The sequence below is a fragment of the Zophobas morio genome, unplaced genomic scaffold (genome assembly GCF_036711695.1).
Source record: "Zophobas morio isolate AGI-343-1 ecotype UQ-CSIRO unplaced genomic scaffold, CSIRO_AGI_Zmor_V1 ptg000014l, whole genome shotgun sequence".
Taxonomy (NCBI): domain Eukaryota; kingdom Metazoa; phylum Arthropoda; class Insecta; order Coleoptera; family Tenebrionidae; genus Zophobas; species Zophobas morio.
Window position 1 is genome coordinate 14,945,588 of NW_026972119.1, and position 576,716 is coordinate 15,522,303.

Sequence of the window (576,716 nt, forward strand, 5' to 3'; positions counted from 1 at the left end):
AAAAGACACCGACCAATCTGCATCCTGAGTACAGTTGCCAAATTACTTGAGAGGTTACTGGGCGACAGAATTAAGGTGGAAGTAAAGGAGAAAGGGGGTTTATCAGAGAGGCAATACGGGTTCAGGAAACATAAGTCGACCACAGATGTAGTCACTACGATGGTGGAATTGACGAGCGAGGCTACAAGTGGGAACTGTAAGTTTAAGAAACTTAGTATCCTGACCAGTTTCGACGTTAGAAATGCCTCTAACTCGGCGCCATGGGATAGGATGATTTAGGCTTTAGAGACACTAGGGGTATCGAAATACTTGATTAGGATGGTCGAAAGTTACTTCCTGAACAGGGTGTTGGCCGTTGAGGAAGAGTGAAGCGAAATCGTACTGGGTAGAGGTGTTCCTCAGGGTTCCCTGTTTGATCCCCTACTTTGGAACTTATTCTATGATGGAATATTGAGGTTAACGATGCCACGTGAGACGGAAATAATAGCGTACACCGACGATCTGGCACTGATGGTTACAACAAAAGAGGTAGGGAGATTGGTAGAAGCGGCAAACGAGTCAGTAGAAAGGGTGATCGGGTGGATTGACGAGCAGGAGATGGAGTTGGCAGCAGAGAAAACGGGGATTGTCATAATAGCTGGACGCAAAAAACTGAAATTAGTGGAGATAAGGGTAGGGGGCTGTGCAGTGCAGAGTAGAGAAGTCATTAAATATTTAACAGTGTGGATTTAACAAAGACGTCAAGATGGTGCAACATGTTAAAAAAATAGTAGAAGAGGTAGACAGGACGACCAGAATACTGGCGAGAATTATGCCGAATCAGGACATTCCCAGTAGTGGCAAGAGGAGGACCTTGGTCAGGTGGTGCATTCCGTTTTAATGTATGCTGCTCCGGCGTGGGTCGATATTGTAAAGATCAAGAAGTACAGGATGTGACCTAAGCGTACCGGACCGTATCGAGCAAATCGCTGTCAGTTACTACGGGCACGCCCCCGACAGACCTCCTTATGAATATGAGGACGAGCATATATCGAATTAGAGGAGAACAAATAGCAGAGGAACAATACAAAATGATAGAAAGCTGACAGGAGAGATGTGAAAATGCGACGGTCGGGGCCTGGTTGATCCCTACGGTGTAGGACTAGATTGAGAGAGAGGAATGAGGGACAGACTACTATGTCACCCAATTTTTAACGAGCCACGACTCTTTTGGGACGTACTTAAAAAGAATAGGGACATGCATTTACTGTGGAGGTATAGACGCGTCGGTGCATTTGTTGGGCTGTGCGAGATGGGAGAAGGAAAGGAGGGAAATCGGTATGTCACTGTAAGAGGATTTCATAGACAAGGTCGTTAAAGAAGGGAGTTGGGTAGACATTAAGGAAATGATCGGAAAGATAATGAGACAGAAGGTAAGAGAAGAAGGACAAGAGATATGATAGTGAGGAAACCCGACGCCCATTACGATGATATGCCCCAAGCGATTCCGTGGTGGGCCCCTACAGGGAGAGACGAACGGGGAGGGGTTTTAGTGCGGTAAAACCGACGTCGAATGGAAGAGCATAATGTAGGAGCTAGCAAAGGAAAAAATCAGTAGCGAGGTACCACAGGTCTCCATATTAGGCCCAACACTGAGGATGGAATTATATTTGTGGCATTCGTGGATGATCTCGCCATACTAGTGATGGGGAAACATAATGGAGAACTACCACGAAAAGCAAACAAAATAATAAACAATGTGAGCGAGGCATTGGAAAACAAAAAGTTACCACTGGCTCCAGAAAACCGAGAATGGATGTTCCTTACAGGAAATAGAAAAGTAGAAGACATAGAGATCATTGTCCAGGAAGTTAAAATAAACAACCAGAAGGATTGTGCTTTGGGATTCACGTGAAAGAAATGTCTGAGAAAGCTGATAATCTAGGGACGACTTTGTGCGAAATAATGCCCACTGTCCCTAATCCATATTGTTATATACAGCTTCTGTATGGCATTTTGCACTAAGGAGAGAAAGCTACAAACAAGCAATACTTGGAGTGCACAGAAAAGCCAGATAGGACGATATCCAATTCATCAGTGATGGTACTAGCAGAGACAATACCCATCGATATAAAACCACGGGAGCGAGTTGTCGTATTCGACAAAGAAACAACAAAAACAAAAGCCAGAAAAATAGCATTCAAGATAGAGCATGGATACTAAAGGGGCTCGGACGAGGAGACTAAACCCAAAGATAAACCCATGGGTCATAAGAAAACAGGGGAAAATAAACTATTTTATCACCGAAGGACTTAGTGGGCATGGATGTTTCGGGATCTACTTGAAGCGCATAAGTAAACAAGATACTGAAAATTGCTGGTATTACCAAGAAAGGGAAAATCTCCACAAGGCAGAGACAAATATCGAAGCAAAAATTGTAACCTGATGGCAAAAATGCTACAGAACGAGGCAACGTAGCAAAAAGGCAGAAGAGTTTTTAGTTGGTAGGTCTGTCCCCGACCACCTGGGCAGGAATCCAACACTACCTGGGACATCTTCCCAAGTGTCTATGAAGGTTTTTCCCTCTACCCCAAAAAAGGTCAGTTCAGGTCAGGTCAAGTCAGGTCAGGTCAAGTCAGGTCAGGTCAGGTCAGGTCAGACTAGTCTCTTATTTGCTTACTTAACTTAATTTGCAATTCATGTCACGTCACTTTAGATCAGGTCAAATTAGGTCAGATCAAGTCAGGTCAGGTCAGGTGAGATCAGGTTAGATCGGCTCTCTGCAGAAATAGTAAAGGAGACCGACGGTGTAAGCAATGCCGAAAACATGCGTATAGGCGATGAATGAGGGTTTGACCAACGGAATTTTTTCAAAAGGATGTAAATAAGCAAGGTTAGTACTCATAGAAAAAGAAAATAAAAACCAACATGAGAAAATAACATACCGATCCCTCTGTAAAATAAATTTAGCAGACTACTAAAACATCTAATAGTAGCAAGACTTAACTAAGAGATATTAGAAATACATCTAGTGTCCGAAGAACAAGAAGAACAATTCGGATTCAAAATGGGGAAATCTGCGATAGGAATAAAGTTGAGGGTGTCAAAAAAGCTGTGCGTTCTTGTTACCTCCTGGGCAGAAAAAAATGTCGAGAAATAGAATTAACAGTTAATGGCCCTCTGTGGAGGAAAAGAATCCAGAAGTGGTACCGGCTGTATTGTCGCAAGGGAATAGTACAACTATATCCTGGACGCAGATACCCGATGGAGTCCATTTGGTAGCATATGTGGATGACCTCGCATTAGTTGTAGTTTGTAGTGAAAAAAAAATAAAGTAGAGTTAAGGTGGGCAATAACGGAAGCCCTAAGGGAGCTCATAATTCAGTCGGGAAAGGAAAAAGTTAAAAGTAAAAAGTAAACTTTAGAAGAAATATGAATTTTAAAGATCATATTGACAAAATAACAAAAAAGACGGAGGCGACTGCATGGAGCTTGGATAGTATGATGCCAAAATTATATGGAGTGTCGACGATGAAGAAGAAAGTACTTTATCAAATGAAAGAGGTGTTACATCTCTGTGGAGGAAAGCTCTGATGATAAACGACAACTATAAGAAGATAATAAAGTATTAGCCGAAAATGCTTATTAGGGTACGCAGAGCGTATAGAACTACATCGTCGGATGCCCTGCAACTGATTGCAGAATATACCTTCAATAGACCTCCTAGTGTAGAAAGACAGAATGGACCACAAGTATGATCCCTAATAATAATATATTTTTTATTTATTTATTTTTTATTCCCAACAGGTAATACACCCAGTTACAGGGAAACAGCAAAATATACCCTAAAACTACATAATTAAGAAACAAAACAATCATTCGCACAAGGCATCAAATTAAACTAAAAATTCCAACACTATTCTAACGAACACTCCAACAAACACTTTCGTATTTTGTGAAATGAATCAGCATGTAGATCACAGCTTCCAGATATTTTGTTATATAATTCGCACATGAAGTTAATTGGCGATTTAACTGACGCATTAGTTCTCTTCCTTTGACAATAAAACATGAGGAATTGCCTTGAGTTACTTCTTGGTACAAGGAAGTTCAGCTTACTAAGTAAGTAATTACAATCGATATTGTTATTGACCAAACTGAACAGAAACTTTAATGCGATAATCCTTCTACATGATGCCAGAGACAAGAAGTCGAACTTAGATAATAAAAGGGACTGATCTATACCTCGAACAGGATAGACACCATCAATTCGATATGAGAGAAATTTTAAAAATGTCCTTTGCACCGATTCTAAGTGCTGAATATGTACCTGATATATAGGTGACCAAACTAAGGCAATATAGTCAAGTTTTGACCTCACTAATGAAAAGAAAAGGGTACGTAAAGTTCCAATTTCGGAAAACTCTCTGCAGTTCCTATAAATAAACCCATAATTTTTGAAAGCCTTCGCGACAATATCGTTGATGTGATTTATGAAAGTGAATTTTGTATCAAACAAAACTCCTAAATCTTTAAATGAATCGCTACGTTTAATTACTGTGTCGTTAATAGCATATGAAAAAATCTCTGGAACCACTTTTCTAGTATACGTAACGCTGCAGCATTTGCTAATGTTAAGGAAGAGTCATTTGAGACCGAGCTGAATTTAGGAGTATTAAAATTACCCATTATTGCAATATTTTCGTTCTCTATAGAGGATAAATTATTAAACAGGTCAAAGAATAACTCAAAATCCTGGAATGAAATTGACGGTGGTATATAAATTACAAATACAAAAAGTTTATAATTGTTATTTCCAGTTAATTTAGCACCAACAACTTCAACCGTAGGAACTAGGGCGTTGATGTCAGATAGATTTAACTGAACTGAGTCAATACAATTGTTAAGGGCTAAGAGTACTCCGCCACCTGTAGAAACACCAGTTAATTCCAAATTTCTATCCGTGCGATAAACAGAAAAATGAGTGGGAAAAAGTTCATCAGAGAGTAAACCATCAGTAGCCCATGTCTCAGTCAATGCTATTAGATCAAAATCAGACGATGAGACGTTATTATAGAAATTTACACATTTTGAACGTAGGCCTCTCACATTTTGGTAAATGCAATGAAGCAAGTTATTATAACTGGGCGTATTACTTAGTTTAAACGTGCGATGGACGGGACACCGTTGTAATATTTTATTTTCAGATTTTTTTCGCCTTTCGAGATCCTAGATAGTAATTCTTGTTGTAGACGCTTATAATGCTCAATTTGTTTCGGGGTTTTATCGAAAGCAACAGATACATTTCTAAAGTGTTCATTGTTTTTCCAAGCTTTCACATTTTTATTATAGCATGGACGTCGTTTTCTTGATTTAAGGTAACCTTTATTACTCTTGACTTAGGATTAACTGGATCTAGTCTCCCTAACCTTTGTATTCGTAATTCATTTGTAGAGACATTGGGATTAATTGCGTTTAAAATATTGGTAACCTTAATACGATCCTGTTCTTTTTGATTTTCAAATGAGACATCGAGAGTTTCCGGAACATTAAACATTACTATGTTTTGTTTGCGTTTTTGGCGTTCGTAGACTTCCTGCACCACATCTTCAAAATTTGTACTTCCTGAACATTGTTGTTTTTCGGTCAGAGAAACTTTTAATTCGTTTAATTTTAACTCAAAATCGCCCTTGAGACTCGCTAAAGATGTTTCGAAATCAGTTTTAAGCGACGAAATTATTCCTTTCAAATCTTTAAACTGCGTCAAATTAGTATTACAAGAATTGCAGATCACTTTTATAAATTTAGATTTTTTTCTGGTAATTTTCATCTCGTTTTCTGATAAACCAATGCAGCCTAGATGCAACTGACCCTGACAAACATCGCATTGAATTGAGCATTCGCTAGCTTTAATAAAATTCCCACAATTATTAAGACAGACACTCATTTTGTAAATTATTAATGCTGACAGGATAAGACTGGGACACAAACTTCATACCTAGGGACCCTTCGAGGTGACTAACATGAGACGCACAAGAGAGGCCACGGAATAACAAATAATAAGAGACAGAGGAAAAAAGTCAGCTGATAGTACTTAACAAAAACTGATATACTCACTAAACAACTTACTGAAACAGAAAAAACTCAATATGTAAGCCGGCGAAACACATTCAAAACGATGCTTCTTCACAAATAAGGAAAATAAACCATTTATATAACATTAGAATTTAGCGAATTATTGGAGAGCACCGATTCACACACTTAAAAGAATTATGTGAAGCGAGCTGAAGGACCAGATGGTGATATCAGCTACCATCTAACACAATACCTAACAGGACATGGCTATTTTGGGACCTACTTGAAGAAATTCAAACTTACCGAGGACTACTCTTGCTGATACTGTGGACTAAAGGACACAACCGAACATAACGGTAATGGTGTGTCACAGAAGGGAAAAAGAACAGGCATACATGAATTTAAACGGTAGAAAACATAAACCTTACATAAACCAAATCATGAATAGGGAAATGGCCATTGCAAGGAAAAGAAAAAAATAAGAGTAAGTAGAGGGGTTTTAGTGGATGAGGTCAGCACAGTACCCCGAGCATAAGATCAAAGTGCGGGGGTCACGATCAGGTGTTTGAGAAGACCCGGATCATGTAAAAAAATGGTCTGGGGGAAGCAACCACTACGTTACACAAACAATGACCGTACAGGGCATCTTTGGGACACACAAAAAAAAGAATAGATAAGCAAGTAGATAGCTTTTGTTGGTACTGCCAGGAGATTGAAGATGGACCACAACATACGCTCTTTTGATGTAAGCAATGGAATAAATACCGAGAAGAGACCAATAGGAAATGTGCTGCGGAAGTGACACTGATTATGTTAAAAAAGGAAGAACATTTTGAGATAAAAAGGTTAATGAATGAAGAAGCTATAGAAGAAAGAATAAGAAAAGAAATAAGGGAAGTACAATAAGGAACATTCACTAGACCGGCTCTCGAAGTAATGCTGAGAATAACTGCGCGCACTAAGGAAGTGGAAAGAAAGACCTGACTCCTGGTACTGTGGACATACTTTTTTTGAATGCCATTGATGGAATTCCCAAAGAAGGAAGCTCTAGTTTCACCTGAAAATTTGGTAGATCTAATGTTATGCGGCAAATTGGAAAGACGTTTTTATCTTAGCCTGAGGAATCTTGAGAGCGACTGGAAACACGAAAAGAGCGGAAGTTGATAGATCATGTCGTCCTTTTTGAAGTAGTGCATAAAAGGAATTTTTAATTGGTAGAGACAACTTCACAGGTGGTTAGGTGCAGGTTTTCCTCTCAGCGAGAAGAAAAAAAAAGTCAGATCAGGTCAGTGCGAAGAGATAACCAAAACTGAGACTCGTATTAAAACAAAAACAACATATTAGCTGAAGTCAATGTGAATGCCACGGAAAAACAAAAATAATCTAGATTCTCTAAACAAACTTTTAAAATGGGGGAAATTTCCCATATTGTGAAACCCAAAAAATCTCCAGATGAAGACATAACATGTCGACTCATCCTGAAGACTGAATCAAAATCTTTAGAATTGAAAATAAAAAATCGCCTTGTGGAAGAAATCGAATACAAAGCAATTCTGAACGAAATAAAAGAAAGAGCTTATAAGAATTAGGGCTTTCGCATTTCTGGTAATGCAAACGATTTTAATTCATTTCGATACGACCAAACCAATAGAATCTCTACACTAAGCGAAAATCAGCCAATGTTCAACAAAAGTCATTAAGTCGTATCTTTCTGAGGGACACATAATCCTTCTAAACGAAAAAAGAACTGAAATTACGAAGGGCCCCAAGGGTAAATACTAAGACCTGTTCCATGGAAAATTTTCTGTAACAAAATACTAGAACTGAACTTGGGTGAAGAGAACAAATTAGTGGTGCATGTACACGATCTCGCTGTGATATAAAGAGGTGACACGACTTGAAGAACTTATCCGATCGGCTGTAATAGAAATAAAGGATAAAGTAACAACTATGGGCATACAAGTAGCTATCAAAAAACAAAAATGGTAATAATGGTAGGCAGAAGAAAATTAAAAGAGCTACCGGTACCATTTGCAGAAAATGTGATCGATAGCCCTCCGGCGTACAACGAGTGGGCTAGAACTGTTATAAAAGACGTGAGAAAACACGAGGATATAAACTATATAGCTGATCCAGGTTGTTGGCTTTATAATGAAATAGGTATTACAGAAGGCAAGGAAACGTGGAACCAAATAATTGGACAATTGGACCAACTTCTTAATTACGAAACCTAAGTTTTTTTTTAATTACAAGACGTGACCTAACTTAACCTAACATTTAAATGGTGATTATCACAAAACCTAGAACTTTGTTTAAATGACACTCAGAACAAAACTTAAATCACCCAGCCTCATTTAAATCGTATGTGCACTTTGCTAATGGACAAAAAGGAGAATCTGTATACCCGTATAGAGATTCCGAGCCAACGCCACAGATAAACCTAAAAGGGACTTAGTTTCTGGATTACCCTCGTAGATTACTCCAGCAATTTCAATTCCAAAGCAGGCCGCGTCGTTCTCTGCCATCTGCACCACCGCAATAACTCACCGCCGCAACGTTCCATCAACTAAAGCCTCCATATACGCCCGAAAAAATGAAAAGACTCTTGTCGAAAGGAAGCCATCAATCCAGGTATCGAGTCGCATCGCCACAAACGGAAATTCGCAAACAAAAATCGTATTCCCAAAACGTCGAACGGCCGACCAAGTGCGTTAATAATGCATCGAGCGGCAGCATTGATGAATGTCCGTCGTTTAGAGGCTCGCAGTCTGAACCGTCTAATTTACATCTTAAGAAGCGCCGCCTCGCATAACGAATTCTGCAGAGGTTGCCGTCGATGGCTGACGTCAAGACAACTGCCATCATCACAATGGGACATCATTCATGTGCCCAGCCCGTCCTGTCGACGCTGGTAATAAGCAATGTAAATGCTGGTGATTTCGCGTGTGCGACGCGCGTTTATTAGGCACCAGTACGCGAACGTGTGCCATTTAAAGGTAACAACCGGCTAGGTGTGGCCAAAAACTCAATACGTTACCGCCGACAAAAAATTCGACCACCAAATGGTCGCGCTTATACGGACAACAATGAGGGAAAATTATCATTGAGGCCATGTGCGGAAAACACCTGCGTGCTGGTGGACTGCATTTATGGCACGTTGGTGCAACAATGAAGTGCAGAATGAAGCGGTTTTTGCGCAATCGTATACTACGGACTGCAGTTTTTTTTATGAAATCTGAAGTCTTAGGGTACAGATATCTTATAGTCTAGAAGCAGACACAGGGTAGTGGCATGACTATTAACAGCAGTGGCTCCCGGAGGAACTCCTGAGGGACTCCATAATTTAAACGGAGACCATTGTTATCCAGATGTGTAATTAGTAAAAGAGTATTGCAGAATCGCGTGCTTTGGTGTTGTTATTTTAGTTATTATATATCTAAAGTGTTCGATGGTTTTCGTAAGTTATTATTTACAAATAATAACTTCTCAATTGAATTGAGGGTTTAAAAATAGCACAGTAATTTGAAATTTACAATTAAATATTCGTAATTTCTCAGACTAAGGGAACAATTAGTTATTAATTAGGTTGTGTATAATGTTTTCAACCTGTTAATTTAATAATTTGTTCAAATATACCAGAAAAGTAGCCGTTTAATTCATTTAAGTAAATTTAATCGATTTCTGAGTGTAATCTTGATTTCTTAGGCAATTAATAAACTGCCTATCTCTACAGATATTATCTGGATGCAGTATAAGCGAAGGCACGTTTTGCAATATTTATGGCCTTTTTATAATTAGTCTTTGCTTGAAGATAAGCACTTTTGTCAAAAGTATTTGCGTGGTGTTAAAAGGAATTTTAATAAGAATTGTAATATAGTTTCTCGTAAAATGAAGATTGTCATTAAATATATATGATACAACTTTATAGGCTTTTTTTCAATGAAAAACCATATTCAGTAAATAATAGGTGCCACCAACCTTATTTCCAACAACAACAAAAAAAAAAAAACAAAAATATTGTATAAAGTCTATAATTTGGGTTTTTTGTCACTTTTTAAATTAGTCTAGATTAACATCTAAAAAGTAGGAATGCAATGATATATCACGAGTAAGGGTAGAATTTATTCGGCAAAATTTTGAGTAAACGTCATCAACTTTTTGGGGGGAATAAACAGATATATTTTGATTGACAATTTACCATGTTTACAACAACCTTAGAACGTCTGCAACATTTAAGTTTTACGATTCTTGATTTATTCAATGAAAACATTTTTTTTAAGTAACCCTGTATAAGCAAATCTAAAAAATATGGATGCAATTATAACTTACAAGTATAGACTGATCATAATTTGTAAATTTTTGATATGATTTATTCGGCAAAATTTTGAGATGATTTTTTGGGGTTGATAAACAGATGCACCTTGAATAAAAGTTTGAGATGCTTGCAATAATTTGCAAACGTCTGCAAGATTTCAAAATATTCAATTTTGTGATTCTTGATTTATTCTCTAAAACAAATTTACTAATTAATTATTTTTTATTATAAATTTTTTTGAGACACCCCGTATAAGCAAATCTAAAAATATTATTGCAGTGGTAAATCACAAGTATAGAATTATCATATTTTGTACACTTATGATTGAAAAACCGAAAATTTCTCGGAAATGAAAAATTTCCAAGGTTGAAATGTTTAAAAATTGAGAAAAGGAAAACTTGAAAAATCGAGAAATCTAGAACGATGAAAATTTTAAAAAAACCAAGATGTCAAGAAATCAAATCAAAAAATCGTGAAATATAAAAAATGTAAAATTCAAAAAAGCCATGAAAAATCAAAAATTTAAAAATTCAAAAAACTGAAAAATAAATAGGTACATTGGAAAATTAAAAAAATGATAAATTGAGAAATTAAAAAATATGAATTTAAAAAAATTGAAATATCTGAAAATTGACGAATCGAAAAACTGAAAATTCCAGAAATTGAAAAATCTGAATTGTAAAAATCAAAATATTGAAAAATCGAAAGATCCAAAATTTGAAAAACGGGAAAATTTTTCAAACTGAAGTGACTAAAAACTGAAACATGGAGAAACAAAACTTCAGAAGATCGAGAAATTGAAAATTCCAGAAGTCGGAAAGTTTACAAGTTTACTGAAAAATTCAAAATTAAAAAAAATCGAAAAATTTAAATGCCCAAAAATTGGCAAATAGAATAATTAACAATTTTGTAAAATGGAAAAATTCAAAAACGGAAAAATGTAAGACCGAGAAGTCGAAAAATCGAAAATTAGAAGAATTGTGAAATTGAAGAATCGAAGAATTGAAAAATCGCAACCCTAAAATATTGAAAAATTGAAAATCGAGAAATTGAAAAATCAAGAAGTTATGGAATAAAGAAACTGATAAATTTCAAAACTAAAATATCGAAAAATTGAAAAATCGAGAAATTGTTGTATAAAGGCTTTATTTGGCAAAATTTTGAGGTAACGTTATAAATTGTTTAGGGGGGGATGAGCATTTTGATCAAAAATTTACCATGCTTATAATTTATGCTTTAAAACATCTACAAGATTTCAAAGCATTCGATTTTGGAGTTTCTGGTTAAATAAATAAAATAAATTCACAATTCAAAAAATATAGACATATAGATTTATTCGGCAAAATTTTAAGTTGACGTCATCATTTTTTGGAGGGGACAAATAAATATATTTTGATTAAAAATTTATTATGCTTATCATAAGTTTAAACCATCTGCAAGATTTCAAAGCATTCGGTGCAAAAAATGTAAAATGTTGTATTTTAATTTATAATTTTTATTTTCCAAAAATCTGGGAGTTTCTGGTAAAAACTTAACAGGGAGTCGGCCGACGGACTCGATTACAAAACTTCCTTCACTTCCGCTCGAGAAGTAAATATAATATGAAAAACAAGTCAATGATCTTAGTGAGATGAAACAGAAAAATTTATCCTTGTGTTCATAATATACAGGGTGAGTCACTAAGTGCGTTGTTCTCGATGTCTTATTAATTATTACACAGAGAAAAAAAGGCAAAGACCAAAGACTATACTTTTAAATTTTTTGGTTTTAAGGCGTAACACACAACTTAGTTTTTTTTTTTTAAGCAACACTATATGTTTTCACATCTTTGTAGGTTTTACAACCGCAACTTACTTTTGAAATTGACGTTGACACGTTATTAAATTTTTCTTGAAATTTTTTGGCAATGGAAATTTTCATAAAAAAAATCGCAGTAGAATTATTTTTTAAAGTCTGTTTTACAATATTGCGTGGAAAGATAAATAAAGTACGTGCTTTCATGAGATATCAACTAAATAAAATTTTAGTATACAGTGTTTATAAAAAAATTAAAGTTTACAATTTTCAATAATCGATATTTCAGGTTTTTGAATGGAACACCCTGTATGTATTTTATTCCTGTATCATACTCTATTTTTGTCTTCATTTTTATAGTATGTTGACGTGTCGCTTAAAAAAAGTAAAAAATCGCGGTAGTTCAACTTTAAATAGCAAAAAAGAAAGAGAACGAAAAGTAGAATGAGATGCAGCAATAAAATATAGGGTATTCTATTTGAAAAAACTGAAATATTAATATAAACACTCTGTAAATGAAAAATTAATCTCATATAAACCACAACAACGCGCATATCTTACTTTGTTTCCCCACAAAATGTTGTGACGCAAATTTTAAAAATAACCCTTTTGCGATTTTTTGTCAAATCTTCTATTGTTAAAAAATTCAAGAAAATGGGAAAGACGTGGCAACGTTGCATAGTAGTTCAAAAAATTAATGATGATTATGAAACCTAGGAAGAAGTAAATTAAAATATGTAAAAATATATAGGGTGTTTTATTTAAAAAATAAGTTGTATTACACTGAGTATAGTCTTGAAAGAACCGTACAACAGTGGTCTTTGACTTTTTTTCTGTTTCTAATAATTAGTGAGTTATCGAGAAACGCGCGTTTAGTGACTCATTCTGTATATCGTGTTTGCCAAAAGTTGTTTTATAAGCAGGCATTTTTTTTGGCTCAAAGTAATAACAAGTAATGTGAAATCCAATAACGCTAGACTAAATCAATATGCTAATAAAAATTGTTCGGAGAATAAGGAAAAAAGAAGTAGGAAAACACATCTTCACATCTAAAACATACTAAAACACACAAAATTCAAGAGAAAAGAGATGCGAGAAAAAATTAATTCGTTTCTAAGACGTTATTTTTGTGTGGCTTTTTAACAATAAGTTCATATATTTATATTTTATTGATTTAACACTCGACTCTGCTCTGTTGACGTGTATTAATCAATAATTAAAATAAAAATATTATTATTAAATATTAACCCTGTCATCAATTTTTGGGTCATTATTTTTGCTAATATTATTAGCTCTGTTTTTGTTTAAGCGAAACATTAATAAGTATTGATGTTTCGACCTTATGGTGTCATAGTTTGAGTGATATTTCTTCATTTTTGTGAAGCCTAGAGTCTAGATTGTTGTTTTTTAAAACAAAATTTTCACATCACCTATTTCTTTCATAAATTGTGTCTGCAAATTAACAAATTATAATCATATTGGAAGATTTATTTTTTTTTCTAGGTGGAACTTAATAGCTTAATTTTCATCAGTAAAGCTCAGAATTAAAATAAAGTCTCGAAATTCATAGGTGCTAAAATCTTTCACTACTTGATGTAGACTTGGTAGGGGCATCTATTCGATGCAGTGGCAAGTGCAAGATTTCAGTGTACTGCGTATAATATGATCAATAAAACGCTGCCTCAGTTCGTCTACTGGTTTAGAGATGGCGCGGCATACATATACACCGACAGCGTCCACATGCTTCCCTGTTTCAAATTTAAATTGTTAAATTGTTAAATTATGTCTTGTCTGCTCTAAGAAAGGCATTATGATTGTGTTATTAATATTGATAGAGTTATTGTTAAAGAAGAGATTTATTGTCTGCTTTGCTTGTGCTGAGAATACGTGATGTGTGGTTCTTTCTAGTGAAACAGGTACCCAGATAATAATTTAGCGCATTATTTTCTGTAAAATGTAGGTATATATACATAATTGTTGTTTTTATTAATATTAGAGTGGCTAAAATTTTCTTATCGACGACTAAAGATAAAAAAAACAGTGTGGGGAATAAAGTTGGACTAGTATGCCTATATTGTGTAATTTTGTCAAACTGCATGATATGTGTATACATCTTTATAAATAAAATATTTACTTTGTATTGATTTTTATCTTGTTTGAAAAATACTCGCATTCAATCTCACTTATTTGTATTATTACGTTCGTTTTGTAAACGATATTCAAACAGCCAATGCAATGTTTTAAAAATCAGATCAACACAATTTACTGTTTTTGCGACGCAAAATTTATATCCATTTTAATATAATGGAAACAGTTTGCCAACCCATAAATGTTAAAATTTGAAAATCTAAATTTTAAATGAATTGAAATTCGATTCAGGTTTTTACTCACATTACAGCTTCGAAAATTAGTTGCCTATTTAAAACACGTGTCGATTAGGAGCTTTAATTTATTGTTGTTAATTCCTGCTACTAATTTTGTAAATTGTGTTTAGATAGGCATTATGAATATTGTTGGAATCAAGCAATTTTTTGTTTAAAATATTGTACTAAAGTTAACAAATGAATATCATCAAAATTGATATCACGTCATTATTATAGCCATGTTTGGCTCTGCCTTTATTTTTTATATCGTTTCATATAATACCCACACCAAATAATAATAGCTTCGCTTCTTTTGTGACTGTTACCAGACAAAATAACGAATACTAGAAATGGATGGCAGAACTTTATAGGATCATCTGCTAAAGATATTTTCTTTTGAGCTACAAAAACTTTTTGCTCATTTCATTCATAGTATCCTTTCTTTATCTTTTTTTATAACGTATTATTACTATGTTATAATCGGGCACATACATTGTCGGTACGGATCGATTTTACATTAGATAAAACGCGTTTATGAAATAAATGCAGGTGTGCTTCTCTTTTTTAAAACATAGTTGAGCTTTGTCTACATCGCCTTACTGATTAAAACACAGTTGCTTAGATACTAATACAATAATTTATCAAAAGTTGATATGACACAAAATATTTAGTCTGGATATTATCTCTAATTGGACATTCCTTTGTTTATATGTTTGTAGACCTTCCATTCACCATAGAGAGTACAGGTGTTCTTAACAGATAAAATATAAGACAAGTGTCATTCACTCCCTGAATTATTATCACCAATGATTTGAAAGAGTGCGGAAATAAAAACCTGAGGTACCCGAATTTTTGCCAGTAATTTGTTTGATTTTAGAAACATGGGTAATAAACGAAAGAAGTCTGAAAAACAACAGCAAAATGGCTGGACCGCAGACCCAATGGCGGTAACCTGGACTGAAAATTATAATGATGTAATTAGTAAATACTGGAATAAAGTGCCCTATAGTTTGGGCAAAACGTTAGCTACATTAGCCGTTTTTATTGTCGGTGTCTCCATTAATGGTAAGTGAGTCTTGTTTCATATTTCGTAGCACCTGAATAATATATATTTTTTCGAACATAAATTTTCTTTTATAATTAAATTTTTAATTAGTTCGTACGTTCTTCCAATTATTTTTGTAGATAAGAGTGCCAAACAAAACGCACAACGTATTTAGATTCAAATGTGGTGATAATATGGTGTGATAGTTTGTAATCGAGTCATGAAAATTTAACATTAATTAAATTGCATGTCAAGCGAAATTCGGGTTGGATTTGGAGCTAACATCGCAAATAAAATTTCTTTGTTGGAAGTTTGTCCTTTTGAACACATAAGCATGTAAAACTTATGAGCGTTAAAATGTCTGCATATTTCAGTAATTGCGGAAAAAATGACGATATGATAATGAAAAATCATGACGCTAAATTTTGAAGTATGTGACAATTATCAGCTGTCTGCTTCGAACATGCAGGTGTGTTTGTTTTATAACATCAATCGCTGTGATTAATCACTGCCTCTGGAAATTTTGTCTTTACAAATACAGTTTCTTTTAAATTAATTTATTACTATTTTTAAAAACAAAATGACCGTCATGTAGACTTTTTCACTTATTGTGACGTTCTTGATGCTTCTTTGGTAAACACTATTCATCCTAATTTAATATCAAAACTGCAGTACTACAAATTATATTAATTCTCTAAATCCATGAATCGTGATAACTCAAGAATCTAAAATATGTCATTTATTTTTAAAGACAATGGGTTTTATTATCAGCGACAAAGTGAATTCCTACTTTATTATTATTGACTAATTGCGATTTTAGAGGTCGTGTGTACCTCAGTAGTACTCAAGTACTCGCATCTCAATTAATAAAGTTTTTATAAAAATACTGCATCTTCAAATTTTCTTGTGATTGTAGAAACATTGCAAACGAAACTGAAACTGTGCTCAAGAGGCATGAAAGAGTTAGTTTCAGTTTAAGTTTAATTTTTAATAAGGTAATAGCAAGCGTGGTTCTAAAATAAACTTGCTATCTGTACGTGATCAGCATCAATTATTTTCAACGCGAGTCAACGAAAACCAGCTTTATCTAGTAAATATAACGAATTATACTTTTTTAACGAAAAAAAAATTAAACACTCGAACTTATCGATTGTACATTCTACTTCCACAAAACTGAACGAAATTAATTGAAAATAAGTAATTTTGTTAACAGATTTACTGTGACAAATTATTATCCCGTTTCAAAAGAGAACTAACTAACTAGATGAAAACTAGTTTAATACCAATGTATTTACCACCTGCTACTATCAGATTGTAGATGCATTTCTTCATAGAAATGTAATTGACACACTTTGGCATCGTCGAAGTGATACTCAGTGCCGTCCGATCGCCAGCGCTATTGCAGCTGTGGCCTATAACTTCGGGAATTTTTAATAATAATTGCTCCATTTTTTCGATTTTCCTCAGTTATACGAGTTCTTCTAGATGTTAAAATGCTTTAAAAATTAAAGATGACTGTTCAACATCACAATTTTCGTGATGATCTTGATTAGATAAACACTGATTTGCTTTAAACGCCACTGAGGGTGTGACGTGGTTGAGAGTACACAGTCGGCCAGTTAAATTTATCGCCTTAGGTCGCGTCGTCGTTTCTAATATTTGTCTGGTTGATTGCACATCACTTCGGCTGTGCCTAACTCTGGTAATTGACATCCAAATTCTCAAGATATCATCTTTCAATTCATTAACTGTTGCATCTTTGTGACCTCTCGTACAAGAGAATACCATACATTCTCAATAGGGTTGAGATCTGGACTTTTCGTAGGCCATGGCAGCAAAGCTATATTTTCTCGTTAAAACCACGTTTCCAATGAATTAGATACATGAATTGACGCATTATCTTGTTGAAAAATCACTTTGTTGTCTTGAAATAGGTTCAAATGTGGTTTGAGGTGCACTTCCAACACATCTTGGTAATCTAGAAAGGCCATTCGATTTGAAATAAATGCTAAGTTAGTATTTCCTAAACCACTAAAGGCAGCCCAGACAAGTACTTAGGTTCTTTCCGTAAATCGTGCCAATAATATCGAAAACCATCAGGACCATCAATACACCATCTTTAACATTTTTGTCATTTGACAGTATTCGCAAAACTGTTCTTTTGTGAACAGGAAGTCCTAGGGTCGTCTTTATCCTTAGGGACGACATGTTATCTTTATGCACGTTCAGTGAGTTTTTCTTTTCTTCCACAATTTTGTCGTCCATTTTCACTGTATTTCTTCCTTAGAAATTTGGAGATTGTGGTCCGATTTCTTCCAATCTTTCTTCCGATTTCCGCAAAATTCAAACCTTGGTCATAGTGTGCCTTAATCTGTCCATTTTCGCGTTCTGTTAGATCGTTTTTTTTTTGTCCATGACGAAAAACAGTTATTATATATATTAGCACTGCAAGTTTTGAAGGCCCTGGGCTTTTCTGACGATGGCTCTCCATTGGGTGCGGTTGGCTGCTTTGCTTTTCCAATGTTCGATACCCATTTCTCGAAGATCCCTTTTCACTCTTCCAGCCGTCTCAGTTTTGGTCATCCTTTCTTTTTCTTTCCACCTTGTAGACGGTGCAACACTTTCCCGATAGTTATATCCTCAGATGCTCTTCCTATATGCCTTGGTAATTTTCGGTTCTCCATGTACTTCTTCTACTTCCTTATTTGTTCGTCTTCTCCATGGTTCTTGTTCCTTGATACCTCCATATATCTTCCGTAGTATTTTTCGTTCCTCAATCTCTAATCTCTGTTCCCATTTTTTTGTTAGAGTCCAAGATTCACAGACATATAGTACTGTAGGTCTTGTCATTGTTTTGTATACTTGTTTCTTCGTCTGTCGTGTTACATTTTTGGCTCCAAGGAACCTGTTTAGTCTTCCTAAGTTCATAAGGTACTACCTTTAATAATGGGTTCTTCTATCCCTTCTCTCATTTTGTTCTTATTGGTGATTACTACTGCTAAGCATTTAAACTTTTTTACTTCTTCAAACTCATATGTAGTTCCACCTTCCGCGGCTATCTTCAATGTTTTTTGTGAGTCTTCTTTGTTCGTCATTTTCATTAGTTTTGTCTTCTCTTCGTTTATCGTTAGTCCCATCCGTTTTGCTTCTGTGATAAGGTTAGCTGTCATTTTCTTTAATTCGCTTTTTGTTCTCGTTACGAACCTTAGGTCATTTGGAAACGCTAGATTCTGGTGTCTTTTATCATATTCCGCTTCTTCTAATTATTACTTCCAGTGCTAGATTGAAAAGAGTGGCTGACATGGGGTCTCCTTGTCGTAAACCGGTGGTTACTAGGAATGATTGGGATAGTATTCCATTACTTCTTATACGGTTTCTTGTGTTTTCTATCGACATTCCAGTAAGTTTAATCATCTTATTTGGTATTTCTAGCTCTTGCATGGCTGTCAGTAATTCTTTCCTATCGTTTTCCAACATTTTTCAACTATTTCCGAAAATCGGTTGAAGACATTTTCTTGTAGTTTTGTTATAAGTTTCCACTCCCACTCGACAGAAGAACATAATTAGCCCCACCCGACCACCCTGTCTCTTTATCTGTGATTGATTTGATCCGAACTAAATGAAATGAATGATTTTATTCTGAACAGAAATAAAATGAGTCGCCAGAATGAGAAGAGGGAGGGTGGGCGGGCCTAGTACTTGCTGAGGTAAGACTGATTTTGGCAAATCACATACGCTCCAAGAAAGTAGAGGGTGGGTGGGCGGGGCTAGTATTTACTGAGATAAGACTGATTTTGGCAAATGATATACCCTCTAAGAAAAAAGACAGTGAGTAGGCAAGGCTAGTATTTGATAAAACAAATCTGTCTTTGGCACTTTTGACGTTTTCCACCATTTTTCAACTATTTCCGAAAATCCGTTGAAGACATTTTCTTGTAGTTTTCGATATCCAGAAATAATTTTCGGCTTCGTTTATTACATAAGTTTTGTTATAAGATTCCACTCCCACTCGACAGAAGAACATAATTAGCCCCACCCACCCACCCTGTCTCCTTCTCAGTGATTGATTGATTTGATCCGAACTAAATGAAATGAATGATTTTATACTGAACAGAAATAAAATTAGTCGCCAGCATGAAAAGAGGGAGGGTGGGCGGGCCTAGTACTTGCTGAGGTAAGACTGATTTTGGCAAATCACATACGCTCCAAGAAAGTAGAGGGTGGGTGGGCGGGGCTAGTATTTACTGAGATAAGACTGATTTTGGCAAATGATATACCCTCTAAGAAAATAGACAGTAATGAGTAGAGAGCGGAAAATATGCAGCAAAATTTTGGGAAATATGATCATATGATATGTACCAAATTTATGCAAATATGCAGTAACTTTCTTAACATATGCAGAGATATGCAGTTGCATATGCTCCAAAAATTAAAAAAAAAGCTGAATAAGCGAACTAAATTTATTTACAAATCACAAAAACAGGTTTCCCGAGCTTACGTTTTATTACAAAAAATACATAAATCACATTGCAAAGTGTTTAATTATATCTCACTAACACATAAATCACACTAACACATAGATCACACTTTTACTAAAAAATAAATACAAACAGAACAAATTAAAAAATAGCGGTAATCAACTGTTTAATTACTATTTTGGTAACAATTTGTTTTTAAATATTTTTCGAAATATTGTAACAAAAAGTTTTTCCTGTGATTCTCTAGTATGTATTTGTAAATAGAAAAACTGCGTACTTACCGGTCTAGAAAAATGAAAAATAATAGGATAAATTTTCAAAGTAGCACAAAAATTGATAAAAATGCAAAATATGCACCCGTTACGTAAAATATGCAGCAGAAGGCAAATATATGCAAATATGCAATTTTTTTTATAGCTGTATTTATTTTTAATTAGCATGATTCGTTCACAAATTAAATATCAAGACTTATATGCAAAAAATATCGGATATGCAAATTTCATAAAATCCGCTCTCTAGTAATGAGTAGGCAAGCCTAGTATTTGATAAAATAAGTCTGTTTTTGGCATTTTTAACGTTTTTCACCATTTTTCAACTATTTCCGAAAATCGGTTGAAGACATTTTCTTGTAGTTTTCGATCTCCAGAAATAATTTTCGGCTTCGTTTATTACATAAGTTTTGTTATAAGTTTCCATTCCCACTCGACAGAAGAACATAGTTAGCCCCACCCGCCCACCCTGTTTCCTTCTCATTGATTGATTTGATCCGAACTAAATGAAATGAATGATTTTATACTGAACAGAAATAAAATTAGTCACCAGAATGAGAAGAGGGAGGGTGGGCGGGCCTAGTACTTGCTGAGGTAAGACTGATTTTGGCAAATCACATACGCTCCAAGAAAGTAGAGGGTAGGTGGGCGGGGCTAGTATTTGCTAAGATAAGTCTGACTTTGGTAAATGATATACCCTCTAAGAAAATAGACAGTGAGTAGGCAAGGCTAGTATTTGATAAAACAAGTCTGATTTTGGCACTTTTGACGTTTTCCACCATTTTTCAACTATTTCCGAAAATCGGTTGAATACATTTTCTTGTAGTTTTCGATCTCCAGAAATAATTTTCGGCTTCGTTTATTATATAAGTTTTTTTATAAGTTTCCACTCCCACTCGACAGAAGAACAAAATTAGCCCCACCCACCCACCCTGTCTCCTTCTCAGTGATTGATTGATTTGATCCGAACTAAATGAAATGAATGATTTTATACTGAACAGAAATAAAATTAGTCGCCAGAATGAGAAGAGGGAGGGTGGGGGAGCCTAGTACGTGCTGAGGTAAGACCGATTTTGGCAAATACATACGCTCCAAGAAAGTAGAGGGTGGGTGGGCGGGGCTAGTATTTGCTAAGTTAAGTCTGACTTTGGCAAATGATATATCCTCTAAGAAAATAGACAGTGAGTAGGCAAGGCTAGTATTTGATAAAATAAGTCTGATTTTGGCACTTTTGACGTTTTCCACCATTTTTCAACTATTTCCGAAAATCGGTTGAAGACATTTTCTTGCAGTTTTCGATCTCCAGAAATAACTTTCGGCTTCGTTTATTACATAAGTTTTGTTATAATTTTCCACTCCCACTCGACAGAAGAACATAATTAGCCCCACCCGCCTACCCTGTCTCCTTCTCAGTGATTGATTTGATCCGAACTAAATGAAATGAATGATTTTATACTGAACAGAAATAAAATTAGTCGCCAGAATGAGAAGAGGTAGGGTGGGCGGCTCTAGCAGTTGCTGAGGTAAGACTGATTTTGGCACATCACATACGCTACAAGAAAGTAGAGGGTGGGTGGGCGGGGCTAGTATTTGCTGAGATAAGTCTGACTTTGGCAAATGATATATCCTCTAAAAAAATGGACAGTGAGTAGGCAAGGCTAGTTTTTGATAAAACAAGTCTGTTTTTTGGCACTTTTGACGTTTTCCACCATTTTTCAACTATTTCCGAAAATCGGTTGAAGGCATTTTCTTGTAGTTTTCGATCTCCAGAAATAATTTTCGGCTTTGTTTATTATATAAGTTTTTTTATAAGTTTCCACTCCCACTCGACAGAACAACATCATTGCTTTCTTGGAGTCTATAAAAAGTTGTAATACGTAATGCACTGCTTGGAGTTATTTTAATATGAAAATTTGATCTATGCTTGTCCTGTTCTTTCTAAATCCTGCTGGGTATTCTCCTATGGCTCCTTCCATATGCTGTTTGAGGCTTCTCTTTATGCATCGTTTTACACTTGCTTGCTCGTCTTCTGTTAAATTCCCTTCTTTATCTTTGCAATAGATTACTTTTGGTTGCTAACCTTTCTCCTCTCATTTGACATCTTGGTAAAAATTCCTTATTTCTTTCTTACAGAAGTTTTCTTCAATCTGTCGTATCTGTGCATCCATGTTCGCACGTTTTTTGTTTCTGTATATTTTCTTGTACGTTCTTCTTTCTTGTTGGTACTGCTTTTGATGTTCTTCTTTTCTTGTTCTCGTTCTCATGTACGTCTCTCTTGATTTTCTTCCAGTTTCTAATGCTGTTCTACATTCGTCATCAAACCATTCGGCTTTATTCGCGTGTTTTGTTTTAAATCCTATTACGTCTTTTGTGGTAGTCCATATATTGTTTTGTAGCATTTCCCATTTTTCTTTTAGTTGTGTATTTCTTTTGTCTATTAATACTTGATCTACTTGGTGGATCGTCTTACCATCTGGAGATATCCAAGTGCCTTTATGTATTTCTTTGCGTTCAAAAACTGTGATTTTTACTACCATGCTGTTTTCCTGTACGAATTCTATTAGCTTTTCTTCATTTTCGTTTGTTTCTTCATGTTTACTTTCTTTCTCGATTATACTTGTATGTCGACATCTCTGTTTTTTACCTATTTTGGCGTTCGCGTCTCCTACAACAATTTTGATACCTTATTTTGGTATTTTCTGGTATTCTTTCTCTAATTCTTCATAGTATTCTGTTTTTGTTTCTAGGTCTTTTTCTTCCGTCGGTGCGTGAATATTTATCAGATAGCACAATTTTTCGGAGATTGGTTTGAACGTGACTATTGCTCCTTTTAGGTTTTTCTTTTCTTTTTTCTTTAATTCGTTTTCTGTGTGCTTTGCGTGAGTCGTCATCCTTTTCTGGTGTTTATTTGTTACTTTATGGGCCATTCGTTTTTTGTCGAGATTGTCGTACCATTGTCAAGCTTCCCCTGCTCATATCAGATTTTTGTATCCGACTTTAGTCTCGAGCGCTTTTTCTCCGGCCGTTATCAACCTTATCTTCTTCTGTATCTCGTTTTCTCTCTTCGTATAATCGTCACCTATGAATATCTCTATTCCTTTTAGTTTGCTTTTTTGCTTCATAATGGTTCGTTTCTTATCCTAGCTTTTAACTTTTTTTTCTCTACTCTCCGCAATCTTTCTTTCAGTTCTTGATTTTCGTTGGTTAATGTTTATCTGCTGATATGTTTTTTGATTTTCTTTTATTTCCGTTACGTCCACCACTATCTTTTCGAACATCTTTATTTCATCCATTTCGTCAGCTGTTTGTAGTCTCTTGGAGTCTCTTTGTATCTTTATACTTTGTAGTGACGATGACGGTAAGAGTGAGGGTTCTTTTTCTCCTTTAGTAACTTTTGCTCTTTTAAATTTTCTTTGGTATCTTCTAACTGATTTTTTGGTGTCCCTTGTCGACTCTTGTGTTGTCAGTACGGACCTGTTTTGTTTACTTGCGCCTATTTTTCATTCGATTTAATGTTTCGTTATTAATTACTAATTAAGCAACAAGATTTCTAATTAAAAGTTGACTAAAGTAACAATTTGGTGAATACGTTAATTTCACTCTAGTTGGACCCACTTACGAATTCTGGTCTTGAAGAATTAGGAGTCCGATCGGCTGTGACAGCCCATAGGGTCAAATCAAAACATATGCGGTAAATCCTGGGGTTAATATTAGTAGGATTGAAGATTATATTAGGAATAAATTACAGTGTGTTTGTAGCGCAAATGACAATATGGACAATATTCAATCTTTTGAACTCAAACAATTAAATTCTAAGTTCCCGGATAAATACAGTTCCTTTAAATTATTATCAATCGATTTCTCATTAATTGAAAAAGTTTTGGATGCATCTTTTTGGCCAATCGGTATTGCGGTTCGTAAATATTTTAGTCCTCGTAGTGTACGAAGACAATCAAATTTTCAAAAAAGTCCAGATCATCAAACTCAGAGTTAACTATTTATTATTAGAATGTTAGAGGGTTAAGAACTAAAATCAGTCATTTATATTCTAGTGTATTGTGCGAAAACTATCCGATAATTTCATTAACAGAAACTTGGCTTAATGACACATTTTTTAATAGGGAAATTATAGATGATAGATATGTTGTTTACAGAAAGGATAGATCCTTTTTAGAGACGAATAAAGAACGTAGTGGTGGTGTAATGATAGCTGTTATAATGAATATTCCTTCTACTTTACTGCAAATTGATACTCTTCAAAGAGAAGAAGTTTGGATACTAATCTCGTTTAATGGCATACAAATTATAATTGGAACTGTGTATTTTCCTCCTAATTCACCCTTAGCTGTGTATTCTGACCATATATCTTTGGTTGATTCTTTAATTGCTGATTATCCTGAAACTACAGTATGTATTGTTGGTGATTACAATTTGCCTGGATTGAGCTGGAAAAGCGATACTAATTGTAATTATTTAATACCTGTTAACGTTGTTTCAATGATTGAAGAATTAATTTGTGACAATTTCGCTGTGAGTGGTCTTTTTCAATACAACTCTATATTGAATGGAAATGATGTAATTTTGGATTTAAGCTTTAGTAATACCTACTACACTTATCATTGAAGAATGTTTATCCTTATTACCGAAAGATATAAATCATCCTGCCTTTATTATTAAAATTAGTGACATATTCTTGCCTTTACTAGATCGCACTATATACACATCTTATTTGGATTTTAAGAACGCGTCATTTGATGTAATTAATACCTACCTGGAGCAAATTGATTGGTTTACCATGGAAAATTTTTCTCATCTTGATGATTGTATGTATTATTTTTATTCTCACATAAATTCTCTTATAACTCGTTTTGTTCCTATTGTTGTTAAAAAAACTCAGAACAATTTTCCTTATTGGGTTGATAACCATACAAGATCTCTTATTGTGAAAAAAAAAGAAGCTCATAGGAATTTTGAGGTAAATGGATTATACTCAGATTACGTAAAATTTTGTGATCTTAGACGTACATGTAAGTTGGCTATGAACTTGTGTAGGAAAAATCATATTCGAAGTGTTGAGCAGAATATTATTGTTAATAGTAATGGTTTTTGGTCATTTGTCAAGAAATCAAAATCTAATACAGTGGAGTTCCCCTGTTCTATGTTCTTAGGTGATATCATAGCTGATTCTTCTAAATCCATTGCAGATTTGTTTACTACTTATTTTCAAACTGTATATACTGTAGCTGATACTGATCTTAATATGAGTTCATCAAATTGGAAAGAGAATCTTGTTGATATTAATTCATTTGAAATATCCACCGACCTTGTTTTGTCTAAATTACTTCCCCTAGATTCTTCTGTTAAAATAGGTCCAGATGGTATTCCATCACTATTTTTAAAACAATGTGCTCACAATTTATGTTTTCCCTTACAAATTTCATATAAAAGATCTTTACAATTATCCAAAGTTCCTACACTATGGAAAATTTCTTATGTTACACCTATTTATAAGAAAGGTCATCGTAGTGATATTTCAAACTATAGACCTATTAGTATTGGTTCACCTATAGCCAAAATATTTGATTCAATTACATGTGACATTTTGTCTTTTCATGTAAAAAATATCATCCTAGATGAACAGCATGGTTTCTTTAAAGGGCGTTTGACAACTTCTAATTTAATGATATTTACTAATTATATAGTTGATAATATGGAAAATGGTTACGATACTGATTGTATTTACACTGATTTGGCAAAAGCTTTTGATAGGGTGAATATTTGTATTCTACTATTAAATTGGCTAAGATTGGAACTGGTGATCCTTTACTATCATGGATAGATTCATATCTAAGTAATGGAAGGCAATTTGTAATTATAAATGGGTTCAAATCAAAATGTATAATTCCATCTTCCGGTGTTCCGCAAGGTCCCATTTAGGGCCCTTGCTTTTCTCTCTATTTGTAAACGATATCAAAGATGTTATAAAATCTAGTCAGTTTTTACTATTTGCAGAGATTTAAAAATCTTTAAAAAAATTACTTGCCCCTCTGATTGTCATATGATACAATCTGATTTGAACTTTTTAGAATTTTGGTGTAAGAAAAATGGACTAGAATTTAACATACCTAAGTGTAAGGTTTTAAGATTTAGTTGCAAATTATGTTCTGAACATTATAATTATACATTGTCTTCTATTGTTCTTGAAAATGTGACCAGTTTTTGTGATTTGTGAATTACTATTGATAGTAAACTCTCTTTTACTTTTCACATAAATAATATTGTTTCTAAAGCAAATAAAATGTTAGGATTAGTAAAAAGAACCTGTAGTGTGTTCTCAAATCTTAGATCTTTTTTATTTTGTTTTCATCTTTTGTAAGGTCGATCCTCCAATACGGTGTTACTATATGGTCTCCTTATTATAAGATGCACAGTCAAAGAATTGAAAAAATTAAAAAAAAATTCGTCAAATTTCTGTGCTATAAGTTCAATATATTTTTCAATAACTATAATTATACTATGATAATAAGTTATTTTGGGCTTACGTTACTTTCTAAGAGAAGAATAATGTTTGATATGTGTTTTGTTTATATATATTGTTACTTGTTCAAATATTCTAATTTTATTTATGATACATGTTCCATCTCGTCAAGTAAGAAATTCTCACTTACTTTCAATTCCATATCATCGTACTTTGTACGCGTTTCAATCGCCTGTTAGTCGTCTTGCTAGACTGACACTTATCTATGTATAATGAAATTGAGTTTGTGGGAATTTCTTACACCAGGTTTAAATCATCGATCCACAGGAAGATTTTAATTTAGTGTTGTAACTTTTGTATGTTTTTATTATTGTAATTGTTTTTTTTTTGACCGTTAATAAACATCATCATCAAGATGATTTATGGCACGGCTATTTACATTTCCCATAGAGTTCCTAATACTTGCGGTAATTGAGGTAGTAGTGCCATAAAAACGAAGTCAGAGTTGTACCACTATACAAAGATTTCTCTTTTACTGCTTTAGAGGAAATAATGATTATTAAAAAAATCGTCAGGATATTGGTTGATCGCATGTAGGAAAAAGTTGCCTTGGGTATTTATTGACTGTAGATTTTATGCAATTTATGAAATACTTTTTCTTTCGATCTTCTTGCCCTAACTTTCATTAAGAAAAAACTCAAACAAATTTGTATGCTGTGAAATATCAAGTGTCTGTGTAACGATCAAAGTGAATTCAAGGCAGATTGAAAATTAAAACTAAAATATTTATTCAAGCTGCAACACTTTGTTTATTAATTCTGTAATTAACTTTCTTGTGGTAATTTAAACGTAGTAACAACAAATATATTCGGAGATTAAATTTTGAGTGATGGAGAATTTTTTTTCTTTTCATTTTTTGTTAAAATCAATTTTATAAGTAGGGTAATATTTCGGTTTTCAAGTTTGTTTTGTCAATTAATGTGTTAGTTTTAATTAGCTCCCTAGTTAGGTAATACAATGCATTACTCACAGTATATGGCCAATTTAGCTCTCCGCGAGTAACAAATCATGTTAATGGCAGTAAGTAATACAAGCAAATAGTGTTCGGATGATTTAGCACAGTTGACTTTGACTAGTGCGGCAAACTTCATCTTCATGAGTAAACATTAAAGAGGGGATTTATATGCTCAAAATTCCTTCCAATTATGTACGGGTTTATGCACATATTATATTTATTAGTTATTACATATAACATATTTTTACGTAATAACGCTGTATACTACACATTTTTTTTTGTTGTTACAAATAACAATCAGATGTTTTTCCAAATTTTACATTGTAAAATTCTGGCTTTCATCTGTTAATAATATTTTATATGAAGAGAAGCTAATATCTAAAAATATGTTTTCAATATTAGGTATGAAATACTGTATGCTCAGTCGACATGTACCTACTTCAACTTTTATGATCTAGGCAAGCAACCCATATAAATATATATGGTATATGTTCTTAGACTTTCGCCAAACCATGTGCATTTAGTATATAACTCGATCGTTAGTATCTAATCACCAGAAAATTTCCAGGTAGTTGACATAGAAATATTTATTTTCTATTAAACCTTATTTTGTTGTGTGTAACGTCTTATCGCTGGCGCAATTATCAAGTTCCATCTAAAATGGCAGGTGTTAAATCTTACGGCGATTAACTCGCGCTATTTATTCAGGTGCTACACTTGACAAGAGAGCAAAACACACAAACATTACATAATATTCCATTTCAGGAGACTGGGTAAATATTTTTGTACATGTTACCCGACAATGGGGATACAATAGTCGTGGAGAAACTGCAAATAACAGTACACAATCCAACTTGTCGGAAATAACTCTGGAATCTCTTGGCTTGCAGAATTTTTGGACGTTCTGGGTATACTCCTGCCTGGTGTCCTATCTAATGTACTACGTCCTAGGTGGATTCCTGCACGTAGGTATTTCTTTTTCCGTGGATTTAAATTTTTATTTCCCTTTTTGTGTGAGCTGTCGGTCTGATTGTATCGATTTAATGCTTATCTGTTTTAAACGGCTTATTTCGGTGCATGCAGGTGTCTCGCCCGATCCCCAAGGTACTGTAGTACTTATGTCAATGATGCGGATTTTATCGCTTGACTATCCGAACACGGCAAACAATGTTTTACAATTTTACCGCGAACTTTATGCCGAGCTTTTCCATCAGGCCTGTAAAAGAAAACATAAACTGGAAGAGGTGCAAATTGCTTTTTATGTGTACGCATAAACATTTGTCGCTGGGTAAAGAAACAGAAGGGACTGTCATAAAGTTTTAAGACTTGTTTCCTATGCATGGCGGTAATATCGTTTGACCGTTGTTTCTGCCTTTGTAGTGGAGACTACAAACGAAGGCGTGTTGTGCTCATTTTCGGAGGAAAGTTCAAGGGGTGAAACGTATAAAGTGGCCAGAAATATAGTTCAAGACTGAATCTACAGCTCTGGTGTTTTTTTTTTGGCTCTGATTAGTAGATTAGTTTTAGCGCAAAAGTCAGATTTTATGTTTTGAGATTTTCATTTCTTGTTGAAAATATTTATTAATTACGTGAGCCAGCAGCTAGCTTTCATTCCATAGTTTGAAAAATTCATTATTTAAAATTTTAATTTACGTAATGGAGAAAATGTATATTTTATGTGCAATGATTTTACTGAATCTTTAACTTTAATTTACAAAACAGAGTTGAAAAGAATTTTTTGTTAAAATTTGGTAATAAATAAGTTTTGTTTTTTCCAAGATTCCGACACAGTGCTAATTGTTTTAACATTGTCTTAGATCTTAATCTAAATTATGTTTCATTGTTAAGAAAATTCCTATAACAAAACGTGCGATCAAAAAGTTTTGTGATTAGAGTGTGCTGTGGAAATATTTACTGATCTCTGTCTTATCATTGCAGCTGATATGATTGATATTATGATCGCTTACGCACGACTATATTTGACATTTGACGCCATGCTTACCCAAAAATATATAAATATTTGTTACAAAAATATTGTACAATAATAATTATATCAAATATTTCCAGCTATATTAATTTTAAATTATGCAGGTATAAGCTATATTCTATTAAAATAACTCTCCACATTCCTAAATAATACATATATATATTTCACAAAATTTTAGTGGTTTTTTTAAATTACGGCCACGTTAATTGAGTAACCGCTCTAAATTCTAGTGTGCGAAGCCACTAATTTCTCCAAAAATCCATAAAATGAATAAATAAGGTGGAAAGTTATTTCATCAAAGCGTACAATGTAAGCATTGATTATATCAATGCCAGAAACTCATTTGATAAGAAAACTTTTTCATCGCATGTTGTGGTATAAATATATGTATTTCTATGTAATAATACACTGTATTTATAACTAATCATGATAACTGCAGCCGATATTTCTGAAAATTGCTAAGATAATTTTCAGGAGTTATTTTATCTAGAGTAAATCAGTAATTTCGTGTGTTTAATAATCTTCATTCACTAATGGATATTTGTTAAGTAATCAGAAGTGTTTATGTTTTGGATATTTGTTTGGCGCAATAATTTTTTTCTTGAAATCTTTAATATGTTAATGAGTGTGCATAAAGTATAGAATGAATAAATTTAATAAATTAAAAAAGAAGTCACCAATTTTATTTGGAAATTGTATACATATTTTGTAAAGGAAGATTCAACAAGAATGAAAATTTCTTAACCTAAATAGTTCCTTATTTCGTAAAAAATATAAAAAAAGTGTTTTCGTTTTTTTTTGTTTATTAGTTACGTATTTTGTGCAAAATAACAAATTATAAAATAATAAAATAATAAATGACCTACTCGTAAAAAGAGACATAGGTACGTGGTTTGGTTTAATGGTTTAAAAAATTGTAGACGTTATATCTCTGCTTTTTCCGGAAATGACATCAATCTTTTCGTTCAAACAGAATGTGGTTCGGTTTTAGGGGAGTTAAATTGATAGTAATTTATTTGACAAACGCTCTGTATGTTTGAAAAGAATAAGTTGATGTCATTTTTGGAAACCAAAATGTTACTTGTACAGGGTGAGCCACTAATCGTTATCGTCAATATTTCATTAATTATTAGAAAGAGAAAAAAGAGATACAGACCAAAATTTTACGATTCTTTAAGTAGCAAACTCTAAAATGATTTTCAACTGTAGAGTTTTTTTTTTACTGGAATACCTTGTATATTTTACGTCTTCTCTTTAAGTCCTTCATTGGATTTATGACCAATTTCCAATTTCCAATTTTCTTAAAAAGTTTTGGCGATGAGAGGAAAAGCGAGGAGACGCAGTAATAACATACAGGGTGTTGTATTTGAAAAAACTGCAATATCAAGAATTGAAATTTATAATAATAGGTTGAACTTTATCATTTCATCAAATATTGTGAAACGGCGCGTCGAAAGTTAAGGATATTGATGGAAGACATGTTTATTATTAGATTTTTTATAACTTTTGACGTGCAGTCTATGTAAAAATATACAGGGTGCTGAAAAAATGGCGTACCAAATCTGTGCCAAGTTGTTGAGGATTGTTCATAGAACAGAGAAAAAATAATTAAAAAAATTCTTGGGATCAAATGTCGAAAATATAGCTCTTCAAGATTTAACTTTTATTGTCAATATTTCACCAAATTCTAACTCGCCACTTAGTGTTGGATACATGAAATCAATTAGACTTCCATTATTCAAAATGATTTTGTTTCCATCCACAATTTTATTCATTTTATAATATAACAAAAAACTTAAAAATTGTTTAGGATAAATCTAAATCGATATTTTGTTTTTGTAAGTGAACGTGAAATTGACGTAAGGAATTTTTTAATGATGTTTCCTGAACTTAGATCTGTGAACTTAAAGTAGCGTTGAGCTGGTGCGCCATTTTTTCAGCACCCTGTATATGGTGTTTCATTAAAAAATTGTGTGTGGTGCCTTAAAATAGAACACTCTGTACAGTTAAAAATATTTTTAGAATGTGCTTCTCCAAAACCGCTAACCTTGGTCTGTAACTCTTTTTTCTATTTTTAATAAATCATGAATATCGAGGAGCGCGAGTTTAGTGATCCGCCATGTATACTAATATTATTTTCAGTTGTACAGAGTGTTCTGTTTTTAAGACGTACCACACAACTTAGTTTATTAAAATCGAATACCCTATATATTACATATTTTGATTGACCTCATTTTAGGCCTTATAACCACAGATTATTTTGAAAATTCCGATGTGACGTTGTCACGTTTTTTGAATTTTCTTGAATTTTTTTAGCAATTGAGTGTTCAATGGGGTCTTAATATACAAAGTATTTATTAAAATAAATAAATAAATAAATAAATAAATAAATAAATAAATAAATAAATAAATAAATAAATTCTCATTTTTTTTTTCAAACAGCACACATGTAGTTAATATTTTGTTAAATATTTCCTAAATTTAAAGTAGATTGTGTGACATTTTTACTTGTTTAAGAGATAGACATCGAAAGAAAGAAAGTAAAAATTAACAATAAAATATATATACAATTTTTTTTCTGAACATTCTGTACATTAAAATTTGATTTAACTGATGCCACAACAAAGCTCGTACTTAAAAGTAACATTGTTGCAAGAAAATTGGACCAAGGTGGCTACGTCGCATTCCAGTTATAAAAATAAACTGTTAGTATTTATAAAGCCTAAGAGGAAGTCAATAAGACTACATATGTACAAATATACAGGGAGGTACATTTTCATGGTACAGTTAATAATTTTCCTCTATGCTCCTCAAAAGACCGTACTACTTTAGTCTTTTTTTATTTCTCACCAGGTATATTAATTTTTAGATTTTTGTGATAATTAACCGTTCTAAATATCATGCTTTATGCCTTCTAAATAACTGATATTAGAATTAGAGCGGAACAGGTAAACTGGGACACCCTGTATATAAGGAACTGATATTTCTTTTTGGTGAAATATGTTTGTAGCTTTTACAATAACCTAAATTTTAGGTTTTGGTAATTTTAGGAAAAAAAAAATGTTTCCTTGGTTGAAAATGAGCGATTTTAAATATTTTCTTGCTGTTAGAAGTTATTAAATAACTACAACGAAAACAAAACACTTCAGTCTTTGTTTATTTCTCACTGTGTATATCAATTTTTAGATTTTTGTTATGATTAACTGTTCTAAATTTCATGCTTAATGCCTTTTAAATAACTGATATTAAAATTAGAGCGAAACAGATAAACTTGACACTCTGTATATAAAGAACTGATACTTCTTTTTGATGAAATAGGTTTTGTAACTTTGATAATAATCTAAATTTTAGGTTTTGGAAATTTTACAACAAAAATCCTTGGTTGAAAATGAGCAATTTTAGTAGTTATTAAATAAGTACAACAAAAACAAAACACTTTAGTCTTGTTTTATTTCTCACTATGTATATTAATTTTTAGATTTTTGTGATAATTAACCGTTCTAAATTTCATGATTTATGCCTTCTAAATAACTGAAATTAGAATTAGGGCGTAACAGATAAAGTGGGACACCCTGTATTTAACGAATTGATATTTCGTTTTGGTGAAATATGTTTTATAGCTTTTACAATAATCTAAATTTTAAGTTTTGGCAATTTTACGAAAAAAAAAAGTTTCCTTGGTTGAAAAAGAGCAATTTCAAATATTTTCTTGGTGTTAGAAGTTATTAAATAACTACAACAAAAACAAAACACTTCAGTCTTTTTTTATTTCTCACTATGTATATTAATTTTTAGATTTTTGTTATGATTAACTGTTCTAAATTTCATGCTTTATACCTTTTAAATAACTGATATTAAAATTAGAGCGAAACAGATAAACTGGACACTCTGTATATAACGAACTGATATTTCTTTTTGGTGAAATATGTTTTGTAGCTTTTACAATAATCTAAATTTTAGGTTTTGGAAATTTTACAAAAAAAATATTTCCTTGGTTGAAAATGAGCGATTCTGAATATTTTCTTGCTATCAATTATTAAATATAACAAAAACAAAAAAAAAATCCAAAAAAATGGATTTCGAAGATGATGCCGATGTTACGTCACTCGAAACGTTGTTTCAAGAAAAAGCTTAAAAAAGGAAAAATAATTTTTTTTGAAACAATTTTATATAAAAAAAATAATAATAATAATAAGACAATCCAAAACTTGCGTATTCTAGACAAAGTCGCATAACTATTATTTACAAATAACATAGAGCAACCTATAAAAAAAGAAGAAGTAGACTAAAGTTTGAAAATATTGTCAAAAGTACTCACTGGAACAAAAATTACGGCACACACGAAAAAGGAGAATTTATCCACTTGGCATTGGTTAAAAGTTTTTCGCTTGTTGATGCAATATAGATTCTTTCAGTTGTAACATGAGAAATAATTTGAAACAAAATTAAACCACTGAACAAACATAAGCAGTCATTAAACTAGCAGACATATTACTTTTATTTCTCAAAATTCCGCTTCTAGAATTGTTATTTTCTTTATTCATTATTTAAAAAGTGAAATTTGAACAAAAGATTAGAATCATGAAATTTTAGTTATCATTTAATACACTTGTTACAGTTTTAGTAGGAGTCAAACATGACATAAGAGCAAGTAATTTTGCTAGTTTTTGTGTTGCCATGATTAGCTTCTTTATTGTGGTTTTCAGTAGTTTTTGGCAAATTTAAGCCATGGTTTTGATTCATTTTATGTGGTGGGTCAACAAGCTACATAATTATTACAGACAGAAAAAAAGGCAAAGACCAAAACTGTACGCTTCTTTGAGGACTATACCCTATAATTATTTTTAAAACATATACAGTGTTCTGTTCTTAATACGTAACACACAAGTTTTTTTTTTAAGAAATACCCTGTTTATTTTTAAATATTTTTATTCCTGGGGGTTTATAACCACAATTTTTTTTTAAATTCCGTTGCGACGTTGTCAAGTTATTCCAATTTCTTTCAAATTTTTGGTAGAGTTCACACAAAAAAACGCAATAGGGTTATTTTTAAAATCTAGGTTACAATATTTTGTGGAAAAACAAATAAAAGTACGCGCTTTATTGTGGTAACAAAAAATCAATTTTTAGTATACAGAGTGTTTATAAAAAGTTCTAAAACTTCACGATTTTCAAATATTGATATTGCAGTTCTTGGCTTGAAATTTCATTCAGTCTTATATGAATTATAACAAGTCTACAGATTTGTAAATTTGTGTTTCTTGACATGTTTTAATCTTTCATCCAGTTTCAGCCTTTGATATTTTGAAAAAAAATAGAGCAAAAACTGTTGTCCAAAATTTACTACTTCACCCACAGATTGAAATCCATCTTGTTTACCATATTCTGTGTCCCCAGTGGTATTACTACGTCCGCCAGCGCGACAACGCCGAGGAGTGGAAATGCCAGCCGAAGAAGTTCATGTCCCCCGAGCTGGAAAGACACGAAATAACCCTAGGCTCCCTCACCCTATTCATGAACGCCTCCATTTCGGCCCTGCTCGCCTGTTACATCAGTAATGGAGGCTACAGCACCGTTTATTACGACATTGCGGACTACGGCTGGTTGTGGTACTTCCTCCAATGGCCAGTCATTTTTATTTACCAGGTTAGCGAGAAAACGGCGAGTTTAATTGCTCTTAAAACACACATTGTGCGCCCTCAAGACAGATCGATACACTATTTACACCGCAGTCGAAACTTACATTTACAATGAAGTCTTTATAGCCGGCTGTCGCTTTGTTCATTTAATTCTGTCCTGAGTACCCTAATATCATATTTCAAAAGGGTTGTTTGAATAAGACACACGATGCTTTTAACAAAAACGCTCTTTATATCATTCGAGGTGGAAATTATCAATGCCGGATGTGTACATGCGTCTGCTTACGTACTTTGACATGGAAAGCGGTCTTATTTCCTTTTTTTAGAATATCGGAATAAATTTTGATCGAAAGAAAGAGAATTTACTTGTAAAGCGAGTCTCCCGTCACAATGGGAAAATACTATTGGAAATGTCAAAAGGGGAATAACACTATTATGAGGGTTGACTCTGGAATCCATACATTATGATGAGTCAGACGGCCAATTCAGATATCCATTTTATGCGACAAAATTAATGTTGAAGTAATTAGGCTGGTTTATCAATTAAATTTGTTGATTTTTTTCCGAAGTAACAATAATATCGAAAAGAGATGTAGAGGTTTGTGGTGCGTTAAATGTCGTTTTGTGGAGACGACGGAACTGTAAGATTGACAATAGGCAATTTTGTCGTCGGATCTAGCAAGTTACGTCGGGAGATCACAATGAATGACCTATTTTGCTACTTCAAACGGCCATTTCAGTCGAGGGATAACAATGAAGTTCATTTGTCATAGCAATAGATTTATTTAACAATTAACTACTCAAATTGCGACCGTTGAATTAACTTTACATTAATAATGAGGAAGCTGGAGATAGAGTTTTCTCACTACTAATTAATATAACCAACGCTAATGAATAGCCGCGAATATTTAACAATTAATAATTTAGGATGTATTTAAGGTATCTCTATCCACCGTGAAATAAGTTACAAGGAATTTTTTACAAAGCACTATATTTTTTATTGAAGAAATTCTCAGAATGATGACGTTTTAATGGTAAAGAGCATTACCATGGAATATTTTGAGGTAGTGGCATCAGGTTTTACCATTTACACGATAGTCCCAACATATGTATAAAATTTGACAGCAATAAGTCTGATAGTTTCCGTAATTATCTATCTAATAACATTAACATAGATGATAGACGACAGACAGACAAACGGAAACGGAAATCTTATTATTTCGTATTCTAGGAGTAGGAGAAAACATGAAAGTAGCCATTTTCCAGATAAACTCTGTTATTGAGGAATGCCGCTGGCTTAGAATTATCTTTATCAAAAAAGAAGACAATCAGTTTAAGAAAGATCAAGAGATTTCGTTTTTAGCCAGTTTTTTTTAATGAAAATGTAAAGAACTGTTTCGTCAAAATCCCTGATGAAGTCCCTGTGCGCAGTACGTGTTTCCAGCCCTCTAATTGTCACATTGGTGTAGCAAATAAATTAGTGATAGTTGGGGGTTTGCTAAAAAATCTACGTTACTCCATTGAAGTGATAATCCAATTTCAACTTTGAGAAAGAAAATCGACTCAAATTCTTTGGTGGGAGCAGACAGTATTAGTAGTAAATGTGGTGGATAGAAATTAACGAATAAAAGTAAATACGGCAAAAATTGAAAACAGAAATCCGATAATTTGTTGCTTTCAATGAATATTTAGTACGGAGGCTGTGACTGTTATTTGAAGGCAACCTAACCAGTTGGATACGAACAGCGAACCCAATTAGCGAATTAAGACAGAAAAAAGGAGGAGAGAAATAAGAACAAAGAAACGAGCAATATTTCGTTGTGAATTGGAATTACTTTACAAGCATTAAGCCGAACAAAAAAAAATTGGTCGGAGCGTAGTTCAACAGTCTGAAGTACAGTCCAACAAATCCCGCTTAATTGAAATATTATAAAATTTGATAAAAAAGTAGGAAACAAAAAGATGATTGTATTATTTTACAGATTTTTGTAGGGCGTTTGCTGAACATTCTGTTAATTTGTTTATGTTTGGTCTGGCGCGGAATGTGGGGTTATCAGCTGGAGGCTCACATAACTGCTCCAAAAGGATGAATGTATTGATATAAAGAGCAAGGTTGTGCCTATTTCTAGTGAGTTTTCACATTGGAAAATTTTCCGATCTACATTTCAGCAAGAACATTGTGCTAACCCAAACATCCCGCATTAAATTGAAAAATTTTAAAATTCAAAATTTGGCCTTCGCTGGATCGTCTGACAAAAAGGAATCTACGTTGGAAAAGTACCGCTAAATAAAACACAAAATATACGGAGGACACAAAATTATTTATTCCTCCAATGACACTTTATCAACGACTGAAACAAAGCATTTACATTATAATAAATTATACCACACTTTATCAACGGTTCAAACAAAGAATTTACATTATGTTAAATGATGCCTTGATTCAAGTGATTGGTTACTTAAAATCATTAGTTTTGAGTGTTTATATCGTGGACTGTCCCCAGCTTATCCCAAACATAACACATGAAAATAAACAACACAAAATGTATCAGGCGTTGAGAGAAAATATCTCGGTGATGTGATGATGATATGATGATAATTGCCTAAAGGGGGAGATTTTTAATCCCCCTGTACCTCAGGTCACGAGATTATGAATTCTACCGCACTTTCACGATCTTTTCCCAGAGTAGGGCAACGTTAGATTGATTTAACTGCCGTAAATAAATTGTTATCAATCTTGTGTGGGGAATTAAGAGGTGTTATTATGTAACACTTACGTATAAGCAATCAGATACCTAATTTGTAATTTGGTAAACAAAGAGCAATTGTTAAATTGTGTTAGAACTAGTTAACGATTAAACTCCTAACATGAACTGTGAATTTACAAACAATAAAACAAATTTACACACGTGTTGGCGTCGGTCGAAAATTTACTTATTTCCGCAAGAATTAGCTACGCGTGTTGGGGAAACTGTGGCATCGTCGTCGTTACGTTACGCTACGTTAATTGTTTCAGTTTTTTATCGAAATATTTGATAAAGGATGGAAAAAACTTCAAAATGCACAAACACAAGTAAGTCGGCGAATAAAAGGCGAACGAAGAAAGTAAATAAGTTTGCAAGGCACTGTTTTGGAAAAGAAGCCAGTTTTGAAAATTTTGAGGTCATATACGAAATACTCTTGGTGATGCATTTCTACCAAACTTTTATCTAGTTGCTTTCTTTCCATATTTTTTGTTACTCCTGTTTTAACCAAGTAATGTTTTGGTCCATTAAATAAAATAATAAAATTATATTCGTATGTACATAGTTTAAGCTTTTTCGTCCAAAATCATGCCATGAGTAAATAATACTGGATTTGGGGTTACATTTTGAGATAAATTATTATAAATTACAAGAGAAAGAGGTCCTAGGAAACGTTATATCGGGTTATGATAAAGTAATGCCCAAAATTCATAAAAAGCGCAGCATTTGTTTTTGAAAAAAATGCAAAAACATGTCAAGCTTTTCATTATACTCTCCATCTTTTGACATACATCAAAAAAAATTTACATCAAATTGGTTGCGACGTCATCAATAATTTTTTAGATAGGGAGATATGTAAAAATTTATGCTATAGACCTACAAATAGACACACCAACCCAGACAATGGTAGACCTGATTGACGGAATTTTTAATAGTCTGAGGAAATATACGAGTCATTTCATGACGAATTTGTACTTTCAGGTCGTCTAAATTATCGAGTCTGTTCATGTAAACAGGAGTTTTTATAAAAATCAAGGGGTATAAGATCCGGAGACCTAGGTGGCCATACTACTCTTAATATTGTTCAGTCTTATCATCGCAAGCACTAGCCCCGCCCACCCACCCTCTGTTTTTTTAGAAAGTATATTACTTGCCAAAGTCAATCTTATCTTAAAAATTAGTAGCCCGCCCACCCTTCCTCTTCACATTCTAACATCTAATTGTATTTCTGCATAAGATCCGCCTTTCATTCAGAGCAGATAAAATTAATCACCGAAATGGAGGCGGGTGGGTGGGCGGGGTTTAGGTATATGTTCTTTTGTAGAGTAGGAGTGGTCCACGCCTGCCAATCCACCTTCCAACAAATTGATTATAAAAAAAACACTTACATTTACACCATATTGTGGTGGTGCCCCATTCTGTTGGAACCAAATCCCGGGTTCTAAAAAATCTTATGGATTGTCTGGACAAAGATCGATTTGATGTTAAATTTCCGTGAAAAATAAGGGGCCAATGATTCTTCTGTTTATTCTTCCCATCCAAACATTAATTTTTTGAGGACGTTGGGTACGTAATCATTGATTCACTAACCAAAGATTTATTAATGCTGAAAACGTGGATCTACAATTTTTTATGTGGATGTGGTCAAAGTAGATTAATTTGCGACATACTTAATTATTGTATTAATTGGTGGTAAAACATATTTTCATAAAAACGTGCATAAAATATTTTTTACGACAGGGACGGTACTAACGTACACAGCGAAAATGAAAAAAGTTGAGAAACAAAAGTTTCGATTATTATCAACAATTTAACAGTTCAATTCAATATTATTACTTTTCTGAAGTACTTATATTGAAATTACAGTTTTGTTTGCCTATTAAAGACTTTAGGAAAAAGTTAAACTTTGCCCCACCCACCCCCATTTTTTTTTCTGAAATAAAAAATAAATCTTATGATAAATAATACAACAACAAAAGAATGATCAACGCTTTTTTTACACCTTAATTTCGATCAGTTCCCACTCTCACTCTACAAAAGAACATATACCTTAACCCCGACCACCCACCCGCCTCTATTTCTGTAATTAAGCACTGTTAATCAAACGGAAGGATTGGCCGCAAAATCCAAGAAAAGAAAGTCAACTTTTAGTTGAAAATCGGTCACCCTCATTTATTTGTACACACTAAATGGGTTAAAATTACAGAAAAACAAAATGAACAAATAGATCACCAAATTTAGAAAAAAACAAATAAAAATTCAACAATAAATGAAGATTAAAACACTGAACACAAAAATGAAAACTAAACAGCAAATTACGCGTGGAGAAGGAACGAGTTGCACACTACAAAATTCCGACCAGAGAACTCACAAAAATTGACCAAACTACGCTTTTATCATTTCGCCAAATGTGGAGACTCCACCCGGCATGAGGGCGCTAACAAAGAAAAACCAATGGGATGCAACCCCTGTCTTGAAATGAAGTGCCTTCTCGTTCTCTCGCGAACCATACCAGCAAACCGCCCAAATCGTGGTCGATTCACATTTTCTTATCAAAAATTTCCTAACCATATCATTGACATTATTATAAATCTAATCTATCGAACAGCTTTTTGGGGTGGCCATTGGCTCGTGACTTAACTAGAATAGCCATTTCACCTGTGGTAGGCGAGATCTATGCCTGTCATCCATCCGAATTTCCAACCTTTTCTTTTATCAAAAGATCTGTACATATTTACAAAACGAGGAAATCGCATCATTTTATTTTAATAACGGGATTTCTCGAACAAAACCCTTCTCTGCCTCTGGACCCATCCATCATGGTCGTTATAAAACTGTACCGTTTTGTTGAAATTCAAGAAAAAAAGCTAGGCATGCTTGAAACGCAATTTACTTTGTAACGACTCCTTCGGAAGAGATTGGAACATGTGGTACCATAAACTTAATCCGAGGGTCCAGTACCACATGGGGAGAGGACGGGATATAGCAACATGGGACAAAAGGAAATATATGGATCTGTTTGTTGGGATTTTCTGGGAAGGTTCGGAAGATGTGATTTTTGAAGGGTCGTGAAGAATTCGACCCATGATGGACAGCCGAGACAAATCAGCTCGCGAGAACGGGTGACATCTGGGGAGCACGTGCGATGCACTTGTTACAAATTGTGTTGGAACCAGTTAACGATTAAAATCCTAACCTGATCGGTAAATTAACAAACAATAAAACAAATTTACAGCACGCGTCCGCGTTGGTCGAAAATTAAAATTTATTCCGATTATTTGTTTGAATTCTTTTCTCAAATTCAAGTTCTTTAAATGTGACTTCGCGCCGCGGTTAATTAATTTCAGCGCGAAAATTTGATTCAAATTCGGTCACCACGACATAAAAATTAAGAAATTTATCTAAATATAGATGAAAGATAATTGTATTAGTTTTTTATCTAAATATGGATAAAGGTTAGAAAAAACTTCAAAATGCACAAACACCAGTAAGTCGGCGAATAAAAAGCGACCGAAGAAAGTAAATAAGTTTGTAAAGCACTGTTTTGGAAAAGAAGCAAGTTTTTGAAAATTTTGAGGTCATATACGAAATACTGTAGGTGATGAATTTCTACCAAACTTTTATCTAGTTGCTTACTTTTCATACTTTTTTTCACTAGCAGCCAGGACCCATGCAAATGTCGACTCATTTAGTGGTAGCAAATTCAACTTTTGCTACCACGGGTTCAAAAAGTAAATTGAGGTTATGTACGCAATGTTTGATGTGATTATTTCTTAAAAAATGAACAAATGTGTGCTACAAACATTACTTGAGTATACGCATGGTAGTTGGTAGACGGTAGAAGATAAAATGATTAACTCAGCGACAAGTATAAACGGTTTTCTTTGTGTTGAAGATTTAGATTAAGTTTGATTAGAAATCAAAACAAAATCATGTTGCGTCAAAAAATTGAACGTTTATTTTTTCAATTTATTGTCTTATGGTTTCTACTAGTGAAAAAAATAGTATATTAACCACGGTTGCAAAGCCACTTCTAGACCTCGCGCTTCAGAGCCCTCGACGCTGCGCGTCTCGGGTTCTAATTTGCGCTCGGTCTAGAATGCTTGGCCTTGCAACCTTGGCTAATAATATACTATTTGTTACTCCATGTTTTATCAAAGCGATGTTTCGGTCTATTAAATAAAATAATAAAATATTATTCGGATGTATATAGCTTTAGCCTTTTCGTCCACAATCATGCTATGAGTAAATAATGCTGGATTTGGGCTTAAATTTTGAGATAAATTATTATAAATTACAAGAGAAAGAGAGTTTAAGGCACGTTATATGGGGTTATGATAAAGTAATGCACAAAATTCATGAAAAGCGCAGCATTTGTTTTTGAAAAAAATGCAAAAGCATGTCACGATTTTTATTGTACTGTCCATCTTATGACGTAAAATTTGTAAAAGTTATGACGTCATCAATATTTTTTTTAGATAGAAATTGATTGCATTATTTGATAAAGCTTATTTTGCTGCATATGAAAATGTAGTTTGATGTAGGGGTTGCATAACAAAAAAAAAAAATTGAGAAAACTAATAACAAACAAAATAAACTGGATTTTAATGATACGTGTTAAATAAACAGAATAATACGTTGGAGTAAAAATTTATGCTATAGATATACAAATAGACACACAAATCCAGACCTGATTGACGGAATTTTCAATACTCTGGGGACACTTCATGATGAATTCGTGCTTTCAACTCGTCTAAATTATCGAGTCTGTTCATGTAAGCACGAGTTTTTAAATGTCTCCATAAAAACATCAAGGGGTGTCAGATCTGGGGACTTAGGTGGCCATTCTATTAGTCCACGCCTTCCAGTCCACCTTCCACCAAATTGATTATCCAAAAAAACCCTTACAATTACGCTATAATGTGTTGGTGCCCCATCCTGTTGAAACCAAATTTTGGGATCTAAAAAAATCTTGTGGATTATCTGGGTCAGGAAACGTAGCAATTAGATGCGGAAGCACTACCGTTCTAAGATGATCTAAATATCGATTTGCTGTTAAATTTACGTGAAAAATTATGGGCCAATGAATTTTATGTTTATTATTCCCACCCAAATGAGAAGAGGGAAGGTGGGTGGGGCTAGTACTTCTTAAGACAAGACTGATTTTGGCAAGTAATATACTCTCTAAGAAAATAGGGGGCGGATGGGCGGGGCTAGTAGGTACTTGCGATGATAAGACTGAACTATATTAAGAGTACTATCTGTAATGAAATGGGGGAGGGGGCGGGGCTATTGCTTGTAGAAGTAGAAGAAAAGTCTTTAATGCAAATTATAATTTTTATTCCATTTTGACAGTTTAAATTGACTAGTGCTTGGCATGATAAGACTGATTTTGGTAAATGACAAATTCTCCAAGAAAAGAGAGGGCAGGTGGGCGGGACTAGTACCTGCTAAAATAAGATCGATTTTGGCAAATGACAAACCCTCTAAAAAAAAGAGGGTGGGTAGGCGGGGCTAGTATTTGCTAAGATAAAACTGATATTGCCCAATAGCAAACCCTTGAAGAAAATAAAGGGTTGGTGGGCGGGGCCAATACTTAGCAAGATAGATTGATTTTGCTCAATTATATGTCCTGTACCCTCCATTTTTTTAGAGTAGGTGATTTGCCAATCAGTCTTATTTTAGCAACTACTAGCTCCACCCACCCACTCTCTCTTTTGTTAGAAGGTTTGTCATTTGCCAAAATCGATCATATTTTACAAGGTAGTAAAACCTCGCCCACCCTCCCTTTCTGTTCTTAGAAGGTATCTCATTTGCCAAAATCAGTCTTATCTTAGCAGGTACACTAGTCCTCTAAGAAAATAAAAGGGGGATGGGCGGGGCTAGCGCTTGGCAAGATAAGACTGATTTTGGCAAATGACATATCCTTTAAGGAAAGAGAGGGCGGGTGGGCGGGGCTAGTACCTGCTAAAATAAAATCCATTTTGGCAAATGATAAACCTTCTAAAAAAAAAGGAGGGCGGGCGGGGCTCGTACTTGCTAAGATAAAACTGATATTGCCGAATAGCATACCCTTGAAGAAAATAAAGGGTGGGTGGCCAGTACTTATCAAAATAGATTGATTTTGCGAAATGATTTGCTCTCTACCCTTAATTTTTTTTAGAGGAGGTGATTTGCCAATATCAGTTTTATCTTATCAACTACTAGCCCCACCCACCCACTCTCTCTTTTGTTAGAAGGTTTCTCATTTGCCAAATTCGATCTTATTTTACCAGGCAGTAACCCCGCCCACCCACCCTCTCTTTTCTTGGAAGGTATCTCATTTAATTCCATAGTAACTTTCATAAAGAGTTCATGATTCACTGATCAGTGATTTAAAAAATTTCAGTGAAGCACAGATTTTTATTTCTGCTACAAAAATATTAACATTTAATTAGTTTTTGTCTTTATACTGTGGAATATAAAAGTTACAATAATATAACTAAAATTTATATTAAATTACCGATGAATGGGCAAAATAATATCTTGATGATTAGTTTCTTGTTTTAACACGGAAATTGACGCAGAGGAGCCTGCTGTCGGATTTAAGACAGATCTATTATTACTGATTGTTGATGATAGCTCAATGATTCTTCTTGAAATTTCGATTTTATTATTCAAAGGATCCTCTATGTACTCGTATTTTTCCACAACACTATTCGAACGCCACCCACCGTGTTTCTTTACAACTTCCAAATTTGCCCCAGAGTGTGCTACTACAGTTGCACTCGAACGTCTAAACTATGAGACGTGTATTCTTCTAGATTTTGGAGACCTAGAAATTGTGCAATTTTTCTGGGAATTGTTGAAAAAGTGTTTTAACGTATGTTTAATTCACTTATTATATAATATTTATTAATACCTAAACAATTTTTTGCTACAATTTGCAGGTTTAGTTTGATATAAAACTGTCACGTACAGTATCACAATTCCCAGTTTAGTGTGAACTGGAAGAAGTAAAATTTTTGCAGGTTCAACCAAATGTGTGTAGTTCTTGTAAAGTGTTAATCGGCAGGCAAAACGTTAAAATTTTTTGAAATGTGACATTTGATGAACGTATTATCCAAACCAAAATAAACTGGTTAAATTTTTTCCAAATTCTGAATCTCAAACTCGGTGGTAAAATTTACCTGCCTTTCTACCATCTATCAAAGAAACATTTATCCACTGGTCAGGAAAAACAAATGTCAAATTAGCAATGAGTTTTAGAAACTTTTTGTTGTCGCTGTCGTCTATAAAATTCTAGTCAATCTTCTTCTGTCTAATGACCTGTTAAGAATGGGGGACAATTATCACTACGACAGCGAAGAGAATCTGATGATGAATTACTCTCTCCGCGTTTGTAAAAGCTGTCCAATTACGTCCAGATGCTAAAATGAGTTACGGTCTTTAAAATAAAATTTTAGTTGTTAGAACGCATTCTTTGTAATTACATCTACAATGTTAATATCATAGAGTAACTATCTTGTCAATACCGTTTTGATAAAACCAATTATCTAAGAAAATGTTTCTTTCAGGACTACATGACCTATTGGATGCACAGAATTTACCACATACCTTTTCTTTACCGCAACTTTCACAAGCTCCATCACAAGTACAAACAGCCCACGGCGTTTTCCGTCACGGCCATCCACCCCGTGGAAGCCCTCCATATTCAGCTGATGGATATTTTGCCTTTGTTCACAATTCCTACTCACTGGTGTAAGATGAATTGTACCGAAAGCTCGACCAACTGTTTCCTCCTTAATTATATTTTAGTTCCTTTCTACGCGGTGGCCCTGTATACGTATTACCACGGCATCATCGATCATTCCGGGGTGAATTTTAAAGCATATTGGTGGCAGCCGTGGCAACCTGACGCCATTTTTCACGACAATCACCATCAATACTTTCACGTGAACTTCGGTTTCAACATCGGTTACTGGGATAAGGTCAGTTTTGTGCGTGACTCTTTGGCGAGTCGAGTGTATTGAAAGAATTTTCCAGCTTCACGGGACTTATCGGCGGAAGGACCGCGTATACACCGAGGACATTTTCTATGGCCAGGGCAAACGGATTGACGAAGTTAGCGCTGAAGAGCTAAAAGCGGATTTGGAGGAGAGGGAGTCGGAAAACCCGTTAGCTTACCGCGACAACAAGATGGAGTTCAAATTGTCGGACACCGAACTGAAAGCGATGAAAGGGACGAAGAAGTAATTCGATCAAGGATAAACTAATTCTAAATGCGATACACTGAATTTTGTGATGCAATAAAGGACGCACGATGCAAAATATTCGCGCGCCAAATATGTGTGAAGTTTTCACAGCGGTGTTATCAATATCAATTCCCTGTATCCCTCGAGGCTTTAAAGACGGCCGATGCCTGGCCGTCTCAATGAAATCGATAGTTTCAGACTTTACTGTCACGTTGTATGACCTCCAGTATATAGCGTCCGAGGCATAACAACTTTATGCTTAAAGCGTTGAAATATTATGCATGCGAGGTGCATCGATTAGATTTAAATCATTGTTGATACAATACATTTAGGAAAACGAGCCATTAAAAAGCAATCAGAATTTAATAATAACTGACAGAAATTCCCATTATCAATTTTTTATTGTGGGGACTGTTATAACACTTTGTTTTTTTGTAATAATTAGATAAAATTATTGCTTGTGTAATGGAGTGTTTGAGGAAGTGAGGGGATTTATTAAATTAATACAATAGATAGAGTAACTAAATTCAACGACAACTAAAACTTGAGCATAAGTTAGAAATTGTACATTCTACTAATTAAGGTACATTGCCAATATTGTGTAAACTAAAATTGGCAGTGACTGCAGCACTAAGTGTCTTAACCAAAATCCCATAAAACTGTTGCGAGGTATTAAGATTACAAAGAACAGTGGTGGAGAAGAAGGCAGGTTTTGACCAATTACAGGAATTATTCTAATAATGAGATAACCGCTTCGTTGAAATTTTATGGCTCATTATGACAGTTCTCACTTGTCATTAATGTCATTTGTAACCTGTCATTTAAAGTCATCGCTGTTACTGTTCTAACGTTCTTCAAGTGTGAATTTCAGTAATTCTCGTTGATCCAAGCTCAAAAAAACAAAACAGTCGTTTTCAAGACTTTTGGTACTTGTGTACAGAAATGGGTCCAAAACATGACGAAAGGATGCTACAGAACATTTTTGAAAACAAGAAAATACTTTTAAATAACATAATACATGAAACATTTAGGCACCCAGTTATACAGATGCGTGTGGTATTTGTCGTGCGTTTTAGTAAAATACACAAAGTGATAGGCGGCACACTTTCATGACCTACTTAGACCCAACAAGCATTTATAGAAATCCTGCATTTATTTAAAGCAGATAATCAACGGGAAAAATATATTACTAGTACAAGACTATTTACTCTTCTTCCCAAAAATTTGCCGTCGCCGCTACTTCGAACTGATTGATTTTTCTAACTCATTCTTAACTGACTTTCGACATCCTCGTTTACTTTTTCATGTTAAGATTTACGAATATAAAACGAAATATTTATTAATAATACGAAACGTGCTGGTACTCAGGACTTGTTTCGACCTGAATTGATTCATTTGCGGCAATTTTCCCTTTTGAAACAACTACGCTTTCCTTCCAGAACTTCGAAAATCTGCTTCAAAGTCGTTGTTTTCGAACATGCCACGTTTGCGCGTTTCTGGGTTTAACTTGTAACAAAATGAATAAAATAGGACCCAATATCGAAACCTGAGGTACACCTAAGTCTATAAAGTGGGGTGAGGGTAGAGTTTTTTGTTGTTGTTGTGTTTACTAGGTAATCAGTCAACCAATTTAAAGGTTTTCTCTTAATTCCATACTTGTTTAATTTGTACAAAAGATGTTCGTTACTGACACTGTCGAAGTTTGAAAAAACTGCTGCAGGACATTCATCGTTTTTTAAATAAAAAACAGTTACTTTAAAAAATTGGCCAATGATTGGTTTTCTTGATTTTTCGTTGCGGAACCCGTGCTGATTATACATTTCAAAATATTAAATTTTTCTAGAAAATTTTGAAATCTTTCTAGATAAGAATATTGAAATATTTTAGGAAAATCAGATGTGAATTGAGAAACTGTCCACACATAATTTTTATGAGTACGTTGTCAGACATACAGTCACAAACTTGTCAAATATCACAGAAAGTGCTTATGTAACGTTTTTTTTTATAGATTTTGTAAAATGTCTATTATTAAGCTTAATATTGCAGGTGATGTGCTCAAGTTCTTTTTGAAGCCAAATTGTCTGGGATTAAAATAAAACATAATTTTGTCGAAAAATATGAAAGAATTACCATTCAAAAAACTGGTCGAAAATTATTTCGACAGAACTTCCTTCCCTTGCACTTAAAGTACATACCAATAAATCCCGCTTCTTAGAAATACTTATTATAAAATTTGAATTTGCGATCTTTGTTTGTTACTTCTAAGTAAAAACCCGTGGTGTAAATAATAACTTCGAAAAATCGAAATTCGAAAATTGGAAAAACAGATAATCGAAAAATCGAAAATGTGAATATCAAAGAAAATCTTCCGGAAAGTCAAAACATCGAAAATGAAAAAATCGAAAAATCGAGAATCAAAACTCGATGAATCAAATATTTGAAAAAACGAAGATCCACGAAATCGGAAAACCTAAAATTCGATAATCTAACAAATCAGAATGGAAAAACAGAAAAAACAAAAAATCGAAAAACTGAAGAAAGGAATTTAAAAACTGAGACATCGAAAATTTAAAAAATTGAAAAGTCCAAAAATTGAAGAATGTAAAAATTGAAAAATCGAAAATTGGAAAAATCAAAAATGGAGAAATCGAAAACTAGAAAGCTTCAAAATTGGAGAATCGAAAAACGGAACGAGGAATCAAAAAATCGAAAAGTAAAAAAACTGACAAAAAGCGAAACTGAAGAATAGAAAAATCAAAAAGTAAAGAAACTGAAAATTCGGATATCTGAAGATCAAAATGTAAAAAATGGAAAAGTACAAAAATGAGAAGAATGGAAAAATTGAAAAAGCGAAAACTCCAAAAATTTGAAAATGGAGAAATCGAAAACTAGGAAGATTGAAAATTGGAGAATCGAAAAGCGAAACGAGGAATCAAAAAATCGAATAGTAAAATACCTAAAAAATAGAAAAGCCGAAGAATGCAAAAATCGAAAATAAGAAACTGAAAATTTGAATATCGAAAAATCAAAAAGTATAAAAACTGAAGAATGGAAAAATTGAAAAACCGGAAACTCTAAAAAATTGAAAATCGAGAAACCGAAAAATAGGAAGATTGAAAATTGCAGAATCAAAAAACGAAACGAGGAATCAAAAAATCGAATAGTAAAATATCTAAAAAAAATAGAAAAACTGAAAAATGGAAAAATTGAAAATCGAAAAGTAAAAAGATCGAAAAGTCTAAAAACTGGAAAATTGAAAAATTAAAAAATCGTGAAATCGAAAAGGAAAGAAACTGAAAATTCGATGCATCAAATATCTAAAAAAAATGAAGATCCCTGAGACATCGAAAATTAAATAAATTGAAAAATCTAAAAGTTCAAGAATGTAAAAATTGAAAAATCGAAAATTGGAAAAATCAAAAATGGAGAAATCGAAAAGTAGAAAGACTTAAAAATTGGAGAATTGAAAAAACGCAACGAGGAATCAAAAAAGCGAAAAGTAAAAAAATTGACAAATAGCAAAACTGAAGAATAGAAAAATCTAAAAGTAAAGAAACTGAAAATTTGAATATCGCAAGATCGAAAAGTAAAAAAATCTAAAAGTCTAAAAACTGAAGAATGGAAGAACTGAAAAATGGCAAATTCAAAAAATAAAAATCGAGAATTCGAAAAATCGAAAATCCGAAAAATCAAAGAATTGAAAAATTGAAAATCGAGAAATCGAAAAGAAAACAAATTGAAAATTCAACCATCGAAAAATTCAAAAATCCAATGAATCAAATATTCGAAAAAACGAAGATCCGCGAAATCGGAAAACCTAAAATTTGAAAATCGAACATTCCAGAATGGAAAAACCGATGAATCAAAAAATCGAAAAACTGAAGAATGCAATTTAAAAACTGTGACATAGAAAAGTAAAAAATTGAAAAGTCTAAAAACTGGAGAATGAAAAAATTGAAAAGTGAAAAATCGAAAAGCGAAGCGAGCAATCAAAAAATCGAAAAGTAAAATAACTGAAAAGTAGCAAAACTGAAGAATGGAAAAATCGAATAGTAAAGAAACTGCAAATTCGAATATCGAAAATACGAAAATAAAAAATCGAGAATTCGAAAAATCGAAAATTTGAAAAATCAAAGAATTGAAAAACTGAAAAATCGAAAAATCTAAAAGGAAACGAATTGAAAATTTGACCACCGAACAATTCAAAAATTCAATGAATCAAATATTTGAAAAAACGAAGATCCGTGAAATCGGAAATCCTAAAATTTGAAAATCAAACATTCCAGAGTGGAAAAACCGAAGAATCAAAAAATCGAAAAACTGAAGAATGCAATTTAAAAACTGTCACATAGAAAAGTAAAAAATCGAAAAGTCTAAAAACTGGAGAATGAAAAAACTGAAAAATTGAAAATTAGAAAAATCAAAAATGGAAAAATCGAAAACTAGAAAAATTGAAAAGTGGAAAATTGAAAAGCGAAACGAGCAATCAAAAAATTGAAAAGTAAAATAACTGAAAAATAGCAAAACTGAAGAATGGAAAAATCGAATAGTAAAGAAACTGAAAAGCCGGATAACGAAAATTCGATAAATAAAAAAATCGAAGTCTAAAAACTGAAGGACGGAAAAATTGAAAAATGGAAAATTCAAGAAACAACACTCGAAAATTCGAAAAATCGTAAATTTGAAAAATCAAAGAATTGAAAAATTGAAAAATCGATAAATCGAAAAGAAAACAAATTGAAAATTCGAATATTGAAAAATTCAAAAATTCCATGAATCAAATATCCGAAAAAACGAGCATCCCCGAAATTGCAAAAACTAAAATTCGGAATTCTACCAATTCAAAATGGAAAAACCGAAAAGTGAAAAACTCAAAAAACTGAAGAATGGAATTTAACAACTGGGACATCGAAAAGTAAAAAAATTGGGAAGTCTAAAAATTCAAGAATGTAAAAATTGAAAAATTGAAAATAAAAAAAATCAAAAATGGAGAAATCGAAAACTACAAAACTTCAAATTCGAGAATCGAAAAGCGAAACGTGAAATAAAAAAATCGAAAAGTAAAAAAACTGACAAATAGCAAAACTGAAGAATAGAAAAATCAAAAAATAAAGAAACTGAAAATTCGAATATCGCAAGATCGAAAAGTAAAAAGATCGAAAGTCTAAAAACTGAAAAGTGGAAGAACTGAAAAATGGAAAATTCAAAAAACAAAACTCGAGAGTTCGAAAAATCGAAAATATGAAAAAACAAAGAATTGAAAATTGAAAAATCGAGAAATCGAAAAGGAAACAAATTGAAAATTCTAACATAAAAAATTAAAAAATTCAATGAACAAAATATTCGAAAAAACAAAGATGCGCGAAAGCGGAAAACCTAAAATTAAAAAATTTTACAATCCAGGATGGAAAAACCGAAAAATCAAAGAATCGAAAAATCCATTAATCGAAAGTTCGAAAATTTAGAAACGAGAAAAGTTGTTAACTATATTTAAAATAAAACATTTAAAATTTGAAAAACTGATGAACTGAAAAAAAATAAAAAATTATAAAACTGAAATTGCGGAAAATGGAGAAATCAGAAAATAAAAAGTCGATAAAACGAAAAATCCCCAAAACGATATTTAATCGAGAAATTGGAAAATAAAGGAACTGAAAAATCGAAAAATTAAAAAATTAAAAACTGAAAAATCCCCAAACTGAAATTCCGAACAATTCAGAAAACGAAATTAGTAAAATCGGGAAATTGAAACTTCGAAAAGCCAAAAAAATTGAATATTCGGAAAATTGAGAAAACGAAAAATTCTACAATTTTGATTCTTTTCCAAAGCTCTCGATGTCGATGATAAATAAAAGTTCAACAAATGCGTACACTACTATTCCAGGACTATGTTACTTTTTAACATTTAAGTAACAGACAAAGATAAAATTACAACATGATATAAATTCTTGAACCAATAAATTTTGATTAAGGATGTATTTTGTTTTTTTTTAATTCTGGATGTCTAGGGCAAAAACTCAACACAGATTTATAAACTGCAAAGTTTTCACGATTTTTAATTTTTACAGTTTTGGATTTTTTATTTCCATTTTTCAGTTTTTTTATTTTCAATTTTTTGATTTTCTTCAAGTTCTCGCTTTTTCGATTTTTCAATTTTCGGTTTATTGATTTTGCCCGAAGGTTTTCCAATTTTGTTGGTTTCCAAATTTTCGATTTTTCGAAGCTGCTATTTATGCCACTTGATAATCCTAATACATACATATATAAAAGATCTGGACAGGCAGCAGACAGACAGATAGACAGATAGACAGACAGACAGACAGACAAACAGACAGCTTCCGCTTCTTTGAAAAATTACAGAAAATTTGATTTTACGATTTCCGTTTTGTGATAATCACTGTGAGGCAAAATCCAGAGGCATGAATAACATTCCCCATCATGAAATGTCGAGAAAACATTAAAGTGGCCATTCATCCAATGTACTCGATTACAATACTTCCTTCGTTTACGCTCGGGAAGTAACAAGAAAATTATAGTCAATGTCACATTTTTCGATTCAGTTGTGCGAATATTTGGTGTTAATGGCTTATTAAAATCCTCATCCATAATTAATAAACATAAATTCGGTAGTATTAACTTTATCAACCTAAATAAATTTGAAAATAATAGCATGATTTATGGTGGCTTGTCAGTTGTTATTAATTAATTAAGAGTGACTCTAAAGTAATTCTACTATCTACTCATTAACACAACATCAGGTTATAGGTCCTCACCGAAAAATTATTAACTATTAAATCACCCAAAAATCGGTATTATGCATTGCCCTTCAACCTTGGAAATCTTAGTTTACTTTGACGTATTTCCTTAAATTAAAACACCTTAATGAGCTTAGTACAACATGATGTGTAAAATATTCGACATTATAATGAAACTTCTTCTAGTCTAATAAATACCTTTACATCTGACCTGACCTGTATAAACCTGTAGAAACTTAAATCAGCTTTTCACGAAGTCATTAAATGACAAGGAAGACTTGAAAAGCTCTACAAAATAAGTCCATTCGTTAAAAAAATAAATAAATATAAAAGTGTGAACCTATGAAAAGAAAAGAAAGCGCTCTATATCGTAAATTGATTGATCTGATCTGTCAGTCCTCTGAAATAAAGAAGATTTGTAGTAATGTAATATCTTGAAATATTTGAAATTTATGGAGTATATAAACTGATGAGGTGAAAAAAAAGCCCCATCAAAAAATTTTGTTACAGTTCTACTGACCGGTCTTAAAAAGACCCTAAAGATAGAAATCGGATTTCTAAACCAAAAGTAGTAAGCAAGTTACCTCGCAATTCTCATTCTCGTGGGATACAGAACGCCGCTATTATTTCTCGCAACACTAATCGACTGACAAGAAAGTTGTGATGTATTAAAAGAAGCACGATGCAAAATATCGGGGCAGCAAATATGTGTAGAGTTTTCACAGCAGTGTTATCAATATCAATTCCCTATATCCCTCGAGGCTTTAAAGACGGCCGATGCCTAGCCATCTCAATGAAATCGATAGTTTCAAACTTTACTGTCACGTTTTATGATCTATAAAGCTACACTGATGTGCAAGGAAACCGTTTTATACGGTTATCTAGTTCAACTATCGTGGCTGTTAAAAATGTACCGAGCGACGTAGCCGTATTGCAATGGGTTTACAGGTCTTCCGATGGCATTTGCTTTCCGTAAATCAATCGACCCCGCTCCTACCCTGTTGCTGCGAATTTGTAATTTAACGTTTTATTAATTCCTCGTTTGTGTTTATTCAGAACAATCCACTTTATTACACACACTGCAATAATACATTTCCCAAGATGACTGTTCTCTATACGAGAACTTAATGTGCTGCAAAATGTAGAACTCTCGGTAAATATGAGAATTCATGGGAGTGAATGGGTCCATGTGAATACGACTACGTTTCTGAGGAACAGCTATTGCTGCATCCGGATTAGTGTTTACTGTTTACCTTCTCTAATTCATTATAGTGTTATTTTGGAGTAATGGATCTGGAAGTTAGTTTTCAACGAGATAGTAATCACGTACCCAGGCACCATAAACTGTAACTGTTGTGTAACAGTAGTATAACAGTGTTACATAACACTGTTGTGATGACGTGTTTTTATTAATGATTCTAAGGGTGTAGTTGGTCAAGGATTTCAAAAATTCCGTTTCGCGGAAATTATGCCCTATTATAACAGTTTTTACTTGTCATTAATGTCATTTGCAACCTGTCATTTAAAGTCATCGCTTTTATTGTTCTGTGGCGGCACAATAACACTTTGGTAAGCGGAAAAAGATAAACGGCCTCGTGTCTAGTGGTCAAGGCACCCGCCCGGAAAGTGGTAGATGTTGAGTTCGATTCCCACCGAGGCAACAACATTTTTCTTCGCTTACCTTTAGTTCTAACGTTTTTCAAGTGTGAATTACAGTAATTCTCGTTGATACAAACAAAGCAGTCGTTTTGAAAACGCTTGGTGCTTGCGTACGAAAATTTTGTTTTCATGCAAGACCGTGAAAATGGTTTATTCTGTTGAACAAGACATTTTCATTGTTCGTAAACAGAGAATGGGTGTATCTTGTAACCGCTTGTAAGGAAGAATATCTGGGCAAATATCCGGATTTGCAAATTCAAGAAACATCGTTAGAGGCTCACATTGAAGATGTACTCTACAGATTTGTTCGAACTTGCAGTGTTAACAAAGGGAAATGTCCTGGAAGACCTTCAGTATCTGATTTGAGACGTTTCGAGCAGAATTTGCAAACATCTTTGACAAGATCGCCTCAGCAGTCAGGAGTTCTTGTTGCAACATGAAATTGACAAAAGGATGTTACAGAGCATTTTTGAATTTAAAAGGTGAATATGTGCCTTGAATAAAGTGGTGAACATTTTCAACATTTACTGTGATGTTTAATTTAATTTGTTTTATTTTATTGTAATGAATTGGTTTTGTTTTTAATAAGATATGCACAATATAGGCAATCAGTTATACAGATGCGTGTGGTCTTTGTTGTGAGGTCGTGAGCAATTTGTAAAATCCGCATAGAGTGATAGGCGGTACGGTTCCATGACTTACTTCGACCCTATGATTGTTTATAGAAAATATGTTTCTTTTAAACAGACATTTGCGAGTTCAGCTAGCTGGTGGCTGTCAAGTACGACTCATTTCAGGAATGAGTTAATAATGTACATAACCGTGTTATATATACATATGTTACACTTTTAAAATATAACTTCACCTACTTAACAGTCATGTCTTGAATTTTTATCCGAGACATTCAGATTTTTGAAAAAAAACTTTGTAACACCTCTTTGTAATTTATTTTTGAGTCTGTATAACCAAATGCTTTGAAATCTTGCAGATATTTTAAATCGTGAGCATGATAAATTTTTAATCAAAACATATTTGTTTATCACAATTTGACTTATCTGTGTATTCATATTTTTAGAATTGCTTGTACAGGTGACTCAAAATAATTGATGAATGACCCAATTTATTTTATTGATTAAATCGAAATGTGCAAATCCGAATGTTTTGAAATCTTGTAGACATTTTAAAGTTATTGTAAGCTTGGTAAATTTTTAATCAAAATGTATCTGTCTATATCCTACAAAAAATTGATGACGTCATCTCAAAATTTTGCCCAATAAATCCTATCTAAAATGTGCAAAATATCATGAGTCTATGCTTGTGATTTATCATAGTTTTAATCTTTTTTAATATTTTTGATTTTTGGTTTATTCAATTTTTCAAATGATCGATTTTTAAGTTTTCAATTTTGCAATCTTCAGATATTAAAATTTTCAAAATTTCGACTTTACAATATTTCTTTTTTTCAATTTAGCACTCTCAATTTTTAGGTTCCTTAATTTTTGATCTTTGATTTTTCTATTTTTCGGTTCTTCAATTTTCAAGTTCTTGATTTCCTGTTTTTAAATTTTTCAAAGTTTTCGTTTTATAGTTTTAGGTTTTTCAATTCACAATTTTACTAATAATACTTTTATATTTTCTCTATCTTTCATGACCCCTAGAAGACGAAGAAATAGGTCTCCCGTTTCCGCCTGTCTGTCCGTTTATCCGTCTGTCCGTCTGTCCGTCTGTCCGTCTGTCCGTCTGTCCGTCTGGCCGTTTGTCTGCCGTCCCGGATTTTTATTAGACAGATAATTTCCGAAAGTACTGCGCCGATTATTGTCAAATTTTGTATCTATATTAGGTATATCATGTATATGGTAAAACGCTAACCAAAATTTGTCTAATTATCCCCTCCAAAAAATTGATGACGTCAGATCAAAAGTTTGCTGAATAATCCTATCTAAAATGTACAAAATATGATGAGTTTCTTCTTGTAATTTATCATTCCATTCATATTTTTTGTATTTGCATATACAGGTGACCCAAAAAATTAATGAATGGGTAAATTTATTTTATTGGTTTAATCAGGAACTACAGAACCGAATGCTTCGAAATCATGCAAATGTTTTAAGGTTATAAAGAGCATAATAAATTTTTAGACAAAATATTTTTGCTTATCCCCTCCAAAAAATTGATGACGTCAACCCAAAGGTTTGCCGAATAATTCTATCTAAAATGTACAAAATATGGTGAGTCTCTTCTTGTAATTTATCATTCCCTTCATATTTTTTGGATCTGGAGATACAGGATGACTCAAAAAATTTAATGAATGTGCAAATTTATTTTATTGATTTAATCAAGAACTACAAAACCGAACGCTTTGAAATCTAATGCGAAAAAAAAACATAATAGGTATCACGTTTCCGACAGTGAGGGAAGTACTGTCTAAACTCTTTAGACCAATTTTTTTGATTAGAAAAGTTGTAAAATCGGAAACTTGGAAAACACAAAAATTAAAAATCGGAAAATTAAAAAATCAAAAAACTGAATAAACCAAAAATTGCAAAATCGGAAAAGTGGAAAGTCGAAAACACGCGCCATCAAAAAATGTTAAAACCCAAAAATTGTAAATTCGAAAAACTGTAACGTTGAAAGATCGAAAACCTGAAAGAATAATAAATATGGAGAAATTCAGAACTTAAAAATGGAAAAATTAAAATAAAAAAAAACAGAAAAATTCTAAAAACGCAAAATTGCAAATCATAAATTGAAGAAAAAAAAAAAATCGAAAAATGTCATTACAAATTTAGAATTAAGAAAACGAAAAATTAAAAACTCTAGAAGTTGAAAAATCGAAAAATTTAAACCCGAAAAATTGAAAAATCCAAAAATTGAAAAATTTCACAGTGAAAAAAAAAGAAAAATTACAAGATTAAAACATTAAAAATCCGAAAAATTTAAAAATAAAGAAAATAAAAAATTGAGAATTGCAAATCGAGAAATTGAACAAACGACAAATTGAAAAAAAGATCAAATAAACCATAAAATCGGAACATTGGAAAATCGCAAAATAAAGAAAATCAAAACCGCAGCGAAAAATTGCATCTCGAAAATTTTAAGACATGAAAAATTGAAGACCCGAAAAATTGAAAAATTAAAAAAATGCAAACTCGAAGAATTGTGAATCGAAAAATTGCAAAATCTAAGAATGGACGAAACAAAAGAAAATGAAAATTTGAAAAAATTCAAGTTAAAAAAGTTACGGGAATGTAAATAACGCCACTGATTTTACTTTATCGAAGTCATCAGCAAACAAAAGTCGAAAAATTCAAGAAGTGAAAGTGAAAAAATTAAACTAGAAAAACAAAAAAATATAAAATCGAATAATTGAAAAACCGTAAAATTTCAAAAATAAAGAAAATAAAAAACCAAAACGAAAAATTGCAAATCGAAAAATGGTAAAATTTAGAAATTGAAAAACAAAAAAATTTAATCTTGACAGCTCCGAAAATTGCAAATCGAAAAGCAGAAGAAACAAAGAAATATTTTAAAATTCAAATTAAAAAAGTTAGGGGAATGTAAATAACGCCATTGATTTTTAGTTTATCGAGGTCATCAGCAAACAAAAATCGAAAAATTCAAGAAGTGAAAATGAAAAAATTAGAATTGAAAAACAAAAAAATATAAAATCGAATAACTGAAAAACCGTAAAATTTAAAAAATAAAGAAAACAGAAAACCAAAACGAAAAATTACACATCGAAAAATGGTAAAATTTAGAAATTGAAAAACAGAAAAGTTTAATCTTGACAGCTCAGAAAATTGCAAATCGAAAAGCAGAAGAAACAAAAAAAAAATGAAAAATTTAATAACTCAAATTAAAAAAAGTTACGGGAATGTAAACAACGCCTCTGGTTTTTACTTTACAGAGGTTATCAGTAAACAAAAATCGAAAAATTCAAGAAGTCAAAATGAAAAAATTAAAATTGAAAAACAAAAAAACATAAAATCGAATAACTGAAAAACCGTAAAATTAAAAAAATAAACCAAATGAAAAACCAAAACGAAAAATTGCAAATCGAAAAATGGTAAAATTTAGAAATTGAAAAACAAAAAAATTTATAAATTGAAAAAAAATCCGGGACGGCAGACGGACAGACGGACGGACAGACGGACGGACAGACGGACAGACGGACAGACGGACAGACAGACGGAAATGGGAGACCTATTTCTTCGTCTTCTAGGGGTCATGAAAGATCGAGAAAACGTAAAAGTAGAGAGTCGGCCGACGGACTCGATTACAATACTTCCTTTGCTTACGCTCGGGAAGTAACAAAAAAATTTAATTTTGACAGCTCGGAAAGCAAATCGAAAAGCAGAAGAAACAAAAAAAAATGAAAAATTTAAAAATTGAAACTAAAAAAGTTACGGGAATGTAAATAACGCCACTGGTTTTTACTTTACAGAGGTTAACAGAAAACAAAAATCGCAAAAGATTGTTCTAATTTTTCAAAGAAGTGAAATTTGTTGCTTGTTTGAAATTCTGTCGAAATAATCTTCAACCAATTTTTTTCTGTTTGAAATAGCTATCACTTCGATGTTAAACTAAATTTAATATTTATTTACCAAAAAGTCAGGAAAATCTCACATTACTGAAGAGTAGCTAAGTAAAAAAAGACGAAATTTACAAATTATAGAAAAAAAATTCTAAATCCATGTAACGAAGCGGATTTTCGCGGGTCGGAAACTGTGACGCGTACCGCAAGAGCCGGGGGTAAAGCCGCGATCACTGCGCCGCCGCGGGGAAGAGGATTCTTGCCTGAAGCTTAACAGTGTGTGGAAGTGCTGTGGCTGTTTTTGAAAAGTTTTTTTCTTCTTTGTGGAAAGTGCAGTTTGACCCTCCGACCACCGTAAATACCTTTTTGGGTCGTCTGCCCGTTTGAGTACCGGTTTTTGGATCGCCACCCCCGAGCGAGAAACAGTACCACCGTCACCGGTTTTTTTTCTGTCGTCATCATCAGAAGTCGAAACCGTCGTGTACCGCCATCGCGCAATTTCCAGCTTCTAGGTCGCCGCCCCCAAGTCCAGGAGGAACCCGTCCTGAAGGAAGTCGCCGCCGAAGAGGAACGACATGTTATTATTTTTCTTGTAAAACCGTTTCGTAATTTTATTTTTAAGATTAGCCGTAAGTTTTCTTATTTTAGCCGTGTAGCTGGTGGCAAGGAATAAACCCTATTTATTGCGTAAAATATTCCTTGCCGTTTTATTTTATTCTCGTGTTTTCGCGGCGCTCACCACCTGCGATGCGTGTCTTCGGCTTGAGAGCAACCCCGGCACTCTTTTCCAGATACGCCGCCATCACACGTTATCGCCGAAATTCGTTGCATTCTACAACAATCAAGTTTGTCAATTTTGTTGACAACTATAGTTACAAAGTAAACAATATCGAATACGAACAATTTTGTGTCTGTGTTGTGAAAACAGTTTTATTTCTTAAAATAATGATGAAAGAAGACGAAAATCATTATGAGGGTATTCCATATGATGTGAGTAAAGCTGCGGCTGCTGCTACAAACGTATCTATTACCGTGTAAATCAAAACACCGGTATAAAAGGGCATTTCAAATTTTCGAAGGTTGGTGTCGAGACAAAAAAGTTACTTGCCTTACAGAAGAAGTGTTTCTTGAGTATTGCACAAACCTGGAATTTCAATTTTTGACACATTTGACACATTTCTTTTGACGTTCGTGACATTTCCATTTAGGTGATTAGCGGTACGAGAAAAATTTCAGCTGTTTTTCATAGGTGAGTTGACTACAGTATTTTGTCATGACCCTGTATAACGGTAGAGTAACATAATTATGTAATTCTTACATTGTCGTTATTTTCGCTTGCAGTGGAGATTGGAATTGTCATATAACCTGATATATCTTTTTTAATAATACATATTATGTCATCGTTATATGTGTAACTGTTACAGTTTTGCATTTGCTGGGATCGATCCTGGAGTTAGTTTTCAACGAGATATTAAAAAGGTATTTGAGTTAGACTGGAAGTCTCAAAGAATGCTGTAGTTATCCTGTCAGGTAGATGAATGCGAAACAAGGCGAGGTACCACTGCAGAGCTACCTCGTTTAGCATTTTTCCCTACCAAAAGACGTTTTCCATAATTAGAGAATCTGCGAGTAGACCTCTCCACAGCCGTGCTAGTGCGGCCGTATCAGGCTGCGAAGCATTTTATTTAAATTTAAAACGTCGCTTGTAGCGCGCCATCCAAATTAATAGGTTAGCACGCATACCGGCATGGTGCCGTCGCCTTTTTAATCCAGCACAAAAGGATAATATTACCGTAAACAAAATTAGTGTAGATCGGTTGTCACGCCTTCCCGCCGTCATAATTTCATGAGGCTGAAAAAGAATCAGAAATTATGAGGCGTCGTTACACCCGCCTAGCGCTCTCTCTGATGAATACGCACAGCAGATGAACTTCCAATTCCTTTCTTTGGAATCAAATCAGTGCGGAACACGCAAGAAACACATCGGGAGGGAATGGCGTGCACGCGACGGCGAGGGCGACGACAGTCGCTGTGTGTCGGCGTCGCAACATCGAACACCCTGTATGACACGAAAAACGCGTGCGATTGAGATGTAGGGTTTTTTAAGACGAGGGTATCAAGTGGGATCAGATAAATAACGCGGTGTCGAGATAGATTGACCACGGTTGGTTTGTCCGCCATAAAACATCGAACGGAGAAACAAACCGCAAAAGAGACGGGTTTCCGTCAACAGTGTCTAAGACGGTATTCGATCTTTCAAACTATTCAGAGTGGGAATGGTACTTCTACAATGTTCAAGGCGTGTATGAAAAAAAAATCAGTACAAATTAACTAAATTATGATTAATACATAATCAACCCTACCAAAGACCTTAGAAGGGTCAATATTCCCAACATCCACCTGAATTACCTCATTGCGTTTTTCTTTTTCCTTTTTTGATGTTCCTTACTTCGTGTACTTGGATGTATCCCGGTTGTTTGTGGAGAAAAACCCCCGACTGGTGTTTCGAACCACTAACGCAAACATTGATGCAGAATTATAACTTTATGCAAGTGCCGATAGGCAACCGCTACTTTGTTGCCTTGAAGGTACTCTCAAGCCCAAGTTCTGTTTACGGTTGTTTGATTTATCCGGGAATTGCACCGCTGTAGTTTGCAGGAAGTGTCGTGACAGCCCATGCCGATGATCCGGCACGAAGTGTACTTATGCAAGAAAACAAACCTCGGTTAAATCCATGTTAACCGGTGATTTTCCCTTTTGCGTGACCAACCTCTTATTGATTTTCTTTGTTACGTTTACGTATCAATTCGGGTTGGGAACTGCGACACATCATTAAGCCGATAATATCGTGCCACTGTTGATTACAAAAGAAACATAAAAAAAAACTGAATAATCTAGTTAAAGGTAATGGTTGCAAACTCCCCAAGAATGGGGGTATTTAAATGCACAAAGCGACCAACTGTGCCAGGTTTAAGGGCATTGTCTGGACGAGGGATGACAGAAAGAGGTTCATCATTTCATCGTTGCGTTACAGGGTTCAGGTTGCAATAATGATGTCTGGATGCGAGGACAGTAAAGTGAATGCGGGTGGGTTGATCATTTTGTGTTGCAAGGGAGATCCAGTCGATGACGTAAGCGAAATAGCCGGTGTAATTGCGTGTTCAGTGGCGTACGAACAGATTAATTAGGTGGTTAATCAAGCTTTAGAGGAAAATTTTAGGCTGTTTTAAGAGCAGTTGACTAGCAGTAGATTCAATTAGAAGAGAAGAGACCTGATTCTTCACTTTGATCAGAAAAGAAACGTCGTGGGGAAAATTAAAAGGCAGTTAATAAAAATAGTTCTAATTTACTTAACTGTTATTGGCGATCTTAAGAGTGAATACGATTTCGGCCTTCACATCCTCTTGGGGGAGACAACCTATCCGGTAGTTTCGAAGACTATCTCTCTAGTAAATATTGACACAGACGACAAACGAAAGAACATTTCTGATACCTTTTTTCAAAAAAAAAAAAAAAACACGCAACCAGAAAAAATACAGCAAAATAGACATTAAAACGACATGAAGCACAACATTGCACGCCCAATTAACCCAAAAGCCACATTTCTGGAGTTCCATTTCTCGCTCATCGTTGGCCTTCTGACAAAAATTTGCTGTATTCTGGCAACCACTTAAAAGCGCTTCCATTTTCCAAGCCTGTGTGTGTAAATTGGCACCGATAGATTCCCCGCCGGCAGAAATGTAGTTTGCGCCCTAAAAAAAGACACTTCGGTGCGCCTTAATGAGAAAAGTCTAGATGTCCATGCCGATATGTTTCGTTAGTTTACGGTCCTCCTAACGACCCCCCGATAATGAAGAGTTGGTGCTGCGAATTCAGCGACTGCCTAATTATCAAGCGCTCGTCGGAAACTAGCGGTCCGCATGTAAACACCTTCATTATATGAGCACTGTGCTTTGTGAAATATCGTGGCTGAAGGGTGCCGTAAAAGGTTAATAGGCAACCTCCGGGAGCCCGTAACAGGTCTCACGAGACGAGGATTCGCGGCATTTACTTCTTACACGCCGCTGCATAAACGATCCAAATCGGGTGAATTGTTCGAAGGGTTGCTGTCAGCGCTCCAGCCAGCTACAACACATACACTACAGGGATGGAGTTGATTGAGGCCAAATATTTTATGCCGGAGGTAATGGATAAGACGCGGCTGACGTCACTCGCCGCCGCCGAATGCAGAAAGACGAGCTTTTTTACTCTAGGTGGAAGATTCATTACGATTCGAAAAAGCAGTTGCGCGGATGCTTCATTATCGACGATGTTATCGAGCTAATGAGGCGTACTTCTTAGGCGATTTGCTGGCGCGACGATCAAACCAAAGAACTGCACTGATAGCGCTTATCGAGTTACTTGAAAGACTGCGATTAATTGTGGAGGTTCAAAAGGAGAGCGAAGGAGACCAATTTGTGGCCATTTTTTTAACTGAACGTAATAAATAAATAAACTTTAAATATTATCAAGATGGCTGATGAATTTTTTCCAAAATCTAAATTTCCAGGGTAACAAATCAAGAGTCGTCTGTCTAATAAACTCGACAGAAATGACAGACAGACAAAACACAGACGTCAGACAGAGGACAGACAAAACGCGCTGATGTTTAGGAAGTAAAAAGTGAAAGATGAGTTCTAATTTTATCAGAAAAGAAAGTATGGGTTTTTTTGGTCCTGTTATATATATTCTGCATTGTAGTCACTACAGGTTTTGGCCGCCGGGGGTGGTGCCTTCGGTCCGAGGGAGGGAGCGCCGGGGTTGCTCTCAAGCCGGAGACACGGATCTCAGGTGGTGAGCGCCCGCGAAAACACAACAATAAAATAAAACGGCAAGGAATATTTTAAATAATAATTGGGTTTATTCCCGGTTTAACAAACAATACAAGCTGTTAATATAGGAGAATACTGTAACAAAAACATCTTTACTACTTACAACGTGGAATGAGAAAGTCAGCTACAAAGCGAAAACCAACTAAAGAACCCTTTTGTTAACCACATTACTAATTATTATAGTTATCAACTAATTGAGCACGAATTCTTTAATCTTACCTTTATAATTATATTGAGTCACGAATTACGAACATATCAAACACAGAATCAATTTCGTTTCATAAATTACAATTAATTATCAAGATCCGCGTTGTTCTAATTTTCTGATGTTAATCGGAATCAGATAGTTTCATTTCGCTGTTCGTAACGTTAATATTAATTTTGCGCTATAGAGTGATGTATTCTATTAAGCGCAACATTATTAACGCCCGCAGTTTAGAACAGGTGTAGCAATTCCGAGTAAAACTTAACTACTTGCAGGACGATCTGACATTTGCATTCTGCGGTTCCTAAACCTAAAATTATAGCTAATTAAAGCACGGTAAAGCAACGACTTGTGTATAACGAGGTTGACACGCAGCGTGGTAGCTTGTGATGTGGCGAACTTTGCAGAATTGCATCTATTAAGTCGTTGTCGACGTGATTGAATATGTTAGGTGCGAATAGGAACGAAGTTTAATTAAGCGGATTTAATTTTTTTTAACAACAGTTCAACGAAAAAGACGATTGCTGTGTGAGTTTGAGGTGATCGATTCGTAGCACGTGCGTTTGTGACATCGCTGTATAATTAAGGAATTTGATTTAGTAAATTAACATCTTCAAGTTGCAAATTAGAATTTTCAACTCAGGAAAAGCAAGTCGTTTACAAGCTTTTCCCATTAGATGCTTTTGTGCATACGGATAGAAAGCTCACTACTTAAAATGAATACTTACCTTGTAGATTCCCGTTTAGAGGAACGTAATTACATTTCCTGGTGAAGGAAGTGGGGAAATAATTTAAAGCAAGTGATGCATACAAGCTCATAACAATGGTTCTGCTAGGTGAAAAGTGGGGGTTTAAAGAGTAATTAAAGTCTTTTACCACGCAAAAGTCGTCGAAATAAAGTACTTCGTTCGCTAAAAATAATTAAATGCTATCGTCATATTTCCGCTAGATGTTACAATTCAGCTCACACTTATATAATAAACGTTCGGAGTTTATGGAAAAGTACGAAGAGAGCCATTTAGTTGTTTTTAGAGGAACGTGCAAACAGAAGTCGGCGGGCCAAAATATCGCCTCCACTTGAACTCCATCAAGTTATGCACATTATCGCGATATTTTATCGAAAAAGTTGCTTAAAAGGATGGAGATTTTCCATCATTTTCAACCGCTCGGTCACAAACTTTACACTTACTTTTGTCAGTCGTAAAATTCTTATCGATGAAACACGGTCTGATTTCGAACATCGAGTCGGGCATTAATTTCGATCATCGTCGCGCTTTTTTTTCTCCACTTATCCAATTCCATATTTATTATTATTAGTATGGAGTTAGGGAGTTCTCGTTTTCAATTTGTATAAATTGCATTCCGTGCCAGCGCCTCATTCGGCTTGGTATATTGTGTTCGATTTTTTGCTCGTGTAGTTTCTTTTATTGTTGAAAATTATCATCAGGACGTGTAACGCTTACTCCGACGAACTCCAACTTCGGAACTTAATGTGGTAAAAAATTTATATTCTCAAGTACACTGAATTTCAAGTCGAAAACTGCATTTGTTAAAGTTGGTAATTACGTAATCAGAATCACATCAACTGAAATGAACTTTACTCGTAAATTATATCTTCCTTAATTGCGCTATTGAAACGACTTTATGAATGCGGGGTAACAGGGAGAAAACTTTACATTATTAGTGCGCCTATGTATAACACGAAACTAGGGACAACGGTTTTTGTCGTCCCTACAGGAACAAATTTACACATTCATTAGGCACAAGGTACGAGTAATTTACCGCCAGCGTCCATAGTTTTGCGCCACAGACACAATAACTTGATGAAAATTATTCCCTTTTTAGCCGACTGCCGTATTTCCTAATGAGGGAAAATGGACAGGCCTTTAATAAACGACATCCGGAAACATATGCAAAACACTTTATTTATTTTCACCAATTACATTGATTGTCTAAAACGTTTTAAGTACACTGTTTTAATGTTTGCCTAGAAGTTTAGCGGTCGCCAAACGCCGAACAGGGGCGAATATTATCCACTCTGTGACGAATTTAACTGAGTGTGCATAAAGGTGGTCTATATGACCAAGTGTTAGTACTTAAAAACACCCGACACACCTTCAAAAATCTGAAATTGTTTAATACTCGGAACCCCCCACCTTTGCGCGAACTGAGCTGGGCACAAAAAAAAACACATTGAAACCGGTTCATCCATTTGGGAGCTACAGTGCGAGAGAGAAAGAGAGAGACGAATGGGACAAAGTTATAAAATTGAGAAACTTTTTCAGAAAGCTATTGAATGGAAGATTAGCCTCAAATAGGTCTAGTCAATTGAATAATTGAATAATTCTGTATGACTTTTTTCTTGACATTTTTTCCTGACTCCGCCTTCCACGGATCTTATACTTAACCTCACCCAACCTGACATTTTTTTACCGAGTTAACCCTCCTTCAGGGTATAATACCATGGCATTAAGCGCCAGGTAAAATTTACCGCTCTACGTCATCTGTTTAGCAAGCTTTCCCAGCGGGCACACCAAGAAGTATTTTTTCAATTTGATTAACGCCTGGTCGTCCTATCCTAACTCCAGTTCTCTAGTTCTACGATTATTCCGCCTATGGCTTCCTTTTTCAGCTTTTTGTATCTACAAATGACTTTCCAATTCTCGGGTTTTTCCATCATCCTTTTTATTGATTGTCCGTCGTCAGAGCCGCCCCTATTACCTCTTCTACTTCCTTGTGTTTTCATTCGTTTCTCTTGAAAAAGAGTATTGAATGGCTCTACCGTGTCCTCTTCATGACCGCATCCCCAACCTTCCGCGTTTTCCATTTTCGCTATTCTTTCTTTGCATTTTCCGAACGCTCCATACCTTGTCGGGAATTGGGTTAACCTAAACGTAACCTCTCCCTCTTTTGTATTGACCCATTCCCTAACGTCTGGAATTAGGTGCTTTGTCCATACCGTCTTTCCCGTTTTTATCTTTTCTCCTTCTATTAACAGTTTCCTTCTGGTTTTTTCCATCTTTTCGTGAGAGCTGTTAATTTCTATTGTCTCTCCTCATACCTCTGGCCCGTACAATATGGTCGAGAAAATCGTCATTTCTATAATTCTTCTCTTCCTACTTAGCGGACCTCCTATGTTAGCGTCAGCCTTACTAGAGCCCCAGTAAGTTTGTCTACTTTTTCGGTCGTTCTCCACAGATGCTGTTTGAACGATAACTACGTGTCAATTGTTATGCCCAAGTATATAATACATTGATTCCTTTGTTTTTATTTTTTCCTCTTTTTTTCGGATCTGCACTGGCGGCTCTAGTGTCCCTTCTGCTGGTTACTATACCTCCGGATTTATCTTCCAACCCCATTTGTGTCAGGTTAATTTCAATCCTCGTTAACTGCCGGTTCGCTTCCCTTTCAACTTTGGTTATTTCTTTGTCTGTCACTATTAGTATCAGATCGTACGCGTATATGATAATCGGTGAGTACGTCCCGTCTCCATTCGCAGTATGGTATCCATATAAGTGGCCCCAATATCGACTCCTGGGGTACGTCACAACTTATGCCTATATTCTGATCGTAGCTCCCTGTTAAGTATATATCTGTCCTGGAAATAATTTGCGACTGTCTTTTTTAATGCTATGGAAGATGATCAGCGAACTTGCGACACAAATCAGAGATGATATGAGAGAAAGTAATAAACAATTATTGAACGAATGGAATACACAGCTTAAAGAGGAGCTTAAAACAATAAGAGAAGAATTAAAGAAAACAAGAGATCAACTACAGGAGCAAAATCAAGAAATTAGAGATGGAAGAATGAAGAATGGAAGAAAGCTAAGGAAGAAATGGGAAAGAGAGTGGGTGAAGTAGAAAGTCAACTAGATCGAATGGAGAGAGAAAAGAGAAGCAATAAAGTAGTGATGATGGGATTGGAAATAGAAACAGGAGAGCAGAAGCAGATAATTGGAAAAGTGACAAAATTTTTAGAAGAGAAAGTCAAAGTAGAGAGTAAAGTTAAAAGCGCGTACAAAATTGCAGAGAAAGTTTATGTAGTGGAATTCGAAAACAGAGAAGAAAAAATAAATGTAATGAAAATCAAGAAGAACTTAAAAGGATCGTCAATTTACATAAATGATGATCTGACGAAAACGAAAAAAAAATTCAAAACAAATAAAGGAAAAATGGTTAGAATGGGATATAAAAAGTTAACTGTAGACGGCAGAAATTTTAAATGGAATGAAGTAGAGGGCAGACTTAAGAAGGCAGAAAATGTTTAGTAAAGAACCAAAAGAGAAGGAAAAAAACGAGGAAAAAGGGAAGCAAACAAGGCAAAAGAAAAGGAAAAGGAATAAAGGATGTAGATAGGGAAATCGGAAAAGGGGAAACTGGTACCAAATTAGGAGAAAAAGGGGTGAAGGTACTGTTTTGGGATGTCCAAGGGTTGCGAAAAAAGGAAAAAGAGTTCTGGGACTACGTGGGAAAATTTGATGTTGTGGGGCTTGTAGAGACTTGGGTGCAAAGAGAAAACTGGGAGAAATTGGAAGAGACACTACCACAAGAATATGTGTGGGAGTGTCAAGGGGCGACAAAGGAAAAGAAAAAGGGGAGAGCAAGCGGGGGAATAGTAATGGGAATTCGAAAAGAAATGCAAGAATTGGAAAAGGGAAGTAATAATAAAAACGGACTAATGAAGAAAGTAATACAGCTGGATAACAATCGATGGGAAATAATAACCGTTTATAGCAAGAAAATGGAGAAAACCAAGATAAACATAGAAATAGAAACAAAAGAAAAAGGAGATGAAAAAATACTTATAGGAGGGGATTTTAACGCAAGATTGGGCGATAAGGGGACAAGAATAATAGATAGAGAAAAGGGAGAGAAAAGAGGATCAAAAGATAAAGCAAATAACAAAGAAGGGAAAATATTGTGGCAGATAATAGAAGGAATGGGATGGGAAATTTTGAATGGAAACAAGGAAGGAGATGAAGAAGGAGAATGGACGTACGTACGGGCGAGGAGAGAATCAATTATAGATCATGGGATTGTCAACGAAGAGGCGTGGGAAGAAATAGAGAGTTTCAAAGTGGGGGAAAGGGTAGAATCAGACCACATGCCTCTAGAAATAAAAATCAAAGGAAAACAGCAAGAGTACGAAAAACAAGAGAGAAGACACGAAAGAAAAGAATTAGAAAAAAGAATATGGGATGAAGAGGGAATTCAAAGATACAGAAGTAGACTAGAAAAAAGAAATTCGAAGTAAAAGAAGATATAGAAGCTATTATTGTGGAACTGAACAACCTAATTGCAAAAGCTACGGAAAAAAGCAAGATATACATATGGCAAAGGAGAGATAATGGATGGAACGGAGAATATATAGGAGAAAATGGGAAGAAAAAAAAAAGAGAAAAACGAGAAGAAGAAGAGAAGACAATAAAGTCCCTGAAAACAGAAGAGCAAGTATGGAGATATATAAACAAGGAACGGTGAAGGAAGACTAAAATCAACGGGAAAATCAAAATAAATGAATGGAAAACACACTTTATGGAATTATTGGGAGGTTATGAGGAAAAATGCTGCAAAATAAATAAAGGAATCACAACGACGGAAGAAATGTGGAGAGGTTCGGAAATAACAAAAGATGAAATAGAAAGACAGATTGGAAGACTGAAAAGAGGAAAGGCACCAGGAGGGGACGGAGTCCGTAACGAAGCGTGGATGCTCGGGACAGAAGAAGTGAAAGAAAAGATATGGGAAGTGGTAAATGGAGTTTGGAAGGAAAAAGGGTTTTCTCGGCAGTCGTGAGAAGGTATAATAATCCCATTAGCATTTCTGAAGTCCAACGGTGCCACCGCATACATCACTTTGGTGTGCCTCGGACTTTCTTGAGCCATCTTAACTAATTCTACGACTCTCTCTGTCATCTCTGTGGTAGACTTCCCTTCTGTAAAGCCGTACTGGTTGCCTGAAAATCCAACTTTTCGAACTATGTGAAGGTTAACTTTTTCAGAAACCTTCTCCCAACTAATGTCCAGACCCTAGGGAACACAACTGTTTCTTTTTTAAACGGGTCATTTTTCTTTTACTCGTAAGACATTGGTTTCACAATGTGACCACTTACCCGTTTCACCAATATACGGGTCGTTTCTTTATCTTTCATGCTTCCGGGCATAATGTCTCTACATATCTTCTATAGCTTCTCTATTTTCTCTTCCACTTTCTTCCATTTCCACTCTCCTGTGTTCTCCAGTTCCAGTCTTTTTATAAATGTCTCTCTCTTTAAGTTTATCAGCTTATGATAGTTTTATGTCTCTTGATCTGTTGTTTTCCATTCCACTTAATAAGTTTCGGTCTACGATTGAGGTCTCATTCCACTTTATGCAAGTGGGTACGTGGGTACCACTATTTAGTTGGGGATTCCCAGTCCCATACGTGCCACTCGTTCTTGTAGGATATGACCTTATCTACTCATTTCTTCGATCTCGCGTTAACATTTCTAGCGGTAACTCTTGCCATCTTGCTGTCTCTAGCTGAGCGATGTAGACCTAACTTGATCTGACCTGGACCTACCTGACCTGATCTGACCTTTTTTGTGAGAGGGGAAACTCTCATGGGCACCAGGGACTTGGGTTCAACCGTCTCAGGTAGTGCCACGACTTTTACCCGCTAAGACCTCTTCCTCGACCAGCTGTTCTCCTACTTCCCCGGAGCCGCGTTAGCATTACTTTAGGGGTTGGTCGTCATTTTTTTTTTCTTGTCCATCTCCATCCTAGTCATCTTCCTGATATTTTTTTTATTTTTTCCCTTCCTTACTTTTCCGATTTAGCCTGTCTTTATTAGTTATTTACCTGTTTTATTTTTTAATTTATTGGGAGGTGTAATAGTTGATCTCTCCGTGCCCCTGCTGATCCATGTCTCTGTTTAGTACATTTATATTTCTCCTCATAATTATGAAAGCTTTTGGACTCTCTTTTCTTTTGCATGGATCCAGTTTATCCAAAGAGGTGTCCATTATTTTATTTTCTTCTGCCTTTCCTCGGACATTGAATTACATCGTTGTAATTTACTGACTATATTTAGTCTACTGTCCACCAACGACGGCCTTTCTCCTATATTGATGGATTTTTACCTTAACACAGAACCAATTCTTCTACTGACACTGTGTCTCAGTCTCAACTCTTTGTTTTACCTTTATCTTTTTTAATTGTATCACTCATCTTGTTCCTACGAGTTGGAACCTAGTACAGTCACCCCCCCAACAGTGTTTACTGCAGGGAAGGCATTTATACTGTTGGGTGCGTCCCGTGCCTTACAGGTTTTAACGACTTCACTGTCGGTTATTTTATAGAGGCTGTCCCCTCGCAGGCCGGCCGATTAAGCCAAGCCTCCCGGTGGTTAGGGTTTCCCCTATCCGCCACCCTGGGGACGCGCCCAGTAGGAGTTTGGAACTTGACCCGACCTGGAACGACGTGACCTGATCTGACCCTTTTTTTGTGAAAGGGGAAATTCTCATGGGCACCAGAGACTTAGGTTTGACCGTCCCTGGTAGTGTCAGGACTGTTATCGACTAAAACCCCTCTCGACCAGCAGTACTCATACCCCCTGGAATCGGGTTAGCATTTCTTTCATATTTTGTCTTTCCCATTCTTCTTACTCTTTGACCTTGAATATCTTTGTGATAAATTTTTAAATTGCATTCCAATGTCTTTCATTTCCTGTTCTGTTACGTTCCTGGTATGAATTTCAACCCCAATTTCTGTTTGGATGTTCGTTCTCTCCTCCTCCCACCTACTACATCTAAAAATGTGTTCCGGGTCATCGATTTCCCTACCGCTTGGACAGGAATCGCTAGGTGTTTTCCCGATTCTTTTGGTGTAGCTCAAGAACTACGTTAGATGGAAATTCAGTTTTTCGTGTTTACATGCCATCAATTTTTTGATGCTGATGATAAATATCTTGGTCCAGGCAACCGTATTTTTAGTTCCGCATCGCATCTTTTAGCACCTATCTTCTTTCCTGTTGAGTTATGATGGTTCTGATCTCTTCTTTCTAAGTCCCTTATTCTGTGCTAGAAGGTCTACGGGGGGCTCAGGGGCTATAACTTGAAGTGTCTCTGTAGATGCATTGCAATAAGCGCACCTAATCCTTAACACTGACTTCTTCTGGGTACTTAGAAGTTTAGAAGCATATATAAAGCAAATAGTATAGCTTGGCTATACTATTTGCTTTATACCATACGGGTACTTCCTACAGGATAATTGAATCCACCACCCCATGAAGGAAGAAAACTACCGAACAGTTTCGACCAGCCTCCTTTATTTTTCGCACACGTTACGTAATCTTACTTTAAAAAACCAAATAAAAACAGACAACCTTAAATTAAATGAAAACTAACAATTTTGAATCAAAAATGAAAGAGTGAAGTTAACACAACTCTACACTCTACACTAAAAATGGAAGAAGATTATTGAAAGCATAAACAACCCGCGGGAACATTTTCCGACCGACCATTTCAAACCCAAAACGGTAACTAAGCTTTGTGACAAATTTTGCAGCCAAGTCGTACCTTCCTGATTAGAAGGGGTACTTCTTAGCCAATCACCTCCTTTCGGGGATGGCCTAAAATGAGAGCAATGACTTGGAGCGGGTGGTCTGTCGGCAAATTTGTCCAATTCATAGAAACATCCTTCCTGTACAATAGGCTTACAAACATCAAACACAAAATTAGCCATAATTTACAGGGGTACTCTACTGCCATTGACAACGGTGAAAATTTCCTATGCTCGAACCCTAATAAAAATTATGCCACTTCGGAATTTGCTGGCCAACTTCTTTGGCCCGGGTGCGAGGCGGCAATACAAAACACACTTTTACAAATTCGAGAGAGACACAATCTGTCCGACCGAGAACGTTTCAATTTTGTACCTATAAACAACGGAATTCCACGTTATTACTGGGTCCCATTGTATAAAGTGCATCAAACCGAAAATGTGCTGGGTCCAAGGGGATCTTAGGGCGCTTTTTATGGTACGGATGGATATTGCGGAGTTATTTTACGAATTCTGGGTAATACGATGGGACGGTGTAATAAACCATTATTCAATAGAAATTACATCTCCGTTTCCTGGAAAAATTCCCATCAGAAAAATGAGACGACTGTCTCTGATAAACGCGAAAAGAGTCCATCCGACGATGCAAGTGTTACAGTATTCCTGATCTTAAATCTAACACTGTCCCTTTTCCTAGGACCGTTTAACATAAGTGCCTTAGTCTTCTCGAATGGCAGTCTCATCCTCCCTATCACTATCCATTTGACCACCATATCAAGAGACGCAAAACCTACCTGGGTCTCTGCAGGAATCTCGAGCCTTAGTAGATCGTCGAAGAAGACGAGCCGAAGCAACGGACTGTAACCCGGTCTAGCCAGACCGGTGTGGGTCCCAACAATATTAATGTGAGAATAAACAAAATGATTGCTCTTACCTTTTCGATGGCGGCGTCGACACCAGGTCACATAATTCACTGCTGATGTTCGCGAACCGTAAAGAGGGGTTGTCAAAAAAAAGGAAGAAAACTACAGAGTAGTTTCGACCAGCCTCCTTTATTATTCGCACACGTTTAGAAAAATTACCAAAACACAAAAACAAAGACAACCTTAACTATATGAACACAAACTGAATGTAAATTAAAAGCTGACAATTTAACACAAACCTACACAAAAACACAAAGATCAACCCGCAGGAGAAGTTCCCGACCGACCACTTCAGAACCGAAACAGTAACTAAATTTTTGGACAAAATTTTGAAGCCAAGTCGTACCTTCCTGATTAAAGGGGGTACTTCTTAGCCAACCACCTCCGTTCGGGGGCGGTTTCGCGCCGTGGGCTTTTTCCCACAGCTTTGACCTAAAAAGCGAGCAAGGACTTTGAGCGGGTGGTCTGTCGGCAAATTCGTCCAATTCATAGAAATATCCTTCCCGTACAATCGGCTTACAACAACAAACACAAGTTACAGATGTACTCTTCGCCCATTGTAAACGGTGAGAATTTCCTATCTCGAACCCTAATAAAAATTACCCCGCTTCGGAATTTGCTGGCCGATTTCTTCGGCCCATGCTCGAAGCGGCAATGCAAAACACGCCTCTACAAATCCGGAAGCGAGACAATCTGTCCGGCCGAAACTAAAGCTCTTTTCTCAAAAACCCTATTACTATGTACAATTATCAAATCTACAATCAAGCAAAATCATCTATCTATACGAATAAGTTCCGCGTCAAGACTGGCATATCTGGTGCTTAATGGCTTCGATCAAGAACGTTTCAATTTCATAGCTCTAAACGATGGGATTCCACGTTATTGCTGGGGCCCATTGTGTAAAGTGCATCAAACCGAAAACGTGCTCGGTCTATGGGGATTTTTGGGAACTTGGGTACGGACGGATATTGCAGGGTAATTTCGGAATTTTGGGCAGTAGGATGGGACGGCGTAATAAACCATTATTCAACAGAAATGACATCTTCGTTTTCTGGAAAAGTTCCCATCAGAAAAATGCGTCGGTTGCCTCTAATAAACGCGATGGTTTGCAAGTGTTACAGGACCAAGGACTAAGCCCTGTGGTACTCCGGCCCGTATGTCCATCGCAGTGTTATCAATATAGATCTTTTTTCCTCCGAAATAACTATGTATAAAGTTAATCAGATACCTAGAAATATTTTTTGCCCTTAAACACTTTATAACTTCACTCCACGGAACCGCGTTGAACGCGTTCTTCATGTCTAACGTAATCATGACGCATAGCGTCATGACCTGACCTGATCTAACCTGATCTAACCTGATCTAACCTGAACTTACCTGATCTGACCTGACTTTTTTTTTTTCTTCTATGAAAGGGGAAACCCTCATGGGCACCAGGGACTTAGTTTCGAGCGTCCCTGGTAGTGCCAGGACTCTTACCGGCTAAAACCCCTTCCTCGACCAGCTGTTCTCCAACCCCCCCGGAACCGCGTTAGCATTACTTCAGGGGGGTGGTTGGTCGTCACATTCTTCTTTCTTCTTGCTTTTTCTTCCATTCTTCTCTTCTCGTCTTTTTTACTTAGTTGTCACCTGTCCGATTTTTTTTTTTTTTTTTTTTAAATTCTTTGATTCCTATTTATTTTTCCTCTTGTTTGTTGTTCTTGTTACTCTTTTTAGATTGAGATTTTTTTTTTTTTCCTTTTCTTGCATTCCTGTCGTTTCTATTTACTTCCTCTTTACTTTTTTTTTTTTTTTTTTTTTTATTTTTTAGTTATTCACTCCCTTCTCATGTCTCTTCTTTCTCTCTCTCTCTCTCTTTCCTGCTCACATTTATCTTTCATAATTTTCACTAACATCCTATCTATTTCCTTCCATCCCTCCTCGTTCTCTACCATCGTCTCTATCATGTTGCTCACATTCACTCTTTTTCCCAGTTTTTCTTCACATTCTTCTCTCACTCTAGCCCATCTTTTGCATTCGAATATAGCATGTTCTACATCTTCTTCCACTCCTTCCTCGCAATACAAGCAAGCTGCGCATTCAATCTTGCCTATCCTTTTCAGGTAGGCCCCAAAACTCCCGTGACCGGTGAGCACTTGAGAGGTGTAGTGGTTCACCTCCCCGTGCCCCCGGTCGATCCATTCAGGGAGGTTCGGGATTAGCCGCCTTGTCCAGGCGGCCTTCTCCGTCTGCCTCCACCTTTCACTCCACACTCTCATCAGGTCCTCTCTCGCTTTCCTCTTGCACGCCGCTGAGGGGGCCGAAGTCGCCTCCCTCTCCCTTTCATCTTTTCTTCTCTTACATTCGCGAAGACGTTCCTCCGCCAGTAGATCCAACGGAGGGACCCCAGCCAGCACGCACAGTGCCTCCCCGGACACCGTGCGATACGCACAACATACTCGCAGAAGCATATTTCTCTGGGCACCCAGAAGCATCTGTCGATACTTCTGTATGCGGTACCCATCGATCCATGCCTCCGCCCCATACAACAGCATCCCATGAACGACACTGCACAACACTCTCCTTTTGCTCGCCCTGGGTCCTCCTACATTGGGTAGCAGTCGGCCCAGGGCACCCACAACCAACTTAGCCTTTCGTACCACCCGTTCCACTTGCTCGGCCACCCTGAGGTTTCTTTGAAAATCCACCCCAAGGTACCTCACCGCTTCCCGGGTCTCTATCGCTCTACCTTCCATGCACACACTCATTCCACGTATCGTTCTCCGCCCTACCAAGAGCACCGCTTCGCTCTTCTCGGGTGCAAGTGAGAGACCGTTGTCCCCCATCCATGCACCCACGAGCCGCAGTGCTTCTTCGGTCCTTTCTCTCAGGTCCTCTTCATTCTTACCTATCGCAATCACCGCCAGATCATCCGCGTACCCGATGAGCTTTACCCCATCAGGTACCTCCATTCTTAACACCTCATCGTAAAATATGTTCCACAGGAGCGGCCCCAGAACCGACCCCTGCGGAACCCCGGCAGTCATTTCAAATTCGCCCATCTCCGTTTGAACCACTCTTTCGCTCAGATAGGACCGCACCACGTTCACGAGATACGGTTCCACCCCCATGCTTACAAGACGATCCAGTATCCCTCTCCACGATACCGTATTGAAGGCATTCCGGACGTCCACAGTCACCATCACACAGAACCGCCGGGTACCCCATGTACCCACGTTCGCTCCTCTAGCGTACTCCCGTGCATCCATCATGGCGTCGATCGTAGATCGGCCCGCCCTGAACCCATACTGTGTCTCCGCCAGATCGCCGAGCCTCCGAACGTCGTTCCTCAGTCTCTCGGCCAACATTCCCTCATACAGCTTGCCCATCCCATTCAACAGGCAGATGGGTCTATATGTCACTTTCTCTCCTTCCTTTCTTTCCTTTTCTATCATTACCAGTCTCGCCACCTTCCATTCCTTGGGAACTAGCCCCTTCTCCAAGCACTTATTCATCATCTCCAGACATTCTTTTTCACATTCTCTCGCGTAAATCTTACACACCTCTGGTGGTATTTTGTCCGGGCCAGGCGCCTTTCCCTTCCTCAACCTCCCGGCCGCCTCATGCAGCTCGGCGAGAGTGAAGGCCGGCACCTGCCCGTCCACCACCAGATTTTTCCACACTAGAGGCTCGTGCTCTGGAAAGAGCTTGCGAGCCTCCTCCATTACGTTCTCTCCGCACGCGATACCTTTCATTCCTCTTCCCATCCACTTCGTCACAATCTTATATCCTTCTCCCCATACATTCCTGTCTACTTCTTCACACACTCTCTTCCACGCGTTTTCCTTCGATCTGTTGATCATTATCTTCAATTCTTTTTTTGTTTGTTTGTATTCTTTCCCTTTCTCCATTATTATTTCCGTATTGCCTCCCTTTTTATAGCACCTCATCCATTTCCTTCTCTTACTCAAACATTCTCTTCTCTTTTCTGCTATCTCATCCGTCCACCAATACACTCCTTTCCTCTTTCCCATACATCCCTTTTTTTTTAAAACCCTGTCACACGTTTCCTCTAGTACTCTCTTCGTCTCATACACTAGGTCTTTACGTTCATCCATCGTCTTTACTCTTTCCTTCATCATCTCAGCCAGTCTTTCCATCTTATCTTCCGCTACGCTCCATCCCATGTCCTTCGTTCTGTCCTCACCTCTCATACACTCTCCTGTCTTACCCAACACCCATACTATGTCCTGGTGATCGCTCAGATTCTCGTGCTCTAGCACTCTCCATTCTTTCATTCTTCTAGCCACCCCTTCCGTGCTGAGGGTCAGGTCAATATGTGACTTCTGAGCACCTCGCAGGAAGGTGGGGGCATTTCCGCAATTGTGACAAACCATGCACCTCTCAGCCATCCAATCCTCGAGCAAGCTTCCTCTCACGTCATTTATTATGGGGGAGCCCCACAGGGGTGACTTCGCATTGAAGTCCCCTGCGACCACCACCTCCCCCTCCCATGTATTCACACTTTCACCCAGATCATCCAGGAACTTTCGATATCTCCCAATACCAGTATTGGGAGATATGTAACATCCATACAATACCCAGTCACTAAACTTGATCCATACAAAACCTTCGCCCTTCCCAAACATCTCTCCCTTTTCATGCCGTCCACATACTCTCACCGCTACATCTTCTCTCACATCCGTCATCCACTCTACCCCTTTCACTCTCTTTTTATTTGGCTCAGACACTACTAGCACATTCACTCCTTCTTCTTGCACCGTTTTCCACATCACATCCATCGCCACTCCCTTTCTTTGTACATTCGTCTGCAGCACTATCGTTTCCTTTCTCTCCCTATCATTCATACTGTGCCTTTTTTGTTTTTTTGGTTTTTTTTTTGTTTTTTTTTTTTTTTTGGTGTGTGTGTGTTAGTTAGACTTGCTGTCCCGCTCCCCGGACGCGTTTATTTCCATCGACTCCGTTCTTTGTTCTCTCTCCTGTCTTTGCTGACTCTTCTGCTCTTGCCTCTCACTGCGTATGCTTTCCTTGGCACGTGACAGGGCCCGTTTAAATAGCGTACACTTCCCTTCTGACCTGACTTGACCTGACCTGACCTGACCTGACCTGGCTTGACCTGATCCGATCTTTTTTTTACAAGAAACAGGAAACCCTCATGGGCACCAGGAACTTAAGTTCGATCGGACTATTACCGGCTAAAACCCCTTCCTCGACCACCTCGGAACCGCGTAAGTATTACTTCAGGGCGGTGGTTGGTCGCTCCTATTTCTCTTCTATTGTATTCTTTCATTCTTTAGGTTTTTTCGTTCTTTTGTTTTAACCATGTTTATTTTGTAGTTGATAATTTCCTTTTAATTTCCTTCGTTTTCCATCATAAGTGCGACCAGACTATTTTTACTTATTTTCGTCTTTAGGGTTTGCTCTAGTGCGTTTTTCTCAGCCTTCCAGTCTTTACATTCCAGTATATGCCCTAGACTGTCCTCTACTCGACATACCTTGCATAGATCGCATAGAGTGAGATAGAAATTTAGTATGCGGTAGGTTCATTTGCACCATATTTTAAGGTCCGGTATTACTTCTCTAGTCCATGTAACTTTTGTTCCTGCATTCTATCTTCCCTGGCATATGTCTATTGTTTTTTCCCTCTCCTCAGCCCTGATTTCTCCTGTTATAGTGTCTACTTTAGCCCGTTTATGTAGGGCTGTTCTCTCTATTATCAGAAGTTCAATCGAGGATTCTGTTCTCAAAATCTGTACAGTAGCCCCTGACACAGTTCGATACCCGCTACTGATTCTCAGTAGAGATTTCCGTTGAGTGCTTTCTAGTATGGATTTGTTTCTTGTCGTATAGACAGCTTTTTCCCACACTGGTGCTGCGTAAAATAGTATTGAGTTTGCAATTAGTCGGCTCAGTTTTGATCGAAGTCTCTGATCTTGACTTTAATTCCTTCTCTCGTTTTAGGGCCGTAGAGGATGATGACTTCAGTTTTCTGCAGTGTGAGCTCTAGTTTGTAATCACTGATCCATTTATCGACCTCTTTGAAGGCTTTGTTTGCTAGTCGTTCCAGTTCGGAGGAGCTCTCAGCTATAACCACAAGTAACAGGTAATCAGCAAAGCTGATGAGAGTGACGCCGGGGATTTTTAATATGAGCACTTCGTCGTAGAAAATATTCAGGAGGCGAGGACCCAACACAGATCCCTGGGAACCCCGGCCGAAGTTTTAAACGTCCTGTTGTATATATTAATGCTTCTGTTATGTAGACAGCTTGAAATAAAGTTAATCAAGTATTTTGAGAAGCTTTTCTCTTTTAAGCGTTTAATGATCTCTTCCCAAGTGGCCGTATTATAGGCGTTTTTAACGTCTAGGGTGAGTGCGCACCATTTCCTTTTTCGTATAGTAGAATTACTCCTAGCTTTGGCAACTATATCCATAATTTTATTTGTAGCATCCATGGTGGATTTTTTGGCCCGAAAACCATAATGGTTTGTTGCTGGTACTTCTTTTTCCTCTATTTCTCGGGTAAGTTTAGATAATATCAAGTGTTCCAATAGTTTGCTCGTGTTGTTTAATAAGCAAATTGGCCTACACGACGAAGGACAACCTGGAGGTTTTCCAGGTTTTGGTATTATAACTACGTTTCTAATTGCCCATGCGTCCGGAAACGTTTGGTATTTAAGTAGTCTGTTCATTAGATTTAGTAGTATTAGCTCGTTGTTGCAATCTTTACGACCTCCGGTGGAAGGTCATCCGTGCCTGGGGTGGGATTTTGTTTCTATAACGATAAAATATCGGTACCGATAAAATGTGGTCCTCTTTTTCTTTCGCATCTGAAATTTACATTTTCGTCCTTGTCATTTATCTCTTCGTTATCGCTTCGCATCGTATCGGTTTAAACGAAATCCCACCCCTGGTACTTTACCCAGTTTGAGTTTTTGGCTAGCCTCATACTCATAAATTTGCTTATAAATCAGTCTTTCCAAGATTGTAGACAAAGCTGACAAATACAAACATAACACATTTAGAAATTTTAAATTCATACTAAGAACAACCAATATAACTGTGTTAGTAAACTGAAAGCTAATGTAAGAGAAGAAGTCATCAAGAAATTCAATACTCTCATTAAGTTCATTCTCAGGTTGATTTGTAACATTAAGAAATTATTTTATTCCAGCATCTGGTCGACTGATTTTCCGACGAACATCGATTTTCTTGAATACAACCCTGACCTGTAGTAAATAGAACTAAGAGCTATGTATATATCACATATTGACGAGGATCTTTACCAAGGTGTTCCAGTACTGTCAGTCTAAATAACATTATTATTAGTCTTTCAGCTTTAACTATTATTATAGTTATCCACACTATGTTAATTAAGTTCAGAATTCAGTTTCATGGGACTTCAGTGATATATCTCATAGTCATAGTCATAATAATTAACGAAGTTCTCATTAAATAACTTGTAGAGAAATACGCAAACATCTTCCCGTGCCGGGTTTTTCTTAAGCTCGACAGACAAACAAACTCCTCTTATAATCGCTCATTTGAAATCCATGCACGATCAAGGAATGAAAATTTCGAACAGCGACTGAAATTCAAATTACATCACTAAAGAGTTTTCCGCCGTAAAAGCTGGCAGGCAAGATCTTGACCCGCTTTGTCCATGAGTTGTAAACATGCCTATAACATGATCTCATGTCGTTCTTTTTATTTCCCTGTTTTGAAAACAACTGGGGCGTGGATATTTCGAACGCGAATATCAAATCGATCGTAAAATTATATTTTACTTAAATCCCGTAATAATTCCGTTCGGAAAACTTTACCTATAACTACCGCCCGAGATCAATTCCGCTTTTGTTGAAAAATTTCTAAAATACTTCGCCTCGGTTGAATGACAAATGTTAATGCGCACCGAGCGGGATAAAGTTAGGATCTAAATCAAATTTTAACGCCTCAACAATTCTAAATATATTTTAACGCTGGCAGAATAAAAATTCGTTGTATTTAAAAAGAAAAAACCGTCGCTTTGTCTAGATCGAAAACCTCGTCCAGTAATTCATTGGACGTATTGTTCGACTCGGTTTGAACAACGTTTCGTTTAGTGTGCAGTCCACATATCACAGCTGGGCCACTTTTCTGTCGGAAGTCGAATAATATCATCAATAGCCATTTCCTGCGACCACTCTCGCAGGATTCCACCTGAACTGACACAACGTATTGATTCGGATAAAAATTAAAATCGACTTGAATCCCGGATTGCACGGTTTTGATTTTGCTTAGTCGTTTGGAACTACAATTCCGCGCGAAACGAACACTTTTCAATTAACAGTATTTTATGATTTTGACGTGGCTGCTTTGCAAAAAACGCCACATAACCGCTTCGCAAAAGAGACATCGCTGTTGTTAATTTCGTTAATGATCCAACGAGAGGAAGGCAGTTTGTTCGGCACATATAAAACTCGCTTTTAATTAAATAATTTTCACCCTCTTAGCTCTTATTTATTTACAATTCGTTAACCCGAATGCATATTTATTAGAGTTAGAGCATACTTTGCGTTAGAGTTGTGGGTTTGCCTCACAACCTCTACATTCCTAATTCTACTTGAAACTCTGTAACTGATGTGTTATTTAGGAGATAATGAATAAAACAAAGTTGCTCACGTATACTAATTATGAGTCTTATTAATTATAAGGTATACAATATAGTTCAGTTTAAATGATGCAAGTTACCTATTTATCTACTAATTGAGTTGTTGGTGATTTTGTTTCCGCAAACGTCAGCGTTATATCTACTGTTTCCAAATTATACATAACTATTGGGATGATCTAGCTTTGTAGGGTCTCGGACTCGCATTCAGTAAAATCGTTATTATAACACTTCCGCATGACTAAATTCTTGTTTAGCAAAAACGGAAAAATAATATAGTTTTTTAATAACTTATACTTAATTTTTCTGCACTTCAAGTCCTCATTTTTTTGCGAGTAGACATACCCTGATCAGTCTTCTAATGACTTGTCAGACATTTTCAACAGTCTTGGGGGTGTTTTGTTAATGTGCGACTTCCTGATTTCCTCTTAATCCTACCAGTCTCACGAAATAATTTTATCACGTAACTGAGTGTCCTTAAAAAATTATCTTCCAGGACACCAATACCAGACAAGTAAACCTCAAGTATATGATCTAAGTCTATAGTCATCCGGAAGTTCAGAGACTGAGTCTAACGTGTATAGAGAACTCGGTTCGTATTTGTTACTTTGATGCCAATTTTCAGTCCACGTTTAATATAAACAATAAAATAAATGATTTTCTGAACGCAAGGGACAGGTTTTTGCTAGTACTGTATACAACATAGGCATCTATAACGTAAAAAGAAAGTTTTAATTGGGTTTAACAGTAAAACAATTATAAACTTGTTCATGACACCTGATGTACATGGATATGCACTTAAGAGCTGAATATTCCTAGGAGATCCTTTTGTTGCCTCTAAAACGTTATCGTCGCATTGGTTGATGTATACGTCAAATAAAAAGGGAAAAGTGGACTTGTGTGTTTCATTAATGATCGTTACAAAAGCACCTGTCCCCTCAAAAACTTGTAGTTTAATTTCGTTTTCACAATTTATTAAAATAAGAAAAAGGTATTCAGAAAATGAGTTCTGTTGTATTCCATGTCTTATTTAAAAATTGCTTAATATTTAGATGCTTCTTGTTTTAATTAAGGAGTTCAGGGTGTATTGAGGTTTTAAAAACCAAAAACATCGAATTAAATTAGCTTTTTCTCTCTCATGCTATTCACCAAGAGCTTACTAAAACACAGAACGTGTATTACCATCAGTTTTCTAACTAATTTCGAAATAACGATTACTCTTTCTTAACGTAAATTCAGTTAGCTGTGAGTTTATCAAAACCAAAGAAATTCTAGTTAAACAGGTCAAACGATTTTATGACGTTCAATCTTGCTAGTCTTTTCATCGAAACACTCGTTTCGTATTTAACTATGTAGTAGTGCTACGTATCGGTTTTCACGCACAATTTTTAAAGTGATCATACTCCCTGAACAACGATCTCATCTCCTATTTGTCAACAGAGGTCGCCCCAATCTGTCAATTGTCATTAAATTTAAAGTAAATCTGCAACAATATTCGATGGGCTTATCATCCGTGTTGGGGTTGGGTATCGCGTGTTTGGATGAGAAGAATAGCATAATCAAGTTTGGACGTCATAAAATAGTTTGACCTGTTTAATTGTACCTCATCTTCTCATCCTGACACTCGTTTCTTTATGTAATTAGGTAGACGTTTAAAGAAATATTGTACAATTCTGTATGGATGTACATCCTATAGAGCTCTAAATAATTTCAAGACAGCAATAATTGCCACAAGAGGATATTTTACCGCTCGCTCTGTTAATTATATAACACTGTTTTAATTGAGATTTACCTAACGAAAAAACATTTCAGTCCATAAACGCTACTGTGGACGGTGAATAGATTATGTATTTAGGTTTCTAGTATTTGTGGTGTCAGGGACCCTAATTGGTTTAATTTTGGCATCCTAGCCCCGAAATTTAGGGTGCACCCGAAAAGATTTCCAAGGAAAAACCCAACCTTTCTAATGCAATTAGGAGCACCCAGTTTCAGGGTCTGGCATCATCCTGTCCCGATGGCATTAGGTTAGATCGTTTCTTTCTTTTAATCGGTCAACTGCGGATAGTTTAAAATCCGGACGAATCCCTTGAAGGACCATCGAGATCGTTTGGAATCCTTTGTTTCACACATTTGCTAAAGAAATGTGAGTAACACCTAAAAAAGTAATTAGTAGGTTTACCTAAATTTTTACGATGTGTGCTGAAAAAGGGCACGAGTATGGATGACAACGACAATTGACAGATTGAGACGGCCTCTGGTGACAACTAGGAGATGCGCACGATATTCAAAGAAGTGATCTTTTCAAAAATTGTGCGTGAAAATGAGTACGTGGTGTTCCTACCTAGTTGCGTAAGAAGCGAGTGTTTGGATGAGAAGACGAGGCACAATCACATCCGTTGTGTCCATAACGAACTTTATTAGATTTAAAATAGCCGAGAACGTAGTACTTTTTAACTCCTCTTTAAATATTTCGTAATCAGCCCGAAGTGTTTTTAGTTTAGACTAAAACGGTTGTACTATACAAATATTCTAAAATATCACCTTTAATTTAGTTTTTGTAGATGTCATCGGTGGGATCCAGAACCGCACGTTTTGTGAAAAATGGTGTATTGGGATATTAAGAAATCTATTTTAAATTTGCCGACAACTGTAGCAGTCATTACTACTATGATGAATGATGAATCCTCTTAACAGCCTTCAGGCCCAATTACCAAGCGGCAATATCATAATTCCATTCTAAACTAACCTAAACAATTAAAAAACGAAGATTATATTAAACATAGAAAAATTGTGTGGAAAATTAAACTCATGTTCAAAAATTTTTAATCAGCAAACTATTGTTTTTCTAAACGGGTCTTTTTTTTACCAAGCCTTCACACTTAATTTGGTAGTTGACAATTTTATACAAAAATATAACATAATCGTCTTGTCTTCTTTCTATCAAGCTTGTAACCTACAAGAGGTCGTAGAGAATGTTATTCGAAATACCTCAATGTTGTAGGCTGTGTATTTGAGAGCATACTTCTGAATTGTTTCCAACGCTATAACATGAACCTTGTGAAGTGGGTTCTTTACCACTGAACAATATTCCAGTCGAGACTTGATATAAGCAAAATACAATAACCCAGTCGTGGATAAAGTTAAGCTTGCTGTCGAAGATACCTACTCTGATCACGAACAAATTCCGGTTTATCCAAAGCAACAACAAATATTGTAATAACGCATTTCTTGAACTCTAGCATTGAGAAAGATATTAAACAATAGGGGTTTCGTGATAGTTTCCTGTGGGAGACCCTATAACTTAGCAAACTTGTCGAAAGTGTCACCGTTATAGTACACATACGGGTATTTATTTAAAATGAGGCCTTCCAAAATTCCATGTATAAAAAGTCGACCTGGCCGCGATTATTATCAAAAAATTCAGCAAAAAACGGCGTTTCCAAGAATAAGTTGGTTACAGTTGACCTTCCTTTAATAAAACTATGGTGTTGAAGCGGTAAGATTTACTAATATGTCAATACATGGCGAATTGGAGGACTGTTTCAAGGATCTTGTCTTCCGGTAATTAATAACCTCAACCCAATTGGCAGATTTATATACAGGAATATTTGGCGAATATGGAATAGTTTAAGATTAAATATGGCGGTCAATGGCTTTGTCAAGATAGCTGTATAGTCTCTAACTAAAACCGACGGAATAGAATCAAAATATACATTGCATTGAATATGTCACATGATACACGTGGAAATAATTCCGGACGCTTCTACGCTCGGAATCAATACATGATCGTTTTTCGGGTTAGAACCGTGTAAATTGAGTTTTTGGGCTCAACGTTTCGCACACTTTCGTAAGTGGCATCTTCAGGAGCAGAGTTAAGAATACGGCGAAGGTTACAACTTAGGCAAAACTGAGTTACTGTGCTCTTTTGTCTTATTCTGAATTTACACGGCTCCAACCCGGAAAACGATCATATATGATACACGTGGTTCCGCATTTTCAAATTTTATGGTAATTGGGAGTTTTGTAGATTCCAGAAGTTAAAAAACTTCAGAAACGTTACTTTTCAAGCTATTCTTTTGTGTTTTCTTGTGTTTTGGGCACCCTGAGGGCTCGAAAATATCAAGAAAACCATCAAATTTTAGTTATAAACCTTGTTTTTGGAATGTTATAGAGCTCTGAAGTATATTTCTACATGTTTTGACGATTCTGATGGTCATGATGCATTTGCGATATGGAGAATCGTTTTATTTCTCGAAAAGGAGACGATTGGGTGTATTTTTCACTTTCTGGTGTTTGTAGATTGAATTCGTTAAAGGTTTTCTTTGTACAAGGCTTTTATAAATGATTCTAAGGGCGTAGTTGTCCATGGATTTCAAAAATCACGCTTTGGTGAAGTTATGCCCGTGATTATGCATCATTATGACACTTCTCACTTGTCACATTAATGTCTAATGTCATTTGTAACCTGTCATTTAAAGTCGTCGTTTTTATTGTTTTAATGTTTTCAAGTGCGAATTACAGTAATTCTCGTTGATCCAAGCTCAAAACAACCAAACAGTCATTTTCAGAACTCTTGGTGGTTGAGTACGAAAATTGTGGTTTTGTGGTAGGAAGCGAAGACTGTGAAAATGGTTTATTTTGTTGAACAAGACACCTTCATCGTTATGTTTTGTTATGGCAATGGGACTTCGTAAACGAAGAGTGTATTCTGTAACCGCTTGTAAGCCACAATATCTGGCCAAATATCGTGATTTAATAATTCAAGAAATATCGTTAAAGGCCCACATTGGCAGTATCAACAAAGAGAAATCTCGTCGAAGACTTTATCTGAGGAAATTGTTAATGATCTGAGACGACTTGAGCAGAATTGAACAATTGAACAACGGGTTCAAAGTATTGACGAAAGGATGTTACAGAATATTTTTGAAATTAAAAAGAGAGTGAACATGTGCCTTGAACAGAATGATGAACATTTTCAACATTTACTGTGACGTTTAACCGCAACAAATTTGTTTGTTTTTTTATCGTAATGAATTAGTTTTATTTTTTAAAAACATATGAAGCGTTTAGGCAACCAGTTATACACATGTGTCATCTTTGTCATGCGTCCTTGGGCACTTAGTACGGATGTCCGTACAGTCTGAGAGGCGGCACGTTTACATGACCTACTGCGACCCTATACTCATCTATAGAAACCCTGTATTTCCTAGAGTTTTTGGAACCTAACAGATCCGAAAATACCAAGGAAGTCATTAAATTTTACAAATCTTATTTTTGTACATTTCGACTGAAGCTTTTATCATTTGTAAAAGCCCAAAACTCTTTTGAAACTTTTTTGGCTTACTTTTAATCTCAGATTCTATATTCTGTACAAACGTCCTATGAAAGTTTTTCAATAATCTTATATTTCGCTTGGTTGGCTGATATCTGTAAGACATTGACAGAAATAAAATAGAAATGTGGTTATATTCTTAACAGTATTCCAACAGGAGAACCCATTTATATTTTCTCTAGAACATCCTACTTTCGACCACTCCGGCCTGGTGTTTAATATACTGGTGTTAGAAAGACATGGCCACTACATTGAAAAATATGAAAGAAAAAGTACAACATTATAACAGACGAAAGGAGATCATGAAGATGAAAATGTACACTAAATAGCACCTGTTATACCGAATAGAACATGAGGGGAAACGACAAGAAAAAGAAGTAACTCGAGACGGAGTTAAAGAAACAATCAACAAATCAAAAGATAGAAGAGAAGATCATCACAGAAATGATAAAAGTCGTTATATAGTGGGGCTTCTAGACCAGGTCAAATGAGGTCAAACTGGTCCAGCAGCCTCATTACTTTTTATCGATCGATCATTGAACTCTGAGGTCGGTCATCGTCTTGTCCGCTGTTGACCTGACTTCGGTCGGTAGTGTCGGAGACCGTGGGTTCGAATCCCACACCTGACAGTTATTTTGCGTTAAAATAAAACACATTTTAATATTATGTTATTTATTGAGGAAATATCGAATACCACCATTTGTAAATATTTTGAGCATTATTTAATGGCGAGAAACATTTTTTATTGTTAGATATATGATTATCACATGCTGGGATTTCTTTGGTCAGTTTCACACAGTCTTCAATGACTTCCAGATTCACAATTTTGGAGTAGTCACAAGTTAGCAAAAGTAACGAAAAAAGCTATTCTACAAGTTGACTACTGTCATATTAAAATGGCTAACAATCAACGAAAAATTTAAAATCTCAAAAAGGTGAAAATATTTTAGGCGGCTTCTATGAAATGGAACTACTAGAAGTAAAGGATCCGGGTGTGTATCTCGTAGAAAAGGTTTTAAAAAAGAGAGGTAATCAACTTTATGTAAAGTGGTTAGGTTTTAACAACACGCACAATAGTTGGATTGATACAAAAAGAATAGAATATTTTCATCAGTCAGTCAAAATAACCGGCAAGATGAAGTTGGCTGCAGTCGACGGACAAGGTTTCCATTTGCCAGAATTCATTGTAAAAGAACTTACGATTTACGATGGAATTACAATATATGAAACTTTCAAACCTACAAAACAATTAAAAGAATTGGATGAACGAACCAAAAAACAAGTTAGATATCTACAACGATATTGTCATATGTTGAGATTTAATGATGGCGCCAAGAATCAGACATCTGTTAAACAAATTTTGATCGAATACATCAAGGAGCATGCGGTAGCGGTCATATATGTGAAAGAAAGAAACAAAGAAAATTATCTCATGGAAACACTAGGAAAAGACTGCTCCAAATTGTAAAAGTTTCTGGGAAATAAATGGAATTATTATAATGAATAAACAATACCAACAAAATATTACTTGTTATTTTAAATACTTGTTAGTGTTGATGAAAACATAATTGGTAATTAAAGTTATTCTAAATACGGTCCGGTAACTCAAATTTTACAGTACGAGTGGGATGTTTCAGGACGAGTAGGTAGCCGAGTCTTTAATTTCGAAACGAGTACTGCGAAAAGAGTTACCGGACGTATGTCGTTATGGATTTTATTTCATACTGTCAACATATTTTTTTTATTCGATAAAATAATTACTATTTTGAGAAAAAGTTCAAATCGAGTCACATTTCCTGACATCGTTAGCAACCGCTGTTTGGCAAATGTTTTAATTTGTTTATTCGTGCAAATCAGCATAGAAGTGTTTAAACACATAGTAACACTTTACAGGACTTGTCCTTTTTAGTTCAATTTTACCGGACTCCTTCAAATCCAGTAAAACGTCAAATTTGACACAGTATGAAGTAAAATAAATGTAAATAACACATTGGAATTTTTTTCTACGCTTTCGTGTGCTCGCTTTTGTTACTAATAACACAAAGTAAAATGCTTTTAAATGCGTTTTCTCATAACTTACTATATTTTTTTAGAAAATTTATTAGACTAGAGATGGGCAGATATATACTAAAGACAAAACATATGCATTCATATACACGGTGTTATTGAAAGGTACGTACAACAAAATGGACAGTTCTTAGCAAAATCTAAGAAGTCGGAAAAACTTATTTTGTGTTATCAAAATTATAAGGGGTAAATTAACTCTTATCCAACCTTTTTAGACGCTACTGAAGGATAAATAGGTAAAATTAATTTATTTTAGTAAATCCTAGCAACTGTAACAATAAAACTTTTGTCAAGACTAAATGTTGCTATAGAAACGAAAGATGATCTTTTTATCAGAGGCGTACAACGAATTTGGACATACATTTTTTAATTTTTATCTCTAAAAGGGGAACACTTTTACCTGAACTTTTTTTAACTTTTAGCACCCATATTTCGAGAGCAATTACCGATTTTATTTTGTACGTACCTTTCAATAATAGGCTGTATATCTTAAAAACGGGTAACATATGCCGCATAAAGTGAAAAATAAGACATTTTCTTTCACATTTTATGATGTAAATACAATTAAGTATATCGATAACTCGCTACTGAAAATTTATTGAAATATAATTTGTGTTAAAAAAATATTTTTGTGGTTTTATGGTTTATTAACATAATTTACTTATTTAAATTAAATATTTTTAATACATAGCACAAGGACTTGATATTCTTTATTTTTATTCTCAGTAATAATTGTGTTTCCTTTAGTTTTAACCAAGAAAAATGTTCGGTCCTGATTTGCACGAATAAACAAATTAAAACATTTACCAAACAGCGGTTGCTAACGATGTCAGAAAACGTGACTCCATTTGGATTTTTTCTCAAAATAATACCTATTTTATCGAATAAAAAAATATGTTGACAGTATGAAATAAAATACATAACAACATACGTCCGGTAACTCTTTTCGCAGTACTCGTTTCGAAATTAAAGACTCGGCTACCTACTCGTCCTGAAACATCCCACTCGTACTGTAAAATTTGAGCTACCGGACCGTATTTAGAATAACTTTAATTACCAATTATGTTTTCATCAACACTAACAAGTATTTAAAATAACAAGTAATATTTTGTTGGTATTGTTTATTCATTATAATAATTCCATTTATTTCCCAGAAACTTTTAAACGAAATAAAATCTAATCGACTAGAAATAACGGCAAAGCTGTGTTAGGCTCATCTGGCAACGTTGTAAATTATCTAAATGCTTACTATGAGATTTTTACACATGTTTTTCGTCGCCCTCTATCGAGTGGTAGATTTATTAAATGTATTGTTGCTGTGATTTGGGTTGCCTATGCGCGTGATTGGTGTCCAAGTTTTTTGCCGGCGTTTGACGGCCAAATGTCGGTGCGCCATCTCTTGTTCGCCGGCCTTTGGCCTGTTCGCTCCAAACAATATTTAATCAATGCTTTCGAGAATCAGATATTAAATCTAACGCCTTAGTCCACTCGGCGAACCTGACTACATTTAAATGATTTGTTTTATAAATATATATTTTTCTACTAAGCTAAATGAGAGGATAGTCAGGTTAGAGAACAAAACACGACCCAAGGGGTCATTAAACCCACACAAAAGACGACGACAAACGCTACGACCGTCCCCGACACGTGCCGAACATGACACTACCCGAACTCGGCCGAGGTTAGGTCAACCGAAGACAAGACGATAACACCCGACATGTTCCGAGCACGACACTACTAACCGAGATCAGGTCAACAAAGAACAAGACGATGACGGACCTCAGAGATCAATCGATAAAAAGTAATGGAGCTGCTGGACCAGTTTGACCTCATTTGACCTGGTCTAGAAGCCCCACTATATAACTACTGACAAAGACAAAGGAAGAACAAGGAGCTAAAAAATTAGTAATACTCGTAGTAATGAATAAAATAGGTGCAGTGCGAGATGACTGGTAAACAGGAATAAGAGTGCAAATTCAGAAAAGGACAAATAAATGGGAAAAAAGGATGACAAAAAATATTGTGGAAAAACGGAATGGACGAAAGAAAATAATAAAATAATAAAATACGTTTAGAGGAAAACCGGAAATTACGTTAGAATGAAATAGGATAAAATTCAGACTACGTAAACGACAACAGGTTTGAGGCAGGGATGGATTTTGAGACTGCTACCAATTGCGGAAGTCTCAGCCGAAAGCAAACAAGAATCAAATAGACAAACTAAGCAGTACAAAGTAGGATACTGGGCAATGAAAGGGGTGAAGATCTCAACAATAATAGAGTATACTGCTTATTGCAAAAAACTAAAAAACTTTAAAAGAAAACTTAAGAATAAGTAGTTAATGGAAACTCGGAAAAACTACATGGAAAGTACTTCCTCAAGCAAGAAAGAGATACAAAAGCAAATACAAACAGATGGGAAATATTTGGACATGAAATCGAGGCTATTTTCTTCTGAAAGTTCTGATGATCTTAGATCAGGCGCATGTAGCAATGATTTCCCAAAAAAGAAAGTAGACATTTTTGAGAGATGCCTTGATTGACGGAAACTTTTCTAATGACATTTGCAGAGTCACAAATATTTTGCCTCGAAATTCACATTCATCACAAGAAACTAAACTTCTCTTTGAGTGTTTTGCCCTTTCGACTATATTGATTTTCACCTGATCTGCAACTTTTAACCATGTTTGTGTCAAAATTTGCTCTGTTTGTGATTTCTGAAGGCAAACACTGTTTCTGAGCACCGGTTTAGTATCGCCCTGGTGATTTTAAGTTGTTTGGGTCATTGTGAATTTTTGAACAACTTGCCAGTGCAAATTGTAATCAGGTTGGTTATTACAGTAGGATACAAAGACTGACCCAGCTTTGGATAATAAGAAAAATATTTTTAAAACCGCGTGCAGGTGTGAAGGAGAAGGGAACTATTGAAACTGGGTGTTCAACATAAGTTCTACAAAGGCTTGCCCGTGGCCCTTTAACAAAAACTTCTATTATAACCTTAAACTTTTCGTGAAATGCGAAATTGTTGAATTTGGTTCGACCCACGCCGCTCCACACCACTCAAATAAGAAAATCATTACCGTATTCTTGGCGCGAAAGTTTGTTTTGACGCAATCCTGCGACAATCAATCATGGTGTAATATACAGCGCGCCACATTCGTCGCTATTGATTATTCAATGAACAAACACATTCAACCTGTAACTGACACAAAGTGACTACACAATCGGCGAACATTTCTCATTTGGCAGCTGACATCACTCGGCGCGTTCAAAGCCGTGACAGTATAAGATAAGCTAATGTAGTCCGGATGCGGTGGCTGGAGGTCACTTCCCCCTCGACGCCGCCTCCTTCAAACTAAATATACTCCAAGGGCTGCACTATCAAACACATCTAATTACACTGAGGGTTTCATTAGCACACGCTAAGATTCGCCTCGGAGGCCGCAAGGAACCGCCTAGCATCCGGAAACTGATGCTTAGAAGGATTAAGACCGGGAGGGTTTTTAAAGGCACCACCGACCGCTAAATGATTTTATTAAGGCAATCTGGAGCTCGCCATATACATTTTTTTAAGCACCAGATAATATCGAAGTCGACAACCACAACTGTTATGGCTAGCGCTTCCAAAAATGAACGTATAAGCGAAAACAGGCTGGAGTTTCCTTCCAAATGGCCCTCTACCCCAAATCTAAACGATTTTTGCCTGCTCAACATTTTTAATTAGCCGAGGTGGGTCTGCACCAGCTGGGGAAGGTAAGAATCGCTCCCTTTAACGGCCGGTTATAGCAGTTAGATTGCGGGAAAATAAAAACAAACGAGGACAAAGTTTCGGCTCATGAAATCTCTGCATCATGGTTGTATTACGTCAAACGTGAAATTGGCTGCTAGTTGGCATATTATAAAAGTCAGAATAGAAGAAATTTATCAGTGGCGACTTTAAACTGACAGGCAATTAATGTTGGCAGTAAATAAATGAAGAGATGACATTTGTTTTGCATTGTACGCTATTAGAATTAGTCCGGAAATAACTGCAGCACTGGAATTAAATACCAAATTCCACTTTGAAAATTTCTAACTTCAAGTTTGGTCATAATTGTGCTGTGAACTCGTCGAGTTTACTTGTAATATATCATACTTGGTTGGATACGACGCCAGATGTATGGAAAGTTGATGAAGCAAACATATTTACCGAGCGGAGCTCACGGAGCGAATAAGACGGTGTGTATGCAAACACGGCAAAGCTCGCGGAAGGAGCGATATGTTGTGCACACACATTTGATGAAGCGAAAGAAGTCATCTAAATTAGCACAAAATTCAGGCCACAAAATTATAGGCGAATACAAAATTGTGGCCTATTGTTTTTTCGGTCTAAGTTGGCAGCGTACAAAACCCGGAAACAAGACATTTTATATAGGAGAATTCGCGGCGGCTTAGTCAGTTATCAAAAATTTTACATAAATTGTAATAAAGTTTTTGTCATTCCATAATTAGTAGGTTTGCTTATTTTAAATAAATAAATTTAAAAAAAATAAAATTTTAACATGAATAGAAGCAGAGCGCCTATGAGTTCTAGTACGTACGACGATGACTCATCGTCGGTGACGGCGGCCGGGCGGTGTTCGCTAAAGAAAAGTCTGGAAGCGGAACTTGCGATGGCGATTCCAGAAAGACCTCGATCGCCGAACATTTAGAAGGTAGTATGGGTTTAAATACAGGCCACCTTCGGGAACGATTACTATTCAGTCGAGTCGAGTCCAGCGAATGTTGAGAGAAGCCAGTCAAGCCGGAATTATTTTGTGCGTAATCGCTGTGTAATTAGTCGTGTAAATTCGAGTTACTAAGAAATAGATAACACAGTTTAAGTAAAATGTTGGGGCTATTTAAAAATAGCTTCCATTTTATTATCTGCGCCCACTTAAAGTAGCACCAAGCGTTTTACATCAATTACATTTTTAATATCCTCGTTTTCGTGGGCGTCGGGAATGTTGAATAAAAATCTAATTTAAATTAGAAGATTTTATTAAAAGAATTACAGATCTTAAAACACAAATTACAATAAAATAATTTCAGTCTCAACTCTGCAACAGTCAAGAGTATTATATTTACATAAAACATACACGAGTTTTGTTTAAAAATATATAGGCTGGTCATTTAGCCTCTACATCATATTCAGAAGGAAAAAGCAGGGACGCACGTTAGGATGAAATTATTTACAAAAATCGGAGATGGTTTACTTACACCTATAGCATTAAAACCTACTTACTTATCAAACAAAATACCACTTGCTACTTGATTTTTATTTATTTACATGACACGTGACAGAGGTGGCAACACAGGGCGTTGTTATTTATTACCCGGGACAAACTAACTGGAATGCACATAATACTGAAATATCAATCTTCGACAAAAATAACCGAGAGCAACGATATATTACATTTATATTACAATTTCCCTACCCAGCCGTCGTTTCAGGTGAAAACAATAACAAGAGTGATAAGCCATAGCCAGCTCGACCAAAGCCTCGTTGCTGACGAGAAGAAGAAACTGTCGTGGATATTGTGTTCCTGGCTGGTTTCGCTGGGGTTGCTGCGTAGACGGAGATCTGCGGAAAATATACAGGGTGTGTCAACTACAACATGTTTCCTCTTTAATAAGTGATAACGTGGCGGAGCCTCATCGTGTCGAACTAAATATTTTGTCTTGAATTGTTTCGGGGTTTAAATTGGCTGTACGATGAGACAACACCCGGTAGATCCTAATCTGGCATGGTGCCGCTTTCCACACGTCCTCCTAACGGACCGACTAGCATTTACAAGCAAATAAAAAGCACATAATGCCAAGTGAAACGGTGGAAAGGAGAAGGAAAAACACACATAAATTCGAACGTGTCTCGCACATTTACCTCTTTCTTTTGTTGTTTCAGGTTCAAATATTTCATTGGTGCCGAGGTCTGGGGCCGGTTCCTTCGGTCGGCTGCGTTGTTTTGACGTGTCTACTTAAAAAAGAGGAGTCGTAAGTACGTTTGGTTGAGTTAAGTTGTTACCTTTTTCCAGTGATAAGTTGATCGGAGCGGCTGTGGTGGAAGTTGTGGTTTTCTGGGTGGAAGGTGATGGAATGTCTGCAACGAAAAGTAAAAGAACGGGATTAAGTGACTCCGGGGTATATCTGTATAGTTGGGGCATCAAGAATGCCTGAAATTTAGAGTTGCGCGTGATATAAAGTGGTGTATATTAAAAGTTTCTAAGTTTAAAGTTTAAATCCTAAGCTGGGAGATTAACACAATTAACAATTTGTTAGATGCTGGAAGCTGTTTCCGAGTGGAAGTCTTGAACAAAGTAAACCTTTAAATCTTTAAGGTTATTTGCAATATAGGTGCTTGTTACTTAATCGAGAGGAAAAAACTAAATTTAAGTTAAACAGTTAATTAAGTTTGTGTGTTCGTATGATTGACGCAAACATCACATTTGAGATAACTGAACGTATTAAAACACAGTTGCAGGATGTTAGGTTTCCTGGCAAAACAACAAACAGTGGGAGATATGTATGAAGTACAGTATTAGTTACGTCTAATGTAACTAGAGACACATTTAGCAGTAAAACGAGTCAAATGAGCAGTCTTGGCTTGTCTTACACGATACAAGTGACAAAGTAGATGCTACTGTAACACAGGAATGTCGCCGGATTAAATCTGAAATAACTTTATTGACGTTAACGTCTCTCAGATTTCTAAATATACACAAACTGCACTTTACCTTGTGATACAAAACAATACAAATCGGTTGAGTCCCCACAATAAAATTTTTGTAGCTACATAAAAATATCTAAAACCCCTAGAAGAGTTATCATTAATGTACTAAAGAGAAAAGAAGACTAAGTAGAGTAATATATATGTTTTCTCATTTTCAGCGAAAAGCTCAGTGAAGGGCTTCAGTTTCTCATGGTAATCAGATCTTACTCAGGGACTAGACGAAGACTGCAGAACGTTTTGCTATTTTTGTAGAGCAACTTAATCAAACATTGATCACAAGGGAGAAAAATGACGCCAACGAACAGGCTTTTTCAGCAGAAGCTTTCTGTGGCGGTCTTAGGAGCTTTTTTCAGTATTAAAATGAACTAAAATTACTTGTGTTTTTAACAACGCGTCATTACAGGTCGATTACCTGTGTAGCAAATTTGTGGTGTGTTGTTGTCCTGGAAGTAGAGCTTTTGTGTGCTTAATTATAAAATTCAACATTAACATTAATGTAAATTATTTATGCGTATTTAGGATTATTTTTGTTTTAGTACTGAGAAATATTTAAAACTAAAACATTTGTACAACATAACTGAAAAACTACCGGGGAAAGACGTTCAGACTTTTACATAATTTTCACTTTTAAGTTTTCGATTGCATCTACTGATTGTTTAAAAATAGTGTTTTTCAAAGTCGGGAACAATAAATAATCTGAAAGTGTCAAATTAGGTGATATGGTCTGCGTCGGAGCTAATTAAATTCCTAGAGAAAGCTCGAGCCTGTTTACGATCTATGAGCTGTTGCGCCATCATGCTGAAAATATCCATTCGGTAATTCTTCAGGATCAAGCTGGTCAATAAATTCCTGCAGCATGTTCCGATATTGCTTCAAAATAATGAGGATGAATTGCTTATGATTTTCGGAAAACATTTTTTACAGAAGAAAATTCTGGTTCTGTGCCAAAACACGTGGATAGTTTTCGAAAATTGGAAAAACAATAAGCGAAACGAATTTGCGAAAATGAAAACAAAGCACAATTTACAATAATACTCGAAATTTCTGTTAGATCATTGTTATCAATGTTGGTTAGATTGACTTGTTTAAGTCTTTTCATTTTGAAAAACGTGCCTACGTGGCACGATTTTTTTTTTCATTTGATGAGATCTGTGGATAATTAGGATAGTTATATTAACGCGTCTGTTGCAGAATGCGCTGTCGCCCCGTCCTGTTGGAGATATCCACGTGCAATTCGTCACCTAGCACCTGATTATTAAATGAAAGCAAAATGTTTTCCTATTGGTCATTAAAAAAATACACCAAACCCTTTTTTCTCTCTGAGAACTAGCCAAGTGTCAATCTTTTCGCGGTTTAAAGACATTTTAAAAACCAGATCAAAAAACATCATAGTAGAAATATTAGAATTAATTATTAATATAGAATTAACTCTCAACTAAGCTATAAGAATAGCAACCGGGACAAAAAATAAAGTTTAACTGAAAATTGTAGGAAACAGACGGCTTAAGCACGTGATCGCCATTCTTGCTAGTAGCTATATGATGGGGGAAAATCTGAAATTGCGCACATGCTTGGCAAGTTCGGGTACGATCGCCTCACTTCGGGTTACACCTGACGATGTTCGAGCTTGATTAAAGTGAATTGATTGCAGCCAAACTTGTCAAGTATGTGCATGAATTAAAATTGTTTCGCTAAAATATGGACCAGCACCCTCATCATATAACAACGCAGTAATATGTACCTTAAAAACAAGAAAACAGAATAAGTAAGAAAACTGAATTAGAAAGGAGTAATAATAATAATAATAACATGTAGCACTAAATGAAAATCAACTAAGATAGTATACGAAGCGTAGACAACAAAGAAGAAAGAAAGTACAACAATGAATTTGTGCATACTTAGTTGTTCTCTTGGACCTACGCAAAAAATTGGGTCAACAAATCCCAGTTTTTTGAAAAATAAAAAAAAAAAAATTTGCGAACTGTCATTTATGTTAACCTCTACACATTAAAACAAGTAGAGATAAGTAATACCCGTAACAGTGTAAGAAGCTAAATGGTATCCTATAAATGTGTTTTGACAAGCTCTAAATTGGTTTGGATTCGTCTCCGACATCCAAATTTTTTCTAATAACACCACATATTTTTTTGGAAATCTTATTGAACTTGTTTTTCTGAATTCATTCACGTATCATACTCTGATCACCCATACACCGCCACTGTCAATGATTCGAACACATTATGTTAAGAAACACACTTGCTTATATTTGGTCTGAAGTGCAATTGTCTTTAGAAAACCGATAGGGCCAACTTATGAGTTGAGAAGTTGATGAAACAAGACAGAAGATGCTCCAATATCTAAATTTTTGCAAACACATAATGCACTCTAGAATAACAGTTTATTATTAGCGTAAGGCATCCCGGTGCCAAATATCTTTTTTAAGAATATGAAATATTTCTTGGCTATCCCAACCGTCATTTTTTATAGAAAGTGAAACCTTCTCGGGGGCCCCATATGTCTTTTTGTAAGAATGTGAAACCTTCTCGGAGATCTGAATTGTCTTTTGAAAGATGTAAAACCTTCTCGGGGGAGCCAAATGTCTCTTTTTTAAGAATATGAAACCTCGAGAATCCCACTTGTCATTTTTAAAAATGTGGAACCTTCTCGGATGTCCCAACTGTTTTTTTTTTTAGAATGTGAAACCTTCTCGGGGGTCTCAACTGTCTTTTTTAAAAATTTAAAACCTTCTCGGGGGCACCAAATGTCTTTTTTAAGAATATGAAATCTTTTCGGCTATCCCAACAGTCCTTTTTTATAGAAAGTGAAACCTTTTCGAGGGTCCCCACATGTCTTTTTGTAAGAATGTGAAACCTTCTCGGGGAACTGAATTGTCTTCTCAAAGATGTAAAACCTTCTCGGGGGCGTCAAATATCTTTTTTTTAAGAATATGAAACTTTCTCAGGGATCCCAACTGTCATTTTTAAAAATGTGGAACCATCTCGGGGTCCCCAAATGTCTTTTTTAAGAATATGAAACCTTCTTGGGGATCCCAACCGTCTTTCTTTATTGAATGTGAAATCTTCTCGGGGGTCTCAACTGTCAGTTTTAAAAATTTAGAAACTCCTCGGGGGCGCCAAATGTCTTTTTTAAGAACATGAAATCTTGTCAGGTATCTCAACTGTCATTTTTTATAGAATGTGAAACTTCTCGTGGGCCCTAAATGTCTTTAGAATGTGAAACCTCCTCGGGGATCCCAACTGCCTTTTTTAAAAATATAAAACCTTCCCCGGAGCCCCAAATGTTTTTTTTTAAGAATATGAAACCTTCTCAGAGATCCCAATTGCCATTTTTAAAAATGTTAAAACTTCTCGGGGTCGCCAATGTCTTTTTTAAGAATATGACACCTTCTAAGGTGTTTCAACTGTGTTTTTTATTGAATGTGAAAACTTCTCGGGGGACCCACATGACTTTTTGTAAGAATGTGAAACCTTCTCGGAGATCTGAATTGTCCTTTGAAAGATGTAAAACCTCGGGGGCGCCAAATATCTTTTTTATAAGAATATGAAACCTTCTCAGGGCTCCGAACTGTCTCTTTTAAATATATAAAACCTTCCCCGGAGCCCCAAATTTTTTTTTTTGTAACAATGTGAAACCTTCTTGGGGGTCCCAACTGTTTTTTTAAAGATGTAAAACCTTCTCGGGGGAGCCAAATGTCTCTTTTTTAAGAATATGAAACCTCGAGAATCCCACTTGTCATTTTTAAAAATGTGGAACCTTCTCGGGTGTCCCAACTGTTTTTTTTTTAGAATGTGAAACATTCTCGGGGGTCTCAACTGTCTTTTTTAAAAATTTAAAACCTTCTCGGGGGCACCAAATGTCTTTTTTAAGAATATGAAATCTTTTCGGCTATCCCAACAGTCCTTTTTTATAGAAAGTGAAACCTTCTCGGGGGCCCCACATGTCTTTTGTAAGAATGTGAAACCTTCTCGGGGATCTGAATTGTCTTTTCAAAGATGTAAAACCTTCTCGGGGGAGCCAAATATCTTTTTTAAGAATATGAAATATTTCTTGGCTATCCCAACTGTCATTTCTTATAGAAAGTGAAACCTTCTCGGGGGCCCCACATGTCTCTTTGTAAGATTGTGAAACCTTCTCGGAGATCTGAATTGTTTTTTGAAAGATGTAAAGCCTTGGGGGCGCCAAATATCTTTTTTTTTTTAATATGAAACCTTCTCAGGGATCCCAACTGTCTCCTTTAAAAATATGAAACCTTCCCCGGAGCCCCAATTTTTTTTTTTTGTAAGAGTGTGAAACCTTCTTGGGGTCCCAACTGTTTTTTTAAAGATGTAAAACCTTCTCGTGGGAGCCAAATGTTTCTTTTTTAAGAATATGAAACCTCGAGAATTCCACTTGTCATTTTTAAAAATGTGAAACCTTCTCGGGTGTCCCAACTGTTTTTTTTTAGAATGTGAAACCTTCTCGGGGGTCTCAACTGTCTTTTTTAAAAATTTAAAACCTTCTCGGGGGCAGCAAATGTCTTTTTTAAGAATATGAAATCTTTTCGGCTATCACAACTGTCCTTTTTTATAGAAAGTGAAACCTTCTTGGGGGCCCCACATGTCTTTTTGTAAGAATGTGAAACCTTCTCGGGGATTTGAATTGTCTTTTCAAAGATGTAAAACCTTCTCGGGGGCGCCAAATATCTTTTTTTTAAGAATATGAAACTTTCTCAGGGATCCCAACTGTCATTTTTAAAAATGTGGAACCATCTCGGGGTCGCCAAATGTCTTTTTTAAGAATATGAAACCTTCTAGGGGATCCCAACCGTCTTTCTTTATAGAATGTGAAATCTTCTCGGGGGTCCCAACCGTCTTTTTTAAAAATTTAAAACCTTCTCGGGGGCACCAAATGTCTTTTTTAAGAATATGAAATCTTTTCAGCTATCCCAACAGTCCTTTTTTATAGAAAGTGAAACCTTTTCGAGGGGCCCCACATGTCTTTTTGTAAGAATGTGAAACCTTCTCGGGGATTTGAATTGTCTTTTCAAAGATGTAAAACCTTCTCGGGGGCGCCAAATATCTTTTTTTAAGAATATGAAACTTTCTCAGGGATCCCAACTGTCATTTTTAAAAATGTGGAACCATCTCGGGGTCGCCAAATGTCTTTTTTAAGAATATGAAACCTTCTAGGGGATCCCAACCGTCTTTCTTTATAGAATGTGAAATCTTCTCGGGGGTCCCGACCGTCTTTTTTAAAAATTTAAAACCTTCTCGTGGGCGCCAAATGTCCTTTTTAAGAACATGAAACCTTGTCAGGTATCTCAACTGTCATTTTTTATAGAATGTGAAACCTTCTCGTGGGCCCTAAATGTCCTTTTGTAAGAATGTGAAACCTTCTCGGGGATCCCAACTGCCTCTTTTAAAAATATAAAACCTTCTCCGGAGCCCAAAATGTTTTTTTTTAAGAATGTGAAACCTTCTCGTGGATCCCAACTGTCTGTTTTAAAAATATAAAACCTTCCCTGGAGCCCCAAATGTTATTTTTTTGTAAGAATGTGAAACCTCCTTGGGGGTCCCAACTGTTTTTTTAAAGATGTAAAACCTTCTCGGGGGAGCCAAATGTCTCTTTTTTAAGAATATGAAACCTTCTCGAGAATGCCACATGTCATTTGTAAAAATGTGGAACCTTCTCGGGTGTCCCAACTGTTTTTTTTTAGAATGTGAAACCTTCTTGGATCTCCCAACTGTCTTTCTTAAAAATTTAAAACCTTCTCGGGGGCACCAAATGTCTTTTTTAAGAATATGAAACCTTCTCGGGTATCTCGATTGTCACTTTTTATAGAATGTGAAACCTTCTCTGTGGGCCTAAATGTTTTTTTGTAAGAATGTGAAACCTTCTCGGGGATCCCATCTGTGTTTTTTGAAAATGTAAAACTTTCTCGGAAGCCCCAAAGGTTTTTTTTGTAAAAATGTGAAACCTTTTCGGGGGTCTCAATTGTCTTTTTTTTAGAATGTGATACTTTCTCGGGGACCCCATATGTCTTTTTTTTTGTAAGAATGTGAAACCTTCTCGGGGGTCCTAACTGTCGACTAATCTTTTCAACTGGTTATGGGTGCATTACGGACCACCTACCAAGATAAGAATATCAATAATTTTTTATTTGTATTTTAAAAATATTAAAAAAAAACATGTTATTGGCCAGAAATATATCGGTCAGAAATAATGAAAATTCTTAATAGAGCGCAAATTGATTTCTTAAGCATCGCCTAACCTGCCTCAAGACAAATTAGTACAGACGACAGACGGAAACGGGAGACCATTTTTTTCGTATTCTGGGGATCGCGAAACGTCGAGAAAAAAAGATAAGTGGAAAGAGAGAATAAGCGTGTTTACTATGAAAAAGCAGAAAAAGATAATGGTTTCATATTCCTCTCTAATTTGATATTTTTTCTATCGATTTAGCTCACCGAGATTACCAATTTTTAATACAATTTGTTTTCTCTGAATTATCTAAATGTTGTTTAGTAGGACATTCATTTGATAAAAAGTTTCAGTGGATTGGATATTTTATATTTACTTTGATCTGCTACATTTAATTACGACCTACCTTGTTCGTACTATCCCACAAAGCGGAATTGTCTGGTAGTAAAAAATTGTCAACAGGTATAAATTTCGATCGATACAGTAACCACTTTAAACCAAGACTTTTTCCGCTCGTAAAAAAATCTCCAACAAGCCCGAAGACACATCGCACATCTGACCCAGAATTGGAAATAGTTGCGACCCGGTCCTTGTGGCACTCTCCGAGATGATTAATCGTGACTCCTCTTTACAAAAAGCCCCCCTCGTTAATTGTGCGTTTATGTCGTCCAGTGCCGTTTCCTTTCATAATTGCGAAACGGACATCGAGGCCTTTCCGTTGCCATTTCTTTTTTATTTCGGAACACCCCACGTTCCTTTCAAGTCAGGTATGGTTCGCCATCAATCTGATAAAGCGACTCATAGAAATCGAATGTACGATTTAGTAGGTCTGCATTGTGTGCCGACTCCCGCGTCTGTCATCCAAGAGTGGTGAAAAGAGGGTGTCGAGGGCAAAGAGAAGACTTTTCCACATGTCAGGTGCATGCACATCGTCTTATCAGACGCATGAATTATCATTGTACGAATTCTCGTACGCCGAGACGATCAGCAGATGATGTTTGAACGGGGCTTTCGCACGTGGATCACAGGATTTGCCGCCTTCGGATGTGCTTGAAGAGAAACTTGCGTGTGACGGGCAACGAATGGGGGATTTACTCACGGTTTTGTCTCTCGTGTTTAATATTAATTTGTAATTTAGCTTTTAAGCTCCAATTACCTACATCAACAAACATCGTCGAGGCATCCCGACAAACAATAATTTCTCGGGGAAATGTAGAATGTGAAAGATCGTCTAATTAATTGGCTTTGTTTGGATACGGTATTATTTCGTGCAATGTTTTTCGCGTTACGAGACAATTATATAAATTGTCATAAAGTAGGCCGTGCTTGAGTACCTGCAGGAAAATGCCAGCAAATCAAAAACATCTTGATTGTGAAGCTTAAAATTTTCTAATTAGCGGCACGTTTCTCGTAATTGTATTATTTATGGAACGCGCGCTGCCAGTCAAATTATTTACAGCATGGGGGGAGTTAACTGAAGACAAACAGGGTGAGATATGATACTTTAAACACATGCTGAAATCAGTCAATTAATACTTTTGAGCCCCAGTACCTAACTTAATCCGGGAATCAGGCTCAAAATGGTCTTAGTAGGAGAAAACATACAGATCAACTTTTAATAATTTTATATTTTACATTAATTAACCTTGAATTAGTTGACTGATAAAACTAAAAGTTTCACCAAATGTGAACTAAATCGAACCAAATAAATGATTAAAATAGCAGGCCTAAAACTTGTGAAATAAAAAATGTATTCAATAATGTGTGGACCCACCGTGATTTCTAATGCACTCATTTATTGGGAGAGGCATGCTTGAAAGAAGGTATTTTATGGTGTTCTGTGGGATCTCATCCCAAGCTTCTTAAAGTCGCATACGGAGGTCATTTAAATAATTCGGGGGATGCTGCAAGTTACCGAGACTTGTGCCCATGATATCCCACACATGTTCGATTGGTGACAAATCTGGTGAACGAGCAGGCCAGGGGAGAACTTCGACGTTATGTCGACAGAAGTTCCCCAGTTAATTTCATTAGATAAACTACAAAATGTGATTTTGATATCGAGACTACTATAATTTAATATAAAAAAAAACTAAAAATTTTCAAACTCTTTCAAAAGCAAAATATCGGGAGTTTCCACGAATTTACCATTCAAGTATTTTCATTTTTCAAAAATGAAACATCAGAGGTTCCCAAAATTCTTTCAAATTTTTTGAACAACAAGAGGGTAGGGGTCAAAGAGATTTTTTCAAATTATGTCAAAAAGAAAACACCAGGGTCCCCAAGAGTCCTTCAGTTAAAAAAAAAGCATCAAGAGGTTCCACGATTCTTTCAGACTCTTAAAGACTTCAACACAAGTGGCCCAGTGGTTTATTTTAAATTAAGAAAGACATTAAGGACCTCTAAGATTCTTGAATTTTTTTTCAAAAACAAAACAGCCCCCTGGGTCCTTTTTGAGGGCTCCAAGATTCTTCCATGTTTCAAAAAAGACGAGCAACTACCAACATTCTTTTACATTCTTTAAAAGAAGATACTGTGCTTCCTCAAGAGTCTGTCAAACTTTTTCGAAAATAAAACTTCTGTGATCAAGGAGATTTTTCCAAATTCTTCAAAAAATTAGACACTAGGGGCTTCAAGATTCTTCCAGTTAAAAAGACGCTAAGGGATCCACAATTTTGGTTTAAATGCGTTCAAAAATAAAATAGAAATGTTTTCAAATTGTTGAAAAATGAGACATTAGAGAGGGAATCAAGGTTTTTTCATTTCTTTTAAAGGGCCTAAGATTGCCCAATTTTTAAACTGAAACACGAAGGGCTTCCAAGATTCTTACAAATCCTTTAATAAAGACATTAAAAGCTCCCAAAATTTTTGTAGATTCTTTCAAACCAAAACCTCAGGGATACACGGGATTTTTTCAAATTCTTTCAAAAATAAGAAGCCATGAATTTAAGATTTTTTCAATTTTTTAAACAAATACTACTAAGGCCTTGAATATGTTTTTACATTTAGAAAACAGTCTTTAAAGCCAGCCAAGATCTTTTCAAACTCGTTTACAAACAAAACACTAGGAGTTCCAAGGGTCTTTTCAAATTCTTGGAAAAATAAAACACAAGGTGCTTCCAAGATTCTTTCACATTAAAAAAAATATTACGAGCATCTCGTCACATTATTTCAGTTTCCTAAATAAAAAAGAATCTCAAGGGGGCCCTAAGATTCTTTAAAACTTTTTCAAAAACACCAGAGTTAATGAGAATTTTTCAAAGTGTATGGATGGTTAAGATCTTTTCATTTCTTTTAAAGACCCCTCCAGATTGGTTCAAACTCTTTAAAAATTAAAGCCTCAGGGTGCTCAGCAATTTTTTCAAAATACATTTTTTAAAAGAGGCTTCAAAGATTCTTTCACATTCTTTCAAAACAAAACCCGAGGGAATTTGGACATTCTTTCAAATTCTTTCAAAAATAGAAGATCAGGAACCTAAGATTTTTCCAATTTCTTTAGAAACAGCCACTATAGTCTCTAACATGTTTTTACATTTAGAAAACAGTAATAAAGGGCGACCAAGATCTTTTCAATTTCTTTCTAAAATAAAACACCAAAAACCGCCAGGGTCTTTTCAAATTCTTTGAAAGATAAAACACATGAACAAGATTCTTTCACATTCTTTCAAAATCAAAACACTGGGGACTTAGAAGATTCTTCTAGATTAAAAAAAATATTAGAGTTTTAAAATGGCTTTAAACTCTTTCAAAAACAAAATACAATTTCCAATTCTTTAATAAATAAAACACCAGGTACCTCCAAAATTCTTTCAAACAGCTCCCAAAATTCTTTCATATTCTTAAAAAAGAAGACACTACGCTTTCCCAGGCTTGTTTAAAACTTTCTCAACAGCAAAACACCAGTGGTTGACGAGATTTTTCCAACTTCTTTAAAAAAATAGAACTCCAAGGGGCCAAGTTCTACCAGATAAAAAAAGACACCAAGAGGTCTGCAAGATTGGTTCAAACTCTTTCAAAAATAAAGCATCAATGGTCTCAGAGATTTTTCAAATTGTTGCAAAAATAATACATTGGCAGCGCCTAAGATTTTTTAATTTCTTTAAAAGAACCTGAGAGTCCTCAAAATTGGTTCAAACTGTTTAAAAATGAAAGCAATAGGGAGTCCAGAGTTTTCGTCAAATTATATATTTTTAAAAATAAAACACAAAATTTTCCAAGAATCTTTCACATTTTTTAATAAAAACAATAACAGCTCCCAAAATTCTTTCAGATTCGTTCAGACCAAAATTCAGGGATCCAAGATTCTGTCAATTAAAAAAAAAGCCCACAGGGTCTTTTTCAAATGTTTAAAAAAATAAAACACCAAGGCCCTCAATTTTTTTTGAGTTGTTTTGCAAAAAGCACGAAGAATTAATTCTTTCATATTTTTTAAAGAAAGGCACTATCAGCAAAAAAAACTCTTTTAAATTATTTCGAAAATAAAGCACCAGGATCCCCAAGATTCGTCCACACTCTTTCAGAATCATAACACAGGAAACCCAGAAGATTTTTCCAAATTAAAAAAATACACTAGGGGCCCCTAAATTTTTTGAAACTCTTTAAAAACAAAACACCAACAGCCTCCAGGATGTTTTCCAAATCTTTGGAAAGTAAAACCTCTAAGATAAGTAGCTCCAAAATTCTTACATAATCTTAAAAAAGAAGACACTAGGTTCGCTCAAGATTGTTCCAAACTTTTTTCAAAAACAAAATATATAGCAGTGGTTGACGAGGTTGTTTCAAGTTCTTCAAAAAATAAAACTCTAGCTCGCTAAAATTCTTTCAGTTAAAAAACACTAAGTGGTCTCAAGATTCTTTCAAAAACACAACACCAAGAGCCACCAGTCTCAAATTTCTTCAGTTTAAAAAAAGGGATCGAGAGTGCCGTAAGATTGGTTCAAAATTTCCAAAATTAAAGCACTAAGAGTGTCAGAGATTTTTTCAAAGTGTTGCAAAAATCAGTCAGCAGCCCCCAAATGTGTGTAATTTTTTTAAAAATACTTAGGTGTTCTCAAGATTGCTTCAAATTTTTCAAAAATGCCAGGAACTGCAGACATTTTTTGAAATTACATATTTCCGAAAACGGAAGACGAGGACCTTCCAAGATTCTTTCACATTTTTTGAATAAGATACATCCTCTGAACTTGCTTTTTCCAGATTCTTTCGAAAACAAAACTCCCGGAATCCAAGATTCTTTCAATTTCTTAAAAACATAGTGTAGTACTTTCAAAAAAGGATCAGCAACTTCCAAACTTCTTTCAAAGTTTTTTTAATAAAACATCCGGATTTCTAACGTTATTTCAGTTTTTTTACGAAATATGGGAAGGGAAACCAAAATTCTTTCACATTCATTCAAAATCGAAATGCTGGAAATCCAGGAGATTCTTCCAAATTAAAAAAAAAATAACACTAGAGACCTTAAAAATTATTTTAAACTCTTTGAAAAGCAGACACCAAGAGTCCTCAGGACCTTTTCCAATTCTTCAAAAAAAACACCAGGGGCTTCCAAAATTCTTTCATATACTAGGCTATCCCAAGATTGCTTCAAATTTTTCAAGAACAAAATCCAGTGGATAACAACATTTTTTCAAGTTGTTTAAAAAGTAAAACACCAGAGACCCAAGATTCTACCAGTTAAAATAAGACAACAAGGGGTCCGCAAGATTGGTTCAAACTCTTCCAAAAATAAAGCACCAGAGATTTTTTTCAAATTGTTGCAAAAATAAGACACTAGCAGCGCTTAAGATTTTTAATTTCCTTTTTAAAGAGCCTGAGGGTCCTCAAAATTGGTTCAAACTCTCTAAAAATGAAAGCAATAGAGAGTCCAGAGTTTTTGTCAAATTATATATTTTTAAAAATAAAACACAAAATTTTCCAAGAATCTTTCGCATTTTTTAATAAAGACAGTAACAGTTCCGAAAATTCTTTCAAATTCGTTCAGACCAAAACTCAGGGATCCAAGATTCTGTCAATTTGAAAAAAGCCCACAGAGTCTTTTTCAAACATTTCAAAAATAAGACACCAAGGCCCTCAAGATTCTTTGAGGTTCTTTACTAGCAGCATGAGGAATTTTTTCATATCCTTTGAAAATCAGCTACGAAAATTTTTTCAGATTCTTTCAAAGACAAAACACTTCTTAATGTCTCCGAGAATTCTTCCAAATTAGATATTTCGAAAATAAAGCATCAAGGTCTACAAAATTTTTCTCCAGTCTTTCAAAATCAAATCACAGGAAATCCAGAAAATTTTTCCAAATTAAAAAAAGACACCAGGGGCCTCTAAATTTTTTTAAACTTTTTAAAAAGAAAATACCAACAGCCTCCAGGATGTTTTCCAAATATTTGAAAAATAAAACACAGAAACTAATTTCACTTACTTCAAGTAGTAGCTCCCAAAATTTTTTTTAAAAACAAAGTAGCAGTGGTTGACGAAGTTTCAAAAACAAAATATATATATAGTCCACCAATATCAAAATTCTTTCAAAAACACCACACCAAGATCCTCCCGGGTCTTTTCAAATTCTTTGAGAAAATCACCAGGGACATCCAAGACAATTTCACATTTTTTAAAAAGACAATCGGCTTCCAAAATTTTCCCAAGGTTCTTTTAAACTTTTACAAAAACAAAACATCATAATCATCATCAACATAAGCACAAGGACCCCCAAAGATTTTTTCAGTTTTTTTACAAAACACATGAAGATTCTTTTGCACTCTATAAAAACAAAACACAGGCGACCTAGAAGATTTTTATAAATTAAAGCAAGGCACTAGATTGTTTCAAACTTTTTAAAAAACTGAACAACAAGATAAATGAGGTTTTTTCGAATCGTTAAAAAATAGAGTACAAGAGGTCTCAAGATTCTTTCAGTTAAAAAAAAAACCTTGGGAGTTCCGTAAGATTGGTTCAAAATTTCCAAAATTAAAGCACCAATCAGGCAGCAGCCCCCAAATGTCTGTAATTTTTTTAAAGTCACTAAGGGTCATGATTGCTTCAAATTTTTCAAAAATGCCAGGTACTGCAGACATTTTTTGAAATTACATATTTTAGAAAACGGAAGACGAGGTCCTTCCAAGGTCCTTTCACATTTTTTAGATAAGACACCAACTTGCTTCTTTCAGATTCTTTCGAAAAGAAAAGTCCAAGGATTTCCGAGATTTTTCTAAAGTAAGAATTCAAGATTCTTTCAATTTCTTCAAAAAAAAAGAAAAAAAACGCTGGGAGCTTTTTTTTCACACTAGGAACCGCCAAGATCTTTTCAAACTTTTCAAAAGCTACACCAGGAATCATCGAAATTTTTTAAAATGTTTCCAAAAATGAAATACCATGAACTTCCAAGATTCTTTTAAACAATGACGTCATTAAGTTTCTTTTAATTGTTGTTCTGTAATCATTACAGTAATGTTAATAAATTCTTAAACTTCAAGAAGATCTTATCCTAGATTTTAAGACAGACTGTAAACTTTGGATTTTTTGCGATAACTTGCATACTTAAGCTCTGAAGGTATAAATTCAGTTTTTCAAAGACCGGTTTAAAAAGGCAATTATATTTTTCATGGACCAGGACGAAAAACTGAAACTTTACAGTAAAAAGCATTTTCATTATATGAATGGGGAAACTTAATGTTACTGAAGCCACTTAAAATTTTATCGGTGATGTAAGCGAGTTGTAGGTATAAATTTTAACCAGTCAAGACGACACTATCTTGAGATTCAAACTAAATGATGTGACGCTTTAGGATATGTTATCTAATTAATTGAATATGTGTGTTGTAAGTATGCATTTATGAGTGCACTAAAAAAAAATATCATAACGTGATGAAATGTACTTATTTTCTTGGAATGAAATATTAATTTTTTCCTAATTTTAGATGTTCACAGAATATATTAACTTTGAGTTAATATTTGCTGGCATTTATATTTATATAGTTCTTTCGCTTTGCAATATGAAATATATGCCTCAAGTAGGGCGGAAGTTCATAGACAAATAAATCAAACGCTCCGGAATAGTATAATCGAAAAAACGAAATTTATTTGGTCAGTTCCGCTTTTAATTGTAAGAAACAAAGAAAGTAGATCAAAACTGAATTGAAAAGTGGAGATTTATAGCCGACTGGAGGTTCGTAAGTATAAACAAATTGAAATACTAAACTCATTGCCGGATTGTATGCATTTATACTAGGGATACTACAGAATAGAACTTCTACAAAAGTCTTCGTTAGAAGTTGAATTAGAAAATGTTAATTCCTAATGATATGATATACCAAACAGCTGGTTGCTTTCAAGTCTTCTGATAACCTGTTGGTTGTTAAAACGAGCGCTATTGGAACTACCGATGCTACTGTATTCAAATTTCCGTTCGGATAATTATTTTGCTTTAAAAGCGGATGCGTCAGGTTATGCTCTCGGAGTAGCTATTTAAAATAGTAATAACAACCGAGTCGATCCTTTAATAAAAAACACACTAATAAATGAACGATTATCAAGAATAAAAAGTGTAGAATTTTGAACAAAATAATAAAATAAATTAAAGATGAGAGGAGGAAATTTATGATTCGTTATTAATAACGTAGAACTATCATTTACTGGTTATGGTTGCGAAAAGATGTAAAGATATATGTATTTTGGTACAAATATGGAACTAACGATGATTACTCCTAATAATATATAATGACTAGATCTAATCATCGTAGGCCGTGATCAACGTTCCAAGTTTTTTGATAGTAGATTCAGAAAATAGTCAATATATTTTAACTACACGGTGAGATTTAACGAAATTTGTTGAAAGTTAACTATCTTTTGATTTAATTAGTGGAGACGGGTATAGCGTTGAATATGTAGCAGGTGTTAATGGCTTAAAAAATGCAAAAATTTAGAGTATAAAGTGCATTTATAGATGGAAATGAATCTCGTTTATTTAGAATACTTGTGTGCTCTCCTTTAATTTAAACCAACGACCAAGTGACAACAACACCCGCAGCTGTTATTTCATTTAAATACGATATTGTCAGTGAAAAGATAAAACAGTGAATAGATACAAGAAATAGGTTACAGTGACGTTGTCTCCACGTTGTATGAAATCAAACAATACCAATTAAAAGTACGAAGTACGAGCAGGTATTCAGTGAGATATAATAGAATTTATTGAACTGGAAAAGACAAGTGGAATTACAAGGTGGCTCTTGGCTCATTTTCTTGTTTGAGTTCTGCATCTAAAGATGCTTCCTCTTTCTTAATTATAACTGCAGGGGACGCACAATCTCTCCCCCATTAATGTAAAAAACCAGCATGAAAGCTTCCATTTCCATAGATTAAACGGATAGAAGTCACCCTCACAACATGGCATTTGTACACTATTATGGTGGAAATGAAAACAAAATTAATGAATTCGAGGGCCACCCTTTTCATGATTTTCCATTAGGACACGGGACTGCAAATGATAGAAGAAAAATATAATTGACAGCACTTGGAGCGAATCGAATGGCTCCTCTTGAAATTTCAACAGTCGCATTAGTCGCTTCGATAGAAAATATTTTTTACTTTAGGAGGATGGCTTTGCTTGAATGAAACTTCTGCTACTACGGGTCTTAAGAGGGAAAATTCTCGAGGATTTTTCATTTTATTAGAGCTTAGAACTGATTATCCCGGTGACTTGCTGTACATAATATAATACATCGGGCTGGCCCGGTTTCCAGATTCCCCGCTGATAATAGTGAAATCTCCCATTCCCACTAACGTAAAAGCGTTTAGGGGAAACGAGATTGGCGTTTTTCCCAGGGAGCTAAACAATACCTACGAATGACTGAATTATGAAAAGCCTTTATGTTGTTTGGGAAACATAAACGTTCGATATAAAAAAAGTGCGAAAACCCGGGCCGGGCGTTGCAATTTCAATCGTAAAATGAGGTCTTCGAAGCAGCAGCGGAACCGCGATATCCCATTATTACTATTACTATTATTATTTTCATCGTGTTTCGGGCACGAAAATCGTAAAATGTTGTAAATATGTTATGATAAAAGTCTTACGAGATTTAGAAAGATAAAAACGAGCATGAGCACAGAAATTATACTTACGATAAAGCTTTATGGTGCCGTCTGTTTCTCCGAGCGAGTTTTTTGCCACACATTTATATGATCCATAATCGGCGAAGCTCACAGATCGAATGGTCAGCTTCATGTGCACCTTGTAGGCGTTATCGACTAATACGGGTTCGTATTTCGCCCCTGCAACGAGAAAATTCCCATTAGGGCCGCTTGATACGGTGGATGGGTTATGTAGCAAAACCGTAAAAAATATTGCGGTTTCGCCCTTAAATCAAATGAAAATTGTACAAAGTTGTAAAGTTTGATAAATAGATTACGCTAGACACATTCTTAATATATGATCAAAGTTGCGCTAAGCCTCTCTTATCAAAGTTGTGTTATTTATGGTGGGCTAGCTGCTCACATGCAGCGTAAATGAATATTGTTAAGTGGTCGGTGTATCGTCAGAAGTTTTAAGGACCCTCCTAAGCTGCTGCCATGATTGCTTCCAAAGATTGGCCGACGAACGTTCTGTGAATGTTCGATGTGTCATGAAATTTCCGACCATTCTTGAACCGCCTCGCATGAATTGTTCATTAACGACGTTGTTGTACAATCGTTTGAAATATTCATAGCAGCGACTCGCTTCCAAATTCCTTCACATTTGCCGGGTAATGGGAAGCGATAGTGGGACGAGAGTGTCATTGCCAATAGATGTCATATTTTTTCGGACGAAATAGACGCGACACTAAATTTAAACCACATTTTTATATATATATACTGCCATAATTGATTTTATCAAGCAACACGTTTTTTTAAGAGCGAAAACGCTTTTCAAATACGTAGTGTGTTTCAGACATTTACATATGGAAATTAAATTAGTTTGTACAAAATCTACAAAAACATTTTCAGGAACACGACAAAATTGATTTTAACATCCGGTTTCAGTGAATATAACTTTGGTTTCCAATGCAAGTTTTTTTAAAAGCTTTTAGCCCACCATAATGTGAATTTTATGACATTTTAAATGCATAACCAACATGCGTGTTTTTAAAATTCAAAAGCCTGTGTTAAAGGCACATGAAATTCCAAAAGTTGCAACAACGTTACCTAAGGCCATTTTGCCGCGATGTGCTAAATGTAAGCCAAATATGAGACACGTTTGTATTTTACGATGGCTTTGCAGACAAAAAACATAAAATTTTAGCGATGCTCTAAGAACCGGAGACTTTTGCTCACGCGACATCCAAGATTTTAAGCTTCCCGGGTTATCACCCCCATCTTTACTTTGCGTATTTTTTCAAAAATGGGACACTTCGATTTTCACTGCTTCATTTATAATGTTTATTAGAATTTACAGTTTTATTTATTTAGGCGAATTTAAACGTCTGTATGTCTGAAGACATTTTCTCGAAAGTTGTATACAGTAATGTCGCGCCCGCCTATATTTAATAATCTTAAAATAATAATTGTCATAATAATAGCTACTCATCCAAAAACTAATTAATTACTTTTTCCTTCTGTTCTGAAGACATAAAATCAATCAAATTTCATTTTATTTTACCACGCATGCATATTTTGATCTATCACTGCTGATGGTGGTTATCTATATGTGCTTAATAGTCTAATTCTTCCGAAGTATCAATACATTTCATATTGTCCGTTCTTGTGCGGACAAAATCAGGGGCGAGGGAAGTTCTGTCGAAATAACTTTCACCCAATTTTGTTAATATTTAATGGTAAAAGTTCACTAATAATAAATAATAAGGAATCAGAAGGCATCCATTAGTCCATTATTCCATCCATTGTTCCAGGCCTTGTTAATAAGTTAAATTAAAATGTCTGTTGACAAAGGTAATGTTTCCAGGTTTATAATAGCAGATTGTTGATTAATTTAGTAAACGATAATGAATTAAAGCAAAATTATTTATTAGGTGCTTTGTTAATTTAAACTGCCTGTATTTAAATTCATTTGTCGATAACAGAAGCTGTTTACTACGGAAAACAAATCAGTTCACACAACTAGAAACACTAAACATGCCTTTTTAAAAATTAGAAATTTATACATAATAGAATTATTTTAAGACTACTCATAGAATTTGATAATTTTTAACTCGTTTAGTTTTAACTTAAACTCTATTTTATTTGCGAATTTTCCATTATTATATGCTGATCACGTTAATGGTAATTGCTCTAAGGAAGAGAAATTTCGCAATTTTTATTATTTGTTTATTTATTACTTTTGTCTTCTTTGGGTTTTTGGCTGTTCTTTGTCTATCATCTGTTTGTCTATGTCGATATTTAATAGACATATGTGTCAAATTTTACAGATATTTTAGGAAAATCGTGTATATGGTAAAACGCTAACAAAATTTTACACATTAAATACTATTAAATTTCATGAAATAACATCCTCCTGTACTCGTGGTTTGTGAATCCGCCTTAATTTTTTACCTCTGGGATGCAAATTTTCGTAAAAATAAAATATTGTATAAGAAGACTGTGATTTTATCTTTTTTTTAACTGGATTATATCGCAAATGCTTCTGACAGGGAGGTACACAAGGCTCAAATTTGGGACCTTTACTATGTGTTTTACATTTTAATATATACGCCGATAAAAACTGTAAGTTGTTGTCGATAGCAGATTGTATTTATTTACATCAGAATTTGGTAAGTTTGCGCTTATGATGACCAAAACATGTTGACAGTGAAAAAAAAGGACTATAAACTAATGAAATTTGGGAGAATTCTAAATTTGCATGAATTTTATCATAATGTTAAAGGGAGTTCCTTAGAGTTATGTAATCAAGTGTTAGATTTAGTCATTGTGATGGACTCGAAATTAACGTTTCTATCACACATAGAAAATATTAGTTGTTCTGCACTAAAAATGCTTATACAATTTTGCCATTTTAAGTATGTTTTAAGTTTCATGTTGTGAAAAGAAGTCTACACATTTTAAAACAAAAAGGCAAAATGTAAGCCCGCCCACCCGCCCTGTCTCCATTGTGAAGATTTTTTTATTCCCAATGAAGCACGAGGGTGGAGTTTAACTGCAAAATACTTATTTCCTTACAAGAATTTAAAAACATGATTTTGAGTATTGTGTTGTTCAAAGAAAACAAGTATATTAAGAAAAAAATGGCAAACTATTTACCCCGCCCACCCACCCTATCTCAGTTGTGATGACCTTTTATTCCTACAAACCTAAAACACGATTAAAATGGTAATCTTTGGCATTAATTTTTTCTTAATATACATGGTATTCTTTGAGCAATACGATACTCAAAAACATGTTTTTAATTTCTCGTGGAGAAATGAGGATTTTGCAGATAAGCTCCACCCCTTGCTCACGACCAATAAAAAAAATCTTCACAATTGAGATAGGGCGGGTGGGCGGGGTTACATTTTGCCTTTACTTTCTTAATATGAGTAGTCATTTTTTCACAACAAGAAACTTAAAACAAGTTTAAAATGGTAAATTTGTATAGGGAAATATCGATTTTGTAATTCCGCTCCGCCTCTGGGTCTGACAACGAATTAAAATTTCATTACGATTGAGATCAAGACGGATGGGTGGGGTTTTTCTTTTAGTTTTCTTATTATAACACGATTACTTAAGAAGATATTTCACATGCTAATTTCTCGTAGAAAAATAAGGATTTTGAAATTAAGCTCCGCCCCTCGGGTTATGATAAATAAAAAAAATCATCAGAATTGAGACAGGGCGGGTGGGCGGGGCTTATACAAGTTTTCCATTTTAAATATGTTTTAAGTGTAATGTTGTGAAAATAAGTCTACACATTTTAAAACAAAAAGGCAAAATGTAAGCCCACCCACCCGCCCTCTCTCCATTGTAATGATTTTTTTATTCCCAGTGAAGCACGAGGGTGAAGTTTAACTGCAAAATACTTATTTCCTTACAAGAAATTAAAAACATGCTTTTGAGTATCGTGTTGTTCAAAGAAAACAAGTATATTAAGAAAAAAATGGCAAAATATTTACCCCGCCCACCCACCCCATCTCAATTGTGATGACCTTTTATTCTTATAAACCTAAAACACGATTGAAATGGTAATTTTTGGCATTAATTTTTTTTTAATATACATGGTATTCTTTGAGCAACACGATACTCAAAAACATGTTTTTAATTTCTCGTGGAGAAATGAGGATTTGAATCCAACTGTAGCATTATCCACAGTCGATTTTATCAAATATATATACTAATATATTAGAAAATATATATATTGTGGTAACCCAAACATCCCGTCTTAAATTGACATGTGAAAAATTTTTTTTTTGGTGGCTTTAGATGCAAGTGGTGGACCCCAAGTTTGGAAAAGTACCGCTAAATAAAACACAAAATATATGGAGGACACAAAATTTTTTATTCCTCCACTGACAAAAAAAGAAAAAAACCGACCAAGTTGTGCCGGTTGCTACTATAAAAAAAAAACTCACCTAACTTTGAATGAAATCAAATTAAACGTTCTGAATCTATGCAAATATTTAAATATCACAGATTTAATAAAAACAAAGAAAGTAACTGGATGCAAATACACAGGTTATAGCGGACGTGTGGCGGCAAATTTAAAATTATGGCAGTCAACAGAGAACGAAATTGTAATAAAAAACTGTATGCAGCGGCAACGGCACCAGAGGCTATAAGAGTGTGGCTATCGAACTATGTCAATTTCGTTTTTAGAGCACGGCAAAATCACCCATAGAGGGCGTTGTAGCACGAGCGAAGTTTGGGGCTCCTGGTTGTGGCTGTTCTCCTACTCATGACGGTGATTCTATGTATCCCAAGCTCTGCCGCACAGCACCTCTCCATTACGAACATCCCGTTACGGTCGCAAACTCGTGGTTGGGTCCCCGCTATTGGGCCGACAAAGTCACGTCATCCTAACCGCTCCTGACATCTACTCTAAATCTGCGTCTTTTGTGGCGATGGCGCGATCGCCAGCTCGACAAGGAACCGCGCACTCCGCTTCCACCACGTGTTTCTGTGTTATTTACCTCAATTCCATTTCAATGTTCACTTTCTATAACTCTGATATTAAACCACAACTGAACAAATGTTAAGTTTCAAAAAGAGCAATAAACAACATTTGAATTCGCCATAGACTCTCGTGAAATATTTAAACAGCAAAGAATTCTTATCTGAGATTAAGATTGGATATCAGACAATTTATAAGATGGAAACATTAATCAAAAAAATATGTACATGAAAAAAAAATTATAAAAATAAAAAAATCTGATGTGAAATAAAATATTACGTGAGGTTAGGAACTGCAGCGCATGAAAATTTACGTTGAATTTAAATTATACAACAAAGAAAATTACTGAGCTAAAATTGTGAGACGGACAAAATTTGTATGAGGTGAAAAATTATAAAGCTAACAAAATTATATGAGTTTAATATTTTATGTCGAGTTATTGTTATTTCTTAAAAGTGAAGTTATTCAGCTGCATTGTGGGTCATCATTTCACATTTCCCCAAACAAACACAAATATTAGGCAATATGGAGGTTCAAAATGCCGTCGGAGGAATGCGTCGTTCAAAAAAAATATACGTCAAAAAATATGTCTCCCAGAAATGTGATCAATCCTGTGGCGCTGTGCAAATAATGGTCTAAATCAAAACAATCAAATGCATGTCCCACATGACCCACAATGTTGTGAATTTGTTCAAGAGATTTTACAGTTCAAATATGTGCTCGGTTTGAAAATACCCTTTCAACATGGCCGCTACCAGAACAAAGAATTTACCTGATGTTAAATTATGCCACACTTTATCAACGATTTAAACAAGGAATTCATTATGTTAAATGATGCCATACTATCAACGATTCAAACAAAGAATTTACATTGTGTTAAATTATGCCACACTTTATCAACGATTCAAACCAAGAATTTACATTATGTTAAATTATGCCACACTTTATCATCGATTCAAACAAAGAATTTACATTATGTTAAATGATGCCATTATCCTAGTTGTTGGTTCCTTAAAACAATTAGCTGTGAGAGTTTATATCGTGGAGTGTCCCCAGCTTATCCCAAACAAAACATATGATAAAAAGACACAAAATGCATCCAGCGTTGCGAGAAATGTGCGTCTCCGTGATATACTTTTCAAGGTTGCGAGAAAAAAATGTTTCGATGATGTGATGATGATAATAGTCTAAGGAAAAAATTTTTTAATCCACCCCCGTACCTCAGTCTACGATATTATGTATTCTACCGTACTTTCACCGGTTTATCAATGCTCAGTTAAAAGTATCTGTTAAGTAACTGTCAGATAATTATAACTAGCAGTTAACGAAGGTAAAGTGTTTATCAATGCACGATGTTTCTTCCAGTTTCGTAGCTCGAAGTTTAGCTGTTGCTCTCTTAAGTTGGTAACGCTCACCCCACTGGAAATGAGTTGTGATTGGTCAGTTCAAAACTACCCCGAACTTCAAAGTTCCATCAGATTCGATCCACATTCGGTATTCAACGATTGATATCGCGTTTCACGTGATCAATGACGAAAAAGAAAAATTTAGCATTAGAAAAACAGTATTGGAAATTAAAAATTAAACAAGTAGGTACATGAATAAATATATGCAGAGAGATCGAAAAAGAAATTAGTCAAAGTTGGTCATGCACGAAAAGCCGTTTGTCTTAGTTTAAAATAATTTTTTATTAATGATCACGTTGACAAAAGTAATTTGCACTGTTATCAAACGAAATTAAAGCTTTTTTGTTTTTAGAATCTTACTTCAGAAATGGACAGAATTGGAAAATGGTGATTTTGATTCATTTTTTTCTTTTAAAAGTAGGTGTCATAATTCTAATTTTAAACTGTCAATTTGACATTTAATAAAAAAATTTAAATTACGACAAACGGCTTGTCGTGCATGGCCAACTTCTATTAATTTCTTTTTCGATCTCGTGGTATTATTAGATAGGTTTTTAATTTTTGGTACCTACATTAGACCTGAAAAATAGTCAGCTAATAATAAATGTTTTTCTCATCTTTTCTCTGTCAATTTGTTCCACAACATAGTTCACATCAAAATATTGTTAAATTCATAACAGATTTATATGGATTTCTTAGGTTATGTTACCACTAACTGGTGGATACCGCTTTAACTGACAATTTGAACTGTCAGTTAATTTATCAGGCACTTTGACCATCAGTTTTGAGCTAGCGGGTAATGATAAACAAGTTAACTAACAGACAAGCTTTAACTGCCAGTTACTTTAACTTAACTAATCTCCTAGCACGTACGTTATCTGAACAAATCTCAAAAGTGTTAAATTGTGTTCGAACCAGTTAACGATTAAACTCCTAACATGAACTGGGAATTTACAAACAATAAAACAAATTTACACCACGTGGTTTTACTCACAACAAACAAACCAAAAGTGACGCTTCTCGCCCCTCTAGTCACCAAATCAACCTCCACCAACCTTCTCAACAGAATTCCCTAGGAAAGCTACCCACTACCCAAAAAGAACTAAATGTACACATGGTTGCCTATGTTTTCCAATTTTCTTGATTGAATTTTTTTTTAATTCAAATTATGCAAATGCGATTTCGCGCCGCTGTTTTTTTTTCAGCGCGAAATTTTAATTCAAATTTGGTCACTGCAATATATGAAGGCATAGACAATTTTCTAGACACATATTTATTTTTAAACGTTCGAGCACTTCTCAATACGACATTATGAACAACGAATACTTATTTGGTCTGTCAATGAAGTTGTATTACTTATATAGTAGGTGAAATATTTCTAAACTGGTATTTTTACAAAAATCATTCAATGGACAGATAAGTAAAAAAATAGGGAGTATTAGCTTTTTATCAAGATTATAATTGTGTTTCTGCGCAAATGGCTCTACCTTTTACATATTTCTATTACTATGTATTTGTCTTAAATATCGACTGCTTAATTTGTATATCGATTACATGTAGTAATGCCTATTGGTCAATAAATGCTGAGTACATTGCTTCCTCTTGATGTTTCTTCCATTCAATAATCTGCTTAAGAGTAAAAATATGGTCTTGTACATACCTACCCTTTGTGCTTCAAGTAACACTTTTGTCAGACAGCTTAACAAAATTATCCCTCTCCAATTGTGACGATCTTTAACGTTTCATTTCTTGTGTATTGGTAGCACCACTCCCTTTTCTCATTTTTCAGGTACAATTTTTTCTCTTTCCGCAGAAATCATTTCCTTTTTTCATATCTTTTTGAGCATTTCAATAATAATTTTTTCGTGGTTCGGTGTAAGAGTCTGTTCTAGCTGTTATGATGTCATGTTTGGAGTTCCTCAGGGGCCCCATTTAGGGCCACTGCTTTTCCTCATTTATATAAATGACATTAAAAAAGCAATTTAGAAATCTAAATTTCTGCTTCGAGACAAATGATGAACCATAAAATATGATTTGAATAGACTGATGGAATGGTGTTGTGCAAATAGTTTAGAAGCTGTAGGTAGCATCAGCGATTTGGGTAATATCCTTGGTAAGCAAGAACATTTAACCTACATATTGAATCCTATGATAGGTTTCTTAAAAAGAATGGAGAGTGGTTTTAGGGATATAAGGTCTTTGTCAGATATAAATGCTATATACTAGGATATTATATGCTGATTTGGTGTTGGTATTTTCAACATGTACATAAATCGATTAGAATAAGTGCAACGAAAACGGATTCAATTGATCTGTTTTGGTGGTATATATTATAGAAACAGTCTAAAAGTACATACGAGTATAATGTTGTGTTCTTTGTATTTTGTTCTGTTCCTGGTCCTATATATTTTTTTATCGGTGTTACTAGCAAATAATGATCGTGACCTATTTCAGGCCCTCTTCTTACTTTAATGTCTTTAATCACGTTTCCATGTCCTCTCTGCACCAGCAGGTAGTCAATAATTCAGTTTTCATTTCAACTCGGTTGTATTCTAGTAGTAAACTTGTGCTTTTTCCAGTGGGTTCTTTTTTGTGGCTGTTTGTCCAGAGTGTTTCGATTATAATAAAAATTAATAAAGTTAAAAAAAATCAGGAAAAACTGACCTCGAAAAAAAATCGTTTAAATTACATTTTTTTTAACAACTTAATAATAACACCAAAAAAGACCAAAACAAATATACCCTCCTTGAAAAAAATTCCCCTGGTGTAATTTTTCTAAATATGTTCTTTTTACTACCTATTTCCGCCCTGCGTGAGCTTTTATCTGTTAACTTGGTGTATTTTACGAATACTTTTTAACCGATTTGTCTTCCCTTTTTCATTTAATCTACTAAGATTTTTCGCTATTCTTGCACTTTTTTAGCGTGGTCTGCTTCCATGCAAATGTTAGTGCCCTTCAAGAGTTAGTTAATTTAGGCCTCGTCTCGTTCCCCTTAAATTTTTCAATTTTCATATGTTTTTCTTTACGGATTTTACTGTCTACTGACTATTATGCCAGAAACATTCTTTCTCTTTACCAGACATCTGACACCCCACCATATGCGACTCCGTGATTTCCGACCTCCTTGTTTATTCCTTTTGCTTTTGATTTAAACTTTGAAACTGGAACATCACAACTCGCACCAAAATTTATATCAAGCTACAAACTAAACTTGGCTGGAAGACGCTCGTCTCACTAATATTAACAGCAACCAAATTCCGTAAGCTCCATTTAAGTAAACTCGGTATTTGCAGCGATAATTGGTACTGTAGAAAATGTACATCAAACGTGGGCAGACTACAAATACGATGAATGACATTTTGTATAATTCACACTTCGCATTGTAAAAGTTATTAATGACAACAGACCAGAAATAAGAGTGTGACAATATTTGCAAAGAAAATAACAGCGACATATAACAGATAGAAGTGGCAGAAACGCATTTTTACTGCGACCACTCGAAATTAGAATTTATTCAAATAAATGCTCTCTGGTAATGTTTGTTTATATTTGCGCTCTTCTCTCCTAGTTGTTCCAGCAAATTTAACTGTTTTATTTTATGGCGCAATAAACGTCAGGGGGTCTAAACCATGACTACCTAAAATTAAAATTACAAAATCGATTTGATAAATTTAAGATGAGACCACAGTGTCGTTAACTTTCTATTGACAAATTGAGAACAGATGAAAGACAGAAGCGGTGACCGTTTATTTTAATTGTTTTTTAGGAAGCTTTAGTAGTTTAAACATGACATGCTTGTGCTAGAGGAAATGTGCTTTGTGGTTGTTTTTTTCTAATGTGTATCTGTCACACATGTATAGTTCTCTTTAAACAAGCGTTGCAACGCAGCAATAAAAAATAATAATTAACGTGAAAGTTTGTTACACAACAAAATTGAACTTTCGCACACTGACATCAAAGTAAATCGCTTATTATTTAAAGCGCTGTTTGCAAATGCGGAATCAAAGCTGATGGTTCCCTAGGCAAAAACAGTAAAAGGCTAAAAGTCGCCATCAGAGACAATTTTGAAATCAAAAGCTCCGCTACCAGAGGTCTTATTCAACAAAGCATTTTGCTCCCTAACAATATCCTACAAAACACGAACTGCAAACGGAAGAGTGCTTTACAAAGAGAAGTCACTGGAATAAAGCTGTATCCACAAAGTCACAGCCGTGATCTCCCGATAATGCGCAATCGAAATAATCTTATGACGTAATTCATAATAGAGGAAATAAATTTCCGGTGGTTTAAGGCAATTCGCTGAATTATTCAGCTCTTAAGAAAATAGACTCGGTATCAAGCAGTTTCAGCCGCGGAGCGTCAATGCGAATTATATTAAATTCTGCTGATCTCACGTGATTTACGTGGAAACTTCACCGATTATTAACGTTGCCGTGGCCTCAGATCGAGCTCCTATTGATCAGAAAAACCCAACTATCGCAGCTCGCGACCATTGTTTGGGCTTACATTCATCCAATTAGCGCTGTTTAGTTTGATAAATATTTCGTTAAATAATTCCCTAATTCGTCACTTCAGGCCTGCTGGAAGCAGGTAGTTCGGTAAACACGAGAAGGGTTCAGTAATTCCTGAAACACCTAATATGTTACACAAGCAAATCTCATGGTAAACAAGAGAATATCTTGTTATAATACCAGATTTAGTCGGCGGAAATGCTACAATGTTAACGCTAATCATTTCTCCACGTCTTCCTTACCTACACCGCATCTACCATCAGACGAAACTGCTCTAGGAATCCAACTTTGGACACGCGACTAGCTTTTAAATTAAAACGTTCGTCGTTCAGGTGTTATCACACGGTCAAAGTTTGTACTAAAGTGTAGGTTATATGTAATACCAAAAGCGCTATCGTGTGGTGCCTTCAAATTATTGCTTCGAGGCACGGCTTTAAAATTAAATTCGCTACGAGTACCTACGTCATAACACTTAGCAAGAACCAACTACGGCTAGATATTTATCGTTTAATTATTATTGCTCATACTGGGTACTTTCGAACTGGAGGATCAATTTTCTAAACCCATGAACATTGAGCGTAATGAAACCTTTATAAGGCGCCTTGCTCCTCGAATTCTCATTGCACTGCAGAGCGATACGAATTTAGATGAAGGTTTAACTCAAACGTCCACAAAGTTGAGAGTTGGCATATGACAGAGTTAAATTTTTAGCAGAAATTGATGTGATTATATGTTATTCATGTCGGATGTTGGGATTCAATTTGACTCAATACTTGCACTGGAATAAGATAAAATAGTAATGGCTGATAGATAACTTTTGAAAATCTGCACAAACAATAAAGAAATTTAACTAAACTAAAAAGTCTCTAACAAACAAATTTTAAAACTTGTTGTTAGAACAACAACATAAACATACGTCCAATGCATAGTTTTACCAAGATTTCTGCAACTTGTAATTAACAAGTTTATAACACCTTGCTCCAAACTAGAAAGTAAACGTCCACTTCAGACTTCACAAAGTTATGTTTTGTTCTTAATAAAACACTGCCCTGTAGGTTGTTGCCAAGACTGGGATAAAGGTTTTCCCACATTTTATTTTTATTTTGTTGGTTAATTTATTAAGCTAACACATTAATTAATTCGTTTTTGCTGCCTATTATGTCATCAAATTACGTAGGTCGTCCCTTGGAACATACAGCTTGTAGTAGGTATACTGAATTGTGCTTTGTTTTCATTTTCGCAAACTAATTAATTAGCCTTTTCCTGTGTTTTAAGGATGGTTGTTATCTACACGTGCTAACAGCCGAATTATTTCGAAGTATAAACATAAGCAGTTGAAGTTAAGCATGTTATGAGAGTACATTTTTTCCGGCTGGTTATCTGCTTTAATTTAAACAAAATTTCATTATTAGCTTTACTATTTAATATAAGTAAACTATTGCAATTTTTCAAAAAAATAACTAATTTTCTGATTACCGTTTTCCTTTGTTCCTTGGTAATGAAATAAATTCCTAGTCACAAAAGTAGATTTTTCTGGTTTGAAATTTTAGAAGCATTGCAACTTTCTTTTTCTTAATATTTGGTATGTCAACAATTGTAAAAACTTTTTGTTAATAAGATTTACATTTCATCATGATCAGTTATCAGTTATTTTACTAAATAATGAATCCCCCAAAAATCCATTGAACATTGTTATTTCCGTCAAGTTGTCACACTTGGAAAATTCTAATAGCTCCTTCCAGTCTGTTTAGTTAATGACGTTGTCAAGATGACAAGTTTTGAACTAATTTGTCATCTTAAAAATCACAGTTTTGCCGCAAAAATGTCAATATTAAATAAAATGCAGATTCCTAGGAAGACGCAATAATAGCGTTTTCAGTAAATCCTCTTTGAATTAATATAACATTAATTCAAAACGCGCTGTAGATTTTCGAAATTATACAAAATTTTAAAGCAATAAACCTACAACAGATTAAAAAAAACGTGTAAGAAAAAAAATTGGTCGAAAGTTGTTTTCCCTTACACCTGAAGTACAATGAAACATATCCCGAGAAGATTTTACATTTTAAAAAAGACAGTTAGGACCCCCGAAAAGTCTTTACATTTTTAAAAAAGACAGTTAGGAATCTCGCGCAGGTTTCATGTTTCTAAAAAAGACTGTTGGGATCCTCGGGAAGGTTCTAATTTTTAAAAAGAGACAGTTGGGAACCTCGAGAAAGTTTCAAATTAAAAAAAGGATATTTGGGACTTCCGAGAAGGTTTCATATTTTTAAAAAAGACAGTCGGGACCCCCGAGAAGGTTTTCCATTTTAAAAAGACAATTGGGACCGCCGAGAAAGTTTCACATTTTCAAAAAAGACAGTTAGGAACCCCGAGAAGGTTTCACATTAAAAAAAGGACATTTGGGGCCCCCGAGAAGATATTACATTTTTAAAAAGAGACAGTTGGGGACCCCGAAAAGGTTTCACATTAAAAAAAAAGGACAGTTGCGGCTCCCGAGAAGGTCTTACATTTTAAAAAAATACAATTGGGACACCCGAGAAGGTTTTACATTTTTAAAAGAGACAGTTGGGAACACCGAGAATGTTTCATATTTTTAAAAAAGACAGTTGGGAACTCCGAGAAGGTTTTACATTTTAAAAAAGACAATTGGAACATCCGAGAAGGTTTTACATGTTTAAAAAAGACAGTTAGGAATCCCGAGAAGGTTTCAGAATAAAAAAAGGACATTTGTGGCTGCCGAGAAGGTTTTACATTTTTAAAAAGAGACAGTTGGGAACCCCAAGAGGGTTTCATATTAAAAAAAGTACATTGGGACTCCCGAGGAGGTTTTACATTTTTAAAAGAGACAGTTGGGAACCCCGAGAAAGTTTCGTATTTTTAAAAAAGACAGTTGGGAACCCCGAGAAGGTTTTATATTTTTAAAAAAGACAATTGGGACACTCGAGAAGGTTTTACATTTTTAAAAAAGACAGTTAGGAAACCCGAGAAGGTTTCACATTAAAAAAAGGACATTTGGGGCTCCCGAGAATGTTTTACATTTTTAAAAAGGGACAGTTGGGAACCCCAAGAGGATTTCATATTAAAAAAAGTACATTGGGACTCCCGAGGAGGTTTTACATTTTTAAAAAAGACAGTTGGGAACCCCGAGAAGGTTTTACATTTTTAAAAAAGAGAGTTGGGAACCCCGAGAAGGTTTTACATTTTTAAAAAAGACAATTGGGACACTCGAGAAGGTTTTACATTTTTATAAAAGACAGTTATGAGACCCGAGAAGGTTTCACATTAAAAAAAGGACATTTGGGGCTCCCGAGAATGTTTTACATTTTTAAAAAGAGACAGTTGGGAACCCCAAGAGGGTTTCATATTAAAAAAAGTACATTGGGACTCCCGAGGAGGTTTTACATTTTTAAAAAAGACAGTTGGGAACCCCGAGAAAGTTTCGTATTTTTAAAAAAGACAGTTGGGAACCCCGAGAAGGTTTTACATTTTTAAAAAAGACAATTGGGACACTCGAGAAGGTTTTATATTTTTAAAAAAGACAGTTAGGAAACCCGAGAAGGTTTCACATTAAAAAAAGGACATTTGGGGCTCCCGAGAATGTTTTACATTTTTAAAAAGAGACAGTTGGGAACCCCAAGAGGGTTTCATATTAAAAAAAGTTCATTGGGACTCCCGAGGAGGTTTTACATTTTTAAAAGAGACAGTTGGGAACCCCGAGAAAGTTTCGTATTTTTAAAAAGACAGTTAGGAAACCCGAGAATGTTTCACATTAAAAAAAGGACATTTGGGGCTCCCGAAAATGTTTTACATTTTTAAAAAGAGATAGTTGGGAACCCCAAGAGGGTTTCACATTAAAAAAAGTACATTGGGAACCCCGGGAAGGTTTCAAATTTTTAAAAAAGTCAGTTGGGATCTCCGAGAAGGTTTCGCATTTAAAAAAACTATATTTGAGGCTCCGGAGAAGGTTTTACATTTTTAATAAAGACAGTTGGGAACCTCGAGAAAGTTTTACATTTTAAAAAAGACAATTGGGACCCCCGAGAAGGTTTTACATTTTTAAAAAAGACTGTTGGGAACCCCGAGGATGTTTTACATTTTTAAAAAAGACAATTGGGACACTCGAGAAGGTTTTACATTTTTAAAAAAGACAGTTAGGAAACCCGAGAAGGTTTCACATTAAAAAAAGGACATTTGGGGCTCCCGAGAATGTTTTACATTTTTAAAAAGAGACAGTTGGGAACCCCAAGAGGGTTTCATATTAAAAAAAGTACATTGGGACTCCTGAGGAGGTTTTACATTTTTAAAAGAGACAGTTGGAAACCCCGAGAAAGTTTCGTATTTTTAAAAAAGACAGTTGGGAACCCCGAGAAGGTTTTACATTTTTAAAAAAGACAATTGGGACACTCGAGAAGGTTTTACATTTTTAAAAAAGACAGTTAGGAAACCCGAGAAGGTTTCACATTAAAAAAAGGACATTTGGGGCTCCCGAGAATGGTTTACATTTTTAAAAAGAGACAGTTGGGAACCCCAAGAGGGTTTCATATTAAAAAAAGTACATTGGGACTCCCGAGGAGGTTTTACATTTTTAAAAGAGACAGTTGGGAACCCCGAGAAAGTTTCGTATTTTTAAAAAAGACAGTTGGGAACCCCGAGAAGGTTTTATATTTTTAAAAAAGACAATTGGGACACTCGAGAAGGTTTTACATTTTTAAAAAAGACAGTTAGGAAACCCGAGAAGGTTTCACATTAAAAAAGGATATTTGGGGCTCCCGAGAATGTTTTACATTTTTAAAAAGAGACAGTTGGGAACCCCAAGAGGATTTCATATTAAAAAAAGTACATTGGGACTCCCGAGGAGGTTTTACATTTTTAAAAAAGACAGTTGGGAACCCCGAGAAGGTTTTACATTTTTAAAAAAGACAGTTGGGAACCCCGAGAAGGTTTTACATTTTTAAAAAAGACAATTGGGACACTCGAGAAGGTTTTACATTTTTAAAAAAGACAGTTATGAGACCCGAGAAGGTTTCACATTAAAAAAAGGACATTTGGGGCTCCCGAGAATGTTTTACATTTTTAAAAAGAGACAGTTGGGAACCCCAAGAGGGTTTCATATTAAAAAAAGTACATTGGGACTCCCGAGGAGGTTTTACATTTTTAAAAGAGACAGTTGGGAACCCCGAAAAAGTTTCGTATTTTTAAAAAGACAGTTAGGAAACCCGAGAAGGTTTCACATTAAAAAAAGGACATTTGGGGCTCCCGAAAATGTTTTACATTTTTAAAAAGAGATAGTTGGGAACCCCAAGAGGGTTTCACATTAAAAAAAGTACATTGGGAACCCCGGGAAGGTTTCAAATTTTTAAAAAAGTCAGTTGGGATCTCCGAGAAGGTTTCGCATTTAAAAAAACTATATTTGAGGCTCCGGAGAAGGTTTTACATTTTTAAGAAAGACAGTTGGGAACCTCGAGAAGGTTTTACATTTAAAAAAAGACAATTGGGACCCCCGAGAAGGTTTTACATTTTTAAAAAAGACTGTTGGGAACCCCGAGGATGTTTTACATTTTTAAAAAAGACAGTTGGGAACCCCGAGAAGGTTTTATATTTTTAAAAAAGACAGTTGGGATCCTCGGGAAGGTTCTACATTTTTAAAAAAGACAACTGGGACTTCTGAAAAAGTTTTACATTTGATAAAAAGACAATTGGGACCCCCCAGAAGGTTTTACATTTTTAAAAAAGACAGTCGGGACCTCCGAGAAGGTTTTACATTTTTAAGAAGACAGTTGGGAACCCCGAGAAGGCTTTACATTTTAAAAAGACAATTGGAACCCCCGAGAAGGCTTTACATTTTTAAAAAAGACAGTTGGGAACCCCGAGAAGGTTTTACATTTTTAAACAACACAGTTGGGAACCCCGAGAAGGTTTTACATTTTTAAAAAAGACAATTGGGACCCTCGAGAAAGTTTTATATTTTTAAAAAAGACAGTTAGGAAACCCGAGAAGGTTTCACATTAAAAAAGGACATTTGGGGTTCCCGAGAGTGTTTTACATTTTTAAAAAGAGACAGTTGGGAACCCCAAGAGGGTTTCACATTAAAAAAAGTACATTGGGACTCCCGAGGAGGTTTGACATTTTTAAAAGAGACAGTTGGGAACCCCGAGAAGGCTTTACATTTTAAAAAGACAATTGGAACCCCCGAGAAGGTTTTACATTTTTAAAAAAGACAGTTGGGAACCCCGAGAATGTTTTACATTTTTAAAAAAGACAGTTGGGAACCCCGAGAAGGTTTTACATTTTTAAAAAAGACAATTGGGACCCTCGAGAAGGTTTTACATTTTTAAAAAAGACAGTTAGGAAACCCGAGAGGGTTTCACATTAAAAAAGGACATTTGGGGTTCCCGAGAATGTTTTACATTTTTAAAAAGAGACAGTTGGGAACCCCAAGAGGGTTTCACATTAAAAAAAGTACATTGGGACTCCCGAGGAGGTTTGACATTTTTAAAAGAGACAGTTGGGAACCCCGAGAAAGTTTCATATTTTTAAAAAGACAGTTAGGAAACCCGAGAAGGTTTCACATTAAAAAAAGGACATTTGGGGCTCCCGAAAATGTTTTACATTTTTAAAAAGAGATAGTTGGGAACCCCAAGAGGGTTTCACATTAAAAAAAGTACATTGGGAACCCCGGGAAGGTTTCAAATTTTTAAAAAAGTCAGTTGGGATCTCCGAGAAGGTTTCGCATTTAAAAAAACTATATTTGAGGCTCCGGAGAAGGTTTTACATTTTTAAGAAAGACAGTTGGGAACCTCGAGAAGGTTTTACATTTTAAAAAAGACAATTGGGACCCCCGAGAAGGTTTTACATTTTTAAAAAAGACTGTTGGGAACCCCGAGGATGTTTTACATTTTTAAAAAAGACAGTTGGGAACCCCGAGAAGGTTTTATATTTTTAAAAAAGACAGTTGGGATCCTCGGGAAGGTTCTACATTTTTAAAAAAGACAACTGGGACTTCTGAAAAAGTTTTACATTTGATAAAAAGACAATTGGGACCCCCCAGAAGGTTTTACATTTTTAAAAAAGACAGTCGGGACCTCCGAGAAGGTTTTACATTTTTAAGAAGACAGTTGGGAACCCCGAGAAGGCTTTACATTTTAAAAAGACAATTGGAACCCCCGAGAAGGCTTTACATTTTTAAAAAAGACAGTTGGGAACCCCGAGAAGGTTTTACATTTTTAAACAACACAGTTGGGAACCCCGAGAAGGTTTTACATTTTTAAAAAAGACAATTGGGACCCTCGAGAAGGTTTTACATTTTTAAAAAAGACAGTTAGGAAACCCGAGAAGGTTTCACATTAAAAAAGGACATTTGGGGTTCCCGAGAGTGTTTTACATTTTTAAAAAGAGACAGTTGGGAACCCCAAGAGGGTTTCACATTAAAAAAAGTACATTGGGACTCCCGAGGAGGTTTGACATTTTTAAAAGAGACAGTTGGGAACCCCGAGAAGGCTTTACATTTTAAAAAGACAATTGGAACCCCCGAGAAGGTTTTACATTTTTAAAAAAGACAGTTGAGAACCCCGAGAATGTTTTACATTTTTAAAAAAGACAGTTGGGAACCCCGAGAAGGTTTTACATTTTTAAAAAAGACAATTGGGACCCTCGAGAAGGTTTTACATTTTTAAAAAAGACAGTTAGGAAACCCGAGAGGGTTTCACATTAAAAAAGGACATTTGGGGTTCCCGAGAATGTTTTACATTTTTAAAAAGAGACAGTTGGGAACCCCAAGAGGGTTTCACATTAAAAAAAGTACATTGGGACTCCCGAGGAGGTTTGACATTTTTAAAAGAGACAGTTGGGAACCCCGAGAAAGTTTCATATTTTTAAAAAGACAGTTAGGAAACCCGAGAAGGTTTCACATTAAAAAAAGGACATTTGGGGCTCCCGAAAATGTTTTACATTTTTAAAAAGAGATAGTTGGGAACCCCAAGAGGGTTTCACATTAAAAAAAGTACATTGGGACTCCCGAGAAGGTTTTACATTTTTAAAAGAGACAGTTGGTAACCCCGAGAAAGTTTCATATTTTTAAAAAGTACATTTGGGAACCCCGAGAAGGTTTGATATTTCAAAAAAAGAGTTGGGAACCCCGAGAAGGTTTTACATTTTCAAAAAAGACAGTTGGGATCCCCGAGAAGGTTTTACATTTTTAAAAACAGTTGGGAACCCTGAGAAGGTTTTACATTTTTAAAAAAGACAGTTGGGATCCTGGGGAAGGTTCTAAGCGAAAAAACTGAAAGCGGATTCGTACACTACGAAGTATAGAAGTACGTTTTTATATAACATTAAAAATATTTTAAAATATAATTCAATGAAATGACGTCATCAAATTGTTGGTGGGGATGATTATCCAAATGTTGAGTAACATTTAACCATCTACGTGATATTTCTAATATACATAAAAAATTTGACAACAATCGGTCCAGCAGTTTCGGAGATTACTTATCTAATAAAAATGGATACACACACCAGACAGAGAGACAAACAGACAGAGGGACGGACAGTCAGACAGACACACGAAAACGGGAGAAAACATAAAAGCGGCACTTCGTAGGATGGACTCGATTGCTAATACTTCCTGAGCTTACGCTCGGGAAGTAAAAATTAATTATGAGGATTTTTATTCACATTTTTTAAAAGAAGACTGGTTTGTTAATTCATAAAACTCAAGTAAACAATGAACATTTCACTCTATGTTATTTAGATACTAGCTCTTGTAAGGAATGGATTACAATTTAAGAGAGGGCGAACATTACACAAAATACCCAAAACAATGGGATATAAACATAAAAAATTTAACAATAGATGACTATTATCGGAAAGATCGGACCTCAAAGTTCTAAAAATAAAATTTCTTAAACATTATTTTTATTCTCAAAATTTTTCATTTTATATAAATCGATGAGACATGAAGAGGAACGACCCTAAAATCATGAATGCTCAATTGTTTCAAAAGTGGATAATTAACCAGCTAAAACCAAGTAGCTAACTTAAAACAAGGTGTCTCGTTATAATGGATAATGCCCCCTATCCTTTTGAAAAAAATCTCTAAATCCAGCTTCATCTGAAACGGTAGCAATTTAATGTATAAGAGCTTCCGCACCAGGGGCATGAAGTTTTGCGTCTTCCGCCGTATCAGTGGCATTTTAACCCAATAGAACTATCATGGGGATTCATTAAAATATGGTATAACAGGCATAGATGTCGGAGCAGGACCTTCAACTAAGGATAAAGTTTTCAATGTTTGGCAGACAGCAATAAACAATTTTATCACAGACATGTGGCGAAACAGCGTCCAACATTGTGAGGAGATTATCCAAAAGGAATGGGTGAAGTCGATGGGGTATTTTCTCTCAAATTACATAGCAGTTTTAATCTCCCTTGCTGAACCAGTTTCCGGTAATTTGGAGTAATTCTGTATAGATTCGGAGGGCGACGATTGACTCACCACGATCAACGACTGACCTGTGTGTGTTTAGATTAGTGCCTAATAGATTCATCCGCATTTGTGCTAGCGTGTTGACCAGTTCACTTATGTTTATGTTTTCGCGTGTTATTGTTTGCGATTTAAAAAAATTAATTTAAAATAACCCCCTTCAGAGGTGTGTAGTTACGCTACTGACTGACAGTCCGTTGTCAGATTCTGATGACTCACCATGTTGAACTTAAAATAATCCATCTCTAACAACCCTTGTCCTTCAACACTAGGTAATAGAAATCTGACTCTCAAGTGTTTATTTATGTTTATACATAGAAAGAATGTCACGTAGAAATTAGTTTGATTTGAAGAGTTTGTTTTCTCAAAACACAAAAAATTTGAACGTTTCGGGTAAAAAATCACCACGGAGTCATAAACTACGTGTGTAGGACTATGTTATTTTACACAATTTAAAACTAGATATATTTATGTTGTTTACAACTAAAACACTGTAAGCGCAATTTAGCGATCTGTCAAATTCTGTTAAAAAAGATATACTGGTGCAACACAGGAGTTCTTCCTAATTTTGGCGACAGATATAAATGTTTTCAAAAATATGTGCACAGTCTTTCAGAACTCGATCAAATCTCAATCAACCGAAAATTCCAATAAAAAGCTATATTTTGAAATGAAATTAAAAATAAATGGAGGTTCTAGTTTGATCGAGTAGATATCAGTTCCATCACATAGCTGCAATATAAAGATTCTAAGGTTTGTGCTTATCAAATAGTGCTCGACATCCATACAGTGGGGCACTTGAGAATCAAAATATTTGTTAAAAATTATAGGGACGATTTTTGGAAGCAGTGACCTGTATATACCGAAGGATTACGTAACTCGATAAATGCCACTGTAGCATAGCATCACAACTATTGATTGCGACAGGTTATTAACGCATTTGCAATTTCCATAGCCAATTTTCGGAATAATTTCGGAATAATTTCAACTACTTGCCCTCAAGCCTTCCAAAGGTGATTAAAAATTGTAGCTTTGTTATGGTTGTAGCACAGGATATTACTATGTCCCCTTTAAATACCAGTAGATACGTGATAATTTTTGCGTCACCCACTTATTGAACCGTACCCGACTAAATCGTTTCTCTTGTTCACACATTTTAATCGATTCCTGATTCGAACGAACTCTGTGGTTGTGTGCGTGACAGAAAGATCCTGATTTGGAAAGACGGGATACACGGATACGTAGAGCGTATGGGTGGATTTAGTGTCTTGTGTTTGGAACGAATTAGTCCTATAGTATTGTGGTTATCGCCGGATCAAGTCTAGACCCACAAATTCCCCGTTTGCATCGTGACTTGTGCGGTAATGGCTGTGAGCGTATGTGTTGGCAGCTGCCCCTAGGTCAAGATGGCTTTGGAAACCGTGATTACGCCGTTGCGTGCAAACCGTGATTTGGTAGTCCTGTGGGTAGGTGGGTAATTGTTCGTGTACATAATCGACGAATACGGTGGTGCCATTTTGTTATTATTTGTCAGAATTAAAATGCTAAGTTTTTTTGAATGAGTCACTAGGCGAGGTAAAGAAATTTTGTCTCCATTTGTTTCAACAAGATGGGACAACAACTCACTTTTGAACTTATCTGAATATTTAAATGCCTTGTTAAATTAGATATTCATGTTTTAGTAAGTTTGCTACATCTAGATTAATTAGAGTTTCAACACTTTCACACTTTTAAGCTTTTGAGATCGATAATTGAGTAAGACTTTAGTTTCAAGTTTAGGTAAGGAGCTGCTATTTAAAGTGTTACAGAGATGATTAATGCTGAACTTGTAGCCCTATATTAATATCATACTTGACCCCATCCCGTGTACTTTGAGTAATTCGATGGCTGCTTCATAGCATATGGCAGACTCCATCTAACTTCGAAGCTCCAACAAATCATTAATAAGTGAACTTGCAAAGCTTGCTTCTTTCGAGTTTCAAAGCACCAAAGTCACGTATATCAAATATGTGTTTAAATAATTTTTGGCCATAGATCGAAGCTTTTGATTAGTTTCAGCAAAAATAGCTCAAAGCTCTGTATGTGTACGCAAAATTAGCGAAATAAGGCATTACGCAACATTAGGGAGTTATCTACAAATCTACAGTTTATGGAAATTAGATGCTATACTTTACGCGATATTGTGAAAGTTTACTAATACAAGAAAGTATCAAAATCTCATAAAACAAACTTTTTCTTTCAGTTTATTTCACGAAGTTGTTATGAGATTGTTGCATCACCTTTATAGGCATTTGAAAAGAAACTTTTCGAGGAGGTAAAACTATTTCTTGTTATTGAACCCAGAATCCGATATCTTGTTAATATAAGAACGTCGCAGCAATATGAAGTGGATTATGCAACATCAAGGCAAAGATTTATAATTAGTCGATTTATAACTCATGTATACCCGTCCCCGAAGGAAAATTTCAATATTTTTTCCATCAATAATAGACGGTGGTTGGTCAACAACAGATTACGGTCATCGACACGACTATCGCATGTGAAATATTACCTTCTGAAATAATGTTGCCATCATCCATAGTCCAGTAATTAATGGATCTCGGATACGCTTCCGAGTGGCACTCCAAAGTTATTTGCTGGCCCTCCATCGCTCCGACCAGTTGATTTTGTATCCAGATCATCGGCGGAACTAGAAAATAACGACTTCGCAACTCAAAGTCTCGATTCTTTTCCGATAAACTCACAATGGACCCTCAGCATGATCCTCTTGCTAACAGATGGCGGAACGCCGTTGGAGGCGATGCACAAATATGGACCCATGTGCAGACGGTTCACCTTGCTTATGTTGAACGTCGTCCCGTCGATGCTGGCAACTGCAAGAAGCAACACATTATTACATATTCATTGGAGCGGAACGACCGATAAAGGTTTTATCGGAACTCCATTTAGATGGCTATCGACTCCAAACTACCGATGTTCCAATAATTAGATGAGCACTTCAATAAATTTTATGAGTACTTATCGAGCTTTAGGTGTCTATTGTGCGAAATAAATTAAAGACAGGTCATATTCCGTTATCAGAATTCGCTAATGACGTGATTACTGGGTGGCGGCGCTAGAAGCGGGACCCAGTTTCAGAACTTAATTACATAAATATCGTAATCGCTTTTTTAACTCCTGCGATTAAGAAGTTCGCGCAATAAGGTACAATTTTCGGCGCGGGTTTCAACAGACCCCGGCGTTTTGGGGAATTTGAATTAATGGTCTGATACTTTTCGACGGAAATACACTTCAATAAAAATGTAAAAAGCTAATTTAAATTTAATTCCGACGCGGGACAAATTTAACCGCTTCGACACAGTGTGAGTTTCAAGTAACGTCACGCGCCGACAACAGCTTGGTCACGCTTCAAAGCAGATGATTTTCACGACGCTGTCTAGAAATAGTGCTTTTTCGTACAGCAACAAGAAAAGTAAACGGTCTTGAGAAATTTAAGTTTGCGCTCGGAAAACGTATCTTGTAGTTCGTACCGCTAACGTCTTTAAATTGTTGTAGGTTAAGGTATGTTATCAAAAATAATAATAATAATTTTTTAAATAATGAAGAAATTACATGATTACTTCGGATTAGTGATTAAATCGAAATGCGTTCACAAAGTTTCGGGAAACGCTCGCGTACTTTGAGAGGGAATAAATGTTCGAATTCAAGCCACAAGAAATTTTTAAACCTACAACAAGAAAACTAAATCTGTAAAAATATATTAAAGTCCTTGCGTTTTTTGACTGTAACACGTGTTGTTTAAGAGATACACGGTAATATTGACACAAAGCGAACAATAAAATGGAGTAGATGCAGTAACAAAAGTACTCTTGTATTAAGTTCTATTTGTAAAACTGCAATAACGATATCTGAAAATTGTAACATGACGTCATGTTATAATTTTGCGGAATAAATGTTCTTCAAATTGCTGCGTGTTTTGGAAAAAAAAACTAAGTAGCTTGATTAATTAATTAATTAGTCTTTTTCTCTGCGTTGAGGAAACAAAATCAATGAAATTGCATTTTCTTGCAATGTGAACGTGCTTATAGTTGAATTCCTTCGCAGTGTAAACATAAACAGTCGAAGTTAAGCATGTACTGAGAAGTTGAGAATATCTACATTTTTCCCGTTGTACTTCCGGGGGTGTTATTTACGGGTTGCGGGAGTGTTATTTACACTACTGACTTTCACTTTATAAAGTTATCACAAAACGAAAATCGCAAAATCAGATTTTATAATTTTTTAATTGTTCAAAGGAAAATTCCACTCCTTTGAAAATTAAAGGACTGACTATATTTCAAGAGTGAGGGAAGTTTTGTCAAAATAACTTAGGACCAATTTTTTAGAATTGCTCGTTTAAGCTGATCCAAAAATTAATAAACGAAGCAATATTAATACTGTTATTATTAGTACTATTACAGTTCGGTACCTATCCAAATTTATGTCATTATCGCAAAATTTTCTTACGAGAAACTCACTTCAAAGACCTGCTTTTTATAAGAGATTCAACAGTCCATACATATTTTGATTTTAACTTATAGGCGTTATCATGAAAAAAATGGATCTTCTACCTCAGGTGCGTACGAAATTTTGTCTAGCACTTACTCAGATAAGACTGATTTTGGCAGACGCCATACCTTCTGAGAAAATAGGGGCGGGTGGGCGGGGCTAGTACTTGCCAAAATAAGATTGATTTTGGTAAATTACTAAATCACATTAAGAGTAATCACTGGCATGATTTCGCTTACGCTCGGGAAGTAAAAAAAAATAGAAGTAGGTAGTTTTGAATAAATAAAGTGATCCCGTTGTGAATATACTGAGAGCAACAAAAACACGATCACAGACAGCCATGGATTTTTGGGGGTTTGTCTTTGATAGAAGAGTCATTTTGTCAGATTACCGTGAATTTGAAAATACAACAATCAAAGACATATCTTCGAAAATCTATGGCTGTCTTTGATCGTGTTTTTATTGCTTTCTCGGCACAACGTGTCCATACATGATCCTGGTATCAAAGGTGGCTCGGGAACGTCTTTGGTGGTTATTTTACCACAGTGAAGCTTTGGCAACCGAATTTATGGACACGCTTTATAAAGTGAACTTGTGACCAACTATAAAAACAATAGAGAACGTAGTTGGCTGTGAAAAAAATAAAGTTTATCTCAAAAACAAATAAATAGTAATTAATTTTTTTATTACATACGTTAAACAAAGAAATCTATCATTAAATATTAAAACCTTCAAAATAATATTATAAATTTTAATCTAAATTATCTGAAAAAGTTTATTTTCGGAGATAAAAAATCGACTCGGACGACAGACACGTTGTAACTAATAGTAGCCCCGCCCACCCGCCCCCTATTTTCTCAGAGGATATGTCATTTGCCAAAATCAGTCTTATCTTACCAAGTACTAGCCCCGCCCACCCTCCCTTCATTTTCTCGGTAGTACTTGCTAAGATAAGTCTTATTTTGGCAAATGACATATCGTCTGAGAAAATACGGGCGGGTGGGCGGGGATAGCACTTGCTCAGAAAAGACTGATTTTGGCAAACGCCATACCCTCTGAGAAAATAGGGGGTGGGTGGGCGGGGCGAGTACTTGCCAAGATAAGATTGATTTTGGTAAATGACTAAACCATATTAAGAGTAGAACAATTTTTAATATATATATATATATATATATAACCCTAAATTTACGATTCCGATCCGATGACTTCCTTAAATTTATCCGACTCATCGAATTCTCACTGATTTTTAGTTCCTTAGAACATCGTTCGTCTTCCTTGAGGTTCTTCACCAATTTTCTTTGTGGCTTTGAAAATAATTGATCAAATGGGAGATGGCAAACAAAACTTGATTTCATGGACGTTCCAACCCAAGATCACTTGGTATATAAAAATTATTATTTAAGGAATATCTTAAAAATTACGTTATTGCCATACAGAGAAACAGCAACGGACTCAGTATGAATCACTGAGGTACCCCATACATGATGTGGGTGGTAGATGAGGATATACAATTCATCTTAGTCTATTGGTATCTATTAGTTAAATAAGACATTATTGGATTAACACTATTTGGATGGAAATTATAAAAGTAAAATTTATACAACATACTGGCAAATGCTTTAGATAAAAAAAATTGTATTAGTATACTATTTGTTGTTTCTTAAAAGAATTAATGATGTTTTCAATTTAGGAATTAATTTCATTAATACTTCAATGTAGATCCCGGAAACCAACTTTTATTCGAAAATTGTTTAGCTGATAATATTAATTAATGGTTAAATATAAAATTCGATTTTTTAAATGTTTTTACAAAGATCTGAATGTCTAGCTTAGAAATCAAGGTGGAATCAGAAGCTACAAGTGTATCTTCATCTACCAAATTTATAGTGGGGAGGATTAGACAAATTTTGATTAACGTTATACAATGTACACGATATTCTTGAGATATATGTATGTAAAATTTCGCAACAATCGGTCCAGCAGTTCCGGAGATTATATCCCCAATAAAAATTCACACAGACGGCAGATGGCAGATGATAGATGGAAACGGGCTACCTAATATTCCATACTTTAGAGGTTTACGTCGAGAAAACATGAAAGTAGTCATTCGCCGGATGGACCTGTTGGTAAGCGAAGAAAAATGTTGCTTCTCCGGTGGGAATCGTACCGCACGTTTACCGCTTGCCGGGCGGGTGCCCTTACCACTAGACTACGGAGGAACTTATCTTTCCTCGCTTACTACTACGTATTATTGTGGCGCCACAGACCCTATTACAACACTTGCTTAGCTTACTGTTCGGAACTAAAAAAATCTATATTGGCTATTTTCAGAAAATGAGATATAAGTGTTAACACGTTCTTAAAGAATTTGAATTGGAATTTAGAGGAATTTTAATAGTGCCGTTGGGACACGCCTGGTCGGTTTAGGCACCACAGGAAGTTCAGATAGTTTCTCGGGCACCAGGTTCCTCTCCAGAGGCGGACACCTCGGAGTACTCTAGCTGGAGAAACGGATCTCCAGAGGTCTAAGCGGCAGAAGGAAATAATACTCCGGTTAATAGTTAAAAATATAGGGTTTTTGTTGCCTATCAGACTCTTACAACTAAGATAGAATATCGGATAAAAATACTACAGCCTCCCTGGCAGCGGATCCTGACTATGCTGCTACGGATCTTGGGGAGGCGGGGATGGTTTTAACAGTACGTGCACTTTTTCAAAATTGAAATATGCGAAGCATTAAATTCTTAAGATCACGATTTGAGCGAGGTAAGGAATTTAAAATATTGTGTACAGCATTGGCGAAGAAATAGTTGTAATTATTCTGGCAACAGTTGCATATTTTCACTTAATTTAAGTGAGAAATGGCCAGTAATTTAGTTTTGTTGTTATCTCAGTTGCTAATAATAATTAGGTGAAATATATTGGGCCACAAAAATTCACTTAAAAGTAGATAAATCGTTAAAAAAAACCAAACTAGATACTTTAGGCAATATTCATAAAATTAGTATTGAACTGACTGTTGATCCCGTGAAGTCGACAAAAATAGACCCAAACATTGTCTATTTGCCATCACCAACAACGTGACCTCACCTCAAAATTCTGCTTCGAAAAGGTTATTTAGATTTTATAGAATAACATACTCCCATACATGTGGTTTATGAATCCGTCTTGAATTTTTACCATAGATTCTAGATTTTTGGAAAAAAGATTGGAAAGGTATAATAACATTTTACAATTTCACCCCTGACACCTCGGTCCTCTCATCCGCAATGTGTCACATTTTTGGTGTATGGAAGGTATCTACATATATAAAGTAATCCAAGAGTTATAAGGTTATATGACCATCATAAAAGTAGTTGACCACAAATAAATACCCCCTTTGTGTGGCACTTTATTTGAAAGCCGATCAACGGAGTACTGCATTTAGATATTTAGTGAAAGCCGCCCCTGAACGAAACGACAACAGCAGGTTGAGCTGCAGTGGACACGTTATTTACGACCATAAAACCATTTCTATACTTAACTTCGACACAATAATGGGATAATTTTATGATGGCCATATTACCTTATAGCTCTTGGACTACTTTATTTAGCCTTTCCAATATTTGAGGATTGGACAGTCGGAGAGTAAGCATTAGAAGTTATGTTTTATTGTAAGTGTCTAAACAAGGGTCGCTGTGATTCTTATTTTACCAAGTATTACATAAAAATGTTTACTACTAAAATACGTTCTTATTTAACTTTTTTAGAACTTTTGACATATTGCTTAATTTAGGCACTATACAGATGCATTTTAGGCAGTATAATGGGTAAATAATAATATAATTCTGAAAAATTGGTAATTAGACAAAAACAAACAGATAGAGCTCAAATGAGACCATCTTCCGTGAAACTCATTTAAGTATACAAATAGTAGTCATAAGGGTAAGATATTGAGAAATTTTGCGTTTGAAAAAGCTGCCTAAAAATTTTCAAAAAATTCAGGAACATAGATGTTGGCGTTGGGAATATAAAAATATACTTAATATTTAAGGTTTCGACGATACATTTTGAAAATACATATTCGGTTTGAAAACCCGTTTTTTTGTATCCTAAAAATTCACAAATTTTGATTTTGAAAAAGTTGCCCAACAATACACAAAAATTTAGAGATATAGATTTCGACTTTCCAAAAATGTAGCGTATTTAAGGCCCCGAGGCAATATTTTTGAAATATTCGGATCAAAAAACCATTTTCTTTAATTCCAAAAGTTGCTATAAGTCGAAAGTAACTTCTGGAGGTCGAAATCTTCAAGTTGAACCTCGAAACTGGTCAAATTTGGGCCGAAAGTTTCATAAGCGTATGGAGAAATTTTGATTTTGAGAAAGTTGCCTAAAAATCTCCAAAAATTCAGTAATATAGATTTTTACATACTGATTTCAAAAATATAGCGTGTTTATTGTCATAGGGCAACATTTTGGAAATATGTAATTGGTTTGGAAATTAATTTTTTTTTAAACTTAAAATCTTAAAATTGCCATACAATTGGCGATTTGGTAAAATAGTAAGAGTTATCGAAGAAATGAGGCAGCATCCTACGTTATTTTAAATCCGTTTAGCCACATTTTTTCCAAGCAAATTCATATAACTTATACTCGTATCTATAATACATTAGTTTTGACACTAAGCTTTTGTTGGGTGGACGGACACTGTAATCTCCGGTCAATGTTATGCTTTGATTTTTGGAAAGAGTTTCTAAATAAATGTTAGTTAATGAGTAACAAATAGCACATACCCATGGTTTTACGTCATTAATGTTGCACTAAACTGATGCACAAGCTGTGTATTAAAGCTATGTTAATTTAGATTCCTAACATTTAAATTTAATTCACTTTATTCTTGGCCTTACAATGTTCCTTTGACTAATTATTTATTGTATTTATTTAGAGCAAAGTTTATGCCGCCGAAACCGACGTCTGGAAACGAATAAAATTATTCAGGAGGCGTTGAGCGCTTAGGCTGGGTTAAGAGCGGACACAGTGTAGGCGGTTTCCGACCTGGCCGCTAGTAGTTTTTTCCACGCGTTAGGTCTCCGCGCTAAGTTCTGTTGCCGATTTACACGGATGCGACTGTTTGCTCCTCTGAGCTATGCTTTCTTTTATATTTTTCTTTTTATATTTTGAATGTACACGCTAGAGGCTGTAATTTTCTCCAGACATGCCATACAACAATGTAGAAGCAAGGAACTAGTTACCATCGATTGGTAAGAATAACTAGGAGGTTTTCTATTCCATTTCTATTCCATGCTCTCAAAACTAAATTTTCGTAATTCGTCATTCTCAGGCATTAAAATGTCCCAGTAGTTATGATCTTCGTTCCGTTGTAAGTTGGCCTGTACAAAAATAAAAACATTCGTTTTAGTTAATCCACCTAATTTCCCATAGACGAAAACCCGTCATATTTTTTAGCAGTATGCGCTAATGGCGTGATTACTGAGGATCAACGTCTCTAGCACCGAGCCACAATTTCAGAAGCTAATACCCATAATTTTTGATAGCACGAGATTTACATTGCCTCTCCGGGCAGCTATTACTGAAAAAGCCCGGTAATAAAATTGAAGTGATGGTGTCACTTTGATACACGAGCATGTGTGTAATTGGTGAGCACTACACGCACGTACGGTACGTGCACGCAACTGCCCTCACACGCAATTGCAAAGTGTTAAAATATTATCTTGTTATCGCCTTGGCGGTTCTGCTATAAATTACGGCGATAAATTACCGGCCAACATTTAAATTTTAATTAAAAAAGAGTTAGAAAGAAACTGACGATTTTACCACCTATTAACAACCGGGCAAATTTCCGCCCGAAAACAACGTGAATTTTTCAAAGGCGGCGGTTCGGTGGGTATGTGCTACCTCGCCGGAAACATATACCATCGTTAACCCGTTTTCCAGACACAACGTCAACACTTTTCTTAATTTGCTAATTGATGATGAGTTGCGCTTTTGCCTTGTGGTGGCGAAAAGTGTAGCTAGAATAAAAAGCGTTGATTTTCCGGAAAGAACTTTTATTTGTTGTACAACGTTGATATGCTGAGGAGATCGGTGCAGCGTTTGTGTATTTATAAGCGGAAACAGTATTTCGACGATGCACTAGATTTGAGGTTTGTAGGAGAAGAAGTTGTTATTTGAATTTTCGTGCCGCATTGCATCTGCACTGCAATAACTGTGGTTTTGTTAATTTTGTGTTTTATTAACGGAGATGTACGTTTCTACAAAAATATATTTTAAAATATTTCGTATGGAAAACTGCTGGGATATTGCACCACTGATAATTTTATGAAACAAAATAAGCAGACGTTGACAGTCTAACTGAATATTAGCATAAAAGGCTTGCATTTATTTGGTTATATACGACACCAGTCTGAACTGAATCTCAACATATATATAGAAAGAGAGAGAGAGAGATAAGCGAAGAAAAAATGTTTGCTGCTCCGGTGCGGAATTGAATCGCCGGGAAGGTGCCTTGACCACTAGGCTCCAGAGTCGCTGATCTTTACTTCGTTTACCCAGCTATTATTGTACCGCCACAAATGTAATCATGGCGCGCTGGATCGCCGGAACTCGGTAGTGGGTAATAATCACTGAATTTAATCGTCACTTATTCCATAAATACAATTAACGAAAACGTAATTAGTAAAACGGCTAAGTAAATGAGAACGGGAATTAACAGCAGAGTGCAACGAAGCAACGTTATTCTATTCTCAAATAAACAAACTGCAACCCGTAACTGCAATGAATTCCCATCCCGTACGAGCCGTACCGAGTTTGACCTTGTCTAACCCCACGGCCACCCGCTGTCTATTATTATAATAATTAATTATGATATTTTTCTATGATAAATAAATAAAATTTAATGATTTTGCAATAAATTTGAGCTTATATGAGGTTTTTACACTTTCTTTTTCTATATCATTAGTTGGTCTTAGTACCCGTAATGATAGAAGTCTTGCCTGAATGCCGGTCATTTCCGAGTCAGTGGTGGGTCTTAAAAAGTACATTTTATAACAAACAACAATTGACACTACATGGATATTTACTTTGCTTAACCCAATCATCATCATTCGTCATTTTGTCAAAAAAGAGAAATGCAACATATTTTTGGTCTTTTAAGAGAAAATTAATGACTTCGCCGGCTATACGTGTTTAATTTATATAAAATGACAACGCAGAGTTAAAACTCCATCCGTGCGTCCCTGGGTCGACGCACTCTTTTTTATTCATTGTTGAAAGAAATGTTATTTGTTGCGTTTTTCGTTCATTATTTAAGTACATAATAATTTATTTGATGTATACCAATTCGAAGTATTTGATATCATGTCACTGGAGATCTTTACGAGATCATCACTGTTTTGAGTAGTAGCAATTAGGCTGGCATTATCATGGTATGGAACAATACCGCCATATCGAATATGTTGAGGATGAGTATGCAATAAAACATATTCAGATGTTAATGTAGTTAATGTAGTCTAGTTCGAAAAACGAGCGAAGGTTCGAATCCTGCACCTGACACTGGAGTTAACGCCATCTACTGCCAAAATTTAAAATTCCCAACCACCTATGACGTCACAACTATATGACGTCATGGACGGTGACCGAGACAAATCTTTAACACTAGAACGACGGAGGCGGTCATTTGACCGCTTTTGAATTTTTTATTCTTGATATCTCTGGTTTTATAAAATATTTCGTTATTATCCTTCGTGACAATTATTTATTTGTTCTTGATTGTATGTGGAAAAAATCTCAATTCAATAGGACTGTTCGGCACCTGTGTGGGGAAATGTCTTCCTAGAAAGACGGAGTGCGGTCATTTGACCGCCGCAATAAAATCGCTTCAAAAATTCTCGAAAAAATTAAAATTACCTGATACCCCATACTGTCAACATCTGGACATAATTTCCACTAAGATGGTTGGTAATTTTCGTGGTAACTTAATTTATTTTGGCATTGCACTTGATTACATTCTTTGGTTTGGATCTTGTTTTTTTCGTGAAGGGTGTGCTTTTTCTTGGTGATTTTTGCTTTGAAAATGTCGTAACATTCGGTGAGGAAATATATGACAGATTTGGAATTACTCGAAGAATTGAATAATTCGCCTCAAGACGGATAGTGGTAATGTATATGTGCACAAGAGTTCTGAAGTATAATACTACCACGCCGACTGTATATCAAGGGTAAAAAACAAAAATGTTTTGCTTTGAGCACTATGCATCCTGATATAATAATTCAAGATAATCGAAAAAAGCTTCTGGACACCATAGCTTATTGCAACTTTACAAAATATGGCGACGATACGGTGGCCCAAGTGGCTAGAAAAAATTCGTCCAAAGCGGGATCAAGGGCAAGTTATTTATAACATTTTAAACTTGGCTGTAATAAATGCATGGATTTTATATCAGGAAGTGATAAAGAAGAAAATAAGCAGACGAAAATTCCTCTTGAAATTGTGAAAAGAACTCGCAGCAAGTGATGTTGGGTCAGGTCAGGTCAAACTAATAAAAATGATCTACTGCTGAAGAAAAAGTTTACAGGAAAAAGGAAACAATACCATGCAACTAAATGCCGCAAAAAAAAACCGAACGCGTCATAGATGCAAAAACAATTTATGCGGAAAATGAAATAAAGTTACAAATTTCTTGTATGCAAATTGCTTTGAATCATAAGTTTCATTTATGATTTCCACTTTCTAATGCTTATGTTATTGTAATTTAGTTATTTAATTAATTCTAATAAAGTATTTACGCTATTGGCCATGTTTTATTGAAAAAAAAGTACAGCGGTCAAATGACCGCAAGCCGTCCGTAGAGGTATGCGCTAAACGCCGTCCTCCTAGTGTTAAGTTGTTAATAATAATAATCGATTTCGTCCGTAAAGATCTTAAGATCGTCACCACGTAACATTTGTTCAGAATTTGAATAAGGATCATTTTACTTAACTTAACTGAAAATACACGACGTTAGAAGAAGAAAGTGTAAAAACCTCATATAAGCTCAAATTTATTGCGCAACAAATTTAAAAAGCACCAACAGTGTAAAACGAAAAATCAACCATCTTGAAGAAAAACACGTGATTTGAGATTCCAGACTCTAATGGTTGGATTGTTTTTTTAAAAGTTGTTGTTTTCTGTTATGTGAGTTATTGCTGGTTAAATTACCAGCCAGACGTGTTAGTAAGTTAGTATCTAGCTAATTCTAAATCTATTATAAGTTAATTATTAAATCACGCCCATGCTTCAGGCCTTCAATAAAATGTTAGATGCCTGTTGGCAGACAAAGTTATTAGCGCTAGATTTATCTAAGACTATCGATTAATTTTATGAAGGCTAAGAAATTAACTGCCCACTTACATGCTGCCTACTCAAAATTAATAATCAAGGGAACTTCAGCAGGTGGTTTGTTTTTAAATTTAGTTTCAGCAGGGTTCCTGAACTTGTTTTGCATGTTAGTAATTTGTATTTAAATACAACATTTATAGCGTTGACTCAAACATTTTAACTAAAATAGGGATAACCCACCATGGGTTAATCGGAGAAGTTGGGTTTTGCGAATAACGTGACGTCATTGAGCTTCGTTATGGAGATTACGCTCCATTATTGACTGACGTTTTAATTACGTGGCGTTCTTAATTCATTTCTGTCTTATCATTATTAAGAGGATCACGTTTGTCGAAAGTGATAAATTGTTCGAAGGTTATTTCGATAGAACTTCCCTCGCCTCTGAAGTACAGTACAATAAATACAAGATTTTCCAAAAAATTATACGACTTTTTTTGCGAATTTTATTTTTTATAATAACCCTTATAAATTATAAGACTTATAAATTAAAATAAAGGTATATATGTAATGTTAGGTAAAGTAGCCGCTACGTGTTTGTTTCAAGTGAGGTTTTCCATTAGAAAATTTTGTGATGACGTTATCAACATTTTCGCAAGATCACGTATATAAATTTGGATAAATGCAGTGTAACACTGCTACATTTCCAAATTTTCGGCAAAATGCAGTGGCTCGTTGTTCATTTAATCAATACAAATTAAGCCTCATTCACTATTTTTTTGGGCGACTCTGTTTACGGAATTTTCAAATATATGAGTGCATTAATAACCCAGCGATACAGAGTCATAATATTTTGCATATTTCAGTGAGGATTTATTAGGCATAATTTTTTTGATTAACGATTTACCATGTTTCCGATAACCTTAAAACGTGTGCAAAGTTTCAAAACATTTGGTTTTGCGGTTTCAAAGTTAAATTGCAAAAGTTTGTTAAACAATTTTTTTTTCTTAATTTGGTAATGTAGAATTTGGAGGTGACGTAATCAATATGTTGGTGGGGACGATTAGCCAAATTTTGGTTAGCGTTTTACCGTCTACATGATAATCCTCATATACACGTCGGAGCAGATACAAATCTGGACACCCAGACAGACAGACAGACAGATGTACAGAAACGGGAGTCCTACTTCTTCGTACTCTAGGGTCATGAAAAGTCGAGGAAAAGTAGGGAACCAGCTGATGGACTCGATTATAATAGCTTATTAACTTACGCTCTGGAAGTAAAGAAATTATTGAAGGTTATTTTGACAGAACTTCCCTCGCCCCTGAAGTGCAGCCGAACGAATCCCGCTTCTTTGAAAAATTATAAAAAAATTTTGCGATTTTATTTTCTAATAATCTCTATAAAGTAAAAAACTGTACCGTAAATAACATTCTCCCAGGCTTTTTGACTTGAATTTTTCAATTCTTCCAATTTTCATTTTTTTTATTTTATTAGTCTTTTGATTTACAATTTGAATTTCGATTATTTATTTATTTTCTTGATTTTTTTCAATTATTCGACATTTCAAGATTTTATAATTTTCTGTTTTTTCAATTTTAATTTTTTCCATTTTTGGTATTTTCAATTTTTCGATTTGCGATTTTTCAGTTTTTAATTTTTTTGTTTCTTCAATCTTGCAGTTTTTCGATTTAAAATTTCTTGAGTTTTCAATTGTTAATTTTTCAATTTTTCAATTCCTTAATTTTCGTTTATTCAGATTTTCGATTTGTAATTTTTGGCTTTTTTTATTTTTTTATTTATACAAATTTTAATTTTTCAACGGTACGATTTTATTATTTTTTTTTAATTTAAATTTTTTCTTTTTTTCAGTTTTTTCTTGTTTCTGCAATTTTTCAGTTTGTCGATTTCCCAAGGTTGAATTTTTTTGATTGGCAATTTCACAACTTTTCATTTTTTAAATGTGCCAAATTTTTCATTTTTCCCATTTTTCAATAAGTAAGTTTTCGTTTCGGTTTTTAATTTCTTTTTTATTTTCAAGATTGTTTGGTTTTCCAATATTTACAGTTTTTAATTTTTTGGTTTTTCAATTTTAGATTTCTCACTTTTTTGATTTTTCAAAATTTCGTTTCTTGAATTTTTAATTTGCAATTTTCCTAGTTTTTATTTAAATATGTAATAATAATTGTAATTTAAAGAAAAGTTACTTTTGCAATTTTACGTTTTTTCAGTTTTCCCAGTTTTCAATTATTGGATTTTTTAACTTTTCCGTTTATTCGATTTAAAATTTTTCGAATTTTAATTTTTCAATTTTTCGATATCTACTTTTTTAATTTTACGATCTTTAAATGTTACTGTTTTTCAGCTTTACAATTTGGACGATTTTATAATTTTTCGATTGTACAATTTTTGGATCTTGCAATTTTTCGATTCCACTTGTTTTTTCTTCTATCCAATTTTTTGATTTGTTAATTTTAACTACTCTAGATTTTTTCATTTTCAATGTTCAATTTTTCGTTTCTTCAGTGCTTTGATTGCAGTTTTTCAATTTTCAACATTTATTTACTTTTTTAGTTTTTCACTGTTTCAATTTTTTCCGATTTTTAGTTTCTCGATTTTCAATTTCTGGATTTTTCATTGCTTCGGTTTTTCAACTATTCGAATAAAAAAAAATATTAAATTGCAAATTTGTAAAATTGAAAAATAAGAAATGAAAGATCGAAAAAGTATAAAATGAAAACTTTGAAAAATAAAAAAATTGGAAATCAAGAAAATGAAAATTAAAAAGTCGGAAAAATTAAAAATAAAACAAGAACTTGAAAACTTGAAGAAACGAATAATTGAAAAATCGAAAGATTAAAAATTGATAAACTTAAAAATCGAAAAAACGAATTATTGTTGTAAAATCGAAATATCAAAAAATTAAAAATCGGAAAATCGGATAATTTTGAAATCCAAAAATTGCAAATTTGATAAATTTAAAAATTGCAAAACCGAGGAATTGAAAAAATAAAGATCTAAAATTTGAACAATAGGATAAAAAGAAATAAAAAAAATAAAAAAAAACATTGAACAAATAAAGGAAATGAAAAAACGAAAAATTGTGATATAAAATCGAGAAAATGAATATTAAAAAGTCGGGAAAATTCAAAATAAACAAGAACTTGAAAACTTGAAGAAACGAATAATTGAAAAATTAAAAGATTAAAAATTAAGAAATTTAATCAGGAAAACGAAATATTGTAAAATCGGAATATTGAAAAATTAATAATCGGAGAATCGGATAATTGAGAAATCCAAAAATCGCAAAATTGAAAAATTAAATAATTGAAAAACCGAGGATTTGAAAAAAAAAATTAAAAAGATTGAAAATTTAAATATATAATTGGATAAAAAAATATATACAAAAACCGAAAGAAACATTGAAAAAAATAAAGAAAATAAAAAAAGAAAAACGAAAATTAAAAACTCGGGAAGGTGAGAGATAAAACAAGAACTTGAAAAATTGAAGAAACGAATAATTGAAAAATCGAAATATTGTAAAATAGGAATATTGAAAAACTAAAAATTGAAAAATTGCAAAATTGTTAAATTTGAAAATTGGAAAACCGAGGAATTGAAAAAAATCAACCATTGTAAATTCGAACAATTTGATAAAAAAATTAAACAAATCGAAGGAGACTTTGAACAAACAAAGGAACTGAGAAAAACGAAAAATTGTGATAAAAAATCAAGAAAATGAAAATCAAAAAGTCGGGAAAATGAAAAATAAAACAAGAACTTGAAAACTTGAAGAAACGAATAATTGAAAAATCAAAAGTTTAAAGTTGACAAATTTAAAAATCAGAAAACGGAATATTGTAAAATCGGAATATTGAAAAAATAAAAATCGGAGAATTGATAAATTCAAAAATTCAAAAACCGAGGAATAAAAAAAAATCATAGATTCAAAATTTAAATACATAATCGGATACAAAAATTAATACAAAAACCGAAAGAAACATCGAAAAATAAAAAAAATGAAAAAACGAAAAACGAAAATTAAAAAGTCGGGAAATAAAACAAGAACTTGAAAAATTTAACACAGGAATAACTGAAAAATCGAAAAATTAAAAATTGAGAAGCTTAAAAATCGAAAAAACGAAATATTGTAAAATAGGAATATTGAAAAATTAAAATTCGGAAAATTGGATAATTGAGAAACCCAAAAATTCCCAAATTGTTAAATTTGAAAATAGGAAAATTAAGAAATTGGAAAACAGAGGAATTGAAAAAAAATCAAAGATTGAAAATTTGAATAACTGGAGAAAAAAAAATACAAAACGCAAAAAACAGTAAAAAAATTAAAGAAATGAAGAAACGAAAAATTGTTGTATAAAATCGAGAAAATGAAAATGAAAAAGTCTGGAAAATGAAAAATAAAACAAGAACTTGAAAAATTGAACCAACGAGTAACTGAAAAATCGAAAGATAAAAAATTGAGAAGCTTAAAAATCGAAAAAACGAAATATTGTAAAATAGGAATATTGAAAAATTAAAATTCGGAAAATTGGATATTTGAGAAACCCAAAAATTCCAACATTGTTAAATTTAAAAATTGGAAAATTAAAAAAATGGAAAACCGAGGAATTGAAAAAAAAATCAAAGATTGAAAATTTGAATAACTGGATAAAAAATATATATATACAAAACGCAAAAAAACAGTGCAAAAATAAATGAAATGAAAAAACGAAAAATTGTGGTATAAAATCGAGAAAATTAAAATGAAAAAGTGTGGGAAAATTAAAAATTAAACAATAACTTGAGAACTTGAAGACACGAATATTTTAAAAATAGAAGAATTAAAAATTGAGAAAATGAATAATCGGATAATGTAAAATTGTAGTATCGAAAAATTGTAAAATTGAAAAATTGCAAATCGAAATATTGAAGAAACGAAAAACTGAAAAAACTGAAATTGAGAAAACGGAAAATTATGAAACCAAAACACTGAAAATTGGAGAAACTGAAAAATAAAAGAAAATAAAAAATAAAAAATTGTGATACGAAAAAATTGTAAAATGGAAGAAAGAAAAAACGAAAAATCGTGATATCAAGAAATTGTTTTTGTTTTATTTCTTTATCACATTCTCGACAACTATTTAATTTGACTAAGAAACTTTAACCTATTTGAATATTTCTTCTGTATTTCAAAATATGTAAAATTTGGTTGCGTTGAATAAAAAAAGAATGTAGTTGGTGTTGCCTTTATTCAGTTACGTGCATGTCAGTGAATGAAAATATTTGTTCTCCTACCAAAGAGAAACAATGTGTTTAACACTAGAGTTGGAGTTCGTAACTTTAGGAAATTAGTTCCAGATGTACTAACACTCCTACGCCCTACATGAGATTCACTTACACAAAAAACTCGACTGTAAGATAGTTGTTTCAGAGATAGCCAAGTTAACAAATTGTTGATTAGCATTGAACGATTGAGAGAAAAATGAACAAGATCAACTTTATACGAATTTGTATTTAATTCTTTTAAAATAGTAATAAAACCAGGAGCAATTAAGCCACGTTCTTTGCGTACAACTTCCACCAAGTAATATTTTTGTTTATCCCAACTTACACGAAATTAAAGTCAAAAGGACACTTCACCCAGAATAGTGGAAACGAATGCAACACAGAAACCCTCTACAGGCAAAGTTAAATAATCAACATGGGCTTCAGCAATGCTATTCCGCTCCAAAATGAAACCCAACTTTTTCCTACATTCAGCATGTATTAATTTCGGGATTCGGCGGTGTTTCATCTGGCTTTTAGTTGTGCCGATTCGCATAGTGAATGAATGCACTTAACCGATGTACGGATGCCTGACGTTTGTTCGAATCGACTTCAAAGGATCAAAGCAGCACGAGCTCTTATCCAATTGGATGGCTGTATCACGCTTTTACATATCCAGAAACAAACAGAGCTGTGTGATCACTAATTGTAATTACATTCCTACTCAACCAATCAACTTGCGATAACGTCAAATTCATATTTGTACAGATAGGTTACAGGGCGAATGTTATCGTCTAGCGGGTTTTGGGTCTCTTGGAGTAGTGTTTAATTATGATAATTTGTAGCTTAAGGTGTTCGCTTTGCTGAGGATTAAATGGTGTCGGTTTAATCTGTACACTTGTAATTTTAGTGCTTTGGAAGCGTTTTTCTGTTTTTTTCAAAGGCGTGTGTAATCAACGTAAAGCGATGGTAGTGGAGGATAAAGTCAGTAAGTTTTAGTTTATGAAACAAGTGTTTAATGCAAAGGAGAATAAAGTCCTGATTATGAAATACTGAAAACTGAAAGTGCTTTCATTGCGCTTGGAAACAGTATAAGCCTAAGTTCAATAAAGATTTAGCTCACTAAATGTATTTAAGTGACGAATTCCTACTATTTCATATTTTTCTTATGCAAATAAATAATATAATATTTATTTTTTTTACTTCTGATAATTATATAACAGTAAATACAACAGTAAATAGCAAGTAAGGAAAAAAGTAAAGAAAAAAAGAAAAAAAAACCTGTTAAAGGATACATGAATTTTAATTTTAATATGAAATTATTTTAAAACCCATACACATAGCATGACCTTCAAATGACATCAGTGATATCATGCATTGAAATTAACTTGTCAAATCTCACAGGATAGGCTACAGGTTAGGTTAGGTCAGGTCAGGTCTGACATTTTCAAAGGATGAAGTGATTGAAAAAATCTAAGGAGATATTGAAGTTCGAACCAAATTTCTTAATTAACCACCCTGTAGATCAATATTATCAGAAGAGATTGCTAGAGGTTATTTCCACAGAACATCCCTCACCCTTAACAGTAAAAAAACTGAAACATCGAAAAACTTAAGAATGGAATTGAAATTTTGTGAAAACCCAAGAATGTCAAAACTGAAAAATCGGAAATTCCAGAAGTCAAAAAAGTTGAATGTAAAATAAACTGAAGAGTAGAAACAATAAGAATTCGAAAATTCAAAAACCGAAAATCGAAAATTCGAAAAACCGAAATTCGAAAAATTCAGAAATCGAAAAGGACACTAATTGAAAATTCGAATATCGAAGTATCGAAAAATCGATTAATTAAATATTCGGAAAAAATCTGAGAAATCGAAAACTAAAAGTTCGAAGATCTACAAATCGAAACTCGAGAAGCGAAAAAATAAAAATTGAAAATCGCAAAATTGGAAAAATCGGAAAGAAGAAAATTGGAAGAATTGATAAATCGAGAAAGTGAAATTAAAAAAAATCGAATATCGAAAAATCGAAAATTCGAAAAATGGGAAAATGGAAAATTCGACTAACATTTAGCAAATCGAAAAGCCGGCGAGCCGAAAAATCGAAAAACCGAGAAGTCGAAAAATATAAAATTAAAATATCGAACAATTGAAAAATCCAGAAATGAAAAAATTCCCAAAATTGAAGTTTTGAAAACTTGCGAAATCGGAAACTTGACAAATTGAGCAATCGAAAAATTTTAAACATTGTAAAGGCAAGCAGTCGAGAGAATCGAGAAATTGAAATAGCCGAAAACTAAAAAAATAAAATTTGGAAAACTGCAAAACTTAAAATTAAAACAAATTGAAAAATTGAAAAACGGGAAAATCGAGAAATCGAAAACGAAACAAATTGAAAAACCAAATAGTCGAGAAATGAAATAATAAAAAAAAAACGAAAAATTGAAAAATCGACGAACTGAAAATTCCAATAATTAAAAAACCGAGAAACTGAGAAATGTAAACATCCAAAAACTGAAAAATTAAAACATCGAGACATGGAAACTTAAAAAGATGGAGAAAAAAATTGACGAATTGAAACATAGAGAATGCGAAATTAAAAAAAAAATCGAATAACGAAAAATCGAAAATCCCAAAAATGGGAAAAAGAAAAATTAAAAATTTCGAAAACTAAAAATAAATTAATACCTCGAGACATGGAAACTTAAAAAGATCGAGAAATCGAGACATCGAAGAATCGAGAAAATTTAAATATCTAGAGATTGAAAAAGTGTTGAAAATTTGAGAAATAGGAAACTTGAAAATTTGAGTAATCGAAAAAATAAATAAAAAAATAATAAAAAAAACGAAAAATTGAAAAATCGACGAACTGAAAACTCGAACAATTGGAAACCGAGAAATCGAAACATCGAAAATCGAACAATTGCAAAATTGAAACACCAAAGATCGAGAAATCGAGAAATCAATAAATAAAAAATTTTAAAGTCGCGAAAGTCAAAAATTCTAAAATTCTAAATTCGAAAATTCGAAAAATGGTAAAATGGAAAATTATAAATTTCGAAAGCTGAAAATTTGGCAAATTGGAAAGCCGACAAGTTGAAAAATAAAAAAACCCAGAAACTGGTATATGGAAACATCGAAAAATTGAAAAATTAAAACATGGAGACATCGAAACATAAAAAGAACGAGAAATTGAGACATCGAAAATCGCAAGAAAATGTAAAGAATGAAAAAACAAACCGTCGAGAAATGAAATAATAAAAAAAAAAACGCAAAATTGAACAATCGACGAACTGAAAAATCGAAAAATTGGAAACCGACAAATCGAAACATCGAAAATCGAACAATTGCAAAATTGAAACATCCAACATCGAGAAATCGAAAACTCGATGAATTAAATTAAAAAAAAAAAGGAAAATCTGAGATCTCGAAAACGTTAAAATTCGGAAATCTGCAAGTCGAAAATCGAGAAACCAAAAAATGAAAAAATTTAAAATCGCGAAAGTCAAAAATTCGAAAATTCTAAAATCGAATAATAATCGAACAGAAGAAAAATGGAAGAACTGAAATATCAAGAAAACGAAATTTAAAAAAATCGAATATCGAAAAATCGAAAATTTGAAGAGTGGGAAAATGGAAAATTCAAAATTTCGAAAGCTAAAATTTTGGCAAACTGGAAAGCCGACAAGTCAAAAAATTAAAAAACCGAGAAACTGAGAAATGGGAACATTGAAAAATTGAAAAATTAAAAAAATAGAGAAGTCGAAAAATCTAAAAAGAAAGTACCGAAAATTTAAAATTCTAGAGACGGAAAAAGTGTTGTAAAACCGAGAAATAGGATACTTGAAAATTCGAGTATTCGAAAAATTTTAAAGATTGAAAAACCAAATAGTCGTGACATGAAATAATAAAAGAAAAACGAAAAATTGAAAAATCGACGAACTAAAAAGTCGAAAAATTGGAAAACCGAAAATCGAACAATTGTAAAATTGAAACATCAAAGATCAAGAAATCGAAAATTCGAAAAGTTCGGAAATCTGCAATTCGAAAATCGAAAAATCAGTAAATAAAAAATTTTAAAATAGCGAATGTTAAAAATACGAAAATTCTAAAATCGAAAAATCGAAAAATGGGAAAATGGAAAATCCAAAATTTCGAAAGATACAAATTTGGCAAATTGGAACTAGTTGAAAAATTAAAAAACGGAGAAATTCAGAAATGGAAACATCGAAAAATTGAAACATAAAAACAACGAAAAATTGAGACACTGAAAAATCAAGAAGTTGAAAAATCTAAAATTAAAGTACCGAAAATTAAAAATCTAGATATGGAAAAGAGTGTTGAAAAATTGAGACATCGAAAACTTGAAAAATCGAGAAATCGGAAAATTTTAAAGAATGAAAAACCAAATAGTCGAGAAATGAAATAATTAAAAAAGACACAAAATTGAAAAATCGACGAACTGAAAAGTCGAAAAATTGGAAAACCGAGAAATCGAAACATCGAAAATCGAATAATTGTAAAATTGAAACATCAAAGATCGAGAAATCGAAAAGTCCAGAAGTCGAAAAAATGAAAAATGAAGAATTATAAAAATCGAAAAATCGAAGTAGCCCAAAACCGAAAAATAAAAATTTGAAAAACTGAGAAAATTGAATTAAAAAAAAAGAAAAATTAAAAAATCGAAAAATCGAAAAATCGAAACCTCGAAATCTCGATAAATCGAGGAATCGACAATTTGATAAAATTAAAAAATTGAAAAATTTAAAAACCGAGAAGCTTAAAAATCGGAAAATATAAAATTTAAAAAACGATAAATTGATGAACGAATAAATTGTGATTAACGATTTGCCATCCTTATGTCTTCAAGTGTTTTTACAACAGCGGAATTTAACTGTCTTCAAGTAGTTTGATGCACATATTTAATCTCTCTTCATGCGTATTCAGTAAAGATTTTGGGACAATATGTGAGAATTTGAATATTTTGAACATGATTTTTCCATGGTTTAGAAATTTTGCCATGGTATGTATGGTTTAATTTGAAATGTAAATCTGCATCAAAACAAACTGAGTGCTGATGATGCCCATGAGTGTTTAATTTTTTTTAATCAACTTTTAATTTTCAGATTTAGTGACGAAAGTCTCATTGACTTTAAGCAGAATAAAGTTCTGATTATGAAATACTGGAGCCTGGAAATGTTTTCGTTGCAGTTGGAAACAATCAGCTTTACTTGACGTTTAACATTTAAAAGAAACTCGCTTCGGTTTGGATATTTATGGTTAATGTTAAATTCAGACTTGTTGTACAATGTAGGTGTCTGCTGTTATCGTTAAATAGTCGGACAGTTCCAAAGTATGAATTGATTAAAAAAAATCTGTAGAAATATTGACATCAAAAATAAATTTCGTAATTAATACTCTGTACACACAAACCGAGAAATGTATATTTGCTAACAAGACTGGAGTTAAGAAATGCAAATCAAACAAAACTTTCCAAGAGAAAAATAAATTATACATAATTAATGCGCTAAATATTGCAGACTAGTGAAAAAAAAAGTAATTATAACAGAAAATTAGAAAGCAGGGAGTAGAAAACACATTTAAAGCAAAGAGCGAAAACAGGAGTATCCTGAAACCGTAAATTTGTCAGGAATATTGTTAGGGATAACAAGTAATGAAATGTAAAATCGTGATAAAAAAATGTGTTGTTCAAAATAAATTGGAAAAAAGATCACGTAAATCTTCGAATACATACAGAAGCTGACATTTTAAGCAAAGTAATGAATTTTTTTTATAAGAAGCATGAAAATAAAAATTTGCAAAAAATAATTACCAGATGATAACAGGAATAGGAACTAAAGGGGATTTTCCTTCCAAAGAATATGAGAGTTATTTAGTAATTTGTAAAAGAAATGCCATGTATCAACAACAAAACGTCTTAAAATCTATAAAAAAAATTAACTCACTAAAAGTGTTCGTGTGACGGAATTTCTTCTAATTCATGATGACGGAATGTCTTCTTATTCATATTTTAAATAGTAATTAGCGAAATACTATTTATTTTTTTTTACCTATGGTAGAAGTAGAACAGAAATCGTAAGGAAGGTAGGAAATTAATTTAAAACTGGTGAATATAGCATGATTTTCAAATGGCAACATAGTCGAGAATCTAGAGCAAAGGGGAGCACGTATTTGGAAACACTATAAAAGATTATTTTACAAAAAGAAAGATCCAGATTGACAGAAATAAATTCATTGAGGTACGAGGAGGCGTTCCACAGGGTTCAGTACTGGGGCCGATCCTGTAGAACATCTTGTACGATGACGCAATGAAGATAGACGTACTGGAGGGGGTTACGAATCTGCTACGCTCACGATTTAGTGGCGGTGATCATGGCTGAGAATAAAGAAGACAGTATGGATTCAGCCCAAAAATGTCTGATAAGCAACATTGCGAAAAGGGTATATGGAGACATTCTGCAAATAGTGTACGATAATTCTAATAGATGTCAAGACTACTTTTAATACGGCCGACTGGAACCTGATAATACAAAAACGAGAAACAAGGGTTTTTTTTAGTGGGTAGGGCTCCCTAGAGGAGTACTAAATCCAGCTTAGGTCAAATCAGCTCACTTTACCCAACATAAAATTGTATTCGTCTGTTTTTTTTTTTGTTTCCTAAAAACTTAATTCGGATCTTTTGTATGTAGTTATACTTGGCAATTATAATTATAAGCTTGACAACTGTCCATCCTCCGTGTGAGTACTCAAAAAACATCGTGGGCATGCGCACTGCTCTGCTGTGAGTATATCTGGCGTTGCGTGGATGTGAAAAACTGCAAAAAAGCAATAACGAAAGGGAGCAAGAAAACGTGACAAAAAAGGAAATAAAAACCGTCAAAAAATTGCGTCAATACTGAAGGCACCATGTAATAGAAAAGTAAATTGACATTCAAACGAATATTTGATTTCGAAATAATTTATTTAGAGGAAACGTCTGCAAAGTTGGAACCCACGCGACCTTTTGGAAATGCAACAAGCCAAACTTAGCAGCACTATTATCAATCACAGCGGAGCTTAGTAGTCTCCGGAAGGTATCAGACAATTAAAATGGATTATCAAGCTGTCGGAAGACCTTCTAGAAGACGAATTTGTCAAAAGTTTACAAAAAAACAACAGATAACTCAATTATTTCGACGAACAATGTTAATAACAACTGTCACACAAGACATATTGTAGGAACATTTCATAGAAAAGAATTTAGTAATCACTTAGGAAACGGGACGACGCAAAAAACGTAGACAAGAAACAAATTGAGAAAAGAGAAACAGGAAAAGGGGAACAGAAAAACTTTATTTTAAAACTATCTATATCCCTTTATAGTGTGCGAAGTCTTCCGAAGTAACTATGCTGAATTTCGATTCGTTCTCTCCTGCATCGGATAAATTAAAGATCGCAGTCAATTTTAATGCATTTTTCATGTCGCTATTAATTACAGCCGTATATACACTCCTGATCGAAGTTTTTAATGGTTTGCAGTTTGTGACTGTGCTCATAAATTTGGTGAAGTGAAGGCCATAAAAATAGAGTCAATTACGCTCCGACTACGAGAGAAAAATAAATAATGTGCGCTTCGCTTTATGAGATAAAATTTGTTCCAGTTATTATATTAAAACAAGAAAATTAATTCCAAAACGGTTTATTTTTACATATTACTGAATGGTAAACCAACCCATACATAGTTCCAATAGACGGAAGCTCAATAAAAAGCTCTAAATGAAAATTGGAAACACGTAACGAATATTTAATTAAGTTTAGATGTGCCTAATGAAAGTTGTTAGCTTCACTAATAGGTTTAGCTCTTCATTTGTCTGCGCAACCATTTTTCCGTTAATATTGAACAATATTCGCCCTGTTCGTCGCGTTTGCTTACAGTTGGAGCTTTTTCACTAAATTCTAATTTACACAATTGCAACAACATCTTGCGTGACATCGAGATTTTTCTTTACAAAAAGGTGTTAGTTGAGGGGCAAAATAATCCAGTAATAAGTGTCCCGGAGATGGCCCATCTGGAGTTAAGAGGGTAGTTTTTATGTGTTTTATGTTTTATTTCTTTTGTGTTGGGTCGCAAGCCCTGGCCCTTCTTAAATTTGTTCATGTTATGGCCGCTATACACATTAAGTATCTTCATGGAAAATGGAAATAAGATGAGTACAAGATTTCGTTTTAGTACGCAGGGAGAGCGAAATTGATTAGGAAACTCGCGTACCTAAATATAATGTTAGTTCGCGTCTCGCTCGTTACGCGATGTCTTTAATTATTATTGTCGTTTTGGTTTTCGATTCTGGTGTGAAATCTAGCAGGGAACGAAAGGTTAAGTATTTGCTCGTAATAGCGTGAAGATTGCCGCAAAGGATTGGAGCATATCTGATGAGAAAACACAAATTTAAAATTACACTCTAATGTAGACACAACGTCGAGATCAGATAATATAAATTCAGTGTTGACAGAAATAATAATTGTGTTTCTTAGGATCAGCGAAGCGTTGTGACGCTCAACTTCGTGCGCCACATTTAGCTGATATTTTAGATGATTATTGCCGGGAATTTGTTGTAGTATTTTGTTCCGTTAGTATCATTTTACTAGCGACCCGACATTCTGAGGAGACGTTTATGCTGAATAGTTAGACGAACAGTTCTTGTATTTCCAATATTTTTATTTTTAATCTATTTTTAATCTCTTTTCATTCGGTTTATCTAGAATTTTGGATTTTTACGTTTTTACGTCGTTGGAACGTCTGGGTTCGCTCACTTAGAAGTATGGTAACTCCAGGGGTCGGGTGAGCTGTGTGAGTCGTGGAGGAATTAAACAAATGCAAATGATGCTTGCTAACGTTAAATGTTCACGGTGAAGTCAGCCGGATGGTGGTCTTTCAAAGAAATTAATAAGTGATATTTAATTAAAATCGCCTGCTTTTAATAACGCTCCGCTGAAAGCTCGACTCTTCGTTTTTTAGAAATATTGTTTCCTGGAAAGCACAGCATATGGTTTTTGTAATCAGTGCCACACAGTAATTTAATTAAAATAATGGACAAAACCGTAATATAATACATTGGACTTGCATTTTCCAGTGTGCAGTAATAATTAGAACTCTGTTTTTTTTAATTGAAGGTGAACAATTTCCAGTCAGGTCGTCTCCGGTCAAAACGAAAAATATAAGGGAACTCTTTCCTTCTGTATGCTTATAAATAGCACAAAACAATTCCTATAATGTGGTGTTGATGGTTTGAAAAACGCAATATTCCTCCTTTTACCTTTCTGCTATACGAAGTGTAGTACACTTCATAATAAAATAGCCTGCAGACTGGAGCAAATTATACATATGAAATAACACACAGTCACTGCTTTGAACATTATTAAATAAAATTAAAGATGCATCAAGCGTAGTGCAGTGGTAATAAAACACATGGTTGTCAGTTCTTGTGGCCCGTCGCATTTGTGACACGTGGCTTTGTAAATTAATCGTGCAGTATCCTCGACAATATGTCGAGGATACTGCGAAAAACAAAAGAGTCCTGTGGGTCGCGATAGAAGCCCTGTATTAGTTCGACCTATTAAAATCGGTTTTATTTTGTAGATGAGTTATCGCGAACAAATCACCCACAGAGATTACTGCACCGCTTGTTGCATTTTTTTTTCGACACACGTGTCTAAAATATTATAGAAACTGAACCAGAAGGCACAACGATAAAACAATTTGTCATGATGGGTTTAGTTTTTTTATTGTTTATTTTTGACACCAAATAAGGACTGGAAAGCAACGAATGTTTGGTACAAGAACTGTCCCTTTGATTTGAACTAAATTATATAACATAATGTAATATAGGGGAGTAATATAATATATATTTCACGGAAAATCTCCATTTTACCATAGATAATACAATACTCTACAGTCTACACTTATTATTAAAAGAAATAAAATCAATTTAAACTCAGGCAGTAGAAAAGAAAGACAACCTAGGAGATATGGGCTCTCAATGTCAGAAATACGTCGTCGAACACATTTTATCCATTATTCAACTAACTATCACTCTTAACATGACTGTAACAAAATTTAAATTCAACAGCCCTGAGAAATTTATTTTGTACTTTTTCTACTTTGTCACAATCAACGTTAGAAATTGGGCTCAACACGGTGGGGCTTAACCTTTGGCTTTAATTTTTTCTTAATATACATGGTATTCTTTGAATAACAATCTTTGGAATTTCCAAAATCTCTAAAACCTCTAGAATCTCTAGAATCTTTAAAATCTCTGGAATTTTGAATTACTAGAATTCCTTGAATCTTTAGAATCTACAATCTCTAGAATTTATGGAACTGCTAAACTCTAAAAATTTGGATTTCTTAAAATCTTTATAATCCGTAAAATCTTTGGAATTTTTAGAATTTTTAGAGTATCTAGAATTGCTAGAACTGCTAAACTATGAACCTTTGAATTTATTGCAATTTTTGGAATCTCCAGAATGTTTAAGTAACATCTAAAGAATCACCAGAATCTTCATAATATCTAGAATCTCTAAAATCTCTAGAACTTGTAACTTTAAAATGTCAAAAATTTTCCAAAGCTTTGGAATCTCTATTCCCTAGATTTACTGGAACCGTTTGAGTTAGATTTCTTGGAGTCTTTAGAACCATTAAAATTTTCAGAATTTTCAGCATTTCTAGAGTCTCCCAGAACCTCTAGAAGCTCTAAAACTACTACAATAGCTAGAATTTCTGGAACCGATATACTCTAAAACTGTAGATTTCTTGGACTCTTTAGAATTTTTAACATCTTCAGAATCTCGAAAATTCCAAGAATTTCTCTCGAATTTTTGCAATTTTTAGAATTTCTTGAATCCTTAGAATCTCTTGAATCCTTAGAACTTCTAGAATCTTTAGAATTCAGAAACTTTTGCCACTCCATAATTTTCTCTAGAATGTATAGAACCTCTAGAATCTTCAGAATCTTCAAAATTTCTGGAACTCTTAAAACATGAATCCTTAGAATTTCTAGAATGTCTGGAATTTTTGGAATTTCCAGAATTCCTCGAATCTTTATAATCTGCAGAAGTTTTAGCATTTCCAGAATTTCCAGAACTTCTAGATTCTTCAAAACCTCTAGAGCGTCTAGAATCTTTATGATGTGTAGAATCTCTAGAATCTCTAGAATTTCTAGAATTTTCAGATTTTCTCGAATCTTTAGAATCTCTAATCTCTAGAATTGCTGGAACTGCTAAACTCTAAACCCTTGAATCACCAGAATCTTCATATTCTCTAGAACTTCTAAAATCTCTAGAAGTTGTTGAATTTTTAAAATTTCTAGAACTTTTCGGATTTGTAAAATGTTTCGAAGCTTTAGAATCTCTAATCCCTAGAACCACTTGAGTGGGATTTCTTCGAGTCTTTAGAACCATTAAACTCTAAAACTTTGGATTTCTTGAATTCTTTATAATCTTTAACATCTTCAGGATCTAGAAAATTTAAAAAATTTCTAACATCATTAATCTCTCGAATTTTTGAAATATTTAGAATTTCCTGAATCCTTAGAATCTCCTGAATCTTTAGAGACTCTAGAATCTTTAAAATCCAGAATCCTTTGCCTCTCCATAATTTTCTCTAGAATTTTCAGAATTTCCAAAATTTCTAGAACCCTTAAAACATGTAGAATTTCTAAAATCTCTAGAATTTCTATAATTCTTCGAATTTCTATAATCTACAGAACTTCTAGCATTTAAAGACTTTGCAGAGCTTCTAGATTCTTTAAAACCTCTAGAGCTTCTAGAATCTTTGGCATCTCTAGAATTGCTACAACCGCTGTGGATTTCTTGGAACTTTTAGGATCTTTAGAATCTCTAGAATTTTTGCAATTTTTAGAATTTCTTGAACCCTTAGAATCTCTTGAATCCTTAGAATTTCTAGAATCTTTAGAATTCAGAAACTTTCGCCTCTCCATAACTTTTAAAGTTGCAGAAATTTTAAAATTTCTAGAATTTTTCGGATTTCTAAAATTTTTCGAAGCTTTAGAATCTCTAATCCCTAGAACCGCTTGAGTCGGATTTCTTGAATTCTTTAGAATCTTTAACATCTTCAGGATCTAGAAAATTTTAAGAATTTCTCTCGAATTTTTGAATTTTTTAGAATTTCTTGAATCTTTAGAATCTCCTGAATCTTTAGAAACTCTAGAATCTTTAAAATCCAGAATTTTTTGCCTCTCCATAATTTTCTCTAGAATTTTCAGAATTTACAAAATTTCTAGAACCCTTAAAACACGTAGAATTTCTATAACCCCTCAAATTTCTATAATATACAGAACTTCTAGAATTTCCAGACTTTCCAAAGCTTCTAGATTCCTTAAAACCTCTAGCGTTTCTAAAATCTTTAGCATCTCTAGAATTGCTGCAACCGCTGTGGATTCCTTGGAATTTTTAGGATCTGTAGAATCTCTAGAATTTTTGGAATTCCTAGAATTTCTTGAATCTTTAAAATCTCCAGAATATTTAGAATCTCCAGAATCTTCAGTACCTAGAGAATCCCCAGAAATCCATGGAATGTTTAGAACCTCCAGAATCTTTAACACACACAGAATCACCAAAAACTTCATAATCGCTAGAATCTCTAAAATCTCTAGAAACCTTAAAGAAAGTATGGATTTTGCAATTGTGGGGCGGAGCCTATTTGCAAAATCGATATTTCCTTATACAAATTTTCCATTTTAAACATGTTTTATGTTTCTTGTTGTGAAAAGAAGTCTACACATATTAAAACGAAAAGTCAAAGTTTAAGCCCGCCCACCCACCCTATCTCAATTGTGATGATTTCTTTTATTCGCCGAGAACCAATCTCAATGATCTCAATTGTGATGATTTTTTTTATTTGTAGAAACTTAAAACACGTTCAAAATGGTAAATTGTAGAAAACGCAGATTTTGCAATTAAGCTCCACCCCTCGACTCACGACGAATAAAAAAATCATCACAACTGTATATATAAATAATTAAAATGGGATTGAACCAAAGAACAGTATGAAGATTTTAAAGCCAAGGGTGACAAATTTTTGCAATTCCGCCAAATAAAACCGCACATTTTCAAAGCTTTATTACAGATATAAGAAAAATGACTTTTAAAAGAAAAAGACCTGCCAAAAATCAGACCCAAATCTTTGATTTCAGCAACACCAACCACGGACTGATTTTCTAGTATATAATCAAAATTGATGCTTGTCTGTATGTTACAAAATGAAATAATGCAGCATTTTTTTAAATTGAACAGCAACCAGCATAAAGCAAACAGCTCGAGTGTTGAAAACAACTTGTTAGGTCATTTACAAACAGTAGGAATAGATTAGGTCCACAATGTGTACTCTGAGGTACACCTGAGGGAACTGAGAAAGGAGCAGATACAAAGTTGCTAATACGGACCTGTTGACTTCTATTCAATACGAAAGACAATAACCATTTAACCGTGTCATTTTTAAAGCCTAATTTATGTAATTTCGATATTATAAATCTATGACTGACACGATCAAAAACCTTTGCAAAATCCGTGTACACGGAATCTACCTGATGTGTTCGAGAAGATTCGATAACGTTGATCTTTTATCACAAAAACGGTGTTGTTTAGTTGATATAATGGATGAGGATATCTATTGGAGCTGCTTAGTTACAATACAATCCAGTAATTTAGGAGTTGCAGACTGATTGCAAACGCCTCTATAGTTATCAACCATATTATTTTCTCCAGAGCGCCGGGGTTGCTCTAAAGCTGGAGACACGGATTTTAGGTGGTGAGCGCCCGTGAAACAAGAGTAAATAAAACGGCATGGGATACTTTACACAATAAATAGGGTTTATTCCCTGCCACCAACTAATCCAATTGTGTGTCGATACGGTAATGCTTTATGGTGTACGCGAACATTTGCATCAGTGGTACAGCATCCCCGAGATCATGGTACCTTCAACTTCAAACTCACGATCGTGGCCGTGATCGGACACAAAGAATACTGCAAGCTGAAGAGCAAATTTTGGAACGCGACGAAGAAGAGCCCGACATCAGCACTCGCCGACTTGCAGCTGAAGTTGTAGTTTCACAGTTTGTAGTGCTGTGATTTGACAACTTATAATTTTTTCATAAAAATATTTTCAACATTTATTCTGATACTTATCAAAGCTCTTTTTAATACAAATTAAAAAAAATAGTCTTATTTACTCACCTCACTTACTAGATTGGAAAAAGTCCGGTTAGATGAAATTTAATTTGAATTGCAGCGCAGACATACTTCAAAAAAATAAGAAAAATCAATGGCAACTTGATGAATTTTTAAATGAACACCAGTTCTAAAGTATATGCATTACTATTAAAATATTACATGTGAGGATTTGACTATTATTAGTAGCAAGTGTTTCGTAGTAAAGGTGCGTGGTTGACCCTATTTTAAAATAATCTCTTTTACACTTGCCGTTTCCGGTCGAGAAAAACTAGTGTTAAAGTTTTATTCTCAGCTAAATTTTTTATTCTTTTTTTCGAAAGCTAGTATATGCTTACAAATAATATATTCATATGACGTGGCTTTTACGGTTCGAAAAAGCCGGCATTCGCCGACTTTATTTTCCTTCAGCGACGAATAAAACCGTCTCCGGAATAAAGTGAAGAAATGCATCGGACGTAGAGCAGCGGCAACAAAACAAACGCTCATCAGGGCTTGCGGCTCGCCGCATTTGTGGCACGTGGCTTTTCAAATTAGTCCTGTTATTGTTGGAGGGATTGCGAAAAACAAAAGAGGTCGAGTCGTGCAGGTCGCGATAGCGGCCCTTTCTTAGCCTGAGCTATTTTAAAACGGCTTATTTATGACTCATTTAAATAGTAGAAATTTCCCGCTGTGCTATCTAAGTACTTCATTAACAAGAAGGCGTGCTTGTAGAGCTGGTAAGTTATGGCAGCGGCGATTATCGCCGATCTTAATGAATGCTCTAAACAATAGCCCGTCCAAGGAGCACCGCCGCAAGAACGTAATGGTGCGAGAAGGAGGTGTAAATGAGTGGACTAAGGGCGGAACGGCCGGCTCCGGGCCGGCCGACCGGAACCGGCCCCGCTCCGGCCCTAAATCATCGCACTCATTCCACTCAAATGTCTGTATTGTTGCACGAATCCGTGTTTATGTTACCAACCATGCATACATTATGTTCAGCCTTTACATTCATTGTTATGTTTATGCCGTGCATATATTACGAAAAGCGACGGATTAATCCATCGCGAACGCAAACCCAATATTAAGCCGACCGGGAGATATAAATTTTAACACAATAATTGGAATGCAGGCTACGTCACCTCTAGTCACGTCTCGACATCGTTTCGTTTTTCTTCGATGGGTATCAACCGCGAATTTGCCACATTTGACATGGGCGCAAACGGATAATCCTGTTTTGGGACGTTCGCCTACTCAAAACTCGGAAATTTTATTATCTAATCAGTAATGGGTGCGAAGTGAAAGTTCGACGCAAAAGCGATCCGCCCCAACTTCGATGCCATTGTGCGCTAAATTATTAATATCGACGACGTATTCATCAGTGCTTTTTAAGAAATTAGAGAGTTTTATCAAAAGTAAGCATCTTTAATTTATATGATGAAAATTACATTCCTTTGTTATACACAAAAAGCACGTAGCAAAAGAACTTGCCCGAGAACTTCGCTTTGTAAAAGGTAAACAGCCACAAAAGAAATACACTCCTTTAAGCGAAAAATGCGTCTAAGTTGATAAAACTGCAATCATCGCACACAATTTTATGCAAGGCTTCTAAACAACCGGCTTTGAAGAAAATCACCCCAATTTCCGCACGATCAGGACATAAAACTTTCAATATTAGAAAAATATTCGAAGCATTATAGTTTTCTTGTGCTCTTTGTGAAACTAGTTACAAGTTTCATCACAAATTCTTTGTTTTTACTTCGCGAGCGTAAGCAAAGGAAGTATTGTAATCGAGTCCGTCGGCCGACTTTCTACTTTTACGTTTTCTCGATCTTTCATGACCCCTAGAAGACGAAGAAATAGGTCTCCCATTTCCGTCTGTCTGTCCGTCTGTCCGTCTGTCCGTCTGTCCGTCTGTCCGTCTGTCCGTCCGTCTGTACGTCTGTCCGTCTGCCGTCCGGGATTTTTATTAGACAGATAATCTCCGAAAGTACTGGACCGATTGTTGTGAAATTTTGTACTTATATTAAGAATATCATGTAGATGGTAAAACGCTAACCAAAATTTGTCTAATCATCCCCACCACTAATGCGATGACGTCACTTCAAAATTGTACATAGTAAATGGGTTTTCAATTGTATAAAATAACATAGTCCTACACGTGTAGTTTACAACTCTGAATCGACTTTTCACCCGAAACGTCCAGATTTTTGGGAAAAAAATCAAAATTATAAAACAACATTTTGAAATTTAATTTTTAATCTGCTAACCAGAATGCTTTGAAATGTTGCAGATGTTTTAAGGCTATAAAGAGCATCATAAATCTTTAGTCAAAAAATATTTGCTTATCCCCTCCAAAAACTTGATGACGTCAGCTCAAAAGTTTGTGGAATAAATCATATCTAAAATGTACAAAATATGATGTGTCTGTACTTGTGATCTATCACTCCATTCATATTTTTTGGATTTGCATATACAGGGTGATTCAAAAAAATTAATGAATGCGTAAATATATTTTATTGATTTAATCAGGAACTACAAAACCGAATGCTCTGAAATCTTGCAGATGTTTTAAGGCCATAAAGAGCATAATAAATGTTTAGTCAAAATATATTTGCTTATCCCCTCCAAAAACTTGATGACGTCAGCTCGAAAGTTTGCCGAATAAATCATATCTAAAATGTACAAAATATGATGAGCCTGTACTTGTCATTTATCACTCCATTCATATTTTTTGGATTTGCATATACAGAGTGACTCAAAAAAATTAATGAATGCGTAAATATATTTTATTGATTTAATCAGGAACTACAAAACGGAATGCTCTGACATCTTGCAGATGTTTTAAGGTTATAAAGAGCATAATAAATGTTTAGTCAAAATATATTTGCTTATCCCCTCCAAAAACTTGATGACGTCAGCTCGAAAATTTGCCGAATAAATCATATCTAAAATGTACAAAATATGATCAGTCTGTACTTGTGATCTATCACTCCATTCATATTTTTTGGATTTGCATATACAGGGTGATTCAAGAAAATAAATGAAAGCGTAAATTTATTTTACTGATTTACTCAGGAACTACAAAACCGAATGCTTCGAAATCTTGAAGATATTTTAAAATTATCATAAGCATGGTAAATTTTTGATCAAAACGTATTTGGTCGTCCCCCCAAAAAAATTTATGACGTCACCACAAAATTTTGCTGAATAAATCCTATCTAAAATGTACAAAATATGGTGAGTCTCTTGTTGTGATTTATCATTCCATTCAAATTTTTTCGATTTGCATATACAGGGTGACTCAAAAAAATTAATGAATGCGTAAATTTATTTTATTGATTTAATCAGGAACTACAAAACCGAATGCTTTGAAATCTTGCAGATGTTTTAAGGTTATAAAGAGCATAATAAATTTTTAGTCAAAATGTATTTAGTTATCTTCTACAAAAAACTGATGACGTCAGCTCAAAAGTTTGCCGAATAAATCGTATCTAAAATGTACAAAATATGATGAGTCTGTACTTGTGATTTATCATTCCATTCATATTTTTGGATTTGCATATGCAGGGTGACTCAAAAAAATTAATGAAGGCGTGAATTTATTTTATCGATTTAATCAGGAATTACAAAGCCGAATGCTTTGAAATCTTGGGAATATTTTAAAGTTATTATAAGCATGGTAAACTTTTGTTCAAAATGTATTTGTTCATCCCTCCTAAAAAAATTGATGACGTCACCCTTAAATTTTGCTGAATAAATCCTATCTAAAATGCAAAAATATGATGAGTTTGTACTTGTGATTTATCATTCCATTCATATTTTTTAGATTTTCTTAAGAGGTGGTTAAAAAAAATTAATGAAGTCAATTTATTTTATTGATTAAATTAAAGGCAACACTTATTATTAGTATTACACCCCAACCAACCCAATTTGGTAGACACAAAATTTGTTAAAGGAAAAACTCGGTTGAAACATAAGGGTAGTACGCTTATTTACATCGACTTTAATATTACAGACCTGCATTTGTTTTATGCGTTCACTTGGTTCCGCGAATGTGAAATAGACATGTTTATAATCAACCAATTGTGAATTTCACCGTCAAGAATTAAAATAAAACCCAATGTTTTATATAATAAGCGGAAGTCGAAGCAATAAAACCGATGGTCGTTTTGTTTACAGTTTCTCTGTTTGACTCTCACGTATGCTGTTACGCCTGTCATCTTAAATTAAGAATGTTTATACATACACGATTTTCAGTTGCCTCTGATACGTATACGTGAGTAAATTGTTTCGTTATTTTATTGATTATTACAAATCAATATTCAAAACGACACAATTCATTTTCCCGAAAATTTGGGAATACAATAATTTTATTCTTAGTATTACACTACATCTATCCCAACTGATATACGTGTCCTTGCAAAAATGTTGATGACGTCATCACAATTTTTTTTTACATTCCCACTACAAAAATGTAATGAGAAAAAAAAACACAATAGGCATGCAGTCGTCAAGTTTCCGACAGCGAGGGAAGTACTGTCTAAACTCTTTAGACCAATTTTTTTTTTCGAGCACGTATATAACATGCACGATTATTTTAGCTTTTACTTGTGACGTACTCTTTGTTTGATCCTAGAGGTTGTGTGATAATAATGGGGCAATTGCCATTATGGAAATCCCGCATATACAAAGTGTTTATAATGTTTTTCTATCAAATCGCGTCAGAAAAACAATGAAATTTTGCCACCTTGTCACAATAGTGGTTGTAACTATTCTTGTTTGTGACTGTGACTGTCAACTGCTGTCAACTGCCATCAACTTGATGGACAAACCTTTATGAACACTCAGTATTTATCAAGGTTAAAGGTCGGTAACCGATCAATCGTTGTTTTGGAAAATTATTATTGTAAAATATTGTATTCTATCTCTCTCTCTCTTACCCATACCGTCTATATTGAAACTCTGTATCATGCAATCATTCCATTTAGTTTTTCTGCAGCGTTTCCTCGCACTATGAATTCTATTCTATAACTCACATCGATGTCGATATAAAACGAGGTTTGAAACAATAACGAACTTTGACGGAAACACATTCTGTATGCTTTATTTAATCGCCAATATGCTGATATGAAAGGAAACAATACCAGTCACATACAGCTGTTTGTGATATCGATGTCTACACTTAAAGAAAAAACTAACACGAAACGATTTGCGAACAGTCTTTGTAATGCATGATTAATATTTTAATTTGTAGTCTATCACCGTTTAAGCAAGTCTGCTGAAGTTTTTCAAGTTGTTTGTTAAGAGTTTTAAAGAACACTTGTTTCAGTTTACTGGGTAATTGTTTGTATCGATCAAATCTTTTTTTAGACGCTGAAAGTATAACTTCATCGGTGATTTAAGTTATCTTGTATTTAGTTTTTAACAGCAAGATTCGATTTGGCCTGCCTCACCGCGATCTGTCTTAATATTTTCTAACGGGTTTCTGCATTACGTGGAGGTAATTATTAGGATAAACTCATTTTCCCGGCACCTCCATTAATCATAACCTGTAATAATTTTCTAAAGGAGAACTACATCGGTGTTAAGCTCTTTTTTAGTTTTCTTTTCGTTGTGAAACTAGTTGCTACGTACAAAAGAACACAAAGAAGCCACGCCACGGTAGAGACCGTTTAATTCATATTTTAATTTCACCCTTTCGAATATAATTTATTTTTGTTGATAAAAGTTAAACAAGTTTTTGCATTTGTACAAAATGAAGCAATATATTAACATTCACAAACATCACGAATAGTAAACGAAGCATAAATATAACTTCCATTCACGGTAATAATTTTAAACGTTAATATTTACACCAAAAAACATCGATGCAATTACATTGCAATTCCGAAATTTGAATAAATAAATAATACCGGGTCAGTACGAACAGATATTCGTAAATCTAAATCCGTTGTAATAGTTAGCAAAAATAATAACGTGCGTACTGTGCAATAAATTGTTTCATTCTCTTGCTTTGCCGGTAATGCTTTCATTGAAAGCATGTGTTTAATCGAATTGTTTGCACACATTCAAAAAAGCTCCAGTTTTGACTGTGGTTGCTAATTCGGAGGGATTAATTCGTATATTGACTACGAAGGAGGGATAAATTACAAAAGGACGGATTTGGTGCTAAATCTGTGGCAGCTGCTGATTAAAACAAAAAAAAAATATATATATATATATTTTAAAGGATTGGAGATTTGCAGGCGATTTGGCTGTTAACGGCAATTAAATGCAATGAGGAACATTTTTTTTCTAAATCGTGGCTGGGATTTCAAAATTTGCTGCTATTTTTTGGGGAACAGTTTGTTGTTAATTTAATTTTTACCACCAGTAGTACCGGTACGACTCTAACACTTCTCAAGAAAATTAAAGTTTAGGTTGGTTGAAAATTTCAAAGGGGTTGTACAAGAAAAGTGGAGGATTTAAGTTGATTACTACAAAAATTTACCATTTTAGACATGTTTTAAGTTTCTTGCTGCCGAAAAAAGTGTACATATATTAAGAAAAAAAGGCAAAATGTAGCCCCGCCCACCCACCCTATCGCAATTGTGATGATTTTTTTATTCGTCGTGAGCCGAGGGGCGCAAAATCTTTAGAAATTAAAACCATGTTTTTTCTATTGTGTTGTTCGAAGAATACTGTGGTGACCAAATTTTAATTAAAATCGTTAAACATAGGCAATCATGTGCACGTTCAGTTCTTTTCTGGTAGTTGGTAGCTCTCCTAGGGAGTTAGATTAAGTTTAGTTGGTTTGATAGTTAAAAAAAACGGGGAAGGCTTTATTTACCGACAATTAATCGGACCGACTGTGACGCCACAGTTTCCCCAACACGCGTAGCTAATTCTTACATTCTTGGGGTTTTTCCAAGCGGAAATATGCGAATTTTTGGACCGACGCTAACACGTGGTGTCAATTTGTTTTGTTGTTTGTAAATTTACAGATCATGTTAGGATTTTAATAGTTAACTAGTTCTAATACAATTTAAGAGTCATGAGACTGTTCAGATAAAGTACTTGCTAGGAAATTTCATGAGATTCATTTAGTCAGGACTCATCCTTTGTTTATCAAAGTATAAATAAGGTTTCTGGATGCTTATAGTTAAGTGTTACATTATAAGTACTATAACACTTCTTAATGCTTCGCACAAGATTGCTAATAATTCATTTACAACAGTTAAATCAACTTAACATTGTCCCATTCTCGCCATGTTGGAAAGTACACCACCGAGAAGCATTTCTCGCGACGCTGAATGTATTTTGTGTTTATTTATCTTGTGTTTGTTTGAGATAAGCTGGGACAGTCCACGTCATAAATTCTCAAAGCTAATTATTTTAAATAAGCAATCACTTGGATAAAGGCATAATTTAACGTCAGGTAAATTATTTGTTCGAATCTTTGATAAAGTGTGGCATAATTTAATATCACGTAAATTCTTTGTTTGAATCGTTGATAAAGTCTGGCAAATACTGCAATATTTTCACCATACAATTTTTCTTTATCTCGTAATTTTAACCTCAGTAATTTTCTTTGTTCTGTAATTTAAATTGAACGTAAATTTTCGTGCTTTGCAGTTCCTAACCTCACGTAATATTTTTGTCTGCACAAGTTTTGTCTCACACCAGATCTTTTTTGTTTTTATAAATCTGCTAATTCTTTTTTATGCAAATATTTTGTTGATTAATGTTTCCATCATATAAATTATCTGATGTCCAATCTTAATCTCACATAAGAATTCTTTGTTGTTTATTGCTCTTTTTACAACTTTAACACTTCGATTGTAGTTGATATCAGAGTTATATAAATTGAACACTTAAAGTGGAATTGAGGTAAATAACACAGAAACACGTGGCAGAAGTGGAGAGTGCGGTCCCTAGTTGAGCTGGCGGCATTTATTGCGCCATCTGCACAGAAGACGCAGACCTAGAATAAAAGTCAGGGGAGCGGTCGGGATGACGCGACGCTATCAACTTATATATAGCCGTAATTTCCAACCACAAGTTTGCGACCGTTTTTGAATTTTTCCCGGGCTTTAATTTTTTTTTCACATGTTAATTTAAGGCGGGATGTTTGGGTTATCACACTGCTAAATATATATTAAAAAAAATAAACCCAAAGATTAGGCCCTACCCATATCCGCCCCGATCTCAATTTTCAATTGTGATGAACTTTTCATTCGTTATCCAAAATCCATATTTGTCTAGAAGAATTTACCATTTTAAATATGTTTTAAGTTTCTTATTCTGAAAAGACGACTAAGTATATTAAGAAAAAGGCAAAATATAAGTCTCGCCCACCCGTCCTATCTCAATTGTAATGATTTTTTTTAATCGTCGAAAGTCAAAGGGGCGGAATTTAATTGCAAGATTCTTATTATTTCTCTATAAGAAATTACCACGTAGGGCATGCTTTTGAGTATCGTCTTATTCAAAGAACACTATGTACATTAAGAAAAAATTAAAACCAAGGATTAAGCCCCACCCATATTTGCCCCCCTATCTAAATAGTACTGAAGTTTTGATTCGTTGGTAGACCTAGAGGCGGAGCCTAATTGCAAAATCCATATTTTCTTACAAAAATGTACCGTTTTATGTGTATTTTAGGTTTCTAAGAATAAAAAAGATCATCACAATTGAGATGGGGTGGGTGGGCGGGGTCTGTTTTTCTTAATGTACGTAGTATTCTTTGAACAACACGATACTCAAACTTAAAAGCATGGTTTTAATTTCTTGAAAAGAAATAAGTATTTTGCAGTTAAGCTCCACCCCTTAGGTTCAAGGCGAATAAAAAAAATCATCACAACTGAGACCGGGCGGGTGGGCGGGCTTACATTTTTCCTTTGTGTTTTAATATGTGTGGACATCGTTTCACAACATGAAACTTAAAATATGTTTAAAATGGAAAATTTGTATAAGGAAATGTCGATTTTGCAATTTGGCTCCGCCCCATAATTGCAGAATAAATATTTCCTTGCAAAAATGTATCATCTTAACCATTTTTTAAGTTTATTGTTGTGAAAAGATGGCTATGTATATTAAGAAAAACAAGGCAATATATAAGCCCCGCCCGCCCACCCTATCTCAATTCTGGTCATTTTTTTATTCGTCGTAAGCCGAGGAGAGGAGCTTAATTGTAAAATCTTTATTTTTCTACGAGAAATTATCATATAAAGAAAACTAAATGTACTAATTAAAATAGAAAACCAAAAGAGAAGTGTTATTTTCTCAAATAAGCTTTCAATTGAAGGGTATACTTACTAATCGTCAACATGTGTTTTACTGTCAGTAGGTCGACTTTAGCTAATCTAACCTGTATCTCGCATTTGATAGCTGATTCCTTAGACAAAAGAGGCCAGTTGGATATTATTTAGTAGGATTTCTTCAGAGGCTTTGACAGTTAGACAGGTTAGTCATCAAATTCTACTTAAAAACTATCTAATATTGGCTTTTCGAACACCTTGATTGACTTCTTTGATTCTTATTTACAAGATCGTAGTAATTTTGTTATAAAAATAGCTATAAATCTGACTTCCATCCTACAGAGTCTGGGATTCCTCAAGGGTTTGCAATCCGCTATTGTTTGAAATATATATTAATGCGAGTGCTGATGTCAGGGTCTTGTTCGTCGCGTTCTAAAATTTGTTCTTCAGCTTGCAGTATTCTTTCGGTCCTACCACGGCTAAGATCCTGAGTTTGAGGCTTGAAGGTACCATGATCTCGGAGATGCTGTACCACTGATGTAAATGTTCGCGTACACGGAATTGCGCTATTTGGAACGCGCTCGACGGAGTTTCCATCAGCCACACCATAAAGCTTTATCATGTTGACGTTAACCGAATACACGACGGTAACCAACTGATACATAACTGGCCCTTATCATGATTCTGCACGTTGCTTATCAGTGTGATGCTTGTTTGGTTCTTAATCCTAGTCGTTCTGTGCCATTATTCATTGATTAGTAGTTTTGGTAAGTCAAGAAACACTACCAATTTATACTGAAATCTACCACTCAGGAACGTGAACCTACACAGTGCAATAAATTTTATTGTCAGCTATTCCCCATTTTTTTTATTGCACACATTTCGAAATCAACCTGTATAGTGCCTGATCAAAAATTTTCGCACAGTTACTTAGAATGGAAGTAGGACTGTAATTCGCTAGTAAAAATGGATTGCCCATTTCTGAAAATAGGACTGATTCTTGTAATTTTTCAAAGGTCCGGGAAAGTAGTTGTTTTAAGTGGATTATGATGGACAGAAGTTTGGCACGTGCATATCTACAGTCACGCACTAAAAAGCTTTTTATTATTTATTTTTCACAATATTTCTTAATCGCTTGACTTCAATATAAAATCAATCATCGTTAAATTTAAGCCATTTACGCCTACAATGGTCTTTTGTTTTAATATTAATAGTAATCACAACACCTGACAAAGTTTGAAGTTGAGTTGAACACCTGATGGTCAGGCTAGTTTTGGTAATAGTTACATAATTAATGGGCACTTAATGGAACTTCCAGTTTATTTAAGGACGGCGTTTAAAAAAACCATTTTGTAAATATTTCGTGTTTCGGCCTACAATGTAAAAAACGCACGCGTTATACGAAAATCAACCGACTGATTAAAAAATAAGTGTGACTTTGGGACCAATTAATTACGAGGAAATCTCCCGTCCGCAGCTACAACCGAACATAAAAAACAGCCGCCAATTTCACAACTCTCCAGTCGCTAGCCAGTAATTAAGCTCTCTTGCGGCCATAAATTTCCAGCCACCTGTTAAGTGCGTCCTTAACAAACGCGTATGTTCCAAAACACAATGAGCCGGATCGATTCATCAAGATTCCACGTTACTGTACCTTCTTGTCCGTTTCCTAGAGGAATCGGCTCGCCTCCTTCCCGCCTCCAGGCTATTGTCGGTTCCGGGGATCCGGTGGCGGCACATCGTAAACTCACGTTTGATCCTTCTCGTACTACCATATCAGTGCTCGTCGGATAGTCCAAGATGTCTGGCGGAACTGGAAGCATAAAATGGACGTAATTATGACCTGAGAGAATCGTAAACCCGCTGACCTGAACATTTTTACGGGGAAAATAGTCGTACGATTTCGACTGGATATTCGGAGGAGGGTTATTACATTGTAGCATGAACGACGGGAAAGGATGATGATGTATCACTTTCGCATTTGTCTTGGTGATGAATTGCTGATATACAGGGTGGGAGCGAACGATATGAAAAATCTGAAGAGTGCTCGTGTTGAGATAATTGTTGTTGTTAGATTTTAATAGCTAAAAGTGATCAGTTTTATTTAGACTTCTTTATTGGTGTTGAAAATGTTCAGCTTTGAACGGCGTGAAATAAATCATAAATTAATATATTTTATTAGTTAAAAAAACAGTTCATCAATATAAAGAAAGACTTAAATTCCGGAAGGATCTGTATCCGTTATAGCGTAGCAAGAAAATAATCAAGTCACTAATTGCATATCTAGTTCCGAATTAACAAGAATAAAAATTATAATCAACAGAATGTTAACTGGCTTTGCGGATATTCCAATAGATTACTGATAACATTATAAAAACATTAATGAACTGAAAAACAAAACTTAAAATTGAAGAAGAAACTAGCTGGGAACAGAGCTAATAAAAACTAACAAACGACTCAAGCAAAAGGCAAACTAAATCGAAAGGCTCAAAGGATTTAAAAAATAATTCCGTTTGAAGTCTGGTCTGCAGGCGTCGATATCTAAATAAAAATTTGAAACTTAAGTTAAAGAAGCTGGCAGTAGAACAATATAAGAACAAATTCTAAGTTGATACTAGGCAAAGATCAATATTGGGAAGAAAGGTAAAAATCAGGTGAACAGCAACAAATTTTAAATTTCAGACATTTTTATCGTACATACACATCTAGTAAGTGTAAATTATGGAAAGCGGGGTCCAGTAGTCCCGGAGATTATCTGCCTAGTAAAAATCGACACAGAGGACGGACACTAGATAGTCGACGGATAGACGAGACAGACAGGCAACAGACAGACGATCCATAGTCCCACAGATTGCAGACAGATAGGTGACAGACAGACGGAAACGGGAGACCTAATTTTCGTACTCTAGGTGAAATGTAGAGAAAACATAAACATAACCCTTTGTTAGATGAACCCTATTACAATGCTTCCTTAGTTTACGTAAAAAAGAAAGAAAAAATCATTTAATATCGGAGCCAGGAAAACTAGAGGGAAAAAAAATATGTAATCGCACAAAAATGTAAAAATAGAGGAATAGTAACAAAAAAAGTTAATGTCAAAGCTTAATCGAAAAATTTACTTAACTAATTAGCATTAAGCAAAGACAAAGACAGAAAAATACAAACGAAAAAGATTAAAACATCAAAAAGAAAAAAGAAAACGAAACAAAAATAGGAATGTTAATTTTTGGAGATTAAGACCCGGTTTATAGAAGCTCAATTAAATATTTGATTGCGATTACATTTTTAACACGGGATTAAAGTACCATGTGACCGACTCTATGCCAATCAGGCGTTGATGCATATGTCGTTAAATGCGTAATTAACTTAATATTGTAAAAACTGGCCCCAAGTGTAATAGCTTTTAAAGGTTATTTTATTAGGAAAAATCTTATTATTACTATTGATGTTATATGCATATGTATTAAATGTATTTGGGAACAACCACGCAATAAATAAACAATGTGACAAGAAACCAGATGAAAATGAAACATACAAGAACAAAATTCGTATTTGGGAAAACTGTCACATTAAAAAAGAAAGAGAATAAATTTTCAGGTTATCTCGATTAATTGATAATATAATAGACTGCAAATGTAAACTGCAAATACCAATGAAAGAAATACAAAAGATAGAAGAACACATGGAATAAAGAAAAAATCGATTCAAGAAAATTTGCAATAAAAAGTGGATTTCTATGAAACGAAGAAGAAGTTGGTCTGGTAGTTAGAAAAAGAGGGGAAGCCTTTGTTTAACCAAAAATTAATCTTACCGATTACGACGCCACAGTTTCCCAAACAACCGTAGCTAATTATTACTGTTTTTCTAAATCGAAAATATGCGAATTTTTAGCCGACGCCAACACGTGGTTTAAATTTGATCGATTGTTTGTAAATTCACGGTTCATGTTGGGATTTTAATCGTTACTGGTTCTGACACAATTTAACAGTCATGAAATTGTTTAGATAAAGCACTTGGTGGGAGATCTAATGAAATTTACTTAGTCAGGACTCATGTTTATCAAGTTATAAACAAGGTTTGTGGATGCTTATACTTCAGTGTTACATTATAACACTTCTCAATTCCTCACACAAAATTGCTAATAGTTCATTTACGGCAGTTAAAGTAACCTAACGTTGAATCACTTTGGGAAAAAGAGCGTGCAAAGTGCGGTAGAATTCATAATACCGTGGACCGGGGGTGGGGGGAATTTTTTTTTTTTTCTTAGGCAGTTATCAATGTTATCATCATATTATCATCACCACATCATCGACACATTGTTCTCGCAACGTAGAAAACTATATCATCAAGACGCATATTTCTCGCAACGAAGGATGCATTTTGTATTTATTTATCCTGTGTTTTATTTGGGATAAGCTGGGAACAGTCCACGGTACAAACTCTGAAAGCTAGCTAATTCTTTTAAGTAACCAATCACTTTGATAATGACATAGTTTCACATCATGTAAATTCATTGTTTGAATCGTTGGTAAAGCGTCTCAAATAATAGTTGAACTCATGTAATTGTGTTAGCTTTGGAAATTTTCATCTCATGCAATTTTTTTCTAGCTCACAATTTTGGCCTCAGTAATTTTCTTTGCTATATAATTTAAATTGAACCTAAATATTCATACTCTGTAGTTTCTAACCTCACGTAATTTTTTTGTCTGCACAAGTTTTACTTCACACCCGATCTTTTCTATTTGTATAAATCTTTGCTAGATTTTTTTCCATGTATATATTTTGTTGATTAATGCTTCCATCATATAAATTGTCTGATGTCCAATCTTAATCTTTGCTATTTAAAACGCTCTTTATTGGTCTTTTTGAAACTTTAACACTTGTTCGGTTGTAGATAATATCAGAGTTGTAGAAATTGAACACGTAAATAGAATTGGGGTAAATAACACAGGAACACGTGGCGGAAGCGGAGTGCGCGGTTCCTAGTCGAGCTGGGGTTGCGCCATTGGCACGAAAGAAATCCAGGGTAGCGGTCGGGATGACGTGACGGTGTCAGCTTATCTATGGCAGTGATTTCCAACCACGAGTTTACGACCATAACCGCACGTTTCTTCGTTATATAGAAGGGTGCTGGGCGGCATGTGCTTGCCGATAGAGTAGAATCACCGTCGTGCTGGGAGAACAGCCACAACCAGGAGCCCCAAACTCAGCTACAACGCCCCCTATGGGTAATTTTAAGTTTAGATGGTTTGGTATTTAAATAAAAAGGGAGACTCTTGGTTTAACGAAAATTAATCTTAATGACGACAACGCCACAGTTTCCCAACATGCGAATTTTCGACCGATGCTAACACGTGCTGCAAATTTGTTTTATTGTTTGTAAATTCACAGTTCATGTTAAGATTCTAATCGTTAACTGGTTCTGATACAATTTAAGGGTCCTGAGATTGTTTAGATACAGCATTTGCTAGGACATTTCATGAAATTCACTTAGTCAGGACCCATCCATTGTTTATCAAATTATAAATAAGGTTTCTGGATGTTTATATTGAAGTGTTACATTATAATATTTCTTAATTGCTTACACAAGATTTCTAATAGTTCATTTACGGCAGTTAAATCAATTTAACATTGTCCTACTCTAGAAAAAGGACCGTGAAAATATGGTAGAATTCATAATATCGTGGACTGAGGTACGGGAAGGATTAAAAATTCACATTACCGAGACATATTTTCTCCCAACGTGGAAAGTTACATCACCGAGACGCATATTTATTGCAACGCCGGATGCATTTTGTGTTTATTTATCATGTGTTTTGTTTGGGATAAGCTGGGGACAGTGCACGATATAAACTCTCAAAGCTAATGATTTTAAGTAACCAATCACTTGGATCGAGGCATAACTTCACATCACGTAAATGCTTTGTTTGTATCGCTGATAAAGTGCGGCATAATTTAACATAATGTAAATTCTTTGTTTGAATTGTTGATAAAGTGTGGCAAATATGAAACTCATGTTATTTTGTTGGCTTTACATATTTCCACCTCACACAATTGTTCTATCTCACAATTTTAGCCTCACTAATTTTCTTTTTTGTATAATTTAAATTGAACGTAAATTTTCATGCACTGCACCTAACCTCACGTATTTTTTTTTGTCTGCACAAGTTTTATTTTTATACATCTTTGGTAGTAATTTTCATGCAAATATTTTGTTGATTAATGCTTCCATGAATAAATTGCTACTGTCCAATCTTAATCTCAGATGAGAATTCTTTGCTGTTTAAAAAAAATCACGACTGTATGGCGAATTTAGATGTTGTTCATTGTTTTTTTTAACTTTAACAGTGTCAGTTGTTGTTTAATATCTGAGTTATAGAAACTGAGCATTTAAATGGAATTGAGATAAATAACACAAAAACGTGGCACAAACGGAGTGCTCGGTTCCTTGTCGAGCTGGCGGTCGCGCCATCTGCACAAAAGACGCAGACTTAGAATAGAAGTCAGGAATATGACGTGACGCTGTCGTGCGATACGTTTCTTGGTAATAGAGGCGTGATGGGTGGCATGTGCTTGCCGATAGAGTAAAATCACCTCCGTGGTGGGAGAACAGCCACAACCAGGCGCCCCAAACTCCGCTCGTGCTACAACGCCCTCTATTTTGCTCTCCTCTAGAATGAAATTGATATAGTTCGATCGCCACACTTTTATAGCCCTCTGGTGTCGCTGTGCTGCATAGAGTTTTTTTTATTAAAATTTTGTTTTCTTGGTGACTGCTATAATTTTAATTTGCCGCCACACGTCCGTAATAACTTGTATATTTGCATGCAGTTACTTTAATTCAGATTTTTTTTCTTTGTTTTTATTAAATTTGTGATATTCAAATAATTGCATTTATTCAAAACGTTTATAATTGGATTTCATTTAAAGTTAGGCAATTTTGTTTTGTAGCTGAGCAGTAAGAGGTGTCTTCGATCGGCACAACTTAGTCGCAGCTTCTTTTTTAGCGGTGCTTTTCCAACCTTGGGGTCCACCACTTGCATTTGAACGCATTCCCCCACAAAGAAGAAATAAACACAATGTAGGATTCCATTTTGTTAGACCATCACATCCAAGGCCAAATTTTTGAGTTTTTGAATTTTTCGTGGGCTTCCAATTTTTTTTTCACATGTCAATTTAGGGCGGGATGTTTGGGTTATCACAGAATATAAGGAGAAATAGACAAGACAGGGAACACACATTAAAACAAAAACGAAAGAAGTTAACGGAAATAGTAGATAAGTGAAAATAGGCAGAGAAACAATGAAGGAAAAAATCACATATATGGGAAAATGGATTCTGTATTCACAGAGGAAGCAGCTTCTCTTCGAAAACAAATCACCTACTTGAGAATTTCATTCGATCCGAATTTGTAGAGAAAGAAGAAAAAAGACCAGATAAAACTGCGTAAAACGGAAGACGATAATAGAATAATAATGAATGATAAAGAAATAGTAGAATGATGACGAAAAAACTAAGAAAACTAAAAAAAGACAGAAATGCAAAAATAAAAGAAAATTATCTCTGGAAATATTGGGAAGGGAAAATAGATTCTAAATAGGACAACTAAAAGAACAAATACAGGAATGGAAAACAAGTCAAACTAATGAACAAAGAAAAGAATTGTAAACATGCTAGAAAAAGGGGATCAAACTTTACTAGTGCTAACGAGGAACAAAATAGATAAAAAAAAAAACGAAAAAAGTGACAAGAGTGAAGGTTCCAAACAAAAAGGAACCAAAGAAATATAAAAATTATGACCTCAGAAAAGGGGTTTTATCTGCAAGTCTTCAATTAAATAATACTACAAATTTTTGGACAATGTTTCTAGTTTCTCTGAGTCACTAACAAGAACATTTTGTTAATATATTACCACAGAAATTCTCTTAAATTTTTTGTCTTAATTAAAAATTCGTATATAGGAAAACTAAGAAAACTAAAAGAAGACAGAAATACATAAAACATAACTCAAAAATAAAACAAACTATCTCTGCAAATATTGAGAAAGAAAGAAAAATAGACTAGAAATAGAATAATTAAGAAAACAAAAAAAAAATGTAAAACAAGTCAAAATAAAGAACAAATGAAAGAGTTGTGACAAACATGTTAGATAAAGGGGATCAAACTTTAAATGCTGTTAGCGTGGAAGATGAACAAGATACATAAAAAAATGAGAAACGTGATAACTTTGAGGGTTCCAAACAAAAAGGAACCAAAGAAATATGAACATTATGACACATTATCAAAACACGAGTTTTATCCTCAAGTCTTCAATTGATACTACATTTATTTGGATATAGTTTTTAGTTTCCTAGAGTAACTGATTAGAACATTTTGTAATATAAGTATCACCATACAAAAGTTTGGTATACAGGAGTTTAAGCATTGACGTATTAGGGACCGGTTTCGTATATTTTTCGTTGATACACATCTTCAGCCTTACAGTTAACATAATGGTTACAACAAAACAAGTCTTGTCCAAATCAAATTAAAATTAAAATCAATACGAACGTATTTACAAGGTAATTTCATTCAACGATTTAAATTTAAAAAGGATGAGTGAAAAACTGTCCAAAAATTTAGAATATCTTGCACCATTTTTTGACATTTTACAGTGAATTTCGGACCTCATTTTTACGATAACTCCTACCATTTTTCCAGAATCGCCATTGACATCGGATAGTTTTTTGGATATTTTTTTAATTTAACTTCAAATCGAATGTGTTTGAAATCTTCTCTCGGAACTATCAACACGCTATGTTTTTGGGATCGGCACGTCGAAATCTAAACCTCAGAATGTTTTATAGATTTTTAGTCCACTTTTTCAAAAAAATGGAATATGTATACTTCGATTTTTTATCACATTTTCATTTTTTAAACCAATTATTCCAAACTGAAACTTTTGTATAATCTTATATCCAGACTAAACCTTTTCCTAATTTTCTGAGTAATTATATTTAGGAAAAACAATTCTTACGTTGAAAACAATATTCGTTCTATTATTACATTGATTACCCTAATCGGCGGATATATTCATTGCGAAACTGAAAGAAAACACTGTTAATCCAGTTGTCCTTATTTTTAACTTTACGTAAGATGGGTCAGGACAAAAATAATAGACGCTGACGACATCTAAAAACGGCGATTACTTGTGTCTCAAGAGAATTCTTACATCAATTTCAGCGTTTTGAAAACATTTTGGAGTTTGTGTCTTTCAACTAATTAATTTATTTTGCTGTGACTAAAAACAGTCGATTTGGATATGTTTTAGCAACAACTCGCATAATTCACCGACATTTCATTTAAGCGGAAGTTAGTGAATTTATTTAAGTGGATGATTTATATTTCTACGCAAAGCTTAAATAGATTCAACCTTTATTTTGTTTGTTTACTTTCCTTATCCCAGCAGAATTTATGTACATCTTTTAATGCAAGAAAACCAACAGATTATCTAGAAACCGTAGGATCTTATTAAGTTGGAGTTTACCTGTCACAAAACTTATTTCGTAATAAAGACAGTCTTGAATAATTTTAAATGACACTGAAGCAAAAATAGTACCCATGTTGTTATTCGAAACAACGCTAAATTAGATATACCATATTTATATACAAGGAAACAATACAGCGACAAATTTTGACCTTGGCTTTTACTGGTTTCATACAAGCAAGGGATCATTACGTTGTATCTTTGAAGGACGTTAATGTAATTCTTTAATCTTCCGAGTTTCCCGACTTGCGAGGAAAAGAGCTTTTTTTTCTTCTTTTTGTAAATTTGCCAAACTTTATTCTAACTGGATTTACGAGAAAATTTTATTTTTTGACACTTTTTCTTTAGTTCCCTGTTTCTATTTTTAAATTCCGCACATAACTGGCGAACAAAATAACGTCAAGAAAACCAAATATGTATTCGTTCGATGACCTTAATAGAATTAGCTGTACTAACGAATTAATCAATTTTATAGCTGTAAATTTAATAATGCTCAGTTTGGTTCAGAATTTTAATAAAGATAAACTACGGCCCACTTCTGTTGTTCTTTGGCAAATAGTAGACGTTCTCCTTTCGTGCACCATCAACTTAATCCCACCATTCCGCTCAACACTGAACACACTCCCTTAACAACTCATTTTTTGTTTTAAATTCCCGCACAAAACACAGTAATCATTCCCAACTACAAAACCTATTTACTCCGCCTAGTTAACCCGACCTACGGCTCCGTGTTGAAAAGTTGTTGAAATTTTTTCAACATTTCATCCACCCGATTACAGCTTCTCCACGTCTAGCCGGAAAGTTGCTCGAAAGCTCCATTGTGTTTTCGGCCAGCACAAGCGAGCAAACGGCGTCCTTTTGCCTCGAAATAAAATTAAGCGGCCGTTTTACGAATAATTGACCACAACAAGACGAGAAATGCGGATTTATTCATTTGGACGTTAAGTGAAATCTAACAAGAATCGTCCGTTTGCCGTCTTATAAAGCGTTTTATTAAATCGTTGCGCTATTCGCCAATTTGGTTGTGACTTACCGACGACATTCAGATGTCCAATTTGGCTTTCGTGGGATCGGTGTCGATCTCGCCCCTACGCCAGGCGCTATCCCACGCTCGGCTGGTTCGAATATTGGGAGGTTTTATCCTGGGTTGGTTGTGACCACAGCTTGTGTTGGTCTACTCTCAGTATTCGTTTATCATTTAATAAAGAGTACTCACATTTACGGTAATATTATGTTTTGTGTTAAAATGATATTAAATTGACATGTTTGGGATATTAGTTAGTAGTTATCTAGTGGGGGTTCTGAATCAGTTGATTTTTTCGCGTTTTATTCCTTCTGTCTTGTTTTATTCTGTCCCTCTGGCCTATTTAGCAGTTATATGAATGTCGATTTACTTCAAATAGTTGTCAGAAAAGTAAGCACCAAACTAATTAACATTAGTTTTGTAATTAGAAAAGGTATTATTTTTATAGTTTATCGAAAATAATCACCGACAACATAAATGATTTCGATTTAACCTTTATCTCAGTTTAGCAGAGAATTCATGAAACAACTACTCTATATTTTTAATCCCATTATGAAAATCCCTATTAATGCCGGCAATTGCAGAATAAAGCTCCTAGTGAGTTACTTTTCTAGAATTGGGTTAAGATGAAGTGGAAACGGGATTTTTTTTGTAAATATTTAAATGTCGGAAAATGAATAATTATTACAAGAACACAACTTACGCCACACTGACATATTTGTATTAAAATTAAATCTATTACTTTTTCTAGGTTATCGGTGATAACTGATAAAATTACAATGGATTCAGTTAAAGAAATTTATAAAGTTATTTTAATTAGGAAAACGGGAGGACTAAAATTACATGAGATTCCGTTTTATAACTTGGCGAATTAAAGTCGGATAAATTTAGTGAATCAGAGCTAAATAAAAAGAATACTGCACAATTTTTTACTTTGAAATACACAAACAAAATTTTTAATTTAGTTCAAAGATATTGAAATAAAGGTCAAAATTTTCTTGAGATGCTGAAAAATGGACCTTTGAGAAAGTTATCTAAAAATTCATAAAAAATTCTGGGGCATGGATATGGATCCAGGGCAACGTTTAGAAGTAAGTATTCGGTTTGAAGTTCAAGTTTTTGAAAAAATTCTGAAAACTGCTATATTTCATGGAGCAATATTGAGAATTTTCGAAGAAAGGAGGCTGAAAGTATCTTCTGGCGGTCGAAATGAACAAAAACCTCTCTTTAGATAATTTTCGAAGTTAGTCGAAGAAGTCCAAGTTTTTATTTTGTGGAGGTCAAAATATACAAAAAGGGTGGAATACTGAAAAAAAGCTTTTGAAAAGATCCCAAAAAATTCATAAACAATTGTGGATATAGATCTCGACGTACTCATTCGAAAAATATTGCGCGCGTATGGAGTCGGAGCAAGATTTTAGAACTATTTGGTTGAAATTAATTTTTTTGAAAAAATCAAAAAAGTGCCATATTCCATTGTACAATTTTGGCAGTTTTCGAAGAAAGGAGGCCGAAAGTGTCTTCTAGAGGTTCAAATGAAGAAAAAAACTCTTTTTAAAAAATTTTCGAAGGTAATCAAAAAAGATCGAAATTTTCGTAAGGGAGTGTTGAAAATTTTAGCCTAGGAAAAATTGTCTAAAAACCCGAAAAAATTCAAGGAAAAAATCTGAATCGAAAAATATAACGTGTTTCTGGACCCAGGTAGGATTTTGGAAGTCTTCGAAAAATATACCATGTGAATAGACTGGGAACAATATAGAAATATTTGATTTGAAGTTCAATTTAGAAAAAAAAAAAATTGCTATACATATTTCATTCCTAGATATTGGGAGTTTTTGAAGAAAAGAGGCCGAAAATATCTTCTGGACATCGAAATGAAGAAAAAATTCTCTTTAGATCATTTTCGGAGGTAGTCGACGAATGTCGAAATTTTCGGAAAGGGGATGTGGAAAAATTTGGCTTCTGAAAAAATTGTCTAAAAAATTTTGAAAATATTCGATTTGAAAATATTTTTTAACACTAAAATTTGCCATAATTCAGTGGGTAATGCTTAAGAATTGCTAAAAATTTTCGAACAGTACCTTTTGGAAGTCGAAATTTATAAAAAGATGCCACTAGCTGAATGTTGAAGGTGGTCGAAAAACGAATAGAATTTTCATGAATAAGGAGCATTGAAAAATTCCACTTTTGACATTATTACCTAAAAATTAATAAAAAAAATCTGAAAGATAGAGCTCGATGTACTGATTCGAAAAATATAGCGCGTTTGTGGTGTCGGAGCAAGATTTTAAAACTAGTGGATTTGAAATCCAATTTATACTAGAATCTTAAAAATCGCCATTTTTAATGAATGCTTCTGGCAGAAGGAGCATTCGAAGAAATGAAGTCGAACGTTTTTTTTTCAGATCGAAATACACAAAAAATCTCTTTAATTAATTTTTAAAGATGCTCAAAAAAGGTCGAAATTTTCATACTGAAAACAGGAGCTTTTGAAAAAGCTGCCCAAAAATTCATAAAAACTTCTATGGAATTAAATTATAAAAGATAAATCTCGACGTACTCATTCGAAAAATATAGCATGTGTGAAGGATTCGGAGTAAGATTTTAGATATATGTATTTGGTTTGAAGTTAAATTTTTTGAAAAAAAAAAACTAAAAATTGCTATATTTCATAAGACGATACTGGGAGTTTTCGTAGAAAGGGGGCGGAAAATATCTGCTGGAGGTCGAAACGAAGGAAAAGTTCTGTTTAGATAATTTTCGGAGGTAATGGAAGAAAGTCAAAATTTTCGTAAGGGGAGTGTGGAAAAAGTGAATTTTGAAAAAGTTATTTAAAAATCCACACAAATTCTGTACCTACTGAATAAAAAAATATAGCGTGTTTGTGGACTTGGAGTAAGATTTTGAAAATATTCGATTTGAAAATCATTTTTTTTGAACCCGAAAATTTCCCATATTTAAGCGGACTTTTTGGAAGAAATGAGGCCGACAGTTACTTTTGGAGGTCGAAATTTATAAAAGAATTCCATTAGCTAACTTTCGGAGGTGGTCGATAAACCGTTAGAATTTTCGTGACTCGGGAGAAATGAAAAATTCAGCATTTGAAATAATTACTTAAAAAAAATAATAAAAAAAATTAAAATATGGAAGTCGATATACTGATTCGAAAAATATAGCGTGTTTGTGATGTCGAAGCAAGATTTTAAAAATATTCGGTTTGAAATTCATTTCTTATTAAATTATAAATATTGCCATTTTTCAATAAGCGAACAGGTCGAAATACACAAAAAATTTCTTTAACTGATTTTCAAAGATGCCCAAACAAAGGTTAAAATTTTCATACTGAAAAAAGGAGCTTTTGAAAAACCTAGCCAAAATTCATAAAAAGTTTTGGGATATAAATTTCGACGTACTCATTCGGAACATATACCCTATGTAAGGACTTGGAGCAAGTTTTTAGAAATATTAAGTTTGAAGTTAAATTTTTTTGAAAAAAAAAAAGGTAAAAATTGCCATATTTATCATTGGACGATATTGGGAGTTTTCGAAGAAAGGAGGGCGAAAGTATCTTCCGCAGCAACAAATTCTTGTTACATAATTTTCGAAGATCGGTGAAAAAACTCGAAATTTTTGTTGAAAAATTTAGCGTTTGAAAAAGTTGTCTAAAAATCCGCAAAAATTTTGGGATATAAATGGCGTTATACTGAATCGAAAAATATAGCGCAGACCCCGAGTAGAATTTTGGAAATACTCGATCTGAAAATCAAGTTTTTTAAACCATGTTTCATTAGGCGATTCTTGAGAGATAGGAGTTTTCGAAGAAAAGAGGCCAACACTAACTTTTGGAGGCCGAAATCTATAAAGCATCCCATTAGCTAAATTCCGAATGTGGTCGAAAACACTCGAAATTTTATATTTATTATTACCAAAAAAATTAATAAAAACTTCTGAAATTTAAATCTCGACGTGCTGATATGAAAAATATAGGTTCCGCAGCAAGACTTTAAAAATGTTCGGTTTCTAATTCAATTTTTATTAAATCCCAAAAATTGTCATTTTTCATTGGACAATTTTGGAACAATGAAGAAATGAGGCCCCAACATATATAAGTCGAAATATCTGTAACTAATTTACAAAAATGCTTAAAGAAATGTCGAACTTTTCAAGGGGCGAAGTACTGAAAAATAAAGCTTTTGAAAAAGTTGCCCAAAAAAATCGTTTAAATTCTGGGATATAGATCTCGACGTACTCATTCAAAAAATATAGTGTGTTTGGTGCAAAATTTTAGAAATATTTGGGTTTAAGTTTTTTTTTTTAATCCTAAAAATTGCTACATTTCATTGGGCAATTTTGGGGGTTTCGAAGAAAGGAGGTTGAAAGTATTCTCTGGAGGTGGAAATAAGCAAAACGATTTATTTAGATAATTTTCGAAACTAGTCGAAAAAAGTCGAATTTTTTAAAGAAGTTTCAAAATTGAAAAATTTGGTTTTTGATTAACGTTGTCTAAAAATCGAAAAATATAGCGTTTTGGTGTACCTGGAGTGGGATTTTGGAAATATTCGGTTTGAAAATAAATTTTTTTATACCCTAAAAATTACCATATTTCATTGGGCGATTTTTAAGAAATGATAAGCCTACAAAGACTTATTTTTAAGTTTACAAAAGTATCCCAGTAAGCAAATTTAGAAGATGGTCGAAAAAGGTCGAAATTTTCATGCATTGAAAAATTGAACTGAAATTATTATTATTTAAATATCAATAAAAAATTCTGGAATATCTGTCGACGTTTGTATTGAATTTTTAATAAATCCCAAAAATTGCAGTATTTGATTGGATGATTTTGGGAAAATGATAAGAGCCGTCGAAGAAATGAAGCCGAATGTATCTTTTGAAGATCGAAATACACAATCTCTTTATCTAGTTTGCGAAGATGCTCATACAGAAGTCGAAATTTTCATAAAAGGCGAAGTACTGAAAAATAAATCTTTTAAAAAGTTGTCCACTAATTTAATACAAAATTCTAGGACACAGATCTCGAGGTACTCATTCCAAAAATATAGCGTTTGTATACGAGATTTTGGAAATATTTATTCGATTTGAGGTTCAATTTTTTGAAAAAGTCCTAAAAGTTGCCAGATTTGCTTCGACTATTGGGAGTTCTCGCAAAACGGCGGCCGAAAGTACCTGTTGGAATTCGAAATAATCAAAAAACTATTTTTAGATTAGTTCCGCAGGTCTAAAGAGTTTAGACAGTACTTCCCTCGCTGTCGGAAACTTGACGACTGCATGCCTATTGTGTTTTTTTTTTCTCATTACATTTTTGTAGTGGGAATTTAAACAAAAATTGTGATGACGTCATCAACATTTTTGCAAGGACACGTGTATCAGTTGGGATAGATGTAGTGTAATACTAAGAATAAAATTATTGTATTCCCAAATTTTCGGGAAAATGAATTGGGTCGTTTTGAATATTGATTTCTTATAATCAATAAAATAACGAAACAATTTACTCACGTATACGGCGCCGGTGTGTAATATCTAGAGAGCGGATTTCTGTCGGGCTAGGCAAGGCCAAACTCGGTACGGCTCGTACGGGATGCGAATTCATTGCGGTTGCGGACTGCACTTCGTTTATTTGAGATTAGAATAACGCTGTTTCGTTGCACTCTGCTGTTAATTCCCGTTCTCATTTACTTAGCCGTTTGATTAATAAATCGTTAATTATATTTATGGAATCCAGCACGTCCCCCCTTATAATCGTGACGTAGCCCGACAGAAATCCGCTGTCTAGTAATATGAGGGGCAACTGAAAATCGTTTATGTATAAACATTCTTAATTTAAGATGACAAGCGTAACAGCATACGTGAGAGTCAAACAGAGAAACTGTAAACAAAACGACCATCGGTTTTATTGCTTCGACTTCCGCTTATTATATAAAACATTGGGTTTTATTTTAATTCTTGACGGTGAAATTCACAATTGGTTGATTATAAACATGTCTATTCCACATTCGCGGAACCAAGTGAGCGCATAAAACAAATGCAGGTCTGTAATGTTAAAGTCGATGTAAATAAGCGTGCTACCCTTATGTTTCAACCGAGTTTTTCCTTTAACAAATTTTGTGTCTACCAAATTGGGTTGGTTGGGGTGTAATACTAATAATAAGTGTTGCCTTTAATTTAATCAATAAAATAAATTGACTTCATTAATTTTTTTGAACCACCTCTTAAGAAAATCTAAAAAATATGAATGGAATGATAAATCACAAGTACAAACTCATCATATTTTTTGTAGTAGGGATGAACAAATACACTTTGAACAAAAGTTTACGCTTATAATAACTTTAAAATATTCCCAAGATTTCAAAGCATTCGGTTTTGTAATTCCTGATTAAATCGATAAAATAAATTCACGCCTTCATTAATTTTTTTGAGTCACCCTGCATATGCAAATCCAAAAATATGAATGGAATGATAAATCACAAGTACAGACCCATCATATTTTGTACATTTTAGATACGATATATTCGGCAAACTTTTGAGCTGACGTCATCAGTTTTTTGTAGAAGATAACCAAATATATTTTGACTAAACATTTATTATGCTCTTTATGACCTTAAAACATCTGCAAGATTTCAGAGCATTCGGATTAAATCAATTAAATATATTTACACATTCATTAATTTTTTTGTGTCACCCTGTATATGCAAATCCAAAAAATATGAATGGAGTGATAAATTACAAGTACAGACTCATCATATTTTTACAGTTTAGATAGGATTTATTCGGCAAACTTTCGAGCTGACGTCATCAATTTTTTGGAGGGGATAAGCAAATATATTTTGACTAAACATTTATTATGCTTTTTATAACCTTAAAACATCTGCAAGATTTCAAAGCATTCGGTTTTGTAGTTTCTGAGTAAATCAGTAAAATAAATTTACGCATTCATTAATTTTTTTGAGTCACCCTGGATATGCAAATCCAAAAAATATGAATGGAGTGATAGATCACAAGTACAGACTCATCATATTTTGTACATTTTAGATATGATTTATTCCACAAACTTTTGAGCTGACGTCATCAAGTTTTTGGAGGGGATAAGCAAATATTTTTTGACTAAAGATTTATGTTGCTCTCTATAGCCTTAAAACATCTGCAACATTTCAAAGCATTCTGGTTAGCAGATTAAAAATTAAATTTCAAAATGTTGTTTAAAATTTTGATTTTTTTTTCCAAAAATCTGGACGTTTCGGGTAAAAACTGAATTCGGAGTCGTAAACTACATGTGTAGGACTATGTTATTTTATACAATTTAAGAACCATTTACTATGTACAATTTTGAAGTGACGTCATCGCATTAGTGGTGGGGATGATTAGACAAATTTTGGTTAGCGTTTTACCATCTACATGATATTCCTAATATAAGTACAAAATTTCACAACAATCGGTCCAGTACTTTCGGAGATTATCTGTCTAATAAAAATCCGGGACGGCAGACGGACAGACGGATAGACGGACAGACGGACAGACGGACAGACGGACAGACGGACAGACGGACAGACGGACAGACAGACGGACAGACAGACGGAAATGGGAGACCTATTTCTTCGTATTCTAGGAGTCATGAAAGATCGAGAAAACGTAAAAGTAGAGAGTCGGCCGACGGACTCGATTACAATACTTCCTTTGCTTACGCTCGGGAAGTAAAAAGTCAAAATTTTTGAAAAATTTTGCTTTTGAAGAAGTTGCCTAAAAATCACCACAAATTCTCGGATATAAATTTGGACGTACTGAATCCAAAAATATAGGGTGTTTGTAGAACCAAAGTAGGATTTTGGAAATTCTTCAAACGTTAAAAATTGCCATACTTCATTAGGCGATTCTTGAGAAATGACAATTGGTCTTAGAAGAAAAGAAGCCGACAATAACTTTTAGAGGTGGAAATCTACAAAAGAATCCAAAGAACTAAATTTCGAAGGTGATCAAAAAAAGTCGAAATTTTCATGAGGGTGATCATTGAAATAATTATTGCCCAAAAATCAATAAGAAATTCTGAAATGTACTTAGATCTCGACATACCAATTAAAAACATTTTCCGTTTGTAATTCAATTTTCCTTGAATTCTAAAAATTGACATATTTAATTAGACGACTTTGGAAAAATGATTTTTTAGAAATCGAAATCTACAAAGAATCCCATTACCTAAATTTCGAAGGTGGTCAAAAAAGTGTCGAAATGTTCATGAGAGGGGAGCATTGAAAAATTCAGCATTTGAAATAATTATTGCCCAAAAATCAATAAAAATTTTTGGAATATCGACTAGTGGATGTACCGATGCAAAAAATTAGCGTACTTATGGTTCCGAAGTAAGATTAAAAAATATTCGGTTTGTAATCCAATTTCCATTAAATCTTAAAAATTACCAAATATCATTGGAAGATTTTAGAAAAATGATAGTAGCTTTCGAAGAAATGAAGTCGAAGTATCGTCTGGAGGTCTAAATATACGAACAAATCTCTTTAACTCATTTACGAGGATGCTCAAATAAAGGTCCAAATTTTCATTTTGGCAAAGAACGTACTCTCTAAGAAAATAAAATATGGGTAGGCGGGGCTAATCCTTGCTAGGACAAGGCTGATTTTGTCAAATGGCATAACCTTTAAGAAAATAGAGGGCGGATGGGCGGAGCTTGTACTTGCTAAGGTAAGACTGATTTTGGTAAATGATATACCCTTTAAAGAAAAATAAAGTGGGGATGGGCGGAGTTTAATATTTCCTAAGATACGACTGACTTTGGCAAATGATGTATCCTCTAAGACAATATCAGGCGGGTGGGTGGGGCTAGTACTTGTAAAGCTAAGACTGGTTTTGGTAAATGATATATCCTTTAAGAAATAGAGGGCGGGTGGGCGGTACTTGTACTTGCTAAGATAGGACTGATTTTGGGAAATGATGACTTCTAAGAAATTGGAAGGGTATATCATTTACCAAAATCAGTCTTATCTTAGTAGGTATTAGCCCCGCCCACCCGCCCTCTTTTTTCTTCGGGGGTATGTTATTCCCCAAAATCAGTATTACCTTAACATGTACTAGCCCCGCCCAACCACCCTTTGTTTTCTTGTAGCGTATGTTATCAACCAAAATCAGGCTTATCTTAGTAAATTCTAGACTCGCCCACCCACCTTCAAAAAAATAGAGGACATGTGAGCAGGGCTAGTACTTGGCAAGATAAGACTGATTTTGGCAAATGAAATATTCCCTAAGAAAATAGAGGGCGGGTGGGTGGGGCTAATTCTTGTAAAGATAAAACTAATTTTGGCAAATGATATACCCTTTAAGAAAATAAAGGGCGGGTGGGCGGAGCTTGTATTTGCTAAAATAAGACTGAAAAATATCAAGAGTATTCACTAGAATGAAGGAGGGGTGTAGAAAAAACTAAACCCAGCCATCTCTATTCTCCATTTCACTGACTCTTTTATTTACTGTGAAATGGGAATTGGATTCTATTTTGAGACACAGTAGGATCTAAGACTTAATACAAAGTTAGAAGTGGAGTACTGAAAAACGAAGCTCTTGAGAAAGTTTCCAAAAAATTCATACAAAATTTAGGGATATAGATCTCAACATACTCATTTGAAATATATAGCGGGTGATGGACCCGGAGCAAGTTTTTAGAAACACTTGTTTTGAAGTAAAGTTTTTTTGACGAAAGGAGGACGAAAGCATCTTCTGGACAAAAAAACTCTTTTTAGATAATTTTCGAAGGTCGCGAAAAGTCCACAAAAATTCTGGAATATAAATCTAGGATTTTGGAAATATTCGCTTTGAAAATCAAGAAGAATCTTCGAAGAAATGAGGCCAACGAAAATTTTGGAGTCCGTTCGAAGGTAGAAAAAAGGCGAATTTCAGCTTTTGAAGTAATAATTAATTATTGTCTAAAAATCAATAAAAATTCTGGAATAGAGACCTCGATATTTTGAAAAAATATTAAAAATTGCTGTATTTCATTAGGAATTTTTGGGGTTTTCGAAGAGAGTAGGCCCAAATTATCTCTGTAGGTCGAAATAAATAAAAGAATCTTTTTAGATATTTTTCGAAAATAGTCCAACAAAAGTCGAATTTTTCGTAAGGGGGATAGCATTTTGGAAGTTTTTGAAGGTTAATGTTTTTTAGTGCCTAAAAATTTTCATATTTCTTTCGTCGGTTCTTGAGAAATGATCGGAGTTTTCGAAGAAATAAAGCGGAAAGTAGCTTCTGGACGTCGAAATCCACAACAAAATGTTTTTAGTCAAGGATCGAAAGAGGTTGAAAAATGTGGTCGAAAAAAGGTTGAAATTGTCATAAGTGGGGAGCGACTCTGGAAAAATAGGAGAGTTTTTGATTTTTGAATAAATGAGGTCGAACGGAACTTTTAGAAGTCGAAATTCATAAAAAATTTTAGAGGTAATTTTCGGTCTAAAACGCGTCGAAAAGTTCATAATGAAGGAGAGTGTATACAAAATTGCAACATAATGCCACTTAGACATGTTACGTAATGCGAATATAACAACAATATAACTGTGTTATGTTCGTCGGACATATTTTTAAGAATTTTCCGTGGTTACGTCATCAGTCTTTTGAACTTAAAATAGTTCTGGAGAATTCAGATTCTAACAAACTTACAGCTGTCGGGTTGAAGGTCTAGCTAGATTCTGAGGGATTACACCAAACGAATACGGGTAGGAATGAAATTAAAAAGTAGAAAAAAGCAGGTCACCTCGAGCACCTACCCGCATCCCTTTTTATTCTGGTAAATGTAGCCATGTCCAGAAAAATGTAAAATCTACCCCTATGTCACCGCCGCCCTTCGACGGCTATTACATTGTAAACGTTTTGTTAAATCCTTTCGCTTCTGGCTGACTGGCCCGTGACTTACCGACGACATCCAGATATCCAATTTGGCTTTTCATGGGATCGGTGTTGATCTGGCACATATACCAGCCCCTATCCGACTCCCGGACGTCTCGTATATGGAGATACCATGTCCTGTGCTCGCTGTGTGTGACCGCAATGCGATGATTCTTCGTAATTACGTGACCGTGGATGGTGAGGATAGTTTGTGTGTCCACTCTCAGCCACGCCACCTGGAATTGGAACGAACCAATTTAGCAATCCAGCCGGATTTTCGGCCGTTTACCGAACCGCCGTTGCATTTAATTAAATAAGAGCATGTAATAACTGTTGATATAGATGTGCCCTTCCTCGCCCGAACCTACTTTAGGATGGAGGTGTAATTTACATAAGCTCTTTTAAAACCTTAATTAAAAACGAATAATAAATTCGGGATTATGGGACACGAGTTCAGCTTCAAAAAAAAGGGAGCGAAGCTGGATCTTGAGACGTTTTATTTACGAGGAAAGTTTCCCTACGGCCTAGTAGTTGCGAGGAAATTAATTACAGACCGGTTTATTAAAAAAATCTAGATGTGCAAGTAGGGAGCTTAAGTTCGTTTAAATTAGTGGAGAATAAAGCAGAACAGTCTTGTTTTGTGTTCGTATTTACGGTGGAAGTTCACTCCCGATGCCCTTGCTAATCAAGAGTGTCGGTAGAAAATTCGCTAAATCTAATTATAAGTTACCGATTCCCTCCTTCGCTTTTAATATAACTAAAGAGAAATAATTCTGTTTTGTGAATACGGCCCACACCGTTAACTGGTATTTTTAATGTTGTCTTGAAGTTTTAAAAATCTAAAAATTTTAATGAATGTTTCTCGGCAAGTCAAAAAAAAATTCGTTCTGTATAAAGTAATGTTTACTTCAGAGTTGGAATACACAAGGTGCTTCAGAGTTGTTCATTAAATAATACATTTAATGTGCAAAATTTTGAGTTGATGCGACTACATTTTTAGTGGAGATGATTAGACAAGGCTAGTGTTTAACCATATGGACGATATTTTTGTAATACACCTATAAAATTTGGAAAAAATCGGTCCAACATTTTCGGAGATTCTTTGTCCAATTAATATTGACATATTCGTAGGCGACAGACAGACAGAAAAAAATGGGAGTCGTACTTTTTCCTAATCGAGGGATCATGAAATGTGAAAACATGAAAGTAGTCATCCGTCAAATTGATCCTATTGCAATACTTCCTTATTCACATCCCCGCAGCTTTTTAACTGGAATTTTGAAAGTTTCCATTATTTTGTTTCGTCAGCTTTTCGATTTGCAATTTTTCGAATTTTAAGTTTAAATTATTCGGTTTTTTAATCTTCCGACTTCCGAATTTTTCAGTTTATAGTATATATATATATATTTTTTATGTAAGATTTTTTATTTCCGTTTTATATTTTCTTTATTTTTACATTTTTTCGATTTTTTGTTTTTTTAATTTTAAGTCTTTTATTTCTGCTTCTCCGATTTGAATCTTATCAATTTTTTTTCTTTCCTCATTCCTTAGTTTTTCCAATTTTTTGATTCCCAAGTCCTATAGTTTCCATTTTTTTCTAATTTTTCAGTGTTTCGATTCTTCAATTATTCATGTACTAAAATTTTCGATTTGCAATTTTTCGTGGCTTTTTTTTTACCTTACAATTTTTGGATTCTTTGATGTTCCGATTTTACAATTTTTGTTTTTTCAATTTGTTGTTTCTTCAATGTTTCGATTTGCAATTTTTAATTTTTTGTTTGTTTTTTCAATTGTAAGATTTTGCAACTTTTTGATGCACAATTCCCAGTTTTATTTTTTTTAATCTTTCAATTTTTCGATAATTCAGTTTTTCATGCCTTAAAATTTTCCAACTTTTGGATGTTTCTATTTTTAGATTTTGCAATTATTCGATTTGTAATTTCAGGAATTTTCATTATTTAATTTTTCAATTTTTCGATTTCTTTATCATTCGTTTCTTCAATTTTTCGATTTCCAATTCTCAATTTTCTGATCTTATGTTTCTTTTTTTCAATACTAATTTTTCAATGTTTCGACTTTATAATTTTTTGCTTTTTCAATTTTAACTTTTTGATTTCTGCTTCTTCCATTTTTCGATTTGAATCTTATCATTTTTTATTTTTTTTTGTGTTTCGATTCACAATTCCCAAGGTTTTCATTTTTTATTTTTAATTTTTCAATTTTTCGATTCTTCGATTTTTCATGTGCTAAAATTTCCGATTTGCATTTTTTCATGGCGGTTTTTAAATAATTGCACTTTGAGTTTTCATTTTTAAATTTTTTCGATTTTACAACTTTTGGATGTTTCTATTTTTAGATTTTGCAATTTTTCGATTTGAAATTTCACGAGTTTTCAGTTTTTAATTTTTCAATTTTTCGATTTTTTTATCATTCGTTTCCTCATTTTTTCGATTTCCAATTCTCAATTTTCTGATTTTATGTTTCTGTTTTTCAATGCGAATTTTTCAATGTTTCGATTTTATAATTTTTTATTTTTTCGATTTTAATTTTTTCATTTCTGCTTCTTCCATTTTTCGATTTGAATCTTATCATTTTTTATTTTTTTTGTGTTTCTTCATTTTTGAGTTTTTGCAAATTTTCGATTCATAATTCCCAGGGTTTTTATTTTTTTTTTAATGTTCCAATTTTTCGATTCTTCAATTTTTCATGTGCTAAAATTTTCGAGTTGCATTTTTTTATGGCGGTTTTTAAATAATTGCACTTTGAGTTTTCAGTTTTAAATTTTTAATTTTTTCGATTTTCTAACTTTTGGATGTTTCTATTTTTAGATTTTGTAATTTTTCGATTTGAAATTTCACGAGTTTTCAGTTTTTAATTTTTCAATTTTTCGATTTTTTTAATCATTCGTTTCTTCAATTTTTCGATTTCCAATTCTCAACTTTCTGATTTTATGCTTCTTTTTTTCAATGCGAATTTTTCAATGTTTTGATTTTATAATTTTTTGTTTTTTCGATTTTAATTTTTTCATTTCTGCTTCTTCCATTTTTCGATTTGAATCTTATCATTTTTTATTTTTTTTTGTGTTTCTTCATTTTTGAGTTTTTGCAAATTTTCGATTCACAATTCCCAGGGTTTTCATTTTTTTTAATTTTTCAATTTTTCGATTCTTCAATTTTTCATGTGCTAAAATTTTCGATTTGCATTTTTTCATGGCGGTTTTTAAATAATTGCACTTTGAGTTTTCATTTTTAAATTTTTAATTTTACGATTTTCCGACTTTTGGATGTTTCTATTTTTAGATTTTGCAATTATTCGATTTGTAATTTCAGGAATTTTCAGTTTTTATTTAATCATTTTTTCGAATTTTTTATTATAGATTTCTTCAATTTTTCGATTTCCAATTTGCAATTTTCTGATTTTATGTTTCTCTTTTCCAATGCGAATTTTTCAATGTTTCGATTTTATAATTTTTTGTTTATTCAATTTTAATTCTTTCATTTCTACTTCTTCGATTTATCGATTTAAATCTTATCAATTTTTAATTTTTTTTGTTTGTCAATTTTTCAGTTTTTGCAATTTTTCGATTCATAATTCCTAGAGTTTTTATTTTTTTTAATTTTAAAATTTTTCAATTCTTCAATTTTTCATGTCCTAAAATTTTCGACATCTTTTCGTGTCGGTTTCTTTAACTTACAATTTTTCGGTTTTTTGATGCTGCGATTTTATAATTTTTGTTTTTCCAATTTTTCGTTTCTTCAATTTTTCGATTTGCAATTTTTAATTTTTTTTGTTCCTTCAATTCTCAGTTTTTGCAATTTTTCGATTCACAATTCCCAGATTTCATTTTTTAATTTTTCGATTTCCAATTTTCATTTTTTTATTTTTTTTTACTTTTACACTTTTACGGTTTTTCAATATTCTGGTTTTATAATGTTTTTTTTTTCAATGCGGATTTTTCAATTTTTCGGTTTCCAATTTTTCGATATAAAATATAAATATGTAATAATAATAATAATAATAATTTTAGACTATGTTCACTTTTTCAATTTTACGGTTTTGAATTTTTCAATGTTACAGTTTTTCAACTTTAAAACCTTGCCGATTCTATAATCTTCAATTTTACAATTTTTCTTTCTCGCATTTTTTCATGTTTTCCCTTTTTCGATTTATAAATTTTTTGGATTTATTTTTAAGTTTCTCCTTCTTAGTTTTTCTGTTTCAATATTTCATTCCTTCGGTTCTTCGATTTGCCATTTTTTGATGTTCTAATTTTTCGATTTTGCAATTTTAAAATTTTTCAATTTTCTGATTTTTGAATTTTTTCCAATTTTTTTTTTTTTTTTGTTTAGGTTTTCGATTTTTTAGCTTTGCGATTCAAAAAAATGAAAAATAACAAAACTGTAAAAAAAAGTACAAGAAGAAAACTTTGCATTGTCTAAAAGCTGGAAATCAAGAACTTGAAAACTGGGGAACAGAAAAATTGAAAAATCGGAAGATTAAAAATTGAGAAACTTAAAAATGGGAAAGTGCAAAATTGAAAATACAAAGAATTGTAAAACTGAAAAAAATTGAGAAATCCAAAAATTGCAAAATTGGAAATATTAAACATTGGAATATCGGCAAATTGAAAATCAAATATTCGAATTTTGAAAAATGGAATAAACGAAAAATTACAAAATTTAAAGAAACATTGAAAAAATAAAGGAAATGAAAACTGAAAAAATTGTGACGTAAAATCAAAACAATGAAAATAAAAAAAAAAACGGGAAAATGGAAAATGAAAATCAAGAACTTGAAAAATTGAAAAATATAAAAATTAAAAATTGAGAAACGGAAAAATGGAAAAAATAAAAAATTGTAATATCAAAAAATTACAAATCGAAAAATTGAGAAATCGAAAAGTTAAAAATAAGAAATAAAAAAAGAAAATACCAAAAATTGTGATATCAAAAAATTGTAAAATTAAAAATCGAGAAGTAGAAGGATTATTTGAAAAACTGAAGAACACTAAATTAAAAAATTGAAAAATCAAAAAATTGAGAAATTCAAAAATTAAAAATTTGTAAAATTCTAAAACTGAAAATTAAAAATCAAGAATTTGAAAAATTGAAGTAAAGAAAAGAAAACTGCGCTAACCATAAAATTTTTCAAGATTTTAGAGCACTCGGTTTTGCATTTTCAAAATTAAATTGCAAAGGTTTGTTATACAATTTTAATTTTGGCTGTTTATGGTGAAAGTTCAACACGGATTCATACACCACAAGTACAAGAGTATCTTGTTTTATAAAAATAAGAACAAATTTACTATTGTACATTATGGTTTTTTTAGGCGTTCTCTAATGAAATCAAATTATTTAAATTTTGATACTCTTAGTAAACACGTCCTAGCTGCTCGTATATGTTCGTAGTCTAGGGGTCATGAAGGTCGAATAAACATAAAAGTATGGAGTCGGTCGATGGCTCGATTACAATACTTCCTTAGCTTACGCTCAGAAATTAAAAATTCAAGAAAACTGTACTAACGTGGCAACGTCGCACTAGAATTTTAAAATAAACTGCCGCCATTCGATATGGGCTAACACCACCTAAAACCAGACACTGACACTTTTTCATCGAATTTGAAAAATTTCCGGAGTGACGGGTCTTCGCCGCCACGATCACCCCGATAAGGCAGATTTACTCTCCACGGACTATTTGTATCCCTCGACATAAAATCAATTATCTGTCTTATGTGCAAGGGGGATAAGCCGCTATGTACCCAAACGCAAAGCCCCCTATCTCCAAAAATTACCCTCTTGCAGTATTTAACGAGCTTTGGATGCATGGGGAGCTCAAATATCATCTCGTAACCACGGAAAACACTGGATAGCTTAATCCAGAACGTGCGCCGAAGTCGTTTAGGATTTATTATCGTTGCATCGTGTTGCATTTTTAATAATGGGATCAAGTCTTGCGGAAAAATGTGCAACGCGTTTAATGCCACATTGTTGCCAGCCGGAAGCTTTATGGAAAATGAAGAAACAATAACGTTAGGTCGTGACGTGCTCTAGACGTAAACGTAAATTCATTACGTGAAACCGTTTGCCTGCCGCATAACGACGTTTGGATGGGGTTCGATGCTACATTGTTATGTTTTTTAAGTCGGAAGCGTGAGAAAATTAAAAACACATTTTTTTTTGTTTTTAATTTGTAAGTACATAGTGCAACCCAATTTAAAAGTCAATACAATCGGTTTTATGTAAGCAAACATTTAATAAATAATAATTTCGCAGATTTCTACGTTTAACATTTACCGAAAACTCGGCTGCGATTTGCCTGTTCAAGGACAATTTTGAATTCAAAAATTTTGTCAATAAAAAATAAATTACTCTGGTAACTATTAAGTATAATTTGTCTCACTCGTTATGCTACACGTTGTTAGTTTGTAGTATTTCTTATTTTCTATTTGATTAACATAATTTTACAGTGTTTGTAGAGTAATTTAAGAGGGAGGTATTTTGGGTTCTATGTAGATGGTCTCTCGAGGATTCTAATAACATTAAAATAGACCGTGTTATTAAAACAACGAACCAGAAGAGCAGCTAATACGTGTTTACTAAGAGTCCCGAAATTTAAATAATTTCATTACATTAGAGAAAAGCAAAATACATGAACGTCTAGTGGTGACGAGGTTGTGAGAGCAGACTTTAGATCGTGCCTTTTCATGCCTTCTTAAATACAAATTTACAACAATTTTCTCAAAATTACAAATAGTTAAAATCGCACTTTCCTATTCGGACTGATAAACGTCAAATTTGTATCATAAGTATTTAATTATTCGTAATTTATAAAAAATTGGACTAAAGCATTTTTACAATAATTCCCTCACTCTCAGAGAGGATTAATCAGTGAAGTTGATACCCTTGAGAAGCTAAATTATTAAGAACAATTTTGTTGTTTTTCTCAGGATAATTTACCTTCATAGGGAGATCTCGAGAATTGTTATAATAAAAACTAAGTAGCTAAACTAAGAGGAAGCTAAATTAAGAGCGAATTTTTTAACGTCCAAGAAAAGTTAATCTTGAAAATATTTGTGAATACTACAGCAACCCGGACGTGCTCCCTGCGGCCTCATTGTAAAAGTTTCTTTTTTTGAAAATGATAAGTCGAAAGGTTTATTATTACAACTAAACCTAGACAGCCTTGCTGAGATTCTTTTTGAGTCACTTCTATAACACAAAACTGAAAAAAAGACGCTCAGAATGCGAGCTCTGCGAGCAGGTGCAGGTGATATTAAAAATAATTCACTGCTGTTCCTGAGAAGCTAAATTATTAATAAAAGCCTTTGTTTAACGAAAATTAATCGTAACGACGACGGTAAATTTGTTTTAGTATTTGTAAATTCACAGTTCATCTTAGGATTTTAATCGTTAACTGGTGCTAACAAAATTTAACTGACATTAAATTTTTTTAGATAAACACTCACTAGGAGATGTCATGAAATTCACTTACTCAGGATCAATCTTTGTTTAACAAAACTATGAATAAGTTTCTAGATGCATATACTTACATTATACATTATAGTAGTTACGTTATAACACTTCTTAATTCTTTACACAAGATTGCTAATAGTTCAATTACGGCAGTTAAATTAACCTAACTTTGTCCCATTGTGGAAAAAAACCGTAGAAAGGTGCAGTAAAATTCATAAAATAATATCTTGCACTGACGGGGGGATTAAAGATATCTCTCCTTAGACAGTTATCATCGTTATTTTCATCGTTTTCACCATCACATCACCGAGACATTTTATTTCTCGCAACGTTGGATAATTACATCACCGAGATGCATTTTTCCCCGCAACGCAGGACGCATTTTGTATTTATTTGTCATGTGTTTAGTTTGAGATAAACAGTCCACGATATAAACCCTCAAAACAAATTGTTTTAAGTAACCAATCACTTGGATCATGGCATAATGTAACATCATATAAATTCTTTGTTTGAATCGTTGATAAAGTGAGGCAAATATTGAGCTCATGTAATTTTGTTAGCTTTGCAAATTTTTCATATCATGCAATTTTTTTTATCTCACAATTTTAACTTCAGTAATTTTCTTTGTTGTATAATTTAAATTGAACATAGATTTTCATAATTTTCATGTGTCGCAGTTTCTAACCCCACGTAATTTTTTGTCTACACTAGTTTTATTCACACCAGATCTTTTATTGATAAATCAATGCTAGTTTTTCTTTCATATAAATATTTTGTTGATTGATGCTTTCATCATATAAATTGTCTGATGTCCAATCTTAATCTCAGATAAGAATTCTTTGCTGTTTAAAAATTTGGCTAGAGTGTATGGCGGTTTTTGTGGTTTAATATTGGAGTCACAAAAATTGAATATTTAAAAGGAATTGAGGTTAAATAACACGGAAACACGTGGCAGAAGCGAAGGGCGCGGTTCCTAGTCGAGCTGGCGGGATTTATCCTGCCATCTGCACAAAGGACGCAGGTTTTGTATAGAAGTAAGGGACGGTCGAGATGACGTAACGGTGTCCACTTGGCCCAATACTCGAGACCCAATTGCGAGTTTGCGACCGTAACGGCCTACTTGTCTAGGCACTCTTGGGGTGCTGGGCGACAGTGCTTGCGATAGATGGAATCACCATCGTGGGTAGGAGAACAGCCACGACCAGGAGCCCCAAGCTCCGCTGCTGCTACAACGCCTCCTATGGGTATTTTTATTGTTTTCTAGAATGAAATTGAGATAGTTCGATCGCCACACTCTTATATCGCTGTGGTGCCACTGTCGTTGCATAGTTTTTTTTTTAATTTTGTGCTCTTGTTGACTGTCATAATTTTAAATTTGCCGCCACACGCCGTAACAACTTGTGTATTTGCATCCAGTTACTTTAATTCATTTTTCTTTGTTTTATTAGATTTGTGGTATTCAAATATTTGCATTGATTTAAAACGTTTAATTTAATTTCTTTCCAAGTCATTCAAAGGTTTTTTTTTGGAGCTGAGTGTTAAGGGGTGTCTTCATCCGGCACAATTTAGTCGCAGCTTTTTTTTTCTTTTTTTTTTTCAGTGGAGGAATAAATAATTTTGTGCCCTCAATAAATTTTGTGTTTTATTTTGCGGTACTTTTCCAATCTTGGCGTCCACCATTTACATCTGAACGCATCCCGCCATTTTTCAAAACACAATGTAGGGTTCCATTTTGTTAGATGATCACACCCAAGGCCAAATTTTTGAATTTTTCACGGGCTTTCAATTTTTTTCACATATCAATTTAGGGCGGGATGTTTGGGTTATCACAGCAGATTTCTTATTACGATGGTACCCATACAATTTCGCTAAGACATCTTCTTGAATATTTATGAGACTAAATAACTTAGAAAAAAAGGAAGGTTCAGAATGCGAACGCAACGAGCTCGTACAAATTTTATTAAAACAACTGGTATAAAGTTATAAAATTTTCTGGAAACTGGGGTAAGCCATTAATTTTTTTGCGCTACCCTGTAGAAGTAATTATAGAAACAATGAATGCATTAATAAACCCCAGCTTATGCATGGAGCCATAATATTTTGTTTGTTTTAGATAGGGTTTATTTGCCAATATTTTGAGATAACGTGTTTTTGCAGTTTCAAAGTTAAATTGCAAAATGTTAGATAATTTTGATTTTCCAAAAAGCTAGATCGTTGTCTGAGAACTTGTTTGATGTACAGATCAGAACGCACTCGGACTACTATCGTCTCTAAGCGATTTATCTATAAGCCGACTTTCGTTGGAGCTGATCTGATACACATCCACTACGAAGAACTAATCCCTTTACAACGAATAAATGAATAAAGTTCTTGAACATTTTAACAATTTGATATATAATGTTCCCGAATGACAAAATTTACATTTCAAATTACTTCCCTATTATCTAATCATATGGTAAAACGCTCACCAAAATTTGTTACCAAGAATGAAATGACGTAACCTCCAAATTTTACAATAGCAGATGTAATTTAAATTTTATATCCTCCATTTATGGTTTATGAATCCGTGTAGAGTTTTTACCATTTTTTGAAAAACCTCAACAACATTTTCCAATTTATAGTTATTGGAAGCGTGTTAAATCGTTATTCAAAATTTATCCGTTCATGCAATCCAAGAATTGATGATGTCATCTCACAATTTTGTTGAATAATTGTTATTTAAATGTTAAGGTAGCATAGCTCTCAATTTGTCGTTTATAAATACGATATTGAGATTTTTCGGTATTTCGATTTTTTATCTATTTTTGGACTCCGAGATCTTTGGATTTCTCGATTTTTTATTTTTGGGATTTTCAATTTTTCGTCAAACTTCAGATTTTGCAATTTTTCGACTGTTTTACACTTCGATTTCTAAATTTCTCACCTTTTCGATGTTTTAATTATACAATTTTTAACATTCCAAGTTTTTCGAGGTCTCGGGCTTTCAGTTCTTCTTTATTTCATTCCGATTTTTCAATTTTTCTTTTTTAAAATTTTTCTACTTTTCAATTTTTTTTTCTTGATTTAACGAATTCAGATGTTTCGATGTTTTGATTGGTCGATTTCTCGATTTTTCAATTTTTAACTTTTCTTCTCAGGTGTCATCTCCTCAATTTCTCGATTCTCCGATTTTCGATTTCCCGATGTGTCAGTTTTTTAATTTTTCGATGTTTCGATTTTTCAGTTATCCGATTTTTCAATTTTTTAAATTCTGAGGTTTCGATTTTTAAATTTTAGATTTTCGATTTTTTAATTTTTCAGTTCTTCGGTAATACTATTTTTCAATTTTTCAATTTTTGACATTGCTAAATTTTCAGTATCCGATTTCTCAATTAATTAATCTCTTTTTGATTTTCCCATTTCTTGACTTCACGAAGTTTCGATTTTTCAGTTTTTCAATTCTTCCATTCTTTAATTTTTCGACTTTGCTTTTTTGGTTTTTCGATTTTTCAATTTTGCAGTTTTTTGTGTCTCAATTTTTGGATATTTCGTTCAGTTTTGGGATTTTCCAATATTTCGATTCTTCGGATTTTCAATTTTTCGATTTGTCGATTTTTTATTTTTTAAATTTTTAGTTTTTCGACTGATTTATATTTCGATTTATTAGTTTTTTAGTTCTTCTATATTTAAATTTTTCAATTTTTCGAATTTCTAAATTTTTGATTTTTCAATTTTTTGAGATCTCGATTTATCAATTTTCCAAGTTTAGCTTTTCGATTTTGGCCTATTTATATTTAGAAGCTTCGAAAAACTGGAAAATCGAAAAATTAATAAATTGGAAAATTGAAAATTTAAAAATAGAAATATATGTAGAAGAACAAAAAAATCAAGGAATCGAAAAACCGAAAATTTTAAAAATTGAAAAGTTAAAATATCGAAAAGTTAAAAAATTGAGAAATCGAAGTTTAAAGTAGTCGAAAAATTGAAAATCTAAGGTTTTAAAAACGAAAAATTGAAAACCCAAAAAGTAAAAAGTCGAAAAATGGAAAATGGAAGAAAAATTGAAGAATCGAAAAACCGAAAAATCACAAAATTGATCGATGATCGAAATATCCAAAAATTGTGAAATTAAAAAATTTAAAAATTGAGAAATCGAAAAGTCAAAACAGCAAAGTCGAAAAATCATAAACTTAAAAAATCGATAAAATTGAAAAATCAAAAACTTAAAAAATCGAAAAATTGAAAAACTGAAGAACAGAAAAATCGAAAAATCGAAAATTTAAAACATTGAAAAATTAAAATATATCGTAAAATTGAAAAATGGAACATTCCAAACAGTAAAAAATAAAAAAAAATTGAGCGATCGAAACTCGGAAATTAAAAAAATTGGAAAATTGAAAAATCGGATATTTGAAAAATCGTTAACATCGAGAAATCGAAAAGCCGAAAAGTAAAAAATCGAAAAAGCGACAAATTGAAAAATTTTAAAATTCAAAAACTGAGATAAGTATCCAGAAATCGAAAAATCAGAAGATCGAAAAATCGAGAAGCCGAAAAGCCGAGAAGTCGAAAAATCGAAAAATTGGGAAAGTATGCAAAATAAAAAAACCACCAAAATTGTGACCCAAAATATGTAAAACTTAATACAAAATAGAACACAATGCTTCTAAAACATAAAAATAACTGCACCTTCCCGAAAAAAATCTATTGCATGGTTACGTTTCCACTAGTATTGCTAATTTAGGATATTTTGTTAAGTAGTATCTACAATTAAAGAATTAATTCTTAGTTAAACAAAAAAAAAAAAATGTTGCATGTCAAAATCGAGTGAAACATATGAGATGTGACATTATGTTTGTAAATAATAGCATCTAAATAATATTTGGCCTGAGTGCATTCCGGTTTGTGGATCAAACAAGTTCTCCGGCGACGAGATGTCTCGGTTAAAAATTCAAAACGGATTCATAAACTATACGTGGAGAAGTTTGTATGTTACTTTATAACATCTAAAACCCATTTACTATGCACAAAGTGAGGTTATGTACTTCGCTTCGAGGGTTCACCTGCGTTAAACCCGCGAAATCGAGAGGTGCAATAAAATAAACTGTGCAATTTGTGGTGAAAATACAGAAAGAATAAATTAGAATTAACTTAGTCATCAAAGGTTTTGAATTGTATACAGATAATAATGACATTATAAAGGAATAGGCGGGAAATTTCTTCAAGGAAAAATTGGGAGTTGAAGAAAGATATTTTGGAAATATAAATCTTTGAAAAATATAGATATATTAACAAACAAACCTAAACTACAGGGAATGGAAGGTGGGATTGTCTTCATTGAAAGCGAAGGAAGCCAAGGGTTTAAGGTTAAAAGGAAAAATGGTTAAAATAGCCTATACAACGATAATAATAGATGGTACACAATGGAACTGGAGCGAAAAAGAACAAAAGCTGGTAAAACATATAACCAGCGACGAGAAAACAAAAAACTGACAAATAAATTGAGATATATTATGAAAACAAAGAGAATTCAGAGAATAGGAACAAAATAAGTATTAAAGTAAAGAACAGAAAGAGCAGGAAAACAAAGATAAGGTAAATAAAGGAAACACGAATAAACGAGTAAAAAATTGAAAGGATTACAGAACAGAGAAATGACACAAACATTCTTAAAGAAAATCGGAATGAAAAGTTCAAAATATGGAAAATGGGGTTATGGAACGTATAGGGGATAAACGAGAAAGAAGAACTATTAGAAGAATTTGAGAAAAGTAAACTCAGAGAATAACAGAAACTAAAAAGGAAGGAAAAGGAAGCATATTGACACAAATGGGACACTTATACTTATCAATAGCGGAAAGGACCAGACAGAAAAAGCGGAGGCTGGAGTGGGAATAATAATACACAAAGTTTTTGTGCCAAATATCAGTGGACGGAAGTTCATATCGGAAAGATTAATAAGTGTAGAATGTCGAAAAGGAAATAGAGGAAAGATGACCATTTTTACGGCATACGGATTTTCTGAAAATGACTGAAAAGCAACCAAGGATGAATTCTGGGAGATACTACAAGAGGGAAGGGACCAAGTAAGTCATGAGATAATGATAATGATAATAGATGACCTAAACGGGAGAGTTGGGAAAACAGGTGAACTAGGTCACCCGGTTGGAATGTATGGAGAAGAGTTGCCAATAAATAACAATGGGAAAAGAATGATCCAGCGGACAAACAGATAGACAGACAGACAGATGGAAAGAGGAGACCTATTTTTTCATACTCTAGGGAACAGGACACATCAAGAAAACATGAGCTTACGTTCGGGAAGTAAATAGAAAAGAAATCTTTAAGTTTTGTGTAAAATTGAGTATGTGAATGAAGTAATTGAAGGAGTATTGTTCATTCTGTGTAATGTAATAAGTGATATCTAATAATGTATGTTTCTAAAAGTGTTGTTTAAAATAACGTATCGTTAACGACTTCGGTTAGTGTTTGTCTGTATGCTATAAAGAAAAGTAGTTTCCATCTAGCGCAACATTTATTTTAAGGACGTGCTCCTAAAACTTTTTAATGATATACACCAGCAAACTAGGCAAGTGGAATGTTGTTAGAACTTGGATAAATAAAAAAGAAACAAGTATTCCAATTAATATTTTGAAATGTGCTGTAGCAAAACGTATTTTGATTTTTCATTAATTTAGTATACCTACAATTAAAACAACTTCTGATACGGCACAGAAAAATAGTGAATAATAGGACACGTCAAACACGAATGTTATTTCAGCTTTAAGCTAAACATTCAAATCATAATAAGCAAGCAAGCTAAATTTTAACGCCCTCATAAAATTTTTTGTTGTAAAATTACAGCAAATACGCCCATGGATTTTGTTTAACATGCCAAATCAGTATTCAGGGTAAGTTGGAAAACTCTCTAATTTTGTCTAACAAAATTCGTTTTCAGATTGTTTTATTATTTTAAATTTCAAAATAACATTACTGGTCTACAAAAAATTAAAAATGGGTGTGAGATATAGAAAATCGTACACAATAGATTTACGTTCTTTAAAAAGCTTATCCTAATATATTTTTTTTAACTTGTCCTGTACACAAATATTATGGCATGATGTTTTTAACACAGTTTACAAGAAAAAATAAAGCAAGCTCAAGCTTTGGGAAAAAAGTAGACATGATCCAATAACCTGTAACGCTTAGAAAAAGCTCCGTTATCGATTATGATTACACTACAAGCCTCCAGCGCAGAAAATAAAATCGCTATAAATTATTTGAGAGTTTTCAGCGTATGGTACACTGTAGTAAAATGCCCCCTCATTTTCAGTTATTTATAATTTGAGTCAGTTGCGTCAGTTCTATATTTAAATCACGAAGGTTTGTGTATGTCGCGTCGTTATCGAACGATTGTATCAATATTCGTAGGGAATAAACAACAGCTACAGATTTTTGATGTACTCAGCAGCTTAGACTCTGATCTAGCTGTGCTAACTAACCAACCTTGATCAACCTGAAGATTTAGCATGACCTACATTATTATATATTAAGACCCACCACTGACCCGGAAATGACCGGCATTCAGGCAAGACTTCTATCATTACGGGTATTAAGACCAAGTAATGATATGCATTGATTAGATTAACAAAACAACTTTCGAGATTCTAGAATTACAGCATACAAATTAGGCTGTTATTATTCTCTAATCTCACCCCATCCCCAAAAGTCTAGCGTAACTACCGATCATTTATCCGCGCATCACTTGGAAAGTGACCTACACTACTCTGACCTACTGGTGCTAATCTTATCTGACTGACATGATCAGACTGTTCGAGAAACTTACGAACAATATGACATATTCCTAACAAAACAGCTTTTTGAATTTTGATAATTATTGAATCATTCAAATGCAAAGACTTTAAATTCTCAACTAAGCTATTTGGGACTACACCTACATTAGAGATAACTAGGGGTAGAATTGAAATTTTTTTAAGATTCAACATGGATTTCATTTCTATCAATAATTGTAGATATTTTGAAATCTTGGTGTGGTATGTTTGAATAATGTTGTTTGTGTTAGGAATAGCAATGTCAATGAGAATGGCTTCGTTCGTGTGTTTTTTGATAAGTCTGATGTCTGGTCTGTTAGCTGTAATGTTTAAGTTTGTAAGTATTGTGCGATCCCAGGATAATTTGTATTTGTTATTTTCAAGGAACGGAGATGGAATGTAAGTGTAATAGGGTGTCGTATCTTCGATCAAGTTCATAAGTGTTGCTAATTCTTTGTGAATGATTTTGGCTGCGTTGTCGTGTCTAGTTTTGTAGTCAGCTTGTGCCAGGATGCTGCAGGAGGAGATTATGTGCTGGATCGTTTCAGGTTTTGCTTTGCAGAGGCGACAGCAGTCGTTTCTTATATTCGGATCTTCGATGATGTATTTTCTGTAATTCTTGGTATTGATTACTTGGTCTTGAATAGCAAACACAAATCCTTCTGTTTCGGCATACAAACTTGATTTCTTTAACCAAATCAATGACATCTTCTTGTTGACATGAGTTTCTTCTAAGTCTTTGTAGAATTTTCCATGTAGTTGTTTTTGTTTTGTCCACGTATTATTTTGTCTATTGTGTGGGGGATGGGGATTTCTTCGGTGTTCGACAGATTTAAGGGTGTGTGGTTCAAATCTGCCCTTGTGATGGTGCGAAACATTTCTTTTCTTTCTGCTCGTTGCAAGAAATACTTCTTCAGATCTGAGATTTGTCTCTGATATAAGTTTTCTAGGTTCTGGAAACCCCTTCCTCCATTCTGTCTTGGTAATGAGAATCTTTCAATGGACGATTTTGGATGATGCCTTCTATACTGTGTGAAGATTTTCCTTGTTGCGATGTTTAAATTTTCAAGATCAGTTTTGGACCATTTAATGATTCCAAAAGAATATGTTAGCAGTGGAACGCAGAATGTATTTACTGCTTTCATTAAATTTTTTTCATTTAACTGTGTCTTCAATATTAATTTTAATCTCGCTAGGTATTGATCTTTCAACTGTGTTTTCGTTTTGGTATGATTGATGTGGGAGGATTGACAGAAACCCAGATATTTGTATGTATTGTTTCGTTCTTGGGCTTCGATTATTTCGTTATTCTGGGTTATATGTGGTACTTGGTGTTGGACGCCTTTTCTGATTGCTTGGGTCTTACATTTCTCAATACTAAAAGACATACCAATATCACCGGAAAATTGTTCAGTCAGATTTAATAGGTTTGTTAACTGATTTTGTGTACTTGCATATATTTTTATGTCATCCATATACAGCAAGTGACTTATTCTGTTTTCTCTTTGTTTGTTAATTCTTATATTGAACCCATAATTGCAGCTGTTCAGGATATTGGAGAGGGGATTAATTGCTAAGCAGAACCATAACGGGCTAAGAGAATCGCCTTGAAAAATTCCTCTTCGGGTCATTATTGGATCTGACTGAACTGTTTGTTCATTTAAGGTTACTTGGAGGGTGGTCTTCCAAAATTTCATGGAACATTTGAGAAAAGTGCAGATTTTAGTATCAATTTTGTATAATTCCAGAATTTTGCATAGCCAGGAATGAGGGACAGAATCGTAAGCTTTCTTATAATCAATAAAAGCAGTATATGTTTCGATTTTCTTTTCTAACTTGTTCACAGTTGATGGAATCTATGATTAATTGGTCTTTGCAACCAAAGGATCCTTTAATACATCCTTTCTGTTCTTCATTAATGAAGTCAGAGTTAAAACAGTGTTGATAGATTTTTTGTGTAATGCATGAGGTTAATATTTTATAGATTGTCGGTAAACATGTGATAGGTCTGTATTTTGATGGATTTTTGTGTCGTTATCTTTAGGTTTTAGGTATGTTACACCATGACATAAGAATGTTGGAAAGGAGGATGGGTCAAGAAGGAACTGATTTAAGTGATGTAGTAAATGAATATGTACACAATTTAATTTTTTTATCCAAAAATTATGGATTTTGTCTGGTCCTGGTGATTTCCAGTTGTGTGTCTTATTGATGGTATTTATCAATTCGGCAAGTGTTATCTGATGATCATTCATTGGTGTAACTGTGGATAGTTTATGGGATAAATGAGGAATCCATTTGGCAGATTGGTTAAATTCAAATTCTTGAGACCAAAGTTTTGACCAAAATGTTGCTACATCCTGTGAACTTGGAAGTTCACCGGATAATTGAGTTTTGTTTGAATTAGTTAAATGTTGATAGAATAGTTTTTCGTTATTTAAAAACTTAATGCTATGAATTTTTCTGAGATGTGATTGTTTGTATCTTTTAAGTCTTTTGGTATACAAGAAAAGCTTTTGTAATAGGGTATCTTTAATTTGGGATAGTGTTGTGTTGTACTCATCGTAATCAGTTTGATGAAAATTAAGACCCACCACTGACCCGGAAATGACCGGCATTCAGGCAAGACTTCTATCATTACGGGTACTAAGACCAAGTAATGATATGCATTGATTATTAATTTTAAATTATTATTAAGACCCACCACTGACCCGGAAATGACCGGCATTCAGGCAAGACTTCTATCATTACGGGTACTAAGACCAAGTAATGATATGCATTGATTAGATTAACAGAACAACTTTCGAGATTCTAGAATTACAGCATACAAATTAGTCTGCTATTATTCTCTAATCTCACCCCATCCCCAAAAGTCTAGCCTAACTACCGACCATTTATCCGCGCATCACATGAAAAGTGACCTACACTACTCTGACCTACTGGTGCTAATCTAATCTGACTGACATGATCAGACTGTTCAAGAAACTTACGAACAATATGACATGTTCCTAATTATTGTTGTCGATATTGTTGTGATTATTATAATTATTACTATTTTAATTCTTGATTAAATGGCACTTCTGATTCACGCAAATGAAAATATAACGCTTTACTTTTTACATTCCCGTATGACAGACTAAATGAAAAAATAAAAAATTGTGTTCGCGTTTTTAAGCGAAAAAATAAACAGTGGAGTCATCAATTTTACACAGTTTTTGTCGAGTGAGTGAAAATTAAAAATCAGTTTTGCAATCCAACAAATTGTATTGTGTGTTACCAGTGAATTTTACGTAACAACTGGGGCAGATTTTTTATTTTGCTCCGTGCATTATCTCTTACTAATTTTAAAGTTACAATAAATCGTTTTGGGTATACGCTGTATTGTGTATTCAGTTATAATATAACAAGTGATATGATTATTATCGATAATATTTCGAGTGAAACCGAGCTGCAGATTCAACGAGTGCGAAGCACGAGTTGAATGTGCTGCTTCGGTTTCACGAGCCATATCTTCGATTATTAATCATATCACGAGTTATATTCAATTGTAATATAACAAGTGATATGATTATTATCGATAATATTTCGAGTGAAACCGAGCTGCAGATTTAACGAGTGCGAAGCACGAGTTGAATGTGCTGCTTCGGTTTCATAAGCCATATCTTCGATTATTAATCATATCACGAGTTATATTCAACATGAGAATATAATAAATGAACACATTTTTTGATAATAAAATTGATTTCGTCGTTTTGAGCTTGCCCCCAACGTTGGCAAGCCATAAAAGACGAAAAAATTTATGAAATTCTAAAATTTGTCAATTTGACAGTTTTTAAATTTAGGTAGCAACAGACCACAATAAGGCAATAAAATTATTATCGCTGTGATAGACATGTAACTAAGGGCATGAACAAATTCTATTGGACGAAATGAGGTCATGTGATAGATGAATTATATTCTCAACATGAGAATATAATAAATGAACACATGTTTTGATAATAGAGTTGATTTCGTCGTTTTGAGCTTGCCCCCAACGTTGGCAAGCCATAAAAGACAAAAAAATTTACGAAATTTTAAAATTTGTCAATTTGACAGTTTTTAAATTTAGATAGCAACAGACCACAATAAGGCAATAAAATTATTATCGCTGTGATAGACATGTAACTAAGGGCATGAACAAATTCTATTGGACGAAATGGGGTCATGTGATTCATGAATTATATTCTCTGAAATATATACTTTAATGATCACTAAATTTATAAATCTGTTTTTCAAGACGAAATTATTTAAAAAAGCAGAATAATCCTCTTACCCCGTCGTGGACCAGCAAAACGTGTGAAGTGGGCCAGAATTTTACTTTCACAGCTGGGGGTTTTAAATACAAAATTTACGAGGATATTAATTATTTATGTGATGCGAGTAATACTGGGTGAACGCGTATTTATGTCAATGAATAACCTGAATTAAATTTGCCGCAGTTGCATGGACAGGTATTTAATTAATCTTGACAGCCATAGAAATATTTCACAAATGGTTTCCAGAATTGGTACAATGATTTCAGTCATATCGAAAACGCTCGGCATAAACCCACTGAAATATAACATAGGTACATACATGTTAAATTAAATGTAATATTTAGCAACCTCCAAAGTGTAACTGTGGATTTAGTAGCGAATGCATAATTTAAAACCCTTCAAACATCAGGTGGGTGCTAAAAAATGGGCAGAATTTTCGTGATGTCAACCACCTGTTGCATTGAACGTACTTGCGGTTTTAAATTTGATAATTTCACTCTGAAAAACTGTTAGCCAAACTCTAGTAAAGTTGGTGTCCTAAAAATTACACATTTACATCACCCGGTATATTCACCTTGGTCTCGAAACACCAACGCCACTTTAAATTTATTTGCAAAACTCCCCGTTCTAAAACTGCTTTCGCACGTCTGTCTATTAAAATGTAGAGATAATGGTCTCGGCTCCGATATGTGTTTCTTTTATTGAGATAGATGGACTGAAGATTTGTTATCCTTTTGCTATAAAGGGGCATTATTGATAATGTAAATTTATTTCAGTTATAGTTGGCAGGGTGAGCATTGAAAGTTTCCTTGGCGTTTTCGGCTGCGCGTGTTGGAAAAAAATTGCGGTTAGATTGATGCCCTCCACTTTTTCATGTACGTCCCATATTTTACCATCCTTATTTATAAAAAATGTAAATTTCATCATATTATTTTCGTTGTTTGTGCGGGGTCTACATTCGCATATTCCGTCAGGTCAGAGATTCCGGGCTGTATTAGCTTCTATTTCCCAGTCGGCTTTCGTTTCTCTTGTTTGAATAATAAATAGCAACAGTGCTAATTCGAGTCTTGAGTGTGTGTAGCCATAAATCTATCACTCGATTAACAATTCTAGCAAACTTAAACAATATTTATAGTTGTATTTGCAAATTTCAAACGACGAAGAAATTATATAATTATATTATTTTGTGACAGTATTTTCTTATAATGTAAAGATGCTTCAAAATTAGTACCAGATGGTGTATATTCCAGTTCTGGATAGTAAGATGTGAAGTCTCCCGGAGGAATTGTAGACCTAACAAGTTGTTTTCAAGTTAGGTTGCGCTTACTAAATTTTCTGACAACCCATAATTAGAAAATCCTTCAGCAGGAATAAGAAAACCCTTTGAAAATTTTCCACGTTTGATAGTTTTTTAGTTTGGATGAAACTGCATTCTTTGGCTTTTTAATTAAGACTTACGTCAACCAGAACGAAAAAACCGAGACCCCGCTTGTGTTCCACTCGAGAATTAGAAAAGTTTCCTAGATCCATAAGCGTTTCAGGAATGCAGAGGATCGAAATGAATGCTAAGTTGCGTAGGGGTCACAGGTAAATAAAAGCCACAAATTGAATGAAACACCGAGAGTATTAAATATTTTCAGAGTTTGTGGAACTGAATTTAAATTCTAAAGGTTTCGATTAACAGAATAATTAGTACATAATTTATAATTTGAAGGGGTATTTTATCGTGTAGACTATATTGATTTGTTATCGTTTTTAAATTTTGTAGAGGTACAAAGTCGACGAGTTGACACTTGAACTTTATATCAGCTGTCATTATTTTATTATTATTCGGAAATAAGGTGCGTAATTATAGACAAACGTTGTTGAAAACAGGTCCCGTTTTTTGTTGATGAGAGTTAAAACCAGCTGAGATCCAATTTCAATTTGTTTAATATTAAGGCTAGGGAGTTAATGACTAAGGAAGTAAACCTGTCGAACGAAATCTTATGTCTCGGTTATAAGATAAAGTAGCTGGAAGTAAATAGCATTAAAGTAGATTTCCAAGAGAAGCGGCGTTAAAAATACTATTAAGCTTTCATTTCTTAATTTGAGTTCACCACCAGTTGTAAATAAAACTCCGTCGTATTCAAGACTGTGTCATAAGAACAACACAATGTTAATAATTAAATCGTACAAACTGATAAATATTCTGAAATAACACTACTTGACGATGGGAAAGTTTATTAGTTGTTGAAACACGTAAAGGTCCTGAGAAGGACCGATTTTTGATAATGCTCCATGGTGGTGGACTTTTTATTCTGTTTGGTCCTTGCCCCAACGATTTCACATGTGAATCCTGCTTCATCCCTAAACAAAATGCCATTTAAAAAGTTAGGGCGTTCACGACATTGCTGTAACAACCATCCATCGTAAATTACACGACGTGGAAAATCAGCCTGCTCCAAAGCTTGCACTTTTCGAATGTGGTATGGATGTAGGTCTTGCTCTTTTAATGTACGATGCACTGCCAATTGTGAAACTCCAACTTCAATTACCAGTCGGCCAGTGCTGATGTCGGGCTCTTCTTCGACGCGTTTTTAAATTTGTTCTTCAGCTTGCAGAATTCTATCGGTTCTCTCACTGCTACGATCGTGAGTTTGAGGCTTGAAGGTATAATCATGATCTCGGAGATGCTGTACCACTGATGTTATTGTTCACGTACAGAAAATAGACGCAATTCACATCAACAAGAAAATGCCATTGATTTGGCTCAAAAAATCAAGTTTATATGCTGAAACAGAAGGCTTTTTATTTGCTATTGAAGACCAATTAATTAATACCAAGAATTACAGAAAATATGTAATCAAAGATCTAAATATAAGAAGCGATTGTCGTCGAATTTGTAAAGCAAAACCCGAAACGATTCAGCACATCATAATTTAATTATACTATAATTTAGCCAAACTTGGTGTGTTCAAAGGTGGTGGCTTGTTTTTAGTCAGTAATTAGTAGGTATAACTCTATTCTTGCTTCCCATTGTAAATATTGTAGGTTTGGTGTTAAAATCACCCGTAAATAAAGTCAAAAACTACTAATCTTTGTTTTATATACACCACCGTCAATTAGTCTAGCATAATTTGAGTTATTTTTTGAAGCATTCATAAATCTGGATTTTATACAGAATGAAAAATTGATTTTAGTCTTAATCTTAAAACTAGTTCAAACTTAGTCTTAAATAATTTCAAAGAATTCTATAAAATTTCACAGTACAATAATGTAAATAATAGTGTCGCCTTCTAGATTTGGTTTTTTCTAACTTCACCAAGTCTGAAGATCCTGTTATAAAAGAAGATGTTCTTCATCCAGCGCTTATTATTGAGTTCTCCTTAACTGATAAACTCTTTAAAGAATTTTGTATGAACTCACAGTCTAAATTTTTCAACTTCAAAAAAGCGACCCTTCCATTAATGTATGATCTCTTTCTGAAAAATGATTGGTCTTTCCTTGATAATACGACTGATGTCAATATTGCCTGCGAATTACTTTATAATACAATTTATAAAAGTTTTGAGTGTACTACCCCCCAATATCATTTCAAAAGTTATTATCATAAGTATTATTCTCCCTGGTTTAACTCTGAAATCTTAAATTGTATTCTCTAATCTTTAGCTCATCACAAGTACACAGAACATAAATCTACACATTATAACAATGTTTTTACATATCATCGATCTCATCGAAAAAGGACGATTAAGAATGCACACAAAAACTATATATCAAATATCGAGAATAAACGGCATATATGTAGATGCAAAAATTTTTTGGGAGTATGTTAACAACAAAAAAGGGCAAATATAATAATGAAGAATTTAACGCTCCGGATACAAGTGTGGAAGGTTTCGCAAATTATTTTAATGAAGTCTACGAGTATAAAGTCTACCAACAATTATGAAATCAATGCATCCCTATTAGTGAATATTAATAATATTCCACAAAAAGAAATTTTATCTGGTTTAAAAAGTTGTAAACATTCGTTCATAATCAGACCTGATGGTATTCCAAATTTTCTTTTACGTGATTGCGTATATTTTTGTAGATCCTTGCTTCCGGTTATTTCATAAAATATTAAATTCTTCCACTTTCCCAAATATCTGGAAAAAAGCAACTGTCTGTCCAGTATTCAAAAAAGGGGATGTACCCGAAATCAAGAATTATAGACCTATCTCCCTTCTTTACAATTTTTCCAAAGTTTTTGAATCAGTAATTTATAAACACATCTGTTCCTCAATTAAAATGTTTTTGTCTTCTCACCAACATGAATTTATGGAGAAAGTTCCACCATTTCAAACCTAGCCTGGTTTACACAGTTTACTTCAAAAGGAATTGATAATCGTCAGCATGTTGATACTATTTATTTTGACTCTCAGAAACCATTTCAAAAAAATTGATCACTTTATAGTACTCGAAAAATTAAAAAGATTTGGTTTTTCAGAAGGACTTTTAAAACTTTTTCAATCATACTTACTTAATCGTGAACAATATGTTAAATATCGCAATTACAAATCGAATATTATCAAGCTCTGGTGTTCCACAAGGTTCTAACCTCGGCCTCTTGCTTTTCTTGCCTTTTATAGATGATCTTGGAGACGTCATCTAATGTCAGAAATTATTTTTGCAGACGACCTTAAATTACTTATATTTAAAAATTAACTCAACTATTGGGCTAGTACTAGCTAAAATAAGACCAATTTTGGCAAATGACATGTCCTTTAAGAAAACAGAGTGGGCGGGGCTAGTATTTCATAAGATAAAACTAAGTTTAGTATACTTTTGGCATTTTCGATCATTTTTCAACCATTTTCGAAACTTAGCTAAAGCCATTTTCTCGTAGATTTCGACGGCTAAAAGTCATTTTCGGCTCCGTTTCTTCATTTTTCCAGAAGGGCCAATCGAAATATGGCAATTTTTACGATTTAAAAAAAAATCCGACACAGAAATTATGAATTTGGCCAAGAATGCGTTTACGAGGAAAAAAATGAAGTTGGAAATGAGTCCCATACTTTTTGCATTAAACATCAGAAACATTTTTTGAAGAGCCGCTTGTAGTTGATAGTTTGATTTTTTACAATTACTCGACGTCAAATTTTTACCAATTAAATCACGAACCATTTTTTTCAAAATTATATAAACAATATAATTTTTCTTGCCAAACTATTCCTAAGGAAGAAACAATCTCACTCTTTTGCGTTTTTTTAATATTTCAGATCTCATAAAATACGAAAATATAGGTTTACCGCTTTCATCTGGGTCTTGATGATTTTATAAAAAAAAAGATATCCAAACTGCTGATTCTTGGCTACTGCGAAATTTTAAATGCGGATTCTAACGTTTTAGACATCTAGATCGATGTTTAGATCTAGATGGCAGAACAGTTTTCTAGAATTCTTGGTGTTACTTAGAGAGTGTTTTGTTTCTAAGACGTAACACACAACATAGTTTTTTTAAATGAAGCACTCTATATATTTTTACATGTTTGTCATTAAGCTTTACAACCACAGTTTATTTTTGAAATTCCGATGCGACGTTGTCACGTTGTTCAGATTTACTTGAAATTTTTTAGGCTTTACAAAAATTCGCACTAGGGTTATTTTTAAAATCTGTAGTAAAATATTTTATGGAGATAAATAAAGGTACGCGTTTTGTTGTGGTATAACTCATATTAAATTTTCTTATACAAAGTTAATAAAAAAAACATATTACAATTTTCAAGATTCCATATTTCAGTTTATTTAAGTAGAATGTCCCATATTTTATTGCTATTTTCTATATTTGAAGTTGATAGTTACTTCAAAATTTAACTTTTTTAAGAGACACTTCGATTAAAAATGCTGAAAAATTTAGAATTTTTTAAAAACATTCTGTACACTAAAATTTATTTAATTGACACCATGACAAAGCGTGTATTTCTACTTAGTGTTTTACTTAAAAAAAAAACTGAGTTGTGTTACATTTTAAAACAGGACACTCTGTATAGTTAAAAATAGTTTTGGAATATAGTCTATTCTGATTATTGACTTGGTTTAATATGATTCGCCCTATATATTAAGAAAATTGATCTATGTTCCGATTTATATTATCTACCAATTACATACAGGGTGATGCAAAAATGATGTTTATGCACGATGAAAATATTTAACGTCAAAATTGAAGAATTAACTTGGTAATTCTGTTTTGTTTTAATGAACTGTCTGTTTAAAACTTATTCACTATTAAAAATTAGTTATTAATAATTTAATAATAATTTACTAGAATACGATCCACAACGTCATTTTTCATTATTGAATAATATTTTCGAAAATTTGGTTCAGACTTTTTACCACTTTTTTGGAGTTTTTCAGAGCCTTGCAAACCAAAAATAAAGATAAATGTCTTACTGTGACTTACTATAGAAAAAAGGAGAATGCCATTTTTGCCTATCGAATTGACAACACTTTGATAAATAGAACTGAAAGTTCCGGGTCAGTAGTGGATTTTAATTTAAAAATAATAATTTGGTTCTTAAACCATCAAGATATTGTAAATCTTCTTTCTTTTTCAAGTTCTACCTTCAGGATTCGGTCTGATATACATATATTTCCACTCTTTTAATATTTTCTCTACTTACTACAGATGCTACCTCTGACTGTGCCCATTTTTCAAATCCACTATATCATCAGATGGCGTCCTTCTCGCTTTGTTTCTCGTCTTTTTTTTGTTTCTGTGACTGCTAATATAACCAGTTTCGTTCATCTTTTCATTTATTTCCATTTCATTTCGATTTAATCTGATTATATTCCATGTAGGCATTCACCATTCGTCACTGATTCCTTTATCAGTTTTATTACTCTTTCCGTTCTCCTTACTCGTGTTCATTTTCGTCGCCTCCTTCATCATCTTGTCTGTGTCCTTTTCTTTTCTACTTGTTTTTTGGTTTCCAAATTTTAGTTATTTTCTTTGTCTGATGTTATAGGCTATATCCTTTCCTCTTTTTCAATTGCTCTTTGCTTGTCCTGCCATGTTTCTTCTCTTTCGTAGACTTCATCATTTATTATCAATTTATTGCATTTTAAGTATACTAAATGCCTCTTCGCTCTTCCTTCTTCTAGATGTTTTATTAATTGTACTATTTCTTCTTAAATGTTTTTCGGGTTGTCTTCATCCATCTATATCTTCGATCCCCTTAAATGTTTTATACCGTTAAAAATCTTTGGGTTTGGATTTTCCTTCATTATAGTTTCCTATTTTCCTCACTTGATGTATTTCAGTTTCTTCGTCGAAATCAACTTCCATTGCTTTCATTACTTTACTTACTTTTGTTTTGTATCTCAGTCCTACTCACTTTGTTCACCATTTATTCCCTTCATTGTATTGACAGAATATTTACACTCTTCCAAATCATAACTAAATAATAAAAATTTGTAAACCGGTTACTAGCTAGCTAGCTAAATTACTGTTACCATATTTGTCTTCTCAATTTCTTGAGAAACAATTAGAGGGAGCAATTTTTGTTGAAATTCTCCTAATTGTGTCGCTCTGATTTGAGTCCCACACAGGTTGTAGGTGGCCGATAATTATTTAAAATTTTCCTCCAAAATTAGGAAGCTTCTTAAAATCATCAAAGAAGCACAAAAAATCGATCAAACACAGGCTAATCAAACATTCGCAACTTGAGATTATTAACGCTGGAGCTTATGGATTTTGGAGCTGAAAATGTTGACAAAGTGCGCCCGAGTGGGAGTGTGAGAGAGACGAAGAGAGTGAGTTATGCCCTAAATCACGATGGCATGTTATCATAAGGCGTGCGTGTGCTTTTCAAAAGAAGTTATAGATTTCTATGCCGAGAAAAGTAGCTTTAATATTCATATTCTTCCGTTTATGAAGCTCTACTTTATGCTTGCAACAATAAAACGAAAGTATTAGTTTAAACTTACTTCCGCTTTAAAGTAGCCGCTTTACGAGTCTTGTTTATGTTTAGTTAATTGTTTGATATCAACGATTTAAATAGCACGAGTTTAATTTAAACTATTTTAGCGTCAGGGTTGTTCTAGTTTTGGAATTAAAATCCAAAAGTGTGAACATTATTCACGTTAGTTTTTTAATGGACGGAGGGTGTAAGAACTTCAGTGTACAACAGAATTATGCACATGTCAACTAGTAGCTATTTGTATAAAATGCAAATTCGACCACGTTATTTTTTGCTTCGTGGAAATCTTCATCCGCGTATTCCCTCAGCTTAGAGTTATATTAGCGTCTATCCCCAGTTGGATTTCTTTTCTCTTGTATGAATAATAAACTGTAATAAACTGTTAATTTGAGCTTCCGTTTCGGGAACATCTATTAGGCAAGAGTTAATAACCGGGCCATTACTCTAACGCCTCGCAATAAATACATTCGCTGGTAACAGGCTTCAACGCATTTCCAGACGAAAATTTAAGTCCTGCACTTCCGGCATTCTTTCAGCGAACGGGAGCTGACGCCGCTGAAACGGTTCTTGTGTAGCTTCGCGTCACTTTCGCAGGTAAATAACTTTAATTTAAGGAAATGTTTCTGCGCACTTTTTAAATTTACGACACGACTGCCTCGGCCCTTCTCTTTTTTTCGACTCCGTTCTTTAATTAGGACGCCCGACTCTGGTTTTTCGTCTGGTGTTGGAGCAAATTAGCGAGATAAATTCATGAGATTACTGCTCACCTTAAAATTTGATAAGTTGTCGACACCGCACTCGAGGACTGCTTCTCTGCCTACCGGAACTGTTACGTTCAGGATGGGACCCGTGAACTTTGGAATGTCTGGAACAAAAGGCGGATTTTTAACATCCTGTTAAAAGAGCATAATAAAAACTCGGGAAATAAGAGTTCATTAAGGCCACCTACGCCGAGGTACGTGAAAAACTTCAGCCGCAATCAAATATCGTGCAATTTTAATATCGCGAGTTGCGTAGGATACTCTTAAGGAGATTCATGGGAATGTGTTATATTTAGGCTTGATCTTTGAGAGCTGCGAGCGGTGTGGGAATTTATGTAAAGCTCTTAAAGCACAAACGATACTTGAAAATTGTTGGAGGTTCGGGAAATATACGCTTCAAAATACTGAAGAATGCAGTTCAAATTGCGCCACGTTATCGATGCATTTTTAGGGCGCTTCATGGAAATATCTCTGGAATTGCTGTCTCAATTTTTAATTAACGACTATAGTACTGGTGCGATAAAAACAAGACAGGAGCGATATTTCTTTGCCACTAAAAGTTCAAACTGTTTGGAATTCCGGCGGTGTCTAGTTAAATTTTAAATTGTACAACTGTGTATAGTTGCATTTTTTAGTTTACACACGCACACAAGTCTCATAGAAATTCCAACAGAAGGCTGGGGCTTCAAGAAATAAAAGAATTCGCTAGTGATATGTTTATGAAATAAGTACACATTTCAGCTTTATTTTTGCGTGGTTTTATTTCGTGATACTGATACTAAGTAAAAATAACATACTTTTGTGTTTTCCGTCTGTTTGTCTGTCCATCTGTCTGTTGATAATTTTCGCGCAGATGACACTATGTTAAACATTTTTTTCCATACCTACCAAAATTCGGTGACGAAATTTCAACATTTCTGCAAAGTATATTTTTATTTGTTGAAAATGCGGAAATTAATATATGTGAAGGGTGCTAGGTATTTGGATATACAGGGTGAGTCACTAACCGCGCGGTGTTCTATTTGTAAGACGTAGCACACAATTTAGTTTTTTCTAATAGAGTCTCCTTATTTATTTTGACTGATTTCTTCTTAAGTTTTATAATCATAATTTATTTTCGAAATGCCCATACAACGTTGTCAAATTATTGCAATTTTCGTAAAAATGTTTGATAATTGAAAAATCTGGGTAAATAATTAAATTGATACAATGTTATACACTTTTATATTTTCTTCTTTCATTTTTTGAAAACCTGGCTAACTAGGTTAAAAAAATCAAGACTGCTTCATAAACCACAGTTATAGGAATATGTTATTTTACAAAATTTAAATAGCATTGAGTATGCAAAATTTTGAGGTTACGTCGTCAAATTATTGCTAGGGATGATCAGACTAATTTTGAGTAGCGTTTTAGCATCTACACGATATTTCTAAAATTTAACAATAACACTCAGTAACAAAATTAAAAATTTCGTTGTCGTAAAACCGCAAAAATCCGTTCACGATACTAAAATAACTAGACACATATATATTTCGAACGTAAGTTACTGTTAGTTTTTTAGATATATAGGGTGTCCTAGTTAAAACTCCGCGGCCTTTTATGTTGACAATGAATAGAGATATTGAAATCCCGGAAATACATGGTGTCAATATCCCGACGTATACTTTCATATTTTCTTGATCTATATCTCCTGTTTCCGTCTGTCTGTCTGTTTGTCTGTCTGTCCGCCGTCTGTGTCGATTTTTGTTAGATAGATAATCTCCGGAACTACCGCTTATCGTCCCCAAAAAATTGGTGAAGTAATCTAAAAAAAAATCCCAATAATTCCTATGGAACACGTGCAAAATATAGTACTTTCGATTTACCATTGCAGTCATATTTTTTTGAAATGCTTATACAGGGTGACTTAAGAAACTAATGAATGAATCAATTTATTTTATTGATTAAATCAGGAACTGCAAAACCTTGCTTTGAAATCTTCTAGGCGTCTGAAAGCTGTCATAGGCACGGTACATTTTTGATCAAAATATGTCTGTTTATACCCCGGAAACATTGATGACGTCTTCAGAAAATTTTGTCAAGGAAAAACTCATGCAGAGAGAAGACAGGGAGAACCAAGGGAACGAAAGAATGAACGACTGAATCAATTTACAAAGGAAACAAAGGGTACCAGAAAATCAAAAGAAAGGAGAACAGAATAAAGAACATAGAGTAAACAGAGAGGACACAGAAAGAATATAGAGAAAAAAGAATGAGAATACATAAAAGGCACAGCGAGGACAGAAACATAACAGTGAGAGAACAAGGGAAAAGAGGGAACAGAGTAAACAAAAGGCGCAGATACAACAAAAAAAAAACGAAGAAAATAGAGAAAACCAGGAGAGAACACAAACCGAACAGACAGAAACGTGGACGTGGAGACAAATCAAGACATTGAAAAGACATAGAGAGAACACAGATGATACAGACAAAATGTAGAAAAGAGGGAATGAAGAAATGAATATATAAAAATGAAAAAACAGAGGGACAAAAAGGACACGAAGACCGAAAAAACAGAGAGAAAAGAAATAAAAGAGAGGACAGACAGGACATAGAGAGAGCTTTAAGGAAACACCGAGGGCATACAGAGAGAACACAGATAGAACGGAAAAATGAATCACAGAACGAATGAATTTGCAAGGAGAACAAAAGGAATCAGAAAAACCGAAAAGAGAGTGAAGGGAAATAATAGAGAGAACCGGATACAGAACATAGACGAAACATAGAGGACACAGAGAGGATACATAGAAAGAAGAGTAAGAATACATAAAAGACATACCGAGGACACAGACAAAACAGAAAAAGCAGATACAACAGAACCAACAGAGAAAATAGAGAAAGCAAAGAGAGAACAAAAACCGAACAAAGGGAAAAGAGAACTCGGACACAAATCGCGACACTAAAAGGACACATAGAGAACACAGGGGGGATAGAGACAGAACATAGAGAGAAGAGAGGCAAAAGGAATGACTATTTATAAATATGAAAAAACAGTTGGACAAAGGGAACAAAAAGAACTGGAAAAACAGGGAGAGTAAAGATAAAAGACAGAATAGACAGAACGCAGAGACCACACTAGGAAAACACTCAAGGGGGGCACAGAAATATCACACGGAATGCAGAAAAACACAAGGACACCCGAGGGAACGAAGGAATGAATGACTGAATGAATGAATTTACAAAGAAAACAAAGAGAACTAGAAAAATTAGAGAAAAGAAAGGGAGCAGAAAAGAGAAGGCACGGAACACTCAGAGGAAACATGGAGAGCACAGAGAATACATAGAGACATAGCGAGGACACAGACAAAACACCGAAAGAATAAGGGAAAAAAGGGAACATAGGAAACAGAAGAAAAAAAAAGGAAAATGGAGAAAACAAGAAAAGAGCACAAACAGAACACAGAGAAAAGAGAACGCGAAGACAAATTAGGACACTCAATAGGTACATAGAGAACACAGAGAGGATACAGACAGAACATAGGGAGAAGAGGCGGAATGAACGAATGAACTTATAAAGATGAAAAAGCAGGGGGACAAAGGGAACAAGAAGACCTGGAAAAACAAAGAGAGCAGTAATAAAAGAGAGAATAGATAGGACACAGAGAGAACACAGAGAGAACGATAGAATGAACAACAGAGCGAATGAATTTGCAAAGGAAACAATAGGAAATAACAGATCGAACAGGATACAGAACATAAAGGAAACATGGAGGACACGGAGAGAATACAAAGAAAGAAGAGTGAGAATACATAAAAGACAAAGCGAGGACACAGATACAACAGAAACAACGGGGAAAATAGAGAAACCAAAGAGAGAACGCAAACAGAATAAAGAGAAAAGATGACGTGAACACAAATTAGGACACTGGAAGGATACATACAGAACAGAGGGAAGATACAGACAGAACATAGGGAGAAGAGGAGGAATAAAGAAATAAATTTATAAAGATGAAAAAATAGGCGACCAAGGGAACAAGAAAACCCGGAAAATCAGAGAGAGCAGAAATAAAAGAGAGAATAGACAGGGCATAGGGAGAACACAAAGAAAACACCGAGGGGGCATAGAAAGATCAGAGTGAGAATACCGACAGAATACAGACAGAACACAGAGATAACGAAGGAATGAACGACTGAATGAATGAATTTGCAAAGGGAACCAGAAAACAGAAAAGAGAGGGAGCATAAATAGCAGAGAGAACAGGATAGAGAACATAGAGGAAACTGGGAGGACAGAGAGAGGATACAGAGAAAAGAGAGTGAGAATACAGAAAAAAATGGAGAAAACAAGGAGAGAATACAAACAGAGCAAAGAGAAACGAGAACTCGGACACAAATCAGGACACTGAAAGGACACATAGAGAGACAGAGGGGATACAGACAGAACATAGAGAGAAAAGGAATTAATTTATAAATATGAAAAAACAGGTGGACGAAGCGAACAAAAAGAATTGGAACAACAGGGAGAGCAAAAATAAAAGGAAGAATAGACAGAACACACGGAGACTACTAGGAAGACACTTAAGGGGGGTAATGAAATAACAGAGGAAATGCAGAGACCCGAGGGAACGAAGGAATGAATGACTGAATGAATGAATTTATAAAGGAAACAAAGCGAATAAGAAAAATTAGAGGAAAGAGGGAGCAGAAATAACAGAGAGAACAGAAGGTAAAGCACAGAGAATGCATAAGAAACATATCGAGTACACAGACAACCAAGGGAAAAAAGAGAACAGAGGAAACAAAAGAAGCAAAAAAAAGAGAAAATGCAGAAAACAACGAGAGAGCACAAACAGAACACAGAGGAAAGGGGACACGGAGGCAAATTAGGACATTGAAAGGATACATAGAAAACACAGAGAGAATACAGACAGAACATAGGGAGAACAGGGGGAATAAAGTAATTAATTTATAAAGGTGAAAAATCAGAGACATAAATGGAACAAGAAAAACTCAAAAAACAGAAGAAACGAAAGAATTAATGACTGATTCAAGAAATTAGAAAGGAACCAAGGGGAATAGGGTAAACAGAGAAAGCAGAAACAAATTGATATATTTGTCCTTGCCAAAATGTTGATGACGTCATCACAAAGTTTTTCGAAGGAAAAACTTATTTGAAATATACCCTTAGAGCGGTTCTTTACTTTTACTTTAACATACAAGGATTCCCATAAAAAAAATTCGAAAATCAAGTTTTCTAAAATTTTCGAAAAAGCTGGATATATTTCAATCATTTATCCTTAGGGAATGCTGTTGAGAAAAACGTTAGCATCTTTTACACGAGGAAAAAAAAAATCTGTTTGGAACAGCCATGTTCATTAATTTTAATAAAAATTTTTTTCAAAAATTGCTGAAATTTTAAAAATCTTTGAAATGAAAACTTTTGTTTAACATAAAAAAATTCGAAAACTTGCACTAAAGATAAATTTCTTGTTGCTCAGTGTAATCAATCCACTAGTTCCGGAGGTTTTTTGTATAATAAAATAAACAGCATTAACGACGACAGACGATAAACGGCGAAAACTGACGATAAACAGAAACGGAGGACCTATTTTTCATACTCAACGTTATTTAGACAGAACTTTTTATGATCTGATGTAAAACATTCAAACAAATTCACTATCTTAGAAAAAGTCTAACTGTATTTAATATCACACGTTCTAAACTATCAAAAAATTATCGTTTCGTTCACAATAATTTGCAACTTCGTTGGACAGATCACACATTAAGTGTGATATAAACCCTAGTTCTATTTTCTGAACAATGAAACAAAGCGTGCTGTCGAGAGCCAAGTTTTAGGATGTTGAAGTTTAGTAAATTAAGTGGCGCAATAAAATCGACCTTAATGTTCAGCAGGTTGAACAACCAAATAACCTTTTTTTAATGGAATAAAATTAAATATGTTTAACAATTGCTTTGATTTTTTTCCTCCACATTGTTGGATGGTGGAAACGAACTTTTTGGGGTTTCCTTTAGACAATATTTATTCAAATTATCTTGGTTTATTCAACATTTTGGGTCACGTGTTCTCTTCGTCGGATGATTTCACAAAGATGATTAAAAATCTTTATTACATAAGTGTTACTTCAGAAAGAAAAAATTGTCACCACAAATGCTGCACAGTGCACGACTTAGCTATTAATTACTGACTGTCTTCGCACACACATTTTTTCCTGGTGTGAGTGTTCAATACACATACATAACATACACAATAAAACTAGATCCATTGTACCCTAAAGTTGTGCCAGGAATTTGGGATATTTGCCTACCTGGCAAAATTTGAATTCAAAAGGGCTAATCTTTAGTACACAAAGTCAACTCTGCGACTGCGACGAGACGCTTGTGGGGTTCATTGAATTTTAACTTAAATATGTCTAACTTTCGCGTCGTGCCGACATGTTATGAATACAAACATCTATCTATAATTAATTTCTGTCTCACGCGTTGGATTCTAATCACGTGTGTCTAAGCAGAAAAAACTGCAACTCCATTATCCCACAGTTTCCCCAAGTTTTCCTATTAGAACGCTGTTAATAGTAGAAATATGTACAAGAATTCCATTTAGCACGACTGTCTTTCTAGAAAACACGTTACATATTTTGGTAAAAGTATTGTGCATTCTAGTATTTTAGTCTGAAAATTTCTAGTCCGCTTCGTTTCATGTATTCGCCAAATATGGATTATCGAAAATACACAAAACCCTCATTTTTATTATTATTATTATTGTGGTCAAAGATGTTTTTGTAGCCGATCGGTTAGTCTCGCCGCTTATTAATCGCATGTTTGAATAATCAAATTTCCCGAATCAGAAATTAATTCTCATAAGAAATAATGCGGTTGTTAATAAAGCACTTCAGCGGAGATTTATTTGCCTGGTATTTGAAATTGCGAAGGATTGTAGATTGGCTTCAAATGCAAATAACGTCGGTAGGGAATAAAATTTTATTACATTCCAGAAGCATTTTGGCGAATTTGAGTAAATCTGCGAATATTGTAACATATATTTTTTCATTGCCATGCTTTTCCAAATTACCGGAATTAATGTTAAACAAACAAAATTCGCTGTTTTTAAAAATACCATACGAACATGTTTACATTTTAACGTAAAATAAAAATTTCGTTGGACATTGTATAACACAAACATGCAAAAATATTTGTGGGTAGTAGTGGGATGGATAATGTGGAACTCCACAGGAATTGAAAACACAAAAATGTGTTTTATTAAAATTTGTTCATTATTGCTGGAATCCATGCGATTGTCAATAACTTTTATCTTATCAAATGTTTTGTTGATTACAATGCAGGAATTGTGACTGACCGCATTATTTTCATGTTCATTACATACAAACGTAAATATCATTTTTTTAAAGAAAGGATATTTACGTCGCATTTTTCGTTTATATTTAAAAAACTTAAATCACTTTTTTCTGGACTGATTAATCAGTTTTGTTTTTGACAACTTAACACTCCCCGTTGCAGTGGCTTTTATCATGCATTGTTATTAACCTCGGACAGTATTTTCCACATGTTGCCTGACCAACACAGTCAGAGAACAATGGTTCCGCTAATTTTATTTTTAATAATAATACTTAGAACGTAATTCATGCAATTAGCGGCTGGGGTAGGGACAAACGGTAATAAACACGCACCAGCTGTACTTGGCTTATCGTAAAGAAACTTTACGTCATTTGGATATTATTATTCATATGTATTCGCAAGCAGGTTTAAAGTTAGAACGTCGCTATAAACAAAATTATTTTTAGACGATTTTCTAATAAAAGCCACATAATTTCTAGATATGGTGTTTCCTTTTTATCGGAACGCTCCGAGTAAACATTTATTTTTACGGGCAATCTAGTGTTGAATCGACTTGACCTATTTTAGGGAGTTCAATTTTCCATTCGGTATTTATGTACTATAACAATGTGGAACCTTCATAGAGCGAAATTTGGCGAATGAGCGGATCTCATTTCGTTTATAGTCCGGCTACATTATGATATTTAACCCGGCTAGTTGTATCCAAAACAAAGAATATGCTTTGGAGTTTGTATGTTTATTCACAAAAACTGTCTAAAAACCTTGCTACAACATTAGTGAAATAAACAGATAGCATTAGTAATATAGAAACGTGTTTCCCGGCGCCTCCACCAAATATGCCACGTCGAGCTACACTGTCGACTTAATAATTAATTAAATCAAAATACACTCTTTAATAGTAATTAGGGGAAAGTAAACACTACAAGAATACAAACAGTCTGCAGGAAATATTGTTATAGTAAAACGTATTTTTGTGCCAAAGAAAAAAGTAATTTTCTCGTCAATATTTGCCAAAACTTTTTTCGTGGTGCCATGAGCAACGTTAAAATTTTTATTTTTTCGCACAGTGCAAAGCGTATTTTTATAGTAATTATATTACCAGCACAGTTTTTATGGTTTTTCGTTTCAGGCTAAAACGACGCAATTTGCTAAAAAATAATGAATCGTGGGTTATTCAAAAAGCAAAAACCAACAAAACACGTCGTAAAACCGCAAACATTGATGTAGATCAATTGCACACAGTTTTATTTTTAAAATATGCCCACTAGAGTAACATACAATTTTGACGCCATTTTATACATATCATTAAACTCAGATTTTATTTTTGTTATGTCTAATAAATAAAATTTACTGGCAAATAATTTTAATTTGTTTAATAATAGCTGCACGGGAACTTTTTAGTTAGTAACAAAATTAATTGAATTAAAGTACATCATCGGTAATAGAATTTCAGTGAGCTTAATGGAAAATTTAATAGAACATTAGTAACACATGTTTGTTGTAAAATAATACCAATGGTCGGTTTTCTTAAGTAACGAATTACCCTATTATAAATAATTTATACCATTTTTTACCAACTCTGATTTTCTTTGGTAATTTATCCCGTCGCCATGAGGTAAGGATAATAATTTTGTTAATTTAATTTAACATAATTAATTTTATTACTTTCGGTAATTATTTTTGAGAGAAATTAGGACGCTTTTCATCACTTTTAAATTCGTTAAAAGAAGTTAGCTGCTACCAAACGAGAACAACAGGACAAAATTATTTAAAATAATACAGCCCACGAGCCGAAAACCCCATGTAGACGTAAACAAACGAACTTTAAAATTAATTAGTGAAGTTTATTTTTAATAAAATGTAGCATGAAAATAATTTGAGCTAAATTTGATCACCATTAAGGGTCATTAAAAATTCACCGTTGTAGAAAAAATTTGGAGCGAAAATAGTGGCGAATGTTGTTTTAAATCATTGCTGTGTCAGAATTTTAGCTGCTTAGTTAAATATGTCAATTATTTTAATTCAGAAACTCGAATTGTCATCAATACTTTTGTAAATTTAGACCTTTTTGACAAATGAAGCTGACGTATCTAAAATTGCATGCAAAAATATTCCCCCCCAAAATTTAAACAGGCCGGTGGACTTTAAAACACCACTATATCAAATCTTAAACCGGTCATTTATTTCTTTTTAACAAGATTTATGGTAATAAATTTAATAGTCAACTTATCAACAGCACAATGAATATCCGTTTCGTAAGAAAACTGTAGTCGATAAAGTCCACGGAATTTCGAATAAATCTGTTACGATCCCTAGATTAAGTTAATATTTTAATTGGTGGGTGCTGATATGATTAATTTGGGTTTATAGGATATTAAAATACGTACGGAAGTCGATTTTGAGACGAATAAATTTCGTACTTTACCACGGCATTACTTTCTCATATTTTACTTAAGCCGTAGATTTTTTGCCTGGATAAGAACTAATATTTCCATTTTTCATCCGCAAAATGTCTGGACTAATCATATTATTTGAATTATAGATATTGGAAGTTTCATTTTGTGATTGTCGATTCGTATCTACGTGCATGTGTTTACCGTTCATGCTATGTTGTGAGGTAAAATTGTATATATTTCGATTTTTATTACATATTTTTAAATATTTAACTATAACATAAAGTAAAACACGCATTACACTACCCTTGTAATAATATATGTTATATTTTAATAAAAATAATCAAATATTCCACACCTTACTAAATCTACGTGCCATTGTAATATAAATAGTGAAACCGTTCCTAAACTTTAAGACTGAAATTTCAGTCAATAACTCAACACAATCAATCAAATTCGAACTCGATTGTCTTAAAGACAAAGAATGTTAACAATTTTCGTTGAACGATTTCAGTTGTATTGGTATAATAAAAGTATATTGGATTCCACATGAGGTTACGATACAATAAACTGGAAATAATATATGCATCAAATAAAACTTTTATGGAATTTATGTCATTAAAATCCCTACGTGGCTCCGTCGAGAGTATACACGAATTATTGTTACCAAATAAACCCATACGCCGCCCCGGTGTGACACCTATGGGTCTTTTAGAATGTAGTATGACTCATCGGCTGGTCGAAGCGGCGTTCGCTAAAGAAAGGCCTGGAAGCGGAAGTCGCGATGGATTCGAGAAAGACCTCGATCGCGAAACATCGAGAAAGGAAAATGGGTTTAAATGGAGGCCACCTTCGGGAGAGATTATTCAGCTAGTTGAGTCAAGAGAGTCCAGTGAGGTTCTCTAGAATTAATTTGTACATAATCGCTCTACTAATTAGTCGTGTACACTCGAGTTATTAAGAAATAAATTGTTGAGTTTTACCCACGCCGATTTTATTCACCCGTTCAATGTAACAGTATGTTCAATGAAACCAGATGCAAGTTTTTGTACGACTAAGTGAGATAACGAGAGATCAAAAACAAGAAAAACAAGAAGGAAGACATCATTAAAGAAAATTTAATTGAAAAAAATAATACACGGAATATATAGGGGATAAACGGAAAAGAAGAAGAACTAGTGGAAAATTTTGAAAGCCTTAAAGTGGAAATAACTCAAATAAGCAGTATTCCTTTTTGCTGGTGTAGCTAACCACATGACATTTATTAATTTTGAGTGGTAGCTTATTTTTGGCACACTTTTCTAAAACATTTTACAGTAAAGTGCAGTCTGTAATAGATGCAATTTTGGAAAAAATCTTGAGGTCATTACTAAACAGTATCAGGTATATCAAGAGATCTGGACCGAAAATAGAACATTATGAATAATAACGGCACAAGATTAGAGCCTTGGGGCACACCTGAACAAGGTGTAAAATAATAAGATTTGAAACCGTTGTACCTGACGTATTGTTTCCAGTTGCCCAAATATGACTTAAGTAATAAGATTAGAGATTCACTAAAACCAAATGTGTATAGCTTTTGCAACAAAAGTTCATGATTTGCCCTTGATTATTAAGTACATTTGCCACCTACTGTTAACAAAAAAAATTGAGTAAACCCTAGAATTAGAAATAGATAAAATGGAAGAGAACCAATTATAGACTTACAGGAGTTACGGCAAGCTTTCAAAATATTAAAAACCGTTGTCACAAAAAATATGTGTGTAAAGTATTCAGTTGCAGTCATAAATGTACATAATAGCGGAAAAAAGAAATTAAGTTAGAAATGAAACTTAAAGGCCAACTCTGGAGAAAATGTCTACATAAAAGAAGAGTAAAAATAACTACAAAATTACAAAGAACAAAGGAAAAAAGTGAATAACAAAATTCCAGGAGCAAAGAAAACATTATGGGCAAATTTTCGCAATAAAATGCAAGAAAATTGTCAAAAAAATGCGAAACTGATACCTATTTAGAATTCTAAAGAGTTTAAAGAAAGGCAAAAAAGAAATGATAAGATGGATAGAAGACAATGATGGAAACCTATTCAATAGAAACACGCATATAGTGGACAGAATGAAGGAATAAGTATTATAATGTTTATCAAAAATTTGGACAACGGTTGTAATACTCCCACTACATAAAAAGTAACACCAGTAAGTGTAGCAATTATAGAATAATATCAATATTGATGCTAGGGAAGTTTACGAAATTATATTAGAGAAAAAACTAAGAAATATAATAGAACCTTAGTTAAGTAGTTATACCAATATGAGTAACAAGAGACCTAATTCAGTATACGACAAAGTACGGAGAAAGTCTTACAAAATGAACGTAATTTAGATAATAATAATAATAATAATAATAGTAATTTATTTCCAACGGGCATTGCCCAATAGGACACTACAACGAAAACAATTAGTTCAAAATAAATTTTAAACTAAAAATAAGTGGAGATAAACTAATTGAAAGAGATAACTAATTAAAAAATACAGATTTACAAAGTTGTATAAATTCTTTCTGACTAGTACCAAATATATCAACTGCGAACTGAATATTATTGTAAATTCTACACATATTCAGTAACGGTGAATGCATATGTTGATTATTATGAGCTACAGTATACGTAAATGTTCGAAAATGCCTAATATTTGTTCTAGGAACATTCAACTGAATTTGCCGCAATTGGTTACTATCTTGAAAGGTACCATGCATTAGCTTATACAAATAAATTACAGACATGTATTCTCGTCTAGTTTGTAGTGGTACCAAATTACACTCCGTAAGTAATTCCTGATACGAAAAGTTCCTAACAGGGTAACAGCCATGAATTTTGAAATAAACATATTTACAAAATTTCTTCTGAATTCTTTCTAAAGAAGTGATATGTATTATATAATAAGGATTCCAAACGACGGCACAATATTCCAGTACAGATCTAATATAAGCCGTATACAACATTAACAGAGAATCGATATTAACAAATTCTTTGGTGTTTCTAACTATAAATCCCAACATTTTGGCGGTCTTATTACATATGTAATTAATATGAGGGACAAATGAAAGAGCCGTATCAAACACTACCCCTAAATCCGTATGCTCGTAAACCCTAATTAGTTGTGAATCGTTCATGATGTAATTAAACAATACAGTATTTGGTTTTCTCGAAAAACTCATAACCTTACATTTACTTATATTAATCTTATAGATGTGGACTTTATAAATTTGCAGTCGGCTTTTAATAACTTTGCTAAAGAAAAAATATGGAAAATGTAGAACAAAGAAGTGCAAATAAGTAATTTAAAAACCACTGGAAATATTCAACTCTTCAAGGTAGATATACTGGTATCAGTTCATCAACACAAGTTAATAGGAAAGAAGCGCAAATCCTTTTTTAAAATTGTTAGACAAATCACATATGACAATTTAATGCTAGAACTCGATGAGAAGTTCAACTAAATTTCGAATATTGTCATCTGAGAGTATTGTTAGCCTTCCTTCCTTCCGCTGTCCTCTTTTCTCCTGCAGGTAAGCGAAGAAAAATGTTGCTTCTCCGGTGGGAATCGAACCACACGTTTACCGCTTGCCGGGCGGGTACCCTTACCACTAGACTACGGAGGCGCTTATCTTTCTCGGCTTACCAGCGTGCTACTGTGCCGCCACACTCTTAAGACATTCTCTTTCACGGAAAAATTTCACATTTCTTCGAAGAGTTTCTCGAATATGAATGAGGTAATTAATTTTGAAAAGAAAACGAAAGACGATAATACAAAAACTAAGAAACATAAACAATTGAACTAACCACGAAAATTCAAAAGACAAGTATCAGAGATCACAACGAATCTTCGCGAATTTTGAAGTTTTCTCAAACCTACGTCCGTCCGTGAAAAAAAAAAAACGATCAGCTAGTAACTAGAGGATTTTTTAACCGCTCGTTATAACGCTCTTTATTGGAATCATATGTTACAGAAATTTCTATCATTTCTGGAGTGGCTCAAGGTTCAAGTCTGGGTCTAATACCTATTTGGTTATTTAAAATGACGTTGTTGTAGCCTTAAATTGTCTGAATTAATTATTTGATGACCTCAAACTTAACAAACTAAATAAAAAAATTAAAACGGTTGCCACGAAACGATAGGAATTTTTGTACTTTTAGTGTGTAATCATAACTACTGGGACTTAAAAATGCATGTTTTGGATATTTTCGATCTTGCTGCAGATTTACCGATTAAGTGCATGTTTAAGTATATTTTTATAAAATAATTTTCAAATTGTGCCTTTATTCAGCAAATACAAAAACATTTTGGTAGAATCTTTACCTGGAAAAGTTGCTGCAAGTGTCCACGGCTGGATAGGAAAGTATCCCGAAGTAGTGTTAGATGAAAAAAATGACAGATCAACAAAAATATTGTATAGAATTGTGGAGAGCATGCCTCAGTGCCGATATTCCTTTATAAAAATTGAATAACCCCAAGTTACTATCATTTCTTAAAAAGCGTACCATGAAGTCAGTTCCCGATGAGAGTATCTTAAGGAAAAACTTCGTGGACAAAGTGTTTCAGAAAACAAAGCAGGCTATTCCTCAAATTATAGGCGATAATCTAATTTATTTTTATGTCGATGAAACAACCGATTCATGTGGACATTATGTCGCAAATTTGTTGATTGGAACTTTGACTAGTGGAAAATGTGGCACTTGATATTTGATTAGCACAAAAGCTTTGGAAAACACAAATCATAGTATCATTACAAGGTTTATTCATGAAAGTTTAACGAACTTTTTTCTTCCGGAACCAATTCCAGTTGAAAATATCATATTAATGTAATTCGATGCTGTTATATGTATGTGCAAAGCTTCACCGAATCTGAAAATATTTTTTTCTCGCTTAATCCATATTACATATTTAGCTCATGGAATGAATAGGGTGGCACAATTTACCATTACTTCCATAGCCTGTTGTAACTAGGTGGAAAATGTAGTTGTATTTTATGCCAAAAGTTCTATATATAATATTTAAGTCTGTTTTAAAAAAAATGTAGATTTTAATAGATTGCCGCTTGTGAGTGAAATTTTGGGAAAAGAATTTGTAAATGTGAATATAGAACCAGATATAATAGAGAATTTAAACTTTGTTTCAATAACCTTTGTCGGGTGGGTATTTTGTGGTAATGTCGAACTTACATCCCCGCAAAAAACACGATCAGTTAGTAACTAGACGGTTTTTTTAATCGCTCGTTATGAAGCTCGTTATTGGAATCATATCTTACAGAACTTTTTCGTGTTAGAAATGGTATATTTGTATCATTTCAGGAGTGACTATTTGGTCACAATTGCCACAAAACGACAAAAACTTTCATTGCTTTGATGCCATAAAATTATTATGATAACTTAAGTTTTATTAAAATATTTTATAGCGATATAAGGAGCATTAAATTTGTTTTAATTACGAAAGTCGGTTAACATTTTCCCTGTGTAATAAAACTGGTTTTACTATTCTTTGTTGTAATCTGGCGTAAATCTATTAAAATAAATAAGCATTATTATTTTTACTGTTATTACTGGTGTAACTAATGTTATTACTATTATTATTATTATTATATCGAGTTAACTGTAGAAGTGGTTAAATCGTCTGTGCGTTTTTTGCAGGGGCCGCAGCCGACTTAATGATGATGATGAGCAGAATATCGATACCACAAAACGACCATTTCCATTACCTTAATAATTGATCGGTCCCGACTACAAAAGAGTTTGTTTTTTGAGGTGGTGTTAAGGTCGATTTTCCATTTCATTAATCCGCAAGGCCATTAACCGGCGACAGTGCGAAAGATCTGCTCTTGAGCCAAACGGCAATCTATTAAAACTTGTTGGGCTGTTTTTAAATGGTCCGCCGTGTTGTTTACGATTTTGGGTCGAGTTTGAGTCCAATGAAGTTCACAAAACAAAGAAAATTAACACCGCCCCTGTACAACCTGAAACAAATTGCTTCGGCAACAACCATGAACCTTTCAAGTAGATTAATCAATGACGATAACTTGATATATGAACGCAGTTGGCTATGAGTTATTACAGCGCTGAAATCGGGGGTTGATCGTTTCATGCTGCCTGAGAGGCACCGGTGACAGCAGGCAGACAGTTGTGGTCACGCGATTTGGCCCTTTCGATAAAGCCTTCCGAGAATTAAAATTCTATAAGTCAGGGGCTCGCCTTTATCGCAGTGCAGCCAACGTTGGTTTAAAAAGTCCCCGAGCCCGCTTTTACAAATCGAATATTGACATTTAAGCTTATGGCGGATTAGTTACCTTCGACAAAAGCGACCTGCTTAATGTCCCGAGAATGACAATGTTATTCATGTTCTAAAGGTCTTACTCCGAATAAATGTCATTACGAACAGCGGAAAATGTGATTTCGTATAAATGAACTACGTGCCTTTTGTACGGTGCATCCTGTTCGGTGTTGTTTTCGTCTTTCATCGATATCGGTATCGCCAGGCTACACTCAGCTGCATCTTTTAATTGTAGTTGTTAGTTCCTCTAGTTGGAATGAAATCTCGTTTATCATAAGTCAATTGAAAGCAGAGCGTTCAAACTTACTTTTGAACGACTTTAATTGGTGTTTAAAATGTTCGCTCCGGAATTCGCTTTTTACGTTGTTTTGACTTTGAAATCGCTCAGTTGTCACCATCGTGGAAATTACCCTTAAAGTAAAAGCTACGAAAAATTTTAAACAGACTTTGTTGTTTCACAATATGACTTGGTTAAAAAAGCACTCCAATGAAACTAGTAACATTTTCCAAGTATTTAGAATACTAAATGAACTAAAGTTCTACAGAATTCTGTTTGTAGAGAAGTTTTAAAATTGCCAACGGCTCCACTATTAAGAAAGAGTTAATGTCAGAACTTTATATCAAGTTCTCATTTTACAGTAGTCTAAAACCGTGTGACGGTTAAAAAAAGATACTCATCCTCATCAGTTTGAAGTAGAGAGTAATAAAATTCGGTCTTTAGAGCGAAACTATACAATTAACTCGGTTAATGAAGAGTCGATAAAATTGTGAGAACTTGCATACGCCGAGGAGATTATTACCTTCGCAATAAAAGACAGTTCCAAAGTTAAGTTTTAGTATATTTAATAGAGATACCTAATATTTTCATCGTTAAAAGGAACGCAATGAAATGATAATTTTCTCAAAAGAATTTTTTTATAGGCATAGGAAGCTAATTCTCGTAAGGATTGACAATTTGCATAATTTATAAACTTCAGAACGACAGCTTTTGACATATTTTGGTTATACGTATAAGAGTGTTACTGTTAATACCTCGTATGCATGATGGTGTTAGTAGTACTTTCACCAGAACCCTCATAGCCAGGTTAATATTTAACACGTCGATTCTGTCCTGAGGGCGATGAATTTTTGGAAGTCTGAAACTTGTGTTTGTGGTGACCGAATTTAAATCAAAATTTTCGCGCTGAAATTAATTAACAGCGGCGCAAAATCACATTTGAATAATTTGAATTTGATAGAGAAAAAAATTCAATCACCAAAAAAAGAAATCGTTAAACATAGGCAACCAGGTGCACGGTAACGCTTGCTTGATAGTTGAATAATTAGTAGCGGTAGGTGATTTTAGTTAGGGGGTTGGTTTTTAGACAGAGGGCGGCATGGCGGAGCGTCAGTCCGAATTGTTTTTGTGAATGTAAACACGTGGTAAGAGCTAATCTAAATTAGTTGGTTTGATAGTTAATAAAAGGGAGGAAGCTTTTGTTTAATGACAATCAATCGTAACTTCTATAACGACATAGTTTTCCCCAAACCGAGCGGTTAATTCTTGCAGCCTTTTAATCGGAAAAAAGTGCGGACTTTCGTTCAACGCGGAAGACGTGCTGTTCATTTGTTTATTGTTTGTAAATTCACCAATCAAGTTAGTTTTTCTTAATCGTGAGCTAGTGCTAACACAATTTAATAATCAGGATTATTTAAATAAACCACTTGCTAGAAGATTTCATGAAATTCACTTAGTCAGGAGAACACCTTTGTTGTTTAATTACGAATAGGTTACTGGATGCATATACGTAAGTGTTACATTATAACACCTCTTAATTCTTCATAGAACATTGTTAATAGTTCATTTACGGCAGTTAAATTAACTAATTCATGCCACGAACTGGCGGGGGGTTAAAATAATTTCTTCCCTTAAGCGGTTATCATCGTTATTATCATCGTTATCATGATCACATCACTGAGGGATGTCCCCACAACGCTACAGATTGACTACATCATCGAGGTTTGTCCTCACAACGCTAAAGATTGATTACTTCATTAAGGCATGCCCTCACAACGCTACAGATTGATTACTTCATCGAGGCATGTCCTCGCAACGCTAGAGATTGATAACATCAACGAGGCATGTCTTTGCAACACTAAAGATTAATAACACCCTCGCAACGGTAGAAATTATGTCACCGAAACTCTTTTTCCTCGCAAACATGATTGGACATTTTTGTATTTATTTATTATGTGTTTTGTTGGGGTAACCAGTTCTCGGTATGCTAAACTCTCAAAGTAAATTGTTTTTTTGAAGTAACCAATCCCTTAGATCATGATATAATTTGGCATAATGTAAACTCTTTGTTTGAATCGTTGATAAAGTGTGGCAAGTATTAGTCTCATGTAAATTTTGTTAACTTTGCAATTTTTTACCTCATACAATATTTCCCTATCTACAATTTTAACTTCAGTAATTTTCTTTGTTGTATAATTTTAATTGAACGTAAATTTCACTCACTGCAGTTTTAACATCACATAATAATTTTATTTGCACAAATTTATTTCACACCAGATCTTTTGTTTTTATATATCTTCACTAGTTTTTGTTTCGTAAATTTTGTTGATGAATGTTACTATCGTATAAATTACACAGGCCTGCGATGGTTTTCCCCCAACAAAATCAAGTAGTAATTTTGGTAGGTCTTAGACACTCATGTATAAAAAAAAATTGCAAAAATTTCTATCACATACAGTTCCTGCAAAAAATATTTTTTTCAGTTTTGTTCTTAGTACTATAAAAATTAACTTCTAGATTTTGTGGTAATAATATATATGGATAATGGTGTTGATATTTCATTTCGTGTTCAGCTTAGTAAGAGTTATTTGTGTCGACTATGCGCTTATTACCTTGAATTTAAACAAAAATTACTAATGTCTTCTCGGAAATGGGTTAATTCTTCAGATAAGTTTGCTGACACCAATGATTTGGATGGAGCCACAAAATCATACAGACGATTGTTACTTTTGCTGTTCAAATATAAAATGATATAATGCGAAAAATGTAACAGCAATAACATATCCTATGTTATTGCTATATGTACGGCAAGATCTTACTGTCCCTTGTGTGAAGAAGACGGACATAAAGCTGGAAGTGGTGCATGTAAGACCTTTAGAAGGGCCATCAAAGTGGCCAGAGACGAGATGCTGTCCAAAAAAAGGACAGCGTCTAAGAGATGGACCTCTCATAAAAATCAAGATCCTACAGGTTAACCTTGCTGTCGCCACTGCTATGAATGAGAAGGTTCACATAATAGCGATATCTGAACCTAGCAAGGCATGTAAGACACGTCGAAACACCTATATGAGCCTAGACGGACAAGCCGGATTCGTGAATTTGAAGGAGAAAATACAGGGATATAAGAAGGGCAAAGGTTTTGCAAGTGTGGAACTAGATGCCTACTGCTTTTTTATTGTATATATCAGTACAAATAGTGGTGTGGAGGCCTACAAGAAATTCCTGGATAAGCTACAGGATGCAGTCTGAGCGTCAAAGAAAATAAATATCGTCATTGCTAGGGCTAACATCATGAACCCGGACATCCTAAATGACGGGGTAAAACCGACATTAGTAAGAAAAAATCGGGTGTCATACATCGACATCAGTATGATCGACGGTAGGATGGAAGGTGATGGAAGAAGTAAGAATCAGCCAAAGTGGGTATATTGGGCTACAAGCTGTTCGAAAATAAAAGTAAACATTGAAGGCAAACCCCCCTACTGGCGGAGCCTAGAAATAGAAGTAAAAGTCAAAGACGTCAAGAAAAAGAGAAGAGACTATCAAAGACAGACCAACGTAGCATGAAGAGAAGCTAGATACAAAGAATATATACTTAGTTATAAGTTTAGAAATGACATAAAGAAGCTTAAGAGGATAAATGGAAGGAACTGTGCGAGAAACTTGAACATGACATATTTGGGGATGCCTACAAGATAATAAAGTCCCAAATGAAGAGTAGTAACCCGAGGACGAAGCTCAAACTCAAGAAATGAATAGAGGTGTTTAAGGAACTATTTGTGGCACAGCAAAGTGAGACGAGTAGAATAATCCCTGAGGGGGTACAAGACTTCACCAAGGTGGAGATAAATCAGGCTTGCTGCAAATTAAAACCAGGGAAAGCAGTTTCCCCGAAGAATGAAAAACCGCCAAATTAGTACTAAGTAATAGAAAAAGAAGAATAAAAAGGAAGACCAATATGCCTGCTGAATGTCTTAGGAAAACTTGACGAACATCTAATATTAAAGAGGCTGATGGAGGAGATAGGACAGAGTGACGGTTTAAATCCAAATCAATATGGATTCAGAAAAAAGAAAATGACAGTAGACGCCGTAAAAAAACTTTGACTATAGCCAAAAGCAGAGAAAAATGTAGTGGAATTATCTTGGTTGATGTCAAGAATGCTTGAATCATCATGGATAATAATATTGGGAAAGTTAAAAAGAAGAAAGATATCACCTTAGCAACGTAATTAGATCATATTTCAAAGACAGGAAAATCCAGATTGAAGGAGACATAGAGATGGAAGTAGGTGGAGGGGTACCCCAGGGGTCGGTCCTTGGGTCAACTCTCGTCATGGAACTGGAAATTGGGGAAGGAGTGGAATTGATATGCTATCCGGATGACCTGACAATACTGATCACAGCACGCACATTGAGCTGGGAAACTGAATTCTCTTTCAAATAAAGATCTGGATGAAGGTTAACCACCTGGAAATAGCTCCAAAAAGACACGGGGCAAAAATAAAAGATATGTATTTCAAGTTAGGCGAAACCAAAATCGAAACAGAACTGAGCGTAGAATATCTAGACGTAATATTGGACAGAGGACTAACCTTCACCCTTGAAATACACCGGGCGTCGGAGAAGACTATGAGGGCCCTCAGCATCCGGCTGCCGACACCCGTGGCCCCGGAGCAAAGAAAAGGGCACTGATGTGCGCTGCTATTCAGTCCATTTTTTTATATGGCACCGCATTATGGCAAGGAACCACAAACAAGAAGAGATTCAGAAGGATGGTAACGAGGGCCCAATGGCCTTAAGAATATCACAGGTGGTAGCAGGGATCATCCTAATCCATTTGTCGGCCGAGGAAACACGAAACCTATTTCAAAGAAGGAGAGAACAGGAGATAAGGTTGCTGATTAAAAATGAAGGAAGCGAAGATACACTAAGCAGTTGGCAAATGGATAGGGAGAGGTCAGGGAAAGGTGCGTGGACCAGGATTCTAATAAGAGACGTAAAACCATGGGTTAAGCGAAAGTGGAGAGAGGTAGGTAACGCAATGCTTCACCGGGCAGGTAAGGTAAGGTAAGGTAAGGTCAGGTAAGGTCAGATCAGGTCAGGTCCTGTCAGATGAGGTCAGGTCTGAACAGGTGAGGTTAAATCAGATCAGGTCAGGTCAAATCGGGTCAGGTCAGGTCAGGTTTGTTGGGTTATCCTTAGTATAGATTGTAGAGATATTTGATTTAATATTAAAAAGTGTTCCTCTTATGATCAGATTTGCCTTACGCTATTCTCTGTAAACCCGTCATTTCCTCCGTCTTATTACAAAGTTGTTATTTAGTTTGCAACGTAGAACATATAATTAAGAATGTCATAATTGTTTTAATGTAAAACTTCACTTGATGTAGCGCAACAGTCGAATTCCATAATTCGTATTTAAATATAAATTCCGTTTTCAGAGTAAATATTGAGTCTGAACTTTATAAAATAGCGATTAAATCTTATGCAAAGTTAAATAAGACGATCTATACTCAGTAGAACCAACATTAGTAGTTCCAGATTAAGTTGTAGCGTAAATTCTGTTCTGAAAAATTAAAACAAAATAATATCTGAATGCAACATCGTATGAATCATAAATTCAATTCATAAAAAATACAATATGGTTGTAGAACTGATTTTGTAAAGAAATTCTGTAATTTGTCATAAAGAACTTTTTAGGAATTTTGGTAAAGCGTAACATTGGTTTGTTGATTAATGATTACGAAACGAGACTAAAGTTGATTTTTGTATTACGGCTGCATTATTCTATTACTCTTACACGCAAAGTTGCTCTGTAAATACCATTAAAGCAAAGTATCGGGGATGTAGCTCAGTGGTAGAGCGTTCGCTTTGCATGTGAAAGGCCCCGGGTTCGATCCCCGGCATCTCCAACTTTTTTCTTAATTCAAAAACTACCCAGTTAAATCTCAAAGCATTTTTTTTAATTTGCTTTAATCTTGGATGTAATAAGCAGATGTGCTCTGTTAAAGTCCACTTTTAATGTTAATTTGTCAAATTCATTTCACGACAATATTTTATAGAACCAGTTTTCAGGGTTCAAGATTTAGAGAGGTCAATTTATATATCTGAAATTGAGTGTATAAGTTATACCCAAAGTCCAAGGAAACGTTGGTACTTTAGATTTATGTAGGATATATGATGAAGAACTGAGTGAATATCATCAAGTTAATATTAATGGTCGAGGTTATAAATACTTAATTAAACAAAAATCCTTGTTGCAACACAAATATTATTCTTCCGCCGTAATTCTCGTAAATATCATCTCAAAGTGACTTTCCGGCTCAACGTGCGTATATTTTGTACGTGTTGCGTTATCCCCGAAAAATATATCACTGTAATCGACCTTGGATTTTGAGGAGTTTACTCTCGAAGTGATCGATCACTGAGAGTAAAGTTCAGCAACATCACCCGACGCTAAAACCATATATTTTTATTAAAATCTCCTTCGGAAAGACTTTGATAAAGTAGAAAAAATACAGCAGGATGATCCATTCAAAGAGCACACAAAATTTTGGAAATTCTATAACGCGTTTCGTCAGATTCGTTAAACAAAGTTTAATATTTAATCGACAGAAAGAAGCGTTCATTTCTCCCCCAATTCCGGCGTAATAAATATTGATCCTTCGGAAGAATTCTGGAATTAATAGGGGCGAACCATCTTCGATCTTTAATGGTCAGAGTGTAATCACGAGGGTCGTTAATGGACGGTGCACATTATTGACCATCGAGGGTGCACTTATAATTATCGAGAGAGCATCGGTTTATATAGTGTTACACCTTTGACGGAGTTTGAGTTATAACATGGCCACTATGTAACTATAACAAGGTGCACACACAAATGTTGTTAAGTGTTTTCGAATCCCTCAAACGTCTCTCGTTAACAGGACATCTTTCCATCGAGTGTTTTATTCTCATTAATGTTTCAACGCTCGCCGCTTTTCCCATCTTAACTCGGCTAAATGAACAAGGAAACCACTCGGTTCTTCAGCTTGACAGGGTGCTTAAATAAAATCCGTTCGCCTCACTTGATTATTTGTACTGGTGTTGTTTTATCGAATGTTCAAATAGAAAAAAATCTCGTTTCGTGGTGTTCAAGTTGATGAATTGGATCCAGCGCCGTACATCATAATCGCAATCACGACTCTTTGTATTTAACCGAAAGTTACGAACCGACAGACTTAATTAATAAGGAGACTGAATGGGATAAGACCCCATCAAAGTAAATTTATAGTCAATAGTAATTTGCCCAGATGATAATCATCAAGGCAATTACAAAGTTCACTTTCTGTTAACTCGCATCGCGTTATTTACTAATTATAGCGGAGCGCCATTATTGTGCGTGCTTCTAACTTTTCCATGTTTGCCTTGTGGTAATCAGACTAGTTTCGAATTTTACAACCAATTATGGCCCGGCTTTGTAGAAAATCTTTCAATTACCCATGTACGAGCAATGCTTTTGTAAATTTTTTTGTAGATTTGTGTCTGCTGGTGTTATTTATGCATGAAAGATCACTCTGCTTAATCGCATTTGCTTGTTATTTTCAATTGGCTTTCTTTGTAATTCTATATTATCAGAAATCAGAAAGCGTATAGGACCAATTTAAAAAATTACGATTTCGTTCTTATTAGGGATTTTTTTCGGATCACACACGCGTGCTACAGGTCGATTTAAACAGGCAGCAAATAACGGAAGATGCTTTTGTAATCATTTTTCCGAAGATTTGTGTCTGTTGGTGTTACACATGAAAGATCATGCAGCTGATTTGTGCGTAATTGCCCTTCCTTGTTATTTTCATTTATCTTTCTTTGTAATTCTGTATTTTCGGAAACGTTATTAAAGCTGAAAGGGCAATTTAAATAATTAAAGTATACTTATTTCTGAAAAAAATTTACCTTATTCCTGACATGAGATTAGCTCCGCTTTATATACCGTCAAAACAAACAAGAATTTGATGCAGCGAGAGTTTTGTTGTTAATTCTTAGATTTGGTTTTAAAAGCGGCTCTTCTTGATGGAACGAATTGCAAACATGCCGATCGATTTAGAAACACATTTAATCATCTGTAACATCAATCAGCGTCTAACGAACGGTTTAATTAGATATATTCCATCCAATCGTTCTCATCGCACCATGTTCAGATATAAAAAGTTGATATATCATGAAAAATCATCACTCGAATGGATATATGGTTTATGCTGAGTTTGACACGCCGATTGTAAATTTATATTGGTATTCTACAGCACGTAAACGCTTTGATAAAATCTATATTTTATAATTCTTTACATCTATCACAAAATACGTCAAATATTATGAGATAATTTGAAATTTTTATTAACCTCTGAAACGTTAGACTAGCGACTGTAAACTGTAAACGCAGTTGAAAAATAAAGAAAATCCTTTCATAACCCATGTGAGTTTATTAACGATTTTCGAATGTGAAATGTTCAGTATTTTTTAACGGTTCATAGTTTCTGCGCAACTTTACAACATAATGTAACTGTAAAACACGTGGGCTCACCTTATTTTATTAACGATACAAAACCTTCTGAATGCTTTTAACGAAATTATTAGATTTTCCACACTTTATATAACTTTTCACTCGAGAGTTAAAACAGTTCATTTATGACATTTAAACTAACCTTAAACGTTGATTAATTTCAGAGACAGAACTTTGAAATTTGTCATCAGTTAAAGTAAAATATGATCGTGGGGTTCAAATGTGTATTTATATTATCAATGCGTTATTTTCTTGAACCTGAATTTGAACATTTATTCTCAAATTATTGTTTTAGTTTTGACCGTATTTAACACGTGGCTGACGTTTTAATTTAAAGCTTCGTGTAAATTCTTTGTTTGTTTCCTTCCTTACAATGCTAGTACTCATTACGCTATCGAATTGTAAATATATAAACGATTTGCCCTTCATGTTTTTTATTTTTTTGTGATGTCATCGAGACGACGAGAGCTGTCCAAGACAGAGTTTTTTTAAGTCAGAAGTGTCATAGTAGCTCACGAGACCTTTGGAGAATCATTTCTCCGGTCTAGGTGCTCCCTCACCAGAAAGGCGCCCGAGCAACCGCCTCCGTAGAAGGCGCCACATCCGTGCATGCGTCTCAATTTTTTTACATGTTACACCCCCGATGTCTAAACATAGGAAGCGCCATGACCATGTGTTTGATCTCTGATATTTCGTAAAGTGGGCTGAACAATACGTCAGTAGTTTGGTTTTGGTAAAAACAGACTGTGATTCAATGATCCCCGGAAAATATTTCAGAAGCAAGAACCCACAAGGAGATTTACCTTGATGTCTCGGGAAATTAAATCAAGAACTGATGTTTACTTCTGCCCACTCGATACACAAGTGAGTGTATCTTTTAGCACCCACACGTCTGTCTGTCTTGAAAACGGAACAGCTGGGATTAACGCTAGCGGCTCCAAGTCTGTATGTGTAGTCTGAATTAAGTATTAATTCGAAACACCTACGTTGTTTAGCATAGTCTGGTGCACTAGTGTAGGCCAGTGCTAAAAATATAACGGAAATGAATAGTAGAGTTCTTGAACCAGAAAAATCGTCTTCATTGACGATTGCATGAGGATATTCTCTGTTCATGGTCGTTCATTTTGGCGCCTATCTATACAAAATAGGCTACCTAGTTTTCCACAGACCGCTTTGTGTGAATTTCTCGGGAATGTAAACCTTTACTTGTAGATTGCTCGTAAATAAGACCATATACATATACTCGAAGCATTGCCATTTTTTTCTCCCATTGTCATTGTTCATGTTAATCTTTATCTTTATCTGCAAAACCGGGGTTCCCTGTCGTGAATTAGGCCTCTTTACATTTTCTTAAATATTTGCCAATAAAAATCTAACACCAACTTTACGTAAAACATGTATCAGAAACTTTTTTTGTGGACCAGGACAAATAGCGGTACTGCTTGAATAATTTTTATTTCAGTTAATTTGCGTAAAGCACTTTGTTTTTGAAGAACATCCACACAACATTGTTATCTCCTGTTTCCCGAATAACAATCCTATATAAACGAATTTAAATAAAAAAGTGGAAATATGTATTACAAAGCTTGCTGTTTGTGTAACGAAGCTCCATGCTTTTTGAAATTGTGAACTAAATTAACGCAATAAACCCGCGTGTGGGCGAATTTAATGTACAATACACAATTGTAATCAAATAACAAAAGTGAAGTTGAACATTAACATGTATCACAGTTATGCTGGTGTATTTCGGAAGATGAAATTTAATTGTCAAACTTTGTTTTTATTGATTTCGTAACTGAGGGTTTGTTTACAGATGAATGTCTTGCAGAAAATTTAAAAAGAAAGAAACGATGGACTCTACTTGATGATGAAGGTAAATACGCATCTTTACATTAAGTGAGTATATGTTATAGTTTTTTATTAAACAGATGTGTTAATTGTTGGAATTAGTTGTGAGGGCCGACGTGAAGAAATCACTTCATTGAATATTCTGATTCTTTTAAAAATAAGAAACCACAGCTCTTCGAAATTTTGTAAAACTGATTAAAAAAAAATACTACAGGGGTCCCGAGATCCTTTCGAATCCTTTCAAAAATAATGCAACACTAGTCCTCGAGATTTTTCTAATTTCTAAAGAAAGACAGAAGGGGACCTTGAGAATTTTTCCCATTCGTTAAAAAATAAGAAACTATGGGTTTTCGAGATGCGAATTTAAAAAAAATAAGACATCGGGGATCCCCATGTTTCAAATTCTTTAAGAAATAACATACCAGGGGTTCCCTAAATTGTAATTCTTTAAAAGTAAAACAACAATATTCTTTCTAATTCTTTAAAAAACCAGATAACAGGAGTATTCGAGACTCTTTCTAATATTTTCCCGAGATTCTCTTTTACTCTTGAAGAAAAGACACCAAGGGATCTCAAAAATCTTTCTAATTCTTTAAAAAACAAGACACCAAAGATCCCCGACATTCTATTTCTTTAAAAATAACACGCCAAGGATCTTCTAATTCGTTCAAAAATAAAACCCCATGTATACCCAACATTCTGATAATGCTTTAAAAAATAAACACCATAGTCCAGTCAAAATAGACAAAAAAAAATCATAACTTAGCCAAAATTCGCATAAAGCTGAAAATTGGTATAGACGTTAAACAAACCATTACCAATAAAATGTCAAAAATCCCCTTCGATCCTACTTCTGCAAAAAATTTTATCCAAGGTCAAAGGTTAAAAATTCAGGTTTTTCCCATTTTTCTCTGACACCGTAAGTTTTATCGTAAAAATAGGCTAGACAAAAGTTGTAGATCATACAATTCTCTACAAAAATTGTTCCAATACTTTTTTTCGTACAAATCACCATTCGTGAGATATCGCGATTTTAAAAGTTGAAAAATTCATATTCTAGGTACATAATATACAGCCTGTATACGTCTCACTTCATTTCAATGCTATGTGAAGAATTTACAGCTGCTGGTATTTCAATAAAACAAGCTGATAATGATGCTGATGTCCTTATAATTGAAACAGCAATAGAACAATTCAAAAGACCAAATACAACTGTCGTCGTTGGTGAAGATGTTGATTTGTTGATATTACTGACTGCACGGACTCCAATTGATAAAATTATTTACTTTTTGAATCCTGGGAAAGCTTAAGTACAATCAACAATATATTCATCACAAAGTTTGACTGTATATCCAAAATGTAAAACTCATATTTTACTTTTGCATGCAATAAATTGTTGCGATACTACATCAGCCATTTTTAAGAGAAGTAAAACAGCAGTTTTTAAATTGTTAGAAAAACGTAATGATTTAATTGATTGCGCAGAAATATTTACAAAGATTGACTCTTCTCCACATGACATCGTCAAAAATGGAATTCGTTTTCTTCTTGTAATGTATCATACATTACATAATGGTGCTCCAAAAAAAATTGATTCCATAGACAAGTATAGATATTTAAGGTTTGTAACATCTGTATGGAACAATGAAACAGTGCAGTTGTTTTGTCTGCCTCCAACATCTGCTTCTGCATTTCAAAACACTTGTATCGTGTGTATTATCAAGTTCAAATGTGGCTAGGCAATGAGCTGGACCCAGAAGAATGAGGTTGGAAATTAAGAGATAATTTTTTGGAACCAATTCAAACCCTACTCCCGCCTGCTCCAAAAAAAAACTGCTTAATACTATTTTTTGAACCTGCAAGACGGATTGTAGTAAGAATTGTGGCTGTCAAAAAGTGGGATTATTTTGTTCGCCAGTATGTATCAATTGTCAGGGTCAGACTTGCTCTAATATTGAATCAAATCCAACAGATGATAATACTTATGATATCAAAGAGACAACTGATCCATCTCTTTTCTTAGAACGGCGTACAGAAATTCTGCAAGGAGAAGAAGAAGAAAGTGAAGATGAAGAAATAATTGTTGAAGTAAATAATAAAACTTAGAAGAAATCAACCTGTTCCACTTTGAACATTAGCAATAGTACGATTCTTTCAATGAATAGGATGCGATCTGTATACTGATCAAATTTTTATTTCTTTATCACACTAGATCGTGGAGTATGCCTACTGGGGAAGCCACGTTAAAAAAATGCGCCAAGTACCTTACCTCATAGGTGGTGCGGAAATGTGTGCATATTTTGAAGAAAATGACTTTTTCAACTCTTAAAATCGCGATATCTCATGAATGGTGATTCGTACGAAGAAAAGTATTGAAACAATTTTTGTAGAGAATTGTATGATCTACAATTTTTGTCTGACCTATTTTTACGATAAAACTTACGGTTTCAGAAAAAAATGGGAAAAACCTGAATTTTTGACCTTTGACCTTGGATAAAATTGTTTGCAGAAGTAGGATCGAAGGGGATTTTTGACATTTCATTTGTAATGGTTTATTTAACGTCTATACCAATTTTTAGCTCTATGCGAATTTTGGCTAAGTTAAATACCTATTTTGACTGGACTACCAGGGATTTCCAAGGTTCTCATTCTTTCAAAAATAAAATACTAGGGGTTCCCTAGATTCTAATACTTTAAAAAATAAAACACCAGGCGAACCCAAGATTCTTTCTAATTCTTTGAAAACTAAGATAACAGGGACCTTTGAGATTATTTCTAATATTTTAAAAAATAAGACCTCAAGTGTCTCGGAGAATCTAATTCTCTAATAAATAAGACACCAGTGGTTCCCTATTCTTATTCTTAAAGAAAAAACACCAGGGAACCTCGAGACTCTTTCTAGTTCTTTAAAAAATAAGACACTTATGGTTTTCAAGATTTGAATTCATTAACAAAATGGGATCCAAAATTCTTTCTAATTCTTTCAAAATTCAGATAACAGGAGACCTCGGTATACTTTCAAATTTATTCAAAAACAAGACACCAGAAGTCTTCGAGATCTGATGTATTAAAAAAAACAAAATACCAAAAAATCGCAACATTCTTTCTATTAAAAAAAAACACATGGCATTTCCAGATTATTTGTAATTCGTAAAAAAATAAAGCAACAAGCAACTTCGAGATTCTAATTCTTTCAAAATAATATAATAGGAGTCCCCGGGATTCTTCCTAATTCTTAAAAAAAGGCAGTAGGGGTCACCGAAATTCTAATTCTATGAAAAATAAGACACCTGGAGTCCACGAGACTCTTTCAAATTAAATCAAGAACAAGCTGACAAGATGTATCGCTACGTCTTTAATAAACAAAACAGCAGGAGCCCAGAAAATTAAACCACCAGAAGTCCCCAAGTTTGTTTTAACTCTCTAAAAATCAGACTAGGGGAGTCCTCGAGAACTCGAGAGGTGCTGGAGAACTATTTAAAAATAACAATAAGATACCAAAACTTCCCGAGATCCTTTCTATTTCTTAAGAAAACACGTCACGGATCCCCAACATTCTTTCTAAATCGTTCAAAAATTAAGACACCAAGTGTCACCAAGATTCTAATTCTTTTAAAAATAAAACACTAGGGGTTTCTTATATTCTAATTCTTTAAAAACTAAAACACCAAGGATATCCAAGATTCTCTCTAATTCTGCGAGAAATAAGATACTAGAAGTCTACAAGATTCTTTGCAAAAAATTCAAAAATAACACCTCATTGGTTCTCGAGATACTAATTTATTAAAAAATAAGAAACCAGGAGTCTCCGAGATTTTTTCTAATTCTTAAAAAACGAGACTCAAGATTCTTTCGAATACTTCAAAAAATAAGACGTTAGTGGTCTCCAAGATTCTAATTCTTTCAAGAATAAGACATCAGAAGTACCCAAGCTAGTTTTTAATTCTTTAAAAATAATACACTATGGGTTTTCGAGACGCGAATTTAAAAAAAAAATAAGAGACCAAGGGTACCCCAAATTCTTCCTAATTCTCTGAAAATCAGACTAGGGGGGTCCTCGACGCACTAGAGATCCTGGAGATCTATTTAAAAATAAAAATAAGAGGCCAAAAATTGCCGAGATCCTTTCTATTTCTTAAAAGAATCACACCACGGATCCCCAACATTCTTTCTAATTCGTTCAAAAATAAAGCACCAAGAGTCCCCTACATTCTAATTCTTTAAAAAATATCACCCTACGGGTCACCAAGATTCTAATTCTTTTAAAAATAAAATACCAGGGGTTTCCTAGGTTTTAATTCTTTAGAAACTGAAACACCAAGGGTACCCGAGATTAATTCTATATCTTTGAAAAAAAAAAAAAAAACAAGGGACTAGGGGTGCTCGAGATTCTTTCTGATACTACTAATAACACCTGATTTATTCTTCGAGATACTAATTCTTTTAAAAATAAGTAACCAGGAGTCTCCGAGATTCTTTCTAATCTTTAAAAAACGAGGCACACAGGTCCTCAAGATTCTTTCTAATACTTTAAAACATAAGAAGTTAGCGGTCTCCGAGATTATAATTCTTTAAAAAATAAAACACCAGAAGAGTCCCGAAGCTTGTTTCTAATTCTTTAAAAATAAGACACTATGGGTTTCCGAGACGAAATAAAAAAAAGACATCAAGGATACCCCAAATTCTTTCTAATTCTTTGAACATCAGAGGAGGGGGTTCTCGAGACACTACAGGTCCTCGACATCTATTTAAAAAATAAGACACCAAGAGTCCCAGATATTCTAATTCTTCAAAAAATAAGACACTAGGGCTCACCAAGATTCTAGTTCTTTTAAAAGTAAAATACCATGGGTTTCCCAGATTTTAATTCTTTAAAACTAAAACACCAAGGGTACACAAGATTTATTTCAATTCTGTAAAAAAAACAAGGCACAAGGCTCCTCGTGATTCTTTATAATTATAATACTACTAATAATACCTCATTGGTTCTGAAGATTCTAATTCTTTAAAAAATAAGAAACCAGGAGTCTCCGAGATTCTTTCTAAACCTTAAAAAACGAGGTACTACAGGTCCTCAAGATTATTTCTAATACGTTAGCGGTCTCCGCGATTCGAATTCTTTATAAAATAAGACACTAGAAGTCCCCTAGACTCTAATTCTATCAAAATGAAATTTCGAAGAGCCCTGGTGTATTGTTTTCGGAATAATTTGAAGGAAGCTCACACCGCTAGTGTCTCGTTTTTGTTTTAAGAATTAGAAAGGATTTACGGGACCTATCTTTAAAAGAATTCGAAAGAATATCGGATATAACTGGTCTCTTGATTTTTAAAGAATCAGAATCTCTGGAAGCGTTTTTTTAGCTTGTAGAAATCCCGGGCGTGCTGGTGTTTTATTTTTTTTTTAATATATGAACTAGAGATGAAGTCATAGCGTTTAGAATGAATTTCTGAGCAATAAATATCTTTTTATAAAATTTTATTTTGCACAAGTGGAAATCGTACGTATGAACTCGCCTGCACGAAGTCCGGACCTGAGTCCCATCGAGCATTTATAGAACATAGCGGGAGAAAGAATTATAACATTATAGCACCCTCTTACTACCCTTCCAGGGCTAATACTTAGATTGACGCAAGAGTGGCAAGAAATTGATCAAGAAGAAGGTAGAAATTTGATTAACAGTATGCGAGCTGTTATCAATGCTCGAGGAGGCAATACATGTAATTAAGTTTTAACTGAGCGAAGTTTAAAGCATTATCAAATAAGATATTATTTTTTGGTTTTTTGCAATTTGGTTTCAAATCATTATTAGTTTGTTTTTTTTTGTCGATTTTTGTTCTAGAATTTATATATTTGATTTAACAACTACGAATTAGGGACCAAAGTGGAAAAAATAACAACATTATCTAAAAAAAATAATAAAATTTTTTAATTTTGCGTTAATTTTGCAGGATAGTGTACGTTATTTAAGCGCATATTATCCTCAGAACATTTGCGTTTGAGAAATACATAATTAATTTTGAATATAAACTATCTGTGAGATAATTGTTGCAGACTCTGGAGTGGCTCAGGGTTCAGTTCGTGGCCCGCTTTTCTTTGTTGTCTATATTAATGATATTGTGAAAAGTACTATATCTATAATTTTCTTATATGTGGTGGGGACGTCAAGATCTCCAAAAAAATTAGGTGCAGGGAGGATTGTTTAAAATTACAAAGTGATCTTTTTAAACTTTTCAACTTATAAAAATATAGTTACACGGTTATGTAATTCATTAAACAATTCTGAAACTACCAGACCGATTGCTGTCGAATTTTTTCATTTTTTACCTTAAACATCTAGATTTCTAAAAAATTAAAAATTCCTGTTTAAGTTTAAATAATATTCCTACCAATTACCTAATAATAAAAGAACGCGGAATGTAAAGCGCACCCACCAGATTTCGTTTAAAATATTTACTCACATACAATGCTACATAGATGTATTCCTGGTAATAAAACTTATATAAAACATAATTTATGTAATGTTAATGTGTCGTAAAATGTCCGTAATCAAAACAGAAATCTGATAAGAAGGCTGAACTCTTTTTCAATTTAACATAACAGCAAATTGTACATCATTCCTATAGTTGTGTGTATACTAAGAATAGAAGACTAAAATTAACTAAAATACAAAATTGCATGGTTGGTGCCTATAATGGGTTTTAAATAGACCGATCCAGAAATTTCATGCCAGCAGTGCGCACGCATACCTTTTTTGTGTCCGACTGTATGCATGTATATGTTATTAAAACAGTAAATTATTTACGTCGCGCGGAATTTCCTACTAATTATGAAAAGTGTCACGCAATAAAGCCAGGAATCGTGATTCCACGCAGCGCTAAAGTTCCAACAAAAATTGTCTGTTTTTGAATCGTAGCATGTAACCGGACGATTTACAATAACTGCCTCTAGCGAAATTCTACATGTCCATGAATTTTAAACCGACGAACGCAACGCTTTTGTAGCAAAGCGTCATAAACTCGTATTAAACTTACTCCAAAATTATCCACTGCCTACCCCAGGTAAAGCTGATTATGTAAATTTATTGCTCTTTCCCTTTTTTCTTAAATGAAAACCGCCCTCCTGCACCAAGCATTAACACTGCAAATTTGTTTTGAATCAAATCGACCAAGAGTAAGCTTTTTACTGTTTATTTTCATCGCTCGACCGTCAAGCTCACGGCTTGTGAATTTTTTCAAATTTAAAATAAAATTTCACTCGGATTCCGCGTAATGTGATCACCTCGGGAATTTGCTGCATGTCCTGGATCAATAACACAAAGCCAAGTACCGGAATATGTTTCGATTCGGTGAACAATATCGGGAGCTTCTGTTTGCGTATTTTCATTGAGAAATAAACAGTCTTGGATTACGTCACATGCTATTGAAGGGACGTGTTTGCACAGAATTGGATATGTATTTACTAAAACTGAGCAGGTTAATGTTTGCAGAATATGTTTGTCGAGCCAATAGTTCATTCTCTCTTCTGTTGTAAACGTTGCGACTATCAGAAAACAGATTTCGCATAGCCGGGACTAAATTCCTTCGACAAATATATTTTATTATTGGAGAAAATTTAAACTGTTCTGTTTATCGACATATCCTGACATATCTAATGGGTTTTAGTAGTTCCACTGTAAGAAGCTTCACCTAAATTCCCGACTAGGTGCGTCGACTCTGTGCCACCACCTTTTGAAATAAAAGCTCTTTTAAATGAAGGGATGAATTGAATTTTTCATTTACTACTTTGAAATGTTAACTTCCAAAATTTAATACCTTCACACTAGAGAATTAATCTATTTAATTGCAGCTAATTTTATGGCATTATGTTTATGAAGATGCTTTTCCAGCGGGTTTGATATACCACTATAGCAGTGATTATACTGATTTATTGAATTAGCTTTGGTAATATAGTAATGAGATCCGAATATGCAAAACTAATTTCCATTAATGTTGTTCCCTGCATTAGTGATCTCGTTCAACGATTGGACTGTGGTTCTTGTTAATCAATATTTCTAAAGCACGATGGATAAATTGATGCACTAATGTATTAAAACTGACTGTATAGTGCACATTCCTACTAATAGTCGAGAAAGCTCACGAAATTATTTTTTTCCAGGAGTTAAGAATTTAAACCAATTTAGGACAACAATTGTGAAATTTGTGGTGTCTTGTTTTTTTAAAAAACTAGCATCTCGGTGAGCCCTAGTGTCATGTTTTTTTAAAGCATTTGAAAGAATTTCGGGGACACTGCTATTTATCTAATTATTGAAAGAATTAGAATTTCAGCGATTCCTGGTACATTATTTTTGAAAGAATTAGAATCCTAAGTGTTCTTTTAGAAACAGATGGAATCTGGAGAAGATCTAAAGTTTTGTTTTTGAAATGCTCTCAAATAATGTCGGGGACCTATGTAGTCTGAATTTAGAAAGAATTTTGGGTATTCTTGGTGTCTTTTTTTAAAGAATTATAACAGTAAAATTAAGAATAAGAAAGAATCTCGGAGACCCCTGGTAACTTATTTTTGAAAAAATTAGAAAGAATCTCGGGGGCATCTAATGTCTTTGTTTAAAAATTAAAAAGTATGTGGAAACTTCTCGATTTTTATATTTGAAAAAAATTAGAATCTCTGTAACCACTGGTAATTTAATTTTGGAAGAATTAGAAAGACTTTTGGGTACCCCTGGTGTTTTATCCTTTAAAGAATTCGAACCTCAGAAACTCTGGTGTTTTATTTTTAATGAATTAGGAAGAATTTCAGAGACCCCTGGTCTCCTGTTTTTGAAAATATAGAAATAATCTCAATACCTTCTGTATTTTTTTTAAGAAACAAAATAAATCTCGAGGATCTATGGTATCTTGTTTTTTTAGAAACTGATATGATCTCCTGGACCTTAGGTGTCTTTTATTGATATAATTTAAAAGTATCTTGGGGACCTTTGTAGCGTGATTTTTTAGGGGATTGTAATGTAAGGGACTTGTGGTGTATTATTTTTTAAAGATTTAGAATCTTGACGACCGCTACTATCTTATTTATTAAAGAACTGGAATCTCGCGAAATTCCGGTGTCTAACTTTTTAAAAAATTAAAATTTCGGAAAAATGTTGCTTTATTTTTGAACGAATCAGAAAGGATCTTGTGTTTTTTTTTTAATAGAAAAAAATCTTTGGGTCTTTTTGGTGTCTTGTTTTGGGGTAATTTGAAAGCATGTCAAACTCCTGTGGTCTGAATTTTAAAAGAATTATAAAGAATTCTGGGTACTCGTAGAGTCTTATTTTTTAAATAACTATAATCTTAGGACCTCTGCAGTTTCATTTTTAAAGAATTCGGATCTCGAAAACCCCAAGTGTCACATTTTTTTAAAGAATTAGGAAGACTCTCGAGGTCTCGTGGTGTTTTTTCTTTAAGAATAACAAAGAAATTCGGCGACGTTTGGTATCTTACTTTTGAAAGAATTAGAAAGAATCTCAGATACCTCTAGTGTCTTGTTTTTCAAAAATTGGAGGAATCTCGGGGACCTCTTGTGTCTTATTTTTGAAAGAATAGAATCTCAGTGACCTGGAACTGTTGATGTCTTATTTTTTAAATAATTAGGAAGAATCTCGTGAAAGATTAGTGCCTTATTTTTTTAAAGAAATAGAAAGAATCTTGAGGACATCTAGTTTACTATTTTGAAAGAAATGAAATATCTATAACCCCTGGTAGCTTATTTTTGAAAGAATGAGAATTTTGGGGGAAACTGTTGTCTTATTTTTAAAGAATTGTAAGGAAGCTCGGGGACCAAAAGCGTCTTGTTTTATTAAAGAATTAGAAAGAATCTCGAAAACTTTAGGTATCTTATTTTTGAAACAGTTAGAATCTCAGGGACTTCTGCTTCCTTGTTTTTAAAGAATTAAAATGATCTTGGGTACCCCTGGTGTCTTTTTTTCAAGAATTAGAAAGGATCTTGCAACCTCTTAGTTTGTTATTTGTAAAAGAATTGTTTGTAACCCCTGGTAGCCTATTTTTTAAAGACTGTTGAGGTTTCTTGGCGATTTTTCTTATTATTAGCATCTAGAGAACCCCTGGTATATTATTTTTTAAAGAATTAGAATCTTGACGACCGCTGCGGTATCTTATTTTTTAAAGAATTAGAATCTCGGAGAAATTTGTTACTTTATTTTTTGACGAATTAGATAGAATCTCGTGTTTCTTTTTGGTGTTTTGTTTTTGACGAATTTGAAAGCATGTTAGACACTCCTGTTGTCTGAATTTTGAAAATTTAGAAAAAAGTTTTGGTACTCTTGGTGTCTTATTTTTTAAATAATTTTAATCAAAGGACCTTTGTGTTCTAGTTTTTTAAAAAATTCATTCGGATGTCGAAAACCCCAAGTATCTTATTTTTTCAAAAAATTAGAAAGACTCTCGAGGTCCCCTGGTGTCGTTTCTTTAAGAATCTGGGAGACTTTCGGTATATCATTTTTGAACGAATTAGAAGGAATCTCAAAGTCCCGTATTTTTGAAATAGTTATAAAGAATCTCGGGGGTCCTTAATATATATATATATTTTTTTAAGAAATGAAAAGAATCTTAAGTATGCATGTCTAGTTTTTCAAAAATTGAAGGAATCTCGGAGACCCTTAGTATCTTATTTTTGAAAGAATTAGAACCTCGGAAACCGTATCTGAATTTTTAAAGTATTAGAGAGAATCTGGGAGACCCCTAGCGCCTTAATTTTTCACGAATTAAGAGGAACCTCGGGAACTACTAGTTTCCTATTTTTAAAAGAAACTAGAATCTTTGTAACCCCTGATAGCTTATTTTTGAAAGTATTAGAAAGAACCTTGAATACCCCTGATGTTTTATTTTTGAAAGAATTGGGATACAGGGGCCACTGGTATCTTATTTTTAAGAGAATGACAATTTCAGGGACTCCTGAGAATTAGAAAAGAAGCTCAAGGACTAAAAGCGTCTCGCTTTATTAAGGAACTAGAAAGAATCTCGGAGGCTAGTATCTTATTTTTGAAAGAACTAGAATCTCTGTAACCGCTAGTAGCTTATTTTTTAAATAATATCGAGGGTCGCTGGTGATTTATCTTATTATTAAAATCTAGGAAACTCTTGGTATCTTATTTTTAAAAGAATTACAATCTTGGCGACGGCTGCTGTCTTATTTGTTAAAGAATTGGAATCTCGGGAAAGATCGGCATCTTATTTTTTAAAGAAATAGAATCTAGGAAAAATTTGTTGCTTTATTTTTGAATGAATTTGAAAGAATCTTGTGGATCCCGTGTTTTTTTTTATTAGGAAGAATCTCTAGGTTATTTTGGCGTCTTGTTTTTAACGTAATTTGAAAGCATTTAAGGAACTTCGAAGGTCTGAATTTTGAAAGAATTAAATAGAAAGAATTTTTGGTACTCTAAAGTGTCTTATTTTTTAAATAATTATAATTCAAAGATTTCTGTAGTCTTATAACCCCAAGTATCTTATGTTTTAAAAAATTTAAAAAACTCTCGAGGTTCCCTGGTGTCTTTTTTTAACAATAACAAAGGACCTCGGAAACTTCTGGTATCTTATTTTCGAACGAATTAGAAAGAATCTCAGAGACTCCTAGCCGCTTATTTTTCAAATAGCTAGATAGAATATCGGGGGTCCTTAATACATATATTTTCTAAGAAATGAAAAGGATCTTAAGGATGCATGTCGTGTTTTTTAAAAAATTGGAGGAATCTCGGGGACCTTTGGTATCTTATTTTTGAAAGAATAGAATCTCAGTGACTCCTATTATCCTATTTTTAAAGTATTAGAAAAAATGTGCGGTATCCGTGTTGTCTTATTTAAAAAAAAAATTAGAATCTCTGGAACCTGTGATGTCTCATTATTTAAAGTATTAGAAAGAACCTCGGAAACTCCTAGTTTCCTATTTTTAAAAGAAATTAGAATCTTTGTAGCCCCTGGTAGCTTATTTTTGGAAGAATTAGAAAGAACCTTGAATACCCCTGCTGTTTTATTTTTTAAAGTAGTGGGATCCAGGGGCCACTGGTATGTTACTTTTGAGCGAATGAGAATCTCAGGGACTCCTGCTACCTTATTTTTAAAGAATTAGAAAAAAGCTCGGGGACCAAAAGCGTCTCGCTTTATTAAAGAATTAAAAAGAATCTCAGAGACTTCTAGTATCTTATTTTTGAAAGAATTAGAACCTCAGAGACTCCTATTTTCTTGTTTTTAGGGAATTAAAAGAATCTTGGCGACTATTAGTTCCTTATTTTTAAACGAATTAAAGTCTCTATAACTTCTGGTAGCTTATTTTTTAAATACTCTCGAGGACCGCTGGTGATTTATCTTATTATTAGGATCTAGAGAACTCTTGGTATCTTATTTTTTAAAGAATTAGAATCTAAGAAAAATTTGTTGCTTTATTTTTAAACGAATTAGAAAGAATCTTATGGATCCCGTGTATTTTTTTTTTTATTAGAAAGAATCTGGTTTACTTTGGTGTCTTGTTTTTAACGTAATTTGAAAGCATGTCAGGAACTCCTAAGGTCTGAATTTTGAAGGAATTAAATAAAAGAATTTTGGGTACTCTTAGTGTTTAATTTAATTTTTTAAATAATTATAATCTAAGGATTTCTGTAGTCTAATTACCCCAAGTATCTTATGTTTTAAAAAATTAGAAAAACTCTCGAGGTCCCCTGGCATCTGTTTATAAGAATAACAAAGAATCTCGGAAACTTTTGGTATCTTATTTTTTAAAGAATTAGAATCTAAGAACAATTTGTTGCTTTATTTTCAAACGAATTAGAAAGAATCTTGTGGATTCAATTGTTTTTTTTTATTAGAAAGAATCTCTGGTTTAGTTTGGTGTCTTGTTTTTAACGTGATTTGAAAGCATGTCAGGAACCCCTAAGGTCTGAATTTTGAAAGAATTAAATAAAAAGAATTTTTCTACCGCCCACGTTTTTTGGTTTTCTAATAGAGCTATTAACGCACGCAAATGACGTCACAGCAGTTCGTTAATAGTGGAAAGGCGTTCTTTAATAGATCTGGTGTAATTTAGATCGGTAAGATTGGTAGCAATGACGAGAAATGTCAGGTGAATGTCAGTGGCAAATCTAAACTTAAAATTTCCCACGTTTCCGGACGCGTAACTTCTTCGCAAGACATTTTAACCAATTTTAAATTACGAAAACTCGAATTGATTCGAATTACAATTGTTGTTGTGAAAATTCGAACCTCAAATATTTCGTGGTTAGTGTCAGACCAACCCATCACCAACCACGACAAAAGTCCCCAGATTAAAAAAAATGCAAATTTTAATTAAATCTTGGGAAAAAACGTGTGCGGTAGAAAAAATAGTATAAATAACTCGTTCATAAGGCCATTGAGGCACTCATCCTTTATATAACTCGCGGCTTCGCCGCTCGTTCTATAAACTTGGATTCGTGCCTCAATATTTGCCTTATGAAACTCGTTCTTTAATATATTATTTGGGTACTCTTAGTGTCTTATTTTTTAAATAATTATAATCTAAGGATTTCTGTAGTCTAATTACCCCAAGTATCTTATGTTTTAAAAAATTAGAAAAACTCTCGAGGTTCCCTGGTGTCTTTTTATAAGAATAATAAAAAATCTCGGAAACTTCTGGTATCTTATTTTTTAAAGAATTAGAATCTAGGAAAAATTTGTTGCTTTATTTTTAAACGAATTAGGAAGAATCTTGTGGATCCCATCTATTTTTTTTTTATTAGAAAGAATCTCTGGTTTAGTTTGGTGTCTTGTTTTAACGTAATTTGAAAGCATGTCAGGAACTCCTAAGGTCTGAATTTTGAAAGAATTAAATAGAAAGAAATTTGGGTACTCTTAGTGTCTTATTTTTTAAATAATTTTAATCTAAGGATCTCTGTGGTCTTATTGCTCTAAGTATCTTATGTTTTGAAAAATTTGAAAGACTCTCGAGGTCCTCTGGTGTCTTTTTTTAAGAATAACAAAGAACCTCGGAAACTTCTGGTATCTTATTTTCGAACGAATTAGAAATAGTCTCAGAGATCCCTAGTCTCTTATTTTTCAAATAGCTAGATAGAATCTCGGGGGTCCTTAACACATATATTTTCTAAGAAATGAAAAGGATCTTAAAGATGCATGTCTGGTTTTTTAGAAAATTGAAGGAATCTCGGAGACCTTTGGTATCTTATTTTTGAAAGAATAGAATCTCAGTGACTCCTATTATCCTATTTTTAAAGTATTAGAAAAAATCTGGGGTATCCGTGTTGTCCTATTTTCAAAAAAATTAGAATCTCGGGAATCTGTGATGTTTTATTATTTAAAGTATTACAAAGAACCTCGGGAACTCCTTGTTTCCTATTTTTAAAAGAATCTTTGTAACCCCTGGTAGCTTATTTTTGAAAGAATTAGAAAGAGCCTTGAATACCCCTGCTATTTCATTTTTAAAGAATTAGAAAGAAGCTCGGGGACCAAAAGCATCTCGCTTTATTAAAGGACTAGAAAGAATCTCGGAGGCTTCTAGTATCTTATTTTTGAAAGAATTAGAATCTCTGTAACTTCTGGTAGCTTATTTTTGAAATAATCTCGAAAGCCGCTGGTGATTTTTCTTATTATTAGGATCTAGGAAACTCTTGGTATCTTATTTTTGAAAGAACTAGAATCTTGGCGACCGCTGCTGTCTTATATGTTAAAGAATTGGAATCTCAGGAAACATTGGTATCTTATTTAAAAAGAATTAGAATCTAAGAAAAATGTGTTGCTTTATTTTTGAACGAAGTAGAAAGAATCTTGTGGATTCCGTGTTTTTTTTATCAGAACGAATTTCTGGGTTATTTTGGGTGTCTTGTTTTTAACGTAATTTGAAAGAATTAAATAGAAAGAATTTTGGGTAGTCTAAGTGTTTTATTTTTTAAATAATTATAAGATAAAGATTGCTGTAGTCTTATTACCCCAAGTATCTTATGTTTTGAAAAATTAGAAAAATTCTCGAGGTCCCCTGGTGTCTTTTATTAAGAATAAGAAAGAATCTCGGAAACTTCTGATATCTTATTTTTAAATTTATATTTTAAATTGAAGGAATCTCGGGAACCTTTGGTATCTTATTTTTGAAAGAATAGAATCTTAATGACTCCTATTATCCTATTTTAAGGTATTAAAAAAATCTGGGGTATCCGTGTTGTCCTATTTTAAAAAAAAATAAAATCTCGGGAACCTGTGATGTCTCAATTTTTAAAGTGTTACAACGAATCTCGGAGACTCCTAGTTTCCCATTCTTGAAAGAATTAGAACACCTTGGATACCCGTGGTGTTTTATTTTTTAAACAATTGGGGTCAAAGAGCCACTGGTATCTTATTTTTAAAGAATGAGAATCTTGGTAAAACCTGGTGTCTCATTTTTTTTTAATTAGACTATTAGGGACTCCTGCTATCTTATTTTCAAAGAATTAGGCAGAATCTGGCGTACCTTTGGTCCTGGTGTCTTATTTTTTAGAGAATTGGAATCTCGGAAACCGCTGATGTCTTAATTTTGAAAGTATCAGAAAGAATCTCAGAGATCCCTAGTGCCTTATTTTTTAAAAAATTAGAAATAATCTCGGGGACTCCTAGTTTCCTGTTTTTAAAAGAATTAGAATTTTTATAACCTTTGATAGTTTATTTTTGAAAGAATTGGAAAGAACTTGAATACCCGTGGTGTTTTATTTTTGAAAGAATTGCGATGTAAGAGCCATTGGTATCTTATTTTTGAAAGAATGAGAATCCTGTGGAGCCCTGGTGTCTTATTTTTTAAAGAACTAGAACCTGGGGGAACCCTAAAACCCTATTTTTGTACAAATTAGAAAGAATCTTGGGGATCCCTGGTGTTTATGTGTTTTTTTTTAATAGAAAGAATATCGGGGATCTTTGGTGTCCCCTGGGTGCTGAATTTTGAAATAATTAGAAAGCATTTTACTCTTGGGGTATTATTAAAAAAAAAATCGAATCTCGGAAACCGCTAATGTCTTATTATTTTAAAGAACTAGAAACAACCTGTCTTTTAAATAGGGAAAATCTCGGAGACCGCTGATATCTTATTTTTGAAAGAATTAGAATCACGGACAGTCCTGATGTCTTATTTATAGAAAAAATCTCGGTGGTTCTTAATACCTTCTGTTTTAAAACAAATTGATACGATCTGGCGTCTTTTTTTGAGAAAATTTGAAAGAACAAATCTTGGGAACTCGGGAAATAATTTTGAGTACCCTTGGCATCTAACTATTTAAAAAATTATAGTGTAGGGGACTTCTGATTTTAATTCTTTAAAAAATAAGGTGCCAGGGGTCCCTTAGAATATAATTCTATAATTCTCTACAAAATAAGACACCAAAAGGACCCAAACTTCATCTAAGTCTTTCAAAAATCAGATTACAAAGGTCAAAGACGTGGATACATTTTCCATTTCTTTGAAAAATAAGACATTAGGGGTCCCCGAACTTTTTTCAAATTAGTTCAAAAACTAGACACTAGGGGTCTCCGAGTAAGTACAATGCAGCAACAGTAGATTCAGTCCAACAAATCCCGCGAAATATTATAAAATTGATTTGACGAGATTTTATTTTATGATAAATGTACTAATATAATACTATTACGATACTTCCCCAACTGAGCCAATCGGTCACTGCTTTGTGTTTCTCTTGTACTCTTATAAAATGTTTTTAGAAAATTAGAATTTTTTGCGGAAATTTCGATGCCTATGGTAAACACTCAACGCGGATTCATAAACCACAAATTCTGAGATAATGTTATTTTATAAAATTTAAATATCATTAACAAGTCAAATTTTCAAGTGGCGTCATCAAATTGTTGGTTAGCGTTTTATCATCTACAGGATGTTCCTAAAATACGTGCAGAATTTGGCAACAATTGGAAATTATCTATCTAATACACAGACGAAAGGACAGGAGGACAGAAGGACAGACGGAAACGAAGGACCTGTGGGGTAAATGCACACATAGCTATTTGTTGCAAAAATGGTGTGTGTCAAATAAATAAATAAATTTCCAGTGCTAAGCATAAAATATAATAAATTAGCATGAATTTTACAACACCTGAGGTAATGACTGTTGTACAAAATAAATTGTTGTGACGAACAATGCATTCAAAGTTGGTTTATTTCCTTTTTACATTGCAACTACGGTACAGTCTTACACAAAATCAATGACAGTTTGAAACTGCGTCTTCAGAAGCGTTGAAATTAATTTTTTAATGAACTTAGCTTGTTGATGCATTATGTACTTTTCGTTATAAGTCGTATTCGTACTACGTCTATTGTCGTTAAAGAAACGAAATATCAAGTTGAGAGCTGCGGAAACTTGGTCGAGAAATTTTCTTCGCTAGTTACTTCTGAAGTGAGACTATGGCCCGTAATTTCATGATTGGATCTTTTAGAAATAATTCATAAAGTTGCTGACCTCGCAGATGTTGCTCTGCGAACGTTCTCACACAGGTGAGCTTTCGCGAGCTTTCGCATCCAGCTAATCATTACGTACTAAAAGCGGGAAAAACTTTCCTCAGAAATGCGATAATAAATAATTGAAATGACCTTTTTGATTTGGAAGTTAGGCGCTTAAGCAAAGTGACTTCTATTTAGGGTGTGGTGGCTTTCATTGAAGTTTTAATTGAGGCATAATCCAGCCATGTAAAAACCTCTTAGTCTATTTCGCCAATTCTCTATCTTGAAGTGGTTCATTAGCAATGCCAGTCAGCTAATGGAATGCGGCTCGGATTAGAATACTGAAGGAACTTTTACCTACATCGGGGCTTTGCGCCGTAAAAATTTAAATATTTTTAAATAGGATTTCCGGGGGAAGAGATTCGTAAAATTTGTTTAATAACATCAAGTCCGACGAGGGCGGAATTAGCGAAAGGGAGAGTGCATACAGCATACGTAATCCATGTAAGAGCAAAGTAACTCAATTGGGTAATGGCGGCCGTCGAGTACCTAACTGTGATTACGAAATTCACTTACCCGACTTAATTGAAAACAAAAAGATCTGCTAATACACAAAGTGAATTTTTCCGGCGGTTCGTTTGAAAATTGTTCTTTCAACCGACGTTTCATGGAACACTTATCTCTTTGTGTTTATTTATTCAATACTACATTTGGTTTAATGGAAACTTGCGTCTTCTCTATGTGCGCGGAAAGCTTGCATACAAAAAGTTTCGCTGAAAAAGCTGCAGTATTTTCATTTTTTACAATATGCACTAGTTCTCGGTGAGTGGAAAAAAGCTCATTCGACGGAACGCTGAATTTTGGTAGCGCTGAGCTAATGCACACCCGGATTCCAGGATAATACGCAAAGTGTATTACTTCGTGTGTACGTATTACACGGATGCATTCGGAACGAAAACCATGCAAATCACAATAAAGTTAAAATCTTGAAAACGACCATGAGATGGCAACGAAATGAAGCTTTCGCTGGAAAACCGTGTCAAATTCAGAAAAAATAATATCTGATTTTCCTGCAGACAGTAATATTTGATTAGATAAATTATTTACAATTTCTGTTTTCGCTTAAAAGAAAATATTCGGATTCCAGTGCTTTTCCTGTACTTTCGATGCAAACAAGGTTACATTGAATGTAAACTCACTGGGATTATAAGAAATATTTTGACATTATCTCGCAAATCAAGCAACTATTCCTTTTTTATAATTTAGACAAAATTTAATTTTATGAAAATCCTTTTCGTATAGCTACATCATAATGTTCGCCATGCATCTACCTTTGACGTCAGTTATTTCATCGACTGAGAACCAGATGGGACCGCACCCACGTCTTGAATTAATTTGAACAAAGATCCATAATTGGTTCCAACATATTTTTTGGGTGTTGATGAATTGGCAATTGACATTTGGGCAGTAACTCTTCCAAAATGTGTGAAATATAGACAACTCCAATTTATGTAGGGAAACCAATCCAATAAAAAGGTCACATAAATCTCTTGAAAAATTTTCCTTGGAACAACGTTTACTCCCATTTGAAATTAATTACCTCTAGTTACCATAAAACTCTCATTATCAGTGATTTACCTATTAAAGTGTTCTGTGTGGATTATTGCATTAGATTCATTATTTGCAAGAACAAATAAACTCAGCCGTCAAAAATTCAACAAGACGACCTATAAGGGTAACATTTCATTTCATTTTTATAAATTTCAATAATTGTGCTGCGTCTTCTTGTCCGAACACTTTTTAGTACGTATTACTATCTAGCTAGATAAAGAAAGAGTGGTCGGACGAGAAGACTAACACAATCAAGATAGAACGTCGTAAAATCGTTTGATCTGTTTAATCATGAACTTTAACATTATATAATAAATCCAAGTCCGCTCTTTCAACGTATTACTAAGGAAACATTCAACTCTTTCTATAACGTAGTCTTAGATTTTTTTCTTAGACGGTATCCGGAAACTATGACGAGTTTTAAACCTTTGAGAAAGTTTTTACTAACATAAAATAATAAAAAGAACGTAGAAACACATTCATTACTTAATGCAGAATGTATAGGAATCTTCTGAAAAGAATTATAAAAAGCAGAGGGAATATTACAAGATGTCAAAAAAGATAAAAATGTATTCATTTGTATAAATAAATAACTACAGAACGTAAAAATAAAGCAGTGTGAGAACGAGTTAGTTAATAGTAAAATCGATGGATACAGAGGCAATTAAGCTATTATCAAACGAAAAGTTTGAGGTAGAAAAGCTTTATACTGTAGTGGAAAAAATTAATTACAAAATTATTACATTGAAACAGTCATTGGTAGAAGATATCGATGTCAGTATTTTCGGTTAAAATATGAACTTTTACGAGTGACACAATAAGAACAATATTGGTAACTTATTATTTTTTAACAAATCTGTAAAATCCAAATTTAATATAACATTAATTATGAAATATGCTTCATTTAAATAGAGTTTTGTATATGATAATATAATATAAAAAAATTATTGAAGTTATTTAGACAGAAGAGTTTCGACTATCGAAACACAAATAACTTTGTTTAAGACTGTAATTACTTCTAATTCTCTGTAAAAAAAAATCAAAAGGCCTTTAACACCTAACTATGTATTTTGACTCATTTAAAAATTCTTTAAAGGTTGTTATCCAGTTTTTAGTGGAGCTCAAAGAAATAAAATTATGGCAATATTTTGTTATAAACCGACTCCGTTCTAGGTTCATACGGTTAAAAAGAAGAAAAGAATCGAAGACAGGTCGAAAAACTGGTCGAAAGTTATTTCGACACATTACCCTTGCTTCTGAGATACAGTCCAATAAATAAAAAAAAATTATAAAATTTAATTTTGTAGAATTTTACTTTTACGTGACAAAAAAGGAGAGTTGGAACCCACAAGTAAGTTACACATTCTTAAAAAAAATACATTTGGGTCCCCCGAGAAGGTTTCACATTCTTAAAAAAAGACATTAGGCACCCCGAGAACTTTCTACATTTTTAAAAAAGACAGTTGGAATCCCCGGAAACTTTTCACATTAAAAAAGACATTTGGAGCTCTCGAGGAGGTTTTACATTTTTAAAAAAAGACAGTTGGGATCCCGGAGAGGATTTTACATTTTTAAAAAGACAGTTGGGACCTCCAGAAGGTTTTATTTTATAAAAGGGACAGTTGGAAGCTCCGAGAAGGTTTCACATTAAACAAAAAAAATCATTTTGGACTCCCGAGAAGGTCCTACATTTAAAAAAAAAATACATTTGGGATTGCCGAGAAGGTTTCAGATTCCTAAAAAACGACAGTTGGGACTTCCGAGAAGGTTTCGCATTCTTAATAAAGGCATTAGGCGTCCCGAGAAGGTTTTACATTTTTAAAAAAGACAGATGGGATCTCCCAGAAGATTTTACAATAAAAAAAGACAGTTGGGGCTCCCGAGAAGGTTTTGCATTAAAAAAAAATACATTTGGGTCCTCCGAGAAGGTTTCACATTCTTAAAAAAGATATTTGACGTCCCTGAAAAGGTTTTACATTAAAAAATGACATTGGGGGCTCCCGAGAAGGTTTTACATTTTTAAAAAAAGACCGTTGGGATCCCCGAGAAGTATTCACATTCTTATAAAAAGACATTAGGCGCCCCCGAGAAGATTCTACATTTTTAAAAAAGACAGTTGGAATCCCCGGGAACTTTTCACATTAAAAAAGACATTTGAAGCTCTCGAGGAGGTTTTACATTTTTAAAAAAAGACAGTTGGGATCCCGGAGAAGATTTTACATTTTTAAAAAGACAGTTGGGACCTCCAGAAGGTTTTATTTTATAAAAAAGACAGTTGGAAGCTCCGAGAAGGTTTCACATTAAAAAAAAAACATTTTGGACTCCCGAGAAGGTCCTACATTAAAAAAAAAATACATTTGGGATTGCCGAGAAGGTTTCAGATTCCTAAAAAACGACAGTTGGGACCTCCGAGAAGGTTTCGCATTCTTAATAATGGCATTAGGCGTCCCGAGAAGGTTTTACATTTTTGAAAAAGATAGTTGGGACCTCCGAAAAGGTTTCACAATCTTACAAAAAGACATTTGGCGCTCTTGAGAAGGTATTACATTTTTAAAAAAGACAGTTGAAACCCTCAAGAAGGCTTCACATTAAAAAAAGACCTTTGGGGCCCCCGAGAAAGCTTTACATTTTTGAAAAAAGACAGTTGGGATCCCCGAGAAGGTTCCACATTCTCAAAAAAAACGTTAAGCGTCCCCAAGAAGGTTTTACATTTTTAAAAAAGACAGTTGACACCCCAGAAGGTTTTACTTTTATAAAAAAAAACAGTAGGAAGCCCCGAAAAGGTTTCACATTAAAAAAAAATATTCTGGTGCCCCGAGAAGGTCCTGCATTTAAAAAAAGAAGACAGTTGGGATCCTGGAGAAGGTTTTAAATTTTTAAAAGAGACGGTTGGGACCCCCCAGAAGATTTTACAATAAAAAAGACACTTGGGGGCTCCCGAGAAAGATTTGCATTTTTATAAAAAGACTGTTGGTATCCCTGAGAAGGTTTCACATTCTTACAAAAAGACATTAGGCACCCACGAGAAGGTTCTACATTTTTAAAAAACAGTTGAAATCCCCGGGAACTTTTTACATTAAAAAGACATTTGGAGCTCTCGAGGAGGTTTTACATTAAAAAAAAAAGACAATTGGGATCCCGGAGAAGGTTTCAGGGTATTAAAAAAAGACACCTGGGACCCCCGAGAAGGTTTCGCATTTTTAAAAAGACATTAGGCGTCCCCGAGAAGATTTTACATTTTTAAAAGAGACAGTTGGGACCTCCAGAAGGTTTTATTTTTATAAAAAGAACAGTTGGAAATTCCGAGAAGGTTTCGCATTAAAAAAAAGACATTTTGGACTCCCGAGAAGGCCCTACATTAAAAAAATACATTTGGGATACCCGAGAAGGTTCCAGATTCCTAAAAAACGACAGTTGGGACCCCCGAGAAGATTTCGCATTATTAATAAAGACATTAGGCCCCCGAGAAGGTTTTACATTTTTAAAAAAGAGAGTTGGGACCACCGAGAAGGTTTCACATTGTTACAGAAAAGACATTTGGCGCTCCTGAGAAAGTATTACATTTTTAAAAAAGACATTTGAAACCCCCAAGAAGGTTCCACATCAAAAAAAAGACGTTTGGGGCCCCCGAGAAGGTTTTGCATTTTTGAAAAAAGACAGTTGGGATCCCCGAGAAGGTTCCACATCCTTAAAAAAAGACAGTTGGTACGCCCGAGAACGTTTCGCATTCTTAAAAAAAAACGTTAGGCGTCCCCGACAAGGTTTTACATTTTTAAAAAAGACAGTTGACACTCCCAGAAGATTTTACTTTTATAAAAAAAGCAGTAGGAAGCCCCGAGAAGGTTTCACATTAAAAAAAAGACATTCCGGTTCCCAGAGAAGGTCCTACATTTAAAAAAGAAGACTGTAGGGGACCCCCGAGAAGGTTTTACATTAAAAAAAAAGTTCGGACCCCCAGAAGGTTTTCCATTTTTAAAAAAGAGAGTTGGGACCCCCAAAATGTTTTACTTTTATAAAAAAAGACAGTTGAAAGCTCCGAGAAGATTTTACATTAAAAAAAAGATTTTTTGGACCCCGGAGAAGGTTCTACATTTGTAAAACAAGACAGTTGGGACCCCCGAGAAGGTTTCGCATTCTTAATAATGACATTAGGTGCCCCCGTGAAAGTTTTCATTTTTAAAAAAGATAGTTTGGACCCCCGAGAAGGTTTCACATTGTTACCAAAAAGATATTTGACGCTCCTGAGAAGGTGTTACATTTTTAAAAAAGACAGTTGAAACCCCCAAGAAGGTTTCACATAAAAAAAAGATATTTGGGGCCCCCGAGAAGGTTTTACAGTTTTGAAAAAAGACAGTTGGTACGCCCAAGAAGGTTTCGCATTTTTAAAAAAAAACGTTAGGCGTCCCCGACAAGGTTTTACATTTTTAAAAAAGACAGTTGACACCCCCAGAAGGTTTTACTTTAATAAAAAAAGCAGTAGGAAGTCCCTAGAAGGTTTCACATTAAAAAAAAGACATTCTGGTCCCCAGAGCAAGTCCTACATTTAAAAAAGAAGACAGTTGGGGCCCCCGAGAAGGTTTTACATTTTTAAAAAAGACAGTTCGGACTCTCCAGAATGTTTTACTTTTATAAAAAGGACAGTTGGAAGCTGCGAAAATGTTTCACATTAAAAAAAGACATTTTGGATCCCGAGAAGATCCTACATTTAAAAAAAAAATCATTTGCGATCCCCGAGAAGATTTCAGATTCCTAAAAAACGACAGTTGGGACCCCCGACAAGGTTTCGAATTCTTAAAATAGACATTAGGCGTCCCCGAGAAGATTTTACAGTTTTAAAAAAGACCGTTGGACCTCCAGAAGGTTTTACTGTTATAAAAAGGACAGTTGGAAGCTCCGAGAAGGTTTCACATTAAAAAAAACATTTGGGGCTCCCGAGAAGGTTTTACATTTTTGAAAAAAGACAATTGGGATCCCCGAGAAGGTTTCAGATTCTTAAAAAAGACAGTTGGGACACCGAGAAAGTTTGGCATTCTTAAAAAAGACATTAGGACTCCCCGAGAAAATTTTACATTTTTAAAAAAGACAGTTGGGACCTCCAGAAGGTTTTACTTTCATAAAAAGGACAGTTCAAAGCTCCGAGAAGGTTTCACATTAAAAAAAGGAATTTTGGACTCCCGAGAAGATTCTACATTTAAAAAAAAAATACATTTGGGATCCCCGAGAAGGTTTTACAATTTTAAAAAAGACAGTTGGAACCCCCCAGAAGGTTTTACAATAAAAAAAGACACTGGGGGCTCCGGAGAAGGTTTTGCATTAAAAGAAAAACAGTTGGGATCCCCGAGAAGGTTTCAAAGGAAGAACTCAAAACGGATTCGTACATCATACTTATATGACTATATTGTTGTATAACAACTAATCAAATAAGCATAGAATTCTTTGAGATTACGTTATCAAATTGTTGTTGTGGATAATTAGCGAAAGTTATAATATATATACAAAATTTGGCAATTGGTCGAGCAGTTTCGAAGATTACGTGTCTAATAAAAATGGATACAGACAGCAGACAGACAGACAGGCCGACAGACAGACAGGCAGACAGACAGACGGAAACTGGAGACTACTTTTTTCGTACTTTATAGGTCATGAAGCGTCGAGAAAATACAAAAGTGATCATTCGTCCGATGGACTCGATTATATACTTCCTTAGCTTACGCTCGGGAAGTAAAAACGTATTATTTTGCAGATTTTTAATTAAATTTACTCATCAAAATTGTAGGCAAAGTCATAAAATTTTGGGGGAGAAAAGCAGAAAAAATTTTATTACTACCATCTTGCTGTTCACACCATAATTTTAAACAACACTTACAACACTTTCCTAGATTATGCTCAAGAAATATTGGTAAGTGTATTAATATTTAGTAAACAAATTTCAATATACTTTAGTTATTAATAATAATTTATTTATTACGGTTTTACCATTTAAAAAATCATTACATTTTAAGAGCTGTTTTTACACTGTGATTAAAAGTAGAACCGGAAACACTGGAAAATTCTAAGTCATGGCGGAAATTATTACCTAGATTACATAATTTGGGAACTATAGAACTAAAACCGTAAGCAGTTTGGTGGTAACGAACATCGAATAACAATGGATTTCTAATATTACACGGTGGAACACGCACAGAAAACAAACAAAAATAGGGACAGTTACATAAATTATTTAAAATTTTTAAGAAAAAACAAAGATCAAAATAATTTCTGCGAGTAGATAAATACATCAAACTGAAATTATTAAGAATATCTACATAACTACTGGTATTATAATCTATGTTGAATTTAAAACAGGGAAATTTAATGAAGCGCTTTTGCACTTTTTCAGTTCTGAGGACGTTTGTTACAGGATGGGGTGACCAAACAGTCGCACAGTATTGTAGTACTGATCTCACCATGAAACAATAAAAAGAATAAATGTAGGAAGACTAGTAAATATCTGACCTTGCCGAATTAGAAAACCAACAACCTAATTACCTTATATTTATATTCACACCATAGCTGTAATCTCGAGAGGTCTCTTTTTGGAATAGTTCTGAGTCAGCAGGAGTGCCAGTTCTACAGAAGAGTTTCAGATCATCTGCAAAGAGCAAAAATCTACCGTTCCGGAAACAGATATTGATGTTGTTCATCAAGACTAGAAATAATAATGGTCCCATGTGTGAACCTTGTGGGACACCGGAGGTAACGTCGATCAACCGAGACTTGATGTTCGAAATACTTACTCTTTGCACACGATCAGAGAGATGTGGATGAATCCACCCTAAAAGTGGGTTGGTAATCCCCAAGGCCTTTACTTTATTTATCAATTTCGAGATATTTATGCGGCAAAATGAATTGTTAATATCCGTACCAATGCAATCAATTTCATAGCCAAATTTACAAACAATTTGTAAATTTAGTTAAATTTGAGTTGTCGATTTTCCCACCATGAAGCCGTGCAGTTTACTGACACCTCTATATTATTCACTAAGTTCTTGTTCCCACTTTTGTGAAAAGGGACCACATCTGACAACTTTCAAGCAGCTGGAAAAATGCCTGAATTAAGTGATTTATTAAATTTAATAAGTAATGAAAATACAGGTGATGTTGGGTAGGTTGAAGCCACCGAGTACACAAATAACTGAGTTGGAATATTCACTGGATACAAATTCGAAAACTTATATTATTAAATTCCTTCAAACTGGACATGTTCACAGACGACCAAAACAAAATGAAATGGTGTCAAAGTTCAAAATTTCTTCAGTTTTTTCGATTACTCACTCGATCAGGTTTTTATCCAAAATCTACCCCTAATAATTATATCAGTTTTTCAAAACTTTCAAACCAGGAAATTTTGTTCCTTCTCCACTTTATTCTAGCAAAGTGTTTATAAGATTATGGAAACCCGCAAAAAGGAGGTGGAGAAGTCTAATTCCTCTCGCTGCTAGGCAGAAGACACAGAAACACAAAGACACCAGATGCAGCAATTGGCACAGTTTTCCATACCTTGCCTAAATTAAAAGAATTCTATTGTAGGGTTTAAGTTTTTAAACTCATTTAGATTTGTGAGCAATAATAAAGTTGAAAAATTGTTGGTTAAAAAATTTAACTAAACAAGATTTTCATGATAATTCAGTACAAAAATGACATATTTACGTCATCAAACAAACATAAACATCAATGTTTTTTTTATGGTACACCATATAATTAAACAAAGAGTGATTTAAAAAATGTTCTAAACCTAATTTCAACGGAGAAGAACATTCATATCTACTCTTCATGATTTTACCAACACTGACTTTGACTTTTTCAGGGGAAAACTTTGAGTTATTTTTCCAAGTGGCGGTTGCTTTTTTAAAGTTGGTATCGCACCTATCAGTAACTTTAAAACAGTCTGTTCGCAAATCCAACAAACTACCAAAAATTAATTCGATCACTTGATGTTCTTGACCTATTTAAAATGAACTAACTGAAAGTTAAAACAAACTGCCCGTCGCTTGTTTGTAAACTTCAGGAACAAATAATTCAGTTCTAAGCAGCCACAATAGACACGAAGTTCAATTGTCCGGACTACTTAAGACTAGAAAAGATTCACCACATTTTCATCACCCAGAATTAGGGAAAAATTCCGCAGGCGGCGGTTTTAGGAAGATTCGAGATACTGTCAATGAAGTGACACAATTCGACCCTTTCGAATCGTCGCAAAACTTTTACGATTTCTTAATAAGCCGTCGTAAAGTATAAACCTGTCCCACATTTCGATTACGTCTAGCAAATCGCGTCAGGACGGCTTCGTAAAGTTTTTATAATGATCTCGGAATTCCCCGTGTCATTCTCACGCGAATCCATGAATTTTAAAGCTAATGAAACGGGCAATTAGGAAAAGGTCATAAAAGTGAAGTATGAAGATTTGTGTATAATTCTTTCGGGTGGAATATATTGTAAGCACGCTATTTTTGTGTGTTAGAAAAATTCTGTAAGGTAAACGTTAAACAAGGAAGTGCCTATTATAAAGTGGTAGTCGGCACACGATGAACAGGAGCGTATTTGTTCTACATCGGTAGTATAAATTTAATTTCAGGGTATAAAATATGCGATTTTTTTGTTATTAGTATGTTCAATACGAAAACAAAGGTTTTAAGAATCATAGATCCGTTACGGTCATCATAAAAAGCAACATTACAACCGATGGCCGCATTTGGGTAGAAAAATACCACGCAAATTGATGCCATTCCACCAATTACACTTACACTCGCGCCCATAAAAAATTATATAGCTAAATCCCACAAGGGCGGAAAAATTGCGGGGTAATTACAGTCCAATCCGCATTTTAATGCAACATGACGTTGACGAATCGACCATCACAACAGATGAAAAGAATTGTTTATTTGTGATGATTCTGAGAAAAACGTCCTGGAAGACGGCGGATATTGTTTAAATCAGCGTAAGTGATAGATCGCGCGATCTGTCTCGGGGAGTTATCCGTAAACTTAACACAGGCCGATGTATCACGGGTCCGCACACTCTAACGAGATTATGCTTCTTATTTTAACCAAATTAACTTACCTGTCGACCGATCCTTGACCCTTCTACGCCGGCCTCGAGTTAGGGCACCCGTGCGCCCCTAATGGGACAGAATATCGATTATTTATTGCCGCAAAATCTAGATCAGATCCGCATCAGCGAAACCTGTTGTCGAAACGAATTTTAAACGTTCGGGGAAATAAATCAAAATAAAAAAAGCAGATTACGTATACAAGAGACAAAGCTCTTTTTTGTTGTCCGCAGCGAAACCATGTTACAGTTTAGCTTCAAAGGTAATTTAATTGCTACACGGCTTAAATAAAGGTTCGACGCATATTATTTTTGGCCCAAGCTGGAGCTCAAATCGAAAATTGATCAGATATCAAGGTGCTATATAAATAATCGTTGTGATTACAAAACCACGTCTACATTTTGAGTTATTTCAATATTTACAAATTTTACTGAAAAAAGAATTCCCTCCTTATAACTTCTAAAAATATTTTGGGAAGTTTGTTTTGTGATAATTTCTAGGAGTATAAAGCGAAAACTAGTGTTGTTACTTACACGCCCTGTTTTTACTTTTTTTATTCTTTCAGCTTTTCGATTTGCAATTTTTCGAGTTTTTAAGTTTAAATTGTCCAAATTTTCAATTTTCCAACTTTAGAATTTTTCAGAATTTAACTTTTGCGATTTTTCGGTTTCGGTTTCTCGAGTTGGCAGTTTTTCGTTTCGGTTTTTTATGTTCTTTATTTTTTCAGTGTTTCAATTTTATAATTTTTTGGTTTTTTAATTTTAGTTTTTGCATTTTCGCTTTCCCAATTTTCCAGTTTGAAAGTTTCCAATTTCTCTTTTTTTTGTCGCTTCAATTCTTAGATTTTGCAATTTTTAGATTCACAGTTTCCCGAAATCTCATGTTGTCTTTATTTTTCATATTTTAAAAATTTCGATTTGCAGTTTTTCTTTTTTTTCTTTACTTTTTCAATTTTTTATTTCATCAGTTTTACTGTATGCAAGTTTTTGAGTTTTCGTTTTTAAATTTTTCAGGTTTTCGATTTTACAACTTTTTTATTTGTCTTTTTTCTTCAAATCTTCGGTTTTTAAATTTTCTGATTTTATAAATTTTCTTTTTTCTTTATGAAATTTTTCAGTTTTTGAAGTTTCCAATTTTTCGGTTTTCAATTTTTCGATTTTTCACACTTTTAGGTTTCTTAAATTTTAGTTTTTTCAATTTTAGATTTTTTCGTTTTAATTTTTGATTTGCAAATTTTCTAGTTTCACTTTAAATATTTAATTATGACATTAATAATTTTTAAAATTTTTCTATTTTACGATTTTAGAATTTTTAAAATTTTTCGATTTTAATTTTTCAGTTTTCCGATCCTTCCGTCTTATAATTTAACGACTTTACAATTTTGATAATTTTGATGATTCTACAATTTTTCGATTTTTGGATTTTTGAGTTTTCTAATTTTTCGTTTTGCCGTTTTTTTGTTATTTTCAATTTTTCAATTCATTAATATTTTCGATTTTTAAATTTCTCAATTTTAGTTTTCTGCTTTACTCTTTTGTTTGTTCGCTTTTTCGAATTTACAACTTTTCGGTTTTCAAATTCTCGATTTTTCAACTTTTAATTATTTGCAGTTATTTCAATTTTAGATTCTTCTTAGTTTCTCGATTTCTCCGTTCTTTTTTCAATGTTTGATTTACAGTTTTTCTAGTATTTATTTTATACGTTTAATGATAATATTGATAATCGTAAAAATTTTTCACGTTTTCAATTTTTCGATTTTAATTTTTATAGTTTTCATTTCAAATGTTTAACCATAACATTAATAATTTTTATTTTCGATTTCACGATTTTAATATTTTTCAATTTTTCGATTTTCATTTTTAAGTTTTTCGACTTTACAATTTTGACGATTTTACAGTTTTTCGATTTTAGGATTTTTGAGTTTTCCAATTTTTCGCTTTCGCGTTTCTTTTCAATTATTCATTTCGTTAATTTTTATAATTTTTAAGTTTCTCGTTGTTAATTTTCTGTTTTACTTTTTTTTCTTCGGTTTTTCGATTAGCAATGTTTCGATTTTCCACTTTTAGAATTTTTCAGTCTTTCGATGTTCAATTTCTCGATTTTATACTTTTAGATCTCTTAATTTTTAGTTTTTTTCAATTTTAGATTTTTAAGTTTCCCGATTTTTTCATATTTCGTTTCAATTTATGATTTACAATTTTTCCAGTTTCCGTTTTAAAAATTTAATTATAACATCAATAACTTTTAAAACTTTTCACATTTTCGATTTTACGATTTTAGAATTCTTTCAGTTTTTCAATTTAATTTTTCAGTTTTTCGATTTTTTAGTGTCACAGTTTTACGCCTTTACAATTTTGACTATTCCATAATTTTTCGATTGTAGGATTTTTGAGTTTTTAAATTTTTTGCTTTTGCGTTTTTTCTTCTTACCAATTTTTCGATTTATTAATTTTCTCGAACTTTAAGTTTCTGGTTTTTGTTTTCTGTTTCATTTATTCGTTTCTTCGGCTCTACGATTAGAAATTTTTTTTTTGGCAATTTTTTGAATTTTGAATTTTTCAATGTTTCGCTTTTAAATTTCTCGATTTTTCGACTTTTAGATCTGTTAATTTTTGGTTTTTCCGATTTCAGATTCTTGAGTTTCCGGATTTTTCCATTTTTCGTTTGAATTTATGATTTACGATTTTTCCAGTTTTCGTTTTAAATGTTTAATTATAATATTAATAATTTTAAAAAAATTTCACATCTTCAATTTTACAATTTTCGAATTTTAATTTTTCAGTGTTTCGATCATTCAGTCTTACAGTTTTACAGCTTTGACAATTATAGAATATTCCGATTTTAGGATTTTTGAGTTTTCCAATTTTTAGCAGGCGTTTTTTCTTCTGACCAATTTTCCGATGCATTAATTTTTTTGTCTTGTAATTTTTTCATTTTTTAAATTTTCCACTTTTTCGATATGCGATTTTTCGTTTTTTTGGATTTTTCAATTTTTGCTTTTCAATTTCTCGAAATTTCAATTTTTAGATCTCTTAATTTTTAATTTTTTCAATATTAGATTTTTAAGTGTCTCGATTTTTCCATTTTTCGTTTCAATTTTCTATTTGCAATTTTTCTAGTTTTCATTTCAAAGGTTTAATCATAACATTTATAATTTTTATTTTCGATTTTACGATTTTAGAATTTTTCAATTTCTCGATTTTAATTTATCAGTGTTTCGATCGCCCAGTGTTACAGTTTTACGAATTTACAATTTTGACGATTTTAGGTTTTTTGAGTTTTCCAATTTTTCGTTTTTGTGTTTTTTCTTCTTAGAAATTTGTGTTGCATTCGTTTTTTCGATTTTCACGTTTGTCGTTTTTTGTTTTCTCTCCCACTTTTTCATTTCTTCAGTTCCTTGATTTACGATTTCTTGATTTTCCTCATTTTCGATTTTGTAATTTTTTGTTTTTTGGATTTTTCCATTCTTCGTTTCAATTTTTGATTTATAATTTTTCTAATGTTTAATAATTATAATATTAAAATTTTTTGAAAGTTTCATATTTTCAGTTTTAGTGTTCTAGAATTCTTCAACTTTTCGATTTTAAATTTTCTTTTTTTCGATCTTCCCGTGTTACAGTTTTACGACTTTACAGTTTTGACGATTCTATGAGTTTTCGATTTATTTATTATTTTGCATGTTTTCTTCTTACCAATTTTTTGATTCATTAATTTTAATTGTTTTTAAGATTCTCGTTCTTAGTTTTTTGTTTGATTTTGTCGTTTCTTTGGTTCTGCGATTTACAATTTTTCTATGTTCCACGTTTTCGATTTTGCAATTTTTCGTTTTTTGGATGTTTCAATTTTTGATTTTCAATTTTTCTAGTTTTCATTTACAATTTTTAATTATAATATTCATAATAATTTTAAAATTTTTCACAATTTCAATTGTTCGATTTTAATTTTTCAGTTTTACGACTTTACAATTTAGACGATTCTAGAATTTTTTGGATTTGAGGATTTTTGAGTCTTCCAATTTTCTCTTTAGCGTTTTCTTTAAAATTTTTCAATTAATGATTTTTTTTGAGTTTTAAGTTCCTCATTTTGAGTTTTCCGTTTCACTTTTTCGTTTCTGCGGTTCTTCGTAATGCAATTTTTAGATTATCCACTTTTGCAATTTTGCAATTTTTCGTTTCTTCAATTTTCCAATTTTTCAGTTTTTCCGGATTTTTTAGTTTGTCGATCTTTAATTTTTCGGTTTTTTAACTTTTCCAATCAAAATAATAGAAAATAATAGAAAAAATTGTAAAATTGAAAAGTCAAAAATGAAAAAACGAAAAAGTTTAAAACAAAAACTTGGGCACATTTAAAAACTGTAAATCGAGAACTTGAAAATTAAAGAAGTGAAAATTTTAAATATCGAAATACTGTAAAATCGAAATATTGGAAATTAAAGAAATGGGAAAATCGGATAATTGAGAAATTCAAAAATTGAAAAATTCAAGAATTTAAAAATTGGAAAATTAAATAAATCGTGTAAAATAAAAATAAACTGTGACAAAAAATGGAGACAATGAAAATGAAAAGAGCGGGAAAATGTACGTTACTTGAAAAATCGAGGAAACGAAAAACTGAAAAATCGAAAAATCAAACATTGAGAAACTGAAAATTCGAAAAAATGAAAAATTTTAATATGGAAAAATTTGAATATTTAAAATCGAAAAATGAAGAAACGAAAATTGAAAAACGGAAAAATTAGAAATTGAGGAACTAAAAAATCGAATAATTAAAAAAATAAAGAAAATAAGAACGCGTAAAATTGTGTAGTCAAAAAATGATAAAATCGAAGAATAAGAAAAAACGAAAAATTGTGACATCTCTCATGTTCGGGAAAATGGAGTGACTCATTCTTGAATATAATCAACACAATAAACGCCTCATTAATTAATTTTTTTGAGTCACCAATTTTTTGGGACGACATAAATTTTGATCAACGATTTATAATGCTTTCTGTAACCTTAAAAGTTTGCAAGATTTCAGGGCATTCGGTTTCACAAATTGCAAAATCTTGTTACACAATTTTGATTTTTTTCCACAAGTCTGTATGTATTGTAGGGTGAAAACTCAACACGGATTCATACACCACAAATACAGGAGCATCTTATTTTACACAAATAGAAACAAATTAGATACTGTAAATTTTGGAGATGACGTCATCAAATTGTTGGTGGGGATGATTAGCCAATTAGGCAGACGCAGACAGGAGACCTATTTCTTTGTACTCTAGGGGTCCTGAAAGGTCGAGAAAACACAAGAGTAAGAGTCGGCCGAGGGACTCGATTACAATACTTCCTTAGCTTACGCTTGGGAAGTAAAAACGTTGTTAATTAGCACACTGGCACGAATTTAGAAGTGGGTTGGGGCGCTTTCTACAAACTTTACACACATATCCTCATAATACTTCTAATTAACTTGTTGTAAAACAGATACTTATGGTAGAACATACGTAAAGTCGAGTAAGCTTTATTATATTAAACTAAAGGTGTTTACGTTCCTTTAAATAGAAAAAAACTGACTATACTGGTTTTGTTTAAAATAACAGTAGAATTTGTTGGAAACGGGAACAATTACATATTTTTATGTTTGAAAACATTTATTATTTTTATTGCCCTGCAACCGGGTAATGTTCAGCGAGCTTGCATTATGCCAAACGAACAATAAACACTTTATCGTCGTTGCTAAAAAGCGGGTTGAACAACAACTTCCTCCCGATTTTTCGCCGTCGCGTAATTAAAAATTATAGTTTTTATGTCGTGTTTAATTGGCGGAATGACATCAGTCTGGTCGGGATTTCCCCTGTAAAGCGCGTTCATCTGGACCAAGAGGCGCCAGTCCAGAATCTGCCCATTCACGGCCGATTTCACCTGCGAATTTTCGACCTAATTACATTTGCACCAACGCTGCAATTAACCGACCAGTAGACGTCAAATATTTACATTGTTGTTTAATTAGCGACTATTTGCCGAGCATATTTATTATTTAAACTGGCTGCGGGTGTTCTGAATGGGTATTTTGACCAAATCGAAGAATGTAAATGGAATTATTGGCTAACGGTTTCGATTAAAATCCCCATATCGAATGTTAATTGGATGTTTGATGTGCAAATGCATTCAAAGATTCACGTCCTGAAACTAATCAGGGCTGCTAGTCAATATTGGATTAATGCGATGTTAATAAACAATGTAGGCAACGGGTAATATTGTTAATTAGTTGAAACTAAACTCGAGTCAAAGAACATGACACAACAATTGGCGTTTGACAGCAATAATTTAATGCAATTTTGAAACAAGTGCCGCATATTTAATGGAAAATGTTTTAGTTGAAAAGAAAACTGTAGATGGACATTTTCCAGGAGCACGGGAACTTCCATCGGTGTTTGGGTGTTTGGTCTATAATAGCTGTAAATTACAAGATTACTTGATAGCATTGTGCTATCAAGTTATTTATATCGTCATCCTCCACTGAGTTTCCGGTGTCCTGTCTCAATATCCGCCAAATTTATTCACTTCAATAAACCTTTTATCCATCAGATTGCGTTCGAACAATAGACTGATACAAGTAAAGTTTAGTACCGGATGTTTTCTACATACAGATTCGATTATTACGAGTGTTTTGTCATTCCAAATGGTTTTCATCTGTGAACACAGAAGATTTTTATGACTGAATCATACTTTTGCTAACGGACACCCGAATGAACGTCGAGAATGGACCTATGAGGGAACGACCGTGCCGGACGTGTTATTATTTTTCTTGTTTTGTTTTGCACTGTAGTTATTTAAGACTTAGCCGTAAGATTTATTATTTTAGCCGTGTTGCTAGTGGCAGGCAATAAACCCGATTTATTATTTTAAACATTTGTTGCCGTTTTATTTTATTATCTTATTTTCGCGGTCGTTCACCACCTGAGATCCGTGTCTCTGGCTTGAGAGCAACCCCGGCGCTCCCTCGTCTGGAGAGGGAGTTGGCGCCCGAGCGACCGCCGCTTCTGATCGAAGACGCCACCCCCGGCCAGACGTGTTTCTATATCAGCGGCACTAGTCGGCCCAAGGCTTGGCACCGAGGTACGCCGCCACCACACGTTATCGGCGAGATTCCGGACCTACCGGAATTTCGTCCCAAAATTTTCAAGAGGAAATCATGATATTGAGAAATGAAAATAAGCAATCAACGAAGAGAATAAAGACATGCAAAATGAAATAATCAATATGAGAGCTAGAAATGAGAAAAATATAGAATAAGACACAACGTAAATTGTTAAATGAAAATGAACAAGTGTTAAAGAAAATAGTTTTTAATGTCATCGTTTCTTTTGAATGTTTACACTTAATTATCCGGAGAAAAGAAGCTCACGCTAGAAATAAACAACAAAAGAAGAAAAATAATTTAATACAAACACAAAGGAGGAGCAATGGAACTATGTTAAATATAGGAACTTGGAATACGCGAAGTATAAAAGGAAAGAAAGAGGAATTGGTAGAGAAATTGATAAATCATAAAGCGGAGATACAAGTAATTACGGAGACAAAAATCTTCTTAATAACTCAAATTTATGCGACTGATCGTACAGCGATTCTTCGCTCAACTCGACTCGTTAACTGAAAGCATGCATTCCCGAAGGTGGCTTCCATTTGAAGCCATACATTCCTCTGGATGGATCGCGAGTGCCGCTTCGAGGTTTTTCTGGATGCCGCAGTCGAGACTTCCGGTAACCCGCTCCAGGATTGTCTTCATGCGAATGCCACCCATTATCGCCGCACATAGTAGAAAAGCCTCGATAAACCCATAGGCGTCGTACCGGGGTGGCGATGAGTTTATTTCATACTAGTAACATTAGGTAGGTTAATTAGGGACATAATTAAAGAGGACTTTGTAAATAATAGACTTTCAAAGATAGAAATGAAGATATCTGATAGCTTATGAAGAAAACGAAGATACGACGAAAATGGCTAAAGCTGAGTTCTATGAAAAACTGGAAAAAACAATAGGTGGAAAATACCATAATAATGGGAGTCTTAAATGGCAGAGTAGGAAACCATAATACAGGCATGGAAGAATTTTCAGGAAGATGATGATGGGCACGATGAATATAAAGAAAGACAAAATAGAAAAAAATGGTCGACGGAACTTCCTTCGCTCTTAAGGCACAAAATTATAATATTTGATTTACGAATTTCCGTTTTGTGATAACCTCTATAAAGAATTTTCAATAAAAATCGCCATAAAATATTTTTTTTCATGCACATTTTGTCAACCCTATTCATTTTCTTAGGGGTGGAAATATCGAAAAATGCTTAAATACGTGTTTCATTATTTGTGTTGAAGAGCATTGATACCAAGTCTTAAGTAAACATCACCATAAAAATGTTTTCCCCACACAAACTTAGTCACGCCCCTTTTTACCCTCTTAGGAGTTAAATCTCGGGAAACTGAAATACATATTTCGTTACTTCTGCTGGAGAGCATTAATACCAATTTCAGCTTATGAATTTAAGTTTGCAATACAAATATTTTTCCTAAAAAAACTTAGTCAACACTTTTCACCCCCTTAGGGAAAATATTGGAAAATGCTTAAATATGGGTTTCATTATTTGTGTTGAAGAGAATTACGAAGTTTCACGTACAAATTTATATTTACAGCAGAAATATTTTTCAAATACTAATATTACCACCCCTTTTCACCCTCTTAGGCGATGAATTTCGAAAAATCCTTAATTCTTTTCTAAACGATGCCTCCAGTATAAGATAAACATCCTCTCCAAATAATTTCGGAGGCTTTCACGGTCGGAATCAATACATGATCGTTTTCAGGGTTGGAACCGTGTGTGAAAAAACGAGTTTCGTCTTTGGTATGGTTGACATACTGAGTTACCGTGCTCTTTGTCTTATTCTTAACTCTGCTCCTGAAGAGGCCCCTTACGAAAGTGTACGAAACGTTGGTCCCAAAAACTCAATTAACACGGTTCCAACTTATTTACACCTCAAAAGAATTCGACTATAAGTACGTTAAGATTACAAACATCAGCGACTAAAAAAAAATGAAATTTGGTTGTTTTGTCTCCTCAATGCAGAAAAGAACACTGATTAATTAATTAACCACACTCAGTTTTTTTCCAAAAACACTAATAAATTTGAAGAATTCGGCACAATTGTAAAATGACAAACAAATTTTGAATCACGATTTACCATACTTCCAATAATTTTAAAACATTTGCAGGATTTCACACAATTCAGACTTAAATTGTAAGATGTTATTATCAAATAATCTGGATGCCAAGTTTAAAAACTCAACACGGAATTGTAACATGACGTCATCATTTTTTGTGGAGGTCAAAAACGAATAAATTTTGCTTAACGATTTATCATGTTTCGAAAACCTAAAAACGTTTGCAAAATTTCAGAGCACTCAGTTTGCAATTTCAGAGTTAAATTGTAAAAAGTTATACAATTTTGATCTTTTTTCCAAAAATCTGGAACTCTAAAGTAAAAGCTCGACTCGAATTCGTAATTCACACAGTCAGTAGTATATAATTCGATAAAATTTAAAGAACATTTATTTGGCAAAACTGTTAAATGATGTCATCACTTTTTTAGAGGGGCATAAACGAAAAAAAAATTGTTTAACGATTGCAAGATTTCAGAGCATTCGATTTTGCATTTTGGAAAATTGTTATTTGAAATCATATTTTTTTCCAAAAATCTTGATATCAAGGGTAAAAACTCAACACGGATCCATAAACCACATGTGTGGGAGTATTTTACCTTATAAAATTTAAATAATAGTATATATTTTGGAGTGGACGTTATCCTATTGTTTTGTTAGTGTTTTACCATTTCCGAGATTACTATGGGTCTAGTAAAAATCTGGACAGACGGTAGATAGGCAGACAGACAGATAGACAAACAAACATACAGATAGACAGAACGGTGGTCTTATTTTTTCGTTAGGAGTCACGAAACGTCGAGAAAACATAAAAGTAGCAGTCGTCCAATGAACTCGACTACATGTTTCCTTAGTTTATACGCTATGGAAGTAAAAAGGCAAAAAGCGAATAAGCTAATTAATAGAAAATTATGGCTAAAATTGGGAGAAAAGATGGCTCAAAATTACAGAAAAAAACAAAAACTATTTTCCGGGATACTTAAGCAGTAAAAACAAAGAACACATATGAATAACATAAAAAACAAGAATCGAAACATAATCACAGATGTAGAGAAAATAATGCATAGGTGACAACAATATTTCCAGAAACAGAGAGGAAGAACATGAATAGCAGGATGAATCACAGAAATAGGAACAATGTATCATATTATCAAGTATCTCAGGAAAAATATTGGCGAGAATGATGGAAAGAGGAATTAGAGTAAAGATTGAAAAGAAGAAAAAATAGATAGAGGAACAATGCAAATTATAAAAAAAATATACAAGGAGAACACAAACGCAGTCAGAACGAACAACAAAAAACTAAAAGAAGTTCAAATAAAATTAGAAGTGAATCAAGGTGTGTGCTGAGGCTAAGACAATGAAAAAACTAAAAATGAGATACTGGCAGATGCAACCAAAAAACCTAAATGCTTAACATAAAACTCCAAGGAAAAATAATAGAGCAAATACAAAGTTAAAAATATTTGTGAACAGTAGTACAAAATAACGGAGAAATAGATCAACGCATGAATGAAAGAGTGAAGAAAACAAATAATATCTTGAATAAAATGAGAACAATATTCCTAGGAAATAGCCCAAGGATTTTTCCAGCAGGATGAGGCCACTGCGCATAAATCTAGCGAAACTCTCTCTTATTTATAGCAATTTTATGAGTACTTTATAATAAACTTCTCCAATTCGACATTGAGCTGTTGTTATGTCAGTAGCATATGGTATCAATCCATCACATCGTTGCTAAAACATCATCGATAAAGATAGCAAATTTAAGTGGTCCCAAATTAGAACCCTGTGCCACACCGAAAAACGATTTGAAAGTATTGACTCCTATCAAATAGAAATGATTTAAACAACCAAAGCAAGTCAAAATAAAAAAAAAACTGAGTAAAGTAGCACAACACATAGGGATTTGATTTTATTAAGCGTTTATCACTCATCTCATTAATCCTTCTCGTCTCGTTAACGTAAAATTAAAGTTTTTTATGATTTCGCGACAATCCAGGAAAAACTTTGTTTTTAAAGCTCCCTCCACTATCTGTTAAAAGTTCGTCGTTAAAGCAATCCCCACACATTACACCAAGAACTTGTCACAGATTCGCTTGTTTAATTTTTCTTGAGGGAAATACTTTAATGAAGCAGCGTCAAAGTGAGAAAGCATCAAAAGCATCACTCGCGGTACAATTTGCGACACATATTTCTGCGTCTAGACGGTGTACGAGGAAACAACTTCAATAACCTTTACTTCTGCAAATTTCACGTTATGATTCTTGTGATGTCTGGTCCCCAGTGTGGTTTAATTGAGTTTAATTAATTTCGATTTACTCAGCAGGAAATTTACCTCGACTCACCCCTGGTAATAAAACAGTTCATTCTGATCGCGGTTTATGTCTTCTCATCACAAATACTAATAAAATCAACTTTTCTTGGACGCCTGATCTATCGCTGACTTCACTAGCGCAGAATTACCACTAGATCTTGCTGACGGGAGGCATTGTTCGATTTACAGGTCAATAAAGCTGCTCGGGAATTGTTAATTATTTAAATTCCAAATCGAGTGAAACTTTAATCTTATTTCCATTAGTGGCTTTCGGACTGAGGCAATAGTTTTTAGTGGGAAGTCAGGTGTCGTTTATATTTATTAAGGGTCTATAAAATGGGTCGACATTTGTATTCATTTCAGCGTTAACCTTGTCTCCCCAGCAGGCCATCGTTAAAAAAAGGGGTCATAACGCATTCGAAACTGCCACGCATTTTTCATGTTTCCCTATACGCGTGTACAATTATTCAGTCAGTGCGGTTTAGCATATTTTCATCAATTTTAATGAGAAGTCTCATAAAGCAATTGTGTTCCGCATTTTTACTTAATTTGATATTTAAGGAAACTAGCTGCGGTTCTTCGTTAAACCGTGACTTTGTCTAAAATTAGATCACACAACTTTCCAAATCGCATTAATATTCTATCACGAAAAGTTCCGGTAAGTTGTAGTACTCGTATTAATTAGCTATAAGGCAATCCATTTAGGTGGCAAGATTTATTTATTTAAACATCTGCCACAGCTATTTCGCTGATTAATTTTAGTTGTGTAGAAGCTTTGTTTATCCTTTAACTCCTTAGTAGTGTAAAGCCAACAAGTGTCACAAATAAACTCAATTTATTAATTTTTGTAAAATCAGGTCAGATGAGATCAGGTCAGGCGGAATTTAGATTATGGGTTTTTAATTTTACTAAAAGGGCAATTGTTTAAACAAAAATGAATCGCATTATACGTTACATTATACGAAAAATGTTATTTAATAAAATTTGAATGATATTTATTATGCACTCAGGCCAATGTCAACTCTAAGCGTTCGGAAACACATACTAACCGGTTTCGACCATAATTTCTTGCTGCTTCAACTTTTGAATTCTCAGTTTTTCGAAATTTTAGTTTGGGGACGTTTCAATTTCCTCCTATTTATTATTTAATTTTTGGATTTTACAATTTCTCAATTTTTCTACTTCTCGGTTTTCAGTTTTTCTCTTCTATTTTTTAAATATTCCCATTTTTCAATTTTTGACTTTTATAAACTCTTAATTTGTCGATTTTTCAATTAATTGACTTTTCAGGTTTTTCGGTTTTTCAATTTTTCTATTTTTTCAGGTTTCGATTTTTCAGCTTCACATTTTTGATTTTTCGATTTCTCAATTTTTCAATTTTTTTACTTCTTAGTTTTTGGACATTTCAGTTTTGAGATTTTTCAGTTTACTTGTTACTCAACTTTTCGATCTTACGATTTTGCAGGTTTTTGGTTTTTCAATTTTTCGATTTTTTAAGGTTTCGATATTTCGACTTCACTTTTTAGATTCTTTAGATTCTCAGTTTTTGGATATTTCGGATTTGGAATTTTTCAGTTTTTCGATATTTCAGTTTTGGGATTTTTAAATATTTCTGTTCTTCGACTTTTCCATTTTTGACTTTTGGATTTTTCGATGTGTCGACTTTTTACTTTTTCGATTTTTAAATTTTAGATTTTTCGATTTTTTGGTATTTTAATTTTTCAATATATAAAATTTTAGATTTTTCGATTTCTCGATTTTTCATTTCAGTTCTTCGATATTTCAGTTTTTCAAGTTTTCGAATTTTTCAAATGTTCTGAATTCTTAATCTATCAATTTCTCGACTTCCCGGTTTTAGAATTTCTGTTTATCGATTGTCGTTTTTTCAAATTTTCGATTTTTCAATTTTTCAAATTTGACATTTATAAACTGTCAATTTTTCGATTTTTCAATTAATCGATGTTTTGATTTTCCCATTTCTTGACTTTCGAGGGTTTCGATATTCTCTTCGTGAATTCTTTAATTTTTCGATTTTTAAGGTTTTGGTTTTTTATTTTTTAGTTTTTTGGATATTTCGATTGCTCAATTTTTCGACTTTTTAGGTTCTCAGTTTTTGGATATTTCAGGTTTGGGATTTTCCAACATTTCGATTCTTCGACTTTTCGATTTTTGGCTTCTGTAGTTTTCGATGTGTGGATTTTTTTACTTTTTCGATTTTTCAATTTTTCGATTGCTTAATCTTCCGATTTTTCGACTTCCCGGTTTTAGATTTTCTGTTTTCAATTGTCGTTTTAAATTTTTCGATTTTTCAATGTTTTGATTTCTCGATTGGTTTCCCATTTTTAGTTTTTCTTTCGTTTTTCAGTTTGTCGATATTTCAGTTTTGGGATTTTTCAATGTTTCGATTCTTCGACTTTTGGATTTTTGGCTCCTGGATTTTTCGATGGATCGATTTTTTTGGTTTTTCGATTTTTCAATTTTAGATTTTCTGATTTTTAAAATTTTAGAATTTTCCATTTCTCGATTTTTCATTTCAGTTCTTCGATTTTTCAATTTCAAAGTTTTCAAATTTTTCAAAGGTTTCGATTTTCGACTTCTCGGTTTTAGATTTTCTGTTTTTCACTTGTCATTTTGTAAAATTTTGGATTTTTCAATTTTTCAAATTTGACATTTATAAACTGTCAATTTTTCGATTTTTCAATTAATCGATGTTTTGATTTTCCCATTTCTTGACTTTCGAGGGTTTCGATATTCTCTTCGTGAATTCTTTAATTTTTCGATTTTTAAGGTTTTGGTTTTTTATTTTTTAGTTTTTTGGATATTTCGATTGCTCAATTTTTCGACTTTTTAGGTTTTCAGTTTTTGGATGTTTCAGGTTTGGGATTTTCCAACATTTCGATTCTCCGACTTTTCGATTTTTGGCTTCTGTAGTTTTCGATGTGTGGATTTTTTTACTTTTTCGATTTTTCAATTTTTCGATTGCTTAATCTTCCGATTTTTCGACTTCCCGGTTTTAGATTTTCTGTTTTCAATTGTCGTTTTAAATTTTTCGATTTTTCAATGTTTTGATTTCTCGATTAGTTTCCCATTTTTAGTTTTTCTTTCGTTTTTCAGTTTGTCGATATTTCAGTTTTGGGATTTTTCAATGTTTCGATTCTTCGACTTTTGGATTTTTGGCTCCTGGATTTTTCGATGGATCGATTTTTTTGGTTTTTCGATTTTTCAATTTTAGATTTTCTGATTTTTAAAATTTTAGAATTTTCCATTTCTCGATTTATCATTTCAGTTCTTCGATTTTTCAATTTCAAAGTTTTCAAATTTTTCAAAGGTTTCGATTTTCGACTTCTCGGTTTTAGATTTTCTGTTTTTCAATTGTCATTTTGTAAAATTTTCGATTTGTTAATTTTTCAAATTTGACTTTCATAAAGTCTCAATTTTGCGATTTTTCAATTAATCGATGTTTTGATTTTCCCATTTCTTGACCTTCCAGTGTTTCGATTTTCCTGTTCTTCAATTCTTTAATTTTTTTATTTTTCAGGTTTTTCATTTTTCAATTTTTCGATTTTTTAAGGTTTCTATTTTTCGACTTCACTTTTTTGATTTTTCGATTTTTCAGTTTTTAGATATTTCAGGTTTAGGATTTTTCAAAATTTCAATTCTTCGGCTTTTCTATTTTTGAGTTCTGGATTTTTCGATGTGTCTACCTTTTTACTCTTTCGATTTTTCAATTTTTGGATTTTTAAATTTTAGATTTTTCAATCTTTCGTATTTTAATTTTTCAATATTTCTTAATCTTTTGACTTTTCGACTGCCTGGTTTTAGATGTTCTGTTTTTCAATTTTTCGATTTGTTAATTTTTCATTCCCGAGATTTCATTTTAGGTTTTCGATTTATCAGTTTTTCAATTTTTTATTTTGGCCTATTTCGGTTTCTCAGTTTTCCCAGTTTTTCATTTTTTCGGTTTTTAATTTTTCCGCTTTTCCAATTTTTTAACCTTTAACTTTTTGTTTGTCGATTTCATCACTTCTCGATGTCTCGTTCTTTTGATCTTTCAATCTCTCAATTTTTCAATTTTTCGAATTTTTCTTAATCGTTTGATTTTTCGATTTCTCGGTTCTTCGATGTTTCGATTTTTCAATGTTTCAGTTTTACGACTTTTTAAGGTTTCGATTTTTCGATTATTAGATTTCTCGATTTTTCGAATTTTCGATTATTTTAATTTTTAATTTTTTTTCTCAGTGTTAATATCATACAGTGTATCAGAAACAACCACAATTAAAAATTCGTACAAAATGGAACAAAACATTTTCCCGAAAAAAATCCATTGGGTTATTACGATTTCAACAATATTCTTAGTTTAAGACGTTTTGCTAGTATAAAACACAAATAAAGAATTCATTCTTAGTTAAACAAAATATGTAAAATCATCTAAATATGTAGCAAAAATATTCACTTAGTCGTTATAAAAACAACTATTTCCCGCAGAAATTATAGTCCAAACAACCAAGTAGCTTCTGAACGATTAGAGTCGACATTGGCCTGAGCGCACTCTGGTCTGTAGATCAAACAAGTTCTCAGGCGACGAAGTGTTTTATCACTTCCAAGATGTTCCTAATACACAAATAAAATTTAACAACAATCAGTCCAGTAGTTTCGACTATCTATCTAATAAATATCGACACAGACGGCAACCGGTGGGCCTAGAGAGACACTCAAACAGAAACAGGAGACCTACTGTTTCGTACTTTAAAAGTCATGAAACGTTAACAAAACATGAAAAAAAGTACTAGATAATACCAGTCACAGTGTAACAAAAAAAATTCTCGTCTTATAATAGTATAAAACGTTAATATGCAGTTCCAATATTTTTGCGAAATTTTACATGCCTACGATAAAAGTTCAAGGGGGATTCATAAACCACAAATACAGGGCGATGTTATTTTATAAGAATTTGAGAAGACGTTATCAAATTGTTGACGGGGATGAGAAGACAAAGTTTGGTTAGCTTTTTACCATCTACGCGTAAAATCAGTCTGAGAGAAATGTCCGGGGTCGATTTATGTTTAGATGGAGTGATGTTCTCAATTCTGTTGTGTTTTATTATGAAATCATTTGCGCTGATTCCCCACTTTTGCTTTATTTGCTAATTAGAGAAACTATCTGCACCCTTCCCTCATTAAATTATCGCCGAAAGATTTGTACCTTTTGTAAAACTTATAATTAACGCGTTCCCAGGTAGTTGGGCCGAGCCGTATAATTAGACCCATCATAGTTAAGTGCAGCTGTTTTCCCGAAACAATTTCTCACAAGGATGGTAATCAGATAGAACTTAATAACCTCAGTACGATCCTCTGAGCCCCGGAATGGAGTATTTTTCGAACGACAACAACACAAGCCCGCATTATCCCGCCGCTTGATGTTTTCTTTTAATTATTTCACCTGTTGTTGAGGAAAAAATCGGGCCAAACCGGGAGAAAATAATTTATTTTCTTTAAATTGGTTGAAGTCCCGCAGCAGTTTCCACAAGAGCCAGAGCTTAAGGAGGTTATTATGCAAATCAGGCCTTTTGCCGTCCTTATCGCGTTCGGAACAGAAATAAAGCCGTGCAGCCCAGATTTAATAGCACGAAAATAACGCGCACACGACAATTGATTTGGACCGTATTCGTTAAGGGTCCGACCATGAAATGTGTTGGGGATGCTGCGGAAATAATACATTGCGTGTCACAGGGGAGGAATTTGATATCAATGATTGCCGGTTGGCTACATGACAAGGGGATTTGATGGATCGCTGGTAGGATACGATCTGCGGTGAGATGTCAGTTACAGCATTATGTGCGTCATGTTGTATGCAAACATGACAGACTAGGGCCGAACCATGAATAAAAGAAACATGCTTGTTCTGCGTTAATTAACACATGGAAAATCATAACCGAAGCCGGATCTGATTTCGTCTAAAGCGCCGTGTCGGATTTATTAATCTACGCGAAACAACCAGAGGAAATATTTTTTAATAACGCGATCCTACGGTTTTTAGGCCGGGAATCCGGTTATAAAGTGCGAAAAAATACCAGGCTGGGTGTATAAATAGGTCAAAGTTTGTTACTTTATAGACAACGCAGCTCAAACCACTTTGATGAATGAAGGGTCTTCATTTATTGCTCATTCTTGACGTTATTGACCTGACAGTATACCACGTGCCACTCTTGATAAGCGACAGTGCAATTCAGAATCTTTTATTTATAAATGTCAAACTGTCAGCCATAATAACGAATTCTAAAATGAGGAAGATTTCACGGTAGTGTCCCTTAAAGAGGGTTTTCTTGGCACGTGTACGCCGATTTCCCAATTCTTGGCTCCACTGATACTAAATAAATATATTGTCATTGCAACTTACTGCATATTTACCGACTAAGTGCATGTTTATGTATATTTTTGTAAAATTTTGAAATTGTACCTTTTTTACCAAGCAATGCCAAGATATTTGAGTAGAATTTTTATAGGGAAAAACAGTAATTAACGCATCCTAATCCCAACTGGAAACATTTCGTTTATTGGTATATTGAATAGTGTGCGGTAAAAAGGTTATTAAGGTATCCAAATTTTTATCATTGCTATTGAAATTGTCACATTTATTTTGATTAGTTACAATTTGAAACAATTGCTTTAATTTATTGATGTCTTCTTGATTTCAGTTAAACGCAAGAAGTAAAGTATGCATAACATGAATTAATTTTATTTTTCAGATCGCTTGTGAGAAGAAGTTTTCGTTAACTGAGTATATGGTAAGATAAGAGTGATTTTGGCAAATTAGATACTCTCTAAGAAAAGAGAGGGCGGGTGGGCAGGGCTAGTACCTGCTAAGATAAAAGTGATTTTGGCAAAGAGGTACCTTCTAAGAAAAGAGAGGGCGGGTGGGCGGGGCTAGTACCTGATAAGATAAGATTGATTTTAGCAAATGACGTATCCTCTAAGAAATTTTATTAAATTATAAAAAAGACACTACTAGAGGCTTCAAAGCACTTTCAAACTCTATCCAAATAGGAATACCTAGAACCTCAAAATTGTTTTAAATTGAAAAAAAACACGGGTCCCAAAATTAACTCCAAATAAGTCAGGTCAGAATTTTCCAAAAATAGACCATCAAATTCCTCTATTTTCTTAGGGAGTACCTCATTTGCCAAAATCAGTTTTTTCTTAACAGGTACGAGTCCCACCCACCCGACCTCTCTTTTCTTAGAGAGTGTACCATTTACCAAAATCAGTTTTATCTTAACAGATACTAACCCCACCCACCCGCCCTCTCTTTTCTTAGACAATGTCTCATTTGCCAAAATCATTTAAACTTATTAATAAATTATTTACTTCAGATGTTACCATAACAAACCAAAAAAATTTAATAAATTTTCTTCAATGATCAATCACCTACACTAAACTAAGTTCTCTTCTTTCAAATCTAAAACCAAATAAGTTTTATCTTAGCAATACTAACTCCGCCCACTCGCCCTCTCTTTTCTTAGAGCATACCTCATTTGCCAAAATCAGTTGTATCTTAGCAAATGCTAGCCCCGCCCACCCATCCTCTCTTTTTTTATAAAGTATCTCATTTGCCAAAATCAGTTTTATCTTGGCGGATGCTAATAAGCTGAAGAATTCTACTAATGTGAAGTCAAAAAGATTGCCCCCAGAATCTTTCTCCAACACCCAGAAGATCAACAAGAATATTGATTGAATTGTGTGAAGCATTTCTCAATGCCGATATTCCTTTATCAAAACTGAATAACCCCAAGCTACGATCATTTCTTAAAAAGCGTACCATGAGGTCAGTTACCGATGAGAGTACCTTAAGAAAAAACTACGTGGACAAAGTCTTTCAAAAAACAAAGCAGGATGTTTGTCAAATTATAGGCGATAATCTAATTTATTTTCGTATAGATGAAACAACCAAGTCAAAATGGCGACCGTGACGGGGCAGCTCAAAAGTAACTCGAACGCTACAAAAATGTGCAAAAAGTGTGTGGCAATATTCCAACGCAAGGCCCAAAATGTGTACAGTGCAATGCAGTTTTTCATCCAGGGTGCATTAAATATCTTAAAGATGTTGTGGAAATTGCTCCTGGTGAGGTTATGTGTAGTGGTTCCAAGGTGACTCCGACGACATTGCCAGAGAAGAAAATGACCAACAGCATCGCCCAAGAAGAAGTTGCTGCTTCAATTAATGACCCCGACAACGAATTGGATGATGAATCCTTTAGTTCTGCAATTGAGAATTCTGACACCGCAAAGGTAGAAAATAAGTATCTAAAAAAACTGCTGAAGGAGAAAGACTTGCACATAAAAAGTTTATGTGCCAACTTGGACATACTCCACAAGCAAATAACCTTGCTAAATAACATCATAATTAAGCAGGAGGAAGGAATTTCCAATAATCATAATCCAGAAACGACATCACAACAAATTAATGAAATTGTCAAAAACAGTAAGCTGCTCCCGCTCAAAAACACCAAAAACACCAACGATAAACAACAGAAAAAAACGCAAGACTCGCCATCTGATCAAGCCAAAACACCAAATCAAGGAGATAAAGATAAGAAAGTACAGAAGACACTTCGTGGTTATAGCGAACTCCAGGAGCCAGTTCAGGACGATAACGAAAACCTGGACAATAATAAGACACTGTAGAATGAAGACGATAACTGGAATAAAGTCAAAAGCAAAAAAAGACATCGCAGAGAATCTAACAAACCGATAATTGGATGCTCGGTGGATAATAGTACCCTCAAAGCAGTCCCACGAAGAAGCTTCATCCACGTGTATCGACTAAATCCTTCAACGACTACAAAGGATATCGAAGATCACCTCTGCATGTTAAATATATGCACTTTCGGAGTTGAAAAGCTGCAGTCAAGATATCCGGACCTATATTCAAGCTTCAAAGTGACCATTGATCATAAAGACCAAGACGTAGCTATGAAACCTGAAACCTGGCCTCCTGGCAGCTGTGTCAATCGTTTTTTTCATCCAATACTAAAGAAGACCGCGTTGCCTTAGAGGTAGAAGGGTATTTGAACATTCTGTCAATCAACATCCAATCACTGAGGGCTAAACTAGCGGAATTTGAGGCAGCAGTAGCAGACGATGACTTCTCCCTCCTTACCCTTTGTGAACATTGGTTGATGGCAGTAGAAGCTGACCAAATACGTGTCAATAATTTTGTAACTGAGTCTTATTTTTCCAGAAACTCAACGAAACATGGGGGCACAATGATTATGAGGAACGCTGAGGTTTCTTGCACTCGTCTCCAAAATCTCGAACAACTCTCAATTGAGAAACATGGTGAGATATTTAGAATTTATATGAATAACCTAGAAATTTATGTGATAAATGTCTATAGATCACCCTCTGGAGATCTGAACAAATTTTTGAGTACTTTAGAAAAAGTTTTTGGTATAATTAACACATTAGAGAACAACATAATATTGACTGGCGACTTTAATGTAAAATTTGACAAAGAAGACTTCTTAAAAGACTGCTTATTAGATTTTATGAGAACTTATGGGCTTTTTCACTTAGTCGAATTTCCAACTAGAAATAACAACTGTCTGGATAACGTTTTTACAAATCTAGATCACGCACTTTTTCAAATTAGTCCATGGAATTTACAACTATCAGATCATAGAGGCATCAAAATTAAAGTGTTAATTTCGTCTACTAAAAACAAACAAAAAACACAGCTTATTAAACATAGGCCAATTACTGCTCTTGGTAAATTCAAATTGTACGAGTCGGTGTCCAATATCAACTGGGACTTCATTAAGCTATGCAGTAATAATTCAGTTGACGACTTGTTCACAAAATTTGTACATCTAATAGAAGGTCATGTAGGGCAAGCCTTCCCTCTAAAAGTAGTCAAGCGTCAACCTAACAACAACAAAACTGTAAAGTGGTTTGATAGTGAATTAATTCAAATGCGGGAAATATTACAACATTTATGTGAAATAAATAATCTAATTGGGAGTGAACAAACCAAGTCAGCAAAAAACTCGTTTAGGAAAGTATATCGTGACAAAATAAATGAAAAGAAAATGCTTTGTAATGAAAAATTCATCTCTACTGCAAGTAATAACTTCAAGGCTCTGTAGAAAATTATCAACGAAACTCGCAATAAAAGTGTTAATAGTCAAAAATTAAGCTGTGATATGACCTGTGACGATTTTAACAACTATTTTATAAATGAAATTTCAAAATTGGGAACGCAAAGCAATAATGACTGTGATATTGAATTCTGTGATATAGCAAGTAAGTCTTACTCCTTGATTAACAGCCCTAGTTTCAGTTTTAAAGAAGTGTCACACATAAAAGTGAGAGAAGCTATAGATAACCTGAAAAATAGTAATTCTTCTGATATCTTGAATCTTAATGTGAAAATTGTCAAAAGTATAAAGGACTTGCTGATACCTCCACTTGCAAAACTTATTAACTTTTGCATAAAATATTGCGTCTTTCCCAAATGTCTTAAAACAGCGGTCACTGTACCAGTATACAAAAAGTGTTATACTAATAATCCACCTAATTATCGACCTATCTCATTACTTCCCATATTTGGCAAAATATTAGAGAAAATTCTGTTTGAACAACTTTGTACTTATCTTGAATCACATGCTTTACTTTCTGAATCACAATATGGTTTTAGGAGAAACCGTTCCACTGGTAATGCTGTTCAGGAGTTAGTTAATTTTATATCTCAGTGCTTTGAAGATCGTAAAATTGCAGTTGCGTCTTTTCTGGACCTGTCCAAAGCCTTCGACTGCGTCTCGCATAAACTTCTCCTCAAAAAATTGACAGCCTATAACTTGGTACCGTCTAGCATTCAACTTATTAGATCATATCTGGAAGATAGACACCAGGTTGTCAAATATAAGGAACAATTATCCGATTGTCTTCCTGTCAGAAAAGGTGTGCCACAAGAGTCCATCCTGGGGCCCCTCTTATTCATTATTTTTATTAACGACCTATCTTCTAGTATAGACTCAAAAATTATCTTGTATGCAGACGATACAACCCTAATAAACCAAGCAACATCGACGGAGACTATCTGCGTCAAAAGAGAGAAGACGAAATCGAGGGCTGAGGATTGGTTCAGACAAAACGACCTCAGCTTGAACGCAAATAAAACTACCACTATGTTATTTTCTTTAAAAAATAGCGATGTTCCACCCGATTTCACCATTTCAGCACAATTCCTTGGGATATATTTGGATGCAAAACTAACCTGGAAAGTTCACGGCGACGAGCTGGCCAATAGAATTAGCAAAAACTTTTTTGTGTTAAGGAGTCTTAAAAATAAAGTATCATATCAAGTGCTCAGAACAGCATATTTTGCCTTATGTGAATCGCATCTAAGATACTGTATCCTAACATGGGGTCATGCCAGCATCTGTAATCGCTTATTTAGGCTCCAAAGAAGAGCAATAAGAATTCTTGCTGGCATAGGTTATAGGGATGATTGCCGCTCATATTTTACTTCCTTAAGAATATTAACCCTACCGTCAATATATATATTAAATTCACTGCTACATCTTAAACTTAACATCAATAATCATATGAGACACAAAGATATTCACTCGTATAATACACGTCACAACGCTGCACTTCTTCCAAATTTTGTAGGGTTAAAAAGAAACCAGTCATTCAATTATTACTCTGTCAAATTTTACAATAAATTATCAGACAGTACTCAAAATCTTGGTATAAAGCAATTTAAGAGACAAATATCAGATTATCTCATCAAAAATGCATTTTACAATTATTATGAATTCCTCAGTGTTACCTCAGTAATTGTGCCCCCATCCAATGTTTTGACTTGATTTTAAAGTTATAAAAATCCATATGTATGTAATGTCCCTTGTATTGAATTTGTGACTTGTACAACGACTTTTGTTATATGCACTAATAAACATTATTATTATTATTAATAACCGATTCATGTGGACGTTATGACACAAATTTGTTGACTGGAACTTTGACCAGTGAAAAATGTGGCACTTCATATTTGATTAGCACTAAATTTTTAGAAAAGACAAATAAGAATACCATTACAAGGTTTATTCATGAATAGAGAGCGGAAAATATGCAGCAAAATTTTGGGAAATATGATCATATGATATGCACCTAATTTATGCAACTACGCAGTAACTTTCTTAATATATGCAGAGATATGCAATTGCATATGCTCCAGAAATAAAAAAAATGCTTAATAATGTTCTAGATAAAATAGATGAAAAAGTATTTCAGAAATTTAGAAAAAAATGTAAATTATAATATCTTGTCGCTTGTGGGTAAAATTTTGGGAGAGAATTAAAAATTTAATATCTGTAAATTTTGAGGAAAACAATATTTAGTGAAGCTATTACTGTAAAATTAGGTAAATTTTATTTCCTTAAGATTTTAATGAGATGGTATGCTGATGCAAAAAAGAAAATTGTATTTCCACTACTGCCACAAAAGTTCTTAAATAGTTGTCTAAAATTTCCTATTCAAGAGCACCAGCTCGAAATGATCAAACAATAGCTAACATTCTTTAAATAATGCTTTTTAGACAACTGAAGTTATAACAAAACCATTTCTTGGCCTTCATTTTTCATATTTTTTTATCAATCTGGACTTCTAGGGGACACATCTCAAAACCTAATACCAATCATTCATTCCCCACTGAAGCCGAAGCCGCGAGTTATATAAAAGATGAGTACCACAATGGCCTTATGAACGAGTTATTTATACTATTTTTTCTACCACGCACGTTTTTTCGCAAAATTTAACAAAACATTTGAAATTCGAATTTTCACAACAACAGCTGTAATTCGAATCAATTCGAGTTAAAATTGGTTAAAATGTCTTGTGAAGAAGTGAGTGAAGTCCTTACGCCTCCCGAAATACGGGAAATTTTAATTTGACATTTGCCACTGACATTCACCTGACATTTCTCGTCATGGCTACCATTCTTACCGATCTAAATTACACCAGATTTATTTCAGAACCCCTTGCCGCTATTAACGAATCGCTATGACGTCATTTGGGTGCTCTGTTAGAAAATCAAAATACGTGCACGGTATAAAAATGTATTTATGGAACAAGTGACGACTAAATTCAGTGATTATCACCCGCTACTGCTGGCGATCCAGCGCGTCCCCACCTAGAATCGTAACGTAGCCCGACAGAAATCCGCTCTCTAGTGATAAAAACCAAAAAACGCAATTTTAAAATTATGAACATTCTAAAAATAATCCGATTTACTATGAAATTTCAACAAATAAAAATCAAGTTTTAACACGAATAGAAGTGGAAAAACTTAATGATAATTTGCGTAAAATTCATTCACTTCTTCGGAAATCGGTAAATTTTTGATAACTGATAACACCGCCGCAATTTCTCCCATACAAAATATTTTGTTTATGAGTTTTGTACACTGCCATGTCAAAGCGAAACAAACAATAGTGTAATAGTTGCTTTTTTAGTTTATTACCTACATTTTTCAGAAAAACTGGATTTGTTAGACCAATTTTTTAATTTTTAATAATAATAGTAATAATAATGGTAATTGTAATATAGATTTATTGACTAACTGAACAAAAGTTCCAAAAGAGTCAAACGGCTACAAAAAAAAAGATGAAGAAAAATTAAATTAGTAGCTTATATTAGACTTAACAACTACTCCTGGAGACGCCTTAAATAATTTTTAAACATATACAGTATAACCTAGATAATCCGAATTAATTATGGAAAGGTGTGTTCGGAATAGCGATTTGTTCGGATCAGCGAATTTCCCAAAAAGCTGAAAGGGAATTGAATAACAACTTCGAAATTTCGAAAAGATACATTCGAAAAAAATATTACTTCGTGACCATAACCATGCTATATTTTTGGAATCAACACGTCGGGATCTATATCTCTGAACTCAATCAGAATTTTTAGATGACTTTTTCAAAAATGAAATTTCCCATTATGTATTCGTATTACCTCCCTTATGCAAATTTCGACCCATTCTCGACGATTTTCGAAATTTAACTAAATACTTTCATGTAGATTTTGGGTCGCAGAAGTCACTTCTGGCTTCATGTCTTCGATAACTTAAACCGTTTTTCCAGAATCGTCAATTGAAATCTCGCAATTTTTAAAAATTAAAAAAAAATTGAATTTCACACCGAATTTTCCGAAAATATTGCTCGATTACCATAAACATGCTATATTTTTGGAATCAGCACGTCGGGATATATCTCTGATTTTTTTCAGAATTTTTAGACAACTTATTCAAAAATGAAATTTTACACAATGGTAGTACTTGCCAAATAACCTATCCTCTAAGCAAATAAGAGGCGGGTGGGCCAGGCTAGTATTTGCCAAAATAAGACTCATTTTGACAAATGACCTACTTTTCTAAGAAAAGGTATTACCCCACCCACCCACCCACCCCTTGTTTTCTTAGAAGAGTAGGTCATCTGCCAAAATCAATCTTATCTTGGCAAGCATGAGCCTGATTTTTGCCAATGACATATTCTCTAAGAAAATAAGGGTGGGTGGGCGGGGCTAGTACTTGTCAAGATAAGACTGATTTTGGCAGGTGACCCACTCTTCTAAGAAAGTAAAAGCTGGGTGGGCGGGTCTAGTACTTGTCAAGATGAGACTGATTTTGGCAGATGACTTATTCTTCTAAGAAAATAAAGACTAGGTGGGTGGGATTAGCACTTGCTAAAAATAAAAAAATTTAAAAATAAAAAAATGACAAATTGAAAAATCGGATAAATGAGAAATCGGAAAATTGTACAACCGTATAATCGGAAAATAAAAAACTGAAATATCGAAAAATTGAAAAAAAAACAAATCTTATGTGTCGAATTCCAAATTCCAGTTTTAATTTTTTTTAGTTTTTAGATTTTTCAACATTTGATAATTTCTTTGACAATTTTGCAGCTTTTAATTCCAATCTTTTGATTTTTCAAGTTTGAACTTCACAATTTTTTAATCTTTTGATATAAGTTCTCAAGTTAAAATTTTTCCTTTTCACGATTTGTCATTTTTCGGCTTTTTAACTAAAAGAACAAATTTATTCGAACCGAAATCTTGAAAATCAGGAACAAAATTTTCAGATGTTTTAAAGTTTCGGGAAACACGGCAAATCGCTGATCAAAATTGCTTTTTACTTCCTTCCAAAAACTCGGTGACAAAAAATCAAAAATCGAAAATTAAAAAAAATAAACATCTATTTTCTCGATATTTTTACAAATCAAATAATTGAGAATTCGGAAAATGCCAAAATAGTAAAATTAAAAATTCGAAAGTTTTTTCAGTTGTCCAGAGAAATCAAAAATCGAAAGACAGATCAAAAAATTGAAAATTTAAAGAGCGAGAAATTGAAGAATTCGAAAGTTGGAAAATCGAAAAACTGAAGAATCTAGTGGTACGCACTACGATAAGACTGAATTTGGCAAATGATCTACTCTCTTAAGGAAACAACGGGCGGGTGGGTGGAGCTAGTATTTGCCAAAATAAGACTCATTTTGGCCAATGACCTACTCTCCTAAGAAAATAAAGAATATGTCAGCTGCCAAATTCAGTCTTATCTTCGCAAGTATGAGATTGATTTTTGCAAATGACATATCCTCTAAGAAAACAAGGGTGGGTGGGCGGGGCTAGTATTTGTTAAAATAAGACTGATTTTGGCAAATAACCCACTCTTCAAAGAAAATAAAGGGTGGGGGGGAGGGGCTTGTATATTTATTTATTTGACAAGCACTAGCAAATTTCGACCCGTTTTCGACGATTGTCGAAATTTAACTAAATACTTTTTCTTGTAGATTTCGAGGGCAGAAGTGACTTGCGGCCTCATTTCTTCGATAACTTTAACCTTTTTTCCAGAACTAGATCATTAATTAAGTGCATTGAAATATCACAATTTTTAAAAATTTCAAAAAATTACCTATAGAAAGAAGGATCTTGCGTCATTTTTGTAAGTAGGTGCATGTTTTCGAGTTCAGTTCGGATTGCAGAGTTTTTGTTCAGATTAAAGAGACATCGACTTCAACTAACCTCTGTTCGGATTACTGGATGTGCGGATAATCGTGTGTTCGGGTTATAGAGGTTATACTGTATTGCTAACAACCGAATGTATCTAGATCTTCTAAATTATTTACTGCTAACCCTATTGTCTTTACGACTGAGGTGTTGCAGCGAAGATTTTTTCTTTTTGTCGAGCGTAAGACTGTGTTAAGATTCCTAGTATTTACTAACGGTACTCTGCTATCAAGCCTCCGGAAATGGTTGTTAATCCTATATGAAAATTTTATGTTTTTTTTCTCTTGAAGAATGTTATCTGTTTACATTTATCTTTATTCAATAACATACTATTATCACTGCATCAGTTTGACGATGTCACAAGGGCAGATTGCATAGTTTAGCAATCAGTAAGATAATTAACTTTAATAAATAATTTAAGGTCATCAGCGAAGAATAAAAATCGTACAGAATAGAGTGACAGTACCATATCGCTTATAAATAATAAAAATAAAATAGGAGCAATATGGCTACCTTGTGGAACTCCAGAAGAAATAGAACTAGGATCAGATAAAAAACCTTTAAATGAGATTTTCTGAGTACTAGTAAATGTTTGTTAAAATAAGACTGATTTTGGTAAATGATTACTTTCCATTGCCACTCTACAGAAGAACATATAATTAGCCCCGCCCACCCACCCTCCTTCATTTCAGTGATTGATTTTAGTGAACAGTCCGGGTGGGCGGAGTTAGTACTTGCTAAGATAAAACTGATTGTGGCAAATTACATACACTCTAGGAAATGAATTTCTGAGTGGTCGGTTCTTTGGGAAAATAACGCCGTCTGATATATTCTTTTCTATAAACCGCACGGATTGAGTAATCGGTCTGATTATCAACTGATAGGACCAGAAAATTTCGAGAAATCGAAAGGTTTTAACTTCAAGGTTAGGTCTTAACCCGTTTTTGGGTTATGTCCCATGTATCAAATTAAAATGGAAATTTTCAACATTTCGATCATGTTAAGTTATCTCGTTTCAATAGGCTCTGATTTTTCCGAAATTCGGTAATTGTACTAACTTGAACCCGCGCAATAAGAATCCGAGCTCAAAAAATCACTCCACAAACTCCAGAATTTTTGCTTAATTTTTGGGTGGTTGATTCTTTGGAAAAATGACACCGTCTGATTTATCATTTTTAAAAACTACACAGATTGAGTAACCGGTCCAATGATCAACTGGCAGGACTAGAAAACTTCGAGAAATCGAATGGTTTCAACTTCAAGGCCAGGTCTTAACCCGTTTTGGAGATATGTTCCAAATATCAAATTAAAACATGTCTCAAATATCAAATTGAAATGGAAAATTTCAACATTTCGACCAAGTCAAGTTATCTCACTTGAGTGGTCTCCCATTTTCTTAAATTTAGTGTTTGTACTAATTTGAAACTGTGTAACAAAAATCGGGGCTCAAACAATCTTTTTCCAAGCTTCTGAATGTTTTTCTTAATTTTTGACATGTCGGTTTTTTTGTAAAATGACACCATTCAATATATGCGTTTCTCGACACCACAAGGATTGACTATCCAATCTGAAAATCAACTGAAGGGACTAGAAAACTTCGAGAAATCGAACAATTCAAACTACGAGGCTAACCAGCAGCTGTGAACAGGACCGCATATACCATAAATTGTATTTTTTTAAAAGAAGGGCATCGTTGAATCTGTCGAAAGCTTTACAGAATCAAGATGTATCGTCTATAATGAATTGATTGTAGATGGTAAAATTTGTTATTGTGCTTTTTCCTGGCAGGAATCCATGCTGATGGGATGATAAAGTCTTGGCATAAGTTATAGCTATAACTGAAATAGGACGATAGTTTGTAACCTCTGTTTGTACCAGAAGTTAAAGATTTAGTATGGAAAGAATATAAAATCAGTTTTAGAATTTTGATTTTGGGAAGTTTTTTTATGCATAACTTTGATAATAGTAAGCTTTTATCAGATTGGGAAGTAAATACGTGGTCGCGATTTTGGAATGCAAAATTTTAGAAGACCAGTTCTCTAAAAGATTTTGAAAATGAGCTCAGTTATGATGGAGTTTTTTGAATTGTGTTTTTTTCCTGTAGAAATATTGTAACCGGTGTCATATCGACGTTTTAGCTTTTAACAACGTTGCGGGATTGATGTTCTCCGGTTTTATTATACAAAATGATTATAAAATATCGTACATGAAATTGGCTTTGAAACTGCGCAAATTTTGCCGCCTCGTTGATTGATGACTGTGCACTCGTGGCTCTTAAAAATGTCAGTTATAACCTAACTTTTCATGGTTTTTGAGTATATTTGTTGCTTGATAATTAAACAACTAATAATTCAGCTGGAATGATAGATTTGCTATCTAGGTTAGTAAAACGTTTTATAACTACCTTCTCCTCGACTGGTAGACAGATTTGTTTATTTTCATACCGGAAATTCATACACAAGGTATTAAGATAGATTTGACGTCAAATGACCGCGGCTTTGTGGTTATGGTCGTTCGGAAAGCGGTATTAACTTGTAGGATAAACTATAATCCGATATTTACGAAAACAATAAATGGGAAAGCGCAAAAATGTGCACAGCTAGAGGTTTATGTCTAATACAGGAAATGAGAGACTGTGTGATCGAGTTTAATAGGCGAAAAAATGGCTTTCCAGGGGTTGTAAATGGCGGAAAATACTCCGTTAAAAATAAAAAATTAAGCAAGCAAATGAAACGCAACAGAATCAGCCAAATGTTTCATTTAATCACTTAAGACATACTTTGCAAGTTTTGTGGGGTCCTATTCATTCGACCCCTCTCAGATCGGAGAGTGCTTTGGGACTCCACATCTCTTATTAATTCTTTCAGCTGACGAAAGCTAAATTTAGCTAGCACTCTAAACTATATATGTATTCTCAGAGGAATGGCAACTTTTCATAGCTAACTCCGGTGCTTAGAAATATGGTATCATAAATCATGCTAACGTTTCAAACATTGTAAATTTAGGACGTTCATAACATGGAGGACATTCGTTTCACAATATTTTTGATCGAGATAATTGTGTCATAAATTTTGCAGTAAAGAAAGATGACGAATTAGAAACTATCGAAAAACTGGTGCCCGAGCAGCAATCTCGGGCACCAGTTTTTCCACAGTACATTTGCATAACGAGTCAAACTTTATTTTTAGTAATTTTGAGTAACTAAAAATGCGCTTTTGTATAAAATATAATTTTGTGTTCATGAATTTACGGCCAAACCGTGTTGTAAAACTGCCACAAAATGTTTATTTTTCGCGGACGTTGTTATAAGAACTCCGGCATGAAGAGATGTTATTCCGGTCCCCGTAAACATGGCGGCGAATGCAGTAACTTATCATTAAACCAAATGCTAATGGTCGTTCTATATTGGAAATAATGCTGAAAGCAGCTCAAACATACCATCGACTCGGATAATGTTGCTGCTTTGAACTACGTGCCCGATATTCCGTACGGCCCACATTATCTCTCAAATCTAAGAATCGGAATCGATTTAAACACATTTCAATCATAAAACTTTCTTAAATCTTCAATTAAACCCCGTTTGCTCATACATAAACTAAATCTTTCCAGTTACGTTGAGTATTTCTGAATCTAGGTAATTACTGCCACCGATCCCGGCTGTAATTTCAAAGAACCCTGCATTCCACCGGAGCGTGAATGTTTAACGAAATCCACATGCAAGCAGATGCAACGTGATGATTTTTTCAATTTTTAATGATCCGACGAGGATTTCTCTATTTGGGTTGGTTTGTCTGTTAATATTTGATTTAGCGTCGGAAGTTGTGGAAATGCAGCGTCTCTTATCAAAGTTTAACTTTTAACCATGCTGTCGCCACTAAGCTCAAACTGTTGTTTATAATTGCATTTGAAATTCCGCATAATCATCCCATCATCGTCCTAGGCTAATTTAGCAAAGTTCTGGACGCAGACGACACGATATGTGGGTGGTCAGGAAGATAGAAGTTTCTGGATGCTCATTCCATTTTCGAGATTTCGATGTGTTTTATGACTGCTTCTAAAAAGTTATACGGAGTGATGGGGGTTTAACGATTAAATAAAGCAAGGACGGTTAGGGCAACAGAACTACAAAAATAATTACAAAAGTTGGATTACTTACGTCCAAGTGATACTGAATGTGTAAGAATTTCTATCGACTACTGACTGACAAATAATCTTCGAAACTACCGGACTAATTTTTGTCAAATTTCATGTGTGTTAGGTATATTGTTAACAAATTTTATAAGATAACATACTCCTGTATTTGTGGTTTATGAATCGGCTTTGCTTTTTTATACTAGCATCAAGACTTTTTTTAGACACAATATGAGGGAAGTTTGTGAATTTAATCCTCTAACGTCCACTGGACTCATTTGATTATACTTCAGGGGTCAGAGAAATTCTGTCAAATAACATATCTTTGTTTCCATTATCTACCTCTAAGGCACCTTTCTTTAGGCTAAAAACCACGTCGACTGATTTAATTTTGTTTAAACAAAGTTTGTTCGCAGATTTCAGCTTCGGTATGTATATCTTATAAATAAGGAGGAAATTTGAGGCGGATCATTTACATAAAGTAAGAATAGCACCGTTCTCACGATAGCGCCCCGGGGAACTCCATAACTAACTTCTCTTTTGTCAGAGGAAATAAAATTAATATTTATTACTTGAACTCTATCTGAAAATTATGATTGAATTAATTTTGTGGCTTTGGGATGGAAATTGTCGAAAAAAGTTTACGTATTGTTGTCTCTTGTAACATACAAACTAATGCTTTACTAAGGTCCAAGAAGTAATCATTATATTGAAAAATTAATTCTATGTTAGTATTTTTTATATGAAGGTATCACTGAAGTTATCCATAAATCTTTTGATAAAACACCATTAAACATGCACTTTCTGAATGAAATACTCTTTTCTTACCCTTCAATATTTTCCAGAAGGAAAAATATATATTGACGAAAAATCTAAAATTCGAAAACTTAAAATTGAAAAATTGAAGAATCAAAAAACTGAAAAAACGAAAAATTAAAAATTTTGAATATCGAAAAGCTGAAAAATCGAAATATAGAGAGCAATTAAAACATTAAAAAAAATGGAAAATAAAGCAAAATCGAAAAATTTTAAATTAAAAATCCGGTAAATTGTGAAATTAAAAAAGCGAAAAATGGAAGTAGAAAAGTCGAAAGGCTGGACCTGAAAATCTGAGAAACTGAAAAATCTAAAAATGGAAGAATTGAAAAACTGAAAAATCGAAACAATGAAAAGTCGAGAAATCGAGGAATGGAAAAATAAAAAAAAATATTTAATGAAGAAATTAAGAAATCGAAAAATTGAATATTTAGAAATGTCAAAAATTGAAAAAACAAAAATCAAAAATTTTTAATAACGAAAAATTGAAAAATCGAAAAAACAAAATCCAAAATGTTGAAAAATTGAAAGATCGAGCAATCGAAACATCAAAGAATCCAAAAATCCTGGAATTGAAAAGTTCGCAAAAATTAAATATTCAAAAAGGGAGAAATCTTAAAATGGAATAGTCTTAAAAATTGGAAAAATTGAAAAATAGAAATATCTAAGTACCTACTGAAAAATTGGAAAATTAGGAAATCGAGAAAACGAAAAATCTAAAATTTAAAATTAAGAGTCAAAAAAACTGAAAATACAAAAAATCAAAAATTTAAAGATCGGCCAATTAAAACATCAAAAAATCGAAAAATCCAGAAATTGAAAAGTTCCCAAGAGTAAACTGTTCAAAAATGGAGAAATCTAAAAATCGAATGGTCTTAAAAATTCGAGAAATTGAAAAAGAGAAATATCCAAGAACTTGAAAATGTAAAATATCGAAAAAGTGAAAAATCGAGACATCGAAAAATTCCAAAACTGAAATGACGAAAAATTGAGATATCGAGCTGAAAAATTAAAATATCAAAAAAGTCGAAACATCGAAAAATCTATAAAATCGAAACATCGAAAATTTCAAAAACTGAAACATCGAGAAACCGAAACACCAAAATATCGAGAAATCGAGAAGTCGAAAAATCGAAAAATTGGGAAATGGGGTAAAATCGAAACATCGAAAAATTAAAAATTGTAAAACTGAAAAATTTTAAATTAAAAATTCGGTAAATTGTGAAATTAAAAAATCGAAAAATTGAAGAATCAAACGCAAACTGAAAAATGGAAGTACAAATGTCGAAAAACTGGATCTGAAAATCTGAAAAACTGAAAAATCTAAAAATTGGACCATTGAAAGACGAGAAATTGAAGAATGGGAAAATCAAAAACTCAGTTAATGGAAAAATTAAGAAATCCCAAAATTGAAAATTTAGAAATGTCAAAAATTCGAAAGTTTTTAAAACTGAAAATTGAAGAGTCAAAAAACTGAAAAGACCGAAAATCAAAAAGTCCAAAAAGTTGAAAAATCGTAAGATCGAGCCATGGAAACATCAAAAAATGGAAAAATTCAGAAGTTGACAAGTTCCCAAAATTGAAAAATTTTAAAAAATCGACAAAATGAAGAATTGAAAAATGTAAAATTTAAAAAACCGAAACACTGACAAATAAGAAATCAAAAATTAAATAATTCGAAAAATTGAAAAGCATAAATATCGAAGAACTAAAGCACTGAAAAATCGAGAAATCGAAAAATTCCAAAACTGAAACAAAAAATTGGGAAATCGAAAAACTGGAAGTTTGAAATATCGAAAAATTGATGAATAGAAAAACCGAAAAGTCGAAAAATCGAAACACTGAGATATCGATAAAATCGAAATATCGAAAAGTTCAAAAACTGAAACATCAAGAAACTGAAAAATCGAAGTAGGCTAAAATCGAAAAATCGAACATTTAAAAGCTGTAGAAATTAAAAATCTCAGATCAAAAAAATCGGTAAATCGGGAAGTTGAAAAATTGGAAAATCGAAAAACTGAAGAATTCAAAGAAAAATCAAAGAATCGAAAAATTGAAAAACTGCAAAACCGAAACATCCAGAAAGTCAAAAATCGACGAATCAAAAAGGCGAAAAATCGAAGTCGAAAAATGCAAAATTGGAAAAACTGAAAAATCCAAAAATTGAAGAACTGAATAACTGAAAAGTCGTGAAATGAAGGAATAGGAAAATAAAAAATTAGTTAATTGAGGAATGGAGAAATCAAAAAATTAAAAATTTATAAATATCAAAAATTGAAAAATTGAAGAGTCTAAAATAAGAAAAATCGTAAAAGTGAAACCTCGGAAAATTCAATCAAAAAAGCGAAAAATCACATCACTGGAATATCGAAAACCTGAGTATAATCGAAAAATTGAAAATCGAGATATTGAAATTTCAAAAATCGAGAAATTGAAAAATCTAAAAATTGAACCATTGAAAGTCGAGAAATCGAGGAATGGGAAAATCAAAAACTCAGTTAATGGAAAAATTGAGAAATGCAAAAATTGAAAATTTAGTAATGTCAAAAATTTTAAAATTTTTAAAATTGAAAATTTAAGAGTCAAAAAAACTGAAAAGACCGAAAATCAAAAATTTTTAATATCGAAAAATTGAAAAATCCAAAAATCAAATTCCAAAAAGTTGAAAAATCGTAAGATCGAGCCATCGAAACATCAAAAATTGAAAAATCCAGAAGTTGAAAATTTCCCAAAAATGAAAAATTGAAAAATGTAAAATTTAGAAAACCGAAACACTGACAAATAAGAAGTCAAAAATTAAAAAATTCGAAAAATTGAAAAGCATAAATATCGAAGAACTAAAGCACTGAAAATCCAGAAATCAAAAAATTCCAAAACTGAAATGAAAAATTGGGATATCGAAAAACTGGAAGTTTGAAATATCGAAAAATTACAGAATAGAAAAGCCGCAAAGTCGAAAAATCGAAACAATGAGAAATCGATAAAATCGAAATATCGAAAAGTTCAAAAACTGAAACATCAAGAAACCGAATTATCAAAGTATTGAGAAATCGGGAAGTCGAAAAATCAAGAAACTAAGAAATCGAAGTAGGCCAAAATCGAAAAATCAAAAATTTAAAAATTTTAGAAATGAATAATTTCAGATAAAAAAAATCGGTAAATCGGGAAGAAGAATTCAAATATTGAAAAATTCCAAAATTGAAATATCGAACAATCAAGAAACGGAAGCAAAATCTGAAGATCGAAAAATTTAAAAATTCCAAAACCGAAACATCGAATAAGTGAAAAATCGAGAAACCAAAAAGGTGAAAAATCGAAGTCGCAAAATACAAAACTGGAAAAGCTGAAAAATCTAAAAATTGAAAAATTGAAAAACTGAAAAATCGAAACATTGAAAAATCAAAGAATAGGAAAATAACAAAAATTATTTAATTGAGAAATGAAGACATCGAAAAATTGAAAATTTAGAAACATCAAGAATTGAAAAATTGAAAAATTGAAGAGTCCAAAATAAGGAAAATCGTAAAAGTGAAACATTGGAAAATTGAGAATTCCAAAAATGAGGAAATCGGAAAAGCGAAAATTTAATAAATAGCGAAATTGAAGAATCAAGAAAGTGAAAAATCCCATTACTGGAATATCGAAAACTTGGAAATCAGGAAATTGAAAATTCGAAAAAGTTGTAAATAGAAAAATTGAAATATCGGACAACTGAGAAATCGAAAAGTCGAAATTTGAGAAATCAAAAAATCGTTACATGGGCAATTTTGACTTTCTCCCAAAAATCTGGATATTTTAAATAAAAATTCAGCGTGGATTCATAGACCACATTAATTCTTGGAGCCCATGAACGGATAAATTTTTCAAGACTTCCTAGCATTCGAGATTGCAATTTTAAATTTAAATTGTACAATGTTATAAAATTTTGATTTTTTAACGGAAAGCTGGATCCCTAAGGTGAAAACTCAACACGGATTAGTAAATCACTAATTTAGAAAATTTAAATTACGTTTACTATAACTGTTAAATTTTGAACTGACGTCATTCCGTTGTTGGTGGAGATGTACAGACAAATTTTGGTTAGCGTCTAGGTGATAATATTATAATATATAAAAAAAGACAACAATCGATCTGGTAGTTTCGGCAATTATCTGTCTAATACAAAAGCGAATAGACGGCAGACAGCGAGACAGACAAAGAAAAACGGAGACCTCTTTTTTCGTACTCTAAGGGTGATGAAACATCTAGAAAACACCGCTTGCACTTTTTTGCAGGATTTTCGTGTCATGTGTGTAATGGTTAACTATACCTGAGCACATCATTAAAAATGAGGTTATGTTTAGTTTTGAGGTAAAATAGCATTTTCCAAACACATTTTGGTCTGGTCCACCCTTAAGTATTTCTTGTACATGGAAAACATTTGTTAAACTCAACAACATAATTGGTAGTACCATTCTTGTGTTTTTGTTAAGTGGTATAATATATTAGAAGGTTCAGCTAATTGTTAAAATGCAACCTGTGTCACCGTGTTTCAGAAGCTACGCTGTCGTCTTCTGGGACCGAGCTGATCTTATGGCCTTCAATGTTTCACATTAAAAAAAATATCTATGACAGTTTTTGGAAAATATTGGCGATAGATATTTAGATTGAATGTGTTAGTTTCGCTTTATATGGAAAATCGGTGGCAGCACGAAATTTTATTTTAAAAATAAAATACATTATGTATGGTATGGTTTAGATTAATTCTTTGTTACGGTCCCCGCTAAATCTGGAATTAAATAAAACGAAATTTCACAAAATAAATATTGGTTCGCTCGTAACTTTCACGTACGGTTTTGATGTCCAAAAATAGAATACGGATGAAACAATTCGTACCCATTTTTGTCGTGTGTCGTGCGATACTTTGCCCGGATTTATGGTCGGCGGCAGATTAATTTTTCGTCAGATCGCAATTGTATATAGTAAAAGCTGAGTGGATGAGTTTCGTTAGTGATGATTTACGGTGTCACGGTGCGAATTGGGGCCGTATGTGCTAAAAGGCGATATAGTAATCGATTGCGGTCATCGGGGGCCGCCCACTCTCAGAGACAGCTTGGACATCTCTGGAGAGCCGGCGCTATCTGATATCGCACCCCCGGGTTGTTTTTGTTTCTAGAAGTCACGAATAACAAAAACAAAAAGCTTCATTTCTGAGTTTCAGTCGCGCAAAAACAAAAATATATTTTTGACCAATTAATCTTCTCGAGAGCATTCTCGTAGGTATTGTTCGGTAATGGAAGAGAATTTATCGAGGGGGGCGGCGGCGTCATCTGAAAGCAGGATTCTTGGAAGAAATAATACATCATTGTGATTTCATTATGAGGCCGGTTATGAGAGAATGACATATTGATCCCTGCCGATGGCCCTCGCTGACAGCTTAATATAATAACATATTCAATTTCCTCAGTTGAATAATGATCTCTTTCCATTCGACAAAGGTTTACAGATGACAGACAGGTCTTTCGGTTTTCCCGGGCCGGTCTCGATTGACGCAATCCGGGTTAACTGCCGGCCGATGCAAACGGACGCGATTGCTGTCAGGATGCGAAATTCGCCCTCGCATTGTCCTGTCGCTGATTGTTATGTGCGATAGGTGATTCAAGAAGCTTGCTGCGGTCAGCGACGGATTAACGGCGGAACTCTCGCGGGACCGACGGCACGCTATCGTGACTGCTCAAGGACCTCAGACCGACCCTCGAGAGACCCATACTGCCGAAACCACAATCACCGTCGAGGATTTTAAACAGACAGACCCTGCACCGCATCCCTCTCCGAGGGACCGGATCGAGAAAAACTGTCTTTCCACTTCACTATTTTCACTCTATTCACTCCATTCGCGCAAAACAATGGTAATCAAACCGAGAATCGCACGTACGAAGACGTACAATCAAACAATTCAATACCGAAACGGCTCAACTATTCCGTTTATTTATTTCGGGGTTGCTCCAGTTTTGATCGCAGAGGGAACGAGACTAAAACTACCCAGTAAAAGCAGTTAATGTAATGCGGTAAATACATATATATGTCGCATTAACGTCACTATGATTATGTCTTAACGGTATAGTCGATAGATAAGCCTTATAAGCTCACAATCCGGTTATATAACCAATATGTAATTTTAACTGTATTTACTAGATATCTAATTAATCCTGTCTCAGCTACATACTTCAGAGTACTTTATTTTTATTAGTTATTTATGTAAAGTGCTTTTCGGTTTATTTTGCATAACGGAATATTAAACCGAAAATTGACGTTTCTGACACGGCAACACCAAAAAACAGTTAAAACATACATATTCAATACAAGGTTCCTATAAATCATTATAGGCTAAAAGTAGGTCATGGAAGCGTGCCGCCTATCACTTTATGAGTATTTTGCTAAATACCTAATGACGCATGACAAATACTACACGCATCTGTATAACTTTCCATCACTAATGCTTTGGACCAATTGTTTAATTTCATGTTACGAGGGTAGCGCCAGAAATTCCCGGCCTGGCTATGAAAGAAACGGCGTAAACTTACAATTAAATTTTATTTTTGAATGTAGTCCTCCCTGACATCAATGCACTTATTAGATCGTTTCAGCAACAATTCAATACATTTAAAAAAATATTCTTTCGGCTTGGTCCCAAAATGTGCCGAAACTGCAGACTTCACCTCTTCGTCGTTTCCAAAATGGCATCCTCGAAGGTTTTTTTCAATTTTTTAAGCAGGTAATAGTCACTGGAGGTCATATCTTGGCTATAAGGAGGGTGATCGATTTGTTGAAAAGTTCAATCACGAATTGCGTCTTGCGTAATTGCAGCAGAGTGCACGGATGCATTGTTGTGCAGCACACCATCTTTCTAGTGAGTTTTCCACGGCTGGAGTCTCGAATATTTTGGCGTAATTTACGCACAAGTGCTACGTAATATGTCGCATTAACTGTGGTGTTGCGTTCTTTAAAATCTGTAAGAAGAATGTCTTCAGAATCCCAAAATATGGTAGGCATCACCTTTTTTGTCGACTAACAGACTCTGAACTTTCTTGGTGGTGCTTCTCCTTTTCATCTCCATTCCATCAACTCTCTTTTGTACAGAGGCTCTTAGTACAGAACCATAGTTTCATGCCCTGTGACATTTGTCTTCGGTGCGTCCACAGGATTTTCTCCACAGAGCTCCAAAAAAGACTGAGCAGATTCAACACGACGCTGGCGCTGAATTGCTGGGAGATATTTAGGAAGTCACATTGCATTAATTTTATTCATGCCTAAATGATCATGGACGATTCGGCGAACGGTTGTATCTGAAAGCCTCGACTTTTGTGCTATTTCTTTCACCTTCAAGTGTCGATCATCTAATACGAGATCCTCAACAAGAGCAATATTGTTGTCCGTTAACACTTCCATGGGCCTTCCTGTTCTAGATCATCTTCCAACGATTTCTGACCCATTCGAAACCGTTTTGACCACTCCTTCATCACAGAATATGTCGGTGATTTTTGGCCATACACCTCGTCCAACCGATCTTTAATGTTTTGAGAGGAAATACCTCCTGGAGTGAGTAATTTTATACTCAATTTTCGTGACTTCTGACATCGTGATGAACAAATGTGTGTTACCAAAAAACTATTTGGCGTAAGCTGCATTTTTGTATGTTTCAGATCTAATGAGACTTGAACTGACATATTCCTAAGATTTTGTCCTCCTACTGTACCTGGATCTATGCCAGGCCGGGAATATTTGGCGCTACCCTCGTACAACAGGAACTCCTGACTGCAATCTTGTCAAGGACCTTTGCGGATTCTGCTTGCGTCTTTGTTTCAAATCATCAAAAACTACCTCAGATACTGAAGGTCTTCTAGGAGACTTCCTTTTGTTGACACTGCCAGTCCGAAAAAATCTGTTGATTACATCTCTACTGTGAGTCTCTAACGACGTTCCTTGAATTTGAAAATCAGGGTACCTATTTGGCCAGACATTCTTGCTTATAATTAAAAAAAAAATCCTCATTTTAAGAATCTCAAGTAGTTCTGCCACAAATTTTCAAATAACCAAAAGGGAAATGTTTTTCAACAATTTTCCGAAAAATCTATAATAAAGGCCCTAGTGGCCGGGCAGTGGAGCTATCGTATAGAAACTTTTCCACAGGTTACGAATTCCAAGTGATTATTGTGATATATCTTCAACTATCCGAGAAAAAATAGGAAATATTTGTCATATATTTTCCGTAAAATCCATAAATGTACCTTGGGTAGACCAGAAAGCTCTGTTATCGTAAGAGGGTTTTCCGTACATTATTATGAATTATCTTAAAAAACGAGCACTATTTTTTCAAAATTTTCCGAAGCAATTAGGAAAATGGTTCTCTAGTGTCATAAGAAAATATTGAGAATCTTGTAGTTATTGCCACAAATTTTCAAGTAACCAAACGAGCAAATATTTTCCAACAACTGTCCGGAAATGTATGGTCTAAGTGGACCGGGAAATTATGCTAGCATATAGAAACTCCTCTGCAGGTCAATAATTCCAAGTCGCCATTGTCATATATTGTCAAATACTCGAGAAAGGCGAAGGGAAATTATTTTCAAGGAATTTTCCGGAAAATCTTCAAATATGAATATAGTCGATCGAAAGATGATGCAATCGGATGGAAAATTTTGTTATTATATGTTTTTAAATAACAGAGAAAAAATCAGAAAACATTTATACATAATTTTCCAGGAAATTTACAAATAAGGCCGTAGCCGACTAAAGATGGTGCTATTGTACAGAGATTTTTCCATAAGTAATAAATTTCATGTCATTTTTGCTATCATTCCTTGATTAGTAGAGTAAAACCAGAAAATATTTTAAAAGAATTTTCTCAAATTTAGACCTTATATTTTTTGTACGTTGAGATTATGTGATTTCTGTTATAGATCTTTAACTAGAAAAAATCGAGGAAATTTTAATGAAAAATTTTCCGGAAAATCAGCAAATTTAGCTCTAGTAGACTGAAAAACTGTGCCATTGTATCTATAGAGCATTTTCCGTAGATTACAAATTTGAGGTCGTTACTGCTACATCTCAAATTACCGAATAAAACGGGAAGACTTTCCAAGAATTTTCCGCAAAATCTTCAAATATCGCTCCAATTAACCGAAAAATGATGCACCGTTTGGAAAATTTTCCACAAGTTAAGAATTCGAATAACCGAGAAAATGAGGAAACACTAGTAAGTATTTAGGAAGATAAAACTCATTTTGGCAAAGGACCTATTCCCCAAGAAAATAAAGGACGGGTGGGCGGGCTAGTACTCACAAAAATAAAACTGATTTTGGCAAAGGGCGTACTCTCTAAGAAAATAAATTTGTAATACTTATCAACTGTATTTACTAGATGTCTGATTCATGTTGTGTCAGTTACAAACTACGGAATGTTTTATTTTTATTAGTTATTTATGTAAAGTGCTTTTCGGTTTATTTTGCATAACGGAATGTTAAACCGAAAATTGACGTTTCTGACATGGAAACACCAAAAAACTTTGAAAAACATACATATTAAGTACAAGGTTTCCATAAATGATTATAGGGTCGAAATAAGTCATGGAAGCGTGCCGCCGGTCACTTCATGTGTATTTTACTAAATACCCAAAACGCACGACAAATACTACACGCATCTGTATAACTTCCCATCACTAATTCTTTGGCCTATTGTTCAATTTCATGTTGCAGCAGAAACTCCTGACTGCAACCTTGTCAAAGACGTTTGCGTAGTAGTAAGTATTTACGAAGATAAAACTGATTTCGGCAAAGGACCTATTCCCCAAGAAAATAAAAGGAGGGTGGGCGGGCTGGTACTTGCGAAAATAAAACTGATTTTGGCAAAGGACGTACTCTCTAAGAAAATAAATATGTAATACTTAGTAACTGTATTTACTAAATGTCTGATTAATGTTGCGTCAGCTACAAATTTCGGAATGTTTTATTTTTATTAGTTATTTATGTAAAGTGCTTTTCGGTTTATTTTGCATACAGGGATTTTAAACCGAAAATTGACGTTTCCGACACGGCAACACCACAAAACATTTAAAAACATACATATTAAGTACAAGGTTTCCATAAACGATTATAGGGTCGAAATAATTCATGGAAGCGTGCCGCCTGTCACTTCATGTATATTTTACTAAATGCCCAAAAACGCACGACTAATACAACACGCATCTGTATAATTTCCCATCACTGATTCTTTGGACCTATTGTTCAATTTCATGTTGCAACAGGAACTCCTGACTGCAAACTTGTCAAAGACGTTTGCGGATTCTGCTCGAGTCGTTGTCTGAAATCATCAACAACTACGTCAGATACTGAAGGTCTTCCAGGAGATTTTTCTGCCAGTTCGAAACAGTCTGTTACATCTCTAATTTGAGTCTGTAACGACGTTTCTTGAATTTAAAAATCAGGGTATTTGGCCAGATATTCTCGCTTACAATTTCAAAGAATTGCAATATTTTCAAAGGTAGACCAAAAATGATTCTGTCTTATTTTCAAATAACCAAAAAGGAATTTTTTTCCAACAAGTTTCCGAAAAATCTATAATAAAGGCCCTTGTGGCCGGGCAATGAAGCTGTCATATAGAAACTTTTCCACTGGTTACGAATTCCAAGTGATTATTGTGATGTATCTTCAACTATTCGAGAAAAACGAGGAAATATTTGTCATATATTTTCCGTAAAATCCGTAAATGTATCTTCGGTAGACCAGAAAGCTCTGTTATCATGAGAGAGTTTTTCGTACATTATTATGAATTATCGAAAAAAACGAGGACATATTTTTCCAAAATTTTCCGAAGAATTTACGAATCTGCTGCTCTCGTGTCAAAAGAAAATGTTTATATATTAAGAATCTCATCGTTATGGACACAGATTTTCAAATAACCAAAGGAGGAAACATTTTCCAAAAATTTTCCGGAAAATTAAGGATTTAGTGGACCGGAAAATTATGCTAGCATATAGAAACTCTCCTGCAGGTCCAGAATTCCAAGTCGTTATTGTCATATATTGGCAAATATTCAACAGTGGCGAGGAGGAATTATTTTCGAGGAATTTTCCGGAAAATCTTCAAATATAAATCTATTCGACCGAAAGATGACGCAATCGAATGGAAAATTTTCTGAAAATTAAGAATCGCTAGTTTCCATTACCCAACTTTTTTAAATAACAGAGAAAAATGAGAAAATGTTTATCCAATTTTCCGGGCAATTTGATGTCATTTTTGCTATAATTCTTCAGTTAGTAAAGTAAAATCAGGAAACATTTTCCAAGGATTTTTTCAAATATAGCTCTTACATTTTTTGTACGTTCAGATTATGTGATTTCTGTTATAGATCTTTAACTAGAGAAAATCGAGGAAATTTTAATGAAAAATTTTCCGGAAAATCAGCAAATTTAGCTCTAGTAGACCAAAAAACTATGCCATTGTATCTATAGAGCATTTTCCGTAGATTACAAATTTGAGGTCGTTACTGCTACATCTCAAATTACCGAATAAAACGGGAAGACTTTCCAAGAATTTTCCGCAAAATCTTCAAATATGGCTCCAATTAACCGAAAAATGATACCGTGTGGAAAATTTTCCGCAAGTTAAGAATTCGAATAACCGAGAAAATGAGGAAATACTAGTAAGTATTTACGAAGATAAAACCGTTTTTGGCAAAGGACGTACTCTCTAAAAAAATAAATATGTAATATTTATTAACTGTATTTACTAGATGTCTGATTAATGTTTCGTCAGCTACAAACTTCAGAGTGTTTTATTTTCATTAGTTATTTATGTAAAGTGCTTTTCGGTTTATTTTGCATAACGGAATGTTAAACCGAAAATTGACGTTTCTGACACGGCAACACCAAAAAACGTTTAAGAACACACATATTAAGTACAAGGTTTCCATAAATGATTATAGGGTAGAAATCAGTCATGCCGCCTGTCACTTTATGTGTATTTTACTAAATGCCTAAAAACGCAAACCAAATACCACACGGATCTGTATAACTTCCCATCATTAATGCTTTGGACCTATTGTTCAATATAATGTTGTAACAGGAACTCCTGACTGCAACCTTGTCAATTTTCCGAAAAATCTATAATAAAGGCACTATTGGCCGGGCAATGAAGCTGTCATATAGAAACTTTTCCACAGGTTACGAATTCCAAGTGATTATTGTGACGTATCTTCAACTATCCGAGAAAAACGAGGAAATATTTGTCATATATTTTCCGTAAAATCCATAAATGTACCTTCAGTAGACCAGAAAGCTCTGTTATCATTAGAGAGTTTTCCATACATTATTATGAATCATCGAAAAAAACGAGGACATATTTTTCCAAAATTTTCCGAAGAATTTACGAATCTGCTCCTCTGGTGCCAAAAGAAAATGTTTGAATATTAAGAATCTCGTCGCTATGGACACAGATTTTCAAATAACCAACCGAGGAAATATTTTCCAACAATTTTCCGGAAAATTAAGGATATAGTGGACGGGAAATACTAGTAAGTATTTAGGAAGATAAAACTCATTTTGGCAAAGGACCTATTCCCCAAGAAAATAAAGGGCGGGTGGGCGGGCTAGTACTTGCGAAAATAAAACTGACTTTGGCAAAGGACGTACTCTCCAAGAAAATAAATATGTAATACTTATTAACTGTATTTACTAGATGTCTGATTAATGTTGCGTCAGCTACAAACTTCGGAATGATTTGTTTTTATTAGTTATTTATGTGAAGTACTTTTCGGTTTATTTTGCATAACGGAATGTTAAACCGAAAATTGACGTTTCTGACACGCCAACCCCAAAAAACATTTGAAAACATACATATTAAGTACAAGGTTTCTATAAATGATTATAGGGTCAAAATAAGTCATGGAAGCGTGCCGCCTGTCACTTTATGAGTATTTTACCAAATGGCTAAAAACGCACGACAAATACCACACGCATCTTTATAACTTCCGATCTTTGGACATAATGTTCAATTTCATGTTGCAACTGGAACTCCTGACTGCAATCTTGTCAAAGACGTTTGCGGATTCTGCTCGAGTCGTTGCCTGAAATCATCAACAACTACCTCATATACTGAAGGTCTTCCAGGAGATTTTCCTGCCAGTTCGAAACAGTCTGTTGATTACATCTCTAATGTGAGTCTGTAACGACGTTTCTAGAATTTCAAAATCAGGTTATTTGGCCAGATATTCTCGCTTACAATTTCAAAAAATTGCAATATTTTCGAAGGCATACCAAAAATGAATCTGTCTTGCGAAAAAAAATCCTCATGCCAAGAATCTCAAGTCGTTCTGCCACAAATTTTCAAATAACTAAAAGGGAAATATTTTCCAACAATTTTCCGAAAAATCTATAATAAAGGCCCTGGTTACGGATTCCAAGTAATTATTGTGATGTATCTTCAACTAACCGAGCAAAACGAGGAAATATTTGTCATATATTTTCCGTAAAATCCATAAATGTACCTTCGGTAGACCAGAAAGCTCTGTTATCATGAGAGAGTTTTCGGTACATTAATATGAATTATCGAAAAAAACGAGGACATATTTTTCCATAATTTTCCGAAAAATTTACGAATCTGCTCCTCTAGTGTCAAAAGAAAGTGTTTGCATATTAAGAATCTCGTCGTTATGGATACAGATTTTCAAATAACCAAACGAGGAAATATTTTCCAAAAATTTTCCGGAAAATTAAGGATTTAGTGGACCGGAAAAATATACTAGCATATAGAAACTCTCCTGCAGGTCCAGAATTCCAAATCGTTATTGTCATATATTGTTAAATATTCAAGAATGGCGAGGAGGATTTATTTTCGAGGAATTTTCCGGAAAATCTTCAAATATAAATCTAGTCGACCAAAAGATGATGCAGTCGGATGGAAAATTTTCTGCAAATCATTTTTGCTATAATTCTTCAGTTAGTAAAGTAAAACAAGGAAACATTTTCCAAGGTCTTCCAGTCTGTTGATTACATCTCTAAAGTGAGTCTCTAACGACGTTTGGTCTTTATAGTGCTTAAATATATTTAGAGCATGAAAGACAACGGCTTTATAAGAAATACACTAAAGATCAGTTTTTCCTTTCTAATAATTATTTCTGAAAACTTGTTTATACTGGAAGTGTTATTTTGGAACTATGGCCTGACTGACAAATTATAAACATCTTGGGTTGTAAAAATTTGTGCCGTTCAATGTCAGTTGTATTCACCTAGGTAAGATAATATTTAATGAATTCTTAGTAACTAAGTATACTACTACAAAATTACGATCAATTCTTTACGTTGTGTTACTTTAAAAATGAGACAATAAATAAATCAGTGACCCAATTTGATATTAAATGCGTTACTTTACACCTATCAAAATTTTCTTAGTAGAGATAAACATGCCGACTCACAGTTTTAACTCCGCTACTTTGTAATCACACTAGAAGATAAATTGGTCCGACCACACTGCAATGGAGTCAGCACGAGTGTTTTATTATTTGCATCTCAATTTACAGCGGCAAGTTTTGATAACCACCACTGTGCTCATTAAGTTAATTGGAAGCTGGACTTGTGTCTCTCAACTAGTCATATCAGATACTGAGCAATACAGAAATATTTGACCCTCTTGTTTCGGTTTCCGCTGCTGCCGTTAGTATTGATTGAAGCAATTTCTTTGAACTGTTAATCAAGAGTCGTTTATTTTTTATTCAGAACGTGGTTGAAAAATATTTTCGTCCCTTTTATTTGTATAGAGTAGCTTCAGTAACTAAATGACTCCTAATGAGTTTACTTAGGTACTTGGGGTTTATAGCAGCAAACACTTTTCTGAACTAATTGGGGCGATTTCACCACTGAACCTCAATTTATGGAAACTTTCATACGTTCAGGTAAATTACCCCGAGCCCTATTAGGTAAATGCAAAATAAAACAATTTTTTTACGATATATGTTTACTGTTTCAGAATTCAGTAGATAATAATTTGAAAACTGATAGCTGTTGGCCTGAAACAACTGAAATATTTTCAGAAAAATATTGAAATTTATTAGAACATACTTTAGCGCAGCACAAGGTAAACGCAAAAAAAATCAATATTCTTTTGCTTGTGGTAGCAATTTTTGACGCACCGAACATTTGTTAAAATTAAATTAAAAGAAAGAAAACAAAATTCCGGCCATAGTTTTACTAACAAACTAACAGCAACGGTTGTTCAGAAAAAGGCCAAAGGAAAACCCGTATAATATATTTATTCTTCAATTAGCTGTAGCATGTAGAAACAATAACGGCTGAAAAACACAAAATTAAGCACGTAAATTTGACAACAGTAAAGTGCTTTTAGAATAATTGTTCTATTTTCAGAGAGCACACCCACACTTCATTTATTTAGCAGTTTGTAGATTCTGAAAAGCTGGAATTTTTTTTCAAAAAGCCTGCACTGAACTTGAACGATAACATTTTTCGAGTGACAATTACATAAGGCAAGTTTGTCTAATTTTCAGAAAATTAGATAGCGTGGGTATGTTTTCTTTATAAGTTTAATATCAGAAAGGAATTTGCTGTTCATGTGTCTCCAAGAATTATAATTTATTAACATTCCTATTTGCCGTAGATAGGAGGCGTGTAGAAGTCAATTTTTTTATATAAATATTTATAATAAGATCTTTTCGAGTGATTTGAAGAATTATAAATTTTTTCGATGAAAATAGTGGAGGCGGATTAATAATTTTTTGGAAAGCATTTATTACAAGCATCTTTGTATATCGTGTTATATAACAAAACACTAATTCAAATCCAGATTTGAACGAAGGTAAACGATATTATGCCAAAGCGATTTGAGGAACATAGATTTTTTGCAACTGTAAATTTTTTCTACAAAATGGTGGAGGCGCCGGGATAATAGTTTTTTAAAATTTACTTTGTTTAAGAATTTTGATGCAGCTTGTATGGAAATAATTCTTCTATATATATCCAAGGACAGAATTAAGATGAACCACATTTTTTCAAAGCAGTTTGCCTAAGTTAAATTTTTCGTACGGTATTATTTAATTAGTTTAGATAACTTTTCTGTTATTTGAAAAGTAGAAGGAAACTAAGTACTGATCCTTTATCTCAAAAAATTTCCTATTAGGCAGAACGCTTTTTCGGGTCAATTTAAGCGACATTAAAATTTATTTTTTTGTTATGTAAAATGGTACAAGGAAACATTTTCGTTAAGATATGATCCTTTTCTGGCCAATTTAAGTATCGTAGTAGCAAGTTTATTGATTAAATTGGAGAACGGGCCTGGATAATATATATTTTTTAATTTACTTGGTTTAGGGATTTCTATTTATATTTTTTTGTCACTTGGAAAAACACAAGAAAAAATGCAAAGATTCTTGATTCCAAAAAAATCCGGTTAGATGAAGCCCTTTTCTGGCCAATTTAATTTATTGTAAATTTTCGATAAAAATGGTGGAGGCGCCGGGATAACAATATCTTAAAATTCACTTATTTTAGGGAATTCCGAATCAACTTTTATATTAAATTGGCATTTACTTTTTTTTAAAGCATACTTTTCTTGATATATCTTGATTTATGCAGCACAATAATTAAACTTGAAGAGACTCTCAAAACTTTTTCTATATTATTTGATAAATTACAAGAGAAATGAGCAACGATGTTTGATTTCTAGAAAATTTCAGGTTGATAGAATCCTTTACTGTCCAGTTCAAGTGATTGTACATGTGTTCGTAAAAAATGGTGGAGGCGCCGGGAAAATAATTGCAAACATTAATTTAATTTAGAAACTTTTATATAGTCACAAATTTTCATACAACAGTGTTTTTCTTTCGTAAGACTTGATTTATACAACAATACTAATCCAGATACGTACTTGAAATAAGATAAACGACAGTTTTTCAAAGGAACTCTTGCAGCTTACATTTTTAGTTTTTTACTAGTAATTATTTTTTTGTTATTTGAAAAAGACACAAGAAAAATAAGCCAAGAAATTTCGTCCAGATAGTCCTTTTCTTGCCAATTTGATTAATTAAATATAATAATATTAAATAAAAATGGTGGATGCGCCGGGATAATAATTTACTAAATTTTGTTTAGCATAAGATTTGGAAGTAGGTTTTTCAAGATGTTAGAAATGTTTATAAAAGTACACATTTCATGGTACATCCTGATTTAGACAACACAGTACTAATGCAAATACAGACTTAAGCTAAGATAAAATAAATTACATTTTGTTAAAACCATTCCTTTCCTTTAATTTTTTGTACATTGGTAATTTTTTCTGTGTTACTTGAAAAAGCATAAGTCAAGTAAGCACAAAATCTCCATTCCAAGAAAATTTTCTTTAAGATGGATCCTTTTTCCGGGCAATTTAAGTATTTTAAAATTTTTGTAAATCGATTTATTTTAAGAATTTCGAAATACCTGAGCTTGAGGTATCGCAAATTGTACTTTTTGGAAAATTACGTTTTTTTTTTTAATATTCAGATGCCAGACAACAAAATATGACCTTCTTTTAGGCCGATTCGACAAAGTTAGTTTTTTCGAAAAGAAGTCAACATTTTTCTTTTACTGAAAGAGATATAAGGAAAACAGGCAGAGACTGTTGATCTCGAAAAAAGACCCACCAATTTAAGTAATTTTAGAATTTTGTTTCTACAAAAATTGGAGAGGAGCGATAATTTTTGTTTAATTAATTCATTTATTTTAAGAATTTCTTAATATATTTAAGAAAATGATTAATAATCGACCATTGTTGCAAGCGATTTAAGCATCATTGATTTTTCGCACAGTCTTGATACCGAAAAAACTTCGGAAATGAAGTAAATTTTTAGACAAAAATTTTTATTAAATACATATTTTTCAATATTTTATTAAAAGAATTTGGAAGTGGCTTTTGTATAAAATTGTATATTTTAGTAAAAATACGCTTTCCTTAGAATATCCTGCTGCAGGCAACAAAATGGTAACTGAAGTTCGGAGATTTTGACTTGACTTACAATAAAATGCACCATGAACATGCAAAATAGATCCAATATCTGCAGACATATCTAATAAAAAGCCGAAGTGTCTTAAGAAAATATTGAAATTTATAAGTAGAATTTAAATTGTGATGACTAGAGAGCGGATTTTATGAAATTTGCATATCCTTTATTTTTTGCATATAAGTCTTGATATTTAATATGTGAACGAATCATGCTAATTAAAAATGAATACAGCTATAAAAAAATTACATATTTGCATATATTTGCCTTCTGCTGCATATTTCACGTAACGGGTGCATATTTTGCATTTTTATCAATTTTTGGGCTAAATTGAAAAAAAATTGTCATTCTATCGGCATTTATCTAGAAAAACGAAATTTCATTAATCATATTGCAAATATTGTCCTCAGCTTCAAATAACTAAAAAGGTTCGGGTTTTATGGTAGTTTCGAGAAACCACCGGGTGTTAAGCCATTCTTCCAGGTAAAATCGGGCCGTAATTACTTTTGGAAATACCGTTCATTCCCAATATTTAAGCGTATTTATTAATGGTATGTTTTATGGTGGTCGAAGGGACGTTACCCTATTATTTTTTATCGTGAGTTTGCATTGAAAGCATTTAAAGCGATACAGGTGTGTCAATATGTCGACGATAACTCGAATTAATTTATGGATTAAACCTTTTCCTGAACTTATTCTTCAAGAAGGAACTCTGTTTTGTCGCGCCTGCTCTAAACTGATAAGGATTTTTATACATCTGTGGACGTAGTACGTACTTTTTCTACTTACAAAAACATACTTTAGAATCACCGGAAAAACTTTTTGTTAGAATATTTCAAAAAATATTTAAAAATAAACTGTTACCAAAATAGTAATTAAATAGTCGATTACTACTATTTTTCAATTTGTTCTGTTTATATTTATTTTTTAGTATAACAATATTATTCGTAGCTCGAGAAACCTATTTTTGTAATTTGCAAATGAATTTAGTTCGGTTATTACGATTTTTTTTTTATTTTTGGAGCATACGCAACTGCATATCTCTGCATATATTAAGAAAGTTACTGCATATTTGCATAAATTTGATGCATATCATATGATCATATTTCTCAAAATTTTGCTGCATATTTTCCGCTCTCTAGTGATGACTGTGCTTTGTATTTAAAGATTTATAACTTAAATTGCTACCGGAAGTCACTTTTCTGTGTTTATATTATGTTTTACATTTAGAAGAAATTAAAACACTTTCCTTCGAGATTGAGGGTCGTAAATTTGTTTCTTTAAATTTACAATGCAGTAGTATACTTCATATTTTTCAATTTTATTTTTCGACTAAAATTGGAAAAATATCTCCATCAAATAAAAATAATTAACGAATTAACAGCAAAGCTTTTTTCAAAAAATGTAACATATCAATTCTTTAGTAAGTTGTACATGTAGAGACAATAATGTCTTAAAAAGGCAAAATTAAACACCTGACTCTGACAACAGTAAAATGCTTTTAGTGTTGTTCTATTTTCAGCGAGCACAAACAATTCGTTCTTAGTAATTTCAGATAACATTTACTGAATCCTGAAAAGTTAGACTTTTGTTCCAAAACTGTGCAGCGGAACCATTAATAGTAAAACTTTTCAAATGAAAATCAATTATAACTGTAAAAAGCGCGATATGCAACTTCGATGAAACTGGCTACACCACAAGGGTTATTCACTTTTTTGCAGAATTACATAATGTTGGAAAAAATATTTCCTCAAATGTGGCTACAGGAATTATAAACTTTGTTATTTGTCGTAGAGTAAGTTGGAGACTTGGAGTTCGTGAAGTGTCTCGAATCCGATTTTAACTTTTCCAGGATATAGCGACTATATTTAATAAATATTTACTGCTCAGACATCCAGTTCATTTAAACTTGAGTCTGTAATTACGCTGTTCCTTGCAGGAATATTTGCACGAAAAATTAAAGAGAGGCCAAAAACTAATAATTTGCTTTGAGTATTAAGTCCCCATTTTCTACGCCTACATTCTCCGTCTGACGTTAGTCTTTCAGTTATAATTTGTTTCAGTACATAAAGCTTTTTTGAACGAATGGTGGAAATCTAGACGTAGTTAGCAATATATTTGTGTTCTTTTAATTGTCTCTAAAATTTTCACCGCGGGAATTAAAAGCAGAGATACGGTGCGAGATTTTATCAGTTTGAAAAAACAAAAAACTTTTTAATGAAAACAGGACGTTCCGTTGCTTTCCGGTTTGCCATAAAAATCCGAAAAACAATTTTCCTGCTGTGTTTGAAGTAGACGTACGGGAACTAGTAATAATATTTCACATGGCTAACTATTTCCGGATTGTTTTGGTCTTGAAATATGAAGTTCTTCAAGCAAGTACGCTCGAGCTCAAATATATTGCAAGCGTCGATAATTTTTCAAATTCCCAACCCATGCAACTTTTTTCGCCCTTTGAAATGCAAGCATGCGAAGCAAATAGCTCAATCATTTGCAAGTGAAATACTCCTCTTGCTAGCATTCCAATAATTTATGCACACGGATCAGGAAAGTTTGTTCGTTAAATTTATTTCCTTCGGCATATGACTTCGATCAGACTACCATTTCCATCAGTCAGCATACACATCCGAGTTTTTCCTTGCACTTTATTAGTACCTCGAAGTTTACCTTATAAAATTTTATATCGCTTCCGAAACTTGTCAAACTCGTAAAGTCCGGCAAGAAACACCCGACAGCAAACAGGTGTCATAAAGGGGACTTCTCGGGGATATGTCGTCTGAATGGGATGTCTTATGAAACTCACGAGCTATAAAAACTTAGCTAAACGAAGCAACGACCTGGTTAATTCGTTGATTCCGGCCGATACTCACGTGTTTGAGATTCTCACTCTATCGACGGAAATGGGGTTTGTGCAACTGCAGTTGATCGATGTTCGATGCTTTGAGTCTTCCAGTTTAATTTAATTAAGCTCGTTCTCGATAACCTTCGCTAGGTAGCTTAAAGTTCGACCTGTGTTTGTACCAACTGGATGTAATATCTTTGTAGGTGGCACTCGTTTCAAACTCTAATAATCTTCCCCAGTCCCTTTGACCGACTCCACATTAATTTATTAGCATACTTTGATGCGAAACCCGCGAAGCTTTATGGCTTGCGGTTGAGCTCATAAAAGTGCAGCTTTGTCGTGTAACTATTTAAACAATAAAACCGTTTTCAATTTCAGAGGATGTTTCTGGCAGTCGCTTCCTATTATCTTCCCAGTCGGTGCATAAAAAGGGTTAGACGTATGATAACGAGAACATTGATATTTGTAAATCACGGCCCTCCGGGGAACCGACAAACCACACTCGGCCAAGTTAAAACAATTTTGAAAATATATTATATCAAGTTAACCTGCAAGCTAGAAATGCGAAATCGATATTGACTGGATTTATGGCACACCCGAGCCTGGCCGCAGTGGAGAGAACGACCACATAACAGCAAAAATATGTGCAATGAAGCAATGGATTTGTATCTCAATCGAAGGAGTTTGAGAGTAAATCGACGACTGAGGAGATATACTGCGGGATACCATTGTGTGTTCACCAACATCGATTACTATAACAAACTGCAGGGTCGTTTACCCCGCAAACAAAATCATTAGAATTAAGGGGCCACGTCTGGTTGCAGAAAAATATAACCCTTTTAAAATTTTAGAAAATTCGCTGGTTGGAGCGGTGGAAGTCTAGAATATAACATTTATGTAACCATAGAGATAGAATACACATTGGCTAGTTCGGTGTTCCTTTATTTTTAACATAGTTTCGATGTTTAAATTTCAAACTAAATAAAAGAGACTTTATTCCACTGCACCATTTTTTCGGACCCAATTTTATTAACATGGATTGATGTAGTAAAAACAAATATCACGATAGGCAAAATTGAATAATGGATACGGAAAACGACAAAATAAAATTCGAACCAGATTATTAGTGTTTAATTGGCTTAATTTTTGTGCAAATTTTCCTGTAGTAAAAAGTGCAATTACAGATTCGAGTTGGATTGAACTGAATAATATCTGAAGGGTAAACAGTGATTAAAGTGGGTATACATTAATGAAAACGTAAATTAAATTTCATATGCTTCAAGAATTCCTACCGCAGAGGAAAGTTCAAACCTCCTTTAGGTACATTTATGCAATCTGTTTATTTAGAGTGATAGTTCTTATGATTAAATTTAAAAAAAATCTCAGCTAAGCAAATTTGCTTTATTCGGTTGTAGTTAGTTATCGTATGATTTTTGACTCTTATACTCTAATTTTCAAAATTCATTCACTGTTATTAAAAATTACTAAGAACTTGACGAGTTGTCGATAATATCTGTTATCTGATTTATGAATCTGCAATTTTGGAGAATTCGAATTTTTGTTTGAAATATCCAGATAAAATTCGAACCCACACTTGCCTCTAAAATTACTTAAAATTTCGTCGTCAAGAATCAAATAAGAAATTAATTTCTGATAAAAAATCGATTTTCTAGTGTTTTAGGAAAAAAATGTGGTGGATAGTACCAGTTGCAGTATGTAACGAGGTACCGGGAGCAGGAATTTTTGGTGACAACCGCACCGCGCCGGCGCAACATCGAAAAATGAGTCTTTTGAACGGGGTGCATAAAAACCTCACGTGGCCACACCATTAGATCTCAAAATAGTCCCGAACGAATGGATTTCCATGCTCTGATTTGACCAGATCTTGGCTAACATAATCTGACTTGCACTTTGGAAGAACAATTTGAGGCGAATTAAGAAGTAAAAGTTAAAAGAAGTGTAGATAAGTCAAGAAAAATGTTGCTGCTTCGGTGGAAATCGAACCACACGCCACCCGCTTGCCGGGCAGGTATCCTGACCACTAGATAACGAGGCCGCTTATCTTTCTCCGTTTACCAACGTGTTATTGTGCCGCCACAGAAGAAAGGGTTTTGCGCAGAATGTATGTAAGGAAAACAAATGTTCTATGGAAGAATCGACCCCAAAATAGGTAGAAAGAAAAAAAAGAGAAAGAGGGTGGAAATTTTGTGAACAAAAACACATAGCAGGTAAATGGTGAGCAGAGGAAAAATGAAAGAATAAAAGTGCAATGAGATATACCTAAAGGTAAAACCAAAAGCGTAAATGTTTGGACGCAAGGAAACATGAGTAGAACAAACATACAAATCGTGAAGATTAGCTGGGATAAGTAGGAAACATTACATGTAAAGAGGAGAAAGAGCAAGAAAAGGAAACCAAAAAACTCATTTAAATATTAAAATTAAAAATCAAGTTTTGTATATGAATCACATCTAATTTTAAATTTAATTTTTAACAATTTTAGTGTATAGTCTTCAAAGAACCGTACAACTTCGGTCTTTCACTTTTTTTTTTATTTCTGATAATTAATTAGATATAGAGGAACATAAATCAAATTTTAAATGCAGACAACAAAACCCAGATTCAGATTTTAAATAAGAGCAGTTAAAAGCAATTTGGACAAGTTTGTTAGTGAGATGTTAATTTGGACAACTTTGATTTCTCGCACAGAAATATTTTTTCTCTGTAATCTGGAAAAATACAATAAAAATATGCAAACATTCTTGATTACAAGACAATTTCCGCCTAGATAGTCTTTTTCTAGCCAATTTATATGGTTGTAAATTTTCGATAGAAATGGTGGAGGCGCCGGGATAATATGTATTTTTTTTAATTTACTTAGTTTAAGAATTACGAATCAACTTTTATATTAAATGGGTGATTTTTAAAAAGCGTACTATTCTGTGTACATCGTGAATTAGCCAGCAGAATAATTCAACTAAAGACATTTTCTCAAAACGATTCGTGTAATTTAAATCTTCCGTAAAGTGGTAATTTTTGCTCAGTTATTTGAAAAAGTACTATAAAAACGAGCAGATGTACTTTTCCGATAATGCAGAGTTCTTTCCGGCCAATTTGAGTAAATTTCAATTTTTTCCATAGAGATTGTGGAGGTGCTGAATTTTATTTAAAAAAATAGTTAAGAAAGAGGGCGGAAATGTTGTGAACAAAAACACATAGCAGGTAAATGGTGAGCAGAGCAAAAATGAAAGAACAAAAATGCGATGAGATATACCTAAAGGTAAAACCAAAAGCGTAAATGTTTGGACGTAAGGAAACATGAGTAAAACAAACATACATATCGTGAAGATTTGCTGGGAGAAGTAGGAAACATTACATGTAAAGAGGAGAAAGAGCAAGAAAAGGAAACCAAAAACTTATTTAATATTAAAATTAAAAAACAAGTTTTGTCTATGAATCACATCTAATTTTAAATTTAATTTTTAACAGTTTTAGTGTATAGCCTCCAAAGAACCGTACAACTTTGGTCTTTGACTTTTTTTTTATTTCTAATAATTAATTAGATATAGACGAACGTAAATCAAATTTTAAATGCAGACAACAAAATCCTGATTCAGATTTGAAATAAGAGCAGTTCAAAGCAATTTGGACATCTTTGATTTTTCGCACAGAAATATTTTTTTGTTTGTAATCTGGAAAAATACAACAAAAATATGCGAACATTCTTCATTTCAAGAAAATTTTCGCCTAGGTAGAGTTCTTTTTTAACGAATTTATATAATTGTAAATTTCCGATAAAAATGGTGGAGGCGCCGGGATAATAATTTCTTAAAATTTAATTGGTTTAAGAATTAACTTTTATATCACATGGGCCATTTTTACAAAATCATACTTTTCTTGATTTTGGCAGCACAATAATTAAAATTAAAGACATTTTCTCAAAACGATTCGTGTATGTATTTTAAAATTTTAGGCAGGTGGTAATTTTTTCTCAGTTATTTGAAAAAATACTATAACAATTAGCAGATGTAATTTTCCGATAAGATAGAGCTCTTTCCGGCTAATATGAGCAAATTTCAATTTTTTCCATAAAAACTGTGGAGATGCAGAGATTTTATTAAAAGAAATAATTAAGAAAGAGGGCGAAAATTTTGTGACAAAAAACACATAGGAGGTAAATGGTGAACACAAGATTTTGTCTAGTTATCACATTTAATTTTAAATTTAATTTTTAATAATTTTAGAGTATAGTCCCCAAAGAATCGTACAACTTTGACCTTTGACTTTTTTCTCCATTTCTAATAATTAATGAGATTTCAAGGAACTCGCGCTTAGTGATTTACTTTATATACAATACTCAAAAAAATTAGTAATAATTTGGTGTATGTAACACATTTTATTTAACTAAAATGCTAATAATTAACTAAGTACTAAAATTTAACTCTATTTAGACGTTAATCGGAATATTATTCAAATTCCTACTACTATTTAAAATAACATTTTAAATTGCTAAAATGTGCTAGTTTTCGTTATATTGAACACAGTTAAAATGTTACATGAACAAAATGTCTTTATAATGATGACAAAATAGGTAAAGCAAAGATGTAATTTTAAATTGAAACTAAATTTTTTCGTGTTGGGCGCCAATTCTTCTGGGGGTAGTGTTCTCGTCACGAGTGCAGTTGAATTGCGGTTCTCTGTGTGATCCGCTCGTTTTAAAAGGAATTGCGCCATTTACCTTAGCCTGAATTCGTACCGCCAGTGCCCTCGAACTAGCGGAGTGTCCTGATTCTAAGCAGTTATCCAAAAATCAATATGTATTTTACAAATATTGATTAATTAGCAGCTCCATTAACAACAGATTTAGCTCATTTTGCACAATCACTGGCTTTAATTAAATTTTAATTATTTCTATTTCGAAAGCAAACTTTTTTTGTTATTCGATATTTATCGAACATTTACTAGTTTTAGTATAATTGAAATGTTAAAACTGGCGGTTGATTTTTAAATGAGCTCAGTTTCCAACGCTAGTGGAACGAAAGGTACATTAATGGAACATTAATAATATAAATAACGAAGTTACGGTATAAACATGGATATCGTAGTTTTTTATTAGGCTACTGTTCTTACTACATTAATAGCCAAGATGGATGCCAATAGTAGTAGTCAGTCTGGTACGTCTGCACAAATCTGCAGAAAATGTAAATCAAAAGTTGTCAGTGCATTAAAATGTATATCGTGTGATAATGTGTACCACCTTAGTTGTGCCAAGGGTGTATCTTATGTAAAAATTTTGGACAGTAAGTCTTTAGTTTGCTGTGATAAAGTGAAAATGCCTCCTGTTGTGTGCGAAGATTCTGAGTTTTTTGAAGCAATGGAACAAATGAGTGGACCTGAGAAAAAGGTTGATATTGCTGTTTTCAATTATATTATTAAACAAAAAGACGAAATTATAAAGGAGCTAAGGGATCGTGTAAAAACGCAAAGTGAGATGATAGACATTTTGATAAAAAGTTCGTACAACTTGGGAGGCTCCACTGATTGTAGTTTATCATCAATGGACGCTTTTTCGAGTAAGATTATGAATAAAAACGTGAGTGGTGTGGAAGCAAGAAAAGTGGTAAACAAAAGTGAACCTGAAATACGGAACACTATTATTTATCCTAATACGAATTCATGTAATGAAGTTGATCTAAATAATTCTTCAGACAATGGTAAAAATCCTTCTGAGAAGGAGGTAACAGGTGATACTTTAAAACGTCGGCCGAAAGTAAGTAAGTTAATTATTGGCTCAGCAGATATAGCTTCTAGTTCAGGTTCGTCAGATTTGTCATCGAGTGATCATGATTTCGTAGCTGTCACCAGAAAAAAAAGCAGTCATATACATATTACAAGAGTAAACCCTAATGTTGATGTGAACAAGATTACTGATTATATCAAATTTAAGTTAAAATCCCATGAAGAAGTGCTGAAAAATAAACGTCTTCCTGACTTTAAGCTTATTAAATTGGACTCTAAATTTCCTGAGTTATATAGTTCTTTCAAACTTACTATCGATTTTGTATATCAAAATGATATTCTGGCTGCATCTTTTTGGCCCAAGGGTGTAGCGGTAAGGAAGTTTTTTCAATCGAAATCCATACATTTACAGCATAACACATAATTACAGAGCGTCAGAATTTTGTTCTACTCTTTTTTATAATGAGCTATCCTTACTGTTCTATTTTTTTTTTTTTTCTTGATGTTTAGATATATTTTGCAGGCATACGTTGTATTTAATTATTTATTTGTAAGATAGACTACTATTTACTTTTGTTTTGTATTCTGTAATTGGAGATTAATCTCTGTTGAGTACAATAAATTATTATTATTATTATTATTATTATTATTATTATTATGATATTATTAATTAGTACATTTTCCGTTGAGTAAAAGTTACTCCAACGGAAAACATTCATTTATGTATAGCGTGTTTCACCTTAATTATGTAGCACCATATTTCAAAATTATTATCAGTGGAGGAAACAACTTATGCCACTGCATAATTTATTAAAACGTCTATTAAACATCTAAACTTCATAACTGCAATTGCAGTTGTTTGTCGGGGCGATTTTTTAAATTGATATTAAATGAGTATTGTTGAAAACTATTTTAAAATGGAATTCTCCTTAGTTGTAGTTTAGAGAGCTAAATATGATCTTGTTAAAAAAATAATATTTGCTTTCATTTCCGTTAAAACCCAAAGCGCTTAACTAGATGTTATTTTATGGACGCTTTATTGCCCAATTTGTGTCCTATACAAGTACAGTTGAAGTAATTTGATCGATCGATAGATGGAACACCTGTGCATGTAAACACAACGAATATCACATTATCAGTAAAACCACCATTTCATTGAACGCCTCATTTCACACAATCTACAAGAAAACGCTAATTTCGGACAAAAATAGTGGAAAGACATTTCCGAATTAGATTGATTGTGGAAATGCAAACGAAAAAGTGTATGTCCCATACGTTTCAAGAACCCGTATTTACAGGTTTGAAAAACGCTTCACCGAAAGCTGAATGAGCAACTCTGCAATTACTTTACTTCAGCGATTCTAGCATTCCTGTTATCCTCTCTTTTTAAGTTCGGAAATGTCAGCCTCCAACAGACATATTCTTGATTTTGAGTGGAAGTTTGTATTGGTAATTGAAGAGGTTCATGAAAGGTTTATTCAGGATTTGTTTTGGTACTCGTAAGTCGGAAATGAAGCGAAAAATTGTGCTAAAATATTTAGTCGAACTGGTGTACAGAGAATTTTCTCTTCAAACTAAACAATAGTTTCGTATTGTGTTGTGTTAGGTCTGGAGCATAAGTAGACTAATATATTGAAGCCCTGTGGTAACATTTTCTATAAGGACAGGCCATTGTTGTGAAAATTGCTCTTGTCTAAGATTATGTATGTACACTAAAGGGTGCAATTTTTACATGACGTTCCAGGGCAACACTGTGTACACTTCATAGCGATAACACTGGAAAGACCTTCAAGGAAAATCGTTCAATCAGTTGTTACAAATTTTAATTATGTTTTCTAATTAAATATAATAGCGTTAAGTGCCACTGGAAAGTGTCGTTTTCAGTAGATTAAACTAAAGATTTTAGTTCACCTTAAGCTTTGTACTTTTTTTTTAAATTGTATCTTTCCCAATAGTGCAAAAATCCCGATAAGAAGGTTCGTAGATGCGGATTTCAGTGGCACTAGTTGCTCTATTTCCGTTCATGCTGCTCTTGTTACTGTATGGGTGACAGTTCGATATCATCTTCATTAGCCATAATTTACAAATAATCTTGATAGCGATTGTTTGAACAAACCGGGAACAACGATCAAAATGATGGTGTTGTTTATTTCAGCGTGATTTTCGCCCACAGAGACTTCATAAGTTGACACAGGGGGAGTCGGTAAATCAGTGTACACCATTTTTTTTTTAATACAAGAGGGAAATTTTGCATTTTCCGAGTTATAATCGTTTGAAAATAAAATATGGGTTAATGTGACCCGTACGAATTTAATTCGCGCGCTTCTTTCGGCGTTTAAACTTCCGTCCCCCGTCACATAAATTTTCACTTATAATCCTAATAAATGTACATTTATTATTGTAAATTATTTATTACTTACGTTGGAATCTGGATAATACGTAATAAATATTTCCTTCTACGTAAATTATTAAACTTTACTAATTTATCTAATAAGCGTAATTAATTTTGGCCTAGAACCATCAACAGGTGAGGTTTTTGGAATCCGCTCGTCAATTTAGGATTTTTGTGTTTTTCTGTGGTTTTTTAACTATTTTTTGTTTATTTCTATTTGCAGAAGTCATTTTCCGGAACATTTCTTTGAAAACTCCAATTTTTTAAAATCAGCAAAATGATTGGTTTGATATCATCAACAGGCCATATTTTTTGTCGATGTCAACTGTTAATGTCATTCTCGACAACATATCATCCATTTCTCCAGAATCACCAAAAATGAAACATGGCTATTTTTAGGATATGTATTTTAAAAGTTTTAATTCGAAACCGAAAATTTCGAAAAATTTGGCCTAGAACCATCAATCAGCTCGTCACTGGTTATATTTAATATTTTTTTGTGGACTTTTAGGCAATTAAAAGTCCACAAAAAGTCACCTTTTCGGTACCTGCCCCCTCCTCCGAAATTTTAAATCTTTCCGGAGCATTTTCGAAAATTATGGAGTAACATTTTTTTGTTTATTTCTGTTTGCAGAAGTTGTTGTTACCAATTTTTCAGAATCAGAAAAATGAAATATGACAATTTTCGGAATATTTTGAAAATGAGATTTCGAAACCGAAAATTTTGAAAATCTTGTTTTGGCATCATCAGCCATATTTTTCGAATCAACTCAGCGATACCTATCTATATTTAAGAATACTTGTAGATTTTTTGGAAACTTTGCCAAAAGTTAAAATTTTCAATTTTTTGACGTTTTTGAACATTTTCCGAGCACTTTCGAAAATTACTCAAATATATTTTTTTGTCAATGTCAACTGCAGAAGTTTTCGGCAACATATCTTCGAAAATTCTGGTTACTTTTCCAGAGTCGCCAAAAATAAAATATGGTTATTTTTGGGATACGTATTTTAAAAATTTGAATTTGAAACTGAAAATTTGGAAAATTTTGGCCTAGAACCATCTATCAGCTCGTCAGTGTCTATATTTAGGATTTTTTGTGGATTTTTAGGCAAGTAAAAGTTTAACTTTCCAGAGCCCGCCCTCTTCCGAAATTTTTGACCTTTTTCGGAGCATTTTCGAAAATTATCGCAACATTTTTTTGTTCCTTTCTGTTTGCAGAAGTCATTTTTATCAACTTTTCAGAATCACGAAAATGAAATATGTCCATTTTTGGGATATGTATTTTCAAAAAGGGATTTCGAAACCGAAAATTTTGAAAATCTTGGTCTGGCATCATCAACAGGGCGTGTTTTTTGAATCAACTCGTGGATACCTATATTACAGAATAGTTTCTGGATTTTTTGGTAATGTTGCCAAAAGTGGAAATTTTCAATTTGTTGAAATTTGTGAATATTTTCCGAGTACTTTCCAAAATTGCCCAAATATGTCGATGTCAACTGCTTCTCTAGAATCATCAAAAATGAAATATGGTTAATTTTGAAATATGTATTTTAAAAATTGGAATTTGAAACTGAAAATTTGGAAAATCTTGGGCTGGAACCATCTATCAGCTCGTCAATGTCTATATTTAGGATTTTTTGGGGAGTTTTAGGCAACTAATAATTCACCTTTTCAGTACCCGCCTTATTCCGAAATTTTTGACCTTTTTCGGAGCATTTTCGAAAATTATTGGGTAACATTTTTTTGTTTATTTCTGTTTGTAGAAGTCATTTTTACCAATTTTTCAGAATCACGAAAATGAAATATATCCACTTTTGGGATATGTATTTTCAAACAGGGATTTCGAAACCGAAAATTCGGAAAATCTTGGTCTGGCGTCATCAACAGACAGTGTTTTTCGAATCAACTTGTGGATACCTATATTATAGGATAGTTTCTGGATTTTTTGGTAACTTTGCCAAAAGTGAAAATTTTCAATTTGTTAAACATTTTCCGAATACTTTTCAAAATTACCCAAACATGTCGATGTCAACTGCTTCTCCAGAATCACCAAAAATGAAATATGTTTATTTTTGGGATTTGTATTTTAAAAATTTGAAATTGAAACTGAAAAATTGGAAAATCTTGGGCTAGAACCATCCATCAGCTCGTCAATGTCTATATTTAGGATTTTTTTTGGATTTTTAGACCACTAAAATCTTTAACTTTTCAACACCTCCCCTCCTTGAAACTTTTGACCTTTATTGGAGCATTTTCGAAAATTACCGAACGACATTATTTCGATTAATTCAACTTACAGAAGTCATTTTCGGCAACATTTTTTCGAAATTATTTTTAACATATTTTAAAATTTTGATGTCGAAACCAAAAATTTCGAAAATTTTGGTCTTGAGTTATCAACAGGCCATGTTTTTCAAATTAGCTCGTCGATACCTATCACCGATTTTTGTGAATTTTTAGACAACTCTACGGAAAGTAAAAATTTTAGATTTTTCAAAATATTTTACGTTTTCCAGCCACTCTTGAAAATTCTGTAAAGATTTTTTTTTAATTAGAAGTTATTTTCGGCAAAATTTTTATCAAAAATTCCTGCTGCTCTTCCAGAATCACCAAAATGAAATATGGACATTTTTGGTGATATTTGAAAATTGGAATTTAAACCGAAAATTTCCAAAAACCCTAGTCTACGTCCACCAACAGGCAATGTTTTTTAAATCATTCCGTCGGTATCTACATATAAACCGGAATGTATTGCGGATTTTTAGGAAAATTTGCTAAAAGCTAACTTCTTCAATTTTTCGAAATATATAACCATTTTCTACGCACTTTTGAAAAGTATTTGTAGACACTTTTTTTGTTTATTTCGACTTACAGAAGTTCATTCTTCATAATATTTCCCTGAAAATTCCAACTAATTTTCGAGTATCACCAAAATGAAAAAATGGACATTTTTGGGACATCTAAAAAAATTATTTTGAAACTGCAAATTTCGCAAAAACCTTAGTCTTCAATCATGAATGGGCCATGTTTTTCAAATTATCTCGTCGATATCTATATCTATCTCAGAAATTATTGTGGATATTGAGGAAACTTTGCTAAAAGCTAACTTTTTCAAATTTTTTGAATTTTTGGGCTTTTTCCAAATAGTTTTGAGAAGTATTTTTAGGCACTTTTTTGTTGATTTCGACTTACAAAAGTTCATTGTGGGCAATATTTCTTTGAAAATTTCAACTACTTCACCAGAATCAAACAATGGCCACTTTTGGAATTTAAAACAAATAGTATTTTAAAACTGAAAATTTCGAAAATCTTGCAAACTATCAACAGTTCATAGTTTTAGAACCGCTGGTTGATAGAGATAGTCACGATTTTTTGTAGATTTTTAGTAAATTTTGCCGAAAGTTTAAATTTTCATTTTTTTTATTTTTTGTTCCAAAATTACCTACAAAAATTTTTTTGTTGATTACAACTTACACAAGTCATTTTCGGCAACATTTCTTCAAAAATTCCAACCACTTTTCCACAATCACCAAATTAAAACATCACCATCTTTTCAATCTTTTAAAATTTGATTTCAAAATCCAAAATTTCGAAAATTTTGGTCTAGGAGTACGAGTTTTTCGCATGAGTTCGTCATTATCTATACTCCAGAATTATTATTTCTGAATTGTCAGGCTACCTTGCCAACAGCTCAAATTTTCAAGTTTTTTAAATTTTCACCTTTTTTTAGCACTTTCGAAAGGTACCTACACACATTTCTGCGTTGATTTCGACTGCAGAAGCTATTTTCGGCATTATTTCTTCTAAAATTCGAACCACTTTTCCAGAACAACCCAAATAAAATACACAGATAATTTAAAAATTTGAATCTGGAATCGAAAGTGTCTAAAATCTTAATCTGCGATCATCAACAAATGATATATTTCGAACAAACGTTGATATCTATATTCCAGATAACATTTTTCAAAAAATTCACTAAAGGCCCTTAAGATTCTATCAAACAATTTCAAACACTTTCTAAAATTATTGAGAAGACTTCGAAATCTTTCAAAAAGAAAACACATAGGGTATTGATGATTTTTGCACATTCTTTAAAAAAGCCACTAGAGAACTTCGAAATTATTTCAAGCTCTTTTAAAAAATAACAAACGGACACTCAAGATCTCGTAGCGTTTTTTCACAAACACGAAGCTTCTATCACATTCTTCAAAAACAAAATACCAAGAGCTGGGTATTTTCAGTTTCGAGGAATGAGAACGTACTTCGGTCGTTTACTTGAAGACATGAAAAACGACGAGACGAATCTTTGTTCATCAGCAAGTGTGTTTTTAGTTTGTCGTTTCAGGAATAAACAACGAAAAAAGTGCTAAAATCAAAGCTTGTTGCAGATTTTCTAAGCGTTTTTATTCCGCAGCTTTGCATTTAAATGAGTCACTTTTCTTGATGAGGTCACTTAAAGCTCTGGTGCAAAAGATTTGTCGGTCCTTAGTTACGCCAGAAAATATATGGCGTTCTGACACGTAAATACTTAAGGCTGTTGCTGCGACGAAACGAACAAGAAATAGTGTTCATCTAAATTATGAAATCGCGGTTGGAAATTTTGTAAATTGGAAACTACATTCTGTGCGGATTACGCCTAAATTGTTTCGAAATGGCCAAGTTTACACCCTTATTACAAATTCAATTAAAATAAATTTCCCACTTTTTAGGCAAAATAGATTTCCTTACCAAACTAGGACTTTCAGAAAGGGTAAATTTAATAAGCTAATTTAGCGCGATGTTATAAATTGCTCTTTATATTAGCGCGTCGCTCATTCACGTACTCAATCCATGAATAATCCATTCTCCATCGATGTAAAAAGTGAGCATCACCTGTTACGCGTCTTCCAACTTTATTTTGACCACGCTCACATAAATGACAAAGTAAAGATCATCAAACTCCCTCGAGGCCAAAAAGTAAATAAATGAACCCCAAGGCCGGAACGTGAACCCCACATCTAAATTGTGAACGTGCCCCAAATAAATTTATGTAAATATGTCTTTCCGTAATGGCTGATCAATCTAATTTGGCCGGAAATTCGAGTGGTGCGTTGAGCAAAAATGCCGTCGTAAATATTTTATTAATTTCGATCGAGGCTCTAATGGAAATAAAGATTCCACTGAATGATGTATCTTCGTCCAATCTGGCCAGGTCGTGTCTTCGGGGCACGGAAAAGATTGAGAATTTCATTGTTTTCGGCGAGAGGGAAAACTTCATCTTCCGCTATGAGCCCGAACATTAATTAACAAAGATCAATAGCTGTTCGCAGCCAAACAGTCTGTTCCGGATGCAGGTGCCTTCAGTTAACCGCACGGTCCGGCGTTTCAGTTCCGGACTCTGTGTCGCAACAAAGCATACAAGTTACTAACTAGCTGAACAGCACAGAATCCCATGCTGCAAATATTTGCATGCTTAAACACTTCGCCAACAACAAACAATAACCTGAGTTAAGATTTACCGATTTATGACGTCCATGAGCCGAATGAAGTGCTTAAATATCTCGCTTAATGTCGAGCTGTGAATTCATATTTGATGAGGGTGGTGCAGAAGTCACTGATAAAAGAGCAACGCCGAAAGTTGGCCACAATTGGCGAGCGACGTCAAGTGGAAACTTGACGGTCGAGTGATTGGAGAGATGTAACTAGCTAACCGTGTGTCAGACTGAAATTTGCCTAATTTGTATCCAGTACACAAAATTGTGGCATTTACGTAACAGGTTATATAGCCAAAATTGAGTATTTTCGTGGGATATTTCAATCATTATATTAAAACGAGATAGTGCGAAATTGGACTTTAATAATAATTTTTTTTTCATATTGCTGACGTTTCGGGCATCCAACTTTGTTCTTTATCAAAGCTATAAAATTTAGTGGTTATGCGCACAATGAAACCTATTTTGACTAATTTCTTACCTATTGTACAATTTCAATTTTGTCACTATTAAATTTTAACGTTCTACAACCCTTTGTCTGAAATATGGATAATCTTTCTTGACTTTTAAGTTGGTAATACTTAATATTTTTAATTTATTAGAAAATCTGCAACAAACTTTGATTTTAGCACTTTTTTTTGTTTATTCCTAAGAAAACTGAAAACAAGCTTGGTGATGAAAAAAGGGTCACCTCGTTTTTCATCTCTTCAAGAAAACGACAGATACGTTCTCATTCTTCGAAACTGAAACACACTCGGAGCCCTCTTGTTCTTGAAAACGATTGGGAAGCTTTTTTTAAAGAATTTGAAAAAAGCTTCGGGATTCTTTGTGTTTTGTTTGTGAACAAATCTTAAAAGATCTGGAGAATTCCATTGTTGGTTTTTAAAAGAGCTTTGCTAAAATTTTGAAGTTCTCTAATTTCTTTTTTAAAAAATGTGAAAGAATAGTCACAAAACTTTTGTATGTTTTTTTAATTTTAAAAGATCTTGGGAAACTTTTCGTTCACTTTGGAGAGAATTTGAAGAAGTTAGAAATAATCTTAAGGGCCCTTAGTGTATTTCTTGAAAAATGTAAAAAATCTAAAGGATTGCTTTGCTTTTGACACATTTTGAAAACACCCTCGGAGTTGCTAGTCAGTTGATGATCCCAAACCAAGATTTTCGAAATTTCTGGTTTCAAAATTAAACTTTTTAAAATAGCTCTAAAATAGATATTCCATTTTGGATGATTCTGGAACAGCGGTTAGAATTTTCGAAGAAATTTTGCCGAAAATGACTGTAAATTAAAATCAACAAAAAAAATGTTTGCAAAAATGAAACTTAAACTTTCGTTCCCTAAAAATTCACAAAAAATCTGGAATGTATTCATCGACAAGCTGTTCAGACCAAGATTTTCCAAATTTTCAGTTTCAAAATAAAATTTTTTGCATATCCAAAAAGTTTCCATTATTTCATTTTGGTAATCCTCGACAACTGGTTGGAATCTTCAAAGAAGTATTGACGACAATGAAGTTCTGTAAGACTAAATCAACAAGAAAAGTGTCCACAATTACCTTTCAAAAATGTTTGGTCAAAAATTTCAAAAATTAGGAAAAGTTATCACTTAACAAAGTTTCCTAAAAATCCACAAAAAATTCTGGGATACATAGATAATATAGATATGCAGTAGCTGATTTGAAAAACAACGCCTGTTGATGGTCCTGGACGAAAACTTTCGAAATTTCAAATTCAAATTTTGAAATCAATAAATTGGTCATATTTCATTTTGGCGATTTTGGGAAATTGATTGGAATTTTCGAAGAAATGTTGCGGAAAGTGACTTCTGCAATTGATATCATCAAAAAAGTATGTTTAGATAATTTTCGAAAATGCTCGGCAAAAGTAAAAAAAAAATTCACAGACGTAAAAATTGTTAGCAATGTCAAAATCATCTAAAAATCCACAAGCTGTTCTAAAATATAGGTATCGACGAGTTGATTCGAAAAACAAGGCCCGTTGATGTTGGATCATGATTTTTGAAATTTTTGGTTTCAAAATCGCATTTTTAAAGTATTCCTGAAAAGACAAGGAATTTTCGAAGAAATGTTCCCGAAAATGGCTTTTGTAATTAGTAATAAACAAAAAATGTCACTCAGTTATTTGCGAAAATATGCAAGTTTGTATTGGTAATTGAAGAGCTTCATGAAAGATTTATTCAGGTTTTGTTTTGGTACTGGTAAGACGGAAAAAATTGTTCTAAAACATTTAATGGAATTGGTGTACAAAGAATTTTATCTTCAAACTAGAGAATAGTTTTGTATTCCAAGACTAAGATTTTCGAAATTTCTGGTTTCAAAATCAAATTTTTAAAATATCTCTTGAATTGTTATATTTCATTTTGGGTGATTCTGGAAAAGCGGTATGGAATTTTCGAAAAAATAATGCCAAAAATGACTTATGCAGTCGAAATCAACAAAAAAAGGTGCCTGGGTACTTTTAGAAAATGCTTGAAAAAGGTTAAAAAGTTAAAAAAAAAATCCAACTTTTGACAAAAAATTCTTGGAAATAGATATCGACGAGCTGATTCGAAAAACTCTTCTTGTTCATAGCCCCGGATCAAGATTTTCGAAATTTTGGGTTTTGAAGTAATATTTTTAAAATATTCCAAAAATGGTCGTATTTTATTGTGGTGATTCCGGAAAAGCGGTTGGAGTTTTTGAAGAAACGTTTCCGAAAATGACTTCTGTAAGTTGAAATCGAGAAAAAAAGGTCTAGGTAATTTTCAAAAATTGAAAATTGGAGTTGTTGGCAAAATTGCCGAAAAATCTACAAGAACTTCTCGAATATATATTAACGAGCTATTCGAAAAACATGGTTTGTTGAAGATCCCATACCAAGATTTTCGAAATTTTTGGTTTCAAAATCTAATTTTTAAAATATTGCTAAAATGGACATACTTCATTTGGGTGATTCTGAAAAAGTGGTCATAATTTTCAAAGAAATGACGCCGAAAAGGACTTCTGCAGTCGAAATCAACAAAAAAATGTGTGTAGCTACTTTTCGAAAGTGCTCGAAAAAGATCAAGAATTAAGAAAAAAATGAAAATTTGAGCTGTTGCCAAAAACAAAAAAGGACAAATTTTGGGTTTCGAAAACACATTTTTAAAATATTCCAAAAATTGTCGTATTTGATTTTGGTGATGCCGGAAAAGTGGTTGAAATTTTGATGACACCTGCAAATGGAATTCAACAAAAAATGTTTGTAGGCACTTTTTGACGGAAAAATTGAAACCAATGAAAATTTAAACTTTCGGCAAAGTTGACTAAAAATCTACAAAAAATTTGAAAATATTATATTATACACAATCTGTTCGAAAAACGTGATCGGTTGATTGAATTTTCAGTTTCAAAATAAAATATTTTAAATATTCCAAAGATGATCATTACTTTATTTTTGTGAACGTCGAAAAGTGGTTGGAGTTTTCAAGGAAATATTGCCGACAATGAACTTCTCTAAGTCGAAATCAACAGAAAAAGTGTCTACAAAAACTTTTCAAAAGTGTTTGGAAAAAAGTCAAAAATTTGAAAAAGTTAGCTTTTAGCAAAGTTTCTTAAAAATCCACAATAAATTCTGGGGTGCATATATAGATACCGAAGAACTGATTTGAAAATCAGCAAATGTTGATAGTCCTGGACTAAAATTTTCGACAATTTTGGTTTCAGATTCAAATTTTGAAATATCACAAAAAATTGTCATAATCATTTTGGTGATTCTAGAAAAGTACCTGGAATTTTCGAAATAAATTTTGCCGAGAATGATTTTTGCAAGTTGAAATTAAAAAAAGTTTTTACGTAATTTTTACGAGTGATAGGAAAATGGTTAAAAATTTTAAAATTCTTAAATTTTAATTTTCTGCAGCGTTGTCTAAAAATTCACAAAAAATCTGAGGTATACATATCAAAGGGCTGTTTCGAAAAACATGGTACTAGTACGTTGATAATAATAAATCGGAGACCAAGCTTTTCGACAATTTTGGATTCGATATCCACTTTTTAAAATACTCTAGAAATTATCTTATTTTATTGTGGTGATTTTAGAAAATTCGTTGGAAATTTCAAGGAAATATTGGCGACAATGTAGCTCGAAATCAACAAAAAAAGTGTGTAAAAATAATTTTCAAACGTGTTTCGAAAAAGGTCGAAAATTTAAAAAATTTCAAAAGTTAGCTTTTAACAAAGTTTCTTCAAAATCCACAATAAATTTTTTGATATATAGATATAGGTGTCAAGGAGCTCATTTGAAAAGCAGCATCTGTTGATGGTCCTGGACTAAGATTTTCGAAATTTTCGGTTTCAGATTCAAATTTTGAAATATCACAAATCATGGTCATATTTCGTTTTGATGATTCTGGAAAAGTAGCCGAAAAAGGTAAATAATTTCAAAAAATCGTAAATTTTAACTTTCGGCAGAATTGTCAAAAAATTCACAAAAGTTTTTGATGTAGATATCGACGAGCTCATTCGAAAGACATGGTGTCTTGATGATCCGAGACCAAGCTTTTCCAAATTTTTGGTTTCGATATTCAATTTTTAAAATATTCTAAAATGGTCTTATTTCATTGTAGTGATTGTCGAAAACTGCTTGGAATTTTCGAAGAAATGTTGCCGAAAATGATTTCTACAGCTGACATTACCAAAAAAAATATGTTTGGGTAATTTTAAAAAGTGCTCGGCAAAAGTTTAAAAATTTCAAAACTAGGAGTATAGGTGTCGATGAGTTGATTCGAAGAACATGGCCTATTGATGATGCTGTATTAAGATTTTTGAAATTTTCGGTTTCAAAATCGCATTTTGAAAATATTCCAAAAATGACCAAGAATTTTCCAGGAAATTATCCCGAAAATGACTTCTGCAGTCGAAATCAACAAAAAACTGTGTACTTTCTGAAAGTGCTTGAAAACGGTCAAAAAGTCAAAAAAATGTAAAATTTGAGCTGACAGCAAGGAATCCTCTTAAAATTCACAAAAAAGTCTGAGATATAAATAGATATCGACCAGCTGATTTGAAAAACTCTGCTTGTTCATAGTCTTAGACCAACATTTTTGAAATTTTGTGTATCGAATTCATATTTTTAAAATATTCCAAAAATGGTCGTATTTTATTTTCGGCAAAGTTGACACAAAAATCACAAAAAATCTTAAATATATTAATCGACATGCTATTCCAAAAACATGACTTGTTGATCCTCCCAGACCAAAATTTTCGAAATTTTCAGTTTCAAAATAAAATGTTTTAAATATTCCAAAATGTCCATTATTTCGAATTTTCAAAGAAATATTGCCGACAATGGACCTCTGTAAGTCGAAATCCACAAAAAAATTGTTGATTTGATGAAAACCAGCGCCTATTGATGATCCTGGAATGATTTGTACAAGTTGAAATAAAAAAAAAATACGTAATTCTCAAGAGTGGCCAGAAAAAAGTTAAAAAATCATAAATTTTAACTTTCAAATTGTCAAAAAATCAGAAAAATCTGGGATAAAGATATTGACGTTGATGATCCGAGATCAAGCTTTTTGAAATTGAATGCGAAATCCAGTTTTTAAAATAACCTAACAATTGTCTTATTTTCTTGTGGTGATTTTGGAAAATTGGTTGGAATTTCCAAGGAAATATTAACGACAATGAATTTCTGGATAGCAAAATCAACAAATATTGTTTGAAAAATAGTCAAAATTTCAATAACTTTAAAAAGTTATCCTTTAGCAAAGTTCCCTAAAAATTCACAATAAATTCCGCACTTTCGGTTTCAGATTCAAATTTTGAAATGTCACAGAAAAAATGGTCATATTTTTGGTGATTCAGGAAAAGTAAAAAATCATTTTTGCAAGTTGAAATTAAGAAAAGTCTTTAGGTAATTCTCGAAAATGGCCGGAAGAAGGTAAAAATTTAAAAAAAGCATAAATTTTAACTTTCGGCAGAGTTGTCTAAAAATTTATAAAAAATTTTGATATCGACGAGCTGATTCGAAAAACATCGTCCGCTGATGATTGGAGTCCAAGGTTTTCGAAATTTTTGTTTCGAGTCCAAACTTTTCGAAATTTTTATATTCTAAAAATTTAATTGTGATGATTCTGGAAAATTGGTTGGAATTTTTGAAGCAATGTTGCCGACAATAACTTCTGCAGTTGACATCAACAAAACGATATGTTTGGATAATTTTCGAAATGCCCGGTAAAAGTTCAAAAGTGCTCGGCAAAAATTTAAAAATTTTAAGTATCGCCAAAATTACTCAAAAATCCACAAACTATTCAGAGTTGATTCGAAGAACTTGGCTTCTTGATGATAATGGATCATGATTTTTGAAATTTTGGCTTTCAAAATGGCATTTTTAAAATATTCCAAAAATGGCCAAGAATTTTTGAACAAAGGTTCTCGAAAATGACTTCTGCAAGTAGAAATAAATCAAAAATGTCACTCAGTAATTTGCGAAAATGTTCCGAAAAAGGTCAAAAATTTGTAAGGAGAAGGGGTTAATGAAAATTTAAACAAGTTGTCCAAAAATCCATAGAAAAATCGTAAATGTAGACATCGACGAGCTGATACTAAAAATATTGTGCGTTGATGGTTGGAGGACAAGATTAATTACAAACTATCTTCGAGTGTTTATTAGAGAAATTAGAAAAGTTTAATATTTTTGATAGAAGGAAATATTTATTGCTACGTAGCTAGACATACATAAACATTCACATGAACAATGACTATAAATCTTTTTCTTTTAAGGTATGCCGTGTCTATTGACGTTTTGTATGCTTGATTTAAATTACCAAACAAATATTGTAATTATTATTATTTATTATTTTATATCAGAAAGATGAAATAAGTAAAATAATATACAAAAACGGGCTAAAATTTTTCATTAATTTGAGAGTTAAGATTTGCGCTGTTTTCCAGGAAGACAACGAAGTGCTAAAATGTCTCATTTAATAACCAGTTCTGGATTAATATTTGATGAGGATGGCTTACAAAACCACTCCTAAACGTCTAACGTCAAATCAAAAGCACATTCCGCTTGATTAAGGTGGAATCTTGTAAGTCGTTTTGATTATTTTGACGACCTCGCGCAAACAAATCCCTTATAAATGACGAATTTAATTCAGCAGCGAGAAAACAAAGTCGGCTTGCTTTTTACCAAATGAGAGCGATACTGGTTTCCATAAATTTTAATTAATCTACTAACTGTTGTATTCACTTTGAAGTAGGAGGAAAAATGTGGTGATTTTGATGTTGATTCAATATTTAATTAGTGGCTATAATAAATTAATTTCTCCTTGTGTTCGAGTAGATCAAAAGTACTGTGCTAGCCGCTTCAGGTCGAAAAGGGTAGCGACGATAAGAAGGTACGGAATATTCATTCAATATCGAAAAGCCCATCAATTTAGAATTATAAACACTTTTACACTTTAATAATTTAATAAATAATAAAATGCCCATCCTGGATTTTCATTATTGATTCGTGGAGCTATCCCGCCAGCATTATCCTTTATCCCAAACTTGCACAGGCACAAGAAAGAACTGCTTTAATTAAAGAATAAGAAAGTAATTTACTTTATTTATAAGACCTCCATTGAGCGAAGCGCAATTTTTTAATTAAAGACGTTAATCTATAGCTTTGCATTTTTATCTTAATTTATTGGCTAAGCTCAGTTAGGTACGTGTCTCCCAAGTCGGTCGTTTGTAAACATTGGCTCAACCCCTCTCGTCGCCGAATCGCCGGGTTATTAAATAATTTCAATACTTGATGACCGCAAGGTGCGCTTTCGGTATTCATGCCATGCTGAAGAGACTTCCAATAACTTCAAATATAAATCGCGTTCGTGTCTTCGCTGAATTTATTTTAAAAGTTTATTGCAGACATCTGCTTTTAATAAACTGCACGAAGTGTCTGCCATTGGCGTGATCGGTTAACACGGAATTTCAACACGTTCCGTGGAAAATGACTCAAGTGGCTGACATCGCTGATGAAAAACCGCAGGCACGATTTTCGCTGATTTTCTTAGCGGCGCGAGCTTTAATGTACGTATAAAGCGCTGGAGTACAGGTGAGTGTTCGGCGCCAAAGAAGTGCCGACATGAAATGACACAGAAAAACGGCTTCGTTAGACGGCTTGACGAGAAATAATGCAGGCGCTTATTACTTCGAAAAAATTGCACAAATCAACAGAGTGGAGAGTCCTCGAGGAAATTGCTGTTTTTATACACGACGTCTGACAATTGTGACGACTCGACAACGTCAAGGGGCGACTGTGTAAACAAAATGAATCGCATTCGACACCACGGTCCTCATTCAGCGACTGTAATTAGAGTAACTTCTGCTTGTTAATGATTTTATAATCATGTGTAAATTAACATCGTGAACAGGGCTTAATCCGTGTGACATATAAGCCATTTCATGTGAATGTTTATCTGCAATACCTAGTGAATCAGGCTGTCTAGTTGGTTGCGCCTCTGCAGGAAAGATCATGATGATAATTTCTGCGGAAATTGATGCTAAAGTTCGAACGCTTGAGATGCAAATGAACTAATTAGCACATATAAAATATTTACTCTTATATTTAAAGGCCCGGGAAAATATAAACAGCAGGATCTATTATTTTAGACGTAGGTAGATCTTTTAATTCGCGAGTTTTGAATTTTGGTTTGCCTCCAACCGCGATATTTTGGCATAATGGGGTGAAAATTATACACAAATAGAAAGTTGTTTGTTTTCCTTGCACGTTGTGGCTGTGCATGGTGTATTAGGAAGTGTTTTGTTTAGAACTTTGTTCTTCGCAGCTAAAATATTCCGAATAATATAGTATCGATTAAACGAAACGCAGTTTCACTGCAACCAGCTCAAAAATAAATTATTCCTAATGGCTGAAAAATCATCTGCATAAAACAAATCTCAAAACTAAAACTGTCATTGATAACACATGCTGACAAGATCCACGATACGATAAGTATGTAGTAATAGCGGTAATAAATCAGGACGCGATCGTGAGAGATCTGGAAAACGGACATCAACCTAATTCAGTGTTGAACAGTGTTGGAGGTCGAGTCATTACCATAAATTCCAGATATTTTTTCTTTATAGCTTACGTTCAAAGCACAGCCACCAATTATACACATTTACACAAGAAACAAAAGAATAGCTAATTAAGTACCCACTCTGATATGTACGGTAAAAATTAAACATTCGCTTTAGCCTTTTTTACTGTTCTAGAACATTTATTTGTGCTTACACTGGGAAAGAAAGGCGGAAATGAAACGGGAGAAAAAAGCGAAGTCTTCGACGAGCCAAATACATACGAGTTCGGAAATATAATTCGCACTGGGGCATAATAAGACACGTTTTAGGAGAAGACCTGAATCTCTATGAATTTTTGGCACACTTAGCTATAGAAATATGCAGATTTTATTATTTAGCAGTTGGGTTCTTTCTCACGTTCACGATTTTGGGCGAAATAAAATTAGTGCGATCTTTTAAACACACTAATATTTTATTATCTACATTTATTGTTCTCTATGTGAAACTATGATAGAAAAAACCGTGTAGATACAGCTGTACAACATTTATTTAATGGGGTCTACTATTACCATTAAATAAACGTTTTGGCGCAGCCGGTTGGAAAAACTGACACTTAATACAACTTAAATTTAATTTATTGTAAAATATTGACGCAGTTTGTTAAATTTGTGTTCGAAGAATAGCAACTAGTAAATTAAATCTAGACAAACATGATTTATTTAATTAATACTTGTAATGATGTCGTGGGCTCGGGAAAGTGGAAATTAAGTGCAATTATTCACGGGAGAATTTATAGATGGTGTACGTCAGGGAACTTCAGCGAGAAAATATTTCTCTTTCGGTGAACAGAGATCTGAATGGAACAGTGTACCCAAGGATTTACGATGAAGAAAATCTGCATGTTGTATTAATATCCTGTAAGGATATTGGATGAATTGTGGAGTGGCATGACATCGGCATTATAATCTGTCAAGTGAATAATTTATCCGTTTTCTGGGCCACTAATCCTTCCGATGTCCCCGTTCACAGTCAGAATCGAGTAGTAGTAGAAATTCGTGAAATAATTAATAACGTAAATTTGTTGATGTAGCGAAACAAAGAGTTAGGCAGGAAAGAGGTCCGAAGAAAAAAGCACAACTTTTAATAAGGGATAAGAGGATTAAGTGCTTACTCGACATGGAAACGTTATATTTTGGAGTTTCGCATTGAAGTATAAATTAATTAGTGGAAAAATTTAATGTATAAAAAGCGTCGTCTCGAAGGAAAAAACGGCGATTGTGTTTTTGATATCTGCAAACAAGTTTATTGGTAGGGCTGGTGAATTAATATCGCAGGACTGCGGAAAGTTTCAAAGCAATATACCTACCAAGTTGTAAAACTTAATTATAAATCGCAGTTTAAAATAGTCGAGTTAAACTGTTTGGCACTGGAAGACAGATTTTGCAATTTTAATTTGCAAACTTTCTCGATGTTCGGGTCCCAAAACCAGTTATTAATGAAGCACATCGTTTGCTCCTCTCCTCGAACTCATCCCGAAGTTGAGTTCCCGATAATAAACACTTTAAAAATGTCTACACGCTTCCATTTTCGTCAAACGTCGATGATTTTTAATAAAGTGATTTTAAAGCCGAAGATGTCGCAGCGGTACAGTACTTCTTCGCTATTACGTATTCTGATTTGGAATTAGCACAACTTCTCGAATGAATTTCGCGGAGTGAAATTGCCTCTGAAAAGCTCGAACATCAACTTGTTTGCGTTAATTTGCATTATTTAGCATTAAAATGTTTTACTAAATTACGCAAATCTTTGTGCTATTGTATCATATAATATCGGAATTACGGCAGGCATAAAAATTCAATTTCGTACTTTGCATTTAAATTGACCCTGTTTTCGGGGTAAAGACTTTCGATATTATAAATACACTTCGTCGCGACGTTTACATAAATTTATTTTTTAATTCGAGTGGAAAAATTCTTACACAATATCCTCCCTTGGCGCTAATCAATTACCCTTTTTCGGATCTGGGCTAAAACGCGGTTATTATTATTTTTCACAAAAAGGCAGAGGGACGGATAACTGCTAATTAAGTCCAATATCCTCGCCTTAAATTCTAGAACCATTTAGGTTCAAGAGCTTTAATAATAATGCAATGGATATGGGAAACAACTAAAGAACTTTGCCCATTATGCAGCTTCGCGAGAGCACTAAACGTATGTACGGACGAACATGAAGCCGGAGTATTAATAATGCAGCAGCAGGCATTGTTAAACTAATCAGTAATAAAACAAAGACATTCATAGTTAATTTTTTAACACCTAGTGAATTAATAAATATCCCGTCTACAACTCGTCACCGTCTAGTTGATTAATAAATTGCACCAAAATTTGTTCCTACCAAGTAGTTAAGCGGATTAGCAAAATCCTTGTATTGAAAAAATAATAAGTTGTGAAAACCTTTCTAGAAACTTTGCCACGTAATTTGTAGCAGAGTAGGCTCATTCGTAATCGTGTAATAAAATATGATTTTCGTGTTGACTTCAGTACAAGTAATTTTTAAAAATCCAGCTTTAATTCTGCTTAGCTGAATGTAATTTTTTCTAATACCTTTGCGATTTTATGTCCAGTGGCAAAGAATGCACACGACTTTATTTAATCGACAAACTTCCCAATCTTCCACTTTGTAGAATGTTTCAATTCAATAAAATGTATACATATTAATATTGACACCTCTAACAATTAAATAAAAAAAGAAATACACGGATTGAATCGCTGTATTATTCATCAGAAATTAATTGTATTTGCATTTAAATTAATATTGAAGTATCCACAATATAGTTATTTTATTAAAAATTCAAATTTAAAACACGAAATTTGCATACTCTTGAAAATTCAAACTACAAAATTTAAATTTCTGTCAGCATTTCGAACTTTTTTCGAAAAATACAGTATTGATATTTAATTGGACTAAATTATTTAGAACCTGAAGTACAGTATTTTTCAAAAATTATAAAATTTTACCCCTATATGTTAAAAAAAGAGGGTTATGGACTATTAAACTAAAGAAGCATGCTAAGCGCATATTTCAAATGAGTTTCCCATAACAAGATTTCAGAGCATGCAGTTTTGAAGTTGGAAAGTTAAACTACAAAATGTTATATAATTTAATTTTTTTCCAAAAATCTGGGTATCTAAAGTAAAAATTCAACACGAATTCATAAACCACAAGTGTAGGAGTATGTTATTTTATAAAATTTAAATAGAATTTACTTGTGTAAATTACGTCATCTCGTTATTGGTGGGGACAATTGGACAAATTTTTGTTAATGTTTACCATCTGCACGATATTCCCAAAATATTTACGTATAAAATGACAGATGATCTGCAAAACTCCATTGGCAAATTTTATATCTATGTCAGTAATATCGTGTAGGTGGCAAAACATAAACCAAAATTTGTTTAAATATTCCCATCAAGAATTTGATGACGTCCCCTCAACATTTTACGTCGTTATATATTTTTAATACTATGGTCTGTACTCGTAGTTTATGAATCCGCGTTGATTCTGATCACAATTATCCATATATTATTATGCAATATTTTCCATTTGGTGCATGTAGCCGATATATTACTTCTGCACTCCTCACTCTAATGGGATTGATGATTTGATTTTGTTCCGTGTGCGTTCGAATCCCAACTTAACTGAGTAATTTTTTTCACTATTTAGCTCCGAGAAAAGTTCTGTCGAAATAACTTTCGTCTCATTTCTTTTGGTAGATTTTTTATACAAACACTTTATTTCCTCATGTTTTAAAGTTGGAGAAGTTGCGAATTAAGATCTGAATTTTGTAGGTGGTTCAAATTAACGTTTTTTTGTAGCCGTAAGGTTTAAAACGCTGTTCCGAAAAAAAATCTGAAACTTCTTTCGAATCTAAACTTTGTTTTTTTTTGTGCGGTTGGGTGCTGCCTTTGGCTACTACTTTTTACTGTAGGGACACATAGCTGGAAAATCTAGGAGTATTTGAAACAATTGGAACAAAATAATTTTGATATTTTAAAAGTACACATTTTATGTGTGAAAGAGATAATTTAGATTACAGTTACAATTTTATTAAAAAAACTGGACAAATTAGAGACGTGAACGTGTTATTCCCATTGCTTTTCACTGATTTATGAGAACCTGATTTTCTCATCTTATCTATTTTTTTGTTAACAGATAGTACAATCAAAGAACTCCAGTTTAAAAAAAGTTTAAATACTACCAGTTACAATGTAAGAAAAAAAAATGCTCATAAGAAAATCCAAGCTGTTAATAAGGCGCGTTCTACTAATTGAGTTAAAAGCGGTTGGTTAACATTGCTTTTACTTAAGACGGATGCATAAACCACAAGTATATGAGTATGTTATTTTGCAAAATTTAGCATGCATCATGTGGCGTGCAGTATTTTGAGATGACGTCATCAAATTGTTGATGGGGATGATTCAACAAATTTTGACCAATGTTTTACGCTACAGGGTGACACACTAATTCAACAGTACGTTATTAAGTCGAAATTCAAAAAAACACATTAAAAATTCCTTACGTTAATTTGGCGTTCACTTAAAATTAACAAAAGGTGAAACATTATCCACTGTTTTTGTAATATGTATTATAAAATGCGAAAACTGTGGATAAAGACATGATATTTCCGAACTTATATTGAATACTAAAAATCCGATCGATTTCCCTATCCAGCACTAAGTAACGAATTAAACTATGGTCAAATGTCCTTAATGTGTTATCGCGTTAGTGCGTTATTTTTTAATCACCCTATACCGGCTGTCTGGAAAATGGCGGATTAACTCTTCAGTACGTTATGTACGGGGATGTACGGGGGCATGGGGAGTCCCAAAAAAATAATTAAAAAATTCTTTGTGATGTAAAATACAAAAAAAAAAATAATTTTAGAAAAGTAAAATTGGCAACACTGCACGCACCTAATGCGTGAATACTTTCTGATTTGTTAGTAACGATGGAGACTGAAATCCACTTTTTATTTTTTCTATGGCAATAACCATAACAACCAGAAGTTATTAATCGTCAAAACCAACAAAATAAAAAAAAATCCATTAAAACATAACCAACTAAACATGAGAAGATGTCCAAAATTCCTGCCTTGTGCATATAAGTAAGCTTGTAATGTTTTCAAAATTAGATTATTTTTTGTAAAAGTTAGTTATCAGTACTTGCTAAGATAAAACTGATTTTGGCAGATGACATACCCTCCAAGAAAAGAGAGGGTGGGTGGGCAGGGCTAGTAGCTACTAAGATAGGACTGATTTTGGCAAATGGCATACCTTGTAAGAAAAGAGAGAGTGGGTGGGTGTTTCTAGTATCTGCTAAAATAAGGCTGATTTTGGAAAAAGACATATCTCTAAGAAAAGAAAGGGTGGGTGGGCGGGGCTGGTACTTGCTAAGATAAAACTGATTTTCGCAGATAACATACCCTCTAAGAAAAGAGAGGGTGGGTGGGCGGGGTTAGTACCTGCTAAGATAAGAGTGATTTTGGCAAATGGCATATTCTCTAAGAAATAAAAAATTTGACATATTTTGGTTAATGTTTACCATCTGCACAAAATTTCCAAAGTATTTACGTATAAAATTTGACAATAATTTGTTCAGTAGTTTCGGAGACTACATGTCGACACAGGCGACAGACAGGCAGATAGATGGAAACGCGAGACCTACTTTTTCGTACTCTGGGAATCACGGAAGCTCGACACTTCATTACAATACTTTTAATAATCATAATTTTATTTAGTACAGAAACAATACGGACAAAGACGAATTTTGTGTAGCCACTAAGATAGGACTGATTTTGGCAAATGATATACCTTCTAAGAAAAGAGAGGGTGGGCGGGCGGGGTTTGTTCCTGCTAAGATAAGAGTGATTTTGGCAAATGGCATATTCTCTAAGAAATAAAAAATTGGACAAATTTTGGTTAATGTTTACCATCTGCACGATATTTCCAAAGTATTTACTTATAAAATTTGAGAATAATCTCTCAGTAGTTTCGGAGACTATATGTCGACACAGACGACAGGCAGACAGATAGATGGAAACGCGAGACCTACTTTTTCGTACTCTGAGAATCACGGAACGTCGAGACTTCATTACAATACTTTTAATAATAATCATAATTTTAATTAATACCGAAACATTTCGAACAAAGACGAATTTTGTGTAGCTACTAAGACAGTACTGATTTTGGCAAATGACATACCTTCTAAGAAAAGAGAGGGTGGGTGGGTGGGTCTAGTATCTGCTAAAATAAGACTTATTTTGGCAAATGACATATCTCTAAGAAAAGAAAGGGTGGGTGGGCGGGGCTGGTACTTACTAAGATAAAACTGATTTTGGCAGATGGCATACCCTCTAAAAAAAGAGAGGATGGGTGGGCCAGGTTAGTAACTGCTAAGATAGGACTGATTTTTTCAAATGATATACCTTCTAAGAAAAGAGAGGGTGGGTGGGCGGAGTTAGTACCTGCTAAGACAAGAGTGATTTTGGCAAATGGCATATTCTCTAAGAAATAAAAAAATTGGACAAATTTTTGTTAATGTTTACCATCTGCACGATATTTCCAAAGTATTTACGTATAAAATTTGAGAATAATCTGTCAGTAGTTTCGGAGACTAAATGTCGACACAGACGACAGGCAGGCAGATAGATGGAAACGCGAGACCTACTTTTTCGTACTCTGGGAATCACGGAACGTCGAGACTTCATTACAATACTTTTAATAATCATAATTTTAATTAATACAGAAAAAATACGGACAAAGACGAATTTTGTGTAGCTACTAAGATAGGACTGATTTTGGCAAATGATATAACCTCTAAGAAAAGAGAGGGTGGGTGGGTGGTTCTAGTATCTTCTTTTAAAATAAGACTTATTTTGGCACAAGATGTATCTCTAAGAAAAGAAAGGGTGGGTGGGCGGGGCTGGTACTTGCTAAAATAAAACTGATTTTGGCAGATGACATACCCTCTAAGAAAAGAGAGGGTGGGTGGGCGGGGTTAATAGCTGCTAAGATAAGAGTGATTTTGGCAAATGGCATGTTCTCTAAGAGAATAGAGGGCGACCGGGTGGGGCTAGTACCTGCTAAGATACTTGATTTTAGCAAATGACGTATCCTCTAAGATTTTTAATTAAACTATTATAAGAAAGGACACTAGAGCCTCCAAAACGCCTTCATATTCTTTTCAAACAGAAAGATTGTTTTAAATTTTTCAAAAAAAGGTCCCAAAATTAACTCAAAAACAGGTCAAGTCAGAGTTCCCCAAAAATAGTACACCAAAGTCCCTCAAAATAAATAATGTTTTAAATAATTTACAACAAAAATCTCCATCGAGTCCCAAAATAATACATCATGGGTACTCAAGAGTTCATCCAGCAACCAAACACCAGACTCCTTTAAATTTTTCCAAAAATAAAACATCAGAGGACCTAAAATTAATTGTGAACATTTTAAACGTAGGGTTTCGAAAAGTTTGACAATTTTTGGTATGTCAAACATTTTTGATTGCTTACACGATTTTTGCTGATTTGTATCTTCAATTTATAACAGGCAAATATGGTAACAACACCCATATCTTTGTACATTGTAACTGACATGGTAATTAAACATGGTCATGAGCGATAGCAGTATTAACCAAAAGTTAATCCGCCATTTTCCAGACACTCGGTATATTTCCAAAATATATATAAAGTTTTACAACAGTCGTACGGTAGTTTCGGAAATTATTTGTCTAATAAAAATCGAGACTGAGAACGGAAGACAGACAGACGGAAACGGGGAGCTATTTCATCATACTCCAAACCTCATGAAACATTCAGAAAACATGAAAGTATCCGTTCGTCGCATAGACTCCTTTACAATGTTTCTCTAGTTTACGCTCAGAAAGTCAAACGTAACAAATATCAAATATTGTAGGGGTGGTACAGCAATTTATTTTTATAAATATATATACAAATCAAATATGTTTGATGAAGGTTAGGGTCCGGATGAAATTGTGCTACTTTACGCAATTTGCAGCTTTGTGGGTTCGGGACACCTTCTTGTCACGGGTGACAAGGAATTCCGGCTGTCTGCGTGATCCGCACGTCGTAGAAGGAATTGCAACACTCGGCGCAATCGCGACAGCGACCCTAAGTGCAATTCGTATTGAGGAGGGGCAAGAATTACTAACTGTACTTTTAATTAATTAAAATATTTATAAAAAGAGCAATACTGATTTGACAGAAGATGCTACAAGAGCTTGCTATTTACATCGTTTTATGAGAATCTGAAATTCCATTCCACAATAATGTTTTGATTGGTATTAAATATGATAGACACCAAATTAATTTAAGCTTCGTGAAAAAATTTCTTTATAAAGAGAACAACCCCTGAAATGAAAAGGGTATTGATCACGATTCCAGAGGTCCTCTCTAAACCCTTTATACCTTTTTCCATGACCGATATCCAAGATGTCAGTAATTGGAAATAGTCCAAAACGTGGTGTGAGATTCCGGTGTAATTTAGTTCGTCATTAATAAAAACGCGTTGCGTTTAAGAAATGTTTTGTCTTTGATTTTTTACCGCAACATGGGATTCCATGTCCTGATTAAACTTGAAAAAAAGAATTAATTATTGAGGACCCTTCCGAAGAAAAAGCTTTAACCCTCTCAGCAAGAAACAGTCGGTTCGATATAGCCACGAGAAATGCAAATTTTTTTGTTGTGTGCCCCGGGATTGAGTGCATTTCCGTAACCATTCCACCGCCGCCATATCTCTCAACATTTTTGCGTCACAATGACAATCTTTTTCTGCGAGCGTAATTTATGTCATGAAAAATCGTAATATCTCGCGTAATAAATCTCTGTCAGTCAGCGTTATGTTCTCTGATTCGAAACAATAGCATTAAATGCACTGTTTGGTTCAAAAGCCGGACAATAGCCCATATAAACATAACTAAAAGCCGGTTTTTTAACTTTTATTTAGTTGAGTATGAAATGCTTCCCTGTGACGTATTTATGTAAATCCCGCTCGTGCTGCAGCGAAATAACGATTCACAACGTGACAGCACAGACGTTTCTTTTATTTTAATTGGGCCGAATAAGATTCATTTGGGTGCATAAAACACTGTTTCGTGATTTTTATGCGGGTTTGAAAAATTGCCAAGAGAGTTGCATGTTTACAGGAAAATATCCCCGAAGTCAGACAATGGAATTGTAGACGCTTTGTTCGGAGGTTAATGTGTGGATGTTGATTTTGAGCGTGACAAGCATTGCACGGATCCGTTATTTATTCATATTTCAAGAATAAAGTTGAAGTTATCTAAAGCCATTTACGGCGACAGTATGTTAGGTTTTACCGCTTGCCTTTCTCATATTTCTTCCTCGTTTTAAAGTCGCGCTTATTTAAATTTACACCTATGCCCTCAGGATGACGGACTCCCACTAAACGGGGAATTTTATTTAAATGCGTTGGTTAACTTTGCCGCTTTCATTTTTATCAAAAGCCTCAAAAGAACTTATTGAAAACATCTTCCATTCAACGTTGTGGATTGTGTTTATCTCGAGCTCTTGATAAAATCTGTAGCACGCATTTATGAGCGTTTTGTGACTGTGTTTTCGGTTTCCATATTCACTCATGGAAGTGGGGTTCCTTTCAACGTAATTAGTACATGATTACTTACATGAACCCTCCCCATAATATTTCCATTAGAGAGTACATACATACGAGGACGTTATGGCGAAATTCGTCGCTCAAAATTACTGGAGTGCTTCTGAGCAGCAAATGAAACCACTGCAACTAGTCGGTAAAGTCCACCACTTAATTGCAATTATCGTTTATTGCCTTTTGCTCCCACATGAGTGAACGTAAGAAACTTATTTACATGGACGATATTTCATTATTTGTTGAATCCTCAAAAATTATCATTAAAAAATCGACACGCTTTTGAAAAAAAAAGAAGATACGAATGAGCCACAACCCCAACTATATACTTACTTAGTTGAGGACAAGGCTCCAGATCACAATGAAAATCTGTAGTTCAACATTATATCGTTCTTGAACACCTAATTGTCATCGTGTGAGAGCCTTATTGTTTCAATATTAAAAATGAGAAAGAATAGACCAGTATTTTTTTACCATCCAGATTTTCTTAAAAAAAAGTCAAAATTGGATCTACAGTAAAAACAATATTCCTATACTTGTAGTGTATGAATCCGCTTCGATTTTTCTCTAGGCATCCAAAAAATTCACAGAATACTTATAATGAACTTTTATGAGAAGCACTAGGGCTTGCAACGTCCTTTCTATATTCTTTTACACTGTGACTAGTATTATCTATGTTGTTTTTATTGTCTAGAGGTGATCACAAAAAACTGCAATTTCACAAATTCAAATTTTATAATTTTTCAAAAAAAAAACAGGATTTTTCTAGTTCTTAGAGATTATTGCGAAAGTATAAAAAGTGTCACCCGCGTACCCCAATTATTGTTTTAACATAGGACGACGAATTGAGATCGCTATGTCCAAATGTTGTTGGAAAAATCGCCTGCTAAAATGAAAAATATTCGGTTTGGTTTTATTTGAACAACACGATAGTTAAATATGTTTTTTGTTCCTTGTCGGACAAAGAAGATTTCGTGTATTAAAAAAAAGATAGGAAATATAAGCCCCGCCCACCCACCCATCTCGATTGTGATGATTATTTTATTCATCGTGAGTCGAGGAGCGAAGCTGAGTTGGAAAATCCTCATTTCTCCACAAGAAATTGCCATGTGAAATATGTTTTAAAAGGGTAAAATTTTTTAGAAGAATATGGATTTTGCAATTAAACCGAGAAATCGAGAAATCGAAATATCTAAAATTCATAAACGTGAGAAACTAAAATATCGAAAAATTGAAGAATCGAAAAACTGAACAGTCGAGAAATCGAAACACCAAAAAGTCGGAAAATTGAAAAATTAAAAAAATGAATTATTCAAGATTTGAAAAAAGTCAAAAAACCGGAAAATAGCAAATCCAAAATTGAAGTAGATGGAAAAATGAACAATCGAAATATCTAGAAATTAAAAAATTTCTTTAAATGACGAAAAATTGGAGAATCGAAAAGCTGAAGTGGCGAAAAATCAAAACACGAAAAATTGACAAAATGAAACATTGAGAAATGAAACACAAGAAGATCGAGAAATCGAAAAGTCGAGAAGTCAAAAAATTGAAAAATTTAGATATCCAAATAGCCCAAAATCGTTAAAAATTTAAGAGTTGAAAAATTTTAAATTAAAAAAATTAATAAATCAAAAATTTGTAAGCAGAAAAAATAAAAAAATCTGGAAAATGAACAATCGAAAAACTGAAACATGGAAATTTGGATAAATCTGTAAATCGAAGAATTGAAAAATGGAAAAATTAAAATTTTATTAAAAATTCAAAGCCCAATGTGTAAAAGAGAACTAAAGATTATATCTGTATGTATGTAAAAATTTGAAAATTGAAGATTAGAAATATCGAAGACCAAAATAATCGAGAAATCGCAAATTTTTAAAATTTTTTTTTAAAATTGAAAAATTATAGTATGGAAAAATTGAAGAATCAAAAAATTGAAAAATCGAGAAATTGAGGAAACTAAAAACTTATATAATTGAAAAATTAAAATTCACTTAAAAAATCTGGAAATCGAAAAAAAAGTCGAAAAACTAGAAAGCATGAAATTTAAAAATTGAAGAATCCAAAAAAAGCTAAAAACCAAAAAGTCAATGAATTGAAAAATCGGAAACTTGAATAAAAAAACTGAAAAATCGAGGAATTGAAAAATTCCAAAACTGAAATAAGGAAAAATTGGGAAATCAAAAAACTGCAAAATTGCAACATCGAAAAACTGAAAAATCGAAAATCCGAAAAGTCGTAAAACCATGAAATCGAAAAATTGCAACTTGGAAAAATTTACACTGAAACAACGAGAAATCAAGCATTAAAAGATCAAGAAATCGAGCAATTCCAAAGTCGAAAAAATCAAAAAATTGAGAAATCGAAAAATTGAACAATCAAAAATTCGAAAAATTGACAAATCGAAAAATCGAGAAATTGAGAAAACGAAAAATCTGAAACTTATATAAAACTTACAAACTTATTAAAATTCACTTGAAAAACCGAGAAATCGAAAAAATGTGGAAAAACTGAAAAATCTGAAATTTAAAAATCGAAAAACCAAAAAGTCTGAAATTTAAAAATGTAAAAACCAAAAAGTCAATGAATTGAAAAATCGGAAATTTGAATAGAAAAACTGAAAAATCGAGGAATTAAAATATTCCAAAACTGAAATAAGGAAAAATTGGGAAATCGAAAAACTGCAAAATTGCAACATCGAAAAACTGAAAAATCGAAAATCCGAAAAGTCGTAAAACTATGAAATCGAAAAATCGCAACATCGAAAAATTTTCACTGAAACAACGAGAAATCAAGCATTAAAAGATCAAGAAATCGAGAAATTCCAAAGTCGAAAAAATCAAGAAATTGAGAAATCGAAAAATCTAAAACTTATATAATAGTTACAAACTTCACTTGAAAAACCGAAAAATAGAAAAAAAGTCGAAAAACTGAAAAGTCTGAATTTTAAAAATCGAAAAACCAAAAAATCTGAAATTTAAAAATGTAAAAACCAAAAATTCAATGAATTGAAAAATCGGAAACTTGAATAAAAAAACTGAAAAATCGAGAAATTGAAAAATTCCAAAATTGAAATGAGGAAAAACTGGAAAATCGAAAAACTGCAAAATTGCAACATCGAAAAACTGAAAAATCAAAAATCCGAAAAGTCGTAAAACTATGGAATCGATAAACCTCAACTTCGAAAAATTGACATTGAAACATTAAGAAATCAAACATTAAAAGATCAAGAAATCGAGAAATTCCAAAGTTGAAAAAATGAAAAAATTGAACAATCAAAAATTAGTTGACAAACCCAAAAATCGAGCAATTGATCAATCAAAAAACATAAACATTACGTAATTGAAAAATCGAGAAATTCAACAATCGAAATCAAACAACAAAAGATCGAGAAACCCAAAAATCCAAAAGTAGAGAAGTCGAAAAATTGGTCTGGCAAGACGTCTATCTGATCGTAAATTTTCTCAGGATAACGAAACTGTGCTTACTTTTGCTGTAAGTCCACCAATAACGGAAAAAGTCGCGAATCATTTGGTCGAATTCCATTTCCTTCAGAAATTTCAAACTGATCAAAACAGCAAATTTGTTTATTTTTGAAGTCTCATAGGAAATTTTCTCAGAACCACGAATTTGCAGTTCACAAAATCGTGAATTCATCCTGCGGAATCTCGTTTTTTAATGGAATTGGAAAACTCTTCAAATCGGTGTGGATTTTATAGGAAAATTTCTGACGGCAACCAATCTGTTATCTGTTTATTTTTGAAGACGAAAATTGCGGATTCATTCGGTCGAATCCCCTTTTTTTAATGGAAAACTGCTCAAATGGTCTATCTCATCCGAAATTTTTTTAGTACCACGAATCTGTGTATATTTTTGCAATGACGGACAAAATCTTCAAATCACTCAAGCTCGAACGATCTGAAAAGACGTTTGTCTGACAGGAACTTTTCTCAGAATCATGAATTTATGTTTATTTTTGCTGTGAGTCCACAAATACCGGGGAAAATCGCGGATTCTTCAGAGGCATTTGATGCAAAAACGAGCTACATAGAACACGTGAGAGATATTGCAGAAAAAAATTGTAAAGTAATTGTGATAAAAATCAAGACGGATTAATAAACTACTTAGTACAAGAGTATAAATTTAGATGAGAAGACTTCATCAAATTTTTGGTGGGGAAGATTAGACAAATCTTGGTTAGCAGTAGCAGTAGCGAACTTGAGTACTGAAAAAATACTCAAGACTGGATTAGAGAAAGAATACATACGTTAATAAGCACAGAAACTGGTGTGTAAGAGTGAAAAAACCAATTTCGCACTAGTACTACTTTTTAGTCAGTTCGAAAGTACTTACATCCATCGAAGCTACCGCATTCCTGAAATCCCACGAAGGCCAAAACCACCAAAAATGCAAGACATATTCGTGTCCAACCCATCTCACACTGAATTATGTCAATTTCCGCAGTGATCATAAACAAAGTACACTGAATAATGGGAGCACACTTGGAAAATGTCTAACTGTAAGACAACGTGAAGACAAAAATATCCCTAAATCACGACTTGTATAATCAGAAGTGTTTACGACTAATAATTATGCAGCAATTATATTTTTCATTTGGATATGATTCCCAATATTCATATCAGTACCCCAGTACTGACTTCTGATGAAGCAAAAATATTTTCAGAGATTTATTAAATAAACATTGATACAACTTAATCAGTTTGTTTGGGTTTTGGGTCAACAATAACAGCGACGGAAAAACTCTTCTCCGTCTCCTTCAAAACATCTATTCGTACTGTAACGTAGGTGGTACTTACTCTCCCCAAAGTTTTTCCCTTATAGTCTTCGTCAACTTTCACAATTATAATAGTACGCAAAGACGGTAAAAAAATTGTAAGAAACCTCAACACATGCTCGCACACACGGTACCACACTAATTGCCGACATCCAAAAATTCGTACCATTCATCAAACAAATGATTTCTGTGTTCTCCGGACACGGAAAACTCGCGTCTGAAGGAATCGTTTCGGAGATTATTATCTGTGTATTGACAGACGGTACAACGCCTATGAGTTTTCTAGTATGTGCGGCGATGATAGGTGACTCACTGTCGGTGACGGCGGACGTTCGGCGTTCGCTAAAGAAAAGCCTGGAAGCGGATGTCGCAATGGGTGTTCTAGAATAAGCCTAGAAGTGATGACGGAGACCTTCGAAAACGACCGCGCGGCTGTTTGAATAGGGAGGAACCACCGTCGGAGGCAGTTAGTTATGTCTAGACAATGGGGGAAGTAGAGTATAGTTAAATCCATTCCAGTTGGAATTATTTTGTAGATAATCGCTGTGTAATCAGTCGTGTAAATTTGAGTTATTAAGAAAAAAATTTTTGTTTCATCCACATTTTCAACGGTTTTGTGGAATAAAACATTTTTCGGTTTACAAAATATATGCATGAGGTACCTCGATGATATTTTTATCATTTTTAGCATAATTTGATATTCAAAAGTTCCTAAATATTTTCAGCGATCAAGCTGATAGCATCAACTTCCATATAAAGACAGAACAAGGGAAGGCGATCGTTTTTAAAATTTGAAATTGGAAATAACATTAGGCTGGAAATCGATGGTTTCAGAACAAATATCAGACACCAATACACTTCTGCATAATATCACTGACTTTATTTAAAAAAATGATCCAAGGTTATTTCGAAATAACTTTTCTCGCATCTGGAGTACAAAAACATAGCCAGCTATTTCAAAAAGTTACAAAATTTGATTTTGCAATTTTATTTATTTTTTTTTGAGGACACCTATAAATTAAAATAAAAATATAGTCGAGTCAAGGAAGCTTAAAAATCGTCCATAATTCCCAAAAATAGAAGCGATTTTGATGTAAATCTTTCCAAAATGTTTGTTTTAATATAATGTTTGAAATCAGAACAATTGCTAAGGTGCGCGTAGTATTCATATTGTTTAAACAAAGATAAACGAATTTATTAAACAATTTTTTTGCATATTTGTTTGTTTTTTTTTTCGCGAAAATAGTCTTTGGGAAAAGAAATTATAAAATTTTCAAGAAGAAATATGTTTAAACCTAAAATTTCAATGGAAGAGAAATAACTATGTATGTAAAAGTATTTTCTGGGCGAAATTTTTTTGAATATGGACAACGGGAAGGGACTTTGTTATGCACGTTAACTATTCTAGGTAAATAAATAAATCAAAAAATAATGTCAAAATTTTTAGTTTAGACCAACTAAAGTAAATTTTTTTATTGAATTTTTTTTAACTATTTTACTCAAAGAATATTTCCTGCTACGCGTATGTTTCAAGTGAGTTTTTCCTTTACAAAATTTTGTTCCGACATCATCAATATTTTTGCAATTTGGGTAGGTGCAAGACTGATAATAACAATATTGTGTCCCAAATATTTTGGAAAATAGAGTGGGTCGTTCCTGATTTAGTCAATAAAATAAATAATTGATCTATTCATTATTTTTTTCATTCACTCTGTATAAGCAATTCTAAAAAACATTAGTGCAATAATCAATCACAAGTATAGATTCAGCATATTTTGCACATTTTCGATAGGATTTATTTGTCAAAATTTTGAGAGAACGTCATCAGTTGTTAAGGGGGTCGTAAACAGACAAATTTTGATTAACGATTTCCCATGATTCCGATAACCTCAAAACGTTTGTGAAACTTCACAAACAAATTTGATTTTGCGATTTTATTTAATTTGTTTTTTTTTTGAAGACACATATGTCTATAAGTTAAAATAAAAGTACAGTCGAGTCAAGGAAGCTTAAAAATAGTCCATAATTCTCAAAAATAGAAGCGATTTTGATGGAAATTTTTTCAAAATGTTTGTTTTAATATAATGTTTGAAATCAGAACAATTGCTAAAGTGCACGTAGTATTTATATTATTTAAACAAAGATAAGCGAATTTATTAAACAATTGTTTTACATGATATTTATTTGTTTTTTTTTTTGGTGAAAATAATTATTCTTTGGGTAAAAAAAATATAAAATTTTCAAGAAGAAATATGTTTAGACCTAAAATTTCAATTGAAGAGAAATAACTGTATGTAAAAGTATTTTCTGGGCGAAATTTTTTTGAATATGGACAACGGGAAGGGATTTTGTTATACACGTTAACTATTCTAGGTAAATAAATAAATCAAAAAATAATGTCAAAATTTTTAGTTTAGACCAATTAAAGTAAAATGTTTTATTGAATTTTTTTTAACTATTTTACTCAAAGAATATTTCCTGCTACGCGTATGTTTCAAGTGAGTTTTTCCTTTACAAAATTTTGTACCGACGTCATCGATTTTTTGCAATTTGGGTAGGTGCAAGACTAATAATAACGATATTGTATCCCAAATATTTTGGAAAATAGAGTGGGTCGTTCCTGATTTAATCAATAAAATAAATAATTGATCCATTCATTATTTTTTTCCATTCACTCTGTATAAGCAATTCTAAAAAACATTAGTGCAATAATCAATCACAAGTATAGATTCAGCATATTTTGCACATTTTCGATAGGATTTATTTGTCAAAATTTTGAGAGAACGTCATCAGTTCTTAAGGGGGTCGTAAACAGACAAATTTTGATTAACGATTTCCCATGATTCCGATAACCTCAAAACGTTTGTGAAACTTCACAAACAAATTTGATTTTGCGATTTTATTTAATTTGTTTTTTTTTGAAGACACATATGTCTGTAAGTTAAAATAAAAATACAGTCGAGTCAAGGAAGCTTAAAAATAGTCCATAATTCTCAAAAATAGAAGCGATTTTGATGGAAATTTTTTCAAAATGTTTGTTTTAATATAATGTTTGAAATCAGAACAATTGCTAAAGTGCACGTAGTATTTATATTATTTAAACAAAGACAAGCGAATTTATTAAACAATTTTTTTACATGATATTTATTTGTTTTTTTTTTTGGTGAAAATAATTAGTCTTTGGGTAAAAAAAATATAAAATTTTCAAGAAGAAATATGTTTAGACCTAAAATTTCAATTGAAGAGAAATAACTGTGTATGCAAAAGTATTTTCTGGGCGAAATTTTTTTGAATATGGACAACGGGAAAGGATTTTGTTATACACATTAACTATTCTAGGTAAATAAATAAATCAAAAAATAATGTCAAAATTTTTAGTTTAGACCAATTAAAGTAAAATGTTTTATTGCATTTTTTTTAACTATTTTACTCAAAGAATATTTCCTGCTACGCCTATGTTTCAAATGAGTTTTTCCTTTACAAAATTTTGTACCGACGTCATCGATTTTTTGCAATTTGGGTAGGTGCAAGACTAATAATAACGATATTGTATCCCAAATATTTTGGAAAATAGAGTGGGTCGTTCCTGATTTAATCAATAAAATAAATAATTGATCTATTCATTATTTTTTTCCATTCACTCTGTATAAGCAATTCTAAAAAACATTAGTGCAATAATCAATCACAAGTATAGATTCAGCATATTTTGCACATTTTCGATAGGATTTATTTGTCAAAATTTTGAGAGAACGTCATCAGTTGTTAAGGGGGTCGTAAACAGACAAATTTTGATTAACGGTTTCCCATGATTCCGATAGCCTCAAAACGTTTGTGAAACTTCACAAACAAATTTGATTTTGCGATTTTATTTAATTTGTTTTTGTTTTTTTGAAGACACATATGTCTATAAGTTAAAATAAAAATACAGTCGAATCAAGGAAGCTTAAAAATAGTCCATAATTCTGAAAAATAGAAGCGATTTTGATGGAAATTTTTTCAAAATGTTTGTTTTAATATAATGTTTGAAATCAGAACAATTGCTAAAGTGCACGTAGTATTTATATTATTTAAACAAAGATAAGCGAATTTATTAAACAATTTTTTTACATGATATTTATTTGTTTTTTTTTTCGTGAAAATAGTTAGTCTTTGGGTAAAAAAAATATAAAATTTTCAAGAAGAAATATGTTTAGACCTAAAATTTCAATTGAAGAGAAATAACTGTGTATGCAAAAGTATTTTCTGGGCGAAATTTTTTTGAATATGGACAACGGGAAGGGATTTTGTTATACACCTTAACTATTCTAGGTAAATAAATAAATCAAAAAATAATGTCAAAATTTTTAGTTTAGACCAATTAAAGCAAAATTTTTTATTGAATTTTTTTTAACTATTTTACTCAAAGAATATTTCCTGCTACGCGTATGTTTCAAGTGAGTTTTTCCTTTACAAAATTTTGTACCGACATCATCAATATTTTTGGAATTTGGGTAGGTGCAAGGCTAATAATAACAATATTGTATCCCAAATATTTTGGAAAATAGAGTGGGTCGTTCCTGATTTAATCAATAAAATAAATAATTGACTTATTCATTATTTATTCATTCACTCTGTATAAGCAATTCTAAAAAACATTAGTGCAATAATAAATCATAAGTATAGATTCATCATATTTTGCACATTTTCGATAGGAGTTATTTGGCAAAATTTTGAGAGAACGTTGTTAAGGGGGTCGTAAACGGACAAATTTTGATTAACGATTTCCCATGATTCCGATAACCTCAAAATCTTTGCAAAGTTTCAGAGCATTCGGTTTTGCAATTTCAAAGTTAAATTGTAAGATGTTGTTACACACATTTGAATTATTTTTTAATCCGGATATCTAGACTAAAAACCACCACGGATTCATAAACTACAAGTAGAGGAGTGTGTTATATTATAAAATTGGTCAGATTAATCAGGCGAATTTTGGTTAGCGTTTTACCATTTATAGAACTGTACTGTAAAAAATTTTCGAGTGTAAAGAGTTCAGAAATATTTAAATATCACATGAAAACAGGCGTCGAGTGTACAATGGAGAGAGATGGCAATATTAAGTGGTGTGATATTGACGTTGTAATGCCTTTTAGTCACTGAGACTCGATCAAATAATTTATTTGAGTTTTCGGTGTCCTAATTTTAGTAAAATCACCGTCTAAATTAAACAATTTACAGTGAGCAAAGCACATGATGAGATTAACTGAAATATGTAATTAGTTTTAATAAAGTTGCTGTTGTTAATTGCCAAGACACGACTTACATTATCCTTGAGCATTTTACCTTTTAAGAAATCGTTTCTGATTCATATTTAATATTTCAATTTATAAATGTACTAACAATGCAAAAAAATAGCTATGGATTAACCTGGACACTTGAAAATACTTTTTAATTTTCGCACTTATGTTGTGTAAATTCTTTTACATTTTTCAGCTTTAACACGAAAAATGAAAAATGCTCATCACCTTTCGTTTTCTCTTACAGCAGCTGCGAGTACGTGCATCTGTGTACACATTTCAGCATTCTGCATCACAATAAGTTTAAAATTGCGCCCATTTGAGACACGAATCCAGTTTTCATATTTCCGGCGGTCCGGAATTTTTGATAACCAGACGTACTAATTTTATTAAAAAAAAAGCTTAAACGATTAACCTTATTTAAATGAGCCCACAAATAGCGGAGTTTTTCGTAACATATTTCTGTTGGTTAATTTCCTAAGCTGTTTTTTGTGTGTGGGAAATTGTTCAGAGTGAATTTTTTTTCAAATTTGTTTAATTCGGTATTTCGTTGTCGGCGTTCACGCAAGTGGGCTTCCTTTCACCGCAATTAGTGCATGATTACTTCCATGAACCCTCCACATAATATTTCCATTAGAGAGTACATACGACTACGCCATGTTGAAATTCATCACGTAAAATTAGCAGGGTTCTGAAAACCCCCTGAATGATACCATTACAACACGTAACCAGTTGGTAAACTTCACCATTTGATTATACCATAGACGTAACTGGTACGTGACTGTGATACTTCATGTTTATTCCCGGATCGATGAAAGGAAAACACACAAACTTAGTTAATTATACGCATGCACAAATTCTCATTACATCGGCTGGGATAGTTTTTGTCGATCATGGAATGGCAGTTAAGATATCGGGGAAGCACCCTCTAAGCTTAGCGGTATGCCATTTTCAATTTCCAAAATCCGATTTTATGCCGAAGAACTCGTTCCCGTATCTTCCAATAGTGTTTAACTTATAGCCGGGGGGATTTTCGGAATCTTGCATCGATTAGTTTTAGATCCGAATGTTCATTGCGACACGTATTCGCCACAATTTCAATTGCCGCGTTCGCTAAACTCGGCTGCAATTATTCCACGGCTAATACCAACGGCGTGGACGCAATTGCCAACGGAAAGAGCGTCTGCGATGGAACGACGAAGTTATGCTGGATATATTGTATACCGTATTACCACTTTCTGGAGATTCAATATTTCATACATATCGATGTGTTGTATCAATAGGGCAATACTGTCGTGGAAATGGGGGTCTCGGGCCTTAACCTTCAGTTTATTACACAAAAGTAGCTTCTCGACGAAATTATAGAATCTTGAGTTCTTGATACACAAGTGGAAATGTTCTACAAACAACTTAGCTAATTAAACTTTCGACACGAGAAAAAGCACTGCTATTGGTCTCTCGCGAGCGTTCGCTGTTGATACATTTAATTATCACATACTGTAAACAATTCCATGATTTAACTAATGCGTCCTCTACTGACAGATATTTTTAGTGTGGTTTTTGTATTTTTCATTACTTAAAAAAGGTTGGTCAAATTTTCTAATAAGGAATACTATAACATTGTTTATTAAAGAATATGTTCTTATGTTAGTCTTCAGTTTGCGGATATTCCTTATAAAATAATAACCCGAATTGCGAATTTTATTTTTTAAGAGCTTCTGTAAGTTAAAATAAACTGCCCATTTTGCTCATTTTAGGCCGAATTTATTGAGGATGACGTCATGAAGTAAGCTTACGATAACTTGAAAACGTTTGGAAGGTTTTGGGGTATAAAAAAATTAAGGTGGATTCATAAACCACAAGTATAGGAGTAAGTAACCGTAAAGAATGTGTATCCTATAATTTTTGAAGTCAATGGCTACAATTTAAGCAATTTGGGATTTATTTAACGAACTTCGGTCAACGTTGTACCATATACACGATATACCCAAAATACCTAGAAAACTTGACAACAATCAGTCCAGTAGTTTCGGAGATTATCTGTCTAACAAATTTTTTTTTAAATAAAGAAATTGCAAGATTTCAGTGGGGGATTCTGGAAAATGGCAGGCTCTATCGAAGAAATGAGTGCGAAACTAGCCTCTGGAAGTCGAAATGTAGGAGAAAATGTCTTTAGTTGAATTTCAAAAATTGTCCAAAATAGACGAAATTTTCATACTGAAAAATTTTCATTATAAAAAACTTGGAAAAAGATTACCAAAAATTTTGGGATTTTGATTTCGTCGTGATTATTCCAAAAATGTAATTCAGGTTAACGTATTTACTCGTATGCTCATGGTGTAAGATTTGAAAATATTTGCTTTGAAAATATATTTTTTTTAAATCCAAAAAATTGCAATATTTTAGTGGACGATTCTGGAAATATTTGAAAAATTGTAGGAGTTATAGCAGTAAAAAGGCAGAAACTAACCTTTGGAGGTCGAAATATGTAAGAAAATATCTTTAATTAAATTTCGAAAATAATCCAAAATTAGCAGAAATTTTTATTTCGAAAAATAGCGTGTTTATTCTTTCGGGTCAAGATCTAAAAATGTTGGGTTTGAAAAAACATATTTTTTTTTTCTCCAAAAAATTGGAATATTTCAGTGGGTGATTCTTAAAAAAATGGGAGGAACTATTGAAGAAATGGGGCCGATGCTAATTCCTGCAGGTCGAAATCTATGTATAAGAAAAATAATGTCTTCGGTTAAATTTTGAAAATTGTGGAAAATTAGCCAAAATTTGTATTGAAAAGTTGTCCAAAAATTCTGGGAAATATATTCCGTCGTGTTGATTACAAAAAAATTTTGCATATTTATGCCCTTGGTGCAAAATTTAAAAATATTCGTGTTGAAAATATATTGGTTTCTTTAAGTAGAAAATACTGCAATATTTCAATGCACGATTCTGAAAAAAATGAGTCCGAAATTAACTTCTGGAAATCACAATTTATAAAAAAATGTCTTTGGTTAAATTTCTAAAATTGTCCAAAATTAGGCAAAATGTTCACATTGAAAAATTTTGATTATGAATATGTGGTCAAAAAATTCCCAACAAATTCTGAGATTTCGATTTCGTCCTGCTGATTCCAAAAATATAGCGTGATTGTGTTCCCGGTGTAACTTTTAAAAATCTTTGGTTTGAAAATAAGTTCCTTTTTAAATCCAAAAATTGCAGTGTTTCAGTGGACGCTTATGGAAAAACGATTTTTCTATTTTTCAATGTTTCTGTTTCAAAATTTTTTGTTTCTTCAATGTAAATTTTCTCATTTTCGCGTCTTCACTTTTTCGATTTGAATTTTTTCAATTTTTCATTTTTTTTGTTTCTTTAATTCTTACATTTTATAATTTTTCAATTCACAATTCCTCAATTTTTACATTTTTTTAAACTTTTTAATTTTTAGATTCATCAGTTTTTCAGATGTTAAAATTTTCGATTTGCATCTTTTCGTTTCGGCTTTTGTTTTCTTTAGTATCACAATTTTTCGATTTTTTGATTTTCCGATTTAATAATTTTTTGTTTCTTCAATTTTTCGACTTGCAATTTTTAATTTTTATTTTTTTTTGTTTCTTCAATTTTACGATATGCAGCTCATTTTAAATCTTTCAGTTTTTCGATTTTCCAACTTTTGAATGGCTTCTTTTTTTGGATTTTGAAATTTTTCGATTTGCAATTTCACGAGCTTTTATTTTTCATTTTCCAATTTCCGATTTTTCAATTTTTCGACTTCCAATATTTCGAATTTTTCAATTTGGAATTTTTAATTTTTTAATTTTTAGTTTTTTTCAATTTTAGATTTTTTAGTTTATAGATTTTTCAGTTTTTCGTTTCATCAATTTGTAATTTAAAATTCTTTTAGTTTTCATTTGAAATATTTAATGACAATAATAACTTCGCAATGTCAGTGGACCATTGTGAAAAAATGATTTTTCTATTTGTCAATGTTTTGATTTAAAAATAGTTTGTTTCTTCAATTTTAATATTTTCATTTTCGCTTCTTCACTTTTCCGTTTTGAATTTTTTCATTCTTCTTTTGTTTTCTCAATGCTTACATTTTGTAATATTCACAATTCCGCATTTTTAATGTTTTTAAATTTTTTCGTTTTTTGATTCTTGAATTTTTCACATGTCAAAAATTTTCGAATTGCAATTTTTCGTTAGGTTTTTCATTTCCTTTAATTTCTCAAATTTTAGACTTTTTGATGTTTCGATTTTGTAATTTTTGGTTTTTTAATTTTTTTTCTTTAATTCTTCGGCTTGCAATCTACAATTTTGAATTTTTTTTTCTTTCTTTCATGTCTTCGAGTGTTCATTTTTAAATCTTTTTTCGATTTTCCAACATTTTAATGGCTTCAATTTTTCGATTTTGAAACATTTCGATTTGCAGTTTCATGAGTTTTCAATTTTTAATTTTCCAATCTTCAATTTTTAAATTTTTCGTGTTTCAATTTTAGATTTTTTAATTTCTAGATTTTTCAATTTTTCGTTTCATAAATTTTTAATTTGCAATTTTTCTAGTTTTGATTTTGAATATTTAATGAAAGTAATAACTTTTAAAATATTTCACTTTTTCAATTGTCCGATTTTAGAATATTTCAGTCTTTTGATTTTAATTTCTCGATTTTTAATTTTTCCATTTTTAGTTTTTCAATTAGGCGATACTTAATTTTTCAGTTTTTCTTTACAATTTTGGCGATTATAGAATTTTTGGGTTTTCCAATTTTTCGCTTTCGAGTATTTTCTTCTTTCCAATTTTTCGATTCAGTCATTTTTTCGATTTTCAGATTTCTGGTTATTGTTTTCTTTTTCAATAAATTGTTTCTTCGGTTCTTCGATTTGCAATTGTTTGATTTTCCAGTTTTCCGATTTTGCAATTTTTCGTTTTTCAGTCTTTCGATTTTTCAATTTTTTCCGATTTTTTCGTTTTTCGATTTTGAATTTTTCAGTTTTTCAAATTTGCGATTTTGCATTAAAAAATGGACGAATTGCAAAGTTGTAAAACTAAAAGATCAAAAATTAAAAAACGGAAAAATATAAAATGAAAATTTTGAAAATTCTAAAACCCGGAGATAAAGAACTTGAAAATGGAAGAACCGAAAAATTGACAAATCAGAAGAATATAAATTGAGAATTTTAAAACTCGAGAAACTGCATTTCAGAATTTTAAATTTTTTAATTTTTTATTTTTTCAATTTTAGACTTTTTGCTTTGTAGAATTTTCAATTTGTCGTTTCATCAATTTTTAATTTGCAATTTTTCTAGTTTTCATTTGAAATATTTAATGAAAATACAAACTTTTAAAATGTTTAAATTTTTCTCGATTTTTAATTTTTCCAATTTTACGTTTTCAATTTCCCCATATTTAATTTTTTAGTTTTACTTTACAATTTTGACTATTCTATAATATTCTGATTCTAGAATTTTTGGGTTTTCGAATTTTTCGCTCTCGAGTTTTTTCTCATTTTCAATTTTTCGATTCAGTCAATTTTTCGATTTTCAAGTTTCTGGTCTTTAGTTTTCTATTTCAGTCATTTCTTTCTTCGGTTCTTCGATTTGCAATTGTTTGATTTTCCACTTTTCTAATTTTGCAATTTTTTTCAATTTTTTCCGATTTTTTCGTTTTTCGATTTTGCATTTTTCAATTTTTCAAATTTGCGATTTTTCACTAAGTATTTGCATTAAAAAATGGACGAATTGCAAAGTTGTAAAACTAAAAAATCGAAAATTAAAAAAAAGGGATAAATATAAAATGAAAATTTTGAAAATTCTAAAAATTGAAAAATCAGAAGAATAAAAATTGAGAACCTTATAACTCGAGAAACTGCATTTCGGAATTTTAAAATTTTTAATTTTTAGTTTTTTCAATTTTAGATTTTTTAGTTTGTAGAATTTTCAATTTTTCGTTTCATCAATTTTTAACTTGCAATTTTTCTAGTGTTCATTTGAAATATTTAATGAAAATACAAACTTTTAAAATGTTTAACTTTTCCTCGAATTTAAATTTTTTCATTTTTACGTTTTCAATTTCCCCATATTTAATTTTTTAGTTTTTCTTTACAATTCTGACGATTCTATAATATTCCGAGTTTAGAATTTTTGGGTTTTCCTATTTTTCGCTTTCTAGTTTTTTCTTCTTTCCAATTTTTCGATTCAGTAATTTTTTCAATTTTCAAGTTTCTGGTTTTTAGTTTTCTGTTTCAATCATTCGTTTCTTCGGTTCTTCGATTTGCAATTTTTCCATTTCCCACTTTTCTGATTTTGCCATTTTTCGTTTTCCAGTCTTTAGATTTTTTCCGATGTAGAATTTTTCAATTTTTCAACTATTTGTATCAAAAAAAGGAAACATTGTAAAGTTGTAGAACGAAAACACAAATGAAAAGCGGAAAATATAAAATGAAATCTTTGAAAAATCTAAAAACTGGATATCAAGAACTTGAAAATAAAAAAACTCAAAAATTGAAAAATCAAACGATTATAAATTAAGAACCGTAAAAATCGAAGAAAAAGTGCAAAATTGAAAAACCGAAATATTGAAAACTAAAGAAACAGAAAAAGAGCTATCGAAGAAATCAGTCCGAAACTAAATCAGGAGATCGAAATCTGTAAAGAAATTTGTTTAGTTAAATTTCAAGAATTGTCCAAAATTGACCGAAATTTTCGTATTCAAAAATTTTACTATTGAAAAAAATTTCATAAAGAATTTTTGGACACAGATTTCGTCGTGCAGATTCCAAAATCATTGCGTGTTTATGCTCCCGGTATAAAATTAAAAAAATTTGATTTGAAAATAATCAATCAAGAAAGACGTCGAATTTAGGGTAATTTTTTTTTGTTATAAGAAGCGAAACACGTGGAAAATATTCCATAAAAAAAACTTTATGTAGTTGCAATAGAAATCAAGGTGGATTCATAAACCACTATTAGAGAATTATACTATTTTACTAAAAATTCTGATTTTGAAAAAGTTACCAAGAAATTTCCAAATAATTCTGAAACATAGACTTCGCCGTGCTGATTCACAAATCATCCAGACACAAGATTTAAAAATATTTGGTATGAAAATAATTGCTCCGGAGAGACGACTTGTTGGAAATTTTCTCACGACCACGGATGGGTGCGAATTTTTGCTGTAAGTCCATAAATAAGCAGGAAAATCGCGGATTCATCAGAGACATCCGATGCAGAAGATATTGGCTACATGAAACACGTGGAAAATATTGCACAAAAAAATATTGTAAAGTAATTGTGATAAAAATCAAGGCGGATTCATAAACCACGAGTACAGGAATATATTATTTTATCAAACCTTTACTACGCAAAATAATGAGAGGACGGTATCAAAAATAAGTTCGCCTAAATTTGCATAATACAAAATTTTGTTGATGAAAGAATTGCCTAAAAATTCACAAAAAATTTGGGATTTAGATTGCGTCTGCTGTCTGATGCACGCATAGGACTAAATTTTAAAAATTTTAAAAATTTTTATTAATTTTAGGTATTATTGCATAGGTGTAGTGAGAAAATAATGTTAAAAGATTCAAGATATTAATCGACAGACCTGATATATATACCTCTAAATGGTAAACGATTAAACACTAAATTGTTTATCAGATGCTGTATAAACTCAAATAGTTAATATTTAAAATCATTTCAACATGATAATTTATTTACTTCTCAGAATGCATAACTGCCAAAGCTGGTGATCATGAAGTGGACTGTGGACAGTTCCAGAATCACTAAACACCTGCAGCAACAAACCTATCGTTCCTATTGGGCAAAAATTCTTCCTTATTTCCCAGAGGTCCACCCCGCCACCATATAGCACCCTCTTTCCTTTTCTTTTTCTAAATCAATTTGGAAATTAAAGTTGTAATAATTCCAGCATAATTTATGTTAACAACCACAAACTTGAAAACATTAACAGCATAAATACAAACCCCATTAATATTAAATCTGGTTGTTGTGAAGTACACGACAAATCTAGTAAAACTGGAGAAAAAGATAAACAAATTGTTTAAACAATAAAATACATTTGAATTGTAAAATTAAACAATTCCAATAAAATTACACAAAATTTGGTTGAACTTTTGTGCCATACATCATGAATACATATAATTTATTTTTAATAAAGCATTAATAAACGCACAAAAACAACCACCCTTTTTGTAATAACTACAATATTTGAAAGTTAAATATGTTTGTCCCCGACGGCAACAACCCTAATTGTTTGAATAATAACCGTATCATGCCCGATGGCATACGTTTTAATTATGGATTTCACAAAAAATAATTTTGCTCGACTGTACCCATCAATATTGTTATTAAATATTGGTTTTTAATAACTAATTAAATAGATTGCATAGTGAAGCGTAATCAACTTCATCACGGCTTATATTTTAAAAGTTTCAGTTCCATGTTGTACTCTACATTAAAGGTTGTTTTTATTCAGAAATGTTTATTATCGTCATGTTTCAATAAAACATTGGCATATTGTTTCTTATTATATAATATCTTAATTATTACTTATTCATTCGTTCCAAAGAATAGATGACGTCATCCATGTTCCGAAGAGAATGATTAAATACTTTTTGTTTTTGACATTACGTCGTTTATAATTTATTCAGTTGACAATGATATATTGCATATTTCATTATTTCAATTAACTAAACATACACGTAATGCAAGCACATACAAAGGTTTAATTTAATCTAATTTTTGTTATAATTAATTGGAATACAATTGGTTTCAGAACGGAATCTGTCGAATTAAATGAAAACACCAAAAAGCGTGTATTAATAAATCCTTTTGTTTTTTGCTGAGTAAGTAGCGTTATTCAACTGAACATTCACAATAAACTAATTCGTCGGTTTACGTTACAGTAGCGGTTTTCTGTGTAAAAAAATGTCGTCTTGTATTCAGTCGGCAACCTTGTGGGGTCGGTGTCTGTTGCTACACAAGTAACGAAATTCTATAAGATGTATTTAATGCCTTTGATACCCAACTCCAAAAATTCCTTTCTCTGTGAACTCATTAAAAACATTAGATATTTGGTTTCATTTATGCTTCTTTGAGCTCCGGTAACATCAATTACCATTCTATTGAATATATTTCATGTTCTTCTAAACACAGAGCAGAATCAAAAGAGCCGAAATGTTCCTGTGAACTTTTACCGTTCCATTTTGTTATTTACCTCCAAGTTAAGAGTTAATTCAATGCCCTCGTGTGTTCTAACACTGAAAGATAATTTTACGGAAGATTCGTGTTTGAGTTAGCGGGATTGAATCCCCCACATAAAACACTTGCTGTAATGACGCTGTATTCGCGAGATCTTAATCAATACGCGTTGTACATTGAGTTGTCATGCAGCTCATTTAACTTTGTGACATGTGTATTTTAGTACACCGCGCTGGTTCGGAGCTGAAAGGGCTGGAAGGGTCACGCTAACACTCAACATGCACACTAATTGCTCTTCTCCATACATAATTAATCCGATGATGGAACAGCGAAGCCAACAATCACACCAATCAACTTGTTCAAAAACTTTGCCTAATTGTGAAGGCCGGGAAAAATGAAGCTTTTCCGATAAGCTGACGTGATACGGCTAAGACAGCCTTTGAAAGGGTTTAATTAATTAAACGTCGGCCGAGTATTTGTTCGCCGGAAAACTACTCTAGATAACAAAACAATTGTCGCAAATAGAAGTCCATTTGTCGGAATATTGTGTTGAGGTTAAAACGGCCATGAGCACATGAATCCTAATAACGTCCGCCAAGAGAAATTATCTGTTTTCCCATGGTGTTAGCGTTTAACAAATGTGGTTTATTTCGTTTAACTTAATTCGGTTTTGAAGCTGCTGAAACCGCCGTGAGCTTTAAAAACGCTAAATTTATAATCAAAAAGCAAAATTGGAAGCCACAAATCTAAAGAAGATTACGCTGTTTGTTTTAGCTTTGGGTGATCTTTCAGAATTATACCTCTATCATCAATTCAATCCAAAATGGAAACTACATATTGATCATATTTTTATTTCACTTATTCGGATTACGCAGAAACGGATACATTGTAATTTACTACTTTATAATTAGTTATCTATAGTAGATGCTAAGGTAGCATGACTTTCAAAGTGCTTAATGCATTATTTAGCGGACCCTACTTTACTGTGGTATTTTTTTTTATCTTTCCCCTGAACCATGTTTTAGGTTTCAGACATCAGTCGTGAATATTCTCTGCAGGATTATTGTGTTGTCGTGTACTCAACTTTTCTGACTTTCATGTAATGTGACTTGTAATGGAAGATGGCATCGATTTAAGTGTAGGAGTCAAATTTAATTAGCTCCCACAATTTGTTGGTTTAGCTACGACTCTGTGGTTTTTAAGGTTAAGATATTATTTGATAAGCATTTAATTCAGCTTTCTTTTGGTCTCAAACAAATTTATAAACGATCTATAATCCAATCTTTTTGTAAACAAATCCGTCTGGTTTTTGCTTTTTGCTCTGAAAACGCTAAACTTCAGCCTAGAACAAGAAACAGGTAATTTGGAAACCAATATGAACAAGAGATATCTTGACGAAACATTTACGTTTAATTTGAGGGTGTTAATCAAAAGCGTTGTTGTCCACTTAAAGTCTCTATATTTAGAGTCATATTTACAATTTTTATTTTCTACGAGTAACAAATTTTAGCAATTATTATTTAGACACTATTTTTACTTCCCGAGCGTAAGCTCGGACGAATGGCCACTTTTATGTTTTCTCGACGTTTCACAACCCTTACAAACAGTACGAAAAAAGTAGTCTGCCTTTTCCATCTGTCTGTCTGTCTGTCTGGTCTCTGTATCGATTTGTGTTAGACACGTAATTTCCGAAACTGTTTGTCCGAAATATGCTTCTATATTTGTAGTGTACGAATCCGCTTTCAATTTTTTCGCTAAAAGTTCAAATTTTCACAAAAATATTTGCAAAGTATAACAACATTATATTGGGTCGTGGGTTTGATCTCCTCTCTCTTTTTTTCTTACATTGGTAATGCGCTGTGACAACTTTTCTTTTGGGCTGTGACTAGTATTATCCATGTTGATGACGTCATCACAAATTTCTTGTTAGTAAAATTACGAACGAGTCACCCCATTTTTTCCAAAATATGAGAAAACGCACGTATTTATATAATAATGATAAAATTAGAATTATACAATACATTATTATAATCAAAATTCGATTGAGGTTTAATTAGTAATTTTAGTCCTCTGTTTTAAAAAGGCAAACTCATTCAAATCAAACTAATTTCTACGTGACATTCTTTCGATGAATAAACAAATAAACACTTGAGCTTAAGCTTACTATTTTAACCAGTACTGAAGGATATTTTATCTGCTTAGTTATGTGCTTTGAATACATTATGAATAGTTATATAGTGGGGCTTCTAGCTTAAGAAATTTGGGCTAGGAGCCCCATTACTTTTTATCGAGCGTTTGTCATCGTCTTGTCCTCGATTGACATGACCCCTTCTTCGGCGGGGTTCGGGAACAGCGATCATTGACCTTTTCGGTTGGCACGTACTTGTTGTTGACCTGGGGGTTTAATAACCCCTTAGATCGTATTTTGCACATATTCTCCAGTAACATAACTGTCATCTAATATAGCTTAGTAGGAAAATATGTATTTAGAAATAAAACATTTGAATGTAGTCAGGTTGACCGAGTGGTCTAAGACGCTAGATTTAATCTCTAATTCTCGAAAGGGAGCGTGAGTTCGAATCCCATACCTGACAGTTTTTTTGCGTTTAAATAATACACATTTTAATGTTATGTTACTTATTGAGGAAATATAGAATACAGCCATTTGTAAATATTTTTAGTATTATTTAATGAACGTACGGCGCATGGGCTACCTCTGATTTTTACTCTACAGAGGTTATCACAAAATAAAAATCGTAAAATGAAAATTTTGTCTGTCTAAAATAGGCAGTCCTGTATTATCGATGCATTCATTATTTTTATAATTACTTATACAGGGTGTCCCAAAAAATATGATGAATGAGCCAATAGATTTTATTGATCAAATCATTTTCATTTTCGTGAAAATTTTTATAACTTTACACCAATTTTTTTATGAAACTTGAACGTGCTCGCTGCGCTCACATTCTTAATGTTCTTGTTTTTAATTTTAGTCTCAGATGATTTCCAAAGTTATTGACGATTTTGTTTGGATTCAATTGTAATAAGAAATCTCTTGGTTTCTACCTTTTCTGTCGATGAAGAATACATTTTTTTGTTAATAATTTAGCTTCTCAAGGATAGCAGTGAATTATTTTTTATAAGACTTATACCTGCTCGCTGTGCTCGCATTCTAACATTTTTTTTGCAGTTTAATCCAATATAATCAAGTTGCAATGACAAAATGCTAGAATTATTACTAAAAAAAAACAAAACTTCACAGTGCGAGCACATGGACCACGTTCAGGTTGTTGGGATCTCTCCGACTTTAATATTCACAAAAATTAATTTTTTTAGGAACTAAAAATTCTCTCATTAATAATAATTTAGTTTACCAAGGACATTAACGAATAAATTTGAATAAAAATTAAATATGCTCGCTGCACTCGCAATCTGAATATTTTTCTGAGCGTTTCATTTCCGTATGATTTTCTGTCTAACTCTTTACCGTCTATCCGGATTTTTATTAGATAGCAAAACTACTAAACTGATTGTTGCCAAATTTTATAGGTGAAATAGTTTATAAACGTTTTATATTTATCGTAATCTTGGTGAATCGTTAATCAAATTTTGTTTTGTTTATACCTCTCAAAGCGACGACGCATTTTGGAATTTTGCCGAATAAATGTTCTTCAAGTTTTATAGACCTGCATGTATGTTTCAGGAATCAGTGTCAAGTGTTTAGTTTAAAATTGTATTTTACAAATTAACTTTGAAATTAAAAGGCCGATTGCTCCGAAATCTTGGAAACGTTTTAAGATTATAGGAAGAATGATAAATGGTTGATCAAAATTTTTTCGTTTATAGCTTCCACGCAGGTGTGATTTATGAATCCGTGTTGAGTTTTTACCCTTGGCATCCAGATCTTTGGAAAATAAATCGAAATTTTATAGCAATATTTTACCTTTGAAATTCCAAAAATAAAATTACATTGCACGTGCCAGAATTGGCATACGTATCCTTGCAGAAGTAATGTTGATCAGAAGATTATCAAATGGGAAAACTCACTAGAAATAGAGGTATAACCTTGCCGCATCCTAAGGAAAAGTGCACTCTAAACTAAATATAACAAGTGTGTTTTCGTAACATATTGCGTTCGAGTCCTAAACAGTGGCGGAGTATGAATAATTGAAACATGATACGTTAATGAATTCGGAAAAACAACCTCTACAAGAATTTAAAATAAATTGGTCGAAGGTTATTTCGACAGGACTTCCCTCGCCCCTGAAGTACGATAAAACAAATCCAGCTTTTTCCCAAAATTATTAAATTTAATTATGCGAATTTTACTTATTTTATGGAAACTCTTATAAGTTAAAATGAAGATATGTATGTAACGTTAAATTCAATTAAATTAAAGGAGGCGTGCTGGGCGTACGTTCCAAATGAGTTTTCCCTTAACAAAATTTTGTGATGACGTCATCAACATTTTTGCGAAGACACGTATGTCACTTTGGGCAGGTGCAGTGTAGTACTAATGATAACAGTATTGTATACCCAAATTTTCGGGAAAATGGAGTAAGCCGTTCCAGATTTAATCAAGAAAATAAATTGATTCACCCATGAATTTTCATGAGTCACCCTATACAAGAAATTTAAAAACTTTTAATGCAAGGATAAGTCACAAGTATAGACTTATCATTTATTCGACAAAATTTTGAGATGACGTCATCAATTTTTTGAGAAGGAATAAACGATTAAATTTTGTTTAACGATTTACGATGATTACGAAAACCTTAAAACATTTTGAAGATTTCAAAACATTCGGTTTTGCAGTTTCGAAATTATTTTGCAAAATATTGTTATAGAGTTTTGTATTTTTTTTCAATTATCTACATTATATTCCTAATATACATGCAAAATGCGGCAACAATCGGTCCAGAGTTTCGGAGATTGCTTGTCTAATAAAAATGGATACTGACACCAGACAGACAGACAGACAGAAACAGGAAAAATGGCCGATGGACTCGATTACTATACTTACGCTCGAAAAGTAAAAAAATATAACATCATTAAAAAAAAAGTTGGATGTCGTAGTCAAAGACAAAAAATTATACCTTCACAAAACACATTTATATGTTTAAATATATTAATATTTGGCTTCTTGTTATGATTTAAAACATTATTTTCGTATCGTGCTCAGAAAACTCTACAATAATAAATGTTATTTTTCTCGAATAACTAAAAATAGTTTAAGATTAGACAAATCTAATAGCGATTGTCCATTTATGGTCTGTCTAAATTCAAAATCAATATTAATTTTTTTTTTCGAGCAACTAATTTCCACAATTACAAACTATTTTTTGATATTTTTAAAGATTTCATAGTGTGAATGGATCATATAGGACAGTATTATAATGCTATTGAGGCGTTTTCCTAAAAAAGAAATCACGATATTTCTCAATAAATGTAATAAGCCAAACCTCATCTCGGATTGCGTGTTTTCCAACTTCCAATGTACTATCGACATATCTGAATATCTTATTGTGTTTCAGGAAGATCGCCATCCGGCTTTAGAAATAAAGTTACAGCACACACATCAGCAAATCCGTTGAACCTTGCCATGAATCCAAATTTTAAACAATTTAATTTTCTCAAAGCCAATTTCCTATTATAATAGCATTTGCTCCTTTAAACTCACTGCTCCTTTCTGCAAAGTTTAACCGACATTAAATTGGCCTGTTTGAAATTGTATGAAGTCTGAAATGATTTTTCTGAAACGTCGGTCCCTGAGTTCTATTCTAAAAACCAGATCCATCACTAAGCAGTTTTTTTAGTTCAATTAGCTAATAAGTAATAACTCAAAGATGTAACATGGAGAACTCGATTCGAACCGACTTCATTTCTTTGATGAACAAAATTTTATTTTCGTCCTTAGATTAATAAGTGGTGGAAATAATGTGTTTTGCTGTCAATCGTCCAGAACCAAAGTAATAGTAATAATAATGATAATAACTGATAACATTTTTCGTGAGAGTATATATAATGTGTCCATTGTTACTTTTGCACTTTACGTTTGATTTATGATTTCCTGGCGCCTTTTTAGCAATTCGCTTTAGACCATTTACACTGCGCCTTATCCATCCTCGCTGCAAGCCAAAAACACCCATTTCCACATGCAAATACGTGTGTACAATATCTCACGTGACAAGTCCCACTTTCAGCACCCACGAATCTACAAGTCAAATTCCGCAGACAAATCACTAAAAGTACTTTTAATTTTTTGTGAACTTGGCACCTAAACTTCACACTATCCTTAGGCAATATTCAAATTAAACTTCTGAATAATGCCTGGCCAAAGCTCGGAAATTGTGTTTCAGCTCTCTCTCAAATCCGATTAATGGCCTGCTTGTAGTGAAAGAAATTTTTCGTACGGGTTCAACATGCCGTTTTTATCACAACGACGGCGCTGGATTAAAGACTCGCAAAACAAGCAGCTGCGAGGATCCCGGACTATCTGGAAGCTCTAGTAGCGTTGCTGATGGCTACGCTACGGATAAAAAAATTAAAATACATGTAAAATGTATTTTAAGACTTAATAAATTGCAGAGCTCTTATCTTAAAAGGGAGTTGCTGGAGCGGCAACTAGATAAGTAAAATTGGGTCAGTTGCATTTCGAATTTAAAAGTTGCGGGTATTTACGTTAAAGATTGCTGAACGTACCTGATAAGTGTTGTTCTTTGGTGTTAAAGAACTGAGATATGAATAATTTATGGTTAGTGAGATGCGTGTGACGGTGTTGAGTTGAAATGCACAAACGTAAGATGGATTATTAAGGGAACAGTGGAATTAAGTCAACAGGTCCCGAAAGTACGGCTGAAACAGATAATAGAAATTTCACGATATCATTCTGTAATCGGATGTAAAATTCATTTTTCATATAGCATCCCGGAACCCTGGATGATAGCTTAAGGATCTTTTTTAAAGATAAATCGAATGTATTTTTTCAAGGATCAAAATGTTCACGTCGAAAAAACAAGGGATGGGACTCCGTATCTATCAGGCACTTACGAGAAAATACAGATTATACGCGTATTTACTTACATAGGTCGCAGGTATGGTAAAGGAAAGAATTTTGGTCCGTCTTGTGATAACTATTACGATTACAATATCTGCTGGTATAAAACGATCATTTCTAGTGTCTAACCCAAGTTTAAGAAAAGATAATAACTTTGTATTCATTACTTAAGAGACTTCACCCCATCGGATCGTTATTTAAGGGTGAAAGCCACCTTCTACGACAAACGAATCACGCAGAGAGCCGCAATTCCACTCATCCGAACCGAGACAATTATAGGAGGGCTTACGAACTGCACTTACGGTCATTGCCGCGATTGAGCCGAGTGACGCAATTTCTTCTACGACGAGCGAATCACGGAGAGAACCGTCATTCCTCTCCACCCGTGACGAGAAGACTGCCTATAGTGACGCACTTATTCCCTTATATAACAATAAATTTCTTGCATCACCCCTACACCAAAATTTTTTAACTGTTAACTTATTAAGACTAGTCATTGCGTTTGACTCTTACGGGGGTTTTCAATATATTTTAGAATGTATTAATATCCGCATGATTAATGTATATATTATCTGAAATTTTAAATATAACCTGTCTACAACTTTCCCTACACAACATAGGAGCAGTTATTTGAAAAACAGTTTACCATAATTTCAAACAAAAGGCATATTTGTGTCGAAGGAGTTTCCTTTACTGTATATCATTTCCAATACAAAAAAGCGACAGAGTTTCCGTCGCTGCGATTTATAGAGTTTTGTACGCTGAAAACACTGTTAATAATAGAAATTTCCATAAATAATTGAAACATTGATTTTTAAAAATACCTGATGAAATGAAAGTCACAAAAATTTTAAGTGCAGACAGTGTGTTGTTGCGATTTGGGCACAAAGACCATCAACTTAATATTACTGAAGATTTATGATGGCAAGTTTTCAATTAGTCCTCTGTTTTGAAGAGACAAAAATTAATCAAAATTCATTTTCTCTTAGCGCAGACGACTGTTATCCAAACGTGCTGATACCCAAATTCTTTTTAAGTATGTTTAAAAATGAACAGTCGAATTTGCGCATCCACTGAGACATTGACAAAATATATTTCAAATATATTTCATATTATCCGCATTGATTTAAATTTCTGCTCATTGCTGACGTAGGCGTCATGGCCAACTAGGGCAAAAATTTAAAAAATTAGCCTGTATTTTTACTGCGGGGAGATTATCATAAAAGAAGTAAACTTTCGCAAAATCAAATTTTATAATTTAACGAAAAAGCAAGGGTTCTTGGACTGTGCTTCAAGGGCGCTGGAACTTTCGATCTATTTTTTTTAGTTTGTATCTATATAATTTCTACGGTGTTAATTTTATATACATGTGTCAGCTAAAATTCCGCCGCCTTATATATTGCGAAAGGATTACTATATTGAAATTCTGTAAACTTCATTGTTTTTAGTTTTTTAGTACATATTGCAAAAAGTGTTGTTCAAAGAATACTATCTATATTAAAAAAAAAGGTGAAGATTAGGCAAAAAAATCATCATACTTGAGATGGGGTGGGTGGGCGGGGTTTATATTTTGCCTGTTTTTCTTAATATAGGCATTATTCTTTGAAGAACACGAGGCTCAAAAATATGTTCTTAATTTATTGTAAAGAAATAAGTAATTGCAGTTAAGCTGAGTCCCCTTAGTTCAGGACGAATGAAAAAAATCATCACAATAGAGACAGGGTGGGTGGGTGGGCTTATATTTTGTCTTTTTATTTTAATATGTGTAGAATTTTTTTCACAATATGAAATTTAAAACATTTTTAAAATGGAAAATTTGTATAAGGAAATATCGATTTTGCAAGTAGACTCCGCCGCATACTTGTAAAACCCATATTTCCTTACATAAACCATTTTAACCATGTTTCAAGTTTCTTGTTATGAAAAGATGACTATGTATATTAAGAAAAAAAAGGCAAAATATTAGGAAGTATTGTAATGAAGTCCGTCGGCCTACTCGCTACTTTAACATTTTCTCGACCTTTCATGACCCCTAGAGTGCGAACAAATGGGTTTCCCGTTTCGGTCTATCTGTCTGTCTGTCTGTCCGTCTGTCTGCCGTCCGAATTTTTTTTTTGTATGTTTCGGCAGAGTGATTCTTCTGTAAGTATTCTCTGTCTGCGTGAGTGAGTTGTCGTTGTCACCCTTTAGTGTAGTACCTGGGGCGGACCGTCCCCATTGAAGATGCCCATTACGAAAGCGTGCGAAACGTGGAAACATTTCTTAAATCCTACACGGTCCAAACCCGGAAAACTTTTTTATATTAATGACTCCACAGCCCGTGAGAATATTCGAATCCATGTCGAAAATGTGCAGGTTCTAATTGATTTTGTCCGAGAAAAAGATATGATCGTATATATTATTAAAGAAGATATTTAAGAAGAAATTAGAAATTATAAGAGAAGAAAAATAGTGAATGAGAAAAGTAGAAATTTATAGAAGACCAGATACAGTTTCGGACCATTACATACTAGGAGTCAAAATATCACAGACTTGCGTTATTATTCCTCTACAAGCTTAAAAGTTCGTCTAAGCTTTAACGCCTTTTTGGTAAGAGCTTTCAAATTTCTGTATTAATTTCAAACCCCTTTAAACTTAAAATTTCGGTATTAATTTCAAAGCTCCAAATTTGAATCGCGAACATTAGTTTCAAAGTTCGGCTTTAACAATTCGGAGTTTTAATTTTTAAACGTAAAACTTTCCATTTTTATAGCAACGTTATTATTCCTGCAGAACCTTAAAACCTCGAAATTTGCTGCGTTATTATTCCTCTGTAAGCTTAAAAGTTCGTCTAAATTTGAACGCCTTTCTGGTAAGAGCTTTCAAATCTGTATATTAATTTCAAATCCCTTAAAATTTGAAATTTTAATAATTAAATAATAATAATAATTAAATAATTAATCAAAGCTCCAAATTTGAAACCCAAAGCTCGAGTACTAATTTACGTCCATAGTCTGAATTTTCAACATTGGTCTCAAAGTTAGATTTTCAAAATTCGAAGCTTTCATTGTTAAACCTGAAAACTTTGATATTTAAAGCTGCATAATTATTCGTCTAGAAGCTCAAAATTTCGCCATTCTAGAAGCTTTCAAATCTCGATAATAATTTCAAAAATGAGCTTAAAAATGTGGCAGTTTTGATTCTAAAATGACTTTAGTGTTCTTTATGTTGGCACTAACTTTGAATTAGTTAAATCTTGAAATTTGAGTATAAATTCCAAAGCTTTAAATTTGAAGATCTAAGCTCGAACACTAATCTACATATTTATAAATCCTGAATTTTGCGATTAGTTTCAAAGTTCGGCTTTAAAAATTCGATGCTTTCATTTTTAAACCTAAAACTTTTCGTTCTTATAGCAATGTTATTTTTCCTGCAGATGCTTAGAAACTCGAAATTTGCTGGCTTATTATTCCTCTGTAAGCTTAGAAGTTCGTTTAACCTTTAACACCGTTCTGTTAAGGGTTTTCAAATTTCTATATTATTTTCAAATCCTTTAAAACTTGAAATTTCGGTATTAATTTGAAAGCTCCAAATTTGAAGCTCGAAGCTCCAGTACTAATTTACGTCTATGGCCTGCATTTTCAACGTTAGTCCAAATTTAGATTTTAAGAATTAGAATCTTTCATTGTTAAGTTTGAAAACATTGATTTTTAAAGGTACATCATAATTATTCATCTAGAAGCTCAAAATTTCGCCATTCTAGAAGCTTTCAATCCTCGATAGGAATTTCAAAGATGAGCTTTAATATGTTACAGTTTTGATTTTTAATTGACTTTAGTAGTCTTAATGTTGGCACTAACTTCGTATTCGATAAATCCCGAAATTTGAGTATAAATTTCAAAGCTCTAAATTTGAAGACCTAAGCGCGAACACTAATCTACATATTTATAAATCGTGAATTTTAAGATTAGTTTCAAAGATCGGCTTTAACATTAATTCAGAGCTTTCATTTTTAATTTAAAACTTTTATTCTTATAGCAACGTTATTATTCCTGCAGAAGCTTAGAAGCTCGAAATTTGATGCCTTATTATTCCTCTGTAAGCTTAGAAGTTCGTCTAAACTTTAACACCGTTCTGGTAAGGGTTTTTAAATTTCTATATTATTTTCAAGTCCTTTAAAACTTGAAATTTTGGTATTAATTTCAAAGCTCCAAATTTGAAGCGCGAAGCTAGAGTACTAATTTACGTCTATGGTCTGAATTTGCAACATTAGTCTCAAAGTTAAATTTTCAAAATTCGAAGCTTTCGTTGCTAAAACCTGAAAACTTTGATATTTAAAGCTGCATAATTATTCGTCTAGAAGCTCAAAATTTCGCCATTCTGGAAGCTTTCAAACCTCGATAATAATTTCAAAAATGAGCTTTAAAATGTGGCAGTTTTGATTTTTAATTGGCTTTAGTGTTCTTTATCTTGGCACTAACTTCGAATTCGTTAAATCTTGAAATTTGAGTACAAATTTCAAACTTCTAAATTTGAAGTTCTAAGCTCGAACACTAATGTACATATTTACAAATCCTGAATTTCTGGATTAGTTTCAAAGTTCGACTTTAACAATTCGAAGCTTTCATTTTCAAACGTAGAACTCTTCATCCTTGTAGCAGTGTTATTATTTCTGCAGAAGCATGAAGGCCGAAACTTGCTGCATTATTACTCCCCTACAAGCTTAAAAGTTCGTTTAAATTTGAACGCCGTTCTGGTACTTGCTTTCAAATCTGTATATTAATTTCAAATCCCTTAAAACTTGAAATTTCAGTATTAATATTAAAGCTCCAAATTTGAAGCCCAAAGCTCGAGTATTAATTTACGTCTATGATCTGAATTTTCAACATTAGTCTAAGAGTTAGATTTTCAAAATTCGAAGCGTTCATTGTTAAATCTGAAGACTTTGATATTTAAAGCTGCATAATTATTCGTCTAGAATCTAAAAATTTCGCCATTCTAGAAGCTTTCAAATGTCGATAATAATTTCAAAAATGAGCTTCAAGATGTGGCAATTTTGATTTTTAATTGACTTTAGTGTTCTTTATGTTGGCACTAACTTCAAATTCGTTAATTCCTGAAATTTGAGTATAAATTTCAAGGCTCTGAATTTAAAGTTCTAAGCTCGAACACTAATGTATTTATAAATCCTGCAATTCAAGATTAGTTTCAAAGTTCGACTTTAACAATTCGAAGCTTTCATTTTTAAACGTAAAACTTTTCATTCTTATAGCAACTTTATTATTCCTGCAGAAGCTTAAAAGCTCGAAATTTGCTGCGTTATTATTCATCTGTAAGCTTAAAAGTTCGTCTAAATTTGAAGGCTGTTCTGGTAACAGCTTTCAAATCTATATATTAATTTCAAATCCCTTAAAATTTAAAATTTCAGTATTAATATTTTTTCTTTCATTGTTAAACCTGAAAACTTTGATATTTAAAGCTGCATAATTATTCGTCTAGAAGCTCAAAATTTCGCCATTCTAGAAGCTTTCAAATCTCGATAATAATTTCAAAAATGAGCTTTAAGATGTGGCAGTTTCGATTTTTAATTGACTTTAGTGTTCTTTATCTTGGCACTAACTTCGAATTCGTTAAATCCTGAAATTTGAGTATAAATTTGAAGATCTGAGCTCGAACACTAATCTAAATATTTATAAATCAGTCAATTGACTTACCAGATTAACATCCACAGAACCACGGGCAAAATACATAAAGAAAATAAGATAATAAAATAATGAGAATTTTTGAATATCATGGAAACCAACAAATTTTAGTTAGAAATTTTATTTTTGTCGAATTTCATAAGTTCTGAAGTATATTTTGACTTATTTTGACGATTCTAATCGCCATGATTCACTTCCGACATACAGAATTTACTGATTTTGCGAAAAGGAGACGATTGGGTGTATTTACCACGTTTTGAAGCGTTATTAAAAGATATACAAGAAAATTAAAAAATGGTGCCAAACCAAATCAGTATTCCACACGGATACAAAGATATAAAAATCAGAAGAAGAAGACCAGATTCAGAGTATTTTAACGAATTATTAACACAAAATCAAAAAGAAGCTGAAGATCAGACACCAGATAAAGAAGATTTGGGAATAGTTTATATATAATTTTTAAAATAATCAAAGGCCAACATGAAATGATTTAAAGCAGGTCAGCAATCTTTATTTAACTTCAACTGGTTGTCGTTATGGTTCGAAAGAATTCGACTATTAGCACGTTCAAGTAATCAAGTCATGGCTCTTAGTGACATTTATGTTTATCATTTATTAATTGTATAATAGTGAATCCGGTTACCAGAAACTTCACAGACACAAACTAGCCGAAATACATAGAATCTACTAATCTACACTAAATCGCTATAGGTTAGCTACCTGAACCATGTCTTAATTCCGAATCAACATTATAAAATTTTTAATCGTTAGGGTAACTTCAATACTGGCTACAATCGAAGAAGAAATAGCTACGGCAAATGCGTCTAAAAAATATTTCAAAAATTGGGCTCGTTTAATGATGTTAACAATGTCGAGAACCATACGACTGATTTACTAAATGAGCAACTTTGTTAGACAGGTTTACGCAGTAGTGTGAGTTCTTTTGTTACTCCTTTCACAAATTATACAAGTTCTGTTGTCTGTCATTACATCTTTTAAATCTCGTCTAAGTTCTAAATAAATGATGCTAGTGCAGGCACTTGGGGGCGACTGTAATGTCTGCGCTGTATCGTTTATTCAGACCAACGTACTCGGAATAAATATGCAAAAATAAAAACATGCAAAGATAAAATGGCAAATCCTAGTCCCTCATGTAATAATCTAAGGAATCGTAGTACAACCACCTCCGCAGCAGCACTATACACGAAAGTATTATCCTCCGATATCTTACTTTGTTAGAATATACAAACACAGCTTATGTAAGTATATGTTCTGGTTTGTATTAGCAAAGCAAATAGCACTGAGACGTCCGTACCACTTTAGGTACGGCGACAACTCTCACGAGAGCAACGAGAGCTTGTTGAATAGTGTGGATGTGTCAAAGTGAGTAGTAAGATGGATTGATATTACTCGTACTTGTTTTAATTTGGTCTATCCACTTGATATTGATTACTACTTTCCACGTTTTATTGTTTTTGATACACAGGCAATAAAAATTCTTCGCATGAAGCAAACCTCCTCTTTCGATTTGAGTCGAATGATAGCTCCGTCTCCAATCCATCTGTCGCTATATTACGTAGGCACCAGCAGTACAAAGCGGAATTATGCAAGGACAACAGTCAGGTGCGGCGAATTTCTTTTTCTTGCAGGATATGCGCAAAACGTCTCCGTCTGCCGCCATCTGTCCCCAACAATATTCAAAGACCGAACAAAAGACTCTTCGGCAATCACGCTCCTCCATTCAGCGGAATATGCACAAAGTGGTGGCTCACATCCCACAGCGACGTGCTTTCCTCTAGACGTGTAATTAGGACCTTCCCGTTTTAATCTTAGACGGGATGGGATTAGGTGTGTGAGTGTGTGCGCTTGAGTGATAATAGCGGATAGATTTCACACTTGCAGATTATATGTAATCCAGATACGTTCCGGTAAAACGTTGTTTTGCTAAGGCGGGGATATTTATAACATAATCCGGAACGTAGCTTTCTTGCGATCGGGGCCTGTTTTGTCTCACTAACTCAATCCTCCACCTATGTATGCAAGCTACGTCGCATAATAAAAGGACTACGCGCCGAGATCTTCCGACGTGCATGTTTTTATTGTTATTAACTGCCGCACTGCGTTTATTATACAGCGTTATCTTAGCGAATGTGTTTGATGCCGCAATAAAATTCGGGGCAAACATTTAATTTATGCACCGGGACGAGGAGTGTTATGAAAAAGTGAAGAAAAACGGTCGTGTGTACACAGTGGAATATTGCAGGAACATGCACGGGATGTGTAATAAAGAGGTGCATTTACTACAACTATAAACGTCAACTGCTGTAATTTCGATGGTGTGTACTTCGAGATAGTGTGCCTCCATAATGGTGTGCCGACAAAACGACCACAGAAAATAATTCCGACAAAAAGCACAGTCAAAGTAGCTTTGGCTGAACTGGTTGTTAAAAGAGTAGCATCCTTCTGATAAAATCTTTTCCAATAATAATAAAACACAAAACGAACAGACCTCTTTTAAAATTTTACCTCTACAAGAGTACCTCAGGATTCAATATTAGGCCCTTTACTATTCGTATTATTTATAAATGATGTCGTTAAGACATTTCAATATTTTAAACCACTTTTGTATGCTGATCTAAGAATTTTTTTACTATTGTGTTAAATTTTACAATGCAATACCAAACAATAGCAAAAATCTTACGAGTAGTTCTAAGTTATTTTTAAAAAGTATTAAAACACATCTAATTGAAAATGCACTATATACTGATTACCTTTGTAACCATGTATTTCTTTATTTTGTTATGTAAAGTTGTGTATCTGCCTTGACACATGTAATGAATCGGAATCGTCCTAAGTTAAGTTTCGAATTTACTATCTGCTCAAGAGAGTAAATTCTAAACGTACAATAAATAAAAACAATAAAGCGCCAAGCACAATTTACTTCTCACCTCTAGCTTTAATCCCTGTAGCTGCGCCAAAATGTATTACAGCTTAGCCAAGAAACCAATATTGCTAACCTGACTTTCGGATTTTAATAATTAACTAAGTTTAAGCCTGTGTTTTTAAAAGCACCGGGATCCGAGATTTTACCATCTTTGCAGATTAGTAGACTTATAAAAGGTTATGTCGTCGCCTTTACTCAATCACCGAATTGTAGCGTAGCTGTACAGAAACGAGATAATAAAGGAAGGTTAATGGAAATCTGGCGAAACGTCAATAAGCATATAAAACATGGCGCTGAGAACAAATATTTATCGAATAAACATTTACTGCGCAAACAAATTATTCAAAAGCGTGGTAAAACACGAGATTTTGATTTTTCCACAGATGGAATTTAAAAATCGCGAAACTGGAGGAATTTTGTTCACATGGTGATGGGCAATTAGCAAACCCGTTTGTTAGCGGTTTAAGCGATTTGTGTGGATAAATAGGGAACTATTTTTTTATTTTGCTTTTGTCGGCTGAAATCGTTATTTAAAAGTTATTCTTTGTCCTCTTCCAAAAAATTGATGACGTCATTACAACATTCTTTAACGGAAAAACTCACTTGAAATAAACGCGTAGCATGCTTCGTTACCTTTATTTTAACATTACACACATATCTCAAAATCAAATCCTACAATTTTTAGAAACATCTGAATTTATTTACATTTGACCATTTTTTATATCAAAATTTTTCGTTTTATAACTTGAACGTTTTCAGTTTACAATTTTCAGTTTTGCATTTTTTCGATTTTCCCATTTTCGTTTCCTCCATTTTTCAGTTTCTTATTCTTCGATTTTGCAAGTAGCTGATTTCCAGTTTTAAAATGTTTTCATTTTATACATTTTTGTCTTTCCATTTTTGTTTTTTTCAATTTTTTTATTCGAAAGCTTGAAAAAAATTAAAAAAAGAAAAATTGCAAACTTGAAAAAGTGGAAAATCGAAACATTGCAAATCGGAGAATTAAAGAAACGAAAAACTGAAACACCAAAAACTAAAAATCGAGAAACTCAAAAATGGAAAAAATTAATTAATCGAAAAACTGGAAAACCCAAAAACTGAAATGGGAAAATTATAGAATTGGCAAAATTTTAAAGTCGAAAAACTATAACATTGTCTACGATCGAATAATTGAAATATTAAAAATCGAAAAATTGAAAATTCCAATAAATGAAACGTTTAAATCCAATAATAATGGAAAAATGAAAAAATGCTAAAATCGTGAAATTGAAAAAATGAGCAAAATAAAAAATTATAACTATTACATGTTTAAAATAAAAACTAGAAAAATAGCAAATCAAAAATTGAAGAAGCGAAGAATTGAAAAATCGAAAAATTGAAAAATCCACAAATTGAAAAATTTCACATTGAGGAAAAGAAAAATTATACACTCAGGACAATGAAAAACCGAAAAATTGAAATATAAAAAAATTGTAAATCGAAAAATCGAAAAAATGAAAATTTGAAAAATCGAAAAATGGAAAATTCGCATAACTGAAAAACGAAAAATTGTAAAATCTAAAAACTGAGACTTCCAAAGTTGGAAAATCAAAAAACTGAAACACTGCAAATCGAAAAATAGAAGAAGCGAAAAATTGAAAAAATTAAAATTTGACAAACAAACAATTAGAAATAGAATAAATGAAGAAATAAAGAAAACAAAAAAATCCAAACGAAAAATTGCAATCCGAAAATTTTAAGAAATGAAAAATTGAATAATCGAAAAATGGAAAATTTGTGAAATTGCAAAATCTAACAACTGAAACATCCAAAAGATGGAAAACAGGAAAACTGAAATTTTTGCAAGAGTTGCATGGTGCAAAATTGAAGAAACAAAAAATTGAAAAAATTTAAATTGAAAAAACAAACAATTATAAATCGATTCATTGAGAAATGGGATAATTGAAGAAATAAGGAAAATAAAAAATCCAAATGAAAAATTGCAAATCGAAAATTTAAAGAAATGAGAAAGTGGTGGATCGAAAAATTGAAAAGTTAAATTAATAAAGAAGTATAACAATTCTAAAGTTGTAACATTGACGTAAAAATTTAAAAAAATCATTATTAGTAATGATTTAAAATGAAAACCATAAAAATTGCGAATCAATAATAATTGAAGAAACGAAAAATTTAAAAATCTGAATCAAAAACTGTGATGACTGAATTTCACTTTGAAAAAAAAAAATCATAAAATCAGGACATCGAAAAACCGACAAACTGAAAAATTAATTAAAACCTAAACGAAAAATTGCAAACCGAAAAAAAGCAATGCAAATCGATAAATGGAAAATTGGTGAAACTGCTAATCGAGAAATTGCAGAATCTAAAAACTGAAACATCCAATTGAAAATCGAAAACTGAAGAAACAGAAGTTGAAAAATTTAAATTGAAAAAACAAACAATAATTATAATATATAATCGAAACGAAAAATTGCAAACTAAAAACTGGAAGAAAGGAAAAATTGGAGAATCAAAAAATTTAAAAATTGAAAAGCCAAATAAATGACAAAACCTTCAAATGTAATAATTCAAACTAAAAAAATTCTAAAATCGTAACATTGAAGTGAAAATTAAAAAAAAATTATTATTAAAACATATTTAAAATGAAAACTAGATAAATTGGCAATCAATAAATGAAGAAACGAAAAATTGAAAAATCGTAAAACTGGAAAATATAGAACTGGAAAAACGAAAAACTAAAAATCTAAATGTGAAAAATCCAAAAATTGAAAAATCTCACAATGAAGAAAAGCAAAGCGATTAGATTAGGACATGAAAAACCGGAAAAATAAAAAATCAAAAAATCAAAACGAAAAATTGAAGATAGGAAAAATTGAAAAATCCCAAAACTGAAATATCCAAAAGTTGGAAAATCAAAAAAGTGAAAATTTTACTCCAAGAATTTCATGCATTGGAGAAGCAAAAAAATTCAAAATGGAAACGCTATAAATCGAAAAGCTGAAGAAACGAGAAACTGAAAAAAAAATTATTTGCAGAAATTAACAATCATAAAATCGAAACATTCAGAAATAGAATAACTGAAAAAATGAAGACAATAAAAAACCGAAACGAAAAATTGCGAATCGAAAATTTGAGGAAATGAAAAAAATGAAGAATGGAAAAATTGAAAAATTAAAAATGAGAAAAATTGAAAAACCGAATAAATAAAAAAGTTTTGAAATCCAGTAATTCAAACTGGAAGAATTCTGAAATCGTCACATGGAAGTGAAAATTTTAAAAAATTATTATTATTACATATTTAAAACGAAAACTAGAAAAATTGAAATCAATAATTGAAGAAACGAAAAATTGGAAAATCATGAAAGTGAAAAAACGAAAAATTAAAAAACGTAAAGTGAATAATCCAAAAACTGAAAAATCCGCATTAAAGAAATGAAAAAATATAAAATCATGAGATTAAAATCGAAACAAGAAGAAATGAAAAATTGCGAAATCGAAAAATGGAAAACTCGTGAAAATGCAAATCGAAAAATTTCAATATACAAAAGCTGAAACATCCAAAAGTCTTAAAATCGAAGAAAAAAAAATTCAAAACTGAAGCACTGCAAATCGAAAAATTGAAGAAACGAAAAATTTGAGAAACAAAAAATTGAAAAAAGTTTAATTGAAAAAATAAACGATTATAAAATCGAAACATTGAGAATGAAAAAACTGAAAAATCAAAAATCGAAAAATTGAACAGCCGAAAAAATGAAAAATTTTAAAATCCAGTAATTCAAACTGGAAGAATTACTTACTGTAAAATCGTAAGAATGAAGTGCAAATTTTAATAAATTGTTATTATTACATATTAAAAATGAAAACTAGAAAAATTGAAATCAATAATAATAATTGATGAAACGAAAAATTAAAAATGTAAAGTGAAAAATTTCACATTGAAGAAACATTCAAAAGTTGAAAAATTGAAAAACTGAAATTTTTACTAGAAAAGTTAGATGGCGCCAAATTAACGAAACAAAAAATGAAAAATTGAAACACTGCAAATCGAAAAATTAAACAAACGAAAAACTGAAAAAATTTAAATTGAAAATACAAACAATAATAATTATAAAATGAACTCAAGAAATAAAGCAAATAAAAAATTGAAACGAAAAATTTCAAACCGAAAATTTGAAGAAATGAAAAATTGGAAAATCGAATCATTGAAAAATTAAAATCGAACAATTGAAAATTCGAATCTTTAAGAACCAATAATTCAAACTGGAAAAATCCTAGAATCGTAACATTGAAGAGGAAATTTTAAAAATCATTATTTTTATTACGTATTTAAAGTGAAAATTGGGAAAATTACGAATTAATCTTTGAAGAAACGAAGAACTGAAAAATGTAAAATTGAAAAATTAAAAAACCAGAAAATTGAAAACCCGAAAAATAGCAAATCGAAAAAGTGAAGAAACAAAAAAATGAAAAATTGAAAAATATTTGTAAAAAAAACTGTGAGAGTGTTATTTACGCCATTATCAAAAGACAAAAATTGCAAAAATGTTTGTATAATTTTTCAAAGAGGCACCATTTGTTGGGCTGCACTTTAGGGGAGGGAAGTTCTATCGAAATAACCTTCAACCATTTTTTTTTAATTTCGTCGTCTGTATTTGTATCGGATTAGAATAGGGAAATAAAATAAGAAAAAAGACAGCGACATCTGTTACACAAACAAGAACCTACTATAGGCATACGAAGCATTATTTTATTACTGCCATTTCATATTAAACTTGGAGTAAGCGAAAACACTGTCTAGGCACTAAATAAGGAAAACTGTTGAACATATTTTCTCCAAATTTTCGCTTCCTACATCCGAAGAAGCAAGAGCGGGCGTATTTATTAGGACAGGTCAGGAAACTTTGATTTGTCTGCCTTATTTATTTTGTTGCTGAAATCAGAACTTCGTGTGATCAGAATGACGTGTTTTTGTATTGTTTTCGTTATCAGTCTCCATAAAAATCACAAACAATCACGCTTGCTAATATAGTTCTAATTTAAACGAGTCGCTCGTTCGTCTGAAATTGCAAAAAAGAGAAATAAATTTCGTGTTGTATTTGTCAGCACAATCACAGTGTACTGCCACTTCAGTTCAGCTGTGTCTCAGATGTCGCTTTGTACCACACAGGATAACACTTTTTTATTATTTCGGTGCACAACACCGTTGCAATTTTCTGAAATAAACTGGGTCAACTTGTTAGTGTATGACAAGTAAACTTTGCAGGTTTCCCAGAAAAAATCAACTTCTCCTGAAGTACGTAACAAAGGGCGAACACAATCGCCCTCCAAAAAATAAGTTAGTATGTTCTGTAGTTGAGGAAACTAGTTACAAGTTTATGAAAAGCTTTCACGCAAAGCTGCTTTTGTGAAAATTGCCTTTATTATTCATTTGTTTGGCGAGTTTTTCACCGGTGCGTGCGTTTTTAAACGAAAATTAAAAAATGGCTGCAGACTTTTAATGGAAATAATGCCTATACAAGTAATAATCTTGGGAGCTGTCCGACGGGGTGGATTGCTTTTTTATGCAGGGGCAGACCTAATTTTCATCGATGTGATCGAATGAAAACCAATTTTAAACGGATAAAAATAATTACTCACGTCCCCTTTCTGATCAATTCTAAATTAAAACGTAAATGAATGCTTTGGTTGAAACTGTTATCTGCAATGCGTGAATTACCGTAACAGGCTGTATCTACTACCGATCGGGGATTAAAACGATATTCTATCTTCGACTGCCAGGAGCTGAAACGCGCGTTTTATTTACAACGAACGGTTCAAAATTTGACCGGAATTCGGGTGTATTTTTTCCGAAACAACAAGGTCTTGATTTCACGTAATTTTCAGAAAAAATACATAACTGTGGTGTGTAACTTTAAAAGAAATACCCTATGTAATAAATAAGGGTCAAGCGAACAATTAAAATTTTATATGGTTTGGATAAGCAAACACCAAAGAAATCATGAAATTCTGTACAAGCTCTTCCTACAAAACTTAGGGAAAATTTATACGCCTGTAACATGTTCTAGCAAAATTATCCATTAATTATGAAGCTGTCTACCATTTCACTTTCAGTTTGACAAGGGGCTTTGCTTAGATGTTCTCAACAGAGAACAATCAAAAGAAAACTTATTTCTTGTTCTCGTGTGTTCAAAAAGACTTTTATTAATATTCTAAAACAAATTTAAGTGAACAAAATTCGACCAAACTTACTCAGAGAGAACTTCCACCAATCCATTAAAAGGTTTTTATGAAAATTCATGAGTTTAATATAAAAATAAATACTGTATGTTACAAGTGAAATTTTATGGTGACGTCATCAATATTTTAGTGGAGACAATATATCATCCTTCATACGTACATTGTAACAGCACTATTGTGCATGAGAATTTTGGCAAAATGTAAAAGTTTTTTGTACAATTTTGATTATTTTCCAAAAATCTACAAGCATAATTTAAAAAAATAACTAACTTTCATAGTAATTTGGTTAACATGTCACCATATGCATTTTCCTGTGACTGCAGTGGTTTGAGTATTAAAATTGCAATTGAACAAGTCGTGGACAAAAAATTAAAATGTAGCGGACCATAATGGAAGCATAATGGGACACCATAATTATGTTCAAAAAAATCGCAATTAAGTGGTGGAGGAGAAAAATTTAAGCCGTTAAGCTGCCTAACAGGATATAGAAAATTTTCAAGACGACTTGAAATTGTACAAGAAATAACCAAAAATTTTAGTTTTCTCAGTAGTTAACATGGGGTAGCATTGTTTAACTTTTTAATGATTTGTAAACAGGAATTAGTGGATTAATTACTACAAAGTAGTGTAGACTATTGGTGTTGTTATAATTATTAATAAGCTTTTGCAACGCATGTCCTGATTTTAAACTTTAAATAATAATTTTTCCTTTCATGTCGTTAATTAATCCCTTTTATGTGGGTAGAAAACATATACACCAACATGTTTGATTTGGCCACCTGCAAATTACGACAATGTTTGATTAATGTTAATTATAAATACGCAATATTCAATTTATGAAAAAATTGAGCGAGGGTTATTTTAACAGAACTTCCGTTATCCCTGCAATGCAGTTGAACAAAGATAGCTTCGAAAAATTGAGATTTAACTATGAGAATTTTTTTTAATGATCTGTATACATTTTTTCAAGGACTCGACTTTTAACAATAATTGATTTGTGTACAAAAAACAATAATTCCAGTTTTTTTGAAAAAATAGTATTACATTTTTTTATATTTTTACTTTTTTTTATTTCTTCAAATTTTCGATTTGCAATCTTTCGAAATTTCAAGCTTAAATTTTTCAGTTTCCTAATTTTAAAACTTTTGAATGTTTTCAGTTTCTTAAATTTTTCAATTTTCAATTATTTAATTAAGTTTCGGTTCTTTAATATCTTCATTTTTCAATTTTTCGATTTTATAGGTGTTTGTCTTTACTATTTTATGTTTTAAATTTCGTTTCTTCAATTTTTCGAATTGACATTTTTCAGTTTTTTTTTCTTCAATATTAGGATATTCATCTCTCATTTTTTAGTTTTCGGATTTTCCAACTTTCGAATGTTTCAATTTTTTGAGATTTTTCAATTTTTCGATTTGCAAGTTCACAAGTTTCGGCTTTTTATATTCTTTATTTTTATAATTTTTTGATTTTGCAATGTTCTGATTTTCTAATTTTCCTTTTTTTCAATGTGAAATTATTCAGTTATTCATTTTTCGATTTTGAGATTCAATAATCTTTTTATTCAAATTTTCGAATTGCAGTTTTTCGTTTTGGATTATTATTTTCGTTATTTTTGAAATTTTTCGATTTTTTAACTTTTTGTTGTTTCAATTTCAACTTTTTCAATTTTTCGTTTCTTCTATGAATTTTTAATTTTTTTGGTTTCTTTAAATACATATTACAATATCAATCTTTTCGAATTTTCGTTTTATAATTTTTTAGTCCTCAGATTTTCCAATTTGCAATTTTTTAAGTTTTCAGTTTTTAATTTTTCAAATTTTAGTTTTCAATTTTTCATTTCCTCAATTTTTCCATTTGCAATTTTTCGTTTTGGCTTTTAATATTCTTTATTGTTATAATTTTGTGCTTTTTCAATGTTCTGATTTTGTAACTCTTCTTATTTTCAATGTGAAATTATTCAGTTATTCATTTTCGAATTTTGAGATTCAACAATATTTTTACTCAAATTTTCGAATTGCAATTTTTCGTTTTGGTTTATTATTTTCCATATTTTTACAATTTTTCGATTTTTTAACTTTTTGTTCTTTCAATTTCAATTTTTTCAATTTTTCGTTTGTTCAATTTTTCGATTTGCAATTTATGAATTTTATTATTTTTTTTGTTTCTTTAAATATTACAATAACCATCTCTTCCAGTTTTTTAATTTTTGAGGTTTTCCAACTTTTGGATGTTTCAATTTTTTTGAGATTTTTCAATTCTTCCATTTGCAATTTCACAAGTTTTCAGTTTTTAATTTTACAAATTTTAGTTTTCAATTTTTCATTTCCTCAATTTTTCCGTGTGTGCAATTTTTCGTTTCGACTTTTTAAATTCTTTATTTTTAGAATTTTTTGGTTTTTCAATGTTCTGATTTTCCAATTTTTCTTTTTTTCAATATGTAATGGTTTTCAATTTTGCAATTTTTCCTTTTTAAATTTTAGATGTTTCAGTTTCTCGATTTTTCAATTTTTCGTTTCTTCAATATTTGATTAGTAATTTCTCTAGTTTTCATCTTTAATATGCATTCCTATCTAATAATTATTATTATTTAAAAAATTTTTCACTTTTTCAGTTTTTGAATTTTTCCATTTTTCTATTATTAGAATTTAAAACGTTTTAATTTATTCGATTTTTTAACTCTTCGATTCTAATTTTTCAATTTGTTGATATTTATTTTGCAATTGTTCAATATTTCAATGCACAATTTTCCGACTTTCGATACGTTTTTTTTTTCAGTTTTTCGATTTTTAGTTTTTTGTGCTTCAATTTTTCGTTTCTTCAGTTCTTCGATTTACCATTTCTCGATTTTCCACTTTTTCGATTTTGCAATTTTTCATTATTTCAGTTTTTCGATTTTTTAATATTTTCCGATTTTTAAGGTTTTCTAGTTTTCAAAGTTTTGAATAAAAAATAGAAAAATTGCAAAACTGTCAAATGGAAAAATCAGAAATGAAAAAACCAAAAATATAAACTGAAAACTTGGAAAAATGTAAAATTTGGAAATCAAACACTTGAACAAAAATTGAAGAAACAAAAAAATGAAAAATCGGTTGATTAATAATTGAGAAACTTTAAAATTGAAAAAAAGAAAATTTGTGATATAAAATGGAGAAAACGAACACTAAAAGATCAGGAAAATGAAAAATAAAATAGAAGAATTTGAAATTGAATTTCAATTTACAATTTTAGAATTTTCCCATTTTTCAAATACTTGATTTTAAAATTTCTCATTTATTTGATTTTTCAGTTGTTCGATCTTTCAATGTCAAAGTTTTTCGGCTTTCGATTCGTTTTCTTTTCTTTCAAGTTTTTCGATTCATTAGTTTTTTTTCGAATTATAAGTCCCTCGATTTTTAGTTTTTGTTTCGATTTTCCATTTCTCAGTTTTTTGATTTACAATATTGCGATTTTCTAGTTTTTCGATTTTGCAATATTTCGTTATTTTAGTTTTTCGGTTTTTCAATTTTTTCCGATTTTTAAGATTTTCATTTTTCAAATATTCGAATAAAAAATTGGAAAACTGTCAAATGGAAAAATCAGAAATGAAAAAACGAAAAACATAAACTGAAAACTTTGGAAAATGTAAAGCTTGTAAATCAAGAACTTGAACAAAAATTGAACAATCAAAAAAGTGGAAAATCGGTTAATTAATAATTGAGAAAATTTAAAATTGAAAAACTGTAAAATCGAAAAAACGAAATATTGTAAAGTCGAAATATTGAAAATCAATAAAGAAATTGCATATTAGGGAAACCCAAACATTGCAAAGTTGAAAAATTTTAAAATAGGAAAATCGGTAAATTGAAAAATCAAAGATTGAAAATTTGAAGAACTGAATAAACGAAATATTATAAAATTGAAAGAAATCTTGAAAAAATAAAGGAAAGGCAAAAACGAAATTTTGTGATATAAAATTAAGAAAATGAAAAATAAAAATGAAGAATTTGGAAAACTGAAAAAACGAAAAACTGAAGAATCGAAAAATTTCACAACAGATATTTACTTTTTCAGTTTTACGATTTTAAAATTTTCCCATTTTTCAATTACTGGATTTTAAAACGTTTTCATTTATGCGATTTTTTACCTTTTCGATTTTAATTTTTCAATTTCTCGATATTTGATTTTGCAGTTGTTCAATTTTTTAGTGTTATAGTTTTATTGCTTTCGATTCGTTTTTTTCCACTTTTTCGATTCATTTTTTTTCTATTTTCCATTTTTTCTATCTTGGAATTTTTCCTATTTTAGGTTTTTCTACTTTTTATTTTTTTCCGATTTTTTTTTAGATCTTCCATTTTAATATCTTGGAATAAAAAAGTCGTAAAATTGCAAAATTGTAAACCTGAAAAATTAAAAATGAAAAAACGAAAAGTATCAGACGAAAACTTTGAAAAATGTAAAAGTTGAACTTGAAAAATTATATAAACGAATTATTTTCAAATCGAAATATTGTTAAGTCGACTTACTGAAAATTAAAGAAATCCAACAATAATTGGGAAATTTATGAATTGCAAATTTGAAAAATTTGATAACTGGAAGAGCAGGGAATTGAAAAACCAAAGATTGAAAATTTGAAGCCGTGAATAAACGAACAATTATAAAATCGAAAGTTACACTGAAAACTAAAGGAAATATAAAATTTGTGTTATAAAATCGAGAAAATGTAAATTAAATACGCAGGAAAATAAAAAACACAAACAATTGGAAAAACGCAAAATTGAAAAATCTCAAAAATTAAAAATTGAGAAACTGAAAAACAGAAAAACCAAAAATTGTAATATCGGAAAAACTGTAAAACTGAAAAATTACAAAACGAAAAATTAAAGTTGCAAAAACGGAAAATTCTGAAACTCAAACATTGAAAAATGAAAAACTATGTAAAAAAATTAAACAAATTGAAAAAAAAAGTGAAATCAACAAAATTATCCAATGAAAATAAATTCAATTTTTTTTTAAGAATCTGGATGTGAAGAACAAATTTACGATTTTAACTTTTGGATTTGTCATTGCACTAGTGGTGGGAATGATTAGTGTAATTTTGGTTCATGTTTTACCATCTGTATGACGGTACAAAATTTTACAACAATCGGTCCGCTAGTTTCGGAAATTACCTGTCCAATAAAAATCGACGCAGACAGACAGACACAACTTAATTTTGGCGGAATATTTGAGTGAACAGATTCTTCATTACATTTATTTGGCTTCGCTTGGAATCCCTGCGAACTAAAATTCATTCTTTTTGTATTTCTTATTTATTTTCTAGCTTCTTCAATTCAGAACGAAGCGTCCTTGACCGGTTTTCATTTATTTTAATTAATGCAAGATTTTTTAGTTCTATAGTTTTCTGATTTAGCATTTATTGGTGGCTGGAAATAAAGGTCAAATATTTTTTAGGGTTAACTGGAGCATTATGTCTATTGTAGCCTTTCACGAAATCCACTGGAGATCTGTTTTTCAGGTTAGAGTAACCCAGATGCTTCCAGGTTTCATCGTTTTGCTAATTTGCGAGACCTGTGTTTTTTAAATCACTTGATATCATGACTTTTATTTTAAAAATACTAACACATTATAGCTAAAAATAAACTTACAATAAATCAACCCCTTTTCTAAGCATGATTTTACAATCTTGCATGTTCAGTCCACCGCCATATTGTACCGGACAACTACCCACAGCAATATTAAACGGCGAAATGAACATAAAACACTTTAGTGGTTCTAATAAGTTTTGCCGTCCTGCGTCAACATTAGTAAACGACGAAAACAAGCATTCGCAATTTGTTTCTTCGTTTTGTCCAGTTATGAAGTGGTATTAAACCGGCGTTTGTCCAGGCAGCAATAAAATTTCATTTCTACATAACTCAACTTTAATGCGAGCTAAAAGTTTCCCGTTAAGAAAAATGAGAGCTTCTAGAAATCTGTGCGATCGTATAGCAAGTACAACGACACAAGTCCGACAATGGTTCCTCGAGTACCGCTCCAGCGACCCATTCAGTAACGGGGTCAGGCGTACATTTCCCAGAGTCGTAGAGGAGCGCGGTAAAAATGATCCACTTAGCTGATTCGCGGGCCCGAACACCTGAATCTCGAGCGCGTTATGCCGTACCGTTGATTCTTGAAAAACGCAGCGCATTTCCCCCATTCAGGATCCATCACTTTAAAACTTTTGATTAACGAATTTCGAATGACTTCGAAACACGACCACAGAAGAGTAGAGCCGACTCGAACTTGTTTCCATCCGTTTAAGTGGATTTCGTTGAATACAAATACTGCCATTTAGACAAACGCGCCCTTTCAAATGGCGTCAATAAAAATATACCGAACAAACACCTCGACTTCCCTTCCATTATTGCTAAATAAAAGCGTTGGGGTTTCGGTGACGTTCCGTTGCGCCACTGCCCTCATCTATAAATTATACGATTCCCGCCGTTCATTTCTATATATCATTGTAAACATAAAGCTGTTTTTAGCGCTAAAATGGTTTTACAGTCCATAATTTAAATCGATGCGATCGGCTTCATCCGGCGTGTCCGATGTAATTGACTGCTTGACAAACGACAATAAACTATCCAACTTTAGCGCAAAGTTCGTTCCGTTTTTTGCATTTTTAAGTAAGATGATTTTTTTTAATTTTTACACCTGTGTAAAAGTTAAAAACATTTGGAACAACGATCTTTGTATGGTAAAGTAGGATTTGATATTTTTTCTTTAAGTTGGATAAACTGGTTTAGTGATTTAGTTTTTTGTTTGTCAGTAGTCTGATTGACATTTGCTTTGAGCTGGATTGCCACTTTTCTACTTCATTTATTAGATCAGAATTATTAGACGCAATTTTTTAATCAAGCAAACAAATGTTTTAATTTTATCAGCATAGATAATTTGTCTTTGTGACAGATTCACAGATCACTGCGACAGTATTTAAAAAGAAAATGCCTAAAATAGTTTTGCTGCAACAAAAAATTGCAATAAAAAGATGTTTTTTGCAGTTTCGAAAAGACAGGCCTGATCTTTCTTTCGAAGAAGTAACTATAAGCATCTCGAACATAGTTTCTGTAATGTAAAAATACGCTGAAAAATATTTCTTAATTTTTTTCTTATAGGTGGGAACATCAACTGTGGTGAAAATTTTATCAACAGGGGACCAAAATTTAAAAACATCACTATCTGGCAAGCGAAAATCAACGGATTTATTTACAAATTATATGTTTTGGAAAGACCTGCAACGACAAATTTGGCAACTTAATGAAAAAAACAAATATTTTACTGTAGATACTCTTTTGGCATATTCTAGGGAACAGTTGGAATTTAAAGGGGGGCGAAGCACATTATACAAAATTCTTAAGTCAATGGGTTATAAACACAGGGAAGTAAATTCTATGTGAACAAAACATGTCGTTACACCCAAAATTACTTTTTTGAGAACATATTTGCAGTTTCTAAATTCTTGTGAAAATTTGACTTTCGTGTATTTGGATGAAACATGGATCTCTCAAAATGCTTCGTCCATTCGTTGCTCGCTGCACGATACTGATCTAGAAAGCAATCCCAATTAAAAGTGAAGGATCAAGGTTTACTATTCTCCACGCGGTTCTTGGATGGTTGTAACAATTTTTTAAATTCGAAAAATAACGATAGAGACTAGCATAAAACGATGGACGGGACAATTTTTTAAAATTGGGTGGTTAATCAGCTCATTCCTGCTTTGGCAAAGTTGAATCAAAAATGTGTGGTGGTTTTAGACAATGCACCGTATCATTCGGTTCAGTTGGATAAACCACCCACTTTTTCTAGTAAAAAATGTGAAATGCAGGAATGACTTTTAAACATAGTGTTGAATTTGACAAAAAAAAATCGAAGAAACACTTGTGGGAGTTAATTCAGAAACAATAAAAAAAAGATATTTGGTAGACGAGACATTAAGAGGAAGTGGCCACGAAGTTCTTAGATTACCTCCGTACCATTGAAATAATCCAATTGAAACGGCTTGGGGATTTTGTAAGAACTATTACAACAAGCATATAAATTCTCAACCTTCATTAAAAAATAGGGTGGAGAATTTAAGGCTTGAGGCGCTTTCTAAATGTACTCCAAGCATGTGGCAAAATTTTTCTAAACATTGTGAAAAACTTATTTTGGCAGATTGGGAAAAAATATGGGAAATCTTTCGTACGAATCTATACCTCCTTTCATTATTTGGCTAGGTGATTCTGATTCAGAATCTGAACTTGAAAATTACAGTGATGATACAGATTTTCATTGCGATATAATGGAAATGGAGTGAATTGTAGCTTGTCGAGGGGTGATATTTTTGCGCATCTTTCGTTCTAAATTTACCAAGGTAGTATGTGAAAAACTACCTGACGTACAACAAAATAAGTATAATTTTAGTTAGATCATCCACGTTGTTACTTTGCACCTAATTTTAAGCACTTTCATTTTTTTTTGTAACTCTTCATGGACCTGGAGAAGGCGTATAGTAACGTTCTTATAAATAAGCGTTTGAAAGTACTTAGTAAAAGCAAATAAAAGCACTTACGCAAGCATTAGTAATAAGCTATATAGATAAATCATTCAATTTAAGGCCGGAAAAATGTTTCAGAAGAGCTAAACCCATCAAAGTACTAGAGTACTGTTCACAAAGGTCGAAATTTCCATTTCTAAGAAGAGTGGGCGAGCAAAACGAAATGATGATTGAGAATTAAAGATGAGATGCTAAATGTGGCATGCGACAATTGTCGTATGTAGAACCCCCATTCATATAAAAACAATGTTTAAGTGAAATTTTAGTGTTTGTTCCTTACATATGAAATAAACACTTACAAAAAGCTGCATAACTGTTTTAAATAGCGTAAAGTTTTATGCTTTCTAAGAAATGGATACCGTTAACTTGGTCATTGCTGCTAAAAACTGAAAGTATCGGCAACAATGTTTATATTTCTGGCATATTTTTTAACCTTTAATTTAATAAAACATAACCTAACGAAAAAAGTTCTGGAAATTTTTATTCTTCCGCATCAAATACCAACAAACTCACTAGATTTCCATAGCCAACCCTACTATATAAAGATCGTGAACGGATAATATGTGTCTTATTTTTAGCAAATCGCCTCACGATGGCCTCCGTAAACGTGAACAGTGAGCTTGAAATGTCGCTTAAATTTTAAGTGCGAGTATTAAATGATAATGGATGCCTGGAGCTTCGTTCCGTTAGCCACCATGTGATTTGAATGAGTTAGCGATATTCAAAGTGGAACAGAGTTTAAGAAATAGAATAGAGGATTTAACGTTTTATCTGTTTTAATGTCGAGTTCGTTGCAGATACCCCTATCCTAGTTGAAAGATCTTATAAATTAATAACAAGTCCGTGTTTATTGAAATTTCCTCTGTATTGAAAAGATTAAACACTAAATCTCAGAAATTCATCGGATGTTATCACTAGATCTTTCATTTAAACTTCATAAGCTGTTGAAAATATGTTTACGCCACATTCAAGAATATTTTATAAATAGATCACAGAGTGCTAGACATGTCAAATGTAAACTTATCGTAATCTTGATAGAGCTTTTAAAAAGATTGTTCCAGACGATGAATTCACTAGGAGGATTAAAGCGTTATTTTAATTTGTATCTACGCGGGGCGAATGAACCTGTCAAGTTTTGAATTTACGTTGTCTTCAGTAATGTTCATACAGGGTGTTCCTGAAATCCGACGGCTGATTCCCATGATTTGTTAAAAATAAGTATTTAGAGGGGGTTTCATTTGGAAATAATACACTATAGTTGTAGTTTTCTAAACGTAACACTACAGAGTTTTTTAAATTTGAATCTCAAAACCAGAAGAGACCAACATTTATCAAAAATATCTGCATTTTTTGTAAAAATTGGGTCACATTTAAGAATATACTACTCAAGTATGTTTAAAGGTGGAAATCTGGAAGTTTTTACACAATTTTTTCTAAATGAACACCGAAAAATCACACAGTGGGATTTACTAAGCGCACTATACTCTAAAATTTTGTTTAAATATGCACGGTGTTCTATTTTTAACATGTAACAGGCATTTTAGCTTTTATGTGAATGAGACACTACATATCGTGGAAGGATAAATAAAGTACACGCTTTTTTGTGGTATCAACTACATCAAATTTTAATACACAGAGTAATTATAAAAAATTCTATAACTTTACCATTTTTAAATTTTTTAATACGATATTTAAGTTTTTTTAATCGCAGCTTTAACAATTTTAAATATAGAAAAGATTTAACAAAAAAAAGAGAACAGATAATAAAATAAGATGACTAGTTATGTAGTGGAAGTTCCAAGAAAGTTTGACCTCATTTGACCTGTCTTAGAACCCCTTTACTTTTTGTCGATGGCTTAGAACTTTCATGACATTTTCCGACCAATTTGACCTGTTTTAGGACTCCCCTTAGGTCATTTGAAAAAACTGAAAAATCGTTATTTGAAAATTGTAACAATTAAAAAAATTTTTAGAAACACTCACTATAACAAATTTAATTTCACTTATACCACAACAAAGCGCGTACCTTAATTTATTCCCCCACAGAATATTGTAATAGATTTTAAAATAAACCTACTGCGATTTTTTTTAACCATTCCATTGCTAAAAAATTTCAAGGAAACGTCGTGGCAACGGTGCATTGAAATTTCAAAAATAAACTGTGGTTGCATTAAAAAACCTAAAAATATATAAGATTTTTGATCAAGAAAAATTAAGTTGTGTTTTACGCCGTAAAAAGAAAACACTCTGTATAATCAAAAATGCTTTCAGAGTATAATCCTCAAAGAAAATCGTAACTTTGGTCTGTGACTTCTTTGTCTATTTCTGATATACAATAATAATAATTAATGTGATATCAAAGGACGCGTGCTTAGTGATTCACCCTGTATGTACATTGTACACGGTGATGAAAAAATTACGCATATGCTTAATGGTATGTTGTTGAGAAGGCTTTGAAAAACTCGAAAAAAGTTGTTTAAAAAATCCCATCACCAAACTTTTGCAAACATTGAACGGCATTTTTTAAAAAATTATATAACTTCGTAATTCTGATTTGTTTTAATCAAAATGCATCGTCTAATAGGCAGTTAAACAATTATTATTAATTATTAATAATTTAATAATAATTTGTTAGAATATGATCCACAACGTCATGTTGTACCGTTCACAAATGTCATTTTTGACAATTTTTATTGGAATTTTAGATTTTAAATTGATATTTTCAAAAATTTGGTTCAGAGATTTTTTTCACCATTTTTTCAAATTCTCCAGAGTCTCATTAACAAAATACCATCGAGCAGATACGACATTTTTCATCACCGTGTCTAGTGATTATATTTTGCAAATTGTTTGATAAAATTCCATTTGACAACAATGTTTGCCTGATATAAAGGGAAGGTACAAATCAGCAAAAATCAAGTAAACAGTTAACAATGTTTTGACGTATCAAAGCCTTACGTTTAAAATGTTCGCAGTTAATTTTAGGTCCCCGGATGTTTTTTTTTTTGATGTTTTTTTTTAATGTTTTATTTTTTACGAATTTGATAGTTTTTAGTGCCACAGTGTTTGGCTAGCCATTGTCTTACTTTGGGACCTCATGAACATTTTTTTGTAAATTATTTAAAAGAATTTTGGGGAGCTTCGGTGTTTTGTTTTTGGAAAATTCTGACCTGACCTGTTTTTGAGTTAATTTTGAGACCTCGTTTTTTTTTTGTTTTTTGCAATTTACAACAATCTTGAGGTTCTAGGAATTCCTGTTTTTAAATGATTTGAAAGTGTTTTGGAGCCTCTAGTGTCTGTAATTACTTATAATAATTCAATTAAATTTTTTAGAGGATACGTCATTTGGTAAAATCCGTCTTATCTTAGCAGGTACTAGCCCCACCCGCCCGCCCTCTATTTTCTTAGAGAATATGTCATTTGCTAAAATCAGTGTTAATAGGCACTAGCCCCACCCACCCGCCTTCTTTTTTCTTAGAGGGTATGTTATTTGCCAAAATTGATCTTATTTTAGCAGCCCCTAAAAGCCCCCACCCACCCTCTCTTTTCCTAGAGGGTATGTCATTTGCCAAAATCAGTTTTATTATAGCAGGTACTAGCCCCGCCCACCCGCCCTCTCTTTTCTTATAGGGTATTTCATTTGCCAAAATCAGTCTTATCTTAGCAGCCACTAGCCCGCCCACCCACCTTATCTTTTCTTAAATCATAAAAGTTTAATCTAATCATATCTTAATCATAAAGATTTTTTTATTATTTTTTTTGAGCTCCTGTGTAGTTGATAAAACCCCAACCAAATTTGAATAAACATCCCCACCAATAATTTAATAACCACACCTTAAAATTCTGCATCGTAAATGCCACTCAAACTTTATGAAATATCGTACTCCTGTGCTTGTGTTTTATGAAACCACTTGACGTTTTATTCAAGGCATCCAGATTTTTACAAAAATCCAAATTGTATAAAGAAACCGAGATTCCGTCACCCATAAGAAAAAACAGAGCGTTATTAGCCTGACGTTCTAAGAATTTAAGTTAGTAAGCGTTTGTGGAACGTTACTCTCATTAATTCCCGTTTTGTAAGAAATGTTGTTATAGAATTTTTGATATTTTTCTTAAAATTTGCATGTTTAGTGTAAAAAATCAAGTCAGATTCATAAATCACAAGTTTAAGACTATGTTATTTTAGAAGGTTTGAATAGCATTTACTAGGCAAAATTTTAAGGTGACGCCATCAAACTGTTGGTGGGATGACCAACATGTTTATCATCTAAACTAGGTTCCTAAGATAAATTTAACATTTGACAACAATGGGTCTAGTAGTTTTAGAGATTATCTATAATAAAACAACGAACAGAAAGGCGGACAGAATCGAGAAACTTATTTTTTTATACTCTATGAGGTATAAACGCCGATAAAACGTGAAAGTAACCATTCGCCGTACATTTATGGCAGGGAAATAAAGAAATTTCTGTCTCGACTATGTGCAATTTTCATTCTAATGTAAAGGATCTAAATTTATAGGATATAATATAAAGTTGCTGCATTAAAAAAATGCAATTTTGGTGGCTGATCCGACCTGACATGGCCTGACCTGACCTTACCAGACCTGACCTGATATGACCTTTTTTCTAATGGAAAAACTTTAAAGCGTTCTATTTTTGGAAAATTTTGACCTGACCTGTTTTTGAGTTAATTTTGAGACCCCGTTTTTTTTTTGAAAAACTTAAAACAATCTTGAGGTTCTAGATGTATTCCTGCTTGGAAACAATTTGAAAGTGTTTTGGAGCCTTTAGTGTCTTCTTTTCTTATAATAATTTAATTACATTTTTAGAGGATACGTCATTTGCTAAAATCAGTTTTATCTTAGCAGGCACTAGCCCCTCCCGCCGGCCCTCTATTTCCTTAGAGAATATGTCATTTGCCAAAATCAATTTTAACAGCTACTAACCCCACCCACCCGCCTTCTCTTTTCTTAGAGGGTAAGTGACTTGCCAAAATTGGTCTTATTTTAGCAGTCCCTAGCCCCGCCCACCCACCCTCTCTTTTCTTAGAGAATATGTTATTTGCCAAAATCAGTTTTATTTTAGGAGGTACTAGCCCTGCCCACCCGCCCTCTTTTTTCCTAGAGGGTATTTCATTTGCCAAAATCAGTCTTATCTTAGCAGACACTAGCCCCGCCCACCCACCCTATCTTTTTTTAGAAGTTACTTCATTTGCCGACTGATAAAAACAGAGATTTCGTCATCCGTAAGAAAAAATTATTGTTAGCATGACGCTCCAAGACTTTAAGTTATTAAGCGTTTGTTCAACTTTACTCTCATTAGTTCTCATTAGTAAGAAATGTTGCTATAGAATTTTGATATTTTTCCGAAAATTTGCATGTTTAGTGTAAAAAATCAAGTCGGATTCATAAATCACAAGTGCAAGATTATGTTATTTTATAAGATTTGAATAGCATTTACTATGCAAAATTTGAAGGTGACGCAATGAGTGTTGGTGCGTATGGCGAAACATGTTTATCATCTAAACTAGATTCCTAAGATATATTTAACATTTGACTACAATGGGTCCAGTAGTTTTAAAGATTATCTATCTAATAAAATTCGATACAGACAACAGACGACAAACGATGGACAGTCAGACAGACAGACAGACGGACAGAATCGAGAGACTTAATTTTTTTACTCTAAAAGGCGTAAACGGAGATAAAACGAGAAAGTAGCCCTTCACCGTACATTTATGCCCGGAAAATAAAAATTCTCTGTCTCGAATGTGTGCAATTTTCATTCTGATGCAAAGGATCTAAATTTATAGAATATAATATAAGGTTTTTTCATTAAAATATGAAATTTTGGTGGCTGGTCTGATCCTACATGTCCTGACCTGACCTGACCTGACCTGACCTGACCTGACCTGACCTGACCTGGCTTAACCTGACTTGACCTGGTTGTAGAATCGAATACTTTGTAGGTAGGAAAAACTTTAAAGCGTAGATTTAAATGAGTTCCATTAGACTGTATCAAAGAATTTTTTAACTCGGTTTAATGTCCTTCCACTCGAGAATTATACATATATGCAAAAACAAAGACTTTGCAAGATAAGTCAGATTAAAGGACAACACAGGCATAAATTAATCTTACTTTCGCGTTGACTGAAAATATGTTTCTTTAGAATTGAAATCTTATTAAATATTTATTATACTGTAATGTTTTCCTTGATCGAACTCTTGAAACTCAAAAAGACACGTTAATGCACGTTTATTTCCACATGTTATTAAAATAAATGCAAAACTAAAGTTTAATGAAAAATTTTTATAGGACATAGGAAGGAAACGCAGTCCAAAATGTTTGTGTTTCTAAAGTTTGCACTAAACACAAAAAATTTGTCTCAAAAATTGCCATAAAATTGTTAACTAGTGTCAAGATGATGCCAACTTAGCTCCTGTATTGTGAACGTGTTGTATGAAATTTACAACATTCGTAAAATGTTTAAGTAAAACAACTGAAATAATATGCCATTACATAAATAAACATTTAACGTTAGTATGCGTCACTCTCTGCATAATATTAATTATTCTCCGATGCCTTAAACTCCAGTCACGTCCCCACTGCATTTACAGCTTTATTTTTATTTATTATTCACAAACTAGTCCCACTCTACACAACCATCCATCAATAAACAACTCATTAATCTGAAGTTCAAACGCTGCAGCACAAAGTGCGATTCATAATCCCGTCATTTACAAAATGTATTAAATGCCATTGAGCCCCAAATGACACATTATATTTGCGAGACTTGCAAATCCCGAAATGTAGATTCGACAAGCCGCAACCGAAAACAAAGCACAAGAAATCTTCATAACGTAAACAAGGCAAGTGGGGTGAAACGCCAAATAATTGAATGTCATTTAAATTCTAAGCAGGGGTGGTGCTGTAGATATAAAAATGTAAAATATTAACAAAAAGTTCCTTACTTAATAGCGAACCATTCCCGAGCGATGGAGTGGATTTTTTGATTTCGTTAGGCTGAAGCGCATTCAAAGTGTTTTTTTAACTACATCGATTTAACCCCGCCATAAATAAAAATAGCGGGTCATTAATTTTTCAGTGAGAAGTGTACATTGAAAAGTGTACTTATAGTATAAATGAAATTGTATATACTCCGATTTAGAAATGCAATTTTAGGTTGCTTTGAGAATTTGTATCTGTTTGAAGCATGTCTCGAGTGAAAAAGTTCACCGAGACGTTTTCTATTTAGGTTAACTAAAGTTTGGTGCAACATTTCAGCAATTAGTGTCAATGCTTGGGTTTTCTTAATAAATCTAGGAAAGTCAAAGGGTAGTGAACTCACTACGATAAGTACCTGTCTTAAAAATGTGTTTGAAAAATTGATAAAGCATTTAATGCAGTTGATCAATACAGCACCGAATGCAAATTTGCAAGCGTCGCATTATTTTAAATTGGAATTTAAATAACTTTTCAAATAATTACAAAGGACTGAATCTGGTGATAAAATAGTCTCAGAGGGAAAATTCTTGTCTGAGTTATAGTAGTTTAACGATAACGATAGGGTGTTGCCTATATTTTTAAACGAATAACTAAAAAAAAAAAAATGTGGAGTGTCTGAATGTTGCAAATAAAGGTCATTATGTGCCAGGATAATGTACATGTTTATGCTAATGTCGTTTCCGTGGCTAGAATTGCCCTAATAAAGTACTATCTGGTGTTTCAACAGTCCTATTCACTGTAGTTAGCTCGCTGTTGCCTTTATTTATTCAGAAATCTTAATAATGTTTGCGTGGCCAGCCATTTAGGGAAAATATTTATAGGCATATAGTACAAAACAATGGTTCGATATAAATTCGAAAATTAACAAGTAAAAAAATATCTTTTAAAAACAGACATAAAGAAGTATGGTACAATATAAATTCCAAAGCACATTTGTTGGAAAAAAATTCAATTTGTTCTGCCACGTCTTCTTATTGGTTTTATTTTATTAACAATTTCGTAGCAAATATTTGTTGAACATTATTTTTTTTCAAATTCTCATCTTAAGTATCGAATATTATTTCGATAGAAAAAAGAGAAAGTAAAGACACTAATTTGTCGTTAGTCGATCACCATTACGAGCTTGAAACGAATACAATCATTCCAATCGAAATAAGGGAAGGACCAAGTAGCAAATAAAACAAAATGTAAACGATTACAAATAACTTAGCGTTTTTAGAGACCACAAATGATCAATATTTCTAATTAAAGTAATGACTAATAACAAAACCATAACCATAGAAATAATGATGATGATTCGACTAACAATAGTAGTTACCAAAATAATAATTTGATTGTCCATTATAAAAATATTTTTATCATGATCTACGAAAATGTTCATTCATGTATGAGATACTAATTTGTACAATAAAAACAAGAGTTTCGTACGACCCATTTAAATTACAATTTTTTTTAAACAAAAATACACTGTAAACTCCAAGATTCTTTCAAATTCTTTGAAAAGTAAAACACCTGAAACCGCCGACATTCTTTTAAATATTTTGAAAGAAATATACACCAAGTGATTTTTCAGACTTTTTCAAAAACGACCCCAATGTTCTTTCAAATTCTTAAAACAAAAAAACAACACCAGGAATCGCAGGCAATTTTCAAATTCTTTCAACAAAAAAGACACAAAGGACCTCAAAATTTTTTCAGACTATTAAAAATAACTCTAGGGATCTCGAGATCCTTCCAAATTTTTCTCAAAAATAAACCTCACTATTTTTTACACTTTTTCAAGAACAAAATACTAAAACCGCGATATTTAAATGTTTTCAAAAAAAAAAACACCAAGACCACACATATTCTTCCATTTTTTTCCACAAACAGAAGATCAGTAAGATCGGCATTCTTCGAAACTCTTTTAAAAAGAAAATTTCAAGGATCACTTAAAAAAAAAGAAATAGAAAAAGTCTAACATTCCTTCAGATTCTTAAAAAAAACACTAGTAACCACCAGACTTTTTCAAATTCTTTAATAAAGAGTAAAACATCAGCGATCCTTGAAATTCTCTCAAATTCTTTCAAAAACAAAACAGCAGGAATTTCCTAGATTCTTTCAGATTTTTTTTAAAACGAAAACACCAGAAGCCCGCGAAAATCTTTAAATTCTTCCAAAAAAAAACCAAGAGCTTCAAGATTATTTCCGAATCTTAATAAAAAGAACAGAAACCGCGAGATTCTTTCAACTTCTCTCGAAAGCAAAACACCAAGAGCTTCAAGATTCTTTCAACTTCTTAAAGACATCAAAGACATCAAGGTCCCCAAGATTCTTTCAGATTTTTAAAAATAGCTCCAAGAACCCCGAGATTCTTTCAAATTTTTTCAAAATCCAAACACAAGGGATCCCCCACATTCTTTCAGATTCTTTTAGAAACAAATCACCATGAATCTCCGAGATTCTTTGAAATTTTTTCAAGAGCAAAACACCCGGAGCTCCGGAGAATGTTTTAAATTATTTCAAAAACGAAACATCAAAGATCCACCAAATTCTTTCAAATTCCATTGAAAAAAAAAACACAATGAACCTCGGAAATTCTTTTAACATCCTTCGAAAGCAAAATCCTTAAAGGGCCAAGATTCTTTCAGACTTTTTCAATTTCTTTCAAAAGCAAACCACAGCGAGCTCAAATTCTTTTAAAAATATGCCAGGTGGAATTTCCTACATTCTTTCAGAATTTTTCGAAGCGGAAACACCAGGAGCCCACTAAAATCTTTAAGTTTAAAAAAAAAAACAAAAGCTTCAAGATTATTTCCGATTCTTTAAAAAAAAAAAACAGAAACACAAGATTCTTTAAAATTCTCTTAAAATCAAAACACCAAGAGCCCCAAGATTCTTTCAAATTCTTAAAGACATCAAAGACATCAAGGTCTCCAAGATTCTTTCGGATTTTTAATAACAGCTCCAAGAACCCCGAGATTCTTTCAAATTTTTTCAAAATCAAAACACCAGGGATGCCCGACATTCTTTCAGATTCTTTCAGAAATAAATCATCATGAATATATGGGATCCTTTCAAATTCTTTCAACAACAAAACATCCCGAGCCCCATAGAACTTCGGAGGTTCTTTTAAAATCTTTCCAAAACAAAATATCTGAGGTCTAAGCTTCTTCTCAAACTCTTAAAAAAACACCAGCAACCTAGACATTTTTTCAATTTCTTTCAAAAACAAACCTCCAGGAGCTTAAATTCTTCCAAAAACAAGTCAGGAGAAATTTCCTAAATCCTTACAGATTTTTTCAAAACGAAAACGCTTGGAGCCCACGAAAATCTTTAAATTTTTCGAAAAAAAAAACGAGAGCTTCAAGATTATTTCCGACACTTAAAACAACAACAGAAACCTGAGATTCTTTCAAATTCTCTTAAAAACAAAACACCAAAAGCCCAAAGATTATTTCAAACTCTTTCGAAAAACATATCGAAAGCACCAAGATTCTTTCAGATTTTTAAAAACAACTCCAGGAACCCCGAGATTCTTTCAAATTCTTTCAGAAACAAATCACCATGAATCTCCGAGATTCTTTCAGATTCTTTCAATAACAAAACACCCGGAGCCTCATGGAACCCTGAAGTTCTTTTTTAAAATGTTTCGAAAACAAAATACTTGGAGTCCCAAGATTCTTTCAAACTCTAAAAAAAAGACCAGGATGCTCGAATTTTTCTCAATTTCTTTCAAAAACAAACCACCGTGAGAGATTCTTCAACAAGAACTTCAATATTTTTTCAGACTTTTTCAAAAACAAAGTAATAAAAACTTCGAGATTCGTTATAGGAAAAGCACCTGGACCCTCCGAAATTCTATTACATATTTTCAAAGAAAAAGACAACAAAAGCCCTAATATTCTTTCGGATTTTTTTTTCAAAAACAAAACTCCAAGATCACCCACATTTTTCAAATGTTTTCAAAAGGAAAAGTTTAGGGATTATGAAGGTTGTTTCAAATTCTTTGAAAAATGAAACACTAGAAGCCCTCTGGATGGTTTTAAATTCTAAAAGAAGACAGGAAACACTCCAACATTTTTCCAGTTTCTTAAAAAAAAATACCAGAAACCCCAAGATTCTTCCAAATTTTTCCAAAAACAAAACACGAAGAATTCTGGAGATCCTCTTAAAATCTTTCAGAAATAAAAACACTCGGAAATCTATGAGTTCTTACAATTTTTTTCTAAAACAAAACATCAGTACCCTCGAAGATTCTAACAAATTCTTAAAAAAAACAAGGGCTGGACGATTAATTTAGAATCTTTAAAAAGAAAACACCACGGACCCCAAGATTCTTTCAAATTCTTTAGAAAATAAAACACCAAGGGTCCCCGACGTTCTTATAAATTCTTTGAAAAACAAAACAACTGAAATCCGCGAGATTATTTTAAATTCTTTGAAAAACAAATTGTCAGGAGCTCCCGAGATTTTTTTAAATTAAATAAAAAGGCACCAGTAGCCGCTAAATTCTTTCCCGTTCTTAAAAAAACACCAGCAACTCCGAGATTCTTTCAAATTCTTAAAAAAAATACCTGGAATCCGCTAGAATCTTTAGAATTATTTCAGAAACAAAACACTCGGAATTTCTGACTTTCTTTTAAATTCTTTCATAAAAGACATTAAGAGGCTCAAAATGTTTTCTTATAAAAGAAACACCAGTAACCGTGAGATTCTTTCGTCTCACTTCAAAAACAAATAAACACCTGGAGCCCCAAACAGTATTTTGAAATTTAAAAAAAAACACAAATCTTTTGCGAAAATAAAACTATGAAATCCAAGATATTTTCAGTCCCTCAAAAAGAAATCCACACATCCAAATTCTATCAAAAAGAACACTAAGAATAGCGACATTGTTAGAGAAAGAAACCTTTATGGATCCCCGAATTTTTTTTAATTCTATGAAAAATAAAACACTAGAAGGTTTTGAGGTTTTTCTAATTTCTTAAAAAAAAAAATACATTAAAACCTCCAAAATTCTTTCTAATTCTTAATAAACACCACAAACCCCGAAATTCTTTCAAATTCTTTCAAAAAGGAAACACCAGAATTTCCGAAATTCTCTCAAATTCCTCCAGGAGCAAAACATCTGAAATCTCGTAGATTCTTTTAAATTTTTACAAAAATAAAACACTAGGAACTTGTAAGATTCTCTTAAATTCTGTGAAAAACAATCTGGCAGGAGCACCCAAGATTCTTTTAAATTATTTAAAGAGATGACACCAAGACTCTCAGGAAGTCAGAGATTCTTTCAAATTCTTTGGAAAAAGAAACACACACGAGGTTATTATAAATTCTTTCAAAAACCAAAGAACTGAAATCAGATATATTCTTTTAAATTCTTTGAAAAATAAATTGGCAGGAGTTCCCGAGATTATTTTAAATTATTTAAAAAAGGCACCAATAGCCGCAAAATTCTTTCCCATTTAAAAAAAACACCAGGAACTACGAGATTCTTTCGAATTCTTAAAAAATAATACCTCGAGTCCCCGAGATTCTTTAGAATAATTTCAGAAACAAAACACCAGAAATCTTTTATAAAAGGACATTAAGAGGCCCAAAATTCTTTCTTAATCATACAAGAGACACCAGTAACCCTGAGATTCTGTTATATTCTTTCAAAAACAAAACACCTGGAGATACAAAGAGTCTTATAAAATCTTTTAAAAAAGACAGGAATGTTTTTCAAAAATAAAACTCTAGGATATGCAAGATATTTTCAGTCCCTCAAAAAGAAAACACCAGGAATCTCAGAGATACATTCCAATTCTATCAAAAAGAACACTAAGAACACCGACATTCTTAGGGAAAGAAACCTTCATGGATCCCCGAGATGTTTTAAAATCCTTTGAAACATAAAACACCAGAAGGTTTCGAGGTTCTTCTAAATTCTTACAAAAAAATACACAAAAAGCTCTAAAATTCTTTCCAATTCTTAATAAACACCACAAACCCCGAAATTATTTCAAATTCTTTCAAAAAGAAAGAAAACACCAGGAATCTCCGAAATTCTCTCAAATTCCTTCAGAAACAAAACACCCGGGATCTCCTAAATTCTTTCAAAATTTGACAAAAACAAAACACTAGGAACCTTTAAGATCCTCTTAAATTCTGTGAAAAGCAAACTGACTTGAGTTCCCAAGATTCTTTAAAATTATTTGAAGAGAAGACACCAAGAATCTCGGGAAGTCTGAGATCCTTTCAAATTCTTAAGAAAAAAAAATTGGCTTCCCCGAAATTTCTTCAAATTCTTTTAAAAAACAAACACCAGAAGTACCAAAGGTTCTTTTAAATCCTTAGAGAACCCTGAGATTTTGGAGATTTCCTTATATTCTTTCAGAAAAAAAACACTCCGGAATCTATACATTCTTTCAATTCTTTGAAAAAAAAAATGCCGGGAACTCCCGAGATTGTTTTAAATTCTTAAAGAAAAATACCTGGAATCCCCGAGATTCTTTCAAATTATTTAAGAAATAAAACATCAGGAACTTTTGCTTTTTTTTTAATTCTTTTATAACAGGACATTAAGAGGCTCTTTGTTAATCATAAAAGAGACACATGTGATAATGAGAGTCTTTCATATTCTTTCAAAAACAAAGCACCTGGAGCCCCAGAGAGTCTTTTAAAATCATTTAAAAAAAGACACCTCCTTTTCAAAAATAAAGCTCTAGGAAATCCAGTCGCTCAAAAAGAAAACACCAGGGTCCTAGAAGCCCTTTCCAATTCCAGCAAAAAGGAACTTTGAGAACACCAACATTCTGAGTGAAATAAATCTTTATCGATCCCCGAGATTTTCGAAAATTGTTAAAAAAATACAGTTAAAAGTCAAAACATTTTTCCAATTCTTAAAAAACACTACAAATTCTTTCAAAAAACAAACACCAGGGGCTCCAGAGATGGTTTGAAATTGTTTCAAAAAAGACACCAAAAACCTCAATATTCTTTTTCAAAAATAAGACTAGGAACGTCAAAATTCTACCATCTTCTTATTCTTTTAGATTCTTAGAAAAGAAGGCACAGCTCCAAGATTCTTTCAGTTTTATATACAACAGCACTAGAAACCCCGGGTTTCTTTCAAATTCATAAAAAAATTAAACACCAGGAATTTCCAAGATTCTCTTATATTCTTTCACAAACAAAACACCCGGGATCTTCTAGATTCTTTCAAATTGATCAAGAATAAATACCAGAAGCCCCGAGATTTTTTTAAATCTTTCAAAAAAAAACACACCGAGAATCTCAATACATTATTGAAATTTAAAAAAAAAAACAGTAAGAGCCCCAGAAAATTTCAGTAGTTTATTAGCACAGTTACCTCAACAAAACACATAGATTTTCTTTCTATTTACTTAACTACCGCCCAAAATAACATGACTGAAACATTTTTTATGCCATTAAATTTACATGTTTTTTTTAATAGAGAAAACAGTTATTAAAAAAACACAGGTTTTTTCTCAAACACAAGTTTTTTGTGAAAAACCTTTGACACCCACCCACCTCTTTCACTAATGCATGAATTTTCATTTTGTTAACACCTTATTCACCACAAAAACACACAATTTAAAAATTCCAACTTAGGTGCTGCCGTGTTTCTGAAATTACTCTTTCCATTATTGGAAAAAATAATGAGTCGGCGTGACAAAGCGAAGCGCAAAAATTTTCAGGTGTGTCGTGCAGCCTTGCGTGAACCTTCCATAATTTGTCATACCACCACCGATAAAGAAAATCACCAACCTCCCTGAAAATGCATTTTCTATGTACACACCCCATTAATAACGCAAGCACATTTTGTGCATCAGCTCATTACCGCAGTAAAATACCGCTATCGATTCCAGACGACTCATCTTCGTGATTCCCGTAATCGTCCTTTCAGTAATCAGTCACAGTTACCTGCTGAAACCTAATAATGAATCAAAAAACGTGTTTTCTTCCGCTTCCACGTCAAGTAAACTTCCTATAATTACGAAGTTTTATTTAAATTAAATATAGAATCGTTCCAACATTCCTGACGTCCATGTTGTAGGAAAGGACGTGAAACGGAAATGTTTCGAATTTACACGAAAATGACTGGCTGAAACGTTAGGTTTTCATTAATTTAATTAAATGAAAAATCCTACACGGCAAATTTTTTTAGAAGAGCGAAAGGGTGGATGCCTGCGCTGCAATAAAAGCAGACATAAAGCGTGTTTTATATTGGAACTGAAATTGCGATCGAAATCTGCTTATAGGCCATAAATATTTAGTGTATATTAATGAAATTCTCTGTTCTCTGGTACGGGATTCGACTAAAGAGGCGCAGTAATTTCAAAGCACGGAAAAATTGGTTAATGATGATTTCGATTCGCGTTAATTAAAGTAATTCAGGCGAGGTGGAGAGAACGGCCAAAATATTCACTGAAATGGATGTAATTTCAGCACGGAATAAATATTTTCGAAAGTGTGTCAGCCTAAAGGAAAGGTGCTCTTTGAAGTATGTTTGGGCGTTTTATTCGCAATCATAACTATATTAGGACTTTTATGCCTCAGTTACAACAAGATGTAGGGCAGAGTTCGGTTTGAATTGTTGCTATTCATTTCGTTAAAACCTAATTGGTGCTTTTATATATTTTAAAGCAGAATTCCCCGTCAAAAAAAAGTGAAATCGGAGTGGTTCGCAAGGTTTTCGTGATCTGAAATAAAGATTTCCTGTGTGAAAAACGATGCGGGTTTTTGCAGCTCGCAACTATAATTTTATCCTTTTTTTTTGTAAAATTAGGTGTTTCGTTATTTGTGGTTAATATATAAAAATTATCATATTTTGTTCTGACTTTTAAAGTACAGAAAGCACTTTGTAAGCTCATAATTGAGCTATTTTTGAGCTTTCGATGTACATAATAGAACCCAGCTTAAGTTTCATTGTTGTAGAACAAATAAGCTTTGTATCTGTCTAGAAAAATTAAAGCCGATATAGTTCAATAATGGAGTTCAATATTTCAGAATAAAGTTTTCATTTTCTGTGTAAACACAGACTAAACTCTGTTCTACTGTTCTGAGATAACAGCAAATTATTTATTATTTATTTATTTATATAAGACCTACATTATAAACTCATGAACCAACACAAATATTGTCCGAGCTGTAGAGTAAGCTAACAAATTATTAAATCGAATGAAACAGTTATGTACCACAACTTTATCCTTACGATAAATTATGAATTATTTAATAGCTCCTCCAGCTCTAGCACTAGTGATTATTTAGCTCGTCATGTGTGTAATTGATAAATATACTAAAATATACATAAAATTAATTTCTATTTATTACATGTAATCTATAAAAAATTGTATAGGCCATCAACGAAAATAGTGGTTTTAGGACTTTGACTCCTTCGCTTGCTTGTCCATGAATAATACAGCTCACTAGATGCAAATTCATGACATCACCCCAAAACTAGGTAGCGGCACTTTATTGTGTTTGTGGATATTGCGTTTATCTATACATTATTTAACTTTTCCAGTTATTGTTGTAACGGTTTTTGTAAAGAATACGTGAATATGGGAGAATGCTTTAATAATTTGAAACTACAGTTAATTAACAACCTATTCAAGTCCATTGTAAATTATTGTTCATTAATTAAAAGTGTCCTTAACTCATTAATAATATACGTTTCTGAGCCACAACAGAATATTATTTATTCTATAAATTTCATGCTAGATTTTGGTTTTAGGACTACTCAATAAATTACTCTCAATAGACAACATCACATCGATTGATGTTGTCTATTCATTATAATTCATTATAATGTAATTTAGTGTCACATTTCGAGTTTGAAACTTACATGTGTTAAATAATTTTTTTTCGAAATTAAGGATAAAATTAAGAAAACAATTCCAGCTGTGTATTTTTGAAAAAAATGTTTTTTTATTAAATAAGATAAGCAGTTAAGTACTTATTATGATTTCGTATGATTTTTTAAATTTGAGGTAAGGGTCGGCTCTGGAAACGAAGGATGTGAAAGACGTAGGACGTAGTTTTTATATAAATATCACTATCATTAAGACAAACCAAGGTTAAACAAATCAAACTATGTCCTACGTCTTTCACAACTTTTTTTCCAAAGCCTCCTCTTATCCCAAATTTTGAAAATTGGTCGGATGTTATTCTGATAGAACTTCCCTCTCTCTGGAAATGAAATATCGAGAGACTGAACAATGAATGTATCGATAAATCGGGAAATTGAGAAATCAAACAATTGTAATAATCGAAGAGTTGAAATTCGAAAAAGTCGAAAAATTGAGAGATCGGACACTCAAACCATTAAAAAATTGAAAAATCAATGTACATGAAAATTGAAAATTTCCTCAAATTGGAATGCTGAAAAAGGGAAATTTCGAAAACTTGAAAAATCGTAAAATCGAAAAATCTAGAAATCGAAACGCAAAAATTTTAACAATCGCAAAAATTAAAACATCGGAAAATTGAAAAATTTCAAAAATTGAAATGACAAAAATCTGAAAAGTTGCGACATCAAAAAATTGGAAAATCCTAAAGCCGAAAGGTCAAAAACTGAAACGTCGTTGAATCGAAACATGAAAAGATCGAGAAGTCGAGAGGTCGAACAATCGAACAGTTAAAAATTGTAACATTGAAAAATTTTAAATTAAAAGACATCGAGAAACATTGAAATTGAAAATTCGGAAAATTTGAGTTTAAATTTAAATCGAGAAGTCAAAAATAAAAAGATTGGGAATTCGAAAGATCAAAAAACTGAAAAATTTAAAGTTAAAAATTTGACAAATTGGCAAGTTGAAGAACTGAAAAATCGAAAAATTCTGAAAACGAGAAGTCGAAAAATCCCGAAATCGACAAGTCGAAAAATCTAAAATTTTAGTTTGAAAAATTAATCAGTCGAAAAATTGAAAAATCGAAAAATCAAAATATCAAAAATCGAAGAATTTAAAAATTTGAAAATCAAAAATCGAAGATATAAAATATCGATGAATTGAAAAATCTAAAAGTCGAGAAATGGAAAAAATGGGGAATCGAAAAATTGGAAAATTGCAAAATTGAAACATCGGAAACTGAAAGTCGAGAAATCGACAAATAGGAAAATCAAAAAATTAGTTAATTAAGAAATTGAGAAATTGAAACCCTGAAAATTTAGAAACATCGAAATTGGAAAACCGAAAAATTGAATATTCGACAACATAAGCAATCCAAAAATGAAGAAATCGAGAAATCAAAATCCAAAAAGTCGAAAAATTGAAAAATCGTGCAACCAAACCAACAGAAAATTGAAAAGTTAAAATATCCAAAAACTGAAGGATCTAAAAATTGAAAAGTTCCCAAAATTAAAACGTTGAAAAATTAAGATATGTACCGAAAACTTGGAAAATCAAGGAATCTAAAAATCGGAAAGTCGAAATATTTAAAACTTACAAAAATTGGGAAATAGAAATATCGAAAAACTGAAAAATTGAAAATTGAACAATCCAGAAATCGAATAATTTTTATATTTAAAAAGCGAAAATATTGAAATATCCCAAAATTGAAGAATCAAGAAGCCGAAAAGTCGAGATATCGAGATTCCAAAATTAAAAAAATCACAAAAATTTAAATATCAGAGAATTGAAGAAACGAAATTCTGAAAAATCGAAAAACTGACAAATAGAAAAATCAAAACATCGAAAAGTCCAAGAATTAAAAAAATTGAAAATCAAAATTTGAAGATGTAAAATATCGAGAAATTGAAAAATCTGAAAGTCGAAAAATGGAAAAAATGGGGAATTGAAACATTGAGAAATTGAGAAATCGAAAAACTGAAAATCGAGAAATTGGAAAGTCGGAAAAGGAACCCGAAGAAATAAAAAACTCAAAAATCGAAACACTCAAAAGTCGAGAAATCAAGAAACGGGAAAATCAAAAATCAGTTAATTGAGTAATCGAAAACGTAAAAATTTTGAAATGAAACGTCGAAAAATGGAAAATCGAGCAATTGAAGATTCGAAAACTTGAACAATTGTAAAACTGAAATATCGAAAAATTGAGAAATCTAAAGATGAAGAAATCGAACTCCGAAAACTCGAAAAATTGAAACATCGAGCAACCAAACCAACAAAAAATTAAAAAATTAAAATATCCAAAAAGCGAAAGATCCAAAAATTCAAAAATTGAGAAATCGAAATAGGCCAAAATTAAAAAATCTGAAAGTTAAAGATTGTAAAATTGATGAATTTACAATAAAAAGAGAAACTGAACAATACCGAAATAAAAATATAAATAGTACAACGAAATTTCAATAAACCGAGGAACAGAAAAATTGAAAAATCGAAAAACTGAAAAGTTGAAAAATTTAAAAACAGCCAAACGAAAAAATCGAAAAATCAAGAATTTTAAAAATCGAAAAGTTGATAAACCGAGAAATCAAAAAATCTAAAATTTTATGGATTGAAAAATTTGTACATCGAAAAATTGAAAAATCGAATAATTGAAGAATCTAAATTTCAAAAATCGAAAATATAAAATATCAGGAAAATGAAAAACCTAAAAGTGGAAAATAAAAAAATTGAAGAATCGAAATATTTCGAATCCCAAAACTGAAATATCGAAAAATTGAACAATTCCAAAACTGAAACATCGAAAACTTCAGAAATCGAGAACGGAAAGTCGAAAAATCCAAAAATTGAAAAATCAAAAACCTATAAATCGAAAAATTGGAAAATGTAAAACTCAAAAAGCGAAAAACACTAAAAGATCAAGAAATCGAGAAATGGGAAAACCAATAAATCAGTTAAGCGGGAAATTGCGAAATCAAAATATTGAAGTTTAGGAACGTCAAAAATTTAAAGAATCGGAAAATTTAAGTACCGAATAATTGAAAAATTATAGCAACAAAATATCGAAGAATTGAAAATCCGGACATTGAAACAACTGACATAATAAAAAATTAAGAAGAAATACAATTGTGCTGTAAAATTATACCACGTACTGTCGTCAGAAATAAATCTGAATCCTCACTTTTGCTGAAGGAGAATTTAAATTGACTAATTTATTAGTTAAAATGTCATGCGAACTACACAGTATAATTTTTTGAGGGGAAAATCTGTTACTTCTATATGCTGAGTTCTGTAGTCGATTGGTCTAAAATTTTGATAGTGGAATACCAACTTACGTTATCTATTTTGACTTGGCAAAGCCGCAAGTTCCTATTCAACTCATATTAAAACTAAAGTGAGCGATTATTTGGAACAAAAATTGGTGAGGTAGTTAGTGACTGTAATAAGTGGTGTTCCGCAAGGTACTGTTGTGGGACCTCTACCGTTTTTTGTATATTCAGCCGACTTAAAAAAGCATATTTCTTTATCATATGTGTTTTATGTTGATGATTTTAATTTGTCGTGTAAACAAAGTATAATTCTATTGTGACGGAGTAGAGTATTGTACAACCATATTTATAAGCTTATTTTTACCAAAACTCGAGTGGCTTTTGAACTTAAAAATTGGAAGTTCACTTTTACTAAACTTCATCGAACTATTAAAACTAAAGCAGTGTGTTTAGGAAAATAAAACTTTTGTGAAAATCCTATCGCAACGGCCCCCAAAGGATCGCTCTAAAATCAGTTCGGTGCAAAAATGCTCCAAGAACAAACATTCGATCCGTGTGATTTGTATGGTAAGATTTCCGGGTCTTTTATAGGTAGTAACCGTAAAATCCCGCTTCGGTGAAGGACCGGTTTGCATTCTCAAGTCGAAATTTAATACGAGACGACACCACAAGTCAATCGCTTCTTGTTTGGGAATTCTCGTGATTGAAAGCCAAACGGAATTTGCAATGGAAAGACTGCAGCAGTTTCCAGGGACGGCTCTAAATCAATTACCGAAGGAAATCTCCTATACGACCAATATCGGAAAATGACAAGGAGCGGACTATTCCTGAATTGATACTGTTTTGCGTCTTTTTTTCTTCGGACTGTTTCCATTTTGGTCACGCCGAAGCTGCCAGAACTTTTAAGTTTCCCTTATTTTATTTAAGCAAAATTTAAAGTTTGATCGCATGTCACCTACTGTTAACAATAAAAAGTTGCTTCCGAGGGAAATGCGATTTCTTTGTGTTATTCGATATCTGCCTTCATCTGGCTAAGCCGCTGTAAGCCGCTTAGCTGCTAATCAAAATAGATTATAACTGTGAACTAATTTCTGCTTAGCTGATGTTTGAATCTTAATTGCTTCGAATTTTCAGCAGATGTGTGAGTACGGTGATAGAGTTAAGAGTCGCTAATAAAACCGGTTTATCAATGCCAACTTTAGTTTCAGTTGCGCAGTTAATTGCATAAAAGTTCCTCTTTTTAGCGGCGGACAGAAGTATCCGCGTTTGAGTTCGCCTTGAGCTTGCTTTTAAACGAATTTTATAGCAAAATTCGAAGTTAGCGACGTAGTTGTTTTAGGTGAAATTTGGTAGTCATGAGAAAGTTCGTTAGCGTTCATCACAAAATAAACAAAACGACAAAATTTCGTAATTATAAAGAAACAACGTGCTTTATTAATTTTTATTTTAATTTCATCCTGCCGTCCCTACACAGTTAATTGTGACTGCTAATAAAGGTGATTTCTTTAAATGTACTCCATTGAGTTGCATCAAAGGAAACTTCTGCCTGAAAGATCTTAATTTAATTCAACTTGCTTGCGCGGCTCATGCTGAAAGCACTAGCCACTTCATCAAAGTTTAATTTTATGTGTACGAGGAAGTACACAATTCTAATAATTGAATACATATACGAAATCCGGGAAGATATATTCCGGGTAATAGAAGTAACGAAAGCAAGTTAGATGTGTGTAAAGGTAATAAGAAAGCTTGTATCCGGTATATTCACAAATAAAGGGGAACATAACCTTATACTGCTGCAAGTTTACTATTAAAGTATCCATGTGAAACTTCTGATGTGTTTCTAAACCCGATCCATACGCCCAAGTAAAACAAGAAAACTTAATAAAACGACAATAACACTGTTTCTTTGGTGATTGTGGTTCGGGATAGACCGAGAATTTATTTTCTTAAAACAATGCGTTACAACTCGCATGGAAAAACTTTACAATAATAAATTCACAGATTGCTTTTACATGCCTTATCAAAGAGCCATCAGTGGAATAAGGTCGGATACGATTATGTCGCTCATTATACCAAACTACAATAGTTTCCTTGCCTTCAAATTGTTCATCTAGTAATAATTCCAAAATTAATCTTCTTCCACAATCGCAGTTTATGGTAACATCCCCAGAGCATGAAGTTTGTAATTAGGAAACATGTTTATATTGTTTCACTAAACCTTTGTTAGTCGAGCGAAAAATTTTGTGGTAAATGTCGTTACATTATTTAGCACAAATTACCCATAAACTGCAGGTGTCATAACAAATGATGCACTAAGGACAGTCTGAGTTTCACATTTAATCACGAATTATTTCATGACCTTAATTACGTGATACTCAAATCCTGATGATTGTTTCAATCATAGAAATTTGTATTAGGAAAATCCTGTGCCTCCAATATTATTTACTAGTTGAACAGTATAAAGAATGACAGGCTTTTCCTTTATTCTAAGTTGTTGGCTGCACTAACTTTAACCACTGAAGATATTCGTCAACAAGACAGACTAAACTATAAACAAATATTATAATAATGTCAAAATCACTGCCGCTATTACACCGAGTCAAGCAATTTCTTCTACGACGAGAGGATCACATAAAGAGCCGTAATTCCGCCTCACCCGTGACGAGAAGACTACGTGAAATATTATCACCCTGACAATAATTAATTCATTTGTGGAAAAAGTGCTTTCCATGTCAAAATTGGAAAAATTACATGTTTGTCACGTTATAGTCTTATTAGAAATATTGTTGGTCTTGTATTGTCCTAGTTTGAATTAAAATTTCCCGCTGAGAGAAACATCACGTCGTGTTTTTTTTTTGTTTGGCGGATTCACGGTTCGTGTTAAGATTTTTAGATGATCCTGATACAATTTAACACTCGTGAGATTGTTGGTATAAATCACGTATGAGGAAGTTCATTCATTCAGGCTTCACTCTTTTGTTTACCACGTTATATAGACGTTTTTCTTAAGTATTACATCATAACATACTTTTCAACTTATCACTCAAGACTGCTAATAATTAGTTTATTTATAGCATTTGATCTGGTTTTGCGCGTTGATCAATTTTTAGAGAAGAGAGATTGAAATTTCCATCAATCAAATTAATATCCTCCTGAACTCGGAAAACGCGACGATTTCAACATTTTCTTACAGATTTAACAGTTTTGTTTCAGGTTAGTTATTTTCCTGTAGGTTTAATAATATTTTTGCGGCTTGAATTTGAACATTTATTCTCGACGGCGCCGCTTCAGAGCACAGCGTTTCCGAGAGTAGCTTACTGTGGTTTTGATGGTACTGAATGTGATTTTTTTATGCAGTAATTCGAACTAACGCATAATTTAGTTTCATGCAAATCCTTAGTTGGTTGAAATCCTTGAGTGTGGAGTAATTAATTTAAGTAATTTTAAGATTCATTCAGTCATCGTTATAAATTCTAGAAAGCTATAATTTGAACTTATTTGAAAGAATATACCTCAAGTTGACGCAGCGTAAACGTAACAGGCGGTTTCTACTTGAAGTTTGTGATTTTGTCATTTGTTCAAGTAGATTCTGAAATCGAGACTGTGTGAAAGGCGCAACTTGAATAAATAGCGGCCAGTTTGCGAAAATCGGGTAAGGAGTGTAATATGCGGCAGGTTTTTTGGAAATAGAAATGTGGAGTGTGTGTTATACCAATCTATATAAATTGTTCGTATAATTCACTCTTTTGTTTAGCACGTTATATCAAAGTTTCTAGACGTTTTTCTTAACTATTACATCATAACGTGGTTTTAAACTCATCACTCAAGATCGGTAATAGTTCATTTATGGCATTTGGACTGGTTTTGAGCGTTGATCCATTTTGAGAAAAGAGTCATTGAAATTTTCATCATTCAAATGAATATCGTCCTGAACTCGGAAAACGGGAGGATTTTAACATTTTTTTACAGATTTAATAGTTTGTTTTAGTTTGTTAATTATTTTCTTGTAGGTTTAATAATATTGGTGCGGCTTGAATTTGAACATTTAGTCTCGACGGCGCCGCTTCACAGCACAGCGTTTCCGAGACTAGCTTCCTGTGGTTTTGATGGTACTGAATGTGTTTTTATGCAGTAATTCGAACTAACGCATAAATTAGTTTTATGCAAATGCTTTGTTGGTTGAAATCCTTGAGTGTGGGGTAATTAATTTAGGTAATTTTAAGATTCATTCAGACATCGTTATAAATTCTAGAAAGCTATAATTTGAACTTATTTGAAAGAATATGCCTCAAGTTAACGCAGCGTAAACGTAACACACGGTTTCTACTTAAAGTTTGTGATTTTATCATTTGTTCAAGTAGATTCTGAAATCCAGACTGCGTGAAAGGCGCAACTTGATTAAATCGCGGCCAGTTTGCCAAAATCGGGTAAGGAGTATAATATGCGGCAGATTTTTTGGAGATAGAAATGTGGAGTGTGTGTTACACCAATCTATATAAATTGTTTGTATAATTCACTCTTTTGTTTAGCACGTTATATCAAAGTTTCTAGACGTTTTTCTTAACTATCACATCATAACGTACTTTTAAACTCATCACTCAAGATCGGTAATAGTTCATTTATGGTATTTGAACTGGTTTTGAGCGTCGATCCATTTTGAGAAAAGAGTCATTGAAATTTTCATCATTCGAATTAATATCGTCCTGAACTCGGAAAACGGGACGATTTTAACATTTTCCTACAGATTTAATAGTTTGTTTTAGATCTAATTATTTTCTTCTAGGTTTAATAATATTGTTGCGGCTTGAATTTGAACATTTATTCTCGACGGCGCCGCTTCAGAGCACAGCGTTTCCGAGACTAACTTACTGTGGTTTTGACGGTACTGAATGTGTTTTTTTTATGCAGTAATTTGAATTAACGCATAAATTAGTTTTATGCAAACCCTTTGTTGGTTGAAATCCTTGAGTGTGGGGTAATAATTTAAGTAATTTTAAGATTCATTCAGTCATTGTTATAAATTCTAGGAAGCTATAATTTGAACTTATTTGAAAGAATAGGCCTCAAGTTGAAGCAGCGTAAACGTAACACACGGTTTCTACTTAAAGTTTGCGATTTTGTCATTTCTTCAACTAGATATTGAAATTGATACTTCATGGGGAGGCCCACGTCTGCGTGAAATACGTAACTTCCTTTAATAGCGGCCAGTTTGCTAAAATCGGGTAAGGAGTGTAATATGCGGCAGGTTTTTTAAAGATATAAATGTGGAGTGCGTGTTATACCAATCTATATAGATTGTTCGTATAATTCACTCTTTTGTTTAGAACGTTATGTCAAATTTTCTAGATGTTTTTCTGAACTATTACATGATAACATACTTTTTAACTTGTTACTCAATAATAATAGTTTATTTATTGGGTTTGAACTGGTTTTGAGCGTTGATCCATTTTGAGAGAAGAGATATTGAAATTTTTATCATTCAAATTAATATCGTCCTGAACTCGGAAAACGGGAGGATCTTAACATTTTCTTACAGATTTAATGGTTTGTTTCAGGTGTAATTATTCTCTTGTCGGTTTAATATTTTTTTTTGCGCCTTGAATTTGAACATTTATTCTCGACGGCGCCGCTTCAGAGCGCAGCATTTCCGAGACAAGCTTACTGTGACTTTGATGGTATTCAATATGTGTCTTTTTATTCAGTAAATCGAAATAACGCAGAATTTAATGTCATGTAAATTTTTTGTTGGTTGAAATAATTGAGTGTGAGGTAACTGATTTAAGTAATTTTAAGATTTATTCAGTCATCGTTATAAATTCGAAGGAGCTATAATTTAAACTTATCTGAAACAACAGGGTATAAATTCGCGTAGCGTAAACGTAACACACGGTTTCTACTGAAGGTTTGCGATTTTGTCATTTGTTCAAGTAGATTCTGAAATTGAGACTTCATGTCTTCACGTCTGCGTGAAATACGCAACTTGCTTAATTAACGGCCAGTTTGCGAAAATCGGGTAAACAGTATAATATGCGTCAAGTTTTTTGGGGATAGAAATGTGGAGTGTGTGTTATACCAGTTTATGGAGACTATTCGTATAATTCATTCTTTTATGTAGCACGTTATATCAAGGTTTCTAGATAATTTTCCCAAGTATTACATCATAGCATACTTTTTAAATTATTATCAATCAGGATTGCTAACAGTTCATTTATGGCATTTGATCTGGTTTTGAGCGTTGATCTATTTTGAGAGAAGGGACATTGAAATTTCCATTAATCAAATTAATATCCTCCTGAATTCGGAAAACGCGAGGATTTCAACATTTTCTTGCAGATTTAATAGTTTGTTTCAGGTTTAGTTATTCTCCTGTGGGTTTAATAATATTTTTGCGGCTTGAATTTGAACATTTATTCTAGATGGAGCCGCTTCAGAGCGCAGCGTTTCCGAGACTAGATTATTGTGATTTTGATGGTGTTGAATGTGTGTGTTTTTTTTTATTCAGTAACTCGAAATAATTTAAGGCCATGTAAATTCTTTGTTGGTTGAAATTCCTGAGTGAGGCGCAATTAATTTAAGTAATTTTAATTATATTCACTCAATTATCGTTATAAACTCGAGAGAGCTATAATTTGGACTTATTTGAAATTAAAAGGTACAAGTTCGCGTGGGATAAACGTAGCATACGGTTTCTACTGACAGTTTGCGATTTTGTCATTTGTTCAAGTAGATTCTGAAATTGAGACTTCATGGGGAAGTCCACGTCTGCGTGAAATAGGTAACTTGTTTAATAGCGGCTAGTTTGCGAAAATCGGGTAAGGAGTATAATATACGGCAAGTTTTTGGAGATAGAAATGTGGAGTGTGTGTTATGCCAATCTATGGTATAATAAGTTTTGGAAACTGCGGTTTTCGAAATCTTTAGAATGACTGGAATCCCTAGAGTGTCATAATATCGAAACTTTTTGAAATTTTTGGAGCATTTGGTATCTTTGAAATACATGCAATCTTCATAATTTTCAGAAGTTTTGGAATCTTCAGTCTTCGAAACATTCAGAAACACGAGAATCTGTAGAATCTTTAGAATCTTCTCAAGACGTGCTAGAGCCTCTAGAATATGTAGCATCTCTAGAATCTGTGGATTATTTAGAACCTTCAAAATCATTAAAATTTTTAGATTATTTAGAATCTAAATTCGTTAGAATCTCTAAAATCACTAGAATAGGAGTCTGTATATAGAATTTTCAGAATCTTCTGAATATTTGGGGTTTCTGGACTCTCTGAAGTCCCGAAATATCCGGAATTTTTGGAATTTGTGCGATGTCTAGAAACTATGGAATTTTTGAAATTTTTTGAATTTTTAAATATAATCTTGGGAATCTTCAAAATCTTCACCACTTTTGGAATTTTCAGCCTTCGAACTATTTAGAGTCTTCATATTCTTTAGAATCTCGGGAATCTCTAGTTTCGGAAAACCGGGCATCTTTGGAATTGCTGGAACCCTGGAAATCTTTAAAGTATTTGGAATTTAGATAGTAATCAGAATCTTTACAATCTTCAGTTTTCATAAGTTTTGGAAACTTCGGTCTTCGAAATCTTTACAATTTCTGGAATTCCTAGAGTCCCATAATATCGAAAATTTTTGCAACATTTGGAATCTTTGAAATATATGGAATCTTTATAATTTTCAGAAGTCTTGGAATCTTCGGTCTTCGAAATATTCAGAAACATGAGAGTCTGTAGAATCTTTAGAATCTTGTCAAGACGTGCTAGAGCCTTTAGAATCTGTAGCATCTCTAGAATCTGTGGATTATTTAGAAACTTTAAAATGACTAAAATTTTTAAATTATTTAGAATATAAATTCGTTAGAATTTTTAAACCGCTTGAATACGAGTATGTATATAGAATTTTCAGAATCTTCTGAATATTTGGGTTTTCTGGAATTTCAAAGGCTCGAAATATTCGAAATTTTTGGAATTTGTGCCATCTCTGGAAACCATGGAATTTTCGAAATTTTTGCAATATTTAAATATAATCCTGGGAATCTTCAAAATCTTCACAACTTTTGAAATTTTCAGCCTTCTGTTTAGAGTCTTCATATTCTTTAGAATCTCTGGAATTTCTAGTTTCGGAAAACCGGGAATCTTTGGAATTGCTCAAACCTTGGAAATCTTTAAAGTCTTTGCAATCTTTATAGTAATCAGAATCTTCAAAATCTTCAGTTTTCATAAGTTATGTAGCACGTTATATCAAGGTTTCTAGATGATTTTCCCAAGTATTATCACTCAGGATTGCTAATACCTTATTTCATTTATGGTATTTGAACTGGTCTTGAGCGTTGATGTATTTTGAGAGAAGGGACATTGAAGTTTCCATAAGCTCGAGGATTTTAACATTTTTTTATAAATTTAATAGTTTGTTTCAAGTCTAATTCTTCTCTTGAAAAGTTGTGGTTTAATAATTTTTTTGCAGCTTGAATTTGAACATTTATTCTCGACGGCAACGCTTCAGAGCGCAGCGTTTCCAAGACTAGCTTATTGTGCTTTTGATGGTACTGAATGTGTGTAAATTCTTTGTTGGTTGAAATTCTTGTGTGGGGGGTAATTAATTTAAGTAATTTTAATATTCATTCAGTTATCGTTATAAATGCGAGAGAACTAAGTATAATTTGAACTTCTTTGAAAGGATACAACTAGTTAAAATTTGCAATTTTCGCATTTGTTTAAGTAGATATAGAAATTGAAACTTTATGGGGAGACCCAGTCTGCCTGAAATACGTAACTTGCTTTAATAAAATCGGATAAGGAGTATAATATGCGGCAGCTCCTTTGGAGATAGAAAATTCGAGTTTGTGTTATACCTTTCTATAGAATAGAATCCCCGAGGAAGAGTGACAGACGACGACCACACTGTCGCAATAATATGAGTTCCACTTTGAGTCATGTGCGGGCGATAGCAGAAGTAATTCGACTGAAAAATGTAACATATCGCCCACATTTCTTTAAAGAAAAAGTTAAATTTACAGCATTTGTTATAGCTTGGGGGTCAATGTCTACAACAGGTGTAGGAAAACTGCATTACTACACAGTTAGTACGGAAAAATATGAACATCTTAGAACAAAGTTTACAGCTATCGTAGTATATGGTGGTTTACGATCTGGAAAGGCATTTATTTTCCAACAGAACGGTGCATTGTTCCACACGTCTAGAAGAGCTTCACGATGGTTTACTAAACACACTATTAAAATAAATGTGTTTCATAGAAAAACTATGGAATAAAAAAAAAAAAGATTTGGTGCAAACCCAGCAAGAACAGTACTAGCGCTAGCATAAAATTATTGACATACAAAGTCGTACATTGGTGACAATGTCAAAGGGAATTTATCATCCTGTAAAGAAATAATATTTTTGCGGCTTGAATTTGAACATTTATTCTCAGAGGCGCCGCTTCAGAGCGTAGCGTTTCCGAGCCCAGTTTATTGTTTGCGGTTTCTAGTTAAAGTTTGCGATTTTGTGATTTGTTCAAATAGATATAGAAATTGAAAGTTCATGGGAAGACCCACGTCTGCGTGAAATACGTAACTTGCTTTAATAAAATCGGGTAAGGAGTGTAATATACGGCAGGTTTTTTGGAGACAGAAATGTGGAGTGTGTGTTATACCTATTTATAGAGTAGAGTCGCCAAGGAAGGGTAAGAGGCGACGGCCACACTCTCGTAATAGCTTGAGTTTCTACATCTAGTTACTGTAATTTCGATTTTTTTTAATTGTGGTGCTTAAGTTTGGGATATTTAAATATCTGCATTGATCCGGAATATTTGAGTTGATTTAATTTTGTAGGTTAGGCGGTTTTGAAGCTGAGAGCTATAAGAAAAGAACGTAGGGTCCCAGTTTTGTTGACGATGACACTTCGAGGTCAAAATTTGAATTTTTCGCGGCTTTTAAAATTTTGCACCCATGTAATATTTCAGATATATTTAAATAAGAGAACTCTAAAACGAACTATTCGCCAAAATAGACGTTCCAACTATGGACAATTGAACTTATTGTGGAGCGAAACAATTGGAAAAGATATTTCAAGATACACCGGGAAGCTCACAGATTAGGGTTTGAAAAATAAAGTTATTTCAATAAAGTTATAAGAAAAATCGAAGGCCTAAGAAAAGCCACTCTTGACAAAAAAGCAATGGAAAAACAGGTTGAATTGTACTTAATAACAAAAAATTGGACTACTGAAAAATGGAGCTACATACATATTCCGGTTTGAGGTTTCTTCGAGCGAATACACGAAGTCGAGTAATTCGACTGAAAAACGTAACTTATCGCCTAATTTTTTGAAAGAAAAAGTTAAAGTGTTATGACTTGGCGATCGATTTCTGCAACAGGTGTGGAAAACTACATTACTACACAGTAAGTACGGAAAATTATAAACATCTTAGTAGAAAGTTTACTAGCTACAGTATGTGGTGGTTTACGATCAGGAGAAACATTTATTTTCCAACAGGACGATGCATTCTGCCACAAGTTTAAAGGAATTTCACGATACAGAAAACACCATTAAAACAAATGCAGCAGTTCTGACTTGTTTCCCATAGAAAAACTATGGAATAAAATGAAAAAATTACTTATAACGTCGTACATTGGCCATAATTTTAAACGAAATTTATCGTTGTGTAAAGTAACAATATTTTTGCTGTTTGAATTCGAACATTTATTCTCAGCAGCGCCACTTTGAAGCGCAGCGTTTCCGTGACCAGGTTATTGATATATTGAGAGAAAATTTGCTAGGGAAAATAAAGGAAAAATTTAAAGCATGGATAGAATGAAAGTGTACCATTTCTTTACATTACCAATATAACAGTAAAATTTTTCTAAAAAAAATGAGAGTTTGTAAATTTCAACTAAGTACAAAACTTATTTAGTCTATGTTTTTTAGTACATCAAACAACCTGTTGGTGTCGCAGTGTTCTAGCTACGTTTAAAAAATAGTAATACACTAAGAGCACTTTTGCCTAAAACAAAATCCACCGCTTTCAATGAGTATAACCTTATTTCTGTAATTAATATTGTTGAAATCGTGCACTGTCATGAAAACCGCGTTTTGTCTGAGTAATTTTCACAACAAATTATTTCGCGGAATGTGTTTAGGAAGTTTACAATAACAGCTATTGATAAAAAAGTTTGGGAGCGAGTTCAACTAATGCGATAATGGATTTCATTACCTAGGTGAACCATGTTACTAACTGTTAGACGCATTTTAGCACGCTGCTGTGTAAAACATCGTCGGATGTAATTTCGAGCTTAAAAATGAGTAATTTCGCCAAATAAATTTTCACATCATTTACTATCAAACACTACATTTTTCACGAAAAATGAACTACTTTGACTTTATGCTCCGCAGAAATCTGAAAATATCAGCACATATTTTTCTGTTTTTCCGATAACCTGCACGTTATCTCGGGGGTTAGGCACTTCCCAGAACTTATTCATCTTTATTAATGTCTTTTTAGCTAAGCAGACATAAATTTATTTAAAATTTATCTAAAAAAAGTGTTAAAGACGCCATAAAAGAAAACTAAATATATGTTCAACTGTTTCCAGCAAAGGCGGTTTTCAACACAGCCAAATAAATCTACATGTTTTATTAGTACAATGAACGCGAACGAAGAAAGATTAAAAAAACAAAGTAAATCATGTGTAGAAGACGGGAGAGTTTTATTTGCAGGGGTAGAAAAACATTAATATCGCTTTTATTTACTTAAACAAAATATCGAAGTCCTAAAAAAACCGTCTGCGAAAGTCGAAATCCAAAAAAATAACACCAAGGTAGAAAGCTACAAATTCGTGTGTCAACACGAGCGATAAGCATGTCGTAATTAGAGCGGCTACAATTACCGAATTTGTCAATTAGGGTAATCGCCCCCAACCCGTCGTTCCAATTTAACCACCACGCATCATTCAAGTTTGATTTTTAATCAGCACAAGTCCTTCAACATTTACGAAACACAGATTTCATCAAATCGTACCATACATTAAACTTTCATCGCAGCAATAACGCTAGCATCGTAAAAACTTTAATCAGATTCAAACATGAAGAGGTTTCGCGTGTGCTCTTCAAAAATCCATCCGTATTAAAATTGCGTGACCGCAGCCAAACACAAGCATTACCTGTAGATCACTGATACGGCTTATCAATCACTTTCGTTCTTTTACTCGGGGACTGCGGAGCGAGCGAGAGGAGTTTGGACTTACCAGCGGTGAGGTCCATCGCGGCTTCTGCGATGAACGCCGGCAAAGAGAGCGCGAAAATCAAGAGCTGGAGAGCCATGGGAACGGTATGGGCTGGCCGACCGCGTGCCGCATGCCGACTGACGAGGAGCGTCGCGACGCTCGACGTGACCAACTTGGAGGCGCTTGCGCCCGCTACCCTGACCTATACAACGAGGCTCTGTCATGGATATTAGATTTCATCTATTTACATAATATAGCAGATTTACACTACGTTAAATTTCATACTTGAGAAGGATTAGTGAAGTTGCTGGAGTTTTACAAAGTGCTGGGAGCGCGCAGTCACTTTAGGCGTTATCAGCGGCGAAAAATGGCAGGAGCTGGGAAGAGTTCGCCGGATTTGCTACTTCATGAACTCTTTATTCCAAAAACATCATACGTTATTCTTGGATAAAGGAAAATAATTGGTTTTCCGGAATCATTGTTACTTTTGGTAAAATATTGTCTTGGGTGACAGACATAGAAATTACAGCTCTTAAACCGTCGCTAATTCCGGCTGCAATCTACGTCCTCCGCTTTTTATGCTACACACTATAAATGTCACAATGTCAGGTTTAATTTGCACCAAATAATCTCTTGGAAATTTTTGATTTTCCGTCTATAAGTTTTTATTAAGAGAAAAATAAACATTTAATATTTTTCTCTTGTTAATATGAAATCTTTTATTTCTTTTCTTTGTATCTACGCAACTTACTAAACATTCACTAAAAAACTACCATCGTACGAAGAAGTATTGCCGGTACCCAGCACTGAGGGCTATTAGAATACTCCACCTCCTCACTGCGGGTTTGTATAATCTCCAAAGAATAAAGTGAACAAAGATCAAAATTTTCAGGTTTCCAGGTGTATTTATAAAACATCTATATTAATATCATTTATCATAAAAAAATGGAAAAATTGTTATACCTCCTCCAACGAGTCCCCTTGAATTTTTGAGATTTTGTGTTGTACCTCCAAGACTAACGATAATATTAAACACGTTTGTGTCTCTGGCAGGAATTTGCAATTCAATCCCATAAAAGCAATAAAGGGCCAGGACGAAAAGGTTTTAGATTTAATTTTGTATTTGCCTCTACTTGTGACAAAAAACAAACATCAGCAGGCACTTTTCCTTCGATTATCGGTTTCCAGGAAAAGTAATTTGCCATTTGTAACTTTGAATAGTGAATCTTGAAGACGTTACGATTGTCTAAGGGCCGATTTATATACCGTATGTAGAGCTATTGGAAAAATCAACTGGGAGGAATTTACGAACTCTGAAAACCCTGATGTCGTAGATGGGTATTTTTATGACAAAATTTAGACGTTATTTAATGAATTTATCCCAAAATATAAAACGTTTCAGGAATAAATAATATCACCTGAATGACGCTAACTGATTTTAGCATATTTTAGATATTTTTAGCTTTAAGGTAATGAATATGGATTATTGGTTTAGCAGCACCTATATTTTTTATAAAATTCAATTTTGCGAATTTTGGGGTGTTAACCCACAGGTAAAAAGCATGTTATGCGTGTGTTTCAAGTGAGTTAACCATATAAAAATTTCGTTATGACGTTATCAACAAGTCTAGGGGTCACGAAACGTCGAGAAACCATGAAAGGAGCCGGTTTGAATAGACTGGCGAAAAAGTCATGTTTTTTTTAATTCCCAAGGTAAATATAATTTTTGCAGGTACATTATAAATTCTCAGTGCCCCATTACAACAAGATTCAATAATTACAAACGGGAAACGCAGCTGAAAGCTTCCTGTTTTAATACTGAAAAAAAAAGAGAAAATAACATTGTGATTTGAAAATATCGAACAACTTAAAAAAAAACCCACTCGTGAATTTTACTTGAACGAGGTAGGTTATAAATTTGTTACCAAAATAATCTTAGATCTTGAGACTGAATTACGGCGACTGTTAGCGTTCGAAGAAAACATTCTCGAAGCTTCCGGAAGAACTAAACAATTAACTTTTTTTTATTTCTGTAATATAGATTTAAGCTGTATAGCAGAAATTGTGAAAACGTTCGAGTTGCTTTAAAGGGGATAAGTCAGTGTAAATGTATGTAGAAGGATGTCAATACATAAAACTCTGCTAACAGATCGACGACATTTTCTATTGCAAACACTGGCAATTTTGATAACAAGGTGTCATTTTTTAGATGGATTAATATTTTTAATTGTTATTGATTATGATAACTACACATTTTTACAAAAGTGAGCACCGATTAATATTTTGTGCACTGGAATTATAAATTTTCTCTCGTCCTACAAATTCGCTTAAATATTCTCAAATGTTTTGTATTTGTTACTTTGATTTTATTATTTTTTATGTGGGCAGGTTGTTTATGGTAATGGATTTCCGTTAACTGTTTTTCTGTATGAAAATACCCACTGTGTATTATTTCAATTTAAAGCTTATTGTAGCATTTTAACTTTTTATTTGTAAAAAAAATCTGTTGTAACTCTATATTATTATTATTTAATAATACATATCAAATCCATTTAGCTGAATCCCCCATGTCCGCGTTTTTTATCCGAGATATAATTAAGGGTTGTGGATAACTCAGATGCAAAAAACCAATCGATTCAAATGACATGTCGTAATGCTCCAAAAGCCGTTCAAATGCGGTGCTATTTAGCTACAATGTAATCAATCAACCAGGTTTGAATACGCCCACACAAAGGAATTGCACTACACACGCAATCTACAACGTCGCCAGGGGCAATCCTTTCGTCTCGGGTGACGTGGAATCGCGGCTCTTTGTGCAATCCGCTCGACGTGGAAGGAATTGCGTCACTCGTAAGTGCTATTCGTACATCAAATTAAAGTAGAATATTTAGCGCCTTAACAATTTAATATTCAAAGGGGTTTTTAGCATTTTCACGAGTTTTTCTAAGCAACAAATTTCGTTAAATAATAAACTGTAGGAGAAAAATTTTGTAGAATTCCTCTCGCGGCGGTTAAAGCTGGCAGATTTGTTTTGCGCCACTAGAATTCTTTTCAAATAAGCTATTGAATCGAATGTAAATGAACGGTATTATTAGGCATTCCTGACCCGGTTCAACAATATGAATTAATTTTCAGTTAAGTATTTCCACTGTTTTTCGTCAAAGCAACTACAATTTATTCAGCATTAATCAGACTCTATTTGTTTTAAATTGAACATATTGTTGCTTAAAAAATTTTTAGATAAAACTATAATCTGCATTAATTAGAGACAGAGAAAGAATTCACAGACTTAAGGTGTACTCTTTATTAAGAACCATACTTATAAATATATAATTTTTTTCAATATCAGTATTTAAAATTGAATACAATCTATTTATTATACTAAAAAAACAAATTTGTAATTTTAATTCGCTCCATTAACCCAGAAATAACAGGAAGTTTCTTACGGTGAATCATTTTTCCTTCTTACCGTTTAATTTTTCCTCAATTCAGATGTTAAAAATATACCTATGGATATAGTAAACAGTATCACAGTGCATCAAATATTTGACGTTCATCTATCGGCTTCGCCCCCTTACTCCATTCGTGCCGAAAGTGAGGCAACTCATCACTACGCAACATTAATATATTTAAAGCTATTGTGGGGTTCCATTCTCTGAGCTTTCCCGGAGCGGAAGCTGTCACGATTTTAGTGATTCCCGGAAGTGGAATTTATTATGTGTGTATTGTTATAACAACTTTCAATATGATAACCGCGCTTGATGCCGACTGATTTTGTCTTGACACACGAGCAAATGGTATGAGAACTCGTTAAATCCATGCAGGAAGCAGGAAGCAACATTCGACTCTGCACCCCATGCGAATAAAGCAGAACGGAAGTGGCTTTATGCCTCACACATCACTTACATGCTCAATGGCTTCGAGCTTGGCACCGACGTTTTGTGTAAAAAAATGCGAAACAACAGTTTTCATTTTCATCATTAACTGTATTGACTGAAAGTGCGTTTATTATTCACGTTTCGGTGATCTGTGACATCAAACGGTTATTAATAATGATTAATTAGTGATATTTATATAACGATTGTGGGTACTGCAAAGGTTGATTTAAACAAGATATTGTTTGTCTAGTTAAATAAATATTGTTTACACTGAGTGTGGTCATTGCTGTGTGGCAGAAATGAAGTGGTGCATTAATATCCATATTTATATATACAAGCTTTTTAATTTTCTGAAATAATGACGAAAGAATTACATACATTGGACAGTTTCTTTATTTTGGCGCAATCTGGAAAGTATTGTTTGTTATTAATCTCTAATTTCTGCAGAAATTTTTATTTTGTTATAATATCCACTGAAATTTGTCCGCTAGAGGAATTTTACTACGACTAACTTCGTTTACTGATTCAAATATTTCCAGAATTTGTTTTATTTTATGTAGTGTCGTTTTCATTTTATGCATTAAGCAATATTATTGTTATTTACTCCTTCTGTTTTTCCATTAGTTTGATTGCTAGTGTCTTTTCTGACGTCACATTCCAGCTATCTGTTTTTATGTTAGTATTAGTAGTCCTTCTTTGTTGTGCTGTTTCACTACATATTAATAAATTTTTTTACTGCATTTTTATTTCCACTCCTTTTCTTGTTCTCGAGATCGCAATATTTGTAGTCTCTCTTTCATAAATTTTTCACTGAGCGAGTTTTTTTTTGCTGTTTATAGTCTTAGTTTTTGCTGTGTCGTTAGTTTCCGCATGTTTTCCATATTTTTCATTTTTTAATTATTGCCCTTTTGCCGTCTTTGTGATTTCTTATTTCAGTTTTTACTTTTTTGGGGTAACCCAGTCGACCTCTCATAGTTTTTATGTATTATCTACGAAATTTGCCCAAAATTTGAAATTCTCAAAAAGTTTCGAAAACAAATTTATACAGTATTATATTCGGAAGGAGTTATTTGTAGAGAAGTTTTAAAACAATTCTGTTCAAGGAACACTGGAGTGTTTTTTCAAGGAAGTTTAAGAGTTTAAATTCATAAAAAACAGTGATTTTAATTAAATTTAGAACTTGGGATGATATATTAGCATCATTTTAATTGTAGATCAAATGTTAAAGGTCTTCAGAGCGCAGATTATAAGAACTAAAATGTTCTATTTTCATGTTAAGAAATTTACATTAACTGTGTAGATCTGTCTCATTCCACAAAGGTCTAAAGAAATGTACCAGGAAGATTTTAAGAATGATGGAAAGATAGAAGAAGATCTATGCCATTTTGAGTGACGATTACAATAAGAAACTGACTTGATTTAACGTTGTCTGATCCTACTTGACCTGACCTGATAGTGTGGGGATCGATCTTGATGCTGTATCCATTAAAAAAAACTCCATCTTATGGTACTGTGAGCATTTTTGGTTTTTCTAATTCTTCTTTTTCCTAATCTCTTAGAACTCTTGTTATGAAACTGAAAATTTCGTTCCTCAGCTCTTCTTTTTCTAGCATGAGTTCTATTACGTACTTACCTTGAATGTCTAGGTGAAGTAATTTTTGGAGGTTTCCTATTTCTTCTTTCCTCTTTCCACCTACAGCATCTGAAGATTTGTTTAAGATCATCAGTTAGATCACAAAGTGGGCAGATGTTATTGGTTGATTTCCTAATTCTTTTGATGAAGTTTCCAAAAGTGCCATGGTTACGTTAAGTTTTTTGTGTCTTCTGGTATTGGTAATCAGTTTCCTGATCCAAGCTGGCTTTGCCTCAATTTCCTATCTCGCTTGCCACTTCCTTATTAAGCATCTTCTCTTTTGTTGTCTTAAACTGGGTCTAATATTGTCCCTTTCAGAGTGCTCAAATAAAAGATCCTTTTCCTAGACCATAAGGTCCATAGGGGAGTAGGAAGTTAGAACCTGTAATGCTCTACAGGATGATGTGATTTGCGGCTCAATTTAACAAGACTTTTTGGCTCTATCCTTTGTCCTTCCAACGACATTAGGCATTAGTTTTCCAAAAACGGCAGTAATCCTTTTTGCTTTACTTGTTGATTATTCGACATGAGAATTCAACGTCCTTTTACAGTCAAGATTAAGCCCAAATATTTGAGTTGCTTATTTGGTCTTATCACGATTTTCTTCATTGCGAACTTAACGTTATCTACTTATCTGTTTTCTTAGGACCACACAAAATTAGAGTCTTTGTCCTCTAGAAAGCCAATCTTAGCTTCCTTTTGTCCATCTATCTGACCAAGTTGCAGGTGAACAACGAAGTCTACGAGTGTTACTCTGGAGATTTTGAGCTTTAATAGGTCATCCTAAAAGATGATCCAAAGGCACGGACTAAAGACTGAGCACTGTGTAACCCCTGACACCATAGACACCTAATGCTGGTACTCTACGACACACTCAATTACATTAAGTAGTGCTGGATTCCAATCGGCTAGAACTCCTCCTTGTGTAGTGAGGTCGCCCGAAAACCAACATCAGGCATTGCGTAAAGGTACCCAATGCCGTCATCTTCATAGCCTTTCTTGATGCATAATAGGGTCTCCAGCTTTCCCTATTCTGTGGCGATAGTGTCTAAAATTTTTATGGTTCCATAAACTGTATAAGTCAGAAAGACACTCATTTCCTTTTTTCCTGTAGTACCAAGGAACGATGTCGGGCATGAGACAACGCATCCAGAGCTGTTTTCTGGTATTATAGGAAACCCCTGCGTACTACCAGAGAGACACAACAGAGGCAAGACCAACGGATATTAAATCCATGTCGGTTCCATTTTTTTGGTATTTTACTCTTGTTCCTTCCTTTCCCTTTCATCATTCATTTTCCAACTTATGATTTGGTTTATGTAAGATGTACTAGTTTTCCAGCTTCCCTGGTCTAATATCATCTTTTGGCACATGTTTTGTACAGTGACTCTCTCTCCTACGTTTAATTTCATGTATGCCCGATCTTTTTCCCACCTTAGGGATAGTATTATCGTATGTTCGGGTTTGTTCTTTAGTTCACAATATCCACAATACTCGTCTTCGGCAAGTTTGAATTCTCTTCAGGTAGTTTGCGACGAAATTCCGGGTGGGACTGACGGTGACGGTCCGAAATCTCGCCGATAACGTGTGGTTGCGGCGTACCTAGGTGCCAAGCTTTGGGCCGACTAGTGTCGTTGATATAACAAACACTTCTGGCCGACCTAAGCTTATGCGCGACCTTCACGCCGCCGGGGGAGGAAGTGCCGGGGTTACTCTCAAGCCGGAGACACAGATTTCAGGTGGTGAGCGCCCGCGAAAGCAAGAGAGTAAAATAAAACGGCAAGGAATATTTTAAATAATAATCGGGTTTATTCCCTGCCACAGGTACACGGTTAAAATAATAATCTTAAGGGTAAACTTAAATTAAATAATTACAAATCGGTTTTACAAACAAAAATACACGAAAAGAATTAAACGTCCGGCACGGTTGTTCCTCCTAGGCGGCGACATCCTTCAGGACGGGCTCCTTCTGGACTTGGCGGCGGCGACCTGGAAACTGAAAATCGCGCAAGGACAGTACGGCGACCCGGGAGGGACGCGTGCACGACGGTTCCGACTTGTAACGGTGACGGTGGTACGGTTTTTCACTCGGGGGCGGCGATTCCAAAAATTGATACGTAACGAGCAGGCGACCCAAAAAGGTACTTACGGTGGTCGGAGGGTTGAACTGCACTTCTGCCACACTTTGCAAAAACTCAAAACACCACAGCACTTCTTCTCTCGGGAAGACTTCAGGCAAAAATCCTCTTGTACCTTTCTTAGTTCCTCGGTTATTGTCCACCGAAGTTCCTCTTTATTTTTTCTCACTACAACTATACCGCTCGTCCGCCTATGCTACCAACGGACTCCATCGGCCAGCCGCCTCTCCAAAAAATCGTCTCAGAATGGAATTCACAAGTTCGGCTCTAAGACTGACCCTTGCGAAACTCCAACCGTCCCCGGCACAGTAACATGTTTTATCGATCTTTTATGATCATCAGGATCATCTTAACTATACATCCCAACAATCCTTTCTCTCTTTAATTTGCCGTTTCCATTACTTTTGACACCCTCAGAATAATAAAAAATCAATCACATGGTAAAATAATGTTGGAGAATATTTGTAAATATACTTCTGCCGCCTACTTAAGCAGATTTTGATTAGTGCGTTTAATAGTACTTCGTTTTTGAACGAGTCGATAATATATTGATTTAGAGTTGACTTTGACTAACATCCTACGCCCGGCATCACTGGTTTCAGAAGTGTCTGCTTCAGGCGTCCATACTTTATTGATAGTTAATAATTCCAGCTGGAACTACCTCAAACAAACTCAGAATTAAACAAAACTCAATCACCTGGTAAAATTACAACAAAATAATATGAAACAACATTTCTAAATATATTTCTGTGTTACATTTAAGCAGTTTTTGATTGACGAGTTTAAGCGTGTTTCGTTTTTGAAAGAATCGAGAACATTTTGACTTAGAGTTGACTTTTTCCCGAAGAGTCTCTGATCCGCCACTATTCATTCTAGTAACTAGTCTTAATATTATTCAGTCTTATCTTAGCAACTACTAGCCCCGCCAACCCGCCCTCTATTTTCTTAAAGAGCCAAAACATAGCCAAAATCGGTCTTATCTTAGCAAATACTAGCCCCGCTCACCCGCTCTCTGTTTTTTACAGGGTATGTCATTTGCCAAAATCAGTCTTATCTCACAAGGTACTAACCCAGTAAGTTTTACTTTTTACTGGAGAGTCTTTTATACGCAAGCATAAGGCCCGCCCACCCACCCCCTCTTCATTTTGATGACTACTCCTAATACTGTTAATATTATTGTCTTATTAGAATCTTCGGCAAATCTGTTAAACCGTTGGTAAGAAAACAAATAAATATCAATTTTCCTGCTATATATCTATCGCAACTGTTTTATTGTACTATCTATTATAAGATTTATTTCTTATTTCAGAAGAAAAAAAAATAGAGAACGGGTGGGTGGGTGGGGCTAGGTTTTACTTTTTCCTAGAGAGTGTTTTGAAGGCAAGCATAAGGCCCGCCCACCCACCCCCTCTTCACTCTGGTGACTACTCTTAATACTGTTAATATTATTGTCTTATTACAATCTTCGGCAAATCTGTTAAACCGTTGGTAAGACAACAAATAAATATAAATTTTCCTGCTATATATCTATCGTTTGTAGTATCTGTTACAAAATTTATTTTTTATTTCAGAAGAAAACAAATTAGAGAACGGGTGGGTGGGAAGGGCTAAGTTTAACTTTTTCCTAGACAGTCTTTTGTGGACAAGCCAAATGCCCACCCACCCACCCCCTCTTCATTCTGGTGACTAGCTTAATACTGTTAATTATTCACAATATTATTATCTTATTAGAATCTGCGACAAGTTTGTTAAGCCGTCTGTAAAAAACAGTCTTATCATTGCAAATACTTGCCCCGCCCACCCGCCTTTTATTTTCTTAGAGAGTAGGTCTTTTGCCAAAATCCGTCTTATCAGAGCAAGTACTAGCCCCGCCCACCCGCCCTTTAGTTTCTTAGAGAGTAAGTCCTTTTCCAAAATCAGTCTTATCTGGGCAAGTACTATCCCCACCCACTCGCCCTTTATTTTCTTAGAGAGCAGGTCCTTTTCCAAGGTCAGTCTTATCTGGACAAGTACTAGCGTCGCCCACCCGCCCCTTATTTTCTCAGAAAGTATGACAACATCAGTCTTATCTTAGCAAATACTATCAACGCCCACCCGGCCTTTATTTTCTTAAGAGTAGGTCTAATCAGTATTACCATGGCTAGTAGTAGTACGTAAGATTCTTAGCGACATCTACTTTCCTTTTTTTAAGGATGTGAGATAGTTTTGGGAATCTCCGGTATTTTTTTTTTTTGAACAATGGGGAAGAGTTTTTGGGATCCTTGGTATCTTTTTGAAGAATGTGAAAGATTCTTAGGGATTGCAGATGTCTTTAAGAATATGAAAAAGTTTTATGGTCCCCGTTTTTTAAGAGTGTGAAAGAATCTTTAGAGATCGCAGTGTCTTTTTTTTAAAGAATGTGAAAGAGCTTTATGAATACCTGTTTTTTTTTTTGCAGAATGTGAAGGAATTTTGGGATCCTGTTTTTTTTTTAATTTGAAAGAATCTTACAGAACATAGTGTTTTTTTAAGTGGTGAAGCGTTTTGGGAACCCATGATGTTTTTTTTTTTTGAAGAATATGAAAGAGTTATGGGATCCTCGTTTTTTAAGTGATTAAAAGAATCTCTTTTTTAAAGAATGTGAAAGAATCTTAGGGTTCCCTAGTGTCTTTTTTCTTTATTTGAAGAATGTGAAAGAATCTCAGATCGCCCTAGTGTTTACTACCAGAACATCAGGAAGTCTGCCCCTAGCCCCGCCCAATCGCTCTTTAGTTCCTTAGAAGGTAGGTCATTTTGCAAAATCCGTCTTATCAGAGCAAGTACTAGACCCGCCCACCCGCCCTTTATCTTCTTAGAGAGTAGGTCCTTCGCCAAAATCAGTATTATCATGGCAAATACTTCCCCCCCCGCCACTTATTTTCTTAGAGAGTAAGTCTTTTGCCAAAATCCGTCTTATCAAAGCAAGTACTAGCCCCGCCCACCCGCCCTTTATTTTCTTAGAGAGTAAGTCCTTTGCCAAAATCAGCCTTAACATGGCTAATACTTGCCCCACCTACCCGCCCTTTATTAGAGAATAGGTAATTTGCCAAAATCAGTCTTATCTTGGCAAGTACTAGCCCCGCCGATTCGCCCTTTATTTTCTCAGAAAGTACGCCATTTGACAAAATCTGTATCTTAGCAAATACTAACCCCGTGTACTCGTCCTTTATTTTCTTAGAGAATGGGTCATATGACAAAATCAGTTTTATCTTCGCAAGTACTAGTCCCGCCCACCCGCTTTTTATTTTTTCAATAAGTATGTCATACTAACGCCGCCCACATGCTCTATATTTTCTTAAAGAGTGAGTCCTTTGCCAAAATCAGTCTTATCTCGGCAAGTACTAGTATTCAGTCTTCACAGTACTATTTATTTGGTTATAAGATTTATTTCTTATTTCAGAAGAAAAAAAAGAGAAAACGGGTGGGTGGGCGGGGCTAAGTTTAACTTTTTCCAAGAGAGTCTTTTATGGGCAAGCAAAAGGCCCGCCCACCCACCCTCTCTTCATTCTGGTCACTATTCCTATTACTGTTAATTATTGACAATATTATTGTCTTATTAGAATCTTCGCCAAATCTATTAAACCGTACATAAGAAAAGAGATAAATTGTTATTTTTATTCTATAAATTATTCGATCGACACCTTATATTTCAAGGGTTTTTTCTTCGGTTATAGTGATAGTGATGGTGATGTTTGATTCGTCATATTACATATACAATATACGTTAATGGCATGTTAGATAAAAATACAAAAAATAGAATATGTAATAAGGAAAATATAAAATACAAATGTAAATAGTCTAAATAATCTAAAATTTTGAAAAGTTTGTCATTAACTTCTAAATTCTCTAAATTTAAACTGTTGCAATAAATTTTGGTAGTACTATTTTTTTAATAAAATTAATCACCGAAATGGAGGGGGATGGGTGGGCGGGGTTTATTATATGTTCTTCTGCAGAGTGGGAGTGGTAAGCATCTAGTAGAAACTATTGACTTAAAAATCGAAAAATTGGAAAAGCCAAAAATTGTAACATCGAAAAATTCTAAAGTAAAAAAATCGCCCACCCACCCATTTTTTAATCCGATGTCTACAACAAAAAGAAAAACTCCTTTCCATGAAATTTTTCTAAGCAAAAGCCCTTCATTTAGGAAAAAAAAGTAACATAATCATCGATTTCTTGTATAGGTAACAGAATTTTTGAGTTTATTAGACATAAAAAAAATGTTTGATGAAAGGAAAAACTAATCTCATTACAAAAAAAGTGATGTATTTTCTTGAAAGTTGAGATCTTGCGGTTGTCGAAGCTAAAAAAAAATGGGTAACACTTAAAATAGTCATTGTAACATGCTCAAAAATTGTTTTTTATTTGTGATCTTTTATGAAAAACTACATAATTAAATTTTCCTTTGTATTTGACATTATGTATGTTTTACAAAACTGGATTTGGTCGACTTTAGTTAAAAAATCACCTACTTAAAAAAATCCATTAAACAAAATGTTATTTTTTCCATTTCGGCGACCAGAATTACCTGATTCATAACGTTTTTGCGCTGAATAATCTGCATCCAATCCATTTTCGCCGAAGTGTGCTTTTTCAGTTTCCAGTTTTACTAAAACCCCATCAGCTTTAATTTTAAACCACTGCACGCTGCCCTCGCAGTTTTACATTAACATATAATTGACACGACTAATAAAATGAAACTAACGCAAAGCGAAATTTAAAAGCCGTGGAAGTACGCAGGCCAGGCCGAATTTACGATTTTATCCCGAAAAACGTAATAACGCCGCCACCTGTGTGAGAGCAACGGAACTGGGGATTTTTAAAAGGGTAATTGAGAGAATGGAGCGAAATTGAAATCTCCAAAAACAGTTCGTATCTCGGTACAGGAACCAAATTCGTTCTTCGACCGTTCTCAGGTGCGACACTTGCGGTTTAGATTTTCGTCGACGAAATTAATACCTCCGCTGCTTTTCCGGGAACTCCGGTTAACGAATGGATCGACAGGATATCGGTGTAATGCAGATTAGAGGAGCAGTAACGATGTTGGCGCTAACAGGGAGTGAACGTTTTCTAAACGAGGTCGTAAATCAGACAATGTAAACAGACACTTCATTTGAAAAACTCGGCCGCTTTTCTCGCTTTTGTTCTATCGAGCGCGAACCTCATAACAGCCATTAGGTTATCATTGTGACTTATTACTAGCTTTATAACCTGCACCAAATCGAACTTGGCCACCTGCGACTTCATTTCAATAAAATATGATGGGGCTGCTTCCTGAAAACTGAATTCAATTACAAGAAAGAAATACGGGGTAGAGGAGGAGGCACTAAATAACCTACGCCTCTGCATAGACTCTATCTTTTTAATGGCAAAACGGTCTACAAATTTTGCGCAGATAACCGGACAGCTCCATTTCATACCGACTCGGTGTGGCTCTATTGCGGTGCGGAGACAACTTTATTTCTAGTCAATAATCGAGATTAATTGCGGTTTTTAACGGCATTGTTTCTGCCGTGTTTAGGGTGTAACCGGTAACTACATATTGTGGCATGGACGTGACAGGTACATACTCAAAAGGCTCGAATTGTATACAAAATGCATTTTCCTTAAAATATGGGCTTTAAAAAACAAAAAGGTAATCTTCCTTCTCTCTTAAACTTTGAGTGGTCTCGAGATAGAGACGAAGGGTGGGAAAGACACACAGTTGCGGCTTTTCTGTAAAAATATTAAATTCGAAATTCGGATAAATGCCATGGTAGTACTGGTGCAGTACTAGTTAGAAAAAGAAATGTTCAGATGAGAAGACGATTAATGTACAACATATTTTTATGTCGATGAAACAACCGATTGATGCAAAGTTTCATCCAACCTAAAATCGTAGCGAATATTACGTTTTGTGTCTTAGAGAACAAATCGATCTCTTGAAAATACTGATGACGCTATATTACAATTCAATTTAATCCTTTTCGTGCTTAGAGATAATACCTGCACAAAATTGAATTTAAATCAGCCTTTTACAGAGTCATATGCTTTATGGCTCAGAAGAACCATTGCACGTTCGTACTTGAAAAACTAAATGATTAAATTTTGTCGGGAAATCTAAAAATACGGTCGTGATTTTTGTGACTTTAGAATATATTTGTTTTTATTGTTGTTCCTTAGTTGAGAGCCCTCAGCGAAAAATAGAAGGAATGCTTAAAAGTTAATTTATTCGTCCCATAATCCCGAAATATGAGACCCGGTCATGGAACGGAATCAATAGTCATTTAACAGTTTGATTCCTTTCTCAATTTTCAATTTAAATTTTAATCATGGAAAGTCCCCATAATTGAAAAGTAAGGCATTAAGCGAAATGGAATTTTAGCGTCCGAAATATGAAACAGGCCTTAGAAGAAAAATATGGCAGCCTAATACACCCGGTGTAAATTTTAAATAATTAAGTACTCGCATCCGCGTTACAGCCGACGAAGTGGCAATTTTTCAACCGAAGATCCGAGTCCATTCCCTAATCAAAATTTTTATAAGCTTTAAAACGTTATCCTGACCGATTTTTTTTACGACCATATTAATCTTTCCTTTTCTAAGACCGCAAAGTGAACTTTTCCCAAGGGTGGTCCCGAGTGACCGCTCAACTTGTCCCTTTCAGTAAGATATATTAACTCAATCTACCTGACCATTTAAGCTATATTTTCCGATTGAATCCGATATTTAAATAATGTATGTCGACCGATCTCAATTCCACTGAAATATTTAAATTCGGATTTCGGCTGTGAAAGTAGCGCGCTGGTGGAGCGGCGCTTGACTGGTGTTAAAATAAACAGGTTTTTCAAAAAATTACAGCTAAATTACGTACATTAAACAGTGGCCATTAGAACTTTGCGTTTACTATCATATTCTCTGATTGTTCTAAAAACTTATCAACGGAGACAATAGAATTTTAGATTGTTGTATTGTTAAACATTCTATTGAATTTTTTACCCTCGTATTATGTTCTTTTAAACGTTTCTTTTGCTGAAAAAACACTATAATTTCATTAATTTCACTAGAGTTGACGACTAAATTGTTATTTCAACATTCCTATATTTATTTTTATACGAATTTCTGGCAAGTTCAAACTAAAACCAAGTTATTAACGATTAGTCTGATCCCACTGTATTGTGTGTTCTATTTAAAAAATTTCAATTTGTGTTATTTAAAATTTAATTCTGTTTCTACAAGTGAACATAAAACGTGAATTTTCCACGATCGTGCTGTTGGCAAACCTGCCTTATTAAGATCGTGTTTTTTGCATTCCAGTATTAACATTTCGTTTTTCATGCTCTATAAATTTGCACTTTCTGTGTTTCCCTGCAATAAAAGAAAGGAAAAGCTAAAGTAATTCTAATGCTCTTTTTAGTTCCATGTCTGCTTTCAAATGATCACGTGGAAATACCATTGGTGACACGAAACCATAAACTTTCAGTCACATGATGCAAAAATAAAGCTTTTCCTATCTGACATCATTATCCAGCCTCCTGTTATCCCATCGCTTCTCAACAGGTTCAGAAAATATAAAATTATAATTTCCCAAAGGTGACTTCATTTTAATATTGGACGAACGACGTTTTGCAACACAAATCATTCAATGTTTTTCTTTAGGAATATAGCAACCGTATGAAAATTTACGCAGCTAAAAAGCAATCAAACGCTTTTTTCTTTATTTTTCCGCATGTCATTTATCGATGTATTTCCATCCCACTTATGACACGAACACACCACATACAAAAAAAAAACACATATTGAACACTACTGAAGTCACAGATTCTGTTCTGGCTCGGTGCACTTTGAGAATGCGGTCTCCGAGAACGCAGGTATTTCGAGAATAAATGCTCAAATTCAAGCCGCAAGAAAATTATTAAACCATGCAGCGGCAGCGGCACCAGCGCTATAAGAGTGTGGTCGAACTATATCAACTTCATTCTGGAGCACAGCAAAATTACCCATAGGGGGCGCTGTAGCACGAGAGAAATTTGGGGCTCCTGGTCGTGGCTGTTCTTCCCCCATGCCGCGCTACCCAGTCCGTTACGGTCGCAAACTCGTAATAAGCTGACAGCGTCACGTCATCCCGACCGTCCCTGACTTCTATTCAAGGCCTGCATCTTTTGTGCACATAGGGCGGCTGCCAGCTCGACAAGAAACCGCACACTCCGCTCTGCTACGTGTTTCTGGGTTATTTAACCTCAATTCCATTGAAATGTTCAATTTCTATAACTCTGACACTAAACTACTACTGAACAAAAGTGTTAAGTTTCAAAAGAGCAGTAAACAACATTTAAATTCGCCATACACTCTCGTGAAATTTGAAACAACAAAAAAAATTTGTGCAGAAAAAAATTACGTGAGGTTCGGAACTGCAGAGCATGAAAATTTACGTTCAATTTAAATTATTAACAACAAAGAAAATTACCGACGATAAAAACTGAGATAGAGAAAAATTGTGTGAGGTGAAAGATTGCAAAGCTAACAAAATTACATAAGTTTAATATTTTATGTCCATTCGAGTTATTGGCTAATTTTTAGAAGTGAAGTTATTCAGCTGTGTGTTAAAATGTAACACTAGAGTATAAGCATCCAGAAACCTCATTCATAATTTGGTAAACAAACTATAAGTCCTGAGTAAGTGAATTTCATGAAATCTCCTAGCAAGTGCTATTCCTAAACAACTCCCGACTGTTAAATTGTATTAGAATCAGTTAACGATTAAAATCCTAACGTGTTGGTGTCGGTTGAAAATTCACTTATTTCCGTTGGAAAAACCGTAAGAATTAGCTACGTACGTTGGGGAAACTGTGGCATCGTTGTCGTTACGATTAACTGTCGTTAAACAAAGGCCTTTTCCTTTTTATTAACCATCAAACCAACTAAAATTAACCTGCCTAACTCATCACTTGGTTTTTACTCACAACAACAAACCAAGAGTGAAGTTTCTCACCCCTCTGGCCACCAAATCAACTTCTGCCAACCCTCCAGGAAAGCTACCAACTACCAGAAAAGAACTAAACGTGCACATGGTTGAATATGTTTAACAATTTTCTTGATTGAAATTTTTCCAAATTCAAATTATTGAAATGCAATTCACCAGAAGGTATACGATAAAATGAAAATAATAAAAAAAAATTGGTCTAAAGAGTTTAGACAGTACTTCCCTCGCCGTCGGAAACGTGACGACTGCATGCCTATTGTGTTTTTTTACGCAGTAGATTTCAAAGTCGTCGGTTTTGTAGTTCCTGAGTAAATCAATAAAATAAATGTATGCATTCATTAATTTTTTTGAGTGACCCTGTATATGCAAATCCAAAAAATATGAATGCAATGATAAATTACAAGTACAGACTCATCATACATATTTTGTTGACATTTAAGCTGACGTCATCAATTTTTTGGAGGGGATACCCAAATATATTTTGAGTAAAAATGTATTATGCTCGTTTTAACCTTAAGACATCTGCAAGATTTCAAAACATTCGGTTTAGCAAATTCAAAATTAAATTGCAAAATGTTGTTTCATAATTTTGATTTTTTTTTTCCAAAAATCTGGACGTTTCGGGTAAAAACTCAATTCGGAGTCATAAACTACATGTGCTATTTTATGCAATTTAAAACCCATAAACTATGTACAATTTTGAAGTGACGTCATCGCATTAGTGGTGGGGATGATTTCAGAAATTTTGGTTATACGTTTTACCATTTACATGATATTCCTAATATAAATACAAAATTTGACAACAATCGGCCCAGTACTTTCGGAGATTAATTGTCTAAAAAAAATCCGTGACGACAGACAGACGGACAGACAAGCAGACGGAAACGGGAGACCTATTTCTTCGTAATGAATGGTCGAGAAAACGTCAAAGTAGAGAGATGGCCGACGGACTCGATGACAATACTTCCTTTGCTTACGCTCGGGGAGTAAAAATCACTTGAAAAAAATTATTATTTTTTGGTGTTGCACTTCCCATATCAGTCAGTATAATTTAAAAATGTATTTAATAAAAATACAATTGTATGTTGGTAACGTTCGTGGGTTTACGAGTTACGACGAAAACTTGATCCACTTGGTAGATCTATAATTTGTTATTTCACGATACTTGCATCACAAAATCAAATTTTTTAACTAAAATATCACAGTTAGAACCTGTAGAGTACGTTTAGTAGTGTCTAATACGCACTGGGTGTTTATTTTAATCAAAATTTGCAGAATTACCATAGAAAACTTGGTGACATACAATTTGAATAATACTTGAAATTATACAAAAATTTGCAACACTTACCTTAAAATAGTGGTAGGACAGGCACTAGGAACTATGTTTTCCAGTTTTACACAATTTTCGGTGATGTTTTTGATATTTTTTTCTGAAAAAGTTCTAAAATACAAGCACCAGCCGACTTGATCGAACCGCCACACCAAACGTCTAGAAAACTATAGTCCTACCGTGTGGATAAACTTCTTAGTTGAAGAGGGGGTGTTCTTTGTATTTTAAAAGCGTTATTAAATTTTTTGGACATCTTTCCTGATTATAACTATAGAGTGCAGACAAGACAATATAAATATATGCAGTCGGAGCCAGGAAATAGAAATATTAAAAAAACGAAATATTGAAAATTCGAAAAACTGAACAATAGAGAAACGAAATATCAAAAAATCGGAAATCGAAAAATCGAAAAATTGGGTGATCGAGATGGTCCGAAATCGAAAAATCCAACATTTTAAAAATCGGACAATTGAAAAACCGAAAAGTCCAAAACCGAGAAGTCGAAAAATTGAAAGATTTTTGTAACTGAAACAAAAAACTAAAAAAATCAATTTAAAAATAATATTGAAAATCTTAAAACTGAAATACCGAAAACCTGAAAAATGGAAGAAAAATTGAAGAATCGAAAAATTAAAAAATCAAAAATTTAAAGAATCGAAAAATTAGAGAAACCTAAAACTGGAGCATCGGTAAATTAGGAAATCGTAAAATTGAACAATGGAGAAAAGGGGAAATCGAAGTTGAAAAATCTAATATTTAAAAAACCGTAAAACTGAAAAATCAAAAACCTGAAAAGTCGAACTGAAATATCCAACTATCGGAGAATTGAAAAATTCAAATCTCAAACGATCGGAGAAATGAAAAATTGAAAAATCGAAAAATCCACAAATCATGAAGTTGTGAAATCGAAAAGTCGAAAAACCAAAAAATATATTAATCGACAAATTGAGAAATCGAAAAATCTAAGAATCGAAAATTTAGAAACGTGAAAAATTGAAAAATCAAAAAATGTAAAACCGAAAAATCGAGAATTTAAACAGAAAATCGAAAAATCGCAAAATTGAAAAATCGAAACACTAAAAAACTGAAAAATTGGTCTAAAGTTGTATCGACAGAACTCCTGAAATACAATGATATTTTTTTTGAGTCACCCTGTATACACAGATCCAAAAAATATGAATGGAATGATAAATCACAAGTACAGACTCATAAAATTTTGTACATTTTAGATAGGATTTATTCGACAAATTTTTGAGCTGACGTCAATTTTTTGGAGGAGATAAGCAAATATATTTTGACTAAAAATTTATTATGCACTTTATAACCTTAAAACATCACTTCGAAGCATTCGGTTTAGCAGATTTAAAATAAATTGGAAACTGTTGTTTTATAATTTTGATTTGTTTTGCAAAAATTTGGACGTTTCGGGTAAAAAGTCCATTCGGAGTCATAAACTACATGTTTAGGACGATGTTATTTTATACAATTTAAAACCCATTTGATATGTACAATTTTGAAGTGACGTCATCGCATCAGTGGTGGGGATGATTAGACGAATTTTGGTTAGCGTTTTACCATCTACATGATATTCCTAATATAAATACAAAATTTCACAACAATTGGTCCAGTACTTTCGGAGATAAAAATCCGGGACTGCAGACAGACGGACAGACAGACGGAAACGGGAGACCTATTTCTTCGTCTTCTAGAGGTCATGAAAAATAGAGAGTCGGTCAACGCACTCGATTACAATACTTCCTTTGCTTACGCTGGGGAAGTAAAAATCGAATCTTTTCTACATTTTCGACTATTGTCAGAACTGAGTCAAGCAGAATACAGTTGGAAATTATATATACAGGATGAGTTAATAATCGCGCAGTCCTCGATATTTCAATAATTATTAGAAGTAAAAAAACAAAATCCAGACAAAAGTTGTACCGCTTTTTGAGTAGTGTATATTAAAATTATTTTCACCTATACAGAGTGTTTCGTTTTCAAAACAGAGCACACAACTTAATTTTTTTAAACAGAATACCCTACATATTTGTACATACTCTTATTGACCTCTTCATAGGCTTTATAACCACAGTTTATTTTTGAACTTATATTGCGACGTTGTCACGTTATCCCATATAAAGCTTGAAAAAATCGCAGTAATGTTATTTTAAGATTTGTGTAGGTACATTTTATAGAAAGATAAACAGAAATAAGCGTTTTGTTATTAAGTAAAATTGTAATATACAGATTGTTTAAAATTAAACTTTACTAGTTTCAGAAATATTTATTTCAGTTTATTTCTATTCCATTCTGTTTAGAACACTCTATATTTTATTAATGCACGTTACTCTACTTTTTGTTCTCTTTCGTTCAATATATCGCTGTATCCTTTAATAATTGAAAGAAAAAAAATCCTATTAACTTTAAATATAGAAAAATATTTAAAAAAAAGAAGGAAAACAGAAAACAGAATAAGATGCAAGATAAAATACAATTACGAACAACATTTTTTATAAACACTCCATATATTGACATTCAACATTGTTAAAAAAACTGAAGAAAATTGGAAAGACTTGAACAACGTCCCAATCGAAGTTCAAAAATGAACTATAGTCGAACAAGAGGTCAATCAGGATATATAAAAATATATCACTATATTTAAAAAAAAAACTAAGTTTTGTGTTACAGCAATGGTTCTCAAAGCAATGGGCAGACGATGGACGGCAAACAAACAGACGGAAACGAGAGACCTATTTTTCCATACTCTAGGACTCAATTTTGAGAAAAATTCTTTATTTGAAGTGCATTAATTTTCTCACTAGTTAGAAGAATACGATTTTTAACAGTTGAATTATTTGGTGTTGAACTTTGATTTAGCAACCTCTGATAATTTTGTATTTTTTGATCTTTCCATAAATGTATAAAATAATTGAATTTTCGCACTTTTTACAAAAAAACATGATTTCTTTGAATGCTTAAAAAAAATAAAAAAACAGGTCTTTAAAATCCAGTGTAACCTGTCTATATAACTTTGGTGTATGACATAATTATGGCCTTGTCATTATAATTTATAGCTTTTTACTACACATTGGTGCACTTTATATGATGGCGATGATGACGATGATAACAATGAAAATTGATGCGGTGTTTTGTTTTGTTGCATTCTCCATCACTCTTGACGTATTTTTCGCCCATCTGGCGTACCATTAAACCCGCCATTTGTTACAAACTTGCCACAGCCCGAGTCACACGTTCGCTGTTCTACGTCCGAAAATTGTCGATCTCAATTCCCCGCGACATTAAAATTCGGGTTTTCGGTCGTAAAATAGCCTCGAGTGTCTAACGTCGCTAGTTGGGAATTAAAGTAAGAAAGTTTTGCGGAGATTAGAACTCACTCTTCATTAATAATAAATTTTAATATTCATTTTGCGTTTCTTAAAAGCTCTCTCTTCTCTTTTGCAACTAAGTCGACTTCAGTAAATTTAAATTCTGGTATATTTGAATGATAATGGAATAACGGCGCCTCATTCCGGGAATGTCGCACTGTTGAGACGGGAAAGCTGTGAATGCTGTGATAAGCTCTGTAAGCCAGTCTGTTGAGCTTCCCTATAAGCATATAATAGGACAGAGTTGACTAGGACACTTCGCACAAAGGAAAATATTGTATCTGGGCGGTAATCCAGCGCACATTATCCACGAAATATCTCCGCCTCGATACTGAAATTATATTTTACAGTCGGGTTCCAACGGCTTGCACAACTAAACGCCGGCAATAAAATGGAATAGGAATTTTTTCCTGCATCCTGCTGGAAAAGCCGTTTCATAATCATTAACAGGCACACGCTAAACTCGAATGCATCGCTATTTTACAGTGCACTAAAACGAAGAACTTACACCGCTTTTATTACCACGGTAAACGTCAATTTTAAAAAAGAAATACGTTATGTTCTTTCCGTTTAATTGAACAATCAATAGTGTGATGGGGGAAAATAGTTAATTTATATTGGTACAAAAACTGCCTGACCCAATTTTTCTTCCATTGATTTTTGTACTACTGTGGATCGGTGCCATTGTTTGTTACTATTTAAATTGTTTACTAAAGTTGGAAATTCAATTACGAAATTTGAAAAATTGTCATCGTTTGGCAAATATATCTCGTCTAATTCACTAGAATTTGGTTCATACTGTATGGTAACATATAAATCCTTGTACACAGATTTCAAAATATTCACTCGTCATATTTTCACGTTTGCTGCTATGTTCCATTAAAAATCAACTATCAACCATCAGATCGTTGGATCGTAAATAGTAAGGACAAATTTTCAGTTTATTGGTAGTACATGTACCGAATAAAAATAAAATCCATTATTTCTTCGACGTAGGTATAACAGACGTAGCAAAAGGAAAATAAAATATTGTGAAACAAATGTTGGGGTTCGAAACAGATTAAAAAGATGGGATTAGTATTCTTTCTCTGTCATAGTGAACTTTTCTACCTGCGATGGGTACCTGTCCCTGTTTAGATTAGTGTCTAATAGTGACCAGTTCACTTAAGTTTATGTTTCTGTGTGTAATTGATTGGGATTAAAAAAATAATAAAAACCACCCCTTCTGAAGTGTCCATGTTACGCCACTGACTGACAGTCCGTTGTCAGATTCTGATGATTCATCATGTTGAACTTAAAATAATCCATCCATAACAACCTTTGTCCTTCCACACTTGGTAATGGCAATCTGACGCTCAAGTGTTTATTTATGTTTATATATCGAAAGAATGTCACGTAGAAATTTCTTTGATTTGAACGAGTTTGTCTTCTCAAAAGAATGGACTAGAAGTATTAATTAATCTACAATCGAACAAAATGTTGTGAATATTATAGTTTTTATTTTATCATTATTATATAAAGACGTGGATATTGTTCACATTTTCTAGAAAAAATTTTGAAGGAATGTCATCATTTTGATGGTGGGGATAATTAGAGACATTTTGGTTAGCGTTTTACAATCTACATGACAACTTTGAAACATCTTCAAGATTTCAAATCATCCGGTTTTGCAGTTCCTGAGTAAATCAATAAAATAAATTCACGCATTCATTAATTTTTTTGAGACACCCCGTATAAGCAAATCTAAAAAATAATAATGCAGTGATAAATCACAAAAAGTTACCAAGCTTACAGTAACTTCAAAACGTCAAGTTTTCAAAGTATTCAGTTTTGCAATTCTTGATTTAATCAATAAAATAAACTGACTTAGATTTATTGACTTTTTTGAGTCACCCTATATATGCATATTCAAAAAATATGCATGGAATGATCAATCACAAGTACAGAGTCATCGTATTTTGTACATTTTAGACAGGACTTTTTCAGCAAAATTTTGGGCTGACGTTATCAATTTTTTAGGGGGGATCAGCAAATACATTTTGATTAAAAATTTACCATGCAATTTTGAAGTGATGTCATCACATTATTGGTGGAGATGATTACAAAAATTTTGGTTAGCGTTTTACCATCACTACATGATATTCCTAATATAAATACAAAATTTGACAACAATCGACCCAGTACTTTCGGAGATTATCTGTCTAATAAAAGTTCGAGATGAACATATGGACAGACAGACAGACAGAAACGGGAGTCCTATTTCTTCGTACTCTGGGGTCATGAAAAGTCGGGAAAACGTAAAAGTAGAGACTCGGCCAACGGACAAAAAGACCAACAAAAAATTCAACAAAAAAAAGGAATAAACAATCTGCCAGAACATGCTAAAATAAAGGTGAAAAAAAGGCGATAAAAAGAAGAACAAATGAAGAAACAACAAAGGAAACAAAATACAATAAAAGAAAAGTGATAAACAATGACAGAAAGAAAGAAAGAAGTAAGAAAGTGAAAAAAAAATGCGAAAAAAGTGACCAGAAAAGGAAAAAGACAATAAAAAAGCGTCAAAAAAGGCGCTAGCAAAACGCAATACAAAACTTAAAAATGGCGAAAAAAAGCGATACAAAAAGTTGAGTAAAAAACGACAAAAGGTGACAAATTCGACAAGGAAAAAATATTGATTACAAATGGAAAGCTACAAAAAAGAAAACAAGAAAAACCGCCAAAAAGCACCAAAGTAGGATCACAAATATGTAACAAAAATTAGCACGAAGATGATAGAAAAATTGGAGTTGTGAAAACAAAGAAAAAAACGAAAACAATCTGTAACGTTCCAAAAAAAATCGACAAAACGTTACCACAAAAAATGCAAAATAAATAGCTACAAAAAAGGAAATAAAAAAAGCGATTAGAAGAGATGCATAAAAAATATATATAATATTTACGAAAAACCTGAGAATAAATGCCACAAAAAAAAATGATAAAAGGAGACAAAACTTGAGATGGGAAAAGGGAATTAAAAAGGCTAAAAAGGCCTAAAAATGTTACAAACGAAAGGCGAAGAAAATAGGGAGTTAGAAAAAGTGACAACAAATGCGATAAAAATGGACGACAATAAAGAAAGAAAAAGTGCCAAAAAAAGACAAGAAATCAAGCAACAAAAAAGGAAACAAAAAAGAGTACAAAGGAGTAAAGGACGCACAAAAAAATACAAAAATCGTGATAGAAAAATTGCGGCATGAAGTGACGCAAAACAGAGTCATGCAAAGTTACCAAAAAAACGAAAAACCAAATCTGGTTAAAAATGACGTTAAAAAAGAGACAAAAAAAGCGATAGAAAATTGTAATAAAAGAAGACCTAAAAAAGGCGAAAAGAATAGTTACAAAAAAGGCGAAAAAATAGGGCGTTAAAACAAGATGAAATGAGAAATAGAAAGCAAACAAAAAATCCACAAAATAATTCCAAAAAATCTAAAAGCTATAAAAAATGCGATCTAAGAAAGGTTCTAAAAAATACAGAAAAAGAAGTCAAAGTAAGTAAACAAAACAGGCGAAAAAATTTGACAAAAATGCGCAATAAAAAATAATCAAAAATAACACAAAAAAATGCAGTAAAAAGGAAGAACAAAAAATTCGACAACAAAAACAGTAAATAAATTGCGAGAATGCAACAAAAGAACAAAGGATAACACAGGAAAAAAATGACGATAAAAGAAATGCGATAAACAACGACAGAAAAAAAGATGTAAAGAAAATAACATAAAAAACGTGACATAAAATAAGTAAAAAAGGCATTTAAAAAGCCCCAAAAATGACGCTAGGAAAAAAAAAATTAGAAAAAGGCGAAAAAGAGACACAAAAAGAACACTGAAAAACGGAAAAAAAGTGACAATTTCAACAAAAAGAAAAAAAGGGAAAAAAGTTGATTAAAAGGGGCCAAAATACTGGGTAAAAAAAGCAACTGAAAAAACACGAAAAAACACCAAAACGTACCAAAGTAGGGTTACAAATATGTGATAAAAATTGATACAAAAATGATATAAAAAATAAAGGTGTGAAAACAAACAAAGCCGAAAACAATTGAAAGTTTCCAAAAAAAGCGACAAAACCTCCCTACAAAAAAATGCGATAAAAGAAAGGCGTCAAAAAAATACAGAAAAAGAAGTAAAAGTAACCAAGAAAAGGAAAAAAAAGTGCCAAAAGGGTGGCAAAAATTCAAAAAATAGCACAACAAAACGCAAAAAAAAATTGAAAAACACGAAAAAAGGTGGCAATTAATGTGACAATATGATACGACAAAAGAAAAAGGAACCGATAAAAAAGAAGTAGTAGTATAAAAGCCGCAAAAATAGATAACCAAAAAGAATCAAAAAGCTACAGAAAATGTGATAAAAATTTTTGAAAAATGACAAAAAATGCTCGAAAAAAGCAAAAAAAAAAACGACAATGATAGGGAAAGGAGACACAAGGTGTCGGCTAAAAAAAGACTAGTAAAAAGGTGACAATAAACGGGACAGATAGAACGTGAGAAAACAGTCACAAAAATTGGCAAAAAGGGCGACATAAAAAGGCAAAAAAAAACATTGTAAAAGGAATAACAAATCCAGAAGCAAAAAATAGGAAAATAGAGAGGTCAAAGAAACACGACAAACAGTGACAGAAATGAGAGTCAAAGACAGTGACCAAAAAAGGCGAAAAGACTGTTACCTAAAAAGACGACAAAAAAGCCACAAAAAGGGAAATTAAATAATTAAAAAAGGACGGCAAAAGAAAAGCCGTCAAAAAAGCAATGTAAAATGTCACTTAAAAACTCAAAAGAATGCCAAAACGCGGTAAAAACTAATCAAGAGACAGAAATGGCCCCAAAATGCACCAAAAGAGGCGCCAAAAAACACCAAAAAAGTTCCAAAAATACGATATTAGAAAGGCGACAAAAAATTTGATAAAAAAGGAAGTTAAAAAATAACCAGGAAGACGAAAAAAGTGACCAAAAAGCAAGAAAAAAAAGCTACAACAAATCCGTCCAAAAAATATAGTAGCCCGTATAAATAAAAGAAACAAAAATAGAATAAAAAAAAGGTGACTTAAAAAAAACGAGAGGGAAAGGTAATAATAAATGCTACCAAAAATGAGACAAAATAGCGAAGAAAAAAAGTGTAGAAAAAACGAAAAAGGCGATAATAAATGAAGAAACTAAAACAAAATGAGTCAAAAATTAGAGTAAAAAATATGTGATAAAAAAAAACTCAAAAAGAATTGTCGAAAAAAGAGAAACAAAAAAAAGACAGAAAAACGACTTAAAAAAAGGCAACGAAAACGGCGATAAGAAATATTAATACGCTGATTATTAGGCAAACATTTTTGCAGCGAATAAACAAAAGCTTTTTGTTAGCGATTTACCATAATTAGGAGAACCTTAAATCTTGGTATATTTTTGTGCAGTTCGTTTTTTAGTTTTCATTTTAAACTGTAATGGGTTGTACTAAATTTCTAATTTTTTTTTCAGAAATCTAGATATATATGATTCAAAACCAATGCATAGAACCATGCTATTTTATAAAATTTAAATAATATTTTCTTTGCAAAGTTTTCAACTTGATCAAATTGTTGGCAGGAATGATCACACAAGATTTGCTTGATGCTTTACGAGCTACACGATACTTCTAAAGTATAATATCTAAAGTCTCATAACAATCAGTGCAGTAGTTTCCAAAATTAAATATCTAACTAAACAAATCGTCAATTGACGATAAATGAAGGATAAGGGGAAATGAAAGACCTACTTTTTCATACCTTGGGGATTATGAAACGTCAAGGAAACAAGCAATTAACCACTGGTCTAAAGTTATTTACACATAAATATATACATATTATACTAACATGAATTATATTTTTTGTTAAGAAAGCTCCTGTAATCTAATAATAATTTAATACCCCTATTATTTTTGAGAATTTTTCAAACCCTTTCAGAAACATTATATCTAGGAACTAAATCTTATTGTCAAATGATTTAAAAAAATCATCAAATTTTTGGAAAGTATGAATTGATAAGTTTGATTAGCAATTAACCATTTTCTCTGTCACCAGTAATCTGTCTCTGTGGGCAGTAATGGGTTAACCCATTACTGCCCACCGTATGATTTTTCATACCATATGAACGGGACTGTTTGAGGTTAGGTACTTAAAACAAAAGACAACGAACCGGCTTTTGAAATATATCAAACTCTACCTTTTTTAATGGTCTTTCGAGTGCTTATTCATTGGAGATTGTTTAAAACAAAGTTACATTATCATATTGGTTTTTGCAAAACGGTGTCCTTCATTTTTTGCAGAATGAGTAAGAGGTAAGTTTACAATTTTTTATTTTTTCTACAAGAGAAAAATCCATGCATGTCTCTTGCGATATATATAAAATAAAGTCTTTAGATTTTGTTTATGATTTTTTTTCACATGTTTTGCATTTTTTTTTACCTAAAATTGAATTCAATAGCTTGCGTATGAAAAATCATACCTTGGGCGGTAGAAGGTAAGACAGTTTTTTTTTACGGTTTATCTAGATAACTTTTTTAATTCCCTTTCATTGCTCCATAATCTTCGAGCTTATGATATAAATTCCGTTGGTACAATTCGAGCAGACAGAATTGATAAAGCGCCTCTCAAAGATCTGAAGAAAGAAAAACGTGGAAGTTCTTATGTGTTACAAGAAAAGGAAGGTAGTATTACACTGGTGAGATGGCATGATAATAATCAAGTTAATATAGCAACAAACCTAATCAACAATAACATATGCTTATCTAAGGGTTCGTGCAAGCGATGGTCTAGAAAGGATAAAAGTACAGTGTCAATTGAACAACCATCTTTGGTCAGCATATATAACCAAGGAATGGGGGGAGTTGATTTGTTTGATAAAATGAGAGGCTTATATCGCATTCGCATACGTTCCAAAAAGTGGTATTGGCCTTATGTAAGATTTTGTTTTAACGGAGCAGTTGTAAATATGTGGATGCTGTATAGATTTGCACATCCAAAATTTGGTTTACTAGAATTCGTTCGCAGAATAGTTTTAGCTTTGCTTTCATCGCCTCCACATTTGGGTGGACCAAAACCAAAATGTACTAGAGCCGTTTTGCCCGAAATTAGATACGATGGCGTGGATCACCTGGTAGATAGCAACAGTACTCAACGAAAATGCGGCTTTTGTGGGAAATGTGCTAAGTTTGTATATGTTAAGTGCAATGTAGAACTCCATCCAGCACATTGTTTTAGAGCCTACCACACACCATAATAAATATTTTGTGAAAAAAGTAGTATTTTTTTATTAATTTTTCAATAAAAGTTTTTTACACATACACTCTTTTGACCAGCGTATGAAATATCATACGATAAAATAAACATAGTTAACAAAAAAAAAAGTTGTTTTTTTTTGCTAGTTTGTGTTTAGAAGGGCTATTGCATTAAGTTTTGCTAATTTTTGTCAAAATAATAAAAAAAAAATTACTCGGGCATTAATGGGTTAAACTAAATACATTCAAAATTCCATCGTAATCGGTTTTATAGTTTCTAAGTTAAAATTTAAAGTTTTGTTCATACAGTTTGTGGAAACGGAGGCTGCGACATGCTAAGTTAAAAAAAATCTTTACAACAAGGAAGTAAATAAATGGCTAATAAATATTTTATGTATGATATGGCAAATAAATTAAATCGCCCAAATTTACTCGGTTTAATTTATGCAGGAATTTGCGTTCTCCCCTTTTGGTTGCTTCACCATCTGATCCCTGTAAACACTTCGACCACTTTATTTCTCTCTAACATTGCATATTTTCGCCTTTTCATATTCTTTTCCTCTTTAATTGATATTTTGTAATTAGAGGTAGTTTATTCGATTAATAAACGATTAAAATAAATCAAGAAAAATAACATCGTGTGAATGATTTTCAAAAACGTTTTATTTTAACATAAATTCGACCAGAAGGTGCAACATTACAATATAATCGAATTATAAAATTGGCGAAAGTAAATGGGTTTCCTAATGTATCTCATAAAACAATTCTGAAGCTATTAAAATTTATGTAACCCTATAAGCAATGAGGAACATTCGGAATCAATATTTAATGAAAGGCTTGTCAAGGTCCGCAGCGGGTTTATTTTTATAGTCTGTCTGTTAATAAAACTAGTTCTTAAGTAGGTCCTCGTATTTCCACAAAAAATCAGTTAGTGTCGCCACCCTTCGTTGACAAAAACACACATTTGCTTAAAATGCTTATATTAGGTTCTATAATGACAAAACCATTTCGTTCGTGCTTCAGTTACAAACTCATTAAAATATCATTTGCATCGTCGACGATATGTAGACTGTCGTTTAAAGATGTCATACCTGCTATTTATGTTTCTCGTCGGAAGGGGTTGAACGAACTTGATTAAGTTCCGCCGTAACAAATAAAAGTAACGCAAGAATTTCTGTATAAATCCGGGAGTATTGTTGTGGAAACAATAAGGGTCGGCGTGATTTAGGACTATCCTGAATAATTAAATTAATAACAAAAGGACAACCCATCTTGAGTCCTCACGGCAAATATCTACAAACAATGATGTAAGATGCTGAGTATTATTCATGAGCCGTTGGGGGAGAAATGTCACAGCGAAATACTTCTTGTTTGTTATTTTGGATGATTTGTGGACGTGCTTCACCGATAGAAGACCGGCAGATTTTTCAAAAGCTCCGTAATAAATTACGACGTAGCATGTACCTGTTGAGTTCTTATTGCGAAAATATCTCAGGAAAATACATGCTCACAGGATTAGAATATCGATCGACGGGTGAATCTCCATTTCAACTTTAAGCCGGATCATCTTTTACGAATTAGGGATCTCTTATTTAATTGTCTTTTGTGATTCGGGAAATATTTGAATTATAAGTTTTTCCCCAGGAAACGATGAGAATTGAGTTAATCAGATTTTTTTTCTTTTCGGTGGCTGCATCAAATTTTCAAGGAGCCATATAACTTTAGACACTCTCTGAATGGCACGAGAGTTAAAGTAAATTCTCTTTCTTTACTTTAATAAGTTCACTTTAATTAAGCGAAATCTACATAGGTACAGCACTATTGAAAACTTTGATGAAACCAACTCTGAAAGAATAATTAAATTTGCAGGCTCGTCTTACAATAGTGAAAAGAAAGACGTCTGTGTTAATGATCTTTATTTGAAACACCAATGAACGACAAAAATGGCGTCATTAACGCCACTGGTTTCTAGATTTCTTTGATTCAAAGTTTATTTCAAAGGATGATACCGAAGTTTTTTTTGTTGTATTTTGTCAGTACATTTTCATATTTCTCAAAAAAGTGCGCTTTCTAGTTACACTGGTTTACAAATTTTTTACACTAAACATAAAAGAATTGTTTTTTTTTTGTTTGTCGTCTGTCTAACCAAAATTTGTCTAATCGTCCCCACCAATAATTTGACGACACCACCTCATCATTTGACGTAGTAAAGGTTATCTAAATTTTATAAAATAATATACTCCTATACTTGTAGTTTATGAATACGCCTTGATTTTTGCAATTATTAATACAAAAAAATAATATGTGCATTATATTTTCCACGTGTTTTATGTATGCAATATTACTCTCAAGCATCAAATACCTCCTAGGCAAATTGGTGACGGGTGGGTTCGAATCCCATGTTATCGATCTTTTTTTATACTGTAATTGATACTATCTATAATTTTTTACCTATAGTGGCTATCATAAAATAAATAAAATTTTTCAAAATCAAGTTTTATCAAGTGTCAAAAAAGGCTCTTAGAAGGGAATCGAACCTGCGACCTTAGTGCTAATAGCACTACGCTCTAATTACCGAACCAAGGGGCGATTACTAAACGCTCTTCTTATATTATTATAACATTCTGTAACAAAATTTTGTTCGCTTGTTGAAAAATTTGAATGCCGAATGTGAAAACTCAAAGCGGATTCGTAAACCACAATTACAATAGTCTGTTATTTTATAAAATTTAAATAGCATTTATCACGCAAAATTTGAGATGGCGGTAAGAAATTGTTGATGAAGATGACCAGAAAAATTTTGCCTAGCGTTTTACTCTCTGAACGATATTCCCATCATACATAGAAAATTCGACAACAATCGCTCTGGTAGTTTTGGAGATTATCTGTCCAATAAAAATAGACACAGACGACATGAACATTTTTTTTAGTCAGAAATAAGACACTGATCACAGCTACCTCAATTAACAACAATATTGGCGGAATTTTATTATAATTTTTTTTTGCAGAAATATTTGATTTTTTTGGAATACAAATTTAGATTCAAGTTTTAAAGTTCGTTCCAAAACGTTTGGTTATTTTTTTAGGGATAAAACCTTGTTATTGTTATTATTATTGTAGTGTTATTAGCGCCACATCTGGAGAGCTTTTAGAGAAATAGAAATACAAAATATATAGAAAATTTCGTTTTCTTACAATTTACAATATTACATTTTATTTCGGTACGGGAAGAATTTCTGGAGATTTCCTTAAAAAATTGCACTCAGAAATACACCCTGTATATCCTTAATTTGTCTACAACCTGTTACACACTGTAATCGAATTTAAAATGTTAAAAAATATAACCATGAAAAGTAAAAATTATTAAGTTATTTTTGTATCTAATTTTGAGAGAAAGTTAAAACATCACGAGAAAACATTAATAGAAATACACTCCAACACACTATAAGTGATGAAGGAACTAATGAATGAACGAATGAATGAATGAATGAATGAATGAATGAATGAATGAAAGAGTGATTGAATGAATGGACGAATGAACGAATGGGCGAATGGACGATGGGACGAATGGGCGAATGAACGATTGGATGAAGGAACAAATGGACGAATGGACGAATGTAAGGATGGACAAATAGACGAATAAACGAATCCACGAATGGACAAATGAACAAATTGACGTATACACGCATTGACAATTGGACAAATAGACGAATGAACGAATAAACGAATGGACGAACCTTCGAATGGACAAATGGATGCATGAATGAATAGTCGAATGAACGAATAGACGAATGAACGAATGGACGAATGGACGAATGGACGAATAGGCGAATGGACGAACGGACGAATGGAAGAATGGGCGAATGTACTAGTAAACAAATAGACGAGTGGGCTAGTGGACGAATGAACAATTGGACGAATGGACGAATAGATAAATGAACGAATGAACGAATGAAGAAACGAACAAATAAACAAATGGATGTATGAAGGACTAAATCAACGAAAAATGAATGGATTAATGGATTAATGGAAAATTAACGAACGGATAATGGACGAATGAATGAGTTGACTCTGGGAGGAATAGGCGAATGAATAATTCGACGAATGCACAAATGAATGACGAATGGCCTAATGAACGAATGAACCAATAGACGAGTGGATCAGTGGACGAACGGACAATTGGACGAATGGACGAATGAAGAAATACAAAAGGTTGACAAGTTATAAACTTAAGAAGTGAACAGATGAACACATGAACACATTAACAAATTAACAAATTAACAAATGAACAAATGAATGAATGAATGAATGAATGTATAAAGAAATAAATGAACGTAAAATGAATGGATTAACAGATAAATGGAAAACGAACGAATGGATAATGGATGAATGGATGAATGGACGAATAGACTCTGGGATGAATAGGGGAATGAACAATTCGACAAATGGACAAATGGACAAATGGACGAATGAACGAATGGAGGAATACACGATTGGACAAATGGACGAATGAACGACTGAACAAATAGAGGCATAGACGATAGGCGAATGGACGAATAGACGAATGAGCGAATACGCTAATGGACGAATTTACGAATGAACGAATAGACGAGTGGGCTAGTGGACGAATGAATAATTGGACGAATGAACAATTGGACGAACGGACGAATACATAAATAAGCGAAAGAACAAATGGAGGTATGGACGAATGGACGTATGGACGGATGGACTCTGGGACGAATGGGCTAATGAACGATTCGGCGAATGGACAAATGGACGGATGGACGAATGAACGAATGGATGAATGGGTGCATAGATGAATAGAGGAATAGACGAATAAACGAATGGACGAATGGACGAAATAAAGAAGGAACGAATGAATAAATGAACAAGCTAACAAGTGATCAGTTGAACAAATGAATGAAAGAATGAACGAATGAACGAATGAACGAATGAACGAATGAACGAATGAACGAATGAACGAATGAACGAATGAACGAATGAACGAATGAACGAATGAACGAATGAACGAATGAACGAATGAACGAATGAACGAATGAACGAATGAACGAATGAACGAATGAACGAATGAACGAATGAACGAATGAACGAATGAACGAATGAACGAATGAACGAATGAACGAATGAACGAATGAACGAATGAACGAATGAACTAATGAACGAGCGAATAAACGAATGAACGAATGAACGAATGAACGAATGAACGAATGAACGAATGAACGAATGAACTAATGAACTAATGAACAAATGAACGAATGAACCAATGAACCAATGAACCAATGAACCAATGAACCAATGAACCAATGAACCAATGAACAATGAACAATGAACCAATGAACCAATGAACCAATGAACCAATGAACCAATGAACCAATGAACCAATGAACCAATAAACCAATGAACCAATAAAGCAAGGAACGAATGAACGAATGAACGAATGAACGAAGGAACGAATGAACGAATGAACGAATGAACGAATGAACGAATGAACGAATGAACGAATGAACGAATAACGAATGAACGAATGAACGAATGAACGAATGAACGAATGAACGAATGAACGAATGAACAAATGAACGAACGAACGAATGAACGAACGAACGAATGAACAAATGAACAAATGAATGAATGCACCAATAAACAAATGAACAAATGAATGAATGAATGAATGAATGAATGTATAAAGGAATAAATGTACGAAAAATGAATGGATTAATGGACAAATGGAAAATGAACGAACGGACAATGGACGAATGGATGAATGGCCGAATGAACGAGTACAGGAATAAATATGTGGACCAATGGACGAACGGACAATTAGACGAACAGACGACTAGATAAGCGAACGAAAGCACAAATGGACGAATGTACGAATATATGTACCAGTGGACGAATGGACGAATGGACGAACGGAAGAATGAGGAAATAAACAAGTTGACGAGTTATTAACTTAACAAGTGAACAGGTGAACACATTAACAAATGAACAAATGAATAAAAGAATGTGTAAAGGAATAAATGAACGAATAATGAATGGATTAATAGATAAATGGAAAATGAACGAATAAATAACGGATGAGTGGACGACTGGACTCTGGGATGAATGGGCGAATACGCGAATGGACGAATTTACGAATGAACTAATAGGCGCATAGACGCATGGGCGAATGGACGATTAGACGAATGAGCGAACTGACGAATGGACTAAAGTACGAGTGGACTAGTGGACAATTGGACGATTAGATAAATAATTGGACGAATGGACGAATAGATAAATGAACGAAAAAACGAATAGACGTATGGACGAATGCACGAATAGACTGTGGGGCGAATGGGCTAATAAACGATTCAACGAATGGACAAATGGATCAATGGATGAATATACGAGTGGACATATGGACGAATGAACGAATGAACAGTTAATGAACAAACGAACGAATGAATGAATGGACGAATGGACGAATTAACGAAAGAATGAAAGAACGAATGAACAAATGAGCAAGTTAATAAGTGTTCAACTGAACAAATTAACAAATGAACAAGTGAATGAACGAACGAACGAACAAACGAAGGAACAAATGAACTAACGAGTGAATGAATAAATGAACGAAAAATGAACGAATGAACAATTAATTAACAAACTAATGAATGAATGGACGAATGGACTAATGGACGAATGAATCAATGTACATATAGACAAATGGATGAATGAACGAATAGATGAGTGAAAGAACCAAAGAATGGAAGAATAAACGAACGTACGAATGAACGAATAGACGAGTGGTCGAGTAGACGAACGAACGAATGGACGAATCGACGAAAGAATCATTGGACGAATGGACGAATGTACGAATGTATGTACGAGTTGACAATTGGACAAATGGATGAATGGATGAGTGGACGAATGGACTTGGACGAATGAACGAATGAACTGTTAATGAACAAACAAACGAATGAATGGACGGGTGGACGCATGGATGAATGGACGACTAGACGAATGGACGAATGGACGAATCAAATAATGGACGCATATGCACATAAATTTAGATTAGACGAATAGACAAATGAACGAATGAACAAATGAATGAACGAATGGACGAATGGACGAATGAGCGAAGGAACGAATGAACCAATAAACGAGTAAATGAATGAACGAATGAGCAACCAGACGAATAATTAAGGAAATAGATAAATAATTAAGTAATACACCTACTATTTTGTTCTGTTGCTTCGACCCAAACAGTGGTTTAAATTCAGAACCACGAACATTTTAATATGTATTTAAATATGATATTATATCAAAACTCAGGAAGATTCATTATACATTTTTTGTCAGACATAATTAAGTTTTTCTGAAAACCAGTTCAGATTCAAGATATGAAATTCCTTCGAAAAGATGTACTTAGTTATTTTTCTAGGGGTAAAACAGTGTCAACTAGTGTTATTAGCGTCAGATGTGGAGAGACTTTATTGCATTTACAACGTTCCATTTTCATATAGTCATTTTTGATAGACTTTTCCTGGGGAATTGGCCACTCACTATATTTTATATCTACACGGAAACAGTTTCTGGAGATTTCACTCAAAAAGTTATTTGCGTTCCTAATTTCAGAGAAAGTTTGAAATTAATAGACGTTAACGAGAAACAAATAGTAAATCAATAGGCAAATAAATAAATAAACAAGTCAATAACAGTATTTTCTTCTGCCGCGTCGACGCATGTATTGGTTTTAATTTCAGAACCCTAAACCCTGTTCTGTGCGTTCGAATCCGTCCCGCTTATTCACACGAATAAGTGAAATGATATTAGGTCTTCGAAATTTAAATCTCCACAGATCCCTTTGTGTCATCTTTCACAATAATGTACCACCACTATGACGCCTCCACCGACCTTTGCATTTAAATGTAACACAAACAAAATTTCTAAGACTCTTCCTGTTAAAGTTTTAAGTTTATTAGCCTCCCTAGCGGTTATTGTCTTCGCCACAATTCTATTATGATGTAAACTATCCAAGCCTACGCAGTTGCTTATTCAAACCGTGTCGCCGCTAATAAAATCTTTACATCTCGCGGCTTAAATTCAAACAATCTTCCTTTTATCTCGGTTAATAAATAAGTTTAGATTAGAGGAAATCGCTCACATAATCTGTCATACTTGCAGCATACTCCACATAATTCCGTAAACGTGAGGGTGAGTGGAATCGATCTCTAACTGTGATTCCAAGATTGTTTGCTTCGGTGTGGAATGTAATCTAGATAAAAGATATTTGAGGTATTCGGCGGGAAATTAATTAGCTTAATGTATTTTTTAATTGGTTCGTGGTTAATTTTTCTCGGTGGTGAAATTTATCTAGCTTATTTAATTATTTAGAAGTTATTAGGTAGATAAAGCTGGCAGTTATCTAATAATGTGTACACTCCTGTGCGATGGTTAGGTACTCCCTAATTGTTCCAAAATATAAGGTGGAGGGAGCTTGCACGCGGTTATAATAAACGTCATGCATCATATTTATCACTGAAACAAGCCACTCTACGAAATTACAGCCACACGCTTTAACCACAGCGTGTACATTGAATACCCTTATTAGTGTGCCCATCACTACATTTCATTTCATAGGAGTTTGATTTTGGATGGTTGTCTCTCAATGTGTTCATCTTTAGCATAAGCTGCAACCGTAATCATGTTATTAGCCGGTGGTTGCGTTGGGTTTTCACGCACTGAATCAGAGTAATTAGATCTAGGTCAAATCAACAAATACTTTAGATATTAGTTATTAAATTACGAATGTGAAAATATTGTCGTAGTTTTATATTTGTAACAAATTGCGCAAACTTTGTCACAGGCTTTGCTTGCATCAAATTTGGTTGCAGGCAAACTAAGTTTTTTGAAGTTCCATCGAAACTTTCTTGGGAAAATTTGATCCCATTGTAATAACTTCCCGCTGGGGAAATTAAAAACTAAATTGTTAAACTATTACTAAGTACACCATTCGTTCTAATTAGTTCTCTGCAGTTCTACATCATGTTGAATTATGGTATCTATAGAATGAGTCTCTTATGAAGCGCTACAAAACGATTTACTCGTACAATTCGAATTAATTTACTTAAGGTAATTGATGTGGACAGAAAATGGAATGATATTACGGTTTTTATTAATCGCTCTCGAGAAATGGAGTCTTTTGCTATTAGTTTAGAACATTTAAGTAGAGTTCAAGTTAAATTTAATGTATTGCTTGTTTAACGTAAGTCTGATTAGCAGCTTATAGCGTAGCCGACTTAATTGAACTCTAATATTGTATTACGAAGTTTACTTCGTTGAAAGCGTGTTTTGAAGTTTGTCCGTGAATTTAGCGCCAATTAAAATGTAGTTGTTTTTAGTCGTGCTTGCGATCGACGAAAGAATGTTCTTGGTAATTATGTTTGTGTTAACTTATCGACTACTTTAGCATATTTAAGTAGATAAGTGCAATATATGTATTTTTGTAATAGCTGGACATTCCTGAATTATCAGAATTTTAGATTATATTAATAAAAATAATGACAATAATAAATTAAAAACTTTTTTAGTACCCGAGTGCAAGCCAGGTAATCAAATATTGCAATAGGGTTTGCTAGACGAGTTACTATTAATTTCGAGTTTTCTTGACGTTTCATAGACTGTGGAATATGAAAACGTAGGTCGCCCGTTTTAGTATTTTAGATGTGTTTCGTCACAAATCTCGTTTGAACTGTGTAGTGTCATACGTGGAAAATATTATTGTATATTTTTATTTCGTTAAGATAGTAAGAGACTTCAAGAAAAATATAATTTCACTGGAAGTTTCTTTACAATTCTCGAAATAAATATTATTAAAGAAAGCGCTTACTCTTGATGTATCTCTTCAAATAGCTGAAGGAAATGCATTTGTACTAAAAAAATGTCAAGTTTGTGAAATCAGTAACTAAAGGGACTATTTATTGACTCAGCTTTTGTTTGTATTGTTATCTAGTCCAGATTTTAGGACAGTTCAACAAAAATCTAACTTCTATTGTTGCATTTTATTTAATCTAGCATTTTCTTCAGAACTCCTACAACAAATATTATTAATATAGGGTGTTGCTGCAAACGTTTTGAACACGATCAGTTCTAAACTGCGTCGTCTTGATAACACGAATGTGTGTTTATTTTTTCCGTATCTGTTGACACAGCTAAGGAATACACGTTTTTCTCTCTCAAAAAAAAAAACACAAATTTATAAATCTGTCAATAACGAGGCCATTTGACTTGACCCATTTATATAATCGGTTGGTTAATTCGCTCAGATAATAAAATAGTACGAGAAAAATACAACTTCTATTATTGAATATGTGAAATACGGATTAAAGTTGTTCTAAAAAGGGATCATTATCAATGCAAATCTTCTTATTAACCTTATATAATTGAGTTCTATCTTTGTATATTTATCTCGTGCGGATATTAGGACATCCCAATAACAATCTAAATTCTACAATCTTCTTCAGAATCTCTAAAATAAATATAATTAATGTAGAATGTTGACCCGGCGCCTCCACCATTTTTGAACAGCAAATTGTTACAATTATTACAATTGCTTTGAAAAGGGCTAATTCTAGATTAAATTCTCCTTAATAACATGATTATTTTCCGTCGCTGTTAAATTAGCTCAGGAGTACACGTTTTAATGTAAAAAAAAATCACAAAATCACAAATTACTATAAGTGGTATGCTATTTCGCCAAGTTCTTAAATATATTACGAGTAAAATACAATTTCTGTTATTGAACGTCATTCCATTGAAACTTTTGTCAAAATATGTGAAATAAATATTAGGAAAGTAGGTTCTTGACTCACTTTTTTCTTTGTTGTAAATTTTAGATTGCATTTTACAGTAAAAAACAAGATAATGAAATAGAAAAAAAATGTAGGTGGAACTGAGTTTGCCTTTTTTATAGAGTCTTATAAGCAAGCAGTATCTCCGCCCACCCACTCCTCTTTATTCCAGGGACTACTCTTAATATTGTTCAGTTTCAAGTTAGCAAATACTAGGGCCGCCCACCCGCCCTCTATTTTCTTAGAGAGTACGTCATTTGCCTAAATCAGTCTTATTTTAGCCAGTCATAACAAAAAAAATAAAAAATAGAAAATTTGCAAATCGAAAAATTGAAGAAACGAAAAACTAAAAAATTGGAAAACTAAAAAATTAAAAATTGAAAACTAAAAATTGCATATGGTAAAATTAGAGAAAAAAAATGAAAAATTGCAAATCAAAAAATGAAAGAAACGAATAACTCAAATTGAAAAAATTGGTCTAAAGAGTTTAGACAGTACTTCCCTCGCTGTCGGAAACGTGACGACTGCATGCCTATTATGTTTTTTTTCGCAGTAAATTTCAAAGAATTTGGTTTTGTAGTTCCTGAGTAAACCAATAAAATAAATTTACGCATTCATTTTTTTTTTTGAGTCACCCGGTATATGCAAATTCAAAAAATATGAATTATTATAATGTGATAAATTACAAGTACAGACTCATCATATTTTGTATATTCTAGATGGGATTTATTCGGCAAACTTTTGAGCTGACGTCATCAGTTTTTTGGAGAAGATTTCAAAACATTCGGTTCTGTAGTTCCTGATTAAATCAATAAAATACATTTACGCATTCATTAATTTTTTTGAGTCACCCTGTATATGCAAATCCAAAAAATATGAAGGAGTGATATATCACAAGTACAGACTCATCATATTTTGTACACTTTAGATAGGATTTATTCGGCAAACTTTTGAGCTGACGTCATCAAGTTTTTGGAGGGGCTAACCAAATATATTTTGACTAAAGATATATGATGCTCTTTAGAGCCTTAAAACATCTGTAACATTTCAAAACATTCGTGTTAGCAGATTCAAAATTAAATTGCAAAATGTTGTTTTATAATTTTGATTTTTTTCCAAAAATCTGGACGTTTCGGGTAAAACTCAAGTCGGAGTCGTAAACTACATGTGTAGGACTATGTTATTTTATACAATTTAAAACCCATTTACTATGTACAATTTTGAAGTGACGTCATCGCATTAGTGGTGGGGATGACAAGACAAATTTTGGTTAGCGATATTCCTGATATAACTACAAAATTTCATAACAATCGGTCCAGTACTTTCGGAGATTATCTGTCTAATAAAAATCCGGGACGGCAGACAGACGGACAGACGGACAGACGGACAGATGGACAGACAGACGGAAATGGGAAACCTATTTCTTCGTTTTCTAGGGGGTCATGAAAGATCGAGAAAACGCAAAATTAGAGAATCGGCCGACGGACTCGATTACAATACTTCCTTTGCTTGCGCTCGGGAAGTAAAAACAAAATTTTTAAAGCCGGAACATTGAAAAATCGAAAAACTGTAAAATTGAAGGAAATAAAAAACTGAAACGAAAAATTGCAAATTGATAATTTGAAGAAATAACAAAATGAAGAATAAAAAACTGAAAAGTCGTATAGACGAAAAAGTTTTAAAATCCAGGAATATTTGAAAAATGAAAAAATTCCAAAATCGTAAAATGAATAAAGTGAAACATTTTAAAACTTATTGTTATTATTATTACTTATTTTAAATAAAAACTAGAAATATTGCAAATCGAGTTTTTTTACCATGGTAAAATAGGTTTTATATAAGCCAAATTATGTCTGAGCTGTCTTAATTGGAAATAGTATTGAGCATCGGCGATGTATTTCGACACTGTGGATTCAAATTCCATAATAACCTAAAATGTTTAATTTAATTTAGAATTACACCACAAAATTATGAATAGAAATTATGATGATCGCAATAATACATTACCGGTTCCATCCATGAACCCCATCTTGTCCGCCTCCACCATTTTAACACAAAGTGTTGCTTTAAAAAAGAACTATTTTCAATGCAAATCTTCTCAGCAACATGAACCTGTGCTTATTCTTGCCGTTAGTCTTCAAATAGCTCAAGAAAATGCATTTATTTTAAAAAGAATTCAAATTTGTGAAATATGTTTGTATTGATATCTAAATATTAATACATTAAGCTCTATCATGTTATTCGCAACATTGATTGAACATTCCTTGAAAATGGAGAAGACGTGAATGTAGTAGGTACTTCCTGAATTTTACTCATGTTTTTTTAATATAATGATGCATCGGTGCTACTTAATACCATTCGTCCGTCTAAATTTCCTCCATGGTTACTCGTGAGGTACAGCAAAATATCAAGCTAAAAGATTATTGCAGGCGCATGTGGGTCAAATTTAAGAACTGTTGTTACTATGAAGAAATTAAACGCTTAAGGTCTATCGTTAAATATCAAATGGATAACTCATACAAGAGTATCTGGACCGAGTTCAGAGTAACATCAAGTCTGATCCATCTTCCTTATGGAGTTTTTTACATACCAAGAATAGCAGTTCCAGAATTCCCTGTTCCTTATCTGATGACGCGGGAGAAACATTTTCAGATCCTCAGGATATTGTTAATGCTTTTGCTAGAACTTTTTCCAATGTATTTATACTTAGAAGTAATTTTGTCCTCACTGAATCTTCCTCTTACGTCTACAACAATTGTTTATCTATAGCTCATGTCACTTCGGAGGATTTGATTTCAACTATGGCAAAACTTACAAACAAACGAAGAAGTGGTGATGATTTGATTTCAAGTTTTCTTATCCGTAGCTGCAGGTATATTCTAGCGTAACCTCTTTCCATCATTATAAATTTAGCTCTTAAAACCAGTACGTTTCCGGATCGTTGGAAAATCGGTAGAGTAATTCCAATCTTTAAAAAAGGGGATTCATCGTTACTAAGTAATTATCGACCTATTTCCATCTTGACCAACTTCGCTAAGATTTTCGAACTTGTGTTGTACAACTTTATCTACAGTAAGTTGTCTTCAGTTATTAGTTCTGAGCAACACGGTTTTAAGACCGGAAGATCAGGAGTCTTCAATCTGTCTATTTTAACTCAAGATCTCAGTGAGACCCTCGATAAACGTGAACAAGTTGATGTGTTATTTATACAGATTTTTCACACGTTTCTGATTTTATTTCTCATGACATCCTTCTTCACAAACTTAATAATCTTGGATGTTCTTCTTCCCTTCTTAAATTGATGGAGTCATACTTGACTAATTGCACGCTTTATGTATTTTATAATGGATTTAATTCTTTGGCTTTTTGTTCGACCTCAGGTGTCCCTCAAGGGTCAAATCTTGGCCCTCTCCTTTTTAATTTATATATTAATGATCTTCTCGAATCTTTAGAATGTTACTTTTTGGCTTATGCGGACGATTTAAAATTTTTTTCTAAAATTTCAAAGTTATCCGATGCTCTTCGTCTACAATCTCAACTCATCAAAATTCTCGAATGGTGTTATTTGATTGCAAAATTTTCTGTTACATTCATCAAATTCTACAATTTCCTCTGGGTTTATTATACAAAATGTTTTGTAACTCTTCTCTCAAATGAAACTAGACTGAAGTTATTTTTTTAAACGATGCTACACCTAGCTGAATCTTTGTAATTTGTGCTGGTTAAGATACCATTCCACATTTAGCAAACAATCTGTTTGTGTAAACATGGCACAAATCCTTTTACGTACATCAAACATAAAATCCACTGGAACTAGACTTTTTACTCAATTTTCTGCTAATGCCTACCATTTTCTGCCAGTAACGACGGATTTAGTTTAAATGAACAAATATATAATACAGAGCTCCAGATTATGAAAAGTGCAGTCAGCTCCAGGGGTTCCGATATAGATCTTAAAATTGGTGAAATTTTCTTACAAGAACACATTATATACAAAAAGTTCGAAAGAGCTAATGAAATATTTTTAGCAAACTTAAGAAATATGATTTAAAAATATATAGGGCCGGTTTATAGATTTAAATTAATTAAATATGTAATCGTCGATGAATTTAACACAGGATTAAAATATGGAATATGAGCCCGTGATTGGTTAAAACCAGCAATTTCTCAAGTTGTTCGTTTTCAATTTTCAGATTTTCCAAAGTTTTCGTTTTATACTTTTTCGTTTTTCTTTTAATTTTTTAATTTTACAATTTTGAAAGTTTTACATTTAAAAAAAAACTGTTGGCACCTCCAAGAAGCTTTCACATTCTTAAAAAAGGACATTTGGGCCCTGAGAAGGTTTTACATTTTTAACAAAGATAGTCGGGACTACCGAGAAAGTTTCACATTTTTAAAAAGGACAGTTGGGAGCCCCGAGAAGGCTACACTTTCTTAAAAAATACTTACATTTGGCACCTGCGAGAAATTTACCCATTCTTAAAAAATGACAGTTGGGGCCTCCGAGAAGGTTTTACATTTTTAATAGCTACTAGCCCCGCCCACCCACCCTCTCTTCTTTTAGAGAGTATCTCATTTGCCAAAATCTGTCTTATCTTAGCAGGTACTAGCCCCGCCCACCCACCCTCTCTTTTCTTAGGGAGTATGTTATCTGCCAAGGTCAGCCTTATCTTGGCAGGTACGGACCTCAGTTAAAAGTTAATCGCGAATTAACTTTAATTTCCCTTTCTATAAACCGGGCCATAAAATAGTAAAAAATCGTACAATATCTAGATGAGTTGAAATACCTACAAAGATTTGTCAAGAATTGTATATGGGAAAATTAAGTTTTATTTTTCCTCGTTTGATTTATTTTTTTAGTAACATCTGTAATTCTATCCATTTTTCTACTGGATATTTGTAGAACACTAGTAAATGTATGTGGCCAGCGACCATTTTGTTTCTAGAACATTGGCTAGCGTAATGTGAAAACATTTAACATCAGGTTAAACATTTTAAATTGTAAATTAATCTATAATAATTTTGGTTGTTTATCACAAACACTAATATTTATACTATTTTATGTCTCTGTTGTAACGTTTGGAATAAACCGTCTGTTATTGTGGTCGAAACTTTTTTATTTAATGTCATTTTACTTTCATATTTGACTTGAAATTTACTTAGGAATATTTTTTTAATTTCTGGAAAGAGATAAACAGACAAAAATAATCCTTATCAGTTTTATTGGAAGCAAAAGGCGTACATAAATTTTCATATAATAGGTTTGTAGCTCCGGAAATTATCTGTCATGACCCTTATCAGTGTTACGTATCAGGAAAGAAACTGTATAACATCTAATGTAAATGATATTTGAAAAAACCTGGACACACATAAAAAGCATTTTTCTTATTATATAACTAATCGTAATTACATATTTATATAACTGTGTTAGTCGGATTATAAAATTTAACGAAGTTCGAAATACATATTTGTGAATAAATTAAATCTAGATTTTGCATCACACAAAATTACTAGTTAATAAGCAATCTCTAAAAAATAGTCACAGACCTCGGCTGTCTGACAATTTTTTTACCTTACTTTAAAATTATAGCAACCTGCTGAAATCTTAAATAGGGCAGTTGGAAAAGTATAAATAAAGCAAAATTGTCTAGATTGTGACGATTTAGTTTTATTCTAAAATAAAACAACGGAGGAAAATCATGCATCATTAATATATTTTTTTTTTGTTTATCCGGTTGCGATTTTCCACCAACTAGCACATTCTATGGTCGTTCGCGACGTTCAAAGTTACGAACTATTTGTTTTACTGTTTCAATTTGGTTAAACAATTTGCATTTAAAGTTTCCTGCTCCGAACGAAATTACGTAGTTATGCGGGAAACCGATTAGGTGGCGCTTCATCAACAGGTCGCTCAACTTCTCCAACCCCCAGAAAATTCACCCTTCCGTTCAAACTTGGCTCTTTTTCATCTTTGTTCATGCTACTCGGGATTAGTTTAGAAGTTATCCTCTGACATGACATGCTAGATTTTCCGGCATTGTCAGAGTCGGCATTCCGAAACTCCTCGTCTAACTCTCAATTACGTAGAGACAAATTCCGTCCATTAACTTAGCGCGACACAATTAAACGACCAGTTTAGCAACTCCAGAAGTCGTTGCCTTAACTCATTAGTTTACGAGCGGCGCAGGGCTTTTTTGAGTACTTTGTGCTTTTGCTGCAGCTAATTCAATTAGGGTTTATTAAGACGCGTTAAAAATTCGTCCTGCTGCCGCAGGATCACGCGAAGGCGCCTCCTGCTCGAGCCCAAATGAGTAAGTTATCCGGTAAGAAATCAAAACATAAAGTTTGGCGCAGGCGTGCGAGCTTTTAGTGCGAGCGCCGCGACGCCGGCGTCAGTCGACATGCTGCAGGAGGCCAATGCTGTACTCTATGGCTAAAGCACGTTTCGATGTGAAGCTCGGATCCACGGTTTTAGTGTTTTTGCTGCTGAACTCGGCCTCGCCGAAACTTTTGGGTATGCTTATAGAAGTAGCACGTAAAAGTAATTTTTTGCACGAGCTTTCAGTTCCTTGTTTAATAAAATTTTTTCGGTGGATGTCATGCCGCTAATTCCGCGTCGCGTGTGTTTGATGTAAAACGACTTTGAAATTATTTATTTCCCCGCTGAAAAAATTATTATTATCGGAGCTTTACAAATTATCGGGTTATTAGCATAATTCCGGAACCGGTTTTGTTGCAGGTCGAATTAGTTTTTCTTTTTTCTTATCGTCTGCAAACAAATTTCGATTCCCTAACGCTATCATCGGCATTAAACGCTGCGTTGGGTCCTCAGAATTACGGAGACATTGTTTACATAATTCAAGTGAAATACATGAGATATTTACGTTTCTCAAATAGCGGTATAAAGCAAATAAAAACGGTTTCATGTTTATTCAATGTCAAACTCATATAAATTGGAACTTTATGAGGATTTGTGTTATTGAATTTGAAATCATTTTTCGACGAAAAATCTCATTTAAATCGAGACTTCGTCGGACTTCTCTTTTCATTGTGACGGGAAAAATTATTATTTTTGCCGCTTTGAAGTTTAAATTAAAATCACTGAAAAAATTTTACGTTTCTGATTGTTCTTTCAGCACTCGGAAATATATAGCTCTGCCGAGTGTAACCAGAAATGGATTCTTTGATGAGCAAATTAAAGACATTCGGCGCTTTATTGAAGAAAATACAAAATGGCGAGCTTTGATGTGCACTAATCACTTTCGGAGTAAAGAGACTTAGGCACTTTCAAAGTTAGATGTATTTTAGGCCTTCAGATGACTATTAACATTTCCAGGCACAATAATGTGCCCATCTAAGTAAATATATGCTAAGTTGTTTTACCTGTTTTCGTAACAGAATACTTAACTAATTTTGAGCCTGCAATAAAAGCTAGCTCATTCATAAATTTTGCATTAAGAATTTACACTTTCCCCTTAGAGACGGTAAGCCTGTAATTAATATTTCGAATGAATAGCGTTTCGGTCGATCTTAGATTAATTATCATCAGTTCGATATTTTATGTTTTTGAGGCGCCCGATTTTTGAGATTCCGCACTGAAATTATAATGTTTAAAGAACTACAATATTAATTCTTTCGTACTTAATTTACACTACAACTTTCAGCTTAGAGAAGCTCTAATTTACTGGAAAATCTTTACGAGTTTTTTTTTTTTTTGATTTATGGACTACGTGCATAACTTTCCAATTATTTAAAAACACATAAATTTTAGGGTATAATGAAGGGTGTATTGTGAATTTGGTCCGGATAAAATCCACCCACGTTACTGAGGTGAAGCTTAAATATTTATTGGAGTTTGTGTATTAAGTGTAGGGGTGACGGTTTAGAGTCATGAAAAGTGACACTGTTCTAACCGGTGCCACATTTATGCAACTTTCTTCGTCATTTAGACAGTAGTTTATTTCGTATTTAAGGTTTAACATTGTTGTGTTTTTGAAATTTTTTGTAGTTTCGGATCTCTTTTTGTAGTCGTTATGTTGCTGCCCCAGACTGAAGCGTGTATAATGGATGACATATTTTTTTGTTTGTTTTTTTTTGTGTTTCCGGATTTTCAGTTTGTTATTTTCATGTTACACGTGAAATTGTGTTTCGTTATTTCAGTGTTGTCAGAACTGTTTCTGTCCGTATTTGTCTTGGTATGGAGTTTTTTTTTTCTTTAAATTCTGGTAAATCTTCGTGTTCACTAGTTTGAAAATATTAAAATATAGGTTTTCGTCAGTCATCTCAGTGCCGGGAATTTTATTACATACAATAATCGGTGCATACTTTTATCGTATGTTTTCAAATAAAAGAAAATAAAGCTAAATTTTAACGTTTATGTACAACTAGTGTTGAAAAATCACTTCTTTGTTTAATTATGGTTTGGTGCAGCTACTAAAGCTATTTTGAGAAAAGCACGTTTTTTTCTGCTATATTAATTTATGTAAAAATTTCAAATCTTATGCGTCAATTAGAATAGTCTAAATTTGTTTGAAAGTGGATCGTATTTAGCCGAAATTGTCTCAGGACTACGAATACGTTTGTGTTTTTGACGTATATTTACAAATTACTGAGAAAGACTCGATTGTTTAGAAGAAATTAAAGTTAGTAGAATCTGCTTGAACGAGAGCAATTTTTGTTGGAATAGGTGCTATATTATGTCAAACACTTACAAGTTCCTTAATTATCCTTGGAATAAATGTTTTCGAAATTTATTTTCCCGGCGCATCCACCAATTCTATGAACAATTTAAAATGGTTTAAATTTATCTGAAAATGGATTGCTGCTAAACGAAATGTTCTCAAGATCATGAATCTGTTCCTATTTCTATTGTATGTTTACAAATAACAGCGAGGGCAATTTTTGTTGCTTCAAATGTGTGTTCGAAATGTATGTTGGCTTTTATAATTTGATGCAGACATTGAAAGCACATAAAAATGCATGATTTCATCTAAGCTGTGTTATTTTATGCAGAAGTTTCTTAAATATCCCTGAAATAAATATTTTTAAAACTTGTCGAGATGTCGGTGCCTTCGCCAATTTTTATATAAACAATTAACATTGTTAACTTTGTATAAGAATGAAAATTCTTATTTGAAATTTTGTCAAAATCACAAATCTGTTCATAATTTTATTGTATATCTACACATAAGAAGGATAAATTTGTTACTTTGTAGAAAAAAAAAGTCAAATCTGCTCAAGCGAAAACAATTTTTATTGGTTCAAAATTTCAGAAAATTTTAATATTTAGGGTATTTTAAAGATTCCCAAAGAAAAGTATAATTTTTCCTAAATTATATTATTTCATGTAGAAGATTCCTTCTTTTCCTTGAAATAACCATTTTTAAAATTTATTGTTTATATTGCCTCCACCTACTTTATACAAAAATTTAAAATTTTTAAAATTTGGCTGAAAATGCATTGGTCTTGGTTGAGATTTTGTCAGGAAAACAAATCTATTCGTATTTTTAGTGTAAGCCGATAATTAATGAGGACAGGTTTAATTGTAAAAAAAATCAAATTTGTTAAATCTGTTCAAACGAAATTAATTTTTATTAGTTCAAACTTTCAAAAATGTTGCAATATGTTGTAATATTTTATGCATTTTAAAGATGCCAAAGAAAGCAATATTTTTCCTAAATTATACTATTTTATGTAGAAGATTCTCTCTTATTTAAAAAAAAACTAAAAATTTATTATTATCCCGGCGCCTCCAACAAATTTATATACAAAAACGAAAATAATATTTGGCTGAAAATGCATTGGTTTTGGTCGAAATTTTGTCAATACCTCAGATCTGTTCGTATTTTAATGGTATGTCTACAAGTGACGACGATAAACACGTTTCTTAAAAAAAAATGATTTAGTCAAATCTGTTCAAACGAAATTCGAGTTTATTGGTTCAAATGTAAAAAAAAAATGTTTATGGATTCGGAAGGTACCCCAAGAAAAGCGTTATTTCTTCTAAACCATATTATTTCATGTTGAGCATTTCTTCTTGTCCTTGAAATAAAAATTTTCAAAATTTAATGTTATCTCGGCGCCTCAAAATTTCATACAAAAAATTAAAATTATTAACATTCGTCTAAAAATGCATTGTCGTTAGTCTAAATTTTGTCAGGATCACGAATCTATTTGAATTTTTATTGTACGTTTACAAACTTATTTGAAAAAAATAAATAAATCACTTAAAACTATTTAAACAAAATTAAATTTTATTGGTTCAAATGTTCAAAAGGTTTTAATATTCGGTGCATTTTAAAGATCCAAAAAAGAAACACATTTTTTTTTTCTAAATTATATTATCCTATGTAAAAGATTCCTTCTTAGCCTTGAAAAAAGTATTTTCAAAATTTATTATAATTCCGCTATATCCGCAAATTTTATACAAAAAATTAAAATGATTAAGACTTGTCTGAAAATGCATTGTTCATAGTCAAAATTTTATGAGGATAATAAATCTGCTCTTATTTTTACTGTATGTCTACAAATAACGAGGATAAAGTCGCTAATTTTGGAACTGCTCACAAGAAATTAATGAAGAAATGATTCAATTGTTAAAAAAAATAATATTTTGGTGCATTTTAAAAGTACTAAGCTACAACATTGTTATATAAATTACATTACTTTATGTAGAAGATTGACTCTTGTCTTTGAAATAAAAATTTTCAAAATTAATTATTGTCATCCCGGCGCCTCCACCATTTTTGTGCAAGAACCGAAAATAAAAATTTGCCTGAAAATACATTGGTCTTAGTCGAGATTTTGTCAAGATCACAAATCTGTTCGTGGTTTATTTCATTTAATCGTATTAAGTTTAATTATTTAATTTAACTGACCAGGATAAACCAGTTTCTTTGTAAAAAAAATTTGGTCAGATCCGCCGAAACGAAATTAATTTTTATTGGTTCAAATCTTCAAAAACATTTATTATTCGGTGCATTTTAAAAACCCAAAAAAGAAAAGTATTGTTTTTTCTAAATTATATTATTCTATGTAGAAGAATCCTTCTTATCCTTGAAATAAGTATTCCCAAAATTTATTACAATTGGGCCATCTCCACAAATCTTATACAAAAAATCAAAATTATTAAAATTTGTTTGAAAATGCATTGTTCTTGGTAAAAATTTTATCAGGATAATGAATCTGTTCTTATTTTTACTGTATGTCTCCAAATAAGGAGGATAAGCTCGTTAATGTGTAAAAAAATAAATTTGTTGCAACTAGTCGCAGGAAATTAATTTTTAATGATTCAGAAAAATATAAAAAAGTAATAATATTTTGGTGCATTTTAAAAGTACTAAACGACAACCATTTTTTGATCGAAATTATATTACTTTATGCAGAAGATTCACTCTTGTCTTTGAAATAATTTTTTTCAAAATTTTTTTATCATCCCAGCGCCTCCACCATTTTTGTGCAACAGCAAAAATAAAATTTCCCTGAAAATACATTGTTCTTTGTCGAGATTTTGTCAAGATGACAAGTTTGTTTCTATTTTATTTAATTCAATCGTATTTATTTGAATTAACGTAAACTCGTTTCTTTGTAAAAAAAGGGTTACATCTGCTGTAACGAAATTATTTTTTATTGGTTCAAATGTTTAAAAATGTTTATTTGGTGTATTTTAAGGAAACCCAAAAAAGTATTATTTCTTCTAAACTATACTATTTCATGTCGAAGATTCCTTCTTATCCTTGAAATAAATCTTCAAGATTTATTATTGTTCTGGTGAATCACCTAATTTTATAAAAAAAAAAAATAAATTGCTGAAACTTGTCTGAAAATATTGTTCTTAGTCTAAATTTTGTCAGAATCACAAATCTGTCTGTATTTTTATTATATGTCTACAAATAACGAGGATAAACTCGTTTATTTGAAAAAAAAATTATACCTGTTCAAACGAAATTTATTTTTATTGATTTAAATGATGAAAAAATTTTAATATTTGGTGCATTTTCAAGGTATCACACGAAAAGTATTATTTTTTTATAATTGTGTCATTTTATGTGTAAGATTCTTTCTTATCCTTGAAAGAAAAATTGTTAAAATTTATTATTATCCCGGCGCCTCCACCAATTTTATACAAAAAAAAGGGTGAAAATGTATTGGTTTTGGAGGAAATTTTGTCATGATAACGACCCTCTTCGTATTTTAAATGTATATCTTCTACACTTATGATGAGGTTGAACTCATTTTTTTGTAAAAAAAACAAAATTAGGCAAATCTGTTCAAACCAAAGTAATTTTTATTCGTTTAATTTGTCAAAAAAATTTACTATTTGGTACATACGTACTTAAAGAAAAGCTTAATCATTTCAAACCGCCTTATTGTGTCTAAAAGTTTCGTAATTATTTTGGAAATAAATATTATCAAAATTTATTATCCCGATGCTTCCACTAATTTTAAGGAAAAATTTGAAATTTGCTGAAAATTCATTGTTCAGGATAATAAATCTGTTCTTATTTTTACTGTCTGTCCCCAAATAACGAGGATAATCTCGTTAATTTGTAAAAAAAATAAATTATTTGCAACTAGCCACAGGAAATTAATATTTATTGATTCAAATGAAAAAAAAATTACTCCTAAAATTTTTGTGCATCTTAAAAGTAGTAAACGACAACCACCATTTTTTTATCTAAATTACATTGCTTTATGTAGAAGATTCACTCTTGTCTTTGAAATAAAAATTTTCAAAATTTATTACCTTTATACCGGCGCCTCCACCATTTTTGTGCAAAAAATAAAAATAAAAATTTTGCCTAAAAATACATCGGTTTTTGTCGAGGTTTTGTCAACATCACAAATTTGTTCGTATTTTATTTAATTTAAACGTATTTAATTTAATTATTTAATGTAATTGACGAGGATAAACTCGTTTATTTGTAAAAAGATGTTATATCTGTTGAAAGGAAATTAATTTTTATTGGTTCAAATGTCTAAAATAGTATTATTTTTTTCTAAACTATACTATTTCATGTAGAAGATTCCTTCTTATCCTTGGAATAAGTATTTTCAAAATTTATTATATTTTCGCCGTCTCCACAAATCTCATACAAAAAAGGTTAACTTTATTAAAATTTGTCCAAAAATGCATTGTTCTCAGTCAAAATTTTATCAGGATCATGAATCTGTTCTTATTTTTACTGTATGTCTATAGATAACCAGGATAAACTCGCCAATTTGTAAAAAAATAGTTGAAACTATTCAGAGGAAATTAATTTTTATTGATTCAACTGTTTAAAAAAAAATGTATTGGGTCCATACTAAAAGTACTTTCGTTATCTAAATTACATTACTTCATGTAGAGGATTCACTCTTGACTTTGAAATAAACATTTTCTAAATTAATTATTTTTATCCCGGCACCTCCACCATTTTTATGCATAAAACAAATAAAATTTGCCTGAAAATATTTTGCTCTTTGTCGAAATTTTTTTAGGATCATCATTTAATTTAAATATTTAGTATAGTTGACAAAGATAAACTCGTTTATTTGTAAAAAAAAAATCGTTATATCTGCTGTTGAGACAAAATTAATTTTTATTGATTCAAATGTTCAAAAATGTTGATTAGGTGCATGTTAAGGATAGCCAAGAAAATATTATATCTTGTAAACTATACTATTTCATGTAGAAGATTCCTTCTTATCCTGGAAATAAATTTTCAATATTATTGTTCCGGCGAATCAACTAATTTTATAAAAAGAATTAAATTGTCAAAATTTGTCTAAAAATATTGTTCTTAGTCTAAATTATGCCAGGATCACAAATCTGTTTCTATTTTCATTATGTGCCTATAATAACGGTGATAAACCCGTTTATTTGAAGAAAAAATTATATCCGTTAAATCTGTTCAAACGAAATTTATTTTCATTGATTTAAGTGTTCAAAAAAAATTTAATATTTGGTGTATTTTCAAGGGACCAAACGAAATGCATTATTTTTTCTAAATGTATTATTTTATGTATAAGATTCCTTCTTATCCACGGGAGAAAAATTGTTAAAATTTATTATTATCCCGGCGCCTCCACCAATTTTATACAAGAAATGTGAAAATGTAATGTATTGGTCTGGGCGGAAATTTTGTCTGTTCGTATTTTAAATGTGTATCTTCTACCAAAGATGAGGATAAACTCCTTTATGCGTAAAAAATAAACTAAAATTAGGTAAATCTGATCAATCCAAAGTAATTTTTATTGGCTCAATTTGTCAAATAAATTTACTATTTGGTATATACGTACTTAAAGAAAAGCTTGATTATTTAAAATCGCCTAATTGCATGTAAAAGTTTTGTAATTATTTTGGAAAAAATATTTTCGAACTTTATTATCCTGGCTCCACTAATTTTAGGGAAAAAACTTAAATTTGCTGAAAATTCATTGTTGGGGATAACGAATATGTTCTTATTTTTAATATATGTTTCACACAACGAGGATAAACTGGTTAATTTGTAAAAAAAAATAAATTTGTTGCAACTAGCCACAGGAAATTAATTTTTATTGCCTCAAATGTCAAAAATTACTTTTAATATTTTGGTGCATTTTAAAAGTAGTAAACGACAACCATTTTTTTTATCTAAATTACATTATTTTATGTAGAATATTAACCCTTGTGTTGAAATAAAAATTTTCAAAATTTATTATTATGATCCCGGCGCCTCCACCATTTTTGTGAAAAACAAAAAAATTCGCCTGAAAATACATTGGCATTTGTTGAGATTTTGTCAAGATCACAAATCTGTTCGTATTTTATTTATTTTAATCGTATTTAATTTAATTATTTCGTTTAATTGACGAGGATAAAGTCGTTTCTTTGTAAAAAAAATGTTATATCTGTTGAAATGAAATTAAATTTTATTGGTTCAAATGTTAAAAAATGTTTATTTGGTGCATTTTAAGGATACCCAAAGAAAGTATTCTTTCTTCTAAACTATACTACTTCATGTAGAAGATTCCTTCTTATCCTTGAAATAAACCTTCAAGATTCATCATTGTTCCGGCGAATTTAAATTTAAATGTTAAAAAAAAAATAATTTTTGATGCATTTTCAAGGTACCAAAATGGACAGCATTAGTTTTTTTAATTATTTTATTTCATGTGTAAGATTCCTTCCTATCCTTGAAAGAAAAATTGTTCAAATTTATTATTTTACCTATTTTATACAAAAGTGTGAAAATGCATTGATTTTGGTGGAAATTTTGTCAGGATAACAATCCTGATCGTATTTTAAAGGTATATCATTTGCTAATAAAGGGATAAACTTATTTATTTGTAAAAAAAACTAAAATTAGGCAAATTTGTTCGAATAAAAATAATTTTTATTGTTTCAAATAGTCAAACAAATTTATTATTTCGTGCATTTTGAGGGTACCAGAAGAAAACATTACTTTAAAACTATTTTTTTTTTCACCTGGAAGATTCCTCCCTATTCTTAAAAGAAAATTTGTTAAAATTTATGTTTATCCCGGCGCCTTCACCAATTTCATATAAAAACCGCTATAAGTGGAATTTTAGGTGGAAATTTTATTAAATTAATTTTGATTGGTTCAAATGTTCAAAAAAAAATTCTTTGTGCTTTCAAATGATAAGTATTTTTCACTGATTCAATTAGTTAAACAAATTTATTATTTGGTACATTTTAAGGGTACCGAAAGAAAAGATTATTCCTTTGAATTTTTTTTTTATGTGAAAGATCCCTTCTTATCCTTAAAACAAATATTTTCAAAATTTATTGTATTCCCGGTATCCAAAAGATTAAAATAGTTTAAATTCTCAAAATGTGTTATTTTTGTGCCCGAAAATGTTCGCAAGATTTGAATCTGTGTTTATTTTAATTATTTGCTGCAGATATTACGGGTACTTAAAGAAAATCATGATTTCTTCTCGATTACATTTTTCCAAGTACAAATTTGTTAATTGTCCTTGCAATAAATGTTTTCAAAATTCTCTCTGCGGAAATAAAATTAGTTAAATCTGTCAAAACTTAAGTCATTTCTTAATTTTCCTGAGTACTCGTCTAAATTCTTGTAATTTGGTTTAGATTATGAGATAATTAAAAGAAGCATGCTTTTTTATAACATATGTATATTATTTAAAAATATAAATGCTCTTAAACCTGTATTCTTAAATATTTCATGCGTAAATTTATTTTCCCTACACTGTTAAAATCGTAAAAAATATTTTCTGAAATCCTCTCCAAATTTTATCAACGAAAAAATTAATGCTTGACGTTAATTCCAAGCAGTTATAAAATACAAATTATTTAGTACAACAAAGAAAGCGGTCATTTCCATATATAATTAATGATTTTATTATACAAATATTCTCCGGATGTATTGGATTTTGTCATCATAAAAATCAACGTTCAGATTTTGAAAAACCATACTTCTGGACATAAAGCTTGGCTTCTACATATTTTTTAAACTATACCGGGATTAAATAAAAAATCAGTGCTGTTTTTATAGTTATGTCGCACATAACTCAATTGGTTGTTTTTTTTTTAGTAAATTATTAGATATAGAATTTTGTGTCTGATGTTCATAAAAACTGAAAATTAAAATGTCAGAAATTCTACTATTGCGACATAATTTTGGTCATGAAAGTGTTACACGAATCATCTTGTATAATTGAGACTAACTACAAAAGGTTGCTTTAAATGAACCCTATTAAGCTATGCCAGAGCATTTATTCCATTATGCACAGGAAACGTGTAATTTTCCATACATGGACCCTTGAGATAGGTGTATACAATCCGTACATAAAGTGTTTTATGTCTCATGCGTTTAAAAAAAGTAATTTTGCAACTCGCCGTTTATTTTAATAAACTGTGATTGTCCCTTGGGGGTGCCTTGGCAGTAATTTGCTGTAATCCTTTGGAAATTTCTGTTTTCTTCTCAAATATTTTAGATGTTTCAGTAAGCCGATCTCCATCTGACCCTCCCCTGCTCTTGCCAACCCTTTCTTTCCGTTAAATATTTTAGTTTCGTTTGATTACTTTACCGTCGGCGTGTTTATTAAATCGAAATGAAGCGCGGCATGGCTCTCAGTGCAAATCATTCGACAAAGGCAACAAATTCGAGAGCACGACTGATAAAAGCAAACAAATTTAGATGGAGGATGGTGAAGTTGGTGGAGCACGCGTCGATTTCTCTGAGTATTTAATTAAGACATACTTTATAATTAAATCTTTCTTCCGGACGCTGCGATGAGGGTAGTCTTAGCAATTAGAACGTCGCATCGCCTCAGCTCGCGAAAACTCGTCCGGAAATCTGCGGTCAACCTCGAACTGGGAAAAAATTAATTACACACCGTATCCAGATTAAAATCAATTAAAAGGGTTAATTATCATTTAACGCAGCTGGAGTGGACGCGTCTGCTTAAAGGATCCCACGCCTTAGAGCGTTTTACATGGTTTCAATTATTTACGGTACTTAAACAGGACAGAGGCACGAAAGCTTAAAACTTTCACGTTACTGACGCTTTTTAAATATGGGTTCCGACATTAAATATTTATTCCTGAGGCAGACATGAACGCAACTTTAAACGGGAACAAAGCATGGTTTATCTTGATGTGGAAAGTTTGCTGCTCACGTCAAAAATGGGCCGCCTTATTATTCGACTCGCTAATTTGGCCATTTCTGACTTCACTGCCAGTTATTAAATGGATTAGATGCAAATGAAGGCTGACGAACGCAAACATGTTTAGAGAACGCACTCGGCTTAAGCATCCATGCGAAAGAATCAAATGGTGGAGGCGCCGGGTTTAATATGAGGCACCAGTTTCGAATTCGCGAATATTCTAATTAGAAGGAAGGCTTATTGTTCCATTAATTCTACTAAGTAACGAAGTTTCTCTTCGACTTAGGTACGGTATATTGCGTTAATATCACGGAATAATCACCAGGCTGGGTCACTCCGGGGGTATCCAATATTATACATATTTTTCGCTTATAAATTCGACTACGGATATCATACTGTTTACTTTCTGAGATGAAAAATATTTGGAATATTTTTAAAACACACCATTTATCACCCCTTTGTATGATTCCTTGCCACAAACTCCTGTAAAAATTAGTTATGCGCTTGACCATTTGGAATTTAAAAAAAAAATCGCCCTGCAAAACTACCGAACCTGTTACTTCGGAAATGTGAAAATATTATCACAAAATATTGTTAGGTAATTAAGTTTTATTGTTATTTTAGAAATTACTAGATGAGTTCATAATAGTTCACGGATAAAAATCTATTCATTCATTCCCTCCTTGAAATTGATGACGTCATTTCAAAAACTACATTCACAAAATTTTTGGCGATTATTTAGTTCATTGGTTTTCTGCATGTTTTCTGCACTCACTCGTATCTGAAAATTGTAATAATGGTTTAATCCAGTTTAACGGGTTTTCTATAGTAGTTATACAGGGTGGCCGAAAATTACGTATTCCGATGAAGTCTTATTTTGATGGAACATATTTCAGGCCACAACGTAAATTTGAAATATACAGGCCGTATCATTTGAAAATTACAGACTATGTACAGGATGACATAGATGTTGAAAATACTTAACTAAAGAAAATTATCAATATTTGAAATTAATATTTTAGAATCTCTTTATAAACAATATACAGGGTGTTTACTAAACATACGTCAAAAATTCAGGGTGTTATTTCTTGGGTTATTTTAACATTTTTTCTTCTTAAATGATTTTCGGAAAGACGTCTTGTTTCAAAGATACGGGGACTCATTGGCTACCGAACTTTTTCAAAAATACTGGGGTTGTTTTTTAATGAATTACACCTTCAATTATACGATTTTTCAAATCTTTTTTCACTGGAATTGACTACAGTCGTGTGTTCAAATGGACCTACAAATAACAATCCAAGGGATTTAAGTCTGGAAATCGAGCAGGCCATAACTGAGGTCCACTTCGACCAATCCAGTGATCTTTGTATGTTGAGTCAATCGGTCTTGGTGTCTCCCGTTACCCTCTATCTGTCTGTCTGTCTGTCTGTCTGTATCCATTTTGATTGGACCCGCAATCTCCGAAACTGCTGGACCGATTGTTGTCAAATTTTGTATGCATATTAGAAATATCATTTAAATGGTTAAATGGTAATCAAAATTTTGTTAATCGTCACCACCAACAATTTGATGACGTCACTTCAAGAATTCTATGTTTATCTGAATTAACTGTTGTATAGCAATATACGTGTGGTGTACGAATCCGATTTGAATTTTTTCGTTAACCTTCCAAATTTTCGCAAAAATATAATACACTTATAACAGCAGTTTACCATTACCATCACACATCCCGATCATGGAGTATCGGATAACTGTTTGGCACGCGCACCCGAAGTCGCGCGTTCGATTCCCAGTTAGGCTATTTGTTTTTTTTCTCTTTTTATCACACATTGTGTATTATCCATGCTTATGACGTCATAATAAATTTTTTATTGATCAAATTAAAAACGAGTTACTTCAATTCCTCGAAAACGTGAGAATAAGCCCGCCTTTAGTTAAAAAAAATAATAATATTAATAATAATAATATTCAAAACATTCTGTTTGACTATGGCTGAGGGGGGATTTTTTGGAATTAGTTAAGGTCTTAAATGTATGTGTTAATGTCGTTTTAACTAGTATTTCCTTGTTGGGCATTTATTCTCTGTTGGAAAATAAATTAACATTATTATGATTATCTTTTAAAAAGTGAAAAATCGTAGAAACAATCAACTTCAAATGAAAAATTCCTATCAAACATGAAGGAAATGTAGTATTAAAATACAGGGTGTTCTGTTTAGAAAAATCTATTTTTGAAAACTCTAATATTTTAGAATTTCTACTTCCCGCGGGTAAGCAAAGGAAATATTGTAATCGAGTCCGCCGGCCGACTCTCTACTTTTACGTTTCCTCACTCTTTCATGACCCCTAGAAGACGAAGAAATAGGTCTCCCATTTCTGTCTGTCTGTCCGTCTGTTCGTCTGTCCGTCCGTCTGTCCATCTGTCTGCCGTCCCGGATTTTTTTTAGATAGATAATCTCCGAAAGTACTAAACCGATTGTCGTGAAATTTTGTAGTTATATGTATGTAGATGGTAAAACGCTAACCAAAATTTGTCTAATCATCTCCACCACTAATGTGATGACGTCACTTCAAAATTGTACATAGTAAATGGGTTTTAAATTGTATAAAATAATATAGTCCTAAACATGTAGTTTACGACTCCGAATTGAGTTTTTACCCGAAACGTCCAGATTTTTGGAAAAAAATCAAAATTATAAAACAACATTTTGCAATTTAATTTTGAATCTGCAAATCCGAACGTTTTGAAATGTTGCAGGTGTTTGAAGGCTATAAAGACCATTATAAATCTTTACTCAAAATATATTTGGTTATCCCCTCCAAAAATTGATGACGTCAGCTCAAAAGTTTGCCAAATAAATCCTATGTAAAATCTACAAAATATGATGAGTCTGCGCTTGTGATACATCACTCCATTCATATTTTTTGGATTTGCATATACAGAGTGACTCAAAAAATTAATGAATGCGTAAATTTATTTTACTGATTTACTCAGGAACTACAAAACCGAATGCTTTGAAATCTTGAAAGTGTTTTAAAGTTATCATAAGCATGGTAAGTTTTTGATCAAAATGTATTTGCTCATCCCCCCTAAAAAATTTATGACGTCACCACAAAATTTTGCTAAATAAATCCTATCTAAAATGTACAAAATATGATGAGTCTTTTCTTGTGATTTATCATTCCATTCATAGTTTTTGGATTTGCATATACAGGGTGACCCAAAAAATTAATGAATGGTTAAATGTATTTTATTGATTTAATCAGGAACTCCAGAACCGAATTTTTTGAAATCTTGCAAATGTTTTAAGGTTATAAAGAGCATAATAAATTTTTAGTCAAAATATATTTGGTTATCTTCTACAAAAAACCGATGACGTCAGCTCAAAAGTTTGCCGAATAAATCCTATCTAGAATGTACAAAATATGATGAGTCTGCACTTGTAATTTATCATTACATTCATATTTTTTGAATTTGCATATACCGGGTGACTCAAAAAAAATAATGAAATTTACTGCGAAAAAAAAAACATAATAGACATGCAGTCGTCACGTTTCCAACAGCGAGGGAAGTACTGTCTAAACTTTTTAGACCAATTTTTTATAAACACAATTGCTATTGCGATTTTTTCTGTGAGACCTTACATTGTTAAAAAATTTTAGGAAAATTGGAGTAACGTGGATCCGAATTGCCAAAACGAATTAGGTTATAAAGCCCAAAGCGAATGCATAAAAATATATAGGGTGTTATATTTAAAAAAGCTCTGTATGTACAGTAAAACTTTATAGATGCTACTCAACAAAGGATACAATTTTGGTCTGCGACTTTTCTTTTTTTAACAATTATTAAGATATGCAGGAACGCGAGCTGAATGGCTCACTTTGTATATTTGCATTTTTCTAAGCGTATAATTTTTTCATTTTTACAGATTATTTATTAAAAGGAGAGAAAAATTGTATTAAAAACAAATAATTTTTTAAGGAATTTTTTACCTGTTTGAATTCCTATGTAAGTTGGCGGCAATGTTTAAAAGTTTTGAGTGCGCCATTTTTAAAGATGGCGATCTGACAAATATTTTACCCAAATTGCTTGGATAAACGTAGGAGGAATTAATGAGTATTTTAACTTATATATAACGAACAATAATTTCCAAGTTATCTTATTAAAATGGGACACTCTATGTATATTATAGTATAATTTTTTCGTTTTGTAAGTAAACTTTCATTGACATCAATTTTCTTTTAAATTTACCCTAATCGTTTTTTAATTATTGGAATACAAACTTGGTATTAAGGAAAATGTAAAAGTTCGAAAATACAATGAAACACAGGTGTTCCATATTAAAAACCTCATAAAATTGACATGCTGAAAATTTAATTACCCCAGTTAAATAAGTTTAAGCCGAGTTCAGTTTGTGGCATATAAGTTTATATTAAGGCAAAATGGCGAAAGCCGGTTGCGAAAAATTCTAAACCTCCTTCTTTAAAAATGGCGACCTTATGAATTTTTTAAGTATAACATTTTTTCCATAAATATTTTCAAAATTGTTGGTGAAAAAATCACTGTATCTGACATCGCTGTATTTTCTATTTAATGATTCACATAATTCAATATTGATATACAAAAATATATAGGGTGTGCCATTTCTAACAAACTGCAATCCAAAATGAAAAATTTTAGAATTTTAACATTTCACAATGTTATTTATTTTAAATTTGATAAAATATTATATTAGCCTAAGATTTCAGAGCAATGAAAACACGATCAAAGAAAACCATAGATTTTTGAAAGTTAATTTTTGATAGTTGTATTTTCCAGCCAAATTTACAACATAACGATAACTTGTCAAGATGAAAATTCAAAGACAAATCTTCAAAAGTCCATGACTATTTTTGATTGTGTTTTTTATTGCTATCTCGATAACTTTTTAGCCAAAATAGTACTGGCAATGACAGTGTTAGAGATTAAATTGTGCTAAAATAGTACGTCAGGACATTATGTTTTGAAAATATAAATACAATGATTGTTAGAGAGCGACATGGCTCTTTTAATTCACAGGTGTGCACAACTTTGTTCGAACTTTGATCAAGGTGGCGTGTTTGCGTACACGACAAGACGTTGCTATAATTACATAGATATACGTATATTTAATTTAATTTATTTTAATGCTCTTCAAAACTGGCTAAAAATCTCTGGCACGATCATATGGTAAATCACCCTGTATCTCAGGGAGTATTTTTTGATAAAATATAATTCAAAAAATGTGAAGTTTATCTAAAAAAAAAAAGCAGAAGAAATTTCTGTGAATATTTAGAGAGGTCTATTATAGATTTGTAAATGAGACTACCAATTTGTTTTCTATAGAAATAAACAAATTACTATTACTGTTTTGCAAACTTGACACTAGCTTTTATTAAATTTCAAAATATTCGATCTGGTAGTTTCGGAGCTAATTCAAATGATTTTCAATAACGAGACTAGCCATACAAGTATGGAAGAGAAAAATGTTTTTAAAAAACGAAAATAGCAAATAACTATGTTGAACTAATTCAACTGCTATAGGTTTTGCATATACAGGATGAGTCACTAAGCGCGTTGTCCTCCATGTTTCAATAATTGTTAGAGATAAAAAAAAATCAGGGACTAAAGTTGTACGGTCCTTTCAGACTAAAATTATTTTCAAATATACAGAGTGTTTTGTATTCGAACTTAATTTTTGGAATAAAACACCCAATATATTTTTACATATTTTTATATTTGCATATATTCCGATGCGACGGTACCACGTTGTTTCAATTTTTTGGATTTTTTAATAGTGCAAGGGTTTACGTAAAAAATCGCTATAGCGGTATTTTTAGAATCTGTATTTCACTATTTTATGGAGAGGTAAACAGAGGTACTTTATACACAGTGTTCAGAAAAAAAGCGAAAATTTTCAATTTCGATATTTAATTTTTCAGATGCAACACCACCCACAATATGTCTGTGTACCTAAAAAAGTAAAAAATCTCAATAACTATCAACTTTCAATATTATTATTGAAAGTACTAGTGTATCTTAAATGACCTCGATATCACCCGGAAAATCTTCAATGTTATCATTGCTTAATTGCTCACACTGAAGTTTGAAACAAAGTGTGCTAAAGCATTGTAAATTGTTAAAGAAGTTGATAAAAAAATCTTTAGTGATTTTCTTTCACCTGTGTTGTCAGTAGTATTTTTTTTTGTATCAATTAGTTGGATGTGTTGTATTTATTAAATTAACATTTTTAATGTAAAACTTCAATCCAGAACGTGAGGAAGTCATTTAAAGCCTCACGTGCTAGTTAAAAAATAGGTCATTAATGTTTCCTACAATGACGTAATTTTTAGTTTTACAAGTTTTTCTTTTCTTTTGACATAATTTTATAACAACGGTATTAATAATAAATTTCCTGAAATCCATCATGGCGCTGACATTTAACCCAGAGTTCCTTTCTCTATTTATGTCGGTTAATATAACACAAAATTTGTTTTTGAACTGGTTTTTTGTTTTTTTGGCCACTAAATAACCTTTTCTAGAAATATATTGCCTGTGTTATAAACTTGAAACATTCATCCTAATAAACCTGTATTTTACATAAACGTGTTTTATCATGCCATCCATTAGGCAACAGACACTAAATATTACATAGCATCAACAATTCATTTAATTTTCGGTTTAAGTTTATTTTTCATGTATATATTAAACTACAATTTTATTGGCACCGTTCAGGTTTTCGCAAACTCGCTTCTGATTTATTCTCCCGCCGCTAGCAAATTTACTTTGTATTACATAAAAGCTGCCAACAATCCCCATAAAAATGACACTTATTATTTATTTATAATATTTTTGTTACACGAAAGTCCTTATCAGCGCACGAATCCGAGATCATTGACTCTTACGCAGCCGAAAGGCTGTCCATAACTCAAACTAAATAATAAACGAAAAGTGATTACATCTGGAATTATTGGGTGGGCGTTGCTCCGAAAACAATTTCAATAACGCCTTGACAAGAATATATCTAGGAAACGGAACAAACGAAAAAAGTAAAATAAAGCGCAAACCAGGTTTCTGCCTCGATATGCCATAAGTATGGACCATATGCGCAACGAAGTTGTTTTTTCTTATTAAAAGTATCATATGCAGGATTTATTGAATTCAGATAACGGAGCTTTCTTATTTATTCAGGAAGCTCCACAAACATGCTTCAAATCTAGTAGTTATTTTTTGCAGATAATGGAGTTTTGTTCGTCTCTTGAAAAAGGAAAAGCATGTCGGGTTTTTTATGCACGGATTTAAGAACACGAATCAAAGTAGTATTTCATTTTGAATGTATTTGAGAACATGCTGTGTTGCAGATTTTACGACATGGCGACACAATTTAAACATATGATTATGATTAATAGGGTAATAAACTCGTGCTAGTGTACTTAATGGTACTGTAAATACGCACATTCACGCTGAAATTAATTATTACGGGGTCCATCAGCAACAATGAACACAAATAAAAACGAAAAATTACACAACACATGAAATTTCGCAAAAATGTGTCCAGTAGTTTCGGAGATTATCTGTTTAATAAAATCAGCCACATAGACGGGAGACAGGTGCAAAAGCAGACCTAATTTTTCATAATCTAAGGGTCAAATTTGTTGGCAAATTCAAACTGACAATTTGCAAAATTAACCACCCTGTATATACCACTTTGTTAATGTTAAATTCTAATGATTTAGTCACGTCAGATTTAAAATTTGGCTGAGCATTCCCAAAACAGTTTGAAGACGACACCCCAAAATTGTACATGTGGTTTATGAATCCCGAGACATCCAGTTTTTGGAAAAAAAAATCAAAATTGTATAACAACATTTTGCATTTTAATTTTGAATCTGAAAAACTGAATGCTTTGAAGTCTTGTGGACGTTTTAACGTTTTCGTAAGCACGGTAAATTTGTAATTATAATATATTGAGTATCCCTCCTAAAAACGTGATGACGTCATCTCAAAATTTTGCTGTATAAATCCTATCTAAAATGTGCAATCAAATATGAGTTTATACTTGAAATTTATCATTACATTCAATTTATTTAGAATTACTTATACATGGTGTCTTAAAAAAAAATAATTATTGGGTCAGTAATTTTGTAAAGGAAAAACTCATTGGGACAAACGCGTAGCACGCATTTATTTTAATATTACTTACATATTTTTATTTTAACTTAAAAATAAGTAAATAATAATTAAATTTTATAATTTTTCGAAAAAGCTTGTTTTATCGTACTTCTGTGGCGAGGAAAGTTCTGTCGAAACAATCTTACATCAATTTTTTTAAGTACAAAAATGTTATAATTGAAATTAAATGGCTTCTTTTCATTTCCAACTAACTTTTTACCATTAAATTGAATTAATTTATTTACTAATAACTAATTTTTGTTAAATTTTATGACAAAGTACTATACGTGATAGAACATTTTAGTTGTCATATCTGCTGTCTACTATCATTATTTGACTGTGTATAGCTTACACTCAGTCTAGTATTACCATCAGAAATATAGTCAAAGTCAAAAACTAAAACAATTTTTAACTATACAAAATGTTCTTGTTTCAAGGCATAACGCACAAATTAATTTTTTCAAATAAAACATTCTATATAACTTATATATTTAATTGTCCTCTTATTAGGATTTACAATCACAGTTTATTTTTGAAATTACAGTGCGACGTTGCCACATTGTTCCAATTTTCTTGAAATTTTTTAGCAATGCATGGGTTTACAAAACGTTTTCTTTATTTTTTGTCTAGTGTTTTCTATATTTAAAGATGATAGTTACTGCGATTTTTTACTTTTTTAAGGGACGCATCGATATATTAGAAGAATGGGAACAAAAAATAGAGTAAAATAAATAAATAAAATACAGGGTTTTCCACTTGAAACAACTGAAATTTCGATATTTGAAAATTGTAAATAATTTTTAATAAACACTCTGTATTCTAAAATTAGATTTGGTTAATGCCACAACAAAACGAGTACCTTTATTTATTTTTCCGCAAAATATTGTAAGACAGACTTTGAGAATAACCCTATTGCGGTTTTTTTTGTGAAGCCTTCCAGTGCCAAACAATTTCAAGAAAATTGGAAAAACCTGGCAAAAAAGTTAATAAGACATTTCTAAATTGCAAACAAACAACAAAAAAAATCCATCAGTGCATAACCAACTGAAAATTCCTGCCTTGTGCATAAAAGTAAGCTCGTAATATTTCCAAAGTCTGATAATTTTTTGTAAAAGTTAGTCATTGATAAGATAAAACTGATTTTGGCCCTCTAAGAAAAGAGAGGGTGGGTGAGCGTGGCTAGTAGCTGTCAAGATAAGACTGATTTTTGCAGATGACATACCTCCCAAAAAAGAGAGGGTGGGTGGGCGGGGCTAGTAGCTGCCAAGATAAGAGTGACTTTTGCAGATGACATACCTCTCAGGAAAAGAGAGGGTGGGTGGGCGGGGCTAGTAGCTCCCAAGGTAAAACTGATTTTTGCAGATGATGTACCTCCCAAGAAAAGAGAGGGTGGGTGGGCGGGGCTAGTAGATGTCAAGATAAGACTGATTTTTGCAGATGACATACCTCCCAACAAAAGAGAGGGTGGGTGGGCGGGGCTAGTAGCTCTCAAGATAAGACTGATTTTTGCAGATGACATACCTCCTAAGAAAAGAGAGGGTGGGTGGGCGGGGCTAGTATCTGCCAAGATAAGACTGATTTTTGCAGATGACATACCTCCCAGGAAAAGAGAGGGTGGGTGGGCGGGGCTAGTAGCTCCCAAGGTAAAACTGATTTTTGCAGATGATATACCTCCCAAGAAAAGAGAGGGTGGGTGGGCGGGGCTAGTAGATGTCAAGATAAGACTGATTTTTGCAGATGACATACCTCCCAACAAAAGAGAGGGTGGGTGGGCGGGGCTAGTAGCTGTCAAGATAAGACTGATTTTTGCAGATGACATACCTCCCAAGAAAAGAGAGGGTGGGTGGGCGGGGCTAGTAGCTGCCAAGATAAGACTGATTTTTGCAGATGACATACCTTCCAAGAAAAGAGAGGGTGGGTGGGCGGGGCTAGTAGTTGCCAAGAAAAGAGAGGGTGGGTGGGCGGGGCTAGTACCTTCTGGCAACGGCTGATTTTGCTAAGATTAGACTGATACTCTCTAAGAAAATGAAGTGTAGAGGGTATATCATTTGGCAAAATCAGTCTTATCTTGGCAAGTATTGGCCCCGCCCTCCCACCCTTTATTTTCTTCAATAGTATGCCATTTGGCAATATTAGTTTTATCTTAGCAGATACTAGCCCCGACCACCCGCTCTTTATTTTTTTAGAGATTGGGTCATTTGCCAAAATTAGTCTTATTTTGGCAAGTACCTAATAGCCCCACCCGCCGGCCCTTTATTTTCTTAAAGGGTATGTTGTTTCGCAATAGCAGCCTTGTCTTGGCAAGCACTAGCTTCTTGGGGGGTATGTCGTTTGCCAAACTCAGTCTTATCTTAGCAAGTACTAGCCCCGCCCACCCGCCCTCTGTTTTTTTACAGGGTTCGTCATTTTCCAAAATCAGTCTTATCTTAGCAAGTACTAAGCCCGCCCACCCACCCACGCCCTTCTTATGCTAAGGACTAATTTTGCTTCTGTTCAACATGGGATCCACTTTCTAGCAGACCAGATAAAATAAATCACTGAAATGGAGGCGGGGTTAATTATATGTTGTTCTGTAGAATGAGAGTGGGACTGTTAAAAAAGGAGAAAAAAGGCTAGCCGCATATTTTTGTTATACTTACTATTTAGTTTAAGATTTATATCCAATTTTAGAAGAAAAAATGAGAGAACAAGTGGGTGGATGAGGCTAAGTTTGACTTTTTCCTGCAGTATTTTATAAGCAAGCATTAGCCCCGCCCACTCGGCCTTGATTTTCTTAGAAAGCTAGTACCTGCTAAGAAAAGACTGATTGTGGCAAATGAGATACCCCCTAAGAAAATAGAGGGCGGGTGGGTGCCAAATTACCTGCCCTCTAACAAAATGAAGGGTAGAGGGTATATTATTTGGCAAAATGTGTCTTATCTTAGTATTGGCCCCTCCCACCTACCCTTTATTTTTTTCAAGGGTATGCCAATAGGCAATATTAGTGTTATCTTAGCAAGTAGCTGGCCCCACCCACACGCTCTTTATTTTCTTAGAAGTGTATTACCTGCTAAGATAAGACTGATTTTAGCAAATGATGTAATTAAATTATTATAAGAAAAGCACTAGACGCTCCAAAGCACTTTCAAATTCTTTCCATGTAGGAATACCTAGAATCTCAAGATTGTTTAAAATTTTCCAAAAAAGAAATACGAACCCCCAGAATTAATTCAAAAATAAGTCAGGTCAGAATTTTCCAAAATTAGAACACCAATGTCACCCAAAATTGTTTTAAATAATTTGCAAAAAAAATCTCCATGGGCTTCCAAAATAATGCACCATGGCTACCCAAGAGTCTCCCGAATTAAAAAAAAAAACAGAAACACGGTGGCACTCAAGACTTTTTCAAATTTGTAAAAAATAAAATACTAAAAGCTCAAAAGATTCACCCAATATATGTAGTTTAAATAATTTTGCTGTCTAGTCCTTAAAAAACCGTACAACTTAAGTCTTTGGCTTTTTTTAGTGATTCATATATACCTCTACATATACAGGGTGTATCACTAAAAAAATTAGTTTGTTTGTTTAGCGACATTAAATTCATATAACTATTAGAAACAGTAAATAAAGATAAATACTAGAGTTCTGCGGTTTTTTTAAGACTATAACTCTAAAATTATTTTTAACTGTACAGAGTGTCCTGCTTTTGAGGCGCAATATGACACAGTTTTTTTTTAACGAAACACCCTATATACTTTTAGATATTTTGATTCAACTCTTCTTAAGCTTTACAACCACAGTTTGTTTTTGAAATTACCGATGTTGCCACATTGTTACAATTTTTTTGAAATTTTTTAGCAATGGAAGGGTTTACCAAAAAATGATGGGTGTTAGAATATATTGCTGAGAAATAAAAAATAAATAAAGGTAGGCGCTTTATTGTGGTATAAATGAAATGACATATACTGAGTGTTTATAAAAATGTTTGATATTTTATTTTTTTAATAGAATGCCCTATATTTATTTTATAACTGCATCGGACTCTGTTTTTTGTCACTCCAATGTTTTACTCTTTTAAGAAACATATCTACCTATTAGAAGAATGACAATAAAAGGTCTGGTAATAAAAAATGTGTAAAAAAACTGAAAGGTCAATATTGGAAAATTGTAAAATTTAGATCTTTTTTAAAACATTCTGTATCTAAAGATTCAATTTAATTTACACCATGAGAAAGCGCGTACCTTTTTTTATTCTGCCACAAAAATATTGTAATATAAATTTTAAAAATAATCCTGTTGCGAATTTTTTTGTGAACTCTTCCATTGCTAAAAAAATTCAACAGAATTGGAATAACGTGACAACGTCGGAAAGTATTACTGAACACTCTGTATAGTGAAAAATAATTTTAGATTATAGTCCTCAAAGAACCATACAACTTTGGTTTTTGACTTTTTTCGATCTCCATCTATCGAGGACCGTGCGCTTAGTGACTCACGCTGTATAATGTTTATATATTTATCATCGCGCCGGTTTCCCTACGGGGTAGGCCGTGATAACAGCGTGCCATTGACCCCTATCGTTGCACACTTCTCTCTCTTCCTCCACTATCATAGTCCTTTTTAGTCCTTCTGTTTTACTTCATAAAATACTGTCTATTTCCGTTTTAAAAATCACAAGTAGGTACTTCCGGAGGTAGAACATGCTACAATTACGACAAGACAACTGTGGTGACAGACCTAAATTAAGCTAGTGTATGATAACGTTGTTACGTGACAAGAATTTATCAATAATTCAATGTTCTAATTTAAAACTGACACATTTTTTTCGTGTACGAATATGTTAAACGAACGCTATGCATATTTTAAATTCCAGTACAATTCTAATACAATTTTAATGACAACGTGTAAATCAATATTAAAAAAAAGTTGTAGTTTAGCATCACAACAAGCCGCTTGTAATGTCAAGGTTTCCAATTTAAAACTTTAAAAATAAATTTGTACAACATTTGAAAGTTTCTAATAACGTTTAATGAGATACAATGTCCCCGTTTTGCTACCTGGAAAATATCTTGCGTCTCAAAAGACCCAGCGATGTCGGTATTAAATTTAATAATTACGTCGCATGTAAAAGAACTTCGAATAAAACCCCAGCGATTTTTTGTGGTTGCTCGTCGACTTAATTTCGTATTTCTCAAAAATTTTACAAACCAGATCTGAATTACAAATACACAATCTCCGTCTAATGATTACAAAAGAATCTTTTTTAATTCCCGCCTAATGTGTAATCGGATGAGGGCGGATATGAAAAGAGGATGCAAGAGGCAGGCAGAGAGATTTTTTTTAAAACAGAGTTATTACCGGGCCCAACAATGGAATTGAAATAGTAATACTAAGGTGAGATCCCGAAGGATCTCTCCACTCATAGCAGAGATCCCAACAACAAAGCTGTAAGTCAAAGGAACCCCATTGTGTTCCATTTAAATTAAAGGCAAAATCCAAACCACGGCAGCGCAGTTTTTAATCTCGGCTGCAATTTTGCCTCCCCGAGTGTCTCATTAGCAATGCAAAGAGGCTAATAACACAGAATATGTTGTAATTGGAGATACTTCAGTCTGTATTTAACCTGAGGCGGATCTCTACTAGATTTTATAAGCAAGGAAGTCGTTTGCGTTTCGTCCAATTTAAACTGATTTAATCCGTCGCGTCCTGTCTTTATATAACGGGATTAACCGGTGCAGTGGATGTTGCCTTCGCGGTCACGTGCTTCCTGTTAGCGATGCTGATGACGTTGGACTGAAATCCACAAGGGTTTTAAGAAAATATTGTTTTTTTTAACGGAGAAATGTTACGCTTACCTCAAAAACAATTTGACAATTGAGTTTTCGTCCCTTTTGCTTCAATTAACCCGATCAAGTTCAAAAAGTCGGCAATATCGGGTTCGAATGCCGCCGATTTGACATGGAACTACCCTATTGTCACCGTTTTAGGGATGGAAAGGGCTGATTTTCCGGTGCTGTCAGACTAATGTATAAATCGGGGCAGACCATCCGATCAGAACAGATTACATCTTTGACATGTTTACCATTAGTTTAACTAGTATTGCGATCAATACCAAGCTTTTGTAGCGGGAAAGTGTATCGAGAATATATACACGTACACTAATATCACTCAAAACATGTTTGTTTGAATTGAGCGGTAAGATTGGAGCTCGATAATGTTTCAATACAAATTTTATTTCTTAAAAGGTTAACATAATAGAGATTTGAAAACATGTCAGAGCGAGGTGACGGTTTATGGAAATTTTATAGCTTTTGTTGTCGAGGCTTGAACTATTTGATTGTTATTGTGGAGGAAGAACAACATTAGAAAGACGTGACGTCGGAAAGTACGACGTTTGTGGTAAAGTTTAGGTGGAAATAATAGTATTAATGAAAAGTGAAAACACACGTGACAAAACAATTTCAAAAATAAAAAAACTAGGAAGAGTAAAGGAATAAACAAAAATAAAAATTTCAATGTATATTGTGTCAAACTGAAAATATGATGAATTCGAGTTGGCGTTCTCTGTCCAGAGTTGGGTGGTACTACTGTTTTCAATTTGACGTCAATCAATGTCGACATATCGTTTAACAAATCGTTTATTTTTGATATTAACAGGTGACAGACCTTATATCAATCAGTGATATATCCGTTATGCAGTAGTACCACCCATGCAATTAGTCCTCCAGTCAATTCTAATTCGTTAGCATGTTATACACATGTTACATTTTTGAGATATAACTATGCTGTAATAGTTATATAGCAGGTTACATAAAAAACATCAACATTACATCTGTATTGCAATTTCCGCTTCAACTACTATAAACCGTTCCAAAACTGTAATATATTCTTAATGTAACTATTTGATATTTTTGCTATATTCTTGTTATATTAAAAACTAAAACCACTAAGGAAAAAGGGTGGGTGGGCGGGGTTAAAACTTGCTAAGATAGGAAGTCACTTTCGGGATCGTTTTTTCGATAACTCCATCCCTTTTTTCCAGAATCACCCATTAAAAAATTGCAATTTTTCGAAAATACATAAATTAGCCTATTTCAAAACGGCATAGATTACGTAACAAGTATTATTATTATTAATGCAATACTAATTTTTAAGTAATAATATTATTATCAATCAGACTTTTGAGTTGCGTTTGTTTTTGTTTCAATATTTAATCATATCTTCGCAAGATTTTAGAAATTATTTGGTTTTAAAATCTTTTTTTATCTTAAAAATAACAGTTTTCAAACAATGGGAGCGGCCATTTTCGTAGAGTAATAGAAAATTTAACTTTTGAAAAAGTAGTCTAAAAATTCACATAAAATTCTATGGCTTCGACGTACGAATTTGAAAACTACAGCCCGTTTATAGTCATCTTTTTAAGTCATTGCCATATTTATTGGGTGACTGCTGTGAAAATTATAGGAGGTTACGAAGAAATGGAAACGAAAGTAACATCGGGAGGTCCTATTCTACGAAAAATGCCCTTTAGATAATTTTTAAGTCATCGAAATAAGGTTCTAAATTTTCGTAAACATTGAAAAATTGCGTCTTTGAAAAAATTCTTTAAAAATCCACAAAAATCTGGGATATGGATCTTGACGTATTCATCGGAAAAATACAACGGGTTTATGATCTTAGAGCCCGATTTTAAATTCAAATTTTATGAAAATTGCTATTTTTCATTGCATTGCATGGATCTTCAACCTTTTTTTACCTCCCGAGAGTAAGCTAGACCAGTATTGTAATCCATCCGACAAATGGCTACTTCTATGTTTTCTGGACGTTTCATGACTTCCAAAATCCGAAAAATTAGGTCTCGCTTGTCGTCTGTGTGTGCCATCTGTTCGTCATTTTCGTTCTTTTCGTCCTTTTTCGTCCTTTTTGTCCTTATTCGTCATTTTCGTCCTTTTTCGTCTTTTCGTCCTGTTTCGTCCTTCTCGTCCTTTTCGTCCTTTTCGTCCTTTTTCGTCCTTATTCGTCCTTTTTCGTCCTTTCTTCTCCTTTTCGTCCTGTTCGTCCTTTTCGTCCTTTTCGTCCTTATTCGTCCTTTTCGTCCTTCTTCGTCCTATTTCGTCCTATTTCGTCTTTTTTAGTCCTATTTCGTCCTATTTCGTCCTTTTGAGTCCTTTTTTGTCCTATTTCGTCCCTTTTCGTCCTTTTCGTCCCGTTCGTCCTTTCCGCCCTTTTCGTCCTTGTTCGTCTTCTTTGTCCTTTTTCGTCCTTTTTCGTCCTTCTCGTCCTTTCTCGTCCTTTTTCCTCCTTTTCGTCCTTTTTCGTAATGTTTCGTCCTTTTTGTCTTCTTCGTTCTTTTCGTCCTTGTTCGTCTTTTTCGTACTTTTTCGTCCTTATTCGTCCGTTTTCGTCCTTTTCGTCCTTTTCCTCCTGTTTCGTTCGTTTTCGTCATTTTCGTCCGTTTGTGTGTTTTTCGTCTGTCTTTCGTCTGTTTGTCGTCTCTCTATTATCTGCCTGTCGTCTCTCTGTCATCTGTCTGTCCTCTGTCTGTCGCCTGTTTGTCATCTCTGTCGATTTTATGCGACAGACAATCTCCGAAACTACTGCACTGATTGTTTGGAAATTTAGACCCTTCTTCGATCATCTTCAAAAATTACCCAAAGAGAGTTTTTTTGTAGATGTCGACTTCCAGAATTTCCTTTTGACCTCATTTCTTCGAAAATTCCTATCATTTTTCCAGGACGAAATATGGTAATCTTTGAAAAATTGATTTTCAATTCGAATATGTATTACTAAACTCAGATTCCAGGACCACAAACTAGCTTCATATTTCGAATCAGTACGTGAAGATCTAAATTCCAAAATTTTGTGGAGATTTTTAGAGAGATTTGTCAAAAGAGCCCTTTTGAAAATTACTGAAACGATTTTTTTTGTAGATTTTAACCTACAGAATTTACTTTAGATCTGAGGTCTTCGAAAACTCTTCCACTATTTCCCCAGAATCTCCCAAAAAATTATGACAATTTAAAAAAAAATTACTTTTCAACACAATATTTCTAAAATCTTGCTCCGGACAATAAACATGCTATAATTTTAGAATTAGTATCTTGGGATCTATTTTTTTTGAGGTTTTTCAGACAAGCTTTAAAAAATCTAAATTATTCCGTACCGAATCCTAATTTCATAATTTCGCAAAGTACTCAAAAACAGTCTTTTGTAGATGTTGACCACCAGAATTTATTTTCGGCCTCATTTCTTCGAAAACTCCTGCCATTTTTCCAGAATTCGACCAGAAATGTCAATTTTTTGGATTAAAGAAAAACAGATTTTCAAAGTGAATATTTCTAAAATCGTGTGCTGGGACCATAAAGACGCTTTATATTTCAGATCAGAGCATTGAAATTTGTATCACAAAATTTTTAGACATCTGCTTTTTCAGAAGCTCAATTTTTCAGTAGTTCCGTGTTTACGAAAATTTCACCTATTTTTGGCTCTTTCGAAAATTAAGTAACCAAAGAGATTTTTTTGTAGATTTCGACTTCTGGAAGTCATTTTTGCCATTATTTCCCCGAGGACTCCTACCATTCTTCCAGAATTAGTCAAAGAAATAATTATGGCAATAAAAAAAATAGTATTTTTTAAATCTCGCCCTCGGATCCATATTCTTCGAATCACTACGTCGAGATCTATATCACAAACTTTTTTGTAGATTTTTGGACGACTTTTTTTCGAAAACTACTTTAAAATATTGCTCCTGGGCTTATCACTTATATTTTTCGCATCATTACGTTGAGATCTATTTTATATCTCAGAAATTTTGGGGATTTTTTTGACAACTTTTAGAAAACCGCAATTTAACTTATGAAAATTTCGATTCACAAGAATCACCTCCGAAAATCATCCAAAAGAGTTTCTTGTAGACGTCGACTTCCAAAAATCTCTTTCGAAGTTATTCCTTGGAAAATTTCCAGAATGACCCGACGAAATATGGCAATCTTAGAAAAATTGATTTTCAAGTACAATATTTGTAAACTCATGTTCCAGGACCACAAACATTCTTCACATTTCGAAGCACTAGAAAAGCTCAATTTTTCTCCTCATAAGAAAATTTCAATCTGTTTTTCACCACTTTTGAAAATGACTCAAAGACATTTTTTTTGTAGATTTGAACGTGCAGAATTTACTTTTCACCTCAGGTTTTCGAAAATTCTCCTATCATTTCCCCAGAATCCCCCAAAAATTATGTCGATTAAAAAAAAATTATTTTCTAACACAATATTTTTAAAATCTTGTTCTGGACAATAAACATGCTATAATTTTCGAATCAGTACGTTCAGAACTTTATTCCAAATTTTTTTGATAATTTTTAGACAAGCTTTAAAACATCTAAATTATTCAGTAATTCTAATTTCAGTATGACAATTTTCACAATTTTGCAAAGTACTCAAAAACAATCTTTTGTAGAAGTTGACTACCAAAATTTGCTTTGGGCATAATTTCTTAGGAAACTCCTATCATTTTTCCAGAATCCGACGACGCAGTATGTCAATTTTTAGGATTAAAAAAAAAAACAGATTTTCAAAACGAATATTTTTAAAATCGTGTGCCGGAACTATAAACACGCTTTATCTTTCGAATAAGTACATTGAAATCTGTATCTCGGTGTTTTCAAAGGATTTTTAGACTGCTTTTTCAGAAGCTTAATTTTTCAGTAGTTCCCCCCTTACGAAAATTTCAGCATTTTTTTCGGCTCTTTCTATAATTAGGTAAACAAAGAGATGTTTTTCTTCTCTAGATTTCGATTTCTGGAAGTTATTTTTGGCATTATTTCTTCGAGGACTCCTACCATTCTTCTAGAATTAGCCAAAGAAAAAATTATGGCAAAAAAATCAAAATTAATATTTTTGAATTCTCCCCCTGGGATCACCAGTTTTCGAAACACGACGTCGAGATCTATATACCAGACTTTTTTGTAGATTTTTGGGCAACTTTCTCAAAAACTCAATTTTTCAATACTCCTCTCTTTCGACCTGTTTTGACCATTTTTGAGAATTACTCAAAGAAATAAGTTTTTTGTAGCTTTCGACTTCCAAGAAACTTTCGAAGAAACTTTCGGTCTCATTTTTTCGAAAACTGCTTTAAAATATTGCTCCGGGACCATAAACCACCTATATTTTCCGCATCAGTACGTTGGGATCTATTTATATCTCAGAAATTTTGGGGATTTTTTTGACAACTTTTAGAAACTCTCAATTTAAATTTTGATCCTCAAGGACCACCTCCGAATATAATCCAAAAAGAGTTTTTTTGTAGACACCGACCTCCAAAAATTCCTATCGTCCTCACTTCTTCGAAAATTCCTACAATTTTTCCATTATCACACGACGAAATGTGGCAATCTTAGAAAAATTTATTTTCAAGTCAGTACGTTGAGATCTATATATCATATTTTTTTGACGATTTTTAGACAAACTTTAAACAATCCAAATTATTCAGTAATCCTAATTTCGGTATGACAATTTTGACAATTTCGCAAATTACTCAAAAAGAGTCCTTTGTAGGATGTTGACCACCAAAATTCACTTTCGGCCTAGTTTTTTCGAAAATTCTTACCACTTTTCCAGAATCCGACGATCAAATATGTCAATTTTTAGGTTTCTTGACAAAAAAAAAAACAGATTTTCAAAGTTAATATTTCTATAATCGTGTGCCGGGACCATAAACACGCTTTATATTTCAGATCAGTATATTGAAATCTGCATCTTAGAATTTTTAGAGGATTTCTCGACTGCTTTTTGAGATCACTTGTTCAGTAGCTCCCCCCTTACGAAAATTTCAACTCTCTTTGGCTGTTTCTAAAATTAGGTAATAAAAGAGATTTTTTTTTGTAGATTTCGACTTGTGGAACTTATTTTTGGCATAATTTCTCCGAAGATCCCTGCCATTTTTCTAGATTTAGCCGAATCTTTTTGAAATCTCGCGTTGGGATCCATATTTTTCGGATCTATATCCCACAATTTCTTGTGGAATTTTAGATAACTTTTTCAAAAACACAATTTTTCAGTACTCCCTCTTGTGAAAATTTCGACTTGGTTAGGACCCTTTTTGAAAATTATCCAAAGAGTTAAATTTTTTGTATATTTCGACCTTGCAGAAATTTTCGGAAACTACCATTTTTGCAGAATCGCCCAATGCATTGTTATAATTTTTATTGATAAAAAAGATTTTGAGAGTGAAGATTCTTAAAATAGTGCTCCGGGACCCTAAACCACCTATGTGTTTCGCATCAGTACGTTGAGGTCTATTGATATTTAGAATTTTTGGGAATTTTTTTGACAACTTTTAGAAAAACTCAATTGAACTTACCTACGAAAATTTCGATCCTTATAGACCACCTCCGAAAATAATCCAAAGAAAGTTTTTTGTAGACGTCGACCTCCAAAAATCTTTTTCGGCTTCATTTCTACGAAAATTGTTACCATTTTTCTAGAATCTCTAAAAGAAATATTGTCATTTTCAGTTTTTGTTAAAAATTTTCAAGCAGTATATTTTTAAAATCTTACTCCAGACATTAAACACACTATAAATTTTGAATCAGTGCGGTCATATCTACATATATTCCAGATTTTTTGGGAATTTTTTGGGCAACTTCAAAAAAACCTAGTTTATTCAATATGAAAATTTGGACCCATTTTCGAACACCTTCGAAAAACACTCAGAAAGAGTTTTTTATAGATGCTGATCACCAGAAATTACATTCGACTTCATACGGTAATTTTTAGGATTATCAAATTTTATGTTATGTTCGAAAACCGTGTAGATGGTGAAATCCTAACCAAATTGTGTCCAGTGATCCCCAGCAACAATTTGATAAAGTCAACTCAAGTGTTTTTTCAAAAAACGACATTAAAATTTTGAAAAGATGAGATACACTTGTACTTGTGGTTTGTGAATCCGCCTTGATTTTTTACTCTAGACATCAAAATTTTTCTCTAAAAATTCAAACTGTGTAACAGGCTTTCGTAAGCGACGTAGAATACAATGATTACATTGCGCAAAATATCGCAAAATCAAGAAAGTGGAATTTGTTGAGCAAAATTTTGAGACGCGGTCATCAAACTTTGTATAGGCTCGGCAAATAAATGAGATTTGATAGGGTCATTTGAGTTCCTCAAGGAATCTTAAGTCCTATATATATAGATCCACGAACGATTTGTATCTAAATAAAAATAGTCATGCTCACGTTCCACTCCTTATAGATGAGACACCTCAAACATGACAAAAATTCGTTATTTAAGATTTTATAAAAAAAAACACACAGTTTGATTTGGATAATGTCACCGGTTGCATAAGTTAAAGCAAGATCTATATTTCATTAAAGGACACTTTATTAACAATGGAAATAAAGACTTATTCTATTCTAGAGAACTAAAAATGTGCTTTTTCCTTCGTTTGTTCCTTTTCATTGCGTTAATTTGTTGAAGGACAATTTCTAAGAAAAAAACTATCAAGAAGTTTAAAAGGACTTTAAAATGAGGACATTATGGCCGTAATAATTTTTTTATATAGTTAGTCTTAGACACACAACTGCTTCATTACAACACTAAATCCACACTTAAAGTTTGAACATAAAGCTCCTTTGTGGCCTGTGAATTGTTGCTTTTTCGTGTGGAATAATAAAAATTTACAATTCTCTTCGTCTTGCTACTTCACAAATTCCTCTTTGGTTCGTGCTCGCTTTTGATTAATAAAAAGAGCGTTTTTTCAGACGTGTTACAGTTTCCTAGACAGGACACTAAGAAAAATCACATTTTAATAATGAATTGTAACCTTATTTTGTACTCGAACTTTAACTAGCCTGAAATAAAAATCAAAAGTTACCAAAGTTGCCTGATTGGGTTCACTGTGATAGGACGATATAACGTTGTTTGGTTTAACCATCGACTATTTTCTAGCGCATCCTTGTAAAAGCATTGGGCTATTACAATCTATGTAAAACCGCTGCACTAAAAATTGAATTATTTACTAAAAGTTTGTGTTGATGCGGCTACGAAGGCAACTCAACTAAATTACGTTCTAAACCTTCGAGAAAGAAATTTCCTTTTAGTTTTGTTTCAGTTAAAAAGATTCTGTACATAAACCAAACGGCTTATAGAATTCTGGTGCATAAAAATTTAATTCCGAAGCGAATATTTAAAATTAAAATTTTATTTTCTATTTCATGTTGCCCGGGGTCAGTTATTTTCAAAATACATACACAACATGCCGTTATCTCCACTAACATAATAATAGTCACAGCAAACTCGGTTTGTTTTTACGGTGTTGTTTTAGTATCCCGTAATTACAAATAGCAGCGTTCGCATACATTAACTGGTGCCATAAAGAGTTCCACTTTTAACTTTTTCACGAAACTGTTTTTGTATGTAAATTTATTATGATTTCTAAAATTCGAAACTATCCTGCAAGTTTTGGAGCGAAAGCTCCCATTACGTGTACTGCAAAATGACTACCTAAAACCTGTTCTTCGGTAATTCCGTCAGTTGTGGCGCTTTTTCTACGTTAATTAATTTTATTGTATTATTAAAGTTATAATAAGTTTGTTAAAATTTTAGTATCGCGTCTGGCGCAGGCAGAAGAGTGCTCGAGCAATATTCCGCTATTTTAATTTATCCGAATGAAAATGTTGGTCCTAAGGCTTGTACCTATTCTCTTGCGCCGCCTCAGTAATAAGTTTGTTTGTTTCTTCCCTTCTAGGTAAATCTCACCGTGGGAAACAATAAATTCGTTAAGCTGATTAGCAGTGAGTATCGCAGTCAGCTCCGGGTTCCCATTCGCAATTGAGAGCTAATCCGAATGAACTGCTCAAGTAGATACTGCTTTAAATAATAGGTTCCCTCTAATGCGCTTTAAGAATCCACTTATATTTATATTCAAAGTTAATTTCATCGTGGAATTTATTTGGCACGATGCGGACGAAATTCCGCCCTTAAAAAGCTCAACCTTTATTAAAGTAATTTGATCGCTCTTATTTATCTTTTCTTCTTGTTGCAGAAAATCCCAAATTTAGTCAACCCATCCCTAATAGCACCGTCGCCGTGGGGCGTGAAGCTATTTTGGCCTGTGTCGTTGAAAATCTCGGCTCTTATAAGGTACAGTATACTTCAGAGACAGACTCGTAATTAAAGTCACGATTATTCGGACTGTCAATATTGAATGGCTGAAAATCGGAGGGAAAGTGCTGTTTGAAAAAAAGGCTAAGGAAATGGGCACAGGCTTACCTGGAGGTATTTACGCGTTTCGAGGTTTTCCAATCTTAGACTCGAGATTAATAAGGTAAAAGATACAGCTGTTGGCAAGGCGATGGGACTGCAAATTTAATCGGAAAGTGAGAATTCTTTCACATTTAACCTCGGTATTTATCATTAAACCAAATGAAATGGTGTAGAATTCGATCGTTAAACATGACATTTCTTGTCAATTCGTAATAACTTCACAGGTAATAAGTAGTTCAGGACGTGGTCGTCAAATTAACGAGGTATTGATGACATGTCATGACATTTTAAGGTAACGACCATTATTACATCCGGGTTGCTGTGATAAAGCAATAATCTCGGACTTTGTAGTAGGTGACAATAATGAGAATAACGTTTATTTATTTTCAGTTTACAACCAGTTCTTTCTAAACTGGTTTATAATGGCGCGTTTAGAAATAGTTAAATTAATTCTGTTTTCTGACATCAAAACAAACAAATAGAACCCTTTTATCAACAATTCGTTTTATTTATCTTTTCGAAAAATTTGATGGACATGGGATTTTGTGACAACCGCGCCGCGCCGACGCCGCGACAATTTCATTCTGTTTTGATTACTTGTGTGAGAACCCTTCTGGAAAGCGAGGAAAGTTCGCATTTAGTTCAATTTAGTTTTAATTTTTGTTGGTTCAAAAGGAACCACACCTTTTAAAGAATACGTACTAGTTCGGAGCTTTGGTACTCATCCACCAGAATTACAAGAAATGCTAATTATTTTACTTATAAAAGAATTTATTTTTTAGATCCAGGGGAAAAGTTTCTAGAAGGTTTAACGAAGAAACTCGAATCAGTTTTAATTTTTCATAATATATATTGTGTTCCATACATTACATATAGTCCTTTTTTGTTTATTTTGATCAGTTCTTTTGGTCATATGTATTGTTTCTAATATATTGGTTTTTTTGTTTATTTTTGTCAAATCATATAATAAAAGCTCTTGAAATATGTTGATTAAACAAATTTTAGTAGAAAAAATTTAGTTTGCAGTTGCAGTCAAAAATTATGCATACGCGCACGCTTTTTGATTTTCTAATCGAGCTATTAAAGCACCCAAATGACGTCAAAGCGGTTCGTTAATAGCGGAAAGGGGTTCTCAAATAGATCTGGTGTAATTTAGATGGGTAAGATTGGTAGCCATGACGAGAAATGTCAGGTGAATGTCAGTGGCAAATGTCAAATTAAAATTTCCAGTATTTCGGGAGGCGTAAGGACTTCACTAACTTCTTCACAAGACATTTTAACCAATTTTAACTTACAAAAACTTGAATTGATTCGAATTACAATTGTTGTTGTGAAAATTCGAAGTTCAAATATTTCGTGGTTAGCGTCAGACCAACCCATCACCAACCACGACAAAATTCCCCAGATTTAAAAAAACTCAAATTTCAGTAAAATTTTGCGAAAAAACGTGCGCGGTAGAAAAAATAGTATAAATAACTCGTTCATAAGGCCATTGTGGCACTCATCCTTTGTATAACTCTCGGCTTCGCCGCTCGTTCTATAACCTTGGGTTCATGCCTTAATATGTGCCTTATGAATCTCGTTCTTTAATATACTAATAAAAACAGAAAGAAAAAAAAGAGAGAACACATCGGACAAGAATTTAAGTTCCTCGTCGTAGTATATCGCATTTCTACACTCAAAAAACCTGCCGCATACTGCAATCTTTAGCCGATCTTAGCTCTAAATATTCGATTACCGACCTCAGACGTCAATGAACGATCGATAAAAAGTAGTGCGGCTGCTGGGACACTTTGACCCCATTTGACCTGGTCTAGAAGTCCCACTACATAACTACTACCAAGTGATTACCAGAATGAAAAGAAATTAAGCAGGACACTCGAACAACAATTTTAAACAAATAATTTAAATGTTAATTGAAGCTATGTATTAAATCAAAATACTTAAAATAAAATTTTGTTTAAATTTTTGTTATTTCAAAAGGAACCACATTTTTTAAAGAACACGTACCAATTTGGAACTTTGGCAAGATTGTTGCTATTGTCAAGACGACACACTGGAAACTTTGTATTAACCGAAACACCACGAGATCTTGTGCTTTTATTTCGGTTAAAATTCAAGTTCTATCTTTTTTGAATTTGCGATGATAACTGGATAAGTACCAGAATGACAAGAGATGAAGCAAAAGACTTTTAATTACCTCACACTCTGTAAAGAATAAAAAAAATCTTTACATCATGTTAAATTATAGATTGTCATCAATAACAAGACGACACACTTGAACTATTGTGTTAACCCACACAGAGCAAATATCTGAATATCACAAATTTGAAAACACAAAGGAAAATGAAAAATCTTCAGAGGATAATTTAAGTTCCTTGACGTAGTCTGTGACTTTTCTTCGATAATTTTACTCTACTAACAGGTATAACATTGCGATGAAATTCCGGTGCGACGAACGGACGGTTCCGGAATCTCGCCGATAACTTGTGGTGGCGGCGTACCTGGGTGCCACGCCTTGGGCCGACTAGTATTGGTGATTTAAAAGTACGTCTGGCCCACCTAAGCTTATGCGGCGACCTACACGCCGCCGTGGGTGGCGCCTTCGGTCAAAAGTGGCGGTGGCTCGGGTGCCAGCTCCCTCTCCGGAGGAGGGAGCGCCGGGGTTGCTCTCAAGCCGGAGACACGGAGCTCAGGTGGTGAGCGCCCGCGAAAACACGACAATAAAATAAAACGGCAAGGAATATTTTACACAATAGATCGCGTTTATTCCCTGCCACCAGCTACACGGTTAAGGTAAAAAAATTACGATTAATCTTAAATTAAATAAGTATAAAACGGTTTTACAAAAAAAAAGAATACGAACAAGACGTCTACTGGACGCCGACTTCCTTCAAAGTTTCTACTGGTCTTGGGGGCGGCGACCTTGGAGGGGAGTGCGGTGGCGGTATACGAGGCGTGCACGACGGTTTCGACTTGTGACGGTGACGACAAGAAAAACCGGTGACGGTGGTACGGTTTTTCGCTCGGGGGCGGCGATTCAAAAACCGATACGTAAACGGACAAGCGACCCAAAAGGTACTTGCGGAGGTCGGAGAGTCGAACTGCACTTCTGCTACACTTTCCGAAAACTTTCCAAAAAAAAATAGCCACAGTCCAGGGTAACACTTCTCCGCTTCGGAAGACTTCAGGTAAGAATCCCGGCTCTCGCGGTGCCCGTCACGGTTTTCGGCCTGCGAAAATTCGCTTGGTTACAACATATATTACATTTTTATGTCCAAAAAACCTGTCGCATATTATACTCTGTATCCGGTATTAACGCAAAATAGCCAGCTGTGCCCAAACTGCGCCTTTTACTCGGAGCCGGGTCTCTCTGTGAAGTTTAAATTGAAGATCCGTTTGTGCCAAGGACATAAAACGCGGTTTTGTGCTTCTACTTCCGATAAAAATTCAAATTCTATCTTTCATGAATTTATGATGATTAATGGATGAATACCACAATTACAAGCAATGAAGCAAGAAACATTTAATTACGCCACACTCTATCAAGAATTTCAAACTACAAAGAATTTACATGATATTAAATTATTCATTAATTCAAGCTACGGATCAAATCAAAATAAAGTTTAATTTTGTTTAAATTTTTAGTTATTTCAAAAGCGACCACGCCTTTTAAACTTCGGAGCTTTAGTAAGCTTGTCATCAATAGCAACACAACATACTTGAACTATTGTGTTTACCCACACAGAGCAAATATTTGAATATCACAAATTTGAAAACACAAAGAAAAAAGAGCAATCTTCAGAGGATAATTTAAGTTCCTTGACGTAGTACTGACAGCTATAACATTGCGACGAAATTTCGGTGTGACGGCCGGACGGTCCCGCAATCTCGCCGATAACGTGTCGGTCGCTCGGGCGCCAGCTCCCTCTCCGAAGGAGGGAGCGCCGGGGTTGCTCTCAAACCGGAGACACGAATTTCAGGTGGTGAGCGCCCGCTAAAACACGATAATAAAATAAAACAGCAAGAAATATTTTACACAATAAATCGGGTTTATTCCCTCCCACCAGTTAAGCTAAGATACTAAAACTTACGGTTAATCTTAAATCAAATAAATATAAAACGGTTTTACAAAAAAAAAGAATAAGAACAAGACAACTCGTCAAAGCGGAATTTATGTTCTTTATCATACTCTGTAACACTTCCTCGGTGATTTTACTCTCTTTACAGGTATAACACACATCACATTTCTATGCCGAAAAAAGCTGCCGCATATTATGCTCTCCACCCGGTCGGCGCAAAGAATCCATTTGAATAAATAAAAAAAAAACGCAACTTTAACTTAACTAGAAACCGTGTGTTCCTTTTCCGTCACGCGGTCTTGTGCTTTTATTTCTATTGAAATTCAAGTTCTGTCTTTCTCGAATTTATGATGATAACTGGATGAGTACGAGAATTACAAAAAATTATGCAAGAAAGATTTAATTACGCTACTTTTTATCAAGAAGTTCAAACATAAAAGAATTTAGGTTATGTTAAATTATTAATTGACTCAATTTATGGATCAAATCAAAAAAAAGTTTAATTTCGTTTAAATTTTTGTTATTTCAAAAGGAGCCACACCTTTTAAAGAACACACACTAATTTGAAGCTCTGGAAAGACTGCCGCCATTAAATTAAAAAAAAAAATAGAAACAAATGAAAGGAATGAAGGAAACTCGTCAGACGAATTTAAGTTCCTCATCCTTATCTGTCACACAGTTCCATGATTTTACTCTATTGACAGGTATAAAAGGACATCACATTTCTATTCTCAAAAGACCTGCTGCATATTATACTCTGTATCCGGTTCTAGGGCAAAATAGCCCGCTATAGCCAACTCCGACTCTTTCCCCACGAAGTTTCAATTAGAAATTGGTTTGGACAAATGACAAAAATCGCAAACTTTAACTAGAAATCGCGTGTTTGCATTCGCCACACGGTCTTATGCATTTATTTCAGTTAAAATTCAAATTCTGTCTTTCTGATAACTGGATGAGTACCAGAATTACATTAAATAACGCAAGAAACATTTAATTACGCCACACTGTATCAAGAATTTCAAAAAACAAAGACTTCGCATGATATTAAATTATACACAATTCAATTTATTGATAAAAAAATAAAGTTCAATTTTGCTTAAATTTTTATTATTTCAAAAGGGGCCACACCTTTTAAAGGACACTTGCTAATATGGGGCTCTAATAGGATTCTCGCGATTATCAACATAACACACTGGAAACATTATATTTACCGAAACACCACGAGATCTTGTGCTTTTATTTCGGTTAGAATTCAAGTTCTATCTTTTTCGAATTTGCGTTGATAACTGGATAAATACCAGAATGACAAGAGACAAAGTAAAAAACTTTTAATTACCTCACACTTTATAAAGAATTTAAAAAAATCTTTACATGATGTTAAATTATTCATTGGGTCAAGCTACCGATCAAATCAAACTAAAGTTGAATTTTGCTTACATTTTTTATTAGTTCAAATGTGCCACGTCTTTTAAAATTTGCGGCTGTGGCAAGATTGTCATCATTATCAAGGTGACACACTTGAAACATTGTGTTCACCCAAACAGTGCAAATACATATCTGAATATCACAAATTTAAAAACACAAAAGAAAAAGAGAAATCTTCTAAAGCAGAATTTCAGTTTCTTATCATAATCTGTCATTTTCCTCAAATTGCAGGTCTTAGACATATTGCATTTCTATGTGCAAAAAACCTGCCGCATATCGCACTGCTTATCCGGTCTTGGCGCAAAATAGCCAGCTATGCCAAATCTGCACCTTTTAATATTATTATATTACCTGGGTCTTTCCACGAAGTTTAAATTAAAAAACGTTTGGACAAATGACAAAAAACCCAAACTTTAACTAGAAACCGCATTATCCGCTTTCACCACGAGGTCTGGTGCGTTTATTTCGGATATCAATACAAATTCTATCTTTCACGAATTTCTGATCATTAATGGATGAACACCAGAATTGCAAGCAATGAAACAAGAAATATTTAATTACGCCACACTCTGTCAAGGATTTCAAACCACAAAAATTTACATGATATTAAATGATTCATTAATTCAAGCTACGGATCAAATCAAAATAAAGTTTAATTTTGTTTAAAATTTTTAGACATTTCAAAACCGACCACGCCTTTTAAACTTTGGAGCTTTAGTAAGATTGTCATTATTAACAACACAACACACTTGAACTATTGTGTTAACCCACACAGAGCGAATATCTGAATATCACAAATTTGAAAACACAAAGGAAAAAGAGAAATCTTCAGAGGATAATTTAAGTTCCTTGTCGAAGTCTCTAAATTTTCTTCCATGATTTTACTCTATTGACAGGTATAATATTGCGACGAAATTCCGGTGTGACTGACGGACGGACGGTCCCGCAATCTCGCCGATAACGTGTCGGTCGCTCGGGCGCCAGCTCCCTGTTCAGAGCAGGGAGCGCCGGGGTTGCTCTCAAACCGGAGCCACGGATCTCAGGTGGTGAGCGCCCGCGAAAACACGATAATAAAATAAAACGGCAAGAAATATTTTAGACAATAAATCAGGTTTATACCCTGCCAGCAGATACACGGCCAAGACAATAAAACTTAGGGCTAATCCTAAATCAAATAAATATGAAACGGTTTTACAAAAAAAACAAATAAGAACAAGACAACTCGTCAAAGCGGAATTTATGTTCCTTAGCATAGTCTGTAATACTTCCTCGGTGATTTTACTCTCTTTACAGGTACAACACATCACATTTCTGCGCCGAAAAAACCTGCCGCATATTATCCTCTCCACCCGGTCTTAACGCAAAGAATCCACTTGAATAAATGAAAAAAATTGCAAATTTAACTGGAAACCGTGTGTTCCGTTTCCGTTACGCGGTCTTGTGCTTTTATTTCTATTGAAATTCAAGTTCTGTCTTTGTCGAATTTATGATGAGTATAGATATATATATAGTAATAACTAGATGAGTACTAAAATTACAAGAAATTCTGCAAAAAAGATTTAATTACTTTACTCTCTATCAAGAATTTCAAACAACAAATCATTTACGTTATGTTAAATTATTAATTGATTCAGTTTATGGACCAAATCAAAAAAAAGTTCAATTTTGTTTAAATTTTTATTATTTCAAAAAAGGCCACACCTCTTAAAGAACACTTGCTAATATGGAACTGTAATAGGATTCTCGCGATCATCAAGACACACTGGAAACATTATATTAACCCAAACAATGCGAAGTACCACAGTTGCAAGAAATGAAGCAAGAAACGCTTAATTACGGCATACTCCACGAAGAATTTCAAACACTAAAGAATTTTCAAGATGTGAAATGACTCATTAATTCAAGTTATGGATCAAATTAGAATGAATTCCATCAAGTTTACATCGTGAGCCGGCTTAAAATATCCCCACATTATATTAATCAACCGTTAAGAATAGTTTAAACGCCGTTGTTAATCTCGATGTCTACTTAGGTAAAAACATTTAATAAGTGAATTTATTAAATTATCTTAGAACGATGAAGAATTAGAAATCTTAACATGAATAGAGAATGAAACAACAAAGTGTAACTTACGGCAAGGACTGTGGCGTCGAATGCTATTCATTTATAGCTAAACAATTGCCCCTTTTATAAAACCACAATAACAATTCTCATTCAAAAAAGCCTAAATCACAATTCCGTAAACAACAATTAAAGAAAGATTAAAGGAATACCAAAAGGCAGCTATAAAACCCATAAACAACGCTCAAGTCCAGAGAATTATACCTACTCTTAGTAGACCAATCACCCGACGTTTCACCCAGCAGGCAGTAAAACTCTCTTACGCTTAACCTCTCTGAAGGATGTGTAAAGCACTGTATGATGATGTAACACAGTTTATGTCTCCAATAATAACAAAGTTCGCAGTGATAGACCAATTCCTGTGGACACTCAGCAGCGAGATATGTATCCATAACTTCTCTCGTTTGGTTTCCTCCCGGTCATTACGCCTGTGATGGTCACAACTGGCGTTTCCGTATCCTCACAGCAGTATGTGTCTAGAGCCAGGGAACAAGTTTATTATGTTCTTTGTTGGCAAGTGGCCTGTAAATACTATCCATCAAACAGTGAACAACGCAGTCTTTCGTACTCGAAATTGCATACAATAAACGGACCTATAAGATGCAACGAAGCATGAACTGTGCAGTTTTATATTGAAAATTCCTTGCTTTCAGTCTCGACACTGAGAAGTAATGCGGTGGGTGCTCAATTACTCCAGGAAGCCACACCTGTCACCGCACAGAGAAGACACTTCGTATCTAACATTTCCACGTGTTGCGCTGCGAATTTTAATTTAATTTTATGTAGATTAAAAATTGTGTTTGCTGTGCTGTACCGGAACCACTGCACTGTTTCAATTGTATCGTGGTGAAGAGGAAGTGCGCTGTGCCATTCACCAGCTCTATATAATTGTTACAATAAGACGCACTATCAGTAACCAGAAATTAATTTCAACGAACATGACGTGTTGACTCCCCTGTCAACTCGTATTACGTGCTGATATTTCATCACCGTGAACGGTCTTGTTTCCGGGAAAAATCCGCGCAAGAATTATTCGCTGCCTGCAGCAGCAGTAAGCCACGGTATTAATTGAGAATGTATTTCAAGCACTTTGTTTGCTTTGCCACAAGAATGAAAGAGCCTTTCAGTTCGATACCATTATATTTGAGTAACTCGTCAGCCTACGCTAAGTGAAGATGTATCAACTTTGGAACGTATTCTGTACGTATCGTTATTTCCGGGCATTCGACTCGGCTAGAGCCGTATCGCTCTATTATTGTTTGAAATCACGTACAAAGTAATAATAACTTGCTTCATGTTAGCAAGAGGGTGCAGTTGTCATTACGAGCGAAAGTTACAAAGGTAGTGCTTATAAATCATTGTGGATTTTCATTACTAACTTTTTCGTAGGCACTTTTAATGGACGGTTATAAATTCAGATAACAATTTCAAAAGCTTCTCTTTTTAATAAAGAAATGGAAGTCGGAACGGCGACAGAACGCGCGCAATCCTGAAGATTAAAAGATGCATTGATTTTACATTTACTACTAAAATTAAAATGTGAAAGTATGCGTAACCTGTACAATGGATTATATTGAACATTTTATGCGAGCTACAAAATGATTGACTACTAGGAGTTGGTTGTTTGGCGGCTTTGTGGGGTTATTGCAGAATATTTGGAATTTTTTATCGATCGGGTTAAGAGGTATCAGATTTATTATTTTCTGAATTTTGTTGAAACATGACTTGCTTTGAGACGTATATTGTTTTCGTAAAAAATACACTGAGAAAATGTCAATAAGCGAGGGGAATTTCAATAATAACCTATCTAGCTATGAAATAAATGAGTTCCATTTTTTGGGGAGCTTTAGTCGTACCAACCACTACAAAATTCATAACAATTTTTGTTTTATTGAAACGGAAAAAAGATGTGAAGTAGAAGCTATTGTTTAGGTCTTATATACAAACTCTATGAATAATTTGTACTACATTTAACATTATACAAATATCGTTTGTAATTAATATCTGTTCTAAAATTATCTATAATTAATGGACCAAACATGTATTAATTTTCTGATTCGATGTTTCATAATGACTAATCAATCATTTACAACTATTGTTATAAATCATTTATTTGTTACGTATTCGAACAAATATGATACACCCAGATTCTATTTAATAATTATCCCTAATAATAATTTTCTCTGTTTTTCAGAAAAATAAGCGGAAGTTTACGTTTTAGCTTGAATTAGACTTACGCAATATTTTTTTATCGTTAGTTTACATTTATTTCCATAAAAAATAGGTTTTTTGCAGTTTGGTTAATATTCTTGTTCAAATATTACGCAGATGTTTTAATAGATTTTAGGATAAAATATCTGTTCTTTTTTTTATACTGCAGATAGGGAATGTACCTCATTGTTATAACAAGAATGGTTGAGATTAAAGCATAGACTCCGGAATTAATTAGTTCGTGCCAAGAGCTTCGAGTACATCACAACTGCATTCATAACAGTTTCATAGAAATTCTTTCGCTGCTTGTTTTTCATCGGAATTTTAAAAACTGTGGCATCCAGAGCGCTGAAATTCTGTTCATGCCAAGAAAAATATTATCATATCATAAACTTTGGAAATATTACCACCACACATAAGGACGTTAATGTATATTTTCCGTTTACTGTAGTTTAGAGGGCGTGCGGAAACAGTGCCTTAGCCAACACGTTTTAAAAGAACTTCTTGAAGCATATGTCTGCCGCTTCGCCAGGTGCGGATCAGTGCGTCGCTTCGGACAGCCTTCTCGTCACGGGTGGATTGGAATTGCAGTTCTATGCACAATTCCCTCGTTCTCCAAAGAAATTGTGTCGTGACAGCCACGCGCAGTACTGCGTTCTATTGTGACCTACTACAGTGGTTGTCGATTCTACCCTGGAGCATGATAGTGTTGACAGCAAATGAAAATTAATTCGGACATATTTTTCGTTTTTGTTAGACTATCTTGTAACAACCAAAAGAGTCACACAAATGACAAAACTTATAAGAATAAAATTGGTCGAAGGTTACTTTGATAGAACTTCCCTCGCCCTTGAAGTACAGTCCAACAAATCACGCTTATTTGATAAATTATATAAAATTTTTGTTTTCTGATAATCTTTTTATAGTAAAAACTACTGGTGTAAATGACAACTTCAACTCTGTGTGCCGCGGGGACACAAATTCCAAGGGGGTACTTTCCGTAGACATAGGGACAATATAAAATATGTTCAAAGCAAATAACCCATTGAAAAAAGTGTATTATTACCAGTGTACATGCTTAAGTTTGCTTGTTCATATTTATACATTGAAAGAATGTCACGTGGAAATTTATTTGATTTGAACCTTTCCTCGAAACAGATGACTAAAATGACTAATTAACCCACACTGGAACCAAATATTTTGAATATGATTATTATTCTTATTTGATCATATTTTTATAAAAATGAGGTTCTTAATTTGATCAATAAACAATTGGTCGAACGCCATAAGTATAATCAGAAAAATCCAGCTTTTTAAAAAATATATAAAATTTGATTTTACGATTTTCGTTTTGTGATAACCTCTGTAAAGTGATAACCAGCGGCATAAATAACACTCCCGCAGCCACTGATAAACCTGTAGTTCTTTGAGCAAATGTATCATTTTAAAAGATCTATGTGATGGCAAACTCACATTTATATGATCACTTTCGGTAGAACCGGAAATGACATCAACTTTATTTTTTTTATGGAACACTAGGTATATTTTTTCATAAACGGAAAGACTGATTTTTTCTAAAAATCAAAGGCAATCAATATTTCTAAAATGAATACTTAAAAAGTTATTAAATAAAATACACGAAAAATTCATATTAATTGAGAGACAATCTAGTAGCTTGAAAAATTGACACTCATGTCATTTATTCACATAGGTGATCTTTTAAAATGATACAAATTTGGTCAAAGAACTATATGTTTATTTAAAAAAAAAAAAATTAAGGGGGTTGTATCAAATAAATAAACATGTGGTATTTAAAGCACATAGATATAACTAATGACATAAAATGTCCTTCAGCACTAGGTAATAGCAACCTCAAGTGTTTATTTATGTTTATGCAACGAAAGAATGTACCGTAGAAATTAGTTTGATTTGAATGAGTTTGTGTTCTTAAAACGGAGGACTAAAAATAATAATTAAACCATAATCGAACAAAACGTTATGAACATTCGGAAATTACGTGTCTAATACAAATTCATACAGACAGACAAACAGACGAAAACGTGAGACTAATTTTTGGTACTGTAGGGGTCATAAAACATCGAGAAAACATAAAAGTGGCAATTCGTCCGATGGACTGGATTACTATACTTCCTTACTTTACCCTCGGGAAATAAAAGTTAAGTTTGACAGCCACACTTTGCGTAAAAAAGTCAAAAAGCTCAGGATGAGTTTTCGTTCTTCAGAACCTGGACTTGTATGCAGTTTTTAGTTTTTACGTTCCGAGTGTAAGTATTGTAAAAAGGTTCATCCGGCGAATGGTTACTTTAATGTTTTTTCGACGATTGAGGAATCCTTAGTATTCGACAAAATAGCATTTCCGTCTGTCTGTCGGTCTGTCGGTCTGTGTTTATATATTTTTTTGGAAATATATTCCCCGAAACTACGGGACTTATTGTTGTCAAATAGTATACGTATGTTAGAAATATCATGCTCCCCATATTTATCTAATTATCCCCATTAACAAATTGTGACCTTCAAATAATGTACAGTAAATGTTATTTAAATTTTATAAAATAACATACTCCAGGTGTGTTTTATGAACGCCCTGAGTTTTTACTCTAGAAATTCAATCCCCCCCATCAAAAAAAAAAAATACAAATTATAGAAGAACATTCTGGAGGAGTATAATAGCAACACGAAGCATGTGGATGTCGTTGATTCGCTCTTCCATAGAGTGACTTTTTTTCTTACATTTTGACTGATATCATGTATATATTTTATCATGAATACAATATTACATTTTCCTTATCCTGACGCGCCAATTTATAATGAAAAAATCTGAGTCAAAGACAGCAAAAATACCCGTAGGGGGCGTTATAGCACAAGCGAAGTTTGGGGCTCCTGGTTGTGGCTGTTCTCCTCACCACGACGGTGAGTCTATCTATTGCGAGTATTGCCGCACAGCACATCTCCATGACGAACATGCCGTACGAGCAACGACAGATTAATGTCATCTCGACCGACCCTGACTTCTATTCAAACCTGCGTTTTTTGTGCAGATGGCGCAATTAATCCCCCCAGCTCGACTAGGAACCGCGCCCTTTGCTTCTACTACGTATTTCGGTGTTATTTAATCTCAATTTAATTTAAATGTTCAATTTCTATGACTTTGAGAATAAACTACAACTGAACAAGTGTCAAAGTTTCAAAAAGAGCAATAAACAACATTTAAATTCGCCATACACTCTCGTGACATTTTAAACAACAAAGAACTCTTATCTGAGATTAAGACTGAACATCAGACAATTATTTGATGCAGCAAGATATTTACATAACAAAAACTAGCAACGATTTATAAAAATAAAAAGATCTGGTAACATTTGTGTAGACAAAAAATTACGTAAAGTTAGAACTGCAGAGCATGAAAATTTACGTTCAATTTAAATTATGCAACAAAGAAAATTACTGAGGCTAACATTGTGAATGCGAAAAATTGTATGAAGTGAAAAATTGCAAAGCTTACAAAATTACATGAATTTTATATTTTATGTCCATTCGAGTTATTGGTTAAATTTTAAAAGTTACGTTATTCAGATGCATTGTGGGCCATCGTTTGCATTTCCCTAGACAAACACAAAAAAACACAGCAGGCAATTTGGAGGTTCAAAATGGCGTCGGACGAATGCGTCGTTCAAAAAAATGCGTCAAAAATATGTTTTCCAGAAATGTGATCAATCCTGTGGCGCTGTGCAAATAATGGTCTAAATCAAAGGAATAAAATGCACCTCCCACATTGTTGTTAATTTGTTCGATAAGATTTTTCAGTTTAAACATGTGCTACACAAACACAAAGGATTTACCTGAAGTTAAATTATGCTACACTTTATCAACGATTCAAACAAAGAGTTTACATTAGGTTAAATTATGCCACACTTTATCAATGATTCAAACAAATAATTTACATTATGTTCAATGATGTCTTGATCCATCTGATTAGTTACTTAAAACCATTAGCTTTGAGAGTTTATATCGGGAACCGTCCCAGCTTATCCCAGACAAAACACATGATAAAAAAACAACACAAAATGCATCAGGTGTTGCGAGGAAAGCTCCTCGGTGATATAATTAGATAAACAAAAGATGTGTCCTGACTAAGTGAATTTCATGAATGTCCTAACAAGCGCAATATCCAAACAAACTTTTAAATTGTGTTAGAAACAGTTAACGATTAAACTCCTGACATGAACTGTGAATTTCCAAACACTAAAACAAATATACACACGAGTTGGCGTCGGTCGAAGAATTAGCTACGTGTGTTGGGAACCTGTGGCGTCGTGGTCGTTACGATTAATTTTCGTTAAATAAACGCTTACTCCTTTTTATTAACTACCAAACCAACTAAACTTAACCTAGCTAACTCACCACGCAGTTACACTCACAACAAACACACCAAGAGTGACCGCCACTGAACGGAATAACTCATCTATCAAACCGCCCTCTTCCACCAACTCTCTAACTAAAATTCCAAGCAGAACTACCCACTACCCAAAAAGCGCTAACGTGCACATGGTTGCCTGTGTTTGACGATTTTTTTATTGATTTTTTTTTTAATTCAAATTATTCAAATGTGATTTCGCGCCGTTGCATTGGTAATTTTTTCAGCACGAAATTTTAATTCAAATTCGGTCACCACAATATCTAACAAAGTTTTTCGAAAATATAAAATGGAAATGACTTATTTCCCCAGCGTAACCCAAGAGAATTTTTGTAATAGGATCATTTCATATTTTCTTGATATTTCATGACACTAGAGTACAAAACGAAAAAAGCTAGTCAAAATTTTTCATCTCAATTTTTTTGTAGTACATGCCAAATAAATTGAAAAAAGTAACACAGTTGCAGTTGCGGTTAGGAATTTCGCTTGATTTTGTTTCTTATTATTATAATTTTTTTACTCAATATTTCTCGAGAACATACCGGTCTTATAATACACAATACCATCCAGACGAAACGTGGGCTATGGGTCAGTGGCACCTTTCCGTCTGGAGGACCCGAAGTTCGATTTCCGATATATCCATTTTTTTGTTACACTGACTTATTTACCCTTCACTTCAGGGGTCCAAATAATCTGGGATTAACATTTTGTATTAAGCAAATCTCGGTGTTAATAGCAGAAACAATCGTAAATTGTAACTGTCGGCTGTCTTCGCTCCTTGTTCTGAGTTTATGGTTTCTTAGGATAATGTATTTGTGCTAATGCAAAATCGAGTCGTCGATAGAAGTATCCACGCCTTATTTAGCGTTGCTTATATAGAATTACCCTAAAAACTAACGGATAGGATAATTTATTTGATAGATTAAACTGACAGTGAAAACCTTGCATATATTTATAGTATGGTTATACATTGGGGCTTTGATTACTACAACAATTTTATAATTATTGCTTCAGAACTAATTTAAATCGAGTCTTGTAAAGTGAATTTAAACTGAAATGGGGTTCGATTTCTTGTAATTGTAGCAATGTCTTTTAATCAGACTCTGCTAGATCTAAACCAAACTAGATTCACTTAATCCAATCAGTCTGAACTTGCGCTGTCCATCCGTATCGTAGATCTCGCAGTGTTAATGACGGAATGATTTTATGTTCAATTTTATAGCAGTTAATATTACACGCTGATTTAATAGCTGATACTATAAAAGTAACAATAATTTGCAACAAATTACACACCGGGTTCAATGTTTTTAATGCTGACAAGTTTTCGATCGATTTTCCGAAAAAATGATTACTTATGAATAAACACCAATTAACGCTGATTAACAAGGTCGATACTGTTTTTGTAGCAAGGATTTACGGAGTCGAGATTGATATAGAATACATGTACTCAAATTAGAGGCAAAATTGAAATTCAGTTTGCGAAATAATACAATGTATTTTGAGATGAAAATTTAACCGTTGAATTTGCTGGTTACATTGTCACCACACTGTAGGTAAATAAATAATAGGCTGTGTGCATGCTTTAGCAAATTTATTATACCAGATGACAAACATCGACACATACACCCATAAATAAAACAATACAAAATTTGAATCAATATTACTCGATTGACAGTGTTTGATGAATAAAGCTCACCACAAACAAATAAAAAAAAACGTATTGTTTTCCACACAGTGAACTTCGATCTCCAAACGTTTCTACAATTTTTGTGCATATCGCAGGATTTTAATATTTTAAGTTCGACAATCCTTAACTACTCCAACAGGAAAATTCCCTCTCGCGAAAACGCCATTAAAAAGGATTACCCCGTAAGTGACGTATTTAAAGGAACGTGATCTCTATCCGTCAAAGCTTTTATTCCAATAAATTTAAAATTTTTGTGATTCAAACAGCGCGCATTCTTTAAGGAAAGTTTCAGCAGCCGGGAGTTACGGAAACGATCAAATTTTTCAAAGTTTGAAAGCTCTTTTCAAGTAAATCAATCCTTCTGTTCGCGTTAGACATAAGTTTTTTTTAATCGTAATATTATACTAAAGAGAAACTTTTAGAGGCGTTATCGGCGCAGTTCAGCACTGTGTGCTGCTGCTGTCTTTCAATAAAACAATTTCGACACTAACGTACTTCAATTAAAAGAAAAGAAGATTGATCGCGGAGCACGGAATTTTTCCTCGGAAACGTTCAGAAGTGAAATAAGTTCGCAACTTGTCGGAGTTTCGTATTGTTCGTTGAGGTTGGTTAAACATTCATAAATCTGCACAATATGTGAATTTAGTTCTGGTGCGAGCAAATGTAACGCCGACTTGGTCGTGCTTTATTTGTGTCGCTAGCTGCGTTAATTGTTTTATTTTATTGACAGGGTATTGATTGTTTTTTAATGGCGTGACTACGAAAGTACTTGTACAATTTGTAAGGTAAACTGTAATTATAATGATTAACAATACAGGTGAGTTATTAAAAATAAATTACAGTCAAAGAGTGGAAAATGTCAGCGGGTAATTACCTGGCTCGTTTAAGATTTAATAAAATAATTGGGACAAGGGGAGCGTTTATTAAAAATTTCATACAAAGTGCGTATGCCATACAAGGACCTACTACGCGGAAACCGCTCCAATTTTCATATTGTACGTCATGTGTTGGTTTTCTTCGTCGTTCACTACAATATGAGTTTATATTTAAATTACGCATTGTGATATTTTATGGCAACCCTCGGGCCCACATTCTGCTGTCTTTATTAATACCACCCTTAAAATGTCATACGTATGTAGTAATATTATTTAATCGCATTAGAAAATGTCACAACGGCATTATTAAATTTCAGTTGGGGCGACTTTACAATGTCACAAAATGAATTTTACGACCCTCGGAATTACGTTATAATTGTTATTGTGGTTCTTTGTTTTAACGGCGTATTTTTGTTACAGGTGGCGTGGTTGAGAGTGGACACACAGACCATTCTTACGATACATAATCACGTAGTCACGAAGAACCACCGAATCGGGGTGACCCACAGCGAGCTCAAGACTTGGTACCTCCACATAAGGGAAGTGCGCGAGTCCGATAAGGGCTGGTATATGTGTCAGATCAACACCGACCCGATGAAGAGTCAAATTTGTTACCTTGACGTTGTAGGTGAGTTGTGGTGTGAAAATACGAAACATTAAGCAGAATCGGTCCTGACGAAGCTAATTTGAAAAATGGATGTTGTCGGCAGCGAAAAACACGAAGGTTTAAATCATGTCCTATGAAAATAAAATAACGGTAAAGAATTTGTGCGGCGATATTTAAATACTGCTTTAAAAATCGGGGAAAATGATTTAGAGAGAACTCCTACGAAGTTAATAGTAAAGAAAATAATGTCCTTAGTGTTTCTAATGGATTGTAATCACCCACTTACAGCAAAACTATGTAGACGAAAACTAACTCTAATTATGGGTTGAAATAAATCAACTAAAATAGCCTTTAGTGTGGTACCGTAGACACAGAGTAGTATTGGAATTACTAAGTATTAGAACACTGTGTAAAAAACACTAATTTCCATTATTATTACACGAGTTCGACTTTGTAAAACGAGACGCTGGCGGCAAGTTTTTACAAAAAAACGAGTTACGAACAACAAGTTTCTTACACTATTAAATCTACTGAGGGATTCCAAGCCACAAAAAATGCTCTAAGAAAGTCTATTAAAGCATTGGTTCAGGTGGAATGAGTGCTTTAATCTGACTGTCAAGAACATCGATTTAGAAAAAAATGTTAACGGCTAAAACACATTGTACGGTAGTATAATTATAGACAAGAAAACATTAAGTTCGATTACGAAGAACCGATTAAATATTTTACCTTCAAAGGTGAGATGTTGCTACTGGATAAGTTTATCGTCATCTGCATAAGGCAACTTGCTACTTGATACTATTATTTTATGTAGAACGTCGTTCATAAATATTGTAAACAGTAAAGGACCGAAAGTAAACCCTGAACATAACTCTGAAATAAGTGAAAAGGGCCAGAAACTTAGACATTTAGTAAATACGTCTTTAGTTTTCAATTAGTGAACAACTAGTACCTTTATTTTTGTACAATATAAGGGGGCATCTAGTTGTATTTCCGTTTTTCTATGTTATTTCTACAAATATGTATTATAAAATAAATGCAGATTTGTGCTCCTAAGCAAATTTCTTGTAAAATAGACATTTTTCGCTCGATTAAGTATTTCAAATAAGATAGACTTTTGCTCCGATGCATTTGCACGCCGAAATACTTTTGGCCCTTTCTGAATTATTTCGACAAATATTACGTACTGATTAAAGATTCGTGGTTCTAAATAAATTTCTGCTAAATTGAGTTATTTTTCGATCGATTGGAGTAACCTTCATTTTTCGTAATTAAATTCTGAGAAAATTTCAGATTAGGCACACATTTTTTTCGATCGATTTAAGCAACTTGAATTTTATTATTTCAATCAATATTAGAAAAAAAATTGCAGATTTGTGACCCTGAGAAAAGTGCAAATTACAGAGTTACTTACTTAATCACGTTCCTCTTCTGCCATACGATGTAGAGGTTCAAATTATAGACATAACCTCTAATATCCCTGTGAGAAACTTTTATTTTTTTTTTAACTAGTGATCTTTTTCGATCGATCTGAGGAACTATCATTTTTGGAAAAACAAAGTGATGGAGGCTCTATGTTATTGCAAAAACTATTACAAAAATAATTACAGATCATTCATGATTCTGAGAAGATTCGTAATATGATAGACACCCTTTTTGGATTGATTTGATCAACTTTGAATTTTCAAAAAATTTAAAATGGAGTTCCTCAGGTACATCTGCGTTTTCTCTGTTATTTCACGTACTATTGGAAAAATAATTACAAATTAATGATCCTGTAAAGATTTCGGGTGCAGTAAACACGTTTCACTATCAATTGGAAAACTTTTATTTTTGTTAAAAAATGGTGGAGGCGCCGGAATAGATTTGGTATTTTTTTTCTGTTATTTCAACAACGATTAAAAAAATAGGCGCCTGTTCGTGATCTTAAGAAAAATATTTTAAAATATTAATTACATATTATAAGCCAATTTCTAATAGGAGGGCAAGTTTTATCACCGGTTTGAGCAACTTTTGTTTTTGTCAAAAAATGTGGATGCGCCGAAATAAAATTGCGTTTTACGCTGTTATTTGGATAATTATTATTACCATAATTAAAGCTTATGATCTCAAGAAAATTTTTAATGAAACGGGCATCCTTTTTGATCGATTTGAGCAAATTTAATTAAAAAAAAAAACGGAAAAGGCGCGGATATACATATATTTATCTTTTTCTCCGTTATTTCACGAACTATTACAACAGTAATAAAATATTGGTAATCCTGTAAAGATACACATGTTTTTCGATTGATTTGAGCAACTTAAATTTTTCGAAAAAAAAACAAGTTATATTTATTTGTCTTTCTCTTTTTTATTCCACCAAAATTTTAAAAGATAGACGTCTTTTTCAATCGCCTTGAAGAAATAATTAAAAACTTATGATTCTAAGCACATTTCTCATAAGGCAGAAATAACGGAGAAAAAACGCATCCATAATTTTATTCTTCCAAAAATGAAAGTTGATTTCAGCGATTAATTTAAAAAAAAAATATTGGAAGTGCCAAGGATACATCAATTTTTTCCTGTGTTATTTCAGCAACTATCACAAAAATAATAAAAAATCGTGATCCTGTGAAGATTTCGGATAAGATGGACATCTTTTCCGATCGATTTGGGCAATTTAATTTTTAGAAACAAAAATCGTGAAGTAAGTCGCTGAAAGACATATGCCCTTTTCTCTATTTTCGAGCGAACTATTAGAAAAATAATTACAGATTTGTAATACTGAGAAGATTCCGGATAAGAAAGACACATTTTTTTTATCGAATAGAGCAGATGAATTTTTTTGGATTGGAGCAATTTTTATTATTTTTTTTTAGATGCTAGGGACGCCGAGAGAAAATTGCGCTTTGTTCTAATATTTTGACAAGTATTGCAAACATAATTTACAAATTCGTGTTCTTCAGGAGTTTTCTGGTGAGCTGGAGTTCTTCGGTCGATTTATGTATACTAAATATTTCTAAACAAAAATAACGGTTGGGCGCGAAGATCCATTCGGGTTTTTCTCTCCTATTTGTACAAATATATATTACAAAAATAATGACAGATTCGTTGGCCTTAAAAGATTTGAGATGAGCCAGGTATCCTTTCGATAGATTAGAATAATTTGTGTTTTTTTTTGTAAACAAATAGAGAGGCCCTAATATACTTTTGCGTTTTGCTTTGTTACTTCTTTGTTATTTCAATAAATAGGATACCAACAATTACAAATTCTGGATCCTAAGCAAATTCCTTGTAAGATAGACATCTTTCACAAACGATTTGAACAGCTTTTATTTTTATAAAAAATGGTGGATGCGCCGAGCTTAATTTCAGTTTTTGTCTGTTATTTTAAAAAATATTACGACTCTAATTTTTTGTAAAAAATGCTGGAATGTCTTTGTTATTTCAAGAAATTTTACAAAAATAATTACAGACTGATGATCCTAACGAGATTTCTGATAAAATAAACATCTTTTTCGATCGTTCTGAGCAACTTTCATTTTTGGAAGAATAAAATGATGGAGGCGCCTTTTTCTCCGTTAATTCAAAAACTTTCACAAAAATAATTGCAAGTTCGTAACTCTGAAAACATGTTGGATACGATGGACACATTTTTGGATTGATTTGGGCAAACTTTTAATTTCCAAAAAATAATAAATGGAGCTGCCGATGAACATTTCGATGTTTCTCTGTTATTTGACGAATTATTATAAAAATAATTACAAATTCTTGATCCAGAGAAAATTTCGGGTGCAGTAGACATATTTTATTATCAATCGGAGTAACTTTTATTTTTGGTAAACAATGGTGGAGGCGCCGGGATAAATTTGTTTTTTTCGGTTATTTCAACAACAATTACAAAAATAGGTACAGATTCGTGATCTTGAGAAGATTTCAGTTAAGACTGAAATCGTTCTCGATCGATTTGAAAACAAATGGAGGAGCCGAGGTTAATTTGCTTTTTTCGGTGTTATTTGACGAACTATTAGAAAAATAATGCCAGATTCGTAATCCTAAGACAATTTCGGTTCAGATGGACACCTTTCCTTATTGATTTCAACAACTTTTATTGTAATGAGTTGTAGAGACGTCGAAATAAATTTGGGTTTCTCGATGTTATTTCAATGAACAGCATTATTAATTGTTATTAATTTTGCTGAAATAAATTTTGGTTTTTCTATGTTATTTTAGAAAATATTACAGAAATAATTATTATGGATTTATGATTCTAAGTAAATTGCTCATAATTCAGACATACCATCTTTCGATTGATTTGGACGATTAATTTTTCGAAAAAAAAAATGGTGGAGGCGCCAAAGGTATAAGTATTAATTTTTTCCTGTGATTTTTCAGCAACTATCACAAAAATACTAACAAATAGCGATCCTGTGAAGATTTCGGATAAGATGGACATTTTTTCCGATCGATTTGGGCAATTTATTTTTTTGAAACAAAAATGGTTGAGGCGCTGAAAGATTTTTTCTTTATTTTCTAGCGAAGTATTAGAAAAATAATTACGGATTTGTAATCCTGAGAACATTTCGGATAAGATAGACACATTTTTGGATCTATTTGAGCAGATTAATTTTTTTGGAATGGAACAATTTTAATTTTTGTAAAAAATGGTGGAGGCGTCCGGATAAATTTGCGCTTTGCTCTATTATTTTAACATGTATTATAAACAAAATTTACAAATTCGGGATTCTGAGAAATTTTCTGGTGAGCTGGAGATCAGCATCCTTTGGATCTATTAGAACAACTTGTGCTTTATTTGTAAAAAATAGGGAGGCACTAATATACATTTGCGTTTTCTTTTGTTATTTCTTTGTTATTTCAATAAATAGTACACCAATAATTACAGATTCTCGATCCTAAGCAAATTTCCGGTAATATAGACATCTTCCACGATGTATCTGAGCAACTATTATTTTTTGTAAACAATGGTGGAGGCGCCGGGATATTTGCCTTTTTTCTGTTAATTCAATAACCATTACAAAAATAGGTACAGATTCGTGATCTTAAGAAGATTTCGATTAAGACTGAAATCTTTCTCGATCGATTTGAAAACAAATGGAGAAGCCGAGGTAAATTTGCTTTTTTCTGTGTTATTTCACGAACTATTAGAAAAATAATGCCAGATTCGTAGCCCTAAGACAATTTCGGGTCAGATGGACACCTTTCCTTATCGATTTCAGCAACTTTTATTGTAATGAGTTGTAGAGCCGTCAAAATAAATTTGGGTTTCTCGATGTTATTTCAATGAATATGTAAAAGTATTAATTATTATTAATTGTGCTGAAATAAATTTTGGCATTTCTATGTTATTTTAGAAAATATTACAGAAATAATTAAAGATTTATGATTCTAAGTAAATTGCTCATAAGGCAGACACATCATCTTTCGATTGATTTGGGCGATTAATTTTTCGAAAAAAAAAATGGTGGAGGCGCCAAAGGTATGTCAATTTTTTCCTGTGTTATTTCAGCAACTATCACAAAAATACTAACAAATCGCGATCCTGTGAAGATTTCGGATAAGATGAACATATTTTCCGATCGATTTGGGCAATTTAATTTTTTGAAAAAAAAATGGTGGAGGCGCTGAAAGACTTTTTCTTTATCTTCTAGCGAAGTATTAGAAAAATAATTACGGATTTGTAATCCTGAGAAGATTTCGGATAAGATAAACACATTTTTTGATCTATTTGAGCAGATTCATTTTTTTGGAATGGAGCAATTTTAAATTTTTGTAAAATATGGTGGAGGCGCCGGGATAAATTTGCGCTTTGCTCTATTATTTTAACAAGTATTATAAACATAATTTACAAATTCGTGATCCTCAGAAATTTTCTGGTGAGCTGGAGATCTTTTTCGATCGATTTATATAAACTAAATATTTGTGAAAAAAAACAAAGAATGGTTGGGCGCGAAAATCCATTTGCGTTTTTCTCTCCCATTTGTACAAATTTGTATTTCAAAAATAATCACAGGTTCGTTATTTTTAAAAGATTTGGGATGAGACAGGTAACCTTTCGATCGATTAGAACAACTTGTGCTTTATTTGTAAAAAATAGGAAGGCACTAATATACATTTGCGTTTTCTTTTATTATTTCATTGTTAATTCCATAGTAGGTACACCAATAATTACAGATACTTGATCCTAACCAAAATTTGTGGTAAGATAGACATCTTTCACGATCGATTTGAGCAACTTTTATTTTTTGTAAAAATGCTAGAATCGCCGTTTGCGTTTGTCTTTGTTATTTCAACAACTTTTGCAACAATAACTGCAGATTGATGATCCTAACCAGATTTCTGATAAAATAAACATCTTTTTCGATCGTTCTGAGCAACTTTCATTTTTGGAGAATAAAATGATAGAGGCGCCTTTTTCTCCGTTAATTCAAAAACTTTCACAAAAATAATTGCAAATTCGTAACTCTGAGAACATTTTGGATAAGATAGACACATTTTTAGATTGATTTGGACAAACTTTTAATTTCCAAAAAATAAAAAATGGAGCTGCCGAGAAACATTTGGATTTTTCTCTGTTATTTCACGAACTATTAGAAAAATAATGCCAGATTCGCCAAGGATCCATTAATTTTTTCTGGTGTTATTTCAGCAACTATATCACAAAAATACTATCAAATCGCGATCCTGTGAGGATTTCGAATAAGATGGTCATTTTTTCCGATCGATTTAGGCAATTTAATTGTTAGAATCACAAATGGCCTTTTTCTTTATTTTCTAGCGAAGTATTAGAAAAATCATTACGAATGTTTAATTCTGAGAAGTTTTCGGATAAGATAAGCACATTTTTTGTTCGATTTGGGCAGATTAATTTTTTTGGATTGGAGCAAATTTTAATTTTTGTAAAGAATGGTGGAGGCGCCGAGATAAATTTACGCATTGCTCTATTATTTTAACAAGTATTACAGACATAATTTACAAATTCGTGATCCTTAGAAATTGTTTGGTGAGGTGGAGATCTTTTTCAATGGATTAATGTAAACTGTATATTTCTAAAAAAAAAAATGGTTGGACGCGAAGATCCATTTGGGTTTTTCTTTCGCATTTTTACAAATATGTATTTCTAAAATAATCACAGATTCGCTATCTTTAAAAGATTTGGGATGAGCCAGGCATCCTTTCGATCGATTGGAACAGCTTGTGCTTTATTCGTAAAAAATATGGAGGCACTACTGTACATTTGGGTTTTCTTTTGTCATTTCAATAAATAGTAGACCAATAATTACAGGTTATTGATCGTAAGCAAATTTCTGGTAAGATACACATTTTCCACGATCTATTTGAGCAACTTTTATTTTTTGTACAAAATGCTAGAATCGCTGTTTGGGTTTGTCTTTGTTATTTCAACAAACATGATCCTAAACAGATTTCTGATAAAATAAACATCTTTCTCGATCGCTCTGAGCAACTTTCATTTTTGGAAGAATAAAATGATGGAGGCGCCTTTTTCTTCGTTATTTCAAAAACTCTCACAAAAATAATTCGTAACTCTGAAAACATGTTGGATAAGATGGACACATTTTTGGATTGATTTGGGCAAACTTTTAATTTCCAAAAAATAATAATAAAAAATGGAGCTGCCGAGAAACATTTGGATTTTTCTCTGTTATTTCACGAATTATTATAAAAATAAATACAAATTCTTGATCCTGAGAAAATTTTGGGTGCAGTAGACATCTTTTACTATCAATCGGAATAACTTTTATTTTTGGTAAAAAATGTTGGAGGCGCCGGGATAAATTTGTTTTTTCTGTCATTTTAACAACTATTATAAAAGTAGGTACAAATTCGTGATGTTAATAAGATTTCAGATAAGACTGAAACATTTCTCGATCGATTTGAGCTAGAAACAAAGATTGGAAGAGCCGAGGTAAATTTACTACTTTCTGTGTTATTTCACTAACTATCAGAAAAATAATGCCAGCTTCGCCAAGGATACATCTTTTTTTTCCGGTGTTATTTCAGCAACTATATCACAAAAATACTATCAAATCGCGATCCTGTGAAGATTCCGGATAAGATGGACATTTTTTTCGATCGGTTTGGGCAATATAATTTTTAGAATCACAAATGGCCTTTTTCTCTATTTTCTAACGAAGTATTAGAAAATCATAGAATTACGGATTTGTAATTCTGAGAAGATTTCGGAGAAGATAAACACATTTCTCGTTCGATTTGAGCAGATTAATTGTTTTGGCTTGGAGCAATTTTTAATTTTTCTAAAAAATGGTGGAGGCGTCGAGATAAATTTACGCTTTGCTCTATATTATTTTAACAAGTATTACAAACATAATTTACAAATTCTTGATTCTGAGAAAATTTCGGGTGCAGTAGACACCTTTTACTATCAATCGGAGAAACTTTTATTTTTGGTAAAAAATGGTGGAGGCGCCGGGATAAATTTGTTTTTTCTGTCATTTTAACAACTATTACAAAAATAGGTACAGATTCGTGATGTTAATAAGATTTCGGATAAGACTGAAATCTGTCTCGATCGATTTGAGTTAAAAACAAATGTTGGAGGAGCCGAGGTAAATTGGCTTTCTTCTGTGTTATTTCACGAACTATTAGAAAAATAATGCCAGATTCGCCAAGGATACATTAATTTTTTCAGGTGTTATTTCAGCAACTATCACAAAAATACTATCAAACCGCGATCCTGTGAAGATTTCGGGTAGGATGGAAATTTTTTCCGATCGATTTGACAATTTAATTTTATAATCACAAGTGGTCTTTTTCTTTATTTTCAAGCGAAGTATTAGAAACATCGTTACGGATTTGTAATTCTGAGAAGATTTCGGATAAGATATACACATTTTTTGATCGATTTGAGCAGATTAATTTATTTGGATTGGAGCAAATTTAAAAAGAAATGGTTGGGGAACGGCCGTAAATTTGATTTTTTGTGTATTATTTCACGAACTATTCTATTAAATTTGGGTTTCTCTATGTTATTTTAATAAATATTTTAAAAGATAAATTATATATTATAAACCAATTTCTGATAAGACGCCAGGTTTTGTCACAGATTTGAGCAATTTTTTGTCAAAAATTGTGGAGGCGCCGAAACAAATTTTCGTTTTACTGTGTTATTTCAATAAATATTATAACCTTAATTAATTTTACGATTTTAAGGAAATTTCTCATAAAAGAGGCATCTTTTTTAGCCGATTTGGGATACTTTGATTTTTCAAAAAAAGAATGGTGTTATTTCCACAACTATTGCAAAAATGACCACAGATTCGTGATTTTGAGGAGACTTTGAATAAGATACCGTCTTGTTTAATCGATTTTAGTGACTTTAATTTTTCAAGATAAAAAAATTTAGGAGGTACCGAGATGTCTTTGTGTTTTTCTCCGATATTTCAAGAACTATTACAATATTAACAAAATATTGATAATCCTAAGCAAACTTCTGGTAAGCTACACATGTTTTTCGATTGATTTGAGCAACTTCAATTTTCCAAAAAAAATGATGAAGCGCCAAGATATATTTGCCTTTCTCTCTTTTGTTCCAACAAGTGCTGCAACAGTTTTGAGAAGATTTTGGATAAAGTAAATATCTTTCTCACTTGACTTGAATAACTTTAATTTTTCGAAAAAAAATGGTGGAGCCGCCGAGATATTTTTTTCTCTATTATTTCCCAAACTGTTGCAAAAATAATTTAAAATTCGTGATATTGATAAGATTTTGGTTGAGACAGACAACTTTACAATCGATCTGATAAAATTTTATTTTTAGTGAACAATTGTGCCAAAATAAATTTTGATTTTTCTCTGTTATTTTAACAAATATTACAGAAATAATTAATGATTTATGTTCCCAAGCACATTTCTGATAAGGCAGCATATTTTTCGACTGATTTGAGCGATTTAAATTTTACGCAAAAGGAAATGGAGGAGGCGCCAAAGATGCAATAACTTTTTCCTCTGTTATTTCAGCAACTATTACAAAAATAATTACAAATCGTGAAGATTTCGGATAATATGGAGATCTTCTCCGGTCGATTTGGGCATCTTTAATTTTTAGAAAAAAAATGGTGGAGGCGCCGAGAGACACATGCCTTTCTCTTTATTTACTAGCGAACTATTAGAAAAATAATTACAGATTTGCGATCCTGAGAAGATTTCGGATAAAATAGAACTTTTTTGATTGATTTGAACAGGTTTAGTTAAAAAAAAAACGAAATAAAATTGGTTTTTCTCTACTATGTCATAAACTATTAGAAAAATAATTACAAATTCACGATATTTACGAACAATTTGAGCAACTTTTTCTAATAAAGGGTGGAGGCGATAAGATAAATTTGCGTCTCTCTGTTATTTCAATAAAAATATTACAACACTAATTGCAGCATATTTTTGATAAAATAAATATTTCTTTCGATCCATTTCGACAACTTTTGTTCTTGTAAAAAATTGGTGGGGGCGCCTGTCTTTTTCTTGTAATTTCACGGACGAGAACAAAATTAGAGAACATTTCGTATGAAATAGGATTCACGATCGATTGGTGCAATTTTTATTTTTTTTTTTTTCCTTCTAAAAAATGGTGGAGGCGCCGGGATAAATTTGCACTTTGCTACGTTATTTTAACAGTATTCCAAACATAATTTACAAATTCGTAATACTGAGAAGTTTTATGGTGAGCTAGACATCTTTGTCGATCGAGCTATGTAAACTGAATGTTTCTTAACAAAACGGTTGGGGCCTGGATCACAGATTCGTTGTCCTAAAAATGTTTGGGATAAACCAGATATCCTTTCGATCCATTAGAATAATTAGTGTTTCATCTGTAAAAAATGTGGTCGCGGCAACATACATTTGGGTTTTACTTTGATACTTTAACAAGCATTACACCAATAATTTATTATTTGAAAAAAAATGTTGGATGCGACGAGGTTAATTTCTGTTGTTTTCTCTGTTAGATATTTCAAGAAATATTGCAAAAATACATCCTTCATAACCGAATTGAGCAAATTTAATTTTTTTTTAAATGGTAGAATCGCTGAATAAATTTGTGGTTGTCTTTGTTATTTTAATAACTATTACAGCAATCGTAGATTCGTCATCCTAAGATACTTTGAATCGATTTGAGATTTGTTCATAAAAAATAGTAGAAGTGTTTAGATAAATTTAGGTTTTCCTTTAATATGGCAATAAATATTACAAAAATGATTACAGATTTGCGATTCTAAGCAAATCTTTGATAAGAAAAATTGTGGAGGCGCCGGGAAAAAATAGCGTTTTCTCCATTATTTTTTTTCAGGAAAGTGCAATTATTTTTATGTTTTAGAAGCATTGTGTTCTATATTGGTAGTTTTGTACTTCCCATATATTGTATGATATCAATATTGGGAAAACAGTAACGCGACAATAAGCTCTCAGTGATCGAAAAACCGAAAAATTGAAAAACTGAATTATCGAAGAAACAAGAAATTTAAAAATCGAAAAATTAAGAAAAACAGAAATTGAAAACTTTCCAAAACTGATAATGTTCAAAAAATTGAGAAATAGAACACATAAAAAGTCGGGAAATCTAAAAATTGAAAAGTGAAAAAACTTTAAAAATCGAAAAATCTAGATTGCAAATTTAAAAAACATTTAAAAATTAGAATATAAAAGAATTGAACAATCGAGAAATCGAAAAATCTAAAATTTAAAATATTGAAAAATCGAAATATCTAAAATTTGGAAAATCAAAAATTTAAAAATTGAAATACAGAAGAACTGAAAAGTCGAGAAATCATAAAACTTAAATTGAAAAATCTAAAGTTGAAAAAACGAAAAACTGAAAATCCAGAAGTAAACATTCGAGAAATCGAAAAATCCAGGACTCGAAAAATCTAAATGTCGAAATACTAAAAAATCCCAAAACTCAAATATCGAAAAATGGAAAAATAGAAGAAAAATTGAACAATCAAGAAGCGGAGAAATTAAAAATTGAACGAAATATCCAAAAAGTAGGAAGATAAAAAATTGAAAGATTGAGAAATCGAACAGTCAAAAAGCCAAGTCGAAAAACCGCAACTTAAAAAATCCAAAAATAAAAAAACTAAAAAATCGAAAAATTTAAAAACTGAAGAACTGAAAAATTGAATCTTTGGAAAGTCGAGAAATGAGAAAATTAAAAAATAGATTAATTGTCAAAATTTGAAAATCAGAAGTCGAAATTGGAAAATTGAAAAATCGGATAATTGAAAAAGCGGAAAATAATAACCCGAAAAACTGACAAATCAAAGCATCGAAAAATTGAAAAACTGAGACATCGAGATATCGAAAAATTGAAAGATTGAGACAGCAAGGAGTCGAAAAATCGAGAAATCGAAAAGTCGAAAAATTAAGAAACTGAAGTAGGCCAAAATCGAAAAATTGAGAAGTTAAAAATGAAAAAACTGATAAATCGAGAGAATGAACAAAATATCGAAACATCCGCATCTCGATAAATCGAGCCCCAAAAAATTAAAAAATCGAAAATATAAAAATTCGGAAAATTGAAACATTAACATATACAATAACTGAAAACTCGAGAAATCGGAGAATCTAGAATGTTAAAAACTGAAAAATTAAAATATCGGAAAGTTGAAAAATTGAGAAATTGCAATTTAAAACAGTCTAAAAATCTAAAATTTAAAATATTGAACTATTAAAATATTGCAAAATTGAAAAATTGAGAAATCCAGACATCAAAAAATCAAAAAATAAAATTCGACAATCGGAAATTTTAAAATCGAAAAACTGAAGAATCGAGAAATCGAGAAATTGAAAATGCAGTATTAAAAAAAATGAAAATTGAAAAATCGGATAACTGTAAAATCGAAACATCGAAAAATTGGAAAATCGAGAAACTGAAAAGCCAAAAAGTAAAAAATCGAAATCCGAGAAATCCAAAAATCGAACCATCGAAAAATTAAAAAACTGAAACATCGAGAAATTAAATTCGATAAATCGAGAAATCAGAAAATTATAACATCGAAAATTTTAATATTTGCAAAATTGAACAATTGAAATATTCATAGAACAACTGAAAACTCGAGGAATCGAAAACCCTAGACTTTTAAAAATCTAAGTATAAAACAGTCGAAAAATTGAAAAATTTAAAGTTAACGAAAAACTGAAAATCCAAAAAGGAAAAAACCGAGAAATAAAAAGATCCAGGAGGCCAAAAATCAAAAAGTCGAAAAATATTAAAAAATGCCAAAACTGAAAGAAATATCCAAAAAAACTAAGAAATTAAAACTTAAAAAATCGAAAAATTGAATAATCGAAATTTTGGAAAGTCGGCGAATGGGAAAATAAAAAAAAATACTTCAGAAGTAGGAACACTGGAAATTTAGAAACGTCAAAATTTGAAACAAAATTGAAGAGGACAAAAATTGAAAACTCGTATCATTGAAACATCGGAAAATTGAGAAATCCGAAAGTTAAAACACCTTGTGTTGTTTTCGAAAAGAGCGGATTATACTCTATTCTTCCAGTAGCGCCACCAACATTGTCCGCGAGGATTTAAATTTGGTCACAAAATAATTGAAATTGCTTCCAAATTCAATTGCTCTTAATTAAAAAAAATTAAACTGTAATTTCTTCATTAATTTGTTCCACAAATGCGAAACTAAAACGTTTATTTGAGTTGATTTTCTTAAATTTGACACTTGTCCAAATTAGAAAACTCGTTGTCAGTAAAAAAAAAAAACAAAATACTACGGCTATTTTCGCAAGCGACTTTTCGGCAACCAGGGGTGGTCTGGATGACGTGGGAGCAAACTTGAGACAAAAAATGGGGTCGATACGTTCCAGAAAATCTGGGTACCTCGGTGGAGAAAAAAAAATTTCGGACTTGATTTGACCTGACCTGACTTGACCTAAGAATATCATGTCCACGAACATCGGCACCTTGCAATAAATAAACTGAAGTAATAAATTAATTTTGTTGCAACTCTATTGCTAACTATTAATAAAATGACAACAATTGTGAATTGTAACAACTGAACATATTTAATTATAGATTTATTTAGATTAAATATTGAATTACGTTATGCTCGTGTGACGCGTCCATCAAAATAACAATTTGTGATATTATATGACCGATAATTGATATTGAAATATCAACAATCAAGTTCGTGGAAACAAATGTATTAAATGTAAGTGGTTATTTCACCCCGTCATTCACGATTATTTTTTCAATAAGTGTTTAGAGTGAAGCCTTATGGCTCATTGAATGCTTGTATTTACGTAAAATGATTTGTGTATCTTGCTTTTTTGTTACTTGGAATTCTTGATACGGATTTATCGACACACTTATTACTTCCCTGGCAATTCTTTCCTACTAGATCTAAGTCCACGATGCGATAACGCGAAAACCAGTCATCTAAAAAGAGGTCATACTTAAAAGCTCATTTCTCGTTCTACTTGCCCCGAAAATAGAAACAAAAATCCAATACCCACGACCAAATAAAATCTTATCTCATCCCTCAAAGTTTTAAAATAAAGGGTGCAGCGGTCCGATCACGATCGTTTCGAGATATGTTACTCTAGCCGTTTTTTCTCCAGGAGTATTTGCCTTTGTCGGCTTTAGACTATATATCTTGTCGGAGAGACATCCGCCTCGCCGAGGAGCTCCAAGCATCACCATTGATGTTCTCAAAGCAATGTCTTGGTGATTTATTTTTCTAAAATTAAATAAAAACCCTTTGGATTTTAATTCCAGTTTCGCCGGATATTCTGGATTTTCCGACAAGCGCGGACATCGTGGTGGATGAAGGGGCCGACGTGTCCCTGCGATGCGTAGCCAGAGGCTCTCCGGAACCGTCAATTTTATGGAAACGGGAAGACGGACAACTGATACCATCGCGAATGAAAATGGAAGGTGCGTAGAGTTTTTGTTTGAAATTGGTGTACTTTAATCGGCGAGTTGCCCATTTTTTTTCATATTAGCGGTTAGCGCCAGCGGACCCACACTTAATATATCGAAAATTAAAAGGGAACATATGGGACCCTACCTCTGCATTGCTTCCAACGGAGTCCCTCCCTCGGTCAGCAAGAGGATTATGGTTATAGTACAGTGTGAGTAGTAGGGTTAATGTGGGTGTGAGTGTTATTGAGTCATTCCGTATGAAATCTCGCAGTAAATTTTGTTAGAAAGTCGATTCAAAGAGGAGCAACTGGTAACTGGTAAAAGTACACCTCCGCTTTTTTGCAGTAAAAATTTAGCAATGAAGCCGTAATCGATGTGGTGGTGGGTGGGAGTGTGCAAACAAGATTAAATTTAATTTAGCATCAATGTAACAAAATCTCCAATTAACCACCTTCACCATTTGTATTTGTTAACAACTGACTAAAAATAACAACAATCATTTGACATTGCAAACTTTTTTTCCAAAGTTCTTACCGTTATAGATTTTCGCGACTTCATAAATCAGGCTAACCATTAAAGTTTTCTAATTGACAGGAAGAACACGAACTTCTCTCTTTAGCTTTGTGTAACTTCCGAAATTTAATTTGGTGAATTATGTTTTACTCTTCAAACTTAACAACAACGTTATAATTAACGGTAGCGCTTTTGCAACAAACTTGTTACATTTTTTATAACTACGATTTACATTTGCGTGTAATTACGGTAATTAACAATCGTCGGATATAACCCATTGGTATAATTTTATCACGAGTTCCGCGTAGCAACCCGTAAAAACATTCAAAGCGTTTTAACGTCGAGATCATGTACTGGAATATTTTCAGAGTCAACGGCTTTATGAAACGATTAAAAATCCTGACAAAATGAATAAAATATTTTAATAAAATCCAACTAAAATCACTTAATCTCAAATTTTAAATGGTTCAGTGGGTAATGAAGTTACAAACTAAATAAATTTTATAATCTGCATTATTAGTGGATGCGGCTATTCCTTAGGCACAATTAATTAAAAGTTTCTAGTTTCAACACAAATTTGTGAACAAATAGTGTCAAGTTTTAAAAGTTTGTTTAGTTTTCAAGAAACAATGCAATAGAGAAACGTTTCGGTTTAAATCCTCTTAGAATTTCAATTTAAGGAGTGTAACAAATTCGTAATAAGTGATTTTCAGTCTGAACTTTCATTCGGTTCTTTGTAAAATTTTCAAAAAAACAAAAATAATGGCATTTCAATAAATCTTTTTTCAAATTGTTTAAAAAACCATACAGAAGTCGTTGAAGATCCTTTCACGCTCTTTAAAAAACACACTAGGGAACCCTAAGATCGTTTAAATTCTTTTAACGACAAAACACCAGGAGTCCACTAATTTTTTTTCAGAAACATAACAAAATAAAAGCGGCTCGAATTTTTTTTTCAGATTCTTAAAAACAAGACACTACATGCCCTACACATTTTTCAGATTTTTTTTCAAAAATCAAATATCTGGAAACTTTTGAACTTTTTTCTAAAATACAACACTCGGGGCTTCCCCGATTCTTTCAAGAAGAAAACACAAGGCGCCCACAAAAATTTGTTCAAAGTCTTCCAGAATCAAAGGCCCCAAAAATCCCTACAGGTTCTTAAAAAGAAGACCCTACAAATCCCCAAGATTTTTTTAGTGTCTTTCAAAAATAAAAAAATTCTTTCGCAATAAAAAAACTAGGGGACTACAAGATACTTTGAAGATTTTTCTAAAATAAAATAACAGGCATCCCCCAGATTTAAAAAAAAAATTTAAACAAAACTCCAGGGCTCCACAGTTTCTTTCACAATCTTAAGAATAAAAGTTAGGAGACTCCAACATTTTTTAAAAATTTTTCAACAATAAAATACTAGGTGTCTCGGAAACTCGTAAAATTTTTCTAAAATAAACCACCTGAGATACCTAAGGTTCTGCTACATCCTTAAAAAAATAGGCTATCACTTAAAAGAAAAAGGCTGGGAGCACCAAAATACTTTTAAGGTATTTAAAAAAAATAATAGTAACAGGAATTCAGGAGATACCTTCAAAAATTTTATAAAATCAAACATCAGAGGCCCACACATTCATTCACATTTTTCAAAAAGCTGCAGAACCTCAAGATTTTTTCAAGATTTTTCAAAAATAAGTTACGAGTGGTCCCCGAAATTTTTTGAATTTATTTTTTCAACATTTTACATTCTTAAAAAAAAATTCCATGGACCCTAAGAATCTTAAAAATTTTTCTGAAACAAAAATACCAGGGATTCCAAGATTCTTACACATACTGAAAAAATGAGAGTCTAATGATCCCAAGATAGCTCCAAGGCTTTTCAAAAATAAAAGATTAAATATAACCAAGATTTTTTCAAAAACAATTGTTTTAAAAAAGTACACATTCTTAAACTAGATTAGAAGACCCCAAATTTGATTCACAAATTTTCAGTAATATAATAATAGAGGTCCTCAATTTTTTTCAAAAATGTTCTAAGTCAAAATACCAGGGGTTCCCAGATTCTTTCACATTCTGAAAAAAAGCTATTCTTTCAAGATTTCTCAAAAATGAAATACCTGGAAATTGGTTCAAAATGTTTCTAAAATAATACTAGGATATCTCTAAATTGTCTAAACATTTTTCTAAAAAAAAAACTCCCAGAAGTCTCCAAAATTCTTTCACAATAAAAAACCTCAAGGACTACAAGGTAATTTGAAGATTTTCCTAAAATAAAATAATAGGAATCCCCTAGATTAAAAAAAAATCTAATACAAAACAGGAGGGCTCCAGAGTTTCTTTCAAATTCTTAAGAATAATAACAGGAAGTCAGGAGATAGCTTCAAAAATTTTATAAAATCAAACATCAGGCGCCCACAGATTCCCTCACATTTTCTATAAAAAGGAGGCTACCGAAGCTCAAGATTTTTTCAAAATTTTCCAAAAATAAAATATTAGTGGCCCTGAAATTTTTTATTTTTTTTTTACAAGATGTTAAGGATCGTCGAAGTTTATTCACATACTTAAAAAAAAGGTTCTTTAGACACTAAAAACCTTTCAAAATTTCTCGGAAACAAAATATCAGGAATTCCAAAATTCTTCCATCACTGAAAAAAAAAAATACAAGGTGTCCCTAAAATTCTGTCTTAATTGGAGGCCCCTGAGATTTTTTCGTATTAAAGAAAAGACACTCGGGGACCATAAGATTCTTTAAAAATTTTTCAAAAATAAAACACTAAATGTTACCAAATTCTTTTAAAAATTTTGTAAAACAAAGCACGAGAAACTCTTAAGACACTTTCACATTCTTAAACTAGACTAGACCATAAGTTTGGTTCAAGATTTTTCAAAAATATAATAACAGAGGTTCCAAAAATTTTTTTAAAACTTTTCTAAAACAAATTCAAGGGGGTCCCAGATTCTTTCACATTTTGAAAAAAAGAAAGTTATTCTTGAAATATTTTGCAAAAATAAAATACTAAAAATTCTGGAAATTCTTCCAAAATGTTTCTAAAAAAATTCAAGTGTTCCTCGAGATTTTTTCAAAATTTTTCAAAAATTAAATTCCCTGTGTTCCCGAGACGCTTTCAAAAGTTTCTAAAAAAACAATCTAAAGGCCCAAGACTCTATCAATATTTTTCAAAAATTAGATATTAGAAGTTCTCTAGAATTTTTAATCATCTAAAAAAAACCTGTGAGATTCCAAAATTTTTAGAGGTTTTTCAAAAATAAAATACTAAGTATTCTGGAAATTCTTCCAAAATGTTTCTGAAAAAATACCAGGGTTCCTCAGGATTCTTTCAAAATTTTTCAAAAATTAAATTCTCAGTGTTCTCGAAACGCTTTCAAAAGTTGCTTAAAAAACACTCTAGAGGCCCAAGATTCTATCAATATTTTTCAAAAACAAAATATTAGGGGTTCTCAAGATTTTTAATATGCTTAAAAAACCTGTGAGGCTCCAAAACTTTTTAAAGATTTTTCCAAAATAAAATACTAAGAATTCTGGAAAGGACACTCCAGAGGCAATATTCTAAAAAAAAAACTGTGAAACTCCAAAACTTTTTAAAGATTGTTCAAAAATAAAATGCTAGGGACCCCCGAGACATAAAACGCTAGGAAACTTCATGGTTTTTCACGTACTTTAAAAAAAAGGAACTAGATTCTTTCAGAAATTTTCAAATAATTAATAGGGTTTAACGAAATTCCTTGAAAATCTTTCTAAAACAAAAAACCAAGGACACTGACCAATTTTTCGCCTTCGTAAAAAAACTAGGGATCTCAATATTCTTTGAATATTATTAAAAAATAAAATACTAGCTATCCCTCAGATTCTTTCAATTTTTTTCTAAAACAAAACATCAGAAATTCTTCAAGGATTTTTCAAAATTAAAATACCATTGATCTTGGAAATTCTTTCCAATTTTTTCTAAAAGAGAAAAACAACTTCGGGGCCTGTAAAAATCTTTGGAAATTTTTCGAAAATAAAATGCTAGATACTGCCGAGATTCTTTCAAACTGTTTCTAAAAAAACATCGGTGCCCCCAAAATTCTATCAAAAATTTTCAAAAATAAAGGTTATTTTAAAATTTTTCTAAAACTAAACAGCAGGTTTTGTGAAGTTTTAATTTTCAGAAAAAAAAGAAACTGAGACTCGAAAAGTTTATCAACATTTTTCAAAAATAAAAGAGTCTCAGAGATGGTTTAAAATATTTTCTGAATCAAAAGACCAGGTCTCTTCAAAGATCTTCCACATTCTTAAAAAAACAGGACCGTTAATCGTCTTATACAAAGAAAAGTAAATGTATTAATTAAAAAAGAAAACCACCAGACAAGCCCCACCCATTCGTCTCGATCTCAATCGTGATGAATTTTTCATTCATTGTCACACCGAGGGGCGGAGCGTAATTGCAAAATCGATATTTCCCTATAGAAATTTACCATTTTAACATTGTTTAAGTTTTTTATTGTGAAAAGATGGCTAGGTATATTAAGAAAACAAAAGAAAAAATATAAGCCCCACCCACCCGCCCTATCCCTATGCTGATGATCTCTTTTATTCGTCGTAAGCCAAAGGGCGGAGCTTAATTATAAAATCCTTATTTTTCTATGCGAAACTACCATGTGAAATCTGTTCTTAAGCAATCGTGTTATACAAAGAAAAGTAAATGTACTAATTAAAAAAGAAAACCAAAAGAGAAGCCCCACCCATTCGTCTCGATCTCAATCGTGATGAATTTTTCATTCGTTGTCACACCGAGGGGCGGAGCGTAATTGCAAAATCGATATTTCCCTATAGAAACTTACCATTTTAATATTGTTTAAGTTTTTTATTCTGAAAAGATGGCTAGGTATATTAAGAAAACAAAAGACAAACTATAAGCCCCACCCACCCGCCCTATTCCAATTCTGATGATCTCTTTTATTCGTCGTAAGCCGAGAGGCGGAGCTTAATTGCAAACTCCTTAATTCTTTACAAGAAATAAAAAACGTCTTTTTGAGTGTCGTGTTATTCAAAGAATACTATGTATATTAAGAAAAAATTAAAGCCAAATATTAAGCTCCACCCATCCCTGCCCTGATCTAAATAGTAATGAAATTTTCATTTGATCTAGGGGCGGAGCCTAATTGCAAAATACATATTTCCTTAAAAAGTTTACCATTTTAAACGTGTTTTGAGTTTATAAGAATAAAAAAAGTCATTACAATTGAGATCGGGTGGGTGGGCGGGGTTAATTTTTTTTTTTTCTTAATATACATAGTATTCTTTGAACAACACGATACTCAAAATCATGTTTTTCATTTCTTGCAAAAAAAATAAATATTGTGCAGTTAAGCTTCGTCCCCTTGATTTACGGCGAATAAAAATGTCATCACAATTGAGATAGGGCGGGTGGGAGGGCTTATATTTTCCCTTCTTGTTTTAATATGTATAAATATATATTTCGTAACATGAAATTTAAAACATCTTTAAAAAGGAAAATTTGTATAAAGAAATACCTTTTGTACAATTAGGCTTTGTCCCATATTTACAAAATCCATGTTTCCCTGTAAAAATGTACTATTTTAACCATGTTTTAAGTTTCTTGTTGCGAAAAGATGGCTAGGTATATTAAGAAAACAAAAGACGAAATACAAGCCCCACCCACCCGCCCAATCCCAATGATCCCTTTTATTCGTCGTAAGCCGAGGGGAGGAGCTTAATTGCAAACTCCTTATTTCGCTACAAGAAATAAAAAACGTGTTTTTGAGTATCGTGTTGTTCAAGAATACCATGTATATTAAGAAAAAATTAAAGCCAAAGATTAAGCCCCACCCATACTTGCCCAGATCTAAATATGTAGTAATGAAGTTTTCATTCGTTGCTAGATATAGGGGCGGAGACTAATTGCAAAATCCATATTTCCCTACAAAAATTTACCATTTGAAACGTGTTTTAAGTTACTATGAATAAAAAAAATCATCACAATTGAGATAGGGTGGGTGGGCGGGGTTTATATTTAGCGTTTTTTTTACGATTTTTCAAAAATAAAATAATGGAGATCCCCGATACTCTTTCAAGGATTTTTTAATACAAAACACCAACAAGCGTCACGATTATTTTATATTTTTTAAAAAAGAAGCCACGGGACCTGAAGATTTGTTCAAGGATATTAAAAAATATGATACTAGTGGTCCCCGAATTTTTTTCAAAATTTTTCTAAAACAAAACATCAGAGATCCCAAGATTCTTTCACATCCTAGGGATTCCAGGATTCTTTCAAAATTTTTCAAAAATAGAATACTTGTTGTTCCGGGTTTTTTAATATTTTTCCCCAAAACAAAGGACAAGGAACAATGAGATTATTTTATATTATTAAAACAAAAACGCTATGAGACTAAAAGAAATATATTTAGACAAGACTTCCATTGTTCCTTAAGGTAAACAACGCAATTCAACCAAAGTATTCATCAAACTTGAGTAATTTTGTGGTTTTTATTTTTCACTTAACGCCTACATTATCTGTCTAATAAAATTGACCACAGACGACAGACCAGGCGGAAACGGAAGTACTGCTTTTTCATGCCCTAGAAGTTATAAATGTCAAGAAAACATGAAATTAGTCTTATTAAAAGTACGATGATGTCACCGTATTATCTATCACTTGTCAGAAGTTGCAGTAATAATAAATTACTAATGTGTTTTAATAATATCCGTAATATCAGACAAATTAAATAAAATTAAATGCAAATTGAACCTGTTGATTACAGTTTCGCTGCACCGTCCTATCGATTCGATCGGCTTTTTATATTGAATGACACATAATGCATGTGTGACGTGTGATGACACTCTTTGTTGTATTCCGTGTCAATCCTGTAACACGTAATTCATGATAATTATATTCGGCTATCGATGAGCTAAACACTACATAAAACGCATAATTCCCCACCTGACTCGATTAGATTGTACATATTTTAGAATCGCGTTAATTTATAACGAGGTGTACCGATTTGAACGACAATATCAAATTCTATATACTATTATAATTTATAAGCATTTTTAGAAGTTGCACAAGTCGAATCGAAGCAGGTAAAATAAATGTTTCAGTCTTTTTAACAAGTTTCCTATTCCCGTCGTTTACGAATTCAGTTTGATGTCTTTGGTTTAATTATAACCTTAAAAGTTAATAAGACGTGCATATTTAATGCCTCGCAGTTAGCAACATTGTCAACTATTTTATGCGGCGAGAAAAGTTTCGGGATCAATAACTGTTAACTTGAGTTGGAAGTAGGAGTATTGTTATTAAAATTCTGTTTGTGACAGTTCCACCCTCCGTGTGGATTCGGTACCAGTTAGTGGGAGCATACGACGACCAGCAGATCACCCTCGAATGCCATTCCGAGGCATATCCGAAATCCATCAACTACTGGACTAGAGATAAAGGAGACATCATTCCTCACAGTGGGTTCCTAAATGCTGGAATAGTAACTCTCGTTAATCCGTCGGTCTTCAGTTCGTTAAACCAACAGCTAGTCGTTGTTAATGATCAAGAACAGGGGTAATAATAATAACTTGTTTCGTTCGAACCTCTCGGGAAACTGAGAAAATTAGTGGCAACAATCGACCAACATCGATGTATTTTCGATACGAGATTTGTGGTGACGAAGACGATTAAAACAGTTCTAAACAATTTTTTAAGAGTGGTTCCAGTCGGATTAATGGGAGTCTACTCTAGCTGAAAATCTCAATTTCGGTAATTTAATTTCGTTTTCATGGACGATTTTTTCAGGCGCAAAATACGTGCCGGAGATCATCGACAGCGGTTACACAGTGCACATGAAGCTGACCATCAACCATCTGGGAGAACAAGACTACGGGATCTACAAATGCATATCAAAAAATTCCCTGGGTGATACGGATGGAACAATAAACATTTATAGTGAGTTTTCGATTTTTATAGATTCCTGGGGTGAAATGTGTGTTTTCAGGAATTTCTAATTCCACCCTGAAGAACAGTTCGATCTATTTCAAAAGCAAAGGTATAAAGAGTATTTACGTTTTTCTAAACTATTTCGAGAACGTATTCTTTCAGGTCCGAGAAAAGAGGCGAACGATGTAACTTATCAAATAGGTTCCACTGAGAAAGGTAACAATGGATTAAATATTTTAGTCGTCCGGAAAGTTTATTTCATTTTATTATGTTCCAGACCGCGCCGACTTGCTATTTCTTGAAGATGAATTTTACAGTTGTGCTCATCAACTTGGCGTCTCGCAAATGCTTACGATTCTGTGGTTACGTGTGCTTCTATATTGCATAACATTCGTTTAATGTGGTGTATCCCGATAAGAAAACTGTAGAATGATGATGAAATGTAAGTAGACTTGAATATTACCAACAAACGTTAACATTAACCCGCTGAAAATTTTATCATGTAAGGGACTTAGAAGTAAGGGCTATTTTTGTACGCTTATTTTAGCATAGGTGGTAATAAAACTTTTATAACAACACGTTTTTAAACTTCAACCCTACCTTACCGTACCCAAAACAAATACATTTTTAACTATCAGATTGGATTATCTTTTTAACGAAACTAAGTGCTAACTTCCCCACGACTCAGACCTTCGCAGGGCTAATCTAATTCGGCTCTTTATCTCTGCTGTTTGTGCCACCAGATCAATACTTTTTACGACTTACTACCTACTATACCGTAAATCTAACCATGAATAAACAGGTACGTATGTTGTAATTAAACGAAAGCAGCAAAAAAGTAAATTTTTGTATTTATGTGTTATGATAAAAAAAATAAACCACAGGATGGTGAATGCCGTTATAGACGTAATATCTACTTAAAAATAGATAAGCAATTTATTTTTTGTAGTCGTTTCTGTAGAGATGAAGTTAAATATGTATTTTCAGTAAACGCCAGCTGACCTCATGCACCAACTGTTTGAATAACTAATGTAATTTCAAACATCATAAAGATTTAACGATTTTTTTTGTTTGTTAATATATCGACTTCCAGTTGCTTTCACGTTCACTGCTGTACCTATAACGTTTATTAATATGTACATTTACTTCACTTTTTTTTTAAAGCATAAGTGATAACGTTATTTTAACGAATTGTCATTTACAAGTTCATAACACACCAGCACGAAAATTACCAGTTTACGGTTTCTATTTCGAATTTTAAGAACACATTATTGATACCTATTCAATGGAAGAAAAGCGTAAAAAAAAACAAATCTGGAATATTTTTAAAATATCCAGTTTGAAAATATGGTTTCAGAAGTCTTGGGCAAAAAATGTAAACATTGTTGTCTCGTGCAAGATAATTCTATTATAAAAGTTTATTTATCAAGTTGGCTTTGAAATTCCGTGAATTTTACCGCCTCACTGTCATGATTGATGACTACTAGGTCGCCTGTTAAAAATGCTAGTCATACCGTAACTCACAATATGTTTGCTGCCTGATAGGTTGGCAACCAATAATTCAACTTGAATGATAGATTTACTACTTATCTCAAGGAAAGGACTTTTATGCAGGAATAAAGCACAACAAAAGATTTTATGCGCAATATTAATATTGAAGTGATTTAGAAAAGCTGTTTATTGCTTAAACTAACTTATTTTCAAAGCATTTTGGCATGTGCACGCTGTTTCAAAAAAAATAATCATAATAATAAAAATTATATTTATTTACAAGCAATGCATTTTTCGTAGTCTTAATATATTATAATAATATTAATGGTTCTATTCTATAAACACTTACCGGTACATATATGATATATGCTGACAATTTGACGAAATAAAATTGCTCTAAAGTTGCTAAAATAAGACTGATTTTGGCAATTCACATACCATCTGACAAAGTAAAGGGTGGGTGGGCGGGGCTAGTACTTGCTAAGTTAAGACTGATTTTGGCAATTCACATATCATCTGATAAAGTAAAGGGTGGGTGGGCGGGGCTAGTACTTGCTAAGGTAAGACTGATTTTACCATATGACATACCCTTTGAAATGGAAGGGCAGGTGGACGGGGTTAGTAGCTACGAATATGAGACAGATTTTGGCAAGTGAACCCTCTAAAAGACATGATACTCCACCAATTTTTCAAAATAGATTTTTTCGGAATAATTTTGAATAAAACAAACTAAGTAGCCTCATTATTTAAAAAAAAAATTAAGAATGCGAGCGCAGCGAGCACCTTTAAGTGTTACTAAAAGCTACTCGACAGGGTTCCTGAGAAGCTAAATTATTAATAAGATATTTTATTGCCTACATAAGGTGAATCCTTAAAATGCTTGTGATTATTTACTAAAATTGAGGGATTCTAGCAATTTAAACATGCTCGCTGCGCTCGTATTCTGGTGTGCTTTTTTTTAAAGTGTAGAGATTTATTCCTATAGTAGAGTCTAAGCAACTTCGCTCAGGTTGTTTCCTACACACTGTGAAAATAAAACTGAAAAGAAGTTTAGTGAGCGCAGCGAGCACGTTGAAGCATAATGTAAAAAAAATGGCCGCAAGTTGCTTCGACAGAACTTCCCTTGCTCCTGAAGTACAATGAAGCATATCCAGCATTTTATACGTATATCAACTTGGATTGGTGCAATGTTTAAAGAAATCTAAAAAATATGAATGCAATGAGAAATCACAAGTAAAAACTCATATTTTGAACATTTTGGATAGAATTTATTCGGCAAAATTTTGATATGACGTCATCAATTTTTTGGGGAGAATGAACAGACAGATTTTGACTAACAATTTACCATGCCTACAATAACTTTAAAACGTCTGTTAAATTTCAAAGTATATAGTTTTGCATTTCTTGATTTATTGATTATATTCATTGATTTTTTTGAGTGACCCTGTATAAGCAAATCTAAAAACTGACGTTCTTAATTTGATCAATAAAAAATTGGTCGAAGGCTATTAGTATAATCCGACAAATCCATCTGTTTAAAAAAATTATAAAATTTGATTTTACGATGCAAAGTAAAAACCAGAGGCATAAATAACACTCCTTGTCCTTCAGCAGGACATAATAGCAATCTGAAGCTCAAGTGTATGTTTATACATCGAAAGAATGTTACGTAGAAATATTATATAAAGGCGTGCGTCGAGAAAATGGGATTACTCGTTCTTAATTTGACAAATAAGAAAAAATTGCGATGACATAATCCACCACAGGTCCCCATTATCTCCAATACACCCCTGCGCCACGGAGACATACAAACTGTGTCCGGAATAAAACGTTATTATACCTTGCAAATATTTTTGCGAAAATTTGAAAGTTTAGCGAAAAAACTGAAAGTAGATTCCTACACTACAAGAATATGAGTATATTTTTGTGTAACATTCAAATCATTTTAGAATACCATTCATTGAAATAACATCATCAAATTGTTGGTGGGGATGATTAGAAAAATTTGGTTAGCATTGAACCATATAGATGATATTTCTGGTATAAATACAAAATTTGACAACAATCGGTTCAGCAGTTTCGGAGATTACGTGTCTAATAAAAATGGATGCAGACAGACACAAAACATAAAAGTGACAATTCGTCCAATGGACTCGATTACAATACTTCCTTCGCTTACGCTCGCGAAGTAAAAATATTTATTGACGTCTCGGAGAAACTAAATTACTAAGAACGATTTTGTTATTAATTAAAAACGTGAGTTTAAAGGTTGTTTGTGGTCGTTAGTGTCTGTGGGACTAATATTTTCAGAAATTGCTCGCTACGCTCGCATCTTAAAGCTTCGTTTTTTTCAGAGTAATTTGTTTTCATATGGAGATTTCGAAAATAATTATAATGAAAAGTAAGTAACCAAACTGAGCGTTCATTTGTACATGTTTTTATAACATTAAATTATTTAAAAAAGGACATTCAGAATGCGAGTGCAGCGAGCACATTTAGACGTTATTCATGACTATTGGTCGGTGTCCCTGAGAAGCAAAATTAGTATTAATAAGAGATTTTCTGTATGTCTAAAAAAAGTGAATCTTGAAATATTTATGAATACTAAAGCCGGAAAGACCACAACAGCCCGGAACTTGCTCGCTGCGCTCGCATTCTAAGAATTTTTTTTTTTTAAGTATGAAATAAGTTTAGAGATTTGCTATTACAACAAAACCTAGGTACAATAATTACTCATATTAAAGACGTGTTTTTACCTTTACTTGGAAGCAAAATAAACTTTCACCACAAAATTCATTTTAATATGAGTACCTATTACATTTTTATGTAAAGATATATCCTATGCGTAAATTTGAAATGAGTTTTCCCATAGCAAAATTTTGCGATGGCGTCACCAATTTTTTAGCAGGGGTACATAAATCAATTTGAATGGGTGCAGAGTCATTTTCATTACAACAATACTATAAACTCAAACTTTCGGGAACATGGTGTGCCATTCATTATTTGATCAATAATAATAGGTTGTCACATTCATTAATTCATCTTATCTTATACCGGGTGATTAAAAAAAATGTAAAAAATATTAATGCACTCAGAAACTACAAAGATAAATTCATAAGATGTATTTTGCATATTTTAGATACGATTTATTTGGCAAAAATTTTGAGATGACGTAATTCATTTTTTGGAAGGGGATAAATGGATAAATTTTGATTAACGATCTATCGTATTTATAATAATGTTAAAACGTTTGCAAGATTTGAGAACATTCGGTTTTCCAGTTTCAAAGTCAAATTGCAAAATCTTGGAGGTCTAGGGTAAAAACTCGTAACGGGCTCATAAATAACAAGCGCAGGAGTACCTTATTCAATAAAATTTAAACAAGATTTACTATTGTAAATTTTGGCGTTTAGACAAATTTTGGTTTTTATTTTACCATCTAGAAAATATTATATATACCTATATACACATATAAAATCTGACAACAATCGGTCCAGTAGATTTCGAAGATTATTTGTCTAATACAAATGGACAGACAGAAGGAAATGTACTCTAGGGTTCATAAAACGTCGAGAAAATATTAAAGTAACCAGTCACCAGAAGAGCTCCATTATTGTGATTACTTAACTCACGCTGGTAAGGTAAAAATACAGTCTAAGAAACCTTATAGGTTAAAAAAATACAAATATTACCGATCATACATTTAGTACAAGTCAAAGTCTAAGAAAAAAAAAAAATAAAATAATCGAACCTATGATCTTCCTGTTGCCACTCTAACTTATTACAACATAAAATTTTTTACCTAATTTAACGCATATAAAATTTGACAACAATGATAATAGATAGCTTCGGAGATTTTCTCTCAATAAAAATCGTCAGGGACAGACGACAGACAGACAAACGGAAAAGGAAGCTCTACTTTTTTGTACCGTCAAGAAAACATGAAAGTAGCCATTCGTCCTGTGCAGCCTATTAGAAGACTTCCTTAGCTTACGCCTGGAATTTCGCAATTCGTCTCGTGTTTTTAGACAGAACTCCCCCAAATCAAACAAATCCAGTTTTTTTTATAGAAAAACACATAGTAGTCGCAGTGTAAGAAAAAAGAGGAGCTCATACGGGAATCGAATGCGACCTTCACATTATTAACAGAAGAATTTTGGTTAGCATTTTGCCTAATAATTTTAAAATACTCATCAAATTTGACAACAGATGGTCCGGTAGTTTCGGAGGTTATTTGCCTAATATACAGGATTTACATATACAATTAAAAATCCAACAAGGTATAACTGTGGGGATCAAGCAGACCAGTGAAGTACACCGTAGTTTTGCTGTACTTTTATCACACCATATCTTCAAAACAAAGCGTATTTCTGAAAATCATTCAAGATGAAAAAAATCTTAAAATAGTCTAAGAAATAACATGTTATATTTTTGCCGTATTTTCGATAAACAGCCTGTATATCAAGACGAGAGACTACGGGAGACCTACTTTTTCACATTCTAGTGGTCACGAAACGTCCAGAAATTAACGAAGCAATATTTCAATAATTCCTTGACTTAACCCGACAACTAAAAATCTTACTTCTGTTGTGTGTTTAGGTATCACGTGTTTTTCTTTTGAGTTACATTTCGTTTCCGTTTGTATTATTTGTTGCTGTATATATGTATTTGTGTCGCTTGATGAAATCAGAAATACTGAGTGTTTTATTTTCTACCTGAAGAATGTCCGATCTAGTTTCTTCCATTTGGCATATACTGCTCCTGTATTTTTTGACTTGAGCTACAATTTTTCATCTGTAAGCAACATGTGGCTAAAAAATTAATGAAAAAGTTAGTTTTTCAAGCTTCTCAGTGTATTGTTGCAAACTCCTTCACTACAGGACGATCTTCATCTGTATTCCGGTACTTTGCTAGGTCTTAAAAAATTCTCATTGGTTGGCTTCAATTGTAAATGTAATTTTTTTTAAGATAAATTGAGGGAGAAAATTAGTTCTATTTCTTATTTTAGCGGGGTTGTCTTTTTTGATCTTTTACTCTCGTATAATTTTTTTCAGTCAGTCTAACTTAATTTTATTAGAGATCCTGGGGTTGATATTTAATTATTACTATTAATATTATTATTAACTTCTACGATCAGGCAGAGGCTATGCCTGGTATGCCCGCGCTACCAACTGGACTAGCTTTAAATTATTATGTATCTATTTAAACGCCCAGTAGTCATTGTGTTTGATTTTGAAACTTAGAACGGAATTATATTCTACAATATCGATTGGGAGCAAATTCCAACTCTGAAAAACTCGTTTGGATATAAAATGTTGTCTTACTGCAGTCCGAAACTCGTCATTTAACAGTTTTAGGCGGTGTCCTCTAGTTTTACTAGGAGGGTTGAGGGGAAATAGATATCTAATGTGGGTGGGGTTAGTACCTGTCAAGATAAGACAGATTTTGGTAAATGACATACCTTCTAAAAACGTAAGGGGTGGGTGGGTGGGGCTAATATTTGCTAAGAGTTAG

At 33.2% G+C, this 576,716-nt stretch overlaps 3 protein-coding genes, 1 long non-coding RNA gene and 1 other non-coding gene across 7 annotated transcripts; 4 read left to right on the forward strand and 1 right to left on the reverse strand.

Annotated features, from left to right (window-relative positions):
- Positions 1 to 14,002: 14,002 nt before the first annotated feature.
- Positions 14,003 to 46,523, forward strand: LOC135128991 (uncharacterized). 3 transcript variants are annotated; one of them, XM_064056071.1, is made up of 7 exons: positions 14,003 to 14,119; positions 15,404 to 15,591; positions 28,577 to 28,776; positions 35,196 to 35,444; positions 45,738 to 45,921; positions 45,979 to 46,151; positions 46,207 to 46,523. In XM_064056071.1, exons 2-7 carry the CDS (start codon positions 15,408 to 15,410, stop codon positions 46,414 to 46,416), a joined length of 1,200 nt encoding a protein of 399 aa, XP_063912141.1. In that variant the 5' UTR covers positions 14,003 to 14,119; positions 15,404 to 15,407; the 3' UTR covers positions 46,417 to 46,523. The 3 variants fall into 3 exon arrangements, with proteins under 3 accessions (XP_063912141.1, XP_063912144.1, XP_063912142.1); XM_064056074.1 differs by having other exon boundaries at positions 14,006 to 14,079; XM_064056072.1 differs by lacking the exon at positions 14,003 to 14,119 and adding an exon at positions 15,246 to 15,345.
- Positions 46,524 to 94,950: 48,427 nt separating this feature from the next.
- LOC135128992 (neurotrimin-like) lies at positions 94,951 to 448,517 on the reverse strand. The gene is made up of 10 exons (XM_064056075.1): positions 448,415 to 448,517; positions 225,690 to 225,787; positions 197,428 to 197,635; positions 177,614 to 177,772; positions 136,109 to 136,237; positions 135,916 to 136,053; positions 113,012 to 113,161; positions 95,993 to 96,067; positions 95,852 to 95,941; positions 94,951 to 95,551 (listed from the first exon to the last, which is right to left on the reverse strand). Exons 1-10 carry the CDS (start codon positions 448,488 to 448,490, stop codon positions 95,418 to 95,420), a joined length of 1,257 nt encoding a protein of 418 aa, XP_063912145.1. The 5' UTR covers positions 448,491 to 448,517; the 3' UTR covers positions 94,951 to 95,417.
- On the forward strand, positions 247,872 to 247,943 carry Trnaa-ugc (transfer RNA alanine (anticodon UGC)). The gene has a single exon. It is a non-coding gene; the product is annotated as a tRNA-Ala (tRNA).
- On the forward strand, positions 339,490 to 339,807 carry LOC135128996 (uncharacterized). The gene is made up of 2 exons (XR_010280487.1): positions 339,490 to 339,726; positions 339,773 to 339,807. It is a non-coding gene; the product is annotated as an uncharacterized LOC135128996 (long non-coding RNA).
- A 45,752-nt stretch (positions 448,518 to 494,269) lies between the features above and the next one.
- Positions 494,270 to 570,261, forward strand: LOC135128993 (lachesin-like). Its single transcript, XM_064056076.1, has 10 exons — positions 494,270 to 494,373; positions 528,690 to 528,787; positions 546,167 to 546,374; positions 561,112 to 561,270; positions 561,339 to 561,467; positions 569,105 to 569,242; positions 569,571 to 569,720; positions 569,770 to 569,820; positions 569,874 to 569,927; positions 569,989 to 570,261. The coding sequence occupies exons 1-10, from the start codon at positions 494,277 to 494,279 to the stop codon at positions 570,108 to 570,110; spliced, it is 1,206 nt and encodes a 401-aa protein (XP_063912146.1). The 5' UTR covers positions 494,270 to 494,276; the 3' UTR covers positions 570,111 to 570,261.
- Positions 570,262 to 576,716: the final 6,455 nt, after the last annotated feature.

Excerpts from the sequence above, each read along its gene's own strand:
- LOC135128991 (XM_064056071.1), top strand. The coding sequence starts at position 15,408 with ATGGGTAATAAACGAAAGAAGTCTGAAAAACAACAGCAAAATGGCTGG. Across the intron at positions 15,592-28,576 it reads TGTCGGTGTCTCCATTAATG|GAGACTGGGTAAATATTTTT; the intron begins GTAAGTGAGTCT and ends ATTCCATTTCAG. Across the intron at positions 35,445-45,737 it reads CAGTCATTTTTATTTACCAG|GACTACATGACCTATTGGAT; the intron begins GTTAGCGAGAAA and ends TGTTTCTTTCAG.
- LOC135128992 (XM_064056075.1), bottom strand. The coding sequence starts at position 448,490 with ATGGCTCTCCAGCTCTTGATTTTCGCGCTCTCTTTGCCGGCGTTCATC. Across the intron at positions 177,773-197,427 it reads TGGATATCTGGATGTCGTCG|TTCCGCCAGACATCTTGGAC; the intron begins GTAAGTCACGGG and ends TTATGCTTCCAG. Across the intron at positions 96,068-113,011 it reads CGGCACCATAAAGCTTTATC|ACATTCCATCACCTTCCACC; the intron begins GTAAGTATAATT and ends TTTTCGTTGCAG.
- LOC135128993 (XM_064056076.1), top strand. The coding sequence starts at position 494,277 with ATGCTGTACTCTATGGCTAAAGCACGTTTCGATGTGAAGCTCGGATCC. Across the intron at positions 528,788-546,166 it reads AAAATCTCGGCTCTTATAAG|GTGGCGTGGTTGAGAGTGGA; the intron begins GTACAGTATACT and ends TTTTTGTTACAG. Across the intron at positions 569,721-569,769 it reads TGGAACAATAAACATTTATA|GAATTTCTAATTCCACCCTG; the intron begins GTGAGTTTTCGA and ends GTGTGTTTTCAG.